This window comes from Haemaphysalis longicornis, unplaced genomic scaffold (assembly GCF_048455015.1).
Source record: "Haemaphysalis longicornis isolate Haplotype H1 unplaced genomic scaffold, Haemaphysalis longicornis Haplotype H1 scaffold_1, whole genome shotgun sequence".
Lineage (NCBI taxonomy): Eukaryota > Metazoa > Arthropoda > Arachnida > Ixodida > Ixodidae > Haemaphysalis > Haemaphysalis longicornis.
The window spans coordinates 216,008,935-216,502,273 of NW_027526203.1; the positions used below are offsets into that span (position 1 = coordinate 216,008,935).

General features: G+C 48.3%; 8 protein-coding genes across 13 annotated transcripts; 4 read left to right on the forward strand and 4 right to left on the reverse strand.

Annotated features, from left to right (window-relative positions):
• Positions 1-42,839: 42,839 nt before the first annotated feature.
• On the reverse strand, positions 42,840-46,166 carry LOC144157403 (uncharacterized). Its single transcript, XM_077688420.1, has 3 exons — positions 46,158-46,166; positions 43,561-43,815; positions 42,840-43,378 (listed from the first exon to the last, which is right to left on the reverse strand). Exons 1-3 carry the CDS (start codon positions 46,164-46,166, stop codon positions 43,148-43,150), a joined length of 495 nt encoding a protein of 164 aa, XP_077544546.1. The 3' UTR covers positions 42,840-43,147.
• Positions 46,167-73,832: 27,666 nt separating this feature from the next.
• Nup214 (nuclear pore complex protein Nup214) lies at positions 73,833-295,811 on the reverse strand. 6 transcript variants are annotated; one of them, XM_077673339.1, is made up of 33 exons: positions 295,573-295,811; positions 295,178-295,304; positions 276,766-276,986; positions 269,767-269,965; positions 261,881-262,009; positions 260,702-260,805; positions 256,644-256,741; positions 256,334-256,403; positions 245,162-245,282; positions 244,835-244,990; positions 222,166-222,944; positions 221,018-221,050; positions 218,548-218,565; positions 217,333-217,386; positions 211,086-211,238; positions 209,711-209,970; positions 202,492-202,689; positions 198,900-199,075; positions 194,101-194,228; positions 187,050-187,313; positions 174,493-174,724; positions 153,059-153,697; positions 151,555-151,683; positions 144,661-144,785; positions 142,156-142,539; positions 129,900-131,239; positions 123,636-123,686; positions 102,984-103,150; positions 101,829-102,017; positions 93,461-93,641; positions 88,854-88,966; positions 80,564-80,594; positions 73,833-74,038 (listed from the first exon to the last, which is right to left on the reverse strand). In XM_077673339.1, the coding sequence occupies exons 1-33, from the start codon at positions 295,606-295,608 to the stop codon at positions 73,993-73,995; spliced, it is 6,951 nt and encodes a 2,316-aa protein (XP_077529465.1). In that variant the 5' UTR covers positions 295,609-295,811; the 3' UTR covers positions 73,833-73,992. The 6 variants fall into 6 exon arrangements, with proteins under 6 accessions (XP_077529465.1, XP_077529469.1, XP_077529473.1 ...); XM_077673343.1 differs by having other exon boundaries at positions 93,461-93,638; positions 202,492-202,692; XM_077673347.1 differs by having other exon boundaries at positions 80,567-80,594; positions 202,492-202,692.
• A 222-nt stretch (positions 295,812-296,033) lies between these two features.
• On the forward strand, positions 296,034-329,166 carry LOC144141899 (eukaryotic translation initiation factor 3 subunit G-like). The gene is made up of 7 exons (XM_077673371.1): positions 296,034-296,153; positions 296,235-296,275; positions 296,468-296,586; positions 296,690-296,749; positions 319,406-319,933; positions 322,062-322,168; positions 329,089-329,166. Exons 1-7 carry the CDS (start codon positions 296,134-296,136, stop codon positions 329,105-329,107), a joined length of 894 nt encoding a protein of 297 aa, XP_077529497.1. The 5' UTR covers positions 296,034-296,133; the 3' UTR covers positions 329,108-329,166.
• A 4,400-nt stretch (positions 329,167-333,566) lies between these two features.
• LOC144141922 (GPI-anchor transamidase-like) lies at positions 333,567-348,673 on the reverse strand. The gene is made up of 9 exons (XM_077673381.1): positions 348,513-348,673; positions 347,939-348,105; positions 347,706-347,841; positions 347,461-347,572; positions 345,042-345,138; positions 342,974-343,091; positions 340,455-340,565; positions 335,112-335,287; positions 333,567-333,739 (listed from the first exon to the last, which is right to left on the reverse strand). The coding sequence occupies exons 1-9, from the start codon at positions 348,585-348,587 to the stop codon at positions 333,661-333,663; spliced, it is 1,071 nt and encodes a 356-aa protein (XP_077529507.1). The 5' UTR covers positions 348,588-348,673; the 3' UTR covers positions 333,567-333,660.
• A 207-nt stretch (positions 348,674-348,880) lies between these two features.
• On the forward strand, positions 348,881-353,452 carry LOC144141911 (uncharacterized). The gene has a single exon (XM_077673378.1). The coding sequence runs from the start codon at positions 349,242-349,244 to the stop codon at positions 352,203-352,205; it is 2,964 nt and encodes a 987-aa protein (XP_077529504.1). The 5' UTR covers positions 348,881-349,241; the 3' UTR covers positions 352,206-353,452.
• Positions 353,453-388,382: 34,930 nt separating this feature from the next.
• On the forward strand, positions 388,383-390,590 carry LOC144157419 (uncharacterized). The gene is made up of 7 exons (XM_077688421.1): positions 388,383-388,945; positions 389,025-389,127; positions 389,208-389,326; positions 389,389-389,436; positions 389,547-389,654; positions 389,741-389,797; positions 390,571-390,590. Exons 1-7 carry the CDS (start codon positions 388,714-388,716, stop codon positions 390,588-390,590), a joined length of 687 nt encoding a protein of 228 aa, XP_077544547.1. The 5' UTR covers positions 388,383-388,713.
• Positions 390,591-390,635: 45 nt separating this feature from the next.
• Positions 390,636-391,364, forward strand: LOC144157435 (uncharacterized; the record flags this gene model as incomplete). The annotated part of the gene is made up of 1 exon (XM_077688422.1): positions 390,636-391,364. A coding segment is annotated over one exon (729 nt), but the record flags the coding sequence as incomplete, so codon positions are not given.
• Positions 391,365-391,497: 133 nt separating this feature from the next.
• Positions 391,498-393,934, reverse strand: LOC144141935 (uncharacterized). The gene is made up of 3 exons (XM_077673385.1): positions 393,384-393,934; positions 392,712-393,284; positions 391,498-392,400 (listed from the first exon to the last, which is right to left on the reverse strand). The coding sequence occupies exons 1-3, from the start codon at positions 393,693-393,695 to the stop codon at positions 391,498-391,500; spliced, it is 1,788 nt and encodes a 595-aa protein (XP_077529511.1). The 5' UTR covers positions 393,696-393,934.
• Positions 393,935-493,339: the final 99,405 nt, after the last annotated feature.

Genomic DNA, 493,339 nt, shown 5'->3' on the forward strand with positions numbered 1-493,339 from the left:
GGGGCGTTAAGAAAAATTATTCTGTCCTTCCCTGGGTGTTCCCGAAGGGACCTGCGGCAACCCAACGGGAAGTGTTCACTTATCTGCTTCACTTCCTGAAGACGACCGGCCTCACGCAGCGGCTGTAGCCCGGAGTGCAGTGATTGACTGGTGTGCCCGGACTGACAGCGTTCTAGGACTGACAGCTCTCTTTATACCTTTCTCTCTCTCTCTCTCTCTCTCTCTCTCTCTCTCTCTCTCTCTCTCTCTCTCTCTCTCTCTCTCTCTCTCTCTCTCTCTCTCTCTCTCTCTCTCTCTCTCTCTCTCTCTCTCTCTCTCTCTCTCTCTCTCTCTCTCTCTCTCTCTCTCTCTCTCTCTCTCTCTCTCTCTCTCTCTTTCTACTTTATCCTATCATTCCCCCTCTACTTCCCTTCCCCTGCACTGGGTTGTATGCAGGTGAGCTCCTTGCCGAGCTCAAAATATCCCAGTGAATTTCCTTTCATTTTCCCGTCGCGAACCACAACCCCCCCCCCTTCGCCAATGAACGGAAACGGCCACTTCTGTTCACGCCCAATTATCAGGACCACCCCGCCTGCAGGCGGTTTTGCCTCAAATGCCTGCGGGTTCGGCCGGAAATCTGTCTGTCAACAGAAACCGCCTAGGAAGCATGTTGAGGTAACACACATATGCGCTTTCTTGGGTCGCGATGGGACCGTCATGTATTTTGTGCAAGGCGAAGTCGACGGAGGATATACGTCTCCCTTGAAAAGTAAATTAATTTGAGTGCACCTATAAATTCTTATTGCCGCTCATTAGTTCAATCATAGTGGTTAATTTTGAAACAGCTGCCAAACATAACTATAGCAGGTGAATCAGACTGCCTAGCATGAGACTATCAATCGCTAATATAGAGTATTCAACAGGATGGCAAGTTGGGCGAGTTGGTGCTGATTCATCTCGAAAATAGGCGCGGAAAGACGTAGACTAAGAAGAGAAATACACAGGACGACGCGCTTCGTCCTGTGTCGTCCTGTGTATTTCTGTGCGCGTCGTCCTGTGTATTTCTCTTCTTAGTCTACGTTTTTCCGCGCCTGTTTTCGAGATATAGAGTATTCAGACACTTAATGTGCATTGCATATGGCAGTCATTAAGAAAGCCGACAATAAATTGAACTCTCAATTTGCGACAGTTACATCTGCACGTATCGGTTCAGCCAGGGCCATCTGGAGACGTTCTTCAGCTGTATACACTAGATAAAAGGAAGGAATGCGACATGCGAATGCGATAGAACGCAGGAATTCGATATGTGTAGCACAGCCTTCTCATTTATGCCAACATCAAACCGGTGGCCACAAAGGTGCCACACCAGACCTTGTAGAATTTCCACGTTTCCATTCCAGCGTGCTCACAGCAACAAGGATGATGACGAAGTTGCATTACCGAAGCTGGGTTCCAGTAATGCTGTAGCTGATTATGAAAGTTCTGGCTAATGTTCATTCAGATTGTGGTCATCAGCATTCTTATTTTCATCAAAAATAATGGGCTATCGCAATGCCATCAGACCGTGTATCAGAAGCAAAAATAAACACAGAAAAAGCAAGAGGGTCATATGTACAAGCAATTCTTATCCAACAAAGTTTATTTCACCACCAGTAATACCACCAGACCTCTAGGGAAGTTTGTGATAGTAAGAGCAAGGCTAAGATGACCTAATGTGCGACTTCAAAGAAAGGAAGAAATTGTAGATGAAAGCTAGGGAGGTTAACCAAGGAAAGAAGAAGAAGAACTGTCTAGCTGGCTGTGCTACATGTGGAAATGGGAACAGTAACTTGAAAGGAAAGGAAAGGACTGGCATAAAATAAAGGATAAAAAATTCGGGAGAAAAAAAAACATGGCGAGGAAATGGCCAGTACAAAGACAGCACCATGGGCGAAAAAAAGATAGGCATAAAAGAAGCAGGCAAAATGACAAAATGGGCAAACGAAGGATGCTGCATGCTGGTAACACCCCTACAGCACCTGTGACTGTTTTTCTCTCTTAATCACTGCAATCTGCTTCTTCAAGGCAAGAACTGATTTGGCTACTTCAGCTCCATCTTGTCTAAAACCACTGAAATATGTCTGATTTTCTGTGTACATATTGTAAATAGGGTACATAATTTCTAATTTTTTTAAATTTCTCCTAAAGTGTCTGCTCCTTCGTGGAAGCTTTCGTGACTAACTGCCTCGTAGAATTGCATTTGCTTTGTTCATTTTTTTCTCTTTTATGCTGCCTCTGCTTGTATTTGTTTATTTCGTTCTTCTCCTCTTCTCCAGTCTTAGTTTTTTTTATCATGAAATTGTTTTTTCTTCAAAAAGGTTTTTTGGCTTTTAACCCTGTCTGTTTATTGGCTTTAAACCTGCCATAGCTTTGGTGAAAATAGTAAGTTCCTCACACAATTTTCCTCTTTCTTTATTCTGGGAGAGGGGGCATGAAATTTTAAAAGGTACAGAGCACTGCAGCGAAACACTGTGACAAGTGTGTGGCGCCCCCCATCCCTGATATTCGTTGGCCGCTAAGTTCAGTGGCCCCACCAGGCTCGGTGGGCAACCTTGCGTGTGGCCGGGCAATAAACAACGAGCCATTTTTTTTTTGGACCAACAACAACAACAACAACCTCCGAGCACGGCTGCTCGGGGGTCAGTCACCGTCACCACCAGCACGCTGCATGTCGTCTCTCGGCTGGAGGGTACCCCTACCCTCCCAGGTTCACGAACGCGGGACTAAATCGTGACACTGGCGACGAGGGAAGAAGCCCGCGGAGCGGCCGAAGCCACCGTGAACGCCGCCACCGAGAACGCCGAGACACCGCCCCCTCGAGCCAGCCGCCATTACGCCATGCCGCTGTACGGGAGGCTCGAGCCGTTCGAGGGTGAAGGGTCCGCCTGGCCGGTCTACGAGGAGCAAGTCGGCGTGTTTTTCCGGGCGAACGACACACCCGAGGCGAAACAGCGCGACATCTTCCTGGGCAGCTGCGGGACCCGCGTCTTCGCTCTCCTGCTCGACCTGCTCAAGCCGGCCACGCCGCACGACAAGTCGCTGGGTGAGCTGCTCGCGACGCTACGCTCGCACTACAGCCCGGCTCCGTCGACGCTAATGGAGCGTTTTCGCTTCAATAACCGGAGCCGCCGAGACGGAGAGACGCTCGGGCAGTTCGTCGCAGCGCTGCGAGGGTTGGCGAGCGGCTGCGCCTTCGGGGAGCAGCTCGACTCGCTGCTCCGGGACCGTTTCGTCTGCGGCATCAACAACCCCGCCATGCAGACGCGACTCCTGGAGCTTCCCGACCCCTCGCTGGACGACGCCGTGAAGGCAGCGCTGCGATGGAGGCTGCGGCCAAAGACGCGGGCGAGCTAGCACGTGCGGCCGGCTCACCGTCGGCGGAGGCGGCGCCGTGAACAAGATGGCGGCACGGCATGGCAGGTGCAGTCGCTGCGGTGGTGACCACCCCCCTTCACAGTGCCAGTTCGCGGAAGCGGAGTGCTTCGCGTGCGGACGAACTGGGCACATTGCTCGGGCGTGCCGAGGGGGGACGACGGCGGACGGACGGAAGCAGCAGCCGGCGCCGAGCACAGGTTCCGCGCCAGCCCACGGCCGAGGGAGTCGGCGCAAGGGTAGGCGGCGGGGGCGTGCGGCAGCAGCTTCGGGTGCAGCGGCTAGGCTTCACGCCGTGGCCGAAGACCCGCAGATTTTCGACATGTGGCACGCGGCCACAGTGCAGCCGCCGGTGCCACCATACTGGCTGACTGTCGAAGTCTGCGGGCGCCCCATCTCCATGGAGCTGGACACAGGGGCCAGTGTGTCTGTCATGGCCGGGAAAGTATTCAGACGCACCTTCCCTGGCGTGGCCGTCGAGGCGTCGGGCGTCATGCTGCGCAGCTACTCCGGACAGCTCGCCCAAGTCGAGGGTAAAGCCCAGGTCAGCTTCCGCCTTGGCGACAGGGAGGCCACCCTTCCCCTGTACCTGACCAAGGGGCCGTCACCGACGCTGCTGGGCCGGAACTGGATCCTGGCGTTGGGCGTGAGGCTGCCGGAGTACCAGGAAGCAGTGCATGCAGTGGCAGACGGCCCGAGCCTCCTGACCAAGTTCGAGGCCCTGTTCCAGCCCGAGGTGGGGACATTCACCGGCACGGCGGCAAGCGTTGAGGTGCCAGAGGGAGCACTGCCCCGTCCAGCCCGACTGCATGGACGGCGTCATCGAGCAGCTGCTCCACCGGCGAGAGGCCGGCACCAACGGCGTCGGGGTGCTGGGCACCAACGGCCGCCTGCTGCACCTGGTGGTGCTGGGTGCCAGGGCCAATGCCCAGAAGGTGGCGCAGGCTATGCGGCAGGTGCACCCGCAGGGTTTCCGGCTCGACGACAAGGCCCAGTACGCGCTGGATTTCAAGATCGACGGCGACGTGGGCCTGCCGCACAACTCGTTCCACACGGAGCCCCTGCCCCACAGCTGCCTGTGCGTGTGCACCAGCCAGCCGGGGCTGGAGTACATCCGCGAGAGCCCCGAGAAGACCCTGCTGGCCAACCTGGAGCAGGAGGACCGGCTGCCCTTCCACGGCCTGCCCCTGGTCATGGTGTTTGCGGGCCAGGGGGACTGCCTGCGCGAGGAGGGCATCAACCGGGCCAAGAGCCTGCAGTGCCCCTTCGTGGACGACGGCGGCGGCCTGGACCCCGTGCGGCTGGAGCAGGCGCTGTGTGCGCTGGTGGAGAGTATCGAGCGGCTGCACATCTACCAGACGCCGCCCGCGGTCGCGGGGCCCCGGCCGGACCTGCGGCTGATGCTGTGCATGGTGTGCGGGGACCCGTACGCGCCCGAGCAGGTGCTGGCGCAGCCGGGCTGCCAGGCCGCGGGCCCGCTGCACTACCTCAGCCTGGACTCCTTCAAGGGGAGCCAGCTTCACCGACCGCTGCCAGCACAGCACCAGGGGCTGGTGCTACTCGCGCCACTGTGGCACCACGCGCAAGTCCTTCGACACCAGGAAGGCTGACAGCTGGTGCGAGTGTGACACAGGTGGCACCCAATGCTGCCACACCGGCATCGACACCTGTGCCCAGGCGGAGTGCGAGACTGCGGAGACCTCCGGACTGGTACTCGCCGGGGGGACAGGTGTTGTTTTGTGTTTGTGTAGGACAAACAAACTTGGGGGTGAGGGGTGTGACAAGTGTGTGGCGCCCCCCATCCCTGATATTCGTTGGCCGCTAAGTTCAGTGGCCCCACCAGGCTCGGTGGGCAACCTTGTGTGTGGCCGGGCAATAAACACCTCCGAGCACGGCTGCTCGGGGGTCAGTCACCGTCACCACCAGCACGCTGCATGTCGTCTCTCGGCTGGAGGGTACCCCTACCCTCCCAGGTTCACGAACGCGGGACTAAATCGTGACAACACTTGCACTACTTTCTTTGTAGTTGGAAGTATTGAAAGCTATAGTTCCACAAACCCAGAATGGAAATGCGCGTTCTACATGATATCTTCTAGTCTCTGGTTTTTTTTTGTCGAGATTTTGTTTAAGCTGCTATTAAATAGAATTATTGCGACCTAATGTAACCTGACAACATTAATCATGTACCTTGTGTGATGTCCCCAAGCATACAATCAATGACAAGTCCTCTAAGCGTACCTAGAAAAACGGAAAATCTCTTGAGAGAGTTTCTTGATGCACATAACTTAGTAATATTAGGCTTGGGTATTTCACGGTTATTGAATCTAAGCTAATGCAAGGGCCACTACCTAAAATCATTTCAACTGGAGAAAAAAGTTGAAACACGTGCTGCAGGGGCCTCGTAGACAGGCACAGGCACAGAAAGCATGTTTGTTTAGCATAAAGTGCAGTCACAAATACGATTTCTACATGCATTTCTTGGAAGCGTTGTCCAGTTCGAACTTCCATTCGCTAGAAAAGCAAGTAGTTGTAAAGAGCACCTCAATAGATTGCGAAAACAATCAGCTCACGCATACAGGCGGGGCGTGTGAAACATGTTAAAATAGCGCTCTACAGACGGGACAACAAAGAAAAGACTACACAGGTCTAGCGCTGCACATCAACTGAACTATTTTAGCACACACAAAATGATATATACAGAAACAGCGCATGCGCGACTACAGGGGAAGCCACCAGGGAAAAAATCAGGGGAAAAAAGCAGTCAGGGGGAAGTGATTTCTTTTTAAAGGAAGCAGGAAAATAAATGGACTGGGGATATTATTAAGCTCTCATGGGAGCTCACCTGCATTTAACACGGTCCGGAAGCGGAAATAGTTGGTGAAATAGGATAGGAGAAAGAAAAGTAAAGATTAGAAAGGTGAGGAAAGAGTAGAGAAAAGTAGTTCCACTGTGGTCGATTCCGTCGCACACAACACACCACGAACACTGTTGGCTGGCGTAATGCTGCGTCCGGGAAACGAGAAACCTCGAAGGGAACAGTGAAGCGCGGACGAGAGCATGGTGCGACGACGAGCGAAGTCTGCGGCGGTCCCGACCGCTTTGGAGACGGGTACTGGGGGGGGAGCTGGCACTCGACCGCCTACACCAGCAGAGCGAAAGCCAGGCGACGTCCAACGGCCCGCGCGCGCAACGGGCCGCCGAAATGAAGCCCCTTTGAAGCACAGGAGCACGAAAAAACACGTCCGCTCAACTCCGAAGCGTCGACCGAACTCCCCTGACGCACCCGCAAAAGCTACCTCTCCGAGCGTACGAAATACCCGCTAATCTAGGCGCTACCCTTCTCAGTTGCGGAGAATGCAAAACTACATCTAACGCGGCAGCATGGCACAAAAGTTCGCTACCTACCACAGGAAAAACTTCACACAACGTTTCTGCATAGCAAAGTTTTCACGGCGCACTCACAGCAACGGTGGCTGCCATGATGGAATGCGTTGGTTACTAGGTGAATACCCACTACTGCCGCCAACTCTAGTAGGCAAAAAGGCAGCGGGCAACGCTGTGAGGGTGGCATCATGTCAGCGCCCGGGTGTAGCACGGTTTCAATGCACGGGCTGGCCGGGCAGCTTTTGCTCTAGAGTCAGTAGTATTAACTCTATGGATTTTTGTGGAGTGCATGTCATCTAGCTCATATGAAAGCCATATGAAAACAGGCGGAAATTCCAAACAATTCTGTCGATTTCAAGATGCGATTCAAAGAATTCACGAAAGAATATAAAAGGTTGCACATCATTGTTGTTTTAGCTGAGGATAAGTTTTTAAACACCCCTTTTAACCTCACGTGCAGTTAACAGTATGTTGACACCATGGAGGAAGAAAATGTTGTTGACACACAGCTCACTGTCATGGTTGTCAGCATTCCTTTTGGCGGGAAACGTATGGCTGGTAGATCTATTGATTGATTGTGGGGTTTAACGCACCGACGCAACGCAGGCGATGAGGCGCGCCGTAGTGGAGGGCTCCGGGTTAATTTTGACCACCTGGGGATCGTTATCGTGCGCCGAAATCTCGTACACACGGGCGTTTTTGCTTTTCGCCTCCATCAGAAAAGCGGCCGCCGCGGCCGGGAATCGAACCCGCGACCTCGTGCTCAGCAGCGCAACGCCTTAGCCACTGAGCCACCGCGGCGGGTAAGAGGAAGAACACTTCACGTGTGTGACTGACGTGCACTCGAGCAGGTGCGAAAGCCGGCTTCACTGTTGCAATACCCTATCTGCGGTGGTGCACCCTTTACAGGCAGTGCAGTTTTTTTATTGGTATTTTTTGAAGCCGCCAATAGGGATCCGCGAGGGGGCGCGCGCGATCGTTTACACTTGGAGAGTTGGTGGAGCAACGGATTCCGGGATTGATGTACGCGGACGATATAGTGTTGCTGGCAGATAATGCGGAAGACCTTCAAAAACTGGCCGACATTTGTGGGGATGAGGCAACGTACCTAGGCCTACATTTTAACCCACAGAAATCTGGAGTCATGGTGTTCAACGAGGAAGCTCATACAGCACCAATAAGAATTCATCAGGAAGCCATACCATTAATAAATAAGTACAAATACTTGGGGATCTGGCTTAATGTAGGAAAAGGCTACCTGAATGCCCATGAAGAACACCTCAAACTGAAAGGGAGACGAAATGCAGCAGTAATGAAACATAGAGCACTTTGGGGATACAATAAGTACGAGGTAGTGCGAGGCATCTGGAAAGGGGTAATGGTGCTGGCGCTCACGTTCTCTAATGCCGTATTATGCTTAAAGTCGGATATCCTGTCGGGACTGGAGGTTAACCAAAAGGCAGTCGGCAGATTAGCACTGGGAGCTCACAGTAAGACTACAAATGAGGCGGTCAAGGCGATATGGGTTGGGCTTCATTTGAGGCGAGGGAAGCGCAAAGTAAGATACGTTTTGAGGAGCGGCTTAGACATTTAGATGAGAAGAACTGGGCAGCCAGAGTGCACAGGTACGTGTACCTTAAATGTGTGGACACCCAATGGCGGAAGAGGACGCGAAAGCTGGCGACTAAATATACCTTGACCGCGGCAAATAAACAAGGGGGGGGGGCAGTTAAAAAGCAAGTGAAGGAAACAGAGACGCTCATGTGGAAAGAGAGGATGGAAAAGAAGGGATCGCTGGGAATCTACAAATCAAGCAAAAAAGAGATCCGGAAAGAGAACTTTTATGACAACAATAAAGGTAGTGCGTTGCTTTTTGAGGCGCGGGCTGGCTGCTTGAGAACTAGAACCTACATGAGCAAATATTCGTCCCAGGATGAGACATGTGTTGTATGTGGCAGGGATAAAGAAACAATCGGCCACATAGTAATAGGATGCCAAAAGATTCAGCCGGATAGAATTGGGGGGAAAGTCCTACTTCCTGAGGCACTGGGCTTCGCAATTGATGGAAGCATTAACTGGTCAGCAGTAGGTATTACTAAGCAGCGGCTAGAGTATTGGTGGAAAAAAAGCAGGGAAGTCGATAAAATAACATCCCAACCAGGGGTAGCGGGAGGGCAGAATTAAAAAGAAATCCGAGTTGAGGGACTAAATTTAAATTCAAACTACTAAGATAGGCTAGATGGCGCACGCCGTCACCCCGATTCAAAGGGGAGGCCTTTAATCATCATCATCATCACTTAGGGTGCCTGGATGTTCCTGCTCGCCCGCCCCTCCGTGAAGGGTGGAGACATCCTTTGCCGGGTCTATAGTGTACTAGAATCCAATTCTAGTACACTATACCGGGTCCCTCGCCGCCTCGACCGGTTTTCGGAGCAACCGGCCGCCATTAGGGTAGGGTGCCTCGATACAAGCATATCGGGACAGCTGGCGCGGAACCCTGATTGGTCGATTCTAAACACGCTGATTGGTTGGTTTACAAGCGGATGTGACGTCATTTTTTTTTGTTTTTTACTGGGGAAAGACGCGTTGTTTTGACATCCGACGTTTGCGGCATCTTTATTTTTCTTCGGCATGGCGGGTTCGTCGAGTGCTGCTCCCACCGATGAGGATCGTCGGCGCTGCTCTGACTGCGACAAGGTGTTTTCGCACCGAAAAGACATGCTTAAACACGAGAGAAACGTGCACCACAAAGAGCGGACAAGCTCAAAAAGCCACATGAAGTGTGACAAATGCGGTCACCGCGTTGCAACTTTTGACAACCTCGTCCTTCACCACAGAGCGATGCACGGTTTCGACGCTGAGATTGTGCAACTGGTCTTCGGCAGCGCTGAAGGTAAGAAAACTTGGAATAGTTTGCTTTTATTTCGCCTGCGTTAATCCGCTTCATCTAGTATTGTGCCCAGTGATTTAAGGCCTCTTATCGCACGTGACCTTCAATAGCTGTGAGGAGCGTTTAGAAGTAACAAAATGTAAATATGAGCGAAGAGACATTCGTATTTAATTGAATGGTTAGATAGAAACGATGACTTTATTGTTTTATTTGCGACTGTGTTGCAAAATTTGGTTAGGCTTCAACGTAGGGCTATCAAGTATCAAGTCCACGCTCAGCGACGTTGCAATTAATGCAGGGCGGTTTCTTTCCTGCTGTTAGCTAAACTGAATCAAATGAAATGTAAATGTGAGCCGACGTATATTCGTCACTGTGTAAAATCAACCTCCGCTTGCTTCATGTTGTGACTGTTCCAAATTTCTAGGCCTAACGTATTAGCATGGTAACGTTCGCAAGTGGCAGTTGCGCGCATTCACCATATTACAACAATATTGCGACGCGGAGTCGTGGTTCTGGCGAGTTGGTGCATCACTGCAAGGGTTTAAAAGTGCCGCAAAGACGGCGGACCGAAACGGAAGACGCACAGCGCACGGTGTGTCTTTGTGTTTCGGTCCGCCGTCTTGGCGGCGCTAAAAAAAAATCTTGGGATCAAGGCAACGCGACATAATAGAGAGTTTTAGCATAGCGTTACCGTGTTTGCGGCAGTCGATTGCGCATGCGCGAGAGTTAACGTGAACGGTAACTTACCCGCACAGGCTTTACCGTCGGCAGCGAGCTTCCTAAGCAGACAAAGTGTACCTTCGCGTATTGAATACAGCAAACGCAGTGCGCTGGGCGCTTTATGCTTGGTGCAGCCTAGAGCCACTAGATGTTCAGCCTATGAAAGTAATCTTACTTGATGCTGTTTATTACGTCTTCGGGTCTTCCCATGGCGCGGCTGCAGTGTTATGCTGCATCTGGCAGTGTGCCAGAACACTTTTCTCTTAGCAGAGTCTGCTTGCTTCAGAGAGCGCGTCTCCCAGGTGGCGGATAGGGAGGCTCCTACCAAGGAGGCGGGCTAGTATTAGCAGATTTCAACCTGCACAACATATGCTTCATTTAAAGAACTCAGCCTGCACATTCCTGTTTGGTAAAAGATGGCAGTATCATGAAGAATAAATGTTTGTTGTAATTATGGTATGCACTACAGTTGCATTCAAATTGCATGTCATCCCGCACTGGTAATATTTGGACTGAAAACTGGACTGGGTGGTTCATCTAGGTTGGCCCAAGCATGTTGCAACTCAAGCCCATGCCTCTGCTTGGTAGGAGTGGTGCTTGCACCCGCGGACCAACAGGTGACGGGACAATGAAAGCTAGTGCCCTGTGTTCTGCCACAGAAATCGGTGTTCTATATCATGCTTATGTGTGCTCATGACGTCAACTTAGCCTGTTTCGGAGCTGAAAATGTTGCTCTGGACTGCCTGTATGTTTTCTTGTACCCCTCATCCAGTGCCCGTTTCCCCGGTATGGTGCATACCCAACCCTGCCTGAGCCCGTTAAGCTCCAGAGGACTTCCACCCTGGGCCATAGCCCACAATGGCCCACCCGGTGCTGCAGCCCCGTCCACTCACGCTTCGGTAGCATGCTGCCATGGGTTCTTTTTGGATAGCCGAGGGGGGGATTCGGTGCTGCGACAATTGATCACGGCTAAACTAGCAGTGCTAGAAGAGGCCAACTGTGGGGACAGATACTCCTGTACAACAGAAAATTCCTGCTTTTGCTTACGCTGTCTAATCTTTAAAAAAAGAAGCAACACCTGGGCCATGAAGGACAGCATAGTGGAGGGCTACGGACTAATTTAGACAACCTGGGGCTATTTAATGTGCACCGTAATCTTGACACAACGGCATCATCGTATTTTGCCTATTTATTCCCCGCAATTACAGCCTGGCTGTCCTCAGTTACTGCATGCTGCAACCCTCCTTAGCTTGTCATGCTGCCAAAGCATGCTACAAAAGAATTCGTGGCCTGCTCAGATTGACGTTTGGGTTTCACTACCGTGAAGGATGTGAAGGCTCGCTTACAGCTTCTGTACATTTTTTTTCGCTCGCTAGGAGTAGACCACATTCACAGGCACTACAAAAATTTCAGTGCCTTGGAATGTTGCCACTTTTGCCTGCAGTTGGATGTGCACTACCCCCGCCTCCTCCCCAAACATGTGCTGGGCTTTTTGCGAGCTGAGAACAAACTCGTTTATTACCTGTCAGTATGGTCACTCATGCTGTATGTTTCAATTTTCTGTATTCAGCAAGTTCCTGTTGTCATGAAGATGCTCCATCCCCATTGCCTGCTGCGCCTGTTACTGGACAAGTCACTGGTGCTCCAAGAACTTTCATTTTGAGCTGCCATGCAACACTGAGGGAGCTGAAGACATGTTGAGAAATGTGTCGCCTGGGCTGCAGTTGGTGTTTCCCTTATTGCTTGAGATGTGCTCTAATAGGAGTGTTGCCACACTACCTTGGCAATGGGGCCTACACTGTATTTATACGAATCCAAATAAACATGATTTATTTATCTGGAAAGTTTGCTTGAGAGACATCTCTTTGCTGCAGACAGCAATATAGGCCAGGGTGAGAAGTGGGAACTATTGAGTGCATGGTGGAGGCTGCCACGAGAACACCTCATTTGAAAGACTGGCAACAGTAGCGCTTGATTATGAACTTCTGCGACTTAATTTCCACGTGGTGGTTCGTTGTGCACCTGCAGCATTCCAAGAAAAATGGCATTCATGCTGGTTTGCATAATGGAAATGTGAGGGTTTTCTGGGTCTTTCACAGCTGTGCCAATTTTTGAGCACCACAATGGGAACCTTGATGGAGTCAACATTTCAACAAGAGGAATCGCCTTCCGATAACCCCTTGTCAAAGCAATGGCTCAACAGTTATTCCTAATGGTGTGTTGATAGATAAGCACTTTCAGTGTGTTACAAAAATTTTTTATTCGCTAATGATCAACCAAACAATCAGGTCGTCCTAACGTGGTAGCCTTATGGTTAATTTTGTTTATTCAGAAAGAAACTGAAGCTCATCAAGGGTGTGTGCAATGCAGTCGTTTGTAAGTGTTTCGAGAACCATCATGAAACCCAGTAAAAGGCAACAAACCTCAAGACATCAGAGATCAAGGCGCTTGTTTTCAAGCAAAAGGAGCTTACATAGTAGCCCCCTAACTTTGCAGTATCCTAAATGGTAGAATGCAGTGCACACGAACAGGTAACAGAATAAAGTCTCTTAGCAAAATGGCTTGGTGCAGGTTGGTTGCCATGGCCATTTTGAGTCACGATGACTAATCTTTATGCATAATCAGCCTCCTACTGTCCACTGCACCACAAAGGCCCCTCCCACAGACTTCAAATGCATGCTCTGTCATCTGAATCCATTCCTTTCTCTGCAGCGGCAAGAGTACAGTACAGACAATATTCATGCAGCAAGCACACACAAGTAAAATTGGCCAACGAAGTATTTGTGCCAAAGCAGCAGCAAAGCCTAGAATTATAACGGGGGTCAAAAACACTGCAGCAACTGCATTTAATTGCAGAATGCGTGAGCTTTCTGAGATGCACTGTAAAGCTTACAACATGCCAATGTAAACTGCCTAACGCTCTGATGCAGAACAGCAGCAAGTACAGAGCTATTATAAAGCTAATAATGAGGATGTCGTGCAATGAAGTGTGCATGTCGTACAAACATCTGCACTGCTATTCTTGAATCCTGATTTTAGAGGACACATTGCAAAATTGCTAGCCATAATTACTTTGGTTACGGTTAGCTGATGCTTAACAGTAGATATAGTATCTGCATGCAAGCAGAAATGATGTGTTAAGAAGACACAGCCATGCAGCATTGAGTAAATGGAAGCAAGTGTGGCATCTTCTGAGCAAATCAGCGGTTGCCGAAATAAACAATGCGGCATGGCTATTAGCAGCAAATTTCCCAGGGCAGAGGACACGCTGAGGCTTCATTGATTGTAGGGTTTAACGTGCAGACACATGCACGCAATGAGGCGCGCCGTAGTGGAGGGCTCCGGATTAATTTTGACCACCTGGGGATCTTTAACGTGCGCCGAAATCTCGCACACACGGGCGTTTTTGCTTTTCACCTCCATCAGAAAAGCGGCCGCCGCGGCCGGGAATCGAACCCGCGATCTTGTGCTCAGGAGCGCAACACCTTAGCCACTGAGCCACCGCGGCGAGTGGCGCTGAGGCTTCATCAACTGGATGGAACAAACCATTTCTGATTCGTGTTTGGGAGAAGGTGTACATGCAAGTCGAAAATTTCGAAATTAAGAGCATATAAAAAGAAAGCGGAACTCTCGGCCTAGGGCGAGCACAAATCATGGCTGCATGTTTATGCACACGGTTAGCTGCCTGTACTGCAATGAATGTGCAAGTAGTTTTCTCCACCACCTATTCACCAAGTAGGGTTTTATGCAGACCATACCACTAGAGAGAGCAGGTTACAGGGTGACAAGGGTTGGCTGCAGCGAATCCCGCATGGCAGGCAAATATGTGGCCCTGAAAATGGCCGTTTCAACAAGCCGATGGTCTTCGGTGGCGCCTCGTTGCACCTCAGGACGGCGAGCAGTACTGCAGGCAGTCGTTCCTCTCGCGGCCCTTGGCTCCACAGCGGGAGGTGTACTTGGCACCAGGTGCAGCTCGTTCTGGCGAGAGAATGCCCCGCCCATACCGCCTGGCCAGCACCTTCACAAGGATCGCGGACATCTCGTCGATGCCACGATCCCTGGACACGTGGTATACATCCGCGGAAAACAGGGACCGCTTCGGCTGTTTGGTCGCGTTCAGGAAACGGTGCTGCGCACAAATTCAACAACAAAGCAAGGAGACTGTCAGGGCAAATGCAAGCACACTTCACAGTACAGATATTTGGTGTTTGGTAACAACAGGACTTGCGAAGAAGGCATCGGCTCACTACTAAGTTCTTTTTTAACCATGTATGCAAACATTTAGTGCGACTCTCTGCCATAAATAAGTTCTTTTTATGCCCCTGCAACATTAGGTTTTGAAATGCCATTCGGCTGAAATGACATTCGAGCCAAATAAGCACCAAACGAGACATTTGAGATTTCAAATGCCATTTCTAGCACTCGCACGCAGAGTCTTCGATCGGCAATAAAAGATATAATGCCTCCGTACGTAAAACAAACAAAATATTTGCTTGTTGAACTTTGTTGACTGCTGATTTACTTAAAATATGAAACAAACACATTTAATACTATCAAAACCAGTGGGTCAGTCGCAAAAAAAAAAAAACTACGCAAGACAGCCGCCACATTAGAGTAAAAAGTGGTGCCTCTTCTAATTTGACATCATTTTACTGCCTTAGACTGCTCCTAAATTTGATCGTTGTATTATTGTACGAAAACGGAACGGGGCGACAACAGTGCCACTACAGCACGGCGAGCAATTGTGAAATTTTTCAAATACCATCGAAATTGTAGTGTAGCACGGCGGATGCTGAATGACATTCGAAGCACCCCATTTGGTTCAAATGACATTCGGACCCTAATGTAGCCGGGGTATTAAACCATGTAGCAAACATTTAGTGGCACTCTGCCATTACTAATTTTGTAAGGCGGACTTCTCCAAAGTTTCATACAAAGTGGGACTTTCAGCTCCTATTTCCGACTTTATAAACGTACTTCAGTGCAAACGCTAGGGGGTACGGCAAGTTAGATAACATGCATTTCGAGAACACAGCGACGTCGCAGGCGAAGCACGTGGTCGGTCAACATGTTTTTACAACAGAATGGTACCTTCTATACATACTTCCACGCAAAACTGGCTAAATTTGTGTACAATTTCTAATTTTTTAAGGTCACGTTAGAAATATAGTTATACGTAGCCACTAGAGTACAAAGCCATACACGTAGGCCTATACGAGCTCTTCCATTGTTACCTCGGCGTTCAGTATGTAGACGTCCCGCATACGCTTCAGGGTGGCCGTTAGCTTCCTGTTCAGCAAGGGACGAATGGAACTCGCGCTTGCCGACTGGAAGCAACGAGGCAACACCGTGAAGACGTACACGGCAGGGGCCACCTCGTGCTGCAGCTGGGTCACCAGGGCCTACAACACAAACAGGGCGACATTTGATGTCCATCCCGCCTTCACACACAAACAAAATAGTGCGAGTGTTTCCTCTGTACACACCTTGATGCTGTCACATATCCGCTGCGGATCTGCGCCGGTCCGGTCTAGATCGGCGAAATCTGCCGGCCGGCAACGCAAGCGCGACACGGCTTCGGGCAGCCGGGGTGCGTTGTTGCCACCGAAGCTAAATGTACTTGTCTCCACAAACGGCAACAAGCGCAGCCGCAACCTGCACATGAATTTGAGTTGGCTGTCGCCAACTAAAACTCCACGTAATGACATCACTCGAACCTTGCACAAAGGATGAACCACAGAACAGAGACCGTCCTCTGCACTCACGCCTCAGGCTGCCAAATGACTGCCCTGGCGAGAAAAAAAAATCAAACGTCACATCCGGTTAATGTGTGTGTGACGTCATTTTAACGAACCAATCAGGGTTCCGCGCCTGCTGTCCCGATATGCTTGTGCCTCGATGCGCGCCCGCTCCGCTGAGGGTGAGGACAACCGCGTCGTCTGCTAGCGCGACCGCCATTTTCTTGCATCCGCTGGACGCGGGGCGCGCATTTGCTGCGTGACGCGCCTTGATAGAGCTGGTCTCGCTAACAGTGTGGGCTTGATTTGGCTTTACTTTTGATATTCATTCCTTTTCTAGGGTAGATGAACAGAAGAGTAAGGTTTTGGTGAAGGGTTCTCTATTTTGGGATGATTAGCGAAGCTATGGTGTATCCCGTGTGTTTCTGTTGCGCTACATTTGATCACTATGAATTACCAACTAGCTTTACTTTTGGTGAAGTAAGCGTGATGCGCCGGGATGATGCTTCGGGACTGAGAAAGGTCGCACACCTTCTTACAACGAGCGCCTTATTTCATGATACAAAATAAAAGAACTGAAGGTGCAAAGCGCCCCACGTTTCATATCGGCCCGTCCGTTTGTATCAGTCAAATATAAAAAGGCCGCAAAAGCATGATGAAACCTCCAACATAAACGCATAAAACCATACGTCTGGTATCTAGAAACAGCCACACAGACAAGCTGACAATAGCCCCAAATGGATTTGGCACTGCTGAGAAGCCGGGTACAGTGGTGATCTCGCTTAGGGTGAACATGGAAGCGCGTGCGCGCCGGTACCATCAGAGCAGCCTACCGTCAGCCGCGCGAAGCATCGCGCATGCGCTGTGCGTGTCGAGCCGTAATTTGCTTTGAACGCGCAGATTGCGTCATCAGAGCGTCTGATCATCTTCTGCTATGCTGTGCGTCGTCTGCTAATGGTGCCTCGCTTTGAACATCGAATCATCGAACCTTGTACGAACATGCCTAATAAAAACCACACAGTATCTTTTCCACCGTAAATTGAATCGAGGTTGTAGTGCCCTAGCTCACTTTAAGCTCTCAAATTATATCTGACAAACATTGTGTGCATGGGCTCCTTTGGTTTCAGCGGAAATTACTTAAAACAAATAAACTGCTGTTTCAATTAACGTCATCTTTTTATGGAGTCTCATTGAAGCATGCTGGCGAGTTGCGAACTTGCGATGTGACGAACCAATTGCACTGCATTCAAGATAATGAAAGGATAACCGCTCACTAAGAAACAGTTTTCTTGCGGTTTCAAGTTTCAGCTTATTTTTACAGCGCCCGATTTCTCCACCGCTTCAAGCACGATGAAGTTAGCAGACGACGTTTATACGCTCCGATATGACGCGATGCGCGCGCTAGAAGTATAGCCTCGCTCTACACGCACAGCGCATGCGTGCGGCTTCACGCATCCCACGGTAGGCTGCTCTGATAGTACCGGCGGCCATGCGCACCCGTCTTCATCCTAAGCGAGATCACCACTGTACTTAAACTGCATATGCAGGAGTGGTTCGTCGGCTGCCACTTGTCCCGCTTGATCTTCACCGTCCACAGAACTTAGAAGCCACTTTTTTGGGTCTCTAAGAAACGAAAACATCCTCCAGAACTTTTTAGAGCTGTTAGAACACTGGGGAACGCAGCACCCAGGCGTTCTGCAAAGAGACTTTGTGAAGAGCGCCGCTTTTCGCGCGCCTAGCATGGGAGTCGGCGGGGGCGGGATGCAAGAAAATGGCGGCGGCGCTTCCCGCGAACCGGTCTTGGCGGCGGCGACCCCTTCAAAGAGTGGCGCCACCCTCAACGGAGCGGGCGCGCATCGAGGCACCCTACATTAGGGGTCCCCGCCCGCTACTGCGGCGGAACCGCCGAATTGTGCAGCGGCCGACGTGCTGTAGCAGTCTGGCCGCGATTAGCGGCTCAAAATGCATTGTTGCTGCGCGCCTCTGTGCACAAACCACTGCAGGAATGGTTGGCGAATGTTGGCGAATGTTTCTGTGGTGGTATCTTGTGCAATATTTTTAATTGATTAAGTGAAGGTGCTGAACCAGACACGTACTTTTGGGATTTCATTGCATCATTTTGAGTATTATAACGAGATGTGGCTGTGTAGCAAACTGGGAGACTTGCTGTCGTAATCAGTTCTCTTTGAATTATATTTCATGACTTCTCGCTTTGTTTGGTTGTGTTTGTTTGTTTTTAACTTTTTACCAAATGAGCCCCAGCTCTTTTACTTTTAATTATGAATCGATTGTGAATCGATTTTTCTTTTTTCTGATAGTTTTCTTTCAAATTCCCCTCCTCCATTTTTGGAGGTAGGTCCACTGGAGCTGTGCGCGGGCCCGGGCCGGCCCGAAAGCCCGAGCTCGGCCCGACCCGCGGGCCGGGCTCGGGCCGGGTAGCACGCATTATTTCGGGCCCGGGCCGGACTCGGGCTTGAACCAAAATTTTGTCGGGCCATGCCGGTCCGATCCGGCCCGGGCAGTTCCTGAGGCACGGCTATCCTGTGCAGCAAATTCTAAATTGTTGGCAAAAGAAAGTTTTCTTGTTGATATTTCAGGTAAAGTGAAAAAAAAAAAAAGAAAGTGCTGATTCACTACCGCACCGTTAAAAGATATGATAAAAAGACGATTGCACTTAAAAAGCCTTCACATCAAAAAACGAAACGTCTGGATCCCATCAGCTTAGTTTGTGCTGCTGAGCACGAGGTCGCGGGTTCGATTCCCGGCCGCGGCGGCCGTTTTTCTGATGGAGGCGAAAAGCAGAAGCGCCCGTGTGTACGAGATTTCGGTGCACGTTAAAGATCCCCAGGCGGTCAAAATTAATCCGGAGCCCTCCACTACGGCGCGCCTCATCGCCTGCGTTGCGTCGGCGCGTTAAACCCTACAATCAATCAAACCATCAGCTTAGTGGGAGAGAGCGGGCCAGAAAACGAGGGCACTCCAGCCACCGACTACAACATGATTGTATTTGCTCTCTCCTTTTCAAACTAAAACAATCAGAACAAACGTGGCCTGGATTTCGGAGTGTGTGCAGAGTTTGAAGAACCAATTTTATAAGCAGAGCCCATAATTATTTCGCGCAAAAATTTTTTTAGAGCCATGACTAAAGGCAAGAAAGAACAGAAGCGCAGATAAAATCATGCTGCCAACGTAACTAGAGGGAAAGACAAAATTCAAATGGTGATACCGGACGCATCGTCTGATCAAATTTCAGCAAGGAATGGAAGAACGCAAGATGCAATATCTGTTGAAGAATTACAACAATAAAAAAATCCCCTTACTCGGAATCATTTAAGGTATCCTCGGGTGTGCCTTGATTTCGAAGACTGGCAAATGAAGTGGCAAATGAAGTCACACGGCTACCAAAAATACAGCTTCTAAGTGAGGATAAGTTGTACGAAGTTCGGTCCACTGTTTAAAGGAAATTTAAATCTTAGACAGTCGTATTCGCTTTGTGCTTACGCTTTTTAGGTTAACAGCAAACTTCTTCAAGTTCATGTTAATATCCTGTCGGACTAGGGATGATATTTAACAACACTCTAAAGTAGTCGTGTTCACTTTGTGCTTACGCTTTTTAGGTTAACAGCAAACTTCTTCAAGTTCATGTTTATATCTTGTCGGACTAGGGATGATATTTAACAACACTCTGGCGGGCTCGGGCCGGGCTCATATTTTAGAAGTTTGTCGGGCTCGGGCCGGGCTCGGGCTCAGATTTTAAAGGAGTACTGACACGAAATTTTTATGTTACGTTTTTTTCGCTGCTATGCGTGCCTACCAGCCCACTAATCATAGAATGACAGATTAGACGGTCGAGCGCAGCGTAAACATTCATTTACGGCGTCGTTTATTCGTGCCAGTTTCGGTTTCGACTGAAAAACGCCGAGCGGCCGCCATGACAGCATGTATAACATGACGTCACCATTCTTGCCGTATCGCTGCCTCTCTGGAAGCGCGCGCGAGCGAGCGCACGCGCGCGCCCAGACCGGCCGAGGTTTTCGCCGTCCCCACAGGCCCGGGCAGCATGACGTCAGTCCCAAAACCATGACGTGTACACACGCCCGAGCAGCGCGCGCCAACCACAGCCAGCGCGTCGGCTTCGTCACGGGAGCCCCGACGTCGGCAGTTTGGAGCACGTAGCAGATGATGTCACGTCCGCCCGCTCTGGGCTTTCTCGTGCGGGCGAAGATTAAAATGGATTTTAAATATGTTTCGCTGAACGGTTGCTGTTGAAACTTGCTGGGAGATATCTCCTGATAAAAAGGAAGCGTTTTACATAGTTATCTCAGCTTTGAAATTTCGTGTCAGTACTCCTTTAAATATTCGTCGGGCTCGGGCAGGGCTCGGGCTCAATTTTTATAAATTTCTCGGGCCCGGGCCGTGTCTCTATCGGGGCGGGTTGGGCTGGGCCTAGAAATTTCGGCCCGTGCACAGCTCTAAGGTCCTCACCCAAAATTAACTTCTGCATGCTGCGCCACTATTTACTGTACCTATTAAATGGCTTCACCGATTAGGCAGTTTTGTTCATTTACAAAGCGTTTAAATTTGGGGCTTCTTGGCAGATTTTCCTTTTTTTTTCTTTATGTGTTAACCGCGGTGCTTTAGATAAGCCTCTGCTATTTCGTTCATTCACTTGTAGCCTTTGTTTTCCCCTTGGAGAAACAACTACATACACTACTACAACAACTGAGTCATCGCTTCGCCATTTGCGCATTATCTTGCATATACAAGGTATGCTTTTTGCGGCTATGATTTTCGGCAAAGAAGGCTCATGATTAATATCTTTTAACTGCGAAATCAAACAGACTTAGTGGAAGAACAGAGCGATTCATGTAACATACCTCTCCCGCGAAGTCTTCGCACAATACATTGCCGGTCGAATGCACTTATAAGACGCAACTTTTTCGCAGATGAGATTTAAAACCAAAACTAACGATCAAGAAGCGAGCCTCATTGATGCATTATTATGCGTGTTACATATAAAAGTGTAGAGACACACCGCTGACTTAAGTTTACAAAACAAAAAAGTGGGAGACGCACGTACGCGGTAGCGCACGGATGCGCCTCTGTGTGCCGTCTTTCTCCCGCTATTTCGTCTTGTCGACTTAGCTAGAGTGTTTTCACTGTTAAGACGTACAAACAAGACCACAAATAAGTTCTCCTTCACTCTGGAAGCGGTTTGTGGCCATGGAATGCGTGTGCATATAAGAATCCGATAGCACATCCCCGTGCTTGCAGCGCGCTGCCCCAGCAGCGCGCTGCCCCAGCAGCGGGTATCAACATGGCGGCTTCCGTAGCAGACGACGCAGTTGTCTCCACCCGTCATGGAGGGGCGGCGAGGAGGAACATCCAGGCACCCTATTTACACTTACAGTTCCTGTATATAGCTCCCGCAGGGAGCTAAGAGTTGCGCGACTTTTTTTCCACGCGCCGCCGTGATTGCGACACTCCGGTTATCCATGCCGCGCAGAGAAGCCCCCACTACGGCTGCGCGGCAGCCGCCGACGCGGGCGGCACCCCGCCCCGCCCAGGAACAGCAGCAGCAGAAGCGTGAGCGACATCGCAGGAATCCAGCGCAGCCGCTGTAGAGTGAACTAGAATAGCCTCTGTAAGGCGCCGCCGACCGAAGCGCCCCTACCGCGCGTCGGCCGCCGTCGGAAGCGTGGCGGCGAGGCTCCTTCACTCGCGACGGGCGGCTTTCCCGCAGCAATCCGGATAACAAAGATGGCGGTCGGTCGCGCAACACTTAGCTCCCTGCGGGAGCTATATACAGGAACTCTATTTACACTAGAGTTCCTCTATATAGCTCCCTGCGGGAGCTATATAGAAGAACTCTAGTTTACACGATCGCGCGCGCCCCCTAGCCTGTGTAGAAACATAAACGACGCAGCAGCAGCAGCACGGAGGTGACGGCCCGGAAGACGAAAACGATAAGTTTTTGGTTTTTTTCGTTCCTTTTTTTTTTGCTTGTGAGAGATAATGTTGTAGAAGTAGGAATCGGCTTAATTAATAGAGGTAAACAGGTAAAAGAGCAGTTAGCGTGAGTAAGCGGGAACCTAAATGTAACAAGTGGTAAAGCCACGTGGTAGCTAGTAGTTGAAGTTTTTTTTTGTTTGTTTGTTTCTTTTCGTCTTTTTTTGTATTAACACAGTGACAGAAATGTTTTGAGGGTTGGGAGCAACGAGTGTGACCGAACGGTGGCGACGTGACGGGCGCGTTAGTGACCAAGTGGGAAAAAACAATTCTAGTGAATTCGAAGTAGCGGGCTTTGTGTGACGGGCGACTTAGGCCTACGGGTTGGCCGAACAATGGCCCCGAGGGCGAGAATGGGCACTGGGGACGAGGACCAGGTGCAGTGCCAGGAGTGCCTGCGCTGGTGCTAGTTGGGGGAGACGGCGTTCGAGCGCGTGGCCGACGCTAAGAGGGCGCCCTTCGAATGTAGGCCTTGCGAGCGGGCAAGACAGGGCTTCGAACGCCTTGAGAAGCAGCTGAATGCGAGGGTGGAGGAGCTGGAGGGGTACCTGAAGGAGGAAAGAGAAGCGCGGGTGGCTTTCGAGGCGCGAGTGGCCGAGCTTGACAAGGCGGGGCAGGCGAAGACCGCCCAGTTGGTGCGCACGGTTGCCGAACTGGACGAAGCTCGGGAAAAGCAGGCCGGGGCCCAGCTTGAAAAGCGGGTGGAAGAGCTCGTGACTCCGGTGGCAGGAGACGACGCGAGTGCGAGGGCTCAGCACGAAGAGCGGCACGCCGGCGAGAACGCAGAGTCACAGGGGGCGACTGATGCTGCGCGCACAAGTGGTGTCCGTCGACGCAGAGCGGACTCGGGAAGCAAAGTAAGCCCCGAGGCGACGCCGGGAAGGGGTGGATCGCCAGCCAGGTCATTTGCTGCCGTGGTCAACCACAGCAGACCCCGAACACCTGCAAAAGTGCCGGTTAAAGGCGAGAGGAGGCGCCAAGTCATCGTTGTCGGCGACTCCAACATGGCCAGGGTGGGAGAGGTGATTAAGGGGAGGGTGGGAGACGACGAACGCGTGAAGGTTAGTAAGCTTCCCGGAAAAAGAGTCGGGGAAGTAATGCAACAAGCGAAGGGGCAACTGTGGGATAGAATGGAGGACCGCAGCTTGGTGGTGATAATGGGGGGTGTGAACGATGTGTAGCAGGGGCGCGGGGGAGGGTTCGCAAGGCAGATTGCGAAGGGGGTCACCGAGCTGAGGGCGGTCTCGGAGGATGTGCAGATTGCGGTTTGCACGGTGCCGGAGGTGCAGAAACAAGGGGTCCACGTAGAAAGGGCGGTGGTTGCGGCAAACAGGGAGCTTTGGAACCTGGGTAAAACGATGAAGTTTGAGGTGGTCAATCTGAACCGGGACCTGGTCCGTGCAGGCCGCAACGGGGCGTTTGTGTTCGACGGCATACACTTCAGTGGCCGTCTAGCTGAGCCTGTAGGGCACCGACTGGCAGCCCGCGCAGTGGCTTTTTTAGGGGGGCCCCGAACGTTCAAGAAGAAGGCAGACTGACTAGAGGCGGTAGCGAAAGGCAGGAAGGAGGGGGCACTGATGCACGGCGGCGGAAACGTAAAGCAAAGAAAAGGAAAATAAACCGTGGAACTAAAATTAGTTATATAAACATGCAAGGCGGCCGCAAGCAGGGAAAATGGAGTGAGATACAAACCCAACTCGAGAAAGAAGAAATTGACGTGTACGCCCTGACTGAAACCCACCTGAGAGATATGGAGGAGCCACTGATGGATGACTAGGTATGGGTGGGGTGCAACAGGGCAGCGGGAGAGAGAAAAGGTGGGGGCGTGGGCATGCTGATTAGGCGAGGAGGGAATTGGCAAAGGGAGAATCAGGGCTGCAAGGAGCACTTATGGATTTGTGGAACGGTGGGTGGAAAAAAGACACGGTTGGGAGTGGCCTACCTGTACATGTCGCCACTATTTAGCGCAAAGAAAACTGCAGATGCATTTGAGGCAAAATATATGTGAATAGCCGGCAGTAGCCGCGTTCATTTAGTGCGGAATGCTGGGTTGGATTATTAACTTCTTATTACCGGTTGTCGTGATTTCGCATCTCACCAAGTGTAATCCGCGCGACGAGAATAAAGAATCTGTAGCTGCAACGCCCGCGCTCTGCGGAATCTACACATTGATGGCAACATATGGAACAAGTGACATCATATATCTCACTTTCAGGAAAGTGCTGACTGTTCCCATTCCTCCGGTTTATGCCAATAATCCCCGTTCCTCTCTGGCCATTCATTTATAGCCTTATTCACAAAAGGAATGTGAGTATTTTGATTTCAATAAAAATGTCATACCATTAGGTACTTTGTTGAAACAACTTTCGAGGGGACCACCACTGCTGGAGATTCTGGGCAGCGAACACGATAGTCTTGGCGGGGTGCGGCGCGGCATTCACGCGACCAGAGGGAAAGAACCGCAAAAGAAAACCACAGCCTGAAGCGAATTCGCACCACAGAGGAAGGGAGGGAGCGAGGACAAAAAGACACGCAGATAATGCTACCACTTCTCCCACCCAACCCGCGGAGCCAGCGCAAAGCAAAGAAAAAAAAGGACGTGTACCCCCTGCCACGAATCGACGACGCCCTCGACCACATCTGCCACACGAAGTACTTCTCATCGATGGATCTGAAGACAGGCTACTGGCAAATTGAAGTGGACGAGAGAGATCGAGAGAGGATGGCCTATACGAGTTCAAGGTGATGCCTTTTGGGCTATGCACGGCACCAGCAACGTCACAAAGAGTCATGGACACTGTGCTAGCTGGCCTGAAGTGGCACACCTGCCTCGTATACCTCTACGACGTTGTGGTATTCTCCCGAACTTTCGACGAACACCTTGCAAGGTTGCAGTCTGTACTCGAGGCCATCCGTACGCCGGGGTTAACTCTGAAGCCTGAAAATGTGTGAATCTCACGTCTCTCGTGCCCTCAAGGCATTCCCCGACATCAATCACGCCGAATTCGTATACTATCTCAGCTAGCAGACTAGTGCTAGCGTCTCTGTAGGTGGTTTCGCTTGCTTTATCACGGCTCGACAGTACACAGTTAAAATCCCCCAATAACATAAGCCGCCTTTCGGTGTTTAAGTGTTGCTTGAGGCTATCAAAAAAGCGGCGATGCAACGCCGGCACGTGCGGGAGGAAAACCAAGCAGCGACGGCAGCAACGTCTGCATGACAAGGAAGCCCTTAAACTTCAGTCAGAACCCCGTGTAAACACAATGGAAGTTTTGTTCTTAGAAAAACATCCCCCTCGCGAGGGGCACGATCAAATGCAGAGCATTTCCGCGGGGGGCGCGCCTGCAAGTCGTATGGATTACGTATTGGTGGTTGTTGTAATTGTTGTCTTCCAGCGTAGACATTGTCGATGAAGTCGCTGGTGAAACGTGAAACGTGCCGTGAACCCCCTGCCGCGGCTATGACGCAACGTGGAGCGGCTATGACGCAACACAATCCAACGCAATCCACTTTAATCCAATCCAAATCCAAACCAATCCAAGCCAATCCAATCGAATCCAATCCAATGCCCCTCGCGAGAGAGTGTTATAGCGCCAAAATCGCGCCACCACACGAACGCGTGATGTTGACGCCACGATCACGCCACAGATGTTAGCGACTGGAGCACGCGCGAACGACATATGTGGTTTAAAGGGGGCCTGAGATGGATTTCAAAGTGTTTTTGTTTGTGTCAGAAAACTACTCTATAATTCTTGTAGAAACAAGTCCAAAAATAGTAAGCATATTCGCTCACGCTAACAAAAGTTATTACCCCGACGAGACAGAACCATTTGTTGGTTCGGCGGCTTGCGATGACGACATAGTCCGACCTCGTCCGAGGCGAAGCACTCATTTCATGGTTGGCCGCCGGAATGTCCGCGATTTTTGACGGCGGCGGTTTGGTTTAGAGCGTCGTCGTTACCATGGTTACTTCAGCGAGTGGGTCGCACATGAGACAACGACGTCCTTTTTTTTTTTTTTTTTAAGCTACCTTTTCAGTCCTTACGGACTTTGAGCAGGAGATACTGGTGGTTGCGGAAGTCGACCTTGCATGCGCGAGAGTTTCCGTGAACGGTAACTTATTTTTACCGTCGCTACATAGCGATACAGAGGCTATAGAATTTCTACCGACTGTAGTAGCGAGCCCCCTGCGCCGGCGAAATGTACGCTCGCGTTTTGATTAGATTACCGGAAAGTTTCGTGTGAACGCCCTCCCCCGAAACATCGCCCACCCCCTTTTACGGGTGAAATATTCAATTTACTGAAAGACGCGCGCCCACCCCGTAAAATCCATGGCTTTAGCGCCGCGCGATGAGTGAACAAAACAAACCCGAATCATCTCTTCATGTGTAGATGCGGTCACTTATTCGTCCTTTCCGCGCTTGACCCGAAATTTCGCCCATCTCGTATTTTTCACTTGATATCACTGTACTTAAATTTGGGTGGGCGTTCTTCCGGAACTTTACGGCACAGCAAATGCTCTGTGCTCGGCGCTTCATGCAAGCAATCTTAGTTGATGTAGTTTACTACATTCTTGCTAAATGATGATCAGGAGCACGATAAATGACAATTTTTTTTAGAATGAGCGAGCAAAATTTCCGCCCCTACTCCAGCTTCCCACGCTTCCAATGGTTCAGATGCCTTTATGAACTAGCATAGCTCGTTTATGCTTTCAAAATCGTCTTGGGCAAGGTAATATAGGTAACTGCGGAATCATTACAATATATCTTACTCATTTTATATCGAAATATGCAGCGGTGGCGTGAATCAGGGCCGGATTAAGGTGGGGGCTACGGGGGCTGCAGCCCCGGGCCCCCAGGTGTCAGGGGCCCCACTCGATCGTATGAAAAAAATTGTTCGAGTGTTCTCGCTGCCCGCGTTGAAAGTTGAAGGTAGGAGCTTCAACCTCACTTTCACACCGAAGCTAACTCGTGACAGGTGGGGAGGTGTGGGGGGCCCCTCACGTTATGGTTGACGACCTTCGAGTCCATTTCAATTTAATTTAGTTATTTCTACTCCTCTTCTTTGTTTTCCCCAGATTTATGAGAAGACGTCTTGGACCAAAAGTCGCGGGTACACAGCTTGACCGGGCCTAAGAAGCCACATAAAAAGTCCCCGAGCTCGGCTCCAGTCTTTTTCGGCACAGGTCGTTTCGGTAGTCTTTTCGGTACCCGGACATCTGAGTACGCAGACGTTTCGGCGCGCGCCTGTTTCGGTATAAGGAAGGGTCAGGCATGAGAATAATGAAGTACTGTCTGAATAACATTGTAAATTGTTTAAGCGTGAGGGACGTTATATGTAATTATTGACAAGTTAAGCACTGCCCCACGGGCTCATACACAGTTGTTGCCAGAAATTTTAATATATAGCGCTTGACAAGGAATTTCATTGCGATGACGACCCGTTCAATAAAGCTAGTGGATTAGTTGAATCGCATAAGCGTGATTGATATACACTCGATATTTCTCGCTGAATGGTCAGCGTATATATGGTTATTTAAATATTCAAAGGTTGTGTAATCCACTCGCGGGGTCGTTCGGCTTCAGCCCACGCCTCTGGGCTGTAGCCTCTGCAGGCTGTCTGAGCAAGAAGCGTTGCGGACGCTACATGTCCGCACGACTCCATTCGTAGCGTAATTTTCTAGGCGCCACTCCGTGTGGACGCAGAGGCCGCCGGGCCAGCGTGACCCCAGCGGCTCCCTACGAGATGGGGAATCAGCAGGCCTAGGCGGTGTGAAGAGCTCGGGCGTGGACGCCAAACCAAGTAACAACAACGTCCGTTTCCTTTCGGGATGACGAAAGCTGTGTCTACTTATAAACGCATCCTGCGTGCGGCCCCTTCGATGCCGTCTTGAAAACAGACCTCCGCCGCTACTCGGGGACGGTAAACTGTTTGTCCCTGTGGGCGCTTTTCGCTTTGGAATGAGTCGGCGGACAGCGTGGACCAAACGGTGGCCCGCAGATCTGGTCCCGCTTGGGCGCGGCGGCAGGAGGAGAGGAACCCCCGAAGAAGCGCGGGAAAAGCAGTGGACGCGGCAGATGTGTTATGGACTCGAAAACGAGAGGTCCATCCATACTCGCCTCCGCCGTTGACCCCGAATCTAGACGAGAAGCTTCACCGTGTTTCCACTGCCAGTTACGACCAACATCTAAGCCCCCCACCCCCCGGCCTCCTCCAAAAGCGGCGCGTGTTCTAACCGCCGCGTGCTTTCTCGCCTGTGCGGGTAACCTACAGGATTTTGGCCAGTAAGCCGTGGCAGCCAACTGTTTGGCAGATGTTTGTGAGTGACAGCTGCCTGCGCGGATTTTGAGCCCTCCCATAATGCAGGTGGAGAACTTTGCAATAAAAGTAAAACCTTAGAGGCCTAATAAAATATGCTTTTTGTAAGAAAATACTCTTCTGTACCATGGCGTGTGCAGGCCGACACGGCGCTTCTATTAACTGTGAATCGGTGATGAACCGGCAATCAACCCATACTAACTTTTACGCCTTATAAAATCCGTTAGTTTCCGGAAAGCGTACAATTATGTATAATTTATCACTGATCAGAGAGCATAACATGGGCTTCGAAAATTTTCGCACATTAAAGCGGAATCCTTATCATAACCACCATCATCATCATCATCATCATCATTAGGGCCCCAAGGACGCAGTAGCCCCGGGCCCCAAAGTTTCCTAATCCGGCACTGGCGTGAATTCTGGTTAATGCGATACTTCGTCCTAATTGTTCCCACTAGATGGCGGCGTCAACGTCATGTTTTCGATTTTTTAAGCTCTACAGTAGAATATACGGCTCTTTTAAAAAAAATATTGTATTGTGAGAGTTCAATCTAAGACGTCCAAGATTCAAGCCATTTCAAGCGTAAGCGAGCAGTTCTGGGCAACAAACGTTTGTGTCATTTGCTTTGATACAAATTCGCCAGATGTCGCTACTCAGCAGAGCCGGTAAGCCGGAATGCAGAAACCGCAGATTGCAATCCTTTCGTTTTCAGCGGCAAACGGCTACTCTTACTTCATTTAACACGGTAAACGGTAAAGCGCGCTAAGGACACTAGGCAACAGGTTCATTCAGAAGGCCGGTGCAGCAAACCACACTTTCCTGCGATCATGACTTGATGGGAAGCAATGAAATGAAACTTTTTGGCAGTTGTCGTTACGGGATGAGCATGCTCTTGCCCTTGTCGCGACCGCCGCAGAGAATCAGCTGCGACAGCGTTTGGGCTTGAGCTGATTTATTCAGCCGGCGTGAGCGCACTTGAGCGTGCGCCTCGTGATCACGAGCAGTGCCCGGCGTCGTCCAAGCGCTGCGTGCGGAGCTCCGCCTTCGTCGTCGGCGCGGGGCTCCCTTGGCGCGCCGTTCGTTACCACCTCTGACGTCGAGGCTACGCTCGAAACACAGATGGTGCAAAGAATCCTTTCGGGTACAGCGTCCAAGAAAGCAAATGCAAAGAAAACTGATGATACTCTAACACCAGACACGGAGCGCTGAGCGATCACGCTGGCTGCAAGCGTCGTTGCTCCTGCGCTCACTGTATCCTTCCGCCGAGAACGGAGGAGCGTCAAGCCCGGCTTGGCCCGGTGTGTAAGTGCTTTACACTCCGGTATAAAACAAATATGTGCGACTGTGTAAAAGCACACACACACAAAAGATGTTTTTTGTAGCTTTCTGATGTTTTTACGCTCGTAAAAAAATGAATAAATCAAGAGCGCACAAACACGTCACGATTAGTTCAAGAAATAGCCGTTGCGCTCCGATACCATTGACCCCCCAAAAACCCCCATCTCAGGGGCCCTTTAAAGGGACACTGAAGTGATATGTAAACATTGCGGGATTACTAGCGCAAATTGTAGTCCGGAGTCCCCAGGCCATGTTTCGACCAATCTAGGCGCGTTTACGCGATTTTATTTAGTAGAAAAACTAATTCGAAAACGCTGTCCTCCTCTCTTTACGCTCGCCCATTTTCTGTGGCGTTTTCGTGTGACGTCAGGAGGGGATGAGCTGGCAATTGGCTGCGCCACGGCTGCGCTACTGCACGGCTCCCCGGCCGACAGAGTCAGTTGGCCCAGCGTTTCGTCCGCCGGCCGCCGGCGGGTCGTCGCAATCAAGGAGGTTAAAAAAAAATTGCTTGGTCGCATTTCGTTCGCTTAGTTGAAACGAAGCCAGGACACGTTTGTGAATGGAAGAATGTGCCTTTCTTTACTTGGTTTGTTTGTACACTGTATCTAGCTCCAAGTCAAGGTCGCTTCACACAAGCGCTGCACATGCGACGCTTCGCTGACTGGTACGCCAGTAGGAAAATATAAGGCCTCTTGAAGGCGGGAGAAGAGTCAGCGAAGTCAATGTAGGTACTAAGCAAATAAAATCAACTGATATTTTTACCGTACAACGTAAAACTAGGGCGCGGGAAGCACTTTTTTGCGCTGGGCGAACAACCACAGCGGTCAGCAGCACGACTACGCATCTGCGAACGCTTTTCCGTCTACGAAATGCAATTGCTAGACGTGAGCTACTGTGGAAACTCGGGCGACGCTTACTGCACGATCGCAGTACAACAAATAGTCACCTAAGCGGCTTGAAATGCCAAAACTAAATAAAAGTGTAAACCGGTTGTACAATATATATCCTATATTAGCAAGGCATTCGCGTCCCGCTCCGTGGCCTAGCAGTCTGGGGCGCTAGGTGTGTTGTCGCATGTGGTTTGCAAGTCACGAGTTCGAGTCCCCGCGGGTACGTGCTTTTTTTTTTAAGTTAACTTTTTCGTTTTCCGCCGATGTTTCCTATATTGAGTTCACCTTTTTTGGGGCCGCAACGTTCATGGCTACACGAACTAGTTCACAAAACGCGCGCAGGCTGGCACTGGCGGGCTAGCGAGTTCTCGTTGGCGTGCTGTTGCCATAAGCACCGACTGCTTGCAGGCAGTGGGCACAGGCCAGAATGAACAGACCCTTGGCCTGGTGCGAACACGCTTTTTACGATACAGGCATGAGGGAGGCAAGCTCCAAATATGGGGGAAAAGCGCATGACATTTGGGCGTCTGCGGGTACGCGGAGGGCGTTCATGCACTGCGTAGGTCTCGGCTAGTGAATGCTACGACTACACGCCGTCCTGGGAGGCTTATCTTGTGCATTTTACAGCCGACAACATGGCAGAAGCGCGGTACGATGATTACTGAGATATTGAGAATGCCCATCCAACAAAGCCATTTGTTATGTTTTACAGAACCGAAACTGAAACCGAAACTTGTGTGATTGCTAACCTTGGGCATCGTCCAATCACGGCGCCCCTCCTCTCAACGTCACAGCCTTAGTTGGTGCGGCCGCCGCAAACCGCGCATGGTAGTTTTTCTTCTTTCGCGCTTTGTAAAATAATTACCGATTTGTCAACCGGATAAACATGAAAAGTGTGCTAATTTGAGCCAGTCTACGCAGTGCAAGCAAAAACGGGAGCTTGACAAATTCACTTCAGTGTCCCTTTAAGCGCGAACCGACCGCGGCGCGATGCGAGCGCCCCCACCTGTTCTTGCGCGCGAACCGACTGTTGATCAGACACAACCTGCAGGACCTGCTGTTCCCGACGGGTCCTGCCAGCTCCCGTCGTGAAGTGTTCAGCCACCTCCTGGCATTCCTCGAGGCCACTGGACTAACCCAGCGCCTGTAGCTGAGGCTACTCAACAAACACTCGCGCCGAACACTTGTGCCGCTGTCGCTTATGTAATACCCCCCCCTCTTTTCTTTTCTTTTTCTTCTCTCTTTCTCTCTCTCTCTCATTTCTTCCTGTCTTTCTCTTTCACACCTTTTCTATTCCACCCCTGGCCTCCTCCCAAGTCTTCTATCCCCTCTTCCCCTCCCCACCGCACTGGGTTGTATGCAGGTGAGCTCCCTACTGAGCTCAATAATATCCCCAGTGCACTTTCCTTTCCTTTCTTCCATCCAATCACTTCTCTCTCTCTCTCTCAGCGCGAACCCAACGCGGCGAGAGAGGGTGTTGCGCACGTCCCCACCTGTTGTGCGCTCGAACCGAACGCGGCGAAAGAGGGCGTTGCGAGCGGAGAGAAGGCGAGGAGGACGCGGGGGAGAGGGCGCACCTGTGGCCGACGGTTGAATGAGTGAAGGATATAAGGCGTGCTCGTACCCTTCCGTTCTTTGTCGGCTTTGTGGTGCAGTGGGTAGAGTACCGTGTACCTTGCGTTCCGCCCGCAGAGTCGTTGGTTCGAAACCTGGCGCCGGTAAGTATAACTTTTTATATAGTGTAGGGGGAGCGATGCGGACTACGGACGCCAACGCGGGTGACATCGTGAGTTACTGAAATGCTCTGCATTTAAAAAAGAGCGAGGGTGAGTTTTGCGGCTGCTCTGCTCATGAGGAGAGAGAAGCAAAACTAGGACGATAAAAATTAAAAACAAAAGTGACGACAGAGACTTCCTGTTCGCGAACGCAGCAGGTCTCCTGACCAATGCCGTTTCTCAGCGGGATCATGTTAGTTCGCGGCGGTTCGCGTTGCCAGTCCTACCGCGTCACCGCCAAAAAAGCCAGGAGTTCCGGAGTTCCCTCTCTGTCTGTGTTGCGTTGTCGCTTGAAGTAGCGGGTGTACGCTATCCGTCGTCGCTTGAATTGATGAAACCAGGCAAGAGCACCTGAAGACCGTCTTCTATCCAGTTGTGCACTGAAATGATTTTTTTTTGTGTTTTTCCTCTATTGTAAGTCTACTTCATTCACCGTCTTGAAGCAAGATATTTGCGTGCATCTGGGCGTGTTCAAGATTTGTGTGTGTGGGGGGGGGGGGGCTTCTGATAAGACGAACAAATTATCATGTCACCTTCCAGTTTGTCTGAACGGGAGTTCACTCTGTTCTTAAACATGTGTTCGTAGTTCGCTATTTTAGTGGTTGCCATGGAGCGTTTCTTTCAAATAAACGAATAAAAAGGGCCCATCTCCCCGCGAGGGGGACTCGAGTAAATGCGTCGCATAGGGAGTGGGTGTATTGCGTTAACGTTTAGTGTTTGGGGAGTTGGTGGTAGTGAATGCGTTGTATCAGCAGCTTCTTGACGTAGTTTGAATGAGTCAAGGATATAAGGCGCGTTCGTAGCCTTTCATTCTGTGTCGGTTTTGTGGCGCAGTGGGAAGAGCACCATGTACCTCGCGTTCCGCCCACAGGTAGTGAATGCGTTGTATCAGCAGCTTCTTGACGTAGTTTGACTGAGTCAAGGATATAAGGCGCGTTCGTAGCCTTCCATTCTGTGTCGGCTTTGTGGCGCAGTGGGTAGAGCACCATGTACCTTGCGTTCCGCCCGCAGGGTCGTGGGATCGAAACGAGGCGCCGGTAAGTATTACTTTTTTATATAGTGTAGGGGGAGGGGTGCGGACCTGTTGTTGAGAGCGAGGAGGGTAGCGTGATGCGGGAGAGGAGGAGTGGGGGAGAGGGCGCACCTGGAACGGCTGTTGCGGACGCCGAGGCACGCAGGCAACGCCGGGTGACATCGTGAGTTAAAGAAATGCTCTGCATTTAAAAGACGCAATGATTGGATTTGCTGCAGAGTGAAGCAGAGCTGTGCAGTGCTTGCGGCAACGATCGCTTCCTTCTGCGTGTCACCGACAGCTCGTGGCACGCTCGTTGCCTACGCTGCTGCGTGTGCGGCGCGCCTCTGGATCGGCAGCCGTCGTGCTTCGTGCGCCACGGGAACGTCTACTGCCGCCACGACTACGTCCGGTGAGCGCATCTTCAGCTCTCTCGTCCGCCCACACTGGTAAACAAAGAGGCCACTCTCCTGGACTGGATATTCTTTGCCTGGAGCACGGAAGCGATCCGGCGTCCCGTGCTGAATAGAGTGGCCAATGTTACTTCGATGATATTGGGGGATGCAGTGGCATGTCCGCGCCCTTTAGAGTACACCGTTCACATTGCTCGCCAGAAAAAGCTTGTTGGTCAAGTTCTATGGACGGCACACCGTGTTAGCTGACTAGTCATCATAATAGCAACAGCGCACAAACCAGACAGGACGAGAACACAGGACACAAGGGTTGTCGTGACACACAGCGCTTGTTGTGTCTTCTTGTGGACTCGTCATGTCTCGTTTGCACGCTGTTTTTGTACTGAACAGTATCCAACTAGCCCAACATTCAAGTCTTTATAGCTGACTAGGCTGAGAGCACTCATTGAGAAATGCGGCCTGTGCTGTGCTGTCGATAGCGGCTTGCCTGCCCTGACTCCAGTTCTATGCAAGAGCTTCCCATGCGACAAGAGCGAAACCCTGATTCTGCAACAACAGTGGGCTTACAGGACGAAGCGTCTTCACGCTTCAATTGTCTTTGTTGATCGTTACTACAGGCATAACATAGCCTGACCTAGCCACAGATGATTCTGCGCGATCATTCCATTTACAATCTAAAACAAAAACTGAACACTATCGAAAGAATGAATCAGTTAGGTAAGAAGATCCCGGGAACAAATCGGTCAGCGATACTTTTAGTAGGAGACTTGAGGGAAGGAGGGAGAGAGAGAGATAGAGATAGAGAGAGAGAGAGAGAGAGAGAGAGAGAGAGAGAGAGAGAGAGAGAGAGAGAGAGAGAGAGAGAGAGAGAGAAACGTTTATTGTCTGAAAAGACTAGCTAGGATTTGGTCCTTGCCGGTCCGAGGTGGTAGAAAAACAAATATTTAACAGCAGTTCACAATCACATTTAACCCCGTTCAGCGTGCAAGAAGATTTTTGCAAAAGAATAGTGACCGCACGGAGAAACCTCATGGAACTCTACAGCAAATGAAAGGAAAACCGGAGCAAAGGTGACATGGTCTTTTGACGAGAGGTTAAAATGTGCTCTACGCCTGGGATGAAGTAAGCAGTCACGGTACGCGTTTCCGCCTTCTACGGCCACGCTTCGTTCGGCTTCGGAAAATGACTAACTCGATGAAAATAAACCTGGAAGTTTTAAAATATTGAACATGAATGCATGGAACGTGCTGAATAAACACGGTGTCTAGAAAGCAGTATAATCGAGTATACGATCCAGACGCATTGGTAATAGCAGAACCATGGTTGCATCTTGATGCGTCCGATTTTGAAGTACCGCCCTTCGGATGTTCGATAATGAGAAAGGATCGGTGCACCAAAAGGGGAGGGTAGCTACATAGTTAAAAAAAGACATTTCCATAAGGGTACTTGATGATGCAAGTGATCTCAAAACACTTCGGATTAGAAATACTTCGGATATACTACTACTTTGGATTAAATGTGTTAATCGGTGGTTTATACAGGACCCTCCCCCCCATCCCCCCCCCCCCACCCTATTCTCTTGTTGGAGTGCTTGTAAACTTGGAAGCATTTGTGAACGCGCACATGCAACCAGATGAAAACATTTCTTTTGGGGAATTATAATTTAGCTGGAATTCATGTGCACAACATCCCAGCTGAGATGGTGCGCCAGCGCACTATTTCACCTTGGGTGTTGCGGCAAAATTGACGTTCTACGCTGACTGCTGATCGAAATGTTCGAGCGGCTTCTCGGCTCGAGGTGCATTGCTCTGCCACTTGAGCCACATTACTGGTCTTGAGACACCGTAAAAGTAACAACTTTTTTTTTCTTTATTTGTCTTCACAAAAGTGAGAGGTGACCAGGGTAAAAGCCGTTCCGCGACGGCCTGAGGGTTCCTTGGCCGCCCGCGGGAACGACGGGCGCCGATGACAAACACACATAGCCGGCATGAACAATTTCAGGCGTTCAAGAGTACGCGAAAACAATGATCTAAACAACGCTTACACAGCTAAACTGCAACTACAAGTACGATAAATACGGGCAAAAAGTTTACAAGTAATAATAATAGCTCCTTTATTTTCCATCCAAAATTGATGGAGATCGGAACAAATAGCTGAAAAAAAGAGTAAAAAAAAAGAAAGAAGAAGGAACGCACTAAACAAAATACAAGCATTAAACAAGTTTACATGCTTCACATAAATGAAACAAATCAATTTACTATTCCAGAAATTTGCAAAAAATACAGGCACATCTTGTTCAGGTTATAAAGGGTGGATTGTAAAAAAATTCCCTCGCACTTCCCCGAGGGGGAGAGTGTGTAAGTGCGAATGCACGGTTGTTGATTGCGCGATTACGGTGGATATCGTGATCTTAATGAGTAGTCGAGAGATTACACACACGCACACAACTACAAAGAAAGATATTTCACTCGTTATTGCTGGTACCGTTGCCCGGTCAGCCATCATCGTTATCGAGATGCAGTACCAGCGACCGCTCTCGACGACGGCGCGCGCTCGACTAATACCACAGAACAGGGAGGATTTTAGAGAAGCAAAGGTCTAGCTTTGCCTGTAGTGCCAGAAAAAGCGTAGTGGCGGCGTCGTGAACCCAGTACGCCCGCTTGATGGCGCTGTAAACGCAGCTTTGTAAACATGGCGGATGTTTTTTGCACAGGCCGCTTGAGCTCCTTAATAACATGGCTGCCCTCGCATGGCGGCCGCCGGCTCGCTGCTCCACGGCCGGACTCGACTCTCCTCCTCCAGCGCGCGAAAGGGGCGTCGAGTCCGGCCGTGGCTGCTCCTGCTAGTTCCTGGCTGGCAGGCTGGTCGCGTGTTTACTTGCGCCGCGCTAGTGAAGTGATGTTACGCCAGGTGACCAGATGGCCTCGACTGGCACAGACCACAGTGAGCAGCAAGTGAGAACAAATCGTTTATTGACATCCGCAAGTTTACAGAGGCCAGGACATCATTTCATTTCGATCGCTGCAAATGTACGTCGCTTTCATGACAACATTTTTTTTTTTTTTGCCATAACAACTCGTTCACTTGCGCTAAGATTTCGAACGAAGGGCACGAATGAGGTATTGACGGCGACAACGGTTTCGTTTGCACCGTCTTTCTAGCGGAGTGCATAACACTCACCTTCTTTCTGTTGGAAGAATCATATTCTGGCCTCGACAGCTGTCTTCCGATGCGGAATTTCCCACATTTATCACTCAACAAGCACTCAATTCCCGTGTTTTGCCAGTCCTCTCAACAACTGATGGACGCAAAAGCACATAACAGCAATAACAGTCACGAAACCAGTGCTCCGTGCACATAGAAACGGTGGGCCGTTGCAGCGGTTTCAATTTGAATTGGCGGCTTTGTGGTTGCGAATTCAGAAACGAGGTGGTGCACCAGTCGGCTGTTCGTAAAAAGTTGCGTACATTTTTGCTCAACGGATGTTTGATGTGGAACTTGTTCATAATATTTTTAAATAACACATTGTAAGCGAACTGTGTGGGCTCTTTGAGTCACGGAATGAATGTTTTGTATTTTATACCAAAAGTAACCTTTCGCTTGCGCCGTCTGGTGGACTTGATGGTCTAAAATTACGCTGTAGGTTGGTCACGTGGGGCGTCGATTTTTACGCCGCCTATAGGGAAACCAGGGAACGTCCAAGCTTGCGAGGCCTGCTAATACCCTCCCGCGCCACGCGGCCGCTACACGAGCGCCCTCACGCGTCGGAATGCGGAGCGCCCGCTACGCGAGCGAGAGCTCTCCCGCCCGAAGTGGAGAGGAGGCGCCCAACACCCGCAGTCACTGAGCGGAGAGAGGAGGAGGAGAGTAGCGCACGCCCATCTCCCCCCGTTGCTAGGGAAGACGAGGAGCGCGCGCACCCGCAGCTGTTGCTATGCGGACGACGGCGGCGGACGATTCAGGCTCGCTTAAGAAGTGATTCGCACTTAAAATAAATACAAGCATTTAGGAAACGACACTCCTGAACCCATTTATTACCCGTCGGGCAATCAAGCACAAAACAGTGAAAACGGCGGTGGCTTATCCCAGGCCAAATGCCAGCACCACATCTAGCATAACTCCGACGAAGCGCGGCGAAAATTTACAAAGAAATGAGTGGAAAGCGCACGTGTACGTCCATGCGTAGTGCGCTCAGCTCGAAGTAAACGACCGCTCGCGCCATCTCAGGGATGCATTGAAGGTGGCCACGGCGGTAGCCATAGGATCCGACCCTGACGGTTCCCATGCTCTAGGCACTGTACCAGAAACAACGGCGCCATTTATAAAACAGACCCAGTGATGGAGCTTTGTCGATTCTGTCTGAGCGAGGGGCATTTCATCTGAAAAATATTCGTTTTCAGTTTCCAAAAATGAGAACAGCAGCTTTAAAAAAAAAAAAGAGAGAGGACGCGCCCGGGAAGAGTCGAACTGCAGACCTCCGCAACATGAAGCCAGTATTCTACCTACCGTCCAATCAATCAATCTTTTTTTTTTCTTTATTACATGGGAGAATGCGCTCAGACGTCGCAGTACGAGGAATACAAGCAAACAAAAGAATACACTGAAGTTATGACAAGCACATATACATCAAAATTCAGGCAAACACACACAAGCGTTTAAAAAAGGGAACCAGTCAAGTGGTTGGTCAAGCGCACACTATACACACTATGTACAAATGCCACAGTTTCTCGGAAATAGGACTTAGTTTATCTTGGTGGCTCGGCATGCCTATCACATAAGCGGCATCGCCACAGACTGTACAAACCAATCAACACGAACATGTCATAAGGCGGCTCACCAGGATAGTCGAATGGCGAAAATCGGATAGAGAAAGGCGTAATATCCATGTCTTTTTTGAGCGTTCGCTGTAAAATGTCCCAGAAAAAGACAGCATCTCTGCAGTCTACAAAGCAGTGATCAATTGTCTCTGGTCGAGTACAGAGCCGACAGTCTGTCGACCACGCTATAAACAGACCCCGATCTTTCATCCAAGTTTTAACAGGGAGCGTGCCAGTGTGTAATTTAAAGAAAAATGTTTTAACACCTGGCGGAACACACATTTTACACACTCTATTGAGGACATCCTGGTACGGACATTGTAGGTACAGAACACGATATAAAGGTGTGGGAAAAAGCCCAGAAACCAGGGCATCAGAAATAGACTCGCGCGAAGCAGTAAATATGTACTCAAGGCTAAACCGAGCCTGTAAGAAGCGAAACGTGTCAACCACTTCTTTGAGGAAATCCAAGGAGGTTAAACCTCCTTGAGGAAATCTCGCGGGCTTCGGGCTGCGTCCACAGACAGCGAAGACACCACAATATCAGGGAGAAAATGTGCAAGACGTATTTGCAGTACAGCTTTCAAAAAAGGATGTTGAACATCTCGAAAGTAGAATAAACGAGAAAGAAGCTGCCAAAGAAACCGATGAACAAGCCCAAGTCCCCCTCGCACAACCGGAAGAAAAAGGTTATCGCGACGCATTGGCTCACTACGCGAACACCAAATGAAGGTTGCAAAAATCAGGTGAAAAGCCTGTATCCCGAGTCGTGAGCAATGTAACACCTGTAGGACATAAAGAAGTCGGGTCACAAGAAACGTGTTACACGCCCGAGCACGAGAAAAGATGGACAGCTGCCGTCCCCGCCAGTCATTCACTTGGCGCTGTAGCTTCACCGCCTGCTCCGACCAATGCGAGTCAGTATTGCAAAACTGCGAGAGGGGTACTCCTAAATAAGTTAGGCCTCTATTCCAATTGATTCCGGCAAAACAATCGGGTGTGGTTCCCCATTCTCCCAACCAAAATCTGCAGCTTTTCTCGAAATTCAGGGCCGCACCTGAAACCTCGCAAAATTCTTGTGTAATGGCAAGAGCATTCTCCACGCTGGCCTTGTCAGTACAAAATAAAGCGACATCATCGGCATATGCTAAAATGTTCACTTCGAAGGACGATAGTGTGAACCCTCTAACATTAATGTCTTCTATTATGCGCATGCATAATGGTTCCAGATATAAGCAAAACAGGAGTGGTGATAATGGGCACCCTTGACGAACCGATGAAAGGTGGATTGGTTGGGTTAGTCGATTGTTGACTATCACTCTTGTCGAGCCATTAGCATAACATATTTGAATACCTTCGGTAAGCCAAGATCCTGCGTTCACATGCTGTAGAGCACGAAACAGAAATTGGTGACTGACGGGATCGAATGCCTTTGCCAAATCTAGTTGTACTAAGGCTACCTGGGCTGACGTACCCGAAACACACTCCAATATAGACCTTGCTATGTGTATGTTAGTTTGAATAGAACGCCCACGGATGCCACATGTCTGATGGTCACCAACTAGTAGCTCAATTACAATTTGAAGACGGTTGGCCAAAATCTTAGCGAAGACTTTATAATCTACATTACATAAGGAAATGGGACGATATCCTTCTACTTTACGCAGCTTGTCAGGATCATTACTTTTGGGGATTAGAACAGTGTGGCCTTCGTACAGCGTAGGTGGAAGAAATCCAGTCTTGTAAGCCTCGCGGTAAACCTAAAGTAAAAATGGAGCCAGCAGAGAACAGAATGTGTGGTAAAATTCTGCAGTGAGACCATCAGGTCCGGGGGTTTTGCCTTTCGACAATGATTCAATGCTAGACACCAATTCTTGAATGCCAATCTCCTGGTCAATGGATTCACACTCGTCCTGGTTTAATTTGGGCAGCAAACTAATGAATTTGTCAATGGAGTCCTCGCTCACTGCTCTTTTGGGAGTTTGGAATACAGTTCTATAATAATCGACGAAGGCCATCATTATCACAGTAGTGTCATCAGTAATTTTCTCTTTATACTCAATTTCAAGTATTTGTTTAGACAGAGCATGACGGCTCTCACCACCTAGTGACCGGCGACACGGTTGCACTTCAGCAAAGCGCTGTGATCTCGCTCGCACTAGTGCTCCCCGGTATTTCTCAACATCAAACGCCTGTAGCTGCGCCTTGACATTCCGAATGTCATCCATATATTGACCTGGACATCGGCCTTCAAGTTCATAAAGTTCTCTCAACAATTTATTTAGGTGATTTATGTTGTTTTTCTTTTCAAACGCCATCACAGTAGCCTCTTCAATTGCCGTGACTTTCACTTCTTGCTTAAATATTTCCCACCGTGCGAGCATTCGGAGATCATAGCGATTTCTTGCATTTTGCATAATTTCTGGCACACGATTTAAAAAGGGCTGATGGGATAGTAAAGAATTATTAAATTTCCACAATTCCCAAATCAGGCGACGCCTCCGACACTGTTGGCTACCATGCGCAGCAGATACGAGGCAATGGTCGCTAAAAAATACCAGATGAACAGAGTAGCTGTGTACACAGGGTAAAGAATCTAAAGAAACATAAATACGGTCTAGCCTAGCGTGAGAGGCCCCGTGAAAATGTTTAAAACGATTTTTCAGTCGGAAATTTTCTCCAATGTCACAAAGGTGAAAGTCACAAGCAATGTTTTCCTTAATGTTATAGCGCTAAAGTCCGATCGTTTGTGTTCACATGACCTGTCACTCGGGTTACACACACAGTTAAAGTCCCCTAAGACCATTAAGTGGCGGTCAGTACGCAGCTAGGTGACTCTGTAATGACAGGAGATATTCTTCCCGTTCACGAGGTTGAGACGGTGCATAAACAACAAGAAGCCTCCATGACTGTCCCGTGATCATTAGGTCACATACGATAAGGCGTCCCTCCCGATCAGTGGATACAAATTCCACACAGCTTTGGAGGCGCTCGTTCAGAAAGAGCATGCACCCAGCAGATAACCCTTTGGGGTGGCTAACGCACACTTCGTACTCTGATTGAAAAAGATCTAGAGCTTCCGCAGTCCCTTCATCCGACTGAATTTTTGTTTCTTGAATGGCCAATATATCAAGCTTCCAACCCCGCATTAGGTGAAGAAGCTGGCCTTGACGCCTCTTGTTACGAATGTTTATTTGGCGTCCACACACTTACAGATGTCAGGAGCACGGGCCAAAAGCAAAACAAAGACAAAAGCCGAGACAAAAAGCCAAAAACAAAATACAGCGGCTTGACGGGGTCCGTGCCCCTTTATACAGGTGGTGTAAAAAGTATACATTCAAATTGTAGTGCGGACTGCGCATGCATAAAATCCGCATTTATACAGCAAAATCAGCTAGCAATACCGCAGCACCACCGTATTTAGGGGCATACAATGCAAACACAAGTACACCGGCTCAAGAGTACACAAATGCTGACAGCCTGCAGGGAACGAAAAATGCAAGGTATTAGTAATTCATGGTGGTCGGCGCGAACGGAAACAACACACAAAGAAGAGAATAGACGACACAGGCGCTGTCTAGCAACGGAAATTTTATTGGAAGAACACGTGTTATTTAAGCAGGTTCGTAATAGGCCGTTTGGTCACATAGGTTCATTCGTCATAGGCCGGTTCGTAATAGGCCGTTTGGTCACATAGGATCATTCGTCATAGGCCAGTTTGTCACTTAGGAAAGTTCGTCAGAGGAATGCAAAAACAAAATTCGTGGCTTTTTTTAGACGTAAGTGGTGATGAGGCATGACTATAACTACTTTGCACACCTTTTCGCAGTGCCGGCCCTCTTAGCGGCCGCCACTGCGATCCTAAATTGCCAGTAAGGCCCGCCCCCAAAAATGTTTGGCTTTCGGGGAGCCCGTGCACGAATTATCCTGGTCTTCCAGTCCATACCGCTCCCACCCGTCCCCCTTGCCTTTCACATGAATGTCACGATAGCAGGCGCACGCTCGCGTGACTAATTTGCAGTGGCTGTAGCACTTTTTTTTTTTTTCATTTTCGTTGCTCCCTCACTGGTAGCCCAGTGCTCACAGCGTGGTCATGCATTTTTGCCCCTTTAATTGGAAAAGCTTTTTTGTGTGCACATAAGAACTCACTCGAACTGTCCGAAAGGAGGATATGAAAACGTGCAGCCCTGTAGGAGGCATATCCGCTCCCCAAGCAGCTAGCTGAGGGGGCGCCCTTTTGTTTATTTTGCCTGAGAGCTACTGCCAAGAATGGCGGACCGGCACCCCGAGCAGGCGCAGATGGCTACTGGAGAAAGGTCCATCAAATAATTAGTTGCATCACTTGTATCAAGCCACTAATAAGTGACACTAAATGGCCCATGTGAACACAAAAAATATTTATTAGTTTACATTTCACAACTTTTACAGCAATTTTTACAAACATTTTACAACTCAAAACGCAATGTTCCTGGCGGCTGCCCTTAATGTTGCCAACGGATTAGTGTTGCTGTAATGCCTGATCACAGCTTGAAGTCGCTGGTTGCAGTCGGCGTGCTTCTTTGATACCCTCGATGGTGTTGTGCCCCCCTCTGCTTGAGCGAGCTTCATCTCAGTGAGGGCTTGCTCTCTCTTGAGGCAGGCCAGGAAGGTCCAGATGTTCGGTGAGCAGCAGCCCACATTGCTCTGAAATAAAAACAAAAAACACGCTCAAATTATGGAACATATAATTCATGCCTAATGCTTGCTTAACAAAATGGGAAATAGCCCCAAGACGCTAACAAATACAGCGAGAGTCTAACCGAAGGTGTTAACAGCGTATGTTGCAGTAGTAATTGAGGAGGCCTTGGATGATGACTACAATTCACCTGTAGTCCACGGTGCCAAGCCTCCACAGGATTGTTTGTCCGCGGCAGGTCTGTCAATGTCGAGTCCCTCACCGACCACACGGCGGGCGGAAACATGGCCGTAGACATGCCGTTTCTGCGGCGCCTGCCAATATAAACATCCTCGAAGTAGTCGACTACCGAAGCAGCCTCTGTAGGGAAAACTTGTAGCAAGTCCTCGAAGGCATCAGGGATATGAGCTATCGGCAAGGATGCGAGAGCCGGCAGCATTCTCATCTGGAAGTGGACAGTGGTACAATAAACTCCTGGATTATTGTCCGATAAGGTTACTGACGCAAAAAGTATAACACTGTGTACCTTGACTGCAAACTCTTCGTCCGTGTTGTAGCGACCTTGATGGCCGGAGGGGCAAACTTTCCGGTATACTGATTGAGATAAATGAAAAAAGCATCCTTGGATCCTTGCTACAGGAACAGTCGCACCAATCACGTTGATAGCCGCAATCTCAAAGTCCGTGTGGACCACTTCTACGTGGTTTGTACCCATGCAGGCCAACAGGATATCGAAGAACCTAGCCAAAGAAAAACAATATAATCACTTAACGAACAATATAACGAACAAGAGACCTCTCCGGAAGTGGACTTCAGTAATTACCGTTTGTAGGTTGCCTCAGACTTGCTGGGGAGTAGGCCGTAGTCCAAGGGCACCACAATGCCATTGATGGCCGCATGCAGAGTGTACAGCTGGTAAAATTGATCGGGGGTGACTTTAAAGGTTCCGCCAGCAAACCATGAAGTTGCTTCAGCTAAGCACTTCAAGTTTGGCTGAGTGGCAAAAATTAGAGGTCGTTCGCTGTCACCCGCACCATTGTCGTACAAGAGGAATGCGTCTCCTTTGGCTGTGACCTAAATAAAAGTGAAAATTGAAATTAGGTACTACTCACAGGAAATCTATTTTATGGTAAAACCCCGCTGAACATGCGGCAAAGTATATAAGCTACGAAATAAGCAAAGTACTAAAACTTCTTATGCTCTGGTCACGCATTGCAGAAGTTGTGCGCAGGCACATAGTGCGCTTCTAGACGACACCTGTTCGAGGAAGATCAACCACAAAACCCGATGTAAAGACGTAACACAGATTCCGGGCGTTTGTGGGCGAGGCATAGGCTTGATCAGAGCAACCCCCAAAAACCTTTTAAAGGGACACTGAAGTGATGATATGTAAACATTGCGGGATTACTAGCGCAAATTGTAGCCCGGAGTCCCCAGGCCATGTTTCGACCACTCTGGGCGCGTTTACGCGATTTTATTTAGTAGAAAAATTCATTAGAAAATGCTGTCCTCCTCTCTTTACGCTCGCCCATTTTCTGTGGCGTTTTCGTGTGACGTCAGGAGGTGCCGAGCTCGGAATTGGCTGCGCTACTGCACGGCTGCCCGGCCTTCAGACAGAGTCAGTCGGCCCAGCGTTTCGTCCTCCGGCCGCCGACGGGTCGTCGCAATTCGTTCGCTCAGTTGAAACGAAGCCAGGACACGTTTGTGAATGGAAGAATGTGCCTTTCTTTACTTGGTTTGTTTGTACACTGTATCTAGCTCCAAGTCAAGGTCGCTTCACACAAGCGCTGCACAAGCGCACATGCGACGCTTCGCTGACTGGTACGCCAGTAGGAAAATATAAGGCCTCTTGAAGGCGGGAGAAGAGTCAGCAAAGTCAATATAGGTACTAAGGAAATAAAATCAACTGATATTTTTACCGTACAGCGTAAAACTAGGGTGCGGGAAGCACTTTTTTGCGCTGGGCGAACAACCACAGCGGTCAGCAGCACGACTACGCATCTGCGAACGCTTTTCCGTCTACGAAATGCAATTGCTAGACGTGAGCTATTGTGGAAACTCGGGGGACGCTTACTGCACGACCGCAATACAACAAATAGTCACCTAAGCTGCTTGAAATGCCAAAACTAAATAAAAGTGTAAGCGTGTTGTACAATATATACCTTATATTACTAAGATAGGCTGTGCCGGTCTCGTGGCCTATTCGTCTGGGGCGCTAGGTGTGTTGTCGCATGTGGTTTGCAAGTCACGAGTTCGAGTCCCCGCGGGTACGTGCTTTTTTTTTTAAGTTAACTTTTTCGTTTTCTGCCGATGTTTTCTACATTGAGTTCACCTTTTTTTTGGGCCGCAACGTTCATGGCTCCACGAACTAGTTCAAAGAACGCGCGCAGGCTGGCACTGGCGCGCTAGCGAGTTCTCGTTGGCGTGCTGTTGCCATAAGCACCGACTGCTTGCGGGCAGTGGGCACAAGCCAGAATGAACAGACCCTTGGCCTGGTGCGAACACGCTTTTTACGGTACAGGCATGAGTGAGGCAAGCTCCAAATATGGGGGAAAAGCGTATGACATTTGGACGTCTGCGGGTACGCGGAGGGCGTCCATGCACTGCGTAGGCCTCGGCTAGTGAATGCTACGATTCCAAGCCGTACTGGGAGGCTTATCTTTATGCATTTTCACAGCTGACAACATGGCAGAAGCGCGGTACGATGATTACTGAGTTATTGAGAATGCCCATCCAACAACGCCACCAGTTGTGTTTTACAGAACCGAAACTTGTTTGGTTGCTCACCTTGGGCATTGTCCAATAACGGTGCTCGCTCCTCCTAACGTCACAGCTTTAGTTGGTGCGGCCGCCGCAAACCGCGCATGGTAGTTTTTCTTCTTTCACGCTTTGTAAAATAATTACCGATTTGTCAACCGGATAAACGATGAAAAGTGTGCTAATTTGAGCCAGTCTACGCAGTCCAAGCAAAAACGGGAGCTTGACAAATCACGGCACAAAACGATGTAACGCCCACGTGCGACACCAATCTGATGTAATAACATCTGGAATTATCAGTAATCGCAATCACAAAGTCTGAATGCAAAACAATATCGATACCGAACGTCGCAATCGAGCTATCGCCGGCAATGCGGCAGCAGGAAGGCTGTACGGGGCGACCCGGGCGACCAACCGACCGACAGGAGAGTCGGCGACCAACGACATGGCGGATGAGCGGTGTAGGGGGCCTACATCCGCCGCGCCTTCGTCGTTTAGGGTGGCGACAGCAGAGTCCAAGGTTTCCTAACGGTGGCTGTGGCGGCCGCCAAACTTGACGGGCCGCCATATTGGTCCCCTAGTGCCCGCCCGACCTAGGGAGCCGGCATGCGCCGCGCCTACGGAGGCGCGGAACAGGCTATCTCTATCACGACCTGCTTCGAAACGATCGGGCGTGGTTATCGCCAAACAGCTTTCCAAAAACTTGCTGCTGCTGGGCACAGTTGAGATCGTGGGATCATTCGTTTAATGCGGCATTCACGTCCTTGGTAAAAGCTTGCCCGTGCCTCCTTTGGAGGCGCTAGCTGTGCGTAGAAGCGCGCGACTACGCGATTTTTCGTGCCTGGAGCTTCATGTGGCGCATAGCCGGTGTATCTTGTTTTTCACATGCAGAATCGTGCTACGGTGCAATTATTTTCGTAGGTCAGTTCGGTGGCAAGCAGGAAATATATCTCAGAATTATCTACTAATACATAAGCATTCTTCCACCGCTTGTTGCACCAACGTTTCATTTCCTTGGTGGCCTCAGATTTTTCAGTCCATCTTGTCGGTGCTGCTCAAAACTTGAATCTTCAAATGCCTAGAAAAAAAAGTCAATCTTAACAACAATATTTGAAAACCACATAATGCACTTGAATTACTCGCTCGCGAGGCAGAATGCTTGTTCTCGCGCGTTTTTTTACTTTTTGGAATGGAAATTGATTATGCCCTCTAACTAATGCAGTACGGGAATTTTTATGGGACGGTTCGCCACAGAAATCTTTGCAGACTTTAGCGAACCCTCATACGCAGTTTGGCAGTGTTGCAAGAAAGAATCAATCATATATTCCACCCCCGTGCGGAATATCAGCACAAGCAACGCAGGGGACAATGTTTTGGCCGACCCGATGAATATCCAGCACACGGCAGCTTCAAAGTTGATTGCCGAACGCAGCTGAGTGATGAGAACATACTCTGAATTGCAGCGCGTTCGAAGATTGCGCAGTCGCCCAGCGATCGCTTTTGTCGCTTGGTATCAACCAATTTTTGTCGCAATGACGAGAATCGCGCCTTTCCTGTCGCAAGCGTGAACGCTCCGGGCCTTTCGGGGATGTTTTATAACCAGGCTTAGTTTTGAACATTCACGTTTCATGCATGGGTAAACCGGCATAATCGAGCCACGCAAACAATCCACTTGCGCGCACGCTAAATTGCCGCTCGGTGAAAGCAATCAAAACAGGCCATGGCCTGCGCTACCGGCGCGCAACGGCGCTACGGCGACGTTGAGGACACGACGACGCTCGCTGAGAGCGGTGCAGGTGCAGAGCATCTAAATATTAGAATATAGCTGCAAGTACGCGTGCAAAAAACATGAACCGAGGTGCAATACTCACAGCGCAAACACGAGAAGCAGCAGTGGGCTCCCAGGGGTCCCTTTTCACTTGAACGAGCCAGCGCTTTCTTCGGTTTGGGCTGGCCGGGAAGCGGAACATCCGTGTGCCTTTTCAGCAATGGTTCGTACATTGCGGAACGCAACAGCCGGGCATTTTTGGTGCTCATACAACTCCCAACACGTTCACCGAGCTGGCATGGTTATGAAAAGCTTCCCGTGGTCAACAAAAGTCACCGCGAGTCACAGGCGGCAAAGACACAGCCCTACGCACACGGCGGCAGTGAACCGACTGGGGACAACATGGCGCCGTATCGGCCCCGTTGCTATGGCAACGTGTGCTGGCAACGCTGCCCGACGGCAGAAGGCGGCACGAGCTGTGTCAAAGAGTGGCACCACCCTAAAAGACGAAGGCGCGGCGCATGTAGGTAGAGGTAGGGAGCCTACACGCGCCGCGCCTTCGTCGTTTAGGGTGGCGACAGCAGAGTTCAAGGTTTCCTAACGGTGGCTGTGGCGGCCGCCAAACTTTACGGGCCGCCATATTGGTTCCCTAGTGCCCGCCCTACCTAGGGAGCCGGCATGCGCCGCGCCTACGGAGGCGCGGAACAGGCTATCTCTAGCACGACCTGCTTCGAAACGATCGTGCGTGGTTAGTGGTTATCGCCAAGCACCTTTCCAAAAACTTACTGCTGCTGCTGGGCACAGTTGAGATCGTGGGATCATTCGTTTAATGCGGCATTCACGTCCTTGGTAAAGGCTTGCCAGTGCCTCCTTTGGGAAACCAAAATGTTGGGGAAATAAATCGATAAGAAGATCCCCCAAGCCCCACTGGACTAATTACCCCACTGAAAATTACATGACATTAGCCGAGAATAAAAACACGTCGTGAGCAAATGACACAATGGAGAGCAACGTCTCGAGAGAAAGGCGCAATGTGAATGGAGGCACACCAGTGTTCTTGGTTTTGAATGCCTTTTTTCAGGCTGGTACTGAGGAGCAGCAAAAGAAAATGTTAACAGGAAAATATTTCACAGCTTTTTTGAACACACTATAATGTAAATTATACAAATAAGGCATCAATTTGTTTTAATTACAACTGTACGGCAATGAAGGTGCATAGAGTCCATAACAAAGGCACACTGAATTACGATTGAATGTGCCACTCAAGTCATTCAAGTGTCCTCACATAAAAAAATTGATCGCAGCTGCGTATCTTGTCGGTGCGGCTCAAAACTTGAATCTTCAAAATGTGCCTAGAAGAAAAAAGTCAATCTTAACAATAATATTGGAAAACCACATAATGCACTTCAATTACTCGCTCGCGAGGCAGAATGATTGCTCTCGCGCGTTTTTTTACCTTTTGGAATGGAAATTGATTATGCCCTCTAACTAATGCGGTACGGGAATTTTTATGGGGCGGTTCGCCACAGAAATCTATGCAGACTTTAGTGACCCCTCATACGCAGTTTGGCAGTGTTGCAAGAAAGAATCAATGATATATTCCACCCCCGCGCGGAATATCAGCACAAGCAACGCAGGGGACAATTTTTTTCGGCGACCCGATGAATATCCAGCCCACGGCAGCTTCAAAGTTGATTGCCGAACGCAGCTGAGGGATGAGACAATACTCTGAATTGCAGCGCGTTCGAAGATTGCGCAGTCGCCCAGCGATTGCTTTTGTCGCTTGGTATCAACCAATTTTTGTCGCAGTGACGAGAATCGCGCCTTTTCTGTCGCAAGCGTGAACGGTCCGGGCTTTTCAGGGACGTTTTATAACCAGGCTTAGTTTTGAACATTCGCGTTTCATGCATGCGTAATCCGGCATAATCGAGCCATGCAAACAATCCACGCGCGCGCACGCTGCATTCGCACGCTAAATTGCCGCTCGGCTACGTGCAGCCGTCGCTGGAAGCTATCAAAACAGGCCATCGCCTGCGCTACCGGCGCGCAACGGCGCTGCGGCGACGGAGGAGACGTTGAGGACACGACGACGCTCGCTGAAAGCGTTGCAGGTGCACAGCACTTAAATAATAGAATATAGCTGCAAGTACGCGAGCAAAAAACATGCACCGAGGTGCAATACTCACAGCGCAAACACGAGAAGCAGCAGTGGGCTCCCAGCGGTCCCTTTTCACTTGAACGAGCCAGCGCTTTCTTCGGTTCGGGCTGGCCGGGAAGCGGAACATCCGTGTGCCTTTTCAGCAATGGTTCGTACATTGCGGAACGCAACAGCGGGGCATTTTTGGTGCTCATACAACTCCCAACACGTTCACCGAGCTGGCATGGTTATGAAAAGCTTCCCGTGGTCAACAAAAGTCACCGCGAGTCACAGGCGGCAAGGACGCAGCCCTACGCACACGGCGGCAGTGAACCGACTGGGAAACAACATGGCGCCGTATCGGCCCCGTTGCTATGGCAACGTGTGCTGGCAACACTGCCCGACGGCGGAAGGCGGCACGAGCAAACGTTGGCACGAGCTGTGTCAAAGTAAGGTCCCTGAAAGAACTAAGGTAGCGCCAACTGCTCCCTCCTTCTCCGCTGCCCTCCTCTTTTTTCTCTCCCCTCACCCGCGGCGGGGCCGCCATATTTGTTGGCCACGTGAGAGCAGACGCCCTCGCTACGCTTCAGGGCGCTTGCTGCAGTTTGCTCTTGTTTTCGCGCCGAAATCGCTCTTTGGAAGCATTTATAGGATTTCTAGAGCTCCGTTTTACCAACACGCACTGAGTGATAGTGTTTTGTTTTATATTTTTGTCTACAAGGGGATATTTGCGGGGCGGATGCCGCTGGCGCATACGCACAGCGCGGTTTTTGTTTACGTGTGCGGCATTCTGTAACACCTCAGGATAGCTCGTGAATGCGAAAGGATCAAGCGTGGACATTTCAAACTGCTCTGTTACGGTAGTTCCGTTCTTGCATTCGCGTGACTGTGGTCGTGCAATCACTGCACAGAGGTCTTGCGCACGGTTCGCGGCAGTATACAGTGCACTTCATTCGCAAATGCCGTAGTTCGAGCGCTGCGCTGGCGTCCTTGCACTCGCCTTTCTTGCGATAATTGTGTATCCTCAGCGGCGTTCACTCTGCGCCCGCTTTTACTAACGACCTACAGCCTACCTTAATTCCGCGCAGTTTAGAGTGCTTTGCCGTTTTTGTAGAAATGTTTCCTTCACCTTCATGTCGTTATAGGCTGCTGTGAGTAGACTAAAAACATACACATGCTGTTGTGCGTGTGTGCACGTACAGCGACGTGAAAAGCCCCTGCTTCCCCGACTTCGCAGCCGGATACACTAAACTACACTCGCGGCCGTACGTTCATGTGCGAACCTAGTGAAAAACGCAGACTTGTAATTCTGGGAATACGCGGCAGAGAAGACTGCGATCAATCGATCGGGTAAACTGAAATTACAGATTTGTGGCCTCTTATTTCTCATACGAACCAGAGATCGAGTCCCTCTAGGTACAAATTATGTAACTAGTTACTGCAGGTAATTAATCATGCAATACGTTTTTTCACCGGGCGCGGTCGTTTACAGCCGTTATTAATGGAGGCGCCTGGACAGAATTGTTTTGTGCTGGGATATATTCTGGCAGATTTGTACATTGCACTAACACAGGGATACACCCGAAAGAAATTCGAAAGAGGACCAATGTCACGATGATTATCAAGAGAAAACAATAAATCACAAAAATGAATTGGTGCCAGCAAATAGATATTTTATTGGAACAAACGTCCGTAATGACGTCGTGCAGGTGGCTTGTGCTGCTGACGTGGCTTCCCGTGAGAAAAAATGTTGGGAGTGGCATTTGGGTTTAGTTTTTTTAACGCCAAGCTTCTCCAATATCCGTTGCTCAAATTGATCCGTGAAATAATCCTATTGAGAAGGGAAAAAAAATGTCGCCACCGAGTTTGAGATGCGCCACAAACACTCCGCAAATATAGGCAATAATGCATTGCAGAAGGGAGTTAGTGACTGTTCTACCGTAGCATGGTCAAATTCGTGTTCGCGCATCTGCTCAGTGCCGCGTCCGCTCAACTCGCTACACTAAACCCGTTTAGCAAGCGCTTTGCTGGACAAAAATACGTCTGCTGAAAATAATATAGTCGCCCAGTGTGTTTTGGTTCAAATCGCAATGACTGGATACGCTGCGCCATTGACTACTAAGATGAAGTAAGCGCGCACACTGCAAATGTACGGCATCACGTGTAATGCAAACGTAAGTCGTAATTAACGTTCCTCTGTGCATACACGGAAGAAAGGGCGTACAGCCGTTACGGTGCGAATATGCATTTGAAGTGCTCATTCAAACGTGCGCGAATTTAATAAAGCAATAACAGAAATTGCGCATCAAACGTACGTCAACGGCACGGTCACTATTATTAGCTGACCTTCAATTGTTTTACCTAGCCGCAATTTTTTTTTCTCGCAACAGCCTCAATTTGCGCCGCACCGACCAAGCCCATATTACGCAGCAAATCACTCCGATGTCATAACAACGGGATTATAATACCACCCGGGTAGCTAACACACAAAACATGACTTCACGCCAAAAAGAGCGTACACGCACTCGGAACGCACACGATACATGGTCAGACGCAAGCTGCCGTCGGCCAAAACAAGCATGAATTCAGGTGAAAAATTCTCGCGTCACGAAAACCTTACGACAACTGACTGAACATGCTACGCCGCTGATATTGATGGTGCAAGTTAAGCGCGCACATGACAAATACACGGCCTCTTATCCAAACCAAAGCTTACGACGGGACGAACTCGGAGCTGCGCGCAATGCCTACTCAGAACAAAGCGTGGACGACGGTCGCGAAGGGAATACGCATTTCTTCGTAAGTGACCGCTCAAGCTCGCGCAGAATTTAACAGAGCAAGAACAAGCATTCAGAAACTTACCTCGCAAAAGAGTGATGGTAGCGTCGGCCTGAAGTATGCCCGTTCAAATCTATGCAACCAAACTTTTCTCCTTTCTGCGTCGCGTTTCCCGGACGGAATAACGAAGTCTTGTGTCCTGCCTGACGATATTCGCGCTGCCTAAGGCACAACACATCGACACCGAGAAGCAACCTAAAACGACACCGGTGCGACATTTTTTCGAAACGAGCAGCTAATTCTTACTTTGCTATTAGCTGGCGCCTACGATAAAGCCGGTACTGAAGCACGGTGGCGCGGAAGCCAGCAATGGCGTCGCAGCGGCGGCGTTGCGCAATGTCCCAGCCGGCGAGCAGGGGGGTAAAGCGAGCTCCGAGACCGTACGAATCATGGGCGCTGACATGATACAATTTTTATGGTTGCCAGATCAATTGTATTCAGCTTTCTAAAAAGTTGTTCCGTAATTATTTAATTCAAACAAAGAACTGAACCAAAATAGTTACAAATAATTGCTTCAGTAATTAAAACTAGCTTTATAAAAAAACTTTTCGTGTAATTAAGCTCTTATTAGCGGAGAAAGAGTTATTGAGTAGTTCAGTTTTGGTTTCGATTTTCTGTGTGCTAGGAACTGGCGAGGCCCTTGCGCCTGACTTGCGCAGTGTGTGTGTGCAGTCTCCAGCTCAGATCTGCGTGCGTACAAAATGTGTACAACCGGTACAACTCGAATTCACGCGCTGAGCAAGTGCCTCCCCGGGCGCTTGCGAGGCTGTCATTCTTTATTGCCCCTGAACTGACGCCGGAACAGCGATTCTGATCTGACCTTGACTACCGCAAGTTCACTACAGGCTACGGAGTGGCAGCCAGCGATCGTTCCCGTTGGAAGAGATATAAAAGGAGCTTTTATAATAGTTCGGTTCGAGTTATTTTATTCATGGAACTTTTTGCAGCTTTTAGTGCTTCGAACTTTCGCGCAAACGTTCGTGAAGGTAGAACGAAAAAATAGGTAACGAAATGCGGTTTCTTTTTTAATCAGTCAATGTTCTCTCCTCGCGCGCTCTGTGCGGTAAATTACTGCCCATTCAATACTGCGCATTCAGTCCCGCAAGCTTTCCCTTTGAAGCGGTGGAAAGCAGCTAGAACTTGACGAATACAGACAGAATGGAAAACGGGACACGCCGCCGGCTGTATTTCGCATACTACCTTGGCATGCATTCTTCCACTCCGTTGGCCTGCGATCGACCGTGCTCTTTCGTTCCTGCGCTTCAAAGCGCCGCGACTCACCGGCAATATCAGCGTTGGCCCATGTTTTTTAGTGTGTCAATAAAGGTTTTACATTGAGCTAAAGCCACAGTTCACTACACTTCGTTTGAAAAGCATTGAGCCACTCGCAAAATGTCACAGAATGGCAAATAAAGCGGCACAGCGCAAAAATGCAAGAATATCATACGGAGATTCATTATTCTGTGCACCCAGTACGGATCAGCTGACTCCTTGGCGTCCTCGCGCATGCGATCAGCCGCATTCGAGCTTGCGCGCAAGTGTTGTGTGAGCGTTGCCACATCTTGCTCCAATAGTCTCAGTACATACAACTCGCACGTACGCTAAACCGAAAACACGTCGGTTACCTACCCACAGTAGATAAACTACGCAATGCTGTCGACGCCGCCTACACAATATCTGCCTGGCCAGCGGTCCGCCATGTTACAATTTCTCCCGGCATGCTTCGCTAGCCGGACGCGGAAACGCCACAGTAGCACGTTGCCAGATTACAACCCGTCGCTTTCGCCGTTTTTAGTAAGGAAAAGCTCAGCTGGCAACCTTCAAATTGTTGTATCATGTCTGCCACCGTGTGTCGTACGGTTCCAATGCATTGGCTCAACGGCGCGCTTTCCCTCTAGAGTCAGTATATTATCTCTATGCCGGCGAGGCATCGGCGAGGCGACCCGGCGGCGGAGCAAAAAAAACAAAACCACGTGACTTTTCCCTTGGCCAATGGCGCGCGGCGTTAGCCGGCGAAAAAGAAAATGGCAAAAAACGAAGTAAAGCCCGTACTACATGGAGCGATTTCGCCTGCGAATTCGCTGATGCGGCGCCGCTCGTGCGGCAAAACCACTTTTTTACGTTGCTGCGGCAAAGTGCCAAACATTTGAAACGGTCTAGCAAACGCCGCTCGTGCGGCGTGTGCGGCGTAGAGGGGCCGGACCTGCGGCCAATAGGAGCACAGTTCGGCACCACTTGCACGCTTGGAAACCAGATGGCGTTGCTTGTATGAGCGCGGGCACACCAAAACGTTTGTCTTCTCTGCTGTGTGTGTGTATATTCATAAAGAATTGGCGATTCTTATATAAAACCGCAAATAAACTTATATTTCCCACAAACCAGGCAGAAACAACTTGCCAAGAAAGTAAAATAAAACCACCCTTGATAAAATCACAACAACCTTTGCTGGTGGCAAACTTAATTCAGTCTGCAAACAAGGCGCATCTGAAATGCGAAAATCGCGGCGTTCGCAGGCCCCATGTAGACGACAATTCCAGGCATTGCGAACTTCGCAAGTGCGAATGTTCGTTCCAGCGGATTCGCAGGCGAAATTCGCTCCATGTAGAACGGGCTTAAGAGAGGAGCGCGGGCGAGGGCGAAAGGCGGCGAGATCTAAAGATGGCGCTACCTTAGTAATTTTAGGGACCTTATGTCAAAGAGTGGCACCACCCTAAACGACGAAGGCGCGGCGCATGTAGGCTCCCTACCATAGAGATAATATACTGAGTCCCTACCATAGAGTTTCTGACAATATAACTAGAGGGGAAACTGGCGCTGCGATCGTACGCCTCAATGGGCGTGATGGGTACCCAAGCAGCAGAAATTGCCAAGCCCAAGCATGGCAATTCATCAGTGGCCAATGTGTCCGAGCTTGGCAATACCTCGGCCGCCAATATTGGCTGGTGTTTGGGAAAGGTGACAAGCCAACAATTGGCCAAGCCCTGGAAGGCCAATATTGGACAACGCTTGGCAAAGTATCTTGCCATTATAATGCCAATGGGTGGACCCCACGCTATTTTCATGTACATTTTTGGCTTTGTGGCCAGTCCTTATGACCAATGCTTATTTTATGAGTTGCCTCGCGGCCCGATTTCTACTTTATATATGCCAGTATACAGGAAATTATTAAACGAGCGCGCATTATTTATTTAATGCGCACTCGTTAAATAATTTCCTGTACAATGGCATGTATAAACAGAAATGGGACCGCGAGGCACAATAAGCAAACTGCATCAACTTTGCGAAGCAATTATAGATAAGTGACTTGCAAAAACAATTGAGCAACACACCGGGTCTCTCTGTGTAGCTTTATTATGCACATCAAATATACGAGAAACCTGGCTTAACAGTGGCAAGAATACGAACACAGAAATGAAAGCAAACACAAACACAACAGTCGAGAAAAAAATTTAAAAAGCGCTGCTCATGAAGCGCGAACCAATTATCATTCGTTTAACTGCTTGAGATGCCTACAAAACAGAAGCATTCAGGTAAATGAAAACAGGACCCTCATTCCCGGTAATTCGCCGACGTGCCAAGATCACAATATGTTGTTGAACCCAGCTTGGAAAGCTTGTCACTGCTGCACCCGCCACTTGTCCACGGGAAACACCTGTGCGTCGTAGCGCCTGTAATAAGTAAAAAAAATAGTTCACTATAATGCTAAATTCACGCTGCTTACTAAATACAGCACCTATACAAGCCTTACCACATGTCCGTGTGAAAATATTCAGCCTAAAGTTGTAGCTTGTTAACACTCGCTATGAAACATAAAACGTACTGCACTATTCATTTTTCAATACTGCGTTTTACGGTAGCAGTTACTTGGCTCGTTCTTGAGAAAACAGTCCGGAATTTCACCGAAAATGGGCTTCACTCGTATTGCAGTCGCGCAAGGTAATATAAAAAGTACAATAGACAAAGCAACACGCCAGCGGTTCCGTGAAATTTTGTTGTGCCTTCGCTCACTTCTGCCCCGTCAGACGCGCAAGACGCGAACGGAACCGACGGAGCGACGGAGAAGCCCAGCAGTAGTGTAATTACTTTGTCGCTCGATACCTTTACGTTGCTCAAGAAAATAATGAAACGAAAGCTTCATTAATAGGTAGAGTTTAATTAAGCCAGCTTAATACATCCGCAACTCTTATACTGCACACGAGTCTTGCTTCAACGCATGCTGAACGTCGTGAACCTGCAGTGGGAGCACGGCTGCTTGTTCGGAAAACACAAAGCCGGAAAAAGGATAGCTAGAACTGGCGTCACACAATTGGAAGCACATGTATGTGACCACTTTTTTCTACGCAAGAACCAACAACACTAAGCAGCACTCGCGAGCGCCAGTTATAAACGACAGCTGAAGTTTTGGCGGGAACGAGCGCGAGCACTCCCGCACCGCGAAAAAATGAAATGGTGACTTACGTTTTCAGCGGCGGCCGTAGCAGGCAAACGATGTTATTACACCAGTCAGGTATACTCCACACAGCCACCGACACCAAAACGCACCTCACAGACACGTACAGGAGTACTACTGCAGTTTCAATGCCACAAAAGAGACGGAGCCGTCGTCGCAATGCGCCCGTCCACCTGAACCGCCGCGGGTTCAAAGAACGCGCAAAGGCACAACGCTGAAGTAGTTCGACGTTCACCGTTGCGTTAGGACACACAAATGACCAATTCCTACTGAACGTTTAACACTCTCTCTCACGCTGTTTTGAATAAGCTGCACTTTAGTTTAAGTTTTAAGTACGCTTTGTTTCGTGGCACGGTGCTGTGGCTCTTTAGGTAACTACTTTTTGCTGCGTTTAGACCTGTTCACCGCGCTCTAACCGTCGTAATCTGTCATGTTGGGGAACCGCCGCGGGCAACGACCGCAGTGCTGCCCTCGAGTGGTGCTGCTTGCGTGCCGGGTGCGCATGTATACACGCAAAATAACGCACACGAGTGCTCTACAGTGAGACTTCATGCAACAATATGCAACAACAGGCAAGGCTGTCGGCATTTACACCTGCCAATACTTTTTATTTAAATGTGCTACTTGACACACGCGTGAAAATGATTTGGAACTACTTTTTTTTTGTTGTGCTCTGCGCGTGAAAACAAATTCAAAAACACGCAAACTTCAGTAATATTTTGAGTGAACTTGAGTGGTCATTCAACTAACAAGAAAATGCCAAGACGTGCGTAAAGGAACTCCTAAATACCTGCGTCACATATAGGCTACTACTCTTCATAAAATTTTATGATCAAAAATTACGTCTGAATGAGCGCGCTGTCCAGTGTGATTTTTTGCGCACCGGCCAATGCGTGTCCTCAAGGCCGGTCGTATAGCGCTCGTTGTCCACGAATGGCTTTTGCGTACAGGCCGGCGTCTGGCCAAGCTATCGGCTGTCCAGTGTGATTTTTTGCGCACCGGCCAATGCGTGTCCTCAAGGCCGGTCGTATAGCGCTCGTTGTCCACGAATGGCTTTTGCGTACAGGCCGGCGTCTGGCCAAGCTATCGGAAGCCAAAGGGAAGCCAAGGGGCGTCCAATGATTGGCTATCGGCCAATGCTGCTTGGGTAGTTGTGGATTCGTATTGGCGCTTGATGGCTCATAGAACTTATTATGGATTGCAGGCAGTTTCGTTTTCGTTTTGGATTTGCATGACCGCATTTGCCTAGGCGAGGTGTTGGGAGGAGTGATCAAAAATACGTTTCTCATTGAACTGCATGCCTCGCATGCACTGATGCCGCCCTGAGTGGAATGTTTTACGACGAGAGTTGCGAATTGGGTGGTTATCAATGCATTGCCGCACAGCGATCATGAAAACAAAAATGACGGCGCTCTGTGCGGCGAAGTTGTCTGCTAATTAGGAGTTGCGGCGCTGCTCATTCGGCAGAGCAATGTATTGTCAAAGCTGACGACGGTTGCGAATCGCTTGGAACAGCCACACCTTTCGTGCGAACGCTGGCTCCTACGGCGTAGAACAGCAGCACCGGCGGCTGATAGGAACGCAGCTTGATGGATGTCACTAATTCACGTAAGAATAACTTCTCCAAAGGTAATCGGTTTCTTTTTTCTTATGAGCACAAAACTTCTCTTACTATTACAAACCACCAGCGCCGAAACTTCTGCAGTAGTTTTTAAAGAAGTCCGCGCCCTGCTGTAGTTGGCGGAAAATGGCAAACCTGCTCCACAAACCTTCTCGACTCCGCGTCTGCTTTTTATTTAAACGCGCCGTTTTATTTCGTACAAAACCGGTTTTTCGTCACTAACTTTTTTGTTCGCCATGTAATTTGTAAACGGAGAACCGGGCAATAAGAGCTTTTTTGACAAAAAACACAATTTGCGCAGCCATAAGCCCGTTTTGATCCTACTCAATCCGGTTCCAAAACTGATTGATTGATTGATTGATTGTAGGGTTTAACGCGCCGACGCAACGCAGGCGATGAGGCGCGCCGTAGTGGAGGGCTCCGGATTAATTTTGACCACCTGGGGATCTTTAACGTGCGCCGAAATCTCGTACACACGGTTCCAAAACTACCCATCATTCCCATTGAAGCGTAAGCGCCGCTGCCATGTTCGCGTTGACACTAGCGCCAGTTTCCCCTCTAGTTATTTGTATGAAACTCTATGGTCCCTACATGTAGGCTCCCTACCTCTACCCTCCCAACCCTCTTTTTTAGAGGCCGCTCGCTTTCCTTGTTTGCTCTCGCTTTACTTAATTACGCTCTTGCAGCATACATTCCCAGTTTCGCTGAAGCTTAAAGGAGTACTGACACTAAATTTCTCGCTTTCAGTTTTTATGCTGTAAAGAATACCTATTGACCCAGTAATTACGAAAATCGAACCGAAAGCCGTCAGCCGCCAAAACAGAATTAATTATAGCACGTTTATTGCAACCAATTTCCAATTTGGTCGCCGCGCGGGAAAACGGCCGTTCGAAGGCCAGCCTGCAAGCGGGAGCCTTACGTCACGGTCTCACCCGTGACGTCAGGGACGTTTTCCTTTCCTCCATGCGTTCGCCGCATCGTCTGCTACGATTGCACATGGTCCGCACTCGCCCGCGCAGTCGACATGTCGTCTGAATCGTCAGACTCGGATGAGTCGCTGCCACCCGACAGACAGAACTTTATTTGACCAGGCGATTAGGACGGCGATGTATTCGCCGTCGTCCGTTTTTTAATATCATTGCGGCTCGAACCAGCGCAGACCGTGATAGCAACAGCTTGCCGCCACTCTTCTAATCAATCTGATCGCGAAAAAGACGTTCCACATGCGAGAAAGTAGATGTTAGTGTGTTGAAAAATTGAGCTAGGGGTTGTTATCAGCGCTGAATTTAAAAGTGGCGTTCAGATATTTGCCGCCATGGTAAGCCTACGCTGACCGGAAGCGGAGGTTCGGCGCTCCGACCCAGCACTGCCGGCACCGCGGTGCGGCGAGCGGCCGAAAGATGGCGCCACCTGCGCGCTAGAATCAAACCAGGCCGCGACAGATGTCTTGGTCACCGATCGCTGAAACGGAAATTATTGCCAAAATAAAGCTCCATATGCGAAAAAGGGGATGATAGTGTGGTGAAAAGTTGTGTAAGGGATCGTCATTCGCAGTTGTACAGATACCAGCGATCAAATAGTCACCACGATACTAAGCCTAAAGTTCCCAACAACCAAGGTAGAGTGAACTAGACGTATCTTCTAGTTCACTCTACCCAAGGTGACCCGTGCACCCGTGCAACCCCGAGCCCGCTGGCTTGGGCGACAGTTCTTGCGGCCGCCGCCGCGCACGAACTCAGTCCACGTTTAGCGCTGCATGTCGCCGCGTGGAAAATAATGCATCTTGGCGTCGTCGTCGATTTGCTCGGACAGGCTTCCACGAGCAGTACTATCCACACCGCGAGCTTGCCATAGTACAACTTGGGCGAGCTCGGCGACGCGCACCGCCGCGTCGCCGCGGTGCCCGTCGACATCGCGCACCGCGCGGTGCCGGCACCGCGCAGTTTTCGGCACCAGTGCAAGAGAACACCATGCGCCGGCCACGAACTGAAGAGCAAAGACGTCGAACACGCAACGTTTACAAGCATTTCTCACACAGCTACGCCCACGCCTCCTGCCCAAACGAATACCACCGACAACAGAAGCGCAGGATATCGTTTCCGGTTCCGAAAACGACTATATGACGTCACCCTGAACCGGCCAGACACGCAGGCCGATGTTTCGTCACGCCGAAAGCGATTTCGCTAGTGCTGCCGATTTGTGGAAGCTCGTGGCCTGACAATCAAAATCGATTTTAGATGTGATTCCGGCGTCGGATCGCTCAAAAATTTCTGTGAGGCATCTGTACAAACTACTGAAGCCAATTATATCATTTTTTAGGCGTCAAAATTTGGTGTCAGTACTCCTTTAAAAATTGCAGGATCAAACGAAAGATGTCCCTCCTCGTGATCCAATGGCCTTTCGGGAAAATTAAATCGTTCAAATAGGCATGCGTTTTCTCAAAACCAGTTTTTTAAAGACGATAGTCTTTCTTGGGGGTCTTAAACCCAGAAATTTTGGACTGTCTGTATGTCCGTCTGTGACTCGATTCAGCCACCCGGACAAAGTGAAATGCATACTGCGCAATGGTCTTATATACTCACAGCCAAATATGAGCGTCTAAGCCCGATTTATATGTTCTACATGTCAACTTTGCTGAACATGAACAAGAATTACGCAAAATAGGACAGAAAATGAATACACAAGGTTTATTTACAGTGTTCCTTTATTTTAAAAAAAAATTCATGGATGCATGGTTTTCCGATAGCAAATGATAATCTACATCTACTGCAAGAAATCACCGCCTGCTGTTGCCCGCGCCACCTCCTGGCGGCATATGAGAAATCACGCGGCAACAGGAACGAAAGGTGTTCCACGTTCTGCTTGGAACGCACGTGGAGCACGGCAACGCGCTTCTATACACCATTTTCCTTGCTAGAGATGGGCGCCGCCATTTGCTTTTTCTGACCGGACGCTAGCGCCGTCTATGAAGCGCCCGCCGAAACTTCCACGCTGGGCTGTTAAGTGCTCCGTTCTTTCCGTGCGTCTGCTCGGTACCCGTGCATTACCAAGTGAACCAGGCCTCCCAAGCTTGGACGTTCCCTGTCTTCCCTATAGGCGGCGTAAAAATCGACGCCCCACGTGACCAACCTAAAGCGCTGTTTTCGACCATCAAGCCCACCAGACGGCGCAGGCAAAATGTTACTTTTGGTAGAGAATACAAAACATTCATTCCGTGACTCAAAGAGCCCACACAGTTCGCTTACAATGTGTTATTTAAAAATACTATTAACAAGTTCCGCATCAAACATCCGTTGAGCAAAAATGTACGCAACTTTTTACGAACAGCCGACTGGTGCACCACCTCGTTTCTGAATTCGCAACCACAAAGCCGCCAATTCAAATTGAAACCGCTGCAACGGCCGACCGTTTCAATGTGCGCGGAGCACCGGTTTCGTGACTGTTATTGCTGTTATGTGCTTTTGCGTCCATCAGTTGTTGAGAGGACTGGCAAAACACGGGAATTGAGTGCTTGTGGAATGACAAATGTGGGAAATTCCGCATCGGAAGGCAGCTGTCGAGGCCAGAATATTCGATTCTTCCAACAGAAGGTGAGTGTTATGCACTCCGCTAGAAAGACGGTGCAAAGGAAACCGTTGTCGCCGTCAATACTTCATTTGTGCCCTTCGTTCGAAATCTTAGCGCAAGTGAACGAGTTGTTATGGCAAAAAAAAAAAAATGTTGTCACGAAAGCGACGTACAATTGCAGCGATCGAAATGAAATGATGTCCTGGCCTCTGTAAACTTGCGGATGTCAATAAACGATTTGTTCTCACTTGCTGCTCACTGTGGTCTGTGCCAGTCGAGGCCATCTGGTCACCTGGCGTAACATCACTTCACTAGCGCGGCGCAAGTAAACACGCGACCAGCGTGCCAGCCAGGAGCCAGCAGGAGCAGCCACGGCCGGACTCGACGCCCCTTTCGCGCGCGGGAGGAGGAGAGTCGAGTCCGGCCGTGGAGCAGCGAGCCGGCGGCCGCCGTGCGAGGGCAGCCATGTTATTAAGGAGCTCAAGCGGCCTGTGCAAAAAGCATCCGCCATGTTTACAAAGCCGTGTTTACAGCGCCATCAAGCGGGCGTACTGGGTAGTTCACGACGCCGCCACTACGCTTTTTCTGGCACTACAGGCAAAGCTAGACCTTTGCTTCTCTAAAATCCTCCCTGTTCTGTGAGTGAACCGTAGTGGTTTGGCATTAAGTTAGCGGTTGCAGTGCTTGTGTGTGTGTGTTCTGTTTTGTTTTCATCATATGCGGGCGGATTTTAGGTCCTAATTTGCTGCCAGAGCGGGAATTCCGACCCCGGCTGTTGCGAGCAGCAGTAGCAGTGTGGTGGTGGTGCCGGTGGTGCTCCGCAGTTCCGCGATGCAAACGTACCGGTATGGCACCGACTGACATAGAAATCGATATCGGGGAGTAAATACGTGTTTTCAATGCCACCGTGCTTGTTATGTTCACCGATTAGTCATGTTTACGGAAGCGCGGGCGTCGAATTCGGAGCGCGCACAGCATATGTGGGTCACGGTGATCCGTGCTCGCGATGGACTTTCGACGAGGCGATTGCTACGCTGTTGACATTGCAATGCAATATAATCTTTCTTATCTAGACTTATGACGGTTACTGACGAAACGAAATTATACCTGGGCGGAAAAATAACACGACCGCACAACCAGTCAAATTACTATTCGAAGGTTGAGCAAAAGGGTTGACGTTCGGGCGAGTTAATATTGGTTGATCATGATCGTGATCATGATTTACCTAACTCTGCGCAGCGCATGTGGCCTGTCGCTCGGAGCCCACCTTTGTGAAACCGCTGCTTGCACCGCGAATGCTTTACGCGACCAGCATTAACTGTTTTGTAATTGTAATACTTTAGATTCCGTGGCAACGCAAAAGGATTAGAAGCTTTTCCTTTGACCGCGTTGTGAACAGGTTGAGCTATTTTCCAAATGCAGCGTTCACGCGTATCTCGAGCTGCGTTTCCACATTTGGCTGCCTGCTTATCCTGCTATCGACCAGCAGTGTGCGATGGAGAAAGTTATCCTTTCATATCGTTTGGCAGTGTAATGCGTTGGCCTCAAAAAAACAAAAAAAAAGTAAACAAAACGCCGTGATTTTAAAGGTTAGATTAGATGAATCTGATGAAAAGGGTATTGTTTAATGCCAATCGGCTGTAATGACCAAACAATATATGGTATTTTAAATTGACTACAAGGAACCAGAAGTTATTGTAATGTTGTATTGTATCGGCGCTCGTGAAAGATCCCCAGGTGGTCAAAATTAACCCGGAGCCCTCCACTACGGCGCGCCTCATCACCCAGAAGCGTCGGGGCGTTAAACACCATAATGAATGAATCAATCAATCAATGCTGTATGGTAAACAATAAAGTTGCTTCTAACATTTCAGGGGGTTCCGTTCCCTGTCGCAGCTTTGCGTGTGATAAATGGATTTTGCTCCGTCTGCTTGCCGTCCAAGTGCACCCAACAAACCCTGGAGTTGGTCGTTGGTACAAAGTCGTTGCGATTTATCAGCGGCATCCACCAATATCTCAACTCGGTGTGTGTTGGGAAGCGATGCAGCAAAAACACGCCGCAACCGCACTGCATTTTCTCCAGGCAGTGTCGTGCACATGCGTGCTGTCAGCGACTGTTTCTCGCTTTCTCTGGTTGTTCAATAACCCACCACCGCGCAGTGCTGACCAAGTGACGTTTGCGCCTTGAACGGCATCGCAGCATTGGCTAAAACAGTTGAAAGTTCCGCAAAAACTAAGCACGCGGTGCGAAATACCCCCTGTATACGCAGCGGAGCATACCGCGCCGAGCGATGTTAACAGCCCAGCGCGCACAGGCAACACTGGTCGGCCGCCGAGAGAACTGGTTTGAGAGTATTTTCCTCCTTTCCCGGCTGCTTATGGAAAATGGTGTATAAACCGTGTAGTCGGCCGCCTCGATTCACGCGCCTCTCCGCCGTACTGCAGCGCTGGCATCGAGGAACCCGGCCTGTAGCAGTGGAACGCGGTAAATTCAAATCACCTTCCGCAAACCTTTAGTGTGTTTACCTCGGGATGAGCGCGACAGAACAGGAAAAGCATGAGAAGTGAGCGGGAAAGCAAAGGGGGGCATTTTCTTGGCAAATGTCTACAGAGACTATCGTCTTTTGACGACATTTGCAACGAAAGGAGCAGATACGCGGCCAATTTTTTCCCATGAGGTCAACTGTTGGGTACGATATCTTGGGATGTACTGGTCAGATTTGCGTCATTCTTGCTGCATTTGAAAGCTTAAGAACTTGTGGGATAAATGCGCGGGGTTCCTCGGGGACCTCAGCCAGTCCTGGCGTAAGGTCACCACGCTAGCTCCCGGCGTGTCAACCACGCGGGCTCCCATGGCTACGGCAGCCCAGCGCGGTTCGCCGATACGAGAACACAGTAGACAGTAGTGCCGAAGCACAGCCGTTTATTTGGGGAATCCCAAAGCATGCGAGCACAAGGCTCGACGGCGTTCACGAATCACGCCGTCCGGGTCGTGACCGCGAACGGGAGGCAGGCACTCACGGCGCGCGACAAACAAAGCTCCCACCTGAGACACAACTATCCATCACCGCCGCGTTCCGCCGATCTCGCCCCGACCGGGTCTCCGACGAGACCACAGAACAGGGAGGATTTTAGAGAAGCAAAGGTCTAGCTTTGCCTGTAGTGCCAGAAAAAGCGTAGTGGCGGCGTCGTGAACTACCCAGTACGCCCGCTTGATGGCGCTGTAAACGCGGCTTTGTAAACATGGCGGATGCTTTTTGCACAGGCCGCTTGAGCTCCTTAATAACATGGCTGCCCTCGCACGGCGGCCGCCGGCTCGCTGCTCCACGGCCGGTCTCGACTCTCCTCCTCCCGCGCGCGAAAGGGGCGTCGAGTCCGGCCGTGGCTGCTCCTGCTGGTTCCTGGCTGGCACGCTGGTCGCGTGTTTACTTGCGCCGCGCTAGTGAAGTGATGTTACGCCAGGTGACCAGATGGCCTCGACTGGCACAGACCACAGTGAGCAGCAAGTGAGAACAAATCGTTTATTGACATCCGCAAGTTTACAGAGGCCAGGACATCATTTCATTTCGATCGCTGCAATTGTACGCCGCTTTCATGACTTTATTTTTTTGCCATAACAACTCGTTCACTTGCGCTAAGATTTCGAACGAAGGGCACGAATGAGGTATTGACGGCGACAACGGTTTCGTTTGCACCGTCTTTCTAGCGGAGTGCATAACACTCACCTTCTGTTGGAAGAATCAAATATTCTGGCCTCGACAGCTGTCTTCCGATGCGGAATTTCCCACATTTGTCACTCAACAAGCACTCAATTCCCGTGTTTTGCCAGTCCTCTCAACAGCGGATGGACGCAAAAGCACATAACAGCAATAACAGTCACGAACCCGGTGCTCCGCGCACATTGAAACGGTCGGCCGTTGCAGCGGTTTCAATTTGAATTGGCGGCTTTGTGGTTGCGAATTCAGAAACGAGGTGGTGCACCAGTCGGCTGTTCGTAAAAAGTTGCGTACATTTTTGCTCAACGGATGTTTGATGCGGAACTTGTTAATAGTATTTTTAAATAACACATTGTAAGCGAACTGTGTGGGCTCTTTGAGTCACGGAATGAATGTTTTGTATTCTATACCAAAAGTAACCTTTCGCTTGCGTCGTCTGGTGGACTTGATGGTCGAAAACAGCGCTTTAGGTTGGTCACGTGGGGCGTCGATTTTTACGCCGCCTATAGGGAAACCAGGGAACGTCCAAGCTTGAGAGGCCTGAGGGGAGTCTCGTCGGAGACCCGGTCGGGGCGAGATCGGCGGAACGCGGCGGTGATGGATAGTTGTGTCTCAGGTGGGAGCTTTGTTTGTCGCGCGCCGTGAGTGCCTGCCTCCCGTTCGCGGTCACGACCCGGACGGCGTGATTCGTGAACGCCGTCGAGCCTTGTGCTCGCATGCTTTGGGATTCCCCAAATAAACGGCTGTGCTTCGGCACTACTGTCTACTGTGTTCTCGTATCGGCGAACCGCGCTGGGCTGCCGTAGCCATGGGAGCCCGCGTGGTTGACACGCCGGGAGCTAGCGTGGTGACCTTACGCCAGGACTGGCTGAGGTCCCCGAGGAACCCCGCGCATTTATCCCACATGGCGCCCCAACGTGGGGCTCGTATTCGGACGAATTCGAGGTTGCTAGCTCTCCGAGAAATGCGTTGCTGCAGTCGTAGCCCGCTACCCTTTGTCCGGAAGACTTCGGACGAAACGCCTCGCGCCAGTCGGTTGCAGGCAGACAGTTATGATGCCCGATACAGCCGTGACGGCAAATGCGTAAACCTTCCTACACGCACCAGACGGTGAGTCAGTAGGATACCTCCGAGCACCGCAGTCGCGGCCCGCTTGCGAGACGGGAGGTGCGTAGGCCTTGTTCCAACATGGCGGCGGGTCGCCTTCCTCGTAGCGCCGTCCCCGCGCAGTCGCGCCGGTTGAAGTTTCCCCCAGGCGCGGCGGACACTACCGAGCGAGGGTGCGGTGTTTGGGGGTTCGCAAGCCGCATGATGAGCCCGCCGCTACTGCGCTTCGAGTCCGAGGCGGAGTGTTTGCCGATTTGACGGCTGACAAAGAGCGAGGGGGATCGCTGAAGAATCAGTCTCCTCTCGCTGCGGGGGGAAGCGGGAGCAATGGGACCGTTGTCTCCGCGCTTCCGGAGTGCGTGCGTCTCGATGCCGTGAAGTCTCCGCTTGAGATTGCGTTTAGGCAGTAAGAGCTTCGCGCGGCTCGGCAGCGGGCTCGTTGGTCGCGAGAGATCGCCAGTCTTAGTAAGAGACGGACTCTCAGGCGACCTATACCGGTGATTTGCGCCCGTAAGCCGCTGGTATTGCGGTTGGCGCTGGCTCTACGGCAGCTTGTATTGCTGCGAGTGAGTTGCAGGAGCCCCGCCTGCTTGATGCTGACGCTGCTTTGCCGACCAACGCACCAAGCCGAAATTACTCGGACGGGTGTTTCGATGCTGACCCCCCCCCGTAATAGTCAGGCGAGCTGCCTCCAGGCGGGGGTGGCTGCTGGAGCACAGTTGCCGGACTCGTGATTCCGCGAGCAAGCGAACGTGCAAGGGGGAGTCCCCTCGGGCATCTTTGTTACCCTATTTGGCGAGATCGTCGATAAGATTTCCGGCCAGTCACAGGAGATTGCGGAGTCCCGCTGCTCCCCACTTCAAGTTCGGGAATCGTTTAAACTGGACGGTGAGAGCGAGACCTGCATACGGATACAACCGGGAGCCACGCCAGTCACCACTGCCACGGACAGCGAGGATGGCCTGCTGAACCACCGGCGGGGCCGAGCGCGGCCCGCGAAGCTACCGCCAGTTGCTGCTCCGGCCTGCCGGGCGGCAGCCAACCGTTCGGGAGGACCTGCGGCCGAAGCGGCCACGGAACCCAGGAGGCGGCGGGATCTGGCGCCTACGCGAGCGGCGCGAGCCTTCGGGCAGCCGCAGTGGGCGCAGCCGTTCCCGTTGCCGCCTCGAGCTGGGAGTGGGGGTCGCATCATGGCGCGACCCCGGCGTTCGTCGGCTGCGGCTGCAGCTACCCCCGGGCCTGCCAACCTGCTGTGCTGCCCAACCGCGAGAGACTTGGAACCATTGCAATGTGTTTGCGGGTTTGTGAGGCGAGCATCGCGACGGCGGCATCGTGTGGCGAACTTTGGTGTGGAGTGGCGTTCGGTGGCTGTTTTGCTGACTTGAGACGTGACGAGTGTGGTGCACCGTGGCGTCACTCGAGCTCAAGTGGCGTCCAGTTTTAGGGGGGAGGAGTGTGGGAATCGTGGAGAACCGCGACCTGCGATCCCGAGCCAGCGCGCGCTTCGGGAGAGACGCTTGTGCGCTGGAACCGGTCCGGCGCTCCGCTGGTTCGTCGGCGTCCCCCGAGAGATGGCGCCACCGATGTGTGCGGGGATAGGCGCGCGGGCGCGGGCGGCGCGAGCGTGCGCGCACGGGAGAAGGGGAGTCTCGTCCCTGTTCTGTGCTCCCCTTCTCCCGTGCGCGCACGCTCGCGCCGCCCGCGCGCATATCCCCGCACACATCGGTGGCGCCATCTCTCGGGGGACGCCGACGAACCAGCGGAGCGCCGGACCGGTTCCAGCGCACAAGCGTCTCTCCCGAAGCGCGCGCTGGCTCGGGATCGCAGGTCGCGGTTCTCCACGATTCCCACAAACTGAACAGTGCAATAAAACCAGAAAACTATAAAATTTCTTTGTACTAGTACAACTTTTTATGCATTTTGTTTTACGAAAACATTGATATGACCTGACATATTTATAAGTTCAGAGCAATTGCAGAAACAGTGCTAAAATTACTGCTGTGGTATAGTTGCACTCCCTGGTCCTTCGAGAGCACAAAGGAACAAGAATTATTCTAGTATATCATAAGCAGATAATTAAAAAAATGCCCGAAATGGAATGACATATGTTGCAAAACTCTGAACTAGAACTATATAGATGAAAACTGACTGCATATTTGTGCTCAGGATGTTAAAACACACTAAATGTGCAAATTTCAAGGAAATTGGTTCAAAAATAACAAAAATGTCTTCAAGACGAGTGTCCCCCCTTATAGGCCAACTGCACTCAAATTTCACCCTGGCTAAATGCCTTCGAAATGTGTAGTAGGTACCATGAGAACTACTGCGACGCGACCGGTAGCTCTGTGCAATGCGGTTATTCAGTTTCAGGCACTCAAATTTTTCAAAATCGTCGATTTTTGTTGGTCGCTTGCGGCGTAATTACGCACATTTTAGGCGTCATACTTCGTACATCGCGGTCTTTTTAGTCATACTATGCAGGAACAGTGATTTCGCGCGGTTGAAATTTTGAGTGCAGTTGGCCTTTAAGAGCCGCTCAGTTGCGGCAGTGAGGCCTATGCGAGTGATCCAATGAAAGAACGAACAAACGAGTGAATAAACAAACGAGCGAGCGAACGTTCAAGTGAAGTGTTAAATAGAGATGGGCAAAACGGCTCACTTCAGTGAGCGGCTCAGTTCACTGACGTGAACCGGTTCATTTGAACGGTTCAGCGGTTCATTTAGGTCTGTAACCTGTGTTAAGCATGCATAATCTAAATTATTACTTAATTGCTATTGAGTTATTTATTTTGTAACAACATCCAGTGTATTTGTACTGAAAAGAATTGGCCTCACCATCATTACAAAAGTTTTTATGTGTCAGTGGTATTTCAGAATCACTCTAGGTCGATATGTACAGAAAAACATGCAATTTTTTTTCAACTTTATAACCTCACAAATATGATCTCTACTAGTGAGATGTGACGCCAGAAAAAATGATTCTGGAAAACATGATACAAGAAACTAATTTTAATATTGTGGTGGTGAACAACACTTTGTTCAGTTTATTCGAAGTGAGACGGGTCTGCTTTTTGAGCGATAATAGATGACGCGAAAGTTGCACACAAGACCCAGCTGGGTCGGCCCATACACCTCAATAACTCTACCGGAACGTGCCGACACGACTCGTTCAGAGCCATGCTCAGCACGATTCTCTAATCGAGCGAGCAGCCACTGAACGCCGGTTCTTAGGAGAGCCGCTCTGCCAAAGAACCGCCGGGAGCCGAGAATCGCCGTGGAACTGAGCGGCTGAGAAGATCCGGCTCGTTCCTGACTCGGACAACAGCTGCACGCACAAATGTAACTGTGGTGAATCATATGGTCACAGGAGTTTATTTTCCTATTACTTTGAAAATACAGACGCAGTTCGTTCACTGCTGCCATTGCGGCCTCCCGATCTGTCATTCACCGCCGCCGCGGTTCCCAAATGGCCCCTCAGAAGATCCGCTTCGCGAAGAGCAGCTCTCGAAAAGAGCGGGAGCCGTTCTTCGGCTCTTCGGTTTAGTAACTGAGTGGAAGAGCCGGAAGAGCCGAAGAACGGGTTAAAACTGCATCCGGTTCTCCTGACTCGAATTGTCTGCTCCCACGACAGGGGGCGCGCTGGAGGATTTTGAAAAATTAGCCCCAGCTGGCCCGGCAGTACAGTTGCTTTCTCGCGCCGAGAATAGATGGCGCAGAGAGACGGCTCATTTGACCCGGATCTTCGGTTTTTTGGCTCAGTAATTGAGCGGATGAGCCGGAAGAGCTGAAGAACGAGTCAAAACTGCATCCAATTCTCCTGGCTCGAATTGTCTGCTCCCACGACAGGGGGCGCTGGAGGAATTTGTAAAATTAGCCCCAGCTGGCGCGGCAGTGGAGTTGCTTTCTCGCGCTGCCAATAGCTGGCGCAGAGAGCTTTGACCCGGCTTTTCGGCTCCGTTGGCTCTTTCTCCATGGTTTGCTGTGCTGTGGGGCTGTGGCTCGCCCCGTTCGACACGAATCACTGAGGGGGCGAGAAGGGGCTCCCTCTATCCAAAAGAACCGCCGCTCACTTTTGCTGAGCCACGGCTCACTCGTTCAAAAAGAGCGGCTCAAAAGATCCGAATCACTCCTGAGCGACGCATCTCTAGGGACGCCAACGCTACAAATAACCCAAAGGAAAGAATGCTGTGCGCCTGCAATGTGATAGCTCAAACGGACAGACGCCGGTTTCAGAACGTGAGGGTCCCAGGTTCTATTCCCAGCAAAGGACAGACGCGTTTTTTTTTCTTTTCAATTGGAGGTTTTCTGTTCGCATTGGGAATCTTACGGCCGAGTTAAACATCTCTGTTGTTAAAACAGAACAGAAGCTACACTAAAGTTTTGGGGCCCGTGAAAAGGCTGTGCCTCACCTTAGTCTGGCAAACACCAAAATGCAAAAGCAATGGCCAGGCCCGATAAGGGCAAGGGCAAGAACATACTTGCAAGGGCAAGAACATACTTGCACGAAACCAGTACCTAATACTTCATAGCACTGACCAAATTGAGCCATCACTCTGGAGAGCAAGGTCGCACATAAAGAAAAATTTAGCTGCAATATCTTGCAAACAAACAGGGTTAAAATATCACACTTAGTAGGTAGTTCAAAATATACTGTCGCAGCATCATCATTGCCTACTACCTGTGTTCTTGGGAGGATGCCCGAGCCCGCGGAAAGCTCAGAGAGAGAGAGAACCACTTTATTTTACGGCTGGGTCAGGGGGAGGAGGTGGCGGTGGCCCAAAGGGTTTCCGCGACCTGTTGGGCCCTGGAGACGAGGGTGGTCTGGGTCTCCAGGGTCGAGCTCCGCAGGGCCTGCTCCCAGTGGGTGGGTGTGGGAAAAGGGGGAAAAGGGGAGCGCGGGCAGTCACAGAGAGAGTGTAGTTGAGAGTCCCGGGCACCACAGAGTGGGCAGAGTGAGGAGGGGAACAGGGAAGGGTGTGAGTGGGAGAGGGAGGCTCTGCAGGGGAAGGAGTGCGTTTGGAGGAGGCGCCAGGTTCTGGCCTCCTCCTGTGTGAGGCTGGGGTGCGGGGGGGGGGATAGTGGCGGCGGAGGAGGCGATAATGTTGTGTGATTTCGCTGTACGAGATGAGAATGTCCCGGGAGCTGGGAAGGCCGTGGTTGGTCTCCAACGAAGGGCCTGCTCGGGTGGTCATAGCTCGAGCTTCTCGGTTGGCCGCCTCGTTGGCACCTATTCCTGTATGGGCGGGGACCCACAACAAGACCACGGGGTGAGGAGGGGGTTTTCGGGGTAGAATTTGGAGGGCAATTTTGGATATCCGGCCAGCTTGGAAATTTCTGATTGCGGATTGTGAATCTGACAGGATGGTGTCTGGACAGGGGTCTTGGGCTAGGGCGAGGGATATGGCCGCCTCCACCGCCGCTGTGGCTGAACTCGTGAGGACAGTGAGGGAGTCCTGAGGTGTGCTATCCTCGGAGAGCGCTACTATGGAGAATGCAGATCGGGAGGGGTAGCTAGCAGCGTCTACGTAGATGGTATGAGGTGAGGGGGGGTGCAGGCGCTGCAGGTTCGCTGCGCGTGCAGCACGTCTGGCCGCATGTAATGTGGGGTGCTCAGCCTCGAGCCTGGGCGGTTGCAAGTCGTCGTCACCACTCCCTAGTCTGGCCAGAAGTACAGCCTCGCCCACAGCCTGTTCCTGCGCTACTGACCAGGTTTTGCCTACAGCTCCTCACCTTCGCGGTGAACCATGCAAGATGCTGTCAGTGTTGCAACTCGCATGCTACGCAAAAGTAAGTGTCCACACATGCTAAAATTTTAGAATGGACAACTTAAAAATTAGGTAACGATTCATGCCATCTGCCAAAAGAATGCTTAAGCGAGCACCCAGAATGCTTTTTTGCTACCGGAGTAAAGCTGCCCTGCTCCATTTACTTGCCTCCACACCCGAATGCACCCAGAGAATGCCTTCTGAATTCGTTATATTTGATTGCCCCTGCCACTGGGAGATTCCCCTTATAAGAAGCTACACTACGAGTTCTGCACATCAACCAATGCTTCTTACACTTCTCACAACTTAATTATCGCATACGGGCATTTGTTTCATTGAAGCATTGCAATAGCACAAGTAATGACCATTTTCTTCCCAATTTGTGATAGGGCATTAACCAACCACATAGACATTTGTTTTATAAGCTCAAAATCAGGGTACGAGATGAGCCCAAACTTGCCATGTTCTTTTAGTGTCCCCTTACAGTACCGAGGCATATTTTCATTCTGAAAGTTGTACCCGCCGAGAGATCAGCATGCAATGGCTCTGCTTTTGCTTTGGTTGACACATACAATGCCAAAAGGATTATCAGACCCCCCGAGTGCTCACTACTGCGATCTTTGTGAACCCTCCCCCTCTACGCAACCAGTGTTGCAAGTTAACACAGCTGAGCCAGAATTTCTGTCAGCAGTCCTTTATTTCATCACCAAAAACAAACTATACAGCTCTTGCTGTTTTTCACTTGAAGGTCGCGCAGTGTCACCGTCACATGAACAGAGCCACTTTCTAGTGTTTTCCTAGAGTTAAAAAAAAAAAAAAAAAATGTTGATTTATGTCACAAGAGGCCACATGGCAGAAATGCTTCAAGTTGACATAGAACTTCTCCCACTGCTCCGTCAGTTCCGCCACTGTGAGAAAGCTGGTGCAGGATTTTGCTGATTGCTGCAAGAAGAAGAGAGGGTGGCACAAACAAAATGATATCTCAATGAGTCGGAATGTGGAACAGGTACTTTTCAGGGCCACAGTGATTTCAAAACAAATAACAAATTTGGTCACAATGTTTTATCATATGAAGGCTCAAGCAATACTTCGGCATTTGGCATTGTCTAATGAGTGGTTCTGTGACAAACAAAAAGTCAATTTCTTGCCTGCAAGAACATTGGCTGTAAGTGTGTGCTTACGGAAATCTATACAAGGCAGATGAAAATGGCACCTATAGAATCTTGATCATCCTAATCTCTGGGGTGGCGAAAAATTTTTTGTATCATCGGATGTGGTGGAAGCAGCTCACTTGTTGCTGGCAATCACAGTAGCACGTTTTCACTTTCTGTACCACAGGAACCGTTTGCAATTCGGTGTGGTGCCACATCTACCTACTCTACCTGTAGACTACCTTGCCCCAGAATGCAAGCTATGAAGACTTGTTGTGTCCACAGCGAGAACAGCTTGAAATGTGATGCTATGCTATGCATGGAAGAGTGGAAATAAAAATCGTTCTGCTGCGCCACAGACTTGTGTTCGCGACTAGCAAAAACTGTCAAGTGGAAGTCAAGCAAAGGTTGCCACTGTCCACGAGTGAGGGAGGTTTCTGGACCTTGACCCGGACCTGCCTGGCTGACTTCACGAGGCAGCTCCAAGTGGATCACATGCCCGTGACCACCAAGGTGCTCAAGGTCAGGACGCTTGAGTTTACGATTACGAGGGATCTACGAAGCAGGCACAAAGGACCTTCACTTCGTGGGTGAACTGGTGTGTGCCAGAAGCTGCTGGAAGCTCTCGGAGCCGATTCCATTTCGCAGTACGTTATATCATTGCAACAGAGCAATGAATATCCATTTTGATAATTCTCACCAGTACAACAGTGGTGTCAAAAAGGATGAAACAAGCTCAGGTGCTTACATTCAGCAATGAGAAGATGAGGTACACCGCAGTGCTGACCTGTACAGCAGATGTAACATCTAGGCTCCTTGTCGTGTGTTCAAGTGCAAGACACTCCCGAAATCTGTGAACTTTCTGTGAGGTGTCATAGTGTGCTCTAAAAAGAAAGGTTGGATGGACATGGACCTTGTTGACTTTATAGGAATGTCGACAATTTCCTGGGGGGTACGGACCCAGTCAAGACGATCCTGTGGAGGCTTTTTGGCCATGCTCCCAACATGGCAGAGAACGATGTTGAATAAAGTATGATTTGATTTGATTTCACCTGGTGCAAGAGGTAAGGCACGAGCTCTGGGCTCCACTACGTGCTTGTATACCAGTGTGTCAAAGACAAGCTTGGAGCTTGGCACACGCATCTTGTGGTGATACCGGGCCGAACGACCTTTCAAATGCAGCCACTCAACAAGCATCAACAAGCCCATAGGTACTGCATTTAGGCTCTCCACAGTGAGTGGTTTATGAATGGCTGCCACACTTTCACAGCAGCCAGCAGTACTCAGAGTGTGCCTCAATTGAGGAAATGCCCACGTGGACGGCCGAAGCTTGGCTTGGGATTCCACCAGTTATAGTTGCGAAGGCATCCGAGAAGTGCAGAATTTCTAACGCTATAGATGTGGTGGTTGGAGAGTGAAAAGGAGCGCTGAGAGGGGGACAGTGAATGAAGTTCAGGTGAATTTTCTATGCCCCTCAACTATGCCAACACGCCATCAAGATCTAAATGAAGACTTTTGATTAATTTCAGCTATACAATTCACAAAGCAAGGGAAGCAGCAGTTCTGGTCCACTGCTCTACTAGCATCAGATTTTTTTTTTTGCACTACAGTGTAGATCATTTATAACGTAACCGCTTATAGTGCGGGACCGGATATAACGCGGGTTTTTGCGACCACCGGTTTGCCTCCCATAGAACTCAATGCATAAGCATACCGCTTAAGATGCGGTTGGCCGAAGCACAATACCGTTTATAGTGCGGTTTTTCGGGGGGTCTGCTGATCGACCGGCGCAGCTGAGGCATCGTTTTAGGGTAGCAAAAGAAAAAAGAAAGGATGAAATCGGCCACCTGACGCAGCTTGCACCCCTTGCCCTCTTTTAACGTAGACACCCAAAGAAAAAAAAAAAAAGGCACCCTTTAGTTCGTGCGTACCTGATAACCACAACTGACCTTGCTTGATGCACCTCGGAAGATAGCGACAGACTTCCCATCCGCGCGCGGCAAGTTGATTTTATTAATCGTGAACCGCATGGCCCGTTTTCGCGCACGAATCGTGCACATCGGCGTTGCGCGTCAGTTTTTTTTTTTTTTTTCGTGCTCGTATCGACGATTCCGCGCTTGCGGTGGCTTCTTCGCATGGCAGTGGGAGGAGCTTGACGACTTGCACCAATGGGGAGACGCGTACGTAATGGCGGGAGATTCGAAGCGCTCCGAGCCGGCTAGCCGCGCCAGAGATGTTTAGGCTTACCACCGCGTTATTTTTTGATGGGCGCTTTCACAAGCAGCGTGGATGGCAGTTTATATTCCACTTTTCGCCCACATAATTAGCTCTTTTCTTGCATGAGCATCTTCGCTTGCGCCCCGTGCGGCATTTCAGCGAGCGGTTAGAAGCGGCTGCTGGAACTTACTGAAACTGCCTGCACCGCTTCACGGCCAGTGCCGACGCCATGTTGCCGCCTCTTACCGCGCCGCCCACACCACACGCCAGTTGTATCCGCGCTGGCGTGCACTGCACATCTTCGCGATACCAAATCTACCACGCGGTTCACGCTTTAGAACGTTGTTGCAGATAAGCCACCGCTCTTTCCCTTTCCGAACATTCGGGTCGCGCGAAGCCGAAGATTTCCACCACCAGTACGTTGCGCTGATAAGCAGCCGCCTTCAGCATCGTGAACACAACGTGGGGCAAAAAAAAAAAAAAAAAAAAAAAAAAAAATCCGCTGGCGTTCTTATCACGTCTTGCGGCATCTGTTCATAGACGCTAAAAACGCAGCCATGGTCTTTCAAAACAAACACAACGGAAGTTAAAGCCGCGCTGGCCGTTTGTGAGACTGCGCTTTTGCCCTGCAACAGCGGCTGATGTTAAAAATAATACGAAATATAGACCGTGCCTTCGTTTTTAAGTGCTGTGCGTTTGAGTGATGATAAATATAGGTTGACTTGAGAGATAGGTGGCGATGTGGTTGAATTCGCGCGTGTTTTGGTTATAGTGCGGTACCGCTTATAATGCGGATTTTTGCAGCTCCCGCGACATACGTTATAAGCGGTCTACACTGTACAAGTAAAAATTTTGTAGGTTAAAATCAAGCAGTGCAGCTTTATGAATTTTTATGGCTTTGAACGCATAAAACACATTAAGAAGCTGTCCGACAGTTACAGTGAATGAAGTTTAGGAGAATAAACAGCTTGATACAACCTGAAAATATTATAAAGGTTACGTTCCCAGAGAATCAAGTACTACTATAAAATATACCGCATGTATCTTCTTTCTAGCACCATCTTTGCTCCTTCTGCAAGGTGCCCACAGTGCACGGACTGGGACACAAGGTGTTATATAGTTAAAGGGGTCCTGAAATACCTTCCGCCGATGCATGGATGTACATGTAACCAAATAAGACAATGTATTAGCAATCTCCTCCCGCAAGAATTTTGTTAAAGCGATGAGTATTAGCTGAGAAATTGTAAATCAAAAACCGCGCATTATCGCCGCGCCGTGTTTCCTCCTCCTTTCAACTTACTCTCCGCTGTTGACGGCGCCCCAGCCTTCCCTCCCGTGATGCTGCACTCCTCGGCGGTGACGTACTTCCGCTATCGCGCTGCTCATACTGCCGTCTGCTACGGGCAAGCTTTGTTGACACCTTGAATCCCTCACTCCGCTCAAGGCTGGAAAAGCGAACGAAAAATCTGGCCGCATTTGTGCGGCGGCCTGGCCTTGCCCTTTCGCGGTGTGCGTTGCTGCAGGGCAGCATGTGACTTTTAATCGGCGGCGAACTCGCAGCCGCTTGGGGACGATCGTGCGCTCGGTCCCTCATGCCCCTCATGCACCGCGCACTGTTTATCCAAAAAGCGCCGTATCAGATGTGGCCCCGTTGGTGCCGGGTCTTATTTTGCGGTGGTGGTAATTCCTGCCGGCGACATGTGAAAAAGACATTTTAAACCGATACAGAACCCGTGCACAAAACGCTTCAATCATGTGACCAGTTCAGCTGGGGGCGACGCGTGGTGGAGAGCGGCAATGTTGGCAAAACATGCTCCGGCGCAGCTCTGAGCTTTCTAGCGCTGGAGCGAGCGCCATTTCTTTGACAATCTCAAACATCGGTTGCCTTGGCAACAAGGCACAAACCGCTCTAGAAGTCAGTTACGGTTGCGTGATCCCGGTTCAGCTCGGGGCCCCACTTCGCGACATGTGGGCACTGCAGGCACTCACTCCCATTGGGAAGTGTGAGATGCGTTTGGCATTACAGGAGGCGATGGTGTGTGTGTTATGGACGCCTTTGTTTCACGATGAAATGCGACGTTGTGCTTCTGCGGGTGGATAGTGCTTCCCATGGTCTGGATTATCTTTCTCGAGCGACGTATGACTCAACCTCGCATGGGGTATGTGCAGTGTGCGTGGCTAAAGCCATCTCGGCTTGCGCGCCAGAGTTAAGTGACTTGCTGTTCGTCCCCGCAACCACGCGAGAGGTGAGTGCCGAATTTACGACGGGCAGGAGGAGGCAACCCATCGTCTGTCAATCGCGGTTCAGACTTGCAACGCATGTTGTGACGTTGTGTTCGTTCGAAACGCATCTGTGGATTGTTTTGAAGTGCAATAAAATGTATCCGTCAAACCCAGGCATTCGGCTCAAGGCGTTCTCTGCGATTGCATGAAAGAAGTGCCACGGACTTCAACGCTTTCTTTGCGGAACGTACTCAGGTAAGAGAATATCCATGTCGTGTTATGGCCGTGTTGCATTCAATACGAACGGTTAAGCGTTTGTTTACACTTGTTGCGTTTGTCGTAAAATGTCCAAGCACTCCGACACTCCGCTGGCAGATCAGCCGGCGAGCCGACGCTGAGCAGACGACTCATCTCTTTGCCGGAAGTGCGTGAAAAAGCCGCCCAATAGCAGGATGTCTAGCTCATGACGAACATCTGGGAATCGATTATGTAGACATGTGAAGATGACGGCGTCCAAAAACACGAAGGAAAGGGTGAGAAAAAAGCGACGAACTTTGCAACAAAAGTGTGAGCTTTCCGCTGCGCGTAAAAGAGTAATACTTGGCCCAGATGACCTTGACGACCCAATCTAACGATTGCGCTACTTCGTTTTGTGTGCTCAAAACGCCTTTCAGGGCCCCTATAAGGTTGCTCGCTTTTTGGTTTTACATTTTTTTTTTTAAATTGGGGGGTAAAAATCGGGTGCTATTTTTCAAACTGATACTTGGGGAAAATCAGGTTTTTGTAAAACCATTCTGAAATTCAGGTATTTCCGAGTTATATTTAGAGATGTATTAAGTAATACACCCAGTTTATATTACCAGTTTATAATGCACTCAATTCTATTTTAACTCTAATGCGTTAAAATTGGTGTTTGTTTCAAGCTGGTAATCGGGGGGATATCAGGGTTTTCTAGCAAATACTCCCCGAAATTCGGCGTTTGCTTGAAAATGAACCAGTAATGATAACAGTAGAAAGCAATCATCTTCTAAGAAATGAAACATTTTATTCACGAAAAGCAGGCCATCGATTTTTTCACTCACTGTACTTGTTTAAATACCCTATCACCCCCTTGCGCAACATGTTGGTCTCCATTCGAGGCCTGCCTAATCGCTGAGCGCATCTCAAATGGGGGAAAGTTCTCTCGGCATCCCGGCTTCCATTTCCTAGGCACAACAATGTCAGTGCAGCACTTGCCAGCCTGAGGTGGCGAGCGGTAGAGTCATGCCAATACTCAATGAGTTCGGAAGCCGTGTTTGTGGGGCTTGCTTCCAGCAGGCACTGGTTGAGAACGGCGGACCACCAGCGCACGATTGTGCCGATCGCTACTTTGAAAAGGTCCATTCTGGGAGAAATCAGGTTAAATCCGATTCTCCTGAATCATGTTTGGGGTGTAAAAATGACGTAAAATCGGGTTTTACCCAAAAACGAACAACGCTATTTGAAAAAAGCAGCCTACGCTTTTTTCCTGCCTCGCAAAGCTTAATTACCTTTTCCCGTTGTTCAAGCAGAAAACCCTGAATGTCAGTGGCAACATTTTAAACTGATTCTGTCCGCAAGCAAGCAGGGGCTGCAGATAGAGGAGCTAAGCTGTACATGGTGGGGCATGGCACTCAAAGCGTTGCTAACGCAAAGTACAAAGCTTTTCTGACAATAACCTTACAAGGCCACAACTTACGGTAGTAATCATGCTTGCTTAGCAAGGAGCATACAAGAATGCTTCCATACAATGCATAATCTACACATCACATACAGACTTAATTGCAACTAGATAGCTTCCTCGTTCCCTGTGTCCCATAAGGCATGGGTAAAAAAAAAAAAAAAGTGCACTACTCACGCAGCACGATCCCCGAAGCCAGGCGAGGCACCTGTAAATTGGTAGAGATTTTGTAAGAAGGGGAAGAGTCGCACAGTGCCACGCTGACTAAATGCTGACTTACACGTCTACAACTACACAACAGAGGTGCAAGGGCTGTAAGACACTGTGTTACACAAGGTGCCGTGTCTTTGGTTGGTCTTCAGTTCAGTAAAAAAATTCAGGTCAATTGTGCCCCAGGTAAACCATTTTTCCTGAGCGAAAGCAGTCCGCTTGGGAAGACGCACAACCATTCCACAGATATGGTGAATGAATTGGTCACCTCATAAACAAGAGAAGGCAACAGTTGTTACTTGTTGACTGCTGTCCTGGGGAGCTGGAAACTTGGCCAGCTAGCTACATCGCTCCAATTCATCCAATCAGCCAAAACATACCTGAACACTACACGAACTGCGGGCAGTTTGCAGCAAGTAATAAAAAGGGTAACACGAGGCAATAGTACAAACAACCTTGAAGGAGTCAGTGCCACTAGCTGACGGACAATGGAATTGAAAAGCCTAGTACCTACCGTACTTACACGATTGTAGGTCGACCCCTTTTTTCAAATTTGACAATCCAATGTTGGGGGGTCGACTTAGAATCGAAGTCGAACCGTCTACCGCTAGTAACGGCAAGAGAAACGAGAAATCGGGAGTGCTACGAGGTGGGGACAGCTTTGCACCCTCGTTCCCATAATTATGGTCTGAACTATGAACAGCATGAGGCGTCTTCTGCTCGTGAAAATGCGCTGCACTGACGCTGCTGCGAATACCACCCGCATCCCCGCATGCTGCGCGCTACGCGATCGGCGACGGCAACATGGCGGCACCATTCGCGAAGAGGTGCGCGTAGCTCCAGCGAACGCTTCTAACCGCTCTCTCAGATATCGCTGAAGGCACAAACGAAGACGTTTGTGCAGGAAAGGAGCTGATAATATAATAGAGAGTTTTAGTATAGCGTTTTCAGCCTTACGCAAAGTGTTACCACTCGCTATTCCCTCGCGTCGGTGGAACTGCGCATGCGCAGCACCCAAAGTTGGTTTTGCGTTTAGCGGCCGTAAAACGAGCGCGCGCTATTTCAGCAAAATAGCGTGCGTACGATACCGCCCTAGTGTGTCCCTGTGTTTACAACATGGCGGCAGGTGGAGCGAAGCACCTAAACGTTTTCTTTCATCTGTGTGCAGCAGTTTGCGTCTTATAGAAGAAGTTTTTTGCTCCTGCATCCTTAAATAGCTCCGGTTGTTTGTACTTTGCTATCGTGGTGAGCGAAACTAACGTGGCATCGCTGACTACCTGAACAAAGCTCCTGCAGGCCGGCGTCGGATGCTGTGTGTGTGTTGCTGACGAGTTCGCTTCACGGTGCAAGACGACAATGCGCTCCTGTGGGTGAAATGTGCTTACTACGTTCGAAATTAGTAATCACTAGCGGCGACTCAACTCAGTGTGTGCTGTTAAAAGCCTTCTGGGTTTGCGCCAGAGTGAAGTGACATGCTGGTCGACCCCGCAAATCGCGTGAAGTGAGTGCGATGATTACGACGGGCTGGAGGCAAAAGACCGCATTTTATTTTTGTGCCTCCGCCTCGCAGTGCAGTCGTTACGTCGCGTGTGTTCGAAACGGATTTCTGGATTGTTTTCGAGACGAATAAAATGTATACGTGAAACCCAGTCCTTTGGTTCTGCGCGTTGTGTGCGATCGTCAAAACTAAGTAACATCGGGGCTTCAGTGCTTCCGCTATAGAGTGTGCTTATGTAGAAGAATATATCAATCATGTTGTGCACGTTCTGCATTCAATACCAAGGGGAATGCTTTTGATTCCGCTGGTTGGGTAGTCGTGGAAAATTCTGAGTGCTCACTGATTCTTCGGCCAGATGAGTGCAGCTTCGCATTCAGTTAATACTAGGTTCGACAGATGGCGCCATAAACGTTAGTGGGCCGCAAAGCAAAACTTACGAAACGCAGTACTAAAACTCCCCGTGCGGTGCCGACGTAGCGTGCCGCAAAAATTTAACGTTTAACGTACGCAAAGGCACAAAACGCTATACTAAAACTCTCTAATATGGTCGAAAACGACACTATAAAGCATTACCCGCACCGCTAGGGAAAGCGCCAATCAAATACCCGTCACCGTGGTAAGCCTAAACATCTCTGGCGGCGCCAGCCGGCCGTCCTAATGAAGAGCGCGCGTCGTCAGGCTCCTCCCGCTGCCGCGCTCGGCGCGCGTTTTACCGAGGTAGAACTGGTACAATTTAAAAGCAGTAGAAGGTGCCGCGCGCGCGGAATCGTCGCCGCGGGCGTGAAAAAGTCGGCCGCGCAACGCCGACGCGCACGAATCGCGTGCAAAAACGCGTCAAGAAGTGTTTTATTCAACTCTAATAAACAAAACGAGTATTAGCGAATCCCTTGATTCAATGCGCGGCGCTAACGTAGCCCATATCATATCACATTGTTCAGTACACTTCCGAACGCGTTGGTGAGAGGTTAGTCGCCCAAAAGTAAATCGCGCGCGGCTGCTTCCGTCAGCCGCCATGCTGTTTGTTTTGGTATCACGCGGCAGTGGCCGCTGCCGGTTGCTTCGATAATTGTCATCTTGCAGCGAATGTGTTCTTCCCGCTCAACCCACAGCGAATGGTTATTCTGGGTGCTTATACAAAAGCTTTTCTTTCTTAAGGGGGGACGCGGCTTTCAACTTCGGAAAAATGACCAAAACATCGTTTTTTTGAAACCCACATATTCGGCTTCTATGTTTCCTATTCTGTGCATCTGCAAAGTTTTTACGCTGAAAAGCGTCGCAAAGTGGCATAAAAAAATACTTTTGTCAGGCGCGGTGACAAACTATCAGCGCAAAAGGGCGAAAAAACGGCAATTTTCGGAGCGCTCTATCTCCGCAACGGTGCTACCGGGCGCGGCCATTTTGATATGGTTAGATCGGCCGAGCGATCGTCTTTCCGGTTCTGCTCGTCTCTTTTATCTTCGTTCATTCACAAACGCACAAACGGCAGGAAAGAAACGACGCACAAACGAAGTTAGAAATAGATGCTGAAGCGCTATTGGTCCCCGGTCGGGGCACAGAACGACGACCCTCGTGATTGGATGTTGCGGGCGCAACGCAAAATGGCGGCCGCCTGAGCTGCGTAGCGAGTGGATTGAGTTCATTTTCGCCGCTGCGCTCGGACGAGTTTCTGTTCAATCTGTGGTGTTCAACACGGACGTTATCGCGATGGGAATGCCAGAGATAACGAGCCGGATTACGGGAAGTTGTGTGGCTCGAAAGGCGGAGGTCATCGAACGCTTCGTGGGGCGCGTGACTCTACCGTCGCCAGACCCCGGAGGGTGACGCGGTGTGCGCGCTTGCGATTGCGGTTTGTGAAGTGAACTTTTAGTTGGATTTGCGATGTTTACACGCTTAGTTATTGCTGTGATTTGATTGTGGGCTCGCTAGCCTTGGGAAAGAAACAGTCGACGCGTCAAACGCTGCGGCGCGCACGGCATAGCCGACGCGCATTGGAGCATCACATGACTGGGCAACCGGTTACGATTGAACGCCAGTAGTTGTAATTAATGCCTGCGACGTTAGATTTAATCTTAAAAGCGACCTGACCAGCCATATCAGGTATAATCAAAGTTCGATATGTCGCGGTAAGCGTGCGCTGCGATGCGCGCGAGCCATATCGCCTTTCTTGCGCAACGTTTCCCGTGCACTTGTAATTTTCATGCAAACTGGTTTGAGTTAGTAGTATAGGAATAAAAATATGCTCTCTGCTTTAAAAATGTACGTTACTGTGGCAGCATTTAACAGTGATTTTTTTGGGGGAAATTATTGATACCATTGCTCAGGGCATACTGGCTGTGCTGCGAGAAATATTGGATGCCTTGAATGTCAAAAGTAGTAAAAAAATATGCTCTTGCATTGAAGTTGGGAGTTATGCAGAATACTCTACCAAGCTTCAAAGTAGCTCATTTTCATCCTTGTGGTATGCAAACTTTTGGCAATGAACACCTGCACATTAGTACAGTAAAACCTCGTTACAAGAGACACTGTTATAAGAGACACTTGGTTATAAGAGACATTTGAATGAAGGCAGTTTGGTTGGTTTTCCTATGTTCGCCATGTTAGCAACATTGCATACAAGAGACCTTGGTTACAAGAGACACGTTTTTTGGTTCCCTTGAGTGTCTCTTGTAACGAGGTTTTACTGTACTAAGTTGCTGTGCCAGGCAAGATAAAACATAAAAAAAGCCAAAAATGGTCAAATTTAAGTAAAAAAAATGCTTAACTTGTTGCCATGGTGACAACACTGCAAAAGGAGGTTGTCCAGTGCGATACAGCCAACCAACTAACCATACTTTGCATTGAAAGCCCATTGAAACCCATCTTCCCTCCGTTTGGTTTGCAAAGGGGGGTATGTACTCTTCACGGAGGAGCTGAAAATGATGTTTTCTGGAAAGAGAAAGGCTGTAGAAGGCACTCCAATTTCAAGGCAAGGCCTTCCAGAAGCCCCATGTTCAAAAAAACATGAAAGGCTACAACCGTGACGACTTCTGATATGTGAAACCTATGTTGCAACTTCGGAAGCCGTTTTCTGAAAACGTTTTTTTTTGCCACCTGTGTCGCTTGTACCAGGGATTTCTTCATGACCGCTGGGTCTATTTTGATTCCGTTTCTTGCATCACATTCCTTGATGAACTGTTCAGGCCGTGCCACTTTTGGTTTTCCAGATTTGTTTTTTGTGATTTTTTTATTCAAATAATCGTTCACAGTTGACATGCCTGTTGCACATTAACCTCTAAAAAAATGAAAACTAAAAAACATTGTGTTGTAAAAAAAAAATTCTAAAACTGTCACGACCTCGTCCATTCATTTGGGAATGCAAAGCACTTCGAACAAGTTTTCTATCGTGTTTTATAAGCCGCTCAAGCTCGGTACAAGCGGAACAGAAAGAATATTTCATACATAAAAAAGTTTTCAAAATATTACTTTGAAATTTTTATAGTGTTATCACAGAAGCATTTCCAGTTGCTGTGCCAATTTTCATCAAAATCCACAAAGAAATAAAAAAGTTGATTTTGAAAGCCACGTCCCCCCTTAATATCTACCGTGCATACCGCGAGCGCACGGCTCTTGCGGGAGCATCGATAATTGATGGTAGAGCCGCGGTGCGGGTTGACAGAAGAGCTTCTCTTTGTGCATGGCCTCCGCAATCTGCTGCCGGCGGCGCCTGCGCGATGTGCTGCCAGCGGTGCTGCCGGCGGCGCGCTTGCGGAGGCCATGCTTTGTGATGCAATTTTCTAGGCGGCGCTCGCATTTTTTTTTTTTTTTTGAGAGATGCAATTTTGGGGGGTAGACCTACATTCGAGTCGACTTACAATCGTGTAAATACGGTACTCAGGCAAGTACATACAAAACAATTTATTATCAGATTGCTTTTGGTTACCTGCAGGCAAAATGTTATTAACCAAATCCCACATTTGTTGCCACAAGAAAAAAAAAGAAAAAGCAAAGGCACATGTTCATGAAAACCTAAAGACTGGGATGTCCCAGACATAGCTGACACGCCACAACTCTGATGCTGGCTTGTCCACGGATCAAAGTGACACAATCCCCAACAGGCACAGCTGGCCAAAAAGCCTGCCCACAAGAACACTGGGCTGGCCCATCTAAGAATTTAATATTTTTAATTTTTAATATGCCGGGCATGGATTGGGAATTGATGAAATGTGGTTCGATCGATGTGCAAAGTGCTGAAATATTACTGGTCATGTCGCTTGCTTACTCCCTTACGCAGACCGTCCTTAATCCTACGTGCGTGACAAGTTCAAGTTCTTCAATATTAGATCTCCTTTTCTGTTCCACAAGTTTTGAATCCTGCATGACAACAGTTTTTGATGGCATTTCTGATCACAAATTGGTCAAATTGGTCAATTTTAATTGTTCTTTACCTCGTAGAACAAGGTCCTCTAGACCCGAGCCCGTAGTTGTAAAACAGTATTCTGCTGCAGACGATTTCCAGATTGTTCACTACCTAGAAGAAGCTTTGCTATCAATTTGCGACGGCAGTGTCAACTCTCTATGGACAAGGTTTAAATTTTATTGCCACTTCTGCATTTGCAATTTTGTTCCAGATAAATTTAAAAAAGTTGGCCGTGCGAACCCCTGGATAACTCGCGATCTAATTCACTTAAAACGCAAAATTAAACGGCGAAGTAAGCGAAAATTACCTAATGATGTTGTTCTGTTCGGCCTAAGAAATACTTTGGCATTCAAGTTAAGGGAGGCTAGGGAACATTATTACACCGTGACACTAGGCCGCTTTGCGTCAGAGAGTCCACGAAAATTTTACCAGTTCTTACAAAACAAAGACAACCGTATTCCTGATGAAGTAATGAACAGAGAAACCCCTGTCACAAATAAAAACGAAATAGCAAACGCGTTTAATTCTTACTTTCAGAGCGTTTTTTCAAGACCACAAAACTGGTGCCAGGTCATTCAAACTTAATAAATGTATCCTTGGAGGGGGTGACAGAACTATTATTGCGGTTAGACGCAAAAAAATCGACCGGCCCTGACGGTATCCCAGCTGTTTTTCTAAAGAGGTATGCGGAAATTCTAGCTAGATTCCTAGTAATAATATTTGATGTTTCGATTAAAACTAGTACAGTACCCGACGATTGGCTGCTAGCACGTGTAATCCCAGCATTTAAGAAAGGTAACAGATTATTAGTTAGCAATTATCGACCAATCTCCCTTACTTGTATTTGTTGCAAATTACTTGAACACATTATAGCGAAATATTTAAATACTTTTCTTGAACAAAATAATGTAATTCACAGCACGCAACATGGCTTTCGACGGGGATTATCTACCACCACGCAATTATTAGCAACTGTTAACGAGTTCTCCCAAGTCCTGGACAAGGCTGGGCAGGTAGACGTCATCTTTATGGACTTTTCAAAGGCCTTTGACAAGGTCCCGCATATCAAGCTAATAGACAAAATGAAAGATATTGGCATTCCTCCGGAAATAACTAACTGGGTCATAGCATACTTAACAAACAGAAAACAGTACGTAGATATAAACGGTTTCAGCTCTGGTTATTTGGGGGTGTTATCTGGAGTCCCGCAAGGGTCAGTTCTTGGGCCAATACTATTTAATATTAATATTAACGATTTAGTTCAAGCTATCCAACCTGGCGTGTCTGTTAAGTTATTTGCCGACGATTGCATAATTTTTAATACCATAAATTCTATCTCTGACCAGCGTGACTTGTGTGAGAACTTAAACTACATAAAAGAATGGTGTAAAAAGTGGGAAATGGTAATTAATTTTGAGAAAACCGCATATTTATGTCTGAGTAACAAAATCCGAAAATTCGAGTTTACTTATAATGTAGGCGGATACACTATCAGGCAAGTAGAAGAGTACAAGTACTTGGGCGTAACGATTACATCGAAGCTTAGCTGGACAGCACATATTGATGGTATATGTTCTGCTGCCCGGAGAAAATTAGGCTTTCTAAAATATAAATTGGGTCGTTCTTCTAGTTCACTAAAACTTAGAGCCTATAAAGTCATAGTTCGTCCTTCTCTTGAATATGCCAGCATTGTGTGGGACCCCCATACAGCTGGTAATATACAAAAAATAGAAAAAATACAACGATTAGCTGCTCGATTTATATACAATCGGTATAGACGTTGCGATTCGCCGTCAGCCATGCTGCAAGATTCGAACCTCCAACTTTTGGCCGACCGAAGGAAAACTGCACGGCTTAATTTTTTCCGCCTCCTATACTTTTCCAGATCAGGATTGCATGCGCCAGATTAAATAACAAAGGACACAACCAGGGCTTCACGTCATAAACACAGTCTTAGCATTACACCTATATTTGCACGTACTAACATTTACAAGTATTCATTTTTCTCGAGAACAGTGTCTGATTGGAATGCTCTGCCCCATGATTCCCCTATGCTCGACATGCAGAGATGAAACTGTATAACTTTTTCTTGTCGCTTAGGTCTGCTTCTTTGCCTGTATTTGTCCCTTGTTTTTCACGAATTTCCAGTATAACATGAATTTTGTTCTGCAGAGCATGTATACTGCAGCAGAAGTGTATGTATACAGAAGAATTTTGAACTGTATCGCCCTCTCCTGCATGGACCATACTTGGTCTGCAGTATGTGATAAATAAAATAAATAAATAAATAAATAAGGACAGCCTGAGCGTCACAGCACGAAAAGGGGCCAAAGAGGTCCGAAACTGCTCTGCAGAGAGCTCACCTCCAAAGGCCGGTGATGCGGCAAATGAGCCGAAGCCCATGCCCTGCTGCTGAGCGCCCTGCTGCTGCTGGGCTGCCAGCCCTCCAAAAGTGGGGCCTTCCACGTTCCCAAACCTGTCGCTCAGAGAGAGGGAGGAACAGGTCAGGCTGGACACTCCCGGAAAACCGATGCTGCATAATAATGCACAAGATGGCTACAGGCCATCCCCCCCTGTTTGTATTGTGCTGCTCCCTTCTGAATTGGCACCGTGTTCGGGACAATCGGGAATGGCTGCCCCCATTAATGGTTCTGTTGGCTAGCATGAAACCCACAAGATCTACACACACAACACAGGTACAAAGGGCTTTTAGGCACAACGTGCTACAAACAACTGGTGTGAAATGCAACGGGAGAGGTTCTCCTCTCTTCACACATACTTTACACTACCAAATCATGGCTGTGGCTAAATTTGCAGTCAAACAGTCTTTCATCTTGCCAACAGCCCTGAGCAAGTAAAGTGTGTTTTCCTGAAACTGGCGTCAGGCAAATGCAGATGAGCACACCCTTCAATGCTAGAGGTGGGTAAATAGTATCTCTTTGACTGCGAATTCTTGACCGTGAATCAAATACAAATAGCACCAGCTGATGGCCAATGTAAGTCAATATTTTTGGACCATTGCGTGCAGATACTGCTTGCATAAAGTATTTCTCAACAAGCATAGATGCAAAAAAAGAGATAAAGAAGGGTCAAGAGAACACTTTACCTAAGCAACGTTCGCCCGATTCTGGAATACGCGTCCGTTGTGTGGGACCCGCACACACAAATTCTTGTCAATAGCTTAGAAACGATACAGAAACGTGCAGCCCGATTCATAACAGGCATTTACTCATTCCCAAGCAGTGTCACAGAAATAAAACGGCACATATGTTTGGAAGATCTTTCACTGCGCCGTGTTGTTTCCTGCCTCTCTTTCCTTCAAGATGCCGTCTTCAATCGCACACCACTAAACAAAAAGACTTATCTACAATCACCAACATACATATCCGGGCGCCGCGACCACTTACTTAAGATAAAAGAAATGTGCGCGCGCCCAACCACATACTAAAACTCCTTTTTTCCCCGTACAACATGCGAATGGAACCTGCTGCCTCCTGAACTAATCGAAGTTGCTTCTGATGTGACGTTCCCCACTGTCCTTCAAGAATATATTTATGGATAAAAATGTACTCGCCATTTGAAACTTTCCTTGATATTTATGCTTTGCAATGTTAGCCAGCGTGCTGTGTAAATGAATGTATCTTGTTACCTGGCCGATACTTGTTTTTAGTGCTGTCTCATGTGCTCCCTCAGAATGTACCACATGTGTAATTAGTATTGTACTCACGGTCTGCAGTGTGTGGCTTACTAACGCAAACCTTGTATGTTTTCTTACAATTGTTTTTTTTTCTTCAACCTTTCAAAGAGTGTGCAATGTTGTATTTTATATCAATTATTTGTCCCCCCACTATAATGCCCAACGGGCGAAGTAGGTATGCAAATAAATAAATAAACCCTGGCAGAGTGAGAATCTTGTAGTACCAGTGTTCTCTTACACACCCGTACCTGATGAAACAAAAGGCCACAAAAATACGGCAATACTGTAACAAGGTGGTGAAACCAATTAAAAAAAATAGTTCCGTAAACAAATGTTAATTGTTGTGAAAGAGTAAAAGAACATAAACAAAAAATGTAACAAACAAACAAACAGAACTTCACTCAGCCAGCCCCACAACAAAATCTGAACTCTCTCATGGGGAGGCTCACCGGATCGCATTCCTATGGGACTCGCCACTTCATGACCCACGGGTTTAAAAAGCATCGTGTACCAATACGAAAAGGTTTACCAGACATGTTCCCAATGGCCTAGTTTGCTTCTTTTAGAAATATATCGCTTCTTTGTTAAAATAAAAAACAAAACAAAAAAAAAACAAAACAAGGAACACATTTTGGTTTATCTAGTGTTCACTAGAAGGCGCTAGCTGTCCAGCAAGTGAGAGTTTTCTGTATTTATTTCAGTACAGAAGTCACATATTCCTAAAATAAGTGAACTAGGCCGTTGTGAACGTTTGTGTGCATTTGTAAAACTTTTCGTATAGACTCGAATCCCGCTACAACGAAATTGACGGGACATGCAAAAAATTTCGTTGAAGCGAAAATTTGTTGAGGCGAAATCTGCCCCAACATGGCACAGAAGGGCAAGAAAAATAGCCGCGGATACTGCTGCATCATTGGCAGCATAATACAACGTTTAAAAAAAGGAGTGACGCGCAGTAATGTCGTGTTTATTCAGATAACAAACATACCAACGGTTGTCTTTTTTTTTTTTACCAGCACGTAAAGAGCGCAATACTGAGGAGAAGGGGAGAGGTGAAGAAATGAAGAAATGCAGGCGCAAAGCGTATTGCTGCACAACAAGGAATTTCCACCGAGCTTATTACTTGCAGATAGCTGCTATGCATTTGGAAGCCCCCATATCAGTTGTGGCAGGAACGGCACCGTTATCTCATCCTCTGACTAGGCGAGGAAGCAACTGACCTTGGCAGGCAAGCCGCGCGCGCTTCATTTATCGCGAACGCGCGCTCGAGACTAAGATAGGATGACGCGGGTTCAAGACCAAACACGAAAAAATTACTTATGCTTTTGACTTTGAAGAATTGTGGAAGAAAAACCGCAAGGGCAGCTGCTCACAACACATACATGACGGCGCTGCGCTAGGAGCAGAGCACATTCGCGCGATTTCTATTGGACACGGATTGGCTATAGCTCAGGCTTGGCGAACCTGGCTAGCGCCTTATTATAAAGAAGGCCAGCCGCATCATTATCACCATCAAACAATGGCGTCCACCTATGAGTTTGTTTTTGTTTTGGGTGGCAGTGTGGGCGCACCGCGCATGTTTTCGGTGAAACTAAGCGTCCTGAATGTATAAAAAGTTACAGGTAGCTGGCGCTATGCTTATTTTATTGTAAAATAATTGTTCAAACCCAGCCCAAATGATCAAAAATTTTGTTGAAGCGAAAGCAAGCCAGACAAATGGTTCGTTGTGGCCAGGACTTTGTTGCATTGACTTCTATGGCTAGCTGACGGGGAATTGGAAATATTTCATTGAAGTGGAAATTTCGTTAAAGCAGACTTCGTTGTAGCGGGATTAGACTGCAGATGCACGATGGTTTTTAAGCCTGTGGGTCATGAAGTAGTAAGTCCCATCGGAATGTTAACAGGTCAGTCCCCCTTATGCGGTTAGTCTACGTCACAATTAAACACAGGCGAGAAGATATTAAGCAGCACAATCTCTGTACGTTCTGAAAGCACAGAGACTCTTATACTGCCATTCACTCAGGCAGCGAAGAGGCCCTTACTAGGCTCATAGGTAGTAGCTCTTGGCTTTTCACTCATGCCTCCCAAGACAAGGCTCCCCTTATGGGTCTATTACTGTCAAACAGCATTCCACGCAGGGTACTGGTTGCTGATGGTTAATGAACCTGTCAAGTCTTGACACAAAACATGTGCTAGCACAGCCTGCTATGTCAGGATGAAATGCCTCCTTACTTTGCTCTGTGCCTCGTACCTTTTGCCGACTTTTAAAAAAGGAGATGCCAGCCTACAATGCAAATATGCAAAACCTTGAGTGGACCTTTTTCGAGCACCGGTCGCGCCTAGAGGCAGCTATGGCCAACTAAAAATGGCCCCAAAGATCTTGCAGTCGAAAACCCTGTGCACAAAACTTCCTCACCTCCCCCCACCCTTCTTTTCACATGGAGGCCATGGAAGCAGGTACACATTTCGTACCTGCAGTGGGCAAAGTGCCTTTTTCTTTTTTTTGCTTTTGTTGCTTCCCCAATGTATTCGCAGCATGGACAGCCTCAAACGTGCTTGCCTCTCTCCTTTGTAAGCTTTGCATGTGTGTGTACACAGGTATGTGCTCTCCACGAGCTGTCCAGAAATCGGGGATAAAAACTTGTAGAAGAGGCGTCGGTGGTGGCGAGAAGTGGAGAAGTGGTGCTGAGTAAAGCGGCGGCACCGGAATATGAACATAAACAGCTTTGCTGTAGAAGGTGCAGCGCTACAAAGCAGTAGCTGCCCTCCCAGCAGAGTGCTGAAAGTGCACCTGCTTGCTTATATTGCTGGACACGCCTGCTGAAATGGCGCATTAGCAGCGCGTGCATGCGCCAGAGGAAAAAGGTCCATTACAAAAAACCCACCCAGCAAGATTGCTTCGGGCACATCAGAGTATTAAAAAAAGAGGCCTGTCCCTGCCTCCCCCAACCTGCCTAAGAGAAGTCTTTTGCAGATGAGGTGCTTTAGGAAAATTAAACCTTATGTAAAAGAATTGTCAAATACGGCATTTTATGCCGGATAGGTTCCCCTTTTTTTCCTTGACTGTATGTGGCATTTCCACTGCCAACAAGTACACAGTGAATTGGTGAAATGCTGTGAAAAGACTTCTGACTGCCTATTTTCACCCCTTTTTACGTTTTTAGGAAATTACTATTGATAAGCTTGGCCACAGTGTCAACAAGCACAGATGAAGACTGCGATGAACGCCTGAGCAAGAGATGCAACGCCTATTTTATGCCTGTTACTACTCACGCCATGAATCCTGATGACTGCTGCTGCTGTGCCGGGGAAGCCTGCTGTGGCGAAGCCTGGGTGCCAAAGGTTGCTGCGCCGCCAAATGATGGGCTGCCGCCAAAGGTGGGTGACCCGCCAAACTGTGGGGGCCCGCCAAACGTGGGGCTGCCGCCAAACGTTGGGGCACCTCCGAAGGCTGCTGTGCACAGGGAGAGAGAGGGGGCATCACACAGCATAAACAGCCTGGACGTCTAGCAGGGCAGATAGAGCGCACCAGTTCGGCACGCAACAGCAAACAAAATTGTGGCCATGCTGCCGCTAACAGGCAAAGCCAGGCCAGATGTGCACAGGAGCTTACGATAGGAGCTTAAACTAAGGACAATGGGGGCTTAGCACGAGCACAATTAGTGCTAGGCAGGATGTGGTACACAAAAGCTTGTTGCTATGATCGTGGCACGGCTTCAACAACCATGGGCTGTTCAAGTTCCAAAATGGGAATTCCGCCTAAAGGTGCCTTTGGGTGGCCAGAGAAAAAAAACAAGTGGCAGGAGCAGGAGTACCAAGCCCTGCTCCCTCAGGTGCAGCACGAAATGTGCTCAGAACCCTCCATTATGCTTGACACAAGAAGTGAGGGATCACTGGCCACTGTGCACCTCTGTTGGAAGTGCGTCTGTGTGCAAGTGTTATGTTATCGTGTATGTATGTTGTCGGTGCCTGGATCTGGAGCAGCCCCCGATGGCAAGTGAATGCAGTCTTGCATTCACCGCAGGACGCATCTCGACCGGAAGGTACCCCTTGCTGGTGTCCAAAATAGAGAAGTACATGACGCCACCAAGATTCGCGACAATCTCGTCTACGCTCGGGAAGAAGTACGCATCTTTTTTTGTGACCGCATTCAGTCACCGGTACTCAGTGCATAAATGCCAGCTACCAAATGAGCACCACTGGGAACCCCCAAGGGCTCGTCGAGCAGTGGATAATGCCTGCTTTCAGCAGTTCCTCCAGTGCCTCATCAGTTGCCTGCCTCTTGGAGGGGCTGAAGGGCCGGGGATTGCATTTCCATGGTTGAGCATCGCCGGTGTCTATGCAGTGCTGCACTAACCTGGTTCAACCTGCTTGCTCAGTGAATATCTTGCTGAAGTCACCTAACAACAACAAGATGAGGTCCCGCTGCGCCGCTGTCAGCTCGCTAATGTCTGCTAGGAGTGCGCGTAATTCCTCGCTCCGACCTCGGGGTGGAGAGCGTGCGGCGCAGGAGAAATCAGCGGCGGCGGCAGCAACAACCAAGCTTAGAGGTTGCTGCGCGCGCCTGCTACCGGCTCCGCCTAAAGCTTGTGCTTCCCCAAGGAGGTTGCTTCCCTCGGCACGGGGGATGTTTCGGCCGCCTGCCCGCACAGCGGTTGCACTGCGAGCGGCAGCTCGGCGAAAAGTTTCAGCGGCAAAAACGGATTCTCCCACTAGCCTCCGTTGCCGATGTCGACGACAAGCCCAGACTTGGACATGAAGCCGCTCCTCAAAATGACTAGGACCATGAGTCCAAGCAAGTGAACAAAACGCACTCGCCGCACATGCTCCCAGCGCACAACGAGGCGTACGTCACCGCCTGACGTAGCATTACCATACGCCAGCTGGAGCAGAAACTTCCGCCCGCGCAGCCGAAATGGCTTTGCGCTCGAGATGGGAAACGATTTCGTCCCCTATCAGCGAAGTGCTTGCCGCAGTGTCCAGAAGTGCCTTAAACTCCAGCCCCACGACTGCGAGGTTGAGAAAAGGTGCAGGCACGTTTATTGGTACTCCAACTCTACACAGGTAGGAGCGGTGGTGATGCTTGCCTCTTGTGCGCTTTAATCCGCCGCCGCCGCATTTACGAACAGCTGGGCCCGTTTCCCTTCCTGACTGGGCAGAATTGCACATGTGACCAACCTGCCGACATTTGTAGCAGCGAACGGGGCTCCGTGCTGTGTTACGCGATGTTTAAGGCTGCTTGGGCGCTCCACGGTCGACTGGCCACATACGGTTCTCCGTGAGCGAGTCGTGAGCGGGTGCAAGCAACTGCGGCAGTGCCGATCCCCGCAAAGGGAAGCCCAACTGGGCGCGTGTTCGCCGACCAATCATCCGACCGGTTTGTTCTGTGCTCTGCGCATGGGGCTGGCAGGAACTCCAGCCGTATCACCTCTGCGTAGCACAACCCATACGAGTACGGGTCCAGCACTCGGTCCCCGAGATCGAGCGTTTCTCACTGGTTGGGTATCAGCGTACAGCCGTGCTCGGCTCGTCCACTGCCCGTAAAGCCGCACCAAGCACAGCTTGGTTCCAGTGTTTCCACCGGTGGCGGCGGTGGCGATACGCACGTGCAGTTGTGACTGCTGCTTGCACACGGCGAGCTTCAGCCGCCAGCTTGTTGAGATCCCTGCACGTGCAGTTCCTCAAGTACAAGGCAAAGGTGTGGTGGCATTACCTGACGACCCGATCGACCCGTTTCGAGCTCGGGACATGTGGGTCGGCGTACACGTAAAGCTCCTGCATCGCACAACCCTACTCGACCAGCGATTCATCCGGGGCTTAGGTGCGCATTTCCAACTCCCTGAGCATTCGCGGTAGGTAGTATCGATGGGCAGCAATTCTTCCCTGAACATCGCTTGGAAGTCGTCCATCGTGCGCACCGTATAGCCTATCATCCAATACCGCTGGGCGGCATGGTTGACTAGGGCTGCGGGCAGGACTCTGCGCAGCACCTCGCTCTCGCTGATGCCGGTCACCTCCTCGTAATGGCTCAGAGCCAGCAGGAAAGTGTTGGCGTTCGATTGATCGCCGTAACCACTGTATGTTGGCACCGGTAGCTGCACCATGGGAGCGGGTGAGTGCGCTGCCTGCAGCACCTGCTGCATGGCGCTTGCGAGAGCATTTGCGATGGAAGCTGCGTCTGCAGACATTTTTTCACTTACGGGTGTCTGCGGGCCGAGTGGCATGAGAGGCGCACTGTGTGGGGTTTCAGCATCTGTGCAGGCCTGGCAACTGGGGTTTGAACGGGCGGCGTTGCCTGACGTAGAGCGCTCGTGGAACCTGGAACCTTCCGGAATTCTCATTGCCACGCAAGCCGCAGCTGCTTTGCGTACAGGCCGTGAAGAAAGGGGACGCGAGCCGCTTCTGAAGCTGCAGAGGACGCTGTTGATGCAGGGCATTGCGGGGACTCCCGGGCATGACCAGAAAGGTCAGCCAACAGCATCAAATCCGCCAACTCATAGTCGTGTGCCTTGTTCTTTTTTCGAAGCTCGCGAACCTCGAATTCGACTGAAGACGAGCCGCATGTTCGGGCGCCAAAAATGTGGGGACCAGGGTTCTTACGGCGACCTAGCTCGCACTCGAGACGGCCACAAGGCTAGCTCCACTGAACTCCGCCACGGACCGTCAACTGGCGTAACGGTAGCAAACAGCAAGAAACACACAAGACACAACGGCATGGCCAAAATCCCGTTTTTTGGGTCCTCCAATAACGTGGTTGGGCTCTTCGCTCATCCTGACCCAGCCGACTCGCTAAGATCAGGAGAAAGGCGTGAGGGGGCAGACAAAGGAAGGCAAAACCAGAGCACCGGTACTCGCGCCTGTCTGTGGTATCCAACGTCTCGGATCAAAAGCCCCCTTCCCTTGTCCTGTGCGCCCAGTCCAGCTTCCCGGGACCCTGACACACCGGTCACATGAGGAGGGCCTGCCACGCCATTGCCGCGACACGCCTGCGCTGCGGCCCGAAGCGCGCGGCCGCCAAATAAGAGAGGGAACCCCCCTCTCACCTCGGCGGCGGGATGCGAGGAATGGGGAATGCGCCGGGACTCCGGGTTTCCTACACCATGCAAGACAGGTAAGTAGGTACGGTAGACTCTGACATTTATTTACCTGCACTCGTACACAAGGTGAACAGTTCAACATCAAAACTGAAACAAAGCCTGCGCTAAGGCATCCTATTTTATGATGTTTTCTAGCAGACATTAGTGTTTGCTAAAAAGCACATGACCAGCAAAAGTTCCCACAAATATTATTCTACATTTACATGTCTCTGCTGCCTCTATGTGTATTTCAGAAAAACAGTTGGGTAAGCTCCACCAATCCCACACCTCATAATTTAAGATTTGTGATGTCACTAACCTTAGTGCGGGAAAGTGAGCAGAGGGGGGCAATACTACCTGTTTTTAGGCTTTTGACCTTTTCTGGGCTAATGAACAATTGCTGTTGCTGTGAGTGCTACTTATATTCATGACACTCTAATCTACTGATACAGTGGAATCTCGATGATTACCCCCCACGGTGGTTCAGTGGCTAAGGCAGGGGTGAGACAGCCGAACCAGATTTGGGAGCAGTTTTTGGAGCAGCGAAATCTCGATTTTGGAGCAGAAGAACCTTGATTTGGAGCAGCAGAACATTTATTATGTCCCCTTAGGAGCCTAAAAAATCACATTTTTGGCAACTCAGGGGGGGTGGGTGGGGGAGTGCACTTTTTAATCGATTTTGAACGTACATAACACTGAAACAGCCTTTCAATAAAGTTTTTCTACCATATTATCAAAAGGTACGAACTGCACTACATCTTTACAAACCATTTTTATATGCTTAGGCTCTATGCATGGATAGCGTGGAGCGACGTCAAGAATATCGAACTGAAAAACTAAACAATTGTACGGCATATTTTTACTATCATGTGAATGCCTAAATTATTATTTGTGTAATCCCAGACTGGGCTTTATGCACAAGTGTAGAGCCACAGCAAAAGTTGTGCACAACGAGGTGAAGTCGTCGCACCACACCAGCCCTCCTATTTCGATTCCCAGGGTGCACGATCACAACGATCGTAATTTGAGTAACGGTGGTATGTTTAGCTACCTACCTCTGGCATTAAATTTTCCTTCAGATAGATACTAGCGTGCAATAAGAGCCCGTCCCGTTATCGGACACTGCTTGAATATTTTGCGGCGATGTAGCCTGCGCTGCCACTTCTGCAGGTCGATCGTCCCAGTCCCGCTGTTCGCAACCTCGCTGTCAAAAGCAGCCACAACTCAGTGTTTTACAACACCGCAACGAGTCCGAAAATTCACTTCAAGGGCACATCGCGCCTCACACTCAAGGCCAAAACACGGCGAATTCGCAGGCCCCACGTTTTCCCCAGGTGGCCTAAATTAATCCGGAGCCCTCCACTATGGCGTGCCTCATCACCTGCGTTGCGTCGGCGCGTTAAACCCTACAATCAATCAATCTCGATGATACGAATCTGGGTGATACAAATTTCGGAGAAGACCTGGCGAAATTGTGAAATTGCACTGTTTGCAATGGGTGAAATTTCAGCTGTTACGAACGGACCTGCGCGGCCCAGCAGATAATACGAACACGTCGGCAAGGCACCCGACAGCAGAACGAGCAAGCAATGGCGACGTACGGGCTCTCTCTCGCTCTCCTCTTTGTCACTCTTTCTCCAGGAACAACAACCAGGCTGTTGTTTTCTGCTTGCAAAAACGCACCGTGCACGCCACAGGCGCGCTGGCACCGCCGCGAAACCACCTGCACGCTATGCATGCCGCGGCTGGCATCGGCGCCAACAAGGCGGCGGCTTCGGCCGCGAAGTGGTGTGGGGCGCTCGAGCGACTGCTGCTACCCGTTTTATAAAATGCCACTCAAGGCACACACGAAGTTGCTTGTGTGGTAAAGGAGCTGATAATGAGGGTGAAAACGGTACTATAAAACATTATCCGCGCTGCTAGTGAAAGCGCCCGTAAAATATCTGTTGGGGTGGTAAGCCTGAAAATCTCCGGCGGAGCCAGCCGGCTGATTTGAGCGCTTCAAAACTGCCGCCATGAGGCGTGTGCCTCCACATTGGTGCAAGTCGTTAGGCTCCTCCCACTGCCGCGTGCGTCACGCGTAATTTTCTGACTGAGGTAGTAGCTGCCGCGGAATTTTCGACGTGGGTGTAAAAAAATCGCACGCACAACGCCGACGTGCACGAATCGCGTGCAAAAACGCAGAAACGCAAAAAAAAGCAGAAGAACATTGTGGATTTCTTCACGTGAAAGTAAGAAAAGAAATGACCGAAATCTTTTTTTTTAGTGCTCAATTTTTTGGTCTGTGTTGGTTCATACAAATATTTTTCGCGGTCCCGCGAGATTCGTAGCATTGTGATTCTACTGTATACAGTTAAACCTCATAACAAGATGGGCTAGAACGAAATAATGGATTTTATGAGCAAATCATAATTCCTCTTGAAAGTTCCCAAAGAAAGCAGTGTATTTAAAACCTCATTTTAACAAGGTAAAATTTGCCCATTGTGGGATATAACGAACAGATTTCGCTAGGAAATAAAATTTTGAGCCACTTTCACGACAGTGCACAACGTGACAGCTGTATCTAGAAGTTCGAAACTCCCGCCATTCACCCTCCTGCAATTAGACCTACAGAAATGCTTTCATAATGACGCTTTACGGTAACACCCAGGTGGTGGCGTTCTGCACATGAGACCGCTCACCAACATCTGTGGCCGCAACATGGAGGAGGCAGCTGGAAATGCAGACCTGATACCCGGCCCAGCTATGGCAGTTGCTGCGTCAGCGAAACATACCATTCCCAACTTCCCCTGGCCCACTTGTACGGTGCCCCGGTGGCAATGCAAGCATACCCTGAGGGGCAGTGACCATTACCGTATTTGGATCAAACTCTGCAGCAGCACCCGGGAAAAAACCCAGAAAGTTCACTACATCGGCTGGAACCGAATCAGGGAACATAATTCTTGGAGCCCTACCGTCTTCATAAGCCTAGCCCCCCCCTCCCCCTCTCTCTCTCTCATTCTCTCTCTCTCTCACACACACACACACACACACACACACACACACACACACACACACACGCACACACACGCACACACACACACACACACCCCCCCCCTTCCCCCTTGCTGAATTGCATATCGTTTTCCATAAGTACAGCTGCCACGGTGATTATTGATCAACAGAAGAAAGGTTAGTGATTGTTGTTCTTACAAAATTGCAGAGATAAAAGAAAAAAAACGACAACAGGTGGGCCGTCTGGGTAACAGAGTGGCTACTGTCAAATGCCCAATAAACGTTAAATACACAGTCTGACAATTATCAAACCACTCAGCCAGAGACCACACCACAGTTAGGGGAAGACAACTAAGTAGAGGGATACAGTAAGAAAATTACAGGGCAAAGAATGAATTTGGCTATGACAAGATAGGGGCAGTTGGAAGTGCATGGAGGGGGCCATCGTCCTGCAATGGAAATAGACTGATGACGATGAATTTGTTTTCGCCACTTAACACCTGCTCATTTATACTCAGAGCATCCTGCTGTTATCCCCTTTTAACTAGGCCCTTTGCAGCGACTCGGAGCTTAACACTTTCCTGTGCACGGGTAGAGCAGCATTTTGGGTAGTCCATCAAATAATCTTTTCGCTGTAGCAAAAAATATGTAACATATAAGTATATGGTATCGAAATGTAGAAGGGTAAATTTTCTTTGCAATGGTTGTTGTTTCGAACAAGAATATTTATGTATGAAAAAAAAAGGAAAAGAAAGAAAGCTGTACAGAAAACTTTTGTGACAAATACAAAAAAAGAACATAGATGACAGTGTTGCTCCACACACACAAAAATAAACACAAAAAATTGAAGATATACTATTCGTACACATACTAGCAGTGCGAAACTACTGCAAATATGAAATGCATCTGTAAAAAATCTTGAATGACAAGGAAAAAAAAGTTAGTCGAAGTGGGTTTCATGCCACAGGGGAATGAAACATAGGGTGGCTGCACATGCATTGCAGAAAACACTGGTTTCCTGCCCCATTCATTTTTGTTCATAGCAAAATTTACAGTTTCAATACTTTTGCATTTTCTGGGGCTTGTGTTGAACAGGGGTATCAAGTTCCTGGCCGATTTTACGCACTTTTGCTTTCGACACTAAAATCCGATGAATAAAAACTGTTTTAGGAGTCAGTGCTGCTAATATTATGCAAAAATTGGTGCGTAGGCTCGCACAAATTGCTAGAAATGCGCCATTTCCGCAGCGCAGTCATATGCGATGTCGACGCAATGCCGTATCTTCAAAGCCCCATCACATAGCTGTGGCGGCGCTTTAAAGAAATCGACACCACGTGAAAAAACAAAAGCCAAGAGGATGTAAGTGTTTCTATTACTCAGTAGATGCTGCCAGCTCTCTCAGAGTGCACTCGTGAAAGCGCCAAATTCGAATGGGAAAATATCAAAATTTGAACTTGAAGGCGTTGATAAACCACCATCTATATTTGAATAGGCGAATATTTGAGAAACTGCCCACACTCCTGGCATGCACAGAAGGGGCATGCACTCACTGTGCACATCCAAACCTGTACCTGGCTTGGCGGGCGTCTGCGGCTGCGGCTGCTGCTGCTGCTGCTGCTGGAAGGCTCCTCCAAAGCCTGCCTGGGCAACACTGCCACCGCCCATGGAGAAGCTGCCCGCTCCAGAGAAGGCACGCGTGCCAAGCGAACTTCCAAACGTAGACGAACCAAAGCTTGACGCCCCCTGGTTTCCAAACAGGCCTGGGGGAGGGAACATCATGCACCATTTTGATCAGCACGTCTGATATGGGCAGACTGCTGGTCTGCGCAGGCTCTCTAAGAGGCACCACGTCAAAACAGCCGACTGCCAGAAAGCCACGAGGCAAAAAAAACGGAAACATGAATGCTGCGGAGGCATGTGACACCTGCACACAGCACCAAAAGCAACTTACAGTCCTGCCCCCAGCGATAGGCTACTCACACTCACTTCATGAACAATGCCTCCTGGTTTCAAAATGTTTTTTAGGGAATTTGGGCAAAGATTTGCTCAAGTAAAGTGATGACTCCAGGATACTGATGGGCATTTTCTAGTTAAGTCACTGCATCCCCAGTGTCAGCTACCGGAAGTTATCCATTGACATGGTTCCAAACCAACAAAATTTGAGTGAAGTGCCTTTCATCCCCTGCAATATAAAGGAATTGTCAAGAGTTGATGACTGCTTCTTGGGCTTGGAAGCACCCAAATGAGTCACCTTACTGTGTTGTCCTGCAAAAGTGCCCACAACCACCAGTCCAGGTGCAAAATTTTGTGGGGAAGTTGTTTTACAAACAGTGGCAGTTCTGGAAAGTTCAAGTACTCGGGATGAAAGCAATTGTCTATTTTGTTTTTTTTTTGTTTAGTTTGTTTAGAGTTGTTAAATGCTTGCCTTGATTATGCAAAGATAAGTGCTAAACTTTCCCTTCACACCGTAGCCACCACTAGCTGAAAATGCCCTAGCCTCAATTCAAAGTAGCTTATATTACACACCACAGCAACCATACACGCCGCGAGCAGGGGACTGCTCGGCTTGACCGATAATACATGCAACAATAGAGCCAGAGGTTGGCTTAATGCAGAAGACACACCTCGCAAGGCTCTACACACACAGAAAAAATGCACTGTTCTACACTTTGTCCCCCCCCCCCCCCCCACACACACACACACACACAAAGCCAGTGCTAACATACCGGAAGTCTGCCCTGCCGAGCCAAAGGATGATACGCCGCCAAACACATTCTTAGTGGCTCCATCCGATGATGGCTTGGACCCAAGACCACCGAGAAAGCCTGAGGTACCTCCCCCGAACATGCTGGTACCACTGCCTTGCTGGTCTTGCGACTGTTGGCCAAAGGCACTGGAAAGCAGAATACGACAATTCCACGGAGAAATAAAAAGAAAGAAAAAAACAAAACTGTAAGCTCATGCGTCAAACAAGCATGGGTTCCAAAAAAAAAAAAAAAGAGCGACAAACGGCATGCAAATGCCAACGTGCATTATGGACTACAGTGCTAATTCCTCCAGGGGTAAAAGCAGGCTTGAGCCTTTTGAAGCAGCTCAGGGAGCAGGAAATAGTGCTGCTTTGGAGCAGCTTTGGAGCACAAAAGGCAAATTTCAGAGCCATGCAAGTCTGTTTGGGAGCAGATTTCTAGTGTCAAACATCATTTAGTTGCCATTTTTTATTTCTGGTAAACAAACACAAAAAACAAACATTCAAATGGTGTTTACTCAACATTTGATCAATACTGAGGAGTACTGATGAAATGTATTGATCATTTTCAGCAAGAGAGAAATTTATGTCCCCAGAATTAAAGCACCACAGCTGACAGAGCAATCACCAAGAAAAAACTAGAGATAAGCGATGCTTTAAAAAGCTAGACCTAACTATAGACTTCAGGCAACTGAAAAATAACACCATTACAGCCATAAACAACCAAGAGAAGACCAGAGCTACACAAACTAGCTGTCTTGCCCCATAGATAGACAGTTTACCTTCATTCTACACCTAACGAGACTATAGACAAAAAACTAAAAGAGGAGGAAATTAAGAGGAAAACAAAAAGAGAAAGCAAGACAATCTGAACTAAACATGACTAGACTCAAGAGAAATTAAAAGTAAATTAGTGTTCACATTCACACAAAGGAAAAATATCTTAGCGCATTATTCGCACTATTGACCAGTATTGAGCACTATTCACACTATTGACACCCGCTTTTATCTAAGCAAAAAAATGCTGTGCAACTGTGTCGTGTCTATCTCAATAACGAACATACCAGTGTTTATCAACTTGTTTTTTCAAGCGTAAACCAAGGGCTGACCGGAGGGAAACCGTAGGAGTCTCCCTCCAGTCAGTGCCGCCGAAAGAAACAGGTGACGCTGAGCAAGACACCCCTACGGAGCCGATTGCTTGCAGACAGGGATTTATACAAAGATTTTGACACCCTCCCAAAGATATTCAACAACCACGAGCACCCAGCCCAGGCCATGTCGAGGCGGAGCCGTAACCCGGCTCCTGCCTACTGCAGGACGTGTTTCAATAAAGTCCACCCAGCCCAAGAATTTATGCACACCCCTCAACAGCCCCCCCCCCCTCCCCCCCCCCCAGCACCCCCTGGGAGGATTTCAACACCCCCCCAAAATCGAAATTCTGGTTAAACCCCTGCTTACAGATAGCTGCTAACTTAACAGAACGTACCAACTCGCTTGTGCCTGGGCATTGCCTGTTAGCTCATTCTGTTCACGGTACGGTGGGATATGGCACGGTGGTATCTGCCCCTTGGAATGGCAAGCGCAGTCGCAATAAGCTGAAATGGCGGGGGCCCAACTGCACAGTAAAACTATTTCACTTTTTACGAAAAGCACAAAGATTGCAATGACGGCTGGTGCTGACTCTGGTGCCTCAGCTCCTCCCTGGGCCCAAAGGTGCATTCAAATTTGAAGACACTATACTAGACGGCTAAGTCTATTCAGATGGTCAAACAGACAGGAAAGCAGAAAGAATCGGAATGTGGCAGCCACAGACAAAAGCACCCAAGCATGCATGTGCAGTGTAAACCACACCACACAAATAAACTGCAACAAAAGATTTGTGCCAATTCATAAATTGTGAAAAGCAGTTGCACACGTATCCAACGTCGAAAGGGTTGTCCACCACCACCACCAACAAATTTTGATTGATTGATAGTAATGATTATGAGTTAAGATGAATTAAAGCATATATTAGATTATTAATATGAATTAAGTATAAAGATAAATTGATATCAATTACAGAGGGACTAAGGTGGATTAAAATGAATTAGGATGAGATAAAACTTATAACAATGCTTAGTAAGGTGGATTAAGATGCACTAAGATAGATTAAAGTAACTATTCAGGTGGATTAAGATGAATTAAGGTTTATTATGGTGGAACTAACATGGATTAAGGTGGTGAATTAAGATGGATTAAGGTATATTATTGTGGGACTAAGGTGGGTTAATAGAGACAAAAGATAGTAAAATAGAGTGGCTGCTGTGTAGATGTGTATATAAAGGTGCTTATCACAATAATACGCCAGGCTTTCGCCTTCAAGGCGCGTAGAAGACTTTAGTGTCTTGAGAAATTTTTTCTACTTGGTGTCCATAAAGGATGCTGCTGCTGTGGTAAGGCCAGTTGTTACTGCATGGTTGACTGCCAGGCTAAAATAATGAAAAAAAAAGAGGAAAAGTTTCATGCTATCGTAGTCGACCACTGTTCCATGAAGGCATCCATGAAGAAAAGGGAATTTTTTTTTTGCAAATTACTGAGACTGGAGATTGACACCAGAAAGGGGTAAGGATGTTTATTTTGAGCTGCTTTGTTCTTTCCGTGAAGTTATGAAGCACGGAAACTCAGCTGTGTGTGAGTCCAGAAATGCAAGTACTTCTTTACTTTTGACAGCGCCATCGATCTTACAACTGAACTCGGGAAAACATGCAACTGACGCCTAGGCAGGCGGCGTAGGCCTAGCGTACAAAATGCGCTCGCAGTTCCTCCAAACCCGTCGTGCTCTAAACAACGACTCCTATACGCCTCGAGCGCGGCCTGTAGGGGCGCCACTGAAATCCCCCTAGCGGCCCGTTTCGAAAGCAGCCGCGGGAGTCCGCGCCCCGCTCCCCAGTGCCGCCGCTGCTTTTGCGGCATGTTCACGACTGAGCTTTACCATTTGAGGGCGCTTGAAATCCATGTTTATGTGGAGCAGTCACTCTGTCCGCAAATAGGGTGTGTTTAGGAGAGTGTAAATGTTTCTGACGCGATCTTAGTGTGGTATATTCGGTCTGTATAAGCGCCAGGTGTGTGTCACAAGCCAGCGTCGCGGAACCGGCGTATGATGGAGCCGATTGTAGTTACACTGACCTGAATTTACTAGCCGTGTCTCCGTAACCACCGGTTCCTCAGATGTTCATGCTTTAGTTCGCTTACATAATCAGCGGAGCACTCATACCTGACAGCACGCCAGTTACGTTTGCCAATATTATACCTCAGATATTGATCACCACCATTTACAAGCCAGTCTGTGTTAATTTCGGGAATATTTAACAAACGTACCATGGACAATGCATCAGCACACGACAGAGTCGTCTTGTCGTGAGGTGAGCGCCCGCAAGCACTCATCTGCTACATATATCCTCTGCGAGCTGCGCGGAGACGGGCTTAGAATATAATCCGCGTCCGCGACTAAATGCTTCTTCGAAATATCGTCATATGGCACAGGGAGCCTGCAGAATAAACCATAAACTGAAATCAGAGGGCCTTATCACATACCACACTCTTACGACACCGTTCATCGTTTGTTGAACAGCCTACCCTGTATACTTCCAAAAATGCGTCCGCCGTACGATCAGTTCTTCGTTGAAGTAGCAAAACAAAAGGAAAGTGAACGAGAGATTTGTGTGTGCGATAACTAAAACATTCATTGCTTGATTCCGCTCCGCATTTGTACACAGCGTCCCCCCCCCCCCCCCCTCCTCCCCCCCCCCCCCCACCACCACCACCACCAATGTGTCGCGCAATAGCAGCGCATTTCGCATATAGTTGGTCTAATGAACCCTACCTAGCTTATGTTTCGACGAACGTCTTTAGCATGTCAGAAGCTGCACAGTTTTTTTTTTTTCATTTCCGTTAGAGCTATTATGTTTCTTAATTCCGCACTTGCACAGCATTTATTTTTCCGCGGTTTCATTAACTTGCCTTGGTTCTTGCTATATGGCGTCTGTGGGCACATATTTAACGACGCACAGGCTTGGAATATACTTAACATTTTCGCATGGTTTATATTCTTATATAAGGCATAAGTTATTGTGTGGGATTGGGTAATCACATCCCCAAAACATATTTTTCTGCGACGTATATATTCGAAACGAAGCCGCATTCGTCATCCACGCTGCAAAATGAAGCCAACCTCTCATTGTGCCAGTATCAGGTCGAGGCGACAGTATAATTCAATTGTGCCTGATGTTTTGGAGATGACATGGGTGATATGTTGCGGCCGTCGCCGACGCAAGAGCAGCGACGAAGCGCGCAGAACCGCGTCCCCGGGTATCACTTGCAGGCGATCGCGTACTCTACGAAGATGCAGCTGCATTTTAAGTGACCTAAACGTACTCTTCGCCTATAGACGTCACCATACCAAGTTTTTTAGGGCGCGGAAAGGCGAAAAGAAGCGAAACAGAACCAAAACACTGCACGAGCCCCTATCAGCCACGCAGCGCAAATCCCGTCAACGCCGCGGAGAAGCGGCGGCAGGCGACGCAGCGATCGCGAAGCTCGAGGCGTATAGCAAGATGCCTGCCTGCCGCGTTCATGAAAGACCTGTTTTCAGTGGTGGTAGCTAGCGATCCTTGCGGAGATCGCTCGCAACAGATTTCCGCACACACGGCCACGGCCGCCTCGATCGCCGCCGCCGCCGTGGAGCGCATGTCCCCATTCCACTGAACCAACCGATCTCCATTGGCAGTTGGCGATCCAAAGTGGCCCGCGTTGCACAAATTTCAAGTGACAACACGCCGCATTAATGCAGACAGTATCGAAGTACTCGCATTAACGCTTCGTGCCAAAACTATGCGTGGAACGTCAGCTACGACAGACCGACGCGAAAGTTTCGGTACCATTTCCCTCGCCTTCTTTCGATACGGTGGCGAGCGCGTCTCGCGGCCGGCCTTCGCCCAGATGTACGGTACTCTATAGTAGTCTATAGTGCCTAGAATATATTAGCGGTACTCTACAGTAAGGTTACAATAAACCAGAAGTATAGTGGCAAGTGCTCTCCCGCAGCACTACAACTGTCGCAGCAGGAGAGACTGACGTACGTGCGTGATTAAAAAAAACGCCTCTACAGTGGCGGCCACTTTTCGGGAGACTGAGATAGCTTTCGTACAACCGGGAGATTAGGTCGAAATTCGGGAGTCTCCCGGACAATTCGGGAGAGTTGGCAGTTATGAGGGAGGCAAACTACTATGATAAAAAATAAGCGCAATATGTTGCTTGTGTTTAATGTGCAGCACACGGCAAAAGGAAAATATGAAAAAAAAAAAGAAGAGCACAAAGACAACATTACAAACTTTTTACTACGTGTCAGCCTTGGCACAAAGCAGTGCAAATTTTCAAGCGGGTAATTCAACCACCTCTTCTAAGTTGCGCATCAGGCGAAATCAGGATTGAAGTTCAGCTAGTATTGTATACGATAGGGCCAGGACGCTCACAAAAGGGCACATTTTGTTTCCCTCCACTTGTTAGACATGTAGCTCTCTTCATCACGGTATTTTTTTTTTGTGCAAAAAAGTGCAGGCGGCAACGAACCCCAGTCGTTCCCAAAAACCACCAAAAGCTGGTGAAACCATACGACTATCGAGCGAAACCTGTCAAACAATGCACATGTAGACACGAGCACATTGTGTTTGCGGTTAATTGTGCAATGAGACCTTCGACAATTTTGTGCTCGCTCGCCGATGTCGTTTATCTGGCAGCCTTTTCAGCCCCACAGATCATGATTCGAAGGTTGGAAACCGGCTGGAACGTCACTCAGGGCGGCGTCAGGCTTGCCGGGGGGCTGCAGTGATGCCGCATCGGATTTGACAGCGAATTAATTGGCACGGATGATGTCAGTGGCGTCAAAATGCTTCTCGGATACACTCGTATACTTGGAGTCAAAGTGGAAGACACCCGTTTCTTGCCGTGGAATGGGTTGCTTCCGTTTCTCATGCTGCTCCCGGCCGCTGGGTAAACACAATAGTGAAGCTCTTTCCGTTGTACACTTGCACTAGAACAGCCGCCTGAGGCAACACACGTGTTTCACATCGTCCTTTACACGCACTAATTAAGTCGCATAGTAATAAGCAGCGTGCGAAGCTTGCTGCGCGTTGTTCTGGCCAGCACTACGCCACCCAAGGAGTGTCCCCATGCAGATGGTGGCGCCACCGCGCAGCAGCCAAAGGCAGCATATGAAGCTTGCCCATAGAGGTACGGAGCAGTTTCATGACCAGTAGAGCACTAACGACTCTGGCAAAACTTTACACGGCCATGCCGAAGCGGACCTGTGTACGCAGAAAACTCTTCCTTCACTTGCAAACCAATAAGCATGCGCGAAAAAACCACATTGGAGAGGGATTAGAAGTAAGGGAAGAGAGTGTGGCTAGGTCTATGTCGCCTGTAGCAGAGCAGGTACGCAGCGAGCTACTGCATGAAGCACAAATCAAAAGACAACGGCAGGCAGGGAGGGTGCCGCGTGCAGGGGATTTTACGAGTGAGTGAGTGAATAAAGCTTATTTGCCCAGTTTAACTGGGAGTTGTGGTCCCCTGCTTTACCTAGATGACGGCCAAGTACCTGGGGTACCCATTCCCTGCCCCCTCTGCCACAGAAGTATTTCTTGATGGATCTGAAAACTGGGCATCTTGCTTTGCATACAACGAACACTTTTAGGCCACGTCGTCCCACTCAAGGCATGCTACCCGACCAGAAAGAACAGAGCAAACTTTCCACAAACGGGACCAGTGTGCAGAAGTTCCTGGGATTATCTAATGGCGTCGGGAGTGTCACTGGGTTTGACGGCCCTAGCAAAAATTCTGATAGAAACTTGTATTAGTCTTATGCATATAAGACATGTATTAGTCTTATACAAACTTGTATCAGTTTTATAAGTTTCATATACAAGTTGCATTAGTCTAATACAAATACACCTATCAGTTTGTATTAGTTTACAAATACTAATAGATCTGATAGACCTGAGTCTAATACGAACTAATAGAGACGTATTGGATATAATAAAAACTAATACATGTGGACCCGCAAAGTGCGATTTCCTGAATTTTTATTTTTTCTGGAAAATCACAAGCCAAAAAAGGTTGAAATGATCGCCCTTGAGCAATAATGTTTATTTGGTATATTATTATGAAGCGTTTTGTTCACTAACAAATCTCCGTAAATCTCCAACCAAATTCTTATGCAAAATAGGTCAACTTTTTTTTTCATTTTCGCTCCTAAAAAATGCGCTGGGAGTGCTGCGCCAGCGATAAGCCACCTTACCTGACCTAGCGTAACTAAATAAGCTACGCCTTTATTTAGTGACGCTAACCTGACCTAAAGGCCCTTGATCGGCGTTTAAAGCAGATGATGGGACTTTAACCTGACCGTACCTGCGAGGCTGCAAGAAGCAGAGTTACTGGACATTGAGTAACTCTGGCAAGAAGAGCAGCAAGAAATCTAACTAAGCCGAAAAAACTGCAACGAAGTCAAGCCAAGCCATGCCAATGGTCTTCGTTGGGTAGCCAAGATGGCGACGGTATCAAAGTGCGGCTGGCGTGTGTGTACGTTCGGGAAGAAGACGGTTAGAAGGAAGCGGCTTCTAGCGTTATTTCACATCAGACGCGTGTGCATCGCGTCATCTAGAAGTGTTGGAGATGTGTCTAACGCCCGTTTAACTTTGGCAAGTCTGAACCAGGCCGCAGCGCGATCCATCATGGATCCGTCACCTCGCGGCTCCGGACATCTTTGCTCTGTCTGCTATGCTAACATCGAACGCCTGACATCGAAGAAAGCGTGTGCATCACGTCATCCAGAAGTGTTGGCGGTGTGTCTAGTGCCCACCGAACATTGACAAATGTGATCCGGGCCGCCGCCCGACCCATCTTTGACCCGTCACCTCGCCGCTTCGGACTCCTTTGTTTCTCAACGCAATGCTTCACGAAGAAGAGACTCCATTCGAATCGCGTTTTGCGGAAGGGTGAATGCCGTTTTGAAGTTGCATCGAAATGGGAATGGTGTTCAATCGGCCATTAATGCGCTCGATATGTACCTACGGCTGGACCGTACAGGTTTGACGAGCTTTTCCGATTGCATGCTGCAGCTATTTTGTGGATTCGCATTGCAATTTATTCTTCCGTTCTTAATCAGGTTACGAGCTGATGTACCATTACATTATTCAGCCAGATTTCTGTCAGCCAGAGGAATTTGCCTGTGTACCCTGATAATAAAATGTGTTGCCATGTTTCATTGCTTTGTTCTAACTTGCACTGGTTCTGATAGAACTAGTACACTCTGGTAGACCTATCAGACTAATACAGTCTGATAGACCTACCAGACTAATACACACTGATAGACCTAATAGACTAACACAGACTGATAGGACTAATAGGCTGATACAAACTGATAGGTCTATTAGTGGCAATAAGCGTATACGTGTATTAGAATTTGTATCAGAATTTTTGCTAGGGGAGGGACAACGTTTCTTTTGGCTGAGAGGAAGCTCGACACGCAGTCGCATGCCCTTGCTCTGGCACCTTTCGATGAAGATGACAAGATTGAAACGCACACATGTTGAAAGCAAAATGGCTACGAATAAGTCCTCACTTACGCGAAACCATCACAGAAGGCTGTCTCAATATTACGTGGGCCATCTCGCATCTTTGCCCCACCTCAACGGTGGACTTGATCACCACGTGCTGCGATGGCTATCAAACACGAAAAATAAATCTCGGCACTGTGTCGATGATGAGCCACCAGAAATTCCTACAATCATGGCAGAAAACACACGGATGCCAATAGCTTTTCACAGATCGCCTTCACCTCCTCCTAAAAGAACGGCCCCAAAGAACATGCAATAACACACTGACACAGAATGTAGGGCTGAAACCCTTCCATAAACATCATATTCGCATACAAAATGGCTATAAACAAAACACTATTAATCGATCCGGTGTGCGCAAGATAGCCATGCCAACTCACCCGAATAACCACTTCAGCACCGACGATACAAAATAGATGCAGAAGAGGCTCGAATAGCTCAGTGGCAACAGCACGGACCAGCAGCAAGTCGATAATGATGATGATGATGTCCCTTGGTGATTGGCACATACCCAAACAAGGGATCAGCCAAACATCAGTGGAAGGAATAAACATGTTATTTAACTACAGGGTCTCATAAAATGGAAATTTAGAACGGCTTGAAAGCATACTGAATGTAAAATTGGAGACAGAGAAAAAGAAAGAACTGGGAAAAAATGAGAAAAAAAAAAAAAAATGAATTCCATAAGTTTCTAGAGTAAATGTAGCCAATCATAGCGGAAACCGATAGAATTTTCTATGTTAAGTTCAGAAGGGCAGAGCAAACACCCCGGCGGCAGAACCCCCTCTCGGAAGCACCAAATGAAAGGAAATTCGGCACAGATAAGGCCATCCCCAGGCTACGAAGTGGCACCCCAAGAAGCCTGTATCTTATTCTAGAAAAATGGGAAATGAGGGGCTTGTTGAATGAAGACAAAAATAAGGGTAGGGTTGCAGGGGGGAAGGGGGGGGGGGGGGGGGGGTATACAATGTTTAATTAGCGTTGAGAAAAAAAATTATGTTTTTGACATGCAGTGCCATTTATTGTAGCGTTTTCTTAGAGAGAAATCAACATAATGTTTGTACTGAGAGGGATTGACACGTGGTTATTGCTCTGTATAAGCTTCACTGAAAATTAACCGCAATTGCTGACCACGGTGGCATAATTTCGTTGTTTTGTTCCTCCCTTAGGTCCCCCTCCATCACAGGCAGCGTGCTTGTCCGCGTATTTTCTCTGCTCGTGTGTCTTTGCGCAGCTTGTCGACACATATTTATCGTCTTGGTTGTTGAATTGACGCTTATAAAACGCCAAAACGGACATAATCACGACACGCGGGCCAAAAACCCAGCCAATGACGGCCGGTTTTAAGTAGGGACCGGAAACCGGCCCACTGTTTAAAAAACTGGTTGGGCCGGTCCAAAACCGGGCAGGTGGCAACCTAAACAAGGGCCAGCAGTCAAGAAGGCCAAGGAAAGGTGAAAAAGTAGTAGTTCATCATTTATTCTTCTTGAAAGATATATAGTATTGAAATGTTTGAAAAAGTGGAAGAAAGTGGAGAAAAACATGCTCGCCTGGTGGAACCCGAACCGACGACCTCCAGAATACAGTGTTCGTCGGTTCGGGTTCCACCCAGCGAGCATGTTTTTCTCCACTTTTATGAACCACCTATTCACCTTCGCCTTCCTTGGCGTTCTGCTATCATAATACGGTCACCTTGTTATAACACAGCAGCTGGACAATGCAGTTAGATTGTAGTTATGTTACTTTTGGTAATGACTGCCAAAGGTTTGTGATAATAAATCATAGACCTCAATCATGATAGCTAAATTTAAGCCTTTACAATGGTTCCACTGTTGAACGGTGATTTGGAGCAATTTTCGTATCAGCAAATCATTCATTTTGCAGCAATTTGGAGCACCTTAAATGCCAGTTTTGCAGCACCTTGGAGCAACTAAACATCAACTGCTAGATGTGTCTAAAGCATCTCTAAACACTAAAAATTGACCAGTATTGCCCAGTAATTGACATGGAGGTCGCCTAACAGAGTCAGATCGGATGGAAGGTGCTTTAAGGTGCGATCACAAATGAACAGCACTGCTGAACGATAATAGTCTTCTTGTCCTTGCTAGGGGAAGACTTTCCCAAGGAGTCACTGAAAATGCTTCCCAGTTGGCAGGCTCAACATGCATTAAAAATAGCTTTCGCAATCGGCTCTCCCAATAGCCCAAAAAATAGCTAAATAGTTAATCAAAAAATTTTCCCGCCAACCACAAGAACAACTAGCCCAATTTTGTTATTAATAGCCCAACCTGACATCCCTGGAATGAAGCAATAGATACTTTTTTCACATATTTGAAACAGCCGCTAGATGTCGCCACAAGTTTGATGCAATTAAATACCCTAAGTATACCCCAACCAATAGCAAAAATGCAGCAAAAAATAATTTGCAAGGTACTTAGTTCCTTTCTGGGGTGGATAAAAGGCAACATGAAAATGATTATTGAAAGGCTTCGACAACCTGTGTAGCGGAAAAACAATGCGTCTCTCGCGCCTCTTTTCCAGTTTATTAATTGTTGCGGCAACCCGTTGTGTTTTACTTTTTCATTTTATTAGATACAGGCGCTTGCTATCAGTCCTTAAGCGCATTTCCACCCGATTTTTTATTAAAAAGTCTGGCCGTTTTTCATGGCCCGCTCCACCTACGATGGTCCACTCAGCGAGCCCGGCAAGTGATGTGGGAGCTTGCAGCTGAGCGCGTCATGGATGCCATGACACGGTGCTCCCGCTGGCTCTCGGAGTGGAGAGGGCCGGCAATAAATGCCACCTGAACCTATCTATTTTTTATAGCAGAAACGATTGGAAACTATGGCAAGCAGCAAAGTTCTTAAGCGCGGTGCGCCAGCGCTGCAATGCCTTGATAGACGAAAACACTGCATCGGTGGTACAGCGACGACGCCAACCAAACTCGCTTCTCTGGCACACAAAGTGCACCAGTAGGCCACGGCAAACACGATGACAGGTGCTAGGGAGTTCGAGTTATCAAGCAGAATTAGTTATACATGTCTAGAGACCGCTGTGAAGTAGTACTTGTAACAGGCTGCACGTGATTTGCGCGACACAAATTTTGGCGCACTGGCTTGCAAAATCGTGGTTTTTTATCAGGATGGCGCAGGATACCTCCTTTTGCGCAAATTGGTGCAGGAGTAGGAGCACAGCCTTTATTGCTAGTCAGACAAAGGCGGTATACACACTCTTCACTCCTACTTTTTTTTTTATTCACATCATGATTTCTGGGCCATTTTTGCTTTGGGGCCTATTGTGCCTATCAATGAATATTGCTGGAGCACAGGCAAGCTTCAACGGCAACTAGTGCACGACAGGTTATAATATGCAGGTGCACAGCATAAATAGAACCTAAGATAATGCTACACACTTTGGGCAAAGGAATTAAGTCTCCTTATCAACTCGCGAGTTTATGGTGATTTGGTAGTTCAAAGCGGTCATTTCCCATTCCAGACAAATGTCTTCTCATGGCATGTACACAGTGGATCCCCGGTTATATCTGCCCGGGTTTTACGACATCCCGGGTTTCACGAGGACTAAGTCCCCGTATAAACAATGCCTTAAAAACTTCCGTTATCCGACGCAATTTCATGACTGACCCGCATTACCTGATGACCCATGCGAAGCGCGCTAATTAAAGTGCCGCGGGCCTGTTCTGCGGACCTTGAACCCGCTCAATCGGTTCCCTCTGGCATAGCTTTCTTCTCCGTCTCATCTTTAGTTTCTCTCTCCTCCAGCAGTGGCCTGCTCCTCTGTCCAACCACTTTCCCCCTCTCCTCGCTGGTGCCTCTTCTTGTCTTGTTACTTGTCTTGTTGTCTTCTTGTCTTGTTGTTGTCTTCTTGTCTTGTTAGGTGTTCATTTCTCCCATTCAGCAGTGAAATGCCAATGGGGTTACGCTGACAGGCTTAAGCCCCACACGTGTTTATCATGATCGCGTGTGCCACAATCTGCACTGGCTGGCGAGTGGACTGCTGCACAATGTTTTTTTTTAAAGGGACACTGAAGTGAATTTGTCAAGCTCCTGTTTTTGCTTGCACTGCGTAGACTGGCTCAAATAAATACACTTTTCATCGTTTATCCATGCGATAAGCCGGTAGCTTTTTACAAAGCCTGAAAGAAGAAAAACTACAGATGCAGCGATGCAAGGGGTGGAAATATAAAAAAAATTCACAGCATATCCACGGGGTGAATGATGATGAGTGGGCGAAGCTCCTGAGGGGAAATCATCGGTAAAACCGTGACTCTTCAGTGAAAGTTCGCCCACTACATCTGTGTCCGAACGTAACGTCTAGAAAGTCTCGCTTAAAGCACGCGTCGGCACCTTGGGGCTGAGCTCGCCTGATGCGTTTTGCAGACGCCTCACGAGCTCTCACTGCATCGGGGTCTGCCTGCCGATACGCGCGCTTTCTCGCCGCTTCCCGTTCTTTGACGTTTTGGAGATCCTCTTCGCGCCGCAGCCGTGCCGCTTCGCGTACGGCAGGGTCCTCGCGCCGTTGCCGTGACGCTTGGGCCTCTCGTTCTCGAATGCTGGGATCTTGGCGGCGTCGTCGCGCAGCCAGACGACACGCTTCGGCCTCCCACTCTCGTACGGCAGGATCTTGGCGGCGGCGTCGCGCAGCTTCACGGAGCGCTTCTGCCTCGCGGGCTCGCACATCTGCAGCCTTATCCATCGGGCGACTCCAAGCGCGCGCCAACAGCGAACGGATTTTATTACAATGCTAACTAAACTAGAGGTAGCCACGCCATCTAGTAAACAATCCAAGCGCATCTTTTCATCATATACAAGTACCGCCATCTAGTAAACAATCCAAGAACTAAACTAGAGGTGGCTACATACATACGTCGAGGATGGACAGACCCACGCCCTAAGGAGCTTCGCCCCTAATATATAATGCAGAGGCAGTTTACATTTTTTATTTAGTTTTAGCATTTCAAATGACTATTTCTTGTATGGCGCTCGTGCAGTAAGCGTCCCCTAAATTCTCACATCTCAAGTCTAGCGACTGCATTCCTTAGACAGAAAAGCGTTCGCAGATGTGTGGTCATGCTGCTGACCACTGTGTTAGTTCACCCAGCACAAAAAGTGCCCTCGCATAGTGCACTGCACGGGCTCGGGCCGGGCAGCACGCATTTTCTCAGGCCCAGGCCGGGCTCGAGCTTGAACCAAAATTTTTTCGGGCCGTGCTGGCCCGCAGCGTCTGAGGCCCTGCCATTCTAGGCTGCAAATTATAAGTTGTTGACAACAAGAAGTTTTCTTGTTGACCCGTTCAGGTTAAGCTAAAAAAAAAAAAGCAAAGCGAAGTGAGAATTTACTATGGTGCTGTAAAAAGATGCGATAAAAATTGGCTGGCGATTGCGATACTCCCCAATGCAATATTTTGGTGCAGCAGCAGTGCGCTGAGGCAGCACTCACTTGTGGGTTCTCTTGACAGCAGCGATGATGAGCCTCTGTGTCGGCGGTGAGAAGTGCGTCTCAGGAAGGGACCGTGGAGTGAGTCTTAAGCGAACGCACATCATGGTCATGCGCACACCCCCTCACTTTTTCGCCAAGTGTCGCACCCTCGAGTGCCTCTTGCGGGCACAGCGGACTGCCCCCTCCCCTCCCCTACCGCACACTACGGAGAGCGCTGGCTCGTGCCGCCACGGCAAACCACTCTCCCCTCCCAATTTCGCGATACTCGCCTCCTTTGCTTTCTTTCATCGTTTGCTCTTTTTTTTTTTTCTCCCCCACTCGTCAGTCCAGGCCATTGTTCCCTTGGTTACGCCGACAGCTGGCTCAGCCCAGAGACGGCCGCCAAAGGGCTGCAGTCTAAAAGACGATTGCGCTTCGAAAATCAATAGAAAAAATGTCTGGTCCCCATCAGCACAGTGGGAGAGAGCGGGCCAGAAAACGAGGGAACTCCAGCTACAGAGTACAACATGATTGTCTTCTCCCTCTGCTTTTCAAACTAAAAGAAACAGAATGTGACCCGGACTTTGCGCTGTGTGCCGAGTTTGAAGGACCAATTTTCGAAGCAGAGCCCATGATTTTTTCTGGTAGGCAATTTTTTAAAACCATGATTAAAGGCAAGGAAAAAAACGAAGTGCAGATAAAACAATGTTGCCAACATAACTAGAGGGAAAGACAAACATGAAGTGGTGAAACTGGACGCATTGCCTGCTCAATTTTCAGCAAGGAATGGAACAATGAAAGCTGCAATATCTGTTTAAGGATTGCAATAATTTAAAAAAATTATCCACATGCTCGGAATCATTTAAGGTTTTCTCGGTGTGCCTTCATTTTGAAAACAGGCAAATGTAGTGGCAAATAAGTTCCCCACTCCCAAAAATAGTAAGTCAGGATATTTAAGTTGTACATAGTTCGGTCCAAGTTCAAAGGAAATTTAAATCCAAAGTGCTCGTATTCACTTTGTGCTTATGCTTTCTAGGTTAACAGCAAACTTCTTTGAGTTCATGTTTAAAGTCTGTTAGACTAGGGATAATATTTAACAGCCGTCTGGCGGGCTTGGGCTTTTTTTATTAAATTATACCGGGTTCGGGCCAGGTTCGGGCCGGGTTCGGGCTTATACTTTAGAATTTTGTCGGGCTCGGGCTCATATTTCAAAAATTTGCCGGGCCCACTCTGGGCCCAGGCCGGGCCGGGCTGCGCCTAGAAATTGCGGACCGTGCAGTGCTCTATTCCTGCACCCTGGTTTTACGCTGTACGATAAAAGTTTCGGTTGATTTTAATTCCTCAGTACATACTTATATTAACTTTGCTGACTCTTCTTCCGCCTTCAATTGGCCTCAGATTTTTCTACTAGGATACCAGTCAGCGAAGCGTCGCATGTGCACTTGTGTGGAGCGACTTGGACTTGGCGCTTGACACAGTGTACAAACTCAACAAACTAAAGGCACATTGTCCCTGGCACGAACGCGCTGTGGCTTAGTTACAACTTAGAGAACGAATCGCTGAGCGAACGAAATGCTGGGCAACTGATTCTGTAGCGCAGTCGAGCCAAGCCATCTTATTTTGGCATCATACGAAACGTCATAGGAAATCAGCAAGGAGGATGCAGAGAGGAGGACATCATTTTCTAATTGATTTTTGTACTGAATAAAGTCGCGTAAATGCAGCAAGAGTGGTCGAAACATGGCCTAGGGACTCCAGACTACAATTTGCGCTGGTAATCCTGCAATGTTTACAAATCACTTCAGTGTCCCTTTAATTACAGCATGATTGGCGCCTGCACTGCATTATTCTTTTCACATTTATTTTTTTAGTGATTTGGGTTTCGGAGCATTGCAAAGCATTAGTTTGCAGTTTCTAATAAAATTTCTTACAAATCTGTCACTTAAAACTGTATCTATAGGCGTAATTGTTCTGGCTTGGATTTTACGATGGTCGCATTTTAAGACGCTTTTTCACGGTCCTGAGAAAGTCGTATAATCGGGGTTCTACTGTACTAGAAATATAAGAAATTTTGTAATCGTGGTTCTTTTACATTGTAAGAATACTGTATACCTGTTAGCCCGGAGAGAAGTTCTATAAGGATTCGAACCTTGTTTTAATTGTGTTCGAAGTTAGGTTTCTGAAAACATTCCAAGACCTGCAGCGAAAGAAAACCAACATGCTTAACTGTTTTCACCATGAGTTCTGTTCTGGCGAGCGGCAATGAGCTGTAGCTGCTTTGGCCTGTCACATCCTCCGTTCATTCGCGCATGCCATGCATGCTACGCGGGTAGGGATTTAGGCCCTTGTGCATGTGCAGCATTTCGGCCATCAGAAAAGACAGCATTACAATTTTACAATAGATGGTGGAAATTAGCACTGGTCCCTACAAAGATATATAGACTGGAATATAGCAGTAGAATATAGATTGGAAGCCGCAAAAACTACCAGTCTTCCCCACAAGCTGGAGGCACTGATTGTTGCAACATCTGATGGAACAAGCCAATAACAATGCTGTAATTTTGCAACGGCTGCCACATCACAAGCAATGTCACAGCCACTGTTATTTTGCAGCAAGAATGGACTACCTTTAATGCTTGTTTGCACAACCCATGCGGTGTGCAGAGGTGTAATATTTGGTAGATACTGTCGAGAATGCTTACTCTAGCCATTTTCCACGTGAAATCGCATTTTTGGAGCCCCACTTCGGGCCCCTTTAAAAGGACCAAAAAGGTAAAATACAAGTTTGGTTCATTCAAAAGACTTCCACGTAAGAGTAACAATCATGCCATCGTGAATACAGAAAGGAAGTGAAAGAGCATTAACTCCCTATGTACTTTCTCTGCCACTCTGATGTTACAGGAAGCAAGCTTGTACGATTTTTTTTCTTTTTGCAAGATATCGATTGAAATCCACTGACCTGATCATGCGATGGTAGTGGTGCCTTTGTTCCCATTGGACTGGACTATTTGAATGCTAGCAAAGAAGTCACAGGCTCATCGCTGTTTTTCATATCTCACCAACAATGCCACTGCCAAAGTTCTGTAGCGGAAAATTTGAATGTTTGCCAATATTTATGATCTTTTTTGTGTGTGTGTCAAAACAATGTCCTTGGTGGCTGGAATGGGCTTGAGTGAGTTATCACAGGCTATTTCTTTTGAACGAAACAGGGGTGTACATCATCTTCATGATTCCTTTAAAGGAGGCACCGCTGGCGCTGCTGACACAGAAGTGTAGGACACAAGCCCCACTCACACCAAAAAAAATCTCCCACCTCCCCTTGCGGGAACCCCTGTGTAGATGCCGACGCATAGGGGGTTCACGTTGCAGCGTTGGACAGCGGAGGAACGGCGCTGGAACGATGGAGCGGAGCAGTGCAGGCACCGTGTTTTATAGCGCGCATAACGGTGAGGGGACGCGCCGGCGCCAGTGCGTCTGCCGCGGCTATGACGCAACACAATCCACTTTAATACAATCCAATCCAAATCCAATCCAAGCCAATCCATTCGAATCCAATCCAATGCCCCTCGCGAGAGAGTGTTCGCTATCGGAGAGGAGAGGGGGTGAGCGGCGAGGGGAATGGGGGAGGGGCGGACGCCGACAACAACGCCGACGCTGGATGCAGGGACAAGGCGAGTGAATGAGATGCAGTCGCATCTAAAAAAATTTGCTCTTGCCCTCCTCATGCTTTAAAGGGACCCTGCAACACTTGCCATCGACTACTAGTAATGTATTTTGGGATAAAGTCTATTGCCCCAGAAATCTCCTCCCGCAAGAATTATGAAAATCCGTTCACAATTAACGAAACTACGCGCGATGAGAAATCGCGCATAATCGTTCCCTCTCAACTCGACCGCGGACAACGCGACGAAAGCTGCGCGCTCTCTCCCGGAGAGGGGGGCGGCTCGCGGCGTTTTCTTCGGCGGCCTTCGATATATCACATGCCGGGTAGTTTTCTCCTTTTCTCCGCAACGCGGAGGGGCCTATTTCCGGTCTGGTGCAACAAAAAAGCAGGCATGGGTGCCTGCTCGCAAGTGCGCGCTCGGGCTGGTAGGGCGTTTTTGAAGCAATATACGGTTTTAGTCGAGTGGTCCCGTTGAAAGGGAAGTATTGAGCTCATCACTGAAACTCCGCGCGCACTCAAAACACACAAGAAACGGCAAAACTGTGCCTACAGGTTCAGGCATAGAAGAGGTTTGTACACAGCGATGACGACAACGAAATGAGAGAATCTAGCCGCGAAGTTAACCAGTGACAGCCGATCGGGCAGCCATGGCCTATGTGACGTCCCTTAGGCCATGCCAGGGGTTGCATAATGAGGACAACTGAAGAGAGAGCGGTTGGTTTTTCCGTGTCTTTCACATCGATTTGCGCGCTCACCGCTTCACGTGCACGTGTAATATTTGGCTCAGGTATTCCTGGCAGTGTAATCTAAACGTCGCGCAGGTTTACTTGCACTGTTCAAAGAGTGTTGCAGGGTCCCTTTAAGGAAAGAGGAGGTAGCTCTCATAAGGTACACGTTGACACACTTCGAACAACACTCTCAGCAGTCCATACGGGGCCTTTTTAACCCTTTCAGGGTCATGAACGTACATGTACGTCCTCTGCAAACACCTTCAAAATGGTCAATGACGTACATGTACATCATCGCTTGTATGTTTAAAAAGCATGCCTTTTTCGCCAACTTCTCTTGCTTGGCATGTGCTACCACACTGCGGAAATACGTCAAATTATTTTCTTGCGCCGATGGCTCTTTTTATTTTTTTTATGATTTACTTCAGTGGCGCACCAGCTATCGCTTGCGCATCCGGTAATGAGGGGGCGCGCTGGGTATTGCCCACCTAAGGCCCCTTACGCCCACCGGGCGCTTCTCGCTTCTTGCACCTGCCACAGACATGGGCGCCTACAAAAGTGACGAGGCTCTTGTTCCCTTTTTTTTTGTATTTTTTAGGAGCAGTGCGCTGTCTATCGCTCACGCATCCGGCCGCAGCGGCTGGTTTCAGTATCGTCCTTCCGGCCGCTTCCCGCTTTTTGCGCCCGCAAAACTGATGTCTATCTGATTTCGATTCACTCAAAAGGTGCCGGCTTGTTACTCTCTCGTTATTATTTAGAATTTTTCTTGTCTTACTCATGAATAAACCACATGCATGTAACAACACAAACGATTTTTTTGTCACTTTATAGTCACCCTAAAAAAATTACGATAATTTTTTCTCGAAATAGATTTATCCGAAGAATTTAAATCAGCAATAAAAAAAATCGACCCTGGGGGGTCGCATTTGACGAAAAAATTTGACCCTCAAAGGGTTAATGGCTCTTTTTGAGTGTAAGCAACAACATGAGGTAAAGGGCTTGCTACAGCCAATCCAGTTCATCAATGCAGCTAGCTGCAGGACCATCAGTGGGCTTCAGTATGGCAGGAAGACTGAGTGCTGGCTGTGTGTTTTACCACTTTTAGCAACCTTCACTGGCAGAAGTTTCAGTGCTTCTCAATATAACCTAACATGGCCTGTCAGAAGTGTGCCAACCATATGAGAGGGAAAGGAGGAATGCACACCCCACAACACAATACACTCCATTCCTCTGCCTATAAGTGGGCATCACATGATGCCATCGCCAGCACATGCATCAAATTTTCCAGCTGTCCCGGCTACAGTTAAATGTTAAACAGAATGTAACAAAATACCTTACAGTTCCTTTCAACTTCTTTACAACACTATTTTGTTATAGACTTGATGAGGACAGTGGCCCTGAATAACTTGCTGTGCTTTGGTCTGCAAAGTTGCATGAGCTTTCTGATTATCTCGCATAAATTTTAAGGCATATATACCTCATCCAAAATTGTCAGGCTCAGAATTTTTATGACTGCCTCCCACTAAAACTTTGAACTTTTATGCACTTGAGATACAGCGGTGCAGTCACACTACATTTTTCACTGTAGCTTTGCCAATATAAAAAGGCTGCAAACACAGCATGCTATTGTTGCTCAGTTAAGCGTTCTTCAGTATTACCACCTTAGATAAGTGACAAGCTATGAAAAACAATGAGAACTGTTTAACAGAGCTTGGCTAGAGAAGGCAAGCGTTGCAGGGGGCGGCAGAAAGTTAGATGGGCAGATGAGATCAAGAAGTTTGCGGGGATAAATTGGTCACAGTTGGCACAGGACCGAGGTAATTGGAGAATAATGGGAGAGGCCTTTGCCCTGCAGTGGGCGTAGATAGGCTGGTGATGATGATGATGGCTGCAGACTGAAGAGGGGGGGGGGGGGGGGGAGTGTGTGCTTTCAGAAAGCCCGTATAAAATCCCGAAAAATGTGCACTTGGAAAATTTCTTTTCCAGCTCAACCAGTTCAACTTTTCCTCAAACAAAACATGCATTTTCACATCCACATGCTTGGACTGAACATGCACGCGTGCATCCATGGTACACACACACTTAAGAAGGTTCACTAACGGCTGGGCATGCTTTTAAGACAGTGTGCACTACTTCTTGCAGGGAATCGACATTTACCTCACAGCCTGGGGCTGGCCAAATGCTGGAGTGCTGGGCTGGCCAAAGAGGCTGCAATGGGCCCAACAGAGTGTGTACACTGCCTGACAGGTGGCGTGCTGAGGTGCAAACGGTGCACTTTCAGCCCGTTAAGAATCGCTTTGGCACCCCCCCCCCCCTTTCCTTTTTACCACGTTAACACTCAACACGTCACATTTTTTACAATGCAGATGCAGGGGGTGGCAGATGAAATGTACAAGTTTTTCTCGCTGCTCAGTAGCGCGTGGATTGTTAAACGGTTGTGAGGAGAGCAAAATGGCCACCAAGTGGCAAGAGCCCAAGTGCCCAGCAGCACCAGGACAGAGGAGTGAGCCCACTCTGGCACACAGCAAAGACACTTTTAGCTCGGCCGAGTAGAGTTACACGAACCACAGTGGTGGAGGGCTACAAATAATCTACAGTTCCTACGAGCCTTCAACATGTGCGTTGAAATATTGTACATCGGGGCGTTTTTGTTCCTGGCCTCAAATCGAAAACAAAACTCTTAGCAAGCAATGCAATTTCTGCCAACCACTGATTGTAACTTACAATTACTGACAGAAGCTGCAGCTCCTTAAAAAAAAAAATAAAAAATAAAAAAGAGAGAGAGAGAGAGAGAGAGAGACACAATCTGGCATTAATGGGCTGCATGAATTGCAAAATTATCCCACCACTTCAGAATTCACCCTCTATGCAAGAAAAACGTACAGCCCACACGCTCCACTGCAATATGTTCCTGGATGTCTCGCACAAAGCACAGCAGCCCATCTCTGAAACCAAGTTCGAACACTATGCCTAGTGCATCTGCAGTGCATGCGAAGAAGGACATTCACCCTCCATCCCGATAATGTTCTGTGATAAATTAGAGAAGAGCTTTCTGAATAAAAAATACGCCCCTGAAGCTTCACCAAAGTGAGAGAACCTGACAACAAGGTAGACAATGGAAGCACAAGAGATTCACTAATAATGAGTGCTCATCGAATGTAAAAACTACCAGATCTTGATATAACAAAATAGCTTCATTTTCAGAGTTACCGCTCTACATTCATATTTTACTGCAGTTCCAGTGGAAATGAACACGTTTTGGAAAGAATTATTTGAAATGTACTGACATTCAAAAAGTTTATTGTGAAGGGCTGACCCGCCGAAAGCGTGAACATCTGTTATATATTGACTCCCCACCGTACCTGTCTGCATCCACGCTATCTTCACCATTTCATGGCTCTCCCATGCTTACTGAATTCCCCTGTGTACCAAATTTGCATGCCACACCTCACTGGCTGCGTTATGGCAAGGGTCCACATATTGCTTTCTCAGCAGTACCATCTAGCCTTCTGCAGCTGGCTGTCAAAGTTCTTGCATTGGCATACGTGCAAATCAAGAAGCCTTGAACATCCCCTCCTTTCTTTCTTTGGCACCTATACCAGTGGTCTGAAATACAGTAAAACCTCGTTACAAGAGACACTGTTATAAGAGACACTTGGTTATAAGAGACATTTGAATGAAGGCAGTTTGGTTGGTTTTCCTATGTTCGCCATGTTAGCAACATTGCATACAAGAGACCTTGGTTACAAGAGACACGTTTTTTGGTTCCCTTGAGTGTCTCTTGTAACGAGGTTTTACTGTAGTCAGGGTATCACTCTTGGGAGTGCCGTCATCTGTTGGATTCCCCCCTTGGTACTGCTACACAATGTGCAGGTGCATGACCTCGCAACCTCACCTGCTCATCACTAACGTGGCTCAGTACTGTATTTACCCTAAGCTAGGCTGGCCCCACTTTTAAGCTGACCCTTGAGATTCAGAAGTCCAGGAAAAAAACTTCTCAAATATAAGCTCCAAAACAGGTGACGACTGCTGTCAAGTGCAATTGCAATGCCGATTTTTTGACGGAGCCTGTGGCCACCATTTCAATGAGTTCTCGGCCGCCAGCACAACTTTCCGTGTTAAAGGTGGCACTACAATAACACCTCTATTAATGTAACAGCACTGACAGCTCCAAGAAGGTGGAATTGTAGTGCAAAGCTGAGTTAACTGTTCCCAATGCATTAGAGAACACTGAGCAAGCATGATCAAAATGGCGGCCTGTTGTTAATGCTTCAGATGGCTATGGTTGCGGATATAAGTGGCTACAATAGTTCTTCTTTAACGGAGATTCTAGGCAGTGCTAAAGAGCATTGACTAAGTGTGAATACAGTATTTACAAAAGCCGTGGCAACGCGTAAAAGCTGCGGAATGTCTTCTTCCAAACTACCAGTAGCCATGTTCCCTTTAGCAGCACACAGTTCGCTCCCTCAACAGGCACTGAAATCAGAATTTGAAGTAAAGGCCCCGTGGATCCCTGCCTGATAACAACACAGCAACTAATGACTACAGTTTAGGGCATGTGGTTTACTGTGTAGCAATGATGGTGGTGCTTCAATTTATTCCAACAGTATTTAGTACACTAAATAGCTGTTTACGTATTCTCAGCACATGGTTTTTTTTTCCTGAAATTTTAAAGGCACACTGAATTGAATTTACCAAACTTATTTGCATTGCAGAGTCAAAATCCAGTGATCCTTCGTTTTTCTGTTAGACGTACTGAAGCTCAGTTAATTAGTAAAGCCCGGAAGACATGAAAATGCCACATCATTTGTGGCAGCATCTTGTACAACCGCAATCCGCATCGCAAAGAAGCGCAATCATGTCACACTGGCCTGCAAAAGTTGGCCTTTGGCTATTTCAGCGTTCAAAACTTGTGAATTTTCATGAGCTTCACATTTTATACCGGCTTTTTGTTCGTTTACAGAAAGTTCATATGGTCTAAACTGCCCATAACCTGTTAAATTCTGCTCTGTGGGCTGACCAGTGCTTTGTTGCAATCAACATAAAATTGACTGGAGAACTGCGCGAGACAGCACTTTGGAGTGGACTTTCCTTGCGCAAAAATGCGTGCAAATCAGCCTACGGAACTGAAAACATGGCCTAAGTATTCTAGAATGTAACCTGATACAGTAACCGTAATATGTTTATAATTCTCTTCAGTGTCTTTTAAGTTGAATTATTCGAGCAGCAAATAAGTAACAGTGGGCACTTTTAAAAGGTGATGCTGAGACCTAACGAACATTTTTTTTTCCGCGCCTGTGCAGTAGCTTAGTACTTTTAAAAGCAGAGTGCTGACAGAACCTCTGCATTATGCTTTGCCAGTAAGGTGCAATGTTTTAAATTAGAAATCTTTAGAAATGACCACAGCCTGTAGATAATGTGAATTTCAGAAAACATTCTCGAGACACCAAGTTCTGCCTACGCGAACTTGGAACTAGCAGACATAACTTAGCAATAAAGAAACCCTCGACTTTAAACAGGCTGGATCCTAAGCATGCTGCTGTGAACTATTCATCATCTCAGCCTATGAACGCCATTACAGAAGTAAACATGCCTGAACAGCACACGAAGACCCTCATGTTAACTTTGGTGTAGCTTACATACACCCAAGCACACATTTGTTGCAGAGGTCAAGCTCCCTTGACGGCCGAGGTGACAGAGCTTCCAATTTGTATACTCTTGAACCCAGACTCTATGTTCGTGAATTCTACCAACACGCAATAGGTGTCCTCCGCTGCACTAACATATTTCTTCTCTCCTCTCATTTCTATTCAGCATTTTTCAACACTTATTGAGCTACCGACAAAAGTACGCTTGAAATAAAAGCTTTTGTTAATACAGTCTACGCCCGTTACAACGGGCCGTGTTAATCCGGAAAAAAACGTCCGCTGTAGCCGAAGTATGCAGTATCCGACAGGGGTGGGGGGGTGGGGTGCTATGAGCCCTAAAGTGGGTACTTTGACCGATATTGCATATACAGTCGGACCCCAAGATAACGAAATCCCGCTGGTACGAAATTCGTGCAGCAACGAAATATTTTCGCATCCCCGGCGAACGTCCATAGACGCCCATGTATTTTATATCTGGCGGCAACGAAACGTTTTTGGAAACTGATCCCGCGTTAACGAAATTCGGTGCAACTTTGGTCGGCATTTTACCTACCCACTGGAAGTTAACTGTCCAGAAAGTGCACAAATGCATTATTTTTGGACTCAAAGTGCGTAAACTTCTGCCACAGCATGCCTGAATGGCCGCCGCCACATTTGTTTACAAAAGATCGTGTAGCCGGCGGCCGTGGAGGCTGCCTCGCAGTGGCACCATCAAGGGGCGACACAAGTCGCAGCTTTGGCTTGGGCTACGCTAGCCCACTACCGTTGAACAGCGTGCGAGCGTTTGTTTGTGTGCGGCGATCGGCATGTTTGCTCTCAGTAAGATGCCTTCGCCAGCCCAAAAGTGGAGGTTTTTATCGCTACGAGATAAGGCAGCCATCATCGCCCAAGTCAGTGGCCCAAGTGGAGGATTGATTGATTGATTGTAGGGTTTAACGCGCCGACGCAACGCAGGCGATGAGGCGTGCCATAGCGGAGGGCTCCGGATTAATTTAGACCACCTGGGGATCTTTAATGTGCGCCGAAATCTCGTACACACGGGTGTTTTTGCTTTTCGCCTCCATCAGAAAAGCAGCCGCCGCGGCCGGGAATCGAACCCGCGACCTCGTGCTCAGCAGCACAACGCCTTAGCCACTGAGCCACCGCGGCGGGTGGCCCAAGTGGAGGAAGGGAGTATAAAGGTAGGATGGCACCGACAAGTTTGGAAACGCCTGCAGCTTGCTCAACCATTTTGAAAAGCAAGGATCCCACCAGTTCTCAATGGCGCACGTGTACAAAACAAAACAGTGACAGCTGTGGCCTTTCTGGACGTCAACAGAGCGGTGCTCACTTAGTTTTCTAAACAGTATTGGTTCAACGAGGTGCCACTGTTTCTGGCAAAGTTCGTAAACAGAAGAAGCTGGGCTTCGCTTGCATGATCGGACATATTCGATGCTGAGGGCCAGGGCAAAAAATGAATATTCTGGCTTTCCCCGGCGGTTTCGTTATTGCGGGGGTTTCGTTATGTTCTTTCTACACGCCTGCAGCACCTCTGCACAGTGTTCGCGCAAAGGCAAAGAATTGCGTAAACACCGTTTCCAAAGCTTAGCACCGACCCTTGGAAAAGGCCTAGCGCATGCGGTCAAGCGTGTAAAGACGCATGATAAGCTGAGCAAATAAAGCAAGAGTATGACTAGGCGCAATTATTAACCAGCTATAAAACATCAGCCGTGGCCATCAGAATTAGCTAGGCTTTTTTAAATCTCTTCACGACGAGGCAGGTTTTCCCGAAACCGTTCGTCAAACAAATCGGAACACTGCCTGATGTTCCCCCAAGGCAGCTTCCACATTTTTAACGATTTTAGTCTGGTCATTAAAACAGCTGTTATGAAATAATCTGATGATGGACAGCTGTGAAATCGAAAGTTAGACCAGTTGGACTTGCGCACGGTTACTGGCAGATTGCACACAATGGATGGACACCTAATAGCCATGGGAACCTAACAGTGGGCTGGGGCATTTCTTCCCTTTTTCACTGAACGGAACGGGAACGATGCATGTGTGGGAATAATAAAGACCAAACTCCACTGAACCCGAGTTTTTTACTATATAAAAAAAACTGACGAGGGCAGACTCGCCTCCGGGTGCACCACTTTGCATATTCGATAGCGCTGTTTTCAATCTCACCGGAGTCGCGTTTATCGGCAGTGGCCTTGTTCTTGATGGTAGTGCGGACCGTCTGCTTAGACAGGCCTGTAGTTCTGGCAATGTTGGCCTGTTTATCCCCATGTTCGACAGCGTTAATTACGCTTAATTTATCTGACATTGAAATCAGCTACCCTGCTGCTCATGCCGCTGGTCGCACAATAAAAAAGCCACTGGCACTGGCTTGACTTGGATGCGCCAACGACCCAGCTGCCAGCAATGTAGCCAGACATAACAGTTTTCTTGCCAAACTAAACAAAGAAAAAGCATATCGGGTGCCGGCCCCATGGAAGTCCGCTTAGATATTCAGTTGAAACAACTTTCGGCTAAAATTTAGTTGGTTGTAGCCGACAGCCTGCTCTAGCCGGGTCCGTTATGAGTGGAGTGGACTCCATTTAAAATGCATAGGGACCAGACAAACCAACAGAAATGGTCTATTCTAACCGAAAGTCCGTTGTTGCGGGATCCGCTGTAACGAGCGTAGACTGTAGTGTGCACATTTGTGCACCCTCGAAATCGACCTTCAGACACACTCAGTGAAAGTGTGTCCCTTGGTGCCTGCACCAAGCAGTTGGAAAACATCTCTTACCTCTGACTCTGGCCAAACAGAGACTGTGTCTGTTGCCCTGGAGGGGAGCCAAAGGTGCCCTTCTGTCCAAACAAGGGGGCACCAGGGGAACTTGTTGCTGAAGTTGGGACCATTTGGCCAAACGGCGAGGTTGTGTTTGCACCAGATGCCGCCACTCCTGTCTGGCCAAATTTGAAGGTGCTTTGCGGCTGACCAAAAGGTGCCGATGCCCCCATCTGCTGGCCAAAAACTGACGGTGTCGACGTGGGTGCTTGGTTAAAAACTGCAGTAGCGGCAGGCTGTCCGAAAGCAGGGGCACCAGACGTCTTCCAGAGAGAGCTAGTGGTACTAGTTGTTGCGGGGGACGTCAGTGAAGTCCCACCAAACAATGACGGTGTGCTTGCTGCAGCTGATGTCGCAGCTGCGCCGCCAAACACTGAAGGCGTGCTTGTAGCAGCTGATGCCGTAGCTGAGCCACCAAACAATGAAGGCGTGCTTGTTGCAGCCGATGTCGTAGCTGCGCCACCAAACAATGAAGGCGTGCTTGTTGCAGCCGATGTCGTAGCTGCACCACCAAACAATGAAGGCGTGCTTGTTGCAGCCGATGTCGTAGCTGCGCCACCAAACAATGAAGGCGTGCTTGTTGCAGCCGAGGTCGTAGCTGCGCCACCAAACAATGAAGGCGTGCTTGTTGCAGCCAAGGTCGTAGCTGCGCCACCAAACAATGAAGGCGTGCTTGTTGCAGCCGAGGTCGTAGCTGAGCCACCAAACACTACGGGCAATGTTGAATTGGGTGGAACGGCTTGCCCAAAAGCGGGTTGTGGCGATACCACTGCAGCTGTTGTCGTCGTTACTTGTCCGAACTTCAGTGTTCCCGATGTTGTAACAGTAGTTGTGGTTGTCTGCGGTGCACCAAAGAACACTGGAGTCACCTGCTGCCCACCAAAGGCTTGTGGCACAGAGGAAGGAGCCGTCTTTGCTGGTGCTGGAACACCCCCAGATGCCGTCTCCCCTGCAGGCTGTGCTGAAGAAAGGGTGCTAGATGCCTGGCTGATGACGGGTGACGCTATAGATGTTGCCACAGAACCAAATACAAACGGTGATGACGCCGTTGAAGCTGCGGACGTAGTTGTCTGGCCAAATGCAGATTGGGCAGGTGCTTTTCCGGCGGCAGCTGCAAACACGGACGATGACCCCAGACCAAACACAGCAGTCGTAGTCGTCGCCGTAGCCTGGCCAGGCTCCTGAGGCCCCGTGGTTGGCAGTGGCGTTGTAAACGTCGACGACGCAGGGGCAGCAGTGGTTGTGACAGCAGTTCCTGCCTGGCCTGTCTCCTTGGTCGCCGCCTTCACTGGCTTAGCCTGCATTATAGGTTAATCGATAAGCATTCATGTAAATTTGCAAAGTATAGCCCTTCAGAAAAGGCGATGCCCCTGCTAACTTCCACAGGTACTAATATGAGCAGGAGACAAAGACAGGTGAGGAACGCTATGACAATGAGGTTAGAGAACAAAGGGCGACCCGTTCTCGCACTTCCATCTGTAGGCTTTCTTTCTCGGCTACACCTTACACACACTTGCTACCAAACCCTGAGCATTCAGTCTTTTGACGCTATGCTAAACATAGGTAATGCAAAGCAAGGCCTCTACAGTATTTCTCAGTGACTGTAAGTGAGGAGAAATCAATTCATGCATTGCTTAGTTCAGACCACAGATGTTTGCGTCAAAGGGGCCACAAAAACAGTGCCAATTATAATGCACACTTGGAGAAAAAAAAAAAAAAAAAAAGCCAGATATCAAGCAAAACTGATGAAGCAGTGGCAGCTAACCAGCCACCTTCTCACTGGGTCCTGACTACACAGGGACTCCTTTGCACGATTGGCGATCGCCGAATAATCTTACTGCCCAGGAACATCACAGCGAAATGTACTGGTGCCTCTATAGACGGTTTACAGCGCAGCTGCCTGGGCATAGCCATCTTGGACGTGACGTGACATCATTCACCACTGGTGGCGTTTGGGAATGTATTCCTCGCCACAGCCTTCCCTGCTGCCCATGCACATCGGCGAGTGCCGGCGAGGCTTGACTGACAAATTGTACAACTACTTTCTAGTTCTGCTGCGAATGGGGACTTAGCCGATAACTAGACATTGTGTGCCGACCTCTAGACACTAGTCAGTCTCTCCCTCTCACTCCACGTGAACACACTCTCTCTCTCACACATGCACACACACACACAAGAAGTGCATCAAACTTCTCTAAGTGCTGTTTTGATAAGCATCCATCACCTAGTTTTCTGTTGAGGCATTTTGTCTGCACATGTTCAACGACACTTCTTTCTATTTTCACATACTCACTCGGAGCAGCAACGCCTAAGAGCTGCAACATCAAGCAATATGACGCTATTTAGCCTGTATCAATGGTAGCGTAAATATTTTGAGACCTTTCTTATTCAGTGTATGCTAAAATTATTGGCTCAACGTTGCAACATTTTGAGAATATATATGGCCGAAAAAACACAATAACCCTGCATGGGTATTCAAGTTGGATGTTTCTTGGTAAGCTTATTCTTATGGTTGGACAGGCAGCCTTGTATATTTGTTCCGTGATATCAGCTGCTGCCTGTGGGGTGTGCGCAAAGTTGCAGCTATATAAATATACATGTTGAAACTGCCCATGTTGTGCATATAGTGGATGAAAAAATTGCACACGTATGGAAATGTGGACTTACTTTGCCCGTAAAGCGTGCTTGTGAGCAAATAGTAAGATAATGCTTCGTATACAGTAGAGTTAGTAAACGTTCAAATCGAATGACCATGCTTCGGTAGCGCAAGTGCGAACTTTTTTACGGAGCTCGCATAAAAGGCAGTTGATGCAAGTAGTCTTTAAAATTTTGGCATTATGCAGTAAAGAATTGCTTTGATGGCATAAGTGACATGACAGTTTTTGGTCAGTCATACCGTATTTCCGCGCGTATAACCCGTCCCTGCATATATTCCGCACCCCCACTTTCAGCCTGCAAAAAACACTAGCCTATTGCTTGCACATTTGATACAGGAACTGCACCAAAGCTACTGCTTAAGCAAGACATCACAGACTATTAGACTATGTAGACAGAAAAAGTGTATATTTAGCAAGCAGAATGCACTGACTGCAAGGCAAAAGTCACACTTCACTAATAAAATTCCGTTGTTAGAGTGCGCTCGTCCTTGTTTTTTCGTCCTTGTCCTTACATGCTTCGCGCAATCGCTGCCATGGAAGGCTTAGTCAGTGTTACTGCGTAGGAGCTTCACAACACAACGTGCATTGCCGTGAAGCTGCACTAAAGGAAAAATCCCGCGCATTACCGCACCCCTACTTCGCCAATAAAATTTTCGCATTTCTGGTGCGGGTTATAGACCTTATGCAAAAACCGGCGCCCTCTTGCGGGAACCGCGTGCGCTTCCGCCATGTTGGGGGATTCCCGGATCTCCGGATACCATGTACATGCTACCGCACGCTACCGCACGCTACCGCAGCGAGGGCACACTACTGCAGCGAGCATGGCCTCAAAATTTTCGCTCCTCGTGTAGGCCCTCCTGTCATGGTCTGCAACTCCGGCCCTTTGCATCCTCAACCCTGACGCATGCCCGGTCCGCCTCGTCGTTCCAACGACAAGGCTCACTCCCCTGCCACCCCTGCCTGTCAACGCGGAAATCCGCACCTACCTTCCCTGCCCACCGGTTCCGGACATTCCCCGCTTCCTGGTCTGGCAACCACATGCCACAATCAGCGCCGGCGACTCAGCGGACGGACTACAAAAGCCCTCCCCTCTCCAGAGCCAGTTGGGGCACGCTACCGCAGCGAGCATGGCCTCAAAATTTTCACTCCTCGTGCAGGTTGGTCGCGTACCCTACGCGTTTTGTATACGATCCAACGATCCCTTTTTAATAGCGGTGTCGTGCCCCACCGAACTGCTTGATTGTTGTCGCAGATCATTGTTTAAGTGACTCTTCGAATACTGTGTCACCAGCCACCTCATCAACCTACTTCTAATTATGTCGGGTGACGTTGAAGTGAACCCCGGACCCGATTCTATTGGTGGACCCGTAACTTTAGAAAGTATAGCAGAAAGGTTATCCCGCCTCGAACTTGCACATACTGCTATTGAAACTGACCTTGCATCTGCCCGCTCGACCCATACTAGCATAGAAAACCTGATTGGCAGCCTCTCTTCTCGTGTTGAAGTGCTTGAAAAAAAATCGAAACAAACCAGCGTAACACCCCTTCCCTAGACCCTCCCACAACCACTGAAATCGCTTCGTTGTCTTCTGAACTAAAACAACTTGCTGACAAGTGCGACGACACTGAAAACCGCCAACGCCATTCAAATCTTTTGTTCTTTGGTATTGCAGATGAAAATACTGAAACCTGGGCCGAATCTGAGGCAAAAATCGTTTCTTTTTGCACTACAAACCTCCGTATAAATGTCAGTGACGCGGAAATAGAGCGGGCTCATCAACTCGGTCGTTACCGCGCCGATAAGACGCGCCCAATTGTCGTAAAATTAGCGCATTACAAGGACAAATCCAAAATCCTACAGTTTTCTTGGCAATTAAAGGACACGCCCTTCTTCATACGGGAGGACTACTCAGCACGTGTGCGCGTCGCCAGACAAAAGTTATACGCTTTCGGTCAGCAGAGCAACGCGATGTTCAAAATCCGCTTTGACAAACTCACCATCGATAAGAAGCACTACGTCTACAACGCAGCCACTGATTCTGTCATCGAACTAACCTCACAGCAATCGCAACGTGCCCAAAAGCCCGCTCTCTCCAACCTTAATGCACCAAGAAAACCTTTTCAAGCCATTTCAGCTTCTCATGACACAACCGTAATGCTCACTAACGTTCGGAGCTACATGCCCAAGAAAGAAACTGTAGAAGCCCTCCTGGAAGATAACAGTACTGATCTCGCCATATTCACTGAATCATGGCGAAACCCAGACATTCAGGATAATGCACTACTTTCCACGACATCATCGTACACTATTCACCAACTAGATAGGCTTGGACGCCACGAAGGCGGGGTGTTGTGGTACTCACAAAGCCTAGTTTGCCCTCGTCAAGGATCGATATAGATTGCCGCCATGAAATCATGTGCATTAACCTCAACTTTCCAACAAGCAGAACAATACTAATCGCCTGTTATCGACCCCCTGTTATCGACCCCGACCACCCTGGGCGCGTTTACGCGATTTTATTTAGTAGAAAAATTAATTCGAAAATGCTGTCCTCCTCTCTTTACGCTCGCCCATTTTCTGCGGCGTTTTCGTGTGACGTCAGGAGGGGAGGGGATAAGCTGGCAATTGGCTGCGCTACTGCACGGCTCCCCGGCCTTCAGACAGAGTCAGTCGGCCCAGCGTTTCGTCCGCCGACGGGTCGTCGCAATTTGTTCGCTCAGTTGAAACGAAGCCAGGACACGTTTGTGAATGGTAGATTTTGCCTTTCTTTACTTGGTTAGTTTGTACACTGTATCTAGCTCCAAGTCAAGGTCGCTTCACACAAGCGCTGCACAAGCGCACATGCGACGCTTCGCTGACTGGTATGCCAGTAGGAAAATATAAGGCCTCTTGAAGGCGGGAGAAGAGTCAGCGAAGTCAATATAAGTACTAAGGAAATAAAATCAACTGATATTTTTACCGTACAGCGTAAAACTAGGGTGCGGGAAGCACTTTTTTGCGCTGGGCGAACAAGCACACCGGTCAGCAGCACGACTACGCATTTGCGAACGCTTTGCTGTCTACGAAATGCAATTGCTAGACGTGAGCTATTGTGGAAACTCGGGCGACGCTTACTGCACGAGCGCAATACAACAAATAGTCACCTAAGCTGCTTGAAATGCCAAAACTAAAGAAAAGTGTAAACTGGTTGTACAATATATACCCTATATTAGCAATGCCAGCGGAGCCTGCTCCGTGGCCGAGCGGTCTGGGTTGCTAGGTATGCCACCGCAAGTACTTTGCAAGTCACGAGTTCGAATCCCCGCGGGTACGTGCTTTTTTTTTTTTTTTTTTTGTAAGTTAACTTTTTCGTTTACCGCCGATGTTTTCTATATTGAGTTCACCTTTTTTTGGGCCGCAACGTTCATGGCTCCACGAACTAGTTCACAAAACGCGCAGGCTGGCACTGGCGCGCTAGCGAGTTCTCGTTGGCGTGCTGTTGCCATAAGCACCGACTGCTTGCAGGCAGTGGGCACAGGCCAGAATGAACAGACCCTTGGCCTGGTGCGAACATGCTTTTTACGACACAGGCATGAGGGAGGCAAGCTCCAAATATGGGGGAAAAGCGCATGACATTTGGGCGTCTGCGGGTACGCGGAGGGCGTTCATGCACTGCGTAGGTTTCGACTAGTGAATGCTACGATTCCAATCCGTCCTAGGAGGCTTATCTTTATGCATTTTTACAGCTGACAACATGGCAGAAGCGCGGTACGATGATTACTGAGTTATTGAGAATGCCCATCCAACAACGCCAACGGTTGTGTTTTACAGAACCGAAACCGAAACCGAAACTTGTTTGGTTGCTCATCTTGGGCATCGTCCAATCACGGTGCCCGCTCCTCCTAACGTCACAGCTTTAGTTGGTGCGGCCGCCGCAAACCGCGCATGCTAGTTTTTCTTTTTTCGCGCTTTGTAAAATAATTACCGATTTGTCAACCGAATAAACGATGAAAAGTGTGCTAATTTGAGCCAGTCTACGCAGTGCAAGCAAAAACGGGAGCTTGACAAATTCACTTCAGTGTCCCTTTAAAGAATTCAAAAAGAAAATTTTTGAGTCATTGATTGATTGATTGTAGGGTTTAACGCGCCGAGGCAACGCAGGCGATGAGGCGCGCCGTAGTGGAGGGCTCCGGATTAATTTTGACCACCTGGGGATCTTTAACGTGCGCCGAAATCTCGTACACACGGGCGTTTTTGCTTTTCGCCTCCATCAGAAAAGCGGCCGCCGCAGCCGGGAATCGAACCCGCGACCTCGTGCTCAGCAGCGCAACGCCTTAGCCACTGAGCCACCGCGGCGGGTAAATTTTTCAGTCATGATTTGCTTGACATCCGTCGTGTCAACCTGCAGAAATTTTGGAAGTACTTGTCTCCTAAAACCACCGCTGCGGGTAAAGTTTCCCTAGCTAACCCCGATGGTTCGGTAGTCACTCCTGATTGCGCGGAAGTCATGAATTCGTATTTCTCAACTGTCTTTACCCATGAAGCCGACACCAACATCCCCTTTTTACCGCCTAGAAACTTCCCAGAAATGCCCCCTGTCAATGTCACGAGCGAAGGAATCATGAAGATAATTGACAACCTTAAGTTCTCGAGTGCCCCAGGTCTGGATAACATTCCTGCGAAAATTTTGAAAAGCACCAAACTAATATCCAGTCATATCTTACAAATCATTTTTAACCAATCTCTGGACACTGGTGTCATTCCAAGGGACTGGAAAATAAGCAAGGTCACCCCAGTACACAAATCCGGAAACCGTTCAGACCCCTCAAACTACTGCCCAATTTCTCTAACATGCATCACCTGCAAGCTCCTAGAACACGTAATCTACTCCCACATCGCAACGCATTTGGACCTAAATTCTTTCTTTTTTCGCAACCAGCATGGGTTCCAGTGAGGACTCTCGTGCGAGACGCAGCTGTATGAATTTACTACTGATCTTCATTTTAACCTTGACTCCTCCTTTCAAACCGACGTAATATAGCTTGACTTTTCAAAGCATTCGATCATGTCCCCCATCAGCGTCTTATAAGTAAACTTTCCTCCCTCAGCATTGACCCATTAATTATAGCTTGGATTAAAAATTTCCTCACCGATAGGGTTCAATTTACTGTTGTGGAGAATCACCAATCAACTCACGTGAAGGTAATATCCGGTGTTCCGCAAGGGTCAGTACTTGGGCCACTTCTATTTCTAATCTTTATTAATGACATTCCAGACGAAATCTCATCAACCATTCGCGTGTTCGCAGATGACTGTGTACTTTACCGCCGCATTTCAAGTAGCTCTGACCAAAATATTCTTCAAAATGACTTATCTAACATACAAAAATGGTGTTCACGATGGCTGATGCAATTAAATATAAATAAATGTAAAGTCATGCACGTTTCGCGCAAGCGCAGTAACTTTTCTTTCCAGTATTCGGTAAACTCCAATTTCCTGACCCAGGCTGATTCGTATCGATACCTCGGAGTAGTGATATCAAGCAATCTAACATGGTGCGATCACATACAGCAATTAACCGCCGCCTCGGCTAAATCACTTGGATATATCAAAAGATCGCTAACCTTCTGTCCCCCCCCAAATCCGTAAACTGGCTTATGAAACTTTTACACGTAGTCAACTTGAATATGCGTCGGCTATTTGGAGCCCCCACCAAAATTACTTGATCGACTCACTTGAATCAATTCAGAATCGTGCCGCTAGATTTATTTCCTCACAGTACAGCCCCCGCTTAAGTATTACCAGTATAAAACAATCTCTTAACCTGCCCACCCTCGAAATCCACCGAAACGTTACTCGGCTATGCCTCTTGCACAAAATATATTATAATTTCCCCTCACAACGCGGTACGGTCCTTCTCCCTCCTGCCCGTTCATCGCGTCGCCTTTTTAACTCATTAAATTTGCAGCGCCTGCATGGATCAACTAACGCTTTTAACAAATCCTTTTTACCTGAAGCCATAGAAGAGTGGAATAACCTACCCGAAACCATAGTCAACGAACGTGACCCATCAGTGTTCAGGCAGTTAATCGTAAATCATTTCAGTTGTTAAGTTCACGCTCCTCTCTTCCGTTGGTATGCGGTCGTTCACCAGGGCTGACGAGCTGATGGGAGGCAAGGGAATGCCGAAAAGGCGCGCGCGTGCGGGCCGGCTCGCCAGGGCTTACACAAGAATGCTAGGCTGGGATTACCGCAGCTCTTCCCACGAGTCCGGCGGCGGACGACGGCATTCCTCAGGGGATTAGCGACTCCCTCGTTGTGCCGGCGCGCGCGCGCGGACAACTGCGGGGCGTTGAAGCGAGGACACTGGAATGTTGTCCGCGCGAGGACTGCGCTAGGCGTTCGGCTTTGGCCTTGTGTATGTGCTGCCCGCCTGACGAAATGGTTTGACCACTCCGTGCGGTCAGTGATTCTAGGTCAAGGAGTGCTATGAGTGGGATTGTGTGTGTGATTGTGTGGGCTTGTGTATGAGTGACATGTGTGGGATTGATTGGTTCATGTGGCCAATCAATGGCTTATATTAATTATTCTGAAAGGGGTCTTCGCTCCTTATTTTATTGTTACAGCTCCTTTAGGTACATATGTACATATATTTGCTGTGTTGCTGCCATTTTTTTATGAATCTGCCTCACTTCTACGCCTGTACCATTGACCATCACCTGCTGTGGAATTTCTGTATTTTCTCCCCCCTTATGTAATACCCCGCAAGGGGCCCTTAAGGGTATACCGTATTTACTCGCATATTCCTCGCACTTTTTTTTCAGAAAAGTCAATGCAAAGTTAGGGGTGCGAGAATTATGCGGGGGAAAAAATCCGGTGCACAGTGTTGCCAATTTGCCTTGTGCCAATCCCGCTAAATGTAGCGGTCGTTTTTTGTATATGTAAGCTCAGTGTTGCCAACAGCAGCTATTTCTTTTTATTTTATTATTTACAACGTAAACAGTCTCCCGTCGATCAGCGATCAAGAAATTGCCGCCTTTGCTTTCTGGCGCGCGCCCTATCTCGTTGTCGTATGTGCGTGCCCTACTCCAGTAACGCACGTTGAAGTAGGTGACGCCGAAGTGCCTGCCTGCGGCACGGTTGCCGTGTTCGATCGCGTACTCTTTCGCTTTCAATTTGAAAGCGGCAGTGTAGCTGGCGTTCCTCCCCATGGCGAAGCGGCACCAAGCACAAAACAAAGAGATCAAAAAGTTCTCAAAATGGCAGCGAGCTATCCACCACTGACGCGAGTGACTCACTGACTGCTGCCGCTCCACGGCGGGACCACGACGGTGACACGACGACACGACAGCGGGCTGCGCGAACACCGTCTAGTTGCGTGCACGCGAAACATGCGCGAAACGGGCTCAAGGACAGTGTGAGTAGCGTGTTACGGCGCCTGTTAGGGAGTAGCCATGCAGGTTGTTAGGGTGCCTGGATGGCCTTGGATACACAGCGCTCTCCGCCGAACGGAGAGGCGGTGGGGGAGGGCGCGCGTTGGAGAGCGCGTGCACCATGCGGGTTTCGCGAGCGGGCAACTTTCGCCACTGCAAAGTGTGGGGTGCGAGGATTATGCGAGGAACCAAAAAATCCAAGTTTTGGTGGCTCACATTAGGGGTGCGAGGATTACGCGAGTGCGAGGATTACGCGAGTAAATACGGTAATACATGATGATGATGATGATGATAGCCCGGGGTTAGCGACGCGCACGTTGGCATTTATCGTTGTCCAAGATGCCCAAATACTGCCGTGTCACTTGCTGTGCACAAAGATGATACCCACCTTTGTTTTTATTTCTCAACGGAAGCATGACTCGAGCCCTGCGTGAAGTCGCTTAATTTGTGGGTGTCGATTTCCCTTCACGCAGTAATATTCACATGCATAGTTACGAAACGAATAATATGTGCCGGACTAAAAAGATCCCAAAGTGAGCTATTTTCTAGCCCTGTATTTGCCGCGGAGCACTCCTCCCTGCTCGTAGGTAAGGCGCACTGCATCGGTCAGATTGTATTTTATCGTGAGGGTCGAGTTTTGAGTCTGCCGTTCGTGCTTTGACCGCCCGTGTTTTTTTTTATTCTCGACGTTCGGTAGGCTTTTATGGAAGTACTACACAGTCTTTCGTTTGAACGTTACAGGAAATAAGATTTTCGCGAGAGTTGCAACCTTCAAGTAGCGCCATGAGTAGCGCAAGTAACGTACGTAGTAATTCCGTGTATCGGTCATTTACCGCTCGTCACCTGCTGTTCGACCGTAGCCTAATTTTCCAAGATCAAATTTTTTGAGCGTAATTTTCTAAGCGGTAGTGTGCGCCCAGTTTTGTTGTCCATGGCGCGAGCAAAGGACACTCAGCGGTCGCCGCGAGGCACGCGCTCACAAGCGTTCGGCATTTTCTCACTGTTTAAGGTTTTCACAGTTTTTTTTTTTTTTGCTGAAGCCTATGCATGTGCTGGGAACGCTCGGCGGTCGCTGCGAAGTACGCGCTCATCAGCGCTCGGCAATTTATTGGTAACTGAATTATTCATTGGCAATTTATTGGCAATGTTTAACGCGTTACACGCCACACACGTTACGCGCTACACAGTACGGCCAGCTACAACAGCGTTGCTGTTAAAAAATGCCAGGTATGGAATTTATTTTGTTAAGTGTTTTTTTTTTTCTTTTGCAGGTTTCCTCTGTGTCCCAGAGGATCCTTAGCGTATAGCTATATCACGAGTGCCCCCCTCCCCCATTTCCCCCTCAGGACAGCCTGCAAGTTTCGAAGCGTTTCAGGAATGACCTCCTGAGAAACCCGCGGGATCCGAACCAACACGGATGAACTTTCAATGTTTGTGATCTCAAAGGGAGGAAAAAAAAAAAAAAAAAAAAAAAAAAAAAAAAAAAAAAAAGAGGGGGGGGGGGGGGGTGAGAGAGAGAGAGAGAAGAAACGGTGCCTGCCGGTGCTTCCCTGACTGCTTTTTCGAAGCATAATGCGTATTTACGAAGTCGCCCGCAAATGTGGGCAACAGAGAAAGGTCCACAGATCACTCGTTGCTCATTTTGCTGCGCTTAAAGCTGAATATAAAAGGATCGCCAAGTCCAGAAAGCCCCTCACAAGCTCCGTACCAAGCAATCCCACGACCGCCATCCCCCAACACGGCGCCGCGTGCTCGTTTCGTTTTTCTTCCGGTAGATGGCGGCACTTTTGCATAAGGTCTATACACGCGAAAATACGGTACTTTCTATTTAAGGCAAAAGCCTCATGTGTCATTAAGGACGAAAAGTACATGCGAAAACTGAGTGCCATCGTCATCAACACAAGTGGTACCAAAAGTCATGTGAGCTCAGCGGTGGAAATTGTGCAGTGGAAGAGCATTGTGATGCACTTAACTTTTTTTTTTTTTGCCAAAAAATGTTTTTTAGGACCAGAATGAATTCCAGGGAGTTGCCAAAGGCCAGTTCTTCCAAATCAAACAAAGCTGTACTTTGTGTTTCCTTTAAAAGGGGCCAGGAAAGTACCAGTAACCGGTGCACTAGGCCCTAACGGTAGCCGTTCACTAACCTCAGGTGCTTGAGTGGCGGCAGCCGATGCGGCGGCAACACTGACAGTTTCTGGCTGGCTCATAGGAGACACAAACGGCTGGAACAAAGACGTGGACGCCGCTGCCTGCGACACTGGACCAGCAGTGGTAGTCGACAGCTTCAAGGTGGATGGCCCCGAAGGAGCAAATGTGAGCAGAGGCTTGGGAGAATCCTTAGCTGTTCCCTTGGTTTGTAGCGGGGCAAAGATGCTGCCGGTGGCAGGTGTACCAGGAGTGTTGCCACCGGTAGACGACAAAGGAGCTGTGAAGCTGAAGGCAGCGGCTGCAGACACAGCAGCAGGGGATGATGACGGAGCACTGGTATTCCCGAACAGGGACTTTGCTGGTGCCGTGCCCGGCAGGCCCTGAACAGTGCAAGTAAACGTGCAGAAGAGACATCAGAACCTTCCCGATACAACAAGCCAAGAAATGCACCACTCAAAAATAGTGGCCTTGTTCCTGCGTTCCTGTTTAGAAGCAGTTTGAAGCTACCAGCACCTCTGCCAAATCCACAAGCAATGTTTCCAAGACATGTTGGCAATAGTAGGAGCACTTAAGAGATTTAAATGTAGGCTACTTACCATGCAGTTTACTGGGATCCTACCACACTGGCCAATGTACATGAGACTGCTAAGGACGGCATGGGGGATCACGCGCACTGTGATTTGATGCACATTAGGACAAGGCGTACCATTCCAAATATCTACAATATTCCAACGGTCCAAGCTCCCCTCCACAGTTGTTGTCCAGGCTTGTAGCACACTGGACAATGTTGTCTAGAAAAAGTATGCCCCACACATTTTCTTCTTTGACTTCATCCCCCTGTTTCTTGAGAAATGGACTGGATGTTCAGCTTTTATGGAATCAAACCGAAACCTTAAAAAGCTTGCTCCCAGCGCAAGGCAGCTCTGAACCCTAGTCGCAACACTCCTTATCCAAGTAGGTAAAAAAAATGTGAGAATCATTTCAGAGTCAAAATCGAAGTTTTGGTAACAGTGACTTCCTATGTAAGTTCAAAGTCTGCAATTAAAAATGCAAACAAATACACACACCTTTGTTTGAACTATCTCAGATATAACAAATTACACCCTAAACCAAACACCTGCAATGCTGTTAAAATCACATGCAAATTATAGCGATTACAATGAACTTTACACTGGACATACTAAACTCACGAGTGCTTACAACCACAGCTAAAATTCACATCTTTCGGTTGCAGCAATGAACTTACTCACAAGGCCTTGAAAGTGCAAAATCAGTGCCCTTTCCCTTGTGGCCCAACTGTGAGAGCGATGGCTCTTTTTGGAGCGCTTCTATTATCTTTATGTAATTTAAGTAAGCTTGCTATATCCGGTAATTTTGGTTCTATTTTTCATTCACTAACTCAGAATGATGGCACACAGCACAGGAGACGTAGACAAAGACTATGCGTGGCAAGGACTCTATGATGGCTTGTTGGCATGAGTGATTTGCCTTTTCAAGTTTCAAGTTTATTTCCAACATTACAGTGTTGGGGGTCCACCAGGCGAAAAAGCGGTCAGTGACCACTTGAAGGGTGCCTGGCAGCCCGTAAACACAGCAGCTGTTTGGCAACAGTAAAAAGCATACACATGATAATATATATACGTGAAATTTACAGATATACAGATGTAGAAACACACCTATATACGAACAACAATGCACAAGTGTACACACTCTTAGATAATATTAATCATGACATACATTAAGTAACAATAGAAAAAAAAATGCATAGACACAATAAACACAATTCTGAAATATAACAGAACCAGCTATACCTTATCCAAGGCATGTGACACTTCACTGTGTGAAACAAAAAGAAACCAGAACAAAGAATAGAAGCCTATACAAGTGCACAAAAGTAAGACCAATAACTATCTTGCCACAAAATATTTTCGCAGATTCGTACACTTTCTGTAGTCGATACCATCTTTTTGAAATTTGTTAAGGATCGAGGGCAATGAATATTGCAAGGACTGTAGAAAATACCCGGTGCACCGAAGGGGAACGAGCCACCTGTCACCGCTGCGTGTGCGAGAGTCACTTGTTTGAAGAGTAATGCTTGAAATTCTTGTAATGAAGTTTCTGAACTTGTCATTAGAAAAAAGATACGAATTAAGTAGACGGAAATTATAGAAATTCCTCATGCTAACTATTTCATGTCGGGAAAACAGCGGTGCACTAGGATCTCTCAAAGGGACATTTGAAATTAGTATACAAACAAGGAATTATCACAACTACAGCACAAACTGGAGTAAAAAAAGGTTTCTTCATGCAAGTTTCTACGATAAGGTTTCACAAAAACCATTGCTTGGATGATGCAGCATCTGCTATGGTATCTCGGTGATCATTCCCACAGGGACCTACTGCTAGTACGAAAATGCACGTTGCCAAAGGCCCTCGAAAGCTGAGCTCCAGTACAAGCGTTACGGCATGCTACTAAGGGGTGTTCAGCGCAAAGTACTCACAAAGCTGGTCCCAAAAAGAGGCCCAGACGCGGCAGAGCCTGGGAGTGCAGATGCAGTGCTTGTGCCAGCCAGGAAGGAAAACGTCGGCGGCTGTGACACTGCCGGAGCAGCAGACGACACTGGTGCTAGGGACAGAAAAAGGCAAGTCAATGTGGTTACCCTCAGCGGAGATTCACATTAAAGATGAAGGAAGGAGAACACATTGCAGCATTATTAACTGGTGTATTTGCACCAGTTAACAAGTGCAGCATTATATTGCATAACTAACTGGTGCTTTTTTTTTTGCATGCCCTTCAACTTTCGACTTCACTCACAGCAGGAACACACAACCCCTTAAGGGGGCAGTTGGGTCTTTGGGGCCGAAAAACGGTCAAAAAAAGCGTTTTCTCAAAAATGGAATTTTTGGCCTCCACGGCCATTTTTCTAACAGTCTGTAAATTTCCTCATCAAAAGGCATCATATTTTGTTGTTATTATATTATAATAGCTCTTTAAAGTGCACTCTACAGCTCAGTTAGCGCAGAATTCGATGGTGAAACAGCACTTTTCTTGCAATGCAAAGCTAGCATTTCATCCTCAGATATCTTGGCACCCAGAGCAGGTACAACTTTAATTCTTTTTGCTTCTGATACCAAAATGTGTGGAGAATACAATATAGGAAACAAATTTTTTAAATGGAGGCTTTGGAAAATTATTATTGTGTTCAACTGGCACCACCTGCGAGCCATTTCTGGCAGAGTGCGGGAGAAGCGAAGTTCCCTGTGTTGTAAAACGACCAAAAATAGTCAAATCAAAAAAGTTCTTCCTATGTTGTATTCTTTAGTCATTTGTCTGCCTAGCCACGTGGTAATTGCCATTCTGAATGGAGTGGTTATTTTGTAACTGTGTCCCAAAATAATGGCAATTAATCATTAATTAACTCAAAATATAATCAGCTTACAAAAAATCTAATAGGAGATTTGAAATCAGCACAAAAAACTCTATAATGCAGCGCAGTTTCATTAAAATTGGTTGGTAAATAAAAAATATGGCTCTAAGACCAGTCTGCCCCCTTAACACCATTTTTCTCTGGCTCAAACTAAACAAGCATGCGACACCCATATTGTTGCGTGTTTAATTGTATGAGCAGATCGGAGAGAGCTTTTGGTAAGAGTACGACACCCCTCCGTATGGCATTACAGTGGAGCACTAGAGTTCAATAGGGTGTAGTTACGCTGAGACGGTAACTTCGTAGTGTGCGCAAGAAGTGTTGCGTCGTGAACGGTGTAAATACTTAGTCTAATTCTCCTTTAGAAACAAAGTTCCTTCGGTTTTTAGCATGTTCATCCCTTCATGATCAGCGAACAGAACAGATACGCAGTGTGCGTCATGCGAAGGAAGAGTTTGTGCACATTTCATTGTATGTATTTCTGCTTGCGGAAAACGAGTGTGTGCATATTTTTTTTACATAGTGCCAGTAGAACCAAGTGGTAGCTGGCAAAGAGGGTAAGAATATGCAGTGCTCAACTGGTTGATAGTAAACCATGTACAGATATAAGATCTCCGTCATACCCGCCTATGATTTTCCCACCTATCTACTGTCAAGTGCCCACAATATATGTGAAGGCAGGGGCTCCGGTTATGAACTGCCAGTCTTTTTTTCTGCATTTGCTGTTTATCAGGTAACTCCTTTTTGTGTCTTGGCATCTTGTGAGCCGTCCCGAGCAAGAAAACTGAGAGAGCATTTTGTTGACGACTACGAACATCAATGTAATCTTCTTTTCTTGTGCACTGCGAGTATTTTTTCGAGCCATCGCGGCTAATAGATCGCGGCTTTGAAGCTAACCACCTTATAGCACGGGTAAGACCTATAGACCTATGTGTTGACGAGTGTGAATTTTGCTGACGATTGCGAACTGCTAGTTCACGTTTTCTTTTTTTATTTTTTGTGCTCTACTTACTGTGCTGGATAAGCACCGTGGAGATTTTCTGGACCAGTCGCGTTTTTTCATCACTCGCTGTGGCTGCCAAACTTATTAACTGGATGAGAACTACTGTTCGATCAGCTATATCTACAGCTCCATCCAAGAAAGTCACCACTAAACGTGCTCCATGTAAAAGAGCAAAAGACCGTCCGGTTTCAGAACTTCTTTCCCGTCGGGGCGTCTTTGAACTGCATTCTTTTTTTGCCTATGGGCAATGAAATAAGCAGAACAAACCCAGCTCTTGTGCACACGCCTGAATAAATACAGAAACGACGCTATAGAAGTTCTGATTTCATTTTTAGTGCACCGTGCATGCGGCGGATCAAACAGCACGAAAAATACAGTAGCCACCTCTTTCAAGGTTACTTCCGCACATAGTAAACGACTTTCTCGCAGCGAATCTCAATTGTCAATTTGTTAAGCCAATTTCGTCAAAACATAAGCATGTTCTTTTTTCCTGAAGTAAGCATGCGTCGGTTCATAAGTGGACGGTTGCAAGAACGAACCAGTGTGTGTTAACGCTTCCCTTTTGCCCAGTTTTTAATGCCACACGAGCTCTTGCTCCAAGCAGTTGCCCTAAAATTTACAAGTAGATAGCACTAAAGTAAACAAAAAGGTTAAAAATATACGGGTGTAATACTCCTTGCTTACTGGGTTTATGCTTGCTTGAGAAATGCAGCTACCTGTGACAGTGCCGTTACGTGCGTCGCCGCATGGTGCAGGTGCGTGGAAAACGTGCTCGCTCTCGAGAAGCTTCCCGCCCTTTTTCTCACTTGTGCCAATAAAAAAATCCAGAGCTGCCAATGCAGCAAAATCGGCTCACTCCGTTGATTCTTGAGCAATGGCTAGCGCATGTTTAGCAGGCACCTGCGGCGCACCTTTCCTGCCATCGGATGACAGGCGCAGCTGATGGTGGCGCTGCCAGGGCAGAGCAGCGCGCCCTCTTTGGGTGTCGCACGCTCCCCATACTTTCAGTACATCACAGAGCTCAGCCCACATGCTGTAGGAAGGACAAAGCCAACAGAAGACGTAAGCAACTACGTGCCTGGAGCCATCTCCAATACCATTGGCCGCTCTATGTCCGCCCACCCCCTTACTTAGGATCCTGTCTCCCTTGGCGTCCATTCCTGTAGCTACATGCTCAAGTATGCTCTCCCACCTGTTGCCCATTCTTCGCACCAGGTGCCCTGCCAAACTCCATCTTCATTAGGGACACTATAACTTTGCATTGTTTCCGCTCACTTTTTTTTTCTCAGTAATGCTTATTCATCCCAATACAAATCCTGTATCCCTGTTCCTTAAGTTGTTCAGGTGTTCCTTCATTTTTAAAGGAGTACTGACACGAAATTTCTCGCTTTCAGTTTTTATGCTACAGTTGAACCCCTTTATAAGAGACACGTACCGGGGAGCAGTTTCTGTCTCTTATACGAGATGTCTCTTATAAGCAGGGTACCATGTTTTCACTAACTGATTAACCCATAGTTCAATGTGGGTACCGTATGACTAAAATAAGCTCAAAAGAACACTACAGCATGTTGCAAAAGATTCATTCAAATTTATGTTTGGCCCCCAGAATTTATGAAACTTTGTTTGCTTCATGACTGCATTTACACTGTTTTTTACAACCGATTCTACAAGCTTTTTTTCCTTTCCTTGTTTGTGGAAGATGAATCGTAGATGTTGAGTTCACAAGCCTGATGAATAGTCAGAGAGCACAGCTTCTTCCGCTGTGTGCTCAGGCTATTCATTACGCTTGCAGGAGTCAACGTCTGCAGTGCTTCTTGATTGGGAGCTACGCGAGTGGGAGAGCCTGCATGTGCGATCGCGCTCCATCCAATGGATGGCAGTAAGCTTCGACCACTTCTGTCAGTTGCATTTCCATTGGCAGGGGGCTTCTCATCGTCATTTCATAGCTGACTGAACCACTTTGTGTTTGCTGCAATTATAATAAATAGTGACTGCAGGTGTCTGTTGTCCAGCTGTGTGTCCACAATGGAAGCAACTGCAATTAGTGACTGGTGGCACTGCATCTGAAGTTAAAATGTCTGTTACAAGCGAGATTATTGATTAAACTTCAAGGATGACTTGTCCCTTATAACCAATCTTCTACATCCGATGTCTGTTATAAAAGAGGTCGATTTAATGGGAAAGATAGGGCAGCCAACCATGTGGGTGAATAGTGTCTCTTATAACCATTTGTCTCTTACATCAGTGTCTCTTATAACGAGGTTCCACTGTATAAAGAATACCTATTGGCCCAGTAATTACGAAAATCGAACCGAAAGCCGTCCGCCGCCAACACAGAATTAATTATAGCACGTTTATTGCAACCAATTTCAAATTTGGTCGCCGCGCGAGAAAATGGCCATTCGAAGGCCAGCCTTACGTCACGGTCTCACCCGTGACGTCAGGGACATTTTTCTTTTCTCCATGCGTTCGCCGCATCGTCTGCTACGATTGCACATGGTCCGCACTCGCCCGCGCAGTCGACATGTCGTCTGAATCGTCAGACTCGGATGAGTTGCTGCCACCCGACAGACAGAACAACTTTATTTGGCCAGGCGATTAGGCCGGCGATGTCTTCGCCGTCGTCCATTTTTTAATATCACGGCTGCTCGAACCGACGCAGACCGTGATAGGAACAGCTTGTCGCTACACTTCTAATCAATCTGATCGCGAAAACGAAGCTCCACATGCGAGAAAGTAGATGTTAGTGTGTTGAAAATTGTGCTAGGAGTTGTTATCAGCGCTGAATTTAAAAGTGGCGTTCAGATATTTGCCGCGATGGTAAGCCTACGCTGACCGGCAGCGGAGGTTCGGCGCTCCGACCCAGCACTGCCCGCACGGTGGTGTGGCGAGCGGCCGAAAGATGGCGCCACCTGCGCGCTAGAATCAAAACAGGCCGTGGCAGATGTCTTGGTCACCGATCGCTGAAACGGAAATTATTGCCAAAATAAAGCTTCATATGCTAAAAAGGGGATGATAGTGTCGTGATAAGTTGTGTAAGGGATGGTCATTCGCAGTTGTACAGATACCAGCGATCAAATAGTCGCCACAATACTAAGCCTAAAGTTCCCAACACCCAAGGTGACCCGTGCAACCCCGAGCCCGCTGGCTTGGGTGACAGTTCTTGCGGCGGCCGCCGCGCACGAACTTGGGCCGCGTCGCCGCGGTGCCCGTCGACATTGCGCACCGCGCAGTTTTCGGCACCAGTGCCGAACACCATTGCTCACACAGCTACGCCCACGTCTCCTGCCCAAACGAATACCGTCGACAACAGCAGCGCAGGATATCGTTTCCGGTTCCGAAAACGACTATATGACGTCACCCTGAACCGGCCAGACATGCAGGCCAATGTTTCGTCACGCCGAAAGCGATTTCGCTAGTGCTGCCGATTTGTGGAAGCTCGCGGCCTGGACAATCAAAATCGATTTTAGATGTGATTCCGGCCGCGGATCGCTGTAAAAATTTCTGTGAGGCATCTGTACAAACTACTGAAGCCAATTATATCATTTTTTAGGTGTCAAAATTTGGTGTCAGGACTCCTTTAAAGTACTAAAGAACCCTTCTGAAGACCCGTGTGAGTTCCTTCAACACCCTGTTTCCAGAAGGATTCTATGGCTGCATTAGTTCCCACCAAGACAAACGCTTTCTCACAACCTAGAGAGACCAACTGCAGAGCTTTGTTGACCTCTGCAGATTACTCTATCAGTACTTGGTTGATGACATTGATGTGGTTGAGCATCCAATCACCCTCTTTAAATATAGCCTGTTCAATCAGCTATAAATCACAATCAGCTACAAAAGCACAGAAACACTACTGATTTTACACCTAAATAAACTACGTGGAAATAGAAAGCTGCAATTACAACCTGCATGCTCTGCCATGCTATTTTTACTGCCCTCACAGTCAAGGAAAGGGCACCACTGGCAACAATGCTACCGCAACGTAACTGTTTTCGTCGTTTTTCCCCCCTTCCACTGTATTATTATTAAAGACAAAATATACCACCCTATTTTATTTGAATTTTGGCAACTCATTCAACTCAAGTTCCAGCCGAAAAGACGCTAGAACTAAGTATATATTTATACTAAATACTGAAAAACTCAAATTTTTCAAACAATTTTATCAGCAGTGATGAAATTGGGGGAATACTAAAACAAATGCTATCAGAGAGTTACCTGCACACTAGCACTGAAGTGGTACTATTGAAGTGGAACTAGAGGCACCACTACAATATCCTGCTTCTAGGTGGTGGCTCTGGTTGACGGCTGCCAATCACACAAACGAATCCCTGTGATGTTACAGGGCCTCGGTGAGAAAGTGACTGGCAAGCAGCAACTACCATATTTTCGTGCGTATAACCCGCCCATGCATATAACCCGCATCTCCACTTTCATCCTGTCGGAAAAGAACAAAAAAATCCTCGCGTATTGCCCGCACATTTGATACAGGAAGGGCTGCACCAAAGGTACTGCTCAAACAACACATCACATACTATGTAGACAAAAAAAGCATAAAATTCAGTTTTTAGAGTGCGCTCGTCCTTGTTTTTTCATCCTGGTCCTTGCATGTTTTGCGCAATGGCTGCCATGGACGGCTTAGTGCTGCTCCTTAGGAGCTTCGCGGCACAACACGCATATCCGTGAAGCTGCATTAAAGAAAAAAACCTGTGTATTATACGCACCCCACTTTGCTACTGAAATTTTTTTATTTTTGGTGCGGGTTATACACGCAAAAATAAAATACGGTAGTTCATCTATTTCCCCTATCTGGCTTAGTTCTTGGAAGTTACCCAAACTGTCAGTGGGCCAATGCAGCCTCTTGAATTTGAATAAACGACACCTGCATTTTGCCTTCACGACCCTTCTAAAAGACAAAAAAAAAAAAAAAACCGTAACAATCTAACATGCAAAGCTAGCAAACACACCATCAGGGGACTGTGGAGTTTCCTTGGCAAGTGCAGGAGTGGGCTTGGCCTTTGGCTCTTCTTTGACTGTTTCACCTTCAGTGGGGGAAGTGGGAGGGGTGATATCCTCGTAGAGCTGTCCTCCTTCCCCTGAATAGGAGAAATAATGCTTGTAGAGCAGAGCACAGCGCACCTGAAAAAGTGGTACAGGTGCAGGGCGGACTCGAGGCAAAAACCACTTGTCCAATTCCCCCCACCCATGAGTCTGCTAACCTTCTACCTTTCACCTTAAAACTTCTTGCCAGGGATGCACACCACACAAGTATGGGGGCTCAGGGTCTGCAGTGTCATTACTCACAACCACCAAGATTGCTCAAGGTGCTTCCGTGCAGGGGCCTAATAACATTACAGGCTGCAATAAGGGCGATCTGACACTTGAACATGCACATTTGCGAGCCGCAAATATTTGTGCTCGAACATTAGAGCCCGTTCGTGTAAGCTAATACATGCTACGAATACAAATATGAAGCGTTAACACCTGCATATAGAGCGACAAATGCGACACAACTTCTGTTGCTCCAGTTGCACTGCGTTGTTCTTGTTGCAGCGACTAGAGCGATTGGTCTCGACCAATTTTTGTTGCTGCCGCCGCCGCTTTTGCAACGGAACAGGGAGGTTGTTGTCACATGATTTTGAGACGTCACGTCCTGTCACAATGCCTGGATATTTCACATCGGCACCGAGCACCGGCTACTTGCGAAAGCAAACGCAGCTATGCACATTGTCATCAGCGTTCGAATGCTGCTGCAAACGACTTCAGTGCCGTTCCAAGAATTAAACATTGGGAATGATAATCATATTCTGTTCGGTAAAGGACACTTGTAGTGTCACGGTACCAACCCTAAAGGGTTTCTAAACCTCTGCAGAAACTGTCGCTATCTTCGAGCAATGTGAAGCACATACATGTTTGCCACATTTTTGAAAAGCCCTGTTTCAAAGTCACTTTGACACAATCATAGGCGGACACTACTAGCAACAGGCAGAAAGCGAGTGAGCAAAGACAACAAAAAGCCCACAAATGTCGTCGCCACATCGCCCGTGTTGGCGGGAGGCCGGAGGTGGCTGTGGAACCCTATGAAGCTCGTCTCTGTTATTTGGAGCCAGCAATTATTATGACTTTTGTCCCCCCCTAATAAATTAGAGCTCATTTTCCTTGATACAAGCACAAATTCCCCGAGCTTCTTCAGACTATTCAAAATTTGTGAAAATTCCCAGTTTTCTCGGTTGGCAGACACCCTGATATATTAGGTGCAAAAGTTACCAGGGACCGGGGCCATGGATGGTGCTTTGCAAGGCTCGCCTAAATTTGAATTTTCAGTGCCAATGTGCTTCTTCCCTAATTTCTCCCTACGGTGACCTGAACAGAGTTTGAGCCACTGGCCATCAAGTGCACAGCTCTTGGGGCTGAAACAAAACAGCCCAACAACTCCGCCACACAGGTGGCATCTCAAGGTGTCCCACTCACCTGTGCCAGCTTCGGGGGCTTCTGCCTTCTTCCCAGTTGTGGAGGCTGCTGCTGGTGCCGACTGAGTCCCGAGTGTGAACAACTGCCCCGAAGAAGGCTTGACGGCGACAAAGCCTGTTTTCAATGGCAGAGTTTCACCAAACTTGAATCCGCTCGACGTTACTGTTGCTGTCGTTGTACTGGGCTTTGGCAGGGTTTCGCCAAACACGAACCCGCTCGATGTTACTGCTGCTGCCGTTGTACTGGGCTTTGGCAGGGTTTCGCCAAACTTTAATGCGCTAGATGTTACTGCTGCAGTCACTGCACTGGGCTTGGAGAGAGCTTCCCCAAACTTGAATCCGCTTGATGTTATTCCTGCTGCCGCCGTACTGGACTTTGGCAGAGTTTCAACAAACGTGAATCCACTCGATGTTACTGCTGCTGTCGTCCCACTGGGCTTGGAAAGGACGAGCATGGGTAAAGATGGAGGCGCACCACTCGTCGTCGGAGGGTGTGCAAAGGCAGTGGTGGTGGCCAGAGGGGGCGTAGATGTGGCTGCTGTGGTGGGTGATGCGGTACTGGCAGTGGGCATGCTGGGGGATCCTAACCGGAATCCCCCGGACGACAGTGCACCAAACATCAATGGCCTGTGTTGGGTCCCTGGGGGAAGCAGATCCACATAGAACGTTTTGTACAATTAGAAGAAAGAGAAAAAGGGTGCAAATTAAAGGGACAATGAAGATAACATGAAACTCAAGTTTAGTCAAAAGATTAGGCAGTTGACAACGTTATTTAGCATGAAGTCGTGCTTACATTGTACGGAATTTCGGAATTATCCACTAGCGTTTTAACACATATTAGGTGCCAGCGTTCACTTGTGGGGGAGTATACAGAAAACAACCAGTCAGCATCTTACCCACATGTCAAAAAACACAGTCCGGCAGGATGCAACTCTATTAGGGGTGTTAGCCCAGTAAACTGCAGCGGAGCATCTCGGCTTTAACATAGTGGCTGCGGGATCTGAGCTTGCTCCAGACAATGAACCTCAAACTCAGGTCCACATATGACTCAAATTGGACAACTAGGGCCCAAATTAACTCTCCATCTTCCAAAGGACCACAAAAGGTGGGAAGGGGGCACCCAGAGTTCTCAATATTTTTGAAATTTTTACAGCACAGAGCTTAACAAAATAATGCGAGGCAACACTTTCACGCCACTCTGCTCCAAGAGTCCCACAGAGATGGTCCCACATCTCTGATGCAACCTCTCAAATTGAGATTAGTCTCAAAAGATTTACACAGGTCAGTCAGTTATGTGGCCTAGTGACATCAATCAGTTTGTGCAGGAAATGACCCAAGGGGCCGCTACCCTATCTTCAACAATCCTAATTATCTAGCTCAAACTAATGCAGTCTGCAATGAACTTGACACATTTGTTATTCTACCATAGTCATCTTTTGGCCAGCTTCTGCCTCGCTCAGAAAATGACGTGCATCGCGCGCGGCATCGCGCGCCAATGGGGAGGTGCGCGCCTCATGGCGGAAGTTTCGAAATGCTCGAGACAGCCGTCTGGCTCCGCCAGAGATGTTTAGGCTTACGACCCTGGCAGATATTGCATGGGCACTTTTACTAGCGGCGCGGATGATGTTTTATAGTACCGTTTTCGCCCCCATTATAAGCTCCTTTACTGCACAAGAACTTCGTGCGTGCCTTGAGCGGCATTTTAGTGAGCGCTTAGAAGCAGTCGCTCGAGCTCCGGACACCACTTTGCGGCCGACGCCGACACCGGCCACGCCGCCCGCAGTGTGCGGGTGGTTCTGCGGCAGTGTCAGCGCGACTGTGACATGCGTGGCGCGTTTTCGCGAGCAGAAAACAACAGTCCGGCCGTTCCTGGAGAAAGAGTGACAAAGAGGGAAGAGAGAGCCCGTACGTCGCCATCGCTTGCTTGCTTGGCGGTCGGGCGCCTCGCCGGCTCGGTCATATCATCCGCCGGGCTGCGCAGGTCCGTTCGTAAGAGCCAAAATTTTTCCCCATTGTAAACAATCCAATTTCACCGGGACTTACCAGAAATGTGTATTATCTCGAAATTCGTATCACCCAGAAACGTATCATCAAGATTCCACTGTCTAGAACTTTTTTATGAAGGTCCCGCCAGGCCCCGAAGCCCAGTGTCTCAGTGACAGGAAGCTCAGTGTCACCTGACAGCTATTCGAATTCGCTTCGAAAGTATTCGACCCCAAGGACTATTCGCTTCAAACTAAAATATTACTATTCGCACAAGTCTACAATGTTAATACAGTCGAATTCCGCTACAGTTAAACCTCGATGTAACGAACTTCAATGTAACGAAACCCTCGATGTAACGAACCACGGAATTTTTTGTAACTTCAAGTGCATGCACACCATGTATTTTCACCCTCTGTGTAATGAAGTACCGTTTGCCGGAATTTCAATGTAACGAAGTTTCATGGAGAACGAGGCACGATATTTAAGTTGTAGAAGTAGATTTTGGGAGACGCAAGCGCCGAAAAGGGGTCCCAATAAAACGCGAACGGCGACACGGGTCGCCCAATCAGGCCTCTCAAGCTCGGACGTTCCCTGTCTTCCCTATAGGCGGCGTAAAAATCGACGCCCCACGTGACCAACCTATAGGGCACTTTTCGACCATCAAGTCCACCAGACGGCGCAAGCGAAAGGTTACTTTTGGTATAGAATACAAAATATTCATTCCGTGACTCAAAGAGCCAACACAGTTCGCTTACAATGTGTTGTTTAAAAATATTATTAACAAGTTCCGCATCAAACATCTGTTGAGCAAAAATGTACGCAACTTTTTACGAACAGCTGACTGGTGCACCACCTCGTTTCTGAATTCGCAACCACGAAGCCGCCAATTCAAATTGAAACCGCTGCAACGGCCCACCCTTTCTATGTGCGCTTTCTATGTGCGCGGAACACTGTTCTCGTGACTGTTATTGCTGTTATGTGCTTTTGCGTCCATCAGTTGTTGAGAGGACTGGCAAAACACGGGAATTGAGTGCTTGCGGAGTGACAACTGTGGGAAATTCTGCATCGGAAGACAGCTGTCGAGGCCAGAATATTTGATTCTTCCAACAGAAGGTGAGTGTTATGCACTGCGCTAGAAAGACGGTGCAAACAAAACCGTTGTCGTCGTCAATACCTCATTTGTGCATGACTTCCGCTGGAATATTGTCTTATTACTCTCAACTGTCCTGGCCCCTCTCGAACATTTCTGACTATCTAGAACCCGAAAAGTTGTAGGCGCATTTGCCTCAACAAGTGTGGCATTATTTCGGATGGAACTTTTGAGGCCGCCAAAAGACAGTAATTCCCCCGAGCTTTACCTAACTGTTGCCTTTCTGCTTTGACGCGTTAGTGAGCATATAGTCAACAGCGCTTTGCTACAACTAAAGCTTGCCTTCATAGAGACGTGGTAATGCGAGTTAGGTTATATTAGCATGCCTTGTGACAGATGATGCTTGCGTTATGGTTAATACGCGTGAACTCAAAAATACTGAGTTATTTTTTTTTTCAGAGGTCGTTGTTCATTTAGACATTTTGGCTGAACCTTCAACATTGTCGGCGCACGCAACAACTGCACCAAGGACTGGCAGGCCATTTCAACTCTTCGTGCTTGCCTGATATGACAGCCATGCGCCCGACTGGTGTGTTTATGTATATTTAACTTCCACTTATATTTGTTTCTCTGAATTTGTGTGACATGATTCTCTTAACTATTCGTTCTTCCAATTTAATGTACATTTTTCATTCATTCCTTGATTTTTTTTTTTTTGCAGATACAACCAAAGAACAAGGAAGCACACAGCGGAAGGCGACCAGATCAAGTTCTCGATGATGGTGTTAGGTTTTTTTGGCGCAAGGGCATCAAGGCCAAAGAGCGCCAGTACTATGGTGAGGATTATTCAAGTGAGAATATAAAGTAGAGAATATATAATAAAAGGTATCTCAGATTTCTGTTGGTGTAGAGGGCCAAGTAAAAACATTTGACACTATGACAGGCATTTTCTACGTGCACCCCTTGCCACCGTCTTTGCGGTAGCAATGAGTGGCCCTACCGGGTTCTAGCGTGCGATGGCGGCTCGGCTCACGGGTGATACGACACATACCTTAAAAAATCTACGTCTGAGAGGTACTTAAAAACACGGTTAACAGAGAAGAATGGCTCGTCTGATAAAAACAGCAATGGGTGTTGAGGGATCATGCGTGTGTACAATTCTGGAAAATGAAGCTTTCTTTGCGGTTCAAGCAGTTTGCATTCTACCAGTACGTGAATGACTGATAGCGACCCTCCACACCTCAAGCAGCGTGGCTGTTCTGTTCCTTTCAATAGGTACGCATGTGTAGCATGGGTATGGCCTATGCGCAGTCTACAGAGAGTAACCTCTGTGATCCTGTCTCGTTTCTCACAGATCGATCTACCTAACTTGGGTTTTACCATGCGCAATTTGTTTGCTGTTTCCCCTTTCCAATCTTCCTGCCATTGGTCGCGCAGCCTCTTACGTACGTACGCTTTAAGATCTTCGTACGGGACGCTTTGAATATCTAGGTCACTCCGAAGAGCTGCAGTTACAGCATTCCTGTCTGCTTGCTCATTTCCGGCTATGCCGCAGTGACCTGGGACCCAACAGACAGTGATTTCAAGTTTTTGTTTGTGGGCAGAGCACAGTAGTTTTAGCAATTGATTAAAGACTGGATTTTTTTGTAACTTTCCTGACGCTAAAGCCTGCACAGCACTTTGAGAATCAGTGAACATCACTGACTTTTGGACATTGTTCTCAATAATATATTCTACAGCCAATACAAGGCCGCGTGTTTCAGCAGTGAATATAGATGTGGCTTCAGGCATAGTCTTAGATGTGGAAAAGTTGGGACCATGTGCAGCACATGATACTGCACCAGCTGACTTGGACGCATCTGTGTAGAACTCAGATGCTCTGTACTTGTTCTGCAAAAACAAAAAATGCTTAGGGATGGGCGAATATTCGGTATTGTCGAATATTCGATCGAATAGCTCTCTATTCGTTATTCGCTTCGATCCGAATGCAGGTATTCGATATTTTCGAATTATTCGATGCTCCCGAATAGGCAGCTAAAAGCCAAGCTTTTCGGTCAAGCTTTCCGAGAGTTACCCCAGGCTTGGCTCAAGACCCACCGACGCGGACATTTCTATTATCAGTGCCGGCACTGCCGAGTTGCTGCCTTGCCTAGAGGTTCGACGAAGCTCTCGGCCGCCAGCACACTTAAGTTAAAAAAAAAAAGGCGGCACTGAAACGACACCGCTCCGAACATTGCGGCACCAAGCCAGCAGACTTGTACAGGCCGCCATTTTGATAAGGCATGCCGCCATTTTGAATACGCTGCACGAAGTACGCTGCACTAAGCGAGCCTATTCAAAATGGCGGCCAGCCACTTGCGCTTTGCTTGGCTACGGCCGAGGATACTAGTGGCTACAACACTTCTTTTTTTTGGCGGAGCTTCTAGGCGGCGCTTAACTCTGCGAGTTTCTAGGCGGCGCTTAAACTTGTGAATGAGCAGCCGGCGGAAACTGCTGCACCTAGAGCATGTGGCGCAACAGGCATTTCTTCATGAAAACTTGTGAATACAGCAAAGGAAAGCTGTGTGTAAGATTTTGCAATAAATGTTCAACTGGTAATAGTTTTACACAATGCTCGTGCCTACGTGAGTTCTAATTATTAGAAAAAAATGTGTACATTAGGCAGGTCACAAGTTGCTCATTTGTCTTTGTGATTTGCAATGTGCACTATTCGAACTATTCGATTCGAAATTATTCGACCAAATCACTATTCGCTTCGAATTCGCTTCGAACCTCAAAATCTATATTCGCCCATCCCTAAAAATGCTGCATAATTAATTCCTTTGGAGCGGTTCTTTTGTCAATCTTCATAAAAGAGAGATCATAAGAGATAGGGCAGAGATCCCATGGAGGGACAAAGTCAGCAAAGCTGGTTTTCTGAGCGTCAGTGAAGGATATTCCCAGGTCTGCGGCCAGTGCCCTCACCGACAGAAGGAATGGCTCAGCCATGGCAGGTCGCTTTTCAAAAAGCTTGATTGCCTGGTTACCTAGAGTGCTGTTCGGGTGTCCGGTCAAGGATGTCACTTTTAGAGCATAATTCAACCCAGTGTACTTCCGCTGTGTTTCAAGAGACCACTGATTGGCTTCCACATACAGGCTTAAAACAGGGCTTGTTCGGAAAGCGCCTGTAGCCAGACGAAGGCCAAGATGGTAGACAGGGTCTAACATCTTTAGTGCTGTTCTCGTGGCAGATTGATAAACAAGACACCCGTAGTCGATGCGGGACCTCACAAGGCTATTGAATAAGGCCAATAGGCACTTTGTGTCAGTACCCCAAGACTGGTGTGAGAGGACTTTCAGGATCCTGACTGTATCCAAGCATTTAACTTTAAGGCGTTTGAGGTGTGCAATGAATGAAAGTTTGTCATCAAGCACAACCCCAAGGAACTTGTGCTCCTTTTTTACTGCTATGGGTGTTTCATTGAGTTTAATAACAGGATCTGGGCGGATACCACGCTGCCTAGAGAAGACCACACACGTGCTTTTTTCTGGGTTAAAACAGAAGCCATTCTCATCTGCCCATTTTGTAAGTTTGTTTGCAGCTAGTTGGATTTGTCTCTCACAAATGGACATATTACATGATTTAAACGCAATGTGCACATCATCAACATATAGCGAGTAGGATATAGAGCGAGGCAGTGCAGTTCCTAAGGAATTCATTTTAACAATAAAAAGGGTGCAGCTGAGCACACCACCCTGCGGCACTCCATTTTCTTGGACGAACATCCTCGAGAGGACATTTCCAACCCTAACCTGAAAGGTGCGCTCCGAAAGGTAATCTTTCAAACTGTTCAGCATGTTTCCACAAACTCCAAGGCGGCGAAGATCGCAAAGAATACCGTAACGCCAGGCTGTGTCGTAAGCTTTCTGGAGGTCAAAGAAAACTGATAAACAATGCTGCTTATGAACAAATGCATCCCTGATGTAGGATTCAATAGCCACTAGGTGGTCTGCTGTCGATCTACCAGAGCGAAAACCCGCCTGGCGATTGTCTATAATACCATGGTACTCAAGAAAATAGATAAGACGACGGTTAATCATTTTTTCGAAGACCTTGCATAAGCAACTGGTTAAAGCGACCGGTCTGAAACTAGTTGCAAGTGATGGATCTTTCCCCTCCTTTAGAATCGGCACCACAATAGCTTCTTTCCACACTTTTGGAAATTGCCCTGCACGCCAGATCTTGTTAAACAACAGTAAGAGCGCTTCTAGCGTGTCGTCGTGCAGGTGCTTAATCATGGTGTATGTTATTCGGTCTCGACCTGGTGATGATTTACCACAAGTAGTGAGCGCCACTTTAAGCTCCTGCCTACCTCAGACTGCCTACCTACCCTACCTCAGACTGCCGTTTGTCACGTACAATCTTCCGTTCCTCTGCATTCTTGTGTCTCAGGAAGTTATTTGAATAGTGAGCTGAGCTTGATACATACTCAAAATGCTTGCCTAGGGCATTTGCTTGGTCTTGTAAGGTGTCTCCACTTGTGCTGACCAAAGGGTACGTAAGAGTGTTTCTTCCTCGGAGTGCTTTAATTCTCCTCCATACTTTCCCTGTGTCAGTATATGATGTGATTGATGACACAAAACGATTCCAGCTTTCTTTTTTCGCAATACGCCGAATCCGTCTGCCATTGGCCTTTGCCCGCTTGAAGAGTACCAAATTTTCAGTCGTTGGGCACCTACGCAAGACACCCCATGCCTTATTCTGTTCCTTACGGGCCTGCCTGCAATCATCATTCCACCAAGGTTTCGGCTTAGCAGCCCTACTAGAAGAAGTCTGGGGGATGGACTTCAGCGCAGCTTCAATTATATGGGTGGTCAGAGTCTCAGCAGCTTCATCAATACCAAGGTTGTCTATAAGTGTATAGTGACACTCAGAGAGCTCTTTGAATTTTTTCCAGTCTGCGGCCTCCTCCTTGAACTTTTGTGGGCATGGAGTGTTGTCTTGTTTATTGTCTACAAGCTTGAGGCTCACTGGGAAGTGGTCACTTCCGTACAGGTTATTAATGACCTTCCACTGGAGTGCTGGAAACAGAACTGGAGAGGCTATGGCGAGATCTATGCAGGAGTATGTGGCATGTGTTGTGTTATAATATGTTGGGTCTTTCTTGTTAAGTATGCATGCTCCAGATGATAGCAGAAACTTTTCAACGAGGCGTCCTCTAGCATCCGTGCGTGCAGAACCCCAGAGTGGGTGGTGAGCACTACAATCCCCAACTAGCAGATACGGCTCTGGCAGCTGATCAACTAATGTTTCAAACTCCATACTGGAGAGCCCGTGTTCTGGAGGTATGTACAGTGAGCATACTGTTACCAGTTTATTAAAGATAATGGCTCGTATGGCTACAGCCTCTAAACTGGTCTGTAGCGGTAAGAACTGGCATGCCACTGATTTTTGCACGATAATCGCAACTCCTCCAGAGGGATGCATGCAGCCATCCCTATCCCTGTCTTTCCTAAATACAGAGTAGTTCTTTAAGAAGTTAGTTTGGTTCGTCCTCAAGTGTGTCTCCTGGAGACACATAATACTTATTTGGTGTTGTGACAGCAATTCATAGATATCGTCCAAGTTTTTCAGGAGGCCTCTGCAGTTCCATTGGACTACATTATCAGTTACCATCAGCTTATGCTGAACAAGGATTAAGGAAGTGCCATGCTGTCACCCTCCCAGGCTCAAGACACCTTCCCAGGAGCCGTGACCCTAGGTGTCTTTTGCTTTGAACGGTCGAGCGACGTGCCGCGCCCTTTCGGCGTACCACGCAACGGAGGGCTTGGCGTTGTGTCCATGGCTTCTTGCGAAGCCTCGTCAGCAGGGTTAGGCTGGCTGGTTGCGGCAGCCTGCCTCTCAGCAGGGACCGGCACTGCAGTGCCAGCAAGGGGCCTAGCGTTGGCATCAAGGGGTGCTGGGGCAGCCCTTGATGCTTCTTTTGTGGCATGTGCAGTGGCCTTAGCCACCGGCACTGAGGGGGCTTGGGGTGTCCCTTGGGGCCTCACTGGGAGGGTTCCAAGGGGAACTCGAACCGAGTGTAGCGCCGCCCCCCGTCGCGCTACATCGGCAAAGCTAGTGTGTGTCAGGAACAGTCTCTGTCGTGCTTCCCTAAAGGTAATGTTTTCCTTATGCTTCAGAGCAATTATTTCTTTTTCTTTCTTCCATTGCGGGCACAAGCGCGAGTACGCGGCGTGCTCTCCCATGCAGTTTACACAGTGGAGTGGAGCTTCACAGGTGTCAGACGAGTGGTCGGGGAGGCTACACTTTGGACATGCTGCCTTGCCTCGGCAGCTCAGTGAACCATGGCCAAATCTTTGGCATTTATAGCAGCGTCGGGGGTTTGGAATATACAAACGCACAGGGATTTTAACGTAGCCTGCCTCGACAGACTCGGGCAGTACACTGGTCAAGAATGTGAGAATTACATGCTTGGTCGAAATTTCCTTCCCATCTCTACGTATTTTGATTCGTTGAACATTCACAACATTCTGGCCCTCGAACCCTTCCAGGAGTTCTTGCTCAGACAAGTTCAGAAAGTCTTCATCAGAGATAACACCTCTGGTAGTGTTCATAGATCGGTGGGGACTGATGCTCACAGGATTGTCGCCAACAGCGGTTATTTTCGTCAACTTGGCACACTGAGCTGCATCTTGTACTTCTAGGAGAAGGTCACCGCTTCCCAACTTGCTTACTTTATAACCGCCGCCTAGCTCATTTGTTAGAACTTTGGCTACCAAGAATGGTGACAGACGTCTCATTGACAAGCCTTCTTTTTCACAGTGCATGACGAGGAACTTTAGGAAATTTTCTGACTTTTTAGGAGTGAAAAATTGCTGGAGTGCTTCGTTGCGTCCCCGTTTTGGAGGACGATCATGGGATGCAGAAAATCTTGTTGCCATAACAAGTGAAATCAATTCAGCAGCTATGCTGGCCGCCCACCACCGAGCCCAACCTGGGAACGCGCTAGATGCGCGTTAGCCATACATAGCTGCTATAACCCTGTTTAAGTCCTCAAGGTTGATTCCTTACCCAGGGTTAACCCTCGCCGCCTGGAAATGTGTGGAAATGAGGAAAAGAAGAGATGACAGGATAGGGGTAGAAAAGAAGACAGGAAGGTGAAAGAGCTGAGAGGGAGGCAGGAAAAGGCGACTGGCTGGTTCCCCCTGGGCGGGTCAGACCGAGGGCACCGTCTGCGAGAAGCAGGGGCCAAAGTGGCGTGTTGCCTCTACCAAAGTGGCGTGTTGCCATGAAGGTCCAAAACAACCCCGGCTTTGGCTCAGCCACCAGGATTCCCTTTTCCCCGGACACGGCTCAGCCACGCACAGCCGGGGCGTGGGTGGGTCCAACCCACATGTGCTCGGGTCCGTGGTGTTGCAAGTCACCAAGTGCCTACGGCAGTAGGCACCCCTGTGGAGCTCGGGACCGTGGTGGCGCTACTCACCAAAACACCTTGAGTACACAAGGTGCCCCCTGCGGGGAGATCAAGTTCTCAGCACGAGCAAATGTATTATGTTGCCTGTAGATAAATGTTACAAAGTGCCAGGTATTTTCACCGAATGTTAAAAAGAAGGTCAGCATATATCAATGCGTTCATACATGTGATGTGCAAATTTCTCAGTATGAATGGAATAGTTCTTCAATTCAAGAACACGATATTCGGTGTCTAAAAATATTTAACTTCGGGCGAGTATTCTGAATACTGCAAATATTTACACGCATCAAAATGTGCGATGTGATATTGTTATCTAGCTAGCCACTAAGCTCACTCTAGCCCCGAAATTCAACGTTTATTAATAAATCACGATGTGTACACATTGGCAAATGTAAGGAAGCAAATGCGGGTTCTAGTTTACTTTCTTCCATCCCCTTTCACTGCTGCTCAAGAGTACTTCACTTTCTCTGTACATTTACAACACTTCACACAAAAAAAAAATGCTGTAAGACCAACTGTACAGCTCCTGTTAGCCTAAAGCAAGTTCGTGCAAGAAGCTTAGAGGAAGTAAGCTTTATTGGAGCGGCTCATTTCTGATAGACACTATGATTCTATGCTCTGGTGATCGAGTAGGTGTCTCCTTTGTTAATAGCGCTGTGTGGACCTTGCAGGTGGCCTTTAAACCTTTGTACACAAAGAAATGTGAGGGGTCAGAGTTTGTCTTGGAGGTCTGGAGATGTAGTAGCCCGGGTCATCTAGAAATAGGGATAAGCTTGCGGCAAAAGTGAAGAATGAGGAGGTGTGGGGCTTTGTACCTCAAGGGCAGATTGCTTTAGCGAGTTGGATGGGTTGCCTGCGAATACCTCGCAAGGGCTTTTTGTATCAAATATAACAAGGGAGGCCACTGCTACACTCAGTTAGTAAGCGTGTGAAAATCCCAGTTCCCTCCAGGGCGCAATTTTACATGTAGCCACCGACTGCAAATTGTTGCACAAGTGGGTGAAAACTACTCAATCAATGCACCATGATGTCACTCCCAAAAATAGTGCACGCAGGCAGGTCTTGTTCTAAATTGTAAGGAATGGAAGATAGTAGATACTATTGGTTGAACCTACAAGGAGACTAAGAACTTTAAGTCGTGTACCGAACTGTGCAGTGCAGTCCATGCATTGCAGCGTCAAATCGTATTTGTAAGTCTTGCTTACTGATGTGCATGGTTTTTTCACATTTATCAATCACTGAAGCATAAAAAGTGCTTTTAAAATTTTACTGTCAATACAGTATCAGGCCATCCACATTACTACTGGCAAAGTTCAACATTTCAGTTCATTTATTTACACCTGAAAGGGCATTACATAAGGGGAGGGGGCTCTTGGCCGAAGTATTGTGAGCGTTGCAATGCATACTAAAAAATAAGACGATGAGAACAAAAAGAATACAAGATTAACAAGGTGAAATTCAAATGCAGCAAACGGTGTTAATCAGGGTAATGGAACCAACAATGTGGCTCTTCGACGTGCAAGTGCGAGTCAACACAGGGTGCGTAATACGTTATTGTGCAGCTGGGTTCTGAAATCATATTTATCCTCTCTTGCTTATGGAAATTAAATTTCATGTCGCATTTTTACTGTGTAAATATTAAGATAAAATTATTTAGACCGAACATGTTTAATTACAGTCTATATGTCATCAGCAAGTGAAATATCTCATTCATGAGTATTAATTACCGCACATGATTCGTAACCACCCTAGAGCGTAATAAACAGCTGTTACCACCGTTATGTACATTCTATTGTTGAACGGTAAAGCTACTGTTTATGCCAGCATCAAGTATAATAATGGGGCATGCAAAAAGCATTACTCTAATTAATTAAACTAGTTAGCAATTAACTACTTAGCAATTTTCCCGCAACAGAGCATATCGGAGTACTTTTAAAATTTTCAGTGTTGGTAAAAAAAGTCAGATAAATATTTTTAATGCCGTAGGTGTTTTTTTCTTTTTCTTTAAACTTGTGATGCTGCTTAGCGCGTGCTTGGGGCCTGTCGCACCCCCCAAAAGAGATAGAGAAAAAAACGCCGTGCCTCAAACACTCGCTCACGGATTTTAGTTCCATTGCTACGTTCAAATGTAGATATGTTAGCAGTAAGCGATGGAGTTCGCAATAAATATCGCTTTAATCCGAGAGAATTTCCAAGCGTCTGTGTCCTTCGTAACTTGTTGCTACATCCAAAAAGAAAAAAAGATACGGGCAGCAGAATAATGGAAGCAATGTGTGCCCTTCCTTCAAAATCTTAGCGCAAGTAAACGAGTTGTTATGGCAAAAAAAAATGTTGTCACGAAAGCGACGTACAATTGCAGCGATCGGAATGAAATGATGTCCTGGCCTCTGTAAATCTGCGGATGTCAATAAACGATTTGTTCTCACTTGCTGCTCACTGTGGTCTGTGCCCGTCGAGGCCATCTGGTCACCTGGCGTAACATCACTTCACTAGCGCAGCGCAAGTAAACACGCGGCCAGCGTGCCAGCCAGGAACCAGCAGGAGCAGCCACGGCCGAACTCGACGCTCCTTTCACGCGCGAGAGGAGAGTCGAGTCCGGCCGTGGAACAGCGAGCCGGCGGCCGCCGTGCGAGGGCAGCCATGTTATTAAGGAGCTCAAGCGGCCTGTGCAAAAAGCATCCGCCATGTTTACAAAGCCTTGTTTATTTACAGCGCCATCAAGCGGGCTTTCTCGGTAGTTCACGACGCCGCCACTATGCTTTTTCTGGCACTACAGGCAAAGCTAGACCTTTGCTTCTCTAAAATCCTCCCTGTTCTGTGGCCCAATGCCGCGGATGCAGCCAGCCACGGAGTCTTTGATTAAGTCCCTTGCCTACAAACTGCGTGGCGTGCATACACGGCTGGCGCACTGTTTCTGTCGGAGCTTAATCGTCTACGGCTTAATCTGCATCAGCGTGAACCGCACGTTTGCCCCCTGCAAAAACGCAAAACGTGCCCCGCAAGCCACAGGCGCGCTGACGCAGCCGCGGAGACCACCCGCGCGATGCGGGTAGCTCCAGCGACCGCTTCTAACCTCTCGCTGAAACGCAACTCGAGGGGCATATGAGAGGGGCATGCGAGAAAAAAAGCAGATAACGTGGGCGAAAATTTCATTGTAAAACGTGACACGCGCCGCTTACGAAAGCACCCATCAAATATCATCCGCGGTTGTAAGCCTAATCGCCTCTGGCGTTGCCGCCGCAAGCCGCCGCTTTGCACTTCGTTCGAGTTCGCTCATGCTTGTTGGGTTTCGTCGCCCCAGCAAGCATTCGTGAATCTTTATGAGCCTTGCACGCGCATTTTTTAAATGCAGAGCATTTCAGTAACTCACAATGTCACCCGCGTTGACGTCCATAGTCCGCACCGTCCCCTCCCTACTATATAAAAAAAAAATAAGAATCTCGATGATACGAATCTCGCGGGACCGCGAAAAATATTCGTATCATCCGAAATTCGTATGAACCAACACAGACCAAAAAATTGAGCGCTGAAAAAAGTTTTCGTTTATTTCTTTTCTTACTTTCGCGTGAACAAATCCGTGATTTTTTCTGCTTTTTTTAAACCCCCACGTCACAAAGCAGTCCTTTCTGGAGCGCGTAACGCTTCGCCTAGCTTCGCGCTTGTCTCCTCACTCCCGGTGTCCAAGCTCGCTACACGCCGCAACAGTCAAGCGTGAACCGCATGGTGCGTTTTTGCACGCGATTCGCGCGCCTCGGCTTTGCGCACGCTGTATTTTCACGGTCGCATTGACAATTTCGCGCCCGCGGTATCTCCTACCTCGGTCAGAAAAAGACGCTGACGACTTGCCAAACGATCGAGACAGCCCGCTGGCTCCGCCCGAGATGTTTAGGCTTAGCACTCCGGCAGATATTTTATGGGCGCTTTCACTAGCGGCGCGGATGGTGTATTATAGTACCGTTTTCGCCAACGTTATCAGCTTCTTTACTGCACAAGAAACTTCGTGTCTGCCTTGAGCGGCATTTTAAAGAGCGGCTAGAAGCAGTCGCTCAAGCGGCCGTGCCACTTCGCGGCCGAAGCCGCCGCCATATTGCCGCCGCCGGCCGCGGCGCGCGCAGCGTGCGAGAGGTTTCGCGGCGCGCATGGGGCGTGCGGTGCGCGTTTTCGCGAGCAGAAAACAACAGCCCGGCCGTTTCTGGAGAAAGAAGAGTGACAAATGGGAAGAGAGAGCCGTCACTTGCTTGTTCGGCACTCGGGCGCCTCGCCGGCTCATTCGTATCATCCGCCGGGCCGCGCAGGTCCGTTCGTAACAGCCGAAATTTTTCCCATTGCAAACAATGCAATTTTGCCGGGACTTTTCATAAATTCGTATCATCCCGAAATTCGTATCACCCAGAATCGTATCATCGAGATTCTACTGTACTATCCAGCGCCCGGTTTCGATCCCTCGACCCTGCGGGTGGAATGCAATGTACATGGTGCTCTACCCACTGCGCCACAAAGCCGACACAGAATGGGACGCTACGAACGTGCCTTATATTGTTGACTCATTCAAATTACTGCTGACGAGCGCTGTCTCGTCAGCAGTTGCCACAAGTGCAACAACATTAACGTAACGCAAACTACTTAACGTCATGCGCCCCCGGAAATGCTCTGCATTTGATCGTGCCCCTCGCGAGGGGGATGTTTCACTGCGTCTTCTCTCGGTCGCGGGACCCATGGCGCCATCTGGCGGAGGCGCAGCACAACTCGTAGCACTTTGAAAACATGCGGCGCCAGCCAGCTGTGTGTGTGCGTGCCGCACTTGTACAAATGGCGAGTGCATTGGCTGTCCACAGAGCAAAGCATTCGTGCAAGTAAGCCGTTGCAGTCAGTCAGTCATTTCGTGATCAGATTGATTAGAAGAGTGGCGACAAGTTTCTTTGCGAAAGCTCTGTCGGCTGCGGAGACCCCGCCGCGTTCGTGTTCATTCGCTCTTCTCCCGGGTTTGGTCTTCGTTTCGCTCGTCGAAACATTTACATATCTTTTTTTTCACACCAGCTTCCGCGATTGCGTGCCGGCGGTGGGAAGTGACTCGCGCTGCGCGCGGCAGTGGGAGGAGCCTGACCAGTTTCGCCATGGTTTCGCCAATAGGGAGGCGCGCACCTTATGGTGGGGGCTTCGAAGCGCTCGGGGATGCCGGCTGGCTAGACGATAAGGCCGCCGCGAAGGATATTTGATGGGCGCTCTCGTAAGCGGCGCGTATGACGTTTTACAGTGAAAATTTCGCCCACGTTATCCGCTTTTTTTCTCGCATACCCCTCTCGTTTGCCCCTCGAGTTGCGTTTCAGCGAGCGGTTAGAATCGGTCGCTGGAGCTACCCGCATCGCGCGGGTGGTCTCCGCGGCTTAGTCAGCGCGCCTGTGGCTTGCGGGGCGCGTTTTTGCGGGAAGAAAACGCTCCATGCGGATCACGCTGATGCCCGCGTAGACGATTAAGCACCGATAGAAACAGAAACAGTGCGCCGGCCGTGTATGCGCGCCACGTTTTCTTTTTCAGGAAACGCTTCACGGGATGAACACTTCATTATAACCGCGAATTTCAATATAGCGAAATTTCAATGTAACGAAGTAAATTACGAATTTTACCGACTTCGTTACATCGAGGTTTAACTGTACAACGAAATTGACAGGATGTGCAAGAAATTTCGTTGAAGCAGGAATTCGTTGAGGCGAAATCTGCCTTAACACACCATGGCCTCGTATATTAATAGCCTCGTATATTACCTGCATCAATGACCGCATAATGCAATTTTTAGAAGAACGAGTGACACACATTACGTAGTGTTTATTAGGATAATAAATACACCAATCGTTATCTGTTTTTTACCTGCACGTAAAGGTCACGTTTCAGGGGGGCAGCAGGAAATGCAGTCGCAAAACCTATTGCTGTACCACAAGGCGTATCTACCAAGCTGATTACTTGCAGATAGCTGGTTGCTCCTGGCAGGAGGGGTTCCGTTATCCTCTGATTGGCCACAAGGGAAACTGACCTTCGCAATCAAGCCATGCGCCTGCGTTTAGCGTGACTGTGCGCTCGGGATTAGGTAGGATGATGCGAGTTCAAGACTCAACACAAAAACATTATTCTTGCTTTTGACTTTGAAGAATTGTATAAGGAAAACTTCAATGACAGCTGCTCACAACGCATACATGACGGCGTTGCACCAGCAGCACGGCGCATTTGCGCGACTTAAACTGGATACAGTTTGGCTGTAGCTCCAGCTTGGCGAACCTGGCCTGCGCCTTGTGTAAAGATGGCCACCACAATGTTATCACCAGCAAACAATGGCGTCCACCTATGCGTTGGTTTTTGTTTACTGGTGGTAGTGTGGGTGCACGGCGCACATTTTCGGTGAAACTAAGCGCCCTGAATTATAAAAAGTTAGATAGCTGAAGCTATCGTAAAATAAATCGTAAAATAAATGTTCAAACCCAGTCCCACTGCATGAAAATTGCGTGTAAGTGAAATCCAGCCAGACAAATGGGCCATTGTGGGGAGGAATACGTTGCATTGATTCTATGGCTAGCTGACAGGGAATTGAAATTATTTCGTTGAAGCGGAAATTTCGTTGAAGTGGAGTCCGTTGTAGTGGACTTTCGCAGTGCCGGCACCCGATATGCTTTTCCTTTGTTTATTTTGGTGAGGAAACTACTGTGTCTGGCAACACTGTCGGCGTAGTACAGGTTGTTGGCCCAGTGCCACTGGCCATTTTCTTTTTTTTTTTGCGACCAGCTGTGGGTAGCTGATTTCACAGCCCCAGATAAGCTAAGCATAATTAATGCTGCTGTGGATCATGGCGAAAAACAGGCTGACAGCGCCAGAAGTACGGGTCTGTCTAAGCAGAAGGTTCGCTCGACCGTCAAGGACAAGAATGCTGCCGAAAAATGCGACTTCCGTGAGATTGAAGAACAGCACTTTCAAATACGATAAGTGGCACACCCAGAGGCCCAAGTCTGCCCTTGTCACAGTTTATGTAATAAAGAACTCAGGTTCAGTGAAGTTCAGTATTTATTGCGGGGGGTATGGTTCCCATCCATTGTGTGCAATCTGCCGCTGGCCAGCACAGGTTAGGGAAACGTTAGGCAGTGATCTGAATTGTTTCACAAACAGTTTTGGGTAAATCTGTTTTGTCCCGAAAAGTTTGAAAAGAGCCCGGCTAATTCTGCTGGCCATGACATTTTTATGGCGGGTTACTGCTCCTGATTACATTGTTGCTTTATTTGCTTAGCTTTGCGTTTGTCTCAACGAACTAGACCGCATGTGCTATAAGCCTTTACCAAGTGCTGGTGTTAAGCTTTGAAAACAGTGTTTGGTGATTCTTGTCCTCCGCTATGCAGAGATGCTGCAGGCGTCCCACTTTATGCTCATATACCCCCCCCTGTTCAGTTACTGCATGCTTGGGAAACAGCGTACGCTTTTTCCCGATTAAGAGGGTCTGTTGTAATGGGCGTAGACTGTATACAAACAAGATTCGCACACAATGGCTTTGAATAATATGCTTTCTGAATCCCATACCTAGTTTCGTATGTCTGGCCATGTCCTGAAGTTCCGTATATTAATTTAATGGCACCGCACTCTTACAAAAGCCCCACAGAGGTGGGGCCCTGTTCTCAGGTTTTCACAAACAATTCATTGTTGATTGCCCATAATGTTTAAACCGTAACCATTTGTCCATTTGTAAATTGCCTTATCCCAGTAAAAAAGCACCATTTGAAATTAGCACAGCTATTCAAAATGAGAAGCCCAATGTCTTCTCAAGTTGGGGATGTTTAACCAATGCCAGCCAATCCCTACAGGCTGTCCTGTGATGACATGAGTGGGGCGCACAGATGGGGAGTCGAAGGGGCCAAGGCCCACTTCCAAACTTTTAAGCTGGGAGGAAAATGGATGAGGACACAAGTCTGCTAATAAAATAACGAATACCTAAAACTATATTTCTGTCAAGCTGCGCATCACAACCATCAGCCATTTTGCAGTGTCCCTGAAGAGAAACAAAACTTAATAACGCAATACGAAGGCCCTGCCAAGTACGCCCTCGGCACCCTGAAGGTGTTTTTTTTTATTATTTTGTTTGTTTTAAACTGGCCCTTAAAGGCTTTTGAGGATTCCTCTTTTTTTCTACTTTTTCTTCCTTTTTTCGTGTCCTCTTTTTCCTTATTCTGCCACCCCATCCCCCCTCCCCGCTTCAGAAAAAATCCCACGCACACCACTACTGCGAGGCCTCACCCCCTCTTCTTTTTTTCCTTTTGTTTTGCCCAATTACCTACTAGCTGAATTTAATGCAGTCTGTGTTCAGGTCTGCACATTTGCTATCCCCCCCCATGCAGCGTTTCTTGCACCAGAAGTAAAGTTGCATCTGTCTTCACAGTCCCTTCAACTCTTTCAGTACTGCACCCAGAGAATGACGTCAGCCGACTAACTATACGTTCGAAGGCTGATTTTGAAGCCACCCTGGGCGTTTCAAAACCCCTGGTGCATCTGCCACATGGTGGGAAAAGTACACCTTCATTATTTTGTAGTATGGTTTGTACAGTTGAGCCTTGTTATAATGAAGTTGAAGGCACGCCACGATTTGCTCGTTATAACCAATATTTCGTTATAGCCGTAGCAGGCATAATTAGATCTTGCCGCACGGCGGTACGCAAGAAAATAACCACAATCCGTAGATACAAAGGAAATGTTGCGCACCTACTTTATTGCCTTTCAAAATATGTAACTCGTACTTCAAACAGACTTTGCTGCAAAGAAGTCCGCAAATGGACATTGATGCCTCTTTCTAATGCGAACGATGGCTCACTCAGCTTTGTGTCTGATGCGACGGCTTTTATCATAGCTACCTTCTGGTCTAGCGTGTTATAGTCTTTTGCTTTCGCTTCCTGCCTGCTGCATTCATATTGCTCGAGTAATGCACGCAGCGTAATAAAAAATAAGGCTGAATCAGTCAAAAAAAGAAAAAGCACAACTTTAACAACGCAGCTCTCCCGCAGTGAACGTCAGTGAGTGACAACAGCGAACAGTTGCAGGCGAGCGTGCCACAACCGTGCGCGCCACATGTATTGGCTGTGTACCGTGTGCAGCGGACGCAACGCACGCTGTCCAGCTTCGCGTGTGTTGCTGGAGAATGCATGGCGGAAGTTTTGAACTGCTAAATATAGTTTTATTGCCGGCCGTCTCAAATCTACGTTTCACACTCGTAAAATCGGCTCAAAATTTTGTTTCCAAACAAAATTTTTGTTGGTTATATCCTAGTAATGCGAAAATTTGACCTCATCAAAACAAGGTTTTAAATACAGTAAAATCTAGGCCATATAAATTTCATGAGGTCGCACGAAATATTCGTACCATCCAAAATACGTATAATCAAAACAAACAAAATGAAAGATAAATAAATTTGTTTGTGGGAGAAAAATTTTCTTATATCTGTCTGCATTTTCTTTTTACTAAGATCTTCACCGATTCACTTCTAAAAGGCGTAAAATTGTGTGCAAGTGATTTCACAAATGGTCTCGCCCATCTCAGAACGTCAAGCACTGGGTGCGTTACAGCCGTTGTGGGCAGCTCGTCGTGGCTGCTGCTGCAGTCGTCGTCTGCATTGCTGGTCATGCCGGCACCAAACGGCAAGCAAGCATGCGATCCCGTGAACCTCCAGAGGTGAAAAGAGCAAGAAAACGCCAGTCCACAACAGACGTACAGAGACAGAGAGAATGACAACGAGCTTCGCGTATTAAAAAAAGAAAGCGAGGGTTGGACCCACTCAGCGTGAGGTGGGAATGGGGGGCATGCTGCCCTCACACCATGGAAAACAGGTCAGGCTGGCTCGAGTGGGTGGCTCAACGACGCTTTTTGCCTTCCTCCCCTCAGTGTGCCAGGAATGTCCGGTCCTTTTGACGGCAGGACCAGTGAGTGATCGCGAAGCCGCATGACGCAACCGGTTGGGCTTGGAGACCGTGGATCCCGTCCAGATCCCGCACCCTCCGCCGGCTCACACGCTTCGCTCGGTCCGCGACCAGCGGCTGCTGACGACGCGTTCGTAACAGCCAATGCTTTTTGTATTGTAAGCAATGCACTTTGTCCGGGGAATATTACAAATTTTAATCACACCGAAATTTGTACCAGCCGTGATCGCATCACCGGAGTTTTGTTGTACATTGGTTTCTATGGGGACTTTCAAGGAGAATTACGATTTGCTCATTATATCCATTATTTCGCTATAGCCTGTCACGTTATAACGAGCTTTAACTGTGTTTTCTCCACTAAGTGTCGGTTTTTAAAACCCAGCACATAAAGCAAAATTGCGTCGTAGTTGCAGATCAAGATGGCTGCATGCACAAGACTGGCTCGCACTACTAAACACTGCAACTCGCTGCATACTCAACGAATTTCCACGATATTGACTGATTGATTATGGGGTTTAACGCACCGACGCTTCACAGGAGAGAGAGAGAGAGAAAACCTAAGCTGAGCTTTAGCTATCAATACACTCAAACACAAATTCCAAAATCATGCTTATTGTTATACAACTCGTGTGCCATCTTTGACATTCAAAACATACCACGACAATTCAAATTCTGCTGTGCTAGCAAATCCAGGTAGCCATGTGAGCGAAGTCAACATGCTCTACAAAATTCCACAAATTGCATGAGTCTACTGCACCTTCGGTGGATTTCCACCATGTTAGCAGCAGCAGTGAGTCAGTGGACGACTTGGCATTTTGTCGGAATTTAGTTCGTTTGCTGCGACAAAAAAAAAAAAAAAAAAAAAAAAAAGAGAAAAAAAAGGCGTCCCGCATTCTTTTTCGTCACTCATGAAAAATCCCCAGTGAGGCAAGCATTTTAGCAAAAAGGGGGCACAAACTCCTCTTGCCTGCAAGTGGGCCGGAAGACGATGGGCTGGACTCCTTGGTTGTGACAGTGGTCTCCGAGCGAGTGGGCAGTGGCTTGGTGACCACGTTTGTCACCGCTGCCGAAGATATCTCGGGCGGGGCCATCGGAGTGATGGTCAGGCCCGGAGGAAGAGTCACAGGCAGCGTGGTCGCCGACTTGTGGTCCTGGGCACCTTCCGATTTCAGCGACACTTCAATCACCCGGGTCAGGGGCTGCAAGGGAACCACAGGTCTTGTCAGACCCTGCATCCTCTGCCAAGCAGAGGTGGCCTGGGCTGTGATGAACAAAACCCCAATTTCGTGAGGGCAGCTTTGCAGGACTCACCAGCAGTGTGCAGAGCATGCTACAAGGGCGGCGTCTCTGAATCAAGAATTTTGGCAAAACAATTTTGATAAAAAATAGGGCTTCATATCCCAGCAGCCCTTTGGAGTGCGGGACACGAAACTGGAGTCCAAGTGGGAAGAAGAAATAAATTTTTGTTCACTAACCTGAAACGGTATTTTCTATTTTGGTGTTTGTGTTGCTGGGCCAGGCAATCACTGACACTGCACCCATTTGAAACATGTGTGCTAGATTGAGCAATTACAGTAAGCTGTTCCCAAAGGCGGTTCACTCTTCTTTGACAGAAGTGCCGCCAGTTGCACAACACTGCTAAGTGATTGGCAGTCAGTGATTGGCTGCACAACAACAGTGTCTTTGCTGCGTGGCATACGAATGATTTTCAAAAGCATTCAGGAAATGTCCACTTTTCACTTGACAGTGCCATGTTTAGAAGTCAAATTCGTTACTCTTGCACAAGCCTCTAAAAAGACCGCCACGAAGCACTAGGGGTGAAGATGCAGTTTTATCGGTTTTATTCAATATGGCTTGGCTATGGCTCGACCCCAAGTGGGCTCGTTTATAAGATGATCCTAGCCATATCGTCACCCACTACTATGTCAGCACCTTCCATTGCAGTTGCCGTGATATGTGGTAATCCACACTGAAAGCTGATTCACAAGAAAAAAAAGCAACAACATTACAGTAATGACTCCGTGCAAGTGCTTGTGAATTTTATGATTTCAGGCAATTTCATTGCCTTTGCGCACATTGTTCTAAGTCGTGTAGTAGTTCTACTTACCAAAAGAAAACTCTCAAACAGTTTACATTAGATTTTGTTTCGTTTCTGCATTGTGAATTTTATATTTGGCGTTACTATGCAGTTACCCAAATTCAAGCCTACCGCTACTGATCCTCGAAAAAAGCACGCCACTCATGAATTCAGCCCGCCTTAACCCAATTTCTGCGATAAGAACTTCCAATGCAAGTCAAAAGATGGAGAATAAACTTTCTTTGTTGAGAAAAAAAAAAATTAAAATGGAGTCTTCGGGGTGGCTTCCCTGGTCCAGGACGCCTTGAGCTCGGGCCGCGTCCACAGCCCTCTCGACCAGCTGACGCTGATCCTCGAGGGTGGAGCTGGCCAAGGCTCTCTCCCAAAGCTCATGGGTGGGATAGGGACTGGGGCAGGGAAGCGGGGCTTGATCGCAGCCTCCTACAATATGATAGGGTGTCCCGGGGGCCTCGCAGAAGCGGCACTGCGGGGGGAAACAGATATACGAGCCAAAATTTGACTTCTAGTGTTGGTGGGGGAAAATGTTCGCTTGAAGGGCACGGAGGAGTCGCTCCAGCTCTCTCGGGAGTTGTTTGTGCGCCCGGGGGTAATGCTGTCGCTCTAGTCGCTAGTGTATCGTGATTTCTTGGTACGTGACCATCGGGTGCATGCCCTCAGGCTCACTTCCAGCAACAGCGGCTCGGCGGGACAGCTCTCGAGCCAGGAAATGGGCGGTCCCGTTGCCCGGAATGTCGAGGTGAGCGGGGGCCCAGGTGATCTTGATGGAACGGCTTGGGGGGCGTTGTGCAAGAATCTTGAGGGTTGTGTGGTGAATTCTTCCGTTGGTGAAATTTCGGCAGCCTGCTGCGAGTCGGTGATGATGACGGTGGCTGTGGTTTGACTCACGGCAAGGGCGACGGCCGCTTCCTCTGCTTGCAGTGGGTTGTGGTGTGGTGTTGTTTTTTTCATGACTACAACAGTGGTCGTGGCCTGAATCCCGGGGTGTGTGGCAGCATCCGTGTAGGCAGTGTCGGATTGGTTTCCATATTGCCTCGAAATGGCTCTCACTCTGGCGTCTCGTCTCGCCGCATGGTGCACAGGGTGCAGGGGGAACAATGAGGCATTGACAGGATTGTGTGTGGAATGCTTCTTAGGTCTGGAGGTGAATGTTGAAGTGGGACTGAAAGTCCCAGGCTAGAGAGAATGGCTCTGCCCGCTTCTGTGGCTCCCAGTCGCAATCTTTGGCTTGAGAGGTGGACCTCGATTAATTATTGTGCGGTGTTGTGGATGCCAAGCTTAAGAAGTCGGTCTGAGGAGGTGCTTGCTGGGAGTCCGATGGCTTGCTTGTAGGCTTTCCGGATTATTGTGTCTACTTTATTGAGTTCTGCCGCAGACAGAAGAGCATACGGTATAGAGTAGGTCAGTGGTTCTCAGCCATGACTGCCCCGGGGACCCCTTTTGGGCTTGCGATAGTGATGGGGGACCCCACGATGGAGCGTATGTTGATCTGTGCCATAATGTCAAACAATTTGTACTTGAATCTAAGTCTTCTAGACACCTATATGCTGCCTTTTGTGGGTTTCTTTTCTTTGTCTTTCATAGCTGGCGTGTTGGACAAAATGCAGATGTCAAAATATGTGCCACGCGGAGAAGCTAAATGTACATTTAATCCGGCGGATCCAACTTTTTGCTTTTCAAGCAAATGCTGGCAAAATCGAGAGAAAAATGGCGGGTGAAACATATGGCGGGAAGCTTTACGGACCCCTGAAATGCTATCGCGGACCCCCTGGGGTCCGCAGAGCCCCATTTGAGAACCACTGGAGTAGGTTATCAGGGATATGATTGCTTGGAGTAGTCGAAGTGTGTCCGCCTCCCCCATACCTCGCATTTTGGAGGAAATGCGTCTGATCATGTGGGTTACTTGTTCTGTGGTGTGTTTCGACATGTTGATTAGAATGGAGGATGTGCAGTCTGCTTGAAATGTCATGCCAAGGATCTTGATGTGTTGAGAGGGGGTGATTGTATGGCCATTCATGTGGATGTTGATCGTCGGAGATCCAGGTGGTTGTTTTTTCTGGCGGGAAACCAATACAAGTTCAGACTTCCGGGGGGCACAACTAAGACCGCACGACTGGGTGTAGCGGTTCACTACATCCGCCGCCATCTGCAATCGGTTCTCAATCTCCCCTATCGGTCCAGTGGACAGCCAGATGGTAATGTCATCCGCATACAGGCCGTGCCAGATACCCGGTATGTCATTTAGCAGCGAAGGAAGGCCGAGCAGGGCGATGTTAAACAGCAGGGGGGATAGGACTGCCCCCTGAGGTGTGCCGTGCCCACCCTGAGAGAAAAGATCTGTGGCGCGGTCGAGGATGGCTTGTCTGTTGGTGAGGAAGTCTCGGATGTACTGGTAGGTTCTTGCGCCACAGCCAAGGGAGTTGAGTCGAAGCAAGATGGCGGTGTGCTTCACATGGTCAAATGGTTAGGTCCAGTGCCAAAATGGCAGTAGGAGAATTTCGTGTGGCAGGTGCCATTACCTCCTCTTTGATTTGAAGTAGGATATCCTGCGTGGAAAGATTGGGGCGGAAGCCTACCACGGTCCCGGGAAGCTTTCCTGTGCCTGTGTCTTCTAGGTATGTTTGAAGCCAGTTGAGGACGATATGTTCCAGAAGCTTCCCCACGCAGGACGTGAGGGGAATGGAGCGTATATTTCCTATGCTAGGTGGTTTGCCCGGCTTCGGTATTAGGCGGACCTCCGCCGTTTTCCCTTCCGCTGGAAGAATACCAGCCCGCCATATCTGGTTGAGGTAGGAGGTGAGGTATAATAGAGATTGATCATCCAAACTGATCAGAACTTTGTTCGAGATTTGGTCCATGCCCGGTGCCGTGTGCCTTCGAAGACCACTAACGGCTACCGCAAGCTCATGTAAATAGATGTCCTCGTCGAGTAGGGGGTTAGGGCTACCGGTGTATGGCGGGAGCGGCTCTGACGGGAGAGTGGGGTGGTATCGAGCCCGGAGGGTATTGAGGAGATCTGCCATAGTCTTGGGGTGTTGTAGAATGATTCGGGTCATGTAGTTTTGTGATTCCATCTTGCTGGTGGCTGGATTGATGAGGGAGCGAAGCAGTTTTCAGGTTTTCAGGCTGCTCAATGTACCCCTTAGCCCGTCGCAGAGCGTGAGCTAATTCTCTCGGCCGTGAACTGAGCGATCCGCTTCTTAAGCTTGCGGTTATGCTTCTGTTTCTTCCACCGCTTTAAGAGGCTGCGGCGGGCCTCCCACTTGTGGAGAAGCCGAGCGCCGATGCACGAGGTGGTAGTTGTGGTCTGTAGTTGTTTGGTGTGTTCCTGCCCGTCTTGGCGGAGTTGTGCGATCCAGTCTTGTATGGACGGTGGGGTGCGGGAAACTTCGGGTTGGCTTTATTGTCCTCGAACCTGTCTCAGCTTGGCCCAATCCGTGAGGCGGGCGGTTCCTATCCTGGCCTGATAGTCTACTCCGTATATGGTGGTGGCCAGGATGGCGTGATCACTGCCCAGGTAGTCACCTAAGTGGGACCAGCGGGCATGGGGGACAAGTTTGGTCAAGGTGAGGTCAGAGGTAGTGTCCCTGGTCACGCTGTTGCCTATTCTTGTGCTTTGTTGGGGGTCAGTTAGAAGGGCGACATCTTGATCCATGTTGAATGCGTGCAGCGCTCTGCCCCTGGGGTTGGTAGAAGTATATCCCCAGTCCGGGTGGGCTGCGTTGAAGTCACCCACTACTAGGAGCGGATGGTTGGCCGCAGTGCAGGCAGCTTGCTCTATGACTTGCTTCAGGGCGGGGGGGAGAGCTCTTCGGTCTACAGTAAATGTTGAGCAGGAAGAGGGTGCGTTATCTCTTAACTGCATTCGGAATTAGCTCGAGCAGTATTCCTAAGGGCTCTGACTGTTGAAGGGGGTGTTGAATGACGACAAGTCGCTTGCTGACAAGGGTATGAAGACTATTGCCTTTTTCTGTGCTGTATGTGATGAAGCCGAGAAGGCACCCCTGGGTGTTAGTCTCTCGAAGCGCGACGCTTTCGGGTGGGGTAGATGATGCCGAAAGGTACTGGGTGAGTGAACCGTACTTATTCCTGAATCCGCGACAGTTCCACTGCCGCACAGTGAGTTTCTGTTGGGTGTTTGGTTGCCTACTGCATCGTTGTGCTGCCAGCCTGGGGGAAATTAGGGGCGACTTGTTGGTGAGGGTCATCCGTTTGGGAGGTTTGGTTGGTGCTGCGCCAGTGCTGAGGAGCCACGAGCGGAAGCGTATGTTCCTCTAGCCTGACTATGCATGCCGTCACTTGTGGATTGAATTGCAACATGCTGTCAGTCAAGTGCTTTTCTAGAGTAGCCTGAATAGTTTCGGTAGACCGTGTTATTAATTCTGATGATGATGATTGTAGGGTTTAACGCGCCGACGCAACGCAGGCGATGAGGCGCGCCGTAGTGGAGGGCTCCGGATTAATTTCGACCATCTGGGGATCTTTAACGTGGTGTTATTAATTCTTCTATCTGCTGGAGGGACAGTGTGGAAGGGGTGGGTTACGCATTCTGGGGATGGTTGGGATGCTGCTCTTTTGGCGGGATTGGGGATTTTTCAGCCTGTTTGCGCTTCTCAGGTGGGGAAGACTGGGTGCTGGCTTTTGCAATGCTGCATGTGCTAAGAAAATCTTCCCACATCGCACATAATTCTGCTCTGAGAGATGCAAGTTCAGCTTTTAGAATAGCATATTCCTCTAGTAGGCGGGCATTCTGCGCCTGCACCTGTGTTATTTCAGGGTGGTAAAGGGGAGGTTGAGCTTTGGAAGAGGCGACCTTTGCCCAGCTCACCTGAGATGGTGACGTACCGTATAATGCGGAATATAGGTCGACCCCCTTACCTTGTAGCCAAAAAATGCAAAAAAAAAAAAAAATTAGGTACCAACCATTGTTTTATTGAGACTATAACTTGTTTCGTCTCAGATTACTCATTTAAAACTGTCTGAAGTATCGTCCGACGACTGCTTCTGGCTTGCTGTCGCCCACACAGAAGGTCGTCCTCGGTGCAATCCAGGGAATTGCTTATGCAGCACGTCTTAAACACTCGCAAGACCATGTCATCGTGAAGCGAGCGCAAAGCGTGGACACTCATGTGCAGACCGGAGTGACAGCCAGTCTGTGCAGGCGGTCAGCAAACATATTGGGGTATCCATCCGTAGAGACATCGCACGACGCTAGCGGACAAAATTTGCTCCTTTGTACAGCAGCACAGGTGCACAGAGCAGCGCCCATGAAACAAGGCCTTCCGAGCGTTGCATACCGAGAGCTGCCCCTTCAGTTAATGCCGCTAGCAACACTTCTTTTGGTGATACCGAACTGGCGCAAGGCGGACACGTCATGGACCTTCGAAAACCCACAACTTTTCTTTTAAATGCTGCTGTGAACTGGCACCAAGTGCCTAAACTCATTTTGAGCAAGAATAAAATTGCACGCACACATTCGCCGACAGCGAGAGAAGCAACAAAACAAAGATGGCGTCGCGTCCGATTGATGGTGGTGGCGATGGTGCCTTTGGGGTTTGGATGGGCTCGATGGGCTGCCCGGTCGCCAGATGACAACTGCCAGTGACTGCAATATAGGTCGAGGGGTGACTTTTCGGCAAATTTTTCTGTAAAAAATCTCGACCTATATTCCGCATTATACGGTAGTCGTCTGCGATGCTCCGATTCCCCTCGTGGTGCTTGGTGGCCTTGTTTTGGAGGCATGCTTGGATCGGGATTGGGAGCGACTAGGCTTGTGCGAATAGTCCTTGGGGTCGAATACTTTTGAAGCGAATTCGAATAGCTGTCAGGTGTCACTGAGCTTCCGGGCCTGGCGGGACCGTCATAAAAAGTTCTATACAGTGGAACCTTGATGATACGTTTCTGGGTGATACGAATTTCCGAAGAAGTTCCAGCAAAACTGCATTGTTTGCAATGGGAAAATTTCAGCTCTTACGAACAGACCTGCGTGGCCCGGCGGATGATACAAACGAGCTGGCGAAGCGCCTGAACGCCGAGCGAGCAAGCGACGGCGACGTACAGGCTCTCTTTCCCCTCTTCGTCGCACTCTTTCTCCAGGAACGGTCGGGCTGTTGTTTTCTGCTCGCGAAAACGCGCCGCACACTCCACAGGCGCGCTGACACCGCTGCGAAACCACCTGCACGCTGAGCGGGGCGCGGCCGGCTGTGGCAACATGGCAGCGGCTTCGGTCGCGAGGTGGTGTGGGGCGCTCGAGCGACTGCTTTTAACTGCTCTTTAAAATGCCACTTAAAGCACACACGAAATATCGTGCAGTAAATGAGCTAGTCATGCGGGCAAAAACGGTGCTATAAAACATCATCCGCGCTGCTAGTGAAACCACCCATGAAATATCTGCCGGGGTGCTAAGCCTAAACATCTCCAGCGGGGCCAGCCGGCTGTCTCAAGCGCTTCAAAACTGCCGCCATGAGGCACTTGCCTCCCCATTGGCGCAAGTCATCAGGCTCCTCCCACTGCCGCGAGCGGCGCGCGTCATTTTCTGAGTGAGGCAGAAGCTGCCGCGCGCGGAATTGTTCTGTAATTTCGGCAATGCAACACCAACTCGTTTAGGAATGTGCACTCATCGACACGGGTGTGAAAAAATCTCACGCGCAACGCCGATGCACACGAATCGCGTGCAAAAACGCACCATGCGGTTCACGGTTTACAGCGTGTAGTGTATGGGCACCGTGAGTGAGGAGGCGAAAGTCCAGAAAGGACTGCTCGGCGACATAGAACCATTTTCATTGTTTGAAACAATGAAACAGGGGCCTCGACTACCCTGAAGAACATGCGCGCATAAGAAGGCTACGACAACACTCTGAATGTGGCTTAGCTTGTCTTGGCTCCACATGTAGTCAAGATGTAGGCCTGACGTCAATGGCACTGCTGCTTGCCTAACGAAATCGAAACTTGAATGCAGTTGTGATATTTGTTCACCCCGAATACTTCGAAATATCCGAAATTTTAAATTCGAGTCGAAGCAAATACGAATACTGCAATATTCGTTCGAATATTCGAAGCGCCCGAATATTCGCACAAGCCTAGGAGCAACGTCTTGATTCCCTTCCACTTTTGGTCGGTGCCTGGGAACTGTCTCGCCTGTTCCGGGATTGGGACCAGGAGTTTGGAGTCGTTTTGCGAGCATCCATGGACAGTGAGTGGGAACTCCTGTCGCTCGTGGGTGGGCCTCCTCCCTTTCTGCGGTTGATCGGTGGTAGGAACCTCTTGGGACATGGCTTACTTGCTGTTGTATGGGCGCCTCCGCAGAGTGTGCACTGGGGGCGGCACTCGTGTTGGTCCAAAATCAGTTGAACTCCGCAATCCTTGCATTTGGGCATTGAAGGGCGGGTGCGGGCACACGCCTGCCCTGTGGCCGGTTTTGTGGCACACGTGACAGTGGGCGACCGTGCGCTTGTAGAGGTAGCACCTCGTCTCTACCCCACCGACGTAGACCATAAAGGGCACTTTCTTCCCCAGAAATGTTATGACGATGGTTGTAGAATTTCCTAACCTGTGGCACGTGAGTGGTTTGAATCCTGGAGCTGAGATGGCTTTCATTATTTCGTCAGGCGTTGCCTCGAGGTGGATGTTATGGATCACACCTTTGCAGGAACTATCCGGGGAGACTCTGTATGATGAAACTTCAAAGGTACCATTTCCAATTGTGAGTTTTTCTATCTTGCTTAGTGTCGCGGCAGTGTCTGGGGAAGGGGTGCTTACGATGAGGATGTTCTGATTTTCGTCGATGCTGACTTGATTGTGCCTTCAAGCTGGAGATTCGCCTCGTGCAAGATGCAATCTGAGAGGGCCATGGGGATCACCTTGCTTAGTGGCAGGTCTTTGCGAGGTCTGATGGCCAGCTTGTAATCGTGGGCGGGCAGCGGTGGCAGTTTCGGCTTGCGCGGTAGGCGGCTGGTGCGAAGATCCGATTTCGGAGGCGTTAAGGTCAGCGCCGGCGTGATCGCTTGCGATTTCAATCTGCGGCGTTGGGCCCAGCTTGTGCAGTGATCCAGTTTGTGGTGTCATTATTCCCACCGGTAGTAATTGTATCTTCTTGCGAACCTCGCAAATCCATTTAGTCTTCGTCTGAGATGTCTGTAGACGACCAGTGAGCTTGGGTGGCGTCCGCTAGAGCCAGGGCAGACGCCATCTCCTGTGGCGAGGTAGCCGATGTTGTGGCAATGCCTCGCCGCTAGCTTGTTAAGTAGAGTTAGCGGATCTCTACCGCTTTGAAACTTGATCTGGCCCTAAAATGAAGAATGTTGTATGTACAGCTTCAAGCTTGATGTTGTAGTGCTCCTGGTGGCTTCACGAACACGATGCGAGTGTTGAATCCGGTCGGAATAAGAAATTTCCGCTGAAATTCGCCTTTGTTTGGGGAGCCAGTGTAGGGTCTGTCTGAGCAGCTCGCCTCCAGATGGCGCCTCAGTCAAAAGATAACACCCAGTCGCGAGATGTCAGTTCCAACAAGGAGAGCGCTTCAAACCGCCTTGCACACTGCCAGCTGTTCGCCGGCCAGTTTCGTTTCCATACAAGGCTAACTCCGGAGGTCTAGTACTGCTCTTTAGTAGAATTGTCTATTTGGACGGAGGTTTGGTATTGTTTCTTTTCGAAAATGTTAGGTGGCGCTCAAAGCAGGAGGCTCATAGTGCTGAAAACTTCCATCGCACAATAGCTACTCGGTGAAAGCTTGCAGGGCAAGATTCTAGCGCATTGCACTTCCTTCCTGCAAGCAGGGCTACAATAGCGAGTCAGAAGATGATAAAAAAATAAAGTTTATGTTTTCAGAGAGAATTGACAGTGAACGTCAACAAGCATCAACCACCGAGTTTTGTTTTCAACTCCATGCAGATCTTTTCGCATTGCGTGCTTGTCCCGAATACTGTGGTGGCCGTAAATGAAGTCAGTCATTGACGAGATGTTTTCACGTCCCGTGAGGCCAAATTGGTGCCTCTGACAATGTCAATCCACCAGATTTCTTCCAGGAAATCACCAAAAATTGCGCATTTTGAAATGGAGGTTAGGCTTCACCGCATGGCATGGGCACCACGCATGCTAACATTTTTTTTTTGTATCTGAGAAACTGTTCCGCGCAAGTGAACACTTTTTCTAGGACATGTTTTTGAAATGTATATTCACAATTTTTTCTGCTATTCAGGGGTGAGACAGCTGAATCTGATTTGGGAGCAGTTTTTGGAGCAGCGAAATCTTGATTTTGGAGCAGAAGAACCTTGATTTGGAGCAGAAAAACGATATTTATTATGTCCCCTTAGGAGCCTAAAAAACTAAATATTTGGCAACTCACGGGCGAAAAGTGCACTTTTTAGTCGGTTTTGAATTTACATAACACTGAAACAGCCTTTCAAGTTTTTTTCTACCAGAGTATCACAAGGTGCGAACTGAACTACCTTTTTACTATACTATTATATCCATTTTTTTAAATTCTTAGGCTCTATGCATAGATAGCGTGGAGTTCCATTGAAAATATCGAATTGACAAACTAAGCAATAGTAAGCCATTTTTATTATCATGTGAATGCCGAAATTGTTATTTTTGTAATTCCAGACTCGTCTTTACGCACAACTGTAGAGCCACGGCAAAAGTTGCGCAAAGCGAGCTCACAGTCGTTGCACCCCACCAGCCCTCCCATTTCAATCTCAAGGTGCACATTCACTACGATCATAATCTGAGTAACGTTGGTATGTTTAGCCAGCTCCCTTTTGGCATTAAATTTCACTTCAGATAGATGAACCATTATTACTAGCGTGCAATAATAGCCCGTCCCGCTATCGGGCCGCCCAATCTGCAGCGTCAATCGTCCCATTCCCATCGCTCGCATGTTCGCTGTGAAAGGCAGCAATAACTCAGAGTTTTATAACACCGCAATGAGTCCGAAATTTCACTTCAAGCACGCACTGGCCTCACACTCAAGGCCGAAACACGGCGAATTAGCGGGCGCCATGTTGTTTTCGATTAACTCCCGTCTTTTGAGCCGCACAACTTCTCGCAACAGATCAAACGACTAAATGTGAACCCAGCCACCCCCATAAGTAAAACCAAGGTAGAAATCAACGAAGAGCGCTCTGCCTGAACCGCAAGGACCTGCTTTGCCCGTCGGCCATGTTTCCACATCTTCACACCAAGATGGCGGCGCCCAGTAATGTCGTTCCGGAGATACGGCGCTCCAAAAATTCCCGTTTTTTTTTCATCAACTTGCACAAGCGGTTTGATGCCTCAGTACACAAAAGTATTTTTTCTACAGGACTTTGCGGTGGCTTTCGATGAGAAAATTTTAAAAACGCACGGAATATAACATGTGGAACCCGACATTGTGACTTTCGAAAAAACTATCTCGGGGACAATTTTATGTGGGTTTTTTATGGAATGATCAATCAATTAAACCTTTACAAATAGCATCACCTTGGCGGTGTTGGAAAATTATGCTGTCAGTAAGCACTTTTCCCCACTAAAACTGACGGGAGCATTAAATTCCTTGGCTCTCAGACTGTTTTGGAGCAGCTTGGCGCAATTTTTGCAATTTTCAAGCTTTTGGAGCAGCCTGGCGCAGGAAAACAAATTTGTATCAAATCTGCGCAATATGCGCAGCTGTCTCACCCCTGGCTATTAATGGTTTATTAAACTCAACTACCTTTTTATCATTTTCTACGAGAGCATGGCAAAAATTTTGATATATTTTTTTCGCAACTATGATGTATGAAAACATGATAGAAGCTGGTGTTGCTGGAAAAGGAATTATATTATCTGCATTTTATGTTACTGTAATTAGTGCCTAATTAATATGTTTCGCAGAAGAAAAAAAAGTTTTCTTAGACCCCTAAAAATCAGTCAATTTCCCACGGTAACGAAAGAGTTTAGTGAAATGATCTGGGGCGGTATTCTCGTAACTGTCCCTTTTGAAAACGTCCCGTTTGAGTACCTTTCATTGTGACGTACCTCGGGTTAAGCACTGGGTGTTGGCAGTAGGTTTGCCACGCTTGCGTTACGTCACTTCCGGTTGTTTGCTTTTGGCCAATCAGGGCTCACCAAAAGGAACACGTTTGAAAGGGACACAAAAGGGACAAAACTCGAGAATACCACCACTGGAGAAAGTTGTTCATCGACTGCAGAACTTTGGTGCATTACTGCTTATGGGCACCCTCCATTCCAGTAAAAGTTTTGTTGAAGCTGCGTTCCTTCCGACTGTACTCGACTTTTACCAGCTATACGGAAACACAAGACATGACGTATACGACCAATGCAAAACAAGTAATCTAAACACCAAAACATAAATAACATAAAACAGGTGAACACTTGTGCATCCTTGCAGTCGACCAGGGCTGCCCCCTGTGTCAGTGCACGTGTGCAACGTTAATTCAGGACACAATGCCCACCACTCTTCCCGGCTCGGGAGCAGTGACGACCCGTGACAGTGGGATTCCGCATGTGATTCCACTCGTGGCCGGCTCGGTGTGGATGAGGGGCGTCGAGGTGGTAAAGGACTGCAGCTTCCTCCCTGGTGCTTCGAACGGCTTGGGCGTCGTGATACCGTCCTTGGTTTCCCCCTGCACTGCCGGCTTGGGAGGAGTGGAGGCCTTGGAGACCACACTCGGCTGCAGACTTGGAGCTGGCATGGGCTCAGCAGGTGGCTCAGCTCGCTGCAGGGCATACGGAAACGACGTTCACAGGGTGAACACAACCACGCTAGAGAGTTAGGCCGTGGCCTCCGCAATCAGCTACCAGCGGCGCGCCGTTGCTCCGGCCGTTCTAATCACCCGGAGAGAGTGTAATTCCAAAGAGGCCGTTTCGCCGTTTTCCGCCGCACCGCGGCGCGCGTAGCCTAAGGTCGTTTTCCCTGGCGCGGGTGGGTGCAGAGGACGATAACTCGGCCTTCGCAGCCTGTGTGCGACGTTTAATAAAAAAATTACCGCACACCAATGCAGGTGAAAGGTAGAAGTAGTTACTGGTGCCATTAGGGTAGTTACCGGTGCTTTGAATTTTTGACGTAGACTATGCCCGGGGTGATGCATAAGTGAATTCATTGCACAGCAGTATTCTTTTCTGCAGTCTCGCATGTTCCAAAACACTACACGTTTTCCGGTTTTATTTCTCAAAATCTCGTACCCATAATTCTGATCTCGTACCCATTATTTCTGAAAATCTCGTACCCAATTCCCATAATTTGGTTCTTGCTTGGAAAGCACGGAACGCATATTCCGTGCTTTCCAAGCAAGAACCAAATTATGGGAATTCAACCGACCGAAATCCAACCATTAGTAAACACGAAAATACCCCCCATGTGGTTTCCTTTTTTCTCCTTTAAACGTGCGGTCTTTGACAGATAAAGTAGATGACATGGCAACACTACTTGAAACGTTTGGCGTAACTTTTACCGCGATACTATTAACAGAGACATCGTATACTTCAGCATCTTAAGTGTATACTGTCCAAATGGCTGTCGGTATTTTTTTCGCAATAGGCAGGGTAAACGTGCTGGTGCCGTTTATTGGCATGCATGCTTGCATATACAAACGTACAGAGAGACTTCCAGTCTACCATAAATGGACGTAGTCTAAGTAATGTAATAAAAATCTTTACCCGAGTTACGATTGGTATAGTCCTCCACTTGATGTGCTTATTCACTAATATCCCGAACAACTTACTTACAGCCGATGTTGTGCATACAGATATTAGTGATCAGCTTAAAGGAGCCATGAAGAGAAAATGCAAGTTGGTTTTATTCGAAAGATTTCGTGTTTTATAGTGCCCCCAGCGCTTGTCCGGGTACAAACGGTGCTTTATTCACTGAGAAATGAAACAATTGAAGTTAAAATTTTGATTTTCCCGCTCAATCGTGCGTTTTCGTGGTCCCAAATGACATCACAGGAACCGACCGCTCTGCAGCCTAGAATACCTTCATTCACGCATCCGCCATACAGGGTAGAGACACGTATACGCTGGCGCCGCCATTTTCGGTTGCTCGCTCACCGCCGAAGCAAGTCATTGTGTCAAAACCGCACTAAAATTATCGCCGCAACGCGGTTTACTGAAGAAGTTTGAATCATATTGTCTGTTTCGTGTTGCTAGGTCTCGTGGGAAACGAAAAGAATAACGTGTTGAGCCCGTTGGCCCAATTGCGGCGGCACGGGACCGTTCAAAGGTTGTCTCCACCCTGTACAGCGGTGTTGGTTTGTTCCCGCGTTTCTTTACGTTCCGTAACCTAGATGGCGCCACCATACCGTGGCAAGCGTTTGGTTTGTTTTGGCCCGCATTTAAACCTAGCTTGTTTTTGTTCTGGGAGAAAATATTCGTTCCCTGAAACAGTGCTCGCTCGACAAATGGGGTCACGTATGACACCGTTGCTTGCGTCAATCGGCCAGTGTCGTCTGAGACAACCCCAAGCCCCGTAGTGGTGTGCAGCTAAACCAAGCATGCTGTGCACAGTACGAACAGCAGAACGCATCAGTACTTCTATGTTTACATGTGCTTTCCTAACTTCCACTGTTTGTCCCATCATTCTTATTGCTTTGTAAAGAATGTGCCCTAAATTTAAGCGCAAATCGCTCGTTCGTCTAGTTTGTAAGCTCTACCTAATTTGCGTCTGCTTCTGCCAGCCTCCGCCAATCGCAGAGCTTAGCTCATGTGACATCATAGGTTCTGTTGCGGGAAATGAGCTGGTGGGTCGCATGACCATTCCCGTTTTTCCTAATTATGTAGCTTATTTGAGCGAAGTTTACGTTAAAAGTGGTGTCAGTATGATTCTAACGAGACAATCTTTTGAATGAACCAAACTTGTGTTTTCTCTTCATGGCTCCTTTAACTGCTCACCGAAAAAAATAATGCCCTTAATATGTCATGACAACAAATTAGCAAATCTAGAAATTCAGAAACAGCCTTTCGACAAAATACATATGTAGAGTCGATAGCGATATGAAAGGCATCGCGGAATATCATGACTTTTTCACTCACGGCAAATAATTTGGTAGCGTGATTGCAGTAGGTACTTGAAACCCCTAAGCATATTAAATAAAACGCAGAAATATGATTGATTCGTACCCGTGGAAGCCTAACAGATTATTTGACTATCGTAATCGCCTGCCTATAAACGATACACGAGAGCTTATCGGTATTACGCTGTTTTCGCACGCACACGCACGCATGCACGCACGCACGCGCACACACACAACGGATACCCAGAGCGTTCGAAACAACTTAAAAGGCAACAAAAGCATATTTTCGCGTAGCGATATCGCACGAAAATGATGTAACAGCGAAGGCTGATTTACAACTCAAAGCGCAGGCAGCGTCGGCCAGACAAGCCTCGCTTCAACCTTAGGCTAACGGCGCTGCCTCGCGGCGTGTGTCGGAGTTAGCAAAATTACACCGCTCCCCTTGCTTCCGCGCCGAATGGGACGGCCGGAGCAACGGCGCGCCACCGGCAGCAAATCGCGGAGGCGACGGTTAGGCATCCAAGCCAGCTCATGCATTTTCCTCGCAAACTCGTGCTGTGTTTGTTCAAGGATCCATTTGTGTTCCGCCATGCCACTCACGAAGCATGTTCAGCTTCTACAAGCCTGACAACTCACTGGCAAATTCGGGCAGCATTTGAGAGGATGTGAGCCTGTACATCCTATAAGACGCTTTTCAACCCAGAACAAAGTATTCTTACTTATTTGTTATTTAAGGAATGCTGCAGGCCAATAGCCCGAGCAGGAGGGATACATAAGATAAAAGATCAGATAAAAGTTTATCTCAGACAAAGTGGGGTGGGGGTGGGGGCTCGGTAAAAAGTGCTATTACAGTGAAATCTCGATGATATGATTCTGGGTAATACGAATTTCGGGATGACAAGAAGTTCGAAGAAGTCCTGGCAAAATTGCACTGTTTGCAATGGGCGAAATTTCGACTGTTACGAACGCACCTACGCGGCCCGGCTGATGATACCAACGAGCCGGCGAGGTGTCCAAATGCTGAGCGACCAAGCGACGGCGACGTATGGACTCTCTTTACACTCTTTGTCACTCTTTCTCCAGGAACAGCCGGGCTGTCATTTTCTGCTCATAAAAATGCACCCTGCATGCCACAAGCACGCTGACGCCGCCGCAGAACCACCCGCATGCGCCACGCGCGTGGCTGGCGGCGGCTTAAGCACTGACACAAAACTTTGAAGGCGAGATGACTTCGGAGATAGATTGGTGGGAACACATATACATCATCTGCAAAATATCAGCGGTGAATACAGCCTAGAACATATTTAAAATCAATTTTGAAGTGTGCGAAACGCAACCGAGCGGCCAGCAGAGGACCACGCGCAAGTGTAAATAAACAACATCCAAACACGTCACGAGTTTGTGTTTGCCGCTTCCGCACTGCCGGCTCGCCGCTCCAATCGGAGGGCCGGAGGGCGGAGCTTCTGCTCTCGAGAACGAACGACCCGATCGTTGGCGGCGGAGGCGCCGTGATTTCGTCAGCTCATCGGGCAGCTGGCCGCGACCAAAGTTCTACAGCGATTCCAGGCACTCTGTTTCTATTACTGTTTATTACCATTGGATGCGGAAACGCGCCGGAGGCACGAAAAGCCCACTGAGCAAGCCGCACGGTCGCTGTGCAGGCGGCGGCCACGGCCGCGAAGTGGCCCACGCCGGCGCAGGTAGCTCGAGTGATAGCTTGTTACCGCTGCACGAAATTGTCCCCAAGTCCCGACCATGGTGGCTTACATGAGAAAGGAGTTAATGATGCCATGGCGGGTTGCATTAAAAACTGTCATCTGCACCGCTTACGAGAGCGGCACTCGAATATCCGCCGCAGTGCTAAGCCGAACACATCTGTAGGCGGACCTGTAGGCAGACCGGCCGGCTGCTCCCAGCGCGCAGAGTCTTGCCACCCACCGTCTCGAGCGTCGCGCGTCGTTCGTTAGCCGCGGTAGCATTTGCACTCGCAGCGCCTGCGTCACATCCACGGTCGCTTTTTAATTAGGCGCCTCACGAAATCAGTACGGGGGGGCATTCGCAGAAACTGCCGTCGATGCGGATTCGACAGTGCTACGGCGGCTCTGCTCTGTAACTGTGATATCCCTCCGACGGTCACGTGGTCAGCTTTGTTCACACAAAATCCACAAAATCCATCGTTTCGCGGCACTCGCTGAAACCGAAACTGCGACTGGCCGCATTGAAAATGCCTCTAATTAAACAACCGTCGCACGCTGAAGCAAATGAGGTTTCTACAGGTTATAAGTAGGTCACTAGCTACTTATTGCAACAAAAAAAACAAGATGCAAAATTTTTGTGTCAGTGCCCCTTTGAGTTGCAAAGTGGCGTGGGGCGCTCGAGCGACCGCATCTAACTTATCTTTAAAATGCCGCTCAAGGCACACACAAAGTTGCTTGTGCAGTAAAGGAGCTGATAATGTGAGCGAAAACAGTACTACAAAACATCATCTGCGCTGCTAGTGAAAGCGTCCATGAAATATCTGCAGGGGTGGTAAGCCTAAACATCTCCGGCGTGGCGGAGCCAGCCAGCTGTCGCGAGTGCTCTAAAACTGCCATGCACGTTGCATGTCCTTTTCATGACGCCGACAAGCACAAATCGCATGCAAAAACACGCCCTGCGATTCACGCCTTGACTGTTTCAGCGCACAGCGAGGAGACGAGTGCGAAGTTTTACGCGCTCCAGAAAGAACTGCTGGGCGACACGGAGGTTAAAAAAAAGCAGAAAAACATCCCGGATTTCTTCACACGAAAGTAAGAAAATAAAAGAAAACTTTTTTTAGGGCTCAATTTTTTGGTCTGTGTTGTTGGTTCATTCGAATTTCAGATTATACGAATTTTTTCTGCGGTCCCGCGAGATTCATATCATCGAGATTCTACTGTAATTCACTAGATGAAGTGCACACCCTAGTTACAGACAGCGACAGGCATCACAAGGTACATATTTTAACGGAAAGTCGCTTGTGTGGCATCATTATACACAGTTTTTCAGGAATCACCCCTTTGCAACAAAAAAATTTTTTAATACAACACTGTTTACATGCTCAGTAATAATGTCATTGGCTGAGAGGTGATTTAACAAGGAAGGCAAAGTGTGCCGAATCATTCGGTGCCCAAAAATGGAATGTGAAAACGGTACAGTCCACATTTATTGTGAACGTGTTGGGTATTTTCGTATGCTTTTGCTGTTAGGTTCTCAATTGATTTTATGAAAATGTCATGATGACGTGAGATTTGTATTTTTTTGCTAGGTTAAGGTTATAAAGGTTGTGAACTGAAACCAAATTCAGTTGGCTGAATAGGTTTTTTGTATGTGCGTTAGGCTTTACAGCAGCTATATGTCGTACTGCTTTTCTTTTTTGTAATACGTACATTCGATTTAGGTTGTTTTGGTTGTGTTTCCCCACGCAAGAAAGCAGTAATTCAGGTGATACATAAACGAGTTATAGATATGTAACTTAACAGCAGGAGGCAAAAAATACTTAAATTTAGCTAGCATTCCAACAGTTTTCGATATGCACATCGGTAACTACATTGTTTACACGGTCATTCCAAGACATATTCATGTTGGCATGTACATGGAGTGTTTTCACAGAATCCACTTCTTCTATAGTTTAATTGCCATATTTGCATTTAGGGATGCACTTGACTGCCCAGCAATATGTAGGTACAAAGTTGCATAGGAACAGGTGTTTTGAGGACCAAGATGCAAGCAGGTATCTAGTTTAAAAGCTGGGTTCAAGGCACTCTGCAGATAACGGGTCTTCTTCAGAAGTGTTATTCCATTCATTGACTGTTTGTGGAAATAAGGAAAATTTGAACAAATCAGCCTGAGCAAAACATGGTGAAAGAAATAATGCGTGTAAATGACGAGTTTGACGTGTTGATACGGGGGTTATGAAGTAGGCGGGGTCAAGACCGAGCTTTCGGTTCATAAGAGAATAAAGAAAATTAAGGCAGGTGTTCTAAGAAAAATAAGAAAATTTTTTGCCGGTGTTCTCCGGACTCGCTGAACAAAACGGTCACCCGCAAATCTCAAGTGGCTGAAATATTCTCCATTTAATCATAAAGGGATACGGATAGAGGGGCTTCTCCCAATCAAGGTTCCTGAATGCCCCCTCAAGACTGGCTGTAAACAGTTTTGCAGGGATAGTGTCTCCTTGTCTTGCACCCTTCCTGTGCATCCCTTGTGCATGTCCTCCCTTGAGCTTTACGTAAGTATCCTCTAATCCCTGGATTCTCCATGCTTTCAGTACCACATTGGTGTCTACAGAATGAAACGCTTTTTTGAAAAACCTGCATTTGGTCTTTATGGCCTCTTTAAAACCCTTCCCTATTCCTCCACAGGCACCACACTTGCTTTCGAAATCTCAATTCAGAGGCATTCAGCTTCCCTTTACAAGTGCATACACATGCCCCTTGCCTGTATGAATTAAAAGCGGAACAGTGGTAGTGCACACCTGGATACTTTCCTCCTTGGCAGCCCGATCCTTGTTAGCCTGATGATCCTTGGCAGCCTGATCCTTGGCCGCGATACCCTCAAGTACAGGAGCCAGCTTAGAAATCAGCCGCGACTCTGTGTACTGCTCTGTAAATGACGCACAAAGATACAAAGCACCAACTGGCACACTTTGTGATACATATCTCAGCAAATAAATTGGACTAAACCCTCCATTCCATGAATTTCTTCTTCTCAGTCTCCACAGACATCGGAAATCTTGTCGATGTGTAAGGCGGAGGGATGCCTCAAGCTGCACAAGTAAAGATGAACCCGAAGTGTACTACCGTTAAAGGGACCCTGCAACACTTACCATCAACTACTGGGAATGTATTTTGGGGTAAAGTCTATTGTCCCAGCAATCTCCTCCCGGAAGAATTATGAAAATCCGTTCACTATCACCGAAACTACGCGCGATGAAAAATCGCGCATAAGTGTTCCCTCTCAACTCAACCGCGGACAACGCGATGAAAGCTGCGCGCTCTCTCCAGGAGAGGGGGCGGCGCGCGGCGTTCTGTTCGGCGGCCTTTGATATGTCACAGGCCGGGGAGTTTCGTCCTTTTCCCCGCAACGTGGACGGGTCTATTTCTGGTCTGGTGCCACAAAAAAGCAGGCATGGTGGCCTGCTCGCAAGCAAATGCTCAGGCTGGTAGGGCGTTTTTGGAGCAATAAACGTTTGTTGTCGAGTGGACTCGTTGAAAGTGGAATATTTAGTTCGCCACTCAAACTCCACGCGCACTCAAAACAAAAGTAACACCAAAAGCATGCGGACAGGTTCAGACATAGAAGAGGTTCATACACAGCGCCGACGACGGCTGATCGTCACAGGAAATGCCAGAATTTAGCCACGAGGTTGACCAGCAACAGCCAATAGGACAGCCAGGACAGCCATGGCCCGACTGACGTCGCAGAGGCCATGCCAGGGGTGCATAATGAGGAGAATTGAAGAGAGCGCGGTTGGTTTTTCTGCGTCTTTCACGGCGATTTGCGCGCTTACCGCTCCACGTGCACGTGTAATATTTGGCTCGGGTGTTCTTGGAAGTCTAATCTAAACGTCGCGCAGGTTTACTTGCACTGCACGAAGAGTGTTGCAGGGTCCCTTTAAGATGTCCTAGAATCGCCAGTACCTGTGGGGGCTGCAGGTAAGACAAAAAAGTGGTAGTTTTGCAGGAGGTGCATATGCGTTATATTATTATATTATATTATTATAACGTGTCCAAGATTTGGACACACAGTGATTAAAGTTCCCTCGTAAACAAAACACACAGTGTTTTGTTTACGAGGGAACTTTAAAACAACATAAACAAAACATAAACAAAACACACAGTAAACAAAACACACAGTGATTAAAGTTCCCTCGAATTTTCCACCAGTAGAGAATCTAAAGAGCAAATCTCGCCATTGAATTCACTGTTGGCCAGAACAAAACCCCCACCTTTCTATCCCCCCCCCCCCTCACACACACACACAAAATGCAGATGGGGACAGAATGATTAACTCTCGTTACAGCGAAAAAACGGCCGATTTTAAGTGCTTCCACAAAACGTTTTTTTTTTTTCTCTTGAGCTACTGGACACACGTAGCCTTGCTATGCATGAAATTGTAGCTTATAGATTGCTCTTCCAAACACAAAGCAGCAGTTTTGTTAAAGGTACAATTACTTACAGTTTATTTGTCAAGTAATCAGAAAAAAGCCCCCAAGAAAAGTATACGAAAAACACAAATCGGCACTTTTACCGAGACTAAAAATTATTTCAGGTATTTTAAGATATACAAATTGTTCCTACGTTCCCTGGCTATGATTCAATATATAAATCAACAGTGTACAGCAAGTTTTGGATTTTTGAGAGCCCGTCAACCTAGCGCAACTGACGGCTGTGCCACGCCGCGAGGGCACTCAAGGGTGAATGAGTCTCTGTAAAATGTGCATCCAAGTACCGTACTTACCCGATTCTAATGCGCACTTTTTTTCCAGAAAAATAGGTCGAAAAATCGCATGCGCATTAGAATCGGATACGAATCCGAAACCTGTGGGGACCCTTGTTTCCCTACGCCTCGCCTGCACATGTTTCCGCGAGCTGGGAGCCGCCATTTTGGGCAGCCGGCGCGTCACGTCAGTCGTGACCTCTTCATGACCCCGTGTGCGCGCCGAACCGGCTCGCCGCGAACGTGTGCGCGAGGGCGCGGGGGAAGGAGGACCAGTTTGCCACCTTCCTTCGCGCCACCCTCTCCTCAACCAGGGGAAGACCTCCTCTCCCCTCCGAGCTGACCTGCGGGACGAACGAGCGCTCCGGCGGGGAGTCGACTGGGCGATTTGGTCGGAGTTGGTTGGCTCGGCTGTGCCTACGCCGAATGCCCCGATGACGGTGAACCCAGTTGGCTCCACGGACTCTGCCGAGAGATTCTGCCCTGATCGGTCGCCTCGGGATGCCTCCCCTGCTCCCGCGGCCGTGATGACGGATATCGAGGTCTGAGCCCAGCGGCTTGAGCGAGCGACAGGAGCCACTGTCTCCCCGCGAGCGATAGTCGTGTTGTCTGGTGTATGCACTGTATCTGCCAGGCAATAAAGCCTCACTTTGGATTGCCGGAGCCTGTCTACCGCATGTGAGTACTCGAACCCGTGCGTGAGTCTTCGGATTCCGCAGGGCTAGTGTACGGCACGTAGCGTTCTCTAGCAAAGCTAGCCGGGGTCCTCTGCTATCCCGTACGTTAGCCCACAAACCGAAACAGCGGAAATTTCATCCCACCCATCGCCATCACCATGTCAAGATGGCGCTAAAGCTTTTAGCAACGATTTTTCGGATGCAGGAAGCATAGGCGCCTAGGCTGGATGGGCGTGTGAGGCGTGGGCCACGATCCCATCGACCATGGTTGAACGTTAGTTCAGAAGTGTGGCATCGCGAACGTGCTTGACGGCACCGAGGACGAGATGTTGTGGTCAGCGGAGAGCGACGAGGAGTGAGATGAGTGAGATTACTTCGGGAAATAAATCACCCGTTTCTCTCGCATTTGTTTTTCTTGCTCACACAGTTCCCTGTACGTTACAATCGGAGGTGCAAGTTTTTTCGGTTTTTGGTCAGGAAAATCGGGTGCGCGTTAGAATCGGGGGCGCGTTAGAATCGGGTAATTACGGTATACTCTTTTGTGTCCTCGCACAAAATCCTTATAAGTTCGGTGGTAAAAAACAAGAAAAAAAACTGAGCACTCTCAACAAGCGTCGCACCTGAACCCTGCAGCACTAATCTGACACGAGCGCCAGGTTACCTTGAAGGTGATAGCACGATACGGCGGTGCATTTGGCAAAATATCCCGGCCGTACGTTCTCGAGACCCTAAACACAAAATCAAAACCGCAGTCGTCAGATAAGAAGCACGTTTTCTTTATAAATACAGCGCGGAGTCGCAACAAAATTACCTGCCAGCACTTGTTGAAGTGCGAGGCACCTGAACCGGAGCTTCGTCGTCCTAACTGAAATCGGAAGATCCCACATCATTGCTTGACCCCTCACTGCTGCTGGAATCAGAAAAATCGACAGCAGGAGCTGCCGAAGTGCTTGCTACAGCAGTCCGACTGTGCGGAGCGCGGCGCGAACCCGACGCAAATTTTTTCTCCTTCTCCCCTCTACCGTCGGTTCAAATTTCTCTTGCTCACCGCCATCACACAAGACACATAAACAAACGAAACCGAAATTGAAAGAGAAGTTGCCAATGAACACACCAGATGGCAATAGTTGTCTGTGGAGCGCGGGTTTCAGATTTTGCGGGAGATTTAAAATCATCGGACGCCGGCTCCCGATTGCCTATGGCGCCTTCGTGAAAGAGTTAACAGAGAAAATTGCTTACACACTGTTGCTCCTCTGGACAAATAGGCAAGAACCAACAAGTTTATCACACGTGGTATTGTTGACGGCCTCTGGTTCAGTGATTTTAAAACTCACGAAGCAAATCATGTCAAAGGAGGTCAAAGGATACTACACATGTGCTAATGATGCTGTTTGCCTTTGAAATGAATAACAATTTTGTTTGAATACTTTCAAACTGATTATTCAAAATGTTACAAATACTTTCAAAATGATTATTCAAAATGTTACCATTTGTTACCTTCTGTAGATGAGTGATTGACAATTATGAAACATTTGTATGGTACAAATTATGCTGTGGCAATGTATGAAATCTAAAACGTGGCCATGCACCTAGCCACGGGCACGCATGTCGTAGAGTGGTGTGGTGCAATGCACATCAGTGAAACTCACTGCATGTGATGTGCAACATCTGAAGCCGGTTTACTCGCAAAAATGAAGTAGGAAAATAGTCGTCTAAGTATGTGCATATTCGCAGCTGTCATATGTGAGACCGTGTTGTTCACTTATTCAGAGTTCCTTGTCACGCGTCGTCTTGCAAAGCCATGCATCATGCTGCACTCAATTCAGTGCAAGCTTCAAGCACACACTACCCGCATGCTACTCTGATGCATGAGCCTTGCTCCTCTGCGGGCTATCTGCTCACTGAAGATGAGCAAGTGAGCTCACTCTACCACAAAGCTGTATGCACTGGTCACAGTGGCCTGCTGCACACTGTCCGTGCCAGATTTATTTACGTTAATGCAAGGAAGCAAAACCGCCATATTTGGACTAGTGCCTCTCTAGCGGAACACACATTATTGGCACAGCTCCCCCAGCAATCAACACCGCCAACTAATGGCGTCCACAGCGGTGCTTTAGCTACAAGGAGAAGGAGAAGGAAAGTCAGGGGGACAGCTCACCAATCATTTCGGGTTCAATAACTGTCACCTCCCTGCGACTGAAAAACTGTGCCAAGGCTCTCTTCTTGTCAGGGCTGAGAGTTACCCTGCGTGGCATTTGAGGGCTCCCGGCACTGACTGCAGCTGACATGTTGATTGACAGGAGGGCGTCCGCAAGTGACGATACCTCCTGCTCCCTAAGGAAAGAAAGCACCCCTGGTAAGCACGACGGTTGTTTGATCTTCACGTCGCTCAGCACACAATGTTTTGAAATGTTAGCGTCGCCAACCATAACACGAACACTGCGACAAGCCCTGCTCATTCTCACCTGGACGCTCGTATGACACATTTTATGCGCGTGTGGCTTTTTCACGCAGCTGTGGCATTGTGCAAGAAAGCCAACATAAGAGCATGTGCAAAGTTATGGAGCTAGCACTGGTAACCTCGCAACAGAGCTAAAGTTAATTTGATATGATATGCTGCATTCTGCTGCACAAAACTTTCCCAGACCATTAAGGATTGAGTAAAATGGTGCCGACGGCAACATGAGAGTTTCGCCCTGCTATGTGCACAACACCATGATGCCAGCGCGTCTAGCAGAACGTCAGTACACGGACAGGCACAATGACCGATAACATATTTTTTCTGCTCGTATAAACCCGACTACTATACTGATCAGCTATGCTGCTCCGTTGCTTTATGTATTGCAGTGCACAAATGAGAATTATAATTAAAGATGTTACAACTCTCTTTTAATTTTTTTATTATGTATTAAACACCTTGTGGTATTGCATTCATCATCAGAAAAATAAAATTACACCCTCCATTGAAATGTCCACCTTCCACTTGACCTTTCAAACCATGGAGCTCAGTTTTATAATGAACCTCTCCCTGTGTGTAAACACCAAGACGTCGCAAAATGCACGTGCGCGACTGCAGCGCATACTTGTGGCCATGAAAGGAGGCAATGGTTGGTAAAACGCGCCTCGGCCAACAGCCCGCCGTAGTTTCCGTAGGACGCCCAACAGAAGCGATCTGCCACGAGTCTAGCTAGCTGTGGCGTTGAACCACCACGAGGCTTTACTTTGCACATACAATCTTCACAACACACGGGCAACTGATCAATCAGGCAACTGATCAACATACAGGGGTGCTACTGACTAATTGCAATTTGGAGCAATTTTTGGAGCACGAATATTTAGGTTTTGGATCACTTTTGGAGCAGCCAAATACAAGTTTTGGAGCACTTTGGAGCAATAAATTATGAATTGTATAGACATATAGGAGGATTTTTTGGGAGGGAAATCGAAAGTAACAATGGGTTGCATCGAGAATGAAATGCTGCTTAAGAAAAACTAGTAAATGTCTAAAATTGGCACACTGAAGACAGTCAGAAGATGATAACAACTTGTTTATTTGAAATGAAACTGATGACCCCACTGCACCGCATTCTAGAGCTTCTGCAATTCTACATTGACAGCTGCCAGCTTGGCCATGTTCTCGGCAAGGCTAGAATTAGCCTCAGAAAATAGCACCTGGCTACATTCAACATCATCCATGTTCCTCCTAGTTCAAAATATTCGGACAGACTCCTTCCTTCAGCTTTGTTTTGACGCTCTTCATTGTGTTAGGGCCGTCACTGAAAAAAACAAAGGAACTTGTTCCTTGGCAGGTCAGCAACACTTTTTTCAATACAGTCAACCGAAATTTTGGCTGTGGCACGACCCAAGTTAAAAGACTGCAAGTGTTCAATGACAACTTTGCACCAAGCCCAGCACATGAAAGAAAACCCAGCATGTTGACGGAGTCACGAAATGCTTTCACCCGCGGCCGCACTGCTCAATAGCATCCCAAATCGAATGCACTGAAAAGGCAAGTTTCTCGCACAAGGGCGAAGACAAACGCAAGCGGGAAGAAGAAATTTGTAGGGCAGACACGCAACTACACCGCGTCCGCAACTTTGAGCCCAGCGGAACGGCCGCGCACGCCGTAAACGCTGCCGTCGGAGCCGCCGACACAGCGCAACTCGCGACCGGAGCGCCCTCTCAGCGCCTAGGGTAAAGTTGCGCCCGCTTTGGAAGGCGCAGTTCCGAAACTGAAAAAGTATCGATAAACGTTGTACCGAGTGGTACCTGTGCAAATGCGACAAATGGCGCCGAAGAGCAACGCCTACAAGCATACAAGGCCCGCCATTCTCACGCTGTTTTGGTACACCCGCCAGTGGGCGATAACAACTGACAAAAAAAAAAATGCAGGCAGTCATTTTGGAGCACACTGGCGCAATATTTTGTGTTTATATCAGTTTGGAGCATAGAATTTGCCTTGGCGCAAATTGGCGCATTTGGCGCAAGAATGGAAGCCCTGAACATACAATCAGACAACAGCAACAGTGCGTGCACGTAAGAAGTCATTCTGAAGGCCGGCATTCTTGCGATGCGTTCCAAGAATGTTTTTGAGCGTGCTTTGAGTCGGCTGCATACTGAGGTAGGCACGTTATTTTTGTTTTTGAGGTCTGTCTACCCAAATGGCTGCTAGGCAGCATGCTCGTTGCCTGAGCACTTGTCTTGTCGTCCTTCTATACTTGTCGTAGTGTCCTTTACCCCCTACAGCGTGCCTATCCAGTCTCCTTACGTCGCCCTACTGTCGTAGGTTAGACAATCAACAGTAAGTGTCTTTTTAATACTTTACTTTACCTAGTAAAAACATGAAAATATTTCTTCGCAGACTTATGACCCCCCCAGCAACATTGGCTGCGAACACTTAATGAACATTTAATACTACCCTGTTTACTGGACAAACTTACTGCTTGTGCTGATTGCAGGGGGTGGACAAACAGCATTGCTTCATGGCTCGCTGGAAGCGCTCCCATTTGCCACCGTTTATTTCAGTGCCCACCTTTTAACCACTTGATGACAAAACATTATTATTTTGCTTATAAGCATGCAAGAAGTGTTTTATGATCTAAAAGGACTTACGACATCACAAATATAAAGTCAGAAAGAAATTTGGTTCATTAGGACGGACACTAGGCCACACTGGGCACTGGGAAACACTGGGCATGGCTGCCCTTCATCACTTGAACAAGAGAGCTACCTTGATCACCAGGATTTATGGTTCAAGTGAAGACCATAACGCAGAGTTTGTATTGCTATCATTTGTAATAACAACGAAATTGCACAATTTCAGTTACCAGTCACTAGCCAATTGAGCCACCCGGGCTCGATGTGAGTTGAGACGCATAAATAATATTTTTTTTAGGACACGGAAGTACGTGCTGCCCTCTCTTTAATTTTTGAAGGTCTGGGATCCTTTGTCGGTCGATAGATGGTGTTAAATGTAAAGTGCGAGAGAAAAAAATATTGTTTCTTCTGAGCAACACTGGGCATCAAAGGGTTAAAACAAAAACACTCTCGGGTTAAAACTAAAACAGGGCAAGGACTGTCAATGTAGTGAAGACATTTTTCAGCGCTGAAAGACGAGGCACAGGATAGAAATACACGGGTCGCCCGTATCGAGTTACCAAACAGTTCAACTTTCTGTCCCAATTTCAACCCTCGGCAGTCAAAAGGAGAATGAAGGGTAGAGAAGGGTAGAGAGTGGCAAAGTAACTGACTTTTCCACAGCACTGCTGCTGCCATCATTCCAGTGCGGCCGTGACACCTTGCCCTGCTGCCTGCTGCCCTTGTGCAGGTGGAGGTTGGCCAGGCGAGCTGACAGCGAGTCGACTTTTTTGTCAAACACGGAGGCAGTGTTGCGGATGTGGCGCAGGGTTTGGTAGATGACCTCAGGCGATGGCTCTTCGCTCCCGTCACTGCTGGCCGGCAGGAGAAGCAAAAGACAAAAAAACGAAAGCTTTGCAGGAGGACAGAAAACTGCCCAAGGTAGGCAAAAATCGTTTTTTTCTTTTCTCATTTTCTAAATTTAAGCCCCACTACTGACCCTGGTGTTTAGCAAAATAACCATAAAATGCAACATCCATGTAAAGTCTGAGGATGAAGAAAGAAGCAGTTCGCTCAGGTCAAAATTTTACAGACGCTCAGTTATTGTGGTAATACCCTGTATATGCTGAATACATCTATCAAGGATCGAAGCTTACGAGGAGCCGATGCGGGCCATGACTCTCGGATACTAGGTATTTATTAACCGTGTTTATTGCATTTGCTGTTTTTAGGGAGTGAAAACATGTACCTAGGCTTTCCAACATATCAAGTTCTATCTAACACATGAGTTCCCTTTTGGTGGGCTGATAAAACGAAGGATGTGAAAGCCTGGTGTTACAAGTACAAGCTGTGCGTAGGTGTTAGCTGCCCATTGTAGGAGCTGCCATTCAGGGCCTTCAATCATTTCTTACTACAGTCGAACCCCGCAATAACGAAACCGCCGGGGAAAGCAAGAAAATTCGTTTTTGCGGGAATTTCGTTGCCACGAGAATGAGACATAAACGACCGGAAAATTGGCCACAAACCAAAAATTTATTTCCTAAAGTCGGTTATATTACTTCGTGAGCCTTACCTTGCAGCCAACGTCACAGTTCAGCTACCACTGTACAAGTGGTTCATTGCTAGTCGTCGTGCGCGCCCAAGAACGAGATAGTGTCAAACGCATCCAAAACATTCCGTGGGTTCACCTTCTCTGCACGTTTCCGCCCCGGCCCTCGGCACTGAGTATGTCCGATCATGCAAGTGGAGCCCAGCTTCTTCTGTTTACGAACTTTGCCAGACAGAGTGGCACCTCGTTGCACCAATACTGTTTACAAAACTTGGTGAGCACCGCTTTCTAGACGTCCAGAAAGGTCACAGCTGTCACTGTTTTGTTTTGCGCACGTGCGCCATTGAAAACTGGTGGGATCCTTGCTTTTCAAAATGGTTGAGCTAGTTGCAGGCGTTTCCAAACTCGTCGGCGCTATCCTCCCTTGGGCCACTGACTTGGGCGATGATGGCTGCCTTATCTCGTAGCTATAAAAACCTCCACTTTTGGGCTGGCGAAGGCATCTTAAACTGAGAGCAAACATGCCAATCGCCACGCACAAACAACAAACGCACGCGCTCTGTTCAGCGGTAGTGGGCTAGCGTAGCCCAAGCCAAAGCCGTGACGGCCGTGACTTGAGTCACCATGTGTCGCCCCCTGGTGGTGCCGCTGCGAGCTGCCTCCACGGCCGCCGGCTGCGCGGTCTTTTGTAAACAAATATGGCGGCGGCCATGCAAACGTGCTGTGGCTGAAGTTTACGCACTTTGAGTCCAAAAAAAATGCACTTGAGCACTTTTTGGATACAGTTACCCTCCAATGGGTAGGTAAAATGCCGACCAAACTTGCACCGAATTTCGTTAACGCGGGATCAGTTTCCAAAAACGTTTCGTTGCCGCGAGATATAAAATACATGGACGTCTATGGACGTTCGCCGGGGATGCGAAAATATTTCGTTGCCGCGGGAATTTCGTACCAGCGGGATTTCGTTATCGCGGGTTTTGACTGTACCACCAACAGATCCAACACATCTAGGGGATCACTAGAAAAATAAATTCAAAAATTTCTAAATTAAGTAGTCAGCACATAGTGACACTGCACAAAGTATCATCCCTACCTGCGATAACCAAGGTGCTGTACAAGCAAAAGGGAAAAGAAACATCTTGAGCACAAACTCAGCATTACTGGAGCAACGAGTTTCTCCCTGCAGCCGAAAAAGACCACAGATGAAGTTAGCAGTGCCCTTGATGGTTCATTTTATTGCCCGGAGTCCCTGGGAATCGTTGCTAGGCCTAGACCATAGGGAGGCGAAGCTAAAGTTTGCCGAGCGAGGGAAGCGCTGCCCTCTCCCCTGGCGGCCGCCGCTTTGGCACGTGCTTTTTCCGCTGCGCGCGTGCTGCATTTTTCGCGCTAGGAAGAGGGCTGGGCAAATTTTTTTTTTTACTTATGAAACCATACGCGTCAGCACGTGTCCAGAAAGTTCGGTTTAAACGCAGAGTAGTTACTGAGTTCATTTTTGTCGACGTTTGTCTTGTCGTCTGCTACAGACGCGCCGCCTGCTTCCCGCCGCTCGACCGGCAGACTGCCCCGACGATTTAAAGGGGGGAAACGCGTTGTTCGGCGGTCGTCAGTTGCTCTTTTCTTCTGCAAGGCGACAGCTGTTCAGCTTGTCACAGCGTACTTTTCTCTTGTTTGTTACTCCCTTCGCGTGCTCGCGCTTCAGACATCCGGACTTTCTGGACTGCAGAAACACTGAGGCTTGCAAGAAATGTAAGATAAACGTGATTGATTATGGTTAATAGGTTATTTCTTACTCTTGAAACAATCAGCTGCATCTTATAAAAACGCATTAGAAAGGCACATGCTAATTAAGGGGTGCGCTGACAGCGCCGCATTTCCATTTTACTTGTCCTTGAAGAAATTTTTGTTCGCAATGTTTGTCACCCGCTTGGAGTACAAGTATGCATTAGCGTGACAGTTCGCGGAAACAACACAACAGCTTGTGGCGTATAACTTTTAATTACTATTAATACGCAGAATTTGGTGTATAACTCTTTTTTTACCAGTATTTGTAAATGTGGGAAAAAAAAAAAAGAACAACGCAGCAGTCCCGTCCAGAACACAAGTCACAATGACAAGACGGACCAGAGCTACTACAGCCAGGTAAATCGCTAGAAACTATTTTTTTTTTCACCCATGCAAAATGTCAAGCTATTGTGTTATATATGGACGATATCAAACGGCACCAGCTAAACAACTCCGAAGTTCATTTATTATAGCGGAAAACAATCATTGGCAGCATGCATTAAAAAAAGTGTAGAGGGGAGGACTCGTTAGAACACTAGTTCGCATTTTCAAAGCCGGGTACTGTAAACTGAAAGCACACAGATACAAACAAAAATGTGTCAACTTATTTCACCTTTCAAACCGCAGTGATCCATGCTTACATTCTATCCTTTTGGTGTGCTTTCGCGGGAAATATGCAGAATTTAACAAATGGATCCTCTTCTTTACTGTCGTGGCAGCTGACCATGCAACAATATGGGGGGTTTGCTTCGCTTTCAGTTTCATCTTTTCGTTTCGGGCTAGTGAGGAGTGTTCCCGCCGCTCTTTGTACGTGCTGGCTTAAGTGGTTCGCGCAGCCGGCAGTCCCTTTTTGTTCGCATTCGTGAGTAGGAGGCTGGATGCCTCAGGCGGTGCGGGAGACAGCGCGAGCTGCGCGTGCACTTGCCAGATGCGGAGGAGCGGGCCGGGGGGCGTCTGCTTAGGGCGCTGAAAAGCCGTTCACCAGACGCAGTCGTTTCGCGATGACTGAGGTGGTTAGACCAGCCAAGGGTCGCCCACAAGAGCACTCTTTATCCCGTGAAACCGCCGGGGCGCTCGGCCGTTCGACTGGCGCGTAGCAGACGACGCGTTTCTAGCAAACGACAAGACAAGCACCGGCAAAAATGGACCCAGTAGCTACTCTACGTGTAAAACCGAACTTGCTGGACACGTGCTAATGTGTATGCTTTCATAAGTCGAAAGAAAATTTTACCCAGCCCTTTTCCTAGCGCGAGAAATGCAGCACGCGCGCAGCGAAAAAAGCACGTGCCGAAGCGGCGGCCGCCCCGGCGTACTCCCCCGGAGGGGAGAGTGCAGCGCCACCCGGCGATCGTTCCGGAGCCTATTAGCCAGGTTTGCATCTGTGCATAGGCGCCAACTACAGGGGGGCTTGGGGGCCAGTGTTTCCCAGGAAAAACAGAGCCCCCCCCCAGGCAATGCTGACACCTACCCCCCCCTCCCCATTACTAGTGCCCTTACTAGTCGAGGTATCTTCTGAGTTGCCTTTACCTTTTCATTTAAAATTTTGTGGCTATAAGCTTACTGCATCATTGTTGGCACAGACGTGCACAGCTTCCTATCATATACTTTCCATTCATTCCTTCAAATCTTTAGCATAGGAGGATAAGTGCTCTAGAAGCACCAGGTGTCATGCAAATTTTTATTTTGTTTTCTTTTTAACTCTTGAATGTGAACGCCGCGTACACACAAAGTACATTTAAATATGTATACAGGAATAAATTATATTTTTTCAAAGAGGACAGAGCCTACTAATCATCATTTCCTAAAGTTAGGGATACCCAATGCTCAAGGAATGAATATGTTGCTGTATGTTCACTTCGCTTTAAATTGCTTTGCGTGCTTTTTTCGAGCCTGAAAACAGGCTGCAGCCTTTAGTGAGCCCTTCGGCAGAGTTTTTTAATCAGCGGCTTATCAAATGCATGTGAGTGTTCTGTCAGCATTGCTACTCTTTCCAGAAGGCAATCATGACGACTCGAGGAAAAAATCATGCACCCCTCCGCCTAACGACGACGATGGCTGAACGCGAAGCTTTCTCGTGATGGATTCTTAGGTTGGCCAATCCCACACTGCGAGTATGTGCTGCTCTGGAGGTACGCACCACTTTCCCAGAATACCCACAGCAACTCTCGGGTGTGCACTCCGTAGGCCTAACGTTTGGGTTTGGGGTGTACGGTGCGAATTGGTACCTGCTGCTTGGTGTTCGCTTCGACCATGTCGAAGTGGAGCAATCGGATAGCCAGCCACGGGAAGCGTTTTTTTCTTTCATCTCACCCATGATCATTCATTATTGTCGTCAGAGAAAGTTGGCCGTATTGCCTGGCGTATTGGCGTACAATAGCATCAGTGAGGACAGCAAAGCTTTGCTTTAAAGGAAGCTCTTCTAATAATTTACATATTTTAAGGAACGAAGACATCGTAAGTTGCATGCAGAGGTCATAAATATATATCATTCATTCAGTACTGAAACTGAGGCCAACCCGCGTTCACCCGAAATTGGAATCAGATTCAGATTATGGGTTTTAACACGCCAAAATCTCGAACTACCATATATAAAGATGATGATGATGGGTACAATTCATCATCATCTTCACCATCACCATGGGCTGCAAGTGATTGACACATGCACGCACGTGCATGCCCATGCCCGTGCACTCGCACATGCCCACACACACACACACAATGCAGACCATTCATAATGTAACCGTTTATAGTGTGGGATCGGATATAACGCAGGTTTTTGTGAACACCAGTTTGCCTCCCATAGAACTCTATGCATAAGCGTACCGCCTATACTGTGGTTGGCCAAAGCACAATACCGTTTATAGTTCAGTTTTTTGGCAAGCCCGCTGATCGATTGGCAAAGCTGGGGGATCATTTTGGGGTCATAAGAAAAAAAAAAGTATGGAATCAACCATCAGACCCAGCGCATACTTCCTGCTTTCCTCTAACTCTGTCACAGAAAAGAAAAAAATAAGCACCCGTTAGTTTGCATGTTCCATTTGTACTAACGTGATAACCACAGCTGCCCTTGCTTGACGCACCTCGGAAGATAGTACCACCTCCCCACCGCCTCCTGCATGCAGTAAGTTGTCTTCATTACAGCGTTGTGCTGATAAGCAACCACCTTCAGCATCAAAAACGCAAGATGGGTGAAAAAAAAAAAAAAGTATTCCGCTTGCGTTCTTGCGACGTTGTCCCACGGAATTCATTCATAGACACTAAGAAATGCAGCCATGCTCCCTCAAAACACAAACACAAAGGAAGTTAAAGCCACGCTCGTAGTCTAAGACCATGCAGCAGCTTGTAAGACAGACCCTGCAGCAGCCGCTGATGTGAAAAAGTCTGTTTTTTAATATATATACTGGTCTCCCCCCACCCATTGGAAAAATGAAAACTTTCCGCCTATGCATCTGGGTGCCTGCTCGCAGCTGCACTCCGCCCTGTTCACCAAGACTTGCTACGGTTCTTTAGACACTGACCACCATGTCTTCAAACTGGTTATTACCTTCCTCGTTATGGCCTAGTTTGTACCAAGATGCACTTGTTTCGGCCTAAGGCAGTTTCCTGAGCAATGACGATTTCCTTCATGAGGCCTGCCCGTTTGTGTTCCTTCCTTCCCTCCCCATTTCCTAACTTCTTCCCTAATCCTTCTTCTTCCCTTCCCATTCCCTTACTTGTTCCCTAATCCTTCTTCTTCCCTTCCCATTCTCTTCTTACTCCTAATTCCCTTACTAGGGGGCAGTAGGCAAATATTGCAAGGGCTTGGGATGTCTTTTGAGCTTCACAATCAGTGCGCCTCCCTTCCTCCACATATGTTTTCATCTGCATTCTACAATGCTGGTTGACCTTTGGTACACGCATTTGTGCTTACTGTGATTGTTACCATGCCCTTGCATGGGACTGATTTTTTAACATGAAATGTTCTAACGCTGCTTCTCCGACTTTCGCGTGCCATTCAAAGAATTCCAATTGGGATTTTATGCGCTACACCTAGGCTACGAAGTATACAGTAGCAGAGGGCTAAAAATTAATTCAGACCTTTAAAGATCGTTAATTTTGGCTGTTTTAATTTTTTCCCTCTACGAAAAAAAGAAGGAAAGAAAAAGAAACCCACAACCACAGTGGTTAGGATTTAGCCTACGCTTGATGCTCGTAAATGCCTCTAGCGACCAACACGGCTGCAGCAAGAGCTGGAGCGCCAAAACTGCCCCCCCCCCTTCCCCCCCCCCCACTTTGTTCTGCATATTGCTGTTGCGTAGGCTCACGTTTCAGAATAACCAGACTCGCTCTAGGCGATGAGCCGACTTCTTTGTCTTTGACTGAACAGTACTGAATTGCAAGGCTCAAGACAAATCAGTTTTGACTAGCTCGATAGGCACCTCGTGATGCTAAGAGTAATTGCCACAGCTTTCTTTTTGACCTCCCGCGCAACTGTACTGTGAGGTGGGGAGACATTGATGTTGATTCCAAGTGTCCAACTGGTCACGAATTTTTCAAGCGAGCCCCCTGCCCCCGCTGCTCACTCGGTGTACTGGCGCGCCAGGTGTTCCCTCCAGCGGAGGTCGAGCTGCGCGTGCACCTCCTGCAGCTGGTCCTTGACGTAATTGCGCAGGCGGCGGGCCTCCTCCAGCCTGTGGGCCACCACAGGGTCCAGGCTCCGGTTGCGCAGCAGCCCCACATACCGGGGGTCCCGGTTGCGAAGGTCCCGCGTCCGTGCCTCCTCTACCATGGCAAACGTCTCCACCAGGGCGTGCCGCAGGCAGTGCACGTCCGTGTGGTTCTCCTGCAATGCAAGGCGGGCACACAGGTCCCTGAACCTGGGTCCCTGAACCCTGAACTGAGGCGGTATTCTCGTGACTGTCCCTTTTGAAAACGTCCCTTTTGAGTCCATTTCATCGTGACGTACTTCCGGTTAAGCATTGGGCGTTGGCAGTAGGTTTGTTGCACTTGCGTTACGTCACTTCCGGTTGTTTGCTTTTAGCCAATCAGGGCTCGCCAAAAGGGACACTTTTGAAAGGGACGCAAAAGGGACAAAACTCGAGAATACCGTCCCTGGGCAGGCAGCGACTGCCCAAAAGATGCGGGCACCTTGCAAATGAGGCACGCGTCATTGCCAGCACCAAATATAAACCCTGTAACCGCCTCTCAAGATGAGCAAAGCAAGGAACAACAAAGCACAAGTACAAACCAAGCCTGTTTCACCCTCACTAATCACCACGGTCAAAACACCAGAGTCATTGCTGCTGATATCCCCAGAGGTGTGACTGCAAACAAAACAGTCACTTGCTCCATGATGCTCCAATCCCATGCATAAATGTACAGTGAGGTTAAAGCATGCCCCGTTCCCTGGAAAATTTGCCACGCATGTGCGAAGAAGGCAGAAAAAAGAAATGCATCCTTAACCATCGCCTTCTGTAAAACATTGCCAGTCATGTCAGCCTAGTTTCTACTTTAATCTGTGGCAGGGTGCTCGCCTGAGGCGAGCCCCCCGCCACGGATTACTGGAGAAACTAGGCGTTCTAGGGGCACTAAACATGGAGCCGTTAAGCGCCCCACCTCACAGAGGCTGTACAAACCCTGTAAATCGTTTCGTATAGCTTCCGTGAAGCGGCTCTACCCTGCAGGCACTACCAGGCCAGAGCACACGAAAAGCCTAGTGAGTAGGGAAGGACAGGAGAGTGCAACAGGAAAGTACCTGTTTCGCCCTTATCGGCTGACGTCACAGACAGTGTTATACAGCCGGCATTCTGTTGGCACACTTCGGACACTGCACAGGACACAGTGCCTGCAGGCTCCAAGCAAGGGCACTGACTACCCCTGGCACACTGCATCCGTATCATAACCGCAAGAGTTTTCTTTTTTTTCTTTTTTCCCAGATCAATGGGAGGAAAAACAAACCTTCATGCTGCTTCTGAGAGCCTCGGCACGGCCCTCCAACTCCACACTCAGCCTCATAATTTCCATCATCTTGGCATCCTTGCCTGCAGGTCCAATGGGTGTTCCCTGGACCTTCTGCTTAAAAGCGTCCAGCTCAAACTGGAAGTCAGCTATCTGGAAACAGACGAAGGAAGAATACACTGTTATCACAGTGCCAAACAGTTCTGCACCACAAAAATCTGACAAATTTGGGCAGGGTCATTTGAAAGTACACACGATGGATGCAACCAGTGGGCCAATGCTGCGGGATTAAATCATACCCCATCATGCACTCAAGCACACATGCAAAGGAAGGTGCATGGCTGTTAATGCATTTAGGCTACATGTATGCAGCTGCCCAAGCCGGAAAGAGTGAAAACCCCCGCAGAGCCAACATGCACAACTGCCACTTTCCCATCCTGGCTAAGCAAATACAATGCGGACATGCACAACAGTGCGCGGGGGAAAAAAACGATGTCACACAGCGGTACGTGGATGACACCCTGCTGTCACACAGTGGTACTTGGATGACACCCTGCCAAAACCTAGCTTAGCTGGTTCCCTCCTGCAACCCTGGCTTAGCTGCAATCCGATACCTAAATATGCCCCAGCAATATAGCGAAGGCTGTCGTGGTCACCGCCAACCCTAAAATAACCCTGGCTCTATTCACACCCTTAGAGAAATGCTTGTGGGGACCTCCAACCCCTCCATGCCTCTTTTGCACACGTGGTCAGGCCTAGCCCGGTTGTCAGGGCGGCCATCTTGGCCAGCGGCGTGATCCCGTGCACAGCGCAGCGTACCTTCAATGATACGTCACTTGCGAATGAGGATTCCGAGGACGCAACCTCATTGGTCTCCCGCCGGCACCCTCTCTTACGGAGGAACCCCCCTTCCACCGATCCGTGTTCGGACGTAAGAGCCTCGTTCAAGGAGACTCCGCTTGGAGATTCGGTCGGTGTTGGTTTGACGGGGGTACCTTCTCCTTGCGGCCACGATGACAAATTTCTGTGTCCGAGTACCCGTGGCTTACCGAGCGAGCGGAACCCCTGCCGTCGCCGCGTGCGACGGTCGTCTTGACGGCACATCACCTGTATTCATGCAGCAATAAAGCCACATTTTTGTTGCCAGCGGGTGCAGCCCACCTACCGTGCGTGAATACTCGAACCCGCCCACAAGTCTTCAAATTCTACTACGGAGCTAGTCACAGCTTGGTAGTTCGTACCCCAGTGTAGCTAGTTGGGGTGCCCCCAACATCCTGTATGCTGGCCCACACGCCTTATGCTACAGCGGACAAAAGGGCCGGTGATTATGCGCCTCCATTTTACCTTTGCAAACCAGCCAGCTGGAGTGGCAGTGCCGCTGTACTGCTGAGCCAGCCCAGCAAGAGTGGCCAAGGGTACTCGGCATGAGCCGTACAGCCAAAACACCCCGAGAACTAATTCCCGCGGTGTATGCAAATCAAATGGACCTTAACTCTTTCCGTACCGCGCCATAGAATTCGTCAGCCGGCTAACGATACAGTTGAGTGCTCATTTTGAAATCACCCCGAGCATTTTAAAACCCCCGATGTGCCTGCTGTGTTGCAGGAGACGTACGCTTTCATTTTTTCCATGGTTCATTACCATATTTATTCAAATATAAGACGAGATTTTTTTTTTTGTACAAAAATCGTGGCCTCGAAGTCTACACCCACCTTATATTCGAGGTAAACAGCTTTGATGCTTGCTTCAGTGTAGGGAAAAGCAAGCTACCATATTGCATGAAAATGCCATTATTTTTGTAATATATAACTTTGTAATGCTAGGACATGTTCATCTTTGAACCAAATTGCCTACCGTCATTTACAGCAAACGGCAAATATGGTGCTTAAAAAATAAAAATAAAATGAGAAATAAATAAATAAAAATAAAATAAAGCAAACAAAGGAATAGAGTCCCGACAGCAAAGCAACTAGACCCATGTAGTGCGCGCCGCGAGTCGAACGGAGAGGAGAGCAATCGTTCCGCGATAAACATGGAGCAGCAGGGGCCCTCTTTGGCTGCGTTGCGATATAAAAAACTTTCCGGGGACTGCAGAAGGGTGCGTTTCCCAAAGTGGAAGAAAGCCCGAGTGAGTTTGCCAAAGAAGCCAGGAGCCATAGTTTGGCTGCAATGATGGAAGTGTTGCAGATAACGGCACGAGAGTTAACAGTAGACTGCGGCATCTCCGGATCACAATTCAAGGCCAGTCGAGCCTGGGCACAGGAGCTCATGAAGAGTGCCAGCTTTGCCCTTACAATGCAGAATTCTTAGCTTCCCAAAGCCATGGTTGCAGCTTCATTTAAGAAATGCTGCATTTTAACTCGTTGGGCAGCACCGAAGACAGCGAACTTGAGCATGGACAGTGAACTCGAGCATGACAGCAGCAAGGAAAGCACAAACAGCAATGTATCACACGATCAGAGCTAATGATTCGTGGATTCTCGTGCATACCAATATGTGCTTATACAGTTGCCTTTTGCACTTTTTTGAAGGTAGGAATTGAAATTAAATTTCCTAGCTGTTTCTTTCGTCTTGTATCAGTGTGCAAACTTTTTCTTTTTCTAGAGTCCTTCAACTCCCCCCTCCCCCGCGGTCTCATAATTGTGACCACCTTTTAGGTGAATAAATATGGTATTTTCTGAGCTAATCAGCAATTGTTAATTCCGCTGCAAAAAGCTAAACTGCATAATAGTTGCAGATCAAAACGGCCGCAAGTGACAAGTACAACGCAGGCCACAAAATCTGTTATTCCGCGGCGTCTTCAGTGCTAGCAACAGCAGCGAGTCTCCAGACGATGTGTTTCGAATGATCGGTATCTCATTCTGAAAGGAACAACAAAAGGCGCCAGACTTGAACATCGGTGGTCTGTATCAGGATATTTCGTTTTCTAGTTTGTTTCGCATTGATTCAAACCCAAAATATGAAAACGCGCTGGGCGTTTTAAAATGCCTGAGTTCCATCTGCCATGAAAGCCTTATTTTCATATACCTTGTATTTTTCCCAGCCCAACAGTAATTGCAAAAAAAATTTACTACAACCCTCACAAAAACATTTCAGAGTTTGTAAAGGATGCCAGAGATTTTTTTGTGGCTGCTAAATCCCTCAAGCAAAGACTAATTTTTACTGCAGCTATTGCTAATACATGTAAGGAGACTTATCCGAAAATGTTCCTGAACTTTTTTTATTTCAAAATATGCATTTCCGAATTCTTCCCGAAATTTTGTCTGGCAAATTACATTTGCATTTACACTCGTTACTTCATTTCTAAAGCTGCAGTATTAGAAAGTACATCTTTTTGGCTTCATTTTTATGTGCCTGTAGTTTTTGATCCCAACTGTTATTGCATTAAAAAACTTTACTGGAACCAACAAAAAAAAAAAACTTTTCAAAGGTTTGAAAGAGCTGTAGGTTAGGGCTGCAGGTTATTTTTTTCTAGCTGACAAACCATTCAAGCTAGGACTTCAATTTTACTCAATATATTGCTAAAGTGAATATAAAACTTTATGCCTCCCAAATGCTCTTAATATTTTTTTTTTATTTTGAGATATACAAATACATTCAATAAAATTTTTTAAGTTTAAAGTCAAAAACAAAGTAAATTTGTCTTTGACAAATTTACTTTGCCAATTTTTAAAAATGCCACCCATTAAGCTCCTTTTGCATGTGGCTTTTATATTTTTGGGCCCAATAGACTTTGCCCAAGAAAAACACTTTGGAACCCACCAGAAAGGGCACTTTTCATCCTGTACGGAAAGAGTTAAAAACGACTTTTTGCTGAAATTTCCCACCAACACATTACCAAAGTACCAGACCACCCATGGCCATTCTGCCACCAATGCTACTCGCTAGGCATCAAGGATCACCATAATTACTTGACTCTAAACCACACCTTTACCCCCAGAAAATACATCCCAGTTATCAAGCGTGTAAGAAGTGAGTAGCAGCCAAAACTGCTATAGTGGTAGTTTATCATTATCAATACAGCAGGGCAACATTAGCAGCACATCTGCACAGGCCAAGCTTCATAATAAGCAGATTGCGGCAAAAAAAAAAAAAAAAAAAATCACTCTGGGTTCATTTTTTTGCACAGCAGGAAGAAGCCTACTGCATGCAAGGTATTGGCACTAAAGCGGCACACTCAAGCAGGAGAGGAAGAAAAAAGAAAAAAAGATGTGAGAGCAATATCTGCAAGGTGCAAAAGTCGCATGTGGCAGGTGCAAGGGGCGAGTGCTTCTTGAGCTGATAAAAATTGCAAAGAAACTCTGGCCAAAAGCAAGCACTCTTTTTTACATAGCAAGCCCACACTTTTTTACACTTTTTTCCAACAAAGGAAAAAGAGCAGCTGATGTAGTACCGTACAGTGCACTTCCTTATGGAGAAAATTGCCTCTCAGGGACACCCCCTTGCTGAACATTTTTTAAATTTTCAAAGAGGGCAGCCTGTCTTGGGCTACTTAAACCCAAAAATTTTTGTCTGTCTGTCTGTCTGTAACTCGATTCAGCCACACAGCAAAAAGTTAAAAGGTTTCTTGAACAAGTAGTTTATACAGGCAAAACCTTTCAAAACCTCTAAATCTGCTACTATACTTCATACCTGTCAACACCACTGAGTAAAAAAAGACCATAACACATATTTGAGACAAAACCAACGCATAACCGGTACCAGCAGTCTTCTTTCAATTAAAAACAAATGTCCAAAGGAAGGAAATAAATGCCCAACAAAGGAAGGAAACAGAGGAAGGAATTGCGCATTGTTGGTCATCCTTCCTCTGTTTGTCCATTTGGCGCAATTTTCGCAGCGCTGTGTGTTACTTTTCGGGTTTGGATGAGTACTCTTGAGCGTTTTAATACAAATCTTCCAATCTAAGCTGGCCCCTGACTTTGTATCCCACTCTTAAAACGAAACTATCAGCTTAGAATCAAGTAAATACGGTATGTTTCAGCAGGAATTTTTTTATTAAACATGACACACTAAATTCTTAATCGAGTAGAACTATTGAAATCATTCGGGCAAAAAATTTTGTACATTTCAAGCATCTTTTAGAAAAAAGTTTTTGGATTTTTAAGAGGCAAAAGCAATGGCAAAAAGTGACATCTGCTGTGTTGCCCAGTATGCTACGACAGACTACTTGAAAAGCAAGAAAAATGCACAGAAGCCGAACGAGATTCCACCAGTCTTCTCCGCATCAGCTGTATTATTTTCTGTGTTAGCTTTGCGAGTTTGCACTTGCTCAAAAATTCCTCTTCTGGTGGAACAGGAGGCTGCAGTCAAGCTACGCAGATGTTTTGCTTATACAGTTCTCTCTGGCATCCACAGATAGCATGCTAGAAAAAAGTTCACATGATCAAAGCACACACTTAGGTCAAAAATAGTTTCGATGTTGGCAACCAGCATTTAAAAAATGCTGCCCTCCTCTTTTTCGTTTGTTTCTGAAGTTTTTTCAGACTGGAACTGTGACGAAGTGCGGCTCTTCTCAGAGCCTAGCAGCGACGATGTGGAACCAAAGTTCTCTTCCAAATCATTCGGCTCGGATGGTCGAGGGTGCAGCAGCACATCTGCAGTGAACGCTGATAGGCACAAAAAAACTTCTTCTTCCCTGCAAGCATTTCTTGGAATTTCCAGGTGGCTGTGCCTGGCATTAAGGTAACCGTGACAGATACATTTGAAATTATTCGTAACCAGTGAAGCAGCTGCTGATAACGAAGATGAGTGAATTAGCATGTCTTGCTTCTCCACGGCCATAACGAACACATTAGGCTCTTCACAACTTGAACCAAGTGATTTGAAAGGAGTTGAATGCGGAGTATCTGAGCCTGCTCCTTGCAATGATTAGTATTATTCGTAAGAATGAGATAATTTAGAATTGAGAACCAGACCTGCATATAGCTCAGGGATGCTCTGTTTTGTCGCCTAGTGAAGCCCGCCCACGCTGTGCTTGAATGTTTTTGATAACATATTTCGTGTAACTCTGACAAATAAAGTCCCTCTAGCAATTTTTTTTTCTGCACGTGTGGTTTTAGGACACGTCAAATTCAGAGCACTAATAAAAAAAAATTTGGTATCTATAGTTCTTCGCCAGATATTTCGGTAAGGAAAAAGTAAGAGCAGTCACACAGCTCCACACAAAGCAGAACAGAAGACAAGTATGAGCAAAAACAGAATAAACATCCCACTTAGACAGATCGGAAAGATGCAGAAACAGGCTCACTTCTTCAGTCATGGCTGCCTTGAGAGCATCTTGGGACGGTTCCACTTCCCGAGACTGAAGTGAACAAAAAGAAAAACGCACACACACACACAAAAAGTTATTAGACAAGAAAACGGCGATCTCAGCTTTGCCGTTAAATTGTTAGGGGAAAGGGGGGGGGGGGGAATTATGGCACCCTTTTCTACCTAGCGCATGCAAACTCTACCCTGACCAAGCAAAAGCGCTAAGTGCATGAGAACCATAACAAAAGCGACCAACCATCGTTCGGGACATGGTTCTAGTATCCCCCTTAACGCTGTTAGAGACGCTCACAGAAAGAAAGTGACGGCCTCTTTGTATGGGAATGGGACTTCCCTGCACCGTATCGCCAAGCATGCACCATCTCCCTTCCTACACCTCAGGCTCTCTGCTTCAATCCCACATTTAAAAATTTCATTTGCCCACCGAAAGCACAGTGGGCTGTGCTTCATGGGATACAAGGGGTGGCATAAAAGTTGTCTTTCTGTAGCTCTAGTGGCTAACATTGTGAGTGGGCACCAAGGCCGGACACTTAGCAGCTTCTGCATGTTTCACGACTGCAGGATCAGTGGATAATGGGACATTTTCATTTTCTGCAGTCGGTTGAGTGGTGCCTGTTAACGTGCTCATTGAGTGGTACCCGTTAACGTGCTCATGCGCAAACCAGACCCAGTCAACACCCTCTAGATAAGAAAGCCTTATGCACACTGTTTTACGACTCCTTTTTTCTCTTCAAACCATGGGCAACGCAATGCCTGTAATCTTCCGATTTATATATCTAGGATATAAGGAAGAATGGCAGACTTGTCTACCTTCGTACTTGTATGACACCTGGATAAAGTCTTCTCACAAGAGGGCGTTGAAACCATGGCCCTGGGGAAGCTAGTTAGCCAACTGCATTTGTGCCAGCTGTGGTCTCAGCTCTTTTTTGCATTCATAAGTGGCATGCAATACCCTCAGAGGTACCAATTTGCATGCAGGGCATTCACAGCGCAATTGTGATAAACGTCAAATGCATGCTTGTGGGTACAGGGCCGCAGGAATCCTCCATGGTATCCTACCACCCCGAAATGAGGGAGTTGTTGGTTCGGGGGCGCGCCAGTGAGGATTTTATAAGTCACCTTCACTATTCATGCATTGTGTCGCCCGCTTTTCTTCGTAGAACTCAAGATAATCATTCAAAAAACTGATACTTACGTGATGTTTTCTTTGCTGCTGTTGTGAGAATCGGGACAATCATTTTGTCAGAATAGATACGCCCTGATTGCACAAATACCAAAACACTTGTTGGGGCTACCAAGTGAGACAAGCACTGCCTCCGCACAAAATACAGTATCAAAATCGAAAGTTGTTCATTTCCTCGGCACAAAAATGAGCCCCAAACAAAAAGCTGCTCTGACCAGCTCGACAAGGACTGGGGCCCAATAAAGCTTAAAGGAGCCATGAAGAGAAAACAAAAGTTTGTTTTATTCGAAAGATTAGGTGTTTCATAGTACCCCAAGCGCTTTCCCGGAAGCAAATGATGGTTTATTGACTGAGAAATAAGGCAATTTAGGCCAAAATTTTAAATCTCCCGCTAAAATTGCACATTTCGTCACGTGAACAATGGCGTCATACGAGCCGGTCCATGAAACAGATACTTAGTATGTCGACTCCATATAGCACCCACACGCGGGGGTCAGACAGGAACCGGAAATCGTGCCGAAACCAAGACGGCGGCCATTTTAAAAATACTATTAAAACCTAGTGCACCTGCAGCCCTAGTCATGGAATCGCTTGATCCGGAGAACAAAACTCTCGCCGAGGAGCTCGGGCTTGCATTTAACAACCTCACACCACTTGAACGCTCAATGCTTCTAAGTGCACGAGCGGCAAGAGTTGTGGGATACGCGGTGGACGGGAAAGCGACCATTCCGCGATAGCCACAACAGACGAACGCCCAGCCATCGGCACCGCTGCCTCGTCAGCCCCGTCGCGACGGACAATACAGACTGGTACGTATGTGCCGTATTTTCAATTTCAGTAGCAGTATCGCTTATGCCAGATGGCCGGTGTCGTGTATGGAAAGCCGTTCGCTCAAGCTTTCTGCTCCGACCAGAAAGATTCGAGCGTCAATGCGCGGTGTGTACGGCAATTTTTTTCCCCAAGGTCAGAGCGCTTTGACAGCGATTTGATGAAGTCGGCGACGAGCGCCACCATGTCCGGGTCCCTGCCGTAATCACTTCCTCGGAAATGAAGCGAGCACACTCGTACTTCCTTTAGCTCTCTTTCTCCTCCGTTTGCAAAGTTCACAAAACGTAGCCACTTGCTTCACCGAGGTTCGTCATTGGGCAGCACATGAAAGGAGATCTCACCGGCGGGGATGTCGCACTCCCTCGACGATTTGCCCGTACTACATGGGCATTTCAAAACACAACAACGAAACTTCATTGTAAAGTACTTGAACAAACTGAAGTTTTCAGTGGTTGTAAACTGTAAACGAGCTCGTACGACAGCAGCAAGCCAACACGACCTCCATACCAAAACCTGTGCGACGAGTGGCACTATCTCGTTGCTGCTCTGTGTTCCTTACTCCCCTTGTTTCTATTTTTACCTTTGCTGGTTGGCGATATGACGGCCAACCTCCTGTGAAGGGATTACGATACCAAGCAAGGTCGCAGCTGTGCGTGCTGGGACGGTTCGTTGGCCCCGAAAAGCCTTGAACCCGAAAATTCGTCTGCACGACGGTGGCGACGGAGAGATGTCGAGTTCGGCTGGCGGTAGTTTCGTACGCATTGGCATACACGCTTGCGTGTTCGTTCGGAACTTCAACCGTTTACTCCACCGTTCTTTGTCATAAAAAGAATGTGCAGTATGTTTCACGGGCATTTAGCTCGCTATGCAAACTGTAAGCCCTGCCTAACATGCGTTTGCTTTTGCGGCCTCCGCCAATCGCAGAGCATTCTCGAGTGACACCATAGGTTCTGTTGCGGAAAATGAGCTGGTGGGTCGCATGGTCATTTCCTTTTTTCCTAATTATGTAGCTTATTTGAGCGAAACCAGCCATCCTCACTGTCTTTTATTGATTTTACTTTTGTTCTTACTTACTGATTTCAGTGTCTACGTTCTCACCTCTCATATTTAACCACTGTTTTGGCGCTCTTTGCCCCAGTTGGCCTTGCGCCATTAACATCCAACCATCATCATCATTATTTGAGCGAAGTTTGCGTTATAAGTGGTGTCGTTATGGTTCTAACGAGGCAATCTTTCGAATGAACCAAACTTGTGTTTTCCCTTCATGGCTCCTTTAAAGGTTAACTGCTTTATTTCATGCAATACAAAATTCTTCGTAAATGCTTTTAGACGAGCCTCTCTTGTTGCGTACCAGCTAGTCAAGCTTACCCGTGAAATTGTAAATATCAGTTTGCATAAATTGGCAATTGCAACATATTTCCTTCCCTTCGCATTTAAGCAAAACCCCTATCCGCTTTGCACCCACTTTGAAAGCAAAAATACCTACTCGAACATGCCTAGTGTTCATGCTCAAAGCCAAGCAGTCAAATCATAGCTAAATTCGCCTCGCACATCCTTTGAACCTCCACACTGTCACGTAAATGCAGAAGGCTAGGGGTGATGGAAAACACTATATTCCTCATGCTGATGCCCCTTAAGGAAACTCTCAGCTTACCTTGTGACTCCGCGGTCCTTCATCTTGGTATTCCTGCAAACACAATTTGTTTGACACGCTAAGCTTTCACTGTTCGGTAAATAAATGTTTTTTTAAGCATCTGAACACACTATAACTGCCGAATACACCGTGGATCACACTCGGTAGTCAGTGAACCTTGCTCCACAGGCTACCATTATTAAGAATTTGACCCCTTACAAGCACTACTCTAGCACTACCAAGAAAAATTGAAAAGCACAGTAGGGATAACAATTTTAAATGCACACAGTGCTCGCAAGACTCCTTGCTGACAAAAATGGCCGCAATTACTTTACTGTTACAATATGTGCTCTATTTTAAATACATTGCATGTAATGAACACCCGATTTATGTATAATGAGCAACTTCACGATGAACTACTGATCCACACACACTGCTTCACTGGTAAGCAGAGTGTGCACTGTCCAAGGCATCTGCGGTGTCTACGGCAGGAAGTGAATGTCATAGTTTACCACCTCAAGTGGAGTGCGAAATAAAACAATAAGGAGGATCGTAGGGCAGTGTGCACTTTGAGGACACCTAACTGCCTCTCGCAACAGTCCTGGAAAACTTTTAGGGTAACGATGCCTCCTCCTGTTTCCACGCAAAAGTAAAGAAATGTAGCCATTGTGACAATCAAACCTGCCCGTTTGCTCCAACGCATTCCCTAAAGATTCCACAAGCGCTTTTGCACACTTCGCAAGATTCTTTCACGGTTTAGCAGACCCCATCGCTTATATCAATGTACTGCTTATACCATATAAGTCGAAATATAGGTCAAACCAGAATATAGGTTGACCCCCTTACCTTGCGGCCGGGAAATGGGGGAAAAAGTAAGCCAACGACTGGTATAAAGGTTGAGGGGTGACTTTTCGGCAAACTTTTTAGCGAAAAATCTCTAGCTATATTTCGACTTGTACGTAGTTCATTTTTTTCCCTGTCCAAACGACTATGCTAACCCATTGATGGGCATCCTGTAGCTAGTTATGAGTATATTTGACTGCAGTGCTTCTTACTGCTGGTCCACATCTACAACATATCTAACTTTGCATCCCCACCAGCCTTTAGAAAGTTTGTTTCTCTACTGAGCAACTTTCCCTCGTGGCGCCAAGAATGAGCTAATACTATACCTCTTCTTCGGGCTCTGAAGGAGGAGGCACTTCCACCGCTGCTGGAGGAGTGGCGACCTTGTGGGCAGAGGGTTCAGTCAACAGAAAGGTCTTTGCTGCCAGCGTGCTCGCTGAGGCTGCTGGCCCTACTGCCGGCTTCACCGATGCTACCACGGGTGTCGCTGCTGCTGGCGGCCCACTTGCTGCCAATCGGAAGGTAGCACCTCCTGGATCTGTCTTTGCGGCTGGCTTGAACAGGAAGCCGGTGGAGCCAGTTGCCACCGCAGGACGCGAAGTCACACCGGCCGTTACAAAGGTAGCCGCACTCCCAGGTGGAACCGCAGATGTGGCTACGGGCATGAAGGAGCTGCCGCTCACAGACGACGGCTGGCTTAGCAGCAGCGGTGGCGGTGCAGCAGGTGCCGCACTCGTGGCCACTGGGGCAGCCGTTGTGGCCGCTGCTGCGAGGCCAGCAAACGAAGGTACGGACGCGGCCAAAAACTGAACTGGGCTTTGGGCCGCCGTCGAGGCCATGGGTGGCGTTGGCCTGGACGCAGCTGTGAAAGGGGAGACCCCGCTGCCTCCAAAGCCACCAAACGAGAAGACGCTGTTGGCACTGGAGGCAAACGAAAACGCGGCTCCCGCAGACGAGGCAGGTGCCGATGCAAACAGCGAAGTAGGTGCAGCACTGCCAGCAGAAGGAGCAGTGGCGGCAACGGCAGCAGCAGACGTGGCAACGGGAACAAACGAGCTGCCCACGGATGATGGCTGGCTCGAGAATGAGGCAACTGGAGCCGTTTCTGTGAGAGAAGAGGAACACGATGGACAGTCCAGCAGCACGTAACAACAACCGGTTAGCAGGACGAGCAAAACAACCCTCTCCCACGTTTGCTTTTTTTTTAAAACAAAAGCTGTCTTAGTGGGGCCCATGGTGTCCTGTCACATTTCCCCAAAGACCAGTTGATCGACCGAAAAGCTCTGATAAGATCTCCGGACACAAGGCGCGCGCGTAAAACCGGGCTTCCATTGGGTCAAAATAGTTACTTGAAAATCGCGAAAAAAGAAGGGTTTTAGATAGGACAATACACACATCGATCACGAAGGAGTACAATAGTATACCTTTGTCATAAACCCCATATCAATATACATTTAGACTGTTCGTAGGTATGTTTGTGCGAGAAACTGTTGCATGGGTTCGTTCTTCGTTTGCAATTTAGGTCTTTGCAGGTTTGACCATCAATTGGACGCACTTTTAGCGAAGGTTTTGACGTACCTTAGACGCAGTTTTGAAGTTAGAAAGCTTTCGCACTTCTCTCAACTTTAGTTAGGAAGGGGTAAAATTTTTTTTTCTGTGTGGACAAGCTACCTCTATCACTCAAAAGGAACAATATGCAATCAATGCATCCTGCCAGTGATGACATATGGAGCTGAAACTTGGCACCTTACTTAACAACTAGAAAGCAAACTTAGGTCGGCTCAAAGAGCCATAGAACAAATCATGATAGTAGTAACACTTAGGGACAAGAAGCAAGCTTCCTGGATCAGGGAACAAACTAGAGTAGATGACATCACAGTTCAAATAAAAAAAAAGAAATGGACTTGGGCTGGCCATGAAGTGAGACTAACCGACAACCGGTGGACAGTTAGGGTAACGTATGTATGTATGTTTGTGGTTTATTGGTGCAAGGGTTTCTAAGACCAAAGAGCCCCAGAACTATGTTACGTGGTCTTTCAATAGTCATGTTTGTGCTTAAAATATGTGAGATGAGTATGATATATCCTAAAATACTTTATATATGGGTGTAGAGGGCCCCTCCACTAAAACATGAAGATGCTCATAATGGTGGCTGAAATGGATTATGGGTGGGACGTGATGCACCTCGAGCCAAAGAGCATGCGACGAGAGTGGGCCTCCCGTGCGGACAAAGGAAGCATGAGGGCCTCACTCACTGCTCGCAGGCTTTTAGGTCACGCACTGTACGAGATGAGTTTTAAAAACTTGATGTCTGCAAGATAACTTACCGTATTTACTCGCATATTCCTCGCACTTTTTTTTCAGAAAAGTCAATGCAAAATTAGGGGTGCTAGAATTATGCGGGGAAAAAAATCCGGTGCACAGTGTTGCCAATTTGCCTTGTGCCAATCCCGCTAAATGTAGCGGTCGTTTTTTGTATATCAGGGGTGAGACAGCTGAATCAGATTTGGGAGCAGTTTTTGGAGCAGCGAAATCTCGATTTTGGAGCAGAAGGACCTTGATTTGGAGCAGGTGATGAGATTTATTATGTCACCTTAGGAGCCTAAAAATCAAATTTTTAGCAACTCGGGGGGAAGGGGGGAGTGCAATTTTTAATGGGTTTTGAACGTACACAACACTGAAACAGCCTTTAAATGAAGTTTTTTCAACTAGAATATTACAAGGCACAAACTGCATACCTTTTTACAAGCCATTTATAAATTCTTAGGCGCTATGCATAGATAGCATGGAGTGCCGTTGAAAACATCGAATCGAAAAACTAAGCAATCCTAAGGCATTTTCATTATCATGTGAATGACTATTATTTTTGTAATCTGACTCGGCTTTACACACAATTTTAGAGGCATGGCAAAAGTTGCGCAAAGCGAGCTGAAAATCTTCGCACCCCACCAGCCCTACCATTTCAATCCCCAAGGAGCGCATTCACTAAGATCGCAATTTGAATAACGTTCGTATGTTTATCCACCTCCCTCTTGGCATTAAATTTCACTTCAGATAGATAAACCATTATTACTAGCGTGCAATAATAGCCCATCCCTCTATCGGCCACTGCTTGAACGTTTTGCGGCGATGTAGCCTTGGCCGCCACTTCTGCAGTGTCGATCGTCCCATTTCCGCCACTCGCAAGTTCGCTGTCAAAGGCAGCAATAATTCAGCGTTTTATTACAACACCGCAATGAGTCCGAAATTTCACTTCAAGCACGCACCGCGCCTCTCACTGGAGGCCGAAACACGGCGAATTCACGGGCCCCACGTTGTTTTTGATGAACTCCCGTTCTTCGAGTCACGCAACTTCCCTCAACAGATTAGACGACTAAATAAAAACCCAGCCACCAACATAACCAAAACCACAGTAGAGATCAGAGAAGAGCACTCTACTCTGCCTGAACCACGAGAAACTCCTTCGCCCGACGGCCATGTTTTCCAATATTCAACACACCAAGATGGCGGCACCCAGTAATGTCATTCCGGAGATACGGCACTCCGAAAATTGCCGTCTTTTCATCAATTTTCACCAGTAGTTTGTCGCCTGAGTACACATACGTATTTTTTCTACAGGACTTTGCAATTGTTTCCCATGGGAAAACTTTAAAAATCTCCCAGAATATAACATGTGCAACCCGACATGGTGACCTTCGAAAAAACTATCTTGGGGACACTTTTATGCGGGTTTTATTGAATGATCAATCAATTAAACCTTTACCAACAGGATCACCTTGGCGGTGCTGGAAAATTATGCCGCCAGTAAGCATTTTTCCCCACTGAAACTGGCGGGAGCGTTAAAATCCTTGGCTGTCAGACTGTTTTGGAGCAGTTTGGCGCAATTTTTGCAATTTTCGAGCTTTTGGAGCAGCCTGGCGCAGGAAAGCAGATTTGTATCAAAAGTGCGCAATATGCGCAGCTGTCTCACCCCTGGTATATGTAAGCTCAGTGTTGCCAACAGCAGCTATTTCTTTTTATTTTATTATTTACAACGTAAACAGTCTCCCGTCGATCAGCGATCAAGAAATTGCCACCTTTGCTTTCTGGCGCGCGCCCTATCTCGTCGTCGTATGTGCGTGCCCTACTCCAGTAACGCACGTTGAAGTCGGTGACGCCGAAGTGCCTGCCTGCGGCACGGTTGCCGTGTTCGATCGCGTACTCTTTCGCTTTCAATTTGAAAGCGGCAGTGTAGCTGGCGTTCCTCCCCATGGCGAAGCGGCACCAAGCACAAAACAAAGAGATCAAAAAGTTCTCAAAATGGCAGCGAGCTATCCACCACTGACGCGAGTGACTCACTGACTGCTGCCGCTCCACGGCGGGACCACGACGGTGACACGACGACACGACAGCGGGCTGCGCGAACACCGTCTAGTTGCGCGCACGCGAAACATGCGCGAAACGGGCTCAAGGACAGTGTGAGTAGCGTGTTAGGGCGCCTGTTAGGGAGTAGCCATGCAGGTTGTTAGGGTGCCTGGATGGCCTTGGATACACAGCGCTCTCCGCCGAACGGAGAGGCGGCGGGGGAGGGCGCGCGTTGGAGAGCGCGTGCACCATGCGGGTTTCGCGAGCGGGCAACTTTCGCCGCTGCAAAGTGTGGGGTGCGAGGATTATGCGAGGAACCAAAAAATCCAAGTTTTGGTGGCTCACATTAGGGGTGCGAGGATTATGCGAGTGCGAGGATTACGCGAGTAAATACGGTAAAAGAATTTTGTTTGTAAACATAGGTTCATCTCCTAAAAACAGTGAAGGATGCAGTGGAATGTTGTAGGTATATATTTTAGGGAAATGCTGTTTTCTGGCTTCATTGCAGAATGTGCACTCAATTAACACATGGAGGACGGTGAGCCGTTCCCCACACTTGTTACAAACAGGTGGGAGTGCGCCATTCAAAAGATGTGCGTGTGTAGCGTAAGTGTGGCCTATTCGCAGTCTGCAAATGGATACTTCAATGAATCTGTTTTGTTTTTCTGATGTGTATCTTCCTAGGTTTGGTTTTACTGAGTGGAGCTTGTTGTCTGTGTGTGTGTCCCACATGTGCTGCCAGCATTTACGGATTCCCCTCCGGATTACTGGTTTCAGATCGAGGTGAGGGACCTGTGCTACATCAACAGCACTACAGAGGGCCGCCAAAGTGGCGTTCTGGTCTTCAATTTCATTGCCCAGAATGCCACTGTGCCCAGGGATCCAGCAAACAAGTATTTTTAGCTTTGACTTAAAGGCAGTTATAAGAGCTTTAAAAAGGCGGTTTAGAATAACGTTTTTTGTGGGTTTAAAGGAATCCAATGCAGTTACTACGCTTAGGGAGTCTGTATAGATGACTGATTTTTGTATTTTGTTCTGTGTAATGTGTTCCACTGTGATTAGAATACCATAGGCTTCTGCTGTAAAGATGCTACAATTTCTGTTAAATGTCCTTGTGCTGGCATAGTCTGGGCCATATGCAGCACAGGACACAGAAAAAGAAGACTTGGAAGCATCTGTGTAAAAAGAGGCGCATGGATATCTCTGTTGTAAACTTAAGAAATGCTGTAAATCAATTCGCGGGGTGCTTGACGCTTGTCAATTTGTTTAAAGGATGTGTCACAATGAATAGTTGACATGTCCCAAGGTGGGACTATATCGGCGATACAGGTTTTTATGCCATCATCTAAAGACACCCCATCTCCTCTGCAAGGCCTTTGACACGCAAGCAAGGCTACAGGGGCAGGGATCGACGGGCGCGCTAAATACAAATGGGCGGATGAGATGTCATTCACAATAGAATCGTATGGGTGATTCGTCATAGACATTGTCCTAATAGCATAGAGGAGTGCTCTATAAGCACGCTGGTGCTCTAGGCACCAGTGGTCGCATTCTACATAAAGACTCTGGATTGGACTTGTCCTGAAGGCTCCAGAGGCAAGGCGAAGGCCCAAATGTAGTACTGGGTCTAACATTTTTAAGGCAGTTTTAGACGCGGACCCGTATGTAACGCTTCCATAGTCTATACGTGACCTAACTAAACTCACAAAGAGACGTAGAAGGCAGTCTTTATCAGCACCATAAGACTGATGTGACAACACTTTTAAAATGTTAATGGTGTTTAGGCATTTTTGTTTGAGTTTCTTTAAGTGCTGTACGTACGTTAGTTTTCCGTCAAGTACAACACCTAAAAACTTGTGTTTTTTCTTGACAGCAATCCGTTCTCCGTTCAGTGTGACATCGGGTTCTCGACGAATTCCACGCTGTCTTGTGAATAAAACACATGTACTTTTGTGAGGATTCAATTTAAAACCATTTTCTTCTGTCCATTTTGCAAGCCTGTTCACACCTAACTGTATCTGCCTTTCACATATGGACTGATTGCATGACCTAAAGCTGATTTGGACGTCGTCAACATACATTGAGTAGGAGACTGAGGGTGGGAACGATTTCCCAAGTGAATTCATTTTAATTATAAACAGAGTACAGCTTAATACTCCACTCTGGGGAACCCCATTTTCTTGTATGTATGTTCTTGATACCACTGTCCCTACTCTTACCCTAAATGTCCGCTCCGACAAATAACTTTCAATAGTGTTTAGCATATGTCCAGACACAACGAATGCCTTGAGATCAAGCAGTATGCCGTAACGCCAAGTTGTGTCGTATGCTTTTTCTAAGGCAAAGAAAACAGAAAGACAGTGCTGTTTGTGGATAAAAGCACCTTTGACATACGACTCAAAGGCAACTAGCTGGTCAGTTGCGCTTCGACCTGATCGGAAACCAGCCTGACAACTGTCCAGGATGCCTGTATTCAAGAAAATGCATTAGCCTCTTATTTACCATTTTTTCCAAAACCTTTCCTAGACAACTTGTCAGAGCTACTGGTCGGTAACTGGCAGGTAGTGAGGCATCTTTCCCCTGTTTTAATACGGCAACTACAACTGCTTCTCTCCAAGCTCTCGGAAAGTATCCCGCCGCCCATATTTTGTTGAACAAGCGCAAGAGTGTTCGGAGAGTTTGTGGGTGCAGATGTTGTATCATTGTGTATGATATGCTATCTGCCCCAGGTGCTGAAGCCTTACACGTTCCCAAGGCGACCAAAAGCTCTGTTATGGAAAATTCGGTGTTGTATGGTTCGTCAGTTATCACGAATCGGTTTCTTCTCCATAGATGTTTTGTGTCGTAAGAAAGCATTCGTGTAATGAGCAGAACTCGATACATATGAAAAGTATTTCGCAAGTGTGTTTGCCTGGTCCTTTAGGGTATCGCCTGTACTGTTGACCAAAGGTAGGGTGTGTGTTTTCCGTCCATTAAACTTTTTAATTCTGTTCCATACTTTGCCTGCATCTGTGTATGAATTGATAGAAGTTACGAAAGAGCGCCAGCTATCCCTTTTTGCTTGCTGGCGAATGCGTCTTCCTTGTGCTTTTGCACGTTTGAAGGAAATCAAGTTTTGCGTAGTGGGGTACCTGCGAAGGACACCCCACGCCTTATTTTGAGCCTGCCGTGCAAGCCTACACTCTTCATTCCACCACGGCCTCCTAGTGTTAGGTGCGGCACCAGATGTTTGCGGAATTGAGCCCTCGGCAGCATGAAGAATGTGTGCAGTCACCAGTTCACAGGCTTCGTCAATGCCCAAATAACTTAAAGACGTGTATGAAAGCTGAGATAATTGTTTAAATTTTAACCAATCAGCACCAGATTCCTTAAACTTTTTATGGTAGATGGAACTGTTACGGGCTTTATCAATGCCTTTCAAGATGACAGGGAAGTGGTCGCTTCCATAGGGGTTGTCGTCCACTTCCCATTCAACAGCCGGAAAGAAGACAGAAGAGCCGATCGCCAAATCTATGTGTGAGTATGTATTGTGTGTAGTGTTGTATATGTCGCCTCTTTTTTGTTAAAGAGACAAGCTCCGGATGAGAAGAGGAATTTTTCTATCAAGTGGCCCCGGGAATCTGTGGGTTCAGATCCCCATAGTGGGCTGTGTGCATTCAGGTCACCTACGAGTAGAAACGGTTCCAGCAGCTCATCTATGAGAGACTCAAATTCAGAGCTAGATAAACGATATTCACGGGGAATGTATAGTGAGCAAATTGTTGTTAATCTGTTCAAAATAATTGCCCGGACTGCAACCGCTTCTAGGGCGGTACGCAATTGAAGAGATTGGCAAGGGATAGATTTTTGCGTAACTATAGCTACGCTACCAGAGCAGTGCGTGCAGCTATCTCCGTCTCTCCTAAATACTGAGTATTGGTTCAGGAAATTGGTGTGCTTAGGTTTCAAGTGTGTCTCCTGTAAACATAGGATGGCTGATTGCGTTTTGTGTAGGATTTCATATATATCATCTAGGTTTTTAATAAGGCCCCGGCAGCTCCACTGTGTAATTATTTGTGCTACCATAAATGTTTAGGGAGGAGATTTTAGCTGGTGTAGATGAGGAATAGGGCTAGATGTATACTATCTTTCAGTTCTGACTTGGTCCTGTGTCACGGGTGGCTGGTGGCTTTTTGCCTCGCCCCGCCATAGTGTGCTGTCCTCTTGCCGCCTTTGGCACTGGCCGAGACGGTGCTACCTCCATGTCATCATGTGAGTGGTGTGACAGTGACGAGATGGAGTCCTTGCGGGCTCCACCTCGGGATATGTTCAAAGTGGAGGCAGGAGCCCCTGCCGTCCCCGACTGTTTGTTGGACACAGAAGTGGTCGTGGGACCGACCACATCTACGTCCATGGCCGCCTGCAGTCTGGCAGCCAGAAAAGGAGGACTGACGGCAGAACCGTCACTCTTCACACTCGCAGCTAACACAACACTTGCGGGTGCCACAGGTGTCGTGTCGGATGGTTGGGCTGCCTTGGGCAGCACCTGGGGGGGCTGGGGCGGCACCAAGTCTGCTTCGCAGTACTGGGTGGCCGCCGTGACAAGACGCCGCTCCGCCCCCCGGCGAGCTGCATCGGCATACCTTTGCAAAAACATTAAGTGTTTCTGTCGTGCTTCTTGATAGGTGATGTTCTGGGTGACCTTCATGTTTATGATTTCTTTCTTGGCTTTGAATTTAGCACATGCAGCATGGGGTTGTTCACAGTTGGCACATTTCAATACGTTAGAAGCACAGTTCTCTGAAGGGTCATGATGTCCTGCGCGCTTGGCGCATGTCAGTTTTCCGCGGCAGGTGGTAGTACTGTGCCCATACCACTGGCACTTGAAGCAGCGGCGTGGGTTGGGTATGTAAGGTCGTACGTTGCAATGAAGGAAACCTGCAGTGACAGACTCGGGTAGGACACTTCGGTCAAAAGTTAGGATCACAGGTTTCGTTTTTACTTCTTTGCCATCGCGTCTGATCATTATCCTTCTTACCGCAGTAACGCCCTGGTCACGCATGCCCTCGAGGAAGTCAGACTCACTTTCATTGAACAGGTCCGTCTCGGAAATGATGCCCTGCGAGCTGTTAAGGCTCCGGTGTGGCGTTACAGCTATTTCAAGGCCAAGTAATTCGGTCTGGTTCAAGAGACTATCAGATTGTTTTTTAGTAGATAGTTCTACAAGCACGTGCCCCGATGTCAGCTTCTTTGCCTTGTAGTTCGCGCCAACTACACTCTCAATGAACTTGGCAATTAAAGGAGCCATGAAGAGAAAATACAACTTCTTTTAATTTGAAAGAACTAGGATTCAGTATGTCACTCAGCTCCATTAGAGCCGCAAAATATGTTTTTTAACGAAAAGAAAGCAAGAAGTATTTAAAAACTTTCAAATTTTGCGCCACAGTGACGTGTTATGAGCAAGAATGACGTCATACGGGCCCACAATAAAACATAATTTTCAGTGCCTTAACTGCACGTTAGCGTTCAAGTGATGCGGTCAAATGGAACTAGAGGCCGGATTACAGACGTCCAGTCATGTGTCGTCGCGAGAGGTCAGTTAGGCGGCCGCCAATCGCACAAACAAGGTTCCGTGACGTCATAGAAAAGTTGCGGGAAATTGGCTAGGGGGTCGCGACTGCTTCACACGTTTTCCTTAATATCGCTGTTATTTTTTCGAAGATTGCGATGATATTGGGATCATTGTTATCGGGACTAAGCAGTCTTTCTAATCAACCCAACTTGTATTTTGTCTTCATGGCTCCTTTAAGAAGACCGACTTGCAGGTAACTGGAGATTCCTTGTTCTTAGATTGTATCTCTAAGAAGCGAGGAAAGTTGTCCGGGGCGTTAAATTTCATGTTGGGCAGAGGTTTGAATATTACATCGGTGTGGGCCCTTTTTGGGGCCCGATCATTTGGAAGAGAGGGTTTCGAAAATACCATGCGACATAGTATAAAGCAGAGGATGGGGGTACTTTCTTCTTTGGCGTTACCCTGATGGTCAAAGAGTTCCCGGAGCTCCCAGCCTGATAGACAGACAGGGAGCCCATCGGCCGGAGCTTGACCAGGGCTCCGACGGCCACCGTTCACGGCTTCTAACCCTTCACCTTTCAAATTCTCACCACGGTAGGTAACAGCTTAAGTATGGGGGGCTCGGGGTACGCGGTGTCGCCACTCACCGTCACCAAGATTACTCAAGGTGCCCCATGCGGGGCAATTATGGTAACAGAGTGGATACCAAGAGATGGGTGTAGAGGAGGGGAAGGCCAATAACATGACGGAGGGATGAAATAGGGAAGTTCAAGGGCAAAGAGTAAACTAGAGCAGCAGAGGACAGGAGCGGTTGGAGGTCAATGGGAGAGGCATTCGTCCTACAGTGGACCTGAGTAGGCTGATGATGATAATGATGAGTGACATAATTTTGAAACCTGCCTAACTGCACACTGCCCTAAGTATAAGTAGCAACAACACGACACAATTTGTTTGAGACTAAAAAAAAAATTACAAGGACACCCAAGGATTTTTTATTTTGCAGTGAATGTGAAAGCATTAACGTGCAATTACTAAATGTTCTCTCACTATCATCATCATCCATTCCTTCTTGTCTTTTTCTTTTTTCCGTTACTACGACAGAACATTGGACGAATGCCCCTGTTAGGGCTATATTGAGGCTTAATTTTACATTTCTGTAATGCTGAATCTTACAACGTGCCAAGCAATGCCAAACTCACTATACATCAGGCTGCGGGCACAAGTTGACAACGTTACAGCTCAGAGTGAAATGTAAGGCGAAACGTCAAGCTGGCACATATCCGTGTTTGCACTGCTTGTGTGCAATCTGTTGGGGCTGCGCCGCCATTCACCTAATTGGTATTTCTGCAATTAGCATGCTCACATTAATGATGTATGCCTCAGTACATGCCTCCAACACACATTTCTAAGGCGAAAGCAGCAATGCCAAAACCAGGTCCACGTTTAGACAGAGCTATCGAGTTGCCGTGGCGACAGGGATGCATGCTAATCTAGCATTCCAGAGGCCCTGGTTTCAATTCCCGTCAAGACCACATTTAACCAATTTTGTTTTCAACTTGATTACCTTAATTTTACTCCTTTTGTACTGCCAGCATTTCGTTTGCCATCTCTCGATTACAAAGCCGACGTCAAGCAAGATTTCTAACCAACCGAGACAACTAATGCTTTCCAATTAAAAAAATGGAATGTAAACAAGCCCTGGCTACATCTGGTAACAGCAAATTGTTTAGTCCAAACCGAGATCCTCTCATTTTGAAGCAATTTAAAGAAAAGGAAAAAGAAAGATAGATCAACAGCAGAAATATCTTTATTCTGTCGAACTAAAAAGTTAACAACAAATGTCAAATAAAAAAGCTTGCACATTAGCAACTTTAAGTACCACACACACACACACACACACACAAAAAAAAGCATCCAAAACCCTGAACAGCCGAACCAGAGAGCTAAACTGACAGCATTGAACATTTCCAATTTTCATTCCCTTCAATTTTTTTTTTTTTTTGCACCTGGCATATCTCAAGCACCTGGGAAGAAATGCAGCTTAATTAAAATGGTGTTCAATTGTGGAGCAATATGGCCCCTTGAAGTGAGCCAAGGTTAATCCACATCAACAAATCCTATGGCATAACAATAAAGAAAACCACACCAAAGCATACAAAAAGGCAATGCAGCATGTACAGTAGCTGAAAGTGACTATCCGCTACGTAGAGTTACTAATTACTATTAATATTATTATACACTACTTTACTTGAAATCTGCACACCTATAATCCGCAAGCAATATTGTCACACAGAACTAGGACTGTACGTATCCGCGTTTTAAATAGAATATTAATTGCTTAAGTACAGTTTTTGGTTCGGAGTCAACACACTGGTTCTAGGATCATTAACGCCAAACCATTTTCTTTTCAGCTATTGGTGACGAGATCGTCCTACAGAAGTCACCACTATGGTAACCCTACAGAGGGGCAACAGAGTGGCAACAGATGACAAAAACACATGGTTTCATATGAAACACAATCTGAGTAGACAAGTTTTAAACCACAAGATTATGCTTAGAGGAGCCACAGTTAAAATTATAAGTAGTTATCCCTAGCCTGAACTTAATGGATAGCATGAAACCCTACTCAGGCAGTAAACAGCAATGTTAAATTTAGGAAGCAAACAACCCAATATCGGCCATTGGAAGACGGTTGACAGTTTAGTGCAGACTCGTTCATGGGTAAAAGTTTACACAAGAATATAATTTCACATCCCGAGCCCGAAAAGCCTCCTGTATTTAACTCTTTCGCTACCGCCGGAAAATTGACTAATTTTAGGGGTCCAAGAAAACATTTTTTTTCCTGCTAAAAAATTGGTTAGGCACTAATTGCAGGAGCACAAAATGCAGATTATTTAACGGCATTTCCAATAATACCAGTTTTTAAAGGTTTTTATATATCATAGTTGTAAAAAAAATATCAAAACCAAAATTTTAAGTGCGAATGCACTTCTTAGTCGAGCCTACTTCGTCCGCCACCGTCCGTCCACCCGCAGCCTAGCAACGGAGCTAGCTAGCGTGCCTAGCAACGGCGCCGGATTTCCGACGCGTGAGGGCGCTCGCGTAGCGCCTCCACTGACCTCTACTAGTGGAGGTCAGTGAGCGCCAGTGGCGTAGCCAGGGGGGGGCTAACCGGGCTCAAGCCCCCCCCCCGAAATTTTTCCGGCCGGCGCCGTGCTGCCTGTTATGCCTGGTACGTCGCCTGTGAACAAAGGGGCATAACCTTCGGATGTGCTACTATTAAAAACATTCACGACTGAATGCCTGTCCTGTCGCATTGGTGCTTACACAAAACGAAGCGCCCAGGTCAGGATAATTGCGGAGGGGTGCAGCTCCAAAAGCGATGGCGCCTTCGGGTAAGCTCAGCCCACGGCACGCCAAAGGCGTGCGTTGTGTCCCTTTGTGTGTGACATGTCGCCACACAGAGAATAATTGCCCGGCTGAGTCGTTCTCAGCAGAGTAGACTGACTCGTCACAGTATGGCCGGGGAAGCATGGAGTGCGCAAAAGAAGAGGGACCGCCGGTCATTGATGCGTGAAGATTGGCGATGAAGGCCCGAAAGGGAGAAGACGATCTTTGTATGCGTAAGCAGAACCACGTGTAAGCGGTGGTGGTTCTGAAGAAGACGATGGTTCTGCGTATTGGGCGAAACGTCTGCTTTAGCTGGATGACTGTCCGGGGGGGGGGGGGGAGGGGGGTTTGTGGGTGAGGCGCACAGCAAAGTATGCCCCTCTTCTGCACGTCACCCCTTCATTCTTTTTCACGTTTCTGTGGAGCCCGGGAGGGTGTTGGCGTGGGATAATTGTATGGTCTCAGCTTGCGCGCACTGCATGTCCTCTCCTGAAAGCGGTGTTCCAGACAGACATTTTCTCTTCCGCGATTTTTCGCCTTCTAGGAAACTGGGGAACACCCACTTGACAAAAAGGGCGCGCTGCCCCCAAAGCGGGTTTACATGAATGCGACAGCAGCGTATCGCATTGGTTCGGCGAATCCGGCGCGGCTTTATTGTAAGCGCGAAGGCGCGACAGTCACCAGCCCTACCACGGGCAGACGGCGGTCGCGACAGTAACCAATACCCGGTGGCCATCTTCGACCTCGGTCACAACTAAAGCCCCTCCATTGCATCCACGGCCGCTTTTTGCCAGGGTGGCGGCTGCCCAGAGCTGTGTATATTCAGGGCCTGAGTCACAACAACGCCGACATGAGAGAACGGTGCAAGGGCAGAAGCGACCTGGCTTTGGGAAGCTCACACTCGAAGTGCCATGCAACACACAAAAGAGGCCGCAATTGTAAGTCATTTTCTTCCCTTGACCCCTGATTTATGCTTGCGTGATCACTGCATCTTTTAATATTTAAAGAATTGTTTCCTAATATTTACACGACGTCACAGTACCTTTATGTCTGCGTGCCGAAAAAAATTATATCTCCTTTTATGTCTAATGCAATTTTTGCATTTGAATTGGTTGTTGAAGGAGCGCCAGCTATGAACCGGGTAGGTACCTTTGAAAGAGGGAAAACGTAAATTCTACTCATATAAATACTTAACTATCCTATGATGCACAAAGTTGACGAGGGTTACTCAAAGCGTATCGGGACAGCGTTAAGTTCATTAAGAGTTACCGTTGTCCAAGAAGTACATGAAGAGTTAAAAATATACTTGTGTTCGCTGCAGCTTTAGTAGTTTGCTTCATCTACATTCACGCAACTCAATATGAGGTAGCCGCTGTCGCATGGTGTGCCCATTATCGGAACGTTGCCGCGTTTCATACCGACGCGCGCATTCACTGCTACACCCAATTTTAAAATCATCATGCGCAAGTGAAGGACCCTCGTACTGGTGGCGAAGAAACCAACTTGCCTTTCTAGTAGAATTTTCCTTCAGCTCTTTCTGGCCTTTTTTTGAAGTTTTGTGGGCTCAAGAGTATCGTTCTTTCAATGCTCATTCGATTTGGCATGATCAACGAATGCCGTAATTAAAAAAAATAGGCTACAGACCACAGGCCTTCTCAAGAACACCAGTACACTTCCGCCCCCCGCCCCACATACGGGTGCGCGCTGAAGTGATTTTGCCTGGATCCACTACTGTTATACGTCCTAAAATATCGCATGAAGTAAATTTCGAGCATTACTTAAGTAACCGAAATGACCGAGGAATTATCACTGTAAACAACTTTGCAATTTTTTGCCAATGTATTGTGTCGTAGCCTGAAACCATGCTTCAATTTCAAATCAAATCAAATCAAATCATTTATGTGAACATCACGGTCGCTGTACCTCCTTAACTGTACCATTACTGTCCGTTTCATGCTGAAATACGGTAGTCTGTGGCATTTACGTACGCGGGACCATGCCATTACGCATGTTTTCTTGGTGCTGCGGGCAACAAAATGCTGACTTGTGTCGAGCATCGACCCAAGCCTGAAGGTCATGTGCAGCTTCCCACTGCACCCTGTTTTCTGGTGGACCAAGGAGCGTCCCAACATAATAATATATTTCAATTTTCCGAGTCGCTAACGAAAACCGCAAAATTCCTGTGCGTCCTCCAATGCTGTTTTATAGTTTACCTCTAAAACCGCCAGTGTGTGCTCGGCTCAACAATGGCAGCGCACGTGTCCACTAAACAGTATGTCCTTTCATTAATGTTTGTAACCAGAATGGTAGGACTTCATTATAATTCTTTGCTGAGATCTGACGACAAAATTCCAAATGCAGCAAGGTTTTGCTCAACTTGCATGCCTAACCGCAACAGTATGGTCAAACAACGCCGTCTTTGCGCTATTATTTGTTCTTGATAAATTTAAAGTTCGTTATTGCATTGAATAGTGACCTTTGCAGTGATTTGCTCTACCTCATAAAGGAGTGGTACTTGCACCTAAAGGGGATTGCCGCCCCACAAAAGTTACTGAATAGTACACTCCTCCAGGCAGACTGTAGGGCATTTACGCACGAAGCATTGAAAACTTGACAGAGAATAATGCAAGTATTTCAGAACACCAAGGCCGAGCTTTTTACGGCAGAGTCGACATTTGGGCGTACCGAAATGTTAACCAGATTGGCGATGTTACAAAGCACCAGCTTCTCATATCTGCCCGACGTCCTTAGAAGCTATGAGGTGGACTGCGTCACTAAATCAAAACAGAAGCCGAAATTTCAACCGACATGGCTTGGCAGTACCTATGGCTGAATTATTCCGCTTTGCGTGAGGGCTAATCCTACCATGTTCGTGTAATTTTCGCCGTTAACAGCGCAGTTCTCGTGCGTGATGTCTGTGTAACGCTTCTTGTATGCATAATTCATAGATAAAACCTGCGCTACATATAACGTAAGTGCATAGACTCGGTGTATTCTGCACAAACTTTTTCTCATTGGCCTTACACTGGAAGATTCTGTACGAGCGCAGATGGCTTATAGGCAAAACAATTTCTGCATTTAAACATCAACTAAATAAAAAGATCTCATTTTTACGGCCTACATAATTTTATTGCGGATGTCGCAGACACCATACTGCCCGTGTTGAAATAAAGCAAGTAATCACGTGAAACTGTGACCATTTAGTGCAATGCCTGCACAATGTGCCCGTGCGTGCAATGTACGTCCCGTATCACGGGCGCAGATTTGCACCACGCGGTCTGCGGATTTTCGCCCAGTTTACAACTTCACCTGGCACAAATACAATCAGAACCTTAACGGGCCTAGCTATTTGAAGACAAAATACAACCTAGTTCAATTTAATAGCACTAGCCTTTGGTAACTCGCACCGCTTCATTCCAATCACAGACGTTTTTTTCAACCGAAGCAATGCAACAAATGTCATAAATTTTCAAATTGTGCGCTGCAGTGAATTAATATGGGCAGGAGTGATGTATATAGGCCAGCACTAAAACGTAGTTATGAGTATGTTAACTGCACGTTAGAATTCAAATGATAAGATCAATGGAGGCCGCTCTACAATCGCGCAATCATGTTCCTTGGCGGTGACTTAGGTCGTTGGGCCAATCGTACATACAAGATCCTGTGATGTTATAGTGAAATTGCCGCCAGGAAGTGGGCGGGGATTGGCCACTGCTTCAAATATTTAATTGACTGATTGATGGATTGTAGGGTTTAACGCGCCGTAGTGGAGGGGCTCATGATTAATTTTTACCACCTGGAGATCTTTAACGTGCGCCGAAATCTTGTACATACGGGCATTTGTGCTTTTCGCCTCCATCAGAAAAGCGGCCTCCGCGGCCGGGAATCGAACCCGCGTCCTCATGCTCAGCAACAGAACGCCCAATGTTTAATTTATTATGTCGATTATTCCTTTGATTAGTTTGAGATAGAACTGGTATCGTTGTTATTGGGACAAGACAGTCTTTTTAATGAACCCAACATGTATTTTATCTTCATAGCCTTTAAGGGTGCTTGCAAACTGCCGCGCTTTTTTTTTTCTTTCGGTGGGGGGGGGGGGGGGGGGGGACGAGAACAACCTTAGCCCCCCCCGAACAAAAATCCTGGCTACGCGCCTGGTGAGCGCCTCCTCTCCCCCCTCGCCTACTCTCCAGCTCGCAACACCCTCTCTCGGCGCACCAGCCAGGCCACTACACTATATAAAAAAATTACAGCATCCGGCGCCCGGTTTCGATCCGAGGACGTTGCGGCCGCAGCACGACGCTCTACCGACTAAGCCACGGAAGCCACGCTGATTTCAGAGTTAGGAACGCTCCTTATATCTTTAACGCATTCAAACTACGTCGTCAGCGGCGTTGCGTTGGCGACTCAGCGGCGTTATAGCGGCTTGATAACTGCGTGATGTACACGTCATACTACAAACCCGATGGAAGAGATGGAAGAGAAGGCGGCGAGGCGGTGGGCTGCGGGTGCCGAGCGCAAGCGCCGCAAGCGGGCCGACAAACGTGCATTCGCACTTTCACATTCTTTCCCTCGGGGAAATGCGGGGGACTTTTTTTTGTCAAATTGTCGAAAAAAATGATAAAAAAGGAGTTGTGTAAATCAAACCACCGGTAGTAGAAAAAAATTAGAATATACATTTTGTAGGAAAACATTTCAAAAACACGCCCTAGAAAAAATGTCGACTTGCGCAGTACAGTTTTTCAGATATAAAAAAAAATTTTAGCACGCATGGTGCTCGTGTCATGCGGTGAAGCCCAACCTCCAATTCAAAATGTGCAATTTCGGGTGGTTTTCTGGAATAAATCTGGCGGTTTGTCATTATCAGAGGCACCAATTTGCCCCCACACAACGTAAAAACATCTTTTCAATGGCTGACTTTGCATTTACAGCGAGCACAATATTTGGGACAAGCACGCGATGCGGAAAAAAACATGCATGAAGTTGAAAACGGAACGTCGTGGCTGATGCTTGTTGTCGTTCACGGTCAGTTATCTCTCAAAACATAAAGCTGAGCTTTATTATCATGTTCTTACTCACAATTGTAGCCTTGCTCGCAAAAATGAGGTACGATGAGGTAGAATCGTGCCCTGCGATCTTTGGCCGTGCAGCAGTTGCGCGATGAAAAAGATCAGCACAACGAGCCTCCTCTATTGCAGCGCCACCTAACATTTTTCAAATGAAACAGTACAAAAACTTGTGGGAGACTCCGTCCGAATAGACAGTTCAACTAAGCAGCAACATTAGACACCAGGATATACCCTCGCATGGGAACGAAACTGGAAGGCAAACAGCTGGCAGTGTAAGGCCGGTTTGAAGCGCTGTCCTCGGCGGAACAGATATCTGGCTACTGGGTGTGATCTTTTGACTTGCATCTGAAGTTCTTATTGCAGAAATGGGGTTTGAGGGGGGGGGGGGAATCAGGAGCGGCATGCTTTTTTCAGGGATCAGTCGCGGACACTCCATGCGCCATGGCAGGTAGCCTTGAAGTTGGGTAACTGCGTAGTAGCGCTAAATATGAATTTCGCGATGCAGAAACAAAACCGAAACTGTTGCAAACTGTTTGCGAATGGTCCTGGGGTAAGTAGAACTACCACAGTACTTAGAACAACGTGCGCAAAGGCAATAAAAATGCCTAAAATCATAAAGTAGCTTTGCAACCAGGCACTGCTTGACATTTTCAGCCTATTTCTGGGATTATTACTGTCAGAGTCCGAACCTGACGATTGAAAATCGTTTGCTAGTTCCCCATTCACGCCCTGATAGCAAAAAACAAGCGCTGGTGCAGAGTAATTACGAGTTGCACGCATTCTTCGTTGGTAGCCGTGATGCGCGATGACCACGCCCCTTTTCCACACCCAGGTGATTCAAAAGCGTGTCAAAAATCACGTTTCCGTTGCAAAAATGAAAACAAAACTGATTTTGAAAGGCCCTTTCCTGATGTAACTCCGAACACCTTTACTTGTTCGAGAAACGCCTAGAACGCTATGAAAAGGCGCTCCCAAAAGTATCGATCAAATTGATCGATTTTGATAGGCGTGGTAGCGAAAGAGATAAAGGGGCCATGCAGACCGAATCCAAGTTTGTATTATTCGAAAGATATGGTGTTTTACAGTGCCCCCACCACTTGTCTGGCACTAACGATGCTTTATTCGCTGAGAAATTAAACAATTTAAGCCATAATTTTGATTCTCCGGCTGAATCGTGCGTTTTGTGATATCTGCGATGACGTATCCAGAGCAACGCAAGTATGCAGACCAGGGCTGCAGCGAATGGTGGAACGCCTTGTTTTTGCTGTCAGTCAGGCTAGATCCACCCTCACTTTGTTTTGTACCAGATTTGTGCCTGGATAATGTTTGTTACGGATAATGTACTTGCTTCGTGAAACACTGGGCATGCTTGACAAACAGTCCCAGAAAAAAATGTCGCTTATGCAAGTTGGCCAGTGTAAGCTCAACACACCGGACTATATTCAGCTACAGTGGAATCTCGGTCATACGAATCTCAAGGGGCGGCAAAAATATTCGTATCACCCGAAAATTCGTATCATCAGAAAACGAGAAAAAATGGAAATGTGCCGCGCATGCGACAGGTGGCGGCAATATGGCGTCGGCTCTTGCCGCGAAGAGGTGCAGGTAGCTTCAGCAACAGCTTCTAACCTTTTGTTAAAACGGAGCTCAAGGTGTAAATTAAATTGCTCATGCGGGAAAGGAGCTGGCGGTATGGGAGAAGCACTATAAAATGTTATCTACGCCAAATATCCACCGCGGAGGTGGCCCAGCCAGCTGCTGCTAGCGCTCCGAAATTGCCGCAATCACAATGAGGCGCGCGTCTCCCCATTGGCGCAAGTCGTGAGGCCCCTCCCAATGCCGTTCGCGGTAACCGAGGCAGCGGGGCGTCAGCGCGGGCGTCAAAAGAACGCGCGCTCATCGCCGACGCGACGCGCGCACACGAACTCAAGCGTGAACCGCATGTGATTCGGGCGCGTCGGCGTTTGCGCGCGCGTTCTTTTGACGCCCGCGTCGATGATTTCGCCCCCACGTCAGATTCTACCTAATGACGCGCGACGCGCGCGGCAGTGGGAGGAGCCTGCCGACTTGCGCCAACGGGGAGGCACACTCTTCATGGCGGCAGTTTGAAAGCAGGGGGGTAAAGCGAGCTCCGAGACCGTACGAATCGTGGGCGCTGACATGATACAATTCTCATGGTTGCCAGATCAGTTTTATTCAGTCTTCTAAACAGTTGTTCCGTAATTATTTAACTAAAACAAAGAACTGAAGCAAAATAGTTACAAATAATTGTCTCAGTAATTAAACTAGCTCTATAAAAAAACTTTTACTGTAATTAAGCTTTAATTAGCGAACAAAGAGCAAGTGCGTAGTTCAGTTTTGGTTTCGATTTTCGTTAAGTGTGCTAGGAAGGGGCGAGGCCCTTGCGCCTGACTTGCGAAGTATGTGTGTGCAGTCTCGAGCTCAGATCTGCGTGCGTGCAAAACGTGTACAACTGGAACAACTCGGATGCACGCGCTGAGCAAGTGCCTTCCCGGGCGCTCGCGAGGCTGTCATTCGTTTCTTCACGTTAAGCACCCTATCTATTGCCCCTGCACTGACGCCGGAACAGCGATTCCGATCTGACCTTGACTACCGCAAGTTCACTACAGGCTACGGAGTGGCAGCGATCGTTCCCGTTGGAAGAGAAATAAAAGGAGCTTTTATAATCGTTCCGTTCCAGTTGTTCTATTCATGGAACTTCTTACAGCTCTCCGTGCTTCGATCTTTTGCGCAAACGTTCGTAAAGGTAGAACGAAAAAATAGGTAACGAGATGCGGTTTCTTTTTAAATCAGTCACAATAAGACAATAAGTCAATGTTCTCTCCCCGCACACTCTGTGCAGCAAATTACTGCCCATTCAGTCCCGCAAGCTTTCCCTTTGAAGTGGTGGAAAGCAGCTAGAGCTTGACGAATACAGACAGAGAGGAAAACGGGACACGCCGCTGATTGTATTTCGCATACTCTTTGGCATGCATTCTGCCATTCCATTGGCCTGCGATCGACCGCGCTCTTTCGTTCCTGTGCTTCAAAGGGCCGCGACTCACCGGCAATATCAGCGTAGGCCCATGCGATAACGGATTTTGTGTGTGTGTGTCAATAAAGGTTTTAGATTCAGCTAAAGTCACAGTTCACTTTACTTCATTTGAAAAGCATTCAGCGACGCGCAAAATGTCACAGAATGGCAAGTAAAGCGGCACAGCGCAAAAATGCTCGGAGATCATGACGGAGATTCATTTTTCTGTTCGCCCCAGTACGGAGGTACGGATCAGCTGATTCCTTGGCGTCCTCGCGCATGCGATCAGTCGCATTCAAGCTTGCGCGCAAGTGTTGTGTGAGCGTTGCCACATCTTGCTCAAATAGTCTCAGTACATATAAGTCACACGCTGAACCGAGAACACGTCGGTTACCTACCCACAGGAGATAAAACCACGCAATGCTGTCGACGCCGCCTGCACAAAATCCGCCTGGCCAGCGGTCCGCCATGTTACAATTAATCCCGGCATGCTTCGCTAGCCGGACGCGGAAACGACACAGTAGCACGTTGCCAGATTACAACCCATCGCTTTCGCCGTTTTTAGTAAGCAAAAGCTCAGCTGGCAACCTTCAAATCGTTGTATCATGTCTGCCACTGTGTGTCGTACGGTTCCAATGCATTGGCTCAGCGGCGCGCTTTCCCTCTAGAGTCAGTATATTATCTCTATGTTTGAAAGCGCTCAACACAGCCCGCTGGCTCAGCCGGAGATGTTTAGGCTTACCACGGTGGCGGATATTTGATAGGCGCTTTCCCTAGCCGCGCGGACGATGCTTTACAGTGTCATTTTCGGACACATTATCAGCTGCCTTACTTCATAAGCAACTTCTTTTGTTACTTTTAAGAGCGGTCAGAAGCGGTCGGTCGAGCTACCCGCCCTACTTCGCGGCCGTTGACGCCGCCATGTTGCCGCGGCTTACCGCGCCGCGCGCTGCATGCGGGTGGTATTCGCGGTGGCGTCAGCGCGCCTGTGGCGTGCGCGGCGCGTTTTCGTGAGCAGAAAACGCTCCATGTGGTTCACGCTTAATGATTTTGTGCCTCCGTGCGACCAAGGCCACACGGCCGCACAAACACTCCCGCCTCCCGTCCACGCCGCAGTCATCTGCTCGCGGCTCGCGTGTTCGTATCACCCGCACCGGGTGATAAATGCGAACGGATCATCCGAATTTTTTTACATTGCGTACAATGCATTTTGGCCGGGGAATTTTGAAAATTCGTATCACAACGAAATTCGTATCAACCGAATTCGTATCACCGAGATTCCACTGTATAACCGGCATAGTGGGCGCAGTACACACTGATGCTTCTATGTTACGTGCACATCTCTCTCTCTCTCTCTCTCTCTCTCTCTCTCTCTCTCTCTCTCTCTCTCTCTCTCTCTCTCTCTCTCTCTCTCTCTCTCTCTCTCTCTCTCTCTCTCTCTCTCTCTCTCTCTCTCTCTCTCTCTCTCTCTCCTCCCTCCCTCCCTCCCTCCCTCCCTCCCTCCCTCCCTCCCTCCCTCCTATCAAAAGCTTACTCCAGCCGTTGCTGCATCCATAAGAGCTCACTTTTTCTGCAGGCTGTCCCCATCAACTCCAACGCCCACTCACGCATTGGCTTGCGCTGGCCATCCAACCGCAGAGGCTCCGGAGGCCGCACGAGGGATGGTGCTCCCTGGGCCAAGTTCTTCATGTGGAATGGAGACAGGCCCCCGCTGGTCGCCAGCACCAGCAGGATAGGCATCGGATCCCAGGACTCCATCTTGCCTGCAAGTCAGCAACGACCATGTGGTTACACATCAAGGGCCACAATCGGGAGGACGTCTGTAACCACAGATATTCGCATCAAACTGCTCGCAACAAGCAAAGCATTTTTTTTTTTTTAACAGAAACACCCCTGAGCAGGGCCGTCAAATTTCATCAACATGATGTCCTCACCAAGGATCCTGCGCTGGGCATTGTAAGAGACAGCCACTCCAAGTGGGTATGCTTCCTCTCCTTTCTTCAGGGGCACTTCCGCCCTCCCGTGGCTGTCCAGCTCCCAGAGCTCCCACTGCATCTGTTGCGACCACAAAACAGTGTATAAAAAAAAACGGCAAAGCGCAGCCAATTTTGTGGGACTACTTCCAAATTATGCTGCGTCTGCTGCTCCAAAACAGCACGCAGAAAAGTAACTGCCATATTCCCTCTTTTGGAGCCCCAAAATACAGTCAATTCTTGTTGTACCAAAACCAAAAACAGCAAATTATGCCACATATCGAACGCCACGAATGCTCGATCAAAAGAACACACAACTACATCCTTCGCAACCAACCCCATTTCAACCATGCCGAATTATGAGCACCTACGACTGTCAAAGCACACTTGCTTCCTTCGCTTTCAATTATAGGCTTCTGACAGCCCCCCAATGGCCCAATCTAAGTCAGCAGCACTATCTCGACTCATCTGGCACTTGGGGGGTGAGGAGGAGGAGATTCTAGAGAGTCTTATCTCTTTGGCTTTGGGCCAACATAGGCTTTGCACTTCACTTTTCGCCCACTGATAACAAGGTCCTGCATGGAGCATTGCGGTAATCTCACTTCTCATGCACTTACTGCAGGGTCACATCAGCATAGGTCTTTGTGTATGCAGTATTTAGCTCCTCCTTTCCACCCCCATGGTTTAAAGGCAGAACACGGCTGCCAGAACAAAACCGAACTAATCCTTGTGACAGTGACAACCTCATTTAAAGGCACTATGCCTCATCACTCCAGCTTTGTTTTTTTCTTTTACTTTGTCCTGTAGACATTTGCTAGCACGTCTGGTTTGTGCACTTCAAAGCTGAGGCATCCATAGTGTCCCAGGTACAGCCCCTATCATCATGGTGTACAACTATTTAATGCACTTTTATTTAGGGGTAATCCTGTACAGTCAAACCCGGTTATAACGAACCCAGATAGAGCGAATTATGCTATATACTGAACAAAAAAATATCAGTTACGAAAATACACGCATAACATATTCCTTATAACGAAGTTCACATCTGATATATCGAACTCGGCGTGCCTAGAATTGCCGCCAAAATGCATGGTCTCGAAGCGGCGATTGAGATGTTGATTGGCTGTGATGCAGATGTTGAGCCTACCAGGAGCGACGCGACTCCCTGCACTTTCCGTAACTGTTTCCGACGCGCCTGTCTCGTGATTAAACCCTCCCAGTCACCAAGTCTGGACCAAGATGGAAGCATCGATGAACTGTGAGAAGAGCTCGCCAACGTTTCCGATGTTATGCTCAAAGGAGTGCCCTTCGAGGATTGCCTGAGTGTCGACGACGACGTTGCCTTCACTGTGAGCCCCTCGGACGCCAACACCGTCACCGATGTCATGGCTGCTGGCGCTGCTGGAGGCACCAAAGAAGCGGAGGATGTCGCAAGTGAAAGCCGTCCGATGCTTGTAAGCATCGGACAGCTTTCGGCAGTCAATTTGCTCCACCAATATTGCTTCGATATTAAGGGGGGACGCAGCTTTCAACTTCGGAAAAATGACCAAAACATCGTTTTTTTGAAACCCACATATTCGGCTTCTATGTTTCCTATTCTATGCATATGCGGAGTTTTTCCGCTGAAAAGCGTCGCAAAGTGGCATAAAAAAATACTTTTGTCAGGCACGGTGACAAACTATCAGCGCAAACGGGCGAAAAAACGGCAATTTTCGGAGCGCTCTATCTCCGCAACAGTGCCTCGGCCGAGCGATCGTCTATCCGGTTCCGCTCGTCTCTTTTATCTTCGTTCATTCACAAACGCACAAACGGCAAAAAAGAAACGACGCACAAACGAAGCTAGAAATAGATGCTGAAGCGCTATTGGTCCTCCGGTCGGGGCGCAATACAAAGACCCTCCTGATTGGGTGTCGTGGCGCAATGCACGATGGCGGCCGTCTGAGCTGCGTAGCGTGGGCGGTTTGAGTTCATTTTTGCTGCTTCGCTCGGCCAAGTTTCTGTTCAGTCTGTGGTATTCAACACGGACGTTATCGCGATGGGAATGCCAGAGATAACAAGCCAGATTACGGGAAGTTGTGTGGCTTGAAAGGCGGAGGTCATCGAACGCTTCGTGGTGCGCGTGACTCTACCGTCGCCAGACCCCGGAGGGCGACGCGGTGTGCGCGCTTGCGATAGCGGTTCGTAAAGTGAACTTTTAGTTGGATTTGCGATGTTTACACGCTTAGATGTTTACATGTTTACACGCTGCAGCGATGGCGTAGAGGTAGAACACCCGCCTCGCATGCAGAAAGACCGTGGTTCGAATCCCGGTGCCGGACAATTCCCACCGCATAAAAAAAAAAAAAAAAATCCACGTATTGATGGAATTGCACAAAGGGGCTTGGGGTGCGGCCTGACCCCGGCGACCATTGCCGGTAATGCACTCCCTCAACCAGAGCCGGATTGGCCACCCTTGTGTAGTAACGGCCACAACCTCCCATGAATACGCCAATTAACCCTCGGCCCTCAGTCCCCAGCGGCTGCGAAGCAACTGACCACGGCGGCGGTCAGACCTGTGACGCAGCAGAGGGTGCTAAGAATCCCTGGATCCGGACAGGCCGCCAATGGAATCTGAACCTGGCAACGTTTAACGCGCGAACCTTATCTAGCGAAGCAAGTCTCGAGGTGTTGTTCGAGGAATTAGATGGCATTAAATGGGATGTAATAGGGCTTAGCGAGGTTAGGAGGGCAGGCGAAGCCTTTACGGTGCTGAAAAATGGACACGTCCTATGTTACCGTGGTCTAGAGGACAGAAGAGAACTGGGAGTGGGATTTCTTGTCAATAAAAGCATAGCTGGCAACATAGACGAATACTATAGCATTAACGAAAGGGCAGCAGGTCTTGTAATTAGGCCCAATAAGAGGTACAAGCTCAAGGTGGTGCAGGGCTACGCGCCCACATCCAGCCACGACAATCAAGTAGTGGAACGCCTCTATGAAGATGTGGAATCGGCAATGGCTAAAGTAAAAACACAGTATACCGTAGTTATGGGGGACTTCAATGCTAAAGTAGGCAAGAATCAGGCTGGAGACAAGGCAGTTGGGAACTATGGTCTGGGCTGTAGAAATAGCAGGGGGGACCTACTAGTTGAGTTTGCAGAACGGAATAACCTACGCATAATGAATACCTTCTTCTGTAAACGGGAGAGTCGGAAGTGGACCTGGAGGAGCCCGAATGGGGAACACAAAAATGAAATAGACTTCATATTATGCGATAACCCTGGCGTCGAGCAGGATGTGGAAGTGCTCAGGAGGGTAAGGTGTAGTGACCACCGTATGGTAAGATCTCGAATTAGGCTAGATTTGAGGAGGGACCGCAACAAGCTAGTACGAAAGAAGCCGATGAATGAGCTAACAGTAAGACGTAAAGTAGAAGAATTCAGGATCGCGCTGCAGAACCGATATTCCACCCTTAATGAGGAAGCCAAGCTTACGACACAGGAAGTTAGCGACAACCTTACACGCATTATCACGGAGTGTGCAGTAGAAGTCGGGGGCACTATGGCTAGACAGGATACTGGTAAACTTTCACAGGAGACGAAAGATCTGATCAGGAAACGGCAAACCATGAGAATCTCTACCGCAGCTGACAGAATAGAACTAGCCGAGCTCTCGAAGTTAATACATACATACGGAAGTATAATATGGAGAGGATCGAATACGCTGTAAAGAACGGAGGTAGCCTGAAAGCAGTGAAGAGACGTCTTGGCGTGGGGAAAAATCAGATGTATGCACTCAAGGATAAGCAAGGCAATGTCATCACAAATAGGGATAAAATAGTCACAGTGGCCGAGGAGCTCTATAGGGATCTATACAGTAGCCGGGACATACAGGATAATGCCGAACGAGACAGTAGTTCAGAGGAGATAGACATCCCACCAGTAACGACCGAAGAAGTAAGGAAGGCTTTGAAAGAAATGAAAGGGGGCAAAGCACCTGGTGAGGATCAGATAACAGCAGACCTCTTGAAGGATGGCGGAGAAATTGTACTTGAAAAACTGGCAAACCTGTATACGCAATGCCTAATGACCGCAATGGTACCGGAATCTTGGAAGAACGCGAACATCATCCTAATCCATATGAAAGGCGACATGAAGGACTTGAAAAATTACAGGCCGATCAGCTTACTGTCAGTCGTCTACAAGGTATTTACCAAGGTAATCGCTAACCGAATCTCTGCAACTTTAAGGCACATTCCCACTGGCGATTTGTCTCGTCGCACGACGGCGCGCGTCGCGCGATGAGGCCTTGAGGTGGTGTTCGCACTTGCGATGAGCGATGATGCGACTGCGTTCAGCGCAGCTGCTTCCCGACTTGTACATACGACCTCGTTGGTGCGTCAACCATTCGAAGTCAAAGAATACGCGACAAAAGCAGGTAGAAATCAAACTAAAACACATGCTACTAACCTGGAGCAATGCCGAAAGCATTTGCAGGTTGCGGGAGGAGCAGAAAATAAACTCACGAAGGCTCTTTTCAACATATTATTGCACGAAGAAATGCACACACTTGCTTTCACGCCACAACACCCGCATCACGGCCCACAAATGTCGCTTCTTTTCACATGCGCAACGTTCTGACGCCTCCGAACTCTACGCGTGTTTACCAGTCGCCGATAGACGAAGAGGCTGCAAGTCAACCTATCGTCTCGCACGCAGTCCACCTAGCTCTATTTACAATCCATACACGCTTTTCCACACTGATGAGTTCCACGCTATTCGTTGATTAGTGCACGCGTACGCTGAAGCCACTGACCAAAGAACTGACCAAAGAACCGATGCACACGGGAAGTTGCTTGCCGGCCCGACCCGGGCGGGTACAGCGATAGCGGCCAAGCGCCTGGCCGAGCGAGCCAGCGGCGGTGGCAGCGGCGGCTTGTCCTCGCCCGCCCGCCCGCAGCGTTTGCATACCGGATGTAAAGTAACGTTTCGTTTCCGGCTACGTCAGCCTACTCCGCGGCCGTGATTGGCTTACCGGTTTTGCGGGGCCGTCGCGCGACGAGGGAATTCGGACCAAGAGCGATCGGACCCGCCGTCGCAAAGCGACGAAAAGCGACGGCCAGCTCGTCGCTTTGCGACGTCGCTTTTCGTCGCGCAACGAGGCGAATCGCCAGTGGGAATGTGCCTTTAGATTTCAGTCAACCTAAAGAACAAGCAGGGTTCCGTAAAGGTTATTCAACAATAGACCATATTCACACGATCAATCAGGTGATAGAGAAGTGCGCTGAGTATACTGAACCCCTATATATAGCCTTCCTAGATTATGAGAAAGCATTTGACTCGGTAGAAACCCTAGCAGTCATTCAGGCATTACGGGACCAGGGGGTAGATGAGCATTATGTAAGAATACTAGAGGATATCTACAATGGGTCTACAGCTACCATCATCCTCCATAGGGAGAGCAGCAAAATACCTATAAGGAAGGGATTCAGACTAGGAGAGACAATCTCTCCAATGTTATTCACAGCATGCTTACAAGAAGTATTCAGAACGTTGGATTGGGAACAGGTGGGAGTAAGGGTTAATGGAGAATACCTCAGTAACCTCAGATTTGCTGATGACGTTGCCTTGCTAAGTAACTCGGGGGATGAATTGCAAAGCATGCTTTCCGCACTGGGCGAACAGAGTAGAACCGTGGGCCTTAAAATTAATATGCAGAAAACTAAAGTAATGATCAATAACCTCGGGACAGCACAGCAGTTTGAGATAGGTGGCGAGGCAGTGGAAGTGGTAAGCGAATATATCTACTTAGGCCAAGTTGTGACCCCAGATCCCAACCATGAGGCAGAGATAATTAGAAGGATCAGAATGGGGTGGTGTGCATATGGCAGGCAGTATCAGATAATGAATAGCAGCCTACCATTGTCGCTGAAGAAGAAAGTGTATGACAGCTGCATCTTACCGGTACTCACCTACGGGGCAGAAACTTGGAGGCTCACTAAGAGGGTTCAACTTAAATTGAGAACGACTCAGCGGGCACTGGAGCGGAAAATGATAGGTGTAACATTAAGGGACAAGAAGAGAGCGGAGTGGGTCAGGGAGCAAACTGGTGTTAAAGACATATTAGTAGAAATTAAGAAGAAGAAATGGACGTGGGCAGGGCATGTAATGCGAAGGCAAGATAACCGCTGGTCATTAAGGGTAACAGAGCGGATCCCTAGAGAAGGCAAGCGGTGCAGGGGGCGGCAGAAAGTTAGATGGGCAGATGAGATCAAGAAGTTTGCGGGGATAAATTGGTCACAGTTGGCACAGGACCGAGATAATTGGAGAATAATGGGAGATGCATTTGCCCTGCAGTGGGCGTAGATAGGCTGGTGGTGATGATGATGATGACACGCTTAGTTATTGCTGTATTTTGAGTGTGGGCTCGGTAGCCTTGAGAAAGAAACGGTCGACGCGTCAAACGCTGCGGCGCGCACGGCTAGCCGACGCGCATTGGAGCATCACATGACTTGGCAACCAGTTACGATTGAACGCAAGTAGTTGTAATTATTGCCTGCGACGTTAGATTTAATCTTAAAAGCGACCTGACCAGCCATATCAGGGATAATCAAAGTACAATATGTCGCAGTAAGCATGCGCTGCGATGCGCACGAACCGTATTGCCTTTCTTGCGCAACCTTTCCCGTGCACTTGTAATAATCATGCAAATAGGTTTGAGTTAGTACTATAGGAATAAAAATATGTTCTCTGCATTAAAAATGTACGTTACTGTCGCAGCATTTAACAGTGATTTTTGGGGGGAAATTATTGATACCATTGCTTAGGGCATACTGGCTGTGCTGCGAGAAATATTGGATGCCTTGAATGCCAAAAGTAGTAAAAAAATATATGCTCTTGCATTGAAGTTTGGAGTTATGCAGAATATTCTACCAAGCTTCCAAGTAGCTCATTTTCATCCCTGTGGTATACAAACTTTTGGCAATGAACACCTGCACGAATGAGTACTAAGTTGCTGTGCCAGGCAAGAAGATAAAACATAAAAAAGCCAAAAATTTTCGAATTTAAGTAAAAAAAATGCTTCACTTGTTGCCATGGTGACAACACTGCAAAGGGAGGTTGTCCAGTGTAATACAGCCAACCAGCTAACCTACTTTGCATTGAAAGCCCATTGAAACCCATCTCCCCCTCCGTTTGGTCTGCAAACTGGGGTATGTACTCTTCACGGAGGAGCTGAAAATGATGTTTTGTGGGAAGAGAAAGGCTGTAAAAGGCACTCCAATTTTAAGCCATGGCCTTCCAGAAGCCCCATGTTCAAAAGGACACGAAAGGCTACGACCCTGACGACTTTTGATAAGTGAAACCTATGTTGCAACTTCGGAAGCCGTTTTCTCAAAACAGTTTTTTTTGCCACCTGTGTCGCTTGTTCCAGGGATTTCTTCGTGACCGCTGGGTCTATTTTGATTCTGTTTCTTGCATTACATTCCTTGATGAACAGTTCAGGTGGTGACACTCTTGGTTTTCCATATTTGTTTTTTGTGATTTTTTTTATTCAAATAGTAATTCACAGTCGACATGCCTGTTGCACATTAACCTCTAAAAAAATGAAAACTAAACAACATTGTGTTGTAAAAAAAATTCTAAAACTGTCACGACCTCATCCATTCATTTGGGAATGCAAAGCACTTCAAACAAGTTTTCTATCGTGTTTTATAAGCCGCTCAAGCTCGGTACAAGCGGAACAGAAAGAAAATTTAATAAATAAAAAAGTTCTCAAAATATTACCTTGACATTTTTATGGTGTTATCACAGAAGCATTTCCAGTTGCTGTGCCAATATTCATCAAAATCCACAAAGAAATAAAAAGTTGATTTTGAAAGCCACATCCCCCCTTAAGGACTGCAACTGATGCAAATGATGCCTCATGTAGACAATGCTGTGCTAGTTGACGCCGCCAAAACGAAAGTGAAAACAAGAATCATAGCTTTTTGGGAAAGTAGGTAGTCACAGCGGAAAGTAGCTTTATCGCTTGCAATAAATAGATAGTTTTATGTATGGTAATGGCATACTTTATTGTGTTCGTTTCTGCATGCGGGGATGGCAGGAGGAGGAGGGGGGGTCCCGGGTATTGCGAACTCATAATGAAAAACTTGTGATAAGCGGGTTCGGCTATTTCGAACTATTGGATATATCAAACTAACTGTGGCGCATATTGCAGTTCGGTGTAACCGGGTTTGACTGTGCACAGCAAAGTCACGGCAAAAATTTGCAACAGGCCGGTTCAGCTATACCAAACTACTGAGTGCATCAAACTAATTGTGATGTGCACTGCAGTTCGTTATAAGCAGCTTACCCTGTACAGCCAGTATGCTAGCATGTAATAAGGGCATCAGCCATGGAACTGCACTTGCCGGGTCATGTGGGCGAGAATAGCGCAAGGAATAGATGAACAATTGCATTTGCCTTTAGACGAATCAATGTGTGAACGCATTTCACTTGATAATTTCATTTTCTCTCCGTGCACCTGTCACGTATCCTCTGCAGGGTTCTGCTCTGCAAAGCTGGCATACCACAGTGTGTAAGCAACAAAGATCGCTTCTTCCCAACATGTTAGAAGTACCTCATCTGCTCGATTTGGAGAGAGAACATGAATGGCACTACTTAACTCTTTTGCGACCGTGCCATAGGCCATCGTTCACGGGTGAACGACGATTTTCAAACCTCCCACAAAAACTAAAAACGGCGCTATTCGGACAACTGACGCCTTCTGGCGTGTTCATTGGAAACCCCTTTTTTCAATTTTGTGGCCGTTCGTTCACATTTTGCGTGCGTAGACGGCGTTGCGACTGAAATTTGAACCCAAGGTAACGGCGAATTGGGCGAAAATGGCGTCCTCTTTCACTACGCGCTCTGCAAAGACTGACAGCGGTTTCAGGGATTTTGGCCACTGCTGGTACTGATTTTTTTACCCCAGCTGCAGTGATGACTCCAGCAACGATGTGGATTCTTCAGATTTTAGTTCTGATGAAGACTCTCCCATTCAACAGCCTCAGACTTCGGCAGGTGCTGCCAGGGAAAGTTCGTTTTTGACTTCGTGCTGTATTTATAAACAAAACGTGCCTAATATCTTGCGACTGCAGTATTACTTTCATGTGTAGGGCCTGGACAACGTGCGGCGGGGATATTTTGCCACATGCACCCCGCCGCATTGCGTTATCACCTCCAAGATAGCCTGGTGCTCATGTAAAATTAGCGCTGTGGAGTGACACACGCTGCTTCTCAAGAGCGCTAATATTTCTTTCTTGTTTTTTACTGCTGCAGTGATACGGGTTTTTTGTGAGAACACAAACAAGTATGCTTGGTTGCATATTTTAGAGAGACCTCGTATGACTGTTGGGTGGCTTCGCTGAGTGCCACAGCTGTCAGGGCCGTTAGGTTGGTGGGCCCGCAAAAATCCAGAACTTGGTGCACAGCATTGATGTATATATTGAATCATAGCTTAGGAACGTAGGAACATTTCGTATAGCTTAGAATTCCTGAAATAATTTTTAGGCTCAGTAAAATCGCCTATTTGTGTTTTGTGTATACTTTTTTGCGCTTTTATGTCTTGTTGACCAATAAGCTCTAAATAAGTCTACGCTCGTTACAGCGGATCCGGCAACAACAGACTTTCGGTTACAACAGACCATTTCTGTTGGTTTGTCTGGTCCCCATGCATTTTAAATGGAGTCCACTCCGCTCACAACGGACCCGGCTAGAGCAGACTATCGGCTACAACAGACTAAATTTTAGGCGAAAATTGTTTCGACTGAACGTTTATAGCGGACTTCCAGCGGACTTCCGCGGGGCCGACACCCGATGTGCTTTTTCTTTGTTTATTTTGGCAAGAAATCTATTACGTCTGGCAACATTGCTGGCAGCCGGGTCGTTGGCGCAGCCAAGCCAAGCCACTGCCAGTGGCTTTTTTTTTTTTTTTTTTTTTGAGCGACCAGCGGCATGAGCGGCAGTTCACTCTAGCAGGGTAGCTGATTTCACTGTCGGATAAATTAAGCGTAATTAACGCTGTTGAACATGGGAAAAAACAGGCTGACATCGCCAGAAGTACAGGCCTATCTAAGCAGAGTGTCCTCTCTACCGTCAAGAACAAGGCCGCTGCCGATAAACGCGACTCCGGAGAGATTGAAAACAGGGCTATCGAATACTCGAAGTGGTGCACTCGGAGGCACGTCTGCCCCCGTCAGTTTTTTTATGTAATAAAAAACTCGAGTTCAGTGAAGTTCGGCTTTTATTATTCCCACGCATGCATCGTTCCCGTTCCGTTCGGTGAAAAAGGTAAGAAATGCCTCAAGTAGGGGTTGTTCTCCATCCATTGTGTGCAATCTGCCGGTAACCGTACGCAGTCCAACTGGTCTAACTTTCGATTTTACAGCTGTCCATCATAAGATTATTTCATTACAGCTGTTTCAATGACCACAGAATAAAATCGCTAAAAATGTGGACGCTGCCTTGAGGGAACGTCTGGCAGCGATCCGATTTGTTTGGCGAACGGTTTCGGGAAAACCTGCCTTGTCGTGAGGGGATTTAAAAAAGCCTAGCTAATTCTGATGGCCACGGCTGATGTTTTATAGCTGGCTTATAATTGCACCTAGTTATATTCTTGCTTTATTTGCACAGCTTATCATGCGTCTGTACACACTTGACCGCATGCGCTAGGCCTTTTCGAAGTGCCGGTGCTATGCTTTGGAAACGGTGTTTATGCGATTCTTTGCCCTTGCGCGAACACTGTGCAGAGGTGCTGCAGGCGTGTAGAAAGAACAAAGTGTCTATGCGTGCAATATAGGTCAAAGTACCCACTGTAAGGCTCATATTCCACCCCCCCCACCCCCCTCCCCCATGTCGGATACTGCATACTTCGGCTACAGCGGACGTTTTTTTCCGGATTCAGGGGGTCCGTTGTAACGGGCGTAGACTGTAATTACAGCCTTCACAAAACTGCTGTTATGTGTTTAAAAGAGAAATTTATAAGTTACTATTTAATGCATAGCAGTGCTAAATGTGTCCAATAACTCAAGAGAAAAAAAAAGTTTTCTGGAAGCACTCAAAATCGGCCATTTTTTCGCAGTCGCGAAAGAGTTAAGTACCTGCACTGCCATACCTTGTCAGTTGACTTGCAGCCCAAAACAGCAGCCTCAATGGAGTTCTTGCACATAGACACCAGAATACCCCTGAGAAAAAAAGAAAAGGAAACCAAGGGAGAGAGAGAGTCAGCCTTGTGTGTTCCATTAAGGCACACCGGGCTGAATGCGTTCAATGAGGCACAAGTGCAACCTTCCAAGAACTGATAAGTGCCTTCCGCATCTTTCTGGCAAAAAGGCATGCCTAGTTCCTTACCACAGATTAGTACTACGTAATTAGAAGCAGAGCCTTTTGGAGCTTAGTTTCACCCAACGCAAAGATGCACTTACCATTCTGGCAGGTGGTAAAACCAAAAGTGGTCGTTCTGATGCTCGCCAGTCTTGAGCCAAGGCTCCCCAAAATCAGTATAGGTGACTGGAGTTGTTTTCTGCACACACCAGGGAGTTGTTTTTACAAAAGGGCCTGAAGTAATTTCCCTCATGACTTAAAGGAGCCATGAAGAGAAAACACAAGTTTGGTTCATTCAAAAGATTACTAACTGAAAAGGAGTACTGACACGAAATTTCACAGCCAAGAACTATTTTAAAGGCTTCTTTTGTATAAGGAGATATCTCCCAGCAATTCAACAGTAACTGTTCAGTATAACATATTTTAAATCTGTTTTAATCTATGCACACACCAGAAAGCTCAGAGAGGATACCCTTTCAACATTGGCATCAGCATGACGCTATCTGCTCCTGGCCCCAAACCGCCGACGCGAGGGCCCCTGTGACGTGGCCAACCGCGGTTGGTGCGCGCTGCTACGGCGTGTGTATCACGTCACGGTTTTGAGACTGATGTCATGCTGCCCGGGCGTGTGGACATACCACTGCTGGTCTAAACCCGCACGCGTTTAGACCAGCAGTAGTGTGACAAAAATGGTGACGTCGCAAGCGCCCTCCTATCATGGTGGCCACCTTGGTGTTCGTTTTGTCGAAACCGAAACTGACAGAAATAAACAAGGCTGTAAATGATGATTTACGCTGCAACCGACCATCTAATGTGCCATTCTATGATTAGTGGGCTGGCAAGCACCCACAACAGCAAAAAAATGTAACACGAAAATTTCATGTCAGTACCCCTTTAACTCTTTCCATACCGCATGCGAGATTTCGATCATGAAATTGATCGGAATTTTCAAACGCTGATTTGAAAGTCGCGCCGGGCGATATGAAACGTTTGGCGCCATCTGCCGTGTAGCAGGAGAAATAAGCTTTTATTTGCTGTGTAGTTCGTATTTTTTGAGCCAGGTGGCGAGCTGTGGCGGTTTTTAAAGCCCACCGGGAGAAGCGAAAGCGCGGCGTAGTTGCCGTGGAAGATGGCTGCGCCCGCGAGCTCGACGCGCGCTCCCAAACGCCGCAAATCGCGCGATTCCACACAATCTTCGGTGGATTTTCAGGACTTCCCTAGCAGCAGTGATTCTTCCGATGATTTCAATCTGTCAGACTTGAGTTCTGACAGTGACGATGACGACAACCAGCCCGGAACATCAGCGGCCGCCAACAGGTAAGCGAGCGGCTTGTTTCTCTATTTGTAGCCGGTTTTCTTTGAGCGCTCCGCTGCCGGTTCGCGTGGTTTATCAGTGTCGCACATGGTTCTATCTTATCTGCAGGGTTTCCACATCCTTTGGCCAAGACTCGCTGCCGCCTCGACAACGAAGTTTGGAGTTTCGCCCGAGCAGGGAGCCGGGTATCCACTTCGGCCTCGAGCTTCGCAGCGGCGCGCGGCGCTTCCCGAGAGCCATGGATATTTTCAAGCTTTTCTTTACTACGCAAGTGATCGAACTCATCTGCTTGAATACGAACAAGTACGCCTGGATGATGATCCTAGAAAAACCGAGCTACAGCGAGCCTGACGGCTCATGGAAGGAAGTCACTCCAGCAGAGATGCTGAAGTTCATTGGTCTGCTGCAGTACATGGGAATCGTGGACGTCCCGCGACTTCACCTCTACTGGAGTGGATCAAGCTTGTTCTCTGGCCTTGTTCCACCTAAGATTATGCCTCGAACTCGTTTTTGGGCGCTCTTGGGCATGCTGCACATCTCCGACCCCGCGACTGACAGTACAGGTGGTGGAGAAAAGTTGGACAAAATTTCGTGGCTCCTTCAGCACATCAATGATTGCTCCTCCAACTTTTTCCAGCCATACCGAGAACTTTCAGTTGATGAGCAGATGGTAAAATCCAAAGGCCGCTCAGGAATTCGCCAGTACATCAGGGACAAGGTAACAATATGGGGCCTCAAGTTATGGGTTCTTGCAGACCCCCGAACTGGCTACACCATTCAGTTCTTTCTTTGTGTACACGGGAAGACGTGAAAAACCCAGTGCGAAAGGCCTGGCCTTTGACATTGTGACCGGATTGCACAAGAACTACGTCGACCAAGGGTACTGCATTTACATGGATAACTTCTACACCTTAACGGCCTTTTTTTTGCATTTGCTTGAATGCAAGACATTTGCCTGTGGCACAACTCAGAAAGATCGCTGTGGCTTTCCTCGTGACCTCAAAGATACCACCTGGGAAAAAAAGGCGAAGAGAGGGGAAGTGCGCTGGCTGCGGGACAACGGTGTTTTGTACCTACAGTGGAAGGACTGTCGTGTCGTCAGCATGATGAGCACTATGCACACGGCCAACAGGCATGTTGTCGCCAAAAGGAGAGAGAAGAAGGATGGCAGATGGCAACAGATTTCCATCACCAAACCGAAGCTGATTGATGAGTACAACGCAGGGATGCTTGGGGTGGACAAATCCGATCAGCTGATAGGGTCCTACAATGTGCTCCAAAAGTGCGTCCGCTGGTAGAAGACTCTCTTCGTTCACTGTATTGACATTGCAGCGTGAACAGCCATCTCATTTTTCAAGCTCACAGGAAGCGCCACCCTGAGATAGAAGAGCTCTCTAGAGTTTCTCGCTACGACCAGCTGGCGTTCCGCATGTAACTAGTACAACAGCTGCTCGAACTTGAAGACACACCACGTAGACCTCGTGTTCAGGCCCCTCCTCCCCCTCCCCCACCTCCTTCTGGCACTGAGCACCAACCAGAGAGAATGGAGAAGGCGTTCAACTGCAAGAAGTGCTACAGAGAGAAGAAAATTGAGCAGAAAACAACTGTATACTGCAGAGCTTGCAATGTCCATTTCTGCTTCACCCGCCGGAACTGCTTTGCCGAGTGGCATGCCGAGCGATAAAAGGACAAGCGGAAACGTGCTCCCACCGAGACTTTTATGAGTAGTAAGCATTTTGCTAATCAGTGTATATATTTTTTTGCATTTTAAACCCTCCAAAGTGGTTTTTTTGGATATATAAATATATTATTCACAATTTCTTTCAAACTTTGCCAGAACGTTGGTCTTGCACCAATTAAATTTTGTTTTGTAACCTTCTGCTTTGTATAAAATTTATAGTATTGTTAGAACGCACGTCTTTTTAGCCTTATTTCAATGTGCATTCTGTATTTCTGCGCCCAAGAGATTTTGCAATAAAAATCTTTGCCTAAAACAATCGAAAAAAGCTTTTTTCTCCATGGTTTTGAAGCCCTGTAAACAAATTTTTGTAGCTCAGAAACCACTCAAGTTAGGGCTTTAATTTTTTTAGAGAACATTGTTAAGAAATGCAGCAAACATTTGTATATTTCAGAATTTTTTCTAAAAATTTTTCTTTGAATTTATAAAGAGTGTTTTTGCAATTTTGTGCTAAAATTACCTAAAATGTCTAATTTGACAATTTTTATTTTGCATTTTCTCTCTTTACAATTTCAAAAAGTTCCATCAATAAAAAGAGAATCTATTTGAGTTCATTTTCGTGTGCTTTATATATTTTTTCGCCCAACAGTTTTTTCATAAAAAAAAACATTACCGAAACCCACAAAAAATGGCACTTTTCGCCCAGTACGCAAAGAGTTAAGCAGTGGTCGCAGCTAGTGGTAATGGCACAGTCTGTTCCAGGAAATTTTCTGGCAGTATCCTATTTCTGTTGTTCACAGTCATTCCAGCACTGTTAACCAGGCCTTCACATGGCACACATGTGCCTGGGATGTACATTATCTCTTTTTTAATATCATTCTAAATTGAGTTGGCTGAAAGGTTTTCAGGTCATGTGATGCCTTTGTTGTTACAAAACTGTCACCCAGAACATAGTCACCTTTCAATTTTGGCATCTGGTGCCAGATAAGAATTATTCTCTACAGTTCAATTTAGCCTAATTTAGGACACTGACTTCCCACTGTGCTGAAGAATCCAGTTGAAGAATTTTAGTAGCAGGCCTCTTTAATGAGCAAAACAGGCATAACAAGTGCCCGTGTATCAATAATGTAAAAATTAAAGGTGAGGAGACATCCCCAGTCACTCACTGAGAATGCCACAATCATCAGGTTTGTCTGGACATACGCCACGGCAGATGCTGGCCCGTACACAACTGCAAACACCGTGGGGGCCAGCCAAGCCACACTTAGCACTGAAAAGAGAAAGTCAGACACAGACGCAAAGTCAGACGCACACACAAAGCGCCCCATGCAGACCTGCCAACCTAGTCATATGCTGGTCAAAAGGGGTCGGCGCGATTTCCTAAAACGTGCTCGTTTCACCCCGAAATGGAATCAAACCTTGAAGAGGAAGTCTGCGGCGGTGGTAGACTACCAATGTTTACTGCCGAAGTGCACTGAAAGTGCTACATTTGCTCGCATAACCAACGCTGCAGACCTTGCACCAATGAGATCGGGAAATAAGTCCCCTTCTCTCCACAGGATGCGTTTTTTGCTCTGCCAGAGGCAATTTTTAATCGTAGATGCAACTAAAGATGTGTCAAATCTTGATAAATATGGTTGGCTTCAGTGGCCCCACTGACAAGTGGTAGTTTGCAATGCATTCAGGCTTGAAATAATCTTGACAGTAGTTACGATCCAATGCTCTGAAGCTACACCTGAGCTATGAGATTCAACGTAGTGGAGGGCTCCGAATTAATTTAGACCACCCAGGAACTGTTTACAGGTGACAAAGTCTCAGCACATGGGCAGTTTCAGTTTCGTATTTCACCTTCATTAGAACGGCTGCTGTGGCCAAATCAAACCCGAGTCCTTGGGCTTCGCAGCACAAGGGGCAGTGTTCAGATTCAGTTACAGCTTACAGATCCAGTTAGGAAAAATTTGTCATAGGATATTGTTGAACCGAATTTCAGTGTTACCTGTCAAACCAATGAGGCAGGGATACGAGTGAGTGCAAAGCTCATACGAGGGAATGGGTTGGAACACTGGGGTAGCCATTTTGCAAGTCATCAATGGCAAAAATTCGAGCTTAATTCCCTGTGTTGCAACAAAGGCTGGTACAATAATAGGTGACAGCTGCCCCAGATCCGCCCCCTCATTGCACTACTGCTCCCCAACGTGGCATAGGGACCCTGGCAATATGGCAATAGGAAGCCAGAGGAGCGGGTAACCGCTACCCCTGGTAAGGAGCGATTGTGGGGGCAAAATTCCGCTTGGAGCCAGGCACGGCATCATGATCAAAAGCCGAGCCCCCAGAAAGGTTCTCACCGCAGGCAGGGTTCTCGAACTGTGTAGGCTGGGGAATGACCTTGGCCTCCTGCATGCTGGGCTTGTACTGGCCCAGGCTGCCGTCTTGCTTGCCCACCACCAGCTGTTTTCCCTTGGGGCTCCAGCACACTGGATAGAAGGGAGCAGCGACCAGAGGGGGCCACTTCGCTGCAGTCATGCAACCCTCGTTTCTGTGAACCAACTGGTGATAACTGGCTGACATACTTTACTCGACATGTCCATTTAAAGGGACACCCAAGTAAGAATAAGGCGTTTGGCACTTAATGGCAACTAGCCCACTGCGCATTTTTTTTAGTTGCACGAGAAATGCCGCCAACCTACCCGGCCTTTTGATGATAAAAACACGATTGCGTGGGACAGGCAGCTTGAGGTCGGCTATGCTTGGCGAGCGATGCCCAGCTTGACTGTAGGGCTAATACAGCCACCCACAGTGGGATGGTAAGATCAAGCTCCACAGTGCAAGATGAGGCTGCACTAGCGTAAGTGTTCAAAATATTCTGCACCAAGAAATTCTCACACAAATGTTGCAATGGGTGTTCCCTTTGAGGCTCTTTAACTTTGTCATTGAAAATTTTCAGGTAGATTCACTGGTTAAGGTGGCGGGTCTCAATACTTCTGGGTACGCAGCCAATTTTAGACGATGCTTGTGTGACCACTGTTGCATGTCAGTTTTCCCCCCATACATGGCTCACATATAACTAGAAAGGTCAACTTGTCTAGTTTCAAGTGATATCCAACGTACTTTTCATAATTTATTGTACCGAAGAAATTCTAAATTTTGAACATGAAAAATTGTATTTTGATTCGCTTGTGCCTGCATTTTGGGTAGAATTATAGAAAATGATTCCATCTAAATAGGTTTTCTGTGCTTATGAGGCATGCGAATTGGTTGCATGACAAAAGTAAATTGGTATCAGCCAAATATATTCTTCATCTGCCTGCTTAGAAAATGATTAAAAATGATAAAGAAAATTCAGTAACAGTCATTCATTCATTTCATTCATTCTTAAAGAATGAATTCAAGGAAATTTATTAACATGGCTTGACACAAAGGTACGTTTTGCGTGCCATATTTCTGCTAACACCATATGGCTGCATTTCATCGAGAACTTTTTTAGTTACTGCGGTCTAAATATGGCAATACATGGAAACAAGCTAGAAATTCTGGACCATGTATATGTGTATTGCTATATTTAGACCCCAGTAACTTTAGGTAATATGAAAATAAGTATACTGCCATTGTGTATGCAAAATGCTGCTCCTCTACACTGAGCCATACAAATATAATCTGCACATGCGTACACTAATGATTTTGCTTTCTAAGCAAATATGAAGCGAGTAGTGACAAATATATCAAAGTGAACATTCACCACTATTTACTAAGAAAACTGGAATTTTTATGATTTTCGAAGCATGCTCTATGACCATTTAAAAGGGATTTCAAAACGTTTTCTTAGGCATAAAACAAACATACAAAAGCTACCCTGCTGCTTTTAAGGGGGCTCACGGGTCTTTGGAGCCGAAAAATCGCGAAAAAACCCATTTTTCAATTTAGCGATATTCGCGTTCGCGAAGTCATTTTCTACCTCTATATGGCGGCAGCTTTTGCCTAACGTGATGAACTCAAAAATGACTGCCAACTGCACTCAAATTTTGCCTCGACCAAATTTATTTTGAATGTGTAGTACGTGCCACCAAATCAGCTGGGACACGAGTGGTAGCCCCGTGAAACGCCTTGTTAATCAGTCAAAAGCATTTAAGAAGGCTCCGCCGCAGACCACGCTGCACCTGCTGGCAGATCGGGTAAACAGCCATGACGCGCCTGTGACTCTACTGCCGACCAGGGATTTTTCCCCTCTGGCCAGCCACGCAGCTGGAGAACCGGTCGAGCAATGCCGTGGACGCTTCACGCATTTGCTGCCACGGCGCGCGTTGAGCTTGCGCGCAGGCTTGCTCTCTAGGTACTGGCCGTCTGGCCGCTTGCTGGTCGGCTGCAACGTCACTTCAATGGCTGCACTCTCCTCCAATTTTCTTTTTTTTTTTTTTTTTTTTTTTTTTTTTTACCGCTTGCGGCGTCTATGCGCGTATTTCAGCTGTTATATTTAGCACCTTGCTTTCTTTGTAGGCAGACTGTACGAAAACAGGGTTTTCAAGAGGGCGAAATTTTGAGTCAGTTGGCCTTAAATGAGGACATGAATGATTAACAACAGAATTTCCTTTCAATAAAACGTAAATGGCAGTTCCATGGACGTTCATGTCAGTTCTAGGAAGGAAACTCGGCGCATGGGCAAAACAAGGCATGAAATTTAAGCCTGATTTATGAACCCTTGCAGGCGTGCCTTCATTGCGGGGTAGTACCATCCTTGCTCTGCAAACCTCTGCTCGCAGGTCCCTTTCCCGGTACTAATGCATGAGTTTTATTTTTTAAAAATAACTTGCACCACAAATGTCCCTCCACACACATCTTAAAGGAGCCATGAAGAGAAAATGCAAGTTGGTTTTATTCGAAAGATTTCGTGTTTTATAGTGGCCCCAGCGCTTGTCCGGATACAAACGGTGCTTTATTCACTGAGAAATTAAACAATTTAGGTTAAAATTTTGATTTTCCCGCTCAATCGTGCGTTTTCGTGGTCCCAAGTGACATCACTCAAACCGACCGCTCTGCAGCCTAGAGTACCTTCATTCACGCATCCGCCGTACAGGGTAGAGACACGTATACGCTGGCGCCGCCATTTTCGGTTGCTCGCTCGCCGCCGAAGCAAGGCATTGTGTCAAAACCGCGCTAAAATTATCGCCGCAACGCGGTTTACTGAAGAAGTTTGAATCATATTGTCTGTTTCGCGTTGCTAGGTCTCGTGGGAAACAAAAAGAATAACGCGTTGAGCCCGCTGGCCCAATTGCGGCGGCACGGGACCGTTCAAAGGTTGTTTCCACCCTGTACAGCGGTGTTGGTTTGTTCCCGCGTTTCTTTTTGTTCCGTAACCTAGATGGCGCCACCATACCGTGGCAAGCGTTTGGTTTGTTTTTGCCCGCATTTAAACCTGGCTTGTTTTTGTTCTGGGAGAAAATATTCGTTCCCTGAAACAGTGCTCGCTCGACAAATGGGGTCACGTAAGACACCGTTGCTTGCGTCAATCGGCCAGTGTCGTCTGAGACAACCCCAAGCCCCGTAGCGCTGTGCAGCAGCTAAACCAAGCATGCTGTGCGCAGTACGAACAGCAGAACGCATCAGTACTTCTATGTTTACATGTGCTTTCGTAACTTCCACTGTTTGTCCCATCATTCTTATTGCTTTGTAAAGAATGTGCACTAAATTTAAGCGCAAATCGCTCGTTTGTCTAGTTTGTAAGTTCTACCTAATTTGCGTCTGCTTCTGCCAGCCTCCGCCAATCGCAGAGCTTGGCTCATGTGACGACATAGGTTCTGTTGCGGGAAATGAGCTGGTGGGTCGCATGACCATTCCCGTTTTTCCTAATTATGTAGCTTATTTGAGCGAAGTTTACGTTAAAAGTGGTGTCAGTATGATTCTAACGAGACAATCTTTTGAATGAACCAAACTTGTGTTTTCTCTTCATGGCTCCTTTAAATATGGGTTTCGCGAAGGGCATTTCATGTTTCTTCTAAACGCATAAATAAGAGGATGCAGAGAGAGAGATCAATCCAAAATGTGCACTGTTGGCAAACTAGCTTCTACGTTCCCCAGTGCTGCGATGTCATCGTTAGAGACCGGAACTTTAGGCAAAATGCCTTATTTTTCTTCAGTCCCTATCAAGCCTATTTAACTTGTGGGCTTGGTGGGACTAAGCGGGCCCATGTGGGATACAGGGGGTTCCACCACGGCCACTAAATGACCCATCCATAATGCCCCAGAGAGGTTCGCGGCATCCGCGAGGGATGCCACGACGGGTTCGACTCACCGACAAAGGCGCCAACAGGCTCCAAAGGGCCAAGACGAACCAGGAGATTTATTGGCCGAGTAGTACAGCACATATTGATCACCTCAACGGGGCTAAGGACTACACTATCAGGGTGCGCCTCAAGGCCCGGCCTCAAACAGGCTGTGATGGCCGAGACGACAAGTGGGCTGTCGGCGAAATAGGACTAGGCCTACCTCGCGCGTTCAATTGAGGTCAGGGGCCTCACTCCGGAAGGGTGGCGGTGAGGGCGCAGACGAGCCGCGTTTCCCTCGCATTCCTTATCCTCCCTCCTCCATCTCCCTTCCAAGTGCCAAGAGCAAAAGCAAGAGAGCAACGAAGTGTTCGCGCCACGCTTATAAGGCGTGGGGGAGAAGAGGCAGGTTCCTGGGTGAGGAGGAGTGCCGGCGGCAGAGGGGCGGTTTTCCCCGCTGGCGCATCAACCCGCGAGATGACGTCACGTGCAGCGCGAGAAAGCGCGCTCGTCTGAAGGCCACACTCGCAGGAAGGGAAAACAAGGGATCTAAAGGATCCCCACAAATTAAAAGAAGGGGAACATTTTCAGCAATATGTAGTTGATTGTGCCTATAAGTGTATTTTTACTACAGTGGAACCCCGTAATTACGTTTTTCCCCAGACCAGGAAAACAAAACGTAACAACCAGAAAAATGCCAGTGAGGAAACCTTCAAAAATGAACGAAAACAGTGTAGCTTTGACTTGCAACCATGTATGTCTGTAACTTTGGCTTTCAAACTTTAAAAAACTCGAGAATGTAGGATTTCCGCTTTTTGTGATCACTGAAAAACACCACACGCGTTAATGCAAGGTCCCTAGCGATTTCAACTCTCTTCCACGCTGGCTGCTTGTTTGCTGCATTTAGTATGTCAAGGTTTTCCTGAAAGCAAAATGCCTCTCATTTTCGCGACGCCATCAAGGCACGACCAAGTTCGCGGTTGCAAGTTCAACGGTGTTCTCAAACCTTAACGCGCACGATGACGACGAGAGCGCGTGCTATTCTTGCGGTGGTGCTTTATGGCAAACATGTACTCTCGACATTCCGAAGTGAAACTTCCATTGTAAGCGCTGTGATGATGGTGATAGCATAGAGTAACGTAGGGCTATCTAGTGGTGACGAATAGCACCCTCGGTAAGCTTCATGCAGTCAGTTCCGTAACCAATCCTGGCCAAGGCTTGTCAAACGTCAAAATGGCGGTCCGTGCATGTTGCCCGGGCAGGTTTGGAGAGTCAGATTGCGACGAATGATCCGGGAACGTACTCCGAGCCACGACGTAACAGTGAGGATTTTAATACATTGGACTTTATGTGAGCTGCGCCGGGACTAGACATAAACAACGTAGCAGCCGGAAAAATGCAACACTGAGGAACGCAAGAGCGGGGTTCCGGTGCATACGGGCTTTTTAGCGCCTATTTTGACTATATGGGCCTATGTGGTCTTTTTAGCGCCTAAAAATGCCTTTTTTGTGTTACATATGCCTTTTTTGGTTTTTCAAGTCGATATTCTGCAACGACTATTCTCGCTTCAGAAGTCTGCAACTGGGCATATGCCATTTGCGAGAAAAATCTGCACATCGTGCCAAACATGCCCAGAAGTGCAAACTGTGCTCAAGACGCTGCCACCTTGACCTTGCCACCTCGGCCGAGCCACCAGAGGCCTGTGCACAGAGGCACCACAGCCAAGCTCACCGACGTCACTCTTATCCACACGAGCTCTTTTGTTTTATGTCCTTCTGGAGCGCTGTGCCCGCGGACCAACGGCTAAAACTTTTGCCGACATGCCGTATCCATTGCTAACACAATAAAAAACGAATAGCAAAATGAACGCGACACAGCCACACATTCAGCTCAAGGTCAAAGACACCTCCTGGGGGAAAACCCCATGCGAATCTGACAAACCAAAATAGTACTTGTCAAGCGCCGTCTCAGAGCCGTCAGTGAAGGTGGCCCATAAAGTAGTACCAACGTCGACTGAAGCTATGGGCGTCCCACTAGAGCCACTAAAAATAAGCTTATATGGTGGCCCTACATGACACTACATGCTACGTCTGCTATCTCTCTGACTGACAACAGTGCCGCTAGATGTCCACTGGTAGCTTCCCCAACTTCCTATTACAGTTAAACCTCGATGTAACGAAGTCGGTAAAATTCGTAATTTACTTCGTTACATTGAAATTTCGCTACATTGAAATTCCCGGTTATAATGAAGTGTTCATCCCGTGAAGCGTTTCCTGAAAAAGAAAACGTGGCGCGCATACACGGCCGGCGCACTGTTTCTGTTTCTATCGGTGCTTAATCGTCTACGCGGGCATCAGCGTGATCCGCATGGAGCGTTTTCTTCCCGCAAAAACGCGCCCCGCAAGCCACAGGCGCGCTGACAAAGCCGCGGAGACCACCCGCACGATGCGGGTAGCTCCAGCGACCGATTCTAACCGCTCGCTGAAACGCAACTCGAGGGGCAAACGAGAGGGGTATGCGAGAAAAAAAGCGGATAACGTGGGTGAAATTTTCACTGTAAAACGTCATACGCGCCGCTTACGAGAGCGCCCATCAAATATCCTTCGCGGCGGCCTTATCGTCTAGCCAGCCGGCATCCCCGAGCGCTTCGAAGCTCCCGCCATAGGGTGCGCGCCTCCCCATTGGCGAAACTGGTCAGGCTCCTCCCACTGCTGCGCGCAGCGCGATTCACTTCCCGCCGCCGGCACGCAATCGCAAACGCCGGTGTGAAAAAAACAAAAAAAAAAAACGCGCGTGCAAGGATTCACAAATGCTTGCTGGGACGACGAAACCCAACAAGCATGAGCGAACTCGAACGAAGCGCAAAGCGGCGGCTTGCGGCGGCGGCGGCAACGCCAGTGGCGATTAGGCTTACCACCGCGGAGGATATTTGATGGGCACTTTCGTAAGCGGCGCGTGTCACGTTTTACAATGAAAATTTCGCCCACGTTATCCGCTTTTTTTCTCGCACGCCCCTCTCATATGCCCCTCGAGTTGCGTTTCAGCGAGAGGTTAGAAGCGGTCGCTGGAGCTACCCGCATCGCGCGGGTGGTCTCCGCGGCTGCGTCAGCAAGCCTGTGGCTTGCGGGGCGCGTTTTGCGTTTTTGCAGGGAGAAAACGCTGCGTGCGGTTCACGCTGATGCCGATTAAGCCGTAGACGATTAAGCTCCGACAGAAACAGTGCGCCAGCCGTGTATGCACGCCACGCCGTTTGTAGGCAAGGGACTTAATCAAAGACTCCGTGGCTGGCTGCATCCGCGGCATTGGGCGACCCGTGTCGCCGTTCGCGTTTTATTGGGACTCCATTTCGGCGCTTGCGTCTTCCAAAATCTACTTCTACAACTTAAATATCGTGCCTCGTTCTCCATGAAACTTCGTTACATTGAAATTCCGGCAAACGGGACTTCGTTACACAGAGGGTGAAAATACATGGTGTGCATACACTTGAAGTTACAAAAAATTCCGTGGTTCGTTACATCGAGGGTTTCGTTACATTGAAGTTCGTTACATCGAGGTTTAACTGTACCTCCAAATCCCATTCAACGTTGTAGTGGCAGTGCGAAATGACACCCTCTAGAACCACGACAGAACATTGGAGCACTTTGGTGCAATTTCGCAGATTTTTATCAGAATGGTGCAAGAATTCTTGTTTGGCACAATTCGGCGCAGGAGTGGGATCACGGGCTTTTTCAGCCTTTCCCGAGCAGACAGATGAATTCATCTTGCTGATAATTTACTTCTGCCATGCAGCCAATTCGCATGCCTTATAAGCACAGCAAACGTCACCTTTAACCCTTGTTTGCATAACAGTTGACCTAGTTTGCCCTTAATTTGCCGACTTCCCAGCCCACGCATGTTGTGTTACTCATTAGACGTCTTCACCAGAGGACTGCGCAATGAACCGAAGGCACAAAAGGCAGCTCAAAAGGGGTACTTACAACAAGTGCCCCTGGCAGAGGGTGGGAGCTTGCCGAGGATTTTCAGCGTCTCTCCAGAGAGCTCAAAGCTGGACACTGAGCCATCACTGAGGCAAACGGCAAACATCTCGCACACCACGGGGTTCCATGCAAAGTCTTGTAGCATCACACCTGGCTGTGTACCAAGTCGGACCATAGCGATGGGTCGTGTCTCCAATGGCTGGCGACAAAAAAAAAAAAAGAGAGAGAGAGACAGAGAAGAAGAACAACAACAACAGCGCATTGTGAGTGTTTCCACAGGTGACATGAACTTCGAGTACAGTCCAACATCAACAACCCAATTGATCCCACAATTTTCAAAATTTCTCCAACAAAGAAACAAAAAGTTAGAATATAGAGCCAGTAAAATTCAATTGATATTGTAGGCAGCCCAAAACTGTCAGTGCCAAACGAGCCCACATAAAGTGTTTTTTGATTCGTGGAATTAAAATCGGAAATCAGGATACTAATGCTATGTGCAAACACAAGCTAGCGTGCAGATGACCTGACGGGCCCCCCTCCCTGAAATTTTTCCTCCTCTCCTGTGGAACTAAATGTCGAGCATGACGATTAGGGGATCCTACACAAAGACTAGACCCCGCTCCACTGGAAGCTACAATTGCAACAAACCATTCACCAAGGCCACTGAAGCAATATTAACTTTTGGCTGATAGGGATACACGCAAGATACTTGAAGCACCTTTTAACTTAGACACCCGGAACCTTCGAACTTCAGGACAATGAAAGCACCAACCCATACAGCGGCTTTCTGCAGCTAAGGACGTTGACATTCAGAATCTAAAACTGCACACGAGGACAAAGATGCAAGATCTTCGTCTTTGCACGCTGTTTCCCATCCTTAATGGACACATACCAGCTAACACAGCTTGCTCTCCTTTTGAAGGAGTTTTTTGCGGGTGCATTTGCTTGGTCTTCAAGAGAGTCACCAATAGTCCACGGAGCTTCTCGACTCTGTTCCAGACTGTGTGCATCTGTGTGAGAATTTATCGATGTTAAGAAAGCCCCCAACTGTTGCTTTTGTCCTGTCAGCAAATCCGATTTCCCACAGCCTACCATGCACAAGAGTGGTAAGGTCTAGCACAGTCGAGTACCCAAAAGGGCACCCCAGGCATTATTCTGAACTTGTCATGCTTGTCTATCTCTTCATTCCACCAGGGCCTCCTAAGAAAACAAATGACATTGGGGGCTTAAGTGGGTTCAGATGTGCATAAAAGCTTTGACTTGTCCTTGAACTATGAGCTGGTTTTACGAAATCTTTTATGGGAAATTTAACTAGCAGGGCGCTTATCTAAACATCTGGTTTGCCATGGAAAGGGTCACATCACTGAGGGTTAACCTTCCCCTCAAAAGAAGGTCCTAGAATGAAATTCTATTGTTGTGCACCCTCCGTGCCTGTGGTGCACGGGCAGCATGCTGTTCCCGTAACGCTGCTTCGGCACAAAGGGAGCATTTACTCGCCGGTTGAGCAATATGCTACTCTTTCTGGGCTTGTTGTTATTCACTAAGATGGGTAAGAAGGGCAAGGCCCACAACAGGGCATCGTGACAGCTCTACAACGTAGGCAGAAGCTGCTGCTTTAACAAGGCAAGAAGTGAGACAGCAGGCTAAAGTAAGAGACCGCCAATAAGGGGCAATATTTTTTCCTTGTTCATACTGCCTGAAGCTTCAACCTGTTGTAGTCCGTTGTCAGGCCATGCCGGAAAATGCAACATGGCCGGTGCAGTCTGTTGTCGGGTTCCGCCCAACTTGGGTGTTAAAGGTTAAGGGGGGATGCGGCAAGTAAAATGACCTTTTTATATATGGACCAAATTGAATTCAATTAGGAGCATTTCTGTAACAAATTATTCTAACAACAAAACTGAAATCAGTTTAAGGATACCTTTTATACTTTTCTAAGTTAAGACTAATTACCTTAAACTTGCATTCAGCATAATTAACTACTAATTAGGCTAGAGGTCAGCAAGATTTTTACGTCAGTGTGATCAGAAATATCTATTCTGTGGAAGGAAGCTATTAGATTATTGCATTACATCCTTTAAGCATAAAGAAAGAACAAGAAAAGTTTCCCCTTCCTTTCAAAATCACAAATAGTTTCATGTCAAAAAGAAAGTGAAGCTTCTGGCTTTCTTTTTGGATACCTAAAGGAAATAAAGCACTAATCCAGGGGTTCTCAAGCATGTTGGTCCCAGGGAACTCTGCTAAGCTCTGTTAAGTGCCAAGGAACCCCCCCACCCCTCGCCATTTTTCATTCCATTCACCCTACATTCACGTGCAATAAATTAAAAAGGATGCAAGCTTGCTTGCTTTTGAATTTTATGCACGTGAATGTCGATTTTACGCCAGCGCGTATGCTAGCAGCACCTATCTCCAAACAGGAAAAATACACATGGGGGTAATATAAGGTTGAGATTCAAGTGCAATATTTTAACCACGCAGGCCGTTTTCGGAGACTGGCTTGCTACAAGCTGCTAACGGGATTTATTGTGCAGCTCGCACCTTTCTGTTATGCTATATTCTAGGCACTATAGTTATGCACTGAGATGTGCCTACTGACACTCAGGCATGAGTAATGGAGGTTCCTTAGATCGATCGCACCTTGGGTTCGCCTCACCATCTAAGTCACTTGGCGAGTGCGGAACCAGGGAAAATTTCTCAGTGGCTCACGGAACCCCAAGGAGGGGCCTGCGGAACCCCTAGGTTTTGCGGAACCCACTTTGAGAAACCATGCACTAATCTAATAGCTTCCTTGCACAGAATAGACCTTCCTGATCCCACTGACATAAAAATCTTGTTGGATTTTTGCTAATTAGTTAGTTAATCTTGGAGAGACTTTGTGAAGGCAATTAGTCTGGTAACTCAAAAAGTATAGAAGATATTTTTAAACTGATTTAAGTTTTGTTATTAGGTTAGTTAACTACACAAATTCTCCAAATTTAACTAAATTTGGTCCATAAATAACAAAAATAGTTTTAATTGCCATGTCCCCCATAAATTTTGCGGTTTTTCGCACTGTCATACACGCGCATTCTTTGTATACATAATGTGCCATCTCTTGAGGGATAAGTGAACTCTTGAAGTTTACTTCTTTTTGCACTAAGATGCAGCACAATGCTCAGCACGGGCCTTCTGGATCCCAGAGAGTTTTCACATGCGCTTTTCACTGGTAAGCATGGCCGCTTTCTCATCGCGTGCACTCTACACTGGTGCACTTAGCACAAGCGGTGATGACTTCAGTGAGGAAGAGAATTACGCGTCTCCATCAGCCATCAATGACAGTGATTCGACAGAAGCAAGTGACGAAGACCACGACAGCAGTGGAGACAGCACAGTGCGGATAATTACTGTGCGAGCTATCCATTTTTTCGAAAGAAAATGAAATGGTGGCTGGCGAAATCTTTTTTTTTCTGGCTTCTCGAGGGTTCCATTGCCAGCAGTATTATTTCGAGGTGCACACAGCAGCAGAATCTTGGTGAGAAAGAGCAGCGACACCTGCAGTACTGCTGCAACCTCAACCAACAGCTGGTGGGTGACCTGAGGGCTCGAGCCAAAAAGCGGGGCCCATCTGCACATATGGAGTGTGAGGAAAGGCTATATAGGACGAGCCATTTCATCTACAAGCGTCCAGGTCAAAGCAGCAAGAACTGAGCTAATTTTAGCAATAGAAAAACAAAAGGAGGCAGGAGGGAAACTGTTTTTCTGCAAAACCTGCAGTTACAACCCTGGCCTGCACCCAAAAGAATGCTTCGAGCGGATTCACACGCTGCTCAAATATTGGTAAAGGAGTTGCAAGCAGAATGCAAGAGAAAAAAATAAATATCCTGTGAAATTTTCTTGCACAGTTTGCGTTTTCTTCAGGGCGCCAGAAACTGCCAAAACAGTTTCGGACCAGAACGGCGGAAAGTGGGTAAAAGGTTAAAGAAATTTTATCCAGACAAGTCTTCTAAGGTATATTTGTATGTAGATAAAACCAAAGTCCTTCAGCATATGAAGTTTCAGAACTCTCCGTATCAAAGAGCAGCCCTTGATTTGCATCCCTGTTATGTGGGACACGCATTTTCTGCAGCCATCTCATTACGCATTGCGATGTTTGGCATGTTAATCAAACGGCCTGAAATCTGTAATTAAGACGTATACTTGCAAATCCCGAGAGATTTGTATGCTGCAAATTCAAATTTCTGCTGAAAGATGGCAGCACAACACGTGCGCCCCTCATCACAGGGGGGTAAATGAAGGGACGCTTCGTAACTTTACATAGTAGTAAAGAACTCTGGATAACACAATTTTAAAAAGGCTCTTAATGCCAATATTACGGTTTTCGCAACCACAAGCAACTTTATAACTTGTTTGCAGGCTATGCCAAGTAAGAACGGAACACTTAAAGGGGTCGTGTGAAGAGATTTTCGAACTGTGTTGTGTGGGTACTTATCTGTGGAACCTTGATAAACAAACAATGCATACCTGTTTCGTTGCCCGATATCAGCAAATAGGAAAACAAATGCAGTTACGGTTTCACTGAGGCTTTTCTCTTCAACTCGTGAAGTGACGTTTCAGTAAGTCAGTAAGAAGCCAATCACAGTTCTCCATTGTCTGGACAATATGTCGGCATAGAGTGGGCTTGCAAAGGGTCAGATAAAGCTACAACATCGGCACCATGATGAAACCCACCCTGCAACTGAACAGGAGATGTCTGATCTCTGATACGACTGATCAACATGGTCAAACTTTCAGTCAACAACGCAGGCGAGTGGCGCAGGCAGAAGTAACCACGTTTAAAGTAAACTGGGTATTTGTAAGCTGTTTACGCTGTCTCGCATAAGTCTAAACTGTTGTCTGCCTGCCTGTATTCTTGAACAATCTTGCCGACGCCTGTCTCACGTAGCCTGTAATGTCAGTTGCGCGAATGTGAAATCTATGACCTGACGAGATGAATGACCGAAAGCTTAAAATGAGAATTTACTAGCGAGACGCAGTGATACAGTGCTGAGTCGTCGAGTCCCACCATCACGCAGTTCGATTGCTTTCATGTTTCCTCCAAAAACAATATTGCTAATAATGTTTCGTTGATTGGGTATGCTCCACTTTGCCTTACTGCAGAAGTGTTCAACATTAAGTTGGCGGTTAATGCTCTGGGTTGATTAGAATTCATGAAAACACACCGGAGCGTTGGGTTACAAATGCGAAGCAGCTTTAACGCCGCAGTTTTCTACCGCGCGCGCTTCTTTCGACGATGGTGTAGTGGATAAAGTGAGGCTGGCCCTAACATTGGGCTGGACCGGCGGCTGCAAGTTCAAATCGCACACGGGGCCCTTCTTTTTTTGCTTGGAGTGGTGTTGTGCCATTTGATACAAAAAAGGTAAGAATCCGAGGCGAATTCAGCAGAACAACGTGAACTTCAGCATGGAAACTGGCTACAAACTGTACAAACAGCCAGTAGGTCTGAGTTCTGCTACAATGGTTGCCACACAACTGAAGCAGCCGTGACACCGGTCACGTCGATAGAAAACTGTTTATGGCAACGAATAAAGGATGCATTATCTTTAAAATGTCGGGTTTGCAGCTGTACAGAGCAATATACACAAATAGCATTTAACTGGTTTAACTCTCAAATGCTCTTACTGTGACATCACTGCTAGTTGCGCTGCCACCCGACAATGCACACATGGTCACTTGCAATGCACCTCAAAACGAGAATTTCAAAGGCGTTTCCTGAATTCTAGAAGCAATGGATTGTGAGAATGTTTGGGATTTATGTTCTTAAAAGGTCGTTCAAGCAGACAAAATTAAGCAAAGGCAAATGCATTTTCTCTTCACGACCCCTTTAAGTGGCCCACAACACCCTCATGGAAGCGCGGCCTCCCTAGACACTAGTGCCAGATATCCCTTTAGTATACCTCAGCTCAAATCTCTATGGCGTACCATCACCTGTCCTTCCATCCTGCTGTCTGATCAAATTCCTTCAAACCTGGAACTTTTCTCTCATGCCAAGCCTCCCTTGTCTACATGAAAGAGAGCCGAACTGCACAGTGTGGGGGAATGCAAAGTGACCGAGATGAAGTTATTTTTTACGTACATAAAAAAAAAATATTGCATTTACCCACTCAGTGCATTTCACCACTAATTTGTACTATAAAAAGACCATCAAAATTTGTATCCAACAGAATACCCATCAGGCAACGTGCCTGCAGGTAAGTAGGCGGGCTAGGTTGTAAAAAGCTGTCTGCTTCCAGACCAACAGGCTTCTGTTGTACAAGACCAACCAGCCCATTTGTTCTAAGCTTCCTGTGATTACTGTCTACATGCCAGGTGTAGCACTTCTACACCAAAGACGTCACTAAGTCGCGTGATGATACGGAAACCCCTCAGTTCATTTGCATTTGTTCTAAAGAATTTCGGAAAAAGTGCCTCACAAAGTTTGGGCCTTCTTTCTTAGATTACAACCCCAGAAATAGAAAACTTGAACAGGAATCACGAGGCTCTCGATAATTTAGGAGACTTCACACAATGCACTACTTCCTAATGCACTACATCCACTCCTTTCTTGCAGCTTTGATGGAAAAAAAAATAGGTCACCTCAAGATCCACATTCTTGCAAGGACAAGAAATTAACATCCAACAAGTTGGCCAAAGGCTTACAGACAAAAGCCCTTTCTCGGACAGCAGTTGCCCGAATCACCCAATGCACGAAACCAGCAGCTAAAAGACGATGGTGAAAGTGCACATGATAGACGAGTGAGCAGGATTATGTGAGTAGCCCCTTTAAAGCCCATGCACTCTGACTGCCGCAGACCTTGAACTACAGCCAAAGGATAATTACTTGGCAATTTTCATAATGGGCCTCAACTGCAGCCAGTGTGTCCAGGGGAGAATAATACATTCAGTACGCACGTATGCACAAAGAAGCACTCTAGTGCCACGAAATCCTAGCACTGAACAATGCCAGCAATGCGCTGCATTTCTCACCTGGGCCGCAAAGCCCCGGACATCATACATGTCAGCCACGGGCACCCCATCGCGCACCACTCCGACGGCCAGCGTCAGGTCGTCGGCGCTGAGGGCCACCAGGAGCACGGGCCCCGTCGTGGGCAGCAGGCGAAAGGGGCACTGGTCCGTCGGGGCCCTGCTCCCCGGCCCTTCCTCCGCGTCGCACTCTTGGATGTCCTCCAGGGTGTAGATCTTCACCCCTGCGTGGGGGACACAAAGTGGTCCTGAGTGAAGCACTCTGAAAGCGGCACTCCCCAAGAAATCCTGGCCATTGCACTAAAGTACGCTTAATGCATAAAAATGCACTTTAACAAAATCCTGCACGATTGAGTACCCCCAGCCCATACACCTCCTCAGGGCCCCCTTCGCAAATTATACAAGCATGGACAGCACAGACAACCTATATTCCAGTTGTCTTAACGTGGTTTGTGACCAAAAAAAAAAAAAAAAAACTTGCGCAGCATTAAATGTGACAGCAGCACTGCCTCACTTCTGCCCAAATAAGGCTGCAAATAAGGTTGCATTTGTCTACACAAATACTGATATATGAAGTGCCCCACTAAGTGCAACAAAACTTCAAAAGCAATGCAGTGATGTGATTGGGTTGAATCATTTTGGAGCAGCAGAATCGGCTTTTGGAGCAGCCAGAAAAAGTATTAACAGGGTTCGTACAGGCTTCAAAAGCAAAAATTCAAGGGTTTTCAAGGACTTTCAAGGACCAGAAAACACATTTTCAAGGTCCCCATCTAATGTTTTATCAGGGATTATTTATAACTTTTCCAACACAATGCAAAAGTTTTTTATTGCGCAATACCTAAGCACATTAGTGCACGTTTAGATAGGTGCTAAAGGGTTCGTAAATGCTCCCCCAGCTTTATTTTTTTATTATTTCATGGCTGGTATTTAGAGGTTTTTTTTTTCTTTGCGTTTTGCTGAGGCTGTTTGATTTCAAAACTTCGTTAATGTTGCCTGCATCTCCTGCTTTGGCAGCAAGAGTATCAGCTGAAATTAAATCGAGTGAGTGTTGCCTCAAGGCAGGATGAACTATGTACACGTCCACCATTTGCACGTAAACGCAAACATAGATGGAGCGTAAGAGGCACAGCAAACATGCAATGAGCAAGCGTCCACAGACTAGATGGAAGATAGAAAATAGAGAACACAAGCTGGCTTTCACTGGATTGTATCGTGATATGGATTGGATTGACAAGTGCCTGCTCCCAATGTTGCCTTGTAATAATGAAAATCCACCAAACTTGTAATTTCATGCAATACACTGAAACTTGATTGTTACACTGTCTCTTTACATTTGTTCACACCTAAAATCCATGACAAACACTAAATTCTTGTGAAAAGACAGGGCCATTGATTCTCTCCGGAAAAATCAAGGGTTTTCAAGGACCATTTAAAAATTCCAGGACTTTCCAGGGGCGGTATTCTCGAGTTTTGTCCCTTTTGCGTCCCTTTCAAAAGTGTCCCTTTTGGCGAGCCCTGATTGGCTAAAAGCAAACAACCGGAAGTGACGTAACGCAAGCGCGTTGGCATGATATGGCATGGGCACTTTCACTAGCGGCGCGGATGGTACCGTTTTCGCCCACATTACCAGCTCCTTCACCGCACAAGCAACTCTGTGTGAACCTTGAGCAGCATTTTAGAGAGTGGTTGGAAGTAGTCGCTCGAGATCCCCACATTACTTAGAGGCCGAAACGGCCGCCATGTTGCCCCCGCCGGCCGCGCAGCGCACAGCTTGCGGGTGTTCCATGGCAGCATCAGTGCGCCTGTAGCATGCGTGACGCGTTTTCGCGAGAAGAAAACACTTCAAGACTCCCTCCTCTTTAACGCTTGTGGCGTAAAGAGCATGCCACATCGAGGAAGCCCTGAGAAACGAAGCTTCGGCACAAGATTGGCGCAGATTGCTTGAAATCAGAGTCCTTGTAGCAGGATTTACCTCTCGGCGCAGTTAGGCGCAATTGCGCAGCTATCACATCACTGCCAATGCCTCTGAAGTTTCTGCTAGAAAAGTACCCATACAAAAATGCCTTATGGGCGTCTATAGAAAAATGTATGGTGAGCTATGGCCGCCTATGGGTCCCTATGGTCACCCATAAAAGTGCATAAATTAGGCTATAGCCAGCTATTGAAGTTTTTATGCATCCTGCCCTAAAGAATGTAAACAGACTCGAAACCATTGAGCTGTCTTTTGCCAGCTATTGAAAAGAATTCGTCCTAAAGCTAAAGAGAGAAAGCCATAAAAGCTCATTTGGCTGGATATAGGCCGTTGTCTATCTCTAAGTCTACATAATTGGAACCATTCAGCTGTCTTCTGCCAATTATTAGAGAGAATCAGCCCCAAAGCTAAAGAGAGGCACCCATAAAAGTTTCTGCGGCTGGCTACAGCGCAATATATAACAGTAAACCTTTAGACGTGTGACAATTAGGCAACATTTAGCCGGAATTAGGAAAGCGTTTGGCGCAGAATTTAGAGGCTTGCATCCATAAAAGCTTCCTTAGCTAACTACATAGTGACATAAGCCTCTAAGTCTCGAGCTGCTAATAAAAAAGTGTTAGCCTATAAAGGTATAATTTGAGTGCACCATTAAATTCTATTCCGCTAGTTCCAATATGACTGATGACGCGTAATTTATACACTCATGATTTACCTAGCTACATCTACAACACAGACTGAATAACGATGATGAGGTTCATCGGCCAGTTATATGAAAGTTTTTGTTCAATAACGTTAGGTACCTAATATACCAACAATACGATTAAAGGCAGCTACAGACAGATTTACGCTCAAATTCAGGTTGCAACTTTGGATACTGTGCCTCCGCAAAGCTTGCGAATGAACGTCGACTGAAAGACGTATAAGTTCGGAGAATTCTTCCTCTGCGGCCCTTCGCTGCCGCGGTCAAGTGAAAAAGCGGGCTTCTCTGAAAACGGCCTTCTCAGCGTCGAAGCAAATTGGAAAGAACTTTCGCGGCCCCCGTTCCTGCGGGCGCAGTCAGAAATATGGTGGCATCTGCGAACAACCGCATTCCTTTTCCCGCGGAGCTCACTTTGAAATTAGTCATTGAGAAAGGGGGAGAGCGACCCAAGCTGGACCGAAGGAGGCAGGGAAAGGAAGTTCTTGGAAGCGTTGAAAAGGTAGAGGGGACCACGACCGGCCGGGGAGGTGCGGCGTGAGTGCCGCGCGCGTCGATGCTGTAGCCGGGTCGTGCGAAGGGAAGTTTTCGTGGAAAAGAGCGTCAGGCGTTCCGTGCTGTGTTAGTATTCGTGCGCGCAGCAATAATAGTGGCAGAAAATTTTTCCTGAGTACTGATAACAGATATAGTTTTTTCGGATGAAGAAAACAAAACGTTAAGCGATGTTGTATTTGCCAAATAAAATCATTACCAGAAAACAAGTTAGAAAAGGTCGAAAGATGGGCGCGTATCTCCGCACTATTTGCTAACACGATGGACCTGCTTATACCAGGATGTACTCAGTCAGCCACATCTCGTCTCCTTGCTCATGTGCGCGGGCATGGCACGTGTTGCCTGATGTTGGAAATTTACGACTCGACTGCAATGTGCTCGTGTTGATGGTGTGACGCCAAGCAAATGTGCCGCTTTTCGCTGTTGGAAATTTCGGTGTTTACGGTGACAGTGTTACGATTAATTCAACATCAACTCGAAGTCATGCGAAAATGGATACCTGCGATACCGCGACAGGAATTTCATCGTACGCAAAACAGCAGGGTGAGTAATCTTACGAACTGAAGAAATGCAGGACTTTTTTTGGTGTTCAAGAATACGTTTCCAAGCTATCCTGCACCCCATGGGCATTGCAATGTACACAGAAGTGAAAATTTCGCCGCGGTGATGAGACAAATATAATTATTTTTTCGCTAACTGAGAAAACGTACAAGGAACTAATTGAACGGACTTGAAAAACGTTTTTTTATTATTGCATTATGTGCGACCGTCTTCATTGTTTTATTAAGAGTGCATTTCCATTTTAGCCACCATACTTGCAACTTTGTGCATTGAGCACTGAGTGAAATGAACGACTTCTGAGTGTTCTATTTTCTGTGGACTACCCAGCACCTCGGTGTCTCGGTGGGCGTTCATGGAAAATGTGTTGCGTGGCTGTCGAGCGAATGACGTAAGCGTGAGCCAGAGTGTTGGAATGCGTGTGCTGTGTGTTTCGATCGGCGTGTGTAAACAACAGTTTACTGGCGGCGAAGTAACGTAGATAGTAGCCCTTTATGTAATGAATGGGATGAATAAACCCCTTGGTTTTGCTTTTCTTGTTTGCCTTTGTTTAAGCCTTTTGTGAATGAAAACTGGCGACGTGTTTGCAGTCGCAACCTTGCACTCCCCCTATATCGCTGAAGTGTTCATGGAGCATATATTACAGAATGCAGATAGCCACACAACCTAAGTGCCATAGGAGAAGTTCTAGAGATCCGCACGGCTATATGCCGGCATGGCAGCGTGTTAATAATTTCCCAGAGGCTGCTGCTGTCGCTGTGTTTCAAGTAGTGGCGATTCTCTTCTGACTGCACTGACGAATGTTCCCGATTATTTGTAGTATCATCTTATTTAACTACAGGTTATTTAAGAAATTAAAATGAATAATTAGCTTTTACAAAAGTGGGCACAGCCATATCTTTTCTTTTACAAAACTGTGTACAGTGCAGAAAGGAAAGCAAAATGCCTGCAACTATGTGGTCATTTACATACTCTGTTTGCAAGTTTTATCATCTACAAATGCCAGAGGAAATCCTGGGTATTACTTGTGTTTTTATTGTTGATAAATCAAAACCTTAAAAATTACGTCCTGAAATTTGGGTTTTATTTCAGTTGGCGGGACACACTATTCAGCAGATTTATTATCTTTCTGGGGTGTAAAAAAAACTTGACAAGTTGTGTGCGTTACAATCAACCTGAGTGTGTGCTTGTGTAAATAGCAGCAGCGCAAAAATGAGCCACTTGAAATAGCACAATCTCCATGGTGATTTTCTGTCATGCCAAAACTGTGAGACAGTTCACCTTATAATTACGAATGGCGTTAGTGTGGCATTTGCCGTAGGTTGCCACGAGGGGACCTGGGATTTCCCTTCCGTGTGTACGGTTGTGTTTTGGCAGTTATCCCCAAACATGTGCATGCACACTCTACTTCCAAGCACACAAAGGTTCGTAGGCCATCGCCAAAGTAAACAGAATTCGTAATCACAAAATGATTCCCTATGGAGGCGTAGTGCCCTTGATAAGAAAAAACGGCAAAGCTTTATGTCTTTAGCACATTTTTTATGTCCTTCTTGAACAGGAAAGGTTTTATGGCACTATACTGTAGTGTCGCTTGTATGACGTGCCATGGCCCCATCCACAGCAAAGGAACTTGTATGTTTCAAATATGAGTTCAACAGTGTGGTTGTACACAGACTTCAAGGTGTACTGCAAACTTGGGGCACTGAATAAGAAAGAACACTCGTAACAGCTAGACATCCCTGCAAGGTTCTTTTTTTTAAAGGCCACAGTTCCATGGTACCGCCAAACACATTAATTATGAAAAAAAAATTAACCACAAGTGCCTCGAGCATCCATGTCAGAACTCAGCCCACTATCAAGCAACGCACTTGGTCGAGCCACACGCACAAAAGCACAGCCCTTGTTTTTCTAAGCATCTGGTGCCTGGATTGGCCTGTTTGTGAAAATTCAAATTTATTTCTCAATGAAAGGAAGTGAGATATAAAGTGTACAAGGGGAATTTGTGTGTTACCAGAAATAAAGTTACTGTGGAAGGGAATCGCCACGCCAACTCGCGGCCTCATGCACAGCTACAGAATGTTTTAACCTTCAAGTCACATGGTCTGCTTTTTGGAGACACATTTAACCCTTTCAGGGTCAACGACGTACATGTAGGTCATCGCTTGTATCTTTAAGAAGCGCATCTTTTTCGGTCATTTCTCTCGCTTGCCAAGAGCTGCCACACTGCGGAAATAGATAAAATTTCTTGCTTGCACAGATGGCTCTTCTTATCTTTTTTTTTCCTGCATGCTTTACTACAGCGGTGCGCAGGCTACCGCTTGCTCATCTGGTCACGCGCGAGCATGCAGCCGCTAGTTTCGGTTTCGTCCTCCGGGTGCTTCCCGCTTCTTGCGGCCGTGAAACTGATGCGCTTCTTGCGCTTTTCCCCTTCTTGCACTCACGAAACTTTCTTAGAATTTGTCTTGTGTTACTCATGAATAAACGACATGTATGTAACAACACAAAAGATTTTTTTGTCACTTTATGGTCATCCTAAAAAATTATGATAAATTTTTCTCTAAATAAATTCATCCGAATAATTTGAATTAGCAATAGAAAAAATCGACCCTAGGGGGGATGCATCAGGGTCACTTTTTTTTTATATATGGCAAAAAAATGTGACCCTGAAAGGGTTAAAGGAGTACTGACACGAAATTTCTCGCTTTCAGTTTTTATGCTGTGAAGAATACCTATTGGCCCAGCAATTACGAAAATCGAACCAAAAGCCGTCAGCCGCCAACACAGAATTAATTATAGCACATTTATTGCAACCAATTTCAAATTTGGTCGCCACGCGGAAAAATGGCCGTTCGAAGGCCAGCCTGCAAGCGGGCCAGCCTTACGTCACGGTCTCACCCGTGACGTCAGGGACGTTCGCCGCATCGTCTGCTACGATTGCACATGGTCCGCACTCGCCCGCGCAGTCGACATGTCGTCTGAATCGTCAGACTCGGATGAGTCGCTGCCACCCGACAGACAGAACAACTTTATTTGGCCAGGCGATTAGGCCGGCGATGTCTTCGCCATCGTCCGTTTTTTAATATCACTGCAGCTCGAACCGGCACAGACCGTGATAGGAACAGCTTGTCGCCACTCTTCTAATCAATCTGATCGTGAAAAAGAAGTTCTACATGCGAGAAAGTAGATGTTAGTGTGTTGAAAAATTGTGCTAGGGGTTGTTATCAGCGCTGAATTTAAAAGTGGCGTTCAGATATTTGCCGCGATGGTAAGCCTACGCTGACCGGCAGCGGAGGTTCGGCGCTCCGACCCAGCACTGCCGGCACCGCGGTGCGGCGAGCGATGATGATGATGGTTTGATTTTATTGGCACAAGGCCGACATGGGCAAAGAGCGCCAAACAGAAAGTTATTTGATGAGGAGAGAACACGAAATAAAATCAGTTAAAAACTATGAGTACGGCTGGTGTAAAGGGCCAGGGTGAAGAACAAGAGTGGTTAAGAAATAAATAAGGCGGCTGGTGTATAGGACCAGGGGTAAAACTATGGATGGTATGAGATGAGTTGTAAAAAGTGAACTTCTGATAGGAACTGAAAGGTGTGCTGGACAGAAAACATGGCATCGTCTCCTAAGAAGTATGACGGGTGTGGTGGAATATGTCGTGTGTGTAGTTGTGGGAAGTGTTTGCGTCGTGTAATGTCGAGTGCCTTACATTGTATGAGGATGTGGATCACGGATAGGGCCTCTCCGCACCTGCTGCACAGAGGTCTTGGAGATCCAGTGAGCAGGTGCGGGTGCGTTGCGTGCGTATGCCCTATCCGTAATCTAGCCAAGGCGACTTCTATGTATCTGTTGCGTGTATCGGAGGTGTACGGTCCCAAGTGTGGTTTTATTACATGTAACTTGTTGTCTGTTTGTTCACTCCAATGTGTTTTCCATGTTTTGCGAAGTTGTTGTTTGATGTGTGGTTTCACGTCGGTGTAGGGCAGTGATTCTCAAATGGGGGTCCGCGGACCCCTGAGGGTCTGCGAGAGCATTTGAGGGGTCCGCGAAGCCTACCTCAAAGCTTTTACTCAAAACTTTTTCTCGATTTTGCCAGCACTTTCTTGCAATGCAAAAAATGTAGCTTTGTCGCATTACATGTACGTTTAGTTTCTCCGCGGAGCACCTATTTTAACAACTGCTTTTTGCACGACAAGCCAGCTATGAGAAGGAAAAAAGCATACACAGAAGAGGCAATATATAGGTGTTCAGAAGAATTTTAGATTCAAGACCAGATTGTTTAACATGGTGCGCATCGTCATTAGCGTCAACCATAAAAGGCGGGCATCGAATAAGTGTGTGGGCTACGTAAGCTGCAAGTAGAAATTGTTTGACATTATGACACCAAACAACATATGCTCCATCGTGGGGTCCCCCATCACTTTAGCAAGCCCAAAAGGGGTCCCCGGGGCAGTCATGGCTGCGAACCACTGGTGTAGGGTAATGTGGTGATGTCTACTGCATTCGAGAGTATAGCAGCAGCGGCCATTCGATCCGCAGCTTCGTTCCCGGCTATACCACAGTGGCCAGGGACCCAGAAAAGGACGAGTTCAAATTTGTGGACATACGCCGACATAATACCTTTGATGATAAGATTTACAACGTGATTTTTTGAAGACTTTGTTGATGACAATGCCCGCACAACACTGAGGGAATCTATATAGATAATGGATTGTGGGGTGTGGCTTTGGAGTATATGATTAACAACAAGAAGTACACCATAAGCCTCTGCCGTAAAGATACTTGTATTACTGTTAAGAGTTCTAGTGACACTAAGGCCGGGCCCATGCGCCGCGCAGGACACAGAGGTGGAAGTCTTAGAGGCATCCGTATAAAATTCAGAGCACTCATACTTCTGCTGCAAATACAAGAAATGCTGCAGAATTGCACATGTGGGAGCTCGGTTTTCATCTATATGTGTGAAAGATGTGTCGCATGATACAGGGCGGAGATGCCATGGTGCTATAAAATCTGTCAGAGAACTTTGGATTGTATCTAAAAAGGAGACAGAAGGCTCTGACACTTCCTCTCTAACTCTGTAAGAGAAGGGCGCAGAGAACGATGGTAGATTTAAAAGGAGTTCAGTCATGGATGTATCATGAAAAACTGATTTAAAAGGATGGTGTGGCATGGATGAAATTTTAAAGGCATAAAGGAGATCTGTGTATGCTCGCTGACGTTGTAGGTTCCATTTGTTGCACTCCACATAGAGGCTTTCGACCGGGCTAGTGCGGAAGGCGCCACACGCCAGGCGGAGCCCGAGATGGAGCACTGGGTCCAGCATTTTGAGGAATGTTTTACTTGCTGACCCATAAACGACGCTACCATAGTCCAATCGTGAACCTATCAAGCTGGTAAAAACACGTAAAAGAAGTTGTTTTTCAACGCCAAAAGAAATGTGCAAGAGAACCTTCAGGATAGTCATTGTCTATAAGCATTTATGTTTTAGTTTTTTTATGTGTGGGATAAATGTGAGCTTTTCATCGAAGACTATGCCTAAAAACTTGTGTTCCTTTTTGACAGGAATCGAGACACCATTGAGTTGAATGTCTGGATCTGGCCGGATGCCACGCCTCTTGGAAAACAAAACACAAATGCACTTCCCGGGATTAAATTTAAAACCATTGCTATCTGCCCAACCAGCTAGCTTGTTAACACCAAGCTGGACCTGGCGCTCACAGACAGACAAGTTACAGGATTTAAAGGAGAGTTGCACGTCGTCTACATAGATTGAACAGGAAATCGACGGTGGCAGCGCCTTCCATTCATTTTCACAATAAAAAGGGTGCAACTTAAAACTCCACCTTGTGGCACTCCATTTTCCTGCACATGAACCCTACAGAGTGCAGTTCCAACTCGCACACGAAAGGTTCTTTGAGACAAGTAGCTGGCAAGTGTGTTCATCATGTTACCTGTTATGCCGAAGGACTTCAGGTCGCTTAGGATGCCACACCGCCACGCGGTATCGTACGCTTTTTCCAGATCAAAGAATACCGTCATACAATAGTGTTTGTGGAGGAAAGCATCTTTTATATAGGACTCGAGCGCGACGAGTTGGTCGTTGGTGCACCGCCCTGCCCTGAAGCCTAGCTCTCGAGAAGACCATTGTACTCAAGAAAGTACACGAGCCGCCTGTTTATCATCTTCTCGAGGAGCTTGCACAGGCAGCTTGTAAGGGCGATGGGCCGATAGCTAGCGGGAGAGGAAGGGTCCTTCCCTTCCTTCAGAAAAGCCACTCTATGGCCTCCCTCCAAGAGCGAGGAATGTGCCCCGAAAGCCACATGTTATTGAATAGATGTAGAAGTGTTTCAAGGGTGTCTGAGTGTAGATGTTGTATCTAGTGTATGTGATTTTGTCTGCACCTGGAGCTGAAGGCTTACATGTTGTCAGGGCTGCCTTCAGCTCATGAATTGAAAAAGGAGAATTGTAAGAAGTGAGCGACTTGTTGTAATCACACAGGGACTTCTTTTCCGCAGATGTTTTGTGTTTCATGAAAGTGTTTGTGTAGTGTGCCGAACTGGACACGTGTTCGAAGTGTTGTGCAAGTGTGTTAGCCTGGTCTTCCAGTGTGTCCCCTGTTGTACTAACCAGGGGCAGGCTGTGTGTCTGTTGTCCTTTTAGTTTTCGTATTCGTGTCCAGACTTTGTGTGTGTCAGTGTATGAGTTGATGGAAGTGAGGAAATTGTGCCAACTCTCTCGTTTTGCCTCACGGCGCACACGTTTTCCTAACGCCTTGGCCCGTTTGAACAAAATAAGGTTACCCGACGTGGGGTACCGACGGAGGATACCCCACGCCTTGTTCTGGCCCTCTCGCGCCCGCCTACAGTCCTCATTCCACCACGGCCTCCACTGGTTGCGCGGAGTACCAGAGGCGTGGGGAATGGACTTTTCGGCGGCGGCGAGGATGTGCGCCGTGAGCAGTTGGGTAGCTTCTTCAACGTGTAGGTGTCCTATGGATGTGTGGTGTAGTTTGGATGTCTCAGTAAATGTATTCCAGTTAGCTCTTGCTTCGTTGAACCTGTTGTGGGAAGATGGACTGCATGGGCCTTTACCTATATATGTTAGTGAGGTGGGGAAGTGGTCAGTGCCATATGGGTCAGTGCCCACACCCCACTCAAGACGTGGAAAGAGAATTGCCGAACCAATAGCCAAGTCAAGATTTGAGTATGTATTGTGTCCTATGTTATGGTATGTCGGCTGTTTCTTGTTGAAAAGGCATGCTCCAGAGGAGGTTAAAAACTTCTCTATCAGGCGACCTCGGGCACCCGTGCGAGAAGAGCCCCAAAGAGAATTGTGTGCATTGAAGTCGCCTGTTAGGATGTATGGTTCAGGAAGCTGGTCGATCAGCGCCTCAAAGTCAGAGCTCAGAAGTGCAAGATCAGGAGAGATGTAGATGGAGCATACCGTTATCAACCTATTAAATAATATTGTGCGGACGGCTACAGCCTCAAGGACGGTGTTCAAGGTGACAGGGTGGCATGCTAAGGATTTGCGGGCAATTATGGCCACACCGCCAGAAGAGTGTGTGCAGCCATCCCTGTCTTTCCTGAATACCAGGTAACTATTCAAGAAATTTGTGTGTTTGGAATTAAGATGTGTTTCCTGGACACACATTAAACTTGGCTGGTTGGCATGCAGAATCTCATGCACGTCGTCAAGATTATTCAGAAGGCCTCTGCAGTTCCATTGAACTATGTTTTCTCTTCCCATTATGATGTGTTAGAGCTACTGGAGTGTGATTATTTATGTAGGGTCTTTCGGGGCTTGCACTCTTGGGAGGGGCTTTTTTGCCTTCTCTACTGACCTGGACGTCGCAGCCCGTTCCTTCCGTTGCGATGAAAGCCGGAAGGGCTCGACGTCCATGTTGTCATCTGAAGGCAAGGGGGTGCCCAGCGGACTAGGCCCCCTTGACGTGGTACCCTTTCGGGTGTTCTTTACCTGCGCTGCCAGTGCCGAAGGCGTGGGGAGCACCACAGGTGGCACAGGCAGTGAGGCGGGGGAGGGGGTCGCTGCGACTGTCTCCGTCTCCATCTCCGTGCCCTTGCGTGTGCTTTGGGCCGGTGGAGAGGAAGCAGTGGATGCAGCGGCATCCCCAACAGACGTTGTTGCCACCACAGCCGCTGCTGGGTGAGCGAGCGGTGCGGAGGCGGGTTGGGCTGCCATAGGCAACCCAGGGGGGGGCGGGGGCGGGACCAAGTCCGACTCGCGGTACTGGGTCCCTGCCGAAACCAAACGCCACTCCGCCCCCCGGCGAGCTGCGTCGACGTACCTGCCCAGAGGGAAGGAGGCGAACCTCTTTCGCGCCTCTGGGAAGGTGATGTTTTCGGTTATCTTAAGGTTAATGATTTTTTTTTCAAGATGAAACTTTTCACAAGCGCGAGAGTATGCTGCGTGTGGACCCTGGCAATTCGGGCAGGTGAAGTTGGTTGCAGTGCAGTTGTCGGATAGATGATTGTGCTGGGCGCATTTGGCACATGTTGTTCTGCCTCGACAGGAGTTGGTACCATGCCCGAACCTCTGGCACTTGAAACAGCGCCTCCGGTTCGGGATGTACGGCCGGACAGAACAACGGATGAAACCTGCGTTGACATGCTCGGGCAGTGTAAGCGGTCGAAAGTCAGGATCAGATGTTTGGTGGCTATTTCTTTGTTCTCTCTCCTGATGACGATGCGCCTTACTGCTGTCACGCCTTGGTCTTTTAGGCCTTCGAGCAGATCAGTCTCTGTCTCGGTTAGGAGAACTGCCTCAGAGATCACACCTTGACAACTGTTCAGGCTGCGGTGGGGTGTGACCCTGATCTCCAGATCTGCCATGCGGGTTTGTTTCAGGAGGATTGTGGACTGCTGCTGAGTTTTAACTTCAACTAGCACTTCCCCAGTTCTGAGCTTTTTGGCGTCATATGTTTTGCCGATGATACCTTCAAGGTATTTAGAAACAAGAAATACAGATTGAGAGGGAAACCGGCTTCGATTTGTCCACAGATTCAATGATCAAAAAACGAGGGTAGTTATCTTGTTTTGGGAGCGAGATAGAAGGCAAAGAAGGAACAGATACCTCGGTGCGGCCCCTTTTAGGGGGCCGATCACGGTTGGGGGGGGGCCTTTGAAGATACCATATGGCATAGTATAAAAGCAGGGAGACGGGGGTACTTTCTCCTTTGACCTTACCCTGGTAGTCAAAGAGGTCCCGGAGCTCCCTGCCTGGTAGACAGGCAGGGAGCCCATCGGCCGGAGCTTGACCAAGGCTCCGACGGCCACCGTTCGTGGTTTCTAACCCTCCACTATAAACACATTGCCACGGTTGGATCCAGCGTATGTTTGGGGGCTCGGGGTCCGCGGTATCGCCAGTACCGTCACCAAGATTGCTCAAGGTGCCCCGTGCGGGGGGTGCGGCGAGCGGCCGAAAGATGGCGCCACCTGCGCGCTAAAATCAAAACAGGCCAGGGCAGATGTCTTGGTCACCGATCACTGAAACGGAAATTATTGCCAAAATAAAGCTCCATATGCGGAAAAGGGGATGATAGTGTGGTGAAAAGTTGCGTAAGGGATGGTCATTCGCAGTTGTACAGATACCAGTGATCAAATAGTCGCCAGGATACTAAACCTAAAGTTCCCAACACCCAAGCTGACCAGAGCAACGCTGAGCCCGCTGGCTTGGGCGACAGTTCTTGCGGCCGCCGTCGCGCACGAACTCAGTCCACGTTTAGTACTGCATGTCGTCGCGTGGAAAATAATGCATCTTGGCATCAGCGTCGATTTGATCGGACAGGCATCCACGAGCAGTACTTCGCATTCCGCGAGCTTGCCGTAGCACAACTTGGGCGAGCTCAGCGACGTGCGCATTGACATCGCGCACCGCGCGGTGCCGGCACCGCGCAGTTTTCGGCAGCAGTGCAAGGGTGCGCCGGCCACAAACTGAAGAGCAAAGATGTCGAACACGCAAAGTTTACAAGCATTTCTCACACAGCTACGCCCACGTCTCCTGCCCAAACGAATACCACCGACAACAGAAGCGCAGGATATCGTTTCCGGTTCCGAAAACGACTAGTATATGACGTCACCCTGAACCGGCCAGACACGCAGGCCGATGTTTCGTCACACCAAAAGCGATTTCGCTAGTGCTGCCGATTTGTGGAAGCTCACGGCCGGGACAATCAAAATCGATTTTAGATGTGATTCCGGCCTCGGATCGCTGCAAAAATTTCTGTGAGGCATCTGTACAAACAATTGAAGCCAATTATATCATTTTTTAGGCGTCAAAATTTGGTGTCAGTACTCCTTTAATTAAAGCCAGCTGCTACTGGCTGTAGTTCTTCCTCGTGAATGAGCTGGCTAGCCAAGGGCCTTGCTGCACAGCTAGAAGCAGCTCCACGTTGCGCGTCAAGTGCTGACAGATAGTAGCTGGATTGCTTCAACCCATTTCTTAATTTTTTTAAATGTGTGTCAGGAGTGAGACAGCTCGAACAGATTTGGGAGTAGTTTTTGGAGCAGCGAAATTCTCGTAATTGTCCGTTTTGAAAACGCCTGTTTTGCGTCCCTTAAGCAGAGGGCTTTTGGTAATACTGCAACTGTTTTTGAAAATGCATTTTAACGAACTGAAACCACGTAAAGCTACCGTTTATATGTTTATTTGAATGTGTTCTAAAAACCTAGTTGCGATGAGATTTTTTTGTGACGACGTTGAAAGTTTTCACCGCAAGTGGACGAACGTCCAAAGATGGCAGCTGCAGCCAGCTGTTTCTTGTGACAGTAAAGTGTGAACAATGCTACGGCTACTCAGCATTTTATTTTTTATTTTTTTGCACTTGGTCCCCGTTTTGAGGTCGGTGACAATGACCGTGCATCAAAATAACCCTGCCGTTACGTATTTCGGCACTCATGCACTTTCGGCATGCTGACGTGATCTTTTCCAAGAACCTCGAATGGTGTGTTATGCCGTTGAAATTTTCATTGCGCCCTACAAGTGAAAAAATGTGTAAGTGGTGAGGGTTTTCATTTCTTGACAACGTACCTGTTGCACGTGAAGTCTACGAACATTAAGCTGGTATGAGTAATCGGCAAGTACCAATAAACAATTATAATTTCATGCCGAGTGTTGTGTAATTGTGGTCGTCTGCTCGACAGCTATCGAGCTCACAGAGGATCATTTATTTCACTGCGTGATGGCGACGGCGTGGATGCACCGGCTCACAGAGGGAGCTGCGACAGCGATATAGTTTCTGCACTAGCGACCACTGAATGAAAGCCACCAGTAGTGAAGAAACAAAGGGCGCATATCACTTGGTCCTCGACACTGAACCCGCACTGCAGCCGGCCAAGTTCGTCCCAAAGCTCGAAGCAAAGACACTGCACAGTCCTCTTTGAGAGACGGAAATGCTTCTGTAGGCATTTCAAAACTGAGTCTACATTACTTCTCGACCACCTGTTCCGCCGGCAAGCCAACAACAAGGCGACAACGGAAAAATTCTGACCTTCGTCTTTTTCAAATTCAAATCGTCTGCTCCGAGAAGCCGCAAACTAGCTCTGCCGCGCTTGCGTTACATCACATCCGGTTGTTTGCTTTTGGCCAACCAGAACTCGTTCAAAACAGACACTTTTGAAACGGACACAAAAGGGACAAAACACGAGAATACTGCCCCAGAATAATCTTGATTTGGAGCAGTTCACGACGTTGAATATGTTGTATTAGGAGCTTAAAAAATCAACTTTGCAGCAACTTTGGGGGAGAAGTACACCTTCGAATAAGTTCCAACTACTCATAAAACTGAAACAACCTTTAGAGAAAGTGTTTTTAACAGAGTATCACAAGATGCACTACCTCCTTGCAAACTCCTTAAATTGTATTGAGGCTGTATGCATGGACAGCGTAAAAAACTAAGAAAAAATTTCAAATTTAAAGACGCTGCAATGGTAAGGCGTTTTTTACCATTTGAATTCTGGAATTATTATTTTTGCAATCCTTGGCTGCACTGCACAAACGAGTGTAGAGCCACAGCAAAAGTTGCACAAAGCAAGGCGGCGGACGTTGCCCCATTTAAATCACCGAGGTTCACATTCACCTGGATTGTAATTTGAGTAATGTTGCTCTGTTTAGCCACCTCGCTTTTGGCATTAAATTTCACTTCACATACATCAATTATTATTACTCGCGTAACCAGTCTTATCAGTAGCTCATGCCCGAACACATCGTGGCACTGCAGCCCGCACTGCAACTCTTGGCGTGTTGGTTCAACTCCCAGGGCTCACGAGCTCACTGTTGAACACAGCAATAACTGAACGTCCTATAACATCACAATGAGCCCAAAGGTCCTCTTTATGAACCCCGATTGTAGACACACACACCACGTTTCACACTCAAGTACCTGGCACCGCACTGTTTTCAATGGACTCCGTTTTTCGAGGTGTGCTACTACCCATAATCTTGCACATGTTGTCAACATTACCACTTTGTTAGCGTCACTATTCAGTACCACAATAGATAAACGACTACACGGGAATCCAACTGACCGCGTAACCTAAACCAGGAAAAAGATCAGCCAAGCGCACTGAGTGCTTGAACCACGCAGCAGCCGCTTCGCCCAGTGCCCCTGCTTTTTGTCGCCATAGCGACGCAATATAGAGGCGTTTCAGCAAACGCAGCCGGACAGTCAATCATGCTTTAAAACTATCATTTGCTCCATTTCACAGTCTTTCTTCTTTCGTTGTTTGAGTGTTTGCAAGTGAGCAACGATAAGAGCAGTGACCGGAGGGCAGAAAGTGAGGGTTCAGTTGACAGTGACAAGTTGATCCCCCCGTTCCCCAGTGCGCTACACCAAAGCACTAGATTCGCCGTGGCAGGAATGGGCCCTACACCTCGTCCCTCGACTGCTTAAGGTGCAGCCGCACTGCAGAGAACTGCTGCACCTGCTATGGAGGTGCTGTTGGGGCGTTGCAGGTGGGCAGACGGCTACTGGCAGTTGTGCTGACGGCTTGAAAATACACAGGTCCGCACAAAAGTAAACGGAGCACGGGAGCGGTGGCCACATTGCATCGTGGCACCGTCTAGGTACACCGACGAGAAGCAACAAGCAGCGTTCTGGGGATGCGTGCGCACTGGCCCCACCACCCTATCTGACAATGATTAATCGTCACTCTTCTGGCGTGTCTGACTGTACGTGCCAGTTTTCAAGGGGCAGCGCTCGGCTGCAGAATGGCGCTGAGTCCACCACTTTGGAGTTCGAAGAAGCTACGTGCTTGAAAACGTGCCTTGTTTCGCGCTATTGAGCGCAACCATCGATGTCCTCGTCACGGGCCACATAGCATTTCCTTCCTATCATGCGAAACTTTTCTGGGCACACGCATTTATTTACCTTTCTTCAAAACACTCCTGCGTTAATTACTGAGAGCCATTACTCAGAAGCAAACAAGGCCATCCATTATAAAAGAAGGATCTCTGAAGCAGCTAGGATTGTTTAAAAAAACAAAGGACAAATCCTAAAGATTCATTCTTAGTTTGTGCTGGCTATATTCCGAAACTACATTTTGTTGTCGGTTTATTTGTACTGTTTTGCAAAGGCAGGCCCTGGAAAACCTAACAGGCAGATGATGCAATGCCACTCGTGAGCAGGACATCGATGGCAGCGCACAATAGCACGAAACAAGGCCCATTTTTAAGCGCGCAGCTTCTTCAAACACTAAAGCGGCGGATTTGGTCGCCACTGGTTGCAGCGAGCGGCAATGTAACCAGTGCCATTCTACAGCAAAGTGCTGCCCATTGAAAACTGGCATGCGCAGTCAGACACACTAGCAGAGCGGCGATTAATCATTATCAGATAGGGTGGCGGGGCCAGTGCGCACGCATCCCCAGAATGCCGCTCGTTGCTTCTTGTCTGCATCCCTAGACAGCAGCGCGACGCAATTCGGCCACCGCTCCCATGCTCTGTTTACTTCTGCATAGACCTGTATGTCAATCTCGAAGATACGCGGCTTGAACTTCACATTGTCGCTGATGCATTCGGCGCAACCAAGATCGTTGTCAACTTCGACTTGTACAGGACGACAGGCGAGGATGATTAGCACACCACTACGCCTGCACCTCACTCGACTGTAAACACGTGGGGCCACTGCTGACGGTGAAGCCGTGTTGCACGGCACCCCAAAACCGCGCCAGTGCACTTCACTGGCACCACAGAAATTTCTCTGCACTGGTGCCTCCCACATCTTTAGAATCGAATGGAGATACCCTTTGGGCTGCCTCGAAAACCATGTCAACTCGGGCTTTCTCCCTACCAAAACTGATGTGAGCGTCGAAATCCTTGCCTTGTAGGCTGTTTTGGAGCAGTCAGGTGCAGGAGAACGTAATTGTATCAACACTGCGCAATATGCGCAGCTGTCTCACCCCTGTATACACTGCATACAAGAAGCTGACTCAGGCACAAGTTTCAAGCAGGTCTTGAAATGCACCACGGTCATTTCAATCCGATATCTGTCAATTGGCAAAAACACATTTCAAGCACTCGCATTTCGATAAGCAAAGGCAGAAAATGTTCATGCTGTGCTGTATCGTAGCTACGATGCAAAAAAAAAAAAAAAACTCCGTTTTTACTAACTATCGACTTACCCTGATCCAGCGCAGCGAAGACCAATCCAAACCTGGACGACGCTGCAACCAGGTTTACGGCATCGGCGCTGACTGATGCATCCCCCGTTGTGACGTTCACCGTGCGGACTGGATGGAACAGGAAGTCCTGTGGGGCGAAAAGTGTACGCAGGAGCGTTAAGGTTGCGCCAAATGAATCGAGCATCGGCGCAGACAAACGGGAGGGACAAGGGGCGACAAAACGGAGGCGTTTGGGTTGAGCTTCTGCCTCCCTTTCGTATGCGTCTTTTGCGCGCTGTTTGCATCAGCGGAATCAAACCAACCAGGCCGCATGTCACGACTTCTAGAGTTCGGGTTACTTGCGGAGCTAATCAGTAGTGCGAGGTGAAGTTTGGAGAGTCCGCGCAAGAACTCACCGGGTTGGCCCTCGCAGATTCCGGACCAGTCGCCATTTTCTGAACGGATGAGAGTTTCAAACACGAGAAGCTTCACGGCTTTTTGCTCTTTCCAAACTTCTGCGAAAGTACAACGAAATTTCACACCAAACGTTGCTCCCACAACGTCGAAATAACCGAAAACTTAACCGCCTTCTCGAAATGCGCCATCACAAGAGGAGAGCAAGGTGGTGAATTTGCTGTCCGCGCCAAGTTCGGCGGGAGGGCGGGAGGGTGCCACGGTACATAGTTAAGTTTTAAAAGATGAATGTATTGAGTAATTATAATACTTTATTATTATTTAAAGAAACATTGTTTTTATATTAACGAGCATTTTAGTCATTGAAACGTAAATACCGCTGACGGCTCTGACCACTCCGACAGGCAGCAGCGCCGTAGCAGCCGTAGCTCCGCGCCGGCGGCGCCATAGAGTTAATACTACTGGCGGCGCGCTGCGGCGCTGCTCTTCCTCTTGTTACATCGAAGGCTTAGCAGCGTTCTGTGGTAGGGTGAAAGAATCCGTGGTCGTCTAGGCGAGTGACAATGCCTGTTGCAGACAGTTCGTAAGTACAGTGACTTCTAATTGGGAGTTTTGAGACGTCTTGAATACCTTAGTCTAATAAGGTGCTTTCTTCTTTTCCCAGAAACCAGCCCAGCTGGGCTGATCGTGTCGAGCAGGGTGAAGGTAAGCAGCTGTTTTAGCGCTGGATAGGCTTAGTGCGTTTGTTTTTGGCCTCACGTCTAACATACTTTCATGGATTCTAGCTCTGTCCGCGGCTCTGTTCACTGTACTAACTACCGCAGCGTCTTTCCCAAAAAGTACGCGTGTGCGTACTGCCGGTACTTGGCGGGTGTAGCGAACGATCTTTCTCCGCAGATGTGCCGCTGCCGTCCCTTCCGCCGGCCCAGGTGAGAGATCGCGAAGCTGATGTCGCCGATGGCGAAGAGAAAGTCACCACAGAATATCGTGAAGACGAGGAAGGGAGGAAGGTGAAGGTATGGGTGCCCGTCTGTTGCGTCAACTCACGCGATATGGCAGTTTTCTCGTGAGCCTTGTCTCGACTCGACACCTTCATTTATTTGGTGGTGACAATTACAGGTGCTCAGGCACTACAAGATCGAACGAAGGCAAGTTTCCAAGTCCGTGGCGCGGCGGAAGGTGAGTGCTTAGTACATCCACAACGTATTTTCGTCGCACGGAATGGGATATGTGGCGCAGTCATACCCCTGTCACACGGCAAATCTAATGTCATTCAAACTGAATGACATTAGCTGTAAATGACATTCGGCTCGGCCGTGCGGGTCTACACGGCGGAACAAATGTCATTTGATTGTGATAGCGGTGACGATTATAGCGAGCTTGCAAAACCGCAAAATTACATTTCAAACGCATATAGAATGTTTTCACACGTAATATTAAAAAAAAAACGTAACAAAGGAATATTTTTTAAAATAAAAACAAGAAAACCACCGATTTAGGTGACATCAGTAGACGTCACAAGTAGACGTCACAAAAATCCGGATTAGGGTAGCGTGCGCACTGGGGACGAGATTTTCTTTTTTGTTAGTACTTGCTGGTCTTTCTTTATTAGAACAATACAGAAAAGACAATATAAGTTTACTGGCAGTTTTTAGAAACAGTATTCTTTGGTTTGTTACTGAATTTTCCTGTCTAGGGACGCGCTACTGCTGTCGAGGCTAATCATTCGGCCGCCAACTGAGGTGTAACTAGGGTCCCTAGAAATTGTGCTAGTCTGCCGTCCGCGCGCTTTCTCTATGGGAAGGCGTGTCCGCGCCGCTGATGCACGCACAGCGCTGCGCAGAGGGCGCTGCGAGCAATCGGAGCGCCCGAGCGGCCGGAGCAAGAGCGGCCGCAGGCCGGCCTGTGCCGTGCGCTATACTGCCGCTCTGCCGCGGAACGCGAGCGCGCATCGGGGTTTGTCGGCCACTTAGAGGGGTGAAATGGAATGGTACGAGGTACATCAGCTCACAATTGAAGGTAAGATAGTACTATAAGACCTTTTAGTTTCACGCCCCGAGTTTTTCGCGAATTGGGCTACGGAGCCTCTTTGCGGCCGTTGAATTTCGCGAGTGAGACCGAAGGATGAAACCGCAGCAAACAGCGTAGCCGTTTCACTACCACCGCTTGGACCATTATTAAAGTAAAACTTTCTATGTCTCACTGATGGCCTATGTCGCCTCGAAAAAGCACTGCGGGAAAGCCAACTGTCTCTGACGACGGTGATGTTTGTGAGTAAAGTGAGAGGGAAAAAAAAAAACGCTTCCCGTGATCAGAATCGAAGCTGGCTCCATCGCGTTTTGAAGCCGACGTCGATCTCAATGCGCAATTCCAACATGGTCAAAGCAATTTGGATTTGGAGAGGAGTGCATGGATGTGCACATGTAATTAGTCAGAAAAATTATCCACTCCTCCACTCCGCAACGATGGTTGAACACGAAGCTTTCTTCGCGTGAAATCAAACGGCAAAGGGTCGATTTCAAATCCGGCGCGATCATAAGTCCAAAATGCGTGCGAGTCAAAGTGAAAGCTCAATGAGTAAAAGTCAAAACTCAGACGACAAGGAAGCGCTCACAAGAAAGCTTCGGTTCAACCACCAATGTTCAGACAGTGAGATCCCGTTCAAATAGAACTCCCTGCGGCACCAGAAGCTGTGTTTGTTCCACATCGAAACTACCGGGTGATTCCCGAACGTCATTGACGGTGACAAGCACGCAGCGCCGGCTGGTAGGCTGACAAGAAGAAAAGCGAAAGCTTGAGTAAAATGTTGTGCCAGCAAAAACTTGTTCCTATATACTTTGGGCAGAGTGCGGGGGGAGGGGGGATAAAGCAACGTATATATGGTCATGACAGTATAAATAAACCTCAATATTTTTACTCCTTGGTTTCAAACAGCAACGATTATATGATTGGCCATAACACAAATATTCTCCCGTTTTGCTTTCCCCGCGTTCGTCTCGCAATTCTCTCCGAGTGTGTGGGTGATCAAAAAGAACCTGTGTAATGACTTGCAAGCGAAGTTACTGATTTGCAGCCGGGTTTTATTAAAAATCAGTTTCACGTACCCAATGCTGGCGAATGTTTCAAATCGTGGTATTCACGAAAATTACAGGCACGCAGAAGAGGTTTGATAGTACCCAAATTTTTCAAAATTTCGAGGTAAGCGGAGTGTTGGGTTAAGCGAAATGCGAAAAATGTATGGCCAGATCACTGGAATAAGAGCTAGTGCTGGTAACAAACGCTCCAATGCACAGGGACGCTTCCGGAATACAGGCAAAAATAATTTGCAGAAAAAACAATTTTTTAGGTATTGCGGAAAAAGAACTGCGTGATGCTCGCCTGTTTCGCGTTCGCATCTGGTCCCAAAAAAGTGTTCTCGAGCTTCTCAATGCCGCATCAACTGTTGGTCGCCAACGCTATATTCTACCTTTGCTGTGAAGCAGGCAAAGCATATGTTTTTCTTGTTCCTGCCGTTTTGGGGACTTTTTGAGACACGTCGTCGTCCACATGATCAGAAGCGTCTTCCCCAGCTATATCAACGATGTAGGCGCCGGACAGCACTCCGCTAACGGGACATCGGCCGCGCACAGTGCGTACCCCGTGCAAATTTGCCGTTCGCGACGGTGTTCGGCGCGTAATGGGAGCTAAGCTTTAACCGAGAGCTTATCAGCTGCCTGCAGCGGATGTTGCATTGCGTCCTATTGTCAACATTTCGAGATATCCGTGATCCCCGAAAAGACGTTTCGAGACAAAGGGTGGAAAATGTCGCCTATGGCAGGTATATGCACGGCAAAAAAGGTTTCGACTTAACCGATATTTTGAGATATCCGAGTTCGAGTTATGGAGAAATCACTGTATCTGATGACTGAAGGTGATAAAACTTCGTATGCATGTGCACACGTCTTGTTTTTTTATTCGGCATTTACATTTAACAGATTCCCAGCTGTCTGGACGTAACTTAGGGGGCCGCGAAGACGTGCGCTTAAGGGTCTCCAGATCAACGATGCGAAAGGTCAGGAGGCACCGCTTCGAGCTGCTTTATTTACATACACGTACAGGGGACAACATCTTGGGAAACTTGCAAAGAAAGACGGTTCCAAAGAGCCATAGAAAAAAGCGGAGCGCCGCCACACATCACACACATTTTCACGCGCTGACTAATCCACCAGTTAACAACGGCGGGGGTATTCACAAAGAACGGTTGTTTACTAGCTGAAGTCCCGCATGATATTTCCAAGCTGGAAAACGATGCCTTGCCGGCAGTGTTCCCGAAGCCCCCGAGTATGTGTCGAAATCGGTTCGACACATACTCGGGGGATAGCATAGCGACACGATTCCGCGGTTTTTACAAGGCTCGATCCTTCATAATACGCGAAAACTTACTCCTGTCACTTCACGCATCGGTTAAAACTCTTTGTACTGGTAAGAACCAACTTATTCGGCTAATCTGGTTTGTCGACAGAAACGGATAGTGTTCGAAAAGGGGCAGCTAAAATGGGCTGAACCCGTCTAGCAATAGGGCAGAACTACGAAGGCAGCAGCGACACGGCACAGCGCCGTCCGCCGCAGCCCATCGCGCCGGCCGGCCACCGCGCTCCGATTGACTGCAGCGCCGCCGCTGCATGCATCACGGAGGAGCCCCCTTCGCGGCCGGCGGACGGCAGACTAGCACAATTTCTAGGGACCCTAGTGTAACTGAGGTCCGGGACCTCAGTTAGCCGGTAAATGTCATTCGCCTTGAATGTCATTCGGTATTCTCGTGTAGCGCCGAATTAATGACATTTAGAGTGAATGTCATTTGCTGTAAATGTCATTAGATCTGCCGTGTGACAGGGGTATTATAAGCCGTGGTTAGAGGCCTTTACCGTTACGTCCTGACGAAACTGTTTATTGTGCAGGGAGCCGGCAAAGTAGGCTGCCGGCACTGCGTCACAATTGGTTGTTCGTGGCCATGTGACCATCTTGCCGACATTTTGTTTGTGTGTTTTTGCTGGCAGTCTGTATTTGAGTCTCTCGCCCAATTGCATTGTTTCTCGCGCATTCTTTATTGATATGTATTTTAAATTAAGTCAACATCTAATTTAAGCAACCTCAACGCATAAAGGCAGTTGTCGTGTAAACTATAAGGACGAAATGCTGCAATAGAATCTATCGTCGCATTACTAGAACGCATTTGTTAGTCGGGAAGTGCGATAAACAAGTATGCTGCTCACAGCAACCAAAAAAACAAGCAAAATCGTGTGTGCCATCAAGCATTGCCAGCTAGAGGTGCAAGAGAGAGAGAACGGTATTCTGGGTGCATCATGCCTTATAATTTGCTGATTTCTACCAACCCCCGCACGAGGCACCTTGAGTAATCTTGGTGACGGTGTTGACGACACCGCGGACCCCGAGCCCCCACAATCACGCTGTAACCGACCGTGGTAATGGGTTTTAAGGTGAAGGGTAGAAACCTCAAACGGTGGCCGTCTGAGCCCAGGTCAAGCTCCGGCGGATGGGCTCCCTGTCTGTTTACCAGGCAGTGAGCTCCGGTACCTCTTTGACCATCAGGGTAAAGTCAAAGAAGAAAGTACCCCCGTCCCCTGCTTCTATACTATGATATATTGCATTTTCTAACCCCCCCCCCCCCCCCCCCCCTAACGTGATCGGCCCCCAAAAAGGGGCTGCACCGAAATTTTTTTTCCTCCTTTGCAATCAATTTCTCTCCCAAATCCTGATAGTTTCTCGCGGTTTTTGATCATGGAATCTCTTGACAAGACAAAGCCCATCACTTCCTAGTCTGTGTTTCTAATCTCCAAGTTTCTTGAAAGCCATATCGGAAACTCACAACGGGAGAAGTTTTGATAGAAGTAGAAAACAAACAACAATCCTCTAACCTCCTCAAGCAAACGCGCATGGTAGATATTCACATCAAGATCACGCCCCATCGCAGCCTCAATACCTGCCAGGGCGTGATCTCTGATCGGGATCTAATGAATGAGACTGAAGCAGATCTGCTCGAGGGCCACCGAGATCAGGGCGTGACAGCAGTGAGGCGAATCACCATACGCCGAAATGATGAAATAATTCCAACCAAGCACATAATCGTGACACTTGACTGCTCAAACCTTCCTGAGTCAGTCAATGCAGGTTTCTTGAGATGTCCAATCTGACCCTACGTGCCGAACCCACGCCGCTGTTTCAAGTGTCAGCGGTTTGGGCACGGCACAACCTCTTGTCGTGGTAAATTGACGTGCGCAAAATGTGCAGCACATGATCATCTAACTGACAACTGTAAATCTGAGAACTTCACCTGTGCAAACTGCCAGGGACCACACGCTGCCTATTCTAGGAGCTGTGAAAAGTTCAAACAGGAAAAAACAGATCGTTGCCTTGAAAGTCAACGAAAACATCACCTTCCCAGAGGTGCGAAAGAGGTTCACCTCTTTCCCCCTGGGGAGGTACGCCGACGCAGCTCGCCGGGGGGCGGAGCGGCGTCTTGTTTCGGCGGGGACCCAGTACCGAGAGTCGGACTTAGTCCACCCCCCCCCCCTGGGTTGCCTCTTGCAGCCCAACCCGCCTCCGCACCGCTCGCTGAGCCAACAGCGGCTGTGGTGGCATCCACGTCCGGTGGGGATGCTGCTGCACCCACCGTTTCCTCCTCTCCACCTGCCCGAAGCACACGCGAGGGCTTGGAGGAGATGGAGACGGAGGAAACCGCAGCAGTTCCCACCTCCGCCGCACCGCCTGTGCCACCCGGGGCACTCCCGACGCCCTCGGCGGTCGCGGCTCAAACGAAGGGCACCAGAAAGGGTGCCAAGTCTGGGGGGTCCGGTACGCCGGGTACCCCTTCCAAATCTGATGACGAGATGGATGTGGGACCTTTCTTGTCTGCTTTCCAGAGGAAGGAGCGGGTCCCTCCATCTAAACCTCCAGAGAAGGCAAAAAAGCCCCTCCCAAGAGTGCAAGCCCCGAAAGACCTTACGTAAATAGTCAAACTCCAGTAGCTCTAACACATCATAATGGGAAGAGAAAACATAGTTCAATGGAACTGCAGAGGCCTTCTGAATAATCTTGACGATGTGAATGAGATTCTGCATGCCAACCAGCCAAGTTTAATGTGTGTCCACTGTCCAGGAAACACATCTGAATTCCAAGAACACAAATTTCTTGAATAGTTACGTGGTATACAGAAAGGACAGGGCTGGCTGTACACACTCTTCTGGCGGTGTGGCCATAATCGCCCGCAAATCCTTAGCATGCCACCCTGTCACCTTGAACACCGTCCTTGAGGCTGTAGCCGTCCGCATAATAATATTTAATAGGTTGATAACGGTATGCTCCATCTACATCTCTTCTGATCTTGCACTCCTGAGCTCTGACTTTGAGGCGCTGGTCGACCAGCTTTCTGAACCATACATCCCAACAGGCGACTTCAATGCACACAATTCTCTTTGGGGCTCTTCTCGCACGGATGCCCGAGGTCACCTCATAGAGAAGTTTTTAACATCCTCTGGAGCATGCCTTTTCAACAAGAAACAGCCTACATACCATAACACAGGTCACAACACATACTCACATCTTGACTTGGCTATTGGTTCTGCAATTCTCTTTCCATGTCTTGAGTGGAGTGTGGGCACGGGCCCATATGGTAGTGACCATTTTCCCACTTCATAACATATATAGGTACAGGCCCGAGCAGTCCATCTTCCCATAAAAGGTTTAATGAAGCAAGAGCTAACTGGAATACATTTACTGAGACATCCAAACTACACTACACGTCCATAACACACCTACACGTTGAAGAAGCTACCCAACTGCTCACGGCGCACATCCTCGACGCCGCCGAAAGGTCCATTCCCCACGCCTCTGTTGCCCCGCGCAACCAGCGGAGGCCGTGGTGGAATGAGGACTGTAGGCGGGCGCGAGAGGCCCAGAACAACGCGTGGGGTATCCTTCGTCGGTACCCCACGTCGAGTAACCTCATCTTGTTCAAACGGGCCAAGGCGTTCGGAAAACGTGTGCGCCAAGAGGCAAAACGCGATAGTTAGCGTACATTCATAACATCAATTAACTCCTACACAGACGCACAGAAAGTATGGACATGAATATGCAAACTCAAGGGACATCAAACACACAGCCTGCCTCTGGTCAGTACAGCAGGGGACACACTCGAAGACCAGGCTGACACACTCGCACAACACTTCCAACACGTTTCCAGTTCAGCACACTACACAAACACTTTCATGAAACGCAAACTCGTGGCCGAAAAGAAGCCTTTACATGACAATGACAGGTCAGCCACTTCTTAAAACTCTGAGTTCATGCTTCATGAGCTGAGGGGTGCTCTGAGCACGTGTAAACCCTCAGCTCCAGGCCCAGACAACATTACATAAACAATGATACAGAACTTGCACACAAACACTCTTGTAACACTTCTTCACCTTTTCAACAAGATATGGCTTTCGGGGCACATTCCAAAGTCTTGGAGTGATGCCATAGTTGTAGCATTCTTGAAAGAAGGGAAGGACCCTTCTCCCGCTAGCTATCGACCCATTGCCCTGACCAGCTGCCTGTGCAAGCTTCTCGAGAAGATGATAAACCGGAGGCTCGTGTACTTTTTGGAGTATAACGGCCTTCTTGAGATCTGCCAGGCAGGCTTCAGGACGGGGAGATCCACAAACGATCAACTTGTGGCACTAGAGTCATACATTAAGGATGCCTTCGTGCATAAACAGTATTGTGTAACTGTGTTTTTCGACCTCGAGAATGCCTACGACACCGCTTTGGCGCTACGGGATCTTTAGTGACCTCAAGTCATTCGGTGTCTCGGGTAACATGTTAAACACCCTTGTTAGTTACCTGTCAGAAAGAACATTTCGAGTAAGAATTGGTTGTGCACTCTCAAATGTTTAGGTGCAAGAAAATGGCGTACCGCAAGGTGGCGTGTTGAGCTGTACCCTCTTCATAGTTAAGATGAACTCCCTTGGAAAGGCATTGCCACCTACAATCTCTTATTCCATGTATGTAGATGACGTGCAGATATCTTTTAAAGGGACAGACAACCGATTTTTGTCGCGTATATGTTCTCTAGCTCATATGAAAGCCGGCGTTTTACATAGCCCGGTAACCACAAGCAATTTTTAAACAAGCTGGCGGAAATAATTTTAATTTGGCAGCAAACTTTCTGAAATCGGAAGGGTGGCGGTTCGTAGTGTCGAAACTTGACACTACAATATGTGTCCCTGTCACGTGACCTGCAAACCTAGCAGCTACTGTAACTGCTGAAACGTTCATTTAAGTATAGAAAACCTTTTAACACAAGTATTTGTACAAGCTTAAATAGTATATGGATTTATAAATATTACTTTGAAAATTCTAAAGACACGCCGCCCGCCGCCGCTGGGTTGCTCTCAGTGTGGCTAACTGAGCCACCATGCCCAGAATCAACGGCAGCGTTCAGCAAACAGACCTAGCGAAGGAGCTGTGATGATTCTGTCAGGGTCAGGGGCGTTTGTTCTGCCAAAATATTTGATTTCAGTCTCCAAATACGCCAACGGCAGCTTAAAAAAAAAAAAAAAAAAGAATGTCGCGCCCGGGGACAATCGAACTTCCCGCCTCCACAACGTGAAGACAGATTCTACCTATCGTTTATCCCAACAGATGGCGCATTCGTGCAAAATAGACCCTTGCATTAAAAAAAAACACAGAGGAACAGGAATGCCTACGATTCAAACTTTTTTAGCTGGGAACAAGTTTTTAAATATCGGTTTTCATTTCGCATACAGACAAAAGTATGTTGCCGAGCTACTCTATGTCATGGTTGCCAGCATTAGTTTTGGGAGGGACACATACACTCGTAGATCAAAAAATTCGATTTAAAAAGTTCTAGAGCGTTATCAGCAAAACCGTTTCTCATCAAGGTGCTTTAAGTGATGCCCTTTCATTTGGGATAGAGAATATATACTCGACAAAAATCGGTTTTCTGTCCCTTTTTTTGCCGTACGTGTACTGCGGCGGTTTTCCGTCCCGCAAGGTCTTTGCCGTACGGGTACGATTTCGAGCATCCGTTTTAAATTTCGCGCCATATTAACGATGCATGCTCCCTAGAGGGTGCTGCCACCTCCTGGGACTTACAAGAAGTGTTTGAAATTTTATTGTGCTACCTTCTTGCGGTGAAAAACAGAACTCTCTGGCTTCGGCGCATTACGGCGTCTGTACGTGTCAACGCGTTTCATGGTTTCAGTTTCGCCACGTGATTGCATCGGAGGCGCGCGAAACTTAATCGGCGCTCGCTATCAGGGGCGGCGGAAGTTGATTTCGATCTATATTGGCGCTGCTCTTATCTTGTTTATTACCCACGCTCACTAGGTATTCTTGCCCTCCTTGCTTGGAACTGAAGTAACCTAATCGGAGACTCGGTTGCGGGGGCGGCGGAAGTTGATTTCTATCTATATTGGCGCTGCTACTAGCTTGTTTATCACAGGCGCGCATGAGTTATTCTCGCTCTCCTCGTTTACTGGGTTGCCTTCGAGTTCTTCAGATGCACGGCAAAGCGGCGATATGGCCCAACGAACTGCCCGCTCTGATGACACCGACCGCGATGACTCTTCTGACTCTGAGTTTGCTCCTTTAACCGAGTCTGAATCGGAAGACAGTCTTTCTTCGGAAGAAGACAGCTCATTTTCGGACATGCGCTTTATGCGTGCAGACTGCGATAAGGCACTGTGCGTAGACCCGTGTTTCAAGGAATACCACACTCTGAAATACTATTGAACATTTTTCAGTTCTAAGTGATGCTGACCCTAAAATACTGTTCCTGATAATTTTTTACCATTAAATCCTGACTTAAGACATTTTGTACATTCCAAATCCGCAATAAACTAATTTCACCACCAGGGAAAGTTTTTTTCAAAAAAATTCGACCCTCAAAGGGTTAAATCATGTAATATGTCAACATGCGAACGTCAAGTCCAGCTCGGCGTCAAGAAACTTGCCGGCTGGGCTGACAAGAATGGTTTTAAATTGAATCCTGTAAAAAGCTCCTGCGTTGTGTGTTCTCCAGGAAGCGCGGGGTCCATATGGACCCAGGCATTACTCTTAATGGCGTGTCGCTTCCTGTGAACAAGGAGCACAATTTTCTAGGTGTGGTGTTTGACCACAAACTCACATTCATCCCACATATCAAAAAACTTAAGCATAAATGTATGAAAACAATGAATATCCTCAAGGTACTCATTTACCAATCCTATGGGGTTGACAAATAACTCCTACTACGGCTCTATACTGCTTTAGTTGGTTCTCGTTTAGACTATGGCAGTGTGGTATATGGGTCGGCGACTAAAACAGCGTTGCGAATGCTTGACCCAGTGCTGCACTTGGGGCTACGGCTTGGGTCGGGTGCTTTTCGCACTAGCCCTGTCGAGAGTGTATGTCGAGTGTAATAAGTGGAGCCTTGAGAACCAACGGACGTACACAGACTTACTTTATGCTTTTACGATTTCATCGCTGAATAACCATCCTTTTTATCCTGTCTTTAACAACACATCCACATCTGTGCTGTTTGTAAATCATCCATCCGTTCCTCGGCCCTTTTCACTTCGAGTGAGAGAGCGAGCCTCGGATCTCAGCGCTTCGTTTTTAGATGTGTACAGGTCACCCTTTTTAAACATTTTACTGCCTTGGCAAGTTCGCCCTGTGTCCTGTGACCTTTCTTTTATAACACTTGACAAAAATCGGGTTCCGCGAGCTGCAATACTGCAGCACTTTCTGTCTCTGCAGTTTAAATACCCACTTGCAGAATTTTACAGTGACGCTTCTGAAACCTCCACTATGGTCTCCTGCACTGCTCATGGTCTGAATTTCAATGCAGCCAGAAACATGAGCGTGCACACAACAATTTTTTCAGCAGAAGCGTATGGAATTTTACTGATTGTACGACACATACTTGAAATCAAATTCCGAAGTCTATCATCTACACAGATTCCTTGAGTGTTGTTCGCGCACTGTCATCGCATAAGCCCCTCAAAAACCACATATTTAATCTTGTATTCAACACCATCATGTCTGTGTATGCGCAAAAGCATCAGCTGCTTCTCTGCTGGGTCCCAGGACACGCTGGGATTGCTGGGAACGAGTTGGCAGACGAGAGGGCCGCTGCTGCTGCACTCGGGAACACTGTAGACATTACAACGATACCCTATACAGGCGTCAAGCCACACAGAAGACTACACTTGTACAGAACATGGCAAACGCACTGGAATGAACAGACAGACAACAAACTACATGTAATAAAGCCACGCTTGGGACGGTACACATCTGACTCACACAACAGACACATGGAAGTCGCCTTGGGTAGGCTGCAGATAGGGCACACCCATGCAATGCACTCGTATCTGCTGACGGGATCTTCTAGACCCCCCCGCAGGGGGCACCTTGTGTACTCAAGGTGTTTTGGTGAGTAGCGCCACCACGGTCCCGAGCTCCGCAGGGGTGCCTACTGCCATAGGCACTTGGTGACTTGCAACACCACGGACCCGAGCACATGTGGGTTGGACCCACCCACGCCCCGGCTGTGCGTGGCTGAGCCGTGTCCGGGGAAAAGGGAATCCTGGTGGCTGAGCCAAAGCCGGGGTTGTTTTGGACCTTCATGGCCCCCCGGTAGAGGCAACACACCACTTTGGCCCCTGCTTCTCGCAGACGGTGCCCCCGGTCTGACCCGCCCGGGGGGAACCAGCCAGTCGCCTTTTCCTGCCTCCCTCTCAGCTCTTTCACCTTCCTGTCTTCTTTTCTACCCCTATCCTGTCATCTCTTCTTTTCCTCATTTCCACACATTTCCAGGCGGCGAGGGTTAACCCTGGGTAAGGAATCAACCTTGAGGACTTAAACAGGGTTATAGCAGCTATGTATGGCTAACGCGCATCTAGCGCGTTCCCAGGTTGGGCTCGGTGGTGGGCGGCCAGCATAGCTGCTGAATTGATTTCACTTGTTATGGCAACAAGATTTTCTGCATCCCATGATCGTCCTCCAAAACGGGGACGCAACGAAGCGGTCCAGCAGTTTTTCACTCCTAAAAAGTCAGAAAATTTCCTAAAGTTTCACGTCATGCACTGTGAAAAAGAAGGCTTGTCAATGAGACGTCTGTCACCATTCTTGGTAGCCAAAGTTCTAACGAATGAGCTAGGCGGCGGTTATAAAGTAAGCAAGCTGGGAAGCGGTGACCTTCTCCTAGAAGTACAAGATGCAGCTCAGTGTGCCAAGTTGACGAAAATAACCACTGTTGGCGACAATCCTGTGAGCATCAGTCCCCACCGATCCATGAACACTACCAGAGGTGTTATCTCTGATGAAGACTTTCTGAACTTGTCTGAGCAAGAACTCCTGGAAGGGTTCGAGGGCCAGAATGTTGTGAATGTTCAACGAATCAAGATACGTAGAGATGGGAAGGAAATTCCGACCAAGCATGTAATCCTCACATTCTCGACCAGTGTACTGCCCGAGTCTGTCGAGGCAGGCTACGTTAAAATCCCTGTGCGTTTGTATATTCCAAACCCCCGTCGCTGCTATAAATGCCAAAGATTTGGCCATGGTTCACTGAGCTGCCGAGGCAAGGCAGCATGTCCAAAGTGTAGCCTCCCCGACCACTCGTCTGACACCTGTGAAGCTCCACTCCACTGTGTAAACTGTATGGGAGAGCACGCCGCGTACTCGCGCTTGTGCCCGCAATGGAAGAAAGAAAAAGAAATAATTGCTCTGAAGTATAAGGAAAACATTACCTTTAGGGAAGCACGACAGAGACTGTTCCTGACACACACTAGCTTTGCCGATGTAGCGCAACGGGGGGCGGCGCTACACTCGGTTCGAGTTCCCCTTGGAACCCTCCCAGTGAGGCCCCAAGGGACACCCCAAGCCCCCTCAGTGCCGGTGGCTAAGGCCACTGCACATGCCACAAAAGAAGCGTCAAGGGCTACCCCAGCACCCCTTGATGCCAACGCTAGGCCCCTTGCTGGCACTGCACTGCCGGTCCCTGCTGAGAGGCAGGCTGCCGCAACCAGCCAGCCTAGCCCTGCTGACGAGGCTTCGCAAGAAGCCATGGACACAACGCCAAGCCCTCCGTTGCGTGGTACGCCGATAGGGCGCGGCACGTCACTCGACCGTACAAAGCAAAAGACACCTAGGGTCACGGCTCCTGGGAAGGTGTCTTGAGCCTGGGAGGGTGACAGCATGGCACTTCCTTAATCCTTGCTCAGCATAAGCTGATGGTAACTGATAATGTAGTCCAATGGAACTGCAGAGGCCTCCTGAAAAACTTGGACGATATCTATGAATTGCTGTCACAACACCAAATAAGTATTATGTGTCTCCAGGAGACACACTTGAGGACGAACCAAACTAACTTCTTAAAGAACTACTCTGTATTTAGGAAGGACAGGGATGGCTGCATGCATCCCTCTGGAGGAGTTGCGATTATCGTGCAAAAATCAGTGGCATGCCAGTTCTTACCGCTACAGACCAGTTTAGAGGCTGTAGCCATACGAGCCATTATCTTTAATAGACTGGTAACAGTATGCTCACTGTACATACCTCCAGACCACGGGCTCTCCAGTATGGAGTTTGAAACATTAGTTGATCAGCTGCCAGAGCCGTATCTGATAGTTGGGGATTGTAATGCTCACCACCCACTCTGGGGTTCTGCACGCACGGATGCTAGAGGACGCCTCGTTGAAAAGTTTCTGCTATCATCTGGAGCATGCATACTTAACAAGAAAGAACCAACATATTATAACACAACACATGCCACGTACTCCTGCATAGATCTCGCCATAGCCTCTCCAGTTCTGTTTCCAGCACTCCAGTGGAAGGTCATTAATAACCTGTATGGAAGTGACCACTTTCCAGTGAGCCTCAAGCTTGTAGACAACAAACAAGACAACACTCCATGCCCACAAAAGTTCAAGGAGGAGGCCGCAGACTGGAAAAAATTCAAAGAGCTCTCTGAGTGTCACTATAACCTTGGTATTGATGAAGCTGCTGAGACTCTGACCACCCATATAATTGAAGCTGCGCTGAGGTCCATCCCCCAGACTTCTTCTAGTAGGGTTGCTAAGCCGAAACCTTGGTGGAATGATGATTGTAGGCAGGCCCGTAAGGAACAGAATAAGGCATGGGGTGTCTTGCGTAGGTGCCCAACGACTGAAAATTTGGTACTTTTCAAGCGGGCAAAGGCCAATGGCAGACGGATTCGGCGTATTGCGAAAAAAGAAAGCTGGAATCGTTTTGTGTCATCAATCACATCATATACTGACACGCGGAAAGTATGGAGGAGAATTAAAGCACTCCGAGGAAGTAACACTCTTACGTACCCTTTGGTCAGCACAAGTGGAGACACTTTACAAGACCAAGCGAATGCTCTAGGCAAGCATTTTGAGTATGTATCAAGCTCAGCTCACTATTCAAATAACTTCCTGAGACACAAGAATGCAGAGGAACGGAAGATTGTACGTGACAAACGGCAGTCTGAGGTAGGGTATAATTGCCCCTTCACTATGCAGGAGCTTAAAGTGGCGCTCACTACTTGTGGTAAATCATCACCAGGTCGAGACCGAATAACATACACCATGATTAAGCACCTGCACGACGACACGCTAGAAGCGCTCTTACTGTTGTTTAACAAGATCTGGCGTGCAGGGCAATTTCCAAAAGTGTGGAAAGAAGCTATTGTGGTGCCGATTCTAAAGGAGGGGAAAGATCCATCACTTGCAACTAGTTTCAGACCGGTCGCTTTAACCAGTTGCTTATGCAAGGTCTTCGAAAAAATGATTAACCGTCGCCTTATCTATTTTCTTGAGTACCATGGTATTATAGACAATCGCCAGGCGGGATTTCGCTCTGGTAGATCGACAGCAGACCACCTAGTGGCTATTGAATCCTACATCAGGGATGCATTTGTTCATAAGCAGCATTGTTTATCAGTTTTCTTTGACCTCCAGAAAGCTTACGACACAGCCTGGCGTTACGGTATTCTTTGCGATCTTCGCCGCCTTGGAGTTTGTGGAAACATGCTGAACAGTTTGAAAGATTACCTTTCGGAGCGCACCTTTCAGGTTAGGGTTGGAAATGTCCTCTCGAGGATGTTCGTCCAAGAAAATGGAGTGCCGCAGGGTGGTGTGCTCAGCTGCACCCTTTTTATTGTTAAAATGAATTCCTTAGGAATTGCACTGCCTCGCTCCATATCCTACTCGCTATATGTTGATGATGTGCACATTGCATTTAAATCATGTAATATGTCCATTTGTGAGAGGCAAATCCAACTAGCTGCAAACAAACTTACAAAATGGGCAGATGAGAATGGCTTCTGTTTTAACCCAGAAAAAAGCACGTGTGTGGTCTTCTCTAGGCAGCGTGGTATCCGCCCAGATCCTGTTATTAAACTCAATGAAACACCCATAGCAGTAAAAAAGGAGCACAAGTTCCTTGGGGTTGTGCTTGATGACAAACTTTCATTCATTGCACACCTCAAACGCCTTAAAGTTAAATGTTTGGATACAGTCAGGATCCTGAAAGTCCTCTCACACCAGTCTTGGGGTACTGACACAAAGTGCCTATTGGCCTTATTCAATAGCCTTGTGAGGTCCCGCATCGACTACGGGTGTCTTGTTTATCAATCTGCCGCGAGAACAGCACTAAAGATGTTAGACCCTGTCTACCATCTTGGCCTTCGTCTGGCTACAGGCGCTTTCCGAACAAGCCCTGTGTTAAGCCTGTATGTGGAAGCCAATCAGTGGTCTCTTGAAACACAGCGGAAGTACACTGGGTTGAATTATGCTCTAAAAGTGACATCCTTGACCGGACACCCGAACAGCGCTCTAGGTAACCAGGCAATCAAGCTTTTTGAAAAGCGACCTGCCATGGCTGAGCCATTCCTTCTGTCGGTGAGGGCACTGGCCGCAGGCCTGGGAATATCCTTCGCTGACGCTCAGAAAACCAGCTTTGCTGACTTTGTCCCTCCATGGGATCTCTGCCCTATCTCTTATGATCTCTCTTTTATGAAGATTGACAAAAGAACCGCTCCAAAGGAATTAATTATGCAGCATTTTTTGTTTTTGCAGAACAAGTACAGAGCATCTGAGTTCTACACAGATGCATCCAAGTCAGCTGGTGCAGTATCATGTGCTGCACATGGTCCCAACTTTTCCACGTCAAAGACTATGCCTGAAGCCACATCTATATTCACTGCTGAAACACGCGGCCTTGTATTGGCTGTAGAATATATTATTGAGAACAATGTCCCAAAGTCAGTGATATTCACGGATTCTCAAAGTGCTGTGCAGGCTTTAGCGTCAGGAAAGTTACAAAAAAATCCAGTCTTTAATCAATTGCTAAAACTACTGTGCTCAGCCCACAAACAAAAACTTGAAATCACTGTCTGTTGGGTCCCAGGTCACTGCGGCATAGCCGGAAATGAGCAAGCAGACAGGAATGCTGTAACTGCAGCTCTTCGGAGTGATCTAGATATTCAAAGCGTCCCGTACGAGGATCTTAAAGCGTACGTACGTAAGAGGCTGCGAGACCAATGGCAGGAAGATTGGAATGGGGAAACAGCAAACAAATTGCACATGGTAAAACCCAAGTTAGGTAGATCGATCTGTGAGAAACGAGACAGGATCACAGAGGTTACTCTCTGTAGACTGCGCATAGGCCATACCCATGCTACACATGCGTACCTATTGAAAGGAACAGAACAGCCACGCTGCTTGAGGTGTGGAGGGTCGCTATCAGTCATTCACGTACTGGTAGAATGCAAACTACTTGAACCGCAAAGAAAGCTTCATTTTCCAGAATTGTACACACGCATGATCCCTCAACACCCATTGCTGTTTTTATCAGACGAGCCACTTTTCTCTACTAACCGTGTTTTTAAGTACCTCTCAGACGTAGATTTTTTAAGGTATGTGTCGTATCACCCGTGAGCCGAGCCACCATCGCACGCTAGGACCCGGTAGGGCCACTCATTGCTACCGCAAAGACGGGGGCAAGAGGTGCACGTAGAAAATGCCTGTCATAGTGTCAAATGTTTTTACTTGGCCATCTACACCAATTCTTGGCCCTCTACACCAACAGAAATCTGAGATACTTTTTATTATATATTCTGTACTTTATATTCTCACTTGAATAATCCTCACCATAGTACTGGCGCTCTTTGGCCTTGATGCCCTTGCGCCAAGAAAACCTAACATCATCATCATCTTCTAGACCCCAGTGCAGCAGGTGCGGAGAGGCCCTATCCGTAGTGCACATACTAATCACATGCAAGGCACTACAGACAACATATTCCCCTACATCCATCGTTGTTTCTAGGTGACGATGCCATGGTTTCCGTGAAATGTGTGTTTGAGTATTTGTCAGACGTTCAGTTTTTAAACCTCATTTCCTATCTCGCATAATCAAATCTGGCCCTATACACCAGCCATCACCATTATCTTTAAGTGATTTTACTATGTTCGGCTTACATGTTTTTATACCTAACCTTGTGTGGTAATCACTTCTCTTCATTAAATAACCTCTTCTCTGGCGCTCTTTGCCCTCGTTGGCCTTGCGCCATTAAACACTAACCATCATCATCATTTCTACCAATTTGCTTCCCCTAAAATATCCTATGTGCCTTTCGCCCATACGAAAGGGGGCATTGTGAAAAGCAAAAGCTTACCTGGCAAGTGTTAACATTGACCGAATCACTCCAGGACAGAAAAATGGGAGCAGCCTGGCATGCTTGCTATCAGCATATTCTTGCGCATCGGTGCCATGCCTCAATATTTTGCCGATCCAGTCAATGGTCACTTTTTCACTGGACCTTGCAAACAAGTGATTTTTTAACCCCATCACCTTTTCTTTCATTTTTAGTGAAAACATGAATCTGTACAACATTGCCAACCATCTATTTAAAATGTGGCCCAGCCTAGAATGACGTTGTTGCCTCGCCTGTTCCCTCCTCAGTTTAGGAGGGGCCTTTGTTGCCCAACTGTTCAGGACAGCCCGACTTTCCTGCCAGTTGGGGGAGGACTTTGTTGGCCAGCTGGTCATGACAGCTTCACTTCGCTTGGACAAGTCTGGCTAGGGGTCGTTAAACAGCAAATGCTGACTGTGCCCACTTGTGACAGTTGCCCCAGACAGACAGGTTGCCACGCTTCACAGATCATGATTGTGGGGTTGCACTCCTCTTATCGCCGGTGTAGACACGTTGAGGCAAGACCGTCTGCAGAGGCAATGCAGTCTGACCTGGAATGGCATTTTTGTCTCACCTGTCCCCTTCTAAATTGTTGAAGATTTGTGTCTGGTTGTTTAGGCACCTCTTCTTCTGGTTAGGTACTAAAGGGGCTGACAACTGAAATTGGTTGAGTATATGTTCTCTAGAATATTGCTGTGGACCCCATATGTCATTGTTTTTTCGCTAGAGCATGCAATATTTGTAAATACAATTTTAGCTCCACCAGCGTTTGAAGGCTGCACCGTCACCAGGAAAAATCCTTCCAACCATGACACTAAGCAACAACACAATCTGGGGAGGAATTATAAGTTGCATCCGCTTTAAAAATGTCCATTTTGCATGGTATAGTTTCAGTCGCAGGGCATCTCACCTATGCAAAAGATTACAAGTCAACACTCCACCTTGGTTGTTGTGCACCACACACATTTCGTCTGCCTTTAGTCAGTTTTGGCCCACTTGAAGTGGATATTTTGAAGTGAACTAAATTCAGAATTCTGCCCCTGCGTGTATTGGCACATGAGGTTTAAAGGAATGCTATATCAAAACGGGATTTCAACTGAAGCAGTGATGGGTGTCATACTTGTGACATTTTGGAAGGACACCCGGTCTGCATAAATAACATACTTCGATTAGAGCCGGCAGAGGGCTCTGCCAGTCTGTGCAGAAATCGAGGCCATCTAAGCAAAGTGAAAGGTAGCTTTTACTTGGTCAGTAAATAACCAGGTGAAGGCTGTTGCCAGTAGGGATGTTAAAAGTAATAATCTTATTGCAAAATTTGAGGTAAAGCGATAATGTTAACACCAAAGCCACTCGTAGGAATGTAGCTAGTGGCCTGAATGCAAATAACCATCTGTAAAAATATTTGCGTTTGTGTGTTTTTTTAATTATGTGAACAACCCTAAACTTGTCTCTTAGACAGCGCATCTCAATCCGAAAGCGTGGTCGCGCAGTGTGGTGCACGTAGTTCTAAAAGAGAAGCCGTGTTAGGGAGAACAAAACAAAATGCAGTCTTGCTCGTGAATGTAAAGTCTCGGGTGGCTGGGGGCGGAGATGCAGGTGCTCTTTATGCATAATCTCCGAAAATGCCATGCCCAGGGCTGACCCTGCCCACTAGCGACAGTTGCCGGAGACAACCGGGTTACTATTGCTTACAGATCATGCTTGTTAGAGCCAATCTTGTTCCTCCTCTGGTTAGGGCATGTTGATACAAGAATGCCAGCCACTTGCTCCAAGTGCAGTCTGACCTGCAGTGGCATTGTTGCGTCTTTGTTGCCTTCTAAATTTTTTAAGAAAATACATTATTAATGAGTTGTTCAGGGCAGCCTTATTTCTGGTCGTCTCATTGAAGGTCATTGGGCATGGCATTTTGTTCATTGCCTGAGAGTAATACTTACAGATCATTTGGTCCCATCTCCTCTCCCCTCTGGTTAGGACATGTTGAGACAAGAATGGGGACCACTTCTTCAAAGTTCAGTCTGGCCTGGCTGGCGTGCCATTGTTGTCTCAGCTGTTCTTTTCTAAATTTCTAAAGACCTTATTGGTCAGTTTTTGGCAGCCTTGGTTCTGTCTAACCGAAGGTCATTGGGCATAACATCTTGTTCAGGCACACATGCGAACTCTGCCCACTTACGACTATTGCCCGAGACAAAAAGGGTACTGCCCCTTACAGATCACAGTTGTTTGGTCCCGTCTCCCTCTGGCTGGAATATGGTGAGACAAGAATGCTAACCACTTGCCGTCAGATCTGACCTGGCATGCCATTGTTGTCTCAGCTGCTCTGTAAATTGTTGAAGAATTGTGGGGTGTTCAGGACAAGCCATCTTCGGGTTAAGTGTTACGAATAGTCTCGTCGAAGGTCTTTGGGCATGGCATTTTGTTCTGAGACAGCGGATCCCTGGATCTGTCTGCTCAGTTGGCAACCTTGGACAGGATTGCTGAGTGGACGAAGCCACCCTACCACAATATCAGTGTTGGCCATGCGGTGGCTTGCTGCCTCAGAGGTGATTCGCTGTGAGGCCAGAAAGGACCATTACACCTCCAGTATCGACTGAAGAAGACTCCGTGTGTGTAGAAGTTCATTCCGCTTGAGATCAGCACATTCGGTGCTTCCTGGTCTGATCAAGCTGTAGTTATTATGCATTTCACATTTGCATCCTGGTTGTTCAGTCTGTAGTCTGTACATGCACTGCCAACCCATGTACTGCCAAAAATGACCTTGTGGGTTTTTGCCACGGCAACCTTCAGCAGGGTTTTTGAGACTGAAGTAGTCTTCCATTTTCCTCTCCCCTTTTCTTTTGAGAATGGCCAATCTTATCCACGCCCTGATAATCTGTCACAGGCCAGGACTTCTGAGCCATGAAGGTGCTATTTATTTGTAACAACATGAACTTTCTACCGGCTCATGGCTGTAGAAAGGTTTTCCTGCTTTGCAAAAGTTGAGCCGAGACTGAGCTAATGCTGTTGGAAAAAACAGCCCTTCTAAGAAAGTGGCAGTGTTGCTCTCAAGTTAAATTAATTAATCTTTGTCTGGCAAATCTTTCTTGTGCATGATAGTGCAAATGTGTGTTTGCTTCTTTAAAATTCACTTGTGTTGAGTTTCTTTTTTTTTTTTTTTTTTGCCTTGCAATGCATAGCTGTGATCTGCATTACTGGTATAATAAATATCCTTCTACAAGATCACCACACTGAAATAATTTTTCAATATCTATCTATGGCTCGCACTGCAATAGAGCAACCAAATCAGGTGGCAAGTTGGGCGAGTTGGTGCTGATTCATCTCGAGAACAGGCGCGGAAAGACGTAGACTAAGAAAAGTGCGTCGTCCTCTGTAAAAGTGCGTCGTCCTGGAAAGCGCGTCGTCCTGTGTATTACTTTTCTTAGTCTACGTCTTTCCGCGCCTGTTTTCGAGACGAATCAGGTGACACTTTCAGGCTCCTCTGCCTTTGCGGTTTGTAATTGCAAACAAGGGATAGACCCTGTTTGAATGCTGAACTGTTCATGTGTTTTAGAGCTGCATGTGTGACCATTTATTGGGCATTACAAGTTTTCGGGTTACGATATAACCAGCACTACTGAAGCACAAATCTTGCATAATTTTATTTGGGATATGGAGAGGACTTAAGCCTCGAGTCTAGGGGGGAAGGCAAGGAAGATGGGGAACAGTATTTATTTAAGAAAAGCTATCAGATTCATTTGAATAAAAGAAAGTTTTTTTGTTGTTGTTGTTTTAGATGAATATCCTAGCAAAGTAGGTTCATGGCACTGTGGGTATCGGTGCAAGCTATAAATTATCTTTAGTGCACCACTCGCCATTGTTGCCTTTAAACATGACACAACTTTTGTTGAGGTTGTCGTAGTATCTGAAGTAGAGGTGAGGTTGTATCCGAGATTGATAAGCACCAAGTAATGATTTTAATGCCGGCATTGCAGCATGCAAATTTAGCATTATGTATGTTCTTCAGCTTTTATTTCCCCCCCCCCCCTTTTTTTTTTTTTTTTTTTTTTTTTATGATAGGCTGCATGTTTTATGGCTGTTCCTTCACTGCATACACTCCACCGCCGTGGTGGCTAAGGGGTTGAGGCATTGTGCTGTTGAGACCAAGGGCGCAGGTTCGATCCCCGCTGCAGTTGCGGCATTTCTGGTCGACTGAAAAGCAAAAACACCTCTGTGTTGAGATTTCGGCGCACGTCAAAGGTCCCCCGGCGGTGTCTAAATTGATCGGGAGCCCTCCACTACAGCACGTCTCGTAGCCCTGGTGTAGTTTCAGTGCGTTAAACCCTGCAATATCACTGCATGGACGCCACATAGCAGTGGGTCCTGTGGAGTGTCAAATTTTGGGGAAAAAAAAAGTGTACCACTTGCTGCACATCGTAGATACAGCTCTCAAGAGCAAAGGTAGGCTTTAACTTGTGCCTGCTTGATATTCAGTATTTCCTCCCAGAGACAGCAGATGTTTTATTGTCTGCTTGTTCACTACTCTTACTGGTTACAGTATGGATAACGGGCATCGTTAAAGTCATGTTTTGCTGTGTCAGGTTGCGTGTATGGTGATGCACATCAATTTTTTTTATGGGCAAGCAGAACAAGAAAGTTAGCGAATGTTTGAAAAAGCGGACCCTACTCTGCTGGGTTTTTGCTGCTTTTTGCCCGTAGTCTGCCTTGGGCCATAAAAATTCAATTTTCATAATCTGGTGGGATAGACCTGCATTTATTGGCACATTTAAGTTATGTGCGCTAAAATATTCTTTTAAATTATGTCTTGCTAAACTCCAGTATAATAAGGGGCTTCTATCGAATGTCAGTCTTGCCTTTATTTTCAAATTCCTCTCAAGTGTAACCTGTTTGCAGTATGAGCATCGAACTGGAGCTCCGACATTTCTATGTAACGTTCACTTTTTTGTCAGAGGGGGTTCACGGAGGAAGTAATGGTGGTTGAAATTTTATCACTGTCCCAAACATTGGTCACTGCAGTGGGAAACAACTTGCAAAGTTGTTTTTCCGCTGAGTGGTGGTGGGCCGGGGTGGTTGGTGAGCGAGCTGCTGTTGACTTGCAGCTGTGGAAGAAGTTTGGGGCGGCCAAGAACGACCCGCCGGGCCCCAACGCGGCCACCACGGTGGTGGGCGAAGAGATCCAGCTGCAGTTTGTGAGCGCCCAGGAGGAGGAGACGAGCCCCGAGGAGGACATGCTGGCCAAGCTGCGCAGCCAGAAGACCAAGATGGTCAAGTGCCGCATCTGCAAGGAGGACCACTGGACCACCCAGTGCCCCTTCAAGGACAAGGTGGCCCTGCCCGAGCACCTCAAGGAGGAGGCCAAGCCCCTGGCTTCGGCCGCCACAGCCGCGCCTGCGGAGGTTGAGGAGAAGGTCAAGTCGGGCAAGTACATCCCGCCCAGCATGCGCGAGGGCGCCAACCGGCGCGGCGAGTCCATGACCCAGTCACGCACCCGCGACGAGGCCGCCACCATCCGGGTCACCAACCTCTCCGAAGACGTGCGCGACTCCGACCTGCAGGACCTGTTCCGCCCCTTCGGCCAGATCGCCCGCATCTACCTGGCCAAGGACAAGGTCACCGGCCAGTCCAAGGTCGGTGCTGCTGGGCGAGCCTGTCTTCTTCTCCTTTCTCCTCACCTTGGGCCTGCCTGCTTGGCCACTTATTGTGTCATCAATTGAGTGATTGAAACATCCCAAGAGTATTGTGAACCCCTCTGCGTTGGTATTCATAGACTGTGCAAACGCATATTCAGCGATGTATGGGAAGGATAATCCTACCAAGAAAAGCAAAAAGTTCATGATTAGAAAGGGGTAAGACAGGGTTATTTCACCAGAATTGTTCACAGCATGTGTGGAGGGAGGGGGGTACTCGGGGAGCTTGACTGGGAAAGCGCAGGAGGTTTGCGGACGATACTGTCTTGTTGAATGGGTCTGCAGAACCCCTGCAAAAAATGCTTCACGAACTGCAGTCGCAAAGCTAGGCGGTAGCTAAAAATAAATATGAATAAATCAAAAGTAATGATAAATAAGCATGCTAAAAGCACCCTTCTTAGTCTGGAGGTAGCGAAACAGAACAAGTAGAAATAATTACCTGGGACAGGTTGTCACTGCTGATCCCAACCACGAGAAAAAAATCCGGCGCTGAATAGGAATGGACTGGGGTGCACTCGGCAAGCACTCCCAAATCATGGAAAGTAGGGCTGGGCATCGGTTAAAAATTAACCTGAATAATCGCCAGACTTTATTCAGTCAATTGATCGATTAATCTGTTGCATTTGTGAAGGAAAATAAAAAATACTTTAACAATAATATAAAAATACTATCAGTATGCTTCTAGGCTTGGTCACAGATGTTCTAGGCGAGGTGTATCGTCGTCATGGCGCTGATGTGGACGGGACGCTTATCACCATTTGTCTTTCACATCATCATCATCATCAGGACCATAGGCACTCGCCATAATTGCACGGGACCCCAATTAATCGTGGTTTACTTACACCACAGTTGGTGTATGCAGTGCTAAAGAGGTGTGAGTGCCCGCTTGCAGTTTTTTGTGCCATGTATCACTCGAAAGAAAGTAGTAGTCATTTTCCCATCTGTCTTGACTATCACCTTACGGTTTTCATCACTATAATCTCAGATCATGCTTGCATCATTTCCTGTTGTGACTTAAGGCTGGTTATTTGAACATTAGTATGATCCTCGACGTGCCCGCGCAGAATTTTGATGTGGCCCTCCTGGTTCATTTGCTCACATGACTTCAGCTGATTAAACTGTTTAAAAAAATTAATTGTGAATAAAGTGTTAATCGATTAACTGGAAGGTTGCCCACTGGAAGGTTGCCCACCCCTAATGGAAAGCAAGCTACCGCTATCAGTAAAAAGAGCAGTGTACCAATGAATCTGGCCGGCGATGACATATGAGGAAAAAACTTGGCGCCTTGCTACTCAACTGGAAAGCAAACTTAAATCTGCTCAGTGGGCCATGGAACGAAGGATACTAGGGGTAATGTTTAGGGACAGAAAATGAGTTTTCTGGATCAGGGAACTAACTCGAGTAAAAGATATAGTACAAAGCTGGCCTTGTAGTGAGGTGAGTTGACAACCGGCGGGGCCCACCAGGGTAACATAGTGGGTACTGAGAGACTGAAGTAGAAGGGGAGGCCAATAACTCAATGGAGGCAATGAAAGGAAAAATTCAGAGGCAAAGAACGGACTCTGGCAGCTCAGGAAAAGAGTGGGTGGAGGTCAGTGGGAGAGTCGCTTGTCGTGTTATCTAATCAAGAGCCCATCAATTCGCAGCTTGATATGGCAGGTGAGAAGACGAACTAATCGATTGTAGAAGACAAATGAAACAAGTTTTATGTCAATTCTGGAAACTCTATTTTTAGTAACAAATCAATCCAGAGACGTTGAACATGGTCCTATAACCAGAATCACCTGTACTTCATCCAACCTATGGCAGCAAGAGCAAGATAAAAGCTCCAAAACTTACACCAGATAAGCAATTTTGCTTATGTGGGTTGTTTCGTGCACCATTGAGTTTTGTTGCTAAAATTACTCTGGTGGCTCATTTTATCATCCCACCTGGGGTAAAGTTTTTGTTATTAATAGAGTGTGGCAGTGATGGCTGGCAATGTAATTTCTACAGAAATGTAAAGCAAAGTGTTTTTTGCGTTTGCTGGGTAATTTCATTGCTGGCACGTTGCCCTCCTCCCCTGCAGGGATTTGCGTTCATCAACTTCGTGCACCGGGAAGATGCTGCACGAGCCATTGCCAATGTCAATGGCTTTGGCTACGACAACCTCATTCTCTCTGTGGAATGGGCAAAGTAAGTGCACTGTTGCTGAGCTGCTCCTCTTGTAGCTGACTTGACCAGTGGTGCAGGATTAGCCCTAAACAAGAACAGCTGCATTAATGGGCGAGGAAAGGTTGAAGTGGCTGAAAATCATCGTTTACAGTTTAGCCTGCTTTGTTGCTTTAATTCAGTTCTGTTACTTGATAATAAGCGAGCCGTGTTCCGTCAACATGACATTGTGCTTTTCTCATCCTTTTGTGAAGCAGGGACGGGCCAATTGTTGGAAGGCTTGCATTTGTTGATGCCACAAATGGTAGAATTGTGGCACTATGCTGGTATATATAGGTGGGTAGTAATTCACTATATTTCAGTAATTCATATATAGGTGGGTAGTAATTCAATGGGTAGTAAAGTAATTCATGTGTTTAGAGCTGGAGCTTTTGGCAGGCTATTATCGTAATTGGAGGGAACAGCAAATGACCTTGCTTGTGTAGTGTGCTAACGTTAATTTAACCTGGCAGCTTGCAACTTTCATACTTTTTAATCAGATATCCATATTTCTAGCTCTTCTAGTGGATCTCAGTAAGTAGTTACGCTCAATTTTTACAATAGGTTTATGCTTTAAGGGGGGAGGTGGGGATCGGAGCAAACTTTTTTATTTTTTGACATAGAGTAATGAAATTTGGTAGGCGCATTGGAAAACACTCCAAATGGTGAATTTTGAAATTTAAGAACGATACCTTTATTAGTTTTTGTGTTACAGAGGCGTACATGTTGCCCGCTCGTGGAAAGCCTAGCAAGGTATTGACATATGGTAGGAAGTTCAAAATACTTTTGAATTGTAGTCAAAAGAACACTACAGGGTATGACATTCTTCGAATTTTTTTTTACACCCTTCATTTTTTTTTGCAGAGAACATTATTTTCACCTGTACCCAGTAGTATACAGCTGACTTTGCTGTAAATGTCACTTAAAAAATATCTAGGCCCTAAAATGAAAATCCGAGAATGTCATACCCTGCAGAACTCTTCAAGGATTGAAATAAAACTAACAGTGTCAAAATCCGTCCAGTGGTTGCCATGCTATCCTTTCCACGAGCAACGAAGAACTCGTAAAACGCACTTCTGAGAAAACGGCTCTTGAAGTTTACGAAGACTTCACGATTTTTCAAACTGTACCAGCAGCATAGTCCTTGCTGTCCTTGCTTGGGGACAACCTCAAAGACCTTTGCCCTTTGATTTGGTGAATCTGGGAGGCCTTCCTGGCCAATTGAAGGTTTTCATGTGCAGGCCTTCAGATGGCAGAAGCACCAGTTTTACACCTAGTGTAATACCAAAGTTCGCTATGGGCTACTAGGGTACCTAAACTTTACTTGATGTATGCCTCATGCATAGCTGTCTCCAAAATGAAGAGTAAGGCATGGTTTCGTTTTATATTAATGTTCCAGTAGACTTTCAGCAGATTTCTCGGTTTCATAACATTGCCAAAGCTACAGCTTAGTACATGAGGCTGTTCAGTGTCAAAAAGTTATATCTGGGCACCACAAGCATTACATGAGCTATTTGAAAGCAGAATATAGTTTTTTTACACAATTACAACATTGATTAATTTTAGCATACCATGCTCTTCACCTTCAGGAGAATCAATCATTGCAAAATAAACAGAATTGCAAACACTGCGAAAAAATAAAACCCAATAAAAATATCGAATTGTGAACGCTGCACGCTAAAGGCGTTTTTTCTCATTTATTTAACACTGAAAATATTATTTTGTAATCCCAGACTTCGTTGAACGAACTAGTTTAGAGCCACGACAAAAGTTTCTCAAATAAGCTGGGTGACGGTTCGTTGCACCCCCCCCCCCTCCCCCCTACAATCCCCTACGCGCACGTTCCCCACGATCGTAATTTAGGTAACCTTGATATGGTTGGTCACTTCGCTTTTCCCATTAAATTTCTCTTCGCGTACATCAATCATTATTACTCGCGTGCAATAGCAATCGATCCCGCTATCGGTCGCTACCCGAACACGTCGCGCCAATGCAGCGCGCGCCGCAACTTCTGGCGAGTCGGTCATTCCATTCCCGAAGCTCGCGAGCACGCTGTGAAACACAGCAATACATCAGCGTTTTATAACATCGCAATGCTCACAATGCGTCCAAAAGTTCGCTTCACGAACCGCAATTGTAGGCGCACGCACCGCGCTTCCCACTCAAGGACAGACCACGGCGACGTCGCGGGCACGTTTTCGATGCGTCTTTCGAGCCGCGCACTTCCCTATCTGGCGCACGATCTCAAGTATCATCGCCGTGATAACAGTAATGTCACTGTTCAGTACCGGAACAGATAAAACGAGTAAACTGCTACCGAGTCGACCGGGAAACCTTGAAAACATCGGGAGCGCAGTGCGCGTAAAATGCGCAGCAGACCGGCGGCCATGTTTTTGCTGTCATGGCGGCGCCCAATCAGGAGAGCCGTGTCAAAAAATGCGGCCGGACAGCCAATCGCGTGTTACCATCTATCGGTTGCTTCGTATCACTATCTTTCTCTTTCTGCCGTTTGTGCGTTTGTGAGCGAGCGATGACAAAAGGAGCGACCGGAAAACGAAAGTTAAAGAGTCGGCCGATCTAACGCGACCAAGATGGCGGCGCCCAGTAGCGTCGTTCCGGAGATACAGCGCTGCGAAAATTGCCGTGTTTTCGTCATTTTGAGGAAATATTTTGCCACCTCAGCCGATATAAATATTTTTCTTTGGCACTTCGCGATCGTTTGCGGCGGGGAAACTTTGTGAACGCATAGAATATAAAACGTGCAATCCGAAAATGTGACTTCTGAAAAAACGATTTTTTGGTCACTTTTCGAAATATGATCCCCGCGTCCCCCCTTAAGCACAAGATAAAATGCAATAGAAAGAAGTCTGAATGTATCAAAAGTAGGTGCGGGTGATTAAGAGTAAAAGTACTTGTTTGGATTTGCTGACATGCGCAACTTTGCTTGTGTTTTAAAGTTTCTAGGCTACTAAACTAGTTTGAATGTTTGCTGATGTGTACAGGAAGGAAAATTTTTAAGGCAATTGACTTCCCATAACACTTGTGTCAACATCAGTGTAAGTGTGCATACCCTTTCAAAGCTAATGCTTAAAAGCTTGTGTGTTTTGACCTGTGAATCTAGTGGAGATCATCTTTTTATTATGCCTGAGTGCAATATCTATTGGGCCACACATTAAGGCTCGACAGTGTGTTTAGCATTTTATCCTTGGGGCTGTTTGCAAGGCCCACCATCCTGTGTTTGTGTAAAATGTCAGAAATCGATAGGGCTAGTACCTAGACATTTTGTGTGCTACGTTTATTTTGCAATCATGTCTTCCCTGCTCAATTTTTTATTACTTAAGGTGGGTATTGAAGACAGAATACACCCTTGCTCAGTTTAAAAGAGCTAACCTTTGGTAACTCAGTCAGCTCCATTTGAGCCACGAAATACTTTTTTTTTTAAGCAAAGAGTATTAAAAGGCTTTCAAATTTCAAGCTACAGTGACGTAATACGGGCAGGGGTGTTGTATCATGGGTCAGTACTACAAGCAGTAAACTGTGTTATTTGCACATCAGCATTCGAGTAGTATGATCCAGGGGCGAGACAGCTGCGCATATTGCGCAATTTTGATACAAATGTGTTTGCTTGCGCCAGGCTGCTCCAAAAGCTTGAAAATTGCAAAAATTGCGCCAAACTGCTCCAAAAAAGTGAGAGAGCCAAGGATTTTAACGCTCCCGTCAGTTTCAGTGGGGAAAAATGCCTACTAACGGCATAATTTTCCAGCACCCCCAAGGTGATGCTCTTTGAAAAGGTTCAATCAATTGACCATTCAATAAAAAAAAACATATAAAATTGTCCCCGAGATAGTTTTTTCGAAAGTCACAATGTGGGGTTGCAGAAGTTATACTCTGTGGGTTTTTAAAGTTTTCCCATCGAAAACCATTGCAAAGTCCCGTGGAAAAAATACGTGTGTGTACTGAAGTGACAAACAACTTGTGCAATTAAGTTGATGAAAAAACGGCAATTTTCGGAACGCCATATCTCCGGAACGACATCACTGGGCGCCGCCATCTTGGGGTGATGAAGATTGGAAAATCAAAACATGGCCGCCGGGCGAAGCAGTTGCTCGTGGTTCAGGCCGAGTGCTCTTCGCCAATTTTTACCGTGGGTTTGGTTATGGGGATGGCTGGGTTTACATTTAGTCGTTTGATCTGTTGGGGAAAGTTGCGCGATTCGAAAGACGGGAGTTCATCAAAAATAACGTGGTGCCCAAGGATTCGCCGGGTTTTGGCCTTGAGTGTCAGGCGCAGTGCGTGCTTGAAGTGAAATTTCGGACTCATTGCGGTGTTATAAAACGCTGAGTTATTGCAGCCTTTGACAGCGAGCTTGCGAGAGGCGGGAATGAGATGATCGACACTGCATGAATTGGCGGCGCAGGCTACATCGTCGCAAAATGTTCAAGCAGTGTCCAATGGCGGGATGGGCTATTATTGGACGCTAGTAATAGTGGTTCATCTATATGAAGTGAAATTTAATGCCAAGTGGGAGGAGGCTAAACATACAAACGTTACTCAAATTACGGTCATAGTGAGCGTGCACCTTGGGGATTAAAATGGGAGGGCTGGTGGGGTGCGACGACTGTCACATTGTTTTGCACAACTTTTTCTGTGGCTCTACACTTGTTTGTTTGTTTATTTATTTATTTATTTATTTATTTATTTATTTAAAAATACCTTACAGGCCCTCATTGCAGGGCATTGTGTAAGGGGGGTAACAAAGGGTGGGTGTTGCGACAGAATTGTAAGGTAACATCAAACTTCGAATCAACAAAAAGCGGAACAACAAATAACACGTTATATGCCAGTTAAGAGAAAAAGACGAGAACGTACAAAAAAAGCGCGTAAAGTGCAGTCGGGGATTACAAAAATGATAATTTCAGTATTCATATTATAATCAGAATGCTTTGTAATTGCTTAGTTTTTCAATTCGATATTCTCAACGGCGCTCCACTCTATGCATAGAGCCTAAGAATTTAAAAATGATTTGTAAAAAGGTAGCGCAGTTTTCGTACTTTGTGATAGCCTGGTAGAAAAAAATTTATTGAAAGGTTGGTTCGGGGTTATGTACATTCAAAACCGATTAAAAAGTGCACTTTTCCCCGTGAGTTGCCAAAAATTTGACGTTTTAGGCTTCTAGGGTAACATAATAAATGCCGTTCTTCTGCTCCAAAATCGAGATTTTGCTGCTCCAAAAACTGCTCAGAAATCTGATTCAGCTGTCTCACCCCTGATGATCAAGCGGAACTAGAGGCTCCACTACAATCGCAGTCATGTTTCCTGGCTTTGGTTGGCGATCACAAGTCGCCACTGTTTCGTCTGTTTTCCTTATTATTGGGATTATTTTGTTTGAAGTTAGCAATGAAATTGATATCATTGTTACGGGGAAAAGCCGTTATTTTAATGAACTGAAGTTGTATTTTCTCTTCATGGCCCCTTCCCAGGTAGACTTATTGTGCAAAATGGCTCAAGGTAGGTCTAGAAGCACCGGACGGTCTTCTGATGGTGTGCTTGTGTGCAGGATTTTGTTGAAATTTGAAAACAAAAACAAAAAAAACTTATTCATGAGAAGGAACGTTAGGGGCTTGTATATTGGTTGGCAGTGGAAAACGGCAAAAATCATTCGTAGTGGCAAACAAAGTGAGGGGCCCTGCTTGTGTCACAAAGCAAATTGTAGAAAAATGTTGGCTTTCGGTACGTGTAAATGCGAACAAGTGTGGCCTATGTGCCACACAAAACGGCCAAACAAACCATCATTGACAACATTCAGCGTTGTGCACAAGAAGTTGGCGGTGGTGGTTTCCTTCCACCGCCTGCTATATCACTGTTGCTGTGGGGGTCTATATTTTACGAAAAGCACAGGGGCACTGTGCCACCAGGAGGTGTTTGCTCGGACCCACTGCCGACCACGGTCACACTGACTTTTAGCTTCGTAACTTGGATTAGCACATTTCAGTTGCTGTAAAAATCGCACCAAGGGCAGTAAAAGCATCAGTGAAAGTGTTCGGTTAAATGAATATGAAATAATGCTTATTCTTCGTTTGGGTGTGGTCCAGTATATTTCTTTGATTCTTCAAGTATTGAGCGAGCAATCTGTGGAAAAAGGCACTCTCAGCGGTCATATATCTTTTGACTACGTGGAACAGGGGGAGGGGGTGGGGGGGACCTACCAAACAAATCTCTTGTACTGGGCAGATGCTGTGGCACACATACACTTAGCCCACTGTTACTGCACATATTTATCAACCCTGCCAACTAAAGGTGCTTGTGATGCATTATTTCTGAAGTATATACACTGTGCATTTTACACTCTGCATGAGAAATTATTCACTGCTGTCGTGCTGTTCTTCTGCTAGGTAAGTTGCACTGCGTTTTTTTGCTTTGGCAGCTAGCACCCATCTCTGACGCTATCGTCGCTAGGCAGGGAGAGTAGGTCGGTCTACCAGAGGTGCATTCCTTATTGTTATAATTCCTCCTGCCTAGTGAAGGCTTTTATCCAGGATGAGATTTAGCATTGCTTTGTGTGAGGTATAAAGTATAGGGTACATCATAGGACTCAGTTTTGGGCTCAGGTGGTTGGTGCCTAGTGCTGCTTTGCAGTTGGGTCAGGTGTCAGTAACATGCTGACGAGTGGACTCGGTTCACATGCACCATAGTTAGGAAGGCAGTAAAGCTGTTTCATTTGGTGGCCCCAACGTTTGGGAAGCTTAGGCTGGGGCTTCGATTATCAATGCTGCATTGGACTCTTCCAAGATGCAATCTGGTATTCGTTTTCCCAAGTGTATTTCTCTGGCAAGAGACCACCGTCTGATTGGTTGCTGCCTCACAGTGTGTGTACTCTTCATGAGCACAGTAATTTTTCTTTCCAGGCCATCTGGTACTGCTTAAGTGCACCAGGAGCAGGATGGGGCTTCACATCAAGATTTAGGAATAAAAGGTTGAACGAGGGTGTGGGTGCTGGTTTTCGGAATTTTTTGACCTGCTGTGCAGGGTTTGGCTGCAGTTCATGTGTAGAACTGCTCCGAAGCCTCCCATTGGCTGCAGCACAAGGAACATACCTGCGGATGTGCATTGCCCAATGCTTGAAAAAGCATTAAATGACCTGTTGAACAAAAAAAGCTGCCGTTTCACGTATGTAGCCGCACAATGGCTCCTAAACCTCCCACCGACTACGAAGCACTATGTAGCGCGCCGTGTGTAACCGGTAGATGCCGTACTGTTGTAGGGTCTGCCGCATCTACATTGTTGGCAGCAACAACCTCAGCAGCAGGGAAAGGTGGCTGTCCATGCCAGTACACTGCAGGTACCCCAGAGCAGAACTCGAAAACATTGCTTGCAGCACAAAACTTCAAAGTGCTTTCGGCAGGCACAACTTCTAAGAGGTGCGTGGGTGTACTCGGGGTTATCTTTTTATCTTGCACTTTGTTTCAATAATTCGCAGTCCTAGCTTGCCTGCTTGGCACAGATGTGAGAATCCAAATTTGCAGTGCGTCTGTGCAAATGCGACTCACCGCTGTGTCTTGCCAACCACATTTTTTGGTCTGTGCTCAATCAGCTCGGATTAAGCAGTAGTGGCTGACTGCACACTGTTAGGGAGGAGTAGTGGAAAGGTGCAGCAGTGCTTGCACTTTTCTCAAGCAGGTGCTTGCACAGCGCCTATTTGATGGTTCCACCGACCATGCCTTCCTGTGGTTTCACTCGCGCTGCAAGTACTCTTGTAGCAAATAGGGTATGGAAATTGTCTGTTTCGTGCTGGCCGCCTGCACCTATAAAAATGTGGGATGAAAACAATGTCGTAGGTAGGAGACTCTTGTTTGGAAGAGGGTTCCAATGTGGTCTATTACCTAGTTTAAAGCACTTTGCTGGAGCTTGAATATCTACCATAACGAATGTTCGTTACAGTGGTGCAATAACTAATGGAGTGCTGCACCCAGTTGCTACGAAGTTACTATTGTACTCTACCAAAGGTAACCTAAGTCTTAATTTTTCTACTACAAAAATTGCTCAAAATCCTGATCGGGCCAGATCACCACTGACAGATTTGAACTGCCAAATGGTCAGTGGTTTGCACAATAGTTTTGCACGCCGCTTCTGTCATGAGAGTTTTGGTTGCTCCCACTTGATGAGAATTTTTGACTGTAGGATCAAGCCATTTCTAGAAATATGCATAAGTCCTGTTCATTGCTCTGAAAAGCATTTTAATGCGAGCCGCAAATTTTTGCTCCCAGCCACTTGCACACTGGTGCTTGACATCCACGAACCTGAAATTTACAATAGCCTTAACTGACAGCAGAAGTGGCTTTGCTTTATTGTGGCGGCACACTGGTGAACCGTTTTCAGGAAGTCCAGATTAAAGCTAACTGGCCCAAAACATTATAATCCCAATACAAAAAAAAAACGAATTGGAATATTCTCATTTAATTAGGGTAGAGGATTCTGCTCCCCTTCTGGTGATGCATCGCTATCTTGGCGAGAAAAGTTGTGATCCTGCTCTCTCTCTCTTCCAAGGAGTCTGATCGTGCTCTTGTTCTGCTCCACACGTCATCCTCTCGACAAGTTTCCATCCCACTCATCACGCCGCACCTCTCGTTCGTAGACAGCAGGTGGTGGTAGAGCTAACGGTGCATTCTGGTGTAAGAGTTGTTCCTTGCAGCTAGGCTTAAGTGCTTCTGTGGCTGCCTTGCACAAGGTGAGCACACGTGCAATGATGGCAGTCGGGGATTATGGTGCAGATTTGGATGCAAAGGGTGCAAGTAAACTTGCAGCTTTCAGTGCACCACAGGACTGCAACACCAGGGGTGTGGGGCTGGCTGAACGCTAGCTGCCACAATAGTCTTCAATAACAGCTTTTGATGGTTATTGAAATGAGACTTTCATACTACCTTTGGTGGTAGGTGCTGCTGCTATTTAACCAGACTTTTATTGAGGGCGGTGGTGGTTGAGCCCTCTCTGAAGGTTAGTGCTCTTGGGTCAGTGGGAACAAGTTGGCCTGTATCAATGGATTACGGTAACGAGAATCTAAATACACCACTGTCGCAACCAGTAGTTGTTCATTAATGCAGAAAACTAGAAACCTGAAAACTGGTGTCGACACCCCGTACACTTTTGGGTACTACAGTTTGTAACGTCGCAGAAGGGGTGAATGGCGAGAGCTCATTCAAGAAGCATCTATAGCTGTTTTCCTGAAATAAAGTTTGAAGTGGTTGAGCACGTGCAATAAACGTAAATCAAAGCTTACCATGAGCTCATTGCAGCTAACAAAGGCAGACGAGTTTTTATACACTGCAAGGCAGGCTGCTTCCCACGCTATTCAGTCTGCTATAATGCTTTCAGTTTCGTTTTCGAAAAGCATCAGGGCACAATTAACAAAGTCTATAACCTACGACGGTGAGCGCCCGACCTTCTGCAAGCAATATACCTGGCAGGAAGTGGCTCAAGTACCTTCATTACAAGCAGCAAAAGGAACAAGATGCACTGCAGGACCTTCCAATCTCCCGTTCTCCGTGTCCGATTCGAACGTAATCGCCCGTGAAACGAACTTGTTGCAAGTGGTCAGCTGACCGATCAGCCCTTGTGCTTTAACATTTACCTTGAGTCACCGTTGATAATCCATAAAGCACGCGTCGCTCCGCCCTCGTTTGAGCCCGGGGGAGCGCGGGCAATGACACGGCTGTGGTGAGGAGTGTGTATTTCACGCTAGGTTCGTGCCGCGCGAGAGAAGATAACATGAGATGGCTATAGTGATCACCGGACAAGGTGAAATGAAGGCGCCCTCCTGAACGGCGCCAGCTGGGAGCTCTGGACGTGGCGCTTGATATTCAAAAATGACACTTGTTGCTTCCAAGAGGCTTCACTCGCAGCTGACTGGTTGGGGTCTAGAAATCCGGAGTAGGCGGGCACACTGGCCTCTCCAGCATCTAAAAGCGTTTCTCATGCCGTCGCTGAAAAATCGTAAACGTCCAAGACTGCCTCCCTGGATGGCTTGGAGATGTAAAAGCTGCCGCTGCCAGCGTTAATGCTCTAGATTGCACCGGTGCTTCCGGCGCCAAGTGCCAACTCTTGTGATTTTGAGGTGTCCCTCTCAGTCAGCCTCGTAACAGAGAATGAGGAGGATAGCGGAGAAGAGTATGGCAAAAGAGCGGAGGACGGTGGTATGCCAGACATGCTTGGCGGCAATGACCTGCTATGAGATAACGCCAGAGTAGCGCATGCCGTTGTGCATCTGCTGATGGTGCGAAGACTTTCTTCTTAGACAAAGTGCTTTATCTGCCGCGGTAGTTAAGCAAGCTGCCCAAGCAGAGGCTTAGTGCCACTGAAGCAGCAGCTATGTGCCGTTGCAGAGAAGGCTCTGCAGTTTGTGCTGCCCTTAAGGCCTTAAATTTTACATTGGGGAATATCGTAATCGTAGGCCAATCTTTTTTTTTTATTCTACTGAGAACATGGCTCAAATTCAACTTTGTCAGTAGCCCCCCCTTTTTTTACAGATAATGTCCTGTGACCTTTTTAATGTCCAGCATTGTTGCAATGTCGCAAAATTCTCATCTAAACATTCTCTGTCCACAGTCTGTGTGAAGGGACCACCACCTTCCATCTGCCGGTTGTTCACTAGGCATGCCTTGTATGTGCAACCAAGCCTATACAAAGTGGCAGTGTAGCCAGGGCCACCTTCATCCTGCAAGTAGTAGTGGCTGTACCACAATGCTGGACGAGGTGCAGAGAAGAGTGCACCACTCCATAATGCACTGGGCATGTTCTTCATCCGTACATTCTGGTTTGCCATTTGGTTTGCCATTATAACGCACCGCCATGTAAGTTTGCAGACCAAAGGGATATTTTTGCATTCGAGTTTCCCCTCCAACATAGGTCCCCATTATCTTATTAGGTTCTCACACTTGTTAGCCATCACCTCTCTGTGTTTCATTAATGCCTGGATGATTGTAACATTTCCAGCCTCGTACAATGTTTGTGTCACACTATAGTGCCACATGAACTGAACGCTCTAATGGTAGCAGCTAAGAAATATGATTTATATGAACAGGCCTCAAAAGATGCAAGGTACCTTGGGTGGCAGAGCGCACAGCTGGGTTGTGCAGCTGGTTGCACATATTCTTTTCTCTCACATTGCCAAGTGGAGGTAAGTGTGTTTCAGGCACTTCGGGCACTCTTTTTTTTTTTTTTTATGTGAAATGTAAACAACCCTGCAAATTTCTTAACCTCTCTAACCAGTTTCAAAGGGCTAACATTTTTTTTGTGTGTGTGTGTGCCCTAAAAGTGACACTCAGTGGGTAGAGGGATAGAAACTCTGCTCCCATCTGTTTATTAAACAAGTATCAGCAGATTAGTGCAGTGTTGCTTATTTACACCATGCATTCTAGCTTATTTACAACACAGGAAGGGTCTCCTCCCTTGCTCACTGTATTGAACACATCCATACACTAATGCTACGAGCAGAAAGAAAACTGGTCCACTCTATGCCATCCTGGCTTCTTGTCCAGAACGGGCGTCTCCGACGAGTTTTTCCTGGAAAGAGCAAGGCAAAGGGTCGGCTCGCAACACCCTCTGAAATCTGCGTTTGACGTGCAAGTAAATATGTGCCACGACATTGTAAGCAACAAGCATTGTGCAACAGTCGCTTTGACAACACAACAATACTAACTAAAGTGCAAGGTTGTTGCTGCTTTTTAAGCCCTTGTTATTCTTAATTTATACCTGCAGCCATGCAGAAGACGGTTGAAAAAAGCTAGCCTCGACCTGGCCTAAGCTATGCTATCCAGACAGCAGTGACCTTTAAGTGGAGCACACTGATTCAGGGACACCAACTTCCATATCCTCCAGCCTACATGCATCAGCACTGCCCTGTGCGAGATCCTGGCAGCACTTGGCAGGGATTGCTAAGGGTGCCCCCTACAAATCGCAAATTTCAGGATTCGGGAGCCTTTAAGTCAACTGTACAATGATAATTCTCGTTTAAACTACTATAAACAAAAAGTAACCGATAAGTAAACACAAGACACTCTGACAAGGGTAGATTAGGTGCCTCCTGCTCCGCTGCCCTTGTCTTTAACACGTCTTTTCTATGCAAATTTAGTCTCAAGCATAAAACTAATAACGTGTGACCAGGCTTTTACCTGAAGGTAGTGCTATGGCTGTAGATAACCTTTAAATGCTACTTTCATTGCCTTCAACACAACCTCGCAGACTGTGATGAAACTGGAAACTCTCCTCCTATCTATTGACCTCCTTACTCCTGGCAGCACATTGCAGCTGCTTATTTACAGGTAGGGTCCAGTACTTTCTGTATAAACCAATAACGGCTCACTAATGTATCTTTAAAAATTTGGTTTAACCAAATAAGGCCAGTTTCTTCAGCCACCAGCTGCACTGAGATTGGGAAGGAAGGGGGGGGGGGGGGGTTAATAAATTCGTAAAATTTATACTATAAGTGGGAACAAAAGCACGAAAATGACATAAGAAAAAAAAATTGAAGTAGAATAAACAAGTGCAAATCTAAAGCCTAGATGTGCAATTCTAACTCGTACTTGCATCTACTACCTCCATTAGTTGGACAACGCTGGCAGAAATAATGTGTGTTTGAAGCAAAGAACATTTCACGGTGTTTCACACTAAGTTGCTTCCTAACAGCTTGGAACTTGATTTCCACCCCCCCCCCCCCCGCCCCTATTCATTTATTTATTTTTTCATGTCTCTCTCTCCAGCGGATAACACTTAGCTTAGACCATAAATGTAAAGGTAGCCGCTTTCACTGCAGGAGGGTATCAAAGCCAAGATGCTAGTCAATTCATCTCTCCCAGGTGTAGCTCTAGACCTCAGCACTAAGCAACTGGTGGTGTGCTGCACAAGCATTTCAGTAAATGGCAGCTGCCATACTCACGGCGCCGCACTCTGTGCGGAGGGCAGGGGCCCAAGCAGGACCCTGTGATGACTGAGCTCGACGTTGCGCACGCTCCCAAAGAAGTCCGTCAGGGGAACTTGGTCCAGGTTTCGCGTAAACAGGTCCTTGCGTGACACTGCTGTCGAGATGCACACCGACTTTGGGCACACACGGAGCTGCACAACAGAATGCGGTGCGCACACACACTCAGCGCTGCGCAGGAACGTGCACCACTTGTGGAACAGAACTCTGCTTGCTGGCTGGTTGGAAGCCAACCAATGCAATGCGTCAAGACAATGTGGGAGCAGCTACCTCAAATTATGGCACTGTTGGGATGCAGAAAACTGCACTACTACCACAGCTGGAATGGGTCTGCCATAATGAATGGCTGCCACCGCATTGCAATTTGAAGAGCAGGCTATTTCAAAACAGCATGCCTGCTCATGTAAGATGATCCACTTTTTCATCTTGTACAGCTAATGGCTGCTACACTGTACAGTACTGCAAAAGAATTCAAGGTCTCTTTTCTCTCGGGCAAGGCCAACAGGGAAGAGCTGCTGCATGTCACTTATTATTTTTTTTTTTTTTGCCTTCCTCATCACAAAACAAAATTTCCATATATTTACCATTTATTTTGTGCGAGAACAATGTACAGCACTCCTCATTCTAGAAATTCCAGGGAAAACTAGCCGATCAACGATTAATCTTACTAAACAGAATGTGTGCACTCAAATACAAAGACGTGTGCTATGCACACATTGTAAGTCGAGCAATTTTCTTTGTTCCAAGATTGAGAACTGCCAGCTTGTTGTGGTCACTATTCTTCCTTTACTATCTCTTTCAGTTTATTTCCATCACCATTCATCGCCCCCCCCCCCCCCCCCCACCCTGTTTGAATTAGTTTGCACTATCCTGGAGAGCAAACGCAGATACTTTTTTAAAAGGTTCCTTAAATTTTATTTTTCATAAAATTTGAAAAAAATGCAAGACACATTCATAAACATTTCCTTGTTCTCACTTAACAGTCATACGGTTCATCTTAATACAAATTTACAACAAGCAAGAATGGACCACCAACATTTTCCCTGATTAATAACCTACACCAAGCTTACAGTTGGGGTAATAATATATGGCTTCGAATTAGGAGTGTGAATACATTTGAAACTTGTGAATACTGAAGCAAATAATGCAATGTTCGATTTGGCTTTGAAGCGAATAGCACTATTAAAAAACACCTAATAAATTTTTGAAGTACAGTCGACTCTCGTTATACAAAGCCTACGGCTACCGCAAGAAACTTCAAAGTAACGCAACTTTTAATTAAACAACAAGCACAAGAACAGCAGTCGTTAGTCCACAACATGTCTCGCTTCTTGATTTCATTCATAATCTCGACTTTCGTCGCCAAGTCACGCACACGACGTGGGTTGCTATGATAGTTTAGTTATCGCTACAATCGAACCACACAAACTGCTCACATGGCGCTGTGCACAACGAAGAAGGCTGAGGACCTCAAAAGAGAGAGATGCGTATGCTGGGGCGAGTCCCAACTGGCCTGTCACTTTATCGACCGTGCGCTGCCTCAGTTGCAATGGCACCAACATGGTACAGAGCACGGTGCCATTTTGGCACTTGAAAAATTTGCATTTTATCGAGAAATGACGGCCACCTTGATGCTTTTTATTGGAAATAACTTCCAATTAACCAATATAAGGTGTTCTAGCTTCAAATTATAGAGCACTTCCTTCCGTTAAATTGCACGTAAAATTGCCGGGGCCAGAACATCACTTCTAATTAAAACTGAGAATTCCAATTTAGCGACTTCAAACTATTGAGAGTGGACTGTAATTCGAAGGTCGAAAGCATGGTCTGGCGTTCTCCGGTAGCAGTGATGGGCTTCTCTGCACAGCTCTGGTGATGTGCGGCTAAACGGCACGGGGAAGGTGCCTTTTGGGGAGGCCACATATTGTGAAAGCTGACGACGACGAGGTGGTTGTCACCGATTCATCTGTGTATGTATGCACATAATCAACATAACGTTCATGCACGTAATTAAGCGTCATCTGCCTTGCTGCCACTGTAGATATAGATGACTTTTTGGGCATCCCGGTGATATCAGCATTGGTGTCAATGCAACAGTCCATGGAGGTAACCCAGTGCTGTGTTGCCATTGAGACACAGGGGGCAGGGTCATGATATTACCAAGGATGGCCTTATGAACCTTTGACGCTGAACGCTGTTGAAGGTGGGAAACCAAAGGGTGCGACTCATGCTGCGCAGTCAGGCACAGGTAATGGCGGCACACCTCCTGCAATCGCCAAGCATTTGCAGGTGGCTCTCTAGCTTCTGCAAGAACCATATTTCCCGATGTTGGCCTGGGAAATCCGAGGCAGAGACCGAGGCCTCTGGTTACCAATGCTTGCAGTCACTGCTCTTGACGATTTGACAAACTATGAAGGACAGGCATAGAATACGCTATGGCCTGATAGACAAGTGAAGCATGCAGCCGAAGCATAGAATCAGATGAACAACCCCATCGGGTGCCTGCGAGGTAAATAAAACTTGGATTACACATGATGCCCTTTCCTGCAAATACAGTGTAGACCGCTTATGACGTATGTTGCAGGAGCTGCGAAAATATGCACCATAAGTGGTAATCAAAGCATGGTAACAATAACCAAACCATGCGTGAATGAAACCACATCGCAACCTACCTTTTAATCATTCTTTCTTTATCATCACTCAAACGAAGGTCTCTTAAAAACAGAGGTGCGGTCTTATTTTTTTTCCACATCAGCCGCTGCTGCAGGGTCTTTCTTACAAGCTGCTGGAAGGTCTGACAAACAGCAACTGCGGCTTTAACTTCCTTTGTGTTCGTGTTTTGAAGTACCGCGGCTACGTTTCTTAGCGTCTATGAACGGATGCCTAGGAACGGGATAAGAACGCAAGCGGAATTTTTTTCCTCCGCACCTTGCATTCGCAATGCCAAAGGCGGTTGCCAGCACAACATACAGGTAGTGGAAACCTCTAGTGTCACGGCTCACTATCTCGAGATGTTCGAAAAGTGAAAGGGCAGTTGCTTATCTAAACAACGTTCTAGTAGAAAAAACTTGCAACACGCGGGGGGAGGGGGCTCCCTATCTTACGAGGTGCCTCAAGCGAAATTCCCTCCATACTGCTCCTGTTTGCCGCCCTCAAGCAAGGGCAGTTCTGGTTATCACGTGAGTACGAACAGAACGCGCAATCTAAACAATGCCTAGCGTGAGCTGCGTCACATGACTGGTTCCGTCTTTTTTTTTATCTCGCGACCCTCAAACGATGCCCCAGCTGCGCCAGGTGATCAGCGGGCCTGCCAAAAAAACGCACCATAAACAGTATTGTTCTCCAGGCAACCCCGAATTAAGCGGTATGCTTATGCATTGAGTTCTATGGGAGGTGAACCGGTGGTCAGAAAAACCTGCATTATGTATATCCGATCCCACACCATAAGCAGTTAAGTTATAAATGGTCTACATTGTAATCAATATGTCAGCACCATGTGAGCGACGTGTCAATGTTTATACCAAGGAACTTGTGACATTTCTCTCGAGGGATCCGGCTGATTTTGCTGCAGAGACATCCATCCCTCGCGCACGTAGAAACTTCTCAATGCTGCCAATGCCGGCTTGGAGCTCAGCTTGAATCGACAAGTAACAAGTGCCGCTGCACCAAATGCAAACGCCATCAGCGTAGATGAAAGACCGGCTTTGCCCTGCCCTCGCTGGGACTGTGCAGGTGCAATCAGGCCACAGCGTTGTTGAATATTCTGGCCACAGGCCAAGGCTCAAGCCCTAAATGTTTCACTTGTAGCATTCACGACAACGAACACAACAGCACAACACAGGAAGAAAGACACGCATACTTGCACTGACTAGGAGCCATATGTTATTATTTGTTTGAAGCATCGACTTTGAACAAGCGAGGCAATTGGTACTCAACCAGAAGGCAAAAAAAATTCCGGATGGGGTCCGCAGGAGTAAATTTCTAAGACACGTGTCAATGCGAAATTAGGCTGTCAATTCGAAGTTCGAGAGGTTATATATATCACAGAATTGTGAGGTGGTACCAGACATTGGAGTTCACTGATTACCACTAGAGTCTTTTGTATAATAGTCTCCTTGTACAGGAAATACTGCTCTTCACAGGTGGTTGGAAGGATTTGTGCATGCATGCATGAGCACACATGTGTGCTTGAGGTGGAAAAACTTTGCTTGGGACACTAAATAGACCTGAAGACAAAACCCAACCTTGCACTGCTTTGTAAACTAGCCTTTGGTAACTTGCGCAACTTCTTTGTGGCCTCAGAGACTTTGTTTTAACAAGAAAAGATAAGAAATATCAACAAATGCTCAAATTTTCTGCCATGGAACATCTGCAGTGACATAATAGGGGAAATATCTGAAACAGATTTAGCAGTGTCCTACCTCCTTGTTAGCATTGAGGGGGTGCAATAAAAAAGAACAAGATGCACCAATAAATCCCACAGTCACGTCTTTTACCAGTGGCTTTATATAATTTCTAGGACAACAGAAGTGCTGGGCGAAAAAATGGATGGTACATTTTCTCGAATATTGGCCTAATCGTTTAAAGTTGACTTTAAAATTGCACCACTTTTATTTGAAAAAGCAGCATTGTGAATGAAGAAAAATTGTATTTGATTTTTATGGTGGTTTTAAACTCTAAAAAAAAATCACTAATAATAAAACTCCTCAAACCGGTTCGGTACGTGATTCAGTCAAACTGGAACTGTACCGGAACGAAATAAATTTACTCGTACCCGAACTGCTATTTTTTTCGGTAACGGCCCATCAAAATTAAAATTTTCATATATATACCTTGTTTTTTCCTCCATGCTGTCACCATTCATGTATCACAATGACCCCAGCAATCGCTTCTTTTCAGTAGCCTGTAAATTTCTGATGCCTTGCACAACTTGCTCTGCTCCCACGGAAAACAATGCTACCTTGGTTAAACATTTTGTGCACTAACAGCAGCATTGTGTTCCTACACATCCGTTATGATTGGGACCATTTTCCCAAGAACTTGCTAAGAGAAGCTCCAAAACTAACTTTCACAATTTTATATGCTTTGGCTTGTAAAGCATCTACAGAAAGCCACTATCGACACCAAAATGTACAATACAGAAAGCCAAACCCTAAAATAAAGTGCTGTATACTGAGCCGATGCATGTATAGACACATCAAAAACTTTTTCGTTCATTTTCACACCCGCAGGAAAATTCAGCATCAATGCAGGCAAGAACTTTCTACCCAGCCTGGTGGCTTTGGTGACAGCAAAACTCACAAATTGGGCCATGGTCTTGGTGTTGTTTGGTGTGACTTCCTCAAGGTACATGAGAGCGTAGTAGGTGAACCGGTCGATCACGTAGACACCGATTGTTGGATCGCCGTGATGCTGCAAGCAAAAAGGAGCAAGAATGTGGCAGTGTGGTGGGCCCCAGAAAAGGCTAGGATAATCAGCACAAAAACCACATGCACTATACAGGGTGTTACATTGATAAATGGAACACTTTACAATTTTTTCCTGTACGAACCGTTGCTCCATTCGAGCTCAAACTTCCCACAAAGGTCGCATTTTGTGGTCTATTTTGTATGACATCGGAAATAATTACGGTACTCACCTGTTTCTTCTGAAAATAAATAAGAAACGATTTTCGCCTATGGGGAAATGATGGTCAATTAGGACGTGCAAACTGATCATGGAACGACTGCGCCACCTGGGATATGCAAAGCGAAACGCGCGATGGCGATGCGCGGTAGGAAGGAGCCAAATGAGGCAGCAGACAATCAGAAAACCTCTTTTGTCGATAGTTTATGATGGCCACAAATAGTTGCATAAGAGCTCATACGTATCATCGTTCATCGCCGTTCATCGTTGTCAATACCAGTCATCCGGTTTCAGATCGTCTGTCGTCTGCTGTGCCAGGTTACCTCGCTTTCCGAAATAAGGCTCACAATTCTTTGTCCACGTTTGTTGCTTTGCTCTCGTTTTATTATTCTGTGCATGCATGTCTGTGCTTATGACATGGCGTCATGAGACCATTCACGGTAGGCGAAAAGGCAGCCTGTTCACCTGCAGTGAATGATCTCATGACGACATGTCACAAGCACAGACATGCACGAACAGAATAATAAAACGAGAACAAAGCAACAAACGTGGACAAAGAATTGCGAGCCTTATTTCGGAAAGCAAGGTACCCTGGCACAGCAGACGACAGACGATCTGCAACAGTATGACTGGTATTGACAACGATGAACCGCAGGAATACTTCACTATGATTCATACGAGCTCTCATCCACAAAACAGGTTTTCTGATCATCTGCTGCCTCATTTGGCTCCTTTTTACCGTGAATCACCATCACACGTTTTGTTTTGCATGTTGCAGGTGGTGCCATTTTAACCATAAGCAAAAATCGTTTTTAACCATAAGCAAAAACAAAATAGACCACAAAATGCGACCTTCGTGTGAAGTTTTAGCATGAATGGAGCACCTTTTCATGCTGGAAAAAATTCTAAAGTGTTCCATTTATTGATGTAACACCCTCTAGAAGCACACAGTAGTCAACAAGACGGGGAATAAAGAAACAGCCACTGCCACTGCCGAAATTACCCGCAACATGCTCTGTAGCCGTTTCCCCCACTCAATGTTTACGAAACTTTACTGAATGCCAAACATGTCATGCCTATTGCAAGATTGAATGATATCCTTGCTTTAAACAAACTTCTAACTTGCCGAAGTTTCAACTTTTAAGCAATACACTAGAAGAAATGACAACCCCCTATGTGCTGGTGACCACACACAAAAATATCCATTTTGTTGCTTCAACTGCCCTTCCTCTCACTCAAATCAAAATACTAACCAAACTGACACACACAATCCACCCACCACATCTCACAGCATAACAAATCCTGGCGACACCAGTTGCGCACGCTCAACCAAATATGATACCACACAGGCCACGGCACTGCCATTACGGTGAAGGTGACTTGAAAAACTAAATCAACTTACAGGAGCGATTTTTCCAGCATGCAGTCACTACTCCACCTACAAAGCTATCACAGCCTTTCCAAACCCTCCCCATAAAGTGACGCTAAAGGGACACTGACACGAAGTTTAACGATACAATTTGTTAATTGGCTCTTTAGCCCCCATCTAGGCCGTTAGTTTATCTGTAATTTGCAGCAGATGAGAAGACACCATTCATCATCCATGGCTACTGCAACTACTGTAATGACATCAGATTGCTTTGCAATGTGGTTTCATGCTAAGCATCTCAGCCTTCAAAATTTACATTTTTTTCGAATTCCATGGTTAAATATTACCTTTTTGTTTTTTCCATGCACAGGTTGCATAGGTCAGACATGATAGCAACACGCTAAATTTAGCACCACAACTTGCCAGTGCGCCATCATAGCCAACGTAGCAAATTGGCAAGGAGGATGGTGCAAGAGAAACACACTTTATGGCACACTTTTCTTGTTTAGAAATGCATGTAAATTGGCTGGAAAAACTCAGAACATGGCCTACATATTATACGCTTTAATATGGTAATGCAATCACACAATGTTCACTACTTTAAAGTGGCGACTCTTTTCAAACTCGTGCTGAATAGTCATTTCTAGCTGCTCTACTCAAGGTTTGTTTATTCTGCAGAATACTGCAGGAGCCAACAAAGGCAAACGGAAGCCCTAGCAAGCAATCACACTAAACTGCTCGCGAGTTTCCATTCCACAGGTATGGGAGCTGGCAGCTGGCTTCCCAGCAACTGTTCCAGAGAAACAAAACGCCGCCCCATGCTCACCGAGAGAGAATCTTCGCCAATCTTGCTGCTAGCCATGGCGAGGATGTTAGGCGAGTAGAAACGTTTGAACATCGACTCTGCCTGACATGTGTCAATCACAAAGAAGATCTCGTGGTACCTGCATACAAGGATACACCTGCAGGTTTGGCACTACGTATGCATTGACCGAAAGACCAGTTCACTTCTGCCTGAAAGCACACCACAGGTTATTTACTTACTTTGCATGTGGGGCTTTATACAAGGGCTCATGTTGACCTTGCAGAGGTGCAACAGCAAGGTACACACAACAAAACCATGGTACTGGCACCGAGCATTAACTATCAGTACTTGATAGCCAGCCAATATTGTGTCGAAACCTCTACAGCCACTGTACTCTAAGCTTGCAAAGAAAATGCCTCAAACTGTAACTAACATGGCCAGACATGTCAAGACAGCATGAGCCAACTTGCCATTCACAGGAGCTGTGGTTTCCCCAAAGCACAAGCTAAGTTCCGTAATTACAGTTGTACGTTCAAAGTTCACATTCCTTGGCAGATGACTTTCCCAGAGTGTTTTGTGATGACTATTCCACTGCGCTTCCAAGATCGCCATCATGCAGAGTGCCTTGTTAAGAACCTTTTTTTTTTTTTTTTTGTGCTCACTGACAGGGCCAGGTCTAGTTACCATTGGTTTGAGCCTCAACCATAACAAAAACGCTGTACTAGATAACGTTTACATTGGAGACATCTCCAAGAACTCTGTGCTAACGCATGTACTATTGTTTTTGTTGAATAGCATCACTGACTCCGTTGTGCTACAATGTGTGTTAGAACGGGCTCACGATATTCAACTCTATAAAGGAGGCATTAAAAATGACATTTTTTGTACTACCACTTAGCCTCTATTTTGATGTACAAAAAGCTTTGAACATGTTGATTCAAAGAATTTTGTGTAATAAGTTATATATATGTAGCTAGTTTTCAGAAACCACTTTTATCTCTCCCCCACGTTTAGATGGTCTACACATTCTCAATGTGTAACGCGTAGGCGTGAGCAGAGTGCAGAGCTTTATTTGCAGAATGGGGCCCCCTAGGGCTTTATTTTGTCTCCTCTTTTATTCAAGTTACCTTAATGACAGTTTATTTACTTAATGACTTATGTTTACGTAACCTGCCCTTGCTGTCCCGTAACATATGCACAGTCTTTGTCAAAATTTTTTCAGCCAAGCCGAAAGCGTCCAGGCCGCAAAAAATTCAATGTACAATCTTATGTCCCGAGCAAGGCTGAAACGTTCTAAGTGTCATAAAATATTTTCGTCATAATTAAAGGTAAAGCTTATTCTTTGAATTCTTCGTGGTTGAAAAGGCTTAGGATTGGCCTAGAAAATTTTGACTAAGTGTGTACTTTCAGTAAAGCATTTTGGGGTGCTCAGTGATGGTGACCTGTCCTGAAGCACACATATGGGTTATGTCTGTAGGAAACTAAAAAGTGCTGCACGTTTACACTGCAATGCGTTAGTATTTTCTGCCCTTCTCAATTGGGCTACTGGCCCAAGCTGTAGGTTGCAGTGTTTTTGAAACGGCATGTGCTGTGTTTTCAATTTGTCTGGAACACAAAAAATAAAAGTGAATTTAATTCTAAAAAATATTGCGAAAAGGGTCCTTTATAATGTTACTCGGGATTAATCACGAAGTAAGCTGGGAGAGGTCACACTTTCTTGTGAGAACTGCTGAGCTGGACTACTAAACAGGCTTCCATTTTTGTTACGCTTCTTGTTTTTTCTCCTTCATCTCACATTTTCAATCAAGTTACTGGCTGCATGTTAGATGCCAATGCCTGTTTGTGAAACTGTCGCTGCTGCAAGGCGTCGCCACACAAGCCTACTGGAGTCTTTGACTTGCCCACTACTATGTTGTACATTTACGAGGTACACACACCTTATTCTTGTTTAGTGCCGTCACCTTTTCTTTTTTAGTAGGGCCTAAATACCTTATAAATGTTGTTAGGCCTCACAGCTGCCAACCAATTTTAGAAACAAGCACTAAAGATGATAGCACCGAGTGTCGGCTTCGGCACAGCAACAACAAACCTTCGTTTTTGCCACATCTGCTCGAACGCGTCGGCCAGCTCAACATTGGTGACTTCCTCAGAGTCCTGGAACTTGAGGAATCCATCGCCGCCATGACCTGAGCAGTAAACAATGTCGAGGGCACATCAGAAAATGGCTGCCCTGGGATGCCTTCGCACAACACACTTCCCACTCTGGAAGTGATGCAAGGAAATGTCTGAAATGCGAGGCTTTCTGTGTGGAGGTGCTCTCTTCCTCCACCAAATTTTTCCTGGATCTATTTCCCATAAGGCTGGTGAGCAGCGAGAAAGTGTATGTGCCACTTCTGATGAAGTTACCCATGAGGAGAATCCAACTCATGCGAATCCAACTCATCTAACTCATTAATGCTTTACATACAATATACAATCAGTGCAGTAATTCCTGCCTTGATTTCTTTTTGTTGCTGCATTCAAAATGTGAAATACCAAGCCCATCTCAGAGTGAAGCTGCACAGTAATAGATTACATAGGTTTTCCAGGATGCAAATAGGTGCTGAGCGCTTTCACCTAGGTCAAAAAAGCAAGCAGAACTTTACTTTTTAATGAAGCTACCACTGGGTCACAAGTCGGCATAGTGTAGTGGAGGGCCTGGTCTCTGGCGCGTGCCGAAATCTTATTGTACATATGAACCTTTTTGCTGCCAATAATAAAAAAAAAGGTGCCACAGCTTCGAATTGAAGATGTAACCTTACGCTCAGTAGTGCAATGCCTTAGCCACCACGACACAATGGCAGCTGCACGTATAAATCTATAGTAACTGGCGTTTAGTTACAAGTCACTAAACCGCTTCAGCACTTCCACAATAGCCGAGTCATGAGGCTTCAGCTACCCTATTACCACTAATCTTAGCAGCAGCGGTGGCAATAATAGCAACAACGCCAAGGGCAACAAATATGATTTTATGTCTTGAAGAAATATGGTAGTGCAGCACCACAAAGTTGGTTGATAACTGTGTAGGTTCATCAACAAGGCCAGTTTAATGTGGAGCATACTTTAGCTACCGCGATCACGATCCGCTTTCTGGCGCATCTGAACTTTTAACAAAAGAAGTTAAGTGTTTACAATTGCACACGCATTGAAGGGGGCAGAGAATGCTTGCACAGTCAGTGCTCGCACCAGATCGCCCACAGTGCGAGAAGCTAAACTCGTGCTGCGTGTGCATGGACCATCTGTGCTCACACTTGATTTTCTGCGGCACAAGGAGCTAAACCCACCCACATGGACAGAGGAGCGGCAGTACACACTCCTTCACATTCACACCCAGGTTACAAGGCAGTTGCTCAAAAACAATTTTGAAGTGGTGCATTGCAGTTATGCTGACATCTGTGCTTGCATTGCGAACTGTTTATAACACCGATCTTGAGCCACTCGTTGCGTCAGATAAGATGGGTGCTTCACAGGCAACCACCATAAGGAGAAGAGGAGCTACCCAAGAGGAAACGGCACTGTGCAGCCGCCAAGTGTCACCGATACACAATGAAGGCTCTAGGATGAGAAGTAACAGCACCTACAAAATGTGGCCCGTACCCAATGCTTCACATCCGGTACGTAACTGGGGTAGTGGGCTCCTGCCATTTTTTTCCTATTCAAGAAACCGAAGCACCAAGCTCATGTGAAGTCATCAAAAGCAAATTTGTCTTGTAGCTGCTGTGCTTAAAGATAAAAATTGGCTCCAATCCACGCTGTGAAGGTGGTTGGACTGCGAAGCTGTAAACGACACCCAAAGCGATTACCCATGTGGCGTCGCTTAAATTCACACATGTGGCATCTGCTCACTGCTACCACCCATCACGCTTTTCGCCTCCCTGTCTCACTCCTCTCTTGATGAATGTAACGGAGGTTTGTCCAATGAATTCAAATTTCCCACACTCGCACTGCTCATGCACCCCTTGCCTGAACTGCACGAGTGGGAGTTCTGTTCTTTTTTTGCTTGCTTTCATGTCGCATGTGCCAGCACCCTACTGCGCAGTTTGGAACGCACCGTTTCTGGCGGCCACTTTTAGCGTCTTTCGACACTGCGGCTTTGGCATCATCTCTCTCACTGCTTCCCCTTCACTCTTGTTTCATGCATCGCCCTCCCGCTCCCCAGGCGCTGAATCCAAACAACAGTTGGTCTCCTCCTGCAACACATCTGGGTATAGCTTAGTCGCCAAGATGATACGGTCTAGCTCCTCTTCATTACGCGGGCCCAGGTTCGATCCCTGGTGGTGGTGCCAGCAGTTCATTTGTGTAGCCAGGGTGTGGCCAGTAGCAGCCTGGGATGTATGTTTGTGTAGCAAGTAGTGGCCTGGGAGTTTTCTGCTGACGCGGACATGAAAATTTCTTTGGCTGGTTAGAGGTATACTGCTTCGCAGTAAAAACTCCACTCCAAGCGAACATTTTTAAGCAGTGGCTCTTACCCGTCATGTAGATAAGGATGTTGCTATACTCGTCAGTGAGAAGACGCTTGGAACGAGGAGTGTTGGCAGGCAGACGCCCCGTTAAGATACGTATGAAATTCTCCACGGTGACCTGCGAGATGTAGCAGAAGAAAAAAACACACTGATTTGTGTAGGCTGTTGTATTTTGAGGGGTTAGACTGTCTGTGCCTTAGGCATTTTCATGCAGCTGCAATTGTCAGCACAACTTCTTGCGACACACTTGCCTCGTAGCCCCTGTAATCAACTTCCACGTTGTCGCCGTAAACGTTGATGTGGTGGTGAGCATTGTTGAACACAGTGGCCGGCTTAGGGTTCCGGAAATTGCATGGCATATCGTCAGCGATCATCAGTATGATCTGGCTGCAAGTTCAGTGAAATAGATTAATAGCGGATGAACACAGTTTCGTTTAAAAAGCATTGATCATGCGCTTCGCAGGTTACAGATGGATTCACGCACCTATCGGGAATGCCGAAGCGTTTGACGCTGCGGTAGATTGAAAGCACGTTGGCGACGTGTCGGTAGTTGAACCAAAACCTCGAGGTGCATACCAGAACAGCCCAGTTGTTGGTGTGGCCGGATTTGAAAAATTCGGAGACCTTGGCATCGACGGAATCACTGGCATGCTGGTCGGGAAAGGAAGAATGGTCCCATTCACAGGACATCACGCTGCCGAGAACTAAACGCACAATCGAAAACATCAAGGCTGTAACCAGTGTTACGCACATACTAAACTATAATTATTGATAAAGTTACGTCCAGACGCTCCAGTCCAGATCCCGACCGCTTCACACAACTCCCGGTGAGCAGTCTGCCTGAATCTTTGCCCAACGGGCCTAACTGCTCCGCTCACTGAATAGGAGAGTAAAGGGTAATTATTAATTACTACCAATAATTATAGATAATCGGGCATTACTTTGGTCATGGCTACATCTGGACGTAACTTTAGCAATGATTGAAGTAACGCTACTAACTCCTAAACTTGAAACCACGCGCAGTACTCCCTACATACGCAAAAATAGCGATTACTGACCTCAGATTGACAAGGCAAGACAGTACATTGAATCACAGCTACAATAACGTATAAATTGAACATCCACAAATCCATCTTCAACCAAACATTGAGAGAAATTCACAGTTCGCTTGCAGTTTTTCTTTTTTTTTACAGACGCTGCTATCGGTGATGCAGTACCGATGGAAATGCTCACGGAAATAGAGTGGTAGAGTGCACTGTACAGTGAATATTTCCAGTTGCCACCTTCAACAGGAACTCTATGCTTAAATCCTACCAAGTTTACGTAGATTAAAAATAATACATACCCTATAGTCAATAAAAATAAGTACTTTTACTGCTTCGATTGCTTGTTTTGTTACTGCGATCAGCTAAAGAATGAACTTTTTCTGTCAGCCAATCCAATCCAGTACTCAAAAACACCAAGAGGGATAAGCGGAAACAGTTGATGCAATATTCCGAACGAGTATTTCTGATGGGAACGCGCTAGTAGCGTTCATATCTCCAGTATTTTGCGCGGCATCGCTTTGATCATCAGTGAGTGCCGCGAACACTGGTTTCAGTTAACCGGAACGCCTAGGTATCCGTTCCTGTCGCTGACTGCGCACTCAGGCTCCCAACTGCCGCGAAAATGTGCGTGGAGAACAAAGCTGACGACGAAGCATTACAGTGCGCAAGCGAGCCCCTCTAGCGCGTTTCTTCCCGCCACAAAGCTGCACCGAGGGGTCTTGCCCGTGCGCGCAGTCGGCGATGGCGAGCAACGAACAGCGCACGTTCATCTACCTGAACTTCGACATTGAGCCGTTCACGGCAGAGCTGGTGTTTCCGCAAGGCGTTCCCAAGGGTGGCTCGGTGTGTCTTGTGTTCGGTGCCTTCCAGAGGGGTGAACCCGTCAACAAGGCCACCAAGTTCACCGAAGAGTTCGCCCGGATGGTGAGCCAGAAATTCCGCGTCTCGTCGCCACTCGTCGAGGGCAGCCCGCAGTGCTTCATCCGTATTTCACTCGTTAAAGACGGCGCCCACATGCCGCAAGTCCCCAGGCCCAACAAGACTGTGAGTCTTCTCAAGAAGCCACCGCCGCCGCCGCAACAGCAGCAGCAAAGGCAAGCCCCTCCGCCGCCCCAGTTTCCAGTGGCCGTCGACGCGAACGCGGAGGAAGAAAACGAGGAGGACGTGGACAACGTCGACGCCCCTTCTGGAAAGGCCGGCCAAAAGGCGCGGTCTCGAGTATCGGTCGAACCGGCGGGAAAGGTGCCTGCGGAAGCGAACGGTGATGCCGAAGACCGCAGTGACAGTGATGCGGGAGAGGCGTCAGTGGGCTCTAGGCCGACTTCGCCCTTCGACGACGTCGGGGATGGCGCTGGTACGGTGTCGGACGGTGACGAGGTAGGCTCGTTTTCATGCGCGCAGTGCCTGACGTCCTTTCACTTTGAGTCGGAGCTGCAGAAACACCGGGCGTTGGAGCACGGCGTGCTCGAGGAATGCAAGCACTGCAACAAGAAGTTCCCCACCAAGTTCGGCCTGGTGCGCCACATGTGGTCGCATCTTCCCCGGAACCGGCTTCCCTTCCGCTGCTCCGAATGCAAGAAGGGCTTCATCACCAAGAGGGAGCTCCTGGGCCACAAGGCCAAGCCGCATACGAAGAAGGTTTCCCTGTCACCAGAGGTGGCCTCCAAAGCAGACGCTAGGGCAAAGACACACAGGACAGCTGAGTCTCAGGCAAACTTGGGGGAATTCTCGTGCCCAGAGAGGCGTTCTTACTCCTCCCCTGGTGAGGAGGAAATTTTTTTCTGCGAGTTCTGCTCCGAGGTGTACCTGACGGGTCACTTCTACAGGCAGCATGTGTCAAAGCACCATGCTGAGAAGCTTGACACATATCCGGATGACTATTCTTTGTTTAGTGGAGTTGAAAGAGACCCCGCAGGTGACACGGATGTGGCCAAGTTTCGGTGCACAATTTGCAACAAGTGCACGGGCATGAACTTTCGGGAGGTATGCAGCCACATTTCCGAGGAGCACCCCAACGCAGGAGTGTACGCCTGCCGACGCTGCACCCTTGTGTTCTGCAATGAGGAAGAATATGCGGCACACAACAGTAGCCACGTGGTGAAAGTAACCCCCAGCCAGACAGTGCCAGGGTTCAAGGACTACCACTGCAATGTGTGCAATGAAGTGATGACCCATCGCAAGATTCTAGTTCGGCACCTGCAGCAACACCACAGAGACCCGAATGTCAAGCCGTACGCGTGTGGCCTGTGCCCGTCACGGTTCCGCGGCAAGGCCAGCCTGTACATCCACACGCGCAAGCACAACACGCAGGTGGAGCGGCGCCGCTTCCCCTGCACCCAGTGCCCGAAGGTGTTCACGGCCAAGCAGTTCCTGAAGCGGCACGAGGAGGCTGTGCATGCCCGGCTGCTGCCGTTTGCCTGCGCCCACTGCTCCAAGCGCTTCTACTTCGAGCGCCACCTGCAGCAGCACCTGGTCATGAGCCACCGGTCCAAGCTCAGCGAGGAGGAGGTGGCCTCGCTGGGGCTCATCCACAACTTCCAGTGCGAGGAGTGCGGCTTCAGCTCGTACAGCGAACGCACCATCCGGCGCCACGTGTACAGCCACACGGGCACGTACCCATTCACGTGCGACGTCTGCAACCGGGGCTTTGTGTTCCGCTTTGAGCTGACCGCCCACCACGCACGCCGCCACCTGCACCAGAAGCTCCACTGCCACCTGTGCTCGCGCGTTTTCTTCATCAAGGAGCGCTTCGACAAGCACCTCTCGGCCCACGAGGAGAAGTGGGGCTTCACGTGCACCGTGTGCGGCCAGCTGTTTGAGACGCAGGGCTACCTGGAGAACCACCAGCTGCGCCACTCTGGCAAGACGCCGTACGAGTGCACCGACTGCAACAAGCGCTTCAGTGCCCCCCAGGGGCTGACCTTCCACAAGCAGCAGCACCACCACGCCAAGCGCCCCCGCCAGCAGGCGGCCAACTCGCGCATGGAGAACTGGCCCCTGGGCTGCGACGTGTGCGGCATCCGCTTCAAGTACCTGAGCAGCCAGCAGGCGCACATGGCCTTCCACCACCCATCCACGGAGGGCGAGTCGCTGCAGTGCAGCTACTGCCAGCGCAAGCTGGGCTCCAAGCTGGCCCTCTCGCAGCACCTCCGCAAGCACACCAACGAGAAGTACAAGTGCAAGCACTGCGACCGCTGCTTCCAGTCGTACGTGGGCTGCCGCACCCACCAGGTGGTCATGCACACGCGCCGCTTCAAGGTCAGCTGCCCCTTCTGCAGCAAGGGCTGCGTGTCCATCTTTGACCTCAAGAGGCACCTCAAGAACGTCCACAATGCGGTGGTCCTCAAGGAGCAGAACCTGCAGGCGGCCGACAGCAGCGAGGCCATTGAGCTAATGGAAGACAGCATGGTCGTGGAGGACGAAGAGACCATACAGGTCATCGGCCAAGAAGGGATGCAGATTGTCGGCGAGGATGCCATCCAAGTGGTCGGCGAGGGTGCCATTCAAGTGGTTGGCGAAGATGGCATTCAGATCGTGTCCACTGAGCAGGCGATGGAGATTATTGCCCAGGAAGGCATGGAAATCGTCAATGGCCAGTTCATACAGGCGGTTGGGGAAAATGTCCAGGTGGTCAGTGAGCAAGATGCACACAACGGGAACGAAGTGGTTTTGTTGCAGCTCAGGGAAACGGCTGCACCAATGTAGAACCATTTTAAACATGTTACCTTTTTTTATCATGTTGTTCATCTTTTATCAGGGCCAAGAGAGTTGCCCCTTGGTTGAATGCAGATGTTGTTTTACTGGTGCTGACACCAAGTCCATCGTCTTAGTTCAAGTGCAGCAGGCCTATAATTAGAGCTTATGTTTTTTAATGAGAATTAGAGTGTTTGGTGTGCATACCATTTGTACTGTGGGCGTTTGAAGCTCATAGGCCTACAAGCAGGGACCTATCTGCAATTCAAGGAGCAAAGCCAGCTATTGTGTGCGCAAGTTAAATTTTGGATGCTAGTGCAAAGAGCATACCGGCCGTGGAATACAATGTGTAACTTTAAGGCCCGCACCCGCTCGAATAGTCTTCTGGCCACAGCATCTGTAGCAAAGTTTTGTGCCTATTGTGTGTTGCGTTATTGCTTTTTTTTTTTATGTCATCACCTTCCGTTCAGTTTCCACTCTGGTGGCATTGCTGCTGTTGCCACTACAGCTTAATGCCAGAATGGACATTTCAGCGGCTGTGTTGAAAGCTACAGCGGGTTGTCCTACTTTTGGTTTCAAAAGCTGGAAAGCCATTTTTAACGTGTTTGTTTTTTCTGTGCCACACGAGCGAATCATTTGCACTTTTGACATTTTTGTTGCCATTGGCGGCTATTGCTGAAAATTTTTTCTGAATTAGATACGTTCCACTACTGTTTAACACTAAAATGGATGTATGAATGGCTGAGGTGAGAGCTGTAGCCAGCTCTTCTTTTTATTCAAGAGCTGGAAAATTGCAGAAGTTGTTTTTTACTGGGGTTTTTTTTTTTTTTTTGCTGTTGTTGTTCTGCACAACACAAGTGAACCGTGAGCACTTTTCACATTCTTCTCTTTATTGACAGCTATGGGTGAAAAGGTTATCTGAGTTTGATACGTTCGACTACTGCTTAACACTGGAATAGACGTATGAATAGCTGTGGTGAGAGCTACAGTGGCTCTTTTACTTCTAATTTCAAGGGCCGAAATTTGCCCAGTCATTTTTAATGTAGGTGTTGTTACTTTTTTTGCATGGCACGAGGGAACTGCTTGCACTTTTGACATTCACCTTTCCTAAGATGGCTATTGCTGGGAAGTTATTCTGAGTTATATTCGTGTTGAACTGCTTCCAGCTGTTTCCCCTGATGTACGGACCACCATCACAAGGAAACACAATAATCCAGTTAATAGTTGTTTCTTTCTCAATAAATCTAGAAAACCACCAATGTGCATGTGTCTGTACATTATATTATGTGCTTCACGGAGGTATATGTATAAAACTCGCATTTTCATATGGACCATGTAGTGCGTTATGAGCGGTATTTTTGTTTCTTGGAAATTTGTTGCACTGAAACATGGTAAACTATTTTTAGGGGGAGTGTGTACCTAGTACCAATTTCATCTCGAAACGTGTCTGGTGGCAATGTGCAAAACAAAAGGCGGAACTATTAAAAGAAAACTTAAAACCTAAGAAATTCAAGAATTTCTCACACAGAATTTGGAGAATAAACTACTACTAGTGGAGACGCCACAGGCAAAAAAGGATTTGAAGTTGACCATGCTGCACTTCCTTGCTGCTCGAGCTCAATTTATTTTTTATTGGAGGGCTGCCTAAACTTCTAGAAATTGGATGTAGGGGCTTCAGCACTGGCTTGTTCACGTAATTTCTGGTGGAAGGAATGACTATCTGCTCTGAGCCACCACAGCTGTAAGATTTCAGTAAATATAAAACAAAAAGTGGCTGTTCGATATTTTTACGTGTCATTGCCCCTTGACTAAGTGAACCTTCAAAGATTTACTTCCAGGAAAAAAAAATAGAAAAAATTGTGGATGGGGCAGATGTGGACTGGTGTGCTTAACTCATTGTGGTTTTGGCTGACTTCAACAACCCTTGAGATGAACATTTTTATATTGAGTTCAATACTTTCTACTTGCCAACTATATAGTCCAAAAGCGAATAGGCCTGTTTTCTATAGAACATTTTATTATTAAAAGTTGTTGCCCTAGCCTCACAGAGAGCTTTTCCAGAGCAGCCTTTGGAGGCAGTAACTTAAAAACTCGAACTACAATGTGAAACTTTTAGTTGTCATTCTGCTTACAGTACTGTACAATGGCGTAAATTTAACTGCATGTGTACTCTAACTGACAAAATGTAGCTGTAGCTGACTTGGAAGAAAGTGGGAACTGCATAAGTTTCTGAAGCTAATTTACAAAAAAAAATGCATCTTGGCTTTTTTTTTAATCTTGGCCAATGAGTTGTTCTTTATGCGGGTGTTCATAACCATCGAATATATGTAACGCCCTTTTTGCGCTTCGCACAGATTGTGGTAGCAAAGAGTGAATGAGAGAAAATACATTTGTTGAACAGAAAGTTGAGCTAGTTGGAGCTGATTCATATTTAAAGCACAAACAGACGTAACACAGGAAGTAGAGCACCTGTGTTGTCTACCTCCTGTGTTACATCTGTTTAACACGTTTATTCCATTTAGCTGCTGCTATGGATATGCGCAAGGTTGGTAGGGGGATCGTAGGGAAGAGGAAAGCGGGAAAGGACTATTGTGCCTCCATTTACTGTGTCACAGGCCTGGAGGCAACACTATTGTCGCTTGGAGCTGTAGGCGTAGGCTCCTCTGCATCGCTGTAAAGCCAGTCACTGATGATTGGTGCTGCAAGGTCCAAGAAGAAGAGCAGCAGCGCACGCCATAAGCTAGTCGTGTGCCCAGCAGACACCTTAGGCGGCGGGCGGGACCAGGACTGGAGAGACGTGGGCCACAGTCCCAGTGGCACGTTGGTGCGGAGACAGTCCCATAACAGATGTAGGTCAAGCCCTAGTGTGGCAAGTGCAGCAGGTTGCCCAGGTAAGAGGGGCCCCACGGCAATGAAATCAGCGTAGGGAAAACTGCGTAAGCAGCTTCCTTATCTTTAACTTGCTGTAAGAAACTGTGGGGCTGGGGGGGTCCTGCGTATTGCGAACTCATAACAAGAAACTCGTTCTAGGTGGGTTCGGCTATTTCGAACTAGGTATTGGATATATCGAACTAATCGTGGCGCATATTGCAGTTCGCTATAACCGGGTTATACTGTATATGGAAAGAAGCGATCATTGCAGACGAACAGTCTTTTTTTTTTTTTGCTTTTGAATATTTCTTGCGAGTGGAGGAGGGTATGAGGGGATGTCTTGTTCTTTACAGTACAATTGTGCATGTATGCATGGCGTTATTCAATGAACAGCTGAACACCTTTTCCACACACTTTCAAGGCCCTAAGAAAAACCTCTACACCCTTTTTTTCACACAAAAAGGGTGTAGAGCTAGGAAAAGGGTGTTTAGATTCAAGAAAAAGGGTGTACAGTCAAACGCTTGTATAACGAAGCGTGAGGGACCGTGGTAATTGTTCCTTATACATGTCACTTCGCTATATGCGTTGCACACTAAATTGACACCCTATAAAGCAGATAAGCCTATATAAGAAGCAGAAGTTTATTCAATCTTACGAGAAGATGAAGGTTACAAAGCAAAATTATACAGACGAGGGTGCCATAGTCGAGACTGCACCAGGACCCTCGGTTAAATATTACACAGAAGAATAAAACACAGTGAAAGCCGCTAAAATAATAATATACAGTGGCATATTATAGAGCTATATGCATTGCAGAGTAGTAATATAAATTATAACAAAATATTGACAATATAGCAATACAAAATAAGTAGTATATTTAGGGCGGACTAGAAGGGGGAGAAAAAAAGGACAGTTAGAATAACAGGAAACGCAATATTACACATGTAAAACTATAGTAATATTCAAAAGAACACTAAGGAATTCTCACGAGATAGAAAACACTAAACTGCGCATCTAGGTGAAATTTCTAACCACCCTATGCCACAAGAAACAAAAGCAGGCATAATTACATTTACTCAGTATGAGAAAACACGATGAAGCAAAAAGGAAAAGAAGGAATTAAAGTGAAATGTAACATAAATTAATAAAAAACCAGTGCAGCACTACAAACAGACATTCAGCGAGAAAAAACAATACGCAAAAGTGCAACGAATAATACTCAAAAATACACAAAAAATTTTGCCATGACTGTTATGTACCATTCAGCACTCTAGAAGAAACTTTTTAAGAAGCCTTTTAAATGATAATAAAGATGACAGAGCTTCAATTTCATCGGGCAGGCTGTTGTAGTTTGCAATAACTGAAAAATGCGAATTCATTTTACCGTAGTTAGTGGAATAAAGTAAGCAAATAATTAAAATTAGCAGCGAACCTATATGTTTATTTACATCAGATTTAAAATCCAATAGGCGGAAAAAAGTCAACAATTTTCTTCTGCACAGTAGTATGACGTACTGAATGCGCAACCACCACCGACCTGATGCTATCGAGGTTCACGGCATGCTGCGGTGTGAGGTCAGGGAGGGACGAGATATATATCTGTAGCGCGTCAAATGCCGCTATCGCTTCACGGGTAGTCATAACGCTTGGCTCCTCTGCAAGCTCTTCATCGCTACTCGCCGGGTCATTTGTGGCGTCCCTTTTCTCTATGATGGCCTCCACGATGTCGTCAGTTGTAAGGTCAGAGCAAATTAGGACCTGGTCGTCCACCGAGACGTATTCGTCAGCCGTCACAACCGATGCAGCGTCGCAACATGCACTGTACGTGTTTATGGACTCCTGCAGCTCCGTGGCCGAAATGGGTGACTCACGATCGTCGGCACATCTATCGGCTGTGTCGTCAGCTTCAGTGGAGCCAGCACTGCGCCAGCAATTGCGCACAACGTCGGCGGGCACCTTCCACCATGCGCCGGTAGCCATTTCAGTGGCCTGGCGAATGTTGATCCTAGTTGGCCCTTCAATGTTGTGTTGGAGGTTGAGTAGAATTCGCTGCAGCATCATCGTACGGGAGCGGGCTTTAATGGACCGTATGATCTCTTGGTCCAATGGCTGAAGCACCGACGTGCAATTCGGTGGCAGAAAAATCACTTCCACGTGATCTAGCACTGGGATCTTGTTGTGTGCGGCGCAGTTGTCGATGAGAAGAGCAATCTTGCGATTCTGAAGGCGCATTGTTTTCTCCAGTTGCAAAAGCCAGGTTTGGAAAAAGTCCGCCGTCATCCAGGCCTTTTTGTTCGCAACATAATCTGCTGGAAGGCTACGCACGCCCTTAAAGCATCGTGGCTTTGCCGACCTCCCAATCACTAGCGGCTTCAGCTTTTCAGTCCCTGCTGCATTGCAGCAGAGCCGCACAGTCAGACGTTGCTTGGACTTTTTTCCCCCTTTGCAGCGATCTGTTTTCTCGCACAGGGCCTTCTGAGGTAGCAACTCATAAAAAAGAGCAGTTTCATCAGCATTAAATGTGTCTGCCGGCCTGTACTTGTGCAGCACTCTCAGCAGTTCGGACTCACGCCAATTGTCAGCGAGATCGTGCGGTGCGTCGGCCTCTTCACCAGCCACACTCTTGAAAACAATGCCATGTCGTTGTTTAAAGCTTCTCAGCTAGCCGCTTGTCGCTTTGAAGTCTGCTTCATCCACGCCGAGGGCGAAGGCAAACTGTTTGGCCTTCTGACATAGCAACGGCCCGCTGACAGGAATCTTCCTTGCACGTACATCGGCAAACCACGCGTAGACGGCGGCGTCAACATCCTGAAATGTGGCTGCACGGATCCGCTTCCTTGACGGGTCCGTTTTATGTTGTGCCACTTGCTCCTGTATCTTTTCTTTGTCCTTCAGGAACGTCGACAAGGTCGATGTGCTGATACTGTACTCCTCGGCTGCGTCCTTTTTTTCCGGCCGCTCTGCACGGCACTGATGATCTTCATCTTCTCATCGAGTTTGAATTGTCGTCGCTTTTTAGTCCCTGCACCTTCACCTGCACTCATCGCGATTCCAAGACATTGCAACACGAACACGGCGCAATCGAACAACCACGCTACAGACCAGATCAGGAACAGACTCGCTTCTCTCCGCAGTCAGGCAGTGCGCACGTGCGCACACTTAGCTGACTCTTCTCACGCCGTTTTTCTGCTCCCGCCTCCCCAAGACTAGCCTGAAAACTCTCCTCCAAAACGTTATTGCCCTTTGTCCCTTCCTTCTCGCAACCGCCCTGTCATTCTAAAAAAAAATCTCAAATGCACGTTTCATCCCAAATTTGCACACCGATCGCCCTTTTCCTTCTTTCTTCTCGCTAAAAAGTGCAAGTGCTCCGGGAACAGCCCTAGTAAAAATTCCAATAGAAATTTGTATTGGTCCAATAGAAATTATGTATTGGTCCTATAGGTCAGGCTATTGGTTCTATTTGAGTATCTATAGGACCAATACAAAATCTATTGGTCCGATAGAGTGACATGTATTGGTCCAATAGACCAATTCGTATTGGTTCTATTGGTCCCAATGGCACCAATAGCTATTGGGACCAAAAGCTATTGGAATAGTGGGACCAATAGCTATTGGTTGTATCAGCCTAATAGACCAATAGGGGATATCTATTGGTCAAATACATTGTCCGGCGCTATTGGTTTACAGGCACTAATAAAAAGTAGAGCTGTTAGCTTTTTTTAGGCGGTGTGCTGCTAAGCCCATAGCGTCACTAAATAAAGGCTTAAGCCCAAGGAGGGGGGTGGGATCCCGGCCGCAGCGGTTGTTTTCCAGATCGAGGCGAAAGGTAAAACCGCCCGTGTGTCGATCTCGCCTGCGGCGCTCAGTACACACCACCGCTGGTCAAAATGAATCTGCCGCCCTGCAAGCAATGTTTCTGCCCGAAAACATTCGATTCACGTTAGCTGCAAGCATTTTGCATTTAGCACGCCTCAAAAATAATGTCCCTGTAGCGCTTAAAAAATTCCTGGTAGCAAAGAGTTGCAGCCGCCGGCGCATGGTGGTTGCCCGCAATGCTTGCGACAAGCAAAAAACACCGCGCGTGTGATTCTGTGCCTACAGTAGTTATAGATCTTTTCGCGAGCGTCAGCGGTGGCCTTCATAACAATCGCCTCTAACTTTAAAGACGATAGTCTTTCTTGGGCTACTTCAAAACAATGCCTGCGCAATAGTCTTATATAGTTACAGCTAAATCTACCCGTCTATGTCCGGTGGAATGTTCATACTTGTCAACATTGTTGAAGAAGAACAAGACATTACGCAAATTTAAGACAACAAATCAATACAGTAGTGATATTTGCAGTGTTCCTTTATAAAAAAAATCAAACATGCTTGAATTTGCGAAATTAAATACTTCATCAACTGCAGAAAAAGAATTCACTCCGCCGTCGCCTGCTGTCGCCCGCGCCACTATAGCTTCTGGGCCATTTTAAGAAATCAGCCGGCAACAGTTACGCAAGGTTAGACTAGGTAGGTTCCACGTTCTGCTTGCAAAGCACGTGGAGTAGGGAAACGCGGTTCAATAAACGCTTAAGTAGGGCGCCTCGATTAACGCGTGTCTTCGCCGTACGGCAGCGTTCGCATCGAGACACCCGGTTTGGAGCAGTGGAACGCGGGAAATTTAAAATAATTTAAGCAAACCTTTGGCGTCTTTACTTTGGGAGGAGCGCGACGCAAGAGGAACAACATGAGAGGTGAGCGGGAAAGCGAAGGGAGGCATTTACTTCGCATAAGCCGATAAAGACTATCGTCTTTTGACGGCATTTGTAACGAAAGGAGCAGATAAGCGGCCAATTTTTTCCAATCTCGCTGTGCCGCGGAGTGGCCATATTTGTTCTGGGTGCCGATTCAACGGCCGATTCTTAGGATAAGTGTCGTACTTGATATATGTTTGCAGAAATTAAAGCCTACAAAATCAAAATTAACACCAAAATAATTAAGCCCGCAATATAAAATTGCATTATAATTTTAAGGTGAAATACATTAATTAAAACTGCTCAATAATGCTTCTCTGACAATATGAACCTGGCGGAGGTTTCGTATGCCAAACAAAGCAAAATGGCTTCTTCCATGCCCGGCGCTTCGGCACGATCCCGCGGCGCGGGCGTTCTCAGCGGCCAGCCACCGTGTTTGTGAATTTTAGTTCCACTCATTGTATTTGTTAGTTTTAAATATTAAGCTACGAGGACATCATCTGTGGACCACTAGAACGTAAAGACACCTTCGGCGTCGCTCGTATTCAAGGATTATTGTCTTCACGCACGGCGGGGTGACAACGTGCACGCATTACGCAGCTCGGATTTTCGCATTTGAAGGTATGCATACATTTCTTTTCACCGTGACGCTGTGGAAGCTTTTTACTTCCTGATAAAATTTCTTATTAAAAATAGCAGAGCAGGTCGAAGAGCGGCGCTTTTATTTTTGGAAAAGCAACTATCGATGCAACCACGTGTGAACTGAGTACAAATGCATGTAGGACTTTGTGTTCCGATTAACAACTGTGCTGATAGCGTTTTGTACAGATGAAATGAAGTGCCGCGGGTAATGTTTCATCGGGATGGAATCGAAACGGAATGTCTAGCTTTAGAAGCGTTCCGACCACATCGGCGTACTCACGCACTGTAGTTCTTGGTTGAGCGGCGTGCTGCCGTAGAGTGGTATGTTTCGCCTGGACGAAATGCTAGACACACTTATTAAAATGTGCAGTTATTGCGGAAGTTCCTAATTATTGCCATACTGTTTTTGCAGGTCTTGCAGCTCTGACTCGAGGAATATATGCACCGGAAATTCGACAGCCTGTCGGGCAATAAAGCTGCAGTCAACCAGCACTTACGGCTTTGTGGTATTTGAAGGGTAGCGGGACCACTTTGTGTTTAGAAACTTGCTGAAGCAAGTGTAGCATGGCCAAATGAATGCAGTGAACTAAACGCCTTGTCATGCATTTGGCCATATTTCGATTGATGCTCCAGTAGGCCCAAATACCAATACACCTATAAGTGCCAATACACCTATAGGACTAGACCAATACACCAATAGGTACCAATACACCTATAGGACTGACCAATACACCAATAGGTACCAATACACCTATAGACTGATACACCAATAGCTATTGGTGTCAATAACCCAATAGGCTATTGGTTTTGTCTATTGGTAATTTTTACTAGGGAGCAGAACAGCCAGTCAGGACTTGGGACCACGCCGACATACCGTGCCTGTTTTTTGCCATTTCCCATTTTATTTATTACACTGTAGACCCTGCTGCGACGACGAAACTCGGTCCAGACTGCTTTTCCGCCGACAGGAAAACAGTGAAGGGAGCCGAAGAAAAGGAAGGCCACCCAACCTGGAAGTTAAGAGGCGACATGGAAATTGTTTGTCGATGTCTTCCGCGCTCCTATTTTGTCTATTCAGCGTCTGTGGACACAAGAAAGGCGAAGGTACAGCTGGTTCAGCTCCAGGCCAACGCCTTAAAAAGAGCGAGTAACCGCAGTCGGGCCACGCCGCCATTCTGTGCAGGCGTTTGCGCCCCCGCAGTGATTGTGTTCTTCGCCCCGAGGGCCAAAGGCGCAATTAGGTGAACTGTCCCCTCTCTGGCTGCGTAACGTGGGCTTCCCGGGGAGGAGTTTTGTGGGAGGAAACACTAGCCCTCGCTTACGCGCGCTGCCTGGAAAATATTTCGGAAGGAGGGGGAAAGGGGGGGGGGGGTCGAACTCCCTCCTCCCGCTGGCTACATCCCTGAGCAGCAGTGCAGCGGCATTGTCGCCCTTTTTTATTTTTGTAGTTCTTTAAAAGATAGCCCGGGGTGACCTTGGTCTGGCCGTTTGCATTAGCGAGTGCCATCAGCGGCAGCAGCGGTTTGCTGCTGCGCGTTACCACGTGTGCGGCTAGCCGTATTCGTTATCAAACAACAGTTCAGCGATTGGGAACGCATGATTTTCTTCGTTAAACAGGCAAATTCGCTGTAGTGGTATTCGCTGTCGTTCACAATACAAAAGAAACACCAGAATCTGGCCAGGCCATATGGCATGCTTCGTTGTACAGGCCATTTCATAGTAGAAGCGTTCGTTGTAGCGGCGTTTGACTGTAATGGGCTCCCAACACCCTTTTTCCACTTATGCTACACCCTTTTTGGTCAAAAAGGGTGTAAAAAAGTTTGAAACATTCAGGAATGCTATATAGCATTCCTGAATGTTTCAAGCGTATAGCTTTTTATTTGTTGAATTGTATTTTGTGTCAGTGTTTTACGGTTCGTGTGCTGGGTGCATGCCCAGCACACCGCAGCGTTGCTGCAAATAGCAAACACAGGGAGGTGGTCACTGAGGGAACTGTCACTAACCCCTGCTAAGGAAGAGTTGATTTACTCACAATTAACAGGTCAAGTATTGTTGCTGATGTGAGAGTCACGCGCGTAGGTAGATTGATTTAATTCTGCATAAATGAGATTCTAATAGCGTCAGCATGCACGTGCGTCGAGAAGAGTTTTCATCCATGTTAATTGTTGAAATCGCCTCCCATAAAAACTATAACCCCAAGAATCAGCAAATTCAAAAACCGTCTCCAGATAGGCTACAGATTCATCAAGGTTTCCATTATGAGGGTGATAAACCACAACAAATAGGGTAGTTCCAGTGCGCACAGAAAGGATTTCATAGTTGGCTGTTACCGCACATACATGATTTGCCTTTTCACAGTGCATACATTCAAGTATTAATAAATTGACTCCTCCTTGTTGATCGGTTTGATTCAAGTAAAAAGATTGGTATTTGTTGACAACAAAACACTCATGATTGTGAAGCCAGGTCTCGGTGATCATAGTTGCTGTATAATTGAAACGAAATTCATTTAAGAACTCATCGAAAACTGCTTCTTTGCCTCTGGTGGATTGGATATTAATTTTTTTTTTTGGTGCGAACTCATTCAAATCACTCGGTTTAGAGTAACCATTCATATCGGTTTTCGGTTGATTTCTAGATTAAAGCGAATTCACGAGACAAGCTTTGGCAGGTCACTTTCCACATGGATGACATGTATGGTTTCCTTACTATAGCCCTTCGCACAAGCACTTTCCCGTTGCTGTGCCAGGCATATTCAAACTCATTTTCCTTCGCCCGTTTCTTGGCTGTGAAGAGTAGAAGCCTATTTCGTTGGGTAAGGTTCTCAGTGACCGACACTTTGCATTGAAAGTTTCTCAACTTTTTGCATTCTTGGAGCCAGTTTTCTTTCTGCTGCAGCTGAGTAAAACGGATGAGTATCCCCGGGACCTTTTCTGGTTTTGACGAAAGCCTATGTAACGCCTCTAATTCATTCATGCTCAGGTTGGGAAGTTCTACCGTGCGTCCAACTGCGATGAGTTTAGAAAGCACGTCTTCATTTTCAGAAAACTGTACACCATGTATGACCAAGTTGTGGCACCTGCTTCGCCATTCCAGGTCATTCACTTCCCAGCAAACCACGAAAGTCCATAGGATATCCACAAATGGTCACAATATCCAATGTCATTTCAGGACATTCATTTGATGTCCATATAATGTTTCACCCAAGATCATGTGCTTGCGGACATCCATGCGATATCACTGCAGGTGTGTTAATATAACATCATTATGCGATATTGCTAGGATGTCCACAAATTTACATTTTTCCTTACACTGAGAATTCGCATTCATAACGCGGTGTACATATGGGGTCCCAGCCACACAAAGTGTGTCTTAGTTCAAATCACCCCTCATCCCAGTCTTTCCTTAAGCTTAGAAATATTTTCTGGCCTAACGTTTCTAACTAATATTTTAAATGAAGAGCGGGTAGTTATTAATAACTACCCGCTCTTAAATTAATAAAAACCAGATCTCGCTCAAATTCGAAATCAAATTGATTTCGAATTTGAGCGAAATCTGGTTGCCTTTCTGTTTGATTCGGGAATTGAATTGTATATTTTAGGCTGCTTGATTTATGTGGATGAAGAACAAGCGGGACTGTTGATTTTTTCATTTCTCATTTTCTCCGAGCACTGGTACGCAGCCTGCGTACGGAACCAGTATGGAGCCCGCTGAGTAGGCAGGACTCTTGTCACCCAAATTTGATGCTTTGGATGCGAGCAGGTGCATTGCATGATGCAACCCACGCGTCTGGGTGTTGTTTGTTTAGTTCTTGCGCGATGGAGTGGCGGGCCTCGTCCAGTCTTGTAACGTCGGGGGAGATGAGGGTTACGGCCGCGTAATTTTGCAGCGTTTTACTGCATCGTGAATAGCCTCGTGGGGTAAGCAGTCGAAGGCTTTGCGAATGTCCAAAAGGACGACAAAGGCCACGGTTTTTGGTAGCCTTCGCGTTTTCTAGTGCAGAGACAAGGTCAGCAATTGAATCCATGGCACTGCGCTGGCGGCAAAAACCCGCCTGCTGCTCAGGGTTCAAGTTGCAGATTCGCGCATACTGGTAATTCGAGGCGTGCGAGCGCCATATGGATTCGAGAGTTTTGGCAGCGCTCGTGAGTGAAATAGGACGAAAAGAGGAAAAAATTTTGGGAGATTTGTTCTTTTTTCGGACGGGAGAGACAAGTTGGAGGCCAAATTGAGCAGGGAGGGTGCCGGAAGACCATGCAGTGGAAGTTGCAAAGTCAAGATGGCGTGAGCGCTGCCTCTCGGCTACGTTTCTGATAGCCTGGTATGTGGTGCCGTCAGCCCCGGGCGAACTTTTCCTTTTTGCATTTTTAATGGCCTTCAAAAAGGAGCTTCAAAAGCCGTGAATGAAAGGAGCTTCAAAAGCCGTGCTCGGGAAGAAGGAGGGAGCCGGCGCGCGCGGCGTCAGATTCTTCGTTTTGGGCTGCGGCGGGGTTTGCGCGAGAAAGCTCGGCCGCGTTTTTTCCACTAGCTATGGAGTGGGCGTGGAGGGGGGGTTTGTATGCCGGTGTCTCGGAGAGGGCGCGAAGGAAGTGCCGTGCATTTCCCCCCCCCCCCCCCCCCCAAAGTGAATACATCCCAAAAACTTCATCCCAGCCCCTTGATCAACGTCTCAAGTAGCAGGTAAGAAACTATCATAATGTGCAATAAGCTGAAGCTAACCAAGATATACGACATTTTCTTGCAGGACAACTAGCGTTTTCTCCAGATTCTGCCATTCCAAGAAAGTACCAGCATTTCGTTCCTTTTCCCTTTCTTCAAATGTATACTCTGCCGCCGCTGCTGCGAAGTTTGCTGCCGTTCTTTCTGCTGAAGAAACAAGCCCTCTGGATCAAGCACAAGATTTCAACTGGTGGCCCAACTTCTCAGAAGCAAATTTACAGAACACGTGAACATGAATCCAAGCACGTGCCTTCTTTTGCGTAATATTTTAGCATGCAGTATAGTAGACTAAATTTGCCTTTGCTTTTCCGAGCTGTTTCTTAGGTATTCTGGCAGCTCCTATTTTCTTTGGTGTTCTGTTTACTTCATGATAACTTTCATTTAAAATATTTTGTGGGTTTATTACATTTAAAATTTATTCTTTGATTAAGTTTTCACGGCTTCAAGTTGAATCACATTGTTTATTTGGCACTGTTTTTATTCAAAAGCCGAAATCTTTGCTGTGTTTTTTCTCTTGTCTCATTTTAGCTGCACAGTTAAGAAACGATTCATATATGCACGCCTATTGATGGTAAATTTGTATGTAGTATTTGACCCGCCCGGTTGATTGCAATTTTCTTTTAACCTGTCACACTTTCAATAGGCAGAATGATGTAAGCAGCTGTTTCAATAATAGCTATTTAACAAGTGTTTAACTGGTGCTGTTTTTATTTTTTTAATGTTTTCTAGGTCTTGGACTTCCAGCAAGGTTCATCTGGTGGATATTGAAATGATTTTGAAATAAATACCATTTTTTCTTTGCAATAAAATTGGGGATGGTTTCATGTCACTAATAATAATATATAAATAGTTATATAATAATGGTATAAGGTCCTGAGAATGCCTCAACATGGCATCAAATCAGTGTTGTACGGAACGGCGTTACAAGGAACGGCGTTCCTGGAACTAGTTCCTTTTTGGAGGAACGGAGGAACGCCACCGTTCCATTAAGGGTCGGTGGAACTGTAGCGGTAACTCGTTACGTTTTTGAAGGAACGGCTGGAACGGCATTCCTGTCGTTACATCGCTAGTATTTGGCTGTTTTTGATGCCAAGGCTCGAGTACAAAACTCCACAAAGCGCTACTGCGTTTCTCTTCCAATAAGATGGTCAGTTTGCCCGTCCTTCAGCCGTACGTGCTTCCTCGAAGCAGGCCGCAGCTTGTGCTTGCTTACGCGGTGTTCGACGGGTGAATAGCGTAGCCGCGAGAATGCTTTTCCCCCTTTATTGTTTGTCTGGGGAGGCCATAATGCGCGTCTGGCCGATAGAATTGTTCCCTGGCGGGGAAAGACTAGAGAGTTTTAGCAGTCCGTCCGTTGTGTCGTATGCGTTGTTACTGGGTTGACCCAGACCCGGCTGGGTGCTTGGGCATTCGTCGCTGTAGGGGGATTAGTTCCGCGGTGCTGCCTTCGCCATGTCCGCGCCTATCTGCACCCTTCCTACTCGCCCTTCGGCGCGCTCAGGAGCAGACCAGTCACGGTCAGCCCGGTAACAACGCAGCCAACGAAACGGACGGACTGCTAAACGGGATCCGGACATTTCGGTGTCGGACATTTCGGTCCAGGACGTTTCGGTGTGGACAATTCTGTGCACGGACATTTTGGTGCATGACGTCTTGGCCCAGACATTTTGAATGAGGGGATGTCCCAAGCATTCTTTGAACATTTTAGTTTTAATATTGTAATTTCGTGACTTTATATGATTTTACGTTCGAGACTTGTGCTTGCGCCGCTGTTCGTGGAAGCAAACGCTAAACCTTGGCGGAGCATTGCCATGTGAAACCCAATTTCTGTAGTAGATGGTAAAAATTAACGTTGTTAATTTGGATCCGTTCAACCATTTGTTTTGTTATTTTAACATTCACGTGAAAAACCCTAATACTTTAAGTGTTACCGAAGCGCTTTCCCTTCACTTCACCCAACAGTGCAAGACGCTGCTGCTTTTAGTCTATTCCACCCCCCCTCCTCTCCCCCCCCCCAGCTAAACTTCCGCGGAAAAACAACAGAAAAACGAGGTCGATTAACCGCGTGTGCATTTCGTTTTAATTATTCTCTCAATCAATATCGCCTTCGTTGCATTCGGTGTCAGCTCTACTTAAAACTAGCAAACCAACGATCGCACTTACGGTGGCGTTATTTAGGGGAGGGGAAAGCTCAGCCCCGCCGGCAATCATCCCCCTAAGTAGAGAGAGAGGGGTGTCACTTGTGCTTCACCATTGCGTCGACTGGACTTCGAAAACTTGAAGACGACTGTTGCCGCTCTCGTCATACTAGCCTATTCATTTTTTTTTGGTCGTTATAATGGGAGGAAGCGATGTATACCTGGGGTGTCCATGCATGATATGCGTGACTTGAGGAGTTAATTTCCAAGGGGGCGACTGAAGGCGCAGAAAGAGCGATTCCTGGAGTGGGGCGCCGTCGCTATGACTGCGGTACGCGGAAGGGCGTAGCCAGCAAACGGTAGTGACCATTGTGTTCTCAGCGGCTTTTTGGGTGGCTTTTTGTGCTACATTATAGAGGTTACCTGCGCCCATGGTGAATGTAAAGCTCCTTCTTCGTTTTAAACGCGAAGTGTGCTATGTCATTGTTCTCAATGTATCACCCAATTCCTGCAAAAGCCTCCACTAAGAGGCTAGCGGTAGGTTCTGAAATAAAAAATAAAAAATCACTGCAGTGACGCTTCGGAGACCGTGAACTCATCCACGCCAGTAGGATTTTCAGGGGAAACCGAAAATATTATGGCTGAAAAAGAAATTTGGTCGAGATTCAAGGGTAAAGTCGGGGGTAGGGGCTGCTAGGACAAAGAATTAAAATGTGGTAAATGTAGGCTTGTAAACATTAAACGAAGGTTTGTTGTCCCGAACACAATGGGTGGAATTTGTATGCACAACCGTTACGCGCTTAATCAGCATTTAGGCCATTAGAACCTGCGGCTGTTTTCCAAAGGCCCGTTTTTCCTCCCCAACAATATCCTAGACCAGTGTTCGCGAATTCATTTTAGCAAGGCAGCCCAGCCTACGTAATACTCTTCATAACGTTTTCCTCATTCTGGGGGGCTAGCTAATGTTTGTTACTTTTTGGATATTGAGAGTGTGCATGTAATTTATGTAATTTGAGGGTGTGTAATTTAAAGAAAATACAAAACAGGCGGTAGACCATCGTAAACACCAGTTAATTATCTTAGCTAAAAAAGAGCGAATATAAATTAACAACTTGTCATAAATGAAAAAAAAACGTGTGCTAAAGAATTCAATCGGCTGCATAACATGTGTCCCCAGGAAGAGGTATTAAACAAAAATATATAAATGTAGAATTTCTAAAAATACCTGGCAAAGATCGAACATGGCATCAATCAAAAAAAAATAAATTCACTGCTCCAGATTGTTGTCCATAACCCACGTTAACCGGAAATAAAAATATAACGGCTGCCGCAAAGAGGCAAGCACCGGATAATTTGGTCGCCGAAATATCCGCACACCGAAATGTCCGTACACCGAAATGTCCGTACACCGAAATGTCCGTACACCGAAATGTCCGTGCACCGAAACGCCCGTACACCAATATGTCCGTACAACGATGTGTCCGTACACCGAAATTTCCGCACTGAAATATCCTGCAGCCGAAATGTCCTCGAGCCGTCTGGAGTTTGTCCCGCGCTCCCTGAAAAAATTCGCCTAGGAGCGTTTCGTTTAATTATCTTTATCTCCAGATGATCTGCTTCCGGTGGTATTACTATTCGTGCAATATATGTAGTTCGATGTGAGTTTTAAATGTCTCACTTAATTTCGACCCAGGATTATCCGACACTGTGTTTACATTTAAAAACTGATTGTAACGTTAATGTAACGACACGTTCCAATTTTCGAAGTGGAACTGGAACGCGTTCCTTTCGCAATAAAGGAACTTGTAACGGGAACTCGTTTCAAAATTGGCAAGGAACGAGGAACGAGCTTTCGTTCCTATTTTGGAGGAACGTGTACAACACTGCATCAAATAGACATTATATGATGTCGTCCGGATATCTGTGAAATGTCCACAGAAAGTTTCCATGAATTTTAAGGACATCCTGTGGATATCCAGACGAAAGTATTTGTGGATGTCTATTCCGAGGCAATAGGGACATCGCCTGAATATTTCGTGGACATAACGTGGGCGTTCACGAATATCCTCTGCACATTGGATATCGGGGAAGTTACATTGAATGGACATCCACAAGATGTTTTATGGTTTGCTGGGGAATTCAAGTTTCAGCTGCTGGACCTCAGCACTACCCTCACGGGCTTCCACAGCTGCAATTCGCTTGCGGAGTTGCTTCAGCTCTGCATCGTGCCTGGCGCCTGCCTGCAGGACTTTATCATATTTGTCCGACATAAACGAGCTAGCCTTCTCAATGCCATCAACCTTTTCTGCAAGGTTATCTGGTTTGGCATAATTATCGCGGACAAGATTTGATGGATATCTGAAGGTTGCTTAAAGCAGCCATGAAGACAAAACACAAGTTTGGTTCATTCAAAAGATTGCCTCGTTAGAATCATACTGAAACCACTTTTAACGTAAACTTTGCTCAAATAAGCTACATAATTAGGAAAGAAGGTAATGGCCATGCGACCCACCAGCTCATTTCCCGCAACAGAACCTATGATGTCATACCAGACAGCTCTGCGATTGGCGGAGGCCGGCACAAGCAAACGCAAATTAGGCAGCGCTTATAAGCTTGCCCAACGAGCCATTTGCGCTTAAATTTAGGGCACATTCTTTTTAAAGCCCCAAGATGGTGGGACAAACGGTGGAAGTTACGAAAGCACACGTAAACATAGAAGTAGGCCTCCTGCGCTGTAGTTTTGGCGACATGCAGCGCCCCTAGTGGCCGACGCCTCTGGGTAGTACAAAAGCAGACGACCCTCACCGCCCTTTATGTGCTTTCAATCGGCCTCTTTCACAACCCCACTGCGCATGCGCAATCCCCTAGCGGCCAAGTCTCTAAGCAGTCCGGCAGGGGCAGCAGACGACATTTCCCACAGCTCCTGCACAAGCGGGAAGGGGTCGTGGTTGTATTTACATCGTTTGATTTTTTGTGTGTGCTCGTATTGCGCGGAACAATGCCCACAACTTGTGCTGCATTCCGCTGTAACTCGGAGTGCCGAAAAGGGAACGGTGTCGGCTTCTATCGCTTCCCGTCGGCCGCACGCGATCGGCTACGGCGGCTTGCGTTGCTCGGGTCGGCTCTGGTGATGGGAACTTTAGGCTTAGCATCCTGGCGGATATTTGATCGCCGCTATCTGTGAAACTGCGAATGACAATCCGTAACACAACTTTTCACCACACTATCATCCCCTTTCTCGCATGTGGAACTTTGTTTAAGCTGTAACTGCCGTTTGAGCGATCGGTGACCAAGACATCTGCGTAGCCTGATTCGATGCTTCTGCGCAGGTATCGCCATCTCTCGGCCGCTCGGCGCACCGCGCGCAGCGGCGACCGGTAGGCTTGCATCGCGGCAGATATCTGATCGCCGCTTTTAAAATAAGCCCTGACAACAATCCCTAGCACAATTTTTCACCACACTAACACCTACTTCTCGCATGTGGAACTTCTTTTTAGCGATCAGATTGAATCAGCAGAGCAGCGACAAGCGTTGCTACCGTGGTCTGCGCCGGTTCGAGCCGCTGAGTGTGCCGAGCTGGCAGGCGCGGCCACCCTAGCAAAAATTCTGATAGAAACTTGTATTAGCCTTATACATTTTTGTATTAGGTGTATAAGACATGTATCAGTCTTATACAATCATTCTGAGGGAGCAGCGCAAACTAGACAGGCGCTGCTCCCTCAGAATGAATGTATACCAACTGGCCCAGTTCTCGACCTTGTTAGTCTTATACAAACCTGTATCAGTTTTACAAGTTTCATATACGCCTCGAGCTTCGCGATCGCTGCGCCACCTGCCGCCGCTTCTCCGCGGCGTTGACGGGATTTGCGCTGCGTGACTGATAGGGGCTCGTGCAGTGTTTTGGTTCTGTTTCGCTTCTTTTCGCCTTTCCGCGCCCTAAAAAAACTTGTTATGGTGACAAATATAGGCAAAGATTACGTTTAGGTCACTTAAAAAGCAGCTGCGTCTTCGTAGAGTACGCGATCGCCTGCAAGAGCTACCCGGGGACGCGGTTCTGCGCGCTTCGTCGCCGCTCTTCCGGGCGTCGGCGACGGCAGCAACATATCACCAATATCACCCATGTCACCTCCAAAACATCAGGCACAAATGAATTCGACTGACGCCTCGTTTAGGCCTGATACTGGCACAATGAGAGGTTGGCGTCATTTTGCAGCGTGGACAACGAATGCGGCATCGTTTCGCATATATACGCCGCAGAAAAATATGTTTCGGGGATGTGATTAGTGAGTATACCCAATCCCGGACAATAACTTATGCCTTTTATAAGAATATAAACCATGCGAGAATGTAAAGTATATTCCAAGCCTGTGCGTCGTTAAATATGTGCCCACACACGCCATATAGCAAGAACCAAGGAAATGAAACCACAGAAAAATAAATGCTATGCCAATGCGTAATTTAGAAACAAAGCTCTAACGGAAATTAGAAAAAAAAAATCAGTGCAGCTTCTGGCATGCTAAAGACGTCCGTCTAAACTTAAGCCAGGTAGGTTTCACTAGACCAACTATACGCGAAATGCACTGCTATTTCGCGAGAAATCGGTGGAAGGGGGGGGGGGGGGGCGGGGAGGGGGACGCTGTGTACAAATGCGGAGCGGAATCAAGCAATGAACGTTTTAGTAATCCCACACATCAATCTCGCGTTCACTTTCCTTTTGTTTTTCTACTTCAACGAAGAGCTGATCGTACGGCGGATGCATTTTTGGAAGTATACAGGGTAGGCTGTTCAACAAGCAATGAAATGTGTCGTTGGAAGAGTGTGGTATGTGATAAGGCCATCTGATTTCAGTTTCTGGTTTATTCTGCAGGCTTCCTGTGCCATATGACGATATTTCGAAGAAGCATTTAGTCGCGGACGCGGATTATATTGTAAGCCCGTCTCCGCGCTGCTCGCAGAGGATATATGTAAGCAGATGAAGGTCTGCGGGCGCGCACCTCACGACAAGACGACTCTGTCGTGTGCTGATCCCCGAGTATAATTATGCATTGTCCATCGTACTTTTGTTGAATATTTCCGAAATTAACACAGTCTGGCTTGTAAATGGTGGTGATCAATATCTGGGGTATTATATTGGCAAACGTAACTGGTGTGCTGTCAGGTATGAGTGCTCCGCTGATTATGTAAGCGCACAAAACCGATTTAAATCGTAGTGTATAGCCGTAGCATGAACATCTGAGGAACCGGTGGTTACGGAGACACGGCTAGTAAATTCAGGTCAGTGTAACTACAATCGGCTCCATCATACGCCGATTCCGCGACGCTGGCCTGTGACACACACCTGGCGCTTATACAGACCGAAAATACCACACTAAGATCGCGTCGGAAACATTTACACTCTCGTAAACACACCCCATTTGCGAGCAGAGTGACTGCTCCACACAAACATGAATTTCAAACGCTCACAAACGGTAAATCTCAGTCGTGAACGTGCCGCAAAAGCAGCGGCGGCACTGGGGAGCGGGGCGCGGACTCCCGCGCCTGCTTTCGAAACGGGCCGCTAGGGGGATTTCAGTGGCGCCCCTACAGGCCGCGCTCGAGGCGTATACAAGTTGTATTAGTCTAATACAAATACACCTATTAGTTTGTATTAGTTTACAAATACAAATAGACATAGGCGTGCGCAGGGTTCTCGATTAGGGGGGGCGAAGTCTTACCTGTGCGCCCCCTCGCCCCTCCCCCCCCCCCCCTCTAGAACTCCCGACCTCTTCCCACTGAAGGCTTAACGGTCAGAACGCAGTGGAAAGACGAGGGATTGTTATAAAATTTTTATTTCAATGAAATGGAATTGCAACACAAAATATTTCTGGGCAGAAGTTTTTACTGTCATGTGTAAAATCGGCAAAGGGGGCAGGTCCCAGGGTGGATACGGCATCAATTTCACAACACGCTGCCGAAAGAACTTCCATTCTCCCTAAAGCACAGAAACAGTGTGTTGCGACGGTATCGGAACACTTTAAAATTTTTTCCTGAGCAAACCGCCCCTCTGTTCGCGCTCAAATTTCACATTAAGGTCGCATTTTGTGGTCTATTTTGTTTGACACCGGGAACAACGACGGTACTTACCTGTTTATTCTTAAAACAAATAAAAACGATTTTCGCCTATGGGAAAATGGCGGCTGATTTGGACGTGCGAGCCCAAAAACCGGGTTTTCTGATCGTCTGCTGCACCATTTGGCTCCGTACGTGAATCCCAAACGTGCGTTTCACTCTGCAGGTGGTTCCGTCGTTCCAACATCAACTTGAGCTGGCTGGCACGTCCAAATCAGCCGCCATTTTCCCATAGGCGAAAATCGTTTTTATTTATTTTCAAAATGGACAAGTAAGTACCATCATTGTTCCCGGTATCAAACAAAATAAACCACAAAATGCGACCTTCCTGGCAAGTTTGAGAGCGAACAGAGCAGCTGTTCGCTCAGGAAAAAATTTTAAAGTGTTCCAATTATCGTCGCAACACCCTGTATGACACATCTGTCTTTTGTAAACTTCAACGTGGTTCCTGTGCGTACCGCTCGAACGAGCTTTTGAAATTCGTAAGAATTTAAGAAGGTAATATTGTCTGTTCTGAAATCCCTATTACGCGGCTATTTTGCTCAGTACTAGGCACGTTATTTGTGAGGAAAAGTAAAAGGAGAACAAGCTCCGCAGTAGCTGCAAATATGAAAATTAAGTGATAACGTGTTTCTCACAGCGACCTGCTTTTAGTCCCCGCATTTCCGGGGTTGAAAGTAAACAGCTTTTGCAAGGTAACATGAGGGTTCTTCGGTTGCCATGATCGTGAAAACACACGCGTGGTCGACTCATAACCCTACGGGACAGGTTCGATTGAGTTAAAGGAACGATGAAGAGAAAATACAACTTCGTGTAATTTGAAAGAACCAGGATTCAGTATCTCACTCAGTTTCATTAGAGCCACAAAAGATGTTTTTTAACGAAAAAAAAAGCAAGCAGTACTTAAAAACTCAAATTTTGCGCCACAGTGACGTGTTATGAGCAAGAATGACGTCATACGGGCCAACAATAAAACATAATTTTCAGTGCGTTAACTGCACGTTAGCATTAAAGTGATGCGGTCAAATGGAACTAGAGGCCCCATTACAGACGTCCAGTCGTGTGTCTTCGCGACAGGTCAGTTAGGCGGCCGCCAATCGCACAAACAAGGTTCCATGACGTCATAGAAAAGTTGCGGGAAATTGGCTAGGGGGTCGCGACTGCTTCACGCGTTTTCTTTCATATCTCCGTTATTTGTTGGATTGCGATGATATTGGTATGATTGTTATCGGGACTAAGCAGTCTTTCTAATAAACCCAACTTGTATTTTGTCTTCATGGCTACTTTAAGGCATGGGGCAAATTTGGCGCCCCCCCTCCAGATTATTAGGGGGGGCGGCCGCCCCCCCCCTGCCCCCCCTGTGCGCACGCCTATGCAAATAGATCTGATAGACCTGAGTCTAATACGAACTATTAGAGACGTATTGGTTTAAACAAAAACTAATACATGCATGATGAACCCGCAAAGTGCGATTTCCTGAATTTTTATTTTTCCCGAAAATCACAAGACAAAAGGTTGAAATTATCGCCCTTGAGCAATAAGTTTATTTGTTATAACATTATTAAGCGTTTTGTTCACTAATAAATCTCCGTAAATCTCCAACCTAATTATTATGCAAAATAGGTCAGCATTTTTTTTTTTCATTTCGCTCCTAAAAAATACTCTACATGAAGAGAGCTGATGGGAGCTGGGAGTGCTGCACCAGCGATAAGCCACCTTACCTGCGAGGCTGCAAGAAGAGCAGCAAGAAATCTACCTAAGCCGAAAAACTGCAACGAAGTCAAGCCAAGCCATGCCATTCGTTGGGTAGCCAATATGGCGACAACGTCAAAGTCGTCAAAGTAGAGTGAACTAGAATAAGTATTCTAGTTCACTCTAATCAAAGTGCGGCTGGCGTGTGTGTACATTCGGGAAGAAGGCGGTTAGAAGGAAGCGGCTTCTAGCGTTATTTCACATCAGACGCGTGTGCATCGCGTCATCGAGAAGTGTTGGAGATGTGTGTAACGCCCGTATAACTTTGGCAAGTGTGAACCCGGCCACAGCGCGATCCATCATGGACCCGTCACCTCGCGGCTCCGGACATCTTTGCTCTGTCTGCTATGCTGTGTAACGAACGCCTGACATCGAAGAAAGCGTGTGCATCACGTCGTCGTCCAGAAGTGTTGGCGATGTGTCCAGCGCCCGCATAACATTGACAAACATGATGCGGGCCGCCGCCCGACCCATCTTTGACCCGTCACCTCGCCGCTTCGGACTCCTTTGTTCAGCCTCAAGGGAATGCCTCACGAAGAAGAGACTCCATTCTAATCGCGTGTTGCGGAAGGGTGAATGCCGTTTTGAAGTTGCATCGAAATGGGAATGGCGTTCAATCGGCCATTAATGCGCTCGATGTGTACCTATGGCTGGACCGTACAGGTTTGACGAGCTTTTCTGATTGCATGGTGCAGCTATTTTGTGGATTCGCATTGCAATTTATTCGTTCGTTCTTATCAGGTTACGAACTTATGTATCATTAAATTATTCAGCCACATTTCTGTCAGCCAGAGGAATTTGCCGGTGTACCCTAATAATAAAATGTGTTTCCATGTTTCAGCACTTTGTTCGAACTTGCCACTGGTTCTGATAGAACTAGTACACTCTGGTATATCTATCAGACTAATACAATCTGGTAGACCTACCAGACTAATACACACTGATAGACCTAATAGACTAATACAGACTGATAGACCTAATAGACTAATACAGACTAATAGACCTAATAGACTAATACAGACTGATAGAACTAATAGGCTAATACAAAGTGATAGACCTAATAGACTAATACAGACTGATAGGTCTATTAGGGGCAATAAGAATATACGTGTATTAGAATTTGTATCAGTATTTTTGCTAGGGCGGCGTGTGCGCGGACTGTTTCCGAAGGCAGAAAACGCTTCACAATTGCTTGCTTTATCCATTTCTTGCGAACAAACCGCAGAATCTACAAATTCAGCTCAGCGATCGTCGTAGTTGACCATGGAGCAAAGACAGTGAACGGAGCGACGCCGACGACGCATCTCATGCGCGCATCGGGCCATGTGTCTCAAATTCACGCGTACGACTAGTCGGGGCGACAGTCGTAACGATCAGTCGCATGCGAATCGCGTGTACCAATCGTACATGTGTAAAGGCCGTGTGCGAACTGCCGGCCTTTGTTGAGCTGGCGATCGCAGTTCATGCCAGACGACTCCAAGTACTGCTCGCTCTTCTGCTCGGACGGCACACGGATCTGTCCGAGATTTCTCTGCCAGCCCTCATTCAGTGATAAGAAGCCGCCTGGTATTATGTGATGACCAGGGGCTGTCATCTTAAGGCGTTATAACACCAAGAAAAAAAACTTCGGCTGCTCCTCGCCGTAATGTGATTGCCGTGCATACAGAGAACGCAGCCGGAGGAAACTCCGGCGAACCCTGCCGCTTCAACTTCCGCTAGGCACGCTAGGTGGCAGCACACCGCAATGAAAACATTGTTACAGCTTCGGCAGCGGAGGTGACGGCCCGGAAGACGAAAACGATAAGTTTTTGATTTTTTTCGTTCCTTTTTTTGTTTGTGATAATGTTGCAGAAGTAGGACTCGACTTAATTAATAGAGGTTAACAGGTAAAAGAGCAGTTAGCGTGAGTTAACAGGAATATAGATGTAACAAGTAATAAAGCCACGTGGTAGCAGTTAGTGCTTTTTTGTCTTGTTTTGTTTTGGCGCAGCGATAGGGATGTTTTAAGGATTAGGAGCAACGTGGGTGACAGCACGGGGGCGACGCGACAGGCTTTTTGGTGTTCGAGTGGAGAAAAAACAACAATTGAAGCGGGCTTTGTTTGTGTGACGGGGCGACTTAGGCCTAGGGGTTGGCCGAACAATGGCCCCGAGGACTAGGGACGAAGACCAAGTGCAGTGCCAAGAGTGCCTGCGCTGGTGCTACTTGGGAGAGACCGAGTTTGAGCGTGTGGCCGACGCTAAGAAGGCGCCCTTCGAATGTAGGCCTTGCGAACGAACAAGACAAGGCTTCGAGCGCCTCGAGAAGCAGTGTAATGCTAGGGTGAAGGAGCTGGAGGGGTACCTGAGGGAGGAGAGAGAAGCGCGGATGGCTCTCGAGGCGCGGGTTGCCGAGCTTGACAAGGCGGGGCAGGCGAAGACCGCCCAGTTGGTGCGCACGGTGGCCGAGCTGGACGAAGCGCGAGAAAGGGAGGCCCAGTTGGAAAAGCGGGTGGAAGAGCTCGTGACTCCGGCGGTAGGAGACGACGTGAGTGCGCGGGATCAGCACGATGAGCGGCACGCCGGCAAGAACGAAGAGCCACAGGGGGCGACTGATGCTGCGCGCAAGAGCGGTGTCCGTCAACGCCGAGCGGACTCGGGTCGCAAAGAAAGCACCGAGGCTTCGCCGGAAAGTGGTGGATCGCCAGCCATGTCATTTGTTGCCGTGGTCAACCACACTAGACCCCGAACACCTGCAAAAGTGCCGGTTAAAGGCGAGAGGAGGCGCCAAGTGATCGTTGTCGGCGACTCCAACATGGCCAGGGTGGGAGAGGTGATTAAGGGGAGGGTGGGAGACGACGAACGCGTGAAGGTAAGCTTTCCGGAAAAAGAGTCGGGAAAGTAATGCAACAAGCAAAGGGGCAACTGTGGGATAGAATGGAGGACCGCAGCTTGGTAGTGATAATGGGGGGTGTGAACGATGTGTTGCAGGGACGCGGGGGAGGGTTCGCAAAGCAGATTGCGAAGGGGGTCACCGAGCTGAGGGCGGTCTCGGAGGATGTGCAGATTGCGGTTTGCACGGTGCCGGAGGTGCAGAAACAAGGGGTCCACGTAGAAAGGGCGGTGGTTGCGGCAAACAGGGAGCTTTGGACCCTGGGTAAAACGATGAAGTTTGAGGTGGTCAATCTGAACCGGGACCTGGTCCGTGCAGGCCGCAACGGGGCGTTTGTGTTCGACGGCATACACTTCAGTGGCCGTCTAGCTGAGCCTGTAGGGCACCGACTGGCAGCCCGCGCAGTGGCTTTTTTAGGGGGGCCCCGAACGTTCAAGAAGAAGGCGGACTGAGTGGAGGCGGTAGCGAAAGGCAGGAAGGAGGGGGCACTGATGCACGGCGGCGGAAACGTAAAGCAAAGAAAAGGAAAATAAACCGTGGAACTAAAATTAGTTATATAAACATGCAAGGCGGCCGCAAGCAGGAAAAATGGATTGAGATACAAACCCAACTCCAGAAAGAAGAAATTGACGTGTACGCCCTGACTGAAATTTCCCACCTGAGAGATATGAAGGAGCCACCAGTGATGGATGACTACGTATGGGTGGGGTGCAGCAACAGGGCAGCGGGAGAGAGGAAAGGTGGGGGCGTGGGCATGTTGATTAGGCGAGGAGGGAATTGGCAAAGGGAGAATCAGGGCTGTAAGGAGCACTTATGGGTTTGTGGAACGGTGGGTGGAAAAAAGACACGGTTGGGAGTGGCCTATCTGTGGACAGGGAATGACGCCAGAGAACAAAATAAAGAGTGGGGGGACTGCCTCAGGAAGGACATAAAGAAATTTAAAGAATCCGACGAGGTGATATGAGGATCTAGATGGATATACGGACTATAACGGCGCAATGGTTCTAGATATGTGTGAAGAACAGGAACTGGTAATAGTTAACCGGGAGCATAAATGCAACGGGCAGATAACGTGGCAAAGCGGCAATAGACAGTCTTGCATAGACTACGGCCTGGTCTCGGAGCACACGTACGAGCGGTTGAACCAAATGACGATAGATGAAGAAGGAGAAAACAGCCTGGGCAGCGACCACAGGCGTATAATCCTGAAATTTGACAGTGGAGGGGCTAGGCAGGACACACCGGAGGTTAGGCTCCCGAAATTGAGCGAAAAGCAGATAGCCGACATCGTCAATAGCATCGAAAGAGAATTAGAGGCCCATCCCACGAAGGTGTAGGAATATGACGAAGTTGTGAGTTGTATACAGAAGGAAATATACAAAGTAAGGAAACAAAACCGCTGGAGGGGTAAAAGGAAACCACGAAGCTGGTGGGACAAGGAAATTAAACTGGCTATTGAAGAGCAACAACAGGCTTCTAGATTGCACAGAAAGGCAAAGCAAATGGGATATCAGGATGAAGAGGTGCAGTTACGGTGGAGCCGGTACCGAGAAAAGAAATTTGAGGTGCGAAAACTAGTACAAGCAAAGATTAAAACTGCGAGTGAGAAATGGGTATCAGGTATACGTAAGAAGGATAAGAGCGCCCCCAAAAAATTCTGGAATCATTTAAAAGCATTGGGAACGACGACTAAAGAGGTGCAGACTTTACGGGGGTAAGATACAGGACGGGGACGGTAGCGTTCTCCTGGGGGGCAGCGCATTAAAATACCTACATGGAGTCATAGCAAATACTTTCGGCCAAACACGCGAGATATCGGCTACCCGGACACATGTGGCCAATAGAAGAGCGACAGATAAAAAATTTAATATCGATTTTTTGTACTGGAAAAAGGCAGAACACAGTGTTCCCAAAAGTATGGCAACAGGACCGGATGGTATCCCTATAGAGATTATCAACCATTTGAGACCAGCGGGAAAGACGCACATGTATAGAGCCATCGAGTGCGCTTTAAAATCAGATAGGATTCCCACGCAATGGCGCGAAAGCAGAATGAGTTTGATTTATAAAGGCAAGGGAGAGAAGGACAAGGCGAGCTCTTACAGGCCGATTACAGTCACGTCAGTGCTCTATAGATTAGCTATACAAGCCATCAAAGTCGAGTTGTTGAAGTGGGTGGAAAGTAACGGTATTTTAGGGGAACTGCAAAATGGATTTAGGCCGGGTCGACACTTAGAAGACAATATTTTCGTAATAACCCAGACCATCGAAATTTCGGCAGCACAGGGCAGACCATCATGGCTACTGTTTCTGGACATAAAGGGAGCCTATGACAACGTAGATAGGGGATTGCTGTGGCATATACTGGAAGAAGAGGGGATTGGGTCAGAATTTGTGGGGCTGCTAAGGGCAATATATGAGGATAACAAAGCGCATATTACATGGGAAGGCCGTACAAGCACATAGCCCGTGTACATTCGAAGAGATTTAAAACAGGGGTGCCCCCTTTCGCCATTGCTGTTCACACTTTACATTAAGCCCCAACCACATGGAGCGATTTTGCAAGCGACTAGCGACGATCTACTTTTCGACGCGGACCAAGTCGCTCATCGAATCGCTCGGTTCTGGGTCGCCAGAAACAGTCGCTCGCCTCCCGGAAGTAGCCTCAGCGACTAACCAATAGGAGAGCCCCTACGTAAGCTTTGTTTTTTGGAATCAATAAACACTATTATTATTATTATTATTAAGCACGCAACCTCCGGTTTTGGAAGAGAACGGGGGGAAGATTTTGCAAATCCACGCAGACGGCGTTTGCGGTGCAGCGGCAAAGAAAGCTTTGCGTGGCAAAGCTTGTGTACACGCTGAAGCAGAAGCAAGAAGGCTCCCGCACACACTGGGTGAGACCCGTGTGGGAAAAACGACGTCAAGAAAGCGAATTCTTCATGGCGTTCATGTTGGAGCCGAGAGACGAGGCGCAGAAGGAAAAGCGTGCGCTATCGCTAACCCAAACCAGTTTTTAGAGATGCAATGAAGTGCAAAAAGTAGGCATAATACTTTTCAGTCATGCTTTTTATGGCAAATGAACAAAAAAAATGTTTGCAAACAACCAGCGTACCAAGCGCGTTACTATGCGCAGTGCGGCAACATTGAAATCGCCATCCTAAGTCGCTCGAGTCGTCGCTGTCATGTGGTTGCCTCGGCGAGCGACTTCGGTTCGGCGACTGCGGATCCTAGTCGCGTCGCTCGTCGCGTCGCTGGAAAAATCGCTCCATGTGGTTAGCGCTTTAGAGGAATGGAAAGACGATTGGAGGAGAGTGGATTAGGCTTTGACTTGTCGTACCGAAGCAATGGAGAGTTGGTGGAGCAACGGATTCCGGAATTGATGTACGCGGACGATATAGTGTTGCTGGCAGATAATGTGGAAGACCTTCAAAAACTGGCCGACATTTGTGGTGATGAGGCAACGTACCTAGGCCTACATTTTAACCCACAGAAATCTGGAGTCATGGTGTACAACGAGGAAGCTCATACAGCACCAATAAGCATTCAACTTATTTACCATTAGTAAATAAGTACAAATACTTGGGGATCTGGCTTAATGAAGGAAAAGGCTACCTGAATGCCCATGAAGAACACCTCAAACTGAAAGCGAGACGAAATGCAGCAGTAATGAAACATAGAGCACTTTGGGGATACAATAAGTACGAGGTAGTGCGAGGCATCTGGAAAGGGGTAATGGTGCCGGCGCTCACGTTCTCTAATGCCGTATTATGCTTAAAGTCCGATATCCTGTCGGGACTGGAGGTTAACCAAAAGGCAGTCGGCAGATTAGCACTGGGAGCTCACAGTAAGACTACAAATGAGGTGGTACAAGGCGATATGGGTTGGGCTTCATTTCAGGCAAGGGAAGCGCAAAGTAAGATACGTTTTGAGGAGCGGCTTAGACATTTAGATGAGAAGAACTGGGCAGCCAGAGTGCACAGGCACGTGTACGGACACCCAATGGCGGAAGAGGACGCGAAAGCTGGCGACTAAATATACCTTGACCGCAGCAAATAAACAAGGGGGGGGGGGGGCAGTTAAAAAGCAAGTGGAAACAGAGACGCTCATGTGGAAAGAGAGGATGGAAAAGAAGGGATCGCTGGGAATCTACAAAGCAAGCAAAAAAGAGATCCGGAAAGAGAACTTTTATGACAACAATAAAGGTAGTGCGTTGCTCTTTGAGGCGCGGGCTGGCTGCTTGAGAACTCGAACTTACATGAGCAAATATTCGTCCCAGGATGAGACATGTGTTGTATGTGGCAGGGATAAAGAAACAATCGACCACATAGTAATAGGATGCCAAAAGATTCAGCCGGATAGAATTGGGGGGAAAGTCCTACTTCCTGAGGCACTGGGCTTCGCAATTGATGGAAGCATTAACTGGTCAGCAGTAGGTACTACTAAGCAGCGGCTAGAGTATTGGTGGAAAAAGAGCAGGGAAGTCGATAAAATAACATCCCAGCCAGGGGTAGCGGCAGGGCAGAATTAAAAAGAAATCCGAGTTGAGGGACTAAATTTAAATTCAAACTACTAAGATAGGCAGAAAGGGCACGTGACAGAAGAGCACCGCCATAACAGCACGGCGTCAAAAGAGCACGCGACAAAACAGCACGCGACAGAACAGCACAGCGTCAGAAGGGCACAGCGTCAAAAGCGCACACGACAGAAAAGCACAGCGACAAAATAGCACAGCGACAAAAGGGCACACGACAAAATAGCATGGCGACAAAACAGCACACGACAAAACAGCACACCGCAAGGGCACAGCCCTAAAACAGTTGGGTGCGGTAGCGTAGCTAGGTAGTCTGACGTAGTGCACTGGCGGGGCAGGCTCGGGCCGAGTCGCACGCATTTTCTCGGGTCCGGGCCGGGCTCGGGCTTGAACCAAAATTTTCGGGTCGGGCCAGCCCGAGCTGCCCTGGCCATCCCTGAGGCCCGGCAATCCTGTGCCGCAAACTATAAATTGTTGACAACAAAAAGATTTTTGTTGATGTTTCATGTTAAGTGAGAACAAAAAAAAGCGAAGTGTAAATTCATTACGGCGCTGTTAAAATATGATAAAAGGCGATTCCGCTTAGAAAGCCTTTACACCAATAAAAAAATATCTGGGACCCATCAGCATAGTGGGAGAGAGTGGGCCAGAAAACGATGGCACACTAGCCACACAGTACAACACGATTGTCTTTTTGCCTTTTCTTTTCAAACAAACACAAACAGAACAAACGTGACGTGGACTTTGGACTATGTGCAGAGTTTGAAGGACCAATTTTTGAAGGAGAGCCCATGATTTCTTCTGGGAAATTTTTTTTCAAACCCGTGAAAAGAGGCAAAAAAAGAACAGAAGCGCCGATAAAATATTGCTGCCAACGTAACTAGAGAAAAATACTAAAATGAAGTGGTGAAACCGGACGCATCGTCAGCTCAAATTTCCGCAAGTAATGGAACAGCGAAAGCTGCAGTATCTGCTGAGGAATTTCAATATTGCAAAAAATTATCCACTTGCTCCGAATCATTTGAAGTATCCTCGGTGTGTCTTTATTTCGAAGACTCGCAAACGGAGTCGCAAATGGAGTTCATGACTACTGAAAGAACAGTTTCTAAGTGAGGATATTGAAGTTGTACAAAGTTCGGTCCAAGTGTAAAGGAAATTTAAATCCAAATTAGTCGTATTCGCTTTGTGCTTGCGCTTTTTAAGCTAACAGCAAACTTCTTCGAGTTATGTTTGTAGCCTGTAGGACTAGGGAGGGCATTTAACAAGTCTGGCGGGCTCGGGCTTAATTTATCAAATTCTGCCAGGCTCAGGTATGGCTCGGGCCTACATTTTAGAAGTTTGCCGGGCCAGGGCCGTGTCTCTATCGGGCAGGTTCGGGCCGGGCCTAGAAATTGCGGCCCGGGTAGTGCTCTAGTTAGGGCACAGCTCGGGCCCGGGACAGTCCAAAAGGACGTGCCCGGGCCGTGCTCGGGCCGCGCAGCGCGCATTGTCTCGGGCCCGGGCGAGGCTTGGGCTTGTACAAAAACACTTTTTGGGCCGAGCCGGCCCGGGCAGACCCTGAATCCCGGCAGTCGTGTGCCGCAGATTTAGAATGTTGACAACAAAAAATTCGGCTCATTGATCATTTGGGTGATCATTTGGGTGGAAAACAAAAAAAGAGAAGTGCTGTCAGTCTGTCACCGTGGCGATGCTATAAAAATAACAAAATGACGTATTGCACTCAGAAAGCCTTCAAGCCAACAAAAGAAAACGTATGGGCTTCATCAGCATAGTGGGAGGGGACGGGTCAGAAAACGAGAGCACTCTGGTAGTAGAGTACATGATTGTCGCTTTCCTCTGTTTTTCAAACTAAAAAAAAAAAAAAACAAATGTGACCTGGACATTTCACTTGGTGCAGACCATAACACCAAAGATTAGCTAACGTACCCTTCTGTCTTTCTTAAAGCTTTTTGTACACATACCTTTTTGCCCATAAAGCGACTTTTTGAGTAGAAAACTTTGTGAGCATGGGAGGAACTTAGGTCTACTTGGATAGACACCTGGTGCAAACCGACAACGAACCTTGGCAAATTAAATTGAGAGAAGTACACGTTAAACTAGCTCTCGGCAGAGTGTGCTGGCGTCAAAAACAAGTAGGAAAAGAGTTCTTTGGGAAAAGAATTGAATAAAATAACGAAACGTGGCATATCTGTCCAAGAAATGCATAAATAAAAATATCCACTTTTATCAGCATCATTTAAGCGATCCTCATTGTGCTTTAGTTTCGGAGACTGTCGCAAATGCAGCGCCTGTTTTACCAATATTTTCCGTAAAGATACATTTTTTAGGTCAGGATATTTATGTTGTACAGATATAGGTCTAAGTATTGAATAAGTGTAAATTCAATATACTACTTCTAAGCCTATTTTAGGCTAAAAAGACCAAACTTTGAGGGCTCATGTTTGGAGTCTGGCGGACTCGGGCTGAGCTTAGAAAACAGTGCGCGGACTCGGGTTTCTTTTAATCGATGCTGTCGGGCTCGGGCAGGGCTTGGGCTTTTCTCTTAATGTTTTGTCGGGCTCGGGCCTGGCCCTGGCCGTGTCTCTACCAGGCGGGTTCGGGCCGGGCCTAGAAATTCCGGCCCCAACACTGCTCTAGCCTCTGTCATCCAACGATTGCTGCCCTCTCCCACTCGACCGAATTACGCGGTCGTTTGAGGCACGCGTTCGCTCAATTTTTTTTTTGTGTGTGTGTGTGTGTGTGTGTGTGTGTGTGTGTGTGTGTGTGTGTGTGTGTGTGTGTGTGTGTGTGTGTGTGTGTGTGTGTGTGTGTGTGTGTGTGTGTGTGTGTGTGTGTGTGTGTGTGTGTGTGTGTGTGTGTGTGTGTTTTCAACACTTGAAATCACGGGTATGACAAGGGCACGCGCGCCGGCTCAAACAGCGGCCGTGTTGATTTTCTCGCACCATAGGCCGGTCGCGGAAAAAATGGTCCCGGAACAAATGGCCCCGGAACAAACGGCCCCGGAACTCAAGGTCCGGGAACAAATAGTCGAGGAACAAATGGTCCAAACTTCAAAGTAGGAAAAATGGTCCCACCACTACTGCACCTATGCATGAGCGCCTCTATGAGAGAAGGAGAGAGGGGGTCAGTGCATTTATATTTATGTCTGTATTTGTGCACAATGTATTTTGCATCTGTCTATGTACAGAGTGATCAAAGTTAAGTCGACATTTATTTTTAAAATTAGATGCTTAGATATGCGTGAAGACCACCGCTACAGTTGGGTTATGCACCAAGGGGGACACAGTGAGGTGGTAAATATAGATGTCCGTGGCTTAATTAACTTAAATTGTTAATTAATCTTTAGCGGCTACAGTTAGCAGGCATGTTTGTATTGAAAATTTAGAGGCAATCGTGTTTCCACGAAGTTCCATTTGACAAAATTCTTTTAGCGCATTCATACTCTGAGATGTCGAACCGTGACGTTTAATTGCCGTTCGCATGATTACGCATGCAAGACAGTGAAGACCAGCTCAAAGCTCCTCCCTTTTGTGACGCGCCTGCTGTGTACGGTGTTTAGTTCGACAACGAGGAGGAGGCATAAGAAAAAGTGATAACTGGCACCCTTTCAGTCTTGGCTGGCGTTATCGCAATCTGCCGTACTGAGAACCGCAACCGAAACAGAACAAAGGGGGGGAGCTTTGCGCCGGTCGTCACTGTCTGGCATGCGTAATCATGCGAACGGTAATTAAACTTCGCAGTTCGATATCTCGGAGTACGGATGCGCTAGAATTCTGCCAAATGAAACTACGTGGAACTTCTCAATACAAACATGCGTGCTTATTGCAGCCACAAAAAAGTAATTATTCAATTTTAGTTAATTAAGCCACCGACATTAAAATTTAGCACCTCATTCTGTGTCCCCCTGGACGCATAACATCACTGTAGAGGTTGTCCTCACGTAAAATTAAACGACTAATTAAAAAGAAACCGGTCGACTTAACTTTGATCACCCTGCATAATATATTTGCTAAGGCTGAATTTACTTGAGTTAAATGCTGCATACAACTTTGTCGTCGTACGTGTATGTTCTCGCGTGCTTCCATTGCTTTGTTCTTCTGTTTATTAAAGCTATTAAGCGAATGCCACTTCAGCCTGTGCGGGGAGCCTATTTAGAGTGGCAGTATTATTTAGGTTATGTGAAGTATCGAAAATGTGAGTGGGCCGGTACTGCTGATTATCATACAACATAGAGCTGTATGCTCGCCGATTTATCGCTATCTCAAAAAGGAATTTTACACGATGAATGGTATACTATTTCGTTAGCTAAGCTGCGTTACGGCGCTCTTCACCTGAAAGGCTTGGATATCTGCAGTTCGTTACTGTTCGTATCAAGCGAAGCGGCGCTAATAAAGATATTCGACCTTGATAAGTTGGCAGCTTGCAGCTTAGATACTTTTGTTTTTCTCTAAAAATATGCAATGTAGCTATTAATACGCATCGTTTCTTGCTGCAAGGTTTAGAAGACTGCTACTAACTTGATTTGTTAATTTTGCCGGCGGGTTGCGGGAGCGTAACATTTGCTAAGGCCAGCAGGTGAGCTCATCGAAACTGGTCACCCACCATCAACAAACGTTATTGTTCGGAATTGCATTTGAACACAAATATATGCAGTTTATTTCCGCAAATACGAAAACATGTTTTCGCTCGTCTTTCTGACGGCTTTACTTCCCAGAAATTGCGAGAACCAAAGACAGTCACTTGTCATGGTTCAATGAAACGCCAATGATCGATGATAGTTGATGGACCACGCCGCCAGACTTGCCTTTTTGGGACGCCCCTTAAAAAGCGAGATCAAACAGGAAGGAGCGGGCGGGTAGGTGGTTCGCTTCGGTAGAATATTTCTTTTGCTTGAGCTGGCCCTCGTTGCCCTCTTTAGAAGAAATTTGTCATGGTGCTGAATGTCGTGATAGCCACGTTGGACCAGCGGCACAGCCGATGGTGCGCGAGGTAGTCGTAATAAGGCGTGCATATGTCTCGGAACTCTGCCTGTCACCAACCTCTCTTACTCGCGGCGGTTCCTCGCGACAGGTGCGCCTTCCTAGAACACTGCCGGACTCAAAAACTGCCTTCCTGAGTGAGAAAGGAGCGTGGAGTCTGGGCGTGCCTGGGCGTAGTTGGTGTTAGTGCAGTTGCTGTGACAAGGAAAACCTCGGAGAGGGGTGGGAAGAACTAGCGAAAATATATAATTAGCGGATGTATCGGTTTAATAGTTATGATAGCGTAAATATAAATAAATTGTAGGGCGGAACTTTTATAAATACAAAATAAATAAAAATAAATAAATAATACCAAAGAAATACAAAATTAAAAATATTACAAACAACTAAAGAAATAAAAATGTATTTTCAAACATCTACAACAAAGAATGAAATGAAAACCCGGAAAATAACGGCGGAAGCACAAATAAAAAATAACAAGAAACAGGCCAACTGTGTTACGCCATGCATTTGCATTTGCGCAAAAATGCATACTAAAATGAAGCGATGGCTTACTGACAGTTTTTGTTACAGAAGGCGATACACCACTTCAGCAAGATGCAACAAATTTAAACAAAGAGCCAACGTAAGGTTTTGTGGAATCATTTTGCTCGATGAGGTGCCCGGGACCATTTGTTCCGGGACCATAATCCGGGACCATAAGTTTCATATAGGGACCATAAGTTTTTACGGCAAGCAAATCAGCTAAGGCATTTGGGTGGTGTTCACTACGGTATAGGGTGTATTCACAGGCACTCGGCCGCGCGGCGGCGCTACCTGCGCGGCGGCGCCGACTCCATTTGTGCGGTTGAGTTGTTTTGCGACGGCGCACGTACGGCAGGGCAACTAGCGTGGTTTGCTTCGCGCGGACTCGCTGTATTTGTGTTTTTCTTGTGTTTCGTCGAACTGCCGCGGCTGACGTTACATCCAGGCGTGTCTCAAGTGTGATGCGGTGGTGTGTGACACCACCGTGCTTGTGGATTGTGCGAGTGTGTGCCCCGCGTCGAGCTGAACGCGTTACCGTGCTTTCAACAGTTGCCTCCCGCTATGAAGCTGAGTGATTAGGCGAAGGGTCTGTCGTGTCGTGGGTTTGCTAACGCCTTGGCCTAAGTAGTTAGCAGTTTCCGCCTCGAAATGGTGAACTGTGCGGTTTACGGCTGCAGCAACCGGACGCGCAACAGACCGGACGACGAGAATTTCAAGCGCGTCGGTTTTTTTGGCATACCTAAGCCAAGGCTGGGGCAGTGCTCAAAAACGGCAGACGTTTCGTCCAGAAGAAGAGCGCTCTGGCTGCAACGAATTCGCCGGGAAGACATCGATGATGAAGCGACTCATTACCGAGTCTGTGGCGCGCACTTCGTTACAGGTGAGGATGATGCGGAATCAATTCTTTCATCTCGCGCTTCGCCATTTGCGCAATAGTACTTGAAATCTTCTCTGTTTAGGTCGGCCAGCGTACTTCATGGACGAGATGAACCCCGATTGGGCGCCCAGCCTCAACCTGGGCTACATGTCGACTATGATCGACAAAAAACAAGCTGGGGACAGGTACGAAAGTGCTTTGTTTTCTGCCGCTGTAACAGTATAGATCTAATGAAACCTAAACGGCTGGGATAATGTCTGTCCAGATACAATCGTTGCCAGAACAGGGCTCGCGCGAGGTCCGAGGCAGAAGTTTCACGTCAATGTCACGTACTGGGTCCCCAAGACACGAACGTGATGCCAGTCGCCAGTGGAAGTTCTCTAGGTATGACCGTAGCCTAGTGGGCACCTTGGATCAATCACTTTACTACCTTTTTTTTTTTCTAGGCACCAACGGCCCGTTGTACGAGGAGGAAGAGACTGACCGATACGAAAGTGCGTTTCCTCATCACCTGTAGTTGAAGTTTTCAGGCTGCTACATTTAACAGTGATGAGCTCACGCGGCAAGTTGTTCATCTTCGGTTTCTTTTTTTTTTTTTTTTTAGCTGGTGAGCAGTCTTCATGCCAAAAAGAGCCAGCAGCCCAGCATGAAAGTACGTTGCCTGTTCAAGAGCAGTCTTCAGTCCAAGAAGAGCCAGCAGCCCAGCATGAAGGTATGTTACCTGTTGTTCACCTGTTGTTCACATTACAGCAGTGGAACAGCATTGAGTTACTATGAAAACATGCCTTTCCATTTCAGCTGCTAGCAGGCCGTGCTGTGTGGGACCACTGGCAACACAATCTTGGGCCAACACAAGTAAGCCCAGAAGTGTTTACCAATTATTACATCTTGCTGCGTAGCACCACATAGCTTGACAATACTTTTTTTGTCAGCTGGCAATTCGTCTTTCTGGGAGCTATCAGACAATGAAACAGGGACGGCTGCACAAGATGGTAAGTTTTTCACGAGCACAGTCTCAGAGTGTCTGTTTATTAAACAGTCATTTTGCAAGCTTTGTAGTGCAGTGGAACGTGACATCAAATTGACCATGCAGGGCTTGAAGGTGAAGAAGATGCATCAGACCAGGCAGCTCGCATCGCATCCCTTGAGCAAGAGAACGGCCGCCTACAATCAGAGGTTGACACGTTAAAGAAGCAACTTGCAGAGAAAAACCTGGCCGAGGACGTACTAAAACTCAACGAAGGCATGGTAGCCTTTTATACAGGGCTGCCAAATTATGAGGTTTTAAAGGCAGTGTATGACCTCATAGAGCCAGATGTGCACCACACTAGCCGGAACTGCCTACCAAAGTTTCAAGAAATGGTGGTTTTCTTGATGCGGTTGAGGCGAAACTTGCATTTAGAAGACATAGCTTACAGGTACCATTTCTCATATTTGCATGGACCATTTTTTTTCTTCTGCTACGCTTCTCTGCCTACTTCCTGCTACCTTCACCACTGGAATGGTAATCATTTAAAGCTTTAGTGTTTGTGGCTCAGCTGATTTTTAGCTACGCCTATCATTTATAGAAACGCGCTTTAAGCAGTGATCATAAAACACTTTGGAGCTCGCATTGCATGTACACCCAGCAGTTAGCTTCACCTTTTAGCCGTGGCCATCCTTACAATGATATGTAGTGCATCAAGCGTAATGATTTTCATTACTTCTGTTTTCCAGATTCCATGTCTCGCAGGCCACCGTGACGCGTATCATAGACAGGTGGCTTGACGCAGCCTACACTAGGCTCACAGAGCTAGTTTCATGGCCCGAAAGGGAGGAGCTTCAGAAAACGATGCCAATGGCCTTCAAAAGCACCTTTGGCAACAAAGTTGCAGTAATTCTCGACTGCTTCGAGATTTTTTTGGACAGGCCGTCTTCAATGGAGCCACGTTCACTGACATGGTCCGCGTACAAGCACCACAATACCGTGAAGTACTTGATAGGGATTGCTCCACAAGGAGTAATTACATTCATTTCTAGAGGGTGGTGCGGCCGCACAAGCGATAAGCTACTCACTGAGTCGTGTGGCATACTTAAGAACTTGTTGCCTGGGGACTCTGTCCTAGCCGACCGAGGCTTCACGATAGGGGATGCTGTTGGCATGTATGGAGCAAAGCTGGAGATTCCAGCTTTCACGAAAGGGAAAGCACAGCTGTCTGCGTATTCTGTTGAGGCTACACGAAAGCTGGCAAATGTGAGGATTCACGTAGAGCGGGTAATTGGAGTACTGCGAAACAAGTATTCATTACTTAAAAGCACTGTTCCCCTCGATCTACTGCACGTCAAAGAAGTTCACGGAAAGAAGGTGACTACACTTGATAGAATTGTGTTCGTCAGTGCTGCCCTGACAAATGTGTGCGACTCTGTTGTGCCCTTTGATTAGGAACGAAAAAGAAGTATGGCTGCCTAACTTTGCATATTTGCTTCTGCTAATTGACCAACATTAAACTGTGGCCTAAATTGTATACAAGCACATTCCACAATAAAGTTCATGCTTTGGCCTCATTCGGTCAACTTCACTGCGAGCCTTGTTGCCTACATTCTTTGCAGAACCATTTTCTGGCCTTTGGTGGCCTCTTTAGTCCTACACAAGCAAAGTGGAACCATTTCCTCTCGCATCGCTTGCCGTCACACTGCACCATGTCACCATGTTCAGGCTCCCCACAGTGGCAGTACAGCTCCTCTTCAGGGGTGTCACCCTGCATCACTACAGCATCGAGCTGCGCCTGTGCAGCCTGAGCAGTTTTGCTCCAGTAGCCGAAGCGGAGTTCGGGAAGCAGCACTTTTTGAAAGTAGAAAGTGCACTTCTCCAGCATCATGGAGCAGAAGTTTTCATCCAGGGCGATCCTTTCAACAAACATGTCCTCCACTGTCCACACAACAAAGTCACAGTAGTTGCGCTTGCAAACAAACATCTGCATTTGCACTTGGGTGTAGTAATGATGACTCCTTGAAAGTCTTGCGTCTCCAGCTTCAGGGATGAGACACGATGTGTTCTTTTGTGAAAGCTGCTCGATGCAGGAGTCCTTAGCAGAAAACGGGCACTTCACCTCCAGCACGCCACCACCACAGCAAGCACAATCGATGAGCCCATCCGGTGTGGCAGCCAGGAATGTGAACTCGGGGCTTATGTGCAGACCTGACACACTGCAGCGAAAGTCCACATGCTGGGTGGCTACGGCTGCTACATAGGCCTCTCTAGCTTTTGGCTCATTTTTTTTCCCCCAGTCTGTAGCCTGCGAGCTAAATCTGCAGTCCTCGGGGTGGCAGATCTTCTTAAGAAGAGACTGTGAGGGTTTCCCAATCGATGTGGCACACACCGCTCCTGCGTTGGATGCCGTGATGCGCCCAGTCCGAAAGTGGTGCCATTTGGTAGACGCTGCTTGCGCCCTTGTTTGCTTTTCCACCAGCACGCACACCTGTAAGCAAATGCCATCCTTTATCGACTGTTTACAGTAACAGTACATCAAAAGCTGCTGCTTTTTTTTAAAAAGATTACGTTGTCCTCACAGTAGAATCCAACAGAAATGCTACTGCAGCTAATCATACTGTGCTTCAACTGTAGGGGCAAGTGAAGCAAATTCGAAATGAAAAGTGTCACGAGTGCACCAGGTCAGGTGCTCATTATGGAATCTACTGCATGGTTTGAATGTAATCACAATTCGGTGCCTAGTTTCTGTCATTCCTGACCTGTAGCTAGACAGGGTGGAAAAAAGAATGGCAGGCTTACCTCGGCATCGGCCCCAAGCTGCTCGGACACCTTCAGGCACTCCTCCAAAACCTCCTCCAATGACTCTGGGCAGTCCTCCTGGTACAGGTTCTGCAGTAGTACTTGTGGAAACTTAGTGGCCAAAGGAAGATATGGCTCGGAAAAATCTGGGTGCAAGGCTAAAAGCGCAGGGCGACTCTTTGACTTGCTCAAAGCAGAATAAAAAACTGCCATCTCGTCTCGTGTGGGGACAGTAGGTGGGTGTTTGGCACTTTTACTTGGCTTGCGTGTCAAGTCGTCGTTGTCCATGCGGCGCTTCTTCATTTCCGAAGATGAAAAGTCAATTTCGGCCACTGGACGACAGTCTAAATTAACAAGGTGGGGTGGCAGCCAGGCATTCTCCTCGTCAGTGCAAGAACGGCCGTCCCTACGTCGCGCGAGTACTTCAACGTAAAAAAGCACAGCTGCGATGTGAGAGCAGGCCTCTCCAAGGCCGGCCATGCAGGTGCAATGTGCAAGAAGCACTTCACCGTCTCGTTTCACGAGCAACCACGGCATCAGCGACTTGTCGCGGAATGCCTGCGAGTGGCGAACCTGAAAGCAAGGAAATAGAGAAGGTAGCAGGTTTTTAGGCTCATGTCGACGGCCGAGATACACTTACGACTGACTGCGATACGAAAGCAAACTGCTCACCTTTCCGACGACGACGACAGTCTGATCGTGCACGACTTTCAGGAGAACGCGCTGAACGAAGCCACTGGTGAGGTAATTGTGGGCGTCCAAGGATTTCTTGGCCTTCAACTGTTCCCTAGTAACAAAGCTAGTTCCGTGAACCAGGTAGTCTCTGATGTCAGCTTCGTCCACACTGGGAAACAGTTGAAGGTCATCCGTCAAGTCTTCCTCACCCCAAGTCAGTGGGTCGTCGCCGCCGCACCTTCTAATTTTGTAAACGTATCTGTCGCGATCGTCTCCCCCCAGCCCCTTCGCATAGTCACTCAGCTTCATAGCGGGAGGCAACTGTTGAAAGCACGGTAACGCGTTCAGCTCGACGCGGGGCACACACTCGCACAATCCACAAGCACGGTGGTGTCACACACCACCGCATCACACTTGAGACACGCTTGGATGTAACGTCAGCCGCGGCAGTTCGACGAAACACAAGAAATACACAAATACAGCGAGTCCGCGCGAAGCAAACCACGCTAGTTGCCCTGCCGTACGTGCGCCGTCGCAAAACAACTCAACCGCACAAATGGAGTCGGCGCCGCCGCGCAGGTAGCGCCGCCGCGCGGCCGAGTGCCTGTGAATACACCCTATAATTCATTCCTAATGATATTTGCTGAAAATAAAAGGCACTCTACCTTTACAAAGAAAGCAGCTTTACAAACATTCATTTGCCCCCAAAAATGCAGAAAATCTGATGAAAAGTTTTAGTGAACTGCGTTGTCACGATAAACTGAATTTTCAAACACTGTTGCCCCAAGATTTTTCTCCAGACAAGCCTGCGATATTGGCGAGGAGGAAGAACGGACCTTTTTGAAAGCACGTGCACGCATTGTACGTCCCCGCGCACGCCCTGTAGTACCCGTTGCTGTTGTGTCGGGGGGGAGAGGGAGGCCATTGTATAGTCCCGCGCAGGGATGGCACTGCCCCTTGTTCTTCTTGGGTGCAACAAACCCATTTTGAAGCTCCCCTAATATCCTATTTTCTTCCACCCACTGCTCTAGTTCGAACTTCACTGCCTGCATTGCTAACCTGTACAGCACTGACGTGACGGTTACTGGCCTATACGAGCTTGGGTTTGTCCTGACTCCTTTGCCCTTGTACACTAAGTTCATCCTGCTCATTTGCCACGCGGCCGGTATTGCCTTTTCTTCTATCCTTGTTCTGATGGCTTGCAGTAGCTTTCCCTTGCTCTTTCCAGCTCCATCGGTATCCCATCCGTGCCTGCCGCAGTATTCTTGGGGACCTTTTCCTCTGCTCTTTTCCATTTCAGCTTGTCCCCATCTATCTCCAGACATTTCGGCCTACCCGCCGCAACATCTCTGTGTCGTTGCGGGGCCTCTTCATCCACCTTACCGAACTTCTCCGTGATGATTTTGTGCAGGTATGCTAATGCTTCCTCTCCCTTGAGCATCTGCCCCTGCTCGTTTTCTATAGCACCGCCATCTGTGGGACTCGTACGTTTCCCTAATGCCTGCACATGGTTCCAAAACCTTTTCGGCGCGTCTCTACCCCTTCCTCGTATTTGCGCTACCCATCGCTCGCTCTCCCCCTTTATTTTCGCCTGCACTAATTGCTGCACTTCCTGTTTCATTTTCTTATACTGCTCCCATTTTAGGTCCACCTCCTCCTTATGTCTCCCCATCCTCTTGGCCTGCCTGTGCTCTCTAGACGCCTGTTTACGCCTCTCTATCGCCGCCTTTATTTCTTTGTTCCATCAGCTTTTGGGTGTTTTTTTTCCTCTCCATCGATTGGCCCCCTCTGCCTTGACTATTTTTTCCTGCATAGTCTTGATGAGCCTGTCATATTCCCACTATTCTCCAGGATTTCGTTCTATATCCGCCTCTATGCTTTTGGCTATATCCGCAATTTGTTTGCTGTTTAACTTTGTGCGCTGCCCCGGTCGACCCGTTTTTTCGCCCCCCAGTTTCCCAAAACTCAGGTTTATGCGCTTGTGGTCACTGCCCAGACTGTGGCCCCCTTCCTCATCTATGGTCATGCCATCCAACCATTCATAAAGTCCCTCTGAAATAAGGCAGTAGTCAATACTCGACTGTCTCCTACCATACTCCCACGTTATTTGACCCTCGCATTTTTGTTCCCTATTTACTATGATCAGCTTCTGGTACTCACACATATCTAGCATTAGATTTCCGTTGAAGTCGGTGTACCCGTCTAGATCTTCAATGTGGGCGTTCATGTCCCCTACCAATAGTACCTCCCCGGAACGTTTCAAATCTTCGATGTCCTTTTTTAGACACGCCACCAGTTTTTCGTTTTGTTCTTTGCTATCCTTATCCGTCCACAGGTAAGACACCCCTAAAGCCATCTCTCTACCCTCCACTATCCCTTTCATCCACACATGTTATTTGCAGTCTTCTTTCACTCTCTTCCAATTAGTCCCCTGCCGTACCAGCATACCTACTCCTCCGCCTTTTCTCAATCCAGCCGTCCTGTTACAACCTTCCCATGCATACTCTCCGATTACCGGAGGTTCCTCCAAGTCCCGTAGGTGCGTCTCGGTCACAGCGTATACCTGGATATCTTCCTCTTCTAGCTGCTTAGTAATCTCCATCCACTTCTCTCTTTTCCTGCCACCCTGCATGTTTATGTACGCGATATTCAGTTTCGCCCCTCTCTTCTTTACACGCCGTCATCGTCCCTTTCGTTTGCCTGCACCGATCTGCACCGACCCCGCTATCTCCTTTTGCTCCTTGCATTTGTCTACGCCATCTTCGCAAAGGCCTGTGGGCCCCCTAAAAAAGCCACAGTTCGCGCCGCGTGTCGTCTTCCGATGGCTGCTCCCACCTGCCCGTTGAAATGCACTCCGTCACGCTGGAACGCCCTTTTCCGGCCCATCCATCGGACATCCCTGTTGATGTATGCGACAGCGAAACTCAGCTCCTTGCCCAGCTCCCGTATGTCTCGGTTTACCGCTACAACTTCCCTTTCCACATGTACCCCTCTCCCAATTATCTCTGGTACTGTGCTCACGACGACCTGCACATGTGGGCACAGCTCCCGAAGTTCCTTCACCCCCTTTTCTAGCTGCTTGCGCACTCCCGCGCCCCTTCCCTGCAGAACGTCATTGGTTCCTCCTGCGATAATCACTAGGTTCTGCCCCTGCATATTTTCCCACATTTTATCCTTTGCCTTTTCTAACACTACCCTGACCGTCTGCCCCGGGAACACGCCAACCTGCACTCTCTCGTCCTCTCTCACCCGGCCTCTAATCTCCATTTCTGAGTACCGCATGTTGGAGTCCCCCGCCACGATCACCATGCGCCTTTCTTCCTTTTCCTGGCTGCCCCCCGGCGCGGCCACCTGCTCCCGCACCGGCTGAGTCAGCGCCAGCTCGGGATCGTCTTCCGGCGTGGCGTCTTTGTTCTCCTCCTTTCCCTTCTCGGGGTCAAGCACTGCCGACCCATCTGCCTCGTGACCTGCTTCATCGTGGGTCTATTCGATTCAGCCTGCACCTCTTGAACCAGTTCACAGTAGTGCAAAGCGGGTTCCGCCATCGGCGGAACCAGCCCTGCACTTTTGTCGTCTGCTTCTGCACCTCCTCGGCAGGGAGTGCAGGCAAAGCCATGAACCCGTCCTGCACCTGTCGGCACCACCGGTGAATCGAACGGCGCGGTTCAGGTGCCGCGAGCTGCACCGCTGAAACGAACGGCAAAGTGCGGCACCGCCTGAACTGGTTCACGCGGTGCAGGTGAAACGAATAGACCCCGTTTGTTGGGATGTCACCCTTCGTCGCCATTTTGACCTCCATTTGCGTCAGCCTCGCTTCGAGTGCCTTCCTCTGCTCTTTTTCATCCTTCAACTCCTCCTGTAGCTCGCCTAGCTGAACTCTGAGCTGCTCCTTTTCTTCCTCGAGCCGGTCGAGGCGCGATGCTAGCACACACACTCTGCACATGAATTCCTGTCCTTCCGCGTCCTCGACGGACTCGAATCTCGTCTCCTCGAGCGGGTATTCGTGCTCGCACCCCGTGCACATCACACCCGGCTTCTTCTTCTGAGGCATGGTACTGCCCGTCCAAGGCGTGCCCAACTCTGGCTTATTTCACTGCCGCGTTCTCGCGCGCTCCCTTCCAATCTAAAAGTAAGCCGCAACGTGCGATTCTTTCCTACAGCATCAATTCTTCTTTCACGAATTATCAACGTTTACAAACCGCCACGTGCAACAACCGAGCGACACCTCTGATTCGGTCACTTCCCTACGCTAACAACTACCGCCCCTTTCAACTAACCTACATCTCTCTCTAAAACATGGTCACTCTAAAAAAGCCGCCCGCATCTTCCCACGGGGGGAACTCGAGTAAATGCGTCGCATCTACTCGAGTCAAGCAAAGCGTCACGTCAAGCGAAAGCCAAGCAAAGACGCCCTTGACTGAATTCCGAACGCGCGCTCCGCCGCTTATATACGTTGAGGGGACTGCGTAAGCCGGTCCCAGTCGACGACGTTGGCGTACTTGTAAAGCGGCGTGGACTCTAGGTGTTTGAGCCAACCGCGGATGTTACTTGGCCGGAGAACGGCACACCGGTTATATGCGCAGCGTGCCCGAAGGAGAGGAAACCGCGGAAGAGAGAGTACTGCACATGCGCCGGCCCAAGCGCGTCTGCCGCGGCTATGACGCAACACAATCCAACACAATCCACTTTAATCCAATCCAATCCAAATCCAAGCCAAGACAATCCAAGCCAATCCAATCGAATCCAATCCAATGCCCCTCGCGAGAGAGTGTTCGAATCCAATCCAATGCCCCTCGCGAGAGAGTGTTCGCTTTCGCCTCGACTCGACGCGCATGCGCAGTGAGCGCGCGGACTACGGACGCCAACGCGGGTGACATCGTGAGTTACTGAAATGCTCTGCATTTAAAAGGAATAATAAATATAAAATACTTATCCGTTTTCGTCGTCGATGCCTCCGCCGCGCTCTGTACGTCCGCACACCTCGACAGCTCGACCTCGAGTCCGGGCGCAGCGCCATCTACCGCGCCTCCGCGCAACACTGGGTAGGCCGAGCCGCACCGTCCTGACCAGTCGCCTGCTTTAGGCACTGTGCACGCGCCCTTGCAAAGGCGTCTATCAAGTGGTTAGGTGCGCTTAAGTTTGCAGAATACGCTGCAACGGCGACAGGATGGAGTGTTGTCGACTGAGAGGCTTTAGAAGAAACAAAGCGCAGAAGGAAAGCTACCGCCTTGGCTGCCCTGAATAGTCCGAGTTGGGAAGGCTGGTCACAGCCTCACAGGCGGCTGATGTTTCCGTGAAATTTTTAGAAAATACAATGGCGATGACTGCTGCTGTCAAAGTAAAGTATATCGGTTTGTTAGCTGTTAATAGTCGTGAGCTTACCATAAATTTCCCCTCTTAGCGAATACCGCGCGAATTGGCAGTGTTTGCACGAAGGTAGGTTTCTCTGCATCATGCGTGCATCTTCCGCGGCGTTTACAATGAAAATTCACGCGGCACGCAACACTCAGCCGTATTTTATTTGTAAGAGAACTAATTGATGGCTGCAACACCTGACCCCCTTTTTGGAAAAATATGGTTGTTTTTAGACAAAGTAGGGTCATTTGAAAAAAAAAAAGCTGTCAAAAAGTCGAAATACCTGCGTCAGCACAAGGTATAAAAGCAACGCATGTGGGATTTTTGCGCTGCAAATAAATGCTGCTCAATAAAACAAAGTCGTTTTAACGGGGCTCACAACACCAACTTCAGAGAAAAATAAAAAATAAACTGAGTTCATGATGATTCTAATATTTGGAGGCCCTGCTTACAAGGAAGAGATAGTCTTAAATCGTTCACGGGCATTTCGTGGCGGGCTTGCAGTGAAACCCGTGTACGTTCTGAATGTATTCATGGAAAAGGAGACGGAAGGCACAGAGGTTCCCTTCGCCCAGGCACAGAGTCTTCCCTCGCCCAATTTCGTTCCTGAGGCGATACTGCTTGACCGATCGTGCACGGAGCAAGAAAACGTGCTCGCTCCGTGATCTCGGGGTAGGACGAACCAGCGGAAACGAACTGTCAGGGGCGAGGAGCAGGACGCATTCTTGGAATGTTTGGCGATAATTCAAGCCGTGAAATTGAAAACCGTCGTCAGGCTCCTTTCCCGGCCGCAGCGGCCGCTTTTCCGACAGAGGCGAAAAGCGAAAACGCCAGCGTGTTCGACATTTCGGCGGACGTTAAAGATCCCCAGGTGGTCAAAATTAATTCCTATCCCCCCACTACGGCGTGCCTCATCGCTTGTCTGGCGTCGGCGCGTTGAATCGTAAAATCAATCAATCGAAAATCGCCGCCAGTTGCTGCATAGTTCTAGATTCTTCCCACTCGCATGATCTACATTGGAGCCCGCGCTATTTGAAGTCAATGCTACCAGCACGTAATGCAGCGTACAGACCGCACTGCACCCAAACAATCGATCCAGTGACACGTAGCACCGTATTCGCGATACCACGGCGGTCCGATTTCAAGTATGCGAAAAAAACGGCTTCTTTCCAATTCTGTGAACAGCTAATAATTTGTGCTTTATAGCGGAAACGAAAATTCACTGAAAAAAACTACGTGGAAACGTGAAAATGGGCGCACGAAAGGCTCCACCAGCATTCTGGGTGTGCGTGGCACTGGGAAGTCAATATCGCTTGCCCCTCCTCCTCCTCCTCCGTACGCGTAGTCAACAGTTCAGTCCTTGAGACTATCCCTAGCTCGGAGCGGTAGAATTACTGTAGTATGTTTTAATTAATCTAAAACTGAAAAATTGCGTATACTACAATTCATCCGGGGCCGCCAAGCAGGTGCGCAACCGAAACCCGAGCACGCTGGCGAGCGGTGGCCGACCCAGTATTTTGCTTATTCCCCGATGGCGGCGCTGGGTGTCGCGGCTCAGTGTCGCCCTCTGTTCACTGCACGGCGCCTATATCATGATTGCTTGTGCCATCACTACATTATTACAACTTTGTTTGCGTTGGGACACTGGGACTCGTTGCGGCTGCACCGACAATGTAGACGAGGTTGAACTCTACTGCTTGTGACATCACTCGTTTATTACAGCTTTGTTTACGTATATTGCAAGGCGATAACTACTCCCTGGCAACCCGCCAGCTATCGGCTCAAGCCGGCTGGCCTCTCTGGTCAACGTCTTCGTCTGCACTCCCATTTTCCCACCTCATCAGGCTTTTCCCCTCCAAAAGATGACGACCCACGCCAATGCAATGACGACCGTCACTGGCCCACGGGGCGCCCGGAACTCCTTCCTTGGAATTTGGGTTCGTCGACCTTTCCCCCGCGAGCCAAGGCACGCACGTGAAGTTGGCGTCTCAATTATTTCCCTCGGGCTCTTCGGCCGCCACCTACACCCCCTCCCCCCCCCCTTTCAACTGCGGCATTCCTGGCAGAAAAAAACCTACAGAGACTTTCGCAGGTACTACGCAGTGTTGTACACGTTCCTCCAAAATAGGAACGAAAGCTCGTTCCTCGTTCCTTGCCAATTTTGAAACGAGTTCCCGTTACAAGTTCCTTTATTGCGAAAGGAACGCGTTCCAGTTCCACTTCGAAAATTGGAACGTGTCGTTACATTAACGTTACAATCAGTTTTTAAATGTAAACACAGTGTCGGATAATCCTGGGTCGAAATTAAGTGAGACATTTAAAACTCACATCGAACTACATATATTACACGAATAGTAATACCACCGGAAGCAGATCATCTGGAGATAAAGATAATTAAACGAAACGCTCCTAGGCGAATTTTTTCAGGGAGCGCGGGACAAACTCCAGACGGCTCGAGGACATTTCGGCTGCAGGATATTTCAGTGCGGAAATTTCGGTGTACGGACACATCGTTGTACGGACATATTGGTGTACGGGCGTTTCGGTGCACGGACATTTCGGTGTACGGACATTTCGGTGTACGGACATTTCGGTGTGCGGATATTTCGGCGACCAAATTATCCGGTGCTTGCCTCTTTGCGGCAGCCGTTATATTTTTATTTCCGGTTAACGTGGGTTATGGACAACAATCTGGAGCAGTGAATTTATTTTTTTTGATTGATGCCATGTTCGATCTTTGCCAGGTATTTTTAGAAATTCTACATTTATATATTTTTGTTTAATACCTCTTCCTGGGGACACATGTTATGCAGCCGATTGAATTCTTTAGCACACGTTTTTTTTCATTTATGACAAGTTGTTAATTTATATTCGCTCTTTTTTAGCTAAGATAATTAACTGGTGTTTACGATGGTCTACCGCCTGTTTTGTATTTTCTTTAAATTACACACCCTCAAATTACATAAATTACATGCACACTCTCAATATCCAAAAAGTAACAAACATTAGCTAGCCCCCCAGAATGAGGAAAACGTTATGAAGAGTATTACGTAGGCTGGGCTGCCTTGCTAAAATGAATTCGCGAACACTGGTCTAGGATATTGTTGGGGAGGAAAAACGGGCCTTTGGAAAACAGCCGCAGGTTCTAATGGCCTAAATGCTGATTAAGCGCGTAACGGTTGTGCATACAAATTCCACCCATTGTGTTCGGGACAACAAACCTTCGTTTAATGTTTACAAGCCTACATTTACCACATTTTAATTCTTTGTCCTAGCAGCCCCTACCCCCGACTTTACCCTTGAATCTCGACCAAATTTCTTTTTCAGCCATAATATTTTCGGTTTCCCCTGAAAATCCTACTGGCGTGGATGAGTTCACGGTCTCCGAAGCGTCACTGCAGTGATTTTTTATTTTTTATTTCAGAACCTACCGCTAGCCTCTTAGTGGAGGCTTTTGCAGGAATTGGGTGATACATTGAGAACAATGACATAGCACACTTCGCGTTTAAAACGAAGAAGGAGCTTTACATTCACCATGGGCGCAGGTAACCTCTATAATGTAGCACAAAAAGCCACCCAAAAAGCCGCTGAGAACACAATGGTCACTATCGTTTGCTGGCTACGCCCTTCCGCGTACCGCAGTCATAGCGACGGCGCCCCACTCCAGGAATCGCTCTTTCTGCGCCTTCAGTCGCCCCCTTGGAAATTAACTCCTCAAGTCACGCATATCATGCATGGACACCCCAGGTATACATCGCTTCCTCCCATTATAACGACCAAAAAAAATGAATAGGCTAGTATGACGAGAGCGGCAACAGTCGTCTTCAAGTTTTCGAAGTCCAGTCGACGCAATGGTGAAGCACAAGTGACACCCCTCTCTCTCTACTTAGGGGGATGATTGCCGGCGGGGCTGAGCTTTCCCCTCCCCTAAATAACGCCACCGTAAGTGCGATCGTTGGTTTGTTAGTTTTAAATAGAGCTGACACCGAATGCAACGAAGGCGATATTGATTGAGAGAATAATTAAAACGAAATGCACACGCGGTTAATCGACCTCGTTTTTCTGTTGTTTTTCCGCGGAAGTTTAGCTGGGGGGGGGGGAGAGGAGGGGGGGTGGAATAGACTAAAAGCAGCAGCGTCTTGCACTGTTGGGTGAAGTGAAGGGAAAGCGCTTCGGTAACACTTAAAGTATTAGGGTTTTTCACGTGAATGTTAAAATAACAAAACAAATGGTTGAACGGATCCAAATTAACAACGTTAATTTTTACCATCTACTACAGAAATTGGGTTTCACATGGCAATGCTCCGCCAAGGTTTAGCGTTTGCTTCCACGAACAGCGGCGCAAGCACAAGTCTCGAACGTAAAATCATATAAAGTCACGAAATTACAATATTAAAACTAAAATGTTCAAAGAATGCTTGGGACATCCCCTCATTCAAAATGTCTGGGCCAAGACGTCATGCACCAAAATGTCCGTGCACAGAATTGTCCACACCGAAACGTCCTGGACCGAAATGTCCGACACCGAAATGTCCGGATCCCGTTTAGCAGTCCGTCCGTTTCGTTGGCTGCGTTGTTACCGGGCTGACCGTGACTGGTCTGCTCCTGAGCGCGCCGAAGGGCGAGTAGGAAGGGTGCAGATAGGCGCGGACATGGCGAAGGCAGCACCGCGGAACTAATCCCCCTACAGCGACGAATGCCCAAGCACCCAGCCGGGTCTGGGTCAACCCAGTAACAACGCATACGACACAACGGACGGACTGCTAAAACTCTCTAGTCTTTCCCCGCCAGGGAACAATTCTATCGGCCAGACGCGCATTATGGCCTCCCCAGACAAACAATGAAGGGGGAAAAGCATTCTCGCGGCTACGCTATTCACCCGTCGAACACCGCGTAAGCAAGCACAAGCTGCGGCCTGCTTCGAGGAAGCACGTACGGCTGAAGGACGGGCAAACTGACCATCTTATTGGAAGAGAAACGCAGTAGCGCTTTGTGGAGTTTTGTACTCGAGCCTTGGCATCAAAAACAGCCAAATACTAGCGATGTAACGACAGGAACGCCGTTCCAGCCGTTCCTTCAAAAACGTAACGAGTTACCGCTACAGTTCCACCGACCCTTAATGGAACGGTGGCGTTCCTCCGTTCCTCCAAAAAGGAACTAGTTCCAGGAACGCCGTTCCTTGTAACGCCGTTCCGTACAACACTGGTACTACGAAAGCAAAACAAGCTGACACATTTCATCTACAGCGTGACTGGAGGCAGTTGGTGCAATGCAGTTTTGAACGCCCAAAAATAGAAAGAACAAACTTACAAAAATTACTTAACCAAATAAAAAGTGTGCAGCTTATAGATATTCTAAAATTAACAAAGATTGAAATAGAAAATCCCGGAAAATAACAATGAAAACATGATTGAAATCGCGAAATTATATTTGCGCGTGTGTTTTGAAACAATGTCTTCTGCGAATATTTAATAAGGATCGCTCGGCGATCCTTTTTCATTGGTTGAACTTTGTTTTAAACGATATTTCAACACGCACTCACTTCAATTACGCAGGCCGTGGCGCTATATTACTCAGCTGTTGTCGCAGGTTGCTCAAAGCTTTGCTCAAAAAAAAAAAACGGCAATAAGTCGTTACAAAAAACCAGTAAAAAAAACACGATGATACTGTCACTTATTTGCTCTATAAATTATGTCCCTAGAAAAAATTAAATAAGGAACAAAATTGACTTAAAGCTTTAAATATGTCGGCTCATATTCCACAAATAAATGTACATTTTTGCAAAGGCCGCATAACCATCCGCTTGCCTAAAATAACGCAGAATTGCGAGCAAGAACATCTGTAAAAAATAGTTCAGAATGACGTGCTTTCTCTATCGAATTATACTCCAAGCCACTCTAACATGTGAATAAATCGAATTTAAAGAAACGAATCGTAATAAGCGCCCACTTTCTTCATTTAAACCAGAGAAAGCTTGGTGTTTCAGCTGTCTTCCTCATTAAAGGGACACTGAAGTGATTTGTAAACAATGCGAGATTACGAGCGCAAATTGTAGTCCGGAGTCCCTAGGCCCTGTTTCGACCACTCTGCGCGCGTTTACGCGTATTTAGTAGAAAAATCAATTCGAAAATGCTGTCCTCCTCTCTGCACTCTCACCCATTTTCTTTGGCGTTTTCGTGTGACGTCAGCAGGAGAGGAGCTGGCAATTGGCTGCGCTACTGCACGGCTCGCCGACCTTCCGCGACCGAGTCAGTCGGCCCAACGTTTAGTCCGCCGGCCGCCGACGGGTCATGGCAATACGCTCGATCAGTTGAAACTAAGCCACAACACGTTTGTGAATGGAAGAATGTGCCTTTCTTTACTTCGTTAGTTTGTACTCTGTATCTATAGTTGATGACAGGGTAAGAGTGCAGCTCCGCCCACAAGCGTTGTTTGGCCGCTAGCTGACGCTTCGCGGTTAGAAAAAATAGTTCGTTATATTGCAGCTGTTAATACCCATGATTACTAATATGAGCGGCTGATAGTATAACCATCTGATTATGACGTCGTTTATATATGTTTCATTCCGAAGAATGAATGATTTGCACAGGAAAAAGAAAAAGTCATCCTCATTGAAAACTGGCTCAGAAGAAAAAAAAGTTACTCACTAAAACAAAGGTTATTCTTGATAGAAACTATTCCCGGTGTATTTTATACTTAAATCAAAGCTATCTGTGATTGTTTTACTGTTAGACAACAGAAATAAACATATAAACAACGCGCATACGATTTTTTGGGTCTGAATAGTTCGAATTTCGACCGCTGCACGTCGCTTAGCCGTCGTCTGCAGAGTCCTTCAACGGTATTAAGGGACTCTGGTACCTATGTCTGGTACTACGTAGTGGAGCCCCACCGGAAATTGCTATACGCACTACTCATGTAGCGCCATCTATGAGGCTCTGTCAGAAACACTCCCGAGCTTGCTTGGTGGCGGGCTGACGCGACCTTCGGTTGTGAGTTGTATACAGAAGGAAATATACAAAGTAAGGAAACAAAACCGCTAGAGGGGTAAAAGGAAACCACGAAGCTGGTGGGACAAGGAAATTAAACTGGCTATTGAAGAGCGACAACGGGCTTCTAGATTGCACAGAAAGGCAAAACAAATGGGATATCAGGAGGAAGAGGTGCAGTTACGGTGGAGCCGGTACCGAGAAAAGAAATTTGAGGTGCAAAAACTAGTACAAGCAAAGATTAGAACTGCGAGTGAGAAATGGATATCAGGTATACGTAAGAAGGATAAGAGCGCCCCCCAAAAATTCTGGAATCATTTAAAAGCATTGGGAACGACGACTAAAGAGGTGCAGACTCAGATACAGGACGGGGACGGTAACGTTCTCCTGGGGGACAGCGCATTAAAATACCTACATGGAGTCATGGCAAATACTTTCGGCCAAACACGCGAGATATCGGCTACCCGGACACATGTGGCCAATAGAAGAGCGACAGAAAAAAAATTCAATATCGAATTTTTGGATTGGAAAAAGGCAGAACACAGTGTTCCCAAAAGTACGGCAACAGGACCGGACGGTATCCCAATAGAGATTATCAACCATTTGGGACCAGCGGGAAAGACGCACTTGTATAGAGCCATCGAGCGCGCTATAAAATCCGAGAGGATTCCCACGCAATGGCGCGAAAGCAGAATGAGTTTGATTTATAAAGGCAAGGGAGAGAAGGACAAGGCGAGCTCATACAGGCCGATTACAGTCACGTCAGTGCTCTATAGATTAGCTATACAAGCCATAAAAGTCGAGTTGTTGAAGTGGGTGGAAAGTAACGGTATTTTAGGGGAACTGCAAAATGGATTTAGGCCGGGTCGACGCTTAGAAGACAATATTTTCGTAATAACCCAGACCATCGAAATTTCGGCAGCACAGGGCAGACCAACATGGCTACTGTTCCTGGACATAAAGGGAGCCTATGACAACGTAGATAGGGGATTGCTGTGGCATATACTGGAAGAAGAGGGGATTGGGTCAGAATTTGTGGGGCTGATAAGGGCAATATATGAGGATAACAAGGCGCATATTACATGGGAAGGACGTACAGGCACAGAGCCCGTGTACATTCGAAGAGGTTTAAAACAGGGGTGCCCCCTTTCGCCATTGCTGTACACACTGTACATTAGAGGAATGGAAAGACGATTGGAGGAGAGTGGATTAGGCTTTGACTTGTCGTACCGAAGCAATGGAGAGTTGGTGGCGCAACGGATTCCGGGATTGATGTACGCGGACGATATAGTGTTGCTGGCAGATAATGCGGAAGACCTTCAAAAACTGGCCGACATTTGTGGGGATGAGGCAACGTACCTAGGCCTACATTTTAACCCACAGAAATCTGGAGTCATGGTGTTCAACGAGGAAGCTCATACAGCACCAATAAGAATTCAACAGGAAGCCATACCATTAGTAAATAAGTACAAATACTTGGGGATCTGGCTTAATGAAGGAAAAGGCTACCTGAATGCCCATGAAGAACACCTCAAACTGAAAGGGAGACGAAATGCAGCAGTAATGAAACATAGAGCACTGTGGGGATACAATAAGTACGAGGTAGTGCGAGGCATCTGGAAAGGGGTAATGGTGCCGGCGCTCACGTTCTCTAATGCCGTATTATGCTTAAAGTCCGATATCCTGTCGGGACTGGAGGTTAACCAAAAGGCAGTCGGCAGATTAGCACTGGGAGCTCACAGTAAGACTACAAATGAGGCGGTACAAGGCGATATGGGTTGGGCTTCATTTGAGGCGAGGGAAGCGCAAAGTAAGATACGATTTGAGGAGCGGCTTAGACATTTAGATGAGAAGAACTGGGCAGCCAGAGTGCACAGGTACATGTACCTTAAAAGTGTGGACACCCAATGGCGGAAGAGGACGCGAAAGCTGGCGACTAAATATACCTTGACCGCGGCAAATAAACAAGGGGGGGGGGGGGCAGTTAAAAAGCAAATGAAGGAAACAGAGACGCTTATGTGGAAAGAGAGGATGGAAAAGAAGGGATCGCTGGGAATCTACAAAGCAAGCAAAAAAAGAGATCCGGAAAGAGAACTTTTATGACAACAATAAAGGTAGTGCGTTGCTCTTTGAGGCGCGGGCTGGCTGCTTGAGAACTCGAACCTACATGAGCAAATATTCGTCCCAGGATGATACATGTGTTGTATGTGGCAGGGATAAAGAAACAATCGACCACATAGTAATAGGATGCCAAAAGATTCAGCCGGATAGAATTGGGGGGAAAGTCCTACTTCCTGAGGCACTGGGCTTCGCAATTGATGGAAGCATTAACTGGTCAGCAGTAGGTATTACTAAGCAGCGGCTAGAGTATTGGTGGAAAAAGAGCAGGGAAGTCGATAAAATAACATCCCAGCCAGGGGTAGCGGCAGGGCAGAATTAAAAAGAAATCCGAGTTGAGGGACTAAATTTAAATTCAAACTACTAAGATAGGCTAGATGGCGCACGCCGTCACCCCGATTCAAAGGGGAGGCCTTTAATCATCATCATCATCATCATCATCATCATCGTACGAACGGCAAAGTACCTGCGTACCTGGTTTCGGCCACAGCAAAGTTTGCGCTGTAGTCATGGGCGTGAAATAGATTATGGCTGCCCACAGGGCCGTTTACGACACGTTTGAGCATTTAATCGAGGCAGGAACAGAAATTACGCGGGCAGCCGGTGCATAACATACGGTGTTGATCAACATATCGTATGTTGTGTCGGGCCGCCCGCGTCATTTTTTTATTTTACTTTTGAGTTTTGTGTAATCAAGTATGTATCTATAGTAGCCTCAAGCTGTCTATTCCTTGGTATCGCCAACTCTCTAAATAATATTCCACGGCGGCTTTATTCGCCTTAATAAGATTCTGAGATCCCTGAGTGAGATGTCTAATACGCTGCCCCGTGCCTCTTAGCACGTTGTGGTTTCGGCGGCGCACAGAACACCAGTTTTAATTGACTACGCAGCCGTTAACTAAAGCATGTTCTACAGGAACTCTGAGTACAAACGGGAGAACGTGCACCTGTGCTCATGTGTTTGTACACTTTGCCTCGAGCTGTTAAAGTTGGCTTTTCCGCATGGCGGTTAAGTTGTGCAAGAAAGTCACCGGGGCTAAATGTGATAGTAAGAAACGCTTCTGATGTAAATAAAAACAGCTCATCCATAGTGTTTAAGAAACGCTTAGGAAACATTCCTTTGCAATGTGACCTTTAAACGTTTCACACCCCTCTTCCCACTCGGCCTTCTTTTGGTAAATAAAGGCGCTTTCACACAGGAAAAGGAAACCGGAAGATGTATAGAACTTTTATCCTGCATTTTTTCACGTGCATAATGTCACATGCTAGCAGTGCCATTTGTCCAACATGGTTTACGTTGTGCATTGAAGCAGTTTCTTACCAAGCTCCAAAGACTCGCCTAGGCAATTTCTCATCACGAATGGTAAAAAAAAAATATCTGTAAATTATGTGGAAGCAATGCCCATCTCTTCATTATTGACATTTTCTAGTTTATCGGAGCTGCTGCAGCCAAGCATTATGTTATTTATAAAGTAGAAAATACAGAAAGGCCATTTCTAAGCAGAAGGAAATATATATTGATTAGCATCTGCATTGTTTGAATTGTATGTTTTCCAACTGGCAGGGCAACTGCTATTATTTCTATGCCACATAAGATGCCCATGATTTTGCTCAAGTATGTGGACTCTTAGGTGGTTACATGCTGATAAAATAATTCTGTGCTACCTTCATTCATACCCTGCAACTCGTCCGTGCCCATGGTGAGCATGCAGGGTGCACGTGTGACGCTTAGCATGATAAACTTCAGGCGATGTCAGCTCAGGTGTACTGAGAATATTTCTACTCCAGAATGCTTAAAACTGAATCAATCGTGAAAAACAGTCAACTCAAAACAACCTGAAAGAAAAGAAGCACCACCTACCCTAAAAGAAAAAGAAGAAACGGGTTAACTATTTTACATTGTTTTCAAGTTATCCAAAAATAAGTCTGCATGTAAAAGGTCCAAGAAAGGCTGTTTCTTACACTTTCAAGAAGACATCAACACTGCTATTGTTTTACAATATGAAGTAAATTTTTATTACACCACATCCTCAGCTTCAATTGAAGTTGTCCTTTCTGGGTGACCTGTAAAACCAAAGGTGCAATACTATTAGCAATACGGCTCTGTTGCTTGTATAAACGATAGAAAAAAAAGCACAAAAATAAACATAGCAAAACCCAGAACCTTTGTTATGTTTTTTTTCATTTTGTGTTATTTTTGTCCTACTGGCACAATTTGAATTCTTGAAACCAACTTTCGTGAAAAACCTATTGAGCACGATTTTTCATACCAGCCATTACTACATTAAATGGCTGCACAATACTTTTTGCCTGAATGTAAATGCGGCAAGAAATTTTTTATTATTTTGAAGCAGCCAGTTTTTATGGCCAGTCAGAAAATGGGAGCAGATGCCGTTGGTGCAGGGCTGCATGCGACCACACCGTGTGAAGTGTTGTGCAATTTTTTTGCAAAGCTGTTAGCCCGACAGGAACCACACCGCATGCAGAAGCTGTTGTAGTTTTTGTTATAAATTGACGTGAACCTTTTTCCTCCTCACTTAGAACTGATCTCCTTTTTTTGCTGTTTGGTCCCGTTTACAGTAAGAACTACATTTTTTTAGGAAAAAGGAACTGCCACCCAAATAAAACCAGTACTTCTGAGTCAAAAGAGCAATGCACAAGATTAGAATCATACTACACAATGGGAACATATACATGTTGCCCCCCCCCCCCCCCCGTGCACCCTCCCCCATGCCCTCTCCCTATCTCCCTATTCTTGCCCGAAACAATGGATTTGCCCCCTCAAGATAAAATTCTGCAGACGCCCATGCTAATACATACGGAACCAGTATACCAGTATACAGTGTACAGCTGGTCGAATTGGTTCTCAATGCATAAATAAGGCTGCTTCAAAGATAAACAAGGCATTGGTGCCTTCCTGGTCTGTTCCACAACTTTCACTACAACCTGGAACGATGTTTTGACCCCGAGAAAGATTCAGTACACTAATTATACAGCACTAGAAAGCGGATACAAGCATCATCACTGACTCCCCGCATCTCCTATCATTAGCTTCACACTTGTTGATTAAAAAAGTGCTTGTCCTCATGCGTTATCGCACTTGTAACAATGCATGAAACGACATTTAACAAGGTGAGGGGAAACGCGCTGAAGGTATCCAATACGCGTTCGCACCGTTCAGTTGCTCGGGCCGGCTAAAGGAACCACGCGACATGCATGCATGCTCGCGCATCGGCTGGAAAAGCTGGTGACAGAAATATAAGCACGGCGGTCGACGCGGGTCTCCCACTTCAACATCAGCAAAGCAAGCGTTACGGGACAAACCAACGAGGCCAGAAATACCTACCTTCAGATTGGGCAAGCCGTCTTCGAACCACTGCGGCGTGTTGACGGCGCGATCGGGAAGTTGCCACGCCAGCTTGACGGCCCTGGCGCGAATCGTGTGCATCAGCCCGGCCCACGATTCAAGACTTGCGCTTTATTACCGTGATTTGTCGCAACGAGATTGGCGGCCATCATCACCGCTAAATCAAGCGTCGTAAACGCAGAGTGGAAGAAAGGGGCGGTTCGTCGCCGCAATGGCTGGATGCAGTGCACGGACTGTGTAAGCCCAGAGTGAAAAGGAAACTAGCGGCGAAAATTCATCGGTGTCTTTCAGAAATCGGCCGCGATATCAACGGGCCACGCATTGTTCTATGCGACTGTTTCGAACGTAGTGACGCACTGCAAACACCTATCGCGGCGACGCACGCAACCGTGGAGGTCGCGATGCCGCATAAGGTGTCCTGCCTTGCGAAATCAGCTGTAGGTGCGAAGAAACAAGCGTTATTTTATTCCGCTTAAACGAGACGACAACACCGTATGGCGCGAGCAGAGAACTGCGGGATGTGAAACGTTACAAGACTAAGCATTTCGACTTCACGAGACACGCGAGTGGCAAGACGCTCTACGTGAGTTGGTTAGATTGACAGTATACAGTGTCATGCTTTCAATCCAGGCGACCATTTCCGAGGTGTTTCCCGGCGATGTAATAAAAGAGCTGCCGGCGTTTCTTTAGTGTCATATCACCACCGCGCAGTTTACAGTGGATCCAGAGAACACCAACTGACGGTGAAAATTGATAGAAAAACACCCTTAAGCACTAGCAACGAGCAAACGAGCTTTTATGAAAAAAAAAAAAAAAAACTAATAGTGACCTACAAATGCATCCGTCCGAAGTTCGTTTCCAAGTTGTGCTACATTCAACTTTCATTGCTTTACACTGATGTGCAGCAGCCTACCGTGAAGATATTTTTATCGTTGATGAGGCTTTTAAAATAGCATACATAAAGAAAATATTCGGTTCAACATGTAGTTGCTTTGCAGCCATGTCATGTCAAGCTTTGTGGAAGCATTTTAATTTCTGATAATCTTCTCCTATGTACACCAAACAGTGACGCCGAACACTGACTGCCCCATACGAAACTTGAACGAACAGCTATACAAGTGCACTCAATTCTTACTGCACCTATTTAGACAACCACACTCAACAGGCCCAATGATATGAGTATGAACGTGAGATCTAAGTGAATTATTTAAAAATGTGCCGACATCTCCATGCATGCATTTCCATTTTATCCACTTCTGCAACCAATCAGAGCACCAAACTGGAACAGGGAAAAGAAATATTTAATTCTCACTGCCCCTTGTCAAGGTGTCATGGGCTACTGCATAAGCATTTTCTATTCTTACCACACTTTCCAGCCAGCAGCAGCAAAGTGGCACCCTGAAAGCCTGACATTGGATCCATTTTGATTTGCTGCACCAGTGTTTTCAATGCCTAATGCAGCTTTAAAGGGACACTGAAGTGATATGTAAACATTGCGGGATTACTTTCGCAAATTGTAGTCCGGAGTCCCCAGACCATGTTTCGACCACCCTGGGCGCGTTTACGCGATTTTATTTAGTAGAAAAATTAATTAGAAAATGCTGTGCTCCTCTCTTTACGCTCGCCCATTTTCTGCGGCGTTTTCGTGTGACGTCGAGAGGAGCCGAGCTCGCAATTGGCTGCGCTACTGCACGGCTCCCCTGCCTTCAGACAGTCAGTCGGCCCAGCGTTTCGTCCGCCGGCCGCCGACGGGTCGTCGCAATTCGTTCGCTCAGTTGAAACGAAGCCAGGACACGTTTGTGAATGGTAGAATCTGCCTTTCTTTACTTCGTTAGTTTGTACACTGTATCTAGCTCCAAGTCAAGGTCGCTTCACACAAGCGCTGCACAAGCGCACATGCGACGCTTCGCTGACTGGTACGCCAGTAGGAAAACATAAGGCCTCTTGAAGGCGGGAGAAGAGTCAGCGAAGTCAATATAGGTACTAAGGAAATAAAATCAACTGATATTTTTACCGTACAGCGTGAAAATAGGGTGCGGGAAGCACTTTCTTGCGCTGGGCGAACAAGCGCAGCGGTCAGCAGCACGACTACGCATCTGCGAACGCTTTTCCGTCTACGAAATGCAATTGCTAGACGTGAGCTATTGTGGAAGCTCGGGGGACGCTTACTGCACGAGCGCAATACAACAAATAGTCACCTAAGCTGCTTGAAATGCCAAAACTAAATAAAAGTGTAAACTGGTTGTACAATATATACCCTATATTACCAAGACCACCGGAGCCCGCTCCGTGGCCGAGTGGTTTGGGGCGTTAGATATGTCTCCGCGAGTATTTTGCAAGTCAGGAGTTCGAATCCCCGCGGGTACGTGCTTTTTTTTTCTGTAAGTTAACTTTTTCGTTTTCCGCCGATGTTTTCTATATTGAGTTCACCTTTTTTTTGGGCCGCAACGTTCATGGCTCCCGAACTAGTTCACAAAACGCGCGCAGGCTGGCACTGGCGCGCTAGCGAGTTCTCGTTGGCGTGCTGTTGCCATAAGCACCGACTGCTTGCGGGCAGTGGGCACAGGCCAGAATGAACAGACCCTTGGCCTGGTGCGAACACGCTTTTTACGATACAGGCATGAGGGAGGCAAGCTCCAAATATGGGGGAAAAGCGCATGACATTTGGGCGTCTGCGGGTACGCGGAGGGCGTTCATGCACTGCGTAGGTTTCGGCTAGTGAATGCTACGATTCCAAGCCATCCTAGGAGGCTTATCTTTATGCATTTTTACAGCTGACAACATGGCAGAAGCGCCGTACGATGATTACTGAGTTATTGAGAATGCCCATCTAACAACGCCAACGGTTGTGTTTTACAGAACCGAAACCGAAACCGAAACTTGTTTGGTTGCTCACCTTGGGCTTCGTCCAATCACGGTGCCCGCTCCTCCTAACGTCACAGCTTTAGTTGGTGCGGCCGCCGCAAACCGCGCATGGTAGTTTTTCTTCTTTCGCGCTTTGTAAAATAATTACCAATTTGTCAATCGTAAAAACGATGAAAAGTGTGCTAATTTGAGCCAGTCTACACAGTGCAAGCAAAAACGGGAGCTTGACAAATTCACTTCAGTGTCCATTTAAAGCCAGAAGCAACAGTGTGTACGAAAAGCAGTGACTTCACAGCGTGAAGGTGTGGCATGAATTCATTGTAACGTACTACATAAGCATCTTCAACTCTCACCACAACTTCATGGCCAGAAACTACAATGTGTGTGTGAGAGAAGCAGCGATTTCATAGCCTGAAAGTGTGGCATGAATGTATTCTAACGTACTATGTAAGTGTCTTCAACCCTCACAACTTCATGGCTAGAAGCTACAATGTGTGCATAAAAAGCAGTGACATCACAGCTTGAAGGCCTGGCATAAACACATTCCAACGTATTTTATTAGAGATTTCACTTCTTACCATAGCTTTCTAGTCAGAAGGAACAGTTCCACCTTGCAAAGGAGTTACATAGCATCTTGAAGAAGTGACGTAAAATCGTTGCAACGTGCTGAGTAAGTTTTTCCAATTTTTACTGCGTCTGAACCAGCTGGAAGCAACAGTGCGCACAGAAATCAGCGACATGACACTCTGGAGGCCTGAAGTTGAACCAATTTGATATGCTGCATCACTGCTTTCTATTATCAAGCAGTGATTAACTGGGTTATCAAGCAGATAGCCCAGTATACGTGAACGACCACTTGTGCCCAGAAAACAAAATCCTGCTCGGGAAGGCTATTCAGTGCAAACGGGAAAAAAATTGGAAGTTCGCGTGGGTGGCCGATGGCAAAATTTTAATGAGGAAATCTGAAAGCTCGAAGGTTTTGCACGTCACCTGTGATGACGATTTGGTCAAAGTAGTATAAAAGCTGTACTGCAGCCCTTGTTACACCTGAACATAACATAATGACGCCCTCAGTAACCAAAACTGATAGCGTTTCCAAACACAAGAATGTTTCTGTCTTTTACACGAACATACGCAGTTTGAACAAAAACCAGAACTTGCTCCTTGCATCGCTTTCTGCACATGTTCAACCTATCGAGATTATAGCGCTTACAGAAACTTGGTTAAAAAAGGGGGAAAATGCCAACATCGACGGCTACTCATTTATATCCAATTCACGAGACTCACGCACACGTGGTGGTGGTGTGGCCCTTTTTGTTAAATCCGGATACTTGTTTTCTAAACTAGATACCGTTACATACAGCTGCCCAGACATGGAATCTCTGTTTATCAACTTAGAGTGCTCCCTTGTATTAGGGGTTATCTACCGACCTCCAAACTCATCTTATGCTGCTTTTTTAGACAAGCTTGAAAAAGTTTTATTTGCTCTCTCGGCAAGCTACAACGTCCCGATTGTTATTACGGGGGACTTTAATATTGACATTCAGAATCCAACGTTTTCAGACTACGAATTTTTACTTGCTTCATTCAATCTTCGCAACTTGATTTCTACGCCCACCCGTTTAACCAGCACTTCAGCAACGATCATAGACCACGTGTTAACAAACATGGTAACCCCGGTCACCGCGAATGTGTTGGACGAACCAATCTCTGACCACCTACCCATTTTCATTTCCATCCGGGGCCTGCCTAAAAGCGTACCCAAAAATAACGCTCCTTTTAGAAAAATTGATTACACCCTATTAAGAAATGAACTCCTATCTATCAATCCAAGTAGTCTGTTTCATGACGATGTAAATACCGAGGTCGCCAATCTGATTGTAACACTAAAGACAGCAATCAGTAACTCTAGCGTTACCATATCTTCTCGCTCTTACAAAGCTCATGGATGACTAATGACATCCTTGCAACCCTAAAGAAAAAGCAATTCTGGTATAACAAATGGAAGCGACATAAAGAAAATGAATACTATTTACGACAGTTTAAAAGATTACGGAATGACTCAGTGACGATAATCCGCGTACGCAAAAAGGACTATTACTCCAGTTTGATTAAACATGCGAATGGTGATACAAAAAAAAATATGGAAAATTGTACAAGGTGTTACAGGCAATCCCCGCGCTCAACGAATTCTCCCTTCAGCCATAGATAACAACACGGTTGAAAGCTTCAATTCCTACTTTACCAGCATTGGCCCGTCCTTGGTGTCAAGTCATCAAGGTTGTAACGACGATGTATGTCTAGCCAATCCCATATGCAATACCTTCGTTATTCACGACATTGAGTTAGGCGAGTTGCTATCCACTGTAGCAAAACTGTGCAATAACAAAACTCCTGGGCTGGATGGAATCACGGCGCGTCTGATCAAAGACAACATAGACATATTAGGCCCGATACTGTGCCACATCTTTAACCATTCTCTAGCCACTTCATCCTACCCCTCTCCTCTAAAAACCGCCAAAGTATTTCCCGCATTCAAAGATGGTGATCGATCCGACCCTTCGTGCTACCGCCCGATATCGGTGCTCAGTATAATCAACAACATTTTCGAAAAAATACTTTCCTCTCGAATCAACAACTTCCTGGAAAAATATACAATACTATGTCTGCAACAGCATGGTTTCCGGCAGGGATTTTCCACTTCCACCGCAGTTCAAGCTCTGACCCAAAAACTCAACACGTCTTTAAATAATAATAAGCTAATTTCCGTCGTGTTTCTTGACCTACAAAAGGCATTCGACACCATCGACCACTGCATTCTGCAAAAAAAATTAAAAAACTATGGTTTTCGAGATAAGAGCTTCGAATTCTTCTCTAGTTACATCAGCAACCGTAGTCAGGTTGTTACCATTGGCGACATCACTTCTTCCGAAAGAACGTTACGGACAGGGGTCCCGCAGGGATCTGTCCTTGGTCCTTTGTTTTTTATTCTATACGTAAACGACTTACCGCTGGTTATCAATTCTGCTGAGATTCTTATGTATGCGGATGATGCAGCATTGATAGTTACTGGGGAAAGTGTAAAAGAGATCGAGATAAAAACAAATGCTGAGCTAGAAAATATATCGAATTGGTTCATGTCAAATAAACTTACTGTAAACGTGAAAAAAACGAAATACATGATAATACATTCACGACACAAGCCGATAAATTTAGACAGTATTCAAGTAAAAATAAATAATTTTGCACTCGAAAGTACCACCTCATTCAAATACCTTGGGGTAGTTATTGACAACTATTTGCACTGGCAAGCTAATATAACCTCAGTTTGCTCCAGGTTATCTTCCGGCTGCCATGCATTGCTACAAACAAGAAATTATTTTGACCAGGAAATATTCAGAATTTTGTACTTTTCACTGGTTCACTGTCATTTATCATACTGCATAGATTCATGGGGTTGGACATACACCACATACCTTGAGCCATTACGGAAATTGCAGAAGCGGTCGATAAAAATAATAACAAACTCCAGCCATGATCACCCGAGTGCACCGTTGTTTCACAAACTTCAGATTTTACCCATTGACAGTTTGCGTCAGCAGAAAACAGCCATTGCGATGAATAATGTAATAAGGTATAATCGCCCTTTTAATGCATCCATACTGTGTTCCTCATCCCGCCCCACCAGAAATGCCCTAGCCGGTAATTACAACCTACCCCCGACCAATAACGTGTACGGAGAACGACGATTACAGTTCGCCGGAGCCAAAATATGGAATAATTTGCCCCAGGAAATAAAATCGGCTTTCAATTTTCCCAATCAAATTAAAAAACATTTTCTATCTCTTCTTAAGGAACCTCCGTAACCGGTAAAAGCTCTAGAATATAGGATCTGCACTTGGTAATCCTTTATATCGTGGTTAGGAGGTCTTGGGAAATACTATTTGGGAAATACTATTTACCAGTTGTTATTCTTCTGTACATTTCAAACTGCTTGTATTATCAAAGTTGTATATTCACTGTTGTACTCTTACATGTGTATAAGTATGCAAGTGCATTAGTCTGAGATCACACGTGATCGTACATATCAATAAATATATGCGGATACTATAATGTGCAAACCAAATATGCAAGTGTAATGCCCTAATTTTTTTGTACAGTTTTCTTTACCACATTTATTTTGTGCTTAGATTTTGTTTGAATGCCCTGTACTCCTGGTTTACCACTTTTATCTTGTGCTTTTATTTTTAGTGCCTTGTACTCCTAGATTGGACCCTATACTAGCCTCTGGCTACGGGTCCAAGCAGTTTTTTTGGCTTTCATGTATGAAATCTAAATAAAGTGAAAAATGAAAAACAAAAAAAGACAGTGCATGCTTGAAAAGTATGAACATAGCATTCTGAAGGGATGAAATACCTCATTTCTACCTGATACACAAGTGTTAGCAATTATTACTGCAGCTCTTCCACCTGAACCACCTTCAGTCACTGTTTGAAGGCTCTCCACAGTTGCTGGAACGATAAAAACATCTAAAAGTGGGAAGTGGTGTTGATCTAAATTAAAGTATGCTCCATGATAAGACGCTCAAACATGTCCTCCACTCTGTATGATAACAGTCCATCATGACAGAGACACTGGAAATCTTAATGTCTGCCAATACACTGTAACCCCTTTGTTGAAACTTAAACTGCACAAGCACCAAAATGCAATAATTAAACTACATCCATCACTATGAAACACAGCTGCAATAGACAAATTTTTATAACTCGAAGCACATCACACAAACTGCATGAAAATAAAGGGAAGATAAACTATTGGTTCATTCCTACTAAACGCATTCAGCTATTTCAAAACAACTTTAACAGCTCACGACACTTTTGAGAAATTCCACACTGCACACGAAATACGCAGCCTCAGTACATGCATAGTCAATTTCTCTGATGCCACTTAGTGTAGCGATGGGAACATACACACCATAAGGTTAGCAGGCATAATAAAAAGCTGCGCGCGTGTGTATTTTTGGCAATGTATAGAAAAACTACGTGGTCATGTTGCGGGGCCACACATTTCCGGCTTCATTCAACGACGTGGTTCAAAATCCACCAATCATGCAGTTTTGATGTTTATTTAGCCCTCTTATACGTTTCAAAAATGCTACTGATGATTACGACCAATGTCAGTCAAGAAACGAAACGCAACCACATTTGATTACCTCAACAATACTCGCACTCGTTCATACTTTTGTATGTTCGATAATGTTCCCATTGGCACAAACAGAACGCCATAGGCACCCGTCTCTCGCAGGAAGGCAGGTTCATACCGATTTTCTTAAAGCTACCCAACCCAGTGTCGGATAATTGTGCGAGTCTCTGCAATTGGCGGTGAGATCTTTGAGTGGCGCCCCCTGGCTCTGACGTCGGCTTAGGGATTCGCTGATTGATTGATTGATGATTGATTGTGGGGTTTAACGCGCCGACGCAACGCAGGCGATGAGGCGCGCCGTAGTGGAGGGCTCCGGATTAATGTTGACCACCTGGGGATCTTTATCGTGCGCCGAAATCTCGTACACATGGGCGTTTTTGCTTTTCGCCTCCATCAGAAAAGCGGCCGCCGCGGCCGGGAATCGAACCCGCGACCTCGTGCTCAGCAGCGCAACGCCTTAGCCATTGAGCCACCGCGGCGGGTGGCTTAGGGATTCGCGCCGCTGTCGTCTGCTACACTCCGCTTGTGAGGGGCAACAGTGCCTGGGCTAGAAATCGCTCGCTTCGTTGCTGTAGTGCGTTAAAAAGCGTATTTCTAGCGACTCAGTTATTTTGCCAGCTTCTGACGCATCTGAATAATTTGAAGCTGTATCCCCCACAAGTTTGCAACACACGAAGAGATAGAGAACAACTTTCTTCAGAGTATCGGTCAGAAGATCGTGTGTAACTCGTCCTTTCTTGCTTATTCGCGAGGATCAGCGATCAGAGCTTCTCGATAAGTATTCAAAATACGTAGGCTTCCCAGAAGTATTTTTGAGATGCTCCTACGAAGACTCAACAGTCTAATACTACGTACCAAGCAGCGGCCTCTACACGCTCATCGCACAGCAGGAAATAAAGCGGCTTTCGTTTCTTTCGTTGTTGTCTTGTATCGGATTAATGTTTCTGGCTTTTTTTTTCTGCCCAACGCATTAATTTTTCTGCGCCGTCACCAACTTCTTATTAGGAGGTTTCGGGATGTTTGGAAGCCTCACAAAGGTCGTGTGGATATTTCCTTCATTTTGAATGGCATACATTCCCTTCTTCACAAATTGGCTTTCATTACGGCTGCGGGCAAGAAGGTGCATATCCGCAGCGTGCTTTGTTTATTCACATGCAAATACAATAAGAAGGTTTGTGCTACGCCACCGCGATCGTGCCCTAAACAACGTGGTCCACAGTACTCGAAGGCGGCTTTTGTGCTCCGAATTTCTATCGTAATTATACCATTTATCATACCGAACTGACTCTCAACTCGAACAATGATGACATGATTACGGTGTTGGAGGCATGATATACTCGCAAAGTAACGTAATAAATAGTATACTGCATATATTACAAGACTCGAAACCGAAGAAGAATTCCAAGTGGCTCTTTATTGCTTTTCAGCCCTTCCAGGCGCGAAGAACAAATCCTATTCTACTCGGGATGGCGTTCTATGATTTGAAGAAAATTACTTTTACTCTCTTGTCGTGGACTGAGGACCCGGCCCACTAACCAGATCGATTTAATTGTTAAACAAAGTTTTCCGCTCCTCCTCTTACTCCTCCTCCTCCTCCTCTTGAGTACAGCTTTCCTATAACGCATATCCGAATATCGGGAAGATATGGCTGAGCAAAATGTTCCGAAATATCCCTCCTGGTCTTAACAAACATATATGTGTTACTATAAATTTAACGAAGACGTGACTCGTTTTGCTCAATAAACCTCCATACTGGTTAGATGCCTGGTATAGAATCAGCACGCGCGTATATACACACTGGGTTATTTGGAACTCAACCTACAGTTTTGCAGTCTATAGTGCATGTCGGCAAACTTTCATGCCTTGACAACGTAAAGTAATGTGACAAAACGCGTTCGAGCGTTCGGCAAGGTTGCAAAAACTGTTTTACCTTACATATGATTACCGGGAATCGTGATGCCTTCTGCCAAAGCCGACAGCCCTGAAGGCCTAAAATTTGTTTTGGTCTTCCATTTTCGCTGTTGTCGGTTATTACCAGCTGACTGTTCCTTTTGTTCGAATGCTTACACGAGAAGCTGACGCCTAGCTCCGACTCTTCGCGCTCCGCACAGGACCGGCTTCGCAAGGAATGGGGTGGCGCCGGCAATGTTTCTCCCGTAGCGGTATCCAAAACTATACTTTAATTGACACCATGAGCTAGCGTATGCGATTTGAAGCCTATTATTATGATAAAAAGTTACCCGCACGCCAATTCTGGTGCGGACAAGCATCAGACGTTGACCGAGCGCAAAGAAACAGCAGGGAGAGCGATCCTGAGTGAAGCAGACGACAAATGCGAGAATCCCTAAGCTGACGTCACGGAGGCGCGCTTCGCAGCGCCGCCTGTGTTCGCGCTCACCGCCAATAATGGTTTAATCATACCTGTTTACGCCAGGGGGAAAAAACGCCACACCGCTGCTCCGTTCGTACCCCGGCAGGCTAAAGCAATGCGCGAATCGGCAAGGAAAGATACCTTACATTGTAAGATTTGGCAATCGTCTTAATAACGTGTTCGGCTGTTCGAGCGGCCGTATCCGGCCAAACAAGACGCCGCACACGTTTGCACGATCCGCGTGGGGCCGGACGGACACCACGTAGGCCTGCGCTCAACATCGGGCGCAGCCTACGCTCACAGCAACAAACGAAAACGCTTGCAACTTGTCACCGCTACTGCCGTAGACGAAAGCAAATCGCATTATTTCTTCACAAAGGTTGCGTTACACCGACACAATTTCCACAATCACACCAGCAACAGATGCAGCTTCGACGCTCGTTCCCCCACCCGACCAAACTCCACTTATTCTGGCCAACAATATACTACCCACAGTGCCAATTCTGCAACGCGCCCTGCACCTTGTATCACATGGTGTGGGAGTGCCAGCTTAACCCCTCACTTTCCCCGATATCTAATCCCTCGATTGAGCAGTGGGAGGAAGTGCTGGCCAGCTCTAGCCTCGAAGAGCAGCTTCGGCTGATCCACCGAGCTGAGGCGGCTGGACGCTCCAACGGGGTCCTGAACTGAGGAAACCGCCCGCTTGACTCGTCTCATTAAATAAAGTTTATTCTCTCTCTCTCGACGCTTTGCCGTTCTCAGATCGAGTTCGTTGACGACATTCCGAGTACATAAAACACCCCACCAGTGCCGCCACGATTTCCTCACGTACGTACAAACCACTACGCTGCAAGACACACACGGGACAGGTGACGATAAGCGGCTTCTTGATGCACTACAGCGCATCCGTAACACAAATCGCCTACAGAGCTGTTGGTTCTCGGCAACCTCGTTGTCGCTCGACAGCGCAGCAGCGGTGGGGAAGCGAGCGCGGCCATATTGGAAGTAGTTCTCCTTTCAAACGTACGTCGCAGGCGTCACACAAACGGCGAGACGCCATTGGTTGCGGATGAACACAAAATCCCTTTGATCTTGAAAAGCCGCAGCAGAGTTAAGCGGTTAAAGGAGTACTGACACGAAATTTTCGTGTTACGTTTTTTTCGCTGCTATGCGTGCCTACCAGCCCACTAATCATAGAATGACAGATTAGACGGTCAAGCGCAGCGTAAACATTCATTTACGGCGTCGTTTATTCGTGCCAGTTTCGGTTTCGACTGAAAAACGCCGAGCGGCCGCCATAACAGGATGTATCACATGACGTCACCATTCTTGCCGCATCGCTGCCTCTCTGGAAGCGCGCGCGAGCGAGCGCACGCGCGCGCCCAGACCGGCCGACATGCCGGCCGAGGTCTTCGCAGTCCCCACAGGCCCGGGCAGCATGACGTCAGTCCCAAAACCATGACGTGTACACACGCCCGAGCAGCGCGCGCCAACCACAGCCAGCGCGTCGGCTTTGTCACGGGAGCCCCGACGTCGGCAGTTTGGGGCAAGCAGCACATGATGTCACGTCGGCCCGTTCTGGGCTTTCTTGTGCGGGCGAAGATTAAAATGGATTTTAAATATGTTTCGCTGAACTGTTGCTGTTGAAACTTGCTGGGAGATATCTCCTGATAAAAAGGAAGCGTTTTACATAGTTATCACAGCTTTGAAATTTCGTGTCAGTACTCCTCTCCAAGTCAAGGTCGCTTCACACAAGCGCAGCACAGGCGACGCTTCGCTGACTGGTACGCCAGTAGGAAAATATAAGGCCTCTTGAAGGGGTAGAAGAGTCAGCGAAGTCAATATAGGTACTAAGGAAATAAAATCAACTGGTATTTTTACCGTACAGCGTAAACTAGGGTGCGGGAAGCACTTTTTCGCGCTGGGCGAACAAGCACAGCGGTCAGCAGCACGACTACGCATCTGCGAACGCTTTTCCGTCTAAGAAATGCAATTGCTAGACGTGAGCTATTGTGGAAACTCGGGGGACGCTTACTGCCCGAGCGCAATACAACAAATAGTCACCTAAGCTGCTTGAAATACTAAAACTAAATGAGAGTGTAAACTGGTTACACATTATATACCTTATATTTCCACCTTCCGCAGCCCTTTCGCCCGTGGCCGTGTGCTTTGGTGCGCTAGGTACATCATCGCAAGTGTTTTGCCCGTCACAAGTTCGAATCCCCGTGGGCACAAGCTTTTTTTTTTTATAAGGTAACTTTTTCGTTTTTTGCCGATGTTTTCTATACTGAATTCGCCTTTTTTTTGGGCCCCAATGTTCATTGCTCCACGAACTAGTCCGCAGAACTCGCGCAGCCTGGCATTGGCGCGCTAGCGAGTTCTCGTTGGCATGCTGTTGCCATAAGCACCGACTGCTTGCGGGCAGTGGGCACAGGCCAGAATGAACAGACCCTTGGCCTGGTGCGAACACGCTTTTTACGATACAGGCATGAGTGAGGCAAGCTCCAAATATGGGGGAAAAGCGCATGGCATTTGAGCGTCTGCGGGGACGTGGAGGGCGTTCATTCACTGCGTAGGCCTCGGCTAGTGAATGCTACGATTTCAAGCCATCCTGGGAGGCTTATCTTATGCATTTTACAGCCGACAACATGGCAGAAGCGCGGTACTACGATCACTGGGATATTGAAAATGCCCATCCAACGACGCCATCGGATGTCAAACATGTTGTTTTACAGAACCGAAACTGAAACCGAAACTTGTTCGATTGCTAACCTTGGGCATCGTCCAATCACGGTGCCCCCTCCTCTCAAGGTCACAGCTTAGTTGTTGCGGCCGCCGCAAACCGCGCATGGTAGTTTTTCTTCTTTCGCGCTTTGTAAAATAATTACCGATTTGTCAACCGGATAAACGATGAAAACTGTGCTAATTTGAGCCAGTCTATGCAGTGCAAGCAAAAACGGGAGCTTGACAAATTCACTTCAGTGTCCCTTTAAATGACTTTGATTATTTTTTGTGTCCTGGAGCCGTGTTTGCATGTAGCATTTGAAAGGCAGCAACTGAAACAAGGCATACATTTTTGTAATGTTAAGAAAAATGCATGCAACTATCCCGCAGAAGCCCAAAGAGCTAAGCCCTTCATAGTTATAAATTTGTTTTGAAAGAAATAGATGAGCGGTATGGATACCTACAGTGTACAACAAATTAGGAACGCAAGATTGCTGTCGAAATACCAACTTTAAAGGGACACTGAAGTGAATTTGTCAAGCTCCCGTGTTTGCTTGCACTGCGTAGACTGGCTCAAATTAGCACACCTTAGCAAATTAGCACACTAGTCCGCGCTCAAGTTGAGAGGGAACGATCATGCGCGATTTCTCATCGCGCGTAGTTTCGTTAATTGTGAACGGATTTTCATAATTCTTGCGGGAGGAGATTTCTGGGACAATATACTTTATCCCAAAATACAGTACTAGTAGTCGATGGCAAGTGTTGCAGGGTCCCTTTAAAGTCTTACTTGTTTAACGCCACCGCTATGGTTTTATGCACACGGTGGAAGGGTTTTGCCTTGAATATCAGCTGTGCAAGAATAATTTGCGTTGAATTGAATAACTACATTGCTTCCCGCAGTGTCTTCGTATATACTGTTCAGTTTGCAACCTGCTATACTGAAGCCATTTATGGTAGGTTGGAGCCAATGATCTGATTCGGTTTTATTCGCAATGGCTGTCCTGTACGTTAAGCCAATCATCGTACTAGGTTATGCGGATTTGCTGGATGTTTTTTTAGGGGCTCGGGCTTTCTGCGTCTCCTGTCATTGTCGTCATTGTAGTCACGGTGCTAAAACACCGGAACATTCGTTTTCCAACGACTTGCGCTAGAAAGTGGCATCACCATGGGAAAAAACGCGTACTAAAAGAACCCACCGGGACACTCGTTTTCCAACGCCTCGCTCTAGAACGCTTCTTGCTTCAAGGAAACGAGACTTTTTCAGCAAAGCTGTATACCTTTAGGCTCTACCCCCCAAAATGATTCATCTCCGTGGGCAAAAACGCCAAGGCACCAAGAATACTGTTATACACTGCATGCTTTGCCCCTCCCCAGGTTTCACGTGAGTGGAGATGGTACGGGATTTTTTCTTCTTTCGCAAACACTGTTCGCTAATATGTTCAAACTTTGTGTGGTGGTGCTATAATTTCTTATCCTCTTATCTAGCGAATTTGAATTTTCCAATTTTTTACAAGGTGCACATTCGAGGGAATATCGTATTGTTTATAGTGTAAACATTTCGACACTGTAGGTTTACGCAGTGTAAGCCATGCCATGTATTGAATCCTTGGTGCAAGTCAAGCTATGTTTAAAGATTTTTTGCCTTGGAACCCACCTAGGTCTTTTAGAAAATAGGTATAGCTGGGTTAACTGGTTTATTCAGAGGAAGGGTTGGAAGCCAGTAAACCCCGGCTACTCCATTTCACTGAACGAAGGGCCATAGATACAATTAAAGATATCACAAGTACACGATATCGTCCACGAGGTTCCCGAGGTTTAGTTGGTCCTGTTAGAGATGAGGGGCCCTTGGGTTGTCTGACTCGTTCAGGCCCGAAGGTCCCGGCTCGCCATGGTGTCGGACTAGATACTCGAGATGACTGCTTAGGAGGAAACTGTACAGGAGGTTTATTCTACATGATGACAGTGGAGACAGGAGAACAAGAATAACACGAATACAGTCGTTTAAATAGAGTTCGTATTCCCCAGATCCCTGGCTAGGGAATTTAACTTCACACAGGTTGTCCAATCAGGTGGGCAGTGGACGACACTTGATGTACCGCCCACGACATGAGGCGTGGCTGATGCACACGGACCACTCGGTCGATGGAAGGGTGAATATCCACGTCATCGATCGTGTCTTGTGCCGGAGTTGCACCACTTCGCGCCCCGCACGGGGCACCTTGAGCAATCTTGGTGACGGTACTGGCGATACCGCGGACCCCGAGCCCCCAACATAAACTGTAACCTACCGTGGTGATGTGTTTAAAGGTGAAGGGTAGAAGCCTCAAACGGTGGCTGTCGGAGCCAAGGTCAAGCTCCGGCGGATGGGCTCCCTGTCTGTTTACCAGGCAGGGAGCTCCGGGACCTCTCTCGGTATCAGGGTAACCCGAGCGATGAAAGTACCCCCGTCCCCTGCTTTTATACTATAGCTTATGGTATTATCTAAACCCCCAAACCAAATGATCGGGTCCTCAAAAGGGCCCGCACCGAAGTAACTTCCAAACCTCTTCTGAACATTGACCTCCGAAGCAATGACATCTTTCCTCGCTTCCTCATTATGCAATCTCGTGACAAAGAAACCCCTGTAAGTGGAAAATCAGTCTTCCTTTTGCAAAGTTTCTTGAAAGTGTTGCTGGAAAAAACTACAAGGCAAAAAAACTTACTTCTGGTGATGTGCTCATTGAAGTCAGCCACAAAGAGCAGGCCAATAAGCTCCTTCAACAAACTAACATCGATGGTCTAGAAATTACGATCCCACCTCACAGAACCTTAAACTCTTCTCAAGGCGTCATCTCCGAACTCGATCTAATCAACGAAACCGAAACCGACATCCTTGAAGGACTGCGTGACCAAGGGGTCACAGCAGTCCGGCGCATCACAATACGACGAGATAGCAAAGAGATTAAAACAAAGCACGTAATTTTGACCTTTGACAGAACCCCACTACCAGAATTCGTGACGGCAGGTTACTTGCGATGTCCCACGCGCCCGTATGTGCCAAACCCACGCCGCTGCTACAAATGCCAGTGGTATGGGCACGGTACGAACTCTTGCCGGGGGAGACCAAAATGTGCAAAGTGTGGTCAACCTGACCATCTCACAGACAACTGCGACGCAAGCAACTTCACCTGCCCTAACTGCCATGGACCTCACGCAGCATATTCACGATCGTGTGAAACATTCAAACAAGAAAAACAAATCATCACATTGAAGGTCAATGAAAACATCAGCTTTCCGGAGGCCCGGAAGGGGTTTGCACTCTTCAGCTCCGGAAGGTACGCCGACGCTGCTCGCCGGGGGGCGGAGCGGCGCCTGGTTTCGGCGGCGACGCAATACAGCTCAGCTGACTTGCTCCCGCCTCCGCCCCCCACGAGGCTGCCTGTGGCAGCCGCCCCGGTCACCACGCCACTTGCTGGACCAGCAGTGGTTGAGGTGGCCACTCATGCTGATGGGAGCGTAGTCGCTCCTGTTCCTGCCTCACAGGTCTCGAGCACACCCGAGAGCCCTGTGGAAATGGACACGGAGGAAACCACACCCTCCCCAAATCTCGCCCCACCACCTGTCCCGCGCGTGGCGCCCACTACGCCCTTGGCAGTGGTGGTTGAAGAGAAAACCGCCCTAAAGGGTGCTACATCCAGGTCCAGGGAGCCCAGTCTGTCGGGCACACCCAGGACATCTGGAGATGAGATGGACGTCGGGCCGTATCTGCCTGCATCGCAGCGCAAAGAACGGCCTTCGACGTCCAAGCCAACAGACAGGCCCAAAAAGCCCCTCCCAAGAGTACAAGCCCCGAGAGATAACACATGAATACACACTCATACACAACTCCAGTTGCTCTTAAATGGCTATAATGGGAAGACAAAATATCATCCAATGGAACTGTAGAGGCCTTCTTAAAAATCTTGATGATGTATACGAGTTACTGCATGCTAATCAAACAAGTGTCATGTGCATACAAGAAACACATTTAAACAGAAAACATGCCAACTTCCTCAACAATTATCTGGTTTTCAGAAAGGACAGAGATGGGTGCCCAACCTCTTCTGGTGGTGTGGCTATAATCGCACAAAAATCCTTAGCATGTCATCCGGTCATTCTGAGCACTAACCTCGAGGCTGTTGCTATCCGAACGATAATCTTTCACAGGCTAGTAACAATATGCTCCATATACATCCCTCCTGATCATCGGCTAACAAGTTCTGATTTCGAAACTCTGATAGATCAGTTACCTGAAACTTATCTACTATTAGGTGACCTGAATGCACACAACTCACTCTGGGGCTCTTCTCGAACAGATGCGCGGGGGCGCCTCATTGAAAGGTTCTTAACATCATCAGGAGCATGCCTATTTAACAAGAAACAGCCTACATACCATAACATAGCACACAACACTTATTCACACCTAGACTTAGCTATCGGCTCAGCAGTTCTCTTCCCTTCCCTAGAATGGGAGGTGGACACCAACCCGTACGGTAGTGACCACTTCCCTACCTCCGTGTCATATATAGGCCGAAACAGTTCCGCTTCCCACAAGAAATTCAATGAAGTGAGAGCTAATTGGAACACATTCACAGAAACATCTAAACTACACCACACATCCATAACACACCTACACATAGAGGAAGCAACCCAACTGGTCACGGCGCACATTCTTGACGCCGCTGAAAAGTCCATTCCCCAGGTCTCCAGTGCCCCACGCAACCAAAGGAGGCCCTGGTGGAACCAGGACTGTAGGCAGGCACGAGAGGCCCAGAACAAGGCGTGGGGTATCCTTCGTCGATACCCTACTTCAGATAACCTGACATATTTCAAACGAGCGAAGGCCCGGGGGAAGCGCGTGCGCCGTGAGGCTAAGAGGGAGAGTTGGCGTGCCTTCCTCACATCCATAAACTCGTACACTGACACCCACAAAGTCTGGACAAGAATACGGAAACTTAAAGCGCAACAGACACACAGCCTGCCCCTGGTTAGCCCAACAGGAGACACGCTCGAAGACCAGGCTAACACACTCGCACATTTCCAACACGTGTCCAGTTCCGCACATTACACAAACACTTTCCTGAAGCATAAAACGGCCGCTGAAAAGAAGCCATTATGTGATAACAACAGATCAGCCACTTCATATAACTCCGAGTTCTCGCTTCATGAACTAAGGGCTGCTCTGAGCGGCTGTAAGCCTTCAGCTCCGGGCCCAGACAACATAACATATACAATGATACAACACCTGCACACAGACACTCTTGTTACACTCCTTCACCTTGTGGGATTCTACATTTCACACACTAGTGATTTCCCACCCCGCAGCCATCCGCGCTCAGCAAACATGCCTTGCGAGCGCCGGCTGCGGACGGGTCCGTTGTTTGCGGAGACAGACAAAGGCAGGAGGCGGCGAGGGCAAAACATCAATGCAAGCATTTATTGCAAAGTGCAAATCAAATACACTGCATACAGACTAATCGTAGGCCATAACGGTAACATTGGGAGCGAGGCATTAAACAACGCTAGAGATCGAGATGGTTCGACTCACCGATGGCATACCGGAGCAGCGGAGCGCTGCGGAGTGCGAGCGCGGGTGCTGTCTCCCAGCTCGTCAGGCCGCGTCCTTTGTGGCGCGTTCCCCAGGTCAGGACAAGCGCGCCGAAACGTCCGCGCGCTACCGGATCCCCAAGACCAGAGACCGTCCCCTCGTCATGCTACGTCCCCCCAGACTTCGCCTTACGGTGGCGCTAGTATCGAGGAAGAACTGGTTCTCGGGTAAGGCAGAGGGGAAAAGGGTCAACGCTTCCACCAGGGCAACAACAAAACCGTCCGGTCGCTGGCGCCCTCCCGTATGGTTCCCGTCGCGTAAGCGAGGCGCGCAACTGTGCAACACCGGCCGCGAGGGGAAGCTAGCCAGAAAAGGTGTTCGCGTGAAAGTCGCGATCCCCACATCCCTCCCTCCTAAATTTCTTGAGTACGCCGGCGAGAGCTGATTACAGGACTAGAGGCGACAAAAAGGTCGTTCGTCGATTAAATCGTTAGTCACTGCATCGTGTTGCCTACGCCGGCTTCCACTCGTCCAATGCCACCGCTGGTAGTGTACCAGCAGGCCCGGTCGTCGCCCGCTGATGTCTGCAGGCAGGTAGCTCCGGGAAGAATCGCACCAGCCAACCCAAGCAAGCGTTGCTCAAGTGGCGGCACATCCGTGATGGCCCGTGGCCGCCGAGCGACCAGAGACTGCCGACTCTCTCAGCCAAGCTGGTGGCGGCATGCCGCACCGCACCGCTTCAGCAGGCTCGGCAGCTCGCCCGGAACAGTAGACAGCAGCATAAACACGCTCCGTCATGTGGTCCAAGCCGGGGTGGCTTCGCTGCACAACGAAACTCCCCGCACCTTCAGTGTACGGCAGAAAAAATAGCTCTCCGATCGCACCGCCTTTGTGGCGCGATCCTAACGACAACTGCCGAGTTGTCAGCATTGCCATCGCTCTGTTAATGTCAACAAAGCCCAATAAATAGTCCAAACCCTACAATGCATAGGGCAGGACAAACAGGCTGCAGTAGCCCTTTAATCCCGTTCATCACGTGGTTCGATGTCGAATATCACAATTGCCATGGCATCGGCATAACTACCTGCTTGTTAACGTCAACAAAGCACGCCAAAGTGTCCTAACGCTGCAGCGTGCAGGGTAGGGAGAATATCAACTCGATTGCATCAACAACGTGACACAATCTGACGGTTCAACTGCTAAGTTTGTCAGCAATGCAATCGCTCTGGAAATGTCCACAGAGCTAGAACCTGTTCTAACCCTATACGATACAGGGCACAAAGAACACACACGGTCGCATCGACCGCCCGGCGCGATGCTTAACCACACAAATGCGAAAGCAGTATTTGCTCGCATCTTTAACACTTCATTCATACACATGAATGCGGAAACAGTATTTGCTCCCAACGACAGCCGTATGTTCACACACATGAACGCCGCTTGCGTAAAAATGCTGAAATACGTTTCAACACACTGGCGCTTAGTTAACGTGAACAGAGCTTGGTCTCTCGAGCCGAACAAGAGGGCTCCTGCGACGTTACAATCAGCGGGCGCAAAGTTTGCCTCGCGTAATTCTCCCCGTCAGTGGAAGAGGGATGAGGCCCCCCTTCAGTCAAAACACAGACACAAGGTTTCGACTCGAAAACGCGCGCCTGGAGAATTACGGGTGTAGAGCAAGTATTTAGACAAAACGCACTAAAGTAAACAGGGTGAAAGGGAAAGTCGTGTCGGAAGAACACTGGAGACACGGAGCCCGAACGCGACCAGCGCACACGCCACGGGGGGGGGGCATGGAACGCCGCGGCCGAGGTAACAGAAGCCGAGGCGCCTGCTCGCTCCCCGTCGTCTCCTGGTCGGCCGACGGGCCAACACACACTCGGCAACACGTTTCTTAGAAAAGCGGGGCCTCGGTGGCCGAAGAGGGATGCTAAAAAATTGAAAAAAGCAAATGGAACCGGGGCTTCGCGACACCTTCCCCGACGGAAAAAAGAGTGTCCTCACTCTTGCACAAAGTCTAAACCATAAAAACACATTTTCACAAACTGACGGTGATACTCAAATGATATGGCATACGAACTCAAGAAGAAGAAACACAGACTCAAACACAGGAGTCGACAACTATCTTCTCGGAATCAGTCAACGCACACGCGGGCACTTAATGGAGTTCCGCTTTCAGTTCACACACGCACAGTCTCTTGTCCAGCACAGACGAAAACATTTCATTTACACATAACAAGAAAATAACAAGAACACCATGAATAACATCGGAATAGCAGGCGCGGTCTAAAAGTCTCATCTTGGAGAAAGTGCAAAAACAACTCCACTATTCAGGCAATACCGAGCAGTAAGACGCGAAAGAAATACAGTCTGTCTTTGAACAACACATCGCACAAGATAAAGTAACCTCCTATCTAACTCAAAATAATCTGCAAATCAAAACATGAGTGCAGTCTCAGCAACTCCCACTCAAGGAAATACTCAGTGCCTTATAGATAGGATTACAAACGGTTCATAAGAAGGCACTATAAAACAGAAACAAAATTATATACTAGGGCCCACTGTATCGATGTTGTATCTCACCGGCAAGTGGAAATCTACGCACACCAGCCATTCTTGGGCACTAGTCTCGACACATTTCTATATTCAACTGTACTCTTTCAAAAACAGCCCAACTCGTCTCACGTACTTAATTAAAGAAGACCCGCACATTCGTTCCAACACTCGAAACTAACAGAAAGGAACGGCTACGAAAACGGGTTACAAGAATACTAGACGCCAACACAACAAAACGGCTAAGAAAATAACTTCCGAGAAAAACTGCCGACCATCTCAACATAAAAGCTACGAAAATCAAAACTTGGCGGTCGCGCATATGAAGTATGATACAAAATAAACATTGGCGCCTGACGAAGCCTTTCAGAACAGTTCAGACGCTCCTAACCGCTCAATACTCAGATACAAACAATAAAATCGAAAAAAAAAAAACATTCATACTTGTTCATGAACACGAGCGGAAATGATACAGGTAAAACATGATAAATTGACAAAGAAGACTTGATAGATACCGTACATGTTTACAGTAGAAGGAAAGAGTGTAAAAACTCAGCAGTGGTGAGAAACTGTCGCCAACCCGACGCATTCGCAGAACTGCGCGCCCGCTAGCTCTCCCCGTCCGCGGCATCCCGGGCACCCCTGCTGGTGTCTTTGTTTGTACTTCGAGCAGCGGCGTGCAGCGTAAACATCTCAACTCCTCGTTTCCCTCAGACCCCCAACCCCGAAGTGGCTGCCGTATTTGCTTCAAGACAAAACCTAACTTCGGTGGAAAGGAGCCGAGGAAACGGATATCAGCAGTCTCTAATATAGCGAGATCTGCGCAAAAATCAGCCTATTCATAGGCGCGTGGGGGTCTTCTTCGGGGCTCCTTCGCCGGGAGAGCCGAATGCTTGTGCCGTTAAGATTCTGACTACAAAGCTGTCCAACTCCCGCGCGAAGAGCCCACATACCCCACGATAAAGCGGCTGCACGCTCATAAATTTTTGCCTCAGCACTAACAGCGGCTAGTTACAATAAGCAGGCTGGTGCTGGCAAAGGAAATGAACCAAAGACAACCAATCAGTGGGCGCCCCGGACACACGGAGAAGAAAAGCCTACAGGCCCACAGCCATGCGGGGCGCCGAGAGGCGAAAATCTCTCACCTTTCTGCATGCGCGGGAAGCTTGCCGCCGCGATGGAGTTCGGAGGCCGTGGCGACGCTCGGTCCGCGTCGGGGTCGGGGGCTCTCCCTCGCAGGAGCCGGTGGCGAGCCTGAGGGGCCCGGCTTGCCTCGGGCTGGTAGCGCGGTGACGATCGTGGAGTTAGACAGTCTTTTGCGCTGTCGCACATGTCGCTTGCCTTGAACGCCCATGGTGCCCGGAAGAATGAAGCGAAGTGAGATGAGTTTTGTCCAGTGCACTGGATGAAGAGCTTGGCGATGAGCAGCAGGAAGATGAAAGATGAGTGGGGGGAGCCCATGATGGCAGAGGGGGTCTTCGGCACCCCGCACCTATCACCACTTTTGTAACGTAGTATTTTGGTTACATACTGCCGCTACTGTAGCATGAAGATTGCAGTGAAGAAGTCGAAACGTTGCAGAGGTTTTAAAGATTAACTTGTTTACTTTACTGATGACATTGGTTACATTTAGCACATACGAACTTGAAACAATTACACTTATTACATAGATGAAAAAGGCAGTCAAAAGATTCAGAGTACTTAACGAAACATGGTTGGTGGGCGAAGGGCTCCCGGCGTCTGGCCCCGACGATCGGCAGCAAGCGGCTCTCCTGGTGTTGCTCGCCCTCAATCGCCAGAGGGGCCGCGTTATATTTGCTTTGGGGGGACGCATTGGGGGAAAAAGCGCATCCTAGCGTGTGCGGACCGGGTGGAAAAAGGCTAAGGCACACCCGCAGCCAATCAGGAGGACGCTTCTTAGCTCCAATCAGACATGTCCCCGCCAAAGTGAAAAGACCAAAAACACAGACACAAGGTTTCGACTCGAAAACGCGCGCCTGGAGAATTACGGGCGTAGTTAGACAAAACGCAAGTAGTTAGACAAAACGCAAGTAGTTAGACAAAACGCACTAAAGTAAACAGGGTGAAAGGGAAAGTCGTCGGAAGAACACTGGAGACACGGAGCCCGAACGCGACCAGCGCACACGCCACGGGAACGCCGCGGCCGCATGGAACGCCGCGGCCGAGGTAACAGAAGCCGAGGCGCCTGCTCGCTCCCCGTCGTCTCCTGGTCGGCCGACGGGCCAACACACACTCGGCAACACGTTTCTTAGAAAAGCGGGGCCTCGGTGGCCGAAGAGGGATGCTAAAAAATTGAAAAAAGCAAATGGAACCGGGGCTTCGCGACAATATTGTCGCGAAGCCCCTGTTCTGTTTGTTCTTTTTTCAATTTTAAGCATCCCTCTTCGGCCACCGAGGCCCAGCTTTTCTAAGAAGCGCAGGCCGGGTGTGTGTTGGCCCGTAGGCCGACCCGGGAGACGGGGCTCTCGAGAGGGACCCTCCGCGAATCTTGTATTACCGCACGCACTGGCGTCTCCGACCCCCGTTGCGCGCCTACGCGGGCCGCCGTGTTCTTACGACGACCTTCCTGTTTCTTCTCCTGTTTACTTTAGTGCGTTTTGTCTAACTACTTGCTCTACGCCCGTAAATTCTCCAAGCACGCGTTTTCGAGTTTGTATACCTTTACTTTATTCTCACCAGTAATTCTTTTGCCAGAAACGGGCGCTTTCGAGTCGAAACCTTGTGTCTGTGTTTTTGGTCCTTTTCACTTTGGCGGGGACATGTCTGATTGGAGCTTAGAAGCGTCTTCCTGATTGGCTGCGGGTGTGCCTTAGCCTTTTCCCACGCGGTCCGCACACGCTAGGATGCGCTTTTTCCCCCAATGCGTCCCCCCAAAGCAAATATAACGCGGCCCCTCTGGCGCGAGAGGGAGAGCAACACCAGGAGAGCCGCACTCTGCCGCTCGTCGTCGTGCCCTCCCGCCGGGAGCCATTCGCCCGCCAACTATGTCCCGTTAAGTACTCTGAATCTTTGACTGTCTATTTCATCTATGTAATAAGTGTAATTGTGTCAAGTTCGTCTGTGCCAAATTTCATCAATGTTTACCCGTAAATTAAATCAGTTAAAGTTTGAACGTCTGAAACCTTCATCTGAGTGCTTCATCCTTCAACCGTAGCGGTGCTGGACAAAAGTTGCCGTTACAAAAGTGGTGGAGTGTGCGGAGTAACGCAGACCCCGCTCTACTATCATGAGCCCCACCCTCAGAAGTCAAGACAACGCGATCCCCTCATCAGTTATGAAGCAAGCTGCTGCCGCTGCGACCCCCCAGGCCAGGCCCTTCATCGGACCGCCAACGTTCAAAGGGACACCGGAAGAGTCCGTTACTGAGTGGCTCACCTGCTACGAGCATGTCGCATCTTTGAACACCTGGGATGCCGACACCAAGGTAAAATTCCTCTATTTGGCTTTAGAAGGCGACGCAAAAAAATGGTACACCACGCAAATTCTGACTGGGGCGCCCGATTCCTGGGAAGCATGGACCACTCGAATCAAGTCGTGTTTTAGCAATCGTCATGCAGCCGAAATTGCTCATCTTCGCCTGCAAAACCGAATCCAGTTACCTTCAGAGAGGCCGGAACAGTACTACTATGACGTGATGCAACTGTGTGCACGGCTGGACCCGACCATGGCGGAAGAGGATCGCCTCCGGCATCTCCTGCGTGGGCTGTGCCCAAGCACTATGGAGAAAATTGTCATCTCTAATCCGGGCTCCTGCGCAGAATTTCTGCAGATCCTTCAACGCATCAACCAGGCCGCTCTCATGGCCCGTGCCTCCGGCCCGCCTCCTGCCTGCCAGCCGGCCGGCCCGTACCCGTGGACAGCGATCGCCGCCGGGACGCCCAACAATGCTACCGGAATGCAGCCGCCGTCGGTGAGCCCCGTCGTTTTCGATCGCGCGCATGATGCGGCTGCTTGTGCTGCGGCCGGATGCGTTCAGGGGCACGGCACCCCTACACCGAATAAGGACGTGAAAGCCATCGCAGACTCCATTGAGGCGCTCGCTGAACGTCTCAAGGCTATCGAAGACCAGTTACGCCACCCCCCTGCACCTTGGCCCCCGAGAGGGTCGCGGTACGACGATGGGCGTCCCTGGTGTAACTACTGCAAGCGCATCGGGCATGTCACCCGCCAGTGCCGAAACCGAGACGAAGAGCAGCAGCGCCCGGTCCGACGAGGCGCTCAGGGTGAGCCCCAATGTTCCCACTCGGGAAACGGGAACGGCCGTGTTTAGGGTACCAGCAGCCTGGCCGGACCGTATGCACGCTGTTGGACAGCCAACTTCTGGAAGTACCTGTAAATGCAAATGGCGAAAATTCAAAAATTGTTATCGACACTGGGTCTTCCGTGAACATAATTTCTTCAGAATTCGCTAAAAAACTTTCCGTGGCTACCAAACCAAGCACAGCAGGGATTTTGATCAAGGGAATCAGCGGAAGCATGCTGTCACCCGTGGGAGAAGCTGACGTAACACTCCAGTTCGGCGCCTCACGCATCAGCCAGAAATTTTTAGTTCTGCCAGACTGTCCATACAAGCTGCTAGGTGGCCTCCCATTTTGCAGAGCAGCCCATTTGCTCCTTGATTTCGCTAACACGAGGCTACAAATAGGGACCGAAGTTTTTGAGCTGCATGTTGAATCGAGCACCCCCGTGCACAATGACGTCCTCACAACACGGTGTCGCGACAACGTTCGCATAGAGCCGCGCACCGACGTGGTGATTGAGGTTGCCGTTTCGAGAGATGGGCCTCATCTTATCGAGCCGAATGCAAAGCTTAGAAACGGACTGCAGGTGGCACGGACCCTCACAAATGTGCAGTGCGGTGTTGGAATTGTTCGAGTTGCCAACCCTACGCTGTCTACAGTAACCCTCCATCGAAACACCAAACTGGGTTGGGCGACGTCCATCCACGATGCCCAGCTCGGAGTTGCGGTGCCGGAGGGCTCCGTTGGAAATGAGGAGCTCCATTTCGAGACTGGGCCGCACCTGCAGCCGTCGGAGCAAGGTGAGCTCACGGCTCTCATCCAGCGTTTCCGCCACTTGTTCACCGGAAAGCGTAACCCCATTCAGCGGACGACAGTAACTGAGCGTGAAATTGACACGGGCGATGCGTCACCAGTCCACCAGCACCCGTACCGGCATTCTCCATTTGAGAGAGGCGTAATCGACAGTCAGGTGGCCGAAATGCTCGGAGAGGATGTAATCAGAGTGTCATACAGCCCGTGGTCCTCCCCCGTGGTTCTCGTGAAGAAACCGAATGGAAGTTGGCGTTTTTGCGTGGACTTTAGGAGACTAAATGCAGTCACAAAGAAGGATGTACATCCGTTGCCTCGAATAGACGACCTCCTAGACGTTCTCCAAGGGGCCAGCTATTTCACTACTCTCGACTTAACATCCGGCTACTGGCAAGTCCCGATCCGTGAAGAAGATAAGCCGAAGACAGCGTTCACCTGCGGGTCGGGGCTATACGAGTTTAACGTGGTCCCGTTTGGCTTATGCAATGCTCCCGCCACCTTTCAAAGGATGATAAACAAAGTTCTAAGCGGTCTCCTATGGAAGGTGTGTCTAGCCTACCTCGATGACATCGTGATTTTCTCCAAGACGATGAAATCACACCTAGAAGACTTGAAAGGCGTGTTCCTCGCCCTGGAAGAGCAAACCTGCGGTTGAAACCTGACAAATGCAAATTTGCGCAGAAAGAAATCAAATACTTGGGCCATGTACTGACCGGCGCAGACATACGCCCAGACCCAGGGAAAGTGGCCGCAATTTCAGAGTTGCCAGCACCAAAAAACAAAAAGGGAGTACAAAGTTTTTTGGGAATCTGCAATTATTATCGGCGTTTCATCAAAGACTTCGCGAAAATTGCCCGGCCCCTGACAAACCTGACTAGAAAGGACGCTACCTTCGAGTGGACAGGGGAGTGCCGCCAAGCCATGGAAACCTTGAAGGAGCGATTATCCAACGCGCCCATTTTGCGCCAATTCGAACCCGGAAAGCCTATTGAGATTCACACCGACGCTTGCGACTACGGCATTGGCGCCGTCCTCGTCCAGAAGGATGACGGACAAGAGCATGTCATCGCATACGCAAGTCGCCAACTCAACAAGGCCGAGCTTAACTACAGCACCACCGAGAAAGAATGCCTGGCTGTCGTGTATGCCTGCGCACAATTCCGTCCGTACGTGTTTGGGAGCCCCTTCACGGTTGTGACGGATCAGGCGAGCCTGGCGTGGCTGATGAGGGTGAAAAACGCAAATGGGCGCCTCATAAGGTGGTCACTGTTACTTCAGGAATTCGACATCACGCTCCGTCACCGACCCGGCCTGAAGAATGGGAACGCCGACACACTTTCCCGCCTGCCCTATGAGCCGGCACCTGCCAGTGAAGAAAACTTTTTACCGCTGCTCGTGCTGGATCGTGTGGACGTCGGGAAAATGCAAAGAGAGGACGCTTGGATGAAGGAAATGATAGAGTACCTTGAGCAGCCGAGTCCATCAGCGGTCAGGAAACTAAAGAGGTCGGCACGCTGTTTTCGGCTCAACAACGGGATGCTCTACAGGAGGGCCAAGGGTTTCGAAGAGGAGCGGGCAGCACTCGTCGTTCCCAGGTGTTTGAGGCGCGAGGTTCTAAGGCACTGTCACGACGGCGTTACGGCGGGCCACCTCGGCATCAGGCGCACGTGGGAAAAAGTACGCAGCCGCTACTTTTGGCCAAAAATGTTTTCGAAAGTGTCGAAGTACGTCCTCTCGTGCCCTCCCAGGCAGCGCAGGACTGTTCGGCCTAAAACAGGCCGGTGTACTTTGGCCGGTGATTTTCTGTCCGGCCGTTTTCCGGCAGCCATGTTCGGCCCATGTCCAAATGTGGGCCTTTTGGCCGTATACGGCCGTACTCCCATGGCTGTCCAACGGCCAGTGTCCGTCGGCCAGTCGACCGGCTTACGGTCATACGGCCAGATTCCAGCCGTAGGGCTCCGGCCATTCCAAAGCCACCCGTGTACGGCCGAAGTACGGCCGCCGGATTACAGCCGAGATGCGGTCGTCGGACTCCAGCCGGACTAAAGCTACCGGAAATACGGCCGTTCTACGGGCATTGGAGTTCAGCCACAGTACGTTAACTGTACTGAGGCCGGTCAATGCATGTCGCGAAAGCAGACGACTCATTCGCGCATGCAGAAGCAGCTCAAACCCAGCATTTTGGGTCCAATGCAGCCACATGAAAGTGAGCTCGCGCGCAAACACCAGCCGTCAAGCTTTCAGCGCAGCCTTGCTTAATTACCAGCCTCAGTTGACAGCAAAATTCATTTATTAAACAGTGCTCACAAATTGTCGTTCCTTTAATTGCTGTGCCTCTTTTACTGCCCAACCCAGAAAATATTCAGTTCTTTGTAGAGCTTGAATAGATGTATTGTCCAGGTCCTGATATCCTCTGTGGGGCGGCTTACCTGTAATAAACGGGAAAAGAGGAGGGGGGGGGGGGGGAGCGGCAGAGGGCGCATACTTTAGTGGGTTGAATTTCAGAAGGTTAAATTGCGCCGCTTTTAGCCAATTTCTTTTAGGGCAATATTCCGGAACACTTTCATGCTATGACCACATAAACTATTTTTATAACAGTTGCTTGACCAATTTTGCTGTATATAAAACCGGCGTGAATGCCTTTACGAAGCGTTTTGGTTCTCAACAAAACACCACTCAGGAGCATTTAATATAACTCCTTCACAAAAAAAGTATGTCCAGTTTTTGCCCATTTTTCTTGCAAAGACATTTCTACTCGATCAACTTTTCTGATGATCTTGGGCAGGGCTGATCCTAAGAAGGAGCGAACAGGTACTTTCATTTTCAATCTATTTTAATGTTGTTTTCATGAGTGTAGGTCCACACCACGTAATAGTCCAAAAGAACTTAATTTACTTCTAATGTCATACTACGTTCAAAAAATTCTAGACGCGTTGCGAATGACGCCCTGCTTCAGGTGGCTGCAGTTGTATACCTCTGTGATCACGCGCCAGGAAACGCGTAAAATTGGAGTTACATAATTTGTTTCAAACCAATAACATAGCAATGGTAGCATGCATACAGGAAACCTTGCATACTGCAACGAATAGGGCAATAAATATTTTATTGGTCAAGGTTGAATCCGTAGGGTTCTCAACCCGTCGGAGGCAAACTTGCGCCTCTGGAAGTTTATTTATTTATTTATTTATTTATTTATTTATCTATTTATTTATTTTTATTCATTTATTTATTCATTGTTTTATTTATTATTTATTTATTTATTTTTATTTATTTATTTATTCATTGTTTTATTTATTTATTTATTTGATGCCTGCTTGCCTTTGCATGCATTACAGAAGGGAGATACATAACACTAAGCATTAATTATGAGACAAAATAACAAAATATTTCTACAAAGCGCGCTGAAAATCGTCAATATAAACAGTTAATGCAATCATAGGTGGAAGATAATTACACTGCAGTATTGTTGTAAAATAAAATTAATCGCGCAAGGCGTCACCTTTGAAGGAAAGTTAATAATTTGCTTTAAGCTAGCGGTCCCACTTTGCGATATGTAGAATGGCGCTTGGACATACTTCTCCCCTTCTACTTCAGTTTTCGAATAATAGATATTACGAAAAAAGTTCAACCTGTGGTTTCGTCTGTGATCTTTCACGTCCTGCCATTTCAGTTTACTTTTAATTTCTCTCACGCTAAGTTGAGCGTGACAATTACCTAATACGAATCGCACTGACATATTCTGTATGTTTTCGAGCGTATCAACCAGCTCTTTGGTGTAGGGATCCACGAAAACACATGCGTACTCCAAGATTGAGCGCACATGAGTGAAATACGGTTGTTATTTTAAGTTAGATGGAGGTTCAGTGAAATTTCGTCTCAGAAAGACAAAAGCATATGCAGCCGTAACGTTTATGGTGTGAACCTGTCTATTTAACCTCTAACCACTCCCTAAATAAACTCCTAGGTATTTATATTCCTCGGCCATTGTCACAGCAGCATAATTTACGGTATACATATTCAATTGGAATGAAGGTTTTCTTGTATAGGTGCCACGTTAACACACTGTTTAACATCCAAAAACTTTTCTGAATCAGCACACCAGGATGTTATTAAATTCGAATAAAGCTGCAGGTATACGGAATCACGTTCATTCGCTATAGTCCGGTAAACTACACAGTACTTTTTAACAAAGTTATAGGGCCAATAGTAATAATAATGCAAAAACCGATTCATTCAGTTCATAGGACGAAATGTACTACGCAGAAGGGGATATGGAACACCATCATTTCCTTTTTTGCAGTCCAAGAATATACAGTCAACCACTGTAAGCTTATAAGAACCAAATCGTGCGTGAACTCAACAATCTGCGTTGAGCAAGAAAATCCTGACAAAATCCGTGTTTGCTATGCTGGCGATTATGTTTAACCAAATGAGTCATATCCCAAGAGTAGCTAAGCTCACCTTCAAACATCGGAACTAAATTAACAGCTAGGCTTCGTCAGCTACAAGGCTCTGTTTTTATCGCAAATTTAAAATAGTTTTTTTTTTCTAAATAGGCAGTCATAAAATCCCATGAAGTAACATAGGGCAGGGCATGAAGTTGATCCTACCAATGCGCGAGCGAGTCTCTTCTACGATTATCACCAACAACATAGTGCAACATTGCTTGTCGCAGTTTAATTGTACGCAGAATAACTTGCGCTTTTGCTCGCACTTGCCTTTCTTTGGTGGGGAGTCCTTAACATGGTGGCGTTTTAGCTCCTGGGTGGTGGCCGCTTGCTCGACGCCCCTGAAGGCCAGTTATTCTGGTGAACCATCTTCATCTCGGATCGGACATCTCTGCCGGGTCGATGTCTCCAATGCTCTCCATTTCTTGAGGGGGCGAATATCCTCGAGCTGATGCGTCGACGAAGCCGGCGGCAGAGGCGTCGTAGCGCGATGACTGGCGAGGCTTAGCTCACCCGTCGGTGTGGCACAGTCTTCTTGTGGCAATAAATGACATTTCGATGGCCTAAAACGTTCCCTGCTAATGTCCAGTGAGTCCTTGCACCTTGCCCGTTCACCGAGAACACTCATTACTGTTTGAAAAACGATGTTCGTTCATTTAAAACGTAGAAACACGGAGCGGATGAAAAACGCGTCCCCGTCGTTCGGCTCCCTAACGGCTTTTTCTGCCCCCAGGAAAAAACCAGTCGGTCTCCTTCCAAACACGTCTTTGCATGAATTCTCGGCGCCCAGGCGCGTGCCGTTGTTCGGCTGTATGCCGTTTGCCGAAAAAACGACGTATAACCAGATACCTTACGTAGGCCGGTCTCCTCTTGAACACCGGTTGCCATATATTCGGTGGCCATTCGCTTGCCGTAATTCGGCCGAGGACAGCTAACCGAATGAAAAACGTATATTCTGGGGCCGTACGTCGGCCGGTATCCTTCATAACACTGGTTGCCCGAAGAAAACGAATATTCTACCGCCGGACGCGCGGTTCACCGTTGAAACAACGAATGCACGGCAGCCGCGCTCCGGCCGGTCTCCTTTTGAACACCAACTGCCGCAAGAATACGCATATTCTGTGGCCGGTCGCTAGCCGTGCTTCGGCCTGTTACCGCTTCCCGAAAAAAAAACGGATGCCCTAGGGCCGTACTTCGGCCGTTCTCTTTCTCAACATCGGCAGCCGTAAGAGAACTGAATATCTGGCAGCCGGTTAGGTGCCGTTGTGCGTCCGGACACGGGCGGACGGAAAAATACCGAAGCGCTGGTTGCCGAATGTTGGCTGTTCAACGCATGATCAGTGGCTGCCAGAACCTGGATGCTGGCCGGACATGCCAGAAAGCGGCCATAGACGGGCCGGTCTTGGGGCACACTTTCTGTGCCGCCTGGGACTGTCAAACCCGAAAGTCAGTGCCTGGAAAACCAGCCGGATTTCTGCAGCCCATTCCACCGGCCGGACGACCGTTCCAACGGATCGGCATGGACTACTTGGGCCCATTCACCAAGAGCAGATGCGGAAACCGATATGTGCTGGTGATGACCGACTACCATAGCAAATGGGTCGAAGCGGTAGCTTGCCCAGCGGCTTCCGCCGCGGAAGCCGCCAAGGGGTTTGTCGAACAGGTTGTGTTGCGTCACGGGGCGCCTGAAACCATCATCAGTGATCGAGGACAGCACTTCGTTGGCAAGCTCGTCGAGGAAACCTTCCGTCTCATGGGCGCGAATCATGTCACCACCACAGCTTACCACCCACAAGCGAACGGGCTGTGCGAGCGTTTCAACCGTACGTTGGCCGACATGCTCAGCATGTACGTTTCGTCGCACCATCGTGACTGGGACGAATTTCTCCCCTACGTGCTCTTCGCGTACAATTCGTCGCAACATGAGACGACGGGGTTCACACCTTTTTTCCTCCTCCATGGACACGAGCCCGTGCTGCCGATCGACGTGAGCTTGCGAGCACGAAATGGAGACAGCAACACGCTGGACGCCTACAAAATCGCTCGTCGTCTCCGACAGGCGCGCCTTCTTGTGTCCGAAAGAGAAAGAAATCAGCAACAGCGGAACAAGGAAAGGTACGACGCCACGCGACGCGGCGCAGACTTCCACCCCGGGGACTTGGTGTACGTTTACACGCCCTCGAGGTCGAGGGAAAAAACTACAAAATTGCTGCATCGTTACCACGGCCCCTACCGACTCCGGCAGACCGGAAAGATCAACTGGGAAATCGTCAACCGCACCGGCCGCAAGCGCGACATCGTTAACGTTGTGCGGTTGAAAATGTGCCACAACTTCCCGCACTCTGAGGATGACGCGGACGACGAGGCAGCAGTGAGTGATTGTGAGTGTGATACGCGTGCGCCCCAATGTGTTTCCCCTGCAGCCCCAGAGCGTCCCAGTGTTCCTGCAGCGAGAATCGCCGGACCTGATATTGAAGCCACAAGGCAGAACTTTGATACGTCGGACACTGAGACGTGCCGTGACAAACAACTCGTGAACTATGACAGTGACACTGAAGTGTATTACAGTGCGTGCGAAGGAGACGATACAGTGAACTAGCAATGCAGCAGGGGTTGTGCGATTCTGTGTTGGGATATCTTTGGTAGGCTTTCTGCCTTATTAATCCCGCAATTTTGTTCCTCATTGCCTCATTTTATTTTTCATGCAGGGTTGTTCTCATCCAATGCATTTCTGACCCGAGACATGTTTACCTTTTTATTTTGTGGATATTTATAGTGGTGTATTGGGGCTTGTGCATATTTGCCTACTCCTGTGTATCCTGTGTTTTGTTACCAGGTGTTTTAGCTCAAGGGCGGTTTCATGAAGCTACTTGGTAATCCATTTGACTTTCCGAATGTGCAAGTTGTTTTTCTATTCTGCCATTTCTTTTGCAATTACTTTGCGTGTGTGATTAAGTCCCTCTGTCTGGGCCTCGCCCTCAGTTGTTCATGTTTAATTACTTTCATGTGTTATTTCAAAGCTTCTGGAGTTAGTGGTTCGTAAGAGTGGGGGCACTCTTTTTTTTTCGTCGGGGAAGGTGTCGCGAAGCCCCTGTTCCGTTTGTTCTTTTTTCAATTTTTAGCATCCCTCTTCGGCCACCGAGGCCCAGCTTTTCTAAGAAGCGCAGGCCGGGTGTGTGTTGGCCCGTAGGCCGACCCGGGAGACGGGGCTCTCGAGAGGGACCCTCCGCGAATCTTGTATTACCGCACGCACTGGCGTCTCCGACCCCCGTTGCGCGCCTACGCGGGCCGCCGTGTTCTTACGACGACCTTCCTGTTTCTTCTCCTGTTTACTTTAGTGCGTTTTGTCTAACTACTTGCTCTACTCCCGTAAATTCTCCAAGCGCGCGTTTTCGAGTTTGTATACCTTTACTTTATTCTCACCAGTAATTCTTTTGCCAGAAACGGGCGCCTTCGAGTCGAAACCTTGTGTCTGTGTTTTTGGTCCTTTTCACTTTGGCGGGGACATGTCTGATTGGAGCTAAGAAGCGTCTTCCTGATTGGCTGCGGGTGTGCCTTAGCCTTTTCCCACGCAGTCCGCACACGCTAGGATGCGCTTTTTCCCCCAATGCGTCCCCCCAAAGCAAATATAACGCGGCCCCTCTGGCGCGAGAGGGAGAGCAACACCAGGAGAGCCGCACTCTGCCGCTCGTCGTCGTGCCCTCCCGCCGGGAGCCATTCGCCCGCCAACTATGTCCCGTTAAGTACTCTGAATCTTTGACTGTCTATTTCATCTATGTAATAAGTGTAATTGTGTCAAGTTCGTCTGTGCCAAATTTCATCAATGTTTACCCGTAAATTAAATCAGTTAAAGTTTGAACGTCTGAAACCTTCATCTGAGTGCTTCATCCTTCAACCGTAGCGGTGCTGGACAAAAGTTGCCGTTACAATATCATGCATAATCACAACCTGGCCCTCTACACCAGCCATCTCCATTGTCTTTGTTTTTACCTCTGTTGCTATTCAATTTTAGTATACACATTTCATCTGTTGTAGCTAACCATCTGTTTTTGGCGCTCTTTGCCCCAGCTGGCCTTGCGCCATTAAAATGCACCATCATCATGCACCACTTCGCGCAAGTCCTCATTTTGGAGGCCCCGTGAGAACGGAATTTCAACTCAGCTCCCAGCACGTGAAGACGAGCGACATCCTGCTCTCGCCGACGGTTGGAAACCGAAGAGCTTGGGCACTTGAAACTGCAGCTTCCTTTCGGTGGACCCTTCTTTCATACGTGTATGAAGAAAAGAAGTGGCCCGCAGCGTCCGGTGAACCCGGGGATATAGAAGCCGCCACTTGAAACCGCCGCCCCCGCTGGCGCCAGGGTTTCTTGCCTCCTCGTGCCTCTGGGTGATTCATCCACGCACACTTTGCTCTAGGGCTTGCGAGGAATTCCTGTGTTGGCCGATCCTAACAGTCCTTTTGTGTTCGTATTCAGGAACTCGCGGTGAAAGGCTCAAACTATCCGTTGTTAGTTTGAAGGGATACCTGTTGAGTTAAAGAATGCATTGAAGGCACGGACAACCTTATTTTGACGTCCGGCGTCAGCCCATATAGTTTCTGCACCCACCATAATATGGTTAGCTACTGCTATTGTTTGTGGCACGGTTCACGTTTTAGCCTGGAGTATATTGGACAGTCTAAAATAACACGCCGGAAACATCTTCCTTGTGCTCTCCGCATGCGCTGGATGGTGAATTTTCCCAGTCATTTTAACAGCAGAACTGGTTAGGCCAAACTTTGTCCGTCAGTCTCACCAAAAAGCCTCGAAGCCTGAGAAATAACTGTGGTTCGGGAGGGCATGAAACCATAAACCAGAAACGCCATGAAACCGGAAACCTAACACTGCGCCACCCCAAAGGTCCGAGGGTGGCACGGTTGTAGCGGCGGCAGTGAACAACACAATAACAATAATTGGAAAGAAAAAAAATCCCGGGCCATCTCCACTAACGTGAAACCTGAGGTGGGGCGATGCATGCAATGGAAAAGTGTATTTTGGCGCCTTGGCGTTTTTCAAACGGAGATGAAACCACTGGGGGTAGAGGTATACAGCTTTGCTGTAAAAGTCTCTTGTCTTTGAAGCACGAAGCTCTCTTGCGCGAGGCGTAAACTAGTGTACCGGTGTTTTTTTTTTTTAATAATCGTTACGAAGCGCTCCAGCGCGAGAGGTAAACGCGAGTGTCCCGGTTTTTTTAATACGCGTTACGTTCTCGCGCAAGGCGCAAACGACTTTTCCTGTTTTTTAGCACCATGACTACGCGAGCCGACGATTACGACGACGAAGACGACGACAGGAGACGCCAACATCCCCAGCCCCTAAGGGGCCCCTGCCCGCGGTCGGTATCGAACCTGGGATCCTCGCGTTATGGATATTGACTGAGCGTCGCATTCCGGGCACACCGCATTTCCTTTGGGTTCGTAGCGCGGGCGTTGACTTTAGACTCGACCGCCAGTTCTAGCGAGGGCGGCCCACTTTGGGAAAGATATGGAAGCCTGCAGACGAAGCGATCCGGGCCTGCCAGACTTGGAGACGTTTCAGCGGCAAGTTCGGAAATAAATGTGCGATGCAACAGACTGGTCTCCGACGAAGAGAGGGGGCCGCTATCTCTGCTTTTTTTCTTGCAGTGCACGCTGCGGCATTTTTTAAACAAAAAAATGTGTAGGCAACGCCATGTCGCATAAGGTGGAAGAGAGCTTCCACATATTGTGACACTTCTACATTCAATCGGAACTGCAAGGCTGAAAATATTTGAATAGAATCGAAAGAACTGTGATACGCAGAGACTTCCAAAAATTTTTGTGAGGGGGTCTCAGTCCAATAGCTTGTTATTATTATTATTATTTTTATTATTATTATACTCTGATATTAACCCCGAAAAATTGAAGGGCTACTTTAAAACGATTAGCGTAAAGGATCGTTTCTATAAACCTTGATGTTGAAAAGGAAACAAAAGCCATTTTGAGTTTCATATAGCCCAACCTTTCGTCTTTTCTATTTGAATTTTTTGGTATTATACAAGAAAGAGCAGCGGAACGTGAAGAGAAACTCCTACAGAGCACCTTCCGCCCTCTATAATGTTTGTATACGCTTTAAAATCTAAACAATTGCCCAGTTAGGCATTCCATAAAATTCGTGCCCTTCTGTCGCTGTGCTGTTTTGACGCTGTGCTGTTTTGTCCGTGTGCTCTTCCGTCGCGTGCGCTTTTGGCGCCGTGCTGTTTTGACGCGTGCCCTTTTGACACCATGCTGTTATGTCGGTGCTCTTCTGTCGCGTGCCCTTTCGTCGTGTGCTGTTTTGACTGCGCCCCATAATATCCGCTAAAACAAGCCGATTTATCGGTTTTCTTTTGAGCGAGCTGTCGCGGTCGTCGCGGCGTGGGACAGTATCGCCAGGTCGGCCGGGGGTTCCAACTTCCTGACGACCATTACCGTTCTTTCTTCTTGCGTGCCGTCGACAAAGGAAAGTTTACGCGTGTAGCATAAACACGGAACGAACTGCAAAAGGTTGCTTCAGCGGAAGCATGCAAGCGAACGCAAGAATTGCGCAGCCGACTCAGCGGGCCTGGCACCGCCTTGAAAATGAGTGGAAATTTTGTTTTGTATTTTCCAAAATAAATGATTCTTGCGTAACGTTTCACGCCGAACGATTTACGAATGCAGGGTATACATGTATACTAGCGAGTATGTGAGGCAATATCGCCAAATAAACAAATTCAGTGCTATTAAAGGACGCAAAACAAGCACCAAATCGCACGCCCGCTGCCTGAAAAGATGTGTACTTCTATTTGCATAACATAACAGCCGCATACAGGGCGCGCGGCCCCGAATATTTACATACGATCATCACTGACTGTTGGTTATCTTCTAGTGCCAACAATCTGAACGCCGACATGCGAGTTTTGTCCTCAACTGGAGTTAGCTACAGCGCGACAGAAACAAAGCTAGACTACAGCGCTCGTCCTGTGTGCCTCGCTTAAGTCTGTTTCTGTCGCGCTGTAAATTGTTAAGACGCAAAACAGATTTCACGCTTCTGACTCTCGCTGCATTTTCTCACGGAAACACGCAACAAAACGGCAAGCTAACGCTGCACCATGTATTCGTAATGGCGACGCAAACGAGCACTGTTTAATGAAAGTGCACGCATAGTGCGCAGGTACGCAAAAGAGCGGCACACCGCAGCAGGCGAGCCAGCGGTCCGCCGGACTCGCTGGCTTTTTAAAGCGCGATCATCGCCGATTGCGTCCCTCTTATTATTATTATTATTAATATTTTTGATCGGCTGTTGTTCAAAAGCCCTTGTCACCTAGTTTTAGTTTAAACTAGAAGTTTCACTTCAAATGCATGGTCAGTGAACCTGCGAGTGGGAGAGCGCCGTCACCGTCCCCAACATTAAGCGCTAACCACATGGAGCGATTTTTCCAGCGACGCGACTAGGATCCGCAGTCGCCGAACCGAAGTCGCTCGCCGAGGCAACCACATGACAGCGACCATAGAGTTAATACTACTACAGCGACGGCTCGAGCGACTGAGAATGGCGATTTCAATGTTGCCGCACTGCGCATAGTAACGCGCTTGGTACGCTGGTTGTTTGCAAACATTTTTTTTGTTCATTTGTCATAAAAAGCATGACTGAAAAGTATTATGCCTACTTTTTGCACTTAATTGCATCTCTAAAAACTGGTTTGGGTTAGCGATACCCCACGCTTTTCCTCCTGCGCCTCGTCTCTCGGCTCCAACATGAACGCCATGAAGAATTCGCTTTCTTGACGTCGTTTTTCCCACACGGGTCTCACCCAGTGTGTGCGGGAGCCTTCTTGCTTCTGCTTCAGCGTGTACACAAGCTTTGCCACGCAAAGCTTTCTTTGCCGCTGCACCGCAAACGCCGTCTGCGTGGATTTGCAAAATCTTCCCCCCGTTCTCTTCCAAAACCGGAGGTTGCGTGCTTACGTAGGGGCTCTCCTATTGGCTAGTCCCTGAGGACACTTCCGGGAGGCGAGCGACTGTTTCTGGCCTTTCTGGCGGCCCAGAACCGAGCGATTCGATGAGCGACTTGGTCCGCGTCGAAAAGTAGTTCGTCGCTATTCGCGTCGCTCCCCAAGTCGCTTGCAAAATCGCTCCATGTGGTTGGGACTTTACGTTGACCGTCCCGGCACTTTCGTCGGCGCTGTAAATGCATTTAGCGCTGCAAAGCTTTTCCCCCTATGCCAAGTTGATCGCTGGAAGAGACCGGACTCGTCGGGGATGGGCTAGTGACCATGTCGCAAAATAATCGGGAATATCGAGCTCATTTTGCTTCTGTCAACACGCGATCCTGTGGGACCCGCGCAGCTTTGTACTACCCGGAAGTACTCCCCGGATGCCGCTTGCGCAGCGCCCCCTGGGCAGCGCAGGAGGCCTGTACCGATGCGTACTGCTGTTGGTACTGCGCGCACTATGCTTCGTTTAGCTGCACAGGACCGGGGCTTTGGGGTTGTTTCACACATGGAGGAAGAAAATTTTTTTTCCTCCATGGTTTCAGACGACACTGGCCGATTGCGCAAGCGACGATGTCTTACGTGACCGTATTTGTCGAGCTAGCACCATGTTTCATGAAACGATTGTCTCCATGAACAAAACAAGCCAGGTACAAATACGTTCGCAAACAGCCAAAGGCAGAAAACGGCTTGCCACCATAGAGTCTTGCCCAGCGTTTCATCTAGGTTCACTAACGGTAAACAAGGCCCTGTGATGCCATTGCAGACCCCGAAAACGGTTGATTTAGCGGGAAAATTAAATTTTAACTTAAAGTAACTAATTTCTCAGTGAATAAAGCATCGTTTGCTTTAAGACAAGCGCTGGGGACATTATAAAACACGAAATCTTTCGAATAACACAAACTTGTGTTTTGTCTTCATATATCTCCTTCAATTATCCTTGCCGTTACCCACACTCCTAAGTCGATTGCATGATGGGCACTGCATGGGCAAGTCGATTGCATAGCATGATGGGCACTGCCATGATTGAAAGAATGTTTCAGCCATGGAGGAAAGAAAATGTTAGGAGAGGCCCTGACGTCACATTTGTGAAGCCGAGTCCCGCCATGACTTGAGCCCACGGAGCCCAGGACTCTATCCCATCATCCTTTGCTGTCTCCGGTTTGAGTTGACTAACATGGCATCGCCCTGCCCTCCCGCTTCGAAGCGAAAACAGCTTCGTCGCTAATTCCTCTGTGCGATGTCATGTTCTAAGCTGTTGATTTCCCCTTCAATTTGCCACTTCTAACCCTGTGGTCCTGCTCTCTACGGCCGTCCAGAAATGAGGCACACTGCGGTTGAGTACAATGAGAAACTCTTTACTCACATCTCCCACGCTGTCACCCGTCCGGCTACACACAGGCACCAGCACCAGAAACACTCTGTCTCTCCCGAGTCCCGAGTCCCCGCGCGCGGTTCTTCAGCACCACCCGCTCCTTCGCCTCGCTGCCCGCTGCCTGTCGTGTCCGCCAGCGCCATCTCTCGGGGCCCGACGTCCCCAGGTCCCGCGGCAGCAAAGTGTCCGCGGGGGAATCTTGGAGGCCATGCGTGGCCGGTGGGTGACGGGCGGCGGAGAGGGCCCGAGGAGAGAGCTCGTGGCGAGGGGCGCCGAAGCGCTCTCCACATCTCTCCCCCCTCAAGCCTCGCTCGCCGTCCCCAGAAGCAGCTGGTCGGCGGTCTCCTCCGACAGGTCCATCTCGTCGGCGTCCTCCGGCGTCAGGCTGGGCGACTCGAGCGCGTGCCCCGGGCCGGCGTCAGTGGCCGCCCCCGGAGGGGCCGCAAACGGCTGCCAGGCCGCCCCGCTGTGTACGAGCAGGCTCCTGGGGGCCGGGTCCGGTGCCCCGATGGATGGGGCGCGCCGAGCGCGGGTCTGCCGCCCGCCAGCCCCTGGCTCGCCGCACACTCCAAGGGCTCCCCGGACACCAGGCCGCGTGCGACGGCCGTGAGCAGGTCGGGGCGGGTGGCCATCAACACCCGCACGGCCGCCTCCTCGAGCCCGGCGGTTAGCCCGGACGGCGCCGACCAGCGAAGGCCGGCCGCGCCGGCAACTGCGGCCCGCGCCGCCCTCTGGTTCCTCGCCGTCCGCTCCAGGTGCAGGGCGCCGATCCGGTGGGCGTCCCAGCTGACGACGAGGGTGCCGCAGGTGCCGCACAGCGCCCTCCGCTCGTCGTCGGAGAACGCCGGCGGCGGCTCGTCGTCCCGCTCCGACAGCGTCAAGCCGCGGAACGGTGGCGGCACCCCCTCCGGGTCGTCCCCGCGCTCGGGCCGGGCCTGGTCCCTCCAACGCGACCGCGCGCAGTAAGATACTGCCGCGCCGTCCGCGACCACCGTCCAGGTGGCCGCGCTCCGCAGCTTCTTCGTTCCGGGGGGGTCGACGACGCTCGGCCCGCCGCCGTGGCCCGGGCACCCCTGACCACCCCCCCCGGCCATTAGGTCTGACGCTGCCGGGCGGAGTCCGCGGCCGCTCCCCCCCTTGGTGGGCCTGGTTGCCGTTGCCGGCGGGGGGCCCCCGCCGACGCTTGCTGGGGTTTGAACCCGGCGGGGGGTTGGGACCCCGCCGAGTGTTATTCTTTCTGCCACCGCGGTTCCTGCAACGAACGGAGGTGTTACGCGCAGGCGCGAGCTCTTACCTCGGCCTGAAATCGTAGCGATGGATGTGAGCCCTATCGCCGATCCTTCTGACAGTCGGAGGGGGACTCCCCCGTTCATCATCGCCAGTGCGAACATGATAGGCCTTGAGATCGCTAACGTGCACAGGACCCACCAGCTCGTCGCTTTCAAGCGACTGCATCTCATACGTGAGCAGAGTCGTCTGCGCCGTAATTCTGTATGGCCCTTGCCATTTGTGTGCGAGCGCTGCAGTGAAACCGCGTGCAGCGTTGCTGAGTGGGTGCGTTCTCCTTAGCACTAGGTCACCGATGTTGTACACAAGGTGACGACGGCCTTTGTTATACTGCTCGGCTTGCTCCATGCGCGCCACGTCGAGATTCTCCCGAGCCGTGCGTTGCGCTGCCAAAAGGCGTTCCCGGAGCCTAGCTGCGTACTGCGACAGAGAAGGGGCGTTACCCGCCGCCGCGTACGGCAGTGCATTTTCCATTGGAAAAGCGATCTCTCTACCGAAGTTTAGGTAACCTGGTGTCAAACCCGTTGACCTATTTACAGTAGTCCTAGTCGCGAAAGCCAGCTCAGGCAAACGCGCGTCCCAGTCCTTATGCTCCTTGGTTGTCGCAACCAGCATGCACTTCAGGTTCCTGTTCACCCTCTCAGTGATGTTACTCTGAGCATGATAAGGACTCGTTTTCCTGTGCCGAATGTGCAGCGCTCGACAACAGTCTGAAAAGACCTTGCTTGTGAAATACGAAGCATTGTCAGTGATCAGGTCGGAGGGGAAGCCGAAACGAGTGAATGTCTCCACCAGCTTCTCTACGATCCGCTCCGACGCTAGCTTTCTAAGGGGAAACAACTCCACCCACTTAGAAAAGTGGTCCGTTATAACCAGAATGAACTGGTTTCCTCGCGCGGATCTTGGGAGGGGTCCCATTACGTCACACGCTACAATCTGCCACGGGTAGCTGCTTTCCACCGGCTTCATGAAACCCACAGGTTCCCCAGCGCGCGGCTTCGCTACCTGGCAAAGAGGGCAAGCGCGGGAATAGCTCAGCACGTCTCTCCTCATGCCTGGCCAGGTCGCGACACGGCATAACTTGTCGTAAGTCTTACTGCCGCTGCCATGTCCTGCCAGCGCTGAGTCATGAAAGTACCGCATGAACCGGTTCCGCAACTTCCTCGGGACCACGACTCGAAAGGGGGATGAAACCGCCTCTTCGTCGTCCAGTTGGGGAATGTAGCGAAGTAATAAGCCATCGTCGCCCAGCAGATACGCGTCACACCCCTCAGCGTTACCGGTGCAAGCTACGCCGCTCGTTAGCCTTTTCAGCACCCGCTGGCACAGACCGTCTGCTTTCTGGGCCTCAATGAGCTCTTCCTTACTCACTACCTCCCCCCAAGACAGATTCCTTTCTGCCTCTGTTCTCGAGGGACGAGAAATCGCCGCTGCGAGATGCCGCTTTTCTTTCTCTTTGCGGCCGGCCTCGACTCCTCCGTCCGGCCCTTCCCTCCCCCTCTCGGGGCGGCGCGCGCCGCCGATGAAACCGCTAACTCGGCGCGCGCGCTCCCGCCGCCTCCCTCGGGGCTGCTCGCCGCGCGTGCACCCGCCTCCAGCGGCGCGCGCGACAAAGCATCGGCTACCTTGTTGGTGCAGCCTCGGCGGTACTCGATTGTGTACGCGTAACGTTGCAACGTCAGCGCCCACCTCGCGAGCCTGCCTGCGGGGTTTTTAAGCCCCTTCAGCCACGTCAGTGCCTGGTTGTCCGTCTGCACGGTGAAAACCGCTCCATCTATGTACATGTCGAACTTCGACAACGCGAACATGATAGCCAAGCACTCCTTTTCGGTTACGGAGTAATTCCGCTCCGCCGGTGTGAGCGTGCGGCTCGCGAAAGCGACTGGCCGCAGCTCGCTCTCGTGTTCCTGCAACAAAACAGCTGCCACACCGTAGTCACTAGCGTCTGTCTGCAAAACAAACGGTTTGTTCAGGTCGGGAAGGCGCAAACTAGCGGTGTCCGCTATTGCGCAAGCCAAAGAAACGAAGGAATCCTCTTGTTCCTTTTCCCAGACCCACTTTACGTTCTTCCGCAACAGCTTGTAAAGAGGCCGTGCGAGTTCCGTACAGTGCGGTATGAACTGCCTGTAGAAAGCAACCATGCCCAAAAACCTTTGCAGGCTTTTCACGTCTAGTGGTCGAGGGTAACTAAGGATGGCCTGCAGCTTCTCATCGTTCGGTCTCAAGGTACCATTGTCCACGACAAAACCCAACAGATCGACCTTAGATGATGCCAGCTGCACTTTCCTTGGGTTGATCGTCAGACCGGCCTTCCTCATGCGTTCCAGGACGGAACTCAAGTGCACGAGGTGCTCTTCAAAAGTCTCAGAGTAGATCACCACATCATCCAGGTAGGCCATCGCATAGTTGTATCTCGCGTCCCCCAAGACAATGTCCATCAGCCGCATGAACGAACTAGGAGCGTTCGACAAGCCAAACGGGAGTCGAGTAAATTCGAAGAGCCCGCGGTGGCAGGTGAATGCGGTCTTTTCGATGTCAGCTTCGGACATTTGAATCTGCAGGTACCCTCTGCTAGCGTCCAGCACAGTGAAGTAGCGAGCGTTGCCCAGCTGATCTATCACCGACTGAATGCTCGGAAAAGGGTACGCATCTCTCTCGGTCAGTGCGTTCAGCTTTCTGTAGTCTACGCACAGTCGTACTGAACCGTCTTTTTTCAGTGCCAAGACTACAGGAGATGCCCAGCGGCTTCGTGAGGGTCTCACTGCGCCTGTCTCGATCATTTCATCTAGTGCGCAGTCGAGGAGCTTCCTCTTATGGGCACTTATCGGCCTCGGATTGAACCGGAATGGCCGAGCATCACCCGTGTCTATCTCGTGCTCTAGCACATCTGTCAAGCCAGGTCTCTCGGTAAAGCAATCCGAAAAGGGGAGCAATGTTTCCGCCAACATTCGGCGCTGATCGTCGGATCCTGCAAAAGATGCGACAATCGCCTCGACCTCGGCACTCATCTTTCCTGACGCATCCCTCTGGCCTTCCGCGGCACAGTAGAGATTGCTTGCCGGCTGCGGTCGTAAACCGGGCGTCGGCGTGTTCGCGAAAGGAAAGAACTGGGTTAGCGGCCCGAACTGGTAGCCGTTCCTCCCCATGCCGAGCACGATGCCCTCCTTTGAAAGGAAGTCTCTCCCCAGTATGACCGAGGTAGACAAGCCAGGCAGGTAAACAAAACGCTGCCTGCGCTTCTTGCCTTCCAAAGTGAGCGTAAGTCTAACGGCTCCCTCTGCTTTCGCTGACCCTGCTGCTAGGCTCAAGGGTGTCCCAGCGGACCTGACCCGGATTCTTCTTTTCCGGCAGGCTTCGAAGATTTCGTCTCCGATGAGAGAAACCGTCGAGCCCGTGTCGACCAGTGCAAAAAGTTCCTGACCGACTAATTGCACTCGCATGAATGGGGCAGACGAAGGGGGGTCTCCCTGCGCCCTGCATGCGGAGGGGGCCAGCTGCCCGTCGACGCCAGCTTCGGGGTGCCCTGGGGGCTCCCTCGCGCCCCCTCTGTCTGGCCCCCTCTTCTCGCTTCCCGCCGGCGACGACGAGCCACCGTCCCTCACCGTCGCCGGCGATCCGAGTTTCCCTGCGTGCTACGCATTTTCTCGGGGCATTGACGGGAGAAGTGGCCAGGCTTGTGGCAAAACCAGCACAAACGGGCCATTTCGTCCTGCTGCCCCCTTCCTACGCCTGCGTTGTTTCTTTCAGAGGAGTTTGGGTGGCCGCCATTCGCTCCCCGTTGTCCTCGAAAGCCGGCGTTTTGCCGAGGGGCCGATCGGCGGTCTTCCAGCCCCGAACGGCGCCTTTGCTCGTAGGAGTACGGGTCTAGCGCCCTGATAGTGGCGGAGTTCCCCACTGCAGTCTCTTGCCTCACGGCCATTGTTTCGGCCTGATGGGCGCTAGACACCGGCGCTCCTGACCAAGCGCAACCCGGTTCGAGCGATTCCCCGGGCCTCGGCGGCAGCCTGTAGCGCAGCTCGGCGAGCAGATCCGCCTGAACTATGCGCGCTTCCTGTGCGAGGGCCTCGAGGTTAGGAAAACTCTGACCCCGCAAGTGCGGTCTAAAACGCGGGTGGCATTGCCTGCACACCCGTGCTACTTTGTCCGCGTCGGCTGCCGCTGGGTCGGCCCGCTCGTAGAGCTCCTGCATCGCCCGCACGTACTCGAGGAGGCTCTCCTCAGGGTGCTGCGTGCGAAGTGCAAGCTCGTCCCTCATACGGTGTTCGTAATCGGGTGGTAGGAACTCCGCGCGGAATCGGTCCTTGAAATCTGCCATCGACGTGAACGCCGGCTGGCAGCGCCTCCACCGCGCAGCGGTTCCCACCAGTGCTACGGGCAGGACTTGCCTCAGCACATCCTCCTCCGATGCGCCCAGCGCCGTTCGGTAGGAATCGAGTTGTTGAAGGAACTCGTACACCGATTTCGCGTCACCGTAGCTGGAGTATGAGGGGACCTCAACGTTAAGGCGCGGCCGCGAACCTGACGCTACTGGGGCCGCGGCGGGGGCCACCGGCGCCGAACCGAGCGTTCGGGTAATCTCCGCGAACATCGCGGTCATCTGCCTCATCATGGAGGCGAGATCAGCGGGCTGCGACTGCTCAGCAGCCTCCCGCACAACGGCGTCCGCCGCCGCGTCTTCCCCCGAGCCCTGCGGGCTCTCCTTTTGTCCCGTCTCACTCCTTGTGGTCGGGGCCATCGCGAGAGAACTAATTCTACAACGCCAAACTGCACACACACCGGTACAAAACACTCCGCGCTAGTTACTTACGCAACGCGACAAACAAACCACATTCGGAAATCTACAACGGGAACAGAGGCATCCAGACAATATATGACGAAGACTCAAGAAAACACACGTCAAAATACGAAAAAAAACTGCAGTAGGCACGCATCAGAATACACGAACGACTTCTTCTCAAGCGCTACATACCTTCCTACAAGCCCACAAGACGCTACGTATATATACCCACGGTGTAATGTAGTCACCTAAGCCGTTACACAAACACAGAACGAAGAACGCAAAAAAAACTTCAGGCTTTCGCAGCTACCGTGAAAACTAAACTAAGAAACCAAAACGCCGCCATCCAACAGATTTACCATACATGCATCTATACGGCGGAAAGGTCCGTGAAGCCTAGTGCCCAAAATGGCGCTTCCTTTCCGGAACAAAGGAATGCCGGCTCAAACCGCAGTGGGACCCTTCCCGGCAGCCTCAGAGAGCAAATGTCCACTGGTGGGCTTGAAATCAGCCCCACGTTCGGGCGCCAGATGTGGTCCTGCTCTCTACGGCCGTCCAGAAATGAGGCACACTGCGGTTGAGTACAATGAGAAACTCTTTACTCACATCTCCCACGCTGTCACCCGTCCGGCTACACACAGGCACCAGCACCAGAAACACTCTCTCTCTCCCAAGTCCCGAGTCCCCGCGCGCGGTTCTTCAGCACCACCCGCTCCTTCGCCTCGCTGCCCGCTGCCTGTCGTAGGGTGCCTCGATGCGCGCCCGCTCCGCGAGCGGGCGCGCATCGAGGCACCCTAGCCTGTCGTGTCCGCCAGCGCCATCTCTCGGGGCCCGACGTCCCCAGGTCCCGCGGCAGCAAAGTGTCCGCGGGGGAATCTTGGAGGCCATGCGTGGCCGGTGGGTGACCGGCGGCGGAGAGGGCCCGAGGAGAGAGCTCGTGGCGAGGGGCGCCGAAGCGCTCCCCACAACCCTCACCCAAAGTTTCAATCGAAAAACGGCCTTCGCTTTTGAGATAGGACGATTTTAAGCCTGGCAAAGCAGCGTTTGTCGTTGTCATAGGCCTCCTGCGCTGGAGTTTTGGCGACATGCAGCGCCCCTAGCGGCCGACGCCTCTGGGTAGTACAAAAGCAGACGACCATCGCCGCCCTCCATGTGTTTTCAATTACAAGCCAGAGTGAAAGTTGGTTGTGGCGCTTTGTGGCGTGTTCAAATGACTGCATACTGTATGAAATAGCCCTAAAAGTAGTTGCAGAGGCTAAACAAAATAATACCCGCTAAAAGAAGCCGATTTGTCGGCTTTCTTTTGAGCGAGCTGTCGCGGTGGTCGCGGCGTGGGACAGTATCGCCGGGTCGGGTGGTTTAACTGTTTGACGACAGTTAGTTTTTTCTTCTTGCGTGCAGTCGACAAAGGAAAGTTCACGAGTAGCATAAACATGGAACGCTGCTCATCCTATATCCTGAGGTAACTGCAAAACGTTGCTTCAGAGGGAGCATGCAAGCGAACGCAAGAATTGCGCAGCCGACTCAGCTGACACTGCTGGCCTGGCACCGCCTTTGAAACGAGTGGAAATTTTGTTTCGTATTTTCGCAAACTAAATGATTCTTGCGTAACGTTTTACGCCGCACGATTTACGAACGGCAGGGTACATGTATACTAGCCAGTAGGTGGGGCAATAGCGCCAAATAAACAAATTAAGCGATATTAAAGGACGCAAAACATGCACCAAGTCACACGCCCTCTGCCTGCAGAGATGTGTACTTCTATAACATCCCATAACACAGCATAACGTAACACAGCCGCATACACGGCGCGGGGCCCCGAATATTTACATACGATCATCACTGACTGTGTTGGTTTTCTAGTGCAGGGGTCGGCGAATCTGAACGCCGACACGTCAGTTTTGACTTCAAATGGAGTTATACAGCGAGACAAGAACAGAGAATTGGCGTCCTCCAGTTGAATTGCCCCCCATCTTCACACTTCGCCAGATTATTGTCAAATATTATTAGAAATTCGCTGAATTTTTTCTCTTTGCATTCAAAGCCCCCCTCCTCCTCCAGCCCTCCGCCGTGTCGGCTGCATGGAACTCGGCCGTTACTGACCCTCATTGTAGGCTATTAAGTGCGAACTGGGAATGTATGTTGCAAGAGCGTAATTAAGTAAAGTGAGAGCAAACAAGAAAAGCGAGCGGCCTCTTAGTTCGCCCGACCACTTTGTTTTACGGACACTAATTTCGGAATCGCAAAACATCTTTCACGCTTCTGACAGTCGCGGCATTTTATCACTGAGACACGCAACAAAACGGCAAGCTAACGCTGCACCATGTATTCGTAACAGCGACGCAAACGAGTACTGTTTAATGAAAGTGCATGCATAGTGTGCAGGTACGCAAAAGAACGGCGCACCGCAGCAGGCGAGCCTGCGGTCCGGCGGACTCGCTGGCTTTTTAAAGCGCGATCATCGCCGATTGCATCACTCTTCTTTTTTGATCGGCTGTTTTTGAGAAGTTTTTGTCACCTAGAGGATTAGTTCAACCTAGAAATTTCACTTCGTACGACCATCGATCGGTGAACCTGCGAGTAGCAGACGCCGTCGTTGATCGCTGAAATAGATCGGACGCGTCGGGGATGAGCTGGTGACCACGTCGCAAAATAATCGGGAGCGTCGAGCTCATTTTGAGTCTGTCATCACGGGATCCTACGGGACCCACGCAGCTTTGTACTACCCGGAAGTACTGCCCGGAAGCCGCTTGCGCAGCGCCCCCTGGGCAGCGCAACAGGCTCGCGGGATGGCGAACGCAGACGACGGGAGCATTGTTTGGGGTTGTACTGGTTGTACAGCACTGTGGTCTTTGCACGCTACGTCTCAGCAGTGATAAATTTCACTTCACATCACAACGAAGAAACACAAAGTGAGCAAAGAACAAACTGTGGCTCTTGCCAACGCTTAGCGAAGGGGATTTTCCCAGCAGGTCGCCGGCGGCGGCAGCGGCAGCGGCTCGCTCCGCCGATGTCGACTAGAGTTCCTGTATATATTGTAACGGCGTAATTGGGTCCAATGCCTGCCGCTACTGTAGCATGCTGATCGGAGTGAAGCAGTCAAGCCGTTTAAGAGGTTTTAAAGTTGTCTCGTCGGCTGACGAGCGACGATGAAAGCGACCACACCGACCGGTTGCTGGAACTCCAAGTGCCTTTATTAAGCGAAAAGAAATACCCCCCCCCCCCGGTCCCCGATGGCACGGCGGCGCAGGCGTGGAACACGATAGCTGACGATAGCTCACGCGGCGTACATCCGGCGGGTCCGGTAACGCGAACCGCCGCCCGAGAGAGCGTGAGAAACGCACCTTCAGCGCGCCGTGAAATGCGCGTCCACTACATCCCCCCTCCTGAGAGAATTGTGTTTTACAAGTCCAGCCTTTTCGGGCGCTTGACCTGTCGGCCGGACCTGGTCACTCGTGGGTCACTGTCACTGTCGCACTTGGTTGATGGCAACATTGCTGTTGTTTCAGCCGTTGCTTCTGGCTGCTCGGTGCGCTGATTTGAAGTTAGCTCTCCACTTTGATCCGCAGAGCTTTCGACCGTCACTGCTGGTGTTTCGTCTGTGCTTGAATAACTGTCAGACGCAAGGCCATCAGGCATGCCTGCACCGTTGAATGGCACCAAATGCCGACGGTTGCGCTGAATGATGCCTGTCGGTGTTTCCACCACATACGAGCGCTGTCTTCTTGCTGGGCTGAGCACCTTTGCTGCGCATGACATATCCTGCACCCACACATCCTCCCCGTCAGCCAGTGGGCGGAGTTGGTGGGCGGCGTGACGGCGGTTGAAGTCTAGACTTTGTTTTGTTCAGTTAGCTTTATCCTTAGCTGCGACTTCGTCGTCTGGCGGCCACTCCGGTTGCGGGGTGTCTGGCATCTTCGGCACTGTCGTTTGCAGACTTCGGCCCATTAGGAGCTGCGACGGGCTGTATCCGCTCACTCCTGGCCTGTCGCGGTACACCAGAAGCGCCCTGTGTGGGTCCTTGGATTTTGTGAAAAGATCCTTCATGGTCCGCACCATGCGTTCTGCCTCGCCGTTTGACTGTGGGTAGCCCGGGCTGCTCGTGATGTGATGAAATCCGTAGGTCTGCGCGAACTCGGTGAACACCCGTGACGAAAATTGCGGGCCGTTGTCAGACACGAACACATCAGGTATTCCATGTCGTGCGAATGTGCTCTTGACAGCCGCAATGACAGCTGTGGAGGTGGTCGACGACAAGCTGATTACTTCCGGAAAACGAGAGTAGTAGTCCACCACGATTATGTAGTGAGTTCCGTCAAGTTCAAACAAGCCGGCGCCTACACGCTGCCATGGCCGATTTGGAGTCGGTGTTGCGATTAGTGGCTCCGAACGCTGAACTCTCGTCTGAGCGCATTTCTCACACGATGTTACGAGCTGCTGAATTTCGCTGTTAAGGGTAGGCCACCAAACTGCGTCCCTTGCCCTTGCCTTGCACCGTCCAATGCCCTGGTGGCCTTCTTGGATTTGCTGAAGTACCTCACGGCGCATCAGGCTTGGAATAATGATGCGGCGATCTTTGAGCAAGAAGCCATCGCACACTGTGATGTTGCCTCTTTCCTTCCAGTACTCCCTTAGATGAACTGGAACCTTTGAGACGTTTTCTGGCCATCCTTTCTCACAGAAGCGGAGTAGCCCAGAACAGATGCCGTCTTCCGCTTGGTGCTTGCGTAACGCATCCATGCGGGAGGACATGAGGTTGGCAGCTGCTGTAACGACTTCCCCGACGAACAACTCGATGGAGTCTGTCTGCCGTTGACTTCGCTCCGGATCGTGTCCCTGAATAGGAGCTCTTGATAGCGTGTCTGCCGTGGCAATCAGCTTGCCAGGGACGTAGAGAACAGTGAACTGATAGCGCATGAGACGGATTCGCAAGCGCTGGATTCTGGGCGGAATCATGTCGAGTTCTGCTGATCCCAGGAGCGTGACTAAAGGACGATGATCCGTTTCGACAAGTTGAAATGCGATGCCCCTCAGAAAGTGATCGAACCTCTCGACAGCCCACGTCACAGCCAAAGCTTCTTTTTCTGTTTGACTGTAGCGGCTTTCAGTGTCCGTTAGGGATCGTGAGGCGTAGGCAACCGCTCGTCGTTCTCCCGATGGTTTATTTTGAAGCAATACGGCTCCGAGACCGTATGAGCTTGCGTCAGCTGACACAACCGTGGGGTACGATGGGTCATATTTAGCCATGCAGACCTCTGAACTGAGCAAGCTTTTGAGCTTGTCGAAAGCAGCTTGCTGGCACGGTCCCCAAAGCCATGAGTTTCTCTTTTGAAGCAATGCCCTGATCGGTGCTGTGACGTCGGAAAGATGAGGAATGAAGCGGCCCACATGGTTCGCCATTCCCAGCAGTCTTCGGACACCGCTGACATCCGATGGGGTTGGTAGCTTGGCCAAGGCCTCGACCTTTTCTGGATCGGGACTGATTCCTTGTGCGCTAACCATGACTCCAAGAAACTTGATTTGGGTTGCAGAAAGCGTGCACTTCTTGCGGTTCAGCTTGATTCCCGCTTCTTCCAAGCGCTGTAACACCTGCTTGAGACGTTGGTCATGCTCTTGCTGCGATGCTCCGAAGACAAGAATGTCGTCAATCATGCTCACAACTCCTTCGAGGCCTTCCAGAATTCTGCTCATCTGTCGCTCAAAATATTCTGGCGCTGAGCAGATTCCAAAAGGTAGCCTTTGGAAACAGAATCTTCCCATTGGTGTTATGAACGTAGTGAGTTCTTGACTTTCTTCGGAAAGCTTCACCTGGTGAAAGCTAGCGGTAGCATCGAGCTTAGAGAATACCTTTGCTGATCCGAGTCGTCCCAGGATGTTCTCGACTGAGGGTAGTATGTGACGCTCCCGAAGCACGACTTCGTTGAGTCGGGTGAGGTCAACGCATATTCGGTAGCCTCCTCCTGCTTTTGGAACAGCCACCATACCGGAACACCATGGTGTCGGACGGTCCACCCGTCGGATGAATCCCAGGGATTCGAGCTTGCTGAGCTCCTCTCGAACTGGTTTGTGAAGCGGAATCGGTACTATTCTCGGCACGCTGAGTGAGAACGGTTTGGCGCCTGGTTGGAGACGTATCACGTATTCGTCTAGCAGTTCGCCCAAGCCTTCGAAGAGACTGTCCTTCAAAGTGACGGTAGAATCCGTCACATTGTCTACGAACCGTATGACTCCGAGAGCCTGTATCGCAGGGAATCCAAGAAGCGGCGGGTCTTGCGAAGGCATAACATACACTGTTTGCACTGTAGACCTGCCTTTCCAGCTCAGTTTCGCTTGGAATGTTCCGAGAACGGTGAGGGAGTAATTTCCTGGGCCCGTAAGCTCACATTCTGGCTTTTGCAGCTGTTTCGGTACGCCAGGAAACGAGTCCGGTACCACTGTCACCTCCGCACCCGAGTCAACCTTGAAGTTAGCGTTGCGACCGTTGACGGCCACTTTTACGAACTTGGCTCTGCTGAGGGCTGTTGTATGCGAATACTTCTCCTGTCGTCGCAGGTTTCTGAATTAACCCAGAAGAAGCACTTCGATATTTCGTTCGTTAAACTGTTTATTCGCACTTCTCGTTGGAGCCAATTCGAGCAGTCGCGGGAGCGATGCTCGTCCGTGGGCCCCTCCGAGTCGTTCTCCTTGCTTTCCGCTTTCGCGGTCACCAAAGCCGGGCCGCTCCTTCACTTCCCCGAATTCTGCAAGCGGCCCCCTCCCTCCAGTCGGGGTGTCCCGTTACGGCCAGAGGCGCCTCTTAAAGGCTTTTCCTTTTCTGCGCCCGGCCGTTCTGTCGTCCCTCTGTTCTCTCTCTCCACGACTGGACGGAGGGTCCACGCACAGTTCTAACACTCCCCACCCCCCCCCCCGGAATGAGACAGGGCTCATTCTACGCTATGTTGTTTCCAATGGGAACAGGAGCTGAACCGGTCGCTTTACTGTTTTTCCCTGCGGCACCCTGACCTCACAAGAGCGGATTTTGCCCTCTCGGCCGGGAAACACTGCTGTCACGATGCCGGTCTTCCACAGCAGCCGCGGGCGGTCCTCCCGTATTAAGACCACGTCGCCGACCCCAGGGACCCCTCCTTTCGTTTTCTTAGAGGCGTAGGCCGAACGAAGCTGCCCCAAGTACTCTTTTCGCCACACATTCCAGAACAGATGCAGGATCTGCTTTCGTTTTTGCCAGAGCAGTCGGAGCGAGGTCGCCGAGCTTTCCACGAATTTTTCCTCGTGCAGTGGCAGTGTGGTTAGGCGTCTTCCGGCCAAAAAGCAGGCTGGTGTGAGGGGGGCACCATCGTTAGGGTCGTCGTAAGTGTAAATGAGGGGCCTAGAATTTATGACTGCTTCGACCTCGGCGAGCACCGTTGACAGCTCGACAAAGCCAAGGGTCTGCCGGCCGATGGTCTTCTTTAGGGCCAATTTTACACTCCGAATCATTCTCTCATAGACCCCTCCCCACCACGGCGCTCGTTCGTCAATAAACTTCCACTCAATGCCCGAGTTGGAGAAGTAGCTCTGGGAATCGGGGTGCCGCAGGGCCTTCCAAAGATTGCCCATGTCCTTAGCGGCGCGTTTGAAAGTCAAGGCATTGTCCGAGTAAACTACTCGGCATAACCCCCTGCGTGACACAAAGCGACGAAAGGCATGGATGAAAGTTCCTGTGCTCATGTCCGTAACGAGTTCCAAATGCACTGCACGTGTCACGGCACAGGTAAACAACACTATATACACTTTCACCATCTTGTCCTTCTCGTTCACAAAAAGGGGGCCGGCAAAGTCAATGCCGACAACCTCAAAGGGCTCCGCTCTGGTGGTCCGTTCGGGGGGAAGGAGTCCGGTGTCTGCCTCGATGTGGGAAGCACTGTATCGCCGGCACACAGCACAAGATCGCACCACACTTTTCACGAGTTGGCGTCCACGCACAATCCAGTATCGTTCGCGCATCTGCACGAGTGTGTCTCTGGCGCCCGCGTGTATGAGTTGCAAATGTGCTCGATTTACCAGCAGGACTGTGTATCGGTGCTCCTTGGGCATCACGATCGGGTGGCGCTCATCCCTCGTCTTGTTCACAGAGCAGAGTCGGCCGCGTATTCTGAGCAGGCCCTTTTCGTCTGTAAACAAGTTAAAGTCCTTCAACGAAGAGTCGTTTGAAAGCTTCATACGCTGTGTCGTGCGGCGTATTTCGTCCGAAAAGGCCGTTTGTTGAGCTTTCTTCAGCCAATACTCTTCGGCTCGTTCAATCTCGGCTGCCGTCAATGGACCGGACGTCTTTTCCTTACTTCGCAGGTTATGCAGAAAGCGCATAACCCAACCCGTCACGCGATTCACCTTTGTCGCCGAACTGAAACGCGTCAACTTCAGGAGATCGGGTTGTTCCTCGCAAGTCGTTGTCGCTACATTCACTTCTCTTTTCGTTTCCAACTCTTCATGCGTGAAACCAGACGGACGCTCCTCGGACGGCCATACTTCCTCCTGTTGTCTTATCCATGATGGACCGTGCCACCACATGTCGCTCGATTTTAGGCTAGCCGCGGTCATGCCCCTCGTCATGAGATCGGCGGGATTACTTTTGCCTGGGCAATGCCTCCACTGGGCGGCGTCCGTGTTTTGTTGGATCTCTGCAACCCGGTTCTTTACGAACTCCTTCCACCTTGTCGCGTCACCTCGGATCCAGTGAAGGGTGATCATCGAGTCCGTCCACAAGTGGACGCTGTCGATATGAAGCTTGAGGCTTGACCCGATGAATTGGCAAAGTCGAGATGCCATCAAGGCTCCCATCAGCTCCAGCCTTGCCAATGTGATGGGCTTCACTGGTGCACGTTCGTTCCCCTGTGCTGCTCTGTGTGCACAGGTATGCAGCCGCACCGTACGCCTTCTGGCTGGCGTCGCAAAACACGTGTAGTGTGCGGTGCACAGGGTTCCCTCCGATATTTCCCTCGTACGTTCGGGGAATGCTCATCTCACTGAGCAGAGGTAGCTCCTGGCACCACTTCGTCTATTCGTTCAGTAGATGGTCGGGTAAGGGGTCATCCCAGGCGATGTTTGCCTTCCAAATTTCCTGGAAGAGTGTTTTTGCCCTCACTGTGAAAGCTGACAGGAAACCAAGTGGGTCGTACAGCCGAGCGCTTGTCTGTAGGACGAAGCGTTTCGTGTTTCTTTGCTCCGCAGAAAATTTGATGACAGGATCAGGAGCAAAGGTTAGGAGGTCTTCGTTAGGTAACCACGTAAGGCCGAGAACCTTTAGCAGGTTGGCGGGTTGACCAAGAGGTACTTCGTTGAGGCTGTCCTGCGCGAAAAGTTCTCTCATTTGGCTACTGTTAGAACCCCACTTGTGCAGGCGCATCGATGCTGCAGCGAAAATGCGGTTAACCTTGCCGTACACCTTTACCGCTTCCTCTTCGCTGGAGGCGCCGCACAGCACGTCATCGACGTAGATGCAGTTTTTCAGCATCTTCGCTGTTTCTGGGTATTGCTGCTCCATTTTCTCAAGGTGGCACTGCAGTGTTGCCGCCAAAAGGAAAGGGCTTAACGTTGTCCCGAACGGCACTCGAGTCATCCTGAATGCAGCGATTTCCGGCAAGGGCTTGCCATTTTCGGGCTTACGAGTAAACCACAAAAATCTAAGCGCATCGCGGTCTTCAGGGGCGACACTTATCTGCAGAAACGCCTTTTCCGCATCAGCGACGAGTGCGACTGGGTGGCTTCGGAAATTTAGTAGCAGGCGCACGAGGTCTGGATTTAGATTTGGCCCACTGTCCAAGTTGTCGTTCAGCGAGTTTGCGTCCGTACTGTGCGATGACGCGTCGAACACTATTCTGAGCTTGGTTGCCGTGCTGTTGTCTCGGAGAACAGGTTGGTGCGGCATGTAATAGGTACGCTGATTGCCGTTGTGTGGATCAGTGGGCGATTCCTCTGCTACGCCATCGTCAATCAGTCGCCGGATCTCGGTGTCGTATCTTTCCATGAATTCCGGGGCCCCGTTGAGCCTTTTTGTCAGGAAACGAAATCGTTTCTCTGCTACTGCGCGGTTGTCCGCCAACTCTACGTTATCCTTCCACGGCCGCTTCACCTGGTAGCGGCCGTTAACTGCCTCGAGGTTGTTCTTGAATTTGTCCTTAACTTGACAGTTCGAGAGGTTTTGTGTTGTTTCCGACACACCAACGCCCTCTAGCTCCCAAAACTGCCTCAAAATTGGCGCTGTTTCTTGGTCGGCTACTGCCGTACGTAGGACGACCGCGTGGGCACAGTTAACCAGCTGACATGTTGTCGAAGTCTGACCCTGAACTGCCCAACCGAATCTTGTCTCCACTGCCATGAGTTTGTTTTGCAGCTTTCTTACAGAGCCCGTAATGCACTCCCAATAATAATCAGAGCCAACAAGGATTCCGGTGCTCGCGTTCGTTAGTACTGTTGTGTTGTCACCCAGTGGGCAGCGAAGTTATTCTAGCGACTTGCGAAATTTCGTCGTCAGGGCAGGGAATTTGTTGCTCGCAGATTGAGGGTGTTTCCAGCGCCTCAATTACCCGTTCCGTGTTTGCATTATGCCTGCTGATGAGGCGAACCTCAACCACCCGGAATGTTCGTGCGTCGCTCTGCCCTCCAAACACTCCAATCGAGAGTTTCTCCGTGCGAAGCGGCCGACAGCCGAGTCTCTGAGACAGCTCCTCCGTAATAAACGATCGTTGGCTGCCGCTGTCGAAAAGGATTCTTGTGATACTCTTTGTGCTCTGTCCACTGCTCCACGCTGTCACAGTCGGCATAAGTACAGAGGGGCGATCGGTTGCATTCTCGGATGCATGCAGAGAGATGGGAGCGTTAAACACCTCCTTCACCTTCGTTTCTTCGTCATGCGCATGCATTTTTCTCGGGAACTCCGGGTCGCACACCGTCGTTGCGTGCCGTCGTTTGCAATCTTTGCATTCGATGCTTGCCCTACAACGCTTTGCAAGGTGTCCGCGCTTGGTGCAGCGGAAACACCTGCCTTTCGATGTTAGGATGGCCTTCTTTTCCGTCAGGTCTATTTTTGCGTTGCAGTCGGGAGTGTCGTGTGCCTTCGATTGACAAAGTAGGCACTGTGTGTCGGACTACGTCCCGTGCAAGGCCGCTACCGTTGGGGTTCTAGGGGAGCCCTTGTCCGATGCCGCGTGATGCTTGCGAAAAGGAGGCGGGGGCTTACCGTAATTGTCGTCGGCTCGGCTTTCCGCTGCCCTCTCACGGCTCTCCAGCTCTCGTCGGTAGAAGTGGAGGAGAGATCGGAGTGGAGACCCTTGAGATGACGTTGATGAGCCGGTTGATGCAGAGTCGCCGTTCGTTGATGCTGCACTGCTACTCATGTCACTATCCTCGGCCTGCCGGCGGTGATAATCCAATATCATGTCCGCTGGAAGCACACGTAGCAGCACGGGGTAGAGCATTGCGCTGTATGACTCGTCCGCCACACCCAACGACTTGAGTCCTCGCATGTGCACCTGTAGCCTGTCGTAAAGACGCCGCAGGGCGGGCACATTCTTTGACGACGTCAACGGCTGCGCGTCGATGAGGCCTTGCATGTGCTCTTGTATCAACGCCGCTGGGATGCCGAAACGCTGCTGTAGAAGATCAACGGCGTCGCTGTAGCACTGGGCAGTCGCTGGGAGTCCTGCAATAGCAGCTGCAGCATCTCCGGTGAGCAGGGACCTCAGGTAGTGAAATTGGTCGCTTGCAGTCAAGTCCGCGTTCTTGTGCACTGATTGTTCGAATTGTTCCCAAAACGGTTGCCAATTTTTCCGCTTGCCGTCAAACCGAATGAGTTCTAAATTTGGCAGCTTCGTTTTTGGGGCTGAAGTTTTCTGCAGTTGAGGCTCGTTGCTGCTCGTGCTTGTAGTCTGTGCCTGATGAGGAAGACGTTGCGTCTCGATCTTGTGCTTGAGCCTGCCCAAGGGATTGGCGATCTTGTCCGAATATTCCAGAACCGGCTCAAACTCTTCGTCAGCGTCCTCATCCGTCAGGCACCGTTCGATCGCCGCGTCCACTTCTGACAGCTTGACGCTGGCCGTTTCAAGGCGCTCCAGGATTGCCTTCAATGCGTCGACGGTCGGCTCGGCGCTGGCCGCAAGGCATTCGTCGATTTCTTTAACGATGCGGGTTACCTGTGATCGGACAGCCCGTCGTTTCTTTCGTTGAATCTCCATGTCGGTGCTTGAAGTGGAGCCGATGGGGTCCGGTCGATGTGATAATCCGTTCCCGGGTTTCGGCACCAAAAGTTGTTGTATGAGAATACTTCTCCTGTCGTCGCAGGTTTTTGAATTAACCCAGAAGAAGCACTTCGATATTTCGTTCGTTAAACTGTTTATTCGCACTTCTCGTTGGAGCCAATTCGAGCAGTCGCGGGAGCGATGCTCGTCCGTGGGCCCCTCCGAGTCGTTCTCCTTGCTTTCCGCTTTCGCGGTCACCAAAGCCAAGCCGCTCCCTCACTTCCCCGAATTCTGCGAGCGGCCCCCTCCCTCCCTCCCTCCAATCGTGGTGTCCCGTTACGGCCAGAGGCGCCTCTTAAAGGGACACTGAAGTGATATGTAAACATTGCGGGATTACTAGCGCAAATTGTAGTCCGGAGTCTCCAGGCCATGTTTCGACCACTCTGGGCGCGTTTATGCGATTTTATTTAGTAGAAAAATTAATTCGAAAATGCTGTCCTCCTCTCTTTACGCTCGCCCATGTTCTGTGGCGTTTTCGTGTGACGTCAGGAGGTGCCGAGCTCGCAATTGGCTGCGCTAATGCACGGCTCCCCGGCCTTCAGACAGAGTCAGTCGGCCCAGCGTTTCGTCCGCCGGCCGCCGGCGGGTCGTCGCAATTCGTTCGCTCAGTTGAAACGAAGCCAGGACACGTTTGTGAATGGAAGAATGTGCCTTTCTTTACTTGGTTAGTTTGTACACTGTATCTAGCTCCAAGTCAAGGTCGCTTCACACAAGCGCTGCACAAGCGCACATGCGACGCTTCGCTGACTGGTACGCCAGTAGGAAAATATAAGGCCTCTTGAAGGCGGGAGAAGAGTCAGCGAAGTCAATATAGGTACTAAGGAAATAAAATCAACTGACATTTTTACCGTACAGCGTAAAACTAGGGTGCGGGAAGCACTTTTTTTGCGCTGGGCGAACAAGCAGAGCGGTCAGGAGCACGACTACGCATCTGCGAACGCATTTCCGTCTACGAAATGCAATTGCTAGACGTGAGCTATTGTGGAAACTCGGGGTACGCTAACTGCACGAGCGCAATACAACAAATAGTCACCTAAGCTGCTTGAAATGCCAAAACTAAACAAAAGTGTAAACGTATTGTACAATATATACCTTATATTACCAAAATCGCTGAGCCGGTCTCGTGGCCTAGTGGTCTGGGGCGCTGGGTGTGTTGTCGCAAGTGTTTTGCAAGTCACGAGTTCGAGTCCCCGCGGGTACGTGCTTTTTTTAAGTTAACTTTTTCGTTTTCTGCCGATGTTTTCTACATTAAGTTCACCTTTTTTTGGGGGCCGCAACGTTCATGGCTCCACGAACTAGTTCACAGAACGCGCGCAGGCTGGCACTGGCGCGCTAGCGAGTTCTCGTTGGCGTGCTGTTGCCATAAGCACCGACTGCTTGCGGGCAGTGGGCACAGGCCAGAATGAACAGACCCTTGGCCTGGTGCGAACACGCTTTTTACAGTACAGGCATGAGTGAGGCAAGCTCCATATATGGGGGAAAAGCGTATGACATTTGAGCGTCTGCGGGTAGGCGGAGGGCGTCCATGGACTGCGTAGGCCTCGGCTAGTGAATGCTACGATTCCAAGCCGTCCTGGGAGGCTTATCTTTATGCATTTTCACAGCTGACAACATGGCAGAAGCGCGGTACGATGATTACTGAGTTATTGAGAATGCCCATCCAACAACGCCACCAGTTGTGTTTTACAGAGCCGAAACCGAAACCGAAACTTGTTTGGTTGCTCACCTTGGGCATCGTCCAATCACGGTGCCCGCTCCTCCTAACGTCACCGCTTTAGTTGGTGCGGCCGCCGCAAACCGCGCATGGTAGTTTTTCTTCTTTCGCGCTTTGTAAAATAATTACAGATTTGTCAACCGGATAAACGATGAAAAGTGTGCTAATTTGAGCCAGTCTACGCAGTCCAAGCAAAAACGGGAGCTTGACAAATTCACTTCAGTGTCCCTTTAATGGCTTTTCCTTTTCTGCGCCCGCCCGCCCGGCCGTTCTGTCGTCCCTCTGTTCTCTCTCTCCACGACTGGACGGAGGGTCCGCGCACAGTTCTAACAAGGGCTGCTACGGCGTGAAGTGTGAGAGCTCCCATGTTCTTCTTGCTTTTCTTTTCGCAGACTGCTTCGAAGTGTCCAATCCGATTACACCCTTTGCACTTGGCTTGCCTAGCTGGGCAATCTGCTCGAGGATGCGTTGGTCGACCGCAGTATCTGCAGCTCGTGGTAGCGTCGCTTGTGTTGGACTTGGTAACACGCTTGCCGGAGCTCCCTTGAGAATCCGAGCCATGTCGCGGCTTTTGGAAGCGCTTTTGAACTTTGGCCTCGGCGACGACGTGAGCAGGATTCGGCTCTTTTTGGAACACCGCTGCACGGGCTTTCACGGCATCTTCGTTGATGCGAGCCTGTAGTCTTGCTTCTTCAAGGGTAAGCTTTTGTGTTCGGCACAGTTTGTCCACAAGGTTAGAGTCCTGGAGACCCACGACGAACCTGTCTCGAACGAGTCGTTCTTCCACTTCCGCTGAGGCGTAGTTGCACTTTTTGACAAGTGTACGCAGTGCAGTGTAGAACTCGTCTACGGTCTCGCCTTCGCCCTGGGTTCCACGGTGGCAGCGGACACTTTCGTAGACCTCGTTGACCGGGTGGATGAAGTGATCGGTGGACTTCTTCTTGACTGCTTCTAGCGAGCTCCAGTTTTCGCTGGACAATGGTAGAGTGTCGAGAACGCGGCGGGCGTCTTGGGAGCCCATGGCGTAAAGAAGCGTTCTGACCTGCACTTCTCCCGGCGCTTGGTAGAGCCCAGATGCATAGCAATAGTCGTCGAACTAGTAGACCCATTCTTTACAGGAGCTTGGGTTCCCAAAATCGAATTTCGGTGGCGGTTGAAGCCCGGTGCCGCTGAACTGGATAGAAGGCTTGATCTCTCCATCTGCCATAGCGTGTTTTGCAGGCTACGCACCTTAGACTGATCGCTAGGAATAGTTGATCGATGTGTCGCTAACTTTATCCCACTTCTGACACCATGTCTCGTCGGCTGACGAGCGACGATGAAAGCGACCACGCCGACCGGAGCTGGAACTCAAGTGCCTTTATTAAGCGAAGAAAAATACCCCCCCCCCTCCGGTCCCCGATGGCGCGGCGGCGCAGGCGTGGAACGCGATAGCTCACGCGGCGTACATTCGGCGGGTCCGGTAACGCGAACCGCCGCCCGAGCGAGCGTGAGAAACGCACCTTCAGCGCGCCGTGAAATGCGCGTCCACTACAAAAGTTTACTGATTTAATTTATTGGTAACATTGATGACATTTAGTACACACAAACTTGAAACAATTACACTTATTACATAGATGAGCAAGACAGTCAAAATATTAAGAGTACTTAGCGGGACATGGCTGACTGGATCTCGGCCTCCCTGCGGGAGGGCACGACGACGGGCGGCAAAGTTTCTGAAGTGAGTCCTGGTGCAGGCCGCCCCTCCGCCCTCAATAGCCATCGGAGCCGCGTTATATTCGCTCCAAGCGGTCTGGTGGGGGCCGTATTGGGGGAAAAAGCGCATCCTGCAGTGTGCGGACGCAGTGGAACAAGGCTTTCTGCAGCCAATCGGGGAGACGCTTCTTAGCTCCAATGAGACATGTTCCCGCCAAAGTGAAAAGGAAAAAAATCAAACACAGAAGACACCAAGTTCAAACTCGAAGGCGCCAGTTTCTGGCAAAAGAATTAATGTTGAGTAAAGGCATACAAACTCGAAAAGGAGAAAAGACAGGCGGCCGTTTGAACGAGACCAGGGGTCGGAGAACAGAGCGGCCCGCGAAGACGCAACGGGGGGTCGGAGACACCACTGCGCGCGGTAACCTGAGACGGGCCGTCTCCTCGTCGGCCGACGGGCAAACCACGCGCCGGAGCCGTTTTCTCAGAAAAAAGGGTGCCAGGGCCCAGCCCCGTCCGAAGCGTTTTCACACACAACACTTGTAAGCAAGAGCCTTGGCGGCGAGCACAGAGCTCAAAACAAACAGAAAACATCAACAGACCTCCGCTTCGCGACAATATATATATATATATATATATATATATATATATATATATATATATATATATATATATATATATATATATATATATATATATATATATATATATATATATATAAATATATATATATATAAATATATATATATATATATATATATAAATATATATATATATATATATATATATATATATATATATATATATATATATATATATATATATATATATATATATATATACTGTCGCGAAGCGGAGATCTCTTGATGTTTTCTGGTTGTTTTTTAAGTTCTGCCCACAGCCAGGGCTCTTCCTCCAAAATGTTGTGTGCGAAAGCGCTTCGGACGCAGCTGGGCCGTGGCCCCCTATTTTTCTGAGAAACGGCTCCGGCGCGTGTGTCTGCCCGTCGGCCGACCGGGAGACGACGGCTGTTGGGGGAAGCGAACCCTCGCCTCGGCTTCCGTTACCGCACGCACTGGCGTCTCCGACCCCCCGTTGCGCGCCTACGCGGGCCGCTGTGTTCTTCCGAGGACCTTCCTTTTTCCCCTGTTTACTTTAGTGCGTTTTGTCTAACTACTTGCTCTACGCCCGTAATTCTCCAGGCGCGCGTTTTCGAGTCGAAACCTTGTGTCTGTGTTTTTGGTCTTTTCACTTTGGCGGGGACATGTCTGATTGGAGCTAAGAAGCGTCCTCCTGATTGGCTGCGGGTGTGCCTTAGCCTTTTTCCACGCGGTCCGCACACGCTAGGATGCGCTTTTTCCCCCAGTGCGTCCCCCCAAAGCAAATATAACGCGGCCCCTCTGGCGATTGCGGGGGAGAGGAGAGCAACACCAGGAGAGCCGCTTGCTGCCGATCGTCGGGGCCAGACGCCGGGAGCCCTTCGCCCGCCAACCATGTTTCGTAAAGTACTCTGAATCTGTTGACTGCCTTTTTCATCTATGTAATAAGTGTAATTGTTTTCAAGTTTGTATGTGCTAAATGTCACGAATGTCATCCGTAAAGTAAACAAGTTAACCTTAAAACTTCTTCGCCGTCTCGACTTCTTCCTTCCAATCTTCATGCTACAGTAGCGGCAGTATGTAACCAAAATACTACGTTACAATATATATACAGGAACTCTAATCTCGACGCGCCGTAAGCGCCGCTGCGGCCGGGGTACGAGTTAAGGCCGCCTCTGACGGCGGAGTTTTCAATCTGGCCTAATCTAAAAACGTTTGTCGTAGCGACTGCGCTGGTTTGCAAGCGTAGTGAGGCAGCCACATACCAAGCGCCTTAAAAATTTGTCCGTTCTATTCGCCCAGGTTTGGCCACCGCAGTTGCAAACAAGTAAGCAACATTGTCTATAGGCTCAAGAAAAATGACGTCACTTCCTCCACGTCACTTCCTCCAAATTCCGCCTAGGAAAGCTCCGAAAGCCGACTCCGAGAAATTCGAAGTCGTTTGCACACCGATCGGTTGCTGGTAACCAACTCAACTCTTTATTACACGAAATGAAATCCCCCTTCCCGATGGCGCAGCAGAGGCGCGGAACACGATAAGTCGTACGCGTCATACATCCGGCGACTCAGGTAACTCGAACCGCCCGAGCACAGCACCTTCAGCATGCTCCGTGAGGTGCACGTGAATGATGGCGACATCGCTGCTGTTGCTAGCCGTTGCTTCTGGCTGTTCGGTGCGCTGATCTCTTAGATCCGTAGAGCTCTCGACAGCCGCAGCTGGTGTTCCGTCTGTGCTTTAACTTTCAGACGTAAGGCCATCAGGCCTATGCTTGCACCGTTGAATGTCACCAGATGCTGTCTGTTCCGCTGAATGATGCCTGTTGATGTTTCAACTACCAGGGGCGTAATCAGGGGGGGGGGGGGGGGGGGGGCTCGCCAGGCACGTGCCCCCCTCCCCCTCCCTGAAATTTTTATGCCAGACTGGCGTGCGGTTCAAGTCGCCTGAAGTCGCCGGCAGACGTGGCACCTGCAGTTTTAAGGACATTCTTGTTCATGCAAAGCTAAAAAAAAGGACTGTGGCTGCTCCAGATGTGTCACATATAAAGCCGGGGGACGTGCCCGACTGCGAATAGCTCCTGCTGCATTTCGAGTTGCGCCAGTAACCCGCGCGAGGCGATCGAAGCAGTCCCGCGCCGTTTCGCTGGTGGAACAGCGCGGCCGGGAAACAGCAAAACAGCAGGGAAAGCCTCATAAGGACATACATGTTGTCTGGACTTTAGCGTGTCATTATTTGTCTTTGCTATGGTGGTGGTGGTGGTGGTGATGATGTTTATTAGCGGGTGGATCTAGCCTTGCGTGATACGCCGGCAATGGCTCCCTCGATCAACACCTGCTTCCCACTATGCGCTGGAAATCACCAAAGAGTCACTGATGCATGTGTCACTTAAAAACCCGAAGATCAGGCGCAAAATGTCTCACCTGGTGATCCAATGGCCTATAGGAAAAATTATATCATCCAACGGGTCATGCGGAGCGGCTCTCCTTCGAAGTTCCTTAAACAAAGCTAACCTCTCCATCGCATGCTCTCAGCAGTCCATAATTAAATGTCGGATATCGCCTGTAACACAACACGTTGCGCACAGAGGTGAGGAGACAAGGTTCAGCTTATGAAGCCACGCCGGTGCCCGCGCTGAGTTGGTCCGGATGCGGAACAGTAAGGATGCCTCTGTCCTCTTCATTCCTTTGTTAACACAAGGTTGGTGTTGTGGTCGCCGAAGAGATCTGAAGTGTTCTTTAATGATGGTTTTTGCAATTCGCTGTTCGTCTGGAGCCGGTTGCAGAAAATGAGTACAAAATGTCGCTTCACGGGCCAACTTGTCCGCGGCTTCCTTTTCAAGCACTCCGACATGGGAAGGAACCCACTGGAAGCGAACGCTAATCCCGTTTTCATTTAGCTGCTGAAGGAGACGTAGGGAGCGTTGTCAAGTTTTATCCGCGGGAAATCCAAGCTGCAAAAGTTGTAGGACTGACTTGGAATCCGTAAGAATTACCGCACGTTGCAGCCGAAGCGATTTGATCATGTTCAAGGCCGCCTCAATCGCTATACACTCCGCCGTTGTATGATGTCAAATGGTCAATGCGAGCCGCCCAGGAAACGTTTATGCGGGGAATCACAAAGGCCGCTGCACTGGTGTTTAATTCTCTATCGACAGATCCGTCCGTAAACACGTGAACACAATCTCCGTACAACCGGTTCAAGAGCTCAAGTGCCAACAATCTCGCTTCAGCTACTGGTGTAAGTCTCTTCGAGAGAATGCCCGGGATGGCGAGCTGACACTCGAAACTCTCAAATGACCACGGCGGGTCCAAGTGACGTTGATTCTTCTGCCATTGCGTGTAGAGAACGCTCAGTATTGAGTGCCGCGTGTGTGCGCGATTTCACCCTGAAGCGGAGACGCCTGAGCAATGTCTTTCCGGCTCGGACTCTCTCAGCTGCATGAGCTGCAAGAGCAGCCGCTGAGACGCCATCAAGCGGAGCGGTGAAAAATGGGACTCGTCAAGGACCTTTTTGTTTGCAGCCGCCCGGGGAACTCCTAGGGATATCTTAATGCCCTGTCGGTGCAGTGCTTCCAGACGAGCAAACTGGGAATCCAAGGGAGACAAAACAGGCCGTTGTTAAAGAACCCGACTCAAGATGAGCGCCGAGTGGAGCCACCTTTTCTGTGGTGGAGCCGAAGCATAGATAACGGGTGACTCCCCCTGTGCCCCCCCCCCCCCGATAAAAATGTCTAGTTACGCCCCTGTCAACGACATAAGAGCGCGGTCGCCTTGCTTGTCTCGTCGGTTGACGAGCGACCATAAAAGCAGAAAAAAGCCTGCACTCCGATCGGTTGCTGGAATTCAACTACGGCGAAACCCCTCCTGGTCCACGATGACGCGGTGGCGCAGGCGTGGAACACGATAAGTCACGCGTCATACATCCGGCGGCTCAGGTAACGCGAACCGCCCGAGCACAGCGTGGGAAAGGCGCCTTCAGCGAGCCGGGAAGTGCGTGTCCACTACATCCCCCCTTCTGAGAGAACTGTGTTTATACAAGTCCAGCCTATTCAGGCCGCTGTCGCACGTGGATGATGGCGACATCGCTGTTACAGCCGTTGCTTCTGGCTGTTCGGTGCGCTGATTTGAAGATAGCTTTCCGCTTTGATCCGCACAGCTTTCGACAGTCACTGCTGGTGTTTTGTCGGTGCTTGGATAACTTTCAGACGTAAGGCCATAAGGCATGCTTGCACCGTTGAATGGCACCAAATGCCGCCGGTTGCGCTGAATGATGCCTGTTGGTGTTCCAACCACATATGAGCGCGGTCCTCTCGCTGGGCTAAGTACCTTCGCTGCGCACGACATATCTTCCCCGTCAGAAAATGGGCGCAGTTAACGGAAGGCGTGACGACAGTTAAAGTCCTGGCTTTGTTTGCTGCGGATAGCTTTATCCCTAGTTCTCACTTCTCCGTGAGACGGCCACTACGGCTGCAGTGTCTCTGGCATTTCCGGCACACATTCGTTTGCAGGCGTCGGCGCATTCTGCGACGGGCTGTATCCACTCTCTCCAGGGGCGGTATTCTCGAGTTTTGTCCCTTTTGCGTCCCTTTCAGAAATGTCCCTTTTGGTGAGCCCTGTTTGGCTAAAAGCAAACAACCGGAAGTGACGTAACGCAAGCGCGGCAAACCTAATGCCAATTTTCCTCCATGCTGCTAACGTCCACTTCTTAACCGGAAGTACGTCAGGATGCAAGGGACGCAAAAGGGACGTTTTCAAAAGGGACACTTACGAGAATACCGCCCCAGGGGTGGCGTGGTATATGTGTGGGTCCTTTGATTCCGTAAAAAGATCATTCATGGTCCACACCATGCGTTCTGCCTCGACGTATGATTGTGGGCAGCCGGGGCTGCTCGTGATGTGATGAAATCCATAGCTCTGCGCGACTGCGAACACCCGTGACGAAAATTGCGGGCCGTTGTCGGACACGAACACATCAGGTATACGGGTCAAGGTCTTTTCGGTGCAGGACGTTTCGGTACAGGGCGTTTCGGTTTGGTCTTTTCAGTGCACGGACATTTCGGGACACGGATCTTCGGGACACGGGTCTTTCGGTACAAAGACGAATTCCGACGAGCGCTTTAGGCTGCGCGCGTTGGTGACGTGCAGGTTGCAAGCACGCAATTCGTACAGATGTTCTTGTTCGCAATTCTGCGTTATTTTAGGCTAGCTGTTGGTTATGCGGCCTTGCAAAAATACCCCGGGCCATGTCCCCTAACGTGAAACCTGGGGAGGGGCGAAGCATGCAGAGTATAAGTGTATCCTTGGTGCTTTGGTGTTTTTGCCCACTGAGATGAAACCGTAACGTGAAACCTGGGGAGGGGCGAAACATGCAGTGTATAAGTATTCTTGACGCCTTGGCCTTTTTGCCCACGGAGATGAAACCGCTGGGGGGTAGAGGTATACATACAGCTTTGCTGTAAGCCACGTGCCTTTGAAGCACAAAGCGTTCCAGCGCGAGGCGTTGGAAAACGAGTGAGCAATCCGGCGTTGGGCGACTCAGGTCGCGGGTTCGATTCCCGGTCGCGGCGGCCGCTTTTCTGATGGAGGCGAAAAGCAAAAACGCCCATGTGAACTAGATTTCGGCGCACGTTAAAGATCCCCAGGTGGTCAAAATTAATGAGGAGCCCTCCACTACGGCGCGCCTCATCGCCTGCGTTGCGTCGGCACGTTAAACCCCACAATCGAATCAAATCATTTTAAGAGCGGCGTCTTGGACACGTCAGAACGGTTCCCACGATGAGCCACACGCCGCAATTAAGAACACAGAAACACTTAGCGTGCCACTGAAAGGGAGGCGCCGCGCGACGCCTTTGTCGCCACCTCCGCTAAACGTTATTGGTCAAATTGAGGTAGCTGTTACGAATCGGCCAACGCTACGTGTTTTCCCGCATCAGCGACCACGTGGGAATCGACCATGTGCGCCCGCGTGTCGGTAAATCGTACTTTCGTGTCTCGACATGCCGGGTCAGTCACCTCGCTTTGCAACGCACCTCCGGCGGCTGTCAGCTTCCACGTGCAAAGTCACGACGTTCGCCACACCCTTCAGGCACCTGCGCGTCAGAGAGTCACGCCCCGACATACCCGGCTCAGGCGTTTCGCTATCGGCACGATCAACCTTTAGATAGCGCGACCCCGGCACCTTTCAAGGACACTCTCTCCCCTCTCTCGGACGCCACGAGGGGCGAAGCCATGACTCGCGAACTATGGAAAGTGTGTGTGTGTGTGTGTGTGTGTGTGTTTGTGTGATGTTCGTGGCGTGTTACTCTTGGGGGCGTTTTTTGGGTATAAATAGAAGCAGCACAAACGCTGAAATTCATTCCTGTCTGAGCAGCGAATCCATGCGGTCGCTCTGCTCGTGTCCTGTATTGTAACCTCGCCCGTCAGGGCATTGTATGTTTTTTTGGCTTCGGCTCACCTCTCGCTATGAAGTAAACAGTTACGTTATCCTACTGCTCTGGACTTCTTCACGGCTGCAACAGCGGCTGGCCGCTCGCTTCGTACACGCTACCCATCATATGTTGGAGGCCACGGAGAAAGGATCGGGTGCCCCCGCCCGGTTGCAACAACTGGTTGGCAGCGGTCGGATGACAACTTCGTGACACCTGGAGCCAGCGGTACGAGACCCAACACCACGGACGTCAAGGCGGCTTCGGACTTCGCAGAATTCACGGCGGTCAAGGGTGAGTGCGGGACTTTTCTTCACTGAGTTTTACCAGGCTTCTGAGGAAAGCTGGTAGGGCGTGTGTTTTTGTCGCGTGGGTTATTCGCGCAAAACATTTTTGGAGCAGTGGGAAAGCAGTACTCTAGACCGGCCATGAATTTGAAAGCGTTGAAAAAACCGCAGTTGTTGGAGCTTGCAAAAGAGTTGCGTTTGGAGGTTACGGAGGCGCTGAGAAAGCCAGAGCTGATAGAGGCTATACTCGCTGTTGGGGCTGACGATGACGAGCTGTCGGAATGCATTGAGCTGATCGATGGCAGGGAGACCGCTAAACGTCAGGCTGCAGAGGCTGAGAGCCAGCGTGAGGAGCTCGAGAGGCAGAAACAGGAACGCGAGGAGAAAAAGCGAGAACAAGAGCTCGAGAGGCAGAAGCAGGAACAACAGGAGGAAAAGAGACGAGAGCATGAGAGACTCCTACTCGAGCAAGAGGAAAGAAAGCGACAGCATGAGCTGGAAATGAAGCGTTTAGACGTCGAGGCATCTCGACCTAGACGTCAGAGTGGCAGCAGCGTGCAGTCTGCGGCGACAGAGCGACCTACGTTGCGAATGTGTGACCTAATGCGACCCTACAAGGTAGGAGAAGACATCGGTCTTTTTTTGGTCAACTTCGAGCGTACGTGTGAGAGGGCCCAGTTTAGCCGAGACTCATGGCCGCAAAAGCTGCTTACGCTTTTTCCAGGTGAGGCATCCGACGTGACGGCCCGCTTGCCAAAGGAGGAGGCGGAGGACTACCAAAAAGTCAAGTCGAGCCTCCTGCGTAAGTATAGGCTGTCAGCAGAGGCGTTTCGCCAGAAGTTCCGTGAAGCCGAGAAAGCTAGAGGAGAATCGTACTCGGAGTTCGCCTACAAGCTGAAGGCAAATATGGAAGAGTGGCTCAAAGAGGCAGAGGCTTTCGGAGAGCACGACAAAGTAGTTGAGTGCTTCGGTCTTGAGCAGTTTTACCGCCGTCTACCAGAGAACCTGAGACTCTGGGTGCAAGATAGGCCAGGGGTAAGTACTGTGGATCAGGCAGCTCAGCTAGCTGACGAGTTGGTCGCCCGACGAGGGGCCGAAAGACGGCCAAAAAGAGTTCAGGCTGAGGCCTGATAAGTCAGGGCCGAAAGGCAGAGCTCCCCAGGTAGACGGTGGAGCAAGGGAAGTCGTTCGCGTGGATAGAGAAACTGGCCACGATAACGAAGAGAGAGCAGCAGACGCTGCGGAGCAGCGCAGAAAGAAAGCTTTCGAAGCGCGCAGACAGGCTGCGTGTTACAACTGCGGCGAGACGGGACATTTCGCTGCCAGTTGTAAGAAGGGAAAACTAGTATTTCACGTACTAGATCAGAGTGAGGACAGCGGGCAGTTTCTAGAGCCGTACGTACGGGAGCTAGTCGTCAATGGTAAACCGTGCCGAGTGCTTCGCGACTCCGCGGCGACGGTAGACATGGTCCACGCTTCGTACGTTGAACCGGATCAGCTAACTGGGCAGTGTGTTTGGGTGAAGCCAGCCGTAGGTGCACGAAACGTTCGTCTACCGATTGCTAAGGTCAGCATCGGATGTCCGTTTGGTGAAATTGTGACGCAGGCAGCAGTATCCCCACAACTACTTCCAGAGTACAGGTACCTATTCTCGAACAGGTCGGATCAGCTGTTAAGGGAAAAGGGGTACAATTTTGAGAACCTGCCGAGGAAAGAACCAGCTTGGCTCGCTGCAAAAAGCTCGAGTAACGATAGGGTCGCCACCTCTGTGAGGAATGGCGAAACTCAGACCGAAAGCGATGATTGGGCATTTCCAGAGGCTCGCGACGGAGGGCAGCGTAAGTACACTGTGTGTAAAGCCCCTACGCTGAGCGGAGATGTTTCGTCGCCATGTTCAAAGTGCGCTATATCACGGGAGGCCTTGAAAACGGCTGTCGGCCCGAACGCGCGCAGTTCGCGGGCAACTGAGCCGTTTTTTGAGACAGGGCAGTCTAGTTGTAGTGTAGTTCTGGCAGTGAGGAAGGAAAACGGAAACACGCTTCGGTCTTCGCGTGCCAAGGTTGTCGCTGAAAGCGCGAGGGACGACGAGGTAGTGACTGTTGGGAACTGCAAGGTGTCTAATGGGCTCGTCGTGCCCGTTTCATTCCCAGCTGATGCTCCCGTCGATAGGCCAACATCAGCTGAGCTAGTTGAGGTTCCGGTGTCGCCCGTGGCTGAACCGAAGTCGGGAACCGACCAGCCTAGAGGAGAGAACGCAAACGCGTTCCGGCGTTTGCTTGCCGAACGCGTTCGTAAAAAGGCGAGCAACGAGGAGATAGCAAAAACTTCAGCGCGTAATTGTGGCGCGTGTTTCAGTGCGAGCAAAGCCGTGAGCTCGCATCGCGTCGAAGGAACGCCGCCTAGAAGCAGTGCGCGCCTAACGTATGAACGGGGGAAAATCCCGCTCGTTCCTCCGCGCGCTCGACCTTTGTCGAAAAAGACGACCGGTGTCATGTCACGCGGTCACAGCAGCATTGAGAGAACTGCTGCAACTAAAGTGGGGTACAGAAAGGGAAAAGCTCAGAGCATTGACGAGAGCTCAAATCGTAGCTCTCGGCGCGAGAAGTGGCCTGTTGACGCCTGACTTTCTCAAATTTCATTGTTTTTCCTGAAGCAGGTTTCGCCTTTACGATTACGTTTTTTTTTTGTGTATGGGACATTTCCAATCACGCGAAATGTCACCTTTCAAGTTTGTGCACTTGTCTAAAGTACTGCTGGGCTAAAATATAACTAGTGTAGTTAGTTATTAGCGTATTTTTTCGCAACTAAAGGCCTGGTAGATCTTCAGTGTGGATTTGTCTTCGCACTTGCCGGCGATGCGTTTGTGTCTTGCTGTGTTGTTCTGTTGCTTGCCTGACCAATCCAGAGACGTTCTTGGGGAGCCACTTCTCGTCCAGTGATCGGCCCTGTGAAGCTCCAGCACGGTGTCGTACAGCCCAGGCCTGGAGTCGAGCGTCTGCTGAGCACTTCACTGCGAAAGCATCCCTCCTGACAACGGTTGAAGACCCTTATCCATCGGGACCTCGGACCCCCGGCGGAGAAGCTGTTACGAATCGGCCAACGCCACGTGTTTTCCCGCATCAGCGACCACGTGGGAATCGACCATGTGCGCCCGCGTGTCGGTGAATCGTACTTTCGTGTCTCGACATGCCGGGTCAGTCACCTCGCTTTGCAACGCACCTCCGGCGGCTGTCAGCTTCCACGTGCAAAGCCACGACGTTCGCCACACCCTTCAGGCACCTGCGCGTCGGAAAGTCACGCCCCGACATACCCGGCTCAGGCGTTTCGCTATCGGCACGATCAACCTTTAGATAGCGCGACCCCGGCACCTTTCAAGGACGCTCTCTCCCCTCTCTCGGACGCCACGAGGGGCGAAGCCATGACTCGCGAACTATGGAAAGAGTGTGTGTGTGTGTGTGTTTGTGATGTTCGTGGCGTGTTACTCTTGGGGGCGTTTTTTTGGGTATAAATAGAAGCAGCACAAACGCTGAAATTCATTCCTGTCTGAGCAGCGAATCCATGCGGTCGCTCTGCTCGTGTCCTGTATTGTAACCTCGCCCGTCAGGGCATTGTATGTTTTTTTTGGCTTCGGCTCACCTCTCGGTATGAAGTAAACAGTTACGTTCGCCTATCAGCTCTGGACCCCTTCCCGGCTGCAGTCGGCCTTCACGGTTGCAACATAGCCTAATCCGGTGAGCGCTTGGGTGGCCGCGAAGTCGCCGAAAGCTGCTTGTGTGCAGCAGCAGCATGGGTCGCCGCCGCGTCATTGCGTATACGCCGGATCGTTTCCCGTCGATGGGGGTGGGCACCCGGACGATGGAAGGCTTGGGTGGTCGATTACGAGGATATCGAGGACGGATTTCGCAACACCGTACGCCGATCGTAACACTGGGCATTCCAAGCGAGTGTTGCATCGCCTATGTGTTCAGGCTGGCTTGAAATTTTTTTTTTCTCCAATTTCGTAGAGGCTCGCACTGAGTGTCTACTAGTCGGCCTAGAGGAGCTGAGGGGCGCGACGCGCCGCAGCTGGAAACACTTTCTTCGAATGCATTTTTTTTTCTCTTGGGGGCGGCGGACACCGCTTAGCGCTTCGGCGGTAACAGGGCATCGGTTGGCCCTAATTCTTGGGAGCCTGTGGGGGGGGGGTTTGGGGGTAGGGGGGGCGAGTGCCGTGTGGCCTCGCATCGGGCGTGGAACCGGCAGCGGCCGGGTCATAAATCGCTGGGTGGATTCGGTCACGAAGACGCGAAATGTCAAAGCGGCGGCAACGGCTTTCTTTGAAACTGTAACACGCGATCCCCACCACCGCCAAGAGGATGTATTGCTTTTCTGGCCCTTTGAGGCCACTCTGGATTCGGTGTAACGGCGCGTTAGGACTGGGTTAGCTTGTTTTTTTTTTCATGGCTTCCGGTGCGAGTCGTTTCTTTGTATTTAAGTGTGTGCGTGGCAACAGGGAGGAAGCTCGAGAGAAGGTACGGGCCACGTGCCTAATTTTGAGCGCCGTCTTTTGGCTGCCGTGTGGCCTACGAGAGGCCGGAAATGAATATTATGTGTTGTCCTTTGCCTCTTTGGCTCCGCCTTCCTTGTAGGCGTGATTTTATTGATAAAAGCAAGGTGTTTTGTGTAGGAAGAGGGGGGAGAGAGCCCCGCTTGATGCGGGCTCATCTCGAGCTCGGATCTACATTTCGTGGAGTATACCGTCGTCAGCTGCGTGCCTTCGATCAGCGAGCCATCTTCAGCATCAAGCATCATTGATTTCAACTGGGGGATTCCGAAGAACAGAAGTATACAGCCGTTTATTGCGAATGGAGAGGTCAAAATTTGACCTCTCCGCTCGCAGTACACTCCTATGTGCAGGATGGGGGCTGGTAAAGTAGGGACGAGACGGGAGAAAGATGCGGGAAGAAACAGTCCTTCACAAAACAACACAGACAGAGCTCGGAGGACGGAGGCCGTTGAGAACGTCGCCGGGGTCGGTCTCACAGAAGTTCCACGAAAAAACGCGCGGCCCGCGGCGTCTCGAACGGTTGCGCGATGGCTTGAAGTCGCCGTCGAACAAAATATAAATAGGTTAGCTACAGCGCACAGGCGTGGTGAGCTCGGCTCGGCACTCGTTAGGATGCCCCTGCCCCGTGGACGGTGAACCGAACCCCACTGTAGCGCGGGTCCCTCCACTCAAGAAAGCGAGCTGTCAGCCAAAATACCCGGAGTAAGACAGGCAAGATTTGTTGCTTTTCGGCTGCTGCCTTCATTGCCACACAGCTCCATTCCTTTCACCGAAAGTAGGTACAATGACGCACTCATGTTTCCATGTTGGTAAAGTAACGACGGATATCAGCCAGTGAAATCCTTCTCAACACGTGCGGCTAAACTGATTTCCATGCATCGATGGGAACAGCAGTGGCATCAGGCGTCGCTGGTGAACGAAATGCGCAAAATTTTGTTTGTAGTGGTTCCGTCGGCGCCGCGTGATGCGCGGCTGTTTCTGCACCGGAAGAGGCGAAACAAAAGAGAAGAATGAAGGGGACGAACTAGTGCGTAAAAATCACGAGCTATTCGACTCTGTGAAGGTGGATGACCAGCGAAGCTTTTTAGCACACGACACAGGTCACGAGCTTTGTGTCACATAATAAATATAAAAGGGATGAGCAACGACGAGAGAAGAGATTACAAATGCAAAATGTAGAACAAGTTTTTTTAATGAAGGTTTATTATAATGGGGGTACAGCCTTAATTCCTTAATTCCAAAAAGTTCAGGGGGGAGGGGAGCCTGCCCCCCCCTCCCTTACTTCACCTGCTTACGCCACTGGCGGTAACTTTTGACAAATACGCACAAACTATTCGGAGTTTCATATACAAGCCGACTCCTCGGTCCGAGCGAAATAGAACTTTTATCTTAAGCATTAACTAGTTTCTTAAGCAGTCATATTTGAGCAGGTACCAGAATTCAGTCCGTGACGATGACGTTTAAAAAATAACAAACATATGTCCCTCTGGTAAGCTAAAACAACACATTTAGTCAGATTGTGAGCTTCGTTATACAACGGGTACATCTTCGTTTGGTGCTTAGATGGCGTCTGCCTCTCCCGCCGACGCCGCCGTTCGCCTTTCTCACGCTGCCGGCGAGAGCTCCAGGCTCCAGATTTCCCAGCCGGTGAAACATGTATCACACGCTTGTAGAGCCGGTGGCCATGTATGCATTCCGATTCGGCGCTTTTTTTCGTAGCATCAATTACAACAGGGGATAGTTCGTTGATTTTCCGCCTTGCAAGCCGATTCGCGCTCTTCGTGTCGCCGAAATAAAATGAGCGCCATGAAAACGAAGTTTGAAGTACAGCAAGACAATTTATCTATACGGGTAATTACATTTGTACGAGATAGTAAAGAAAGGGAAAGCCTTGGGATTGACTACCAGGCACCGAATCCTTTTTCGGCGAAGCCGAAGGGGCAGCGCAGTGAACGCAAAATACAGAAATACTCAAATGCTCGTCCACTCGCGGGGGAGGATTTTTTAATCTGCACCCTCGTGTCTCCCATCCCGTCCTCGCCCATGTGATCGCCTCCGCTTCGGCGCGTTCCTAAAAACAACAACAAAAAAAGAAGTGCTTTGGCATCCTGAATGGGTTGCAACGGCTAACCGACGCTGCAAATTAGCGACACCAATGGTAACGGTGGCCCAACACAAGTGTGAGCGTTTTAAGCGAGCTCCCGCGCATGCCGGCGCCATGCACGCTCCTTCCCCCCTTTCCGTGTGCCGAGAGAGAGAGAGAGAGAACATCTTTATTGGCCGGCTAAATTAATCGCAGATACCAGCCTCCTGTAGGGGAGGCAGCATCTATGACTGCTGGCGTTGGAGGGCCTCCATCGCGAACTGGACGGCTCCCCGTTGAGAGACTAAGTCTTCCTTGCCCACCGCACGAGCAAGATGGGGTGGAAGCACGTCTGTTGGGTCCGGAGTCACAGCACATGTCCATAGCCTGTGCGCCATAGTAGCGCGACTAGCACTGCACAGCACACACACATCACTTGGCTGTAGTTCGGGGTGGACGTGTTTCGCCCATACAGGGGTCCACGTCGCCCACACTTGCAATTGTCTGAACAGTACTGCCTCTTGCCTAGAGAGGTTCGAGTGAGGCCCAGGGTATCGTCTCCGGGAGTCCCGGAAGCACTTCAGTACCTCCCCGTACGTAGTAATCGGGTTGAAGTCTTCACCTTCGTCGTCGTGATCGTCCGCTGGAGGAGGGGAGACCGAGCCGGCGTTGCGTCTAGTGAGCGCACTCGCCATCCGGTCCGCATCCTCGTTGAGGTTCGTTTCGGGTCCCACTGTGCCCATGTGGGCTGGGAACCACTTGATGCACACCGTTTTCTGTGATGACCGTAGGGCCCCACACACCTTCACAACACTCGGGTGCACCTTGTTCTCGGCGAAACGCAGGACGGCCGTCCGGGAGTCGCTGAGGACGGTGGGGCAGTTAGGGTTGGAGAGAGCCAGCGCGATGGCCAGCTCTTCCGCTTGTTCAGTGGATGATGCCACGATGCTGCCGGACGTGTAGAGCTCACCGGTGGTGGCTGCGACGACGGTGGCGGCGTACGTGTTCTTGCGGTCCGGGTACCTGGCCACGTCCACGTAGAAGGCCCCGGTGTCGTTGGAGTGAGTGGTTGTAAGTGCCCGCACTCGAGCGAGCCGTATTTCGTTGTTCTCCCCAGGATTCATGTCGCGGGGAAGTGGGGCGACCTGCAGCTTGCGCGGTAGGTCCCGCGGAAGCGGCAGCCAGTCCCTACCTTCCTGCAGCCTCGGTTGATATCCTATCCTTTGTAGTATTGCCCTGCCCGTTCGGGTCTGCGCGAGACGTGTAAGCTTCGCGGTTTGCTGCACCTCGACTATCTCGCCTAGTGTATTATGCACGCCTAGCTCAAGGAGCCATTCGTTGTTAGTGTGGTTGTAAAGACCAAGTGCAGCTTTGTGTGCCTTGCGTATGAGCGCCTCCAGCTTTCTACGCTCGAGGTCGGTCCAGTCATGAAAGGCCGCGACATAGGCCAGGTGGCTGATGGCGAAAGACTGTACGAGTTTGAGCAGGTTGTGCTATCTCATGCCAGCGTATTTGGTTGAAATCTTCTTAATTAAGCTTATGGCTCTGGAGACCTTGGAATCCAGTAGCTTAATGGTGTGACCGTTGTAGCGTAGCTCTTCGATGTGGAGGCCCAGGGCACGCAAGGTGCTGACTCTTGGGATGGTAGTATCGTCACCCGCATGGAGCTGTGTGTCAGGTGCGCTGTCGGATCTGAACTTGCGGCGTGGCAGTAGTAGGAGCAGTTCTGATTTGGTTGTGGAGCACTGGAGGCCCGTGCCTTGCAGTTGGTCTTCAACGACGTCGATGGCTTGCTGCAGGGACGCCTCAATCTCGCCATCACTGCCACCCGTCATCCAGAGGGTGATATCATCGGCATAGATCGTGTGTTTGACTTTCGGGAGGGCGCGGAGGCGTTCGGCCACTCCAATTATGACTAGGTGGAACAGCGTCGGTGAGATCACGGCCCCCTGCGGTGTGCCTATGCTCCCCAACGTCTTGGTCGGTAGCCCCAGATCCCCTGCCACGATGGTGGTGGCACGGGCTGTGAGGAAGTCCTTGATGTAGTTGAATGTGCGTTCTCCCATGTTGAGGTGGGAGACTTGCTGTAGAATCGCCGAGTGGTGGATGGTGTCGAAGGCACTCTTCAAATCGAGACCGAGTATGGCCCGGTTGGCCGCCATGGGCCTTGTGGTCGTCGACGGTTTGTCAATGATCTCGTGCTTGATGAGGAGCATGGCGTCCTGTGTGCTCAGCCCTGCCCGGAATCCCAGCATGGTATCCGGGTAGAGGTTGTTCTCTTCCAGGTAGTCTTGCCAGCGGTTGAGCAGCACGTGCTCGAGGGCCTTGCCGATACACGATGTTAGTGAAATCGGGCGAAGGTTCTCGATGCTTGGTGGTTTGCCGGGCTTGGGGATGAGTATTGTCCGTGCCTCTTTCCACTTGCGGGGTCAGGCTCCGTTTCGCCAGCAGTGATTGAAGAACTTTTTGAGTGCCGTGATCGCCCCGTCGCTGAGGTTGTGTAGCGCCTTGTTAGAGGCACCGTCGGGTCCCGCCGCAGACTTGCTGTTGATCTTCTGTAAGACCGCTCGTACCTCCCATTCTTCAATGTCTGTGTCGAGCTTAGGGTTGGAGTCGCCCGTGTAACTCGGCAGAGGAGAGGGTGGCGTTGCCGGTCGATACTTGTCGTTGAGGCGCTTGCACACCTCGTCGTCACCTAGCTCTTTTCGAGCTTTGAGCAAGGTACGTGTTGTTGCGTGCCCTTGGTTTGACTGTCGTCCAGCAGGTGACGGAGTAAGTGCCATGTGCGACTCTTATGTATTTGACCGTCTGCCTTCTGACAGTTCGTATGCCATTGTTGGCGACACAGCACGGCACAGTGCTTTTCAATTTCTCGGTTGAGTAGGGCTATGCGCTTGCGGAGCTTGCGGTTATGCTGCTGACTCTTCCATCTTCGCTTTAGTGAGTTCCGTGCCTCAAGTAAGTTCGCTAGCCGGCTGTCTATGTTGGGCATGTCGTCCGTCGTGTCTAGCTCCGTGGTAGCTCGCTGGGCCTCGGTGAGTAGTGCCTTCGTCCACTCTTCTATGTCGTCGATGTGGTCGGGAATGGTCTCCAGGTTGGTACGGAACTTGTTCCAGTCCACTAGTTTCGGTGTTCGTGGAGGGGCAACGTGACTGTTGAGAGGGATAATGATCTCGATTACACAATGGTCACTGCCGAGTGTCTCCAGGGTGTTTCGCCACCGCACTTTCGTGTTGTTGCTGAAAGCCAGGTCGGGGTTGGTGTCCCGTTGTACGGACGTGCCGTGCCTGGTAGGAGTGGATATGTAATTGATGAGGTGGTAGTCGGCGTCCTGGGTTTCCTCTAGGAGGTTCCGGCCCTTCGCCGTCGTGTGCTGGTAGCCCCATGTGGTGTGTTGAGCATTGAAGTTGCCACAGATCAATGTAGTGTTGTCCCCCGCAAGCTGCTTGATCTTGCGAATAAGGGTGCCGTAGCGCTGTGATGAGTACTTAGGCTTGGTGTAGATATTAGTGATGTAGATGTGCTCCTTGTGCTTTCTATCCCTCTTGCCGACGACCACTTCAATCGTAAGATGTTCGGTGTTCGTCGTATGCTTGAGGTCGTGCTCCAAGTATACTATTCCCTTCTTTACCAGGGTACAGACTCCCCCTCTTGACCGGGCCCACTTCTCTGTGGACTTGGGGACTGAGGTACCGTAGGAGCGGTAACTTGGTATCTTCGGGGAGACTTCGCAGTGCGTCTCTTGCAAGAGGATTATGTCCGGTTGTCTTGTAGCGTGTTTGATGGCTTGAATGAGTACTGCCTTCTTTCCGTGAGTACCGTTCATGTTCCATTTCCATATTATCAATTCCGTTGGCGGTGTCCTGGTCATTACGGTTGACTGGTTGTTCGTTGCTGCGGTGCCATTAAGTTCTTCTGTATTAAAGTGAGGATCTTTTCCATGCTTGCACGTTGCCTCCATGTTTGAGGACGGAGCCCGGGCCTCCAGGTTGGTGAATTTGACGACCACGTCTGCCATTGTGGCTTCTATGGTTGAGAGCCGCTTGTTGATTGACTCAGCCTGCTTGTCAGAGTCTTCATCCTGCCAAGTGGGTCGTTCGGTAATGCGTCGTAGTGCGCGTTTCTTGGCCTTTAGGGCCCTTCGTTTCGCCCTAGACTCTGACATATCTTCTCTAATCTCCGGGGAGCTATGTTGTGTCGTAGTATAGGTGGGGGGAGGACTGTGTTTGGGCAAAGCCTCCACGATGGGTTCCGGCAAGGCCGTTCTCGGGGGTGGTAGTATTTGGAAAGCCTGAGGCTGGGGCACTTGCCTGTGTTCGCCGATCAGGAGCATCTCGACCTTGCTGTTCAAATCCTGGATGAGGCTGTCTTGTTCCGCCATCCTTTCCCGCAGGCGAGAATTCTCTCCGCGCATTTGCTGTAATTCCGCCTCGAGCTGTCTGACTCGAGGATCCGAGGCGTTGTTAGAGCGAGGAGCCGTAGTTCCAGTAGCCACCGTGGCCCATGTCTTGCCTGTGCGCGGCGTTGCTTGGCTGTTCTTATTGTTCTCCACGCCGTTGCCTGCAGCTGCTCCGACGTCAGCGCTGACGTTCGCCCTTTATGTGTTTTCGCGGGCTTTCGGCTGCAGCTGTGGAAAATTTTCCACTGTCGACTGCGGCATCTGTTTCTTACTAACCGACCTTTGCTGTTCCTTCTCCCAGCGTCGTTGAGTTACGACGTGGGGCATCTTATATCTGTTGCGGAAACCCGTGGCGCCAGTTGAGTGAGCCCCGTTGCATAGCTTACAGCGGGGTTTGCGCGTGGCTTCGTGCGCTTGATCTGGGTTAGGCTTCCCACACACAAAGCACACTTTAGTCTCTGGGTATGGGCAAACATCTGCCCGGTGTCCTAATTTACTGCAACAGCGGCAAACTTCGTGGTGTTGTGTATAAAGGCTGCAGCGCACAATCATGGCGCCGTACTTTACAGTGTTAGGGACTTTAGTTCCTTCGAACGCTACAATAATGGTTGTAGTGTTTCCGATCCTATGAGCTTCAAGAGCTAGCGGGTTCGCTTATTTACAATATTATCCTGTAGATCTTGGTGTGTTTCCGAGAAGTCGATGCCTCTGATCACACCTTTTGCGGTTCCGTTGGGAGCTGAGACGTACGCGAAAGGTTCATACTCCGCGTTCCCTATCTGCAGCCGCTTAACTTGCACGTATTTCCGAGCGCGATCATCACTGGGCGTGCTAACAATGATAATGTTCTGGGTAGGGTTTGTGCATATGGTGTCTATCCTAGACTCCTGCATAGTGACTCCCGTGGCCGTAAAGATGGCCGTCATGAGGCGAGTGGCCTCCGTTCGGGCTACGTGTAGCCCGCCACGTGGCCGGACAATGGGATCTTTTCCATGATCTCTTCTTTCGGTAGTGACACGGGCATGCGAGCTGCCTTGCTAATTCTAGCGGTCCCCTGCTTCGCGAAACGCGAGTTACTCTTAGACTGTGAGGCTGCCGGGGTAAGGACTGGCTTACCTGCGGGCTCCTCGGCGTGCCGGCGTTGTAGTTTCCTTCCAGCTGTGATCCAGCCGTCGTTGCCCGTAGGCACGGCTTCTTCTCCCGCCACTATAGCGAGCGTTCGGCCGTCCTCGTGATTTAGCACAACAGTCGTTTCGGTAGGTTCCATACCAGCGTTCGTTATGGTTCCCTCGAACTCCATGTCTGCCGTAGCGTCGGCAGAAGTGGCTGACGTGGCTGTAAGAGCGGCCGCCATGCCGCGCTGGGCCGAGGTCGAGCTAGGCCTAAAGTAGGCTTAGCGGGGCGGCCTAGCCAGCGAACTTCAAAAGGCGATAACTTCGCGAAAAATGCTAGGACTCACCAAATTTTGGTGTTTGCAGATTCCGTAAACTAAGCCTTGCACGTTGAGAATAAATTTGACTCGATGGGAGAAAATGGTCCGGCAGAAAATGGCATAATATGCGGAGCCGATGTGAGACACGCCTGCCGAACGCCCGCACGTGCGCTTCTTGTCCCGTGTGCCGAGAGAAATTTGGAATAGACAGTGGGCTGGCCCGTATACGGCGAACGTCTATCGGGATTCTGCATCCCCGTCGACCTTTCAAACAAACAGAATCCAAAATTTACGGTACGTACGTAAGGAATAGAATGACAATTTTGTGGGGTTATTTTTACAAGGAGTTTCGGTGCACACGAACATATCAGCACACGGTCAGTTAGGCACCCGCGCGTTCCAGTACAAGGTGATAGGGCTCCCACGCTG

Coding starts and splice junctions, on each gene's coding strand:
- Nup214 (XM_077673331.1), bottom strand. CDS start 295,608: ATGGCGACTGGTCCGGAATCTGCGAGGGCCAACCCG. Junction 262,010..269,766: donor CTCTGCCAGGGGCACTTGTT/GTAAGTACCCCT, acceptor CCTTCTATCCAG/TGTGCTGGAGCCCCAAGGGA. Junction 103,151..123,635: donor GGCCAGCCCCAGGCTGTGAG/GTAAATGTCGAT, acceptor TCTGCTTTCCAG/TGCCTTTGGCCAACAGTCGC.
- LOC144141899 (XM_077673371.1), top strand. CDS start 296,134: ATGCCTGTTGCAGACAGTTC. Junction 296,154..296,234: donor ATGCCTGTTGCAGACAGTTC/GTAAGTACAGTG, acceptor TTCTTTTCCCAG/AAACCAGCCCAGCTGGGCTG. Junction 296,587..296,689: donor AGGAAGGGAGGAAGGTGAAG/GTATGGGTGCCC, acceptor TGACAATTACAG/GTGCTCAGGCACTACAAGAT.
- LOC144141911 (XM_077673378.1), top strand. CDS start 349,242: ATGGCGAGCAACGAACAGCGCACGTTCATCTACCTGAACTTCGACATT.
- LOC144157419 (XM_077688421.1), top strand. CDS start 388,714: ATGGTGAACTGTGCGGTTTACGGCTGCAGCAACCGGACGCGCAACAGA. Junction 388,946..389,024: donor TGGCGCGCACTTCGTTACAG/GTGAGGATGATG, acceptor TTCTCTGTTTAG/GTCGGCCAGCGTACTTCATG. Junction 389,327..389,388: donor CGCCAGTGGAAGTTCTCTAG/GTATGACCGTAG, acceptor TTTTTTTTCTAG/GCACCAACGGCCCGTTGTAC.
- LOC144141922 (XM_077673381.1), bottom strand. CDS start 348,587: ATGGATTTGTGGATGTTCAATTTATACGTTATTGTAGCTGTGATTCAA. Junction 348,106..348,512: donor TCTTGCCTTGTCAATCTGAG/GTCAGTAATCGC, acceptor TTTCCCGACCAG/CATGCCAGTGATTCCGTCGA. Junction 345,139..347,460: donor CATCCTTATCTACATGACGG/GTAAGAGCCACT, acceptor TTTACTGCTCAG/GTCATGGCGGCGATGGATTC.
- LOC144141935 (XM_077673385.1), bottom strand. CDS start 393,695: ATGAAGCTGAGTGACTATGCGAAGGGGCTGGGGGGAGACGATCGCGAC. Junction 393,285..393,383: donor CTGTCGTCGTCGTCGGAAAG/GTGAGCAGTTTG, acceptor CCTTGCTTTCAG/GTTCGCCACTCGCAGGCATT. Junction 392,401..392,711: donor AGCTTGGGGCCGATGCCGAG/GTAAGCCTGCCA, acceptor ATTTGCTTACAG/GTGTGCGTGCTGGTGGAAAA.
- LOC144157403 (XM_077688420.1), bottom strand. Junction 43,379..43,560: donor CTTGGCACCGTGGACTACAG/GTGAATTGTAGT, acceptor TTTTTATTTCAG/AGCAATGTGGGCTGCTGCTC.